Raw genomic sequence first — 473,327 nt, forward strand, 5'->3', positions numbered from 1 at the left:
TCACCACCACAAGAGGCCTTCCCTAACCACCCTGTTAAAATAAATCCACTCCTCTCCCCACTCCAGTTATTCTCTCAAGTTCCCTGTTCCTTTCCTTCTTACTACTTGTAACTTACGATGTTTTTGTGTGCTCTTTTTCAATCCTCTCTCTCCTCCACTAGACAGACTATGAGCTTGCCATGAACAGGAGTCATGTGGGTGAGTTCATCGTGGTCTATCCACGCTAAGCATAGTGTCTTGTATCCACTAGTTAGCCAAATCCTTTTGTTAGACAAATGCACAACTGTCTAATCTTTATAGCAGCTTTATGAGGGAGGTATTATTATCACACCTGTTTTGCAGAACAGAGTTAAAGAGACTAAGTTTATTATGACATTTTGCTCTGTTCCTTCCCCTTGAGGGGTCTGGAGAAGGAAAAAACCTGAGGGTCAGAAGGGAAAGCTGGGCCCAGCAAAATGGCTCACCAGTTCAGCCAGCACCCTGCGCTCAGCCTTGCCCAGCTGAGCTCTCCCAGCCTCATCACACCCCAGCAGTTCCAAGTCATTAATCCACAGCCACGGAGCTGGAGGCCAGTCCAAACTGGCCTGTTTATTTTCCAAGCCAAGTGAGACTCAGCCCTTCCCTGCCCACCCCAGAGCAATATACAGCTGAGAGTCCACGCCCTACCCCTCAAGCCTTAACACAGCAGATAAATTAATGATCTCTTTTTATAAAACATTGTACAGGGAAAATACATACATATAGAGAGAGCTAGTGCTGGGGCTGGGATGAAATTTGCTTCTTGAACACAGATAACCAGACCCTCCTCCATCAGGGTGGCTGGACTTGGTCATCTGGGCACCTGCCCACCCCTGCACTGTCTTCCCTATAGTGGCTCATCTGCTGTCTTGACAACGCAGTGCCTCTGCTGGACCACAAATAAGGGTCCAACATCTTCCCCCAAAGGGAGTTATTTTCTGGCTGGCTCCCACCAGCCTACTCCTCTGAAATGGGCCACTCTCCTGTCCTTTCTTTTTACTGAGGCAGCCTACCTTGTCCTGGTCCCAGGAATCTGGCCCACCAGGACCTGAAGATAGGGAAAAGACCAAGGAATATTGTTTCCTGATATGTTTGGTGATCATATATCATCCACACCGGGACTTTTTTGAAAAGTGGAAGGGGCCTAATTCACTGGAAATACAGGCATAAACCTGGGCTGCCCAGGCAAAGGACACATGATCACCCTACTGACAGGTCTCCCCTGCTCTTTTTTTTTTGAGACAGTCTTGCTCTGTTGCCAGGCTGGGGAGTGCAGTGGCGCGATCTCGGCTCACTGCAACCTCCACCTCCTGGGTTCAAGCAATTCTCCTGCCTCAGCCTCCCAAGTAGCTGGGACTACAGGTGCACACCACCACACCCAGCTAATTTTTGTATTTTTAGTAGAGACAGAGTTTCACCATGTTGGCCAGGATGGTCTCAATCTCTTGACCTTGTGATCCACCTGCCTCAGCCTCCCAAAGTGCTGGGATTACAAGCCTGAGCACTGCTCCCGGCCAGGTCTTCCCTGTTCTTAACTGGCCCAATCCTAGCACCCTTTTTTTCTTTTTTTGTATTTTTAGTAGAGATGGGGTTTCACCATTTAGCCAGGATGGTGTTGAACTCCTGACCTCAAGTGATCCACCAGCCTTGGCCTCCCAAAGTACTGGGATTACAGGTGTGAGCCACTGTGCCCAGCCAACCAATCCTACAATCTTGACTTTCCCAAACACATTCCCCATCAGCAACAAGCTTCTTAGGACCTTTGTTTCCATCTCTGCTGCCTCCACTCTCCAAGGCTTTCTAGCATCTTAAAGCATCAACAGTACTGGTGACTTGTAGTATCAGTGTTAGGAAAAATGCCCCCTCCAAATCCCATATGAGACCCAGCCATGTAAGGCCCCTAGAGTCAAGCCTAAGACTCGTGGCTCCTTGGGCCCAATCTCCAAAATCAGTCCTGCACAGGTCTGAATAGCAAAGCAAGGCTCAACCCTGTTTCCCATCCTAAACTTCCCAATCTCCTCTCTCTAGGCCTCCCTATAGCTAAGGGCCAGGGCCAAGGAGAAATGAATGATTCATCTCCCACCTCTGCCCTTGGCTGATGCAAAGGGCTTCCATTCCACATGTGGGAGCTTCTCTCCCCACCACACACACTGTACTTCTCCGCATGTTGTACATACACATTCCTGGGCCCATCTCAATGTGGCTGGGCACCCCAAGTGTCACCTGTTGCTTGGGATGGCAGGCTAAAGATCTCCCTGAGGTGCCCTCCATGCCCATTAGGACAGGGCTGGGTCTGACAGGCAATCTCAGCTATCTCCATGGTTCCAGTTCAGAGTCAGGGCCCCACCCCTTGTTTTCAGAACCTGCTCAGTAGACCGTGCTTGTACAACTTCTAAATAACTCTTGCTAAAGCAGATAGTACCAGAGGGCAGAAACTCAGCGCCTAGGTCCTGAACAGTTCCTGCTCTCTACCCTCCTTCCTCCCTTCCCCCATGTGTAACAGTCCACAGCTGTACCAGCACTTTGGGAAATGGAAGCCCACTCTTGATCCGCCTGGGCCACTTCTTCTTATCGTTGGTCTTTGGGGATCAACGACTCCTCTGTGTCTGAGTCAGGTCGCCTAACACCTGCTGTGTACCACCCACCCCCCCACCAAGAAACAAGTGCTCAGATCCTTAAAGACCCAGTTTGTTGGAGTAGAGCTGAGAGAACCCTGGCTCAGGAGGCGGCTTTCCGATGGGCCCCTGAGCAGGCATAGGAGATGGGATGGCGGGTCCCAGGCCTCACGGTGAACGTGTTGATGGGGCTCCCAAAGCGGGTGGTGGTGTGGGGAGACCTGGGGGAGAGCAAGAGATGTGAGGTTAATATCTGCAGCTGTTAGCCAACACACCTCCCATCTCCCCCAGGTACCGAGAGGAAAAGATGCCGCTTGTACTTCTCTATTTGCCCCCACAAGCCCTGGGCTTATCGACCCTGGGGAGGGACCGCAGACCATCACAAACAGGGCTCCCCTTCGGGTGTGGGTTCTGCTGGCGGAAGAACATGTCTAACATGCTTTCACTCAGAACTCTTTCACTCCTGGCCTGGTTCTGGATCTAACTCTGTGTTGGGAAATCCCTCCGCCCGAGGACCACTCAGGTCTCTCCTGGCCCCACACCTAGACTGACCGCTGGGATCTAGCAGGTGGGAAAGAGACGAGAGGAGCTGGTGGGGAAAGAGAACAAGGGTGGTCAGGGAGGCGCCAACAGCGCCCTCTCCCGGTAAGTAGGCCTCCCTCTCCCGTTCCACCTGCAAGGCCGAGGGGAGAAAAACAAATGTTTTCTCTTGACAGATGGCCGCGCTTTCAAGGCCCTCGCCTGGGTGCCTCCCCGCCTCTCGGCTCCCCACACCAGCCCGGCCCGCAGCTCACCTGCCAGCAGCTGGGGCGAAGCCGTAGTCGGCGCCACCCGGCGCTTTGTGCTTGGCCTCCGCGGCGCCCCGGGCGGCGCCCTCCAGGGACAGCCTCCGCGCGTGCAGGCCTCCGGGGGGCGCGCGGCCCGCCGAGTTCACGCGCCGCATCTCTGGGCCCCCGGGCGGTGGCCCGAAGCAGTTGGGGGAGCTCAGGCTGCGGGCGGTGCCGCCGCGGGACAGCCCTGTGTCGCGATGCGGCTCCCCGACGTACAGGCGCTTCTTGATGAGCGAGCGGCCGGCTCCGGAGAAGCGGTCCAGGCCGCCCGCCCCGGTGTAGCGCGCGCCCGCGGGAAAGCGCGAGAAGCCACGAGCCGGGGGCACAGCGGGGCCGCCGTCCGGGGGCTGCCCCAGATCTGAGTAGTTGTTCCGAGGAGGGCAGCCCCGGCGGCTCAGATACTGGAGGGCCGGCGCCGGGGACTCAGCGTCATTGCTGAACTCTGGCGGCGGTGGGATGACCTCGAAGCTGAACTCTTTCTCCTCCTCCTCTTCCTCCTCCCTCTTGTACGATGGAGAAGGTGGGGAGGAGAAGGACTTGGGCAGCGGGCGGCCCTGGGGGTGGTTGGAGGGAGCTGCTTTTTCCCAGGCCACAGGGGCCTGGAGCTCTGTCTTTGTCCAGTTGTGTCTGCTGCTTGGCTGTGTGCCCTCTGTGTCTCTTCCCGGCTGTGGCCCCCACATATTGGGTATTTCAGTCGTCAGCGGGGAGCCCTTCGCAGCCTCCTTGGGTAACTTGGGTACTACAGTGAAGGAGTTGGGCCTGCCCTGGTTGTGGAAGATGCTATCAGAGCCGGCCTCTGCTTGGTGGCTGTGGTCACGGACACTCCCTGGCAAAGAGGACCGGCCCAGGGCAACTCCTCCAGGCCTCCCCCTCTGCGCCCTCTGCCTGGCTGCCAGGAGCAGGGCCATCGGTGAGCCCCGCTCCACTACCTCCCCAGTCACCGGGTGCCTGAGGAGTTCATCAGTGGGCTGGGCTGGGGCAGGGGGCTTGGCTGGCAGTCCCAGGGGCTCCTTCACCTCGGGCTCCCCTGGCCCTGCAGCCTCTCCTTTGGCCAGGGTGGGCATCACCACACCAACCTCAGGACTGGGGCTGCTCTGGCGGCAGTGGGGCTTGTAGAGACATGGCACCTCTCCTCTACCAGGACATGCCTTTGGTGGGAGGGCTGGAGATGAGCGGGCTCCCTGTGTGGGCAGCCTGGTGGCCTCTGAGGAGGACCCCTCTGCCCTTGGCTGGGAGGGAATGGAAACTTCTTGAGATGCTAGTTTTTCTGGCTTCCCAGCTGGGCCTGCAGCCTTCTCTGCCATCAGTTGGGATGTGGTGGTTGGCAGAGTTGTGGCTGTAGATGGTATGGCAGGGCCAGATGTGGCCTTGGGTGGTGTGACTGGCCCAGGTATGGGCTTGGGCGCTGTGGCTGCTGGACTAGGTGTGGCTTTGGGTGCTGTGGCTGGCCCAGGTGTGGTCTTGGATGGTATGGCTGGTCCCAATGTGGCCTTGGGCTGGAGTGATGTGGTTGGCAGCAGGGTGGTAGATTGAGGTGGTAGATTCTTGGCCGCAGGCTTGGAGATTTTGTCATTATCAGCCCCATTTTCAAAGATTCTTCCCACTTCTAGCCGAGGCTTAGGGGGCAGAGACCCTATGCTGGGCTTAGTCTCCTTCTCTGCTGATGAAGAGAGCCGGGCCTCCAGCTCATTCCGGATCTGCCGCACACTGGGAGTGGGAGAGTCTTGGGGAATGTAGTCCACAGGGGGCAGGGGCAGGCCGGAGGGAGCCTCTGGCTCAGTTAGGCTGCTGTCACCCAGACTCTTTTCAGGAATACTTGGAGGAGTGTCCTTCGCTGGCAGGCTCAGGCTCTTCTTGCCCTCCTTGCTCTGAGAGGCCACTGTTGGGCTTGGCCTGTTACTGAGGAATCGATCTTCTCTCCTGGAGCCGCAGAGATAGGCCGCCAGCTCGCTCCGCAGCTTTTCCATCTGGCTGGGGTCCCTCCAGTCCACAGGTGCTGAAGACGCTGTGTCCTCTGGGCTGGGGGGCGTGGGTTTGGGTTTGAGAGCAGGAGAGCTAGATTTGGGGGTTTTTGTAAACCCAGCAGGTGGAGGAGCTGCCTTCTCAGCAGAGGGCAAAGGAGGTGCAGCTGGGGGAAGTGGGGGTGCTGGGGGAGGGAAAGGAGGTGCAGGAGGTGGCAGGGGAGGGGCTGGAGGCGGAGTCCTAGCTCGTTCATCTGCCTGGTACTGGGACTGGCCAAGCCTTGGGCTGGCTGGTGCTGTGGACCCGAGCTCCCCAGGGCAGTCTGGCTCCAGGGCCCTGTCTGGGTAGACCTGTGAAGCGGGGCGGATATGGAAGCTGGGAGGCAGTGAGAGTCGGCTGGGAGCCTTCTTGGTGGCCCCCTCTTCCTTTTGGGGAGCCTCTTGTGCTTCCTGAACTGGGATGGATGAAGTCCTGACTGGGGTTGGGGGAGGCACTTTGAAAGAACGGGGGAAGGTGAGGTGGGGCTCTGGGGTGGGTCCCAGGGCGCTTCCCTTTGGCTCAGCGGGGCTTCTCGGGGGGCTAGCTCTGGTGGCCTCTGCCTGCCTGCCATTTAGTGCTACATCTGATTTCCACTTGGTGACACCCACAGGGGGAAACAGCCGAGTCCCCACTGTGTGAGGAGATGCTGGAACGGGGAGTACTGGGGCTGGCAGAGGAGGTGGTGGAGGGGCGAGAAAGGCTAAGGGTGGGGCAGGGGGAATGAAGTCAGGAGGGGTGGGTGTGGGTGGGGAGGAGAGAGTGTGTGGTGGGGATAGGGCCTTCAATACTGGGGGTGGAGGTGGGGCCATGCTAGGTGGGGGTGGGGGTTCCAGCAGCAGAGGAGGCGGTGGGGGTGCTGTGGAAGGTGGAGGTGGCAGTGGTGGCTCCCCTGGAGGTTGTGAAATGTCCTGAGGAGGGCCCGGGGCTGGGCCTGGGGGAGGTGGGGGAATGAGCAGATCCTGGCCATACTGCCCAGGCCTCAGGTCACCCACAGAGCTGTACAGTCGGAGGTTGCCATTGACCAGTGAGCTGGTACCTGAAAGGAGGAGAGGCAAAGATGGGGGAGGGAACAAGGCACACCAGCCCTGCCAATCTCTGTTTACCCAGGGCAGGGGCAGGGGTGGGCACCCAAGAGAATGACTGGCCCATTTTCTCCTGAACACCAAGAGAGGGAGCAGCCTTGTGTCCAGTCTCCTGAGCTGTCCTGGCAGTGTCCCCCTTCTTTTTAGGGAGGGTGCTCCGCCTGTGCCACGGCCTTTGAAGCCTGTATGGAATGACCTCCATTTGCCTCCCCAGAGTCTACCCTGCACCTGGGCACTGATTCCTCTGACTACCTCCTGGATGTGTCACAGGTTGGCAGCAGCTGCCTTTCCTGCCCCACAGACACAGGTCCTGTTGAGTGCTCCCTCCCATTATGTTTAGTCCCTGGGTGTCACTGACCCCAGGAGACAAGAGTCACCTAACCAAGCTCACACTCTGGTCAATTGTCTCTTTACTCAACTCTCTTCGGTTATCCCCTTTGAGTGTGCTACCTATTTCTTGCTGGGACCTTGACCTTGGCAAAGCCAGAAAGTCCAGGGTTCAAATCCCAGCTTTACCACTTACTAGATGAGTAACCTTGGACACACTAATTAACCTTGCTAAGCCTCAGGTTCATCATCTACCAAAGGAGCATGGTGTCAATGCTCACTTCTTATAGCTGTTGTGAGGATTAAATGAGAGAATTTATGCTAACACACAGAACGGGCTTATCATGGTGCCAGGCCTCTAGTAGCCCGTTAATAAATGGGAACCACTTTGACTCCTACCATGTGTGCTTAACTTTTCAGACTGTGAAAGACGGGGAAAGTGGGAGAGAGATAGGAAGGCATGGGGCAGGGGCCAGAGACCCCCTCAGAGAGGAAAGCTGGGTGAGAGACCTGCAGGAAGGAGCAATTTGCACAAACAACTGCTTTTTTTTTTTTTTGAGATGGAGTCTCACTCTGTGGCCCAGGCTGGAGTGCAGTGGCGCGTTCTTAGTTCACTCCATCCTCCACCTCTTGGGGTCAAGTGATTATCCTCTCCTGCCTCAGTTTCCTGAGTAGCTGGGACTACAGGCGTGTGCCACCATGCCCAGATAATTTTTGTATTTTTAGTAGAAACGAGGTTTCACCATGTTGGTCAGGCTGGTCTTGAACTCCTGACCTCGTGATCTGCCTGCCTCAGCCTCCCAAAGCTCTAGGATTACAGGCGTTAGACACTGTACCTGGCATCCTGCTTTCTAAAGACTTTGAAGCTACAAAGAACCCAGCTGTTCATCTCATAAGTAACGTAGGCAGATTCTGGACTGCAGGATAGAATAGGGGTGTGCAGAAGGAAGGTGGCCTGGACAATCTGGGTGCTAAAGAGATGCTGAGAGCCTCTGGCCCCAGCAGCTCACATCCCTCTGCTGTCCTTGGACCCAGTCCCCAGCCCCTCTCCCAGAGTTTACCTCCTTCTTAGGGATACCCATCCTTTGCTCCTCTCCTCTCAGTCCCTAACAGTGTGGCAAACCTGGGGAGTGTGAAGCTCTGAAGGGCTCCTCCCAGCTGCCTGACTTCAAAATGAAGAAACCAAGAGCAGGTAAGGGGAAATCAAACATTCACTGAGCACCCAACTGTCAGGCAGGAGTTAGGAGCTGGGGTACAGCAGCAAAAAAACCCAACAAAACAAAAAGCAATCAAACACCAGTCCTCTTAGGGAGCTTACGCTTGAATGGGACAATGAACATAATGTGTGAGTACATTATTACCACATTAGGGGATGAGTTGCGATGGGAAAAAAATGCCAGCAGGGGAGGGGTGGAGCAGGTGCAATTTAAATAGGGCAGTCCGAGAAACCCTCGCAGAGAAGGTGACATTTGAGCAAAGAAGGAAGGGCCGGGTGCGTTGTCTCGTGCTTGTAATCCCAGCACTGTGGGAGGCCAAGGCAAGTGGATCATGAAGTCAGGAGTTCAAGACCAGCCTGGCCAAAATGGTGAAACCCCATCTCTACTAAAAATACAAAAAAATTGGCTGGGCGTGGTGGCGGGTGCCTGTAATTCCAGCTACTCTGGAAGCTGAGGCAAACAATTGCCTGAACCTGGGAGGTGGAAGCTGCAGTGAGCCAAGGTGGCGCCACTGAACTCCAGCCTGGATGACAGAGTGAGACTCCGTCAAAGAAAAAAAGAAGGAAGGAGGGAGATGCCACACAGATGCCTCGCAGAAGAGCATGTAAACTAAGAGGTCTGCAGCGCAAAGACCCCAAGGCAGAAATATGCCTAGGGTGCTTCAGGAGCAACAGGAGATGCTTTATCGGGGGCAGTGTGGGAGGGGAAAGAAAGCAGGCAAAGTGACCAGACTGCATCTGCCTCCAGCAGTCCTTGTAAGAACCTTTTCTCTGAGTGATGTGGGAAGTCATTGGCAAGTTTTGAGCACCTCTGAGACGTACGACAGACATGACTTATATCCCATCCACCCCTTCATTTACTCCTCCAAACGGAACTGTTGTTATTGTTCGTTGGAAGATACAGAGGTAGGAGGGGTGAAGCGTCTTGCCCAAGGGAGCAAAGCGAATATGTGGGGAGCTGGGATTCAAAGCCAGGCCTTTCTCCCACTTGATACTGCAGTTGTTCCTACTCTGGCCTTGTCCCCTTGCCACCCTTTCCCCACCAGAAGGGGGCCTTTGCTGACTGCCCCTGGCTGTCCTCAACTCCCAGCCCCACTGCAGCCAGTAATTAAGAGGCCTGAGGATGGCGAGAGTGGCTGTGCCTGGGGGACTCTAGCTTTGTCACCAGCTGTGAAGAGGGCAGATGCTTGGCTTTTGAACTCAGGGCCCTAGGAGGAAAGAAAGATGGACAAGCCCCTAGCCCAGGATTCACTTACCTGTCACTTCTTTGTCTGCAAAGTCTTCTGGAACTGAGGGGGTGGGCACAGCCAGCCCATGGTTTTCCTGGGCATTCTGAAAGAGACCAGAAAGAAATCAGGGACAGAGAAAGACAACTAATTCTCAAACTGATGCTCTGTGAGGCCATTTTACTGCTTGAAAATCTGCAGTGACGGTCATGGTTGCACAACTTTGTGCATATACCAAAATATAAAAGGGTGATTTTAAAAAGTGAATCTTGTGGTCAGTCAGTCCTCATTATTTGTCATAGTTATGTTCCATAAAGTTGCAATGAACATGGTATTAATAAATACTGACCCATTGCTCCTAGGAGAAATACAGGGTTAGGTGCTTATGAGCCCCTGGTCACAAGATTTTTGTCAACTGATCAATACATAACCATAATCTTGTTTTAGTTGTGTTTCTGCTTAAAGACACTTTGATACATTTTGGTGGTTGGTTAACGTTGAACTCATGGCCGATAGCACTATAACACATGACACTAAAGAAAAAGACACTTATTTATGTATGATAGCTAAAACAAGAAGGCAAAGGATCCTCTTGTCCAGCTGGGAATGTGTGCACTGAGCAACTCAAAATGTTCACTGCTCTGTGCATGTCAGCAAATGACCACAAAAGCGACACAAACATTGATTCTGGGGTTACAAATAAATCTTAGCTACTAAGCAAATTTGCAGATACAGAATCCACAAATAGGGAGGATTGACTCTATATGAATTCCATCTCAATGAGAACGACAAAGCAAAACAAATAGAATCTGCAGTGAATCCCCATGGAGGTCCACAGGTGAAAAGCCAAACTCCTCAGCCTGGCCTCCTGGGTATTCTTAGTTTTCATTAGGTGTTTATAGAAAAATAAAAAGTGATGAACTTGAATTTTTTTTTTTTTTTTTTTTTTTGAGACAAGGTTTTACTCTGTTGCCCAAGCTGGAGAGCAGTGGTGCAATTATGGCTCACTGCAGCCTCGATCTTCCTGGCTCAAGAAAATGGCTAATTTTTTGTATATGTTTTCGAGAATGGTTTCGCCACATCTCCCAGGCTGGTCTTGAACTCCCGGGCTCAAGTGATCCGCCCACTTCGGCTTCCCAAAGTGCAGGGATTACAGGTATGAGCCACTGTGCCCAGCCTCAACTGGAATATTTATAGCTCTGCAGACGCCCTTCTGACCGCTAAGCTTTAACAGACTGTGATATGTTTACACAGCTGTCAGTTTGTACATACTATTCTGCATTCTATTTTTTTTTCCCAAACACACATTTCCATAGGTCAACAAAGTCCACACATCTGCTGTTTTGAAGAGCTGTAGAGCATTTTAGGGTAGTTTTCAAGGTCCTCAATGACCTGGCCTCATGCTTTGCAGCCAACTGTTATTTCCCACTCACCTATTACACCCATCCCACATTGTAGCTCCACCAGCTCCCTCCCTGCCACCTTTTCAACCACCACGTATAGTCCGTGTTCATCTGTGATGCTGGGCGTTGGTCAGCTGTACCTGTCTTTCCCACTCTCCATTTATAGCAATCATCATCATCATCATCATACTCCTTGCACTGTTCTCTAAACACATTACCTCAGTCACACCACTCTGTATAGCAAAGGATATCATCATTTACCAGATGAGGAAACTGCAGCTCAGAGACCTTTGGTAAGTTGTCTAAAGTCACACAGCCAGTACTACCAAACCCAGATCTGTGGAGCTCCCACTGCTTAGTATTTTGCCTCCCTAAAATCCCTCATCCTTTGAGGATTAGCTGAGCCCCTCTACATTGACGGAACAGGGGTAGGGGCTAAGAGCATTGGCTCTGGCTTTCCAGCCTGCCTGATTTGAATCTCAGCTCTGGTACCTGTTAGGTGTATGACTGTGCAAGTTACCTAATCTCCCTTTGTCTTAGTTTCCCCATCTGTGAAATGGTGATAAAAATAGAATTACCCAGCCTGGGCGCGGTGGCTCACGCCTATAATCCCAGCACTTTGGGAGGCCAAGGCGGGTGGATCACGAGGTCAAGAGATCGAGACTATCCCCGTCTCTACTAAACATACAAAAAAAATTAGCTGGGCACAGTGGCACACGCCTGAAGTCCCAGCTACTCGGGAGGCTGAGGCAGGAGAATTGCTTGAACCCAGGAGGCGGAGGTTGCGGTGAGCCGAGAGTGCGCCGTTGCACTCCAGCCTGGGTAACAAGAGCAAAACTCTGTCTCAAAAAAAAAAAAAAAAAAAAAAATAGAATTACCCATTGTAGGGGTAATTGTGAGGACTAAATGATGCAATGCATGAAGAGCACTTGGGAGCCATCCCCTGTCTGCACCAGCTCACACTGACCCACTGCTACCCAGAGCAACCCACAGCCAAGCTCCCAAAAGAGGGGGGACTCTTGTTTGCCCCCTAGATTACCCTGTAGTTCCTACAGTGAGAACTGGGAGCTCCTTGGAGCCCAGGGACCATGTCTTATGGTATCCCCCCAAAGCTGGGTGCATAGTAAGCCCAGTTGTTACTCAGTGATGGACTGATGGTACTAATCCTCTGAACTTAATATACAAAAAGGGCACTCAAGTCGATGTTACAGAAATATCTATGAGACTCTGGGTTACTAAGTGCCATCCCAGAATTACTCTGGTCACTTGGGATCAGCAAACCACTCATCTTGTTCTTGAAGAATTCTGAAGCTGGAATGGCCTTGAGTCATCAACTCGTCTCTTTTTTCCTGCCTTTACTTGATTTGCAGGGCCAACAACATACGTGTTCTCTAACATTTCTCAAAGCCAGTGATTGGGAACTAGGGGCGGGTACAGGGACCCAGCCCATCAGAGGGGTGTCTCCTACGACTTCCTGAGATGTGTCACACACACATGAAACCACTGATGGTCTCATAACCTCCATGAAGTATGCACACTCTGATTTTGATGAGATGGAGGCCAAGCCTTCAAAAGCCAGCTGATTAATTTCAACGTAATGGAAAAGTTGAAAGCCTACGGATTTAGCATCAAAAGTCTTGGCATGCACCCTCGGGCTTGCCAGCGGTATGGCCCTGCATGAGCAGTGGAGATACGTGATGAGGACAGTGATGTTGAGCCATTGTCCATGCTCCTCCTGTGTGACAGCCCTATACTAAGAGTGTGACCAGTGTCACCTCAAATACCTTCACAGAGCCAGGGTGCGAACCTAGGCTTTCCACCTTACCTTTTCTACAGATCACTGAGATCCATCTTCTTCATTTAGAAAACTTAGGCAGCCAGGCATGGTGGCTCATGGCTGTAATCCCAACACTTTGGGAGACCAAGGCGGGCGGATCACCTGAGGTCAGGAGTTCAAGACCAGCCTGGCCAACAGGACGAAATCCCGGCTCCACTAAAAATACAAAAATCAGCCAGGTGTGGTGGCAGACGCCTATAATCCCAGCTACTCGGGAGGCCGAGGCAGGGAGAATTGCTTGAACCGGGGAGGCAGAGGTTGCAGTGAGCTGAGATCACGCCACTGTACTCCAGCCTGGGCGATAAAGCAAGACTCTGTCTCAAGAAAAAAAAAAGGAAATTGAGCCAATAGTTCCTACTTTGCAGAGCTATTATGAGGATCAGATGAGATAATATCCATAACCCAGGAAACTAATGCTAGTTGGATTATATCTCATAATCCTCTCTTATGGAAAAGTGAAAAAATTGTGAACGATCAAGGCTAAGTTCCCTGGAAGTCTAGTAGCACCTTCTGGGTTACCCTGAGTGCTTAATGGTGTGTGTGGGAGGAAGATGGATGGACTTGACGGGCCTAAGGTAATATTACTCACTATGCCCTTTGATCTATTTTTTTTTTTTTTTTTTTTCCAGAGACAGAGTCTTGCTCTGTTACCCAGGCTAGAGTACAGTGGTGCAATCTCAGCTCACCGCAACCTCCACCTCCTGAGTTCTAGCAATTCTCTTGCCTCAGCCGCCTGAGTAGCTGGGACTACAGGCGCATGCCACCACGCCTGGCTAATTTTTTTGTATTTTTGTAGAGACAGGGCTTCACCGTGTTGCCCAGGCTGGTGTCAAACTCCTGAGCTCAGGCAACCCACCTGCCTTGGCCTCCCAAAATGCTATGATTACAGGCCTGAGCCACCACGCCCGGCCTGCCCTTTAACCTTAAAGCACTTTGGAAAACGTATTAACTCCCAAAACCAAAGGGCGAAAGTCCATCTCTAGAGCAGCTTGTAACAACAGCTCAGTCCAAGCCCTGGCTTCTTAGGTCCCTCTCCTGACACAAGGGGGTCCCACAACACCCCCACCACCTTACAGTTCTTGCAGTGCTGTGACTCACCATGGTCTGACCCTGGGAGCAAGTCCCAAAGGCCAGCCGCATCCTTCCAGAAGCTTCCAGTATTGAACTGAACATATTCTCTCTGGATCTCCAGAGGGCCCCTGTCTGGCCCTTTTCTTTCCCACTTGGGCCCTGTGGATTACTTAGTTGTCCCTTGCACTGATGTTTATTCAGGGAAGGCAAATGCAAATACATTTTAATCTCAGTCCTAGAAAAACAGGCAGCTGGCATCAAGTACACTGGTGTGGATGGTGACATATTTCAGTGTGCAAATGCACAGCTGTGGACAGCGTTCATCTCCATGGGTGCTGAATTTCCTCACCTGCCTCTGTTCACCTCTGAGAACAGAGGAAAAGCTTCCTTAAGAAGGGGGCTTGAGGTCAGGCACAGTGGCTCACGCCTATAATCCCAGCACTTTGGGAGGCCAAGGCAGGTGGATCACGAGGTTAAGAGATCGAGACCATCCTGGTCAACAAGGTGAAACCCCGTCTCTACTAAAAATACAAAAATTAGCTGGGCATGATGGTGCGTGACTGTAGAGCTGGGCATGATGGTGCGTGACTCGGGAGGCTGAGGCAGGAGAATTGCTTGAACCTAGGAGGCGGAGGTTGTGGTGAGCCGAGATGGTGTCATTGCACTCCAGTCTGGGTAACAAGAGCAAAACTCCATCTCAAAAAAAAAGAAGGGGGCTTGAGGCAGGGCGTGGTGGCTCACACTTGTATTCCCAGCACTTTGGGAGGCCGAGATAGGCAGATCACTTGTTTTTGCTCTTACTCTGCCTAGGATTCTCTTCTTTTCCTGGTAAACTCCTAGGTATCCTTTAAGCCCCAGATTAAATGCCCTTACTCTGTGAAGTCGTTCTTGGCAACTCCAGCCAGAGTCAATTCTCTTCCCCGTGTGATCCTCAGGCCCTATGTGCATTATTATTACAGCTGACATTTATTAGGCACCTACTAGGTGCAAGGCACTGTTCTGAGTACTTCACATATAACATCCCAGTCTTACTGTTAGTCTTCACAGTAGCCCTAAGAGACAAGTTACTGTTTTTATTTTATAGATGAGAAAACTGAAGCACAGAGAGGCTAAGCACATTGCCCAAGGTCACACAGCTAGTAAGTGCCAGGGCCAATATTGGGACCTGACAGCCTGCCTCCTTTGCCAGTACAATGTTTGCTCTCATCCTTTCCCTCCAGCACAATTCTGCATCTATTGCTGATGACTGTAGCCTCTGCTCCCCAGCCCAGCCTACTTGAGGGCCCAGTGATGACTGATTCTTTTTATGTGTCTGACACCAACTGGGCAGTTCAACAAATGTTTGTTGAATGAATTAATTCCTGGGTGAGTGAATGAGTGGCAGAAAGAATATGGGACAAGGGCTGGGCATGGTGGCTGACGCCTGTAATCCCAGCACTTTGGGAGGCTGAGGCGGGCAGATCAACTGAGACCAGCTGATCTCAGCTGAGATCAGGCAGCTGAGCAGCGGGCAGATCAACTGAGACCAGCTGATCTCAGCTGAGATCAGGCAGCTGAGCAGCGGGCAGATCAACTGAGACCAGCTGATCTCAGCTGAGATCAGGCAGCTGAGCAGCGGGCAGATCAACTGAGACCAGCTGATCTCAGCTGAGATCAGGCAGCTGAGCAGCGGGCAGATCAACTGAGACCAGCTGATCTCAGCTGAGATCAGGCAGCTGAGCAGCGGGCAGATCAACTGGAGTTCGAGACCAGCCTGGCCAACATGGTGAAACCCTCTCTCTACTAAAAATACAAAAAATTAGCTGAATGTGGTGGCGGGCACCTCTAATCCCAGCTACTCGGGGTCTGAAACAGGAGAATCGCTTGAACCCAAGAGGCAGAGGTTGCAATGAGCTGAGATCATACCACTGTACTCCAGCATGGGTGACAAGAGTAAAACAACATCTCAAAAAAAAAAAAGAATATGGGACAGAGTGGCATAAAACCTGTGTTCTGGCTCCAGCTCCGCTATCAATTTGGAGAAAAGTAACTTCTCACTCTGGTCTCAGTTTTTCTGCCCCTTCTGTAAATACTCTCCAAGGATCACTTCGACCACGGTGTTCTGTGAGTCCAGGCCCATAAAGTGTCCCTTCTGAGTCAGCTCACCTACATCATGTGGGCAGTGACCTGGACACTCAGGGTCACCCCTCAATGACAGGGTGTTGGGACAGACCTCCAGGTGGTCCTCTGACTCCAGAGACACCAAAGGGGCAGCAGGATAGAGACGGGGGAGCTGGGAGGGAAAGTTCTTAAAGTTCTTTTCCAGGAGCCCCAGACCAGGCAGCCGGGGCTGTGATGGAGGTCACTGCTGGCCTCACACATGGAGCTCTGACTGCTGCAGTCAGCGGGGTGCCTGCTATCTCACAACTTGACACTGCTCCACCCTTGGCACTGGGAAAATGAGAGACCCAGGAGCCCAGGGTGCTGCTGGCAGGTGTTGCCATGTGCCTCAAACATACTCAGGGGTGTGGAGTGCGGGTCCCTCTGAGTGTGGCAGCCCACATTGAGGGGGCGGAGCAACCTGTGTGCAGTGAAGCAAAGAACATGCAAATGAACAACTGAGTGTGCGCCTGGTAGGCCGGCCTGTGGCACCTCCCTCTTGGGGGCAGCCTGGGCAGCTGGCCATGGCCACTCCCTGCACTGTGGCTGCCTGGGGCAGAGTCCAGCCCTGGCTCTGCCAGCGTGGTAACTCCACGAAACTGGGCCTCAGCACTTCCTGGTCCTCACACCCAGACAACACCCAGAAACTAAGACCATTGGTCACCTCACTCACTTCACAGAGGTGTACAAGCCAGCAACTCAGTTCAGTTGAAGCAGCTCTTTAATTTTTCTTTTTTGAGATAGGGTCTCACTGTTGCCCAAGCTGGAATGCAGTGGCACAATCATAGCTCACCACAGCCTCAAGTTCCTGAGCTCCTGTAATCCCAACAGTTTTGGAAGCCAAGGCAGGTGGATCACCTTAGGTCAGGAGTTTGAGATCAGCCTGGCCAACATGGTGAGACCCCATCTCTCTCAAATTAGCCAGGCGTAGTGGCACACCTATTCTCCCAGCTACACAGGAGGCTGAGGCAGGAGAATCACTTGAACCCAGCAGGCAGAGCTTTCAGTGAGCCAAGATCACACCACTGCATTCCAGCCTGAGTGACAGAGCAAGACCCTGTCTCAAAAAAAAAAAAATTCCTGGATTCAAGAGAATTCCTAGCCGGCTGCAGTGGCTCACTCCTGTAATCCCAGCACTTTGGGAAGCTGTGGCGGGTGGATCACCTGAGGTCAGGAGTTGGAGACCAGCCTGGCCAACACGGCAAAACCCGGTCTCTACTGAAAATACAAAAACTAGCCAGGCATTGTGGCAGGCACCTGTAATCCCAGCAACTCGGGAGGCTGAAGCAGGAGAATTGCTTGAACCCGGGGGACAGAGCCTGCAGTGAGCCGAGATCATGCCACTTCACTTCAGCCCGGGCAAAAGAGTGAGACTCTGTCTCAAAAAAAAAAAAAACTCCTGGCCTCTGACATGCTGGGACTATAGGTGCAAGCCACCATGCCCTGCTTTCCTTCCTTCCACCATGCCCTCCCTCTCTCCTTCCTTCCTTCTTCCCTCCCTCCCTCTCTCCCTCCCTCCCTTCCCTTCCTTCCCTTTCTTCCCTTTCTTTCTTTTTGATTTTTTGATAGTCTCACTCTGTTGCCAAGGCTGGAGTGCGGTGGTGCAATTTCAGCTCACTGCAAACTCTGCCTCCCAGGTTCATCTGATTTTTCTGCCTCAGCCTCCCAAGTAGCTGGGACCACAGGTGTGCACCACCACACCTGGCTAATTTTTTTGTATTTTTAATACCGATGGTGTTTTGCTATGTTGGTCAGGCTGGTCTTGAACTCCCGGCCTCCAGTGACCCACCCATCTTGGCCTCCCAAGTGCTGAGATTACAGGTATGAGCCACTGTGCTCAACCTGCCCAGCTTGTTTTTATAATTTTTGTAGGGACATGGTCTCACTATGTTGGCCAGGCTGGTCTCAAACTGCAAGGCTCAAGTAATCCTCCTCACCCTCCCAAAGTACTGAGATTATAGATGTGTGTGAACCACCTCACCCAGCCAAAGCAGCCTTTTAAAACCATCACAAGGTGGGGCATGGTGGCTCACGCCTGTAATCCCAGCACTTTAGGAGGTGGAGGTAGGTGGATCACAGGGTCAGGAGTTTGAGACCAGCCTGGCCAATATGGTGAAACCCATTTCTACTAAAAATACAAAAATTGGCCTGGCGGGGTGGTACACACCTGTAGTCCCAGCTACTCGGAAGGCTGAGGCAGAAGAATCACTTAAACCTGGGAGGCGGAGGTTGAAGTGAGCTCAGATCGCACCACTACACTCCAGCCTGGGCAACAGAGTGAGACTCAATCTCAAAAAAAAAAAAAAAAGATCCTGGTAGCCAGGTAGAGTGGCTCATGCCTGTAATGCCAGCAGTTTGAGAGGCTGAGGCGGGTCGATCACCTGAGGTGGGGAGTTCAAGACCAGACTGACCAGCATGGAGAAACCCCATCTGTACTAAAACTACAAAATTAGCTGGGCGTGGTGATGCATGCCTGTAATCCCAGCCACTTGGGAGGCTGAGGCAGGAGGACTCCTTGAACCCGGGAAGCTGAGGTTGCGGTGGGCTGAGATTGCATCATTGCACTCGAGCCTAGGTAACAAGAGTGAAACTCCGTCTCAAATAAAAAACCATCACAGCCTAGTTTATTGGAAAGTTCCCAGCAAAGATTAGTTGGGAGGAAGCATGGGTGGAGGGAAGTACCATTCCAAGAATATTAATATTTATTTCCTTCCTTATACTTGTCCATATTGCGTGGTTCTTAACAATGAACTTTTGTTTCCTTTACAAGTAAAAAAAGTACCCAATACAATAATAGGGTTTTTAAAAAAAATTATTGTGATTGAGTGGAAAAAACATCAGCTTGGGAGTCAGGCAGATCAGATTTGCAATCTTAACTGACTTGTCTAAAAGCATCCAGAGATAGTATCTGACATACAGATGGTGCTCAAGAACCATGTCCCTTTCTTGCCTTCGGAGGTTCAGTTTTCTCATCTGTAAAATGGGAATAATCCTACCTCCCTTAGGTTTGCTGTGATAGCAGAGGCCACTGCACACCTAAAAAGGTCCTGCAGAGTAGTGCTCAAGAAAGGTTCTTTCCCCTGGGTGCTAATCAAGGACGTGGGCCACTGCTCTGGGCACAGCCCCCAGGCTGTGGGTGCTTCCCCACGGTCAGAGACAGGTCACCAGGAATCCCCCACTGCCCTCTTGACTGCTAACATTTCAGTGTTGAGAAGAAGGAAGAAAGGGAGGGAAGAAAAGACTATTCAAGGATGAAGCCAGTTTCCCTTTGAAGTTTTTGAGTGGCTAGAGCCCACTGCTCACCTGTTGCACTCCTGAGAGTTCAGGAGGGCAAGGCTCACCCACTGTTGGCCCCAGTCCACCCCACTGGCCTCCTCATGCCTGGAACACACACATCCTCATGTCTGGGATTCCTCAGAGCTCAGCCAAGTCTCAAGGGTGGGTCACCAGGGGCTGGGCCAGTGGGCAATGCATGGTTGACCTTGGGTGGTGGCCAGCTCAGAGTCTTAGCTACACACTGTGGAATGCAAACTTCCTCACCAGACTCATCCTGGAGCCTGGCCTGTGGCACCGGCCCTGTGGGATGGGGTGTGGAATTGCAGAGGGTAAGGGAAATGAACCTGAGCCCGAGTTAGAGGCAGGCATGGTTGGGGCACCTCTGCAGGCTGGGGGGGAAAAGGAAGCTGGGTCCCCTGCCCCAGAGCGAGAGCCACACGGAAACCCTTCCAGGCAATCAACCTACCCAACTAGATGAAGCCAGCCAGTTGTTTTCCTGGCTTAGGGGTATAGTGTTGGGGTGCTGGCTAGGTGGTAGTGGTGGAGGATCAAGCATTGAGAAGGGCCGTGTATATCCCCCAGAGCAGCTGTGAAGTTGGAAGCCAATGAGCAATTTATAAAGATGGACTGTTTCCTCAACACAGCGCCACACTCTGCCACAGCTCAGGCCCCTCTTAAGGGCCAGAAAAGAGTGTCCACCCATGAGCCATCTTCCTCTGGACCTTTCCACCATCTGAGAACCACCCTTAGACCCAGGCTACTGTGGCTTCTGCGCTTGACCAGGTACTACGGAGGACCCTGGTCTGCCCTCTCTCTGGGGCAATAAATCAGTAGGGTCAAGGGGACATGCGCTCAGAGGGCACACCCCCTCCGTCTAATCCCTGCCTCAGTGGCCGTGGGCCCACTTCAAGGACTTCTTCCCTGGCCCGTCCTGCTGAGGGGGCACACACACTTCCATGAGTCGATGGGGACAAAGGGGCTGCTGTTTATGGGGCAGAACGAAGGTGTGGATGGAGCTCTGGAGGTTCAGGCTGAGGTCCTTACTGAGAGGGAAGGAGCCAGGTGGGTAGAAAAGAGGGTGCAGGCCAGGCTCGGTGACTAAATCTGTAATCCCAGCCTGAACCTGGGATTCAGGCCTAGGCAAGTGGATCACAAGGTCAAGAGTTCGAGACCAGCCTGACCAACACGGTGAAACCCCGTCTTTATAAAAATAAAAAAAGAAAAGAGGGTACGAAGCTCCATTTGTAGTCTCATGGCAGGCCTGACACCCCACAACCCTTCAGCCTAACACCACCCACACAAACGAGCCAAAAGCCAGCCATGTCTGCCTTGCCTGGTTCACCCTACAGAGCTCAGATTCCAGCCCCCAAAGGTGCCTGGGTCTTGAGTTTAGAGAAAAGCCACCGCAGGGGGTTGGGTAGAAAGGAGAGATGGAGCTGACTCCAGCTGCCTCTCCAGCAGCAAGGACTAAGGGAGGGGTGCCGGGCGGGCAAGGCCTCCTGCCTGAGCCTGGGATGCCTCCTCTGGCAGAGACAGGCCTGTCTGACTCAAAGGGTGGGGTAACCCAGGCAGCTCTCACCGCCCAGGGCACCCTTGGGGACCTGTTTGGCCAGTTTTCCAGTATTTGCCACATTGGCATTTAATTTTTAATTCCTCATATGCATTACCCTGGAGATGGTTTGATCCAGACTGGGGAGGACGAGAGAGAGCCCCAGGAAATACAACCTGGCTTCCAGCCACTGCTCCATGGACCCAGCTCTCAGACACTGAGGGACAGGCCAGGTGCAGTGGCTTACGCCTGTAACCCCAACACAAGCTTATGCTTGTGACCTTGGGCAGATCCCAAGGTCAGGAGATCGAGACCATCCTGGCTAACACGGTGAAACCTATCTCTACTAAAAATACAAAAAATTAGCCAGGCTTGGTGGCACATGCATGTAATCCCAGCTACTCAGGAGGCTGAGGCAGGAGAATCGCTTGAACCTGGGAGGTAGAGGTTGCAGTGAGCCGAAATCACACCACTGGGTGACAGAGCGAGACTCCAACTCCAAATAGAAAAAAAGAAGCAGCAACAGAGGGACAGGCTCTGGCTTGCTCTGTGGGCCTAGTCTCCCCTGAGAAGGAGGGAGAAAGGATCATCCCTCACTCAGCCAGGCCTTGGGTGGTGTGCACAGGGCCAGCCTGGGGAGAAGGCCCGGCTCCTGTTGCTGCTTCCATCGAGGCCCTCCCCTCCCCAAGCCTCAGTGTTCTCATCTTGACAACAGCTATAGTCCTCCCTGCTCTGAAGTTTGGTGGTGCAAATCCAACTCCTCAGGGCTTCCCAAGCAGGAAGGTGGGGTTGCCCCGGTAGCTGGAAAAACTCCCTTTCCAGAGCCGGAAGCAGAGCTCAAGGAGGGGTCCATGTGTCATCAGGGCCTGGCTTCTCTGGGGGCCTCCAGGGAGCTGACCACACTGTCTGCCTTCCCATTAGGAAGTCATTTTAACACAGAAAGTCACAGCTGGGGAGACCCTTGAGGACTGTGCAGTGTGACCCCCACTGTCAGGTGAGGAGCCAGAGGCCCAGGGAGAGGAAGGGGCTGGCCTGCAGCCACCCTGCATACCAGCCGCAGAGCTGGGACTGGGGCCAGATGCTGGAGGATCAGCCCCTGGTCCTATCCCAGCCACTGAGGGATCCCGAGGTCATTTTCCAAGCTGGCCTTTGGCTGACGGATGCCTGAGAAACACTTCGTAATCCCCAGCAACCTCAGCACAGAGCAAGGGAACTCTGGGGGAGGGGGCAGAATCGCCTGTCCCCTCCTCTCTAACCCTGCCCCGGGCAGACTCCTGTAGGGCACTGACAGGGAGGGTATGTTCAGAGGTTGGCCCAGGCCTGAAGAGAGCTCAAAGGACCCAGGGGCTAGTCACCTGACTTCTCGGGCACTGCTACCTTGCACCTCCCCTACCCACTGGGCAGCCTGGCCTGGGAGGTGCCTCTGAATGTGGGAAGGGAGGACAGGGAGGGGTAGAGGTCCAGCCGGCTAGGAGAGTGTCAGGCAGGGCTAGGCACCAGCCCAGCTTCCCAGCCACCCTGAGTTGGCTGGGCTGGGGGAGGGGTGTGTGCATGTGCATGTGTGAGCCCACACCCACACACACAGCTGGCCCTCCCTCTTCTCCCCATCCTCCTGGCCTCCTGTCCCTGCTGAAAGAAAGCAAAGGACCTATCCAGGGCCTAAGGGAGAGGAGTCAGGAGGTCAGACTGGAGAGAATTGAGCTGCCGGCTGGATTCCCCTCCACCCAGGATCAGGTGACAAACTGGAAGCTGCCCTCTCATGTGTCCTGATGAGGAACACAGAACAGTCCCTGTGAGGCAAGCCACTGGGCCAAGGGTTCCTAATCTAAAGGGATATCAAGGGTGGGCTTCAATCCCTTGTTGAAATTATAAGCAAAACTAGATGCATGTGGCTCACAGCCCAGCCTCATCTTGGAGTCAAAAGCATCTATGAATGCTGGGTGCAGTGGCTCACGCCTGTAATCCCAGCACTTTGGGAGGCCAAGGTGGGTGGATCACGAGGTCAGGAGATGGAGACCATCCTGGTAACATGGTGAAAACCCGTCTCTACTAAAAATACAAAACATTGGCTGGGCGTGGTGGCACGTGCCTGTAGTCCCAGCTACTAGGGAGGCTGAGGCAGGAGAATCATTTGAACCTGGGAACCGGAGGCTGCCGTGAGCTGAGATGGCGCCACTGCACTCCAGCCTGGGTGACAGAGTAAGACTCCATCTCAAAAAACAAAAAAGCATGTATGAGCCTAAAGAGGCAAGAGGCCTGGTTCCCGGCAGGCCCTGGCTGCTGGACAGGGATTCAGAGAGCCAGGCAAGGGAGGTGGAAGTGGTGTTGCTGCCTGGTCCTGGAAGGAGAAGAAAAAAGCTTCTATGTAGAGGGTAGGGGGAGAGTATAACAGCCTGAATAGACCTTGGACCCTGGAGCCTGGCTGCGGGGATTCCAGTCAAAACTCTGCCACTCAGTTGCATGACCTTAAGCAAGTTACTCTCCCTCTGTGCCTCAGTTTCTCTGCCTGTAACATGGGGATTTTTTTTTTTTTTAGACAGAATTTTGCTCTTGTTGCCCAGGCTGGAGTGCAATGGTGCAATCACGGCTCACTGCAACCTCCACCTCTCAGGTTCAAGTGATTCTCCTGCCTCAGCCTCCCAAGTAGGTGGGATTACAGGTATGCACCACCAAACCCGGCTAATTTTGTATTTAAGTAGAGATGGGGTTTCTCTCTGTTGGTCAGGCTGGTCCTGAACTCCCGACCTCAGGTGATCCACCCCCCTTGGCCTTCCAAAGTGCTGGGATTACAGGCGTGAGCCACGGTGCCCGGCCAACATGGGATTAATGATAGCACTTTGCTCAGAGGGTGGCCCTGTTAACAGGTATGGTCCACGAAGAATGATGCCTGGCACACAGTGAGTGCTCAGCACATGCCAGCCACCATCACAGGCTGCGCCACTGGATGGGGTTGGCAAGTTGCTCCGCCTGCCTTTCCCCCATAAGCCAGCACCAAGGGAACCAGCGAACTTCCCCTTTCTGATTCAGTTCCTGCCTCTGTAAAAAGAGGCCCCTTTCAGTCATTGGTTCACCATCTGTCCATTCTCTCATCCTCGCCACTGAGGGGGCATGAGTTTTTAGGGAGAAGCCCCCATTTCCTGGGACTGGTTTTGAGGCTTGCCCAAAAGAACTGCTCCCAGGAAGGATTTCCCCAGGAAAGCCTGGAACTCAGTCCTGGCCAGCCAGCTCAGACCAAAGCCTTTGGCCAGGCCTGCCTGGGGTCTGTATAGCCCCTCAGTTATGTTCTGCCACGCCAGATCCAAACCAGAGCCAGCGAGGACTGGCAGGTGAGGACCTTGCACTGGTCTTTGAGGGGCCCAGCGAGGATACAGTGGGGCATGGGGGATAGATAAGGATGCCCACCAATCAGAATGAACTCAGCTGGGCCCACATTAACTCTTTAGTTGCTGCTTTTGGGGGCGGTCCAGATCTAGGGGAGGGGCAGGACAGCAGGAGGCACTTCAGAGGCAACAGCTATTTCTATTCTGTAGGGAAGTATTTCAGGTTTTTTGTTTGTTGGTTTGGTTGTTTTTTTTTTTTTTTTTTTGAGACAGAATCTTGCTCTGTTGCCCAGGCTGCAGTGCAGTGGCTCAATCTCAGCTCACTGCAACCTCCGCCTCCTGAGTTCTAGCCATTCTCCTGCCTCAGCCTCCTGAGTAGTTAGGATTATAGGCATGCACCACCACACCCAGCTAATTTTTGTATTTTTAGTGGAGAAGAGGTTTCATCATGTTGGCCAAGCTGGTCTCAAACCCTTGACCTTGTGATCCGCCCACCTAGACCTCCCAAAGTGCTGGGATTATAGGTATGAGCCACCACACCCAGCTGTATCTCAGTATTTTATTTGTTATTATTTTTTTATTCTCATTTTACAGATCAATGTTTTAGTATTTTACCGACTGCTAGTGGTGTGTCAACTCTGGGCCCACACTGCTGTGAATCTGGGTATGTGTGTTGTGGGTAAGTGACAGGAGGGAATCTAATTAACTTCCAAAAATAGAATATTTCAAACTGATTTCACCGGCATTTATGGGTGCAATCACTTCTATCCGAGTTTTATGCATTCTCTGGAAACAAAGTTAGGGGCTGACTCATTTGTTTTTTTCTTTGTTTTTAAGACAGGGTCTCTGTCACCCAGGTTGAAGTGCAGTAGTGCAATCATAGCTCACTGCAGCCTCAGCCTCCTGAGCTCAAACAATCCTCCTGTCTCAGCCACCCGAGTAGCAGGGACTACAGTCACGCACCACCACACCTGACTAATTTTTAATTTTTTGTAGAGATGGGCTTGCACTATATTGCCCAGGCTAGTCTTGAACTCTTGACCTCAAGTGATCCTCCTGCCTCGGCCTCCCAAAGTGCTAGGATTCAAAGCTGACTTACTTGATTTATACCTCGTTGGTGGTGGTGCTGCCCTTTCTGTATTTATCTGTAATGTTTATGAATTGCTTTTATAAGCAGAAAATAGATTATTTAAAGTTGTATTCCCAGAGATCTGTGTGCTCAGCCCTCCACAGAGAGGCCTTAGAGATGCAGCTAGGAGAATGTAAGACTGCCTCTGTCCCATCCAGAATCTTGAGGTCCGGGCCAGGTGCGGTGGCTCACACCTGTAATCCCAGCACTTTGGGAGGCTGAGGCAGGAGGATCACTTGAGGTCAAGCAGGCGGATCACAAGGTCAGGAGTTTAAGACCAGCCTGGCCAATATGAAACCTGTCTATACTAAAAATATGAAAATTAGCCAGGTGTGGTCGTGGGCACCTGTAGTCCCAGCTACTTGGGAGGCTGAAGTAGGAGAATTGCTTGAACCCAGGAGGCAGAGGTCTCAGTGAGACAAGATCATGCCACTGCACTCCAGCCTTGGCAACAGAGCAGAACTCTGTCTCAAAAAAAAAAAAAAAAGAATCTTGAGGTCCAATTGTTGAGATTGGACATAGCAGAAAGAAAAAAAATGGTGACGGAGAGAGTAAGGTAGTTGTGCCAGGCAGTGCTAGACAGGAGGTATAGGGACCCAGGACCAATGTGTGGGGTGCCATGAAGTCTAACAGGGCCACAAGAGCTCAGACAGGCAAGAGGATTTTCAGTCCAGGCAGTACAAACCGTGATGGAGGCAAGAGGATGCCGTGACCCCAGTGACAGCATTATGCCACCCATGACCCAGGTCTGACAGATAGGAGCAAGCCTCAGAGCTAGGAGCCTGGTGGTTTAGACCATAGACCTGGGCTGTCTTGTACAGTAGCCACTGGCCGCAAACAGCCATTCGGCACTTAAAAGTGTCTCAGTCAGAAACGGGATGTGCTATATGGGTAGTACACCAGATTTTTAAGACTTAAAATAAAAAAGAATGTTAGCTGGATGCAGTGGCTCACACCTGTAATCCCAGCACTGTGGGAAGCTGAGGCAGGGAGATCACCTGAGGTCAGGAGTTCAAGACCAGCCTGACCAACATGGAGAATCCTCATCTCTACTAAAAATACAAAAATTAGCCAGGTGTGGTGGCGGCACATGCTAGTAAATCCCAGTTACTCCGAAGGCTGAGGCAGGAGAATTGCTTGAACCTGGGAGGCGGAGGTTGTGGTGAGCTAAGATTGTGCCACCGGACTCCAGCCTGGGCAACAAGAGCAAAATTCCATCTCAAAAAATGAAAAGAAAAGAAAAGAATGTAAAATAGCCTATTAGTATTTTGTATATTGATTAAATGTTGCAATGATGCTCTTTTGAATATACTGGGTTAAGCAAAATACATTTGTCTCCTGCAGTGGACAGGGAGCTCCTTGAGAACAGCAATGCTGGCCCAGTCATCTCTGTATCCCGCACCTAATGCAGGGCCTGGCAGGAAGCAGAACGTCATCAGTGACTGTGGAAAATGAACCCTGCTTAGCTTGGGGCACCCACTGCTGTATCACCCCTGCACACAAGTTCTCCCTTACTTCTTGGGCTTGGCTCCGAAAGACCTGACATCCCTAATCCCAGACTCCCTGCTGTGAGCCTTGGCCTCGCCTCCTTCCAGTAGTGCCCCACCCCTGGCCCCCGGGTCAACATCAGGAAGGGGAGACGGAGGGTGTAGCTGATGTCCACTTGGGCTGGGGCAGGCCTGTGTCCCTGCCCACAGCAGACCCTCCAACCTCAGAGCAGAACCTTACTCACCAGCGGAAGGAAGGTCAGCAGGGGCCGGACTCTTGGCCGAGCTTTCAGCGTGGCTGTTCCTGACTCACTCACTGTGTTAAACCGATTGTCTCCATAATAGATGCCATCTAGGGAACACAAGTGAGGGGACACCATAAGCTGGAGATCCAAGGCATCCAGCCACCCGAGTTTAATCTGCTCTTCAGCTCCCAGTGAGGAAAGCCAGGGCCTGCACGTCCCCCAGTGTTGGACTCAGCTAAGTGCCTCTAACTTCTCTAACAATCAGATCTGACAGATGAGATGTTTGCAAATAGGGCCAACTGAGATGGCACCGGGGGAGGGGCATGGTGTTCCTGGGCCCCCAGCAGCCATCTTTCTCCCAATCCACAACCACCACCCTTCACTGGTCCTGAGCCTTCTCCCCCCACAGCAGTGGTCCTAGGGAAGGACCAGGGAGTCCAGCCAAGGGTCCAGCCAAAGCTTGTCTCTGAGAGAGGGAGGAAAGCAAGCAAGCCAGTTTTCCCCTCAAGTGTTTGAATTTCTAATCTGAAACAAACAGAGCAGATGAGGCCCTGCTGCCCCCAGCGGCCGATACCCCATCATCTGGACTCCTTAACTCAAGACTTCCCTGACCACCAAACCACAGATGGTTGTGTGCATGGCTTTCTTTAATGTGCCCTTGAGGGCAGAACAGAAAAAACCAGACAGTAGGGTCAGTGTGACCTGCTCTGCCACTGGCTGCCCAAGTGGCTTTACCTCTCTGGGCCTCAGTTTTTCCTTCTGTACAGCAGCAGTGATGATAGCGCCGCCGTATAGCACTGTTGGGAGGAGTGAGTGTGGCCAGGGCATAGTAAGTGCTCAGCAAACATGGTTGCGTCCTCTATAGGAGGATGATATGAAGGACCTTCCTCTTCCTCCAGTTACTGGGCCTGTGCTCTGTGCTGCTCTCTGGCAGTGGGAGGGCTAGAGGGGCCACTCACATCATATCACATCCTTTTCTCAACTCCCTCATGAGCCTTGATACACATTGACAAGAAATTCACATTCTCTTGGTAGGGATCGCCGTGGACCATCTGCTATGTGGTCCATGAGCAGGGAGAGCTTTTCTCTATATAACAGGGTGTGGAGGACTTTACTTGATAGCCAGGGAGGAGAGAAGAAAAGTCAGAATCCCAGTTAGCCAGAAGTCTACTAACTGGGACATTGAGCTAATCATGATTACTTTTCTCCTTGTACATGACTTCCAGAGAAAATTGCAAGAAAGCCAAATGATTTATCCAAAAGAGACTGGGCTTGTCAGGAAGATCCTGGGATCAGACTACATCCATCGCAAATTCCTACACTGATAGCCACAGTGCCCCATGTGAGCATCTGGGCTTTAGATGTGACAGGGAGGCTCTTGGGAGTGCCCCAGCAGCTGAAGGTGGTGTCCTTGGTGTGCTGCCCTCCCAAGGCAGGAAGCTGGCTGGGACACTCAAGCTTCTCCATCTCTCAAGAGGGGCCCAAACATCGGTTCTCTGTGTGCTCCGCACGTCCCTGGGAACTTCAGTTCCCAGCACTGCCCTGCCCCGTGCACTCCGGGCAAACATGATTTCCCAGTCTCCGTTGCCAGGCTCCATGCCTGAGGCTGCAGACCAAGATCTGACGGGGAATAGGGGAGGGGAGCTGTAAGCTATGGCGCAATGGGAAACAACAAAAGTGGCTCACACTCAACAGCCGCCGCTAAAGCCCCTGATCCCCTCACTACCAAGAGTCTGTGTGTGGACGCCAGGATCTCCTGGGACATTCTCTACAGAGTGCTGTGTGGATGCCAAGGCCCCAGACTTGACGTGATGTGGCTGCCTGGGCCCTTAACAGGACTGGACGTGGGGTGGGGATTGCACAGGGGCTGTATGAGAGCCATGAGCCTAGACGGGCTCTAATCATTTCATCTCTGCACTGACGTTCGGATCTAGGGAGCCTCCTTCCTACAGTTGAGTTACTGTCATATTAATGGCTACTCTTATTGGATGTCCAGGAGCTTTAGAAGTGCTATATCAGAGCATCCTGGCAAGGATGATAACTGGAATAGTAATAATAGTAAAAGGTAGAACTTAGTGAGCACCTTTTTTTTTGAGGCAGGGTTTCACCATGTTGGCCAGGTTGGTCTCGAACTGCTGACCTCAAGTGATCCGCCCACCTCGGCCTCCCAAAGTGCTGGTGGGATTACAAGTGTGAGCCACCACGCTCGGCCTTACCTTTTTTTTTTAATCTTTTTTTTTTTTTGAGATGGAGTCTTGCTTTATCACTTAGGCTGGAGTTGCAGTGGCGTAATCTCGGCTCACTGCAACCTCCACCTCCCGGGTTCAAGTGATTCTCCTGCCTCAGTCTCCCAGGTAGCTGAGATTACACGGCTGGCTAATGTTTGTATTTTTAGTAGAGATGGGGTTTCATCATGTTGGCCAGGATGGTCTTGAACTCCTGATCTCGGGTGATCCGCCTGCCTTGGCCTCTCAGAGTGCTGGGATTACAGGCATGAGCTGCCATGCCCCACGCAAATTGGTACAGTCATTAGCCCTGTTTTACATTTGAGGAAACTGAGGCACAAGGTCAGTGCCTCAAAAACTTGCCCAAAGCCTCACAGTAAGTGTTGAAGCCAGAGTCTCCTTAAACCACCTCACAGATCCCATGACTCAGCCCCAAGTCTGAGGCACTGTTGTTTTGGTTGCTTTATGGTTGTTTTAAGCAGACAAACCCTTTCTAAGAATATAATTGTCCTCTGTAAAACATATAGAAGGAGGCCAGGCACAGTGGGTAACGCCTGTAATCCCAGCACTTTGGGAGGCTGAGGCAGGTGGATCACCTAAGGTCAGGAGTTCGAGACCAGCATGACCAACATGGAGAAACCCTGTCTCTACTAAAAATACAAAATTAGCAGGGCATGGCGGCACATGCCTGTAATCCCAGCTACTCGGGAGGCTGAGGCAGGAGAAGTGCTTGAACCAGGGAGGCAGAGGTTGTGGTGAGCCGAGATCATGCCGCTGCACTCCAGCCTGGGCAACAAGAGCTAAGCTCCGTCTTAAAAAAACAAAACAAACAAACGAAAACAAAAAAAACACATCAAAGGGTAGTAGCTGTGGTTGAGACTGGGTTGGAAGGCCTGGGTGGCTCTTCTCCCCCCTGGGGCACCTCTGGAAAACCTGATTTGACTTCCCAGTCCTAAGAGGTTTGGCTAGGAGTCACAGAGGGAAAGGCGATACAGAGGCAGAGGCGGAGAGATGCGCTGTGAGAGGGGCTTTGAAGGTAGAAGGAGGCTGCTGGCCGAGGACTGTGGGCTGCCTCTAGCAGGCGGAACAGGCAAGTAAACCGACTCCCCTGGAGCCTCCAGAGAGGAACAAAGTCTTGCCAACACGTTGATTGAGCCCACAGAGACCTGTGTCAGAGTTCTGACCTACAGAATTGAGAGACGGTAAATTCGTTATGAAAATAAGAAAAGGTGGTGCGGCTGGAACCAGGCCAACTCTCGGGGCCCCTCAGACCTGGCCCAGCTCCTGCTGGCTGGAGACACAGCATGAGGTGAGGCCTTGTGTCCATTTCCATCAACTAGACCCTCAAAGTATTCAAGGTCAGGGCTGGGACCTTCCCAGCCTCAAGGACAAGGCCGAAAACTAAAACAGAAAGACAACAGCGCTCAACCTCGGGGAGTTTCCTATGGAAGTGCTGAACTTTGCTCAGATCGCAGGTCAGGGTTGCTGGGGCGTTCCTGAGAAGCAGCTCCCTCCTCAGTTGAGGAGGTAAAGGAGGGCTAGGGACATCCTGGTGTCCCTTGAGGAAGGAGGGGTGAGGAGGAGGTGAAGGGGGTGCTTGGAGAGGAGGCTGGATGATTTGCTCTCGGAACAAGACTGTAATGAGAAAGGGGCCTGGCCCCGAGTCTCATCCACTCTGAAACTTGCAAACTCCCTCGATGTCTGCCTTTTTTCTGGAAAGTTCCCTAGGGATCTCAGAGGTTTTATGCTTGCCACATGCACGGACCAGACAGGCAGCACTGGAATATCCAGGTGGGATTCAGAAAGCTGGAAAAGGAATGGAGATACCCCGGACCCAGAAGCTTCCACAGAAAGAGAGCACTTCAGGAGAGCCCCAGGGCAATTCCAGCAGCCAGGAAGCCTTGTGAGACCCCAGCAGCAGGGCCTGAGCCCCAGATGGACCACAGTCCTGTCAAGATACAAACTGGGCTGGGCTCGGTGGCTGACACCTGTAATCCCAGTACTTTGGGAGGCTGAGGCGGGCAGATCATGAGGATCAAGATCATCCTGGCCAACATGGTGAAATCCTGTCTCTACTAAAAAAAAAAAAAAAAAAATTAACTGGGCGTGGTGGTGCACGCCTATAATCCCAGCTACTTGGGAGGCTGAGGCAAAAGAATCACTTGAACCCGGGAGGTGGAGTTGCAATGAGCTAAGATCGCACCACTGCACTCCAGCCCGGTGACAGAGCGAGACTTCGTCTCAAAAAAAAAAAAAAAGATACTGAAGTTCTGACAAACTCACATGCAAATAATGCAGTGATAAAACAGGGGTAAATCCAAGTCTGCCTCCACTGACCCAAACCTATCTTTAAAACGATCCCAATTTCTCTCCAAATGGAATCCTATTTATGACAAGATTATGCATAGGATTCCTTTAGATTTTTCTCCCTAACAATTTCTCCCTCATAGGAGGATGGGAAATGAATGTAGGGATTTGCTTTCATTTATACTCCCTGAGGGATTTGAGTTGACATAAATATTAATACCATCTAACATCCAAAAACCTGTTCCAAAAACAATTCCTGTTTTTGGGAGACTTCACCCCAGGTTTCAACCTCGGTACAGGTGGCTCCCCTCCTGCCCCTTCTCCCTCAGGAGAACCTGGCTCTGCCATGGGCCTGAGGGCAGCAGAGTTGTGGCTGAGGCTGCCTGGGCTGTGAGGAGAACATGGCTGAGGTTCTGCCCTGGCCAGAAACACCCAGCAGTCGGATGGGAGAGGCAGCAGAACCTTGTGCGGTCAAGGCTATGGATTTAGAGCCCGGCTGAACTTGGGTTCCAGTTCTGGCTCTATCGCTTAACTGTGGGATCCTGGGAGTCTTACTAGGTCTCTCTGAGGCTGTCTCTTTATCTTTGTAAACGTGAACAATGGTTCCTGCTGGGCAGGCTGATGTGAAGCTGAATGCGAAAGTGCAAAAGTCATCAGCACAGTGCCTAGCAGATATTCATGCTCAATAAATGGGAGGGTTGGCTGGGCGCTGTGGCTGACTGCTGTAATCCCAGCACTCAGGGAAGCTGAGGTGGCCAGATCACCTGAGATCAGGAGTTCAGGATGAGCCTGGCCAACATGATGAAACTCTCTGTACTAAAAATACAAAAATTAGGCTGGGAGTGGTGGCTCATGCCTGTAATCCAAGCACTTTGGAGGCCAAGTCTGGTGGATCACCTGAGGTTGGGAGTTCAAGACCAGCCTGACCAACATGATGAAACCCCGTCTTATAAAAAAAAAATACAAAAATTAGTAACTTAAACATATCCTAAGAGTGACAGTAAAAAAAAAAAAAAAAAGAAAAGAAAAGAGGCTGGACGTGGTGGCTGGACGTGGTAATCCCAGCACTTTGGGAGGCCGAGGTGGACGAATCATGAGGTCAAGAGGTTGAGACCATTCTGGCCAACATGGTGAAACCCCGTCTCTACTAAAAAATAGAAAAATTAGCTGGGTGTGGTGGCGTGTGCCTGTAGTCCCAGCTACTCAGGAGGCAGGAGAATTGCTTGAACCTAGGAGGCGGAGATTGCAGTGAGCTGAGATTGCGCCACTGCACTCCAGCCTGGCGCCTAGCAACAGAGCAAGACTCTGTCTCAAATAAAAAAAGAAAAAAAGGAAAAAAGAAGATAAAAAAATACAAAAATGAGCTGGGCGTGGTGGCAGACACCTATAACCCCCTCTACTTGGGAGGTTGAGGCATGAGAATTGCTTGAACCCAGGAGGCAGAGGTTGTAGTGAACCGAGATCACGCCATTGCACTCCAGCCTGGGTGTCAAGAGCGAAACTCCATCTCAAAAAAAAAAAAAAAAGAAAATAAAAGAAAAAAAGACCAGCCTGGGCAACATGGTGAAACCCCATTTCTATTAAAGATACAAAAATTAGCTGGACATGGTGGCGGAAACCTGTAATCCCAGCTACTCAGGATACTCATGAGGCTGAGGTAGGAGAATCGCTTGAACCTGGGAGGCAGAGGTTGCAGTGAGCTGAATCACGCCACTGCACTCCAGCCTGGGCAACAGAGCGAGACTCCATCTCAAAATAAATAATAATAAGTGGGAGGGCTGGTTATTATTGTCGTCATCATCATCATTCTCTTTCTGCCCCACCTTATTTCCCTCCACCAAGAGTTTGGGCTGTGAGCTTGAGCTGGGCTGTGCCACTTGCAAATCATGGTGACACCTGTCCCCGTGGGGGAGAGCCACCAGGAGGGAGGCAGGCAGCCCTTTGCTTTCTTATCAGGGTTCATTCATTCTGAGTCCTGATGCCTGGGGCTATTCCCAACAGCCCTCTTTGCAGCAGCCCAGAGTGGGAGGGGCTGGACCAAGGTCGACAAGCAGAAGTCAAACAGGGCCCCTGACTTTCCAGTGCCTTACACATGGCAGGCGGCTCCCTGCCTGTCCCCAAAAGGCAAACCTGGCTCTCTCAGCCTGGGCTGGGGTATGTGTTAAATGTGGTGGGTGGGCCAGCTCTGGGCAAGCTGAGAGCTAGGTACACATTGCCGTAGGACGAGCAGCCCTTCTTTTCTTCCTGCTCCCGCAGGGGAGGAGTCTTACTGAGTCTTCTGCATTTATTTGCTCACAAAGTTCAGGGTTGGAAGAAATGTTCTTCCTCCCACTGCCTGGAAGCCACTCATGGATCTCCATGAAGGCTAAGATCAGAAAGATTCTCGGACAGTTATTTAGCGCTTTCCCCAAATTCTAGCTAGGTCCAAACTAGAGGGAAAATTAATTTGATTAATTAAATACTGAAATGTCTAACATCTATTAAGCCTGTGTTATGAGCGAGGCACTATTCTAAGTCCTCACCACCCCATGGGGGAAGTACCCTTATTATTCCCAATTTGCAGGTGAGGAAACGGAGGCTGAGAGGTTATGTCCCTTGCCCAAGGTCCCATTGCTGGTGAGTCAAAGGGGCCAGGATTCCAGCCCAGGCAGCCTGACTGTAGAATCTGATTCCCTCGGGTCAGGGAAGCCAGCACAGCAGGGAAGGAATGTACGGATCCAGCGTCTCTCCCCTCCATCTCTGGTTTTTCCTGAATGAGACTAGAAAGTTGGTAAGGTATGGAGGAGAGGAAATAGACCTAGGAGTCATATCTGGATTCACATCCATGTAATGCCTGAAGACATTGAGCACTTTGTCAGGCTCAGTTTCCCCATAAAATGAGGATGATCCTTTTCAGGAAGTCTCACAAAATCAGGAGAGGGAAGGAAGCTACCTGAAGTGGGAGGAGGGTTGTGGACAGGAGCCAGCCCCTAAATGACATCAGGAGCACTGGCTACAGGTTTAATTGGATTCCTGGGGCTTAGGAGTGAGGCCTTACTTGGGGAGTTTTTGCCTTGACTGAGAGTAACCCAGAACCCCAAAACTGACCTCTTCCTACTTCTACATCACTGGGGACATAGAATGGGGGTTCTGTACAGTGAGGTATGAAGTGCAGCGTCCAATCATCGGCCACTAGGGGAGCCCCTGCCTTTCAGGGAAGCAGTGGGGGCAGCCCCATGTGAATGTAACTCACAAATGGCATTAACAAGGCCTTTCCTTGCTAATTAGCATGTCCACATGACAGGAGCCTAAAAAGGCCAGTCTGTCCCAACAAGTCCCAGCTGGCCTGTCCTGAGGACCAGAGAGAGGCCTTTGTCCAAGGGCAGAGGGGAAGCTGAAGGTTGGGCTGGGGTGGAGGGGAGGAGGGACAGGCAGCTACAGAGTAGAGAAGAAGTAGAAAAGGAGGAATCTTGGGTACTGTCCCCCACAGCCCCACAAGTGAGGACTAAGGGGAAGGAGCACAGGGAACAGGGCCCTCTGCTTCCTAGCCAGGACTCGCCGCTCAGTGTGCAGACCCCAGAACTTGTGAGACATGCTGACTCTCCCTCCATTGACTGAAACAAATCTAATCTTCACAAGATTCCAGATGACTGGAGCGCTTTGATGTTTGAGCTACCCTGGATGGGAAAAACTGAGTCATTTCACCGATCTGAGCCTTCCTTCTGAGTCTGTTTTCTCAGTTGAGAAGACATACACAGCTTTTAGTCCAGAGCCTGGTGATAATGATTATATTACTGTCATTACTCTATTGGCTAGGAGAGAAGGGGCACCGTGTAGCTGGTCTGTAGGGGTCAAGGCTTTCTGGAGTTGAACTAGAGTGACAGGAGAAGCTTATATAATGGGGCAGCAGTGGGTGTATATGTGTGCACTGGACTGACAGCAAACCTCAGCACACCTCCAGGGGACAGGAGTAAATAAAGGTTGGTAGGCTGGTGCCAGCCTGGCCCTGGGCGGAAATATGTGCTCAGCTCCTGGTTCCCAGGGTAGGAGGTGGGAGTTTCCCACCCGTTAGCTGGGCCTGAAGCACAGGGTCAGAAGTCCCAGGGAACAGGAATACCAGAACCTGCAGCCACACCAGGCAGCACTAGGGTCCTCCCGATAAGGAACTGGCCACATTCTTTCCATGTTTATGTAGAACCTACCATGTGCCCTGCAGGGAGTCTTAAAGGGAAAGAGAATAGCCTTGCTTCATGTGGGAAAGGAAACACCAGGATTCTCATATCTTCCTGCACAAAACAATTCCCCTGGGGCTAGTTAAAAACCCAGAGCCCAAAGGCCGGCCGTGATGGCTCACGCCTGTAATCCCAGCACTTTGGGAAGAGGTGGGCGAATCACGAGGTCAAGAGATAGAGACCATCCTAGCCAACATGGTGAAACCCTGTCTTTACTAAAAATACAAAAGTTGGCCAGGTGCAGTGGCTCATGCCTGTAAACCCAGCACTTTGGGAGGCTGAGGCAGGCAGATCACGAGGTCAAGAGATCGAGACCATCCTGGCCAACATGGTGAAACCCCGTCTCTACAAAAAAATACAAAAATTAGCTGGGCGTGGTGGCATGCTCCTGTAGTCCCAGCTACTAGGGAGGCTGAGGCAGAAGAATTGCTTGAACCCAGGAGGCGGAGATTGCGGTGAGCTGAGATTGCACCACTGTACTCCAGCCTGGTGCCTGGCGACAGAGCAAGACTCTGTCTCAAAACAACAACAACAACAACAACAAAAGTTAGCTGGGTCTGGTGTGTGCCTGTAGTCCCAGCTACTTGAGAGGCTGAGGCAGGAGAATCACTTGAACCCAAGAGGTAGAGGTTGCAGTGAGTTGAGATTGTGCCACTGCACTCTAGCCTGGCAACGGAGCAAGATTTCATCTCAAAAACAACCCAGAGCCCCAAACCCTAGACTAGAGATTCTGACCTCCTGTGCTTGAGGTGGGACTCTAGTTATTTAATTAATCAATTTAATTAATTAATTTTTTTGATGGGGGACAGGATCTTGCTCTGGAGTGTAGTGGCACTATCATAGCTCACTACAGCCTCTATCTCCCACGCTCAATCCTCCTGCCTTGGCCTCCCAAAGTGCTAGGGGTTGTTTTGGTTTTTGGTTTTTGTTTTGAAACAGGGTCTCGCTCTGCCACCAAGGCTGGAATGCAGTAGCACAATCTCGGTCTACTGCAGCCTCTGTCTCCTGAACTCGAGCAATCCTCCCGACTCAGCCTCCTGAGTAGCTGGAGCTCAGGCGCATGCCACCAAGCCTGGCTAATTTTTGTATTTTTAGTAGAAATGACGGGGTCTCGCCATGTTGCCCAGGCTGGTCTGGAACTCCTGAACTCATATGATCCACCTGCCTCAGCCTTCCAAAGTGCTGGGATTACAGGTGTAAGCCACTGTGCCTGGCCCAGAATATGCATTTCAGATAAATGTCTGAGAGCTGTGAGCTGTCCCATTTAGAGGAATAGTGCAGGAAAGAGTCCTCAAGAAAACAAGGGTGTCTCATTGCTGGTGGCGGGTGCAGCAGTGATAAAGAATCTTGGCTCAGTTAATCTAAGACGCAAGGGAGGAGTCCTGAGTGACTGGCAGCTTTGTCTCCAGTAGCAGCCCAATCCCTTATCTTGGGATCCACATCTCTGCTTTCTCATGCATTAAAAAAAAACACACACACACACATACACACAATCGAGTAGCCTTGCTTGGTCTGGGAGCAGGCAGAAGACCTTGTTAGGATTGCAAATGTATTCAGTGAAGCCCTCCTAATTACTGAATACATGTTAGAGAAATTCTGTAAAGAAAAATTTGCTCGTCACCACCCTCACATGACTGTTAGCATGTTACCCGCTGTACCCAGCCTACTCTTGTGCAAACAGATTTTTACATGGCTGCAACCAGAGAGCAAACGGTTGATTACTCCTTCATTCCCTTATACATCCCTACACTGAGTTCCTCCTTTCCATTCTACCACCTGTTCTCCAAGGGCTGGATATCACAAGCATCTCGCCCCAGGCTCGAGGAGAATGTCACAGACTCAGGGGCCCTATGGAACTCTAATCCCACTCTCTGAGACTTTAAAATAGCCTTTTCATGGCTCGGTTTCCTCTCGTCTACAGCAGTGTTAGGAAGAGGCGCTGAAGCAGGCAGGGGCAGGAAGTGCTCCATGCTGGGAATGATTTCACAATAATAAATCATGCCTTAGAGCAGGGGGCAGTAAACTTTCTCTGTACAGGGCCAAAGAGTCAATATTTTAGCCTTTGCAGGCCATAAGGTCTCTTTTGTAACTACTCAACTCTAGCCATAGACCATATGTAAATGAGGGGCATAGTTGGCTATGTTCTAATAAAACTTTATTCTCGGCCGGGCGCGGTGGCTCACGCCTGTAATCCTGGCACTTTGGGAGGCCGAGGTGGGTGGATCATGAGGTCAAAAGACCAAGACCATCCTGGCCAACATGGTGAAACCCCATCTCTACTAAAAACACAAAAATAGCTGGACTTGGTGGTGCGTGCCTGTAGTCCCAGCTACTCGGGAGGCTGAGGCAGGAGAATCACTTGAACCCAGGAGGCAGAGGTTGCACTGCGCCGAGATTTCACCACTGCAATCCAGCCTGGTGAGAAAGCGAGACTCCATCTCAAAAAAACCAAGAAAACAAAAACTTTATTCCCCAAAGCAGGCCATGGGCCGAAATGGAGCCAGGACTGTAGTTTGCCAATCCTTGCTTTAGAGCAAGCTTGTCCAACCCACAGCCCAACACAAATTTGTGAACTTTCTTAAAATATTATGAGGGTTTTTTTTGCGTTGTTTTGTTTTGTTTTTTAGCTCATCGGCTATCATAAGTGTCAGTGTATTTTATGTGAGGCCCAAGACAATTCCAGTGTGACCCAGGGAAGCCAAAAGATTGAACACCCTGATTTAGAGCTTTTCGTTTTAATGCTCTTCAAAGCACTGCCAAAAATACCGCTTCAGGCACTTACCCTGCAGGCAGCCTGGACACTATCCCCTTTAATAAAAGAAAAAATGGAGGCCCAGAGAGTGCTTAGCCCCACGAGTTGACAGAGACAGGATGCCAAGATAGGGCTGCATCTGCATCCCATTGCAGAATCCCCAACCTTCGTCCCTCCTCTTCCTAACTCCACGAAGAGCAGGAAGGAGGACCTCTGCCACGCCCAGTGACACCCCAGGGAACACCCCGGAAACACTGGGGTGCCATTCTGCTGGATGCATGATGTTTTCCACCCCTCTGTGTGCAGGCAAGATCAGGCTGAGTCAGCTGGAGGCCCTGCCCTGCCTTGAGGAATGGGAGGAGCTGTCCTTTGCATTAAAAAAAAAAATCAGCTCTGCCCAGGCTGATGAGGGCAACAGTTGGCTGGAGGCGACAGGGCACCAGGCTCTCTTCTCTCACCAGAGGTGCTGATGCCAACTAGCAGCCTGCTCAGCCCAGGCAAAATGCAGAAGTGGCTGAGAGGCATGGCTGAGGTCTCCCCTTGGGGGAAGAAGGGTGTGGCGGGGGGGCCTGAGGGGATGTTGTATGTGTGTGTATGAGGTATTTTCTAGGCAGATGCCCCTCAAGTAAAATTCACCCTTGAATTGCCATCATCTGCAGAGTTAATTTAGCACATCCACTGAGAGTGTGATCTCTGGCCAGGGATGGTGGCTCATCCCTGTAATCCCAGCACTTTGGGAGTCCAAGGTGGGCAGATCACAAGGTCAGGAGACCATCCTGGCCCAACATGGTGAAACCCTGTCTCTACTAAAAATATAATAATTAGCCAGATGTGGTGGCACATGCCTGTAATCCCAGCTACTTGGGAGGCTGAGGCAGGAGAATTGCTTGGACCTGGGAGGCGGAGAATGCAGTGAGCTGAGCTCCAGACTGGTGACAGAACCAGACTCTGGGAAAAAAAAAAAAACAGAGTGTGATTGCTGGAGCCTGACTGCCTGGGTTCAAATGTTGGTTTTGCCTCACAAGGGAGATTTTGGAGGTCCTGGAAATGTTCTAAAACCAGATAGTGTTGATAGTTGCACAACTCTGTAAACAGTCTACTAAAAATCATTAAATTGTGGACTTTGAAAAATCTCGCCTCCAGCATTGAAAGCTGTGTGATCTTGGGCATATTACTTAACCTCCCCGCACCTCAGTCTCCACATCTGTCAAACAGGAATGATAATCATGGCACCTGACTCCAGATGAGATTTCAACGAATCAGCAACATGAAGATTTTAGAATGTCACCTTGCACCTAAGAAGGGATAGATAAATGCTCGTTCCATGGTGTTTCCGTTGCGACGGAAAGAAGTGTTCGGGCTCTCAGGCACTTGCCCACACGCCTGTGTCTGGGAGTGCCTACACCCGTGCCTCTGCTCACCGTCTCCCCCTCGTCTTTGCCTCTACTGTTTGTTTTGCCAGGAATGCCCTTTCCTCTCAGCTCGTATGCTGGTTCCACTCAGAGATTGTTTCTCTTCTCTGCTTTTATGCAGTGATTTAATAATGTTTTATAGCAAAGGCTCAGAAAGGGCTAAATGGCATATGGTTAGTTCTGTTCACCCTGTGATCTGAGATCCGTGTGCCAGGAAGAGGTGACACCTTGTCTATCCCACTCCTATCCGTGGTGCCTTGTATCCTAGCTGTGGCAACCTGAGTCCAACAGCAGGCGCCAAGGCTGTGACATCCACTGTGGGTCCCAGCACAGTGGCTAGAAAGATCAGTGAAGATAATGTGGTGGCAGTGAATGCAGGCAAGCTAAAGCAGTGATGGGTGACGTTCCTTGGGCCCAGAAGCCACTCACACACCCAGGAGTTCCAGAGCCACATGTCACACACAAGAAATGGCTTTCTGTCTCCAGCTGCTGGCTTCCCCCAGTTATAGAGAATGCAAATTGCAAAACGATGCAATGATAAGGTGACCCACAGCCAGAGCCTGGGGATGGGCCACGGTGGTGCTTTTAAGCCTGCAGAAACACACAAGTCTGATTCTGGGGTAGGCAGCTGGCAGTCAGGGAGAGGGTTCCTTGGCCTCCACTGTCCCATTTCTGGCTCCTGGGTCTCAGCCCATAGACAGCCCAGGCCCCAGGTTGACTGGCAGGAGCCTGTGGCCCCAATAAGTGACTTGGTGTCACAAACAGGCTGGTAACCTGGTAGCAGCTGCGCCTGTTGGTTTTGTCTGGGCCTCACATAGCCAGAGCCAAGTGGAGCACCCAGATAGCAGCCCCCTCCCTGCCACGTGGGCTGGGGAAACAGAGTGTGTGCAAGGGGTGAGGGAGGAGACCGTCCCTTAGCCCCAAGTTCTCCAGGAACACTTCTGCTTCGGCCAGAAAGGGAGTGTAGGGGTGGGGTGGGGGGCAGATACCGCAAACTTCCCGAAGACTTCCCGCTAACAGTAACACAAGCACAGGATCCACCAAGCGGGAGAAATGAACACCTCCGAAGAGAGCCTGGGGTCAGAGGTGCGGGCGGCAAAGTTCTCTTACCTCCCGGTGGAGACAGAATGCCCCTCTTTCCCCCACCTCTCTCACCGCACGGCCCTTCCCAGACACCCTGGTCCGGCGCCTCCTCCCCGGCCCAGCGGCTGCTCTCCGCCAGTCCGCAGGTTCCAACGTGTCCCTCCCCTCCGCGCCTCCAGGAGACGGCGCCGCCCGCCCTGCCCCAGCGCCCGCGTCTCCCGCGCACTCACCGAAGCCCCTGGACCCCTCCTCCGGGGCCTCTTGGGTGAAGATCCAGGGCGGGTTGGTGGCGTAGAGGGAGGTGCTGGGGCTGGTGGCGTGCTTCTTCCCGAAGAGTTTGCTGAAGGTGCCCTGCACCGTCTGGTTCTTTTTCATGCTGCCGCAGCCCGCGCGGGCGCCGGGGAAGGACCTTGCCTCCGTCGCCCTGCCCGGCCCGGGACTGAACGCCGCGCGGTCTCTCCAGGGGACTCTACCAGGCCATGTACCCCGTCGTCCTCCCCGCCCGCGCACGGGGCGACAGGTGCTGCGGGCGCCGCCGCTCGCCGGGAAATGCGAGCTACCTGGCCAGGTAAGACGCAGCCTCCCGGCCCGGCCCCGCCCCGCCGCCGCCCAACTCCCCAGGCCGCATTCCTTCTTGCCTCCTTCTACAGCAGGCCATTGTTGGCACGGCCCGGTGGGCTGGGGACCTCGCCCGGCCCACGCCCAGCCTGGGAGACGGGCCACCCCCTCCCCCAGGTTCCCTCCCGGCCCGCCTCCTCCACCCCACTTCTCCCTGGGCCCGGGAAGGAGGCGGATGAGTTCCCTGCCTCTCAAGGCGGTTCGGTTCGTGAGCAGGTCGGTGTGCGCACTTCGGTGACAGCTCTAGTGTCCATCACGAGGGACATGGATGGCCAAAGCGAGCACGCCACGGCATCCTATAGGCCCTCAAAAATGTGGGGCCTGAGGCTTTGGGGGGCATCAGAAAGTGCCCTCATGAGAAAAGTAAGCTGGGAAAAGCAAGGAAATGACAAACTAGTATACCAATCTAATGACGACGGTGGAAACATCCTCACTGACAGGGCTCCCAAGAGAATGTGAGATGACGAAATCTTGGCATTCTTTGTACATCACATTCTTCTTCTTTTTTTTTTCTAAGACAGAGTCTCACTCTTTCGCCCCGGCTGGAGTGCAGTGGTGTGATCTCGGCTCACTGCAACCTCCGCCTCCTGGGTTCAAGCGATTCTCCTGCCTAGGCCTTCCGAGTAACTGGGACTACAGGCTTGCGCCACCATGTCCAGCTAATTTTTGTATTTTTAGTAGAGACAGGATTTCACCATGTTGGTCAGGCTGGTCTCGAACTCCTGACGTCGTGATCCGCCGGCCTCAGCCTCCCAAAGTGCTGGGAGTACAGACATGAGCCACCGCACCTGGTCCACATTCTTTTTTTTTTTTTTCTGTGAAGTTAAGAGAATATAATGTTTAAAAACCTAACGTGGGGCTGGGCGTGGTGGCTCACGCCAGTAATCCCAGCACCTTGAGAGGCCGAGGCAGGCACTCACCTGAGTCCGGGAGTTCGAGACCAGCCTGGCCAACATGGTGAAACCCCGTCTCTACTAAAGATACAAAAATTAGCCAGGTGTGGTGGTGGCACACCTATAATCCCAGCTACTCAGGAGGCTGAGGCTGGAGAATCGCTTGAACCCAGGAGGTGAAAGTTTTGATGAGCCAAGATGGTGCCATTGCACTCCAGCCTGGGCAACTCTACCTCAAAAAAAAAAGGTAAAGTGGGTGGAGCCCACTTAGGGTTCAGTTCACTCTCCAGGAAGACAAGCAGTGGTCCTTTAAGAACTTTTCTGCACTCCAGCCTGGGCAAGAGAGTGACATTCTGACTTAAAAAAAAAGAAAAAGGAAATCTAACACTGATACACTATTATCATCTTACACACACTCTATATTCTCATGCCTCAGGAGTTCTCAGGAGTTCTCAACCAGCCTGACTAACATGGTGAAATCCAGTCTCTACTAAATATAAAAAAATTAGCCGGGCATGGTGGTGCAAGCCTGTAATCTGAGCAACTTGGGGGCTGAGACAGGAAAATCACTTTTACCTAGGAGGCAGAGGTTGCAGTGAGCCATTGCCCTCCAGCCTGGGCAACAGGAGTGAAATTCCATCTCAAAAAAAAAAAAAAGAAGAATTTCCCAGTTATCCCCTCAAATGTCATTTTAGTTTTTTTGTTTCTTTTTTCTTTTTTTTGAGACAAAGTCTGACTCTGTTGCCAGGCTGGAGTGCAGGGGCGGGATCTTGGCTTACTGCAATCTCAACCTCCCAGGTTCAAGCTATTCTCCCGCCTCAGCCTCCTGAGTAGCTGGGACTACAGGCACCCACCACCATGCCCAGCTAATTTTTGTATTTTTGGTAGAGACAGAGTTTCACCATGTTGGCCAGGTTGATCTCAAACTCCTGACCTCAAGTGATCCCCTCCCAAAGTGCTGTGCCCAGCCTGCTTCTTTTTTCTTTTCTTTTCTTTTTTTTTTTTTTGAGATGGAGTCTCCCTCTGTTACCAGGCTGGCATGCAGTGGCACAATCTCGGCTCACTACAACCTTGGCCTCCCGGGTTCAATTGATTCTCCTGCCTCAGCCTCCTGAGTAGCTGGTACTACAGGCATGAGCCAACACGTCCGGCCAATTTTTATATTTTTAGCAGAGATGAGGTTTCCGCCATGTTGGCCAGGATAGTCTTCATCTCTTGACCTTGTGATCTGCCCACCTCGGCCTCCCAAAGTGCTGGGATTACAGGCGTGAGCCACTATGCCCAGCCCTTTTTTATTTTCTTTTTTTTTTTAAAACAGGGTTTCACCGTATTCATCAGGCTGGTCTCGAACTCCTGACCTCAGGTGATCCACCCGCCTCAGCCTCCCAAAGTGTTGGGATTACAGGCGTGAGCCACCACGCCCGGACTTTTTTCTTTTCTTTTTTTGACAGAGTCTCGCTCTGTCACCAGGCTGGAGTACAGTGGGGCAATCTAGGCTTACTGCAACCTCCAACTCCCTGGTTCAGGGGATTCTCCTGCCTCAGCCTCCTGAGCAGCTGGGATTACAGGCATGTGCCACCATATCCAGCTGATTTTTGTATTTTTTGTAGAGACATGTTGGCCAGGATGATCTCGATATCTTGATCTAGTGATCTGCCCGCCTTGGGTCCCAAAATGCTGGGATTACAGGCATGAGCCACCGAGCCCGGCCCTGTTTGTTTTTTCAATCCACAGTCCAACTGAGATTCACACCTTACCTTTGCTTGTCATGTCACCTTAATTTCTTAGTTTAACAGTCCCCTGTTTTTTCTTTAAAAGAAGGGGGTCTGATTATGCTGCCCAGGCTGGACTTGAACTCCTGTGCTCAAGCAACCCTCTGGTGTCAGCTTCCCCAGTAGCTGGAACTGCAGGCCTACCACCATACCCAGCTTAACAGTCCCTGCTTTCATTCGTTTGTTTTTCATGACATTGACATTTCTGAAAAGTCCCCTGACTTGCTTTGGCTTCAATGGACAAGGTAAGGCAGGCCTTCAGGGCTTGTGGCTGTGAGGTCACTGTTTTCCAGGTACTAGATGAAGAAGACTGAAGAACAGATGTGGTGGTGGGGAGGGGAGAGGTGGAGACGGGGGACAGTGCCTTTTTTTTTTTTTTTTAAGATGGGGTTTCATCATAATGGCCAGGCTGGTTTTGAACTCCTGACCTCAGGTAATCCACCCATCTCGGCCTCCCAAAGTGCTAGGATTACAGGTGTGAGCCACTGCGCCTGGCCCTGAACAGTGCCATTTTTAAAAACACCTGTTTCCCAGGTGTTTTGGTTAGAGACACACCTGCGATCAACTCTGTCCCACCCCATCCACTACCGTGGCACTCCTGGAACCAATTCCTGTGCATTCAAGGAGGATTTCTGGAGGACCTCCTAGTGGTCCAGTACTGTGCTAGGGGTTGGAGGACATGTGAGTATAAGAAAATTATGAGTCTTGGCTGGGTGCAGTTGCTCAGGCCTATAATCCCAGCACTTTGGGAGGCCGAGGTGGGCAGATCACAAGGTCAGGAGAGCGAGAACATCCTGGCCAACATGGTGAAACCCCGTCTTCACTAAAAATACAAAATTAGCTGGGTGTGGTGGCACATGCCTGTAATCCCAGCTACTCGGGGAGCTGAGGCAGGAGAATCACTTGAACCCGGGAGATGGAGGTTGCAATAAGCCGAGAATGCACCACCGCACTCCAACCCGGGCAACAAGAGTGAAACTCTGTCTCAAAAAAAAAAAAAAATTGGCCAGGTGCGGTAGCTCACACCTGTTATTCCAGCACTTTAGGAGGCCAAGGTGGGTGGATCACCTGAAGTCAGGAGTTCAAGACCAGCCTGGCCAACATAGTGAAAACCCATCTTTACTTAAAATACAAAAAAAAGTAGCCAGGCATGGTGGCATATATTTGCAGTCTCAGCTACTAGGGAGACTGAGGCAGGAGAATTGCTTGAACCTGGGAGGCAGAGATTGGAGTGAGCCAAGATGGAACTACTGCAGCCTGGCTGTCAGAGCAAGACTCCATCTCAAAAAAAAAATGTATGAGTCTTATTTCTACCACAGAAGATCAGGGGTCTCATCAGGAAGACAAGGCTTATATGATTGGAGGTGGCAGGCCCTGGGTAGCTAACTTCAGAACAGTGACTACTGTCACTAGAACACACAGGAAGAATTCAGAGGAAGGGTGGTCAGCACCCGCTGGAGTAGTCCAGGAAGGCTGCTTAGAAGAACTGAGGCTTGAACTGGTCCATGAAAGATGACAAGGATGTCAAAAGAGAAGAGCCTATTGCAGGGCATGCATATATGCCAATGCCACCCGTCCCTGCACCCTCCTGTCTCCACATCATGTTTCCTCCCACCACCCACACCAAAAGGGCACAAGGTGTGGCCTCTTATACCCTGGACCTTATCACAACCCACTCGAGTGCTCCAAACACTTGGGCACAAGACAGGGGCTTCTTTCTTGGAGAACTTTGAGGCATGAGATCCCTGCCACCCTGGGTAACTCCTGGGCTCTTATACCCAGAACCAGCCTCAGTGTGGAGTCACCAAAAAGCATCTCCATTTGTTTGCTTGTTTGTTGTTTTGAGATGGAGTCATGCTCTGTTGCCCTGGCTGGAGTGCAGTGGTGCGATCTCAGCTCACTGCAACGTCCGCCTCCCAGGCTCAAGTGATTCTCCTGCCTCAATCTCTCAAATAGCTGGAACTATAGGCGCACACCACCACGCCCGGCTAATTTACGTATTTTTAGTAGACATGGGGTTTCGTTGGCCGGGCTGGTTTCGAGCTCCTGACCTCAAGTGATCCACCCACTTCGGCCTCCCAAAGTGCTGGGATTGCAGCTGTGAGCCACCTTGACAGCCAAGTGGCTTCGTTTATTTGCAACTTGAACTGTATAACTAATATTCTTTTTATTAATTTTTTATTTTTTTTTTAGAGGGAAAAAGAGAAAAAGAAGGGGAAAAAAAGAAAAAGAGGGAAAAAGGAATATTACTTCATTCCTAAAATGGGTTTCAATAATGGCCGATCAATATTTTGAGTGTTTAAAGTGGTTAATGCATATTTTATGTGTTTAAAATGGAGACCTCTATTGTGTTTATTTGTTCTGGCTCTGAGTTCAAGTCCTGGATATCGTTATCAATTTGTTGTCTGGTTGAATCTAAATCTCATTATGGGTCTTATGTATCTGGGTGTTAAGATCTCTTATTGTTACATTAATCCTTTTACCCTTGCATCCTTGTAGCTTTGAAATCTATTTTATTAAGTGTGAGAATTGCAACTCCTGCTTTTTATTTATTTATTTTTGCTCTCCATTTGGTTGGTGAGTTTTTTTCCATCCCCTTGTTTTGAGTCTTTGTATATCTTTAGATATATCGTTAGATTTTGTGGATAATGTATATTTTGTTTGTTTAAAATGGAGAGCTCTATTGAGTTTATTTGTTCTGGATCTTAGTTCCAGTCCCGGATATCGTTATCAATTTTCTGTCTCGTTGAATCTAAATCTCATTAGGGGTCTTATGTATCTGGGTGTTAAGATCTCTTATTATTACATTAATCCTTTTACCCTTGTATCCTTGTAGCTTTGAAATCTATTTTGTCAAATGTGAAAATTGCAACTCCTGTTTCTTATTTATTTATTTTTGCTCTCCATTTGGTTGGTACGTTTTTGTTTTTTTTTTTTTTCAACCCTTTATTTTGAGTGTATGTATATCTTTGGATATACCGTTAGATTTTGTCTGTATCTTTTGATTGGGAGATTTGGTCGATTTAAATTTAGGGTTGCTGCCATTTGTTATTAACTGGCTATTTTGTCCTTTCGTTGATAAAAATTCTTCTTTATGTTAATGCTCTTTACTTTTTGGTGTATTTTTAGAAAGGGTCATACTGGTTGTTCCTTTCTGTGTGTAATGCTTCTTTTAGAAGTTCTTGTAAAGCAGGCCTGGTGGTAATAAAATCTCTGAGTACTTGCTTGTTCCTAAAAGATTTTATTTGTCCTTCAAATGTAAAGCTTAAATTGGCAGGATATGAAATTCTGGGCTGAAAGTTCTGTTGATTAAGTATATTGAATATTGGCCCCCACTCTCTTCTAGCTTGTAGGGTTTCCGTTGAGAGATCTGCTGTAAGCCTAATAGGCTTACCTTTATGGGTGACTTGATCTTTCTCTCTGGCTGCCCTTAATATTTTCTCCTTCGTTTTGATCTTGGTGAATCTAATGATTATGTGCCTTGGGGTTGGTCTTCTTGAGGAATATCTTTGTGGTGTTCTCTGTATTGCCTGGGGTTGAATAGTGTCCTGCTTTGCTAAATGAGGAAAATTTTCCTGGATAATGTCCTGGAGAGTATTTTCCAGCTTGACTTCATTCTCTCCGTCACATTCAGGTACACCAATCAAGCGTATATTAGGTCTTTTCACATAGTCCCATATTGCTTGGAGACTTTGCTCATTCCTTTTTATCCTTTTTTCTCTATTCTTGTCTTGTCGTTTTGTTTCATTAAGTTGGTCTTCGACCTCTGATACCCTTTCTTCTGCTTGATCCATTCGTCTGTTTAAGCTTGTACATATTTCACTAAGTTCTCGTGTTGTATTTTTCAACTCCATAAGTTCATTTGTATTCCTCTCTATATTGTCTATTCTTTTCAACATTTCATCTAACCTTTTTTCCAAGTTCTTAGTTTCTTTACATTGGGTTAGAACAAGTTCCTTTAACTCCCAGAAGTTTCTTATCATCCACCTTTTAAAGCCAACTTCAGATAATGGAACACAGTCCTTTTCCATCAGGGCTTGTTCCCTTACTGATGAGTCCTCTTCCATCAGGGCTTGTTCGGTTGCTGATGAGTCCTTTTCCATCAGGGCTTGTTCCGTTGCTGATGGGTTCTGATTTTGTATACTCGGCCTTCTTAGGCTGTTTTTTTCCCTTCATTGTAGATGAACCGCCTTTCTAATTAGGTTTCTGAGTCGACGTCAGACTTATTGATTCCCAGTGCTGGGATCCGAGCAACCCACTGTGGCAGCCTAAATAGCAGCGATAAGACTGATGGTGCTCTTCTGCCCGGGAATCTCTGGTCTGGCTTCCCTCTTGAGTCCGCAAAAAGCGGCTCTGACTTCCCAGAGCTCCAAACTCCGGTCAGTAGGGGAAGCAGTCCCGTTGGCTCTGCATGAAGAGCTGCTGCGCTGAGACGCCGGCAAAACCGCTGCGGCGGCCACAAGAGTCGCGCTGGCGACCCATGGGGCTCCTCCACTGGGAATCGGCTGATCAGTGAGTGACGAAAATTCGTCTAATGATGTGGTGTCGTCTGGTTCTCTGAGCTTTCACTGGGAGCTACAATCCTGAGCTATTAGTGGTCGGCCATCTTGGATCGATCTCTATAACTAATATTCTTTTTTGAGAGGCTCGGCCTCTGAAAGTGCTGGAATTATAGGTATGAGCCACTGCGTCTGGCCTATAACTAATATTCTTTTGAGATGGAGTTTCGCTCTTGTTACCCAGGTAATGGCGTGATCTCGGCTCACCGCAACCTCTGCCTCCCGGGTTCAAGCAATTCTCCTGCCTCAGCCTCCTGAGTAGCTGGGACTACAGGCACGCGCCACCATGCCCAGCTAATTTTTGTATTTTTAGTAGAGATGGGGTTTCACCTTGTTGACCAGGATGGTCTCGATCTCTTGACCTCGTGATCCATCCACCTCGGCCTCCCAAAGTGCGGGGATTATAGGCGTGAGTCACCGCGCCCGGCCTAATATTCTTGAGAGCCACTCTGTGCCCCACATTGGGCTGTGAAAGAGCCAGAAAAATTAAAGACCTTCTTGAGTCCAGGTTGCTGTAGTCGGTTTGTGGAGACTGACGGTGTGACCTGTAGAGAGCTGGGCAGTGGGAAGGTAAAAGAGGAGGAAGGAAATGAGGGTGGGGGAGGCACAGAGCATTGGGGGTCTGCAGGATCTAGGGAGGGAAGGCAGGAGGCCTCTGCAGGGGCTGAAGAGCGGGGAACTGGGAATTACCCCGTGGGAGGAAGATCATGGCAAGTTTGGCCAAGGTGTGGAAGGCTTAAAGAGGCCAGCTGGAAAAATGGGGAACAATCAAATGTCCACCAAGAGGTGAATGGTTAAATAAACTATAGCTGGCTGGGCACCGTAGCTCATCCCAGCATTTTGGGAGGCCGAGGTGGGCCAATGACTTGAGGCCAGAAGTTTGAGACCAGCGTGGCCAACATGGCAAAAACCCATCTCTACCAAAAATACAAAAAAATTAGCCGGGTGTGGTAGTGCATGCCTGTGGTCCCAGCTACTTGGGAGATTAAGGTGGGAGAATCGTTTGAGCCCAGGAGGCAGAGGTTGCAGTGAGCCTAGATCACGCCACTGGCCTTCAGCCTGGGTGAGAATGAGACCCCGCCTCTCAAAAATAAATAAATAAATAAACAAACAGACCAGGCATAGTGGCTCATGCCTGTAATCCAAGCACTTTGGAGGCCAAGGCGGGCAGATCACCTAAGGTCGGGAGTTCAAGACCAGCCTGACCAACATGATGAAACCCTGTCTTTAAAAAAAATAAAAATAAGTAAACGAACCATGGCACATCCTATCCACACACTGGAATAATAATGCAACCCTAAATATAAGTGAGTCAGCTAGCTGCTGGCTGTGTCCAGTTATCTCTAAGATGAACTGATTAACAGTGTGTGTGGTATGCCACCATTTGTCAAGGGCAGGAGGTAGGCAGCGTATGTATGATGTTATTTGTTTCTTTTGGCACAGAGAAACCTCAGAAAGTTACATTAAAAAAAGTAATAAAAATGGTTACTCTGGGTGGAAGTCGGGGGAACTGAGCAAATCGGGTGGATAGGGTTGGGAGGGCGTTCCACTGAATGCCTTTAAAATGTTTCACACCATATAAATGTATTTCCTATTTAAAAATTAAAGGAAAAGGCCGGGCGCGGGGCCTCATGCCTGTAATCCCAGCACTTTGCGAGGCCAAAGCAGGCGGATCACAAGATCAAGAGATCGAGACCATCCTCCCCAACATGGTGAAACTCCAACCCTACTTGCGCTTGTAGCCCCAGCTACTTGGGAGGCTGAGGCAGGAGAATTGCTTGAACCTGGGAGGTGGAGGTTGCAGTGAGCAGAGATGGTGCCACTGCACTCCAGCCTGGCGACAGAGCAAGACTCCGTCTCAAAAAAACAAAAAAGGAAAATTAACTAGGCAGGAGAGTTTGGTTTGAGCCTAGCTACTCAACGTGGTCCATGAACCAATGACGTCTGTATCACCTAGGATCGTGCAGAATGCTGGCCATGGGGCTGTGGCTCATGACTATAATCCTGGCACTTTGGGAGGCCAAGGTGGGTGGATCATTTGAGGTCAGGAGTTTGAGACTAGCCTGGCCAACATGGTGAAATCCCATCTCTACTGAAAATACAAAAATGAGCCAGGCATGATGGTGGGCACCTGTAATCCCAGCTACTTGGGAGGCTGAGGCAGGAAAATCGCTTGAGCCAGGGAGGCAGAGGTTGCAGTGAGCAGAGATTGCACCACTGCACTCCAGCCTCTGTGACAGAGTGAGACTCCGTTTCAAAAACAAACAAAACAAAATGCAGAATCTAGTGCCCTATCCCAGACCTTAGGCAACCTCTCTGAGCCTCAGCTTGTTCATCTGTAAAATGGGCTATTGAGGTCGTTTTGAGATTCAGTGAGCCTATAAACTACCCAGCAGAAAATCTGTGTTTTAACAAGGTCCCCAGAGGACTCAGGTGCATGGTAACCTTGGAGAAGCTCTTTCCTAAAGTCAGTGGCTACCACAATGCTCTATGGATTCTGAGCAAGCAAGGGTGAGCAGTAACAGCTGTGTTTTAAGGATGTTCATCTAACAGCTGGATGGATGATGGATAGAAAGGAGAGCATGTAGGCTGAGGGGCTAATTGATGAGTTAATTGATTAGCCAATTGATTAATTGATATAAGCAGGAGGGGCCAGGGGCCAGGACCTGTGTGCTGGTGGTGAAAACAGAGCAGAGTTGTTAGTTTGTGGGACATTTCCTAGGAAGAAAGGAATGGTGGTGGGGCACAGTGGCTCACACCTGTAATCCCAGGACTTTTTGAGAGGCTGAGGCAGGTAGATTAACTGAGGTCAGGAGTTCAAGACCAGCCTGGCCAACATGGTGAAACCCCATCTCTAGGAAAAATAAAAAAATTAGCCAGGTGTGGTGGCATGCACCTCTAATCCCAACTACTCAGGAAGCTGAGGTAGGAGATTTGCTTGAACCTGGGAGGGGGAATTTGCAGCGAGCCGTGATTGCACATTGCACTCTAGCCCAGGTGACAGAGTAAGACTCCATCTCAAAAAAAAAAAAAAAAAAAAAAAAAAAGGAAAAGAAAAGGAGGAAAGGGCTTGGTACATAGGGGGAAATCTTCTGAGTCAGTTTCTTTGTCTAGCATGAGAGCAGTAACATTGTCCCCTCCTGGGCTTGTGCACAGGGGCAGGAGGAGGAGTCTCTAGAAGCTCTAGGCTCTGCAGTGAGCAGTCCCCACAAATTCATCAGTTTCATCCCATTAGCCTGGCAGCTTTTGAGGCTGAGCTCCCTGGGGCAGGGGCAGGGCCTCATCCTCTGTCCAGCTCAGCACTCTGTACTGTTGATGCTCAGCCTCCACTTTGTCATCTAATAACCACACCTCACACCTGTCTCCCAGGAACAGAAGCAGCCAAATAATAGGCTCCCCTTGAAACAGACAAAAGCCCCATCCTATCATTATATTTCTGCTCAGCAATTACTCAGTAACCTCCTAAGAGCTGACTTGACTGCACAGCTCTGGAATGTGAGGTGGGATTGGGGACTAGTAAGTAGTTGCAGTCTCCCCAGAGACCCAATCAGGTTTTTTGTCGAGCCTGTAGTCTTTCCTCCCAAAATACCAAGGGCTCCAGACTTGGAGAGTGGACTCTTTTTTTTTTTTTTTGAGATGGAGTCTCGATCTGTTGCCCAGGCTGGAGTTCAGTGGCACGATCTCAGCTCACTGCACCCTATACCCCCTGGGTTCAAGCAGTTTTCTGCCTTAGCCTCTCAAGTAGCTGGGATTACAAGTACCCACCACCACGCCCGGCTAAGTTTCGTATTTTTAGTAGAGACAGGGTTTCACTATCTTGCCTAAGCTGGTCTTGAACTTCTGACCCCATGATCCACCCACCTCGGCCTCCCAAAGTGCTGGGATTACAGGCATGAGCCACCGCACCCAGCAGAGTGGACTTGAGTAGGGGAAGGGGAGGCCGAAACCTCCCGAGAGTTGCCTTTGTCCCCACCCTGGGTCTCTGCTGCCAGCTCTTCAGAGGCTGAATCAGAATTCCTCTCAAATCCCAGAGGATGAGGGGATGTGGATCATTCTGTTGGGCCTTTTGTTTCTGATCAGGAGACAACTTATCCCACATCAGCTCCTGAGGCTGTTCCTTTAGGCCTTCAGCAGAGGGTGGGCTTCAATCCCAGCTACCTCTGCTTTCCTCTGGGCTGGCTGGATTCAAGGAGAGGGTGTCAGGCTGAGGGACTCTGGATGGCTAGAATTTTACCCATCCTGTGAGGGGGCTTGGAGATTCTCGTGTAGCTGGCACCTGAGGGTGTAGGGATCTGAGGTCGGCCCTGGTTGTTCCAGGGGTGCTGGGAAGAGACTCATTTTCCTTTTCATCCATGGGCTCTTTGATGGGATTGTGATACTGCGGGGAAGATCCTTGGCTGCAGACTAGGGCTGAAGCTGGCTCTGCTACTTCTCAAGGGTGTGAACTTGCAGAGTTATCACTTCTCTGAGTCTCAGTTGGTTCATCGTAAAACACACGGTTGTTACAAGATTCAATGAGAGAGTCGGTTAAAGCGCTTGGCAGAGGGTCCGGCTCATCATAGGTACTCAGTTCCTGTGTGCTCCCTCCCACGTCCCTATCCTGCTTTGGACCTGGACATGCTAAACAGAGAACAGCAAAAACATGACAGAGACCATGAGAGGCTGCAGGAGAGCAGTGTCAATTCAACAAAGAACCCCAAGGAGGAAAATTCCACTGAGACCTGGGAGACAGGGTGGGGGAGGTGTCTACAGGGTCACCTTGCAGGCCAGATAAAAACATCCCGTGATAAGCTGGGGGCGTGGTGGCTCGTGCCTGTAATCCCAGCACTTTGGGAGGCTGAGGGGGGCAGATCATGAGATCAAGAGATTGAGACCATGCAGGCCGGGCACGGTGGCTCACGCCTATAATCCCAGCACTTTGGGAGGCTGAGGCGGGTGGATCACGAGGTCAAGAGATCGAGACCATCCTGGTCAACAAGGTGAAACCCTGTCTCTACTAAAAATACAAAAATTAGCTGGACATGTGGTGCGCGCCTGTAGTCCCAGCTACTCAGGAGGCTGAGGCAGGAGAATTGCTTGTACCCGGGAGGCGGAGGTTGCGGTGAGCCGAGATCGTGCCATTGCACTCCAGTCGGTGAAACTCTGTCTCAAAAAAAAAAAAAGAGATCAAGACCATCCTGGACAACATGGTGAAACCCCGTCTCTACTAAAAAACAAAATCGGCCGGGCGCGATGGCTCCCGCCTGTAATCCTAGCACTTTGGGAGGCCTAGGTGGGTGAATCACCTGAGGTCAGGAGTTTAAGACAAGGCTGGCCATCATGGAGAAACCCCATCTTTAAAAACAAAAATACAAAATTAGCTGGGCCTGGTGCATGCCTGTAATCCAGCTACTCTGGAGGCTGAGGCACCAGAATCACTTGAACCCAGGAGTCGGAGGTCGCCATGAGCTGAGATCTCACCATTGCACGCCAGCCTGGGCAACAAGAGCAAAACAGTGCCTCAAAAAAAAAAAAAAAAAAAAATCCCAAGATAAAACACATCCCAAAATCTGAAACAACGTGTGTGTGCACAAGTGCACGTGTCTACATGTTTCAAAATGGATTAAGTGCAAAAAGCAAAAATGAAACAAAATTAAACTTCTTTGTAGATTATGACCATAAATGTCTATTTGTGAATGATCAGGGATTGGAAGGGAACAGAACTATGAAGATGGTCCAGCTAGAATGTCAGAATTACATACGGATTTTTTTTTTTTTTTAGATGGAGTCTTGCTCTGTCACCCAGGCTGGAGTGCAGTGGCAGGATCTCGACTCACTGCAACCTCTGCCTCCTGGGTTCAAGCAATTCTCCTGCCTCAGCCTCCCGAGTAGCTGAGACTACAGGTGTGTGCCACCACACTCAGTTAATTTTTCTATTTTTTAGCAGAGATGGGGTTTTGCCATGTTGGCCAAGCTGGTCTTGAACTCCTGGCCTCAAGGGAACCTCCCACCTTGGTCTCCCAAAATGCTGGGAGTATAGGCGTGAGCCACTGCGCCTGGCCCCATATGTTCATTTTATGGATGGAGAAAAGAAAACTTCAAATGATGCTTATTCAGACTCCATGAACAATCAGTTCTACTCTGAGGAATATGCCTCAAAGAATCTTTCACCCAGGTCCAGAAGGGGACATGGATGTGACGTCATTGAAATGTTGTTTGTGTGGATGGGGAACTGGAGGCAGCTGGGGGTTCGTATCCAGGGGCATAGAGAGATAAAAGGGGGTGGGTGCGCTCCATGGAGGACAACATAGCAGCTGGAAGCAAGGAAGGAGGTGCTCATTGGCAGCACAAAGGGTATCACCAACAGCAGGGAGTCCCAGGGGTAAACGAAAGAATGAGACCCAAAACACAATACCACTCAGGCAAATGAAAACTACCTGCATTTAAAACAATATATATTTTGCAATATCACATATTAACAAGAAGATACTCATTAAGCGCATTCAGTTGGTTGCCTTTGGCTGGGGTGCGTGGGAAGTGTGGTTGGAGAATGGAGATAAGGGGAAAAATTAACACAGAAAGAGAGGCGGACCAGTGATGATAATGCATTGCTAAGCAAGGAGTATGAATAACTCAGCCCTGTGTACTTGAGGTCCAACAAAGGAAAAACAAGTAAAGATCAGAGAGGTTAAGTAATTTGTCCAAATCACACAGCAGGTAAGGAGGAGTGGAGAGAATGTCTAGATAACCAGGCCTCCTTAAAGCAAGGCAGTAGCAGAACACTTAAAACCATTAACCTGCACTTCAAGAGCAGAGAAGGCAGGAGAACAGGAAGCTGTGTATGCAAGGTGTGAGGGTGGTTAGAAGATCCTTCTGTGCTCCAAGTTAGCCCTGAGTCTCCATGACTCTCCTCTTTCTTCCCAAACACCCACTCAGCACCTTGGGTATGGGCCATAGCCCTTACCTTCCAGGGACTTTGATGATGCATAAAATGAGGTCATCCCTGTAGCTGGCAGGAAAGTCAGAGAAGGAGGTGCTCCAGGAGGCAGGATTGAATCGGAAGTTATCAGGGTTTAGAAATTATAACATAAATCACAGCATCTACCAGGTAGTAGGCACTGCTGTAAGCTCACAAAGTCCTTATAAGGCTTCAAGGTAAATTCTATTATCATCCCCATTTTGCAGATTAGGAATTGAGGCACAGAGAGGTTAAGTAATTTGTGCAAGTCACACAGCTGAGAAGTGGCAGAGCTGGGATTTGAAACCCAGGCAGAGTGGGTCTGGAGGTCATGATCTTAAGCATTATGCAATTTACAAATGGAATAAGGCCAGGATCAGTGGCTCATGCCTGTAATCCCAGCACTTTGGGAGGCCAAGGCGGGTGGATCACCTGAGGTCAGGAGTTGGAGACCAGCCTGGCCAACATGGTGAAACCCTGTGTCTACTAAAAATATAAAAATTAGCTGAGCGTGGTGGGCGACACCTGTAATCCCAACTACTTGGGAGGCTGAGGCAGGAGAATAGCTAGAACCCAGGAGGTGGAGGTTGTAGTGAGCCGAGATCGCGCCATTGCACTTCAGCCTGGGCAACAGAGCAAGACTCTGTCTCAAAACAATAACAAAACAACAAAAAACAAACGAAATAAGGCAGATGTGGCTCATCTGGCCAGGACTTCCTAAAGGCAATCTTTCCAGCCACTGCCTCCTCGTGCGGTCCCCACAGTGAGGGCGACAAGGCCTGGGCTGGGCACATTGCTGGCAGGGGCCTACCATCAAATGTCAATGCCTCCTGCCCCCACAAGTTCTCCCCACCTTGGACATCAAGTATCCAAGGTGGAGGGACCCAGTGTCCTCATGATGCACATAAGACCCAGCATCACGTCTGTGAGAGGGAACAGGACTTGTCTCAGGTCACTCAGTTCTCCTGATTATCCGCCCAGCGCCTCGCCTGGCTTTGGCTGAGACAAAGTTTAGTGTGTGCTAAGCCTTGGCTCCCTCCTCCCCCAAACCCACACCCAGCCCCCTGGGCTCCCTCCCAATAGCTCCTTCAGGCCATTTTCCCCCAGATCCAGAGATGCTGGCCACTCTGCCCAGAAGGCCACGTCCCCAGTTTCCCTTCCAAACAAGATCCCACCCTCCCCAGAGCTCCTGGAGATTGCCGGTCAGAGGCTCTGGCAGGGGAAGCCCTGATTGCTGCTGCTCCTCTCTTGGTCCCTCCCAGCCTCCTTAGAAATTAGGGGGTCATTACCATCAGGGTGTGAGATCTAGGCACAGCCCACCAGTCATCGACACCCCAATTTCCAGTCTGCCTTCGGCCTCAAAGTCCATCTTGTCGGGGTCAAATCAAAGCCAGGAAGAAAACAAATAATTCTGGGCCCAGCCCAAGCTGGTGTGGCAGGAAGGCACCCAGTCTACCTCTCTCCCTCACCCCAGGGAGAAACCCGTGCCAATCCTACATGTGGGATTTCTGACACTACTCCTGGGAGCTGCCTGCCAAGTGTGGTGTTGGGGAGAGAGGATGTGAGGAGGTGGGGAAGCTGATTTTTTTGTGTTTTTGAGACAGAGTTTTGCTCTTGTTGCCCAGGCTGGAGTGCAGTGGTGCGATCTTGGCTCACCACAACCTCCACCTCCCAGGTTCAAGTGACTCTCCTGCTTCAGCCTCCCAAGTAGCTGGGATGACAGGCATGCACCACCACGCCCGACTAGTTTTGTATTTTTAGTAGAGATGGGGTTTCTCCATGTTGGCCAGGCTGGTCTCAAACTCCCGACCTCAGGTGATCCACCCTCCTCGGCCTCCCAAAGTGCTGGGATTACAGGCGTGAGCCACTGTGCCCGGCTGATTTTTTTTTTGTATTTTTTGAGATAATCTCACTCTGTTGCCCAGGCTGGAGTGCAGTGATGTGATCTCGGCTCACTGCAACCTCTGCCTCCCAGGTTCAAGCAATTCTCTGCTTCAGGTTCCCGAGTAGTTGGGATTACAGACACCTGCGACCATGCCCAGCTAATTTTTTGTATTTTTAGTAGAGACAGAGTTTCACCATGTTGGCCAAGCTGGTCTTGAACTCCTGACCTCATGATCCACCCACCTTGGCCTCCCAAAGTGCTGGGATTACAGGCCTGAGCCACCACGCCTGGCCAGGGGAGCTGATTTTTGAAGATGGGGACAGGACAGCCCATTCAGCCACCCACCCATCAATCCAATTACCCACCCACACATAATCATAGCTGATGTTTACTCAGTGCTGACTCTGTGCCAGGCACTGTCCTAAGTTCTTTGCCCAACTCTATTAGCTAAGGACTTTACCCATTTTACAGATGAGAAAACAGAAGCAGAGAGAGGTCGATTAATTTGCCCAAAGTTACACACTAGTAAAATGGTAGAGCCAGGATTCAAGCTCAGGCAGTCTAACTCCCGGGCCTGCAATCCTCTATACCACAACCATCACTTTCTGTCCATTTACTGACCATCCATCCACTCACCCATGGTCACTCCCATTCAGCCATCTGTCTATCCACCTGTTCATGCATCCTTCATCTCCTAACCCCCTGTTCAAAGCAGTCCATGAGAAGGAATGGCATATGCAAAGGCTCAGCAGTGAGAGAGTGGGGCACATCTAAGAAACTAGCTACTGCATAGAGAGTGAGGGAAAGATAGCAAGAGATGAGGTGCCAGGGGCGGTGGTGCATGCCTGTAGTCCAGCTACTTGGGAGGCTGAGGTGGGAGGATCGCTTGAGCCCAGGAGTTCTGGATTGTAGTGTGCTGTGCTGATCAGGTGTCCTCACTAAGTTCAGCATCAATATGGTGACCTCCCGGGAGCGGGGGACCACCAGGTTGCCTAAGGAGGGGTGAACCGTCCCAGGTGGGAAACGGAGCAGGTCAAAACTCCCTTGCTGATCAGTAGTGGGATTGCGCCTGTGAATAGCCACTGCACTCCAGCCAGGGCAACATAGCAAGACCGCATCTCCTAAAAAGAAAAGGGGGATGAGGCTAGGGAGATAAGCAGGGCTCAAATCACAAGGGTTGGCCCATCTGCCATCTATCTGCCAACCCAGTCCATCCACTTGTCTATCCACCCTCCCACTCCTCTGTCTACCCAACAATTCATTCATCCACTCATCTCTGTAGTTTGGAAGGCAGGTAGATGTTAGATGATTGATAGATAGATGATAGATAGATAGATAGATAGATAGATAGATAGATAGATAGATAGATAGAATGAGGAGCTGCCAGGGTACTTTGCCTTCCTGACAGTGATGTTGGGGCATGGAGGGATATTACGTCTTCTGGAGGTATCTGGATAATTAGGATGATCTCTCTCCATTCACGCCCTGCCCATAGTTTTAGGGTTCTATGGGTTTGTGGGAAGAGAGAATAGCATAGTGGTTCAGTGTCAAGGTTAAAAGACACTTCCAAGGCCAGGAGTGGTGGCTCACGCCTGTAATTCAAGCACTTTGGAGGCCAAGGCGGGTGGATCACCTGAGGTCGGGAGTTCAAGACCAGCCTGACCAACATGGTGAAACCCCATCTTAAAAAAAAAAAAAGACACTTCCAGGTCCTGAAATGTCATTCTCCAGCCATGGTCTCATGCCTCCTTAGGAAGACAGAAGGAATTGTGTTATAAAGAAGTGTCACAATGCTCCCTGCCCCATACACATTCTCCCCACCTTGGCCCTCTCAATATCCTGCCAAAAGTCCCCCTTGACCACCAGAAGTTCCATCTGACCATCAAGAAAGGCCCTGATCCAGGATGTGCAAGGTGGGATGATATCACAGGGCTGGAGAAGGGCAGCTGGGGTCACAGAAGCCTGACTGGCAGGAAGGAGCATGAAGGCCCCAGCCAGCCTCACCTGCGTGGCTGGGAGCTGGATTCTCTTACAAAAGGCTTCGTTGGGTGCTGGTGCTGCTGCCTGCCTTGTACTCACCAGCTGTGGGACCTCTGCTGTCTCCCTGGGGAGGTGGAGAGAGGGAACAGGACACCATCCATCTTGCTTCCTCTGCCCCTTCACTGCTGCAGAATGTGTCCTGGACTGTTTGGTTTGTGTTACCCCATCTCAAAGGCAAACTTGAGATAAGTAATCATCATAGCTAAACTTGGAGTGTTTAAGAGGTCTAGGCACTTTTCATGGAGTAGCTCATTAAGTCCTCATTAACCCTATGAGGTACAGCTCTTGTTATTATACTTGGGAAAATTGAAGTACAGAGATTATAATTTGCCTAAGGATCAGGCAACTAGTGAGTCAGGGGGCTGGAATTTTTTTTTTTTTTTTTTTTTTTTGAGACTGAGGCTTGCTTTGTTGCCTAGGCTGGAATGCAGTGGCACAGTTTCAGCTCACTGCAATCTCTGCCTCCCGTGTTCAAACAATTCTCCCACCTCAGCCTCCCAACCTCCCAAGTAGCTGGGATTACAGGTACATGCCACCATGCCTGGCTAATTTTTTCATATTTTTAGTAGAGCCAGGGTTTCACCATGTTGCCCAGGCTGGCCTCAAACTCCTGACCTGAAGTGATCCTCCTGCCTCAGCCTCCCAAAGTGCTGAGATTACAGGTGTGAGCCACCATGCTCGGTTATTTTATTTATTTATTTTTTTACTTTATTATAAAATAGAGATAAGGTCTCTCCATGTTGCCCAGGCTGGTCTCCAACTCATGAGCTCAAGCAATCCTTCCACCTCAGCCTCCCAATAAGATTACAGGTGTGAGCCACTGGGCCCTGCAGGGAGCTGGAATTTGAACTGGGCTAGGTGGCTTCAGGCCCCCATGCCACCCAGCCACACAAGGAAGCTGAGGCCTACCCCTAGCCTCCCTAACCACTCCTTTCAAAGCCTCTGTGCTCCCCATCAGGAAAACGTGCTCTCCTGTAGATTCAGACAAGTGTGTAAAACATCAGTGTAACTGCCCGAGAGGTTGATCATAATGACTGTTTGCACTTTGCCTTTACGGTCCCCAGCACTCATGGCACCCCACAACAAGCTGGTGAAGTAGATAGCCTTATTATCCCCATTGTTTTGATAAGGCCACCAAAGCTCAAAGAGGCTCAGCAACTTGCCCAAGTTCGCCTGACCTGTAAGGGCAGGGTCAGGCCTGGAGCTCAGACCTTCAAACACCAAAGCCAAGCCACGTTCCACAGCACCAGGTGCCCCTGGGGACCTTCACTAGCCACCACGCCCAAGTGCTATTTGCATTTCAATAAGGCACAAGTCCGTCCCCTAGAGTGAGGAGGCTGCTGATGGAATTTCTTACCAGGCAAGGCCCTGTGCCTGTGGCCCTGGAGGATTTGAGAGGATGGGGTGCCTTCCTAGAAAACCTGTAGTAATATCGCAGATGTGATCTTCTTGCCCTACTCAGAAAGCCCCACTCTTGATTCATGCACTTCCCCACTCTAAACCCTGGCATAATGGACAAACTCATATTAGTATATGTGTACATATTAATATATGTGTACTGTATATCTAAATGTCCTTTGTGGGGTCTGCCTGTGGGGATGGGGGTCATAAAGGGATAGTTCTCATTTTTTGAGACAAGGTCTCACTCTGTCACCCAGGCTGGAATGCAGTAGCATGATCTCAACTCACTGCAACCTCTTCCTCCCAAGTTCAAGAGATTCTTCTGCCTCAGTCTCGCAAATAGCTGGGATTACAGGCACGTGCAACCACACTCAGCTAATTTTTGTATTTGAAGTAGAGACGGGGTTTTGCTATGTTGCCAAGGCTGGTCTCAAACTCCTGGGCTCAAGTGATCTGCCCACCTCAGCCAATGTTCTGGGATTACAGGTGTGAGGCACAGTACTGGCTGTTTTTTTTAAAAAAAAAAAATAGAGATGGAGTCTCACGATGTTGGCCAGGTTGGTCTTAAACTCTTGGCCTCAAGCAGTCCTCCCGCCTCAGCCTCCTAAAGTGCTAGGATTATAGGCATGAGCCGCCATGCTGGCCCATGGAGGGATAATTCTATCCAAATTCCTTCTTTTGGCTCTAGCTTAGAGCCCAAATGAAAATAGGATCATAGGATTCCAAAGGGAGGGGAGGGGCTGGAGAGACCCTCTCCTTGCCCTGTAACTTCATCACCCCTGTGGAATGCAAGTGACAGAAGCAGATAGGGGAGGTGGGGCTTCTTCCTGAAACCTCTAAACCAGGGTTTCTCAACCTTGGTGCTTTTGACATTGGGCACTGATGATTCTTTGTTTTGGGGGCTGTGCATTGTAGGATACATAGCAGCCTCCCTGGCTCCTACCCGCTGGATGTCACTGGCACCCACCCCACAGTGTGACAACCCAGAATGTCTTTAAACATGCCAAATGTCCTCTGAGGGAAGAATCACCCCTGGCTGAGAACCAGTGATCTTGTCACATATACAGTGTGTGCACACCCAGCACACTTGACAAGGAGCACGTGAGCAAAGAGCAGCCAGTTAAAAGAAACCTGATGTTAACCTGGAAAGTTATGCAGTCAGGCCTCACCTGCCACCAGGCCCCGGGGAGGTAATGGGGTGTCTCAGCCCTCTGAGGTAAGTCACTTGGAGGCTGGCTTGGCCCCTAGAAAGGGCGGGGCAAGGCTAGTGCTGCCTAGCTTACCTCTTCCTCCTCCTCCTCCTCCTCCTCCTCCACCTCCTCCCTCCTCTCCTACTCTTCCATCTCTGCCCCTGGACTGTCTCTGCCCCAGCTTTTGTGAGGCCTTCATCCCTGGATGTTCCGGGATCCTGGCTGTCCCCTACCCCTGCTGCCACCAGAGTCCTGCATATTGCCGCAGCAGCAGCACCCCAAACACAGCTGCGGTGGACCCAGGGCAGGTGTGCCCAAGCCATGGCCTGGGCTGGGGAAGAGAGGGAGGAGAGAGTTTGAATCCTGGTTCCCATGCTCACCAGTCATGGGACTTCTGCAAGGTACTTACATGCTACCCAACAAACTGTGTGAACTTAGACAAATGCTATGCCTCTTAGCCTCAGTCTCCTTATCTGAAAAATGGTAACATCTCAAATGGCTCTTTGGAGCTTTTGCAGAGCTGAGTGGCTAATGCATGACATTTGGCAGTTCCTCAATCCTGTGGGTAAAGAGTGCCACCCTTCCATCTGTGGGCTCTCTTAGTTCCCCAGCCATTCTGAAAGTGCCTGCCTCTGTCACCCCTGGCCCCAGCCCCATGAGCCCAAGATGGCCAGGAGGCTGATGCAGCCCTGAGGCTTAAGAGTTAGTGCAGAGCAGGGACAGGGTTGGGGTCTCTGCAGCTCCCTCATCTTCATGACCCTTCTGTGGTGTCAGGAGGACAAAACCCACATGCTCAGATTCTTTTTTTTTTTTTTTTTTTAGATGGAGTCTTGCTCTGTAGCCCAGGCTGGAGATCATGCAGTGGCACGATCTTGGCTCACTGCAACCTCCACCTCCCGGGTTCAAGCAATTTTCCTGCCTCAGCCTCCTGAATAGCTGGGACTATAGGCATGTGCCACCATGCCCAAAAAATTTTTGTATTTTTATGAAATAATTTTTATAAATTATCATGGGGTTTTACCATATTTGGCAAACTTGTCTTGAACTCCTGACCTTGTGATCCGCCCGCCTTGGCCTTCCAAAGTACTGGGATTATAGGTGCACACCACCTCATCCAGCTAATTTTTGTATTTTTAGTAAAGATGGGTTTTCACCATGTTGATCAGGCTGGTCTCGAACTCCCAACCTTGTGATCTGCCCACCTCGGCCTCCCAAAGTGCTGGGATTACAGGTGTCAGCCACCGTGCTCAGCCTCACTGGAGACATTTTTGATGTCACAACTGTGAGGTGGTGCTACTAGCATCTGGTGATTAGAGCTGTAATTCTGCAAGCCACAGGACAACCCCCCCAACAAAGATACTGCAGTCCGAAGAGTCCAGAGTACTGAAGCTGAGCCACCATACTCGTCCACGGGACCCTCTTGGGCTCATGTGTGGCGTCTTTGTCACCTTCACACCAAGAGCCTGGCATCCAAGAGGTGCTCAGGAATGGCTGCGAATGAATGAATGAAGCAACTCATGTCCTATCCTCAGCTCTGCTAAGAGATGGTGATTTATGGGGTAGACCTCACACTTCCCTGTGTGTTGTTCTGTCCATGCAGGGTCCAGGAACCCAGAATCCGAATCCAGCAGTCAAAACGCCACCATGTTCTTGTCAGACTGGGAAATCTGGCTGCCCTGCCCTCCAGTGAGCTGGGAGCTGGGCCCAGCAGCCTTGGTTAATCACCTGCTGCCCAGCATGCCTGGCAGGAGCTCAGTGGGTTGACGGAATGAGGGCAGAAAGAAATTGAAGATGCAACTGGGCGCATCTTCATTGTAGGTGGCTCACACCTATAATCCCAGCACTTTGGGAAGCTGAGGCAGGCAGATTATCTGAGGTCAGGAGTTTGAGACCAGTCTGGCCAACATGGGGAAACGCTATCTGTAGTAAAAATACAAAAATTAGCTGGGCATGGTGGCAGGTGCCTGTAATCCCAACTACTCAGGAGGCTGAAGCAGAAGAATCACTTGAATCTGGGAGGCAGAGGTTGCAGTGAGCAAAGATTGCACCACTGTGCTCCAGCCTGGGCAGCAGAGCAAGACTGTCTCAAAAAAAAAAAGTGGGAGGGCTGGGCATGGTGACTCACACCTGTAATCCAAGCACTTTGGGTTTGGTGTGGTGCTCAGAAACTGAAGTGGAAAACACTCTTTTGGGTTTTGTTTGTTTTTGAGACAGAGTCTCCCTCTGTTGCCAGGCTGGAATGCAGTGGCACCATCTCGGCTCACTACAACCTCCACCTCCTGGGTTCAAGCAATTCTCCTGCCTCAGCCTCCTGAGTAGCTGGGACTATAGGCATGTGCCACCACATCCAGCTAATTTTTGTATTTTTAGTGGAGAAGGGGTTTCACCATGTTAGCCAGGATGGTCTTGATCTTTTGACTTCGTGATCCACCCGCCTTGGCCTCCCAAAGTGCTGGGATCACAGGCATGAGACACTGCTCACTGCTCCCAGCCAATCTTTTGGTTTTTTTTGAGACGGGTTCACACTCTGTCACCCAGGCTGTACTCCAGTGTATGATCACGGCTCACTGCAGCCTCAACCTCCTAGGTTCAAGCCATCCTCCTGCCTCAGCCTCCCGAGTGGCTAGGACCATAGGTGCATGCCACCATGCCTGGCTAATTTTTAATTAATTAATTATTTTTTGAGGTGGAGTTTCACTCATTGCCCAGGCTGGAGTGCAGTGGCACAATCTCAGCTCACTGAAACTTCCACCTCAGCTCACTGAACTTCCAGTTCAAACGATTCTCTTGCCTCAGCCTCCTGAGTAGCTGGGATTACAGGCGCCCACCCCCATGCCCAGCTAATGTTTGTATTTTTAGTAGAGACAGGGTTTCCCTAAGGTGGCCAGGCTGGTCTCAAACTTCTCAGGTGATCTGCCTGCCTTGGCCTCCCAAAGTAATAGGCGTGAGCCACCTGTAATAGACGTGAGCCACTACGCCCAGCCAATTTTAAATATTTTAATAGAGACAAGGTCTCCCTATGTTGCCCAGGCTGGTCTTGAACTCCGGGCCTCAAATAATTCTCACACATCAGCCTCTCAAAGTATTGGGATGACAGGTGTGATGCACTGCATCTGGCTGGAAAACAATCTTTGATGACCACTACAGTTCATTACCAGTGCTCGCCCCTCTGCCTATAAGCCCCTGTTCCCCGGGGCTGAGCCTGGAAGAGCCTGGGAAGGCGTTAGGACACTTGCTCCGTTCTCGTGGCTGTGCACCAGCACTGGGGCAGACTCTAGGGACAAAGAGATGCATAGGATGCAGTCCTGACTGCTGGGAGCCTTTACAGCCTGTTGGGACTTTAGCAAAGGACTACGTAAGGACTAAGATGAGACAAGACTGCAGAAAGCGGTCCAAGTGCACCTGTAGGACTCCAAATAATGACTTCAAAATGAGTATGCCTGACTCACCCAGGTCCCTCCAGCAAAGGAGCACACCCTGAGAGGGCTCCAGAAGGCGCAGAAGAGGACGAGATCAGGCAGGGGCTGCAGGAGGCTTCAGGGGTTCCTGGAGAAGGTTTTAAGTCTGCTGCTGAACTTGGAAGAATCGGAAGAATTTTGAAAACTGCAAATTTGCAAAATTGAGGGCACATATATACCTGGGTAGGAACCAATAGGAACAAAGCCTGCTTTGGAGGAAAGCCCTGGACAAGTTTGGGCTGGGCAGATAGTTTGTAAATTATATGCAAAGGAACTCATCATGCCAGGTGTGGTGGCTCATGCCTGTAATATCAGCATTTTGGGAGGCCGAGGTGGGTGGATCACCTGAGGTAGGGAGTTTGAGACCAGCCTGACCAACATGGAGAAACGCCATCTCTACTAAAAATACAAAAAATTCGCTGGGCATGGTGGCGTGTGCCTATAATCCCAGCTACTCAGGAGGCTGAGGCAGGAGAATTGCATGAACCCGGGAGGCGGAGGTTGCAGTGAGCCGAGATCACACCATTGCACTCCAGCCTGGATAACAAGAGCGAAACTCTGTCTCAAAAAACAAAAAAATTAGTTGGGTGTGGTGGCGCATGCCTGTAATCTCAGCTACTCGGGAGGCTGAGGCAGGAGAATCGCTTGAACCCAGGAGGCAGAGGTTGCAGTGAGCTGAGATTGGGCCACTGGACTCCAGTTTGGGCAACAAGGGTGAGACTCTATCTCAAAAAAAAAGGAACTACATAATAACTTGAGCACAGGAGTTCTTTTCTAAGAGGGGCCGGGTGGCTCTTACCTGTAATCCGAACACTTTTTGGGTGGCCGAGGGGTGGGTGGATCACCTGAGTTCAGGAGTTCGAGACCAGCTTGGGCAATATGGTGAAACCCCATCTCTACTAAAAATATAAAATTAGCTGGTGTGGTGGCACATACTTTGTAGTCCCTGCTACTTGGGAGGCTGAGGCATGAGAATTGCTTGAGCCCAGGAGGTGGAGGTTGCAGTGAGCCAAGATCATGCCATTGCACTCTAGCCTGGGCAACAAAGTGAGACTTAGTCTCAAAAAAAAAATAGGGCTGGGGCTTAGCTTCCACTAACCCTATAGCTAGGGGTGCTCTCCATGCCTGGAGGCTGGAGGGCTATGAGGCTGGGGGAGAGGAAATGGGTTTCCCTGACAGCTGAAGACTGGTGGACTAGAACAGAGCCAGCTGACGCACATGCAGGATGGATGGTCCCATCCATCCTTTGGTGGTACTATCAACTCGAGGACAGTCCCTAGTAAAATGCACAGCTGGAACCTGGAACATGGTGTGGGGATTTGAAGGTGTGCAGGATAGCTTGGTCATAGGAAGGGTAGTGAGTGACCCTTCAAGAAGCGTAGTGACAGGAATAAATCAATGTCAGTGTGATGTGCTGAACGTGGTAATGGGGACCTCCTAGAGAGTGGTAGACCCCAATAGGTAATCAACCAAGAGTGGTGGTTAGGATGAGGTAGGTGTGGGTGAGTAGGAGACGCATTTGGTAACAATGAGATGCGTTCTAAAATAGAATGGGCTGGCTGGCTGGAAGGTGAGCTACCCCTTACTAGAATTCAGTTCCCCGAACCAACATTTATTGAACTTTCTCTAAATGCATTCGTCTAGAGTAAAAGAGGAAATAGGATTTTGCAGGCTGTTATGTCAAGGGTAAGGGTATGAGACCGTTGTCCTTAAGGAGCTGAAGCTCTAATGGGAAAGACAGAATGTCCCTAGGGAGGGCATGCAGGGCTGGGAAACACCTGAGCAGAGGGACAGGCTCTGGAAGTGCCGGATGTGAGCAGGGAATGAGAGGTAGACTGTGTGGCTGGAATGCAGGGTGGGTGGAGGGATGGAGGCACTGGAGAGTGGAAGCCATGTTCTTTTTGTTGTTGTTGTTTTTAAGATGGAGTCTCACTCTGTCACCCAGGCTGGAGTGCAATGGTGTGATCTCAGCTCACTGCAACCTCTGCCTCTGCTGGGTTCAAGCAATTCTCTGCCTCAGCCTCCTGAGTAGCAGGAATTACAGGCATCCGACACCAAGCCTAGCTAATTTTTGTATTTTTAGTAGAAACAGGGTTTCACCATCTTGGCCAGGCTGGTCTTGAACGCCATGATCCATCCACCTCGGCCTCCCAAAGTGCTGAGATTACAGGTGTGATCCACTGTGTCTGGTCTTTTCTTTTCTTTTTCTATTATCCAGCCCAAAATGTCACCTTTTTTTTTTTTCGATGGAGTTTTGCTCTTGTTGCCCAGGCTGGAGTGCAATGACACCATCTTGGCTCACCACAACCTCTGCCTCCAAGGTTCAGCAATTCTCCTGCTTTAGCCTCCCCAGTAGCTGGGATTACAGGCACCCACCACAACGCCCAGCTAATTTTTGTATTTTTAGTAGAGATGGAGTTTCACCATGTTGGCCAGGCTGGTCTTGAACTCCTGAACTTAGGTGATCCGCCAGCCTTGGCCTCCCAAAGTGCTGGGATTACAGGCATGAACCATCGCACCCTGCTTAGGGGCCACATTCTTAAAGGTCTTGCATTCCAGGCTCAGGGCTTTTAGGCTTTATATTTCTTTCTTTCCTTTTTCTTTTTTTTTTTTTTTGAGACAGGATCTTGCTCTGTCACCCAGGCTGGGGTGCAGTAGAGCATTCTTGGCTCACTGCAACCTCTGTCTCCCAGGTTCAAGCAACTCTACTGACTCAGCCTCCCAAGTAGCTGGGACTATAGGCATATGCCACCATGCTTGCTTAATTTTTGTTTTTTGTTTTTTGTTTTTTTTTTGAGATGAAGTCTCGCTCTGTCACCAGGCTGGAGTGCAGTGGTGCAATCTCGGCTTACTGCAACCTCTGCCTCCTGGGTTCAAGTGATTCTCCTGCCTCAGCCTCCCAAGTAACTGGGATTACAGGCATGCACCACCATGCCCAGCTAATTTTTGTATTTTTTAGTAGAGACAGGGTTTCACCATGTTGGCCAGGATGGTCTTAATCTCTTGACCTTGTAATCTGCCCATCTCGGCCTCCCAAAGTGCCTGGATTACAGGCATTAGCCACCGCACCCAGCCAATTTTTGTATTTTTAGTAGAGACAGGGTTTCACCATGTTGACCAGGCTGGTCTCAAACTTCTGACCTTACGTGATCCACTCGCCTTGGCCTCTCAAAGTGCTGGGATTACAGGCATGAGCCACTGCTCCCGGCCTAGGCTTATTTTCTAGGCAGTGGAGCGCAAAAGATGCCTTGAGGAGGAGAGCCAAGTGATCTGGCCGCAAATACAGTAAGGCTTATTCTGGTGTGAGTGTGAAGCACAGCGTGACTAAGGAGGAGAGTGGGAGACAGGAAACCCTGGTGGAGGGAAAGCTGCAAGGGCCCCCACAGGAGAGAGAGGGTGAAGGCCTGAAGGAGCTGTGGCAGAGAAGAGGGAGAGGAGGGCCACACGGAAGCCATGGAAGGACAAGGACAGAAGGACTGGATGCAGAAGAAGAGGGTAGGAGGGACTGAAGCCAATCCCCAGGTTCCTAGTCTCTGGGAGCTGACAGTTGCCTCTGGTAGGTAGGCAGAGTTCTGCAGCAGCAGGGGCCAGGTCAGGGGACCTTGATGGCTCTCCCCTGCTCTGGAGGTCCCTGGCTCCACAGCCAGCACAGCAGTGCTACAGAGTAGCTCTGGGGGCTTTTGAGTTGTGGCTCCTTCTCCTCCCTCCTGCCCTGGCAGAGCAGTTGAAGTCCCAGTGTCCAATGCCTCAGCTCTCCCCTTCTTTCCCCACTCCCAGGACTCACAGCAACCCTCTGTACCCAGACATGGGCCGAAGACACTGTCATGCAAAAGGGTGAAGGCTCCACACCCGCCCCTGTCCCGGGCATGGACACAGGACCGCGAGCAGTCTCTGGCAGCAGCCTATGTGCCGGTGGTGGTGGACTCTCAGGGGCAGAGCCCAGACAAGCTCAGGTTCAATTTCTACACCTCCCAGTACTCCAACTCCCTGAACCCCTTCTACACCTTGCAGAAGCCGACCTGTGGCTACCTGTACCGCCGGGACACTGACCACAGCCGCAAGCGCTTTGATGTGCCTCCTGCCAATTTGGTCTTGTGGCGCTCCTAGGCCTGAGCCAACCAGAAGCCCCCCACCTGCACCCTCACCCCTGTGACCTCAGGTCCCCGAGGGGAAGGGTTGCTCACTGCAGGAGGAGCAATTTGTATTCGGGCTACGGCAGCTGTGCTCTGCCCACCTATCAACAATGATAAAGGGAGGTCTGTCTTCTCAGCAGAAGTTAAAGTTTGTCCTTTCTTTCCCTGGATCTGAATGGGTGGCTGTGGGTTGGTAAATTGAGGCCATGGGGATGTTGTAGAGTAAGGTTATGTTCAGAGTCTCTAAAGACTTGGAAGGACTTGATTCTCAGCTCCCTAACCCCAAAAGTAAACTCAGCCCTGCTCCAGTGCTTGAGTCCCAAGCAAAGCCAATCCTGGCTCCAGCCTCCCCATGGGCCAAGCTTGGACCCCGCCAAAAATAAAGAGGAGAGGCTGGGCGTGGTGGCTCATGCCTGTACTTTGGGAGGCCGAGGTGGGCGGATCACCTGAGGTCAGGAGTTCAAGACCAGCCTGGCCAACATGGTGAAACCCTGTCTCTATAAAAATACAAAAATTATCTGGGCACGATGGTGGGTGCCTGTAATCCCAGCTACTTGTGAGGCTGAGGAATGAGAATCGCTTGAAACCAGGAGGTGGAGGTTGCAGTAAACCAAGATGATGCCATTGCACTCCAGCCTGGGTGACAGAGTGAGACTCCGTCAAAAAAAGAAAAGAAAAGAATAAAAGGAAGTGATTCATCGACTGTCCATGACTCCTGCTTTATTTTTATTTTTATTATTATTATTTTTTGAGATGGACTTTTGCTCTGTCAGCCAGGCTGGAGGGCAATGGTACGATCTTGGCTCACTGCAACCTCCTTCTCCTGGGTTCAGGTGATTCTCCTGCCTCAGCCTCCCAAGTAGCTGGGATTATAGGCACCCGCCACCACACCTGGCTAATTTTTGTATATTTAGTAGAGACAAAGTTTCACCATGTTGATCAAGCTGGTCTTGAACTCCTGACCTCAGGTGATCCACCCGCTTCGGCCTCCCAAAGTGCAGGGATTACAGGCATGAGCCACTGTGCCCAGTGGATTCCTGCTTTCTTACAAGATCATTTTACCCCAGTTGGAGGAGCAGAATGAGGAAGAATTCGGGGAATGAACATAGTCTCTAAGGAGTCCCCTTCCAGCCCCAGTTTTACATAAAGCTGCTGCTTCTGACTTGTAGTTTGTTGGTGGGGGATGCATTTCCCATCCTTGCTGTCTCCTCTGGTCCAGAAGAGCTGACTCTGAAGCTAGTTGGGCTCATGGGGCATGGGGCATGGAAGAGGGGGATGGAGGCAGAGGGCACTGGATTCATAGCAGTGGCTTGAGTGAGTCCCTAGTCACTGCCATTCAGAAGGCACCCCAGTGGTGTGCTGGAGCCAGCACATACTGGCCTGTAAGAGCTGGTTGGGCCCAGGTCTTCCCCACTCCACAATCAGTGACTTCCTGTCAGCAGTTTGAAATCAGCTGTGGTGGGAGCATTTACACCACGGAAGTGAGCAAATGCCTACAAATTGGGGTTTCTTTTTTCCAGAGAGCTCATCATTAAACATTTACCAGCACACTACAGGGTGAATTCAGCTGGGTTCATTCCTAAGAGTCTCTTCCTCCTGTAGGTATGGTGGTATAATCCACGGGGCATACTTCTGTGCAGAGAGATGGGGCTGGTGTGGGAAGGAAAGACAGTGTCCAGAGACCCGGACAAGCAGCCCACGACACAGGCCAGGCTGTCCTGTTTGGCTTTCTTTGAGAAGATGGTAAGCTGAGTGGAGGGAGGTGGGGAGCCTTCAAGGCGCCCTAGCAACGTAGAATCCATGTGTTCCTCCTGGCTTGCTGTAGGCTCTCTTTTGAGTTAGAGGTTTTCCTCAAATGCCTGGTGAGCCTTGGCTGGCCCCAGACCATCTGGCATCTGTACCAGGTCTCTCCTTGATCATCAGTGTTTAAGGAGCCAGGCATGGGAAGGAGCTGGGGTGGGGGCTGGGGTGAGGGAAGGTATGTGGTGGTTTTCTCTTTTCTCATTCTTCATATATAGACCTTTTTCTCTTTTGTGAGACAGAGTCTTGTTCTGTCACTAGGCTGGAGTGCAGTGGCATGATCTCAGCTCACTGCAACCCTGGCTTATTGGGTTCAAGTGATTCTCCTGCCTCAGCCTCCCAAGTAGCTGGGACTATAGGCACATGCCACCACACCTGGCTAATTTTTGTATTTTTAGCAGAGAGGGGACTTCACCATGTTGGTCAGGCTGGTCTTGATTTCTTGACCTCGTGATCCACCTGCCTCAGCCTCCCAAAGTGCTGGGATTACAGGCATAAGCCATTGCGACTGGCCAGCCTCCTCCTCATTGAAAGCATTTAGGTTTCAACTTTCTCTGCTCTCATAAGAAAGTTACCACTTGTCCATCTGCCTTGTTTTCCAAAATTTTATTAGAACCCCCTTATCTGCTGTCTTTTTTGTCTTTAAAACATGCATTTGTTAGCATATTAGTAGGATTTTGAAAAGAAGCAGAGATAAGGGCAAGTTTTCAGTCAATGTATAACTAGAAGTCTTATTCATTTGGTCAGTCACCCAACAGACCCTGTGGGCTGTGGGCTGGATCCTTAAGATGCAAAGATACGAAAGGAACCGTCCCTGCCTTCCAGATCCTATAACCTGTGCAGGGTGAGGCGCAGGATCCCCATCAGGCGTCTTCGCTCCCCTAGCAGGCGCCTCCTCCCTGCCCTGGAGAATGGGCTCCCTCTTGAGGTTCACCTTGGTAGTGCAGCCTCCACAGAAGCCCTTAGAAACCCTTTAAAGAAGCTGGTCAAGTTCTCACCTTGATTTGAGTGAGATAAACCCAGGAAGCCTTCTGTGCTTCTGTAGAGTGGAGGGGCAGGCAGGCAATCTTGGAAGGGGATTAGCCTGGCCTGGGATTGCTGCCCCTCCTGTCTCTTCCTGACTTGGCTTTCCACCTCTCTGCACCCACCCCATCCGCTCTCTCCCCTTGGCCCCATTCTGCCAGGTGGAGCCTCTCCCTCTGATCTGGCATCTGTCCCAGGAGATTCCTGCAGACAGAGCAGTCGGGGAATTCAGGAACCTCTCCCATTGTGTATGCGGCGTGACCTGTGCTCCGGCCTCACACATGCCTTGTGCATACTGCTTCCTTAGGGCCTTGGTGTTGATCTCAGGCTTCCCTGCCTTGGCATCCCTGTCTCGTGGGATTCCATTCCCACCCTGGAGACAAGGGGTGGGGGCCCTCCTCCCACAAAGGGAGCAAGCTCTCTGTCAATGGAAGTGTTGGGCAGAGGGCTACAAGGGGAAGGCTGAGGGAGATGGTGCTGGAGTGAGGGGTTGGTCGGGTCCTTCTGGTTCTATCCAGCCCTTCTGCAGAGGTGTGAAGGCTTAGGAGAGAAGCATGATGATGAGGTGGGAAAACTTTGGTACCACCACTAAAAGGCTCGTGAACCTGAGCAGGTGATTGAAATTTTCTGCCACAAACTCCTGTTGTCTCACATGGCAATAATAATACTCCCCCTCACCCACAGGACTCATGCACCTATTCAACATGTTTAGCATCGTGCCTTGAACATAGTAGATATTGAAGCATAGTTTCATCCAATTTTAGCTTTTTAAGAATTCTTTTCTTAATTTTCTTTTTTTTGATTTGGAGTTTCGCTCTTGTCACCCAGGCTGGAGTGCAATGGTGCGATCATGGCTCACTGCAACCTCTGCCAGTTTCAAGCAATTCTCCTGCCTTAGCCTCCAGAGTAGCTGGGACTAAAGGCACATGCCACCACACCTGGGTAATTTTTGTATTTTTAGTAGAAACAGGGTTTCATCATGTTGGCCAGGCTAGTCTCAAACTCCTGACCTCAAGTGATCCCCCAGCTCTGCCTCCAAAAGCCCTGGGATTACAGGTGTGAGCCACCGTGCCTGGCCTAAGAATATTTCTTTAATCATCTGTGCGTGGGTGCACTCAATAATATTTTACTGGGCTCAAGTTACCGTCAGTCAAATGTCACTCTCAAAAAGGTAATTGAGGAGGGTTGATGTCGGGACTACTAACAGAGAGGTGGGCATAGTTAAGGGAATGGTGATGTAACCAGAGAGTAGTGAGAGGGAAGCCCTTATCATGCCTGGAGGGGCAAGGGAGGGAGCCATGATTACAGGAGCCCAGAGAGCTATGGCAGGCAGCTGAAGCTGGAGGAAAATACCACTGCCCCAACTGTGAGCTCTTCCTCCAGCTTCTCAGTGGGTGAACCCAGCTGGAAGCCAGAGGGCAACAGAGTCGGGGTGATGCAGTTTGTGGTGTCAGTCTCCTGGGTCTCAGAGCTGGAGGAAGGTGGAGAATGAGGTTGTGGGCAGTGGCTCACATCTGTAATCCCAGCAGTTTGGGAGGCCAAGGCAGGCAGATCACAAGGTCAGGAGTTCAAGATCAGCCTGGCCAATATAGTGAAACCCCGTCTCTACTAAGAATACAAAAATTAGCTGGGCATGGTAGCAGGTACCTGCAGTCCCAGCTGCTCAGGAGGATGGGGCAGGAAAATCACTTGAACCCAGGAGGCAGAGGTTGCAGTGAGCTGAGATCGTGCTACTGCACTTCAGCCTGGGTAATAGAGCGAGACTTTGTCTCAAAAAAAAAAAAAAAAAAGAAAAAGAAAAAAAGAAAAGAAAGACGGAGAATGAGTGGGGGCAGGGCAAACAGAACAAGCAGCACACAACTGACCATGTGGAATGTGTGTGCCTGGGGCTGGGAGCAGGTGAGACATGAATAACATAATGGGCTCCACTGTGAGCTTGTTGGGTTCCTGAGAGCAGGCTGGCAACAAAGAGTTGCCTATATAATACTTCCAGAAATAAATGAATCTCATATCCATGTTATTGTAGAAGAGTGAATGTCACAATAGACTCTAAGGTGACCCCAGTGATTTCTACCTCCTGTTGTTCCTGCCTTTCTACAATCCTCTCCTTTTGAGCGTGGGTGAATATGGCAAAGGTGATAGGCCAGCACTCTGTGGATTGTTAGGTTATACAGACTTTTTAAAATTTATTTTTATATTTTATTTTATTATGATTATTTTTTAAAGATGGGGTTTCACCATATTGGTCAGGCTGGTCTTGAACTCCTGACCTCAGGTGATCTGCCTGCCTTGGCCTCCAAAGTGCTTGGATTACAGGCGTGAGCTACTACGCCCGGCCAGGTTATATAGACTTTAGCAGATTGCAGAGAGACCCTCCTCCCTGACTTGATGAAATAAGTAGCTGTGGTGAGGAAGTTGGTGTAACAAGGAACGGAGGGCAGCCTCTAGGATCTGAGTGTGGCCTCCAGGAAAGGTTGAGTGAAAGCCCAGCTTCCTTGTCACATAGCCACAACAAAATTAATTCTGCCAACAACTTGAATATGTTGGAAGTGGATTCTTCCCCAGTTGAGCCTCCAGATGAAAACACAGCCCAGGTGACACCCTGATAGCAGCCTTGTGAGACCCTTGGCAGAGGACCAGCTAAGCTGTGTCTGGACTCCTGGCCCACAGAAACTGTGAGATAATAAATGTGTGTAGTTTTAAAACTGCTGACTTTGTGGTTATTTGTTATGTAACATAGAAAACTAACATAACACACACATTAGCCAGAGTTCTTCAGAGAAACAGAGCCAATAGGATATAGACAGAGAGAGGTACAAGAAAGATGTATTAGGGGGATTGGCTTACATGTTTATGGAGACTGAGAAGTCCCATAATATGCCATCTGCAAGACGGAGAACCAGGGAAGCCAGTGGCATGGCTCAGTTCGAACCCAAAGCATTCAGAACTAAGGAAACCGAAGGTGTAACTCTCAGTCTGGAGCTGCAGGACTGAAAACGTGGGAGCAGGGAGGGGTTGCTGCTGGTGCAAGCTCTGGAGTCCAAGGGCAAGAAAAGAAGGGTGTCCCAGCTCCAGGAGAGAGAGAGAGAGAGAGAGAGAGAGTTAGTTCACCTTTCCCCTGCCTTTTTCTTCTCTCCAGGCCTAAGCCAATTAGATGGTGCCTGCCCACACAGGGTGAGGGCAGATTCTCCTTACTTAGTCTATGAATTCAAATGCCAGTCTCTTTGGCAAGCACCCTCACGGAGACACCCAGAAATAAAGATTTACAAGCTCTCTGGGTATCCCTTCATCCAGTCCAAAAATTAACTGCCACAACACATAAGCAAAAATGTCAGTATGCTGAGGGAGGAAGATATTTGGGAGAGATCTGGGAAGGCTTCACAGAGGAGGTGGCATTTGTACTCACACATGAAGAGTGAGAGGGATTTAAACAGGTAGAGGTGGAAAGATGATGTCCCCAGCCTCTTCATTTCCCAATCTTGGGCCTGAGAGGCCTCTGCAGGAACACATTTTCCAGCTGGGCCCAAGCAAGTTCACAGAAGGAGTCCTTCCCTCCCTGTGCCCCAGCTTGCTGTGAATAACCTGACCGAAGCAGGGAGATCCCGGCTCCCCACCCCAGTGTACCCTGTGTCAATCACTTCAGGTGGGGTAGTAGTACAACAGCCACAGTTGGTCTCTTTTTCTTTTCTTTCTTTTTTTTTTTTTGAGATGGAGTTTCTCTCTTGTTGCTCAGGCTGGAGTGCAATGGCATGATCTCAGTTCACCCCAACCTCCGCCTCCTAGGTTCAAGCAATTCTCCTGCTTCAGCCTCCTGGATAACTGGGATTACAGGCATGCACCACCATGCCTGACTAATGTTGTACTTTTACTAGAGATGGGGTTTCTCCATGTTGGTCAGGATGGTCTCAAACTCCCGACCTCAGGTGATCAGCCCGCCACAGTCTCCTAAAGTGCTGGGATTACAGGCATGAGCCACTGCACCCAGCAGTCTCTTTTTTAAAAATAACTATCCTCTTTGATTTTGTGAGCAACATATAGTCATTTTGAACAATTTTTAAAAATACAGGTAATGGAATGGGTGCAGTGGCTCACGCCTGTAATTCCAGCTCCGGGATTACAGAAAGTGCTGGGATTACAGGTGTGAGACACTGTGCCTAGCCAGTTTTCTTGCTTTTCCAGCCTCTTTTGTAGAAGCAGGCAAGAGGACAGGAAGTTGAGAATGGAATTGGGTCCGATAATGATTTTTTTTTTTTTTTAGATGGAGTCTGGCTCTGTCGCCCAGGCTGGAGTACAGTGGTGCAATCTTGGGTCACTGCAGCCTCTGCCTTCTGGGTTCAAGGGATTTTCCTGCCTCAGCCTCCCAAGTAGCCAAAATCAGTGTGTGCCACCATGCCCTGCTAGTTTTTGTATTTTTAGTAGAGACGGGGCTTCACCATATTGGCCAGGGTAGTCTTGAACTCCCGACCTCAAATGATCCACCAACCCTAGCGTCCCAAAGTGCTGGGATTATAGGTGTGAGGCACCAAGGCTAGCCTTTTTTTTTTTGCTTTTCTAGCCTCTTTAGTAGAAGCAGGCAAGGGGGCAGGATCTAGGAATGGAATTGGATCTGATAAGGATTTTTTTTTTTTTTTTTTTTTTTTTTTTTTTTTTTTTGAGACAGAGTCTCACTCTATCACCCAGGCTGGAATGCAATGGTGCGGTCTTAGCTCACTGCAACCTCTGCCTCCCAGGTTCAAGCGATTCTCCTGCCTCAGCCTCCTAAGTAGCTGGGATTCCAGGCGTCCACCACTATGCCCAGCTAATTTTTGTAATTTTAGTAGAGATGGGGTTTCATCATGTTGGCCAGGCTGGTATCAAACTCCTGACCTCAGATGATCCACCCACCATGGCCTCCCAAAGTGCTGAGATAACAGATGTGAGCTACCACCCCTGACCTGGATCTGATAAGGTTTTAACAGGCATGCAGACCATCACTCCTGTCTAATTTATGTATTTTTAGTAGAGACAGGGTTTCACCATGTTGGCCAGGCTAGTCTTGAACTCCTGGCCTCAATTGATCCACGTGCCTCAGCTTCCCAAAATGCTGGGGCTACAGGCATGAGCCCCTGTATCCAGCTCCACTTACTCCCCTTAACAGCTCTATCAGATGGGCACCATTATTCCTATTTTAAGAATGAGGAAACTAAGCTGGGTGCGGTGGCTCACGCCTGTAATCCCAGCACTTTGGGAGGCTGAGGTGGGCGGATCACCTGAGGTCAGGAGTTCGAGACCAGTCTGACCAATATGGTGAAACCCCATCTTTAAAAAAAAAAAAAAAGAATGAGGCTTAGAGATGTTAAGTTACTTGCTCAAGGTCACCCAGCCAGTAATGTAAGCAAGAAATAAGCTGGTGCTGTTTTCAGCCACTGAGATTTTAGAGTGGTTTGTTATTGTAGCATAACCTAGCTCATTCTGAGATACATATGTACATATATTTGATGTATGTTATATATCCTATAGATTGTATATATATATACATCTATTTATATGTAAATATATATTATTTATATAGATTATACAATTTGTATAAATTGTCTATCAGTGCACAACTTGAGCAAGTGTCCAAGGCCCTGCTGGGGAAAGCAGAAATATGGGCAGTGGTTCCCTCTAGATGAGTTAGAGGACCTGAGTATAGCCCATATGCAAAGGAAGAAGGCAAACAAGGGAAAAAGACAGGGTGGGGCAAGTGCTGACTTTAAGCTTTCCTGGGAGCATCCAGCTTAAGTGCACTTGCACCCAAATGCTGGTTCCATAAATGAGCCAGCTTTTAAGTGTGGCCACATCCCACCAGGCATCAGAAAAAGCTGTTGCTCTATAGTCAGGCCCCCAGGCTTGGCCTGGGAGCTTTCCAGGACCAGCAGGTTGCAGCTCACCCATTGTGCCTGCACTCTCACACTCACATACCCCAGGGCACCAGGCACACATTCCATGCCCCCAACCCCGTGCCCCTAGAAGGTGATGGTGATGGCGTGAGACTCAGAATCAGACAGAAGGTTGAATTCAGGGCTCTCAAGATAGGAAAGATGCAACCTTCAGGAACATGAGAGTGTGGCCATAACAGGAACAGGTGTATGAGTCTGTGATGTGTGTGCATGTCTCCGTGTACTGGTGCAGGTTAATGTAGGAGGGGGTTCCCTCCAGCTGTTGAAGGCTTATCTTGGAAGCCCACAAACTCTGCATCCACCCAGATGCTTTCATATGTTAGCACATCCATGGTATGACTGGACCCCCTCAGCTGTGTTGGCCAAGTGCAGTGCATGGCCTGGATAGCTGTACATAGCAGCCCTGTCAAGGGCCCATAGTTGGCCAGCTCTGGACAAGAAGCCAGCCCTATCTCCCATATACCTCAATTCCACAATTGAGGGCAGAATCCAAAACCATTGTGGATCCACTCAAATCAGGAGAAGAAGGTCGATCAGAGCAGCTGCTGGCTGGCACTCACTCCGTGGTGTTAAGAAGGGATTAGGAGATTGCAAACTGTGTTAAAAAATCCTCTCACCTACAGCTCAAGGCTATAATCCTAAGGACTCTGCTTCTCTAAGCCTTGTTCTATTTTCAGCTCTCTTCTCCAGGGTACACAGTCTTCACTGGGGCTGCAAGGATTTAGTGGAGACTCTTATCACCAGTTCTCTGGCATCTGTGAGTTTGAGTGTGGGCCATCATCTTCCCCTTCTGCTCTCTTCCTCTCCACACTTCTGGGTACCATCTGATCCATCAGGGCCTTCTTTGCTCAGGCCTGGAGGACTCAGGCCTGTGAGACAGGACGGCCCCATTGTCAGCCAAGACACCTTTGGGCAAGGAGCAGCAAACAGGACCTGTCCATCTCAGGCATCAGCCCCCTGAAGGTCTGAGCAATGGGGAACGTGATGGAAGGGAAGTCGGTGGAAGAGCTGAGCAGCACCGAGTGCCACCAGTGGTACAAGAAGTTCATGACCGAGTGCCCCTCTGGCCAACTCACCCTCTATGAGTTCCGCCAGTTCTTCGGCCTCAAGAACCTGAGCCCATCAGCCAGCCAGTACGTGGAGCAGATGTTTGAGACATTTGACTTCAACAAGGTGAGCAGGGACCCAGTGGCAGGGAGGGGAAGTGTTTGGGGGACCCCCTCTGGAAGCCTGACCAGCTGGGGTGAGGAAGAGCAGAGAGGAGCATAGAAAGTGTTGGCTGGGGAGCAGCTTCATTTATACAGTCATTTGTTTATTTAAGACACTAGTGGGTTTTTGACACTAGGGCCTCAACTGATCTAATGTTTGTGCTTTAATGAGCACCAACTATGAATCAGGCACTAGGAGGTTAGAAATGAATCAGATGCTGTCCTTGCCCTCACCTTCTTTTTCTTTTTCTTTTTTTTTGAGACAGAGTTTTGCTTTTGTTGCCCAGGCTGCAGCGCAATGGCACAATCTCAGTTTACTGCGACCTCTGCCTCCCGGGCTTAAGTGATTCTTGTGCTTCATCCTCCCTTCATGCCTCAGCCTCCCATGCCTGGCAAATTTTGTTTGTATTTTTAGCAGAGACGGGGTTTCACCATGTTGGCCAGGCTGGTCTCAAACTCCTGAGCTCGGGTGATCCACCTGCCTCACCCTCCCAAAGTGCTGGGATTACAGGTGTGAGCCACGACACCTGGCCTCTTGCCTTCACTTTCTAGGGCAAGACAGAGAGGCCCACAAATTAGTGTAATTGAGGGTGAATCCAATGGCTTCCCTGCCTCTGCCACAGGCATATCTTGGTTTACTCCAGAACAAGTGTGAACACTTCCAAGATGGTCACTGAGCACCTGCGATGCACTGGTCCTATAGGTGGTGCTTTTGCAAAGACCCTTTGAAGCTCCCAAGGGTGTGGGTGGAGGGGTAGAGAGCAGGGAGCAAGATGCCGATTCTCCAGCCTTGCTGTCTGGCATGGGCAGGCCACACATAACATTCTGTGGATGTGAGGGCAGGGTGGCCTGGTGCTGGAGAATCCGGAATACTCCCAGCTTCAAAACACCCAGTGTCCTCGCATCGCCTTTTCTCAAGTGAGCCTGAAGGTTCACACAGTGGTCAAATTTCGTGTCTTCCCAGTAGCCACCTGGATGCATTGGATAAGGACTTTCTGATTGATAAGCTAAAGGGGTCACTGGAAGGCGAGTTTGGGACCATGGACTTGGGTCCCTAGCTTTCATCAGCTGGGTGACCTTGAGCTCGTCATCTCCCCTCTCAGTCTGGGGATATTCATGATGCTGTGGATGTCGGGAGCATTAGTTGTTTGTTGGTTTTCATAGTAAATCTTCCATTCATGACCGGGCACAGTGGCTCACGTCTGTAATCTCAGCACTGTGGGAGGCCGAGGTGGGTGGCCCACCTGAGGTCAACAGTTTGACACCAGCCCGGCCAACATGGTGAAACCCCATCTCTACTAAAACACAAAAATTAGCTGGGTGTGACTGCGGGTGCCTGTAATCCCAACTACTTGGGAGGCTGAGGCAGGAGAATCGCTTGAACCCAGGAAGCAGAGGTTGCAGTGAGCCAAGATCGCGCCACTGCACTCCAGCTGGGTGACAAGAGCAAAACTTAGTCTTAAAAAAAAAAAAACCTCTCATTCCTTTGGAACAATTTAGTCAAGATGAAATGGTAGAAGTACCCAAATCTGCAAACGTGGCTCCCCGCCCTATAACCCCTCACTTGAAAGGTGAGGATGCAATGAGGTGCTGCTGTGTGTCCTCTGCAGACCCAGGAGAGGCTCCTCCCCTCGCTACCTAGAAGGTCCAGAAACCATCACGGGTGAGCTGGGGCTCAGTGGCTATTTAAAACTCACTAATATTTGAGGATAAGGGACCAAAGTAGATTATAGGCTTTGAGTCCCAACCTCAAGTGTGATATGAGAGAGCCCGAGGGCTTTCCCAAAGTGGGAGCAGATGAGCAGAGTCCAGAGTCTGTGGTAGGGAGACTGGGAGGGACAGGGTCATCAAGCTTGACACCCAAAATGCTCCTGAAGAAGGAATAACTCCTTAGCAGGAGGGAAAGGACAAATGGATGGCTGAGCCACACCTTACTCCCTAACACCGACATAGCTCATCTTCTCGCCTGCTATGAACACCCTTTGGGTAAAGACATGCCTGCAGAAGCACCCCGAGAATCACACATATGATGTCAGCGGTGGCGGGGGTGGGGGAGCCCTGTGGCACATGGACCCTGTATCTGCTTAACCGTGTCTTTTTTTGTTGTTTTTTTGAAACACAGTCTTGCTCTGTCACCTAGGCTAGAGTGCGGTGGCGTGATCTTGGCAATCTCGGCTCATTGCAACCTCCGCCTCCTGGGTTCAAAGCGATTTTCCTGCTTCACTCAGCCTCCCTAGTGGCTGGGATGACAGGCCCCCACCACCATGCCTGGCTAATTTTTGTATTTTTAGTAGAGTCAGGGTTTCACCATGTTGGCCAGGCTGGTCTCAAACTCCTGACCTCAGGTGATCCGCCCACCTAGGCCTCCCAAAGTACTAGGATTACTGGCGTGAGCCACCTTGCCTGGCCAACCATGTCTTAATGTGTGTCACATGCTAGCACCACCTGTTCTGTCCCAAACCTGAGCCTTCTCTTTCCACTGAAAGTAAATCAACCCCTTGTTTCCAGGCAGTCTGGCCTTCTCCCTTATGCCACACACACCCTACCTTAGGGCTTTTGTGCTGCCTGGGACCCTCTGCTCCCAGAATTCTGCTCGGCTCACACCTTCCTCTGCTGCAAGTCTCTGCTCAGAAGTCTCATTCTCACTATCCCCTGCCCTGATCTGGTTTAAACTCTGTTTAAAACCAGGACTGCATTTCCTAGCCCTACCTTTCCCCCCTAGCACCTGGCATCTTCCAGTACCAGATTTAATTAACATATCGTCACTACATTTATTGCCTGTCTCCTCCTGCGAGCTCCATGTAGGCAGGGGCTTTTGTCTCATTCACTGTGGAATTCCTAGTTCCTAGGACAGTGCCTGGGTTGTGGCAGGTGGTTAATAATATTGATTGTACGAGCGAATGAATATATGAGAAATCAGGAGTTTAATGGCTAGTTATTTTATAATACACATTAATTTAACTCTGCAAATATTAAAATGAAGAGTGACTTTGTAACACCCAACCTGCCTCATCTGCAGCCGTGGTACACACTTTGCACAACACTGTCTTGATCCATTGTCACCAGCATGGAGTAGTTTAGCAGATTAGCTAGGAGATGGAACACAGGACTGGGAAGTTCTGATACAGAAAATAGTTAAATAAAACAGGGATAAGCAAACCACAGCACACAGGCCTTTTTTTTTTTTTTTTTTTGAGATGGAGTCTTGCTCTGTTGCCCAGGCTGGAGTGCAATGGAGCGTTCTTGGCTCATGCAACCTCTGCCTCCTGGGTTCAAGCAATTCTCCTGCCTCAGCCTCCTGAGTAGTTGGGACTACAGGTGCATGCCACCACACTGGCTAATTTTTTTTCTCCCCCCCTCTCACCTGTTCCCCACACCCAGCTAATTTTTGTATTTTTTTTTGTTGAAACAGGGATTTCACTGTGTTACCCAGGATGGTCTCAATCTCCTGACCTTGTGATCTGCCTCTTTGGCCTCCCAAAGTGCTGGGATTACAGGCGAGAGCCACCATGCCCAGCCACACAGGCCTATTTTTGTAAATGAAGTTTTATTAGAACTCACCACATCTATTTATTTACACAGACAATTGTCTGTGGCTGCTTTCACGTAAAATGAAAGGCTGTCTGGCTGTGAAGCTGAATATTGACTTTCTGGCTCTTTACAGAAAAAGTTTGCCGGCCTCTGAGCTAAAAAGTGGTTGTATCCACAGGTATTGCACCGGATGTGCAGGGCTGGGAGTACATAGGGTGAGTGGGGAGTGAGGCCGGGGGACAGGCATTTGCTTTGCTTACTTCACATGTTTGTCTGGGCTTGGGTTTGTCTGACAATCAATCACACAGGTGCACACAAATCAATGTAAATCTTCATCCACATTTGAGTACTGGTATAGGATGATTTAGGAGACCCAGTTTTGTAGGTGAGGCTTTGTCGTTCACTAACTGTGTGGCCCAATCTCTTTCAACTTCAGCTTTCTCATTCAAACTAGAGACAAAAATGTTCATCCCCTGGGGTTGGCTGTGAGATTAAATGAGTAAAGCGAATAAAACACTCAGCCCAGGAAGTCCATGGAGAGCACTAAAACACGTGAACATTGCTGTATATTTTCCTTGAATCAAATGCACACCACAATCTTGAAAAGTGCACATGTCATTCCATCTTATTGCTGGGGAAACGGAGACTCAAGGTCATCTGACTTATCCAAGGTGATTTAGGTCTTTTTGGCACAAAAATCCATACCTTTTCCATTGCCCCTTTTTAAACTTTTTATTTTTTTTTTTCCAACTGCAAAAGCAATCTAGTTCATTGTAGAAATTTCCAGCATTGGCCGGGCGCGGTGGCTCAAGCCTGTAATCCCAGCACTTTGGGAGGCCGAGGTGGGTGGATCACGAGGTCAAGAGATCGAGACCATCCTGGTCAACATGGTGAAACCCCGTCTCTACTAAAGATACAAAAAATTAGCTGGGCATGGTGGTGTGTGCCTGTAATCCCAGCTACTCAAGAGGCTGAGGCAGGAGAATTGCCTGAACCCAGGAGGCTGAGGTTGCGGTGAGCCGAGATCGCGCCATTGCACTCCAGCCTGGGTAACAAGAGCGAAACTCTGTCTCAAAAAAAAAAAAAAGAAAGAAATTTCCAGCATTGCAGGCCGGGCCTGGTAGTTCACGCTTGTAATCTAAGCGCTTTGGAGGCCAAGGCGGGCGGATCACCTGAGGTCGGAAGTTCAAGACCAGCCTGACCAACATGGTGAAACTCCATCTAAAAGAAAGAAAGAAAGAAAAATATAGAAATTTCCAGTATTACAGAAAGAAAAGCTGAAGAGCTAAAGTATCCTCACCCGGCGTCCCCTCCCCCAGAGGAAAGAAACCTCTTCAACAGTTTTCTTGCCTATTCAAGCAGTGCTGTGTGAGGCCTCGCGGCGCTCCTTTCTGATGACAGTCCCCGGGAAGTGGGCTGGGACTGAATGAGCCCACTGTGGGACTCAGAATGGTTAAGGCCTTCCAGGGCCCTAAGCCCCTCAGGCGGCAGGGTGAGAAATCCCCAAAAGCTCACCTAAACCACGCTCCTATGCCTGGGGGTGCAGTTCTTCCTCCTCCCACCTGAGCACAGGTCTCCCATTCACCCTAACCGGAAAGGCTCATGCTTGACAATCGCAGGGAAGCAGGCAGCGCCCACTAAAACCCAGATGCCTCTGAATAGACAGGGCCAGCCATTCACACCCCAGTGGTGGCTGGCTTTTGGGTTTGATTGGCAACCTCTGGGGTAGGCAGGGTGGGCTATACAGGGCGTCTAGAAAGACAGATAGGTCACGGCGGAGACACGGCTGGCTTCCCTGGCCGCATCCCCGGGGGGTCCGGGTCTTAGCTCAGCACCTCTTCGGACTTGCGGAGACGAGCGGAGCCTTGGGTTGTAATGGGCGGGGCCTGAGGCTGGAGTGGGCGGGGCCTTGGTGGGCTCACAGCGGCCGCGCCCCTCGCCCAGGACGGCTACATTGATTTCATGGAGTACGTGGCGGCGCTCAGCCTGGTCCTCAAGGGGAAGGTAGAACAGAAGCTCCGCTGGTACTTCAAGCTCTACGACGTAGACGGCAACGGCTGCATTGACCGCGACGAGCTGCTCACCATCATCCAGGTGCAGAGGGGCCCGGCCAGGGCTGGGGGAAGCGGCCTGGGGTGGGAGCAGGAGTTGAGAGCCCAGGGTTGGAACTGCCATCCCAGGATTGAGACAGGATGTGGCAGTGAGGATCCCAGCCGCAGCTGTGGCCCTCACCAGCTGTGTGACCTAGGCCACCTTCCTTCGCTTCCTGGGCCTCAGTTTCCTCATCAATACCAAAAGACAATAGAGGTTTGAGTCTTGAGTCCCAGCTCTGCCTAGGCCCACGGGTACCCTACACTCTAGTCCCCACTGCTGTTGGGAGCCAGACAAGCTCTGACCGTCCCCACTCCCACCCTGAGATAGGATTATGATGGCCCCTCTCACTTCTGCCCCTTCTTCCCAGGCCATTCGCGCCATTAACCCCTGCAGCGATACCACCATGACTGCAGAGGAGTTCACCGATACAGTGTTCTCCAAGATTGACGTCAACGGGGATGGTGAGGGGGCCGAGGAGGGGCTCCCCAGGGCGGGGGTCACCATGGATGTGGGATCACCAGGGGTGGGAGGTCACTAGGGGAGAGGGGAAGGAAGGGAGGAGGAGGCCCAAAGTCCCGGTCCTGGTCACCTCCTCCACATGCCTCTGCCCCAGCTACAGAGTTGGCTTTTAGGGGCCCCTGGACCAGATTCTGGGCTCTGGGTCCCTCTGCCTGCTGCACCCACAGGTCACTTCTCCCCGAGTGGGCTCTGTCCCTGCCCCTGGCAAGAACTCAGTTCTGTGCTCTCGACTGCAGACATGAACACCTTCCTCCCCGATTCCCTTTCTCTGTACCCCAGGGGAACTCTCCCTGGAAGAGTTCATAGAGGGCGTCCAGAAGGACCAGATGCTCCTGGACACACTGACGCGAAGCCTGGACCTTACCCGCATCGTGCGCAGGCTCCAGAATGGCGAGCAAGACGAGGAAGGGGCTGACAACGAGGCTGCTAAGGCAGCCGGCTGAGCCCACTGCCCAGCTGCTTCTGCATTAGCGGGCGGGGTGGTATGGTGGTGCCTGGTGGTGTTGTTCTTGTCTTAACCCTAGATAGAGTCTACTGAACTCAGAGGTTTAGCTCGCCTCTTTGGGGTCCGTGGTGGCAGCAGAGGGGCAGGAGTGGGAGTCCAGAGCCAGGAACAGTGAAGAATGGTTCCTGGCCCCTCTGAGTGACAGCTGGCTGTGGCATTCCCTGCTGGGGGGCAGTGTTCAGCATCCCTCTGCTGTCGGGTGACCCCCTAGCCCTTCCGGCTCCTCTTCCAGCTTTTCCCAGATTTCCCCACTGAGTTTCTCCAGTCCATGCTCTCCTGGACGTGAACTCTGAGCCAGAGCTGAGCTTTCCCAGGCCTCTTATGGAATCCTGCAGATCCAGTGGCTGCAGCCTCAATCCTGGTGCTGCAGTCACACATCCATTCTGCCCTGGGGAAGCCTGGAGCCTACTTGGGTGTTTTGCATCTCATTGATTCATGCCTCTCTTCAACAAGTATTTACTGAGCACCTACTATGTACTAATGTTAGATATTAGACATACAAAGAAGACAGTTCTCATCCTATGGAATTCATAGGCTAATGGTGAGACACAGATAAGCATCATTATAATAAAATATGCTAAGAGACGTTATGAACAGATTTCTGTAGGAGACACCTATAGGCATCTGACTCAGAGACAGATTATCTGTACAGTATCACAGAGGTGACCTTTGACTTTGAACATGAAAGAGTGCTCGTGAGCTGAATGTGGAGAAGAAGGTATGTGTGTGGGGTGGCTGGAGGTGCATTCTCTGTGATGTATGTGTCACATGTCGGGGCTGTGTGATGTGGACAGGAGCATTCTTAGGTACAAATTTGGGGTATCCCTTGGGATTTAGATTTTACCAAATTTAAAACAGTAAGAGTCACCATAACTGTTTTTAGGGAGTACCTCCTAGGGCCCCAGTAAGGGAGAACAAACACAACTCCTTTAAGAGATTTATAATCCTACCAACAAGATAAGGATGGGATGTTTTGTCAGGTGTGGTGGCAAATGCCTATAATTCCCAATGCTCCGGTGGCTGAACTGGGAAGATCGCATGAGCCCAGGAGTTCAAGACAAGCCAAGGTAACATAGCAAGACCCCTCTTCATAAAGAAAAAAGGGGGCTGTGCTTGGTGGCTCACGCCTGTAATCCCAACACTTTGGGAGGCCAAGGTGGGCAGATCACCTGAGGTAAGGAGTTCTAGACCAACCTGGCCAACATGGTGAAACCTGGTCTCTACTAAAAATACAAAAATTAGCTGGGCATGGTGGCTCACACCTGTAATCCTAGTGCTTTGGGAGGCCGAGGCAGGTGGATTGCCTGAGATAAGGAGTTCCAGACCAACCTGGGCAACACAGTAAAACCCCATCCCTACTAAAATACAAAAATTAGTTGGGTATGGCTGTGTGGCCTGTAATCCCAGCTACTCAGGAGGCTGAGGCAAGAGAATCACTTGAACCAGGGAGGCAGAGGTTTCAGTGAGCTGAGATCAGGCCATTGCACTCCACCCTGGGCGACAGAGTGAGACTCTGTATCAAAAAATAAATAAATATAAAGAAAAGAGCGTGGACTATTTAGATGACAGTGTAGGTCTGAATCTGAATGACTGTGTATGTGCATGCATTCGCTCTGGCAAGGTTTGGTGTTGGCCAAAAAGTGAAAGAGGGTTGGTGGTCCTGAAGAAAATACTTATTTCTCCAGAAGAAATCCATGATGGTTTCAGAAGCACCTGCTGCACAAGTCGCTCATACTTCCCCTCCTTGGTGACATGTGGCGTTACATGGTTCCCCACAGATGGGCGACTTATAGCTCGTCGCACATAATCCACCCCTGGTCTAACCTAAATCCTTCTTGCTGCAGTGACACCTGATACCAGTTGGGAAGTGGGGCAGTCTGTTTCAGACAGGCCCCATCGCAACTTTGCACATCTCAACTTTAAGAACACTCAACTCAGAGTCTACCTGTCCATGGCAGGTTTTCTCGGCTGTGTCCCTGAATTGCAGCTACTGATTGCTACAGGAACCTGGGGAGACACACAGGCTGGAGCATTTGTGACCATTTTCTCAGATGCTCTTTCTTCTGGGTATTGAGTCTTCACTTCAGCTGGGTGTTGGGGAGGTGTGGGGAGAAAATGAAAATTCAGGAATGGAAACTAGGAGTGGAGGCTCAGGCCTATAATCCCAGCACTTTGGGATGGATCCTGAGGCTGGCCGATCACTTGAGCTCAGAAATTCGTGACCAGCCTGGCCAATATGGTGACACGCTGTCTCTACAAAAAATAGAAAAATTAGCCAGGCATGGCAGAGTGCACTTGTGGTCCCAGCTACTCAGGAGGCTGAGGTGGGAGGATGGCTTGAGCCTGGGAGGCAGAGGTTGCAGTGAGCTGAGATTGCGTCACTGCACTCCAGCCTGGGTGACAGAGCCAGATCTTGTCTCCAAAAAATAAATAAGTAAATACATTCAGGAATGAAAGAGAGAAAATGAGGGGAAAAAGAAGTAAAACGCCAAGTCAGAGAGTGCCCCACTGAGGGGATGAGAAAATGCATTTTGCTCATATCCTGTCCATCAATTTGACCTCCCCAGACAGGGAAGTCAGCCAGGGGACTGAACAACAGACATGGAGGGAAGGTAGAGGTTGGCGCAGCCAGGAAGAAAAAGGGAGTTGACATTTCTGCTCCTTTGGCTGGCCTGTTGTGAAATCCTGAAGGTCACAGTTGGGAAGGTGTGAACATGTAATTAGAACATCCCTCAATGTCATTCACATACCTCCTTCATGATTTGGGGCATATCTGTCTCCCACCTGGGTTATATATATATATATATTTTTTTAATTTTATTTATTTATTTTTTTTGAGATAGAGTTTCACTCTTGTTGCCCAGGCTGGAGTGCAGCGGTGCGATCTCAGTTCACTGCAAACTCTGGCTCCCAGGTTCAAGCGATTCTCCTGCCTCAGCCTCCTGAGTAGCTGGGATTACAGGTGCCCATCACCACACCCGGCTAATTTTTTTTTTTTTTTGGTATATTTAGTGGAGACTGGGTTTCACCATGTTGGTCAGGCTAGTCCGAATTCCTGACCTCAGATGATCCACCTGCCTCAGTCTCCCAAAGTGCTGGGATTACAGGCATGAGCCGCCACATCTGGACCATATTTTTCTAATCAATTATTTTTTACTTAACATTGATGTCTAAAGGAAATTTTATATGAATATCATATGAAATAGCACACCTATAAAGTCGCAGGTTCAGTAGGTTTTATTTTTTATACATCAACATAGAAACCTATCTATTCAAGGTAAAGCAAATGTTTTTTCCAGGTCCCATTTTAAACTGTCTTATAGGAGTGACAGTGACCCAGGGGACTGGTTTTCAGTTTGCTTTTTTCAGAGGTGCCTCCAGTTCCAGAGGCTACTCAGCCCCGCTTTCAGCCAGAGAGACTTCCTTTTAATCTAGTTTCTATACTGGGTTACACGTAAAAGTTTGTATAACAAAAAACAATTCCACATCTAAAAACATAATAATCCAAAAACTGCTCGCCTAGTCCGACCTGCTCACTGTGCAGCTGAGATATAACCAGGGTCAGGGAGGAGAAGTGGCTGTCTTGGATCACACAGCAGTTAGAAGCAAAGCCCAGCCTAGGACTCCAGTCAGCAGCCCCCCAGTTCTTGCCAGAGACAGAGAGTTTTCTCCATCTTTTAAAGAGAAACATTCAGCTTATGGCTGGGAATTGTGGAAGGTCCATCCTGGGGGATGTGGATGGAGAGGGAGGATTGCTGGGGGAACGGTGGGTTGGCAGCAGGGGGTCCCAGAGCAACACCCAGACAGAGCTGAAACAGCCCCTTTAAGCACAGCCAACTCTTCCAAAAGCAGGAAGACCACAGCCTGCAGCATGTTTGCTACCATTTTTCCTGCTGACACCAATGGTGAGGCTGCCTTGGGGAGGAGGAGGCTAGGGTCCTCCCCGCGAACGCTCCTCAGCTTCCTGGGGGTTATAGAATTATTGCCGCCCCCTGATCCCCAACTCTCCTACCTTTTCTTCAGTCTCAACACCTTCCCAGCCCTGCCTCCTACCGGTCTTTGTGTTCTCATTGCTGATTTGGTCTGTGGGACCCTCATCTCTTGGTTGGCTCCTGCTTCCATCTGAGAATATCTGGAGACTGTGGGAGCCCCACAGCCACCCAGCCAAGGCATAGTCCTCCCGGGAGCAGCTGAAGGGGAAAAGTAACTGGCTTTCCTTCACCATCCCAGGAATCTTCCAGAATGGACTACGCCCTGTTGTCACTTCAGACCCAGCAGCCCTTTTCCAATCCCACTCAGCCCTGAACAGGGGGATGCCAGGAAGTCTACATCAGGGGAAGAGTGGGTATGAGCAGGCTGAGCCAGGGACCCTCCCACAACCTGGGAAACCAGGGTGAGCCTGGAGTCATGGAGGGGCCCCAGATCCCTCAGAACATGGCACTTTTCCGTCTCTGCTGAGCGAGCCAGCTGCTGGGATTCATGTCCATCTGCAGCATCTTCATCACCCACTTGTCCCGACGGGCACCTTCAACAAACTCGTTCAGAGACAGCTGGCCTGAGCAAGGGGGAAGAGAGGCGGTCATGTGGAAGAAGGGGAGACCTGGTTCTGGGGGTAGGAGGAGAGAAGTCGCTCCTGGGAGTGCCTACACCTCGTATGCTAACTATCCTGCAGTCTCAGGCCCCAAGCTTTCGGCTCGTCAGGTGCCTGAATCTCCAGGAGTCTCCTGCCACCTTTAAGGGGCGTTCTTTGCAGATGAATTGAAGTTTTACTTTTACCCACAGTACCTCGGAAATGCTGGGTGGAGCTGAGCTATGTGGAGGGCTCATGTGTGTATTCCAAGCCAGCTCTCCCCGACACAGCCTTGTGGCTCGACACTGGGTCACAGGGAGGAGAGCCCAAGCAACCTGAATGGCAGCCTACACGGTACCTGCTCTTAAACACATTATCCCATTCATTCCTCTCAACCGCTGTTATTAACCCCATTTTGCAGATGAGGAAATTGAGACCAGGGTGAGAAGCTCAATGTATCGCTCTCTGCCTGACTCCAAAGTTCCTCTTCTTTATAATCTGCGTGCCTGGCCTGCACCAGCAACTCCTATAGGACTTTTAGTCGTTCCTACAAACATGTGTTCATGTTATCTTCTCCACAGCCTTCTCACAGATGAGGACCCCAGGGTTGGGAGGTGGAGGGCCTTGCCCAAGGACGTGTGGCCAGAAAGTGGTGGTGACACAGAGTGGGCAGCCCTCCCCCCGCCATCTCTGCCCCTCTTACCATCTCCATTCTCATCCACCAGGAGGAAGATCCTGTCCACGACCTCCTCAGGCGTGAGCAGCTGGCCTTGCTCAGTTTGTAGCTCTCGCCGGCAGGCTTTCTTCAGCTGGTAAATTCCCTGCCAAAGAAAACCCAGCTGTATCGATGGGAGACCCTGCAGGCTCCACCCTTACCCCAGTGATCCACATGCCTCAGCACCACCTCCCCAGTGCTGGCCTCCCAGGCTGTGCGTTTTAGGATCACATAATCCAGATCCAGATCAAAACTGACCTGTCCTAAGACTGTGCTCTCAGAATCCCACTGGCCTAATTCCAGCTGAGTTCCTGGCCTCACATCCCACCTGACCCCAATACCATTTGCATTTCCACAGTGAGCCGCAAAGCCCAAATCCAAAACCTCTAATGAGGGAGGTTTAGGTCACCATGACAGTCTAAATCACATTCTACACAGGAAGAAATAGAGATGCAGAGAAGAAAATTCAGTTTATCTATATATGTGTGTGTCTGTATATGTGTAAAGCAGAATGATGGGGATACACATGTTCCCTTCCCATGGACCGGAGGGAAAAATCCAGGTTTCTCCTTTGCCTTGTTTCCTCTCCCGGTGACAATATGTTTGTGATAGCACCATGTAGACTGTGGCTCACGCCTGTAATCCCAGCACTTTGGGAGCCTGAGGAGGGCAGATTATTTGAGATCAGGAGTTCAAGACCAGCTTGGCCAACATGGTGAAACCCTGTCTCTACTAAAAATACAAAAATTAGCCAGGAGCAGTGGTGGGCACCTGTCGTCCCAGCTACTCGGGAGGCTGAGGCAGGAGAATCGCTTGAACCAGGAGGGAGAGGTTGCAGTGAGCTGACATTGAGCCACTGCACTCCAGCCTGAGCGACAGAGGGAGACTCTGTCTCAAAATAAATAAATAAATAAATAATTTTTAAAAAGCACCATGTAAATGCAGAAGAGATGGACACATATGATGGTTCTCCTTAGCTCCCAGGCTGGCACTCCCTGAGGACAGAGGCTGTGTCTTTTTTTTTTTAAAAGAAGAAACGTGCCTGTAATCCCAGCACTTTGGGAGGCCGAGGCGGGTGGATCACGAGGTCAAGAGATCGAGACTATCCTGGCCAACATGGTGAAACCCTGTCTCTACTAAAAATACTAAAAAAATTAGCTGGGCGTGGTGGCACGTGCCTGTAGTCCCAGCTTCCCGGGAGGCTGAGGCAGGAGAATTGCTTGAAACTGGGAGGCAGAGGTTGCAGTGAGCTGAGATCACCACTGTACTCCAGCCTGGTGCCTGGTGACAGAGCGAGACTCTGTCTCAAAAAAAAAAGAAGAAACGTGCTGACCATACAAGTAGACTCCAGCTACCAGGTTTATTTTCATGCTGTAAAGAAAGTTCCTTATTGTTCCCATTTTCTGTTACACATGAGATACAGAGAACCAGAAATTTGCCTGGTGAATAATCAACTGTTTTGCATACCTAAATATCAATGAGATCATAAGCCAGACTTGTAAAACACTGAAACCAGGGCTAACAGCAACACAATCCACTATCAAAGGATTTCAATGCCAGAACTCTGAAATATTCTCTGTTGGTGCTGCGACAGTCTGGCTGACAATGTCCACTGTAGCACCGAGGGCTGGATGAGGGCTGATTTCTGTTTGCCTTCCCTGGCATGGAGCCCAGATCTGTTTCATTAGCAGAGTAACTACCAAGGAGGTTTCTCTGCTGGAAAGTTGGTTTTAAGTCAGAAATCTGGAGAGACGTCCTGACAGGCAGCAGCCACCATAAGCATAGGCCTTTGTAGGGCAAAGTGTCACTGCCTGGTGTGCCAGTGCCCCTGCTGCATTGAGTGGGCTTGGCTGCCGTGGTCGGCTTGTCCTTTAGTGGTTTGCAGACTGTGTGCAGGTATCACCAGGAATTTGTTGCTGGGAGTGTATGGGAAAGGGGAGGAAAAAAGGGCATCACATTTGTCCAATCACTGGAGGATGAAGTGGGTAACTCAGAGTGAATGATGGTTGGGACTAGAGTTGCCTGTCTTCAGTCAGTGCCTGTCCCACATGTGGGCTGGACTTTGACAGCCTGGCAGCGAGGGTGTTTATAAAATGCTTGGCCTGCACAGGGCCAGGGAGAAGATGACACCAAGGAGGCTACGGCGTCGTAGGAGATGGCCAGCGTCTGCCACTAAGAAGAGTTGCAAGGGCTGTGCCTACTTCTGCCCAGACACCAAGACCGCCAGCTCCTGGGTGGACGTATCCTTGTCGACATAACGGTCTAACTGAGCAGGGGTCAGCCTGCCGCTCTGCAGGGCCTCTTTGACGGAGAACTTCTCGCCAGACTACCTGCCGTGTATCAGGGAGGACTCCTCGTTGAGACCCTTCACTGAGATCTCCCAGTCACACTCCAGGCTTGAGTTTCACAAGCATGTTTCAGGGGATGAGCCCGGCGCGGTGGGCGTCCTCCGGGGACAGCTCGCGGCCCGTGTCGCGGTGGATGACCACGATGGCACCGCAGGTGGTTCTCCCGCTGCTCCCGCTTGACGGCCACGGAGGCGAGGCGCTTCTGCAGCTGGTCGATCTCGAGGTCTTTGTCCTTGGAGAGCCTCTTGAAGTTGTCCAGTTCCCTCTCCAGGGACCGCAGTCTGGAGTCGTGATTGGTGCCAGAGTCCGCCTCGTTCATGTTCCGCGGGTCTCGTGTTTCCGCCGCTGAGATCGGAATTTCCGTTTCCGATTGCAAGCCTTCTGGTCTCCAGCTGCAGGTTTTGCCGCTCCAGCTGTAATTTGTGGTTCTCTTCGTTTAGAAAGTCTAGTTCCTGGGACGACTTGGAGTTACGGAATTCCAGCTCCGAAAGCTGGGCTTCCAGCCGGCTCACATCGGCATCCGGCTTGCGCTTGCTGCGGCTCTCCCCAACCAGGCTGCTCTTGAGCCTCTGGATCTCTTGCTCAGTGTCACCCCTCTCCACCTCGATGCTCTCGAAAACCACCACCTTCTCCTTGACCTCCGCCTTCTCCAGGGCGGCCGACTTCCTCTGCAGGGTCTCGAGCTCACCCTCCAGGAGCTGCCGCCGGAGTTATTCTTCCTCCAGCTGGAGTCGGAGCAGGGCATGCTCGCAGGCCTGCTGCGGGGCCTGCTGCAGCACCGCCTTCTGCTCGCGGGTCTCCTTCTCACAGGCCTCAGCTTCTTCCTGCTCCAGCACTGCCAGCCGCTGCTGCAGCCGCTGCACCTCGCGCTCGGCCTCCCTGCGGACCTACAGCTCGAGCTCTGTGCGCCGGCTCTGCAGCCGTAGCAGCTCCGCACGCAGCTTGTCATCTGCCGCAGCTCCACGCGAAGGAGCTCGCCTCTGCCCTCAGGCCAGGCTCCTCCTGGTACCTACTTCCTGCTGCACCACTCTTTCCTTCATCCGCGAGAGCTCCTTGGGATGCCCTCTCTCTCTCCAGGTCCACTTACCTCTTCTCCTCTGAGACCTTTGCCCTCAGAGACTCCAACTCCTCCTTGGTTTGAGGGTCATCCAGGAATTGGAGGATCTCCTGGACCACCTCTTTGGTCTGGACCAGGGGTTTGATGTCTTTCAGAGCCTGGATTTCCTGCTTCAGCTGGTTGATCTCTAAATCACACCTTTGCATCAGTCTGGTCTTGACTACAATCTCCTCCCCAAGCCGCTGAAGCTCCTTCTCCATCTCGGGGTCAGTCTTGTACTTAATGACTTCCTTAGTCACCTCTAGGGCCTCACTGCCCAGCCCCCTGCCCAGCACAAAGTAAGCCTCGTCGATGTGTCTGGGGAGACTGAGGGGTTAAATCCAGCCCCAGCACTTCCTAGGTAGACTAAGTTGGCCGACTACAGAATCTCTATGAAGCAACTTCTTGCTCTGTGAAAGGGCTAGCAATGCTTGCCTCATAGTGTAGGTCTGGCTAACACAGGAAACACGCCGGAGTCTGGAATGTACTAGGCACTTCTTTTCTTTCTTGATCATTCTTGCTAATAGTGATTGTTAGTCTTTTAAAATAAATAACTGCTGATCTTCTTGACTTTTTCTCTCAGGCAATTGTCTTCTATTTTATTGATTTCTGCTGTTTATTGTCTTTCTTCTACTATCTTTGGGTTTACTTTAATTTTTTTTTTTTTTTTTTTTTTTTTGAGATGGAGTTTTGCTCTGTCATCCAGGCTGGAGTGACCTCTGTCTCCAGCTCACTGCAACCTCTGTCTCCCGGGTTCAAGTGATTCTTCTGCCTTAGCCTTCAGAGTAGATGGGATTACAGGCACAAACCACCACGCCTGGCTAATTTTTGTGCTTTCAGTAGAGAAGGGGTTTCACCATGTTGGCCAGGCTGATCTCGAACTCCTGACCTGAGGTGATCTACCTGCCTTGGCCTCCCTAAGTGCTAGGATTACAGGCATGAGCCACCACGCCCAGCTTTTTTTCTTTTCTTTTCTTTTTTTTAGACAAGGTTTCACTCCGTTGCCCAGGCTGGAGTGCAGTGGCACAATCACAGCTCACTGCAGCCTCACCCTCCCAGGCTCAGGCAATCCTCCCACCTCAGCCTTTGGAGTAGCTAGGACCACAGGTACGTACCACCATGCCCAGCTAATTTTTTGTATTTTTTGTAGAGATGGGGTCTCACTATGTTGCCCAGACTGGTTTTGAACTCCTGGGCTCAAGTGATCCACTTACCTCAGCCTCCCAAAGCGCTGGGATTATGGGCATGAGTCACTGTGTCTGGCCTTAATTTACTCTTCCTTTTATCTAATTTCTTGAGATGGCTTCTTAGATCATTGATTTTCTAATATATAAAGTCTTACTTTCTAATACAATATGCATTTTCTAATTACCTCCTAATATATATATATTTTCTATTCTTTCTTTTTTGAGACAGGGTCTGACTTTGTTATCCCAGCTGGAACATAGTGGCATGACCATAGCTTACTGAAGCCTCCAATTCCCGGCTCAAGCAATCCTCCCACCTCAGCCTCCCAAGAAGCTAGGACTACAGGCATGTGCCTCCAAGCCTGGCTAATTTTTCTTTTTTTTTTTTTAAGAGATGGAGTCTTGCGGCAGGGTGCGGTGGCTCACGCCTGTAATCCCAGCACTTTGGGAGGCTGAGGCGGGAGTTCAAGACCAGCCTGGCCAACATGGTGAAACCCCATCTCTACTAGAAGTACAAAAATTAGCCAGGCATGGCGGCACACACCTGTAGTCCCAGCTACTTGGGCGACTAAGGCAGAAGAATCACTGGAACCCAGGAGGCGGAGGTTGCAGTGAGCTGAGATTGTGCCACTGCACTCCAGCTGGGTGACAGAGTGAGATTCCACTTCAAAAAAAAAAAAATTACCCAGGTGTGGTGGCAGGCGCCTGTAATTCCAGCTACTCCAGAGGCTGAGGCAGGAGAATTGCTTGAACCCGGGAGGCAGAGGCTGCAGTGAGCTGAGATGGAGCCATTGCCCTCCAGTCTGGACAACAAGAGCCAAACTCTGTCTCAAAAAAAAAAGGGGGGGGGTCTCGCTTTGTTTTCCAGGTTGGTCTTGAACTCCTGGGCTCAAGCAATCCTCCCACTTCAGCCTCCCAAAGTGCTGGGATTACAGGAGTAAGCCACTGCACCCAGCCTCTATTTCCTAATATATGCATTTTAAGTCTTATTTTCTAATATGTACATTTTAAATCTATAAATTCCTCTGTAGGTCCAGCTTTAGCTGCATTTCACAAGTCATGGTATCTCTCTCTCTCTCTCTCTCTCTCTATATATATATATATATATGTATATATATATATATATATATATATATATATTTTTTTTTTTTTTTTTTTTTTTGAGATGGAGTTTCGCTCTTGTTACCCAGGCTGGAGTACAATGGCGTGATCTCGGCTCACCACAACCTCCACCTCCTGGGTTTAAGCGATTCTTCTGCCTCAGCCTCCCGAGTAGCTGGGACTACAGGTGCGAGCCACCGTGCCCAGCTAATTTTTGTATTTTTAGTAGAGACAGGGTTTCACCTTGTTGATCAGAATGGTCTCGATCTCTTGACCTCGTGATCCACCGCCTCGGCCTCCCAAAGTGCTGGGATTATAGGCGTGAGCCACCGTGCCTGGCCTTAAGTCGTGGTATATCATGCCTGCATTATTTTTTCAATTTATGATACGTGTGTGTGTGTGTGTGTGAGAGAGAGAGAGAGAGAGGAAGGAGAGAATTTCTTTGATCCATGGAGTATTTGGAAGTATACGCTCTAATTTCCAAACAGATGGGGATTTTCTAATAATTTTTTTGTGATTGATTTCTAGTTTAATTCCACTAGAAATTACACACTCCAAATGAAAACACAGGAAACACACTCAGAATGATTTCAGGCCACTTTTTCAGTCCCCGCTGGCCACTTGTGGCCAAGCCTCAGAGCCCAGCAGTGCTCAAGTGCCCATGGGCAGAGACACTAACCTCCACAATGTTGAGTAGCTCCATGCGGTCGATACAGCCATTGCCGTCCTTATCATAGATCTTGAAGGTCCACTTCAGCTTGTGCTCCAAGGTGCCCCTCAGCACAAGATTCAGGGCTGCCACATACTCCAGGAAGTCGATGGTGTTGTCCTGCATTAGATGTGGATGCTGCTGAGGCCAAAGGCCACCTCCCCAGAGGACAGGTGTGAGCCCTATTTAAGGTCGCTCATCCTTGTAAACACAGGACTTCTCCTCCTTGCAATCCATGTGGCCTCTGCATTTGCTCAAGCCTTTTCCCACCCTTGGGGTAGAGAACATTCTCTCCTCTCTCTCTCTCTCTCTCTCTCTCTCTCTCTCTCTCTCTCTCTCTCTCTCCCCCCCCCTTCTTATCTATCATCTGTCTATTTATTTATTTATTTTTTAAGATGTAGTTTCACTCTTGTGGCCCAGGCTGGAGTGCAATGGCATGATCTCAGCTCACCACAACCTCCACCTCCCAGGTTCAAGTTATTCTCTTGCCTTAGCCTCCTGAGTAGCTGGGATTACAGGTATGCGCCACCATGCCTGGCTAATTTTTCATTTTTAGTAGAGATGGGGTTTCTCCATGTTGGCCAGGGTGGTCTTGAACTCCTGACCTCAGGTGATCTGCCCACCTTAGCCTCCCAAAGTGCTGGGATTACAGGTGCAAGCCACTGCACCCAGCTATCTATTTATTTTTAGAAACAGGGTCTCACGGCCAGGTGCAGTGGCTCAGACCTGTAATCCCAGTGCTTTGGGAGGCCGAGGCACGTGGATTAAGAGGTCAGGAGTTCAAGACCAGCCTAGCCAAGATGCTGAAACCCATCTCTACTAAAAATACAAAAATTAGCCGGGTAATTCTAGCAACTCGGGAGGCAGGAGTATCACTTGAACCTAGTGGCAGAGGCTGCAGTGAGTCGAGATCGAGCCACTGCACTCCAGTCTGGGTGACAGAGCAAGACTCCATCTCAAAAAAAAAAAAAAAAAAAAAAGAAGCAAGGTCTCACTATGTTACCCAGGCTGGTCTCATACTTTTGGGCTCAAGTGATCCTCCTGTCTTGGCCTCCCAAAGTCTTTGGATTCCAGGCATGAGCCACAACACCCAGCATAGAGAACATTCTCTCTTCTCATTTTCTGTGATCACCGAAGCCTACCCATCCTTCAAGGCTGAGCTCAAGGGTCCCCTCCTCCAGGAAGCCTTCATTCTCTGACCTCTTCAGCCATAGTTCTCTCTCCTTCCCCATTCTAATATCCATGCCTCTACTGTCTATTCTACACAGCTTGGGACTTTCTCTGGCAGTGTCCCATAACTGTTTCCTAAATACGTCTCGCTCTCTCACCACGTTATATGCTCCTGGGGAAAAGAGAGAGGTTGACATTGCTTGGGTTTCTCCTCCGTGCCTAGCACAGTGCCACTTACTGCCAGAGTTGGGGACCAATAGATATTAATGAATCAGTGAGTCAGTGATGGGCTTGATCTGAATTTGAACTAAGACAGTTTTAAAGGAGGTTAGAAAGCAGAGCCTGTGTTGAAATTTTCCTCTGCATTCTCATTCACCCCAAGTCAGACAGAGGTGGACAGGCAGTGGCTCCAGTCCTACCCACTTCTAGGTACCGGTGGATATCACACTAAGCAACAGACCTGTGCCTCCAGCCCATCCAGGAAGGGTGGGGGAGCACAGAGCTCAGGTGCTAACTGGGCAGCGGAAGGGGGAGAGGCACAGTGTACTTCTAAGGACTTCACCAGGAAACAACAGAACCTTCTTGTATCAGAAATACGACAGGAATAATGATTTCCAAAGCAGTAAACAAGAAGGAGGATATATTTTTGCTTTCCTCTCCAATGTGTTTGGGATGAGAGGCTGCTGCCACCGCTGCTGTAGCTGACTGCAGGGGGTTAGCTGTGCCAATGTCTCACTCACAACTGCTCACTTGTTCCAGGGTCGGGACCTCCACTCTCTAAATAAAAAATCTGAGCCATCAGATACCCCAGGATTGTCTGTCATTCACATGACTTTGTAATCAGAAATGACACTGATGGCCTAGAGCAGAGCACTTCTGTCCCACTAGGTTAGGCCACTCAGGAGCCCCAGCCCTGGGTGAGCCAGGTTTGAGCCACAGGAGAAAATGGCAGAAAACAAGGGAAACGGCAAGAAGCCTAAGGGAAAACTAAAAAGAAAACAAAAGGAGCTTACTAGTACCTCAAGCGTTCTACGCACATCTTTTATATAATTCCTATAAATATAGGTCTCCGTATTCCCTGTCATACTTAGATTTTATTTATTTATTTGTTTGTTTGAGATGGAGTCTCCCAGTGTCCCCCAGGCTGGAGTGTAGTGGTGATTCTCCTGCTTCAACCTCCCGAGTAGTTGGGATTACAAGCACCTGCCACCATGCCCAGCTAATTTTTTGTATTTCAGTAGAGATGGGGTTTCATTATGTTGGCCAGGCTGGTCTTGAACGCCTGACCACCTGCTTGGCCTCCCAAAATGCTGGGATTACAGGCATGAGCCACCGTGCCCAGCCAGATTATATGTATAATTTTGTTTCATTTTCTTTTTTCTTTTTTGTTGAGACAGAGTCTTACTGTTGCCCAGACTGGAGTGCAGTGGCACCATCTCAGCTCACTGCAACCTCTGACCCTTGGGCTCGAGCAATTCTCCTGCCTCAGCCTCCCAAGGAGCTAGGATTACAGGCAGCTAATTTTTGTATTTTTAGTGGAGATGGGGTTTCACCATGTTGGCTAGGCTGGTCTTGAACTTCTGACCTCGTGATCCACCTGCTTCAACCTGTCAAAGTGCTGGGATTACAAATGTTAGCCACCAGGCCTGGCCTGTTTCCTTCATTTTCATGTAACATATTCTCGTGTCTATAAAAATTATTTAAAATTTAAACTTCTGTTTTTTGTTTTGGTGGGGAGGGGGACTGAGCATTCTCTTTCGTTGAACATATTTCTAACATTTTCCATTATACAATGAACATTTTTTTTGCATGTAGATACTTAGTGGTTGTCAGTTCTTTAAAAGGCTATTTTCTTGAGTAGTTGTTACTTATTCAGCTTACCACAAATCAATCTTGTGTTTCTCATTTAATGAGAATGAATTATTATCTCCATTTTATGGATGAGGAACATGAGACGTAGAGGTGCCCAGGTCACCCAGCCAGCAAGTGGCAGAGCTTTTGCAGGTGTGTATCTCCTCCCATTCATTAAGTCGGAAACACTTCCAGTCTCCAATTAAGATCTATTTCTGTCTAGCAAATGACCCTAGTGCTTGGGGGTGCTAAGAGGAGAAAAACAAACAAACAAAAATCCTAAAACCGCTCACAAATCCCCACTCTTCTGATGTCCAGAGTCTCCCTCATTCTTTGTCTGGAATCCTCTTCTCCTACAACATCCTCTCTCAATATGATCCAGTTTCCATGACCCCTTGCCTTATGAGACATATTCCAGCGTGATCTCTAGACAAGTCATCTCATCTGAGCGGTTACTGGAAACCCCAGGACCATTTCTGGGAAACTTCCAGCTGAGACTAATCTCATCTGCTGTGCATGGGTCATTGTCAGCTCCAATTACCCACAAAAGCCTGAGAGTGATGGAAATGCCTGTCTACTCAGGAATAGGATGGGCGTGTTACCGGCTCTCTGGGATTAGCTGCCCCGATTCTCCCTGAATTGGCTACATTTGTGCACCAGCCCTGACCTCAGTGCGTGTTACATAAGAATCCCAAATGGCATTTGATCTTCACCCTCCCCTTTCTTCCACTCCAGGAGATCATAGGGCAACACCTGAGTTGCAAAGGAGAGTGGCAGAAACGAGGTGTCCTATGTTCCTACCCCTTCGTCTCCACCAAACCAGTTTCCATCACCTCAGATTTTCACATGTGAACTAGATCTATAAACTCTTCTGGTTTGATTTGCTTTAGAAATCTCAGACTGGTTGTTTAGAAATGAAATTCCTTCATATAAAGGTGGGAATGGAGTCAGGTGTAGGTTTGGAAACAAAGACTAAGTGGGAATGAAGGCTCTGTCCCTGAGAGAGGAACTTAAAAACATTTCCTAGGGAGGCTCTTCCTTACAGTGGAATGCCAACTAATAAACAGAGGAGGGGTGGTGGGGTCAGAGAATTATCAACAGATGCCAAAGCCAGTAGAAAATTTGACTGAACAATAGGACATTTGCTTAGTCTCAAGGTATATCCCTACAAGATGCTTTTTAACTACAAAGAAAAAAATAGTAACTTTACAATGTTGAAACATGGCAGATACCACCTTAACTAAGTGATCAAAGTTAACTACACCAGCAATGGGACAAACTGATATCTTGTAGCCGATGATATGATGCACCAAGGATACAACGTCGCATATGATATGAGGCACCAAGGACACAACGTCGCATCATCAGTGGGAATTCTGCCAATTTAGACAAACACCAACGGTGGGGTGTCCTACAACATAATTGAGCTGCAGTCTTTAAAAATGTCACAGTCAAATAAAAAAGAAAAGCTGAGATTAATGGTTCCAAGTTAAAGAAGACTAAGGAGATACTAGTAAAAAAAAAAAAAAAAGGAAGGCTGGACACAGTGGCTCAGGCCTATAATCCCAGCACTTTGGGAGGCCGAGGCGGGCAGATCACAAGGTCAAGAGATCAAGACCAGCCTGGTCAATATGGTAAAATCCCGTCTCTACTAAAAATACAAAAATTAGCTGGGTGTGGTGGCACGCACCTGTGGTCCCAGCTACTTGGGAGGCTGAGGCAGGAGAATTGCTTGAACTTGGGAGGCAAAGGTTGCAGTGAGCTGAGATCACGCCACTACACTCCAGCCTGGGGACAGAGTGAGACCCCATCTCCAAAAAAAGAGAGAAAGAAAGAAAACTGATCAAATGTGGTGGCAAATGTCTATAATCCCAGCACTCTAGGAGGCCCAGGTAGGTGGATCACTTCAGGTCAGCAGTCTGATACCAGGCTGGTCAAAATGGTGAAACCCCATCTCTACTAAAAATACAAAAATTAGCCAGTTATGGGGGTATACACCTGTAATCCTAGCTACTTGGGAGGCTGAGGCACGAGAATTGCTTGAACCTGGGAGGCAGAGATTGCAGCGAGCTGAGATTGTGCCTCTGCACTCCAGCCTGGGCAACATGGCAAGATTCCATCTCTACCAAAATAAAAAAATTTAAAAAAAGGCAAAGAAAAAAAAATAGTAGGCCTGATGGTGTGCACCTATAATCCCAGCTACTTGAGAGGCTGAGGTGAGAGGATCCCCTGAGCCTGGGAAATTGAGGCTGCAAAGAACTGAGATCATGCCACTGTACTACAGCCTGGATGACAGAGTGAATCCCTGTCTCAAAAACAAAAAAGAAAAAGAAAATACACACAGAAAGACTTAGGAGTAAAAGGGCATGATATCTATAGCTTTCTTTAAAAAAAAAAAAGTGAATATATTCATTATGTATATGTATAAATTATGTATCACATATGTATATGTACTTATATGATATATTATATATGTATACAGAGAGAATGATAAGTAAATGAGATAAAATGTAAATAAGGGGGAATTTGGATAAATTGCATATGGGAGTTACTTGTATCATTCTTGTAAGTTTTCTGTAAATTTAGAATCATAGCAAAATTAAAAAGTTACTCAAAAAGGAAAAAAACATTGATGAACACGATATGCTGATTTCTAAGAGAGAAGGTATAAGCAGTACAACTATATGCCTAGGGGCTTAATCAGCCCCTTTGGATCTTGAATCCTGACTGTATTGATTTTTAGATGAATATGGGGAAGACTAGTAGACTTAACTGAGTCTTCCTGTTTATGAACTGATATATTTGTTTACTTTTCTTATGACATTAAAAAAAATCATCAATTATTTTTAAAAATCATCTCTCTTTAAAAAACCTGCCTTCTAGGCAGGAGCACTTTAAGACCTTGGGCAAATCCATTCATTTCCATTTGTCCAGCTTTCTCATCATTTAATTTAGAGTAACAAAAGTCTACCTCTCCCACCCAGGGTGGCTGCTGACTCAGAGACTGAGGAGAGGGGAGCTCTGAGAAGTTGGAGAAACTGGCTCTATGCCCTGTGGGGTGGTTGAGGAGGTTCTGTTGAAGTGAAGATGCTGACCTCATCCTCCTGTCCTGGGACAGGCACTGACTGGTGCCAGCGACAGGGTCAGACCTGAGGTGGCATTCCCAATAATTCCGCTTAGAAAGTTAAGTTCTCCACACACTGAGAAGCAGAGTACTGATGCTTTCTCCAGATTAAATAGGTATTTGAGGCAAATCCAGTGGTTTAAAGGATTGCCAGGTCACTGAACTGGATAACCTTAAATAATCAAGGAGTTTTTAACTGAATTGAAATTTAAAATGCAATCCCCAGGTGCATTTACAAGATGAGTTATCTTCTTAGTTGCTAGTGACATTGGGGGCTTAGAGAAACTCTGGTTTGAATGATTTCATGAAACCTTTCAGGACTTGAAGAGCTGAAAGGGGTGATGCAGTCATTCATTCAGCCTCCCAATCAGTGCAGGAGCCTCCTCCGGCATTCCCGTCATGGAGGATCAGACTACTCTCGGTTCAAAGGACCTCAACAAGAGGGAGCTCAGGGCCCATGCTAAGATACCTTGTCCCATTTGGGACATCTCTTTTGCTCCTAGAGTTTAGAGTGACAGGGGCTCTGGCAGATGTGAAAACTCAGTCCTTGGGCTGCAGAGCCTTGGCCAAAAATACACAAAGAGAGGACCTGGACTGTCTGCCAGTCTACCTTCAGCTTTGAAGAAGAGGACACGGGGGGCATCGGCCTACGGCTGAGAGACAGAGGGAGGGAAGGAGAGACAGAGAAGATGGAAAGGGACAAAACGAAGAGAGGAGACAGGAGAGTTTAGGGAGTTAGAGAGAACAGGTAAAGAGAGATGGAGAGAAAAGATGAGCAGAGGAAGAGCGGAGGAGTGGGGAACTGAGAGCTCTCCCTAAGGACACTTGTGGAGGAAGGCACCAGGTGGACTGGCCACTGGTCCTTCCCTTCAGGGTGCCTTACCCCATTTTTGTCGAAGGCTCGGAACATGCCCTCTACATACTGGGAGGCCTCCTCATCTTCCGTGACTTTGAAGAAGCGCTTAAACTCATGCATAAAGAGTGTGCCGCTGGGGCACTCCATCACGAACTTCTTGTACCACTCCTGGAGCTCCGCCACATCTATCTCACCAGCTGACTCTGCCTCCTCCCAGCTAAACTCCTGACCCATGTTGGCCCTGAGGAGTGTCAGGGAGCAAGGGTCTGTGTCTCCTCCCTGGCCTCTGCTGATGAATCTCTCCAGCTAGGGCCCTCTTCCTCCCTTTCCAGGAGGCCTGACCAGCCTCTCCATCATCTCCTGGGTGACTGAACATGACCGTCGGTGTAGGAGGCAGGTGGCAAGGGAGGTGGGCCCAAGCCAGCTAAGCCGCTCTAAGACTATTAGAAGATTCCCAGGAAAGACTGGGCATGGTGGCTCACGCCAGTAATCCCAGCACTTTGGGAGGCCGAGGCAGGTAAATCCCGAGGTCAGGAGTTTGAGACCAGCCTGGCCAACGTGGTGAAACCCCGTCTTTACTAAAAATACGAAAAATGAGCTAGGCATGGTGGCGGGTGCCTGTAATCCCAGCTACTCAGGAGGCTGAGGCAGGAGAATCACTTGAACCCAGGAGGTGGAAGTTGCAGTGAGTTGAGATCACGCCACTGCATTCCAGCCCGGGCAACAGTGCGAGACTCTGTCTCAAAAAAAAAAAAAAAAAAAAGATTCCCCAGGAAGTTCTGACCTCTAGCCTCATCCCTCCCCTTAGCCTTGTCAACAAAGCAACCAAGCTGTCCCTGGCAGACTCTGAAGAGGTAGAAGGGGAAGAAACTGAGGTAAGGAGAGGGGCGTGGAGTGAAGAAAGAGTTGGGGTGCCAGGCTGGGATCCCCCCATCTCACTCACTCCCTGTCTCTTTACGTGGGCCCCACGTTGCTCCAGGGAGGCCCATCTTGGAGACAGGAGACTCAAGTCCAGAGAGGAAGTGAGATCAAGTCCTAGGACATAAAACAGAATTCGCTGGTGACGTGCGACTTGCCTCTCCAACTGTCTAGTGAGAAGAGGCAGAATCTATAATGGAAAGGACTGTAGGTAAGCAACTCTGTTCCCAGGCTAACTCAGTCCCTGACACAAGATCTGAAGCTCCTTTTCAGATCATACCTTTGATCTTGGGAGCTTTTCACTTTCTGATTTAAAATACAAATGCCTCCCTCCAACCCTTCACCCAAGACCTAGGGGTAGTGCTTTTTTCACATTTCCTCCAAAATACTAACATGTGAGAAGGATCTGGGAGCATGGCCTAAAATACCTTTGAAGGCTCTTACTTTTACATTAAAGGTCATGGAAATTTGCCTTTGAACTATTACATATTCATGCTTATTTTAATATAACATAAAAATGACACCTCCAAGAAATCAAAAGACCTGGCACACACATTTTTCTTTTTCTTTGCTTTTTTTTTTTTTTTGAGACAGGGTCTCACTTTGTCGCCCAGTCTGGAGTGCAGTGGTGTGATCTCGGCTCACTGCAAGTTCTGCCTCCTGGGTTCAATCTATTCTCATGCCTCAGCCTTCTGAGCAGCTGAGATTACAGGTGCCCATTATGACACCTGGCTAATTTTTGTATTTTTAGTAGAGACGGGGTTTCACCATGTTGGCCAGGCTGGTCTTGAACTCCTGACCTCAAGTGATCCACCCACCTCAGCCTCCCAAAGTACTGGGATTACAGGCATGAGCAACTGTACCTGGCCTGGTCCTTGGTCTCTTTAGTACCAAAGAGCTTTTCTTCCACCTTACCTAGAACTTCCATTCACTTGTGGTCCCTGAGTCACAAATGCAGCAACTGGGAGCTTGTCTGAAATGCAAAGTCTCGGGCCCCACCTCAGACCTACTGAATCAGGAACTGTGGGCGGGGCCAGGAGTCTGTGTATTAACAAGCCCTCCAGTTGCTTCCAATGCATGATGAAGTTTGAGGATCACCACCATAGGCCTGGCTGTCACCAATCTCTACTACCTCTGAAACATTCTAACGTTGCCTTCTCTTATTAGCACTCCACCTCTTCCATCTGTTACTCTAATACCTTCGCTCCAATAATTCACTAATCTCCTTGCGACTTCCAACATGCTGATCTGTTTTTAACATCTGTCATCTCTCTCATCTCCTCACTCTCCTCCTTATCCTCATTCCTTGGCCCAGCATTCTTTCCATTTCGACTTTTGTGCCCCTCTCTCCCTAACAGCTCACTTGGCCTGGCCTGGTTAAGGCTGTCTGCTAACTATGCACTGACACCTCACCTACACTGGAGGACATTATAAATCATGCTGGCTGCACACCACTTCAGATCATGCCAGACAGACAATCATACTACGTACTCTTCCTGCTGAATTCCCTCTCCCTGTCTCTGAGGACTATTCGACAGCACTTCCTACCCTCAAACCTTCCACTCACTCCCACACTGTTGCACACTTCAGAGACAGATGAGGCAGTGACTCATCTTCCCACCAGTGTTTACCACCTTCTCTGGATCTGTGCCCATGTCCCCTGCCCCCTTCTGGTCTCAGTGGAAGCAGCGTGCCCTTCCCCTGGTCCCTGTCAGCACTGCCACTTGTTTCCTAGATCACATCTCTCTTTACCCACTCTAAAGCTTCATTCCCGCACTTACTCCCTTTGCCTTCTACAGCCTGCACTCATCCCTCTCTAATGGATCATTGCCATCAGCATTCAGACATGCTATAATACTGCCTTGATTAAAACAAGACAAAATTCCTTCCTTGACTCCACATTCAGGGCTACTTTATGACGTTCATGGGCCCCACACGTTTTTGCCTTCATGGGACACATAATATAAATATTGAAAAATATTAAATAAGTAAATATTAATAATTATCACGGGTATAAAAAGGAACATAATCTAGACTGGATGTTTTCTATTCTGATTTTAATTATTATTATTTTGAGACCGAGTCTCGCTCTGTCACCCAGGCTGGGGTGCAGTGGCATGATCTCTGCTCACTGCAACCTCCACCTCCTGGGTTCAAGTGATTCTTTTGCCTCAGCCTCCTAAAGTAGCTGGGATTACGGAATGTGCCACCATGCTCAGCTAATTTTCTATTTTTAGTAGAGACAGCCATTGTTGAGGCTGATCTCGAACTCCTGACCTCAAGTGATCCACCCACCTTGGCCTCCCAAAGTGCTGGGATTACAGGTGTGAGTGAGTCACTGCTCCCGGCTCTGATTTTATTTAAATTAACTAATTTATTTATCTTGAGACAGGGTCTTATCCTGGCCGGCGTGAACTGGTGCTATCAGGGCTCGCTATAGTCTCGACCTCCTAAGCTCAAGCATTCCTCCTGCCTCAGCTTCCCAAGTATCCAGAACTACAGTTGTGCACCACTATGCTTGGTTAATTTTTTTATATTTAGTATAGACAAGGTCTCACTATGTTTCCTAGTCTTGAACTCCTGGGTTCAAGTGATCCTCTTGCCTTGGCCTCCTAAGTGCTGAGATTATAGGCATGAGCCACCACGCTTGGCTTTTATTTTGTTTTTTAAAAAAATTAGGCACTGTGCCTACTGGGTAAGCTGGTCTGCCTACATTCCCCACAGCTACTGTCCTAAATTTCGCTCCCCTTACAACAAAACCCCTTGTGGCAGATGTATTTTCAGAAATTGAAAGGACAATAGTCTGGCTTCATTCATTCCTCCCATTAAAGGGAGGAGTCTATCTTTTTCTTTGAGACTGAGTTTCACTCTTGTTGCCCAGGCTGGAGTGCAATGGTGCAATCTTGGCTCACCACAACCTCTGCCGCCTGGGTTCAAGCAATTCTCCTGTCTCAGACTCCTGAGCAGCTAGGATTACAGGCATGCACCACTGCACCATGGCTAATTTTTGTATTTTTAGTAGAGACACGGTTCTTCCATGTTGGTCAGGCTGGTCTCAAACTCCCAACCTCAGGTGATCTGCCTGTCTCAGCCTCCCAAAGTGCTGGGATTACAGATGTGAGCCACTGTGCTCGGCCTGGGAGGAGTCTATTTATCTTTCTCTTCAACCTGGAGGAAACTTTCTGGCTGCCTTGTTGAAGATAATTGCAGAAATGACACAATGTGACTTCCAGGCCTAGGTCATCAAAAGTGATAGGCTTCCACCAGGCTTTCTCAGAACTTGCCCTTGAAACCCAGCCACCATGTTGTGAGGAAGTCCAGAACACATGTAGGGGTTCTGGTTGAAAGCCAGTCTCAACCACCAGACATGGGTGAGTGAGCCTTCAAATGACTCCAACCCCAGCTTCTGAGCTACCCCAGCTGATATCACATGGAGCCAACACTATCCCTGCAGAGTCACTGTTTTAAGCAACTAAATGTTAAGTGTTTTTTGAGGTAGCAATCGAGAACTGGAACATTCTCAAACCTATTTTCATCCTCTTCTTAGCATCTCTTATTCTCTCCTCAACTTCCTCCAACTGGATGTTTATCCCCATCATTCCACAGAAAAGGCTTTTATTGTGGTCACCAATGATCTACTTTTTTAACTTAACCTGTCACAGATTCATCACAGTTCACCAAACTGAATCCTTTCTGCAAACACTCGAGGTTTCAGGGATCCAGACTCTGATTTCACTCTAATCTCACTGATTACTCATTTTCTTTGCTAGCATCTCTTGCTTTTAACCAAATCTCTAAGAGCTGGGGTCTTTCCAGGCTTGTCTTCAGTACTCTTCCCTTGTTTACCTACACTCTCTCCCTAGATAATCCATTCATTCCCATGCCATTACATACCATTTATAGGCTGGCAGCTTCCAGACTTCTATCTTCAGCCTGGACCTCTCCCAGGAACTCCAGATGCATGTATTCAACTGCCTACTGGACAGCTATACTCCGATTGCAAATTTAGCAAGGCCAAAACCAAATTGCTGATTTCCCAAGTCCCATCTTAACTCTTTTCCGCCTCAGTAATGGTAGTGGAATTATCCTTGAATCCGCTTTCCTTTAGATTTCTCTTCAATCTAATAGCAGGTCATTTAATCAGCTCTTCCTACAAATTATATTCTAAATCCAGCCACTTCTCATCACCTCCATTCCTGACACTCTCACCGAGACCGGCATCATCTCACTTGCTCAACTGCAGCAGATTCCTAACTAGTCTCCCTGCCCTCTCTTGTCATTCCTCTTTCACCCAGCAGCCACAGTAGCATACAACGGATCCTGCCACTCCCCTGCTCAAAACCTCTTTTAGCTTTCCATTTCTGAGAATAAAACCCACAATCCTCCCCATGCCTATGAAGTATGACACCATCTAGCCCCTGCCTACTTCTGTCTCCATGGCCTTCTACGTTATAAACACACCAAACTCCTAGAATCAGTGTGTCTTCGCATGTATTGTTCCTCCTACTTGGAATGCTCTTCTTCCAGATTTTTTTTTTTTTTTTTGAGATGAAGTTTCGCTCTTGTTGCCCAGGCTGGAATGCAGTGGTGCGATCTCAGCTCACCGCAACCTCTGCCTCCCAGGTTCAAGTAATTTTTCTGCCTCATCCTCCCAAATAGTTGGGATTACAGGCATGTATCACCATGCCCGGCTAATTTTTTGTATTTTTAGTAGAGACGGGGTTTCTCTATGTTGGTCAGGCTGGTCTCAAACTCCTGACCTTGTGATCTGCCTGCCTTGGCCTCCCAAAGTACTGGGATTACAGGCATGAGCCACCGCACCTGGCCTCTTCTTCCAGATCTTAATACCACTGTCTCCTTCTCCGTGTTCTCCCCTCCTCAGAGAGACCTTTCCCAACTACCCCTTAGGTAGCCACTCAAGTAATCTCTGATATTGCCCTATTTTATTTTCTTCACAGTAGTTAACTGCATCTAAAACTATCTTATTTTTTTCTCTACTTCTCTCTCTCACTAGAGTTTACGATCTTTGAGGAGAGGGACTTCACCATATACACTTCAGAATTCCCAGCGTTGAGAACAGTGCTTGGCACATACCGGAAACTCAAATACTTCTTGAGTAACTGAGCAAGGTTCTTGGCACATGGTCAACGCTGAATTAATCTGAGCTATTACGCCTTCATTTTACAAGACAATTCCTCTTTGACTCTGTTTAGTGTCTAGCAGGTATTTGTTCAGATAAAAATGATAATGGGATTTTAGACCTGGAAGAGGCCTTGAAGATTATCTAGTCCATTAATTTCCAATTACCATCTCAATACACCTTAAGAATAACACATGCCTATCAGCAGCCGTGGCTCTGTAACAGCAGCATCTCAACTGGCTTGGTTTAAAGATGGTACTATTCCCATCCATCTCTTTTTTAGACAGGGAGATAGGGTCTCACTCTGTTGCCCAGGCTGAAGTGCAGTGGCACACTCTCGGCTCACTGCAACCTCCATCACCTAGGTTCAAGCGATTCTTGTGCCTCAGACTCCTGAGCAGCTGGACCTATAAGCATGCACCACCACGCCTGGCTAATTTTTGTATTTTCAGTGGAGATGGGGTTTTGCCATGTTGGCCAAGCTCCATCCATGTCCTAACATTTATTACTTAAGCAACATTGAGGATTGACTAAATGACACTATCTCTGCTCAAGTTAAGAAATTTTATGTGTGGACTATAACTTGATTTAGCTTCTGGCTGAGTCTAAAATTCAATTGGCTTTTCATGTGGGTCAGTTGCCCATGACCTGCCCTATAAATAAATGTCGCTGAGCTACTGAGTTATAAATATATCATTTTAAAGAGGATTAGGAATCCAGCCGGGCTCAGTGGCTCACGCTTGTAATCTCAGCGCTTTGGGAGGCCAAGGTGGCCGGATCACTTGAGGTCAGGAGTTTGAGACCAGCTTGGCCAACATGGTAAAACCCCATCTCTACTAAAAATATAAAAATTAGCTGGGCGTGGTGGTGGGCCCCTGTAATCCCAGCTACTTGGGAGGGTAAGGCACAAAAAAAAATCACCTGAACCTGGGAGGTGAAGGTTGCAGTGAGCCAAGACTGTGCCACTGCACTCCAGTCTAGGGTACAGAGTGAGACCCTGTCTCATAAATAAATAAACAAAATAAAGAGGATTAAGAATCCAGAGAGAGAAATGATAGCTTGAAGTGAGTAACAACAGAAAGGATTTAAGGAGGGCAGGTTAGGAATTGAGCAGGGGATTTGGAGAGAGAGCCCTGGGGATTGCAGGCAGTCAGCCATAAGCCTGGCTCCAGGGGCAAAGAAATGCTTAAAAGTGACAAACCAATGTCTTTTGAGTCCTAATCAGACCTGAAGCCCCACTGTGAATCATCTCCATCCATGTGTTCTTGTGACCCAGTAGGACTCCTCTTGCTGGTGCTTAAACTCTTGTGTTGCCCATTCCCTCAGGACCAGTCTCAGCAGTGGGACCACCTAAATTGTACCGTGTATCTTTCTTCTTGCCTTTATTCATTAATTTTTCCCGCTAGTCAATCACTTTACTTCTAAGCTTTAGAGCAAGCTTGTCCAATCGGAGGCCTGCGGGCTGTATGTAGCCCTAGAGGGCTTTGAATGTAGCCCAACACAATTTCTTTTTCTTTTCTTTTTTTTTTAAAGACGAGGTTTCACCATGTTGGTCAGGCTGGTCTTGAACTCCCGACCTCAGGTGATCCACCCGCCTTGGCCTCCAAAGTGCTTGGATTACAGGCATGAGCTACCATGCCCAGCTCACCAAACACAATTTCATAAACTTTCTGAAAACATTATGATTTTCTTGCACGAATTTTTTTTTTTTTTTTTTAGTTTATTAGCTATCGTTAGTATATTTTATATGTGGCCCAAGACAAATCTTTCAATGTGGCTCAGGAAAGACAAAATATTAGACACCACTGCCTTGGAGGAAATGAGTACATTTTAGTAACATGAGAGGTGAACAAACCTGGAAATTAGCTTTGAATATTCTGCATTTAACATGTGGACATTTGAGGACCTCATAGCCAGCTTACAAATTAGGTTCTAGGGCTGTCCCTGTCACTAACAGCTTCATCTGTAAGCTGAAAGGGTGACTGAGTGGGCAAATGACAACTCTCTCAGCCTTGGTTTTCTGTCCTGTAAAATGGGGACAATGGTAAGTACTTTAGTGTGTTAATAAAAATCAAAGGATTTTTGGTTTGTGGCTGGGTGCTGTGGCTCATGCCTATAATCCCAACATTTTAGGAGGCTGAGGCTGGCAGACTGCTTTGAGACCAGCCTGGGCAACATGGAAAACCCTGTCTCTACAAACAAACAAACAAAAAACAAAAATTACCTGAGTGTGGTGGTGTGAGGCTGAGGCAGGAGGATTGCTTGAGCCCAGGAGGCAGAAGTTGCAGTGAGCCAAGATTGTGTCACTGCACTCCAGCCTAGGTGATAGAGCCAGACTGTATCAAAAACAACTCTAAGGTAAATGTTATCTCTACCCTGGAGGTAACCTGAGGTCTTTTCCAGCTGGTTCTTGAACAGTATAGCACACAAGCATCTGAAGTAGCATCGGACTGGTACTGCCATTTACTGAATGTCTGTTACCTGCCCAACACTGTGCAAGGCGCTTTATCAGTTCTTCAATACTCCAACCCTGTTAGGCTGGAGTATTAAATATATGTCAAATATAAGTATGCATTATTTCCTACATACTTATTGCTAATACCTTTTACTAATGAGTAAACTGAGGCCCTGCCGGGGTTAAATCTCTTGCCCAAGTTTACGGCAGTCAGTGGGTTTGAACTCTTATCTGACTCATGTCTGTCTGACTCCAAAGTCCATGTTTGCTCTACTCTGTTATTCATTAATGTTGTAATAAAACTAACTAATAATGTAATGCAGGAAAGGGATGCCTGCAGACAACTAGAAATGTTAAGAAACTACATTAATAATTTAAAATGGTTGCTTTATGTATTCAGTGTGGCATGTTTAAATGGTCATATGGCCAGAAAAATACATCATTCTCTTAAAGCACTGGAACTTGGCACTAAACTAGTTTAGTCTGTCTTACCAAAGATGGACAGTTATACTAAGAATCTTAGATCAGAACATGATTTTATTTAATATGAAGAAAATATAGGCTGGGTATGATGGCTCATGCCTGTAATCTCAGTATTTTGGGAGGCCAAGGCTGAAGAATCACTTGAGATCAGGAATTCGAGACCAGCCTTGGCAACAAAGTGAGATCCCCATCTCCACAAAAAGATTAAAAAATTAGCCATGTATGGTAGTGCGTGCCTGTGGTTCCAACTATCTGGGAGGCTAAGGCAGGAGGATCACTTGAGCTCAGGAGGTCAAGGCTGCGGTAAGCTGTGTTCATGCCACTGCGCTCTAGCCTAGGGGACAGAGCAGGACCCTGGCTCCCAAAAATAAAAACATTAGCTGAGTGTGGTGGTGTATACGTTTAGTCCCAGTTACTTGGGAGGCTGCAGTGGGAAGATCCCTTGAGCCCTAAGTTTGAGGTGTAGTGAGCTTTGATTATACCACTGCACTCAAGCCTGGGCAACAGAACAAGACTCTGTCTCTACCAAATAAATAAATAAATAAATATTTCCACTTCCTACCTGCCTTCTGGTTCATTCTATTTTTTGCCATTAAAAGTAATGGCAAAACCCACAATTACTTTTGCACCAACATATACCATCAAATCCACTCTTCTCTCACCATCTCCCATACCCACTGCGGACAGAAAGTGAGAACTGGGCACTAGTTCTAATTTTCTAGATATGCATTTTACTCAGAGGCCTAATTTAAAACCAACAAAAGAAAACCAAAAACCTTCTTAGCCCATCAGGATAGCCATATCCTGATAGGCTAAGAAACTAGTTTGTTTATATCATTTTTTTCAGTACTGTACTTCATGCCACACTTGTTTATATCAAGAAGTAGGTTTCAAATATGCCAAATACTTTTTATCAAAGAAACACTGCTAGTTTTTCTTGCATGCACATGTAGTTCATTTGCTTCTTTACCTGAAGCTAAGATTTTAATATATAATTGGAAGTCCTAAGCTAAGCACTTTGGTTTATAGTTAATTTGCTCTGAAATAGCTGGAAGTAGATGCACACAGATTTGAAGGAGCTCATACAGAAGTCATTGAAGGTGAGCACACGTACATCATCCTATTATAAGAGATTTACGGTACCTGTAAAAGAGCCCCAGAAATTTTCAGTGTGGGTCTATATTTATTTTTTTTGAGACAGTCTTTCTCTGTCACCCAGGCTGGAGTACAGTGGTGTGATCTTAGCTCACTGCAACATCCACGATGTGGGTTCAAGCGATTCTCCTGCCTTAGCCTCCCAAGTAGCTAGGATTACAGGCGCCCACCACCTTGCCCACATAATTTTTGTTTTTTTTTTTGAGACGGAGTTTCACTCCTTACCCAGGCTGGAGTGCAATGGCGCAATCTCAGCTCACCGCAACCTCTGCCTCCCGAGTTCAGGCAATTCTCCTGCCTCAGCCTCCTGAGTAGCTGGGATTACAGGCTTGAGCCACCGTGCCCGGCCCTCAATTTTTGTATTTTTAGTAGAGAAGGGGTTTCACCATGTTGGCAAGGCTGGTCTCGAACTCCTGACCTCAGGTATTCCACCCACCTCAGCCTCTCAAAGTGCTGGGATTACAGGTTTGAGCCTCCACGCCCAGCTGGGTCTTTATTTATTTACTGAGATGGAGTTTCCCTCCTGTTGCCCAGGCTGGAGTGTAATGGCATGATCTTGGCTCACTGCAGCCTCTGCCTCCTAGGTTCAAGAGATTCTCCTGCCAAGTCTCTTCAGCCTCCTGAGAAGCTGGGATTACAGGCATGTGCCACCATACCCAGCTAATTTTGTATTTTTTTTTTTTTTTTAGTAGAAATGGGGTTTCTCCATGTTGGGCAGGCTGGTCTTGAACTCCCAACTTCAGGTGATCCACCTGCCTTGGCCTCCCAAACTGCTGGGATTACAGGTGTGAGCCACCGCACCAGGCTATATTTATTTTTAAAGCAAGAATTACTTCAGTTGAAAATGTGCCTTAAATTGCTGCTTTGCTACACATAGTTACCATTATGTTGCTCTTGTTTTATTGACTAGTTCTTAATCTTGAGGCTTATACCTGCTTTAGGCATTCATGAGTGACAGTCAACAACTGAGCTGAAGGTCATGGGGCACAAAGCTGTAATTCTTTTTATGGTAATGACAGTAACGTAAGTCTGATACACAAGCAGTATGTATTCAACACACTGACACTTGATAGCCTGTCAGGAAAAGAGAACAGGAAATGAATGCGGTTTAAGGAGGGGAAAACTGAGAAGTCATAACTCCTCTAAAGATGTGGAGGGATTCACAAAAGACAGGGACCTGCTCCTGCTATAAAAGGAAAATGAAGCATTTCCCCAGGGTTGCTATGCCAACGTTTCGGCGCACTGAAGACTTGCCTCTTTCAGGGCTTTAACCGCTATTTCATTCCATGGAAAAGCAGAAAAAGTGACATTTACCGAAAGAAAGAGGCCTTAACAGTGAGAAGCTTAAGAAAGAAAAATATTTATCCATGCTTTGCACAATTTTTTTTTTTTTTTTTGAAACAGAGTCTCATTCTGTCACCCAGGCTGTACTGCAGTGGCATGATATTGGCTCACTGCAACCTCCACCTCCTGGGTTTAAGCAATTCTCCTGCCTCAGCCTCCTGAGCAGCTGGGACTACAGGTGCCCACCACCACGGTTAATTTTTCTATTTTTAGTAGAGACAGGGTTTCACCATATTGGTCAGGCTGGACTCAAACTCCTGACCTTGTGATCCACCTGCCTCAGCCTCCCAAAGTGCTGGGATTACAGGCATGAGCCACTGCACCCTGCCCGCTTTGTACAATTTTCAAACGCCACTATTTCTATTCAATTTTGGGGGCTTATTACAGTGCTGGGTGCAAAGTTTATGTGATAAAAGCTTACTGAATGAATGAATCACAGGATAAATGATACAACTGGTAATTTCTTGAGATTATAAATTCCATTACAGTGACCCTGATAGGCAATTCTAGAAAGTTTTGGGCTACAAGAAGTCAGTGCATGTCATAAATGTGTTTGATCTGCTGTAAAGTATATTCACACTCTCCAAAATGTAATGATTAAATGAGATAAAATTGGTTGGTTACCACCCCCAAATTAGCATATGCCAGCCTGCACAAAGGTAAATATCAAAAACTTTAACTGCTCAATTTGAATTAATCAAAGATTCCTTCTAGGAATCTTAAAAAAAGGTGTGAAGAACATTTCAAGCACTTATTTTCAGATGAATCAACTAATATAAGTTAAAAATGGAACAAACTAATAATTGAACACCAGCAGCATAACAAAACAGAATTTTCACTCTTTCTACTTTGAATCAAAGTGGTTTGCTCATATTTGTTGAAATCAGAACTGAAACAATGACATGTATAAAAAGAATAGATAAAAGTGGTTCTTCCGCTAGGGTCCAGTCTGTCATTAAAGTTCCATTCCCTGCTCTCAGCTGATCCGGGCACGAAAACCCAATGGAGCAGTTAGGCAGACTCAAATCAACTCGGCGGGAAGCACTCTCCATACTCATCTGGCCCACCCTCATTTCAAATTCAGGCAAAAATGGCCTCCCTGAGGCTTTAGGACTTGTTTTCTTCTTTTTCTTCTGATACTGTTTCCCAGATTGGCTCCTTGATGTGTTCTGGTAACTGTACTATTTGTGTCTAAAAAAAGAAATAAACAAAACTATAATATAATGTGGATTTAAAAGAACTCTTTGGCTACAAATTGGATTTATTAATTTGTCAAATCCTCTTAACTACCTTTTCTTTTATCCCCCTAGTCTTTCTGCAGGGTTTTGAAATGGAAAGAAGGAAACTTGACGGTAAAAACACTCTCACATATGTAATCTATTTGATCCTCAGTGATCTCCAAGGATTGTCACTTAATTGGATCCCCAAGTCTAGAGAACTATTACTGAGAAGGGAGAACTTTGGAGGTGGTCCATAGAGGACTTGGGCTGAAATGGCAGGATTCTGTTGAAAGGGGTGGGAGCCGCCAACCACTGTGGCAACTCTGTCTCCTACTTTGCCACAGGTTAGGCCAAACTCTACTCAGTGGGCCAGGACCAGGCTGCATGTATCAAAACAACAATACAGATACCATTTCTCTCCTTCCCCCCAAAAGAGGTAGAAATTCAAGCCATACCTTTGTTACTTCCATGGCAACTCCTTCAGGTAAGTTTCGCTGAATATATTCTAAGTAGACATCTGCTGTGCTTCCAGTTAGATGTTCTAACTATCAAACAGGAAAATGGTTCAGGATATGTTGTTTGTTAAAACATACTTTTTTTTTTTAAGACAGTCTCTCTCTGTCCCCTAGGCTGGAGTGCAGCGGCTCAATCGCAGCTCACTGCAACCTCCGCCTCCTGGGTTCAAGAGATTCTCCTGTCTCAGCCTCCTGAGTATCTGAGACTACAGGCGCCTACCACCACACTTAACTAATTTTTGTATTTTTAGTAGAGACAGGGTTTCACAGTGTTGACCAGGATGATCCTGAACTCCCAACCTCGTGATCCACCCACCTCGACCTCCCCAAGTGTTGGGATTACAGGCGTTAAGCCACCACACCTGGCCCTTTCTTTTTTCTTTTTTTTTGAGATGGAGTCTCACTTTGTCACCCAGGCTGGAGTATGCATGATCTCAGCTCACTGCAACCTCTGCCTTCCAGGTTCTAGCCATTCTCCTACCTCGGTCTCCCAAGTAGCTGGGGCTGCAGGCATGCGCCACCACATCCAGATAATTTTTTTGTATTTTTAGTAGAGATGGGGTTTCACCATGTTGGCCAGGCTGGCCTTGAACTTCTGACCTCAAGTGATCTGCCTGCCTTGGCCTCCCAAAGTGCTGGGATTACAGGCATGAGCCACTGCGCCTGGATCTCCTAAAGAATCTTATAAAATCCCAATTAAAAAAAAAGTATGGATCCTTTGGTTGACCGCATGGAGGGGAAGATGGGCCAGAAACCCTCTTCCTCCAAAATGCAGCTGCCTTAAAACTAGGGCTCCATGGAACACAGTTGGCAAGCATAGTATGAAAGCGGTATACTTAAAAAAGGCTCACAAAAAAACTGAAGACAAAAGGACTAGAATATAAGATACAGTTAGTATAAGATTTTCTGTGTGTACCATGATGAGACATGTTTCCGTCAGACATAGGTAGATAAAATATTGAGTTTTTCTTTTTAAGAGTAGGGATTGGCCAGGCCTGGTGGCTCATACTTATAATCCCAGCACTTTGGGAGGCCAAGGTGGGTGGATCATGAGGTCAGAAGTTTAAGACCAGCCTGGCCAAGATGGTGAGGCTACTAAAAATACAAAAATTAACTGGGAGTGGTGGCGGGCGCCCGTAGTCCCAGCTACTTGGGAGGCTTAAGCAGAGAAATGCTTGAACCCAGGGAGCGGAGGTTGCAGTGAGCCGAGATCGTGCCACTGCACTCTAGCCTGGGTGACAAGGGAGACTCCATCTCAAAAAAAGAAAAAGATGCAGAAGTGCTTGTTTTAATAATATTTACCCATTACTTACTATGTGATGAAAAGTATTCTGACTGCTTACATAAATTTTCCATTCTAATCCTCACACTAACCTTATGAGACGGGTACCATTATTATTCTCATTTTATAGACGAAGAAATTGAGGGACATGTCACACAGCCAGTAAGTGCCAGAAATTGGATTCCAGCATTGGCAGTCTGACTCCAGAACCCATGCTCTCCTTAAGCATAAGGCTGTTCTGCCACTAATGGAAGCACAAATGACTAACAGATGAATGAAAAACCTAATGCTGTGCATCACTGACATGGAAAATCCAGCTAGTATGTGAAAGGAGTTATTAAAACTGTGTAAAAACTTAACTAGGATTTTTGAAATATAAGGAAAATTATTCCAATGCTATCTTTGCATAATCTGCATTCCTGAGTTAAGGTATGCACTACCCTACAGGATGGCTTTATTTGAACTTACTTTTCCTACCATGACACTTCCATAAACACTAAAAGATATTTACCTTCTGTATAGCCAACAGACATGGGAAAAAGCAGTCAAATCTAGTCAATGTTAAAGCAAAGTTATATGCCAGTGTGAATTTTTGGTATTTCAAAAATGCCAGAATTTCTTTTTTTTTTTTGAGACGGAGTTTCGCTGTTGTTACCCAGACTGGAGTGCAATGGCAGGATCTCGGCTCACCGCAACTTCTGCCTCCTGGGTTCAAGCAATCCTCCTGCCTCAGTCTCCTGAGTAGCTGGGATTACAGGCACGTGCCACCATGCCCAGCTAATTTTTGTATTTTTAGTAGAGACGGGGTTTCACCTTGTTGACCAGGATGGTCTCGATCTCTTGACGTCCTGATCCACCCACCTCAGCCTCCCAAAGTGCTGGGATTATAGGCGTGAACCACTTGCACCCGGCCCAGAATTTCTTAAAGAAACTCACCTCTAAACATCTGTAAAGTGTTCTCATTTCATACTGAACTCTGTGCTTCTTGTAAATATGCACCGATTTGAGAAGAGTAAATCGCTCTATTTTCCTTGGAGGCTCGTGTCTGAAATTAATGGACAAAACAAAACCTGAGTCACTATGATAACAAAGCATGATTCCATAATTTTGTAGGTCAGACTCACACTCAATTATAGGCATTAACTACCATTTACAGACTTCCATTTGTCAAAACTGTCATCTGGAACAACAACTGCTACCATAAAACTCAGGCCTAAATAAACACTGCATACAGCAACAGAAACCTTTTCCCACAGGCTCAAAACTGAGCCCTGGCATGTCAAGGGTGCATGCATACACACAAACCTGCTGCTTTTGCACCTTTTGGTCTTTTACTGATCAAGTACATGAATTGTGAAGAGTAGCACCGGTGTGGTGGACATAGTTGTAACACCTGCTATATGTCTGTTGTTTTAGGAAAATCTACAGATACATCGAAATCACAAAACTCTAGTCTGTTTTGGGAAACTGTGGGCTTCTGTTTTTGTTAGAAGGCCAGACTGCCAAGGCCCCAGATGGGCCTTGTTTGACAGCAGAAGGAGCAGATGACAAGACAAAGGAAATAGTTCTGCTTGACCCTGCAGTGACTCCAAGGCTATATGAAACTTACCTTGTTCATACAAGAAATTACTGGGTGAATGGTGTTTCTTAGGGAAGATTTGAAACAACGGATATATTAGCCAAAAATTATCACATCCAAAGGGTCTAAAATGATGGTTCATTCACCTACTCTATCTCCCTGCTCCATGGAGATCCCAGAAACATGGCCTTCTTGAGTCTCTTTACGTCAATGCAATTTCCAGAAAAAGGATTTCTTTCATTGTCCTTGTTTACTTATTCTAGTATTTAAAAACTCCAGTGGGGGGCTGGGCACGGTGGCTCACGCCTGTAATCCCAGCACTTTGGGTGGCCGAGGTGGGCAGATCACAAGGTCAAGAGATCAAGATCATCCTTGCCAACATAGTGAAACTCCATCTCTACTAAAATACAAAAGTTAGTATGTGCCTGTAGTCCCAGCTACTCAGGAGGCTGAGGCAGGAGAACTGCTTGAACCCAGGAGTTGGAGGTTGCAGTGAGCCAAGATCACACCACTGCACTCCAGCCTAGCGCCTGGCAACAGAGCAAGATTCTGTCTCAAAAAAAAAAAAAAAAAAAAAAAACCTCCAGTGGGCAGGAAGACATGATTCTGATTAGGATAACATATGACACACTTAACTCAACCCACCATGAGTTTCTATCCCACTTTAAGAGTTCAGACTGGGCCGGGCACAGTGGCTCATGCCGATAACCCCAGCACTTTGGGAGGCCAAGGCAGGCGGATTGCCTGAGCTTAGGAGTTTGAGACCAGCCTGGGCAATACAGTAAAACCCCGTCTCTACTAAAATACAAAAAAAAAAATTAGCTGGGTGTGGCAGTGTGCACCTGTAGTCCCAGCTACTCGGGAGGCTGAGGCAGGAGAACTGCTTGAACCCAGGAGGCAGAGGTTGCGGTGAGCTGAGATCACACCACTGCACTCCAGCCTGGGCAATAGAGCGAGACTCTGTCTAAAAAAAAAAAAAAAAAAAAAAAAAAAAAAAAAAAAAATTCAGAGATCTCTGGTGAAAAGACCAAAAAAAAAAAGTTCTGACCTTCCTGGGATGAGCACTATTTTCTTGGCTGAGCATATTACAGCAGCTAACAGGTGAGATCAGGAAAGGCCATACTCACACTTTAATAGAGATACCAAGTTCTTTAGCAGCAAGCACAGCAAAATATTCATAGCTGTCCAATACAGCCTTATCATGTCCTTTCACTAAAACCGACAGGCGCTTATATAATGTGTCTGGTTCATCAGAGATCGTTATCTAAAATCCAAAAGAAAAGTTTCAGTTTTAGTTCCTCTTATATAACTAGCAAATTTAACACATTACCCTCAATTGAACAACTTCAGAGTTTACCAATAAATGAGGAGAAAAACACTGAGTGACATTTCAGCACTGTTAGCTTAAGTGTCTAGATACTTTCATGTTCAGATCTGGACAATGGGTCTCAAAATATGTTAAAATACCATGTGAATCAAAAGAGTTTTCAAGGCAACCTATAAAATTATGAAAGGAACTTTCCAACTTAATAATTATTTAGCCTCAAATTCACCATGAGAAAGGACTTCAGGATCTGCTAACAAAAAGAGCCTGGTCAGAAGACTTGGACTGAGAACTAAACTCTGCTAATGAGAGCTGAAGGACAATGGGCAACTCATGTCATCTCACTGCACTTTAGTTTCCTGACATGTGAAAGAAGGTAAACCTATGCTATAGCTCACAGTATCTCTCTAAGAAAAAAATAAGAAAACACAGATTAAAGTGCTTATTAATGATAAAACCTTAGTATACAAAGGCAAGCTAGTTCTATTCATACTATTTTTTTAGTAGGTTTAATTCATGTGTGTTTTGCCTGCCCTAATAAACAAATTACTCATTTCTAATTAAAATGATAAGACACTGACTGTACCTGTAACTTCTACCTCTTCCACCCTAATACCTAAAGACCTTAGAAATAATGGGTTTGACATTTCTGACTTTCTTCCAAGAGGTGAATTACCTTCATTTCATTCATCCATTAAACCAGTAAATTATACTACTCATCTAGTGATTCAGAGTTAAATTACTTCACTCCTGAAAGGAGATTTACTTACTAGCCAGAAAGCTAGATATCTACCCTCAATTACTCCAAACAGGTTTGTTCGAAGAAAAGAATATACTCATAGCCTGTGTCATAAGTTGACAGATAAGAAGGGGGAATTTAGCTCGAAGATGTGTTCTGACTGCTCACTACAGGCTGTTAAAAGATACTCCGAATTTGTTAGGAATATTAAAAATCAGGAGATTTCACAAAATCTGGATTTCAGTTTAGCTTGGAAAATTTAGACAAGCTGGCATCACTAGGTCGGATTTCCCACAGGGCAATAAGTGGCTAAATAAGTAGCTGCCGTCTTGCTTATAAAGACAGTGGCACACCATGCCAATTCTGCCACCTTTTCTTTTTTTCCCTTTTTCTGCCACCTTTTCTTATAGGCCTGGTTCCTGCAGGCATCTGAGTTGGAGACTGAAGCTTAAATGTGCTGTCATAGAAACCTATCCAGTACTGGCCAGGAGTGGTAGCTCATGCCTATAATCCCAGCACTTTGGGAGGTTGAGGCAGGCAGATCACTTGAGGCTGGGAGTTTGAGACCAGCCTGGCCAATATGGCAAAACCCCATTTTTACTTAAAAAAACAAAAATCAGCCAGGCATGGTGGCATCTGCCTGTAATCCCTGCTAGTTGAGAGGCTGAGGCATTAAGAACTGCTTAAACCCAGGAGGTAGAGGTTGCAGTGAGCCAAGATCATGCCACCGCACTCCAGTCTGGGTGACAGAGCAAGACTCAGTCATACACACACACACACACACAAAATCTGTATCTCTATCTATATCTCCAGTATCTATTAAGAGAAAAGACAGAAAAGAAAGAGCAGTAAACCAGACATGTGCACAAAGTGAGTACCTACAGACAAATGCCTAGAACTGTAATCCCAAACTGTTAAAGGGGGTTATTTTTGAGGGGTAGAAATGGAAAGATTTAAAAAAATTACGAGTAACACAAAAAACCGGATTGATGGAATCATCACTTCTACAAGGTTACCAAGCTGCTTCTAGACGTTTACTATTTGTGCTAATGCGTTTTCTCCCTGTGAACAACAAAGCACTATCTAGGCCCAGGCTCAATATACAAAATAAAAACAAAGACTTGAAGGCCACAAGAAAAATATTTTTCCGTAACATAACATCAAGTATTCTACATCACAAATTCTGACAACTCTTTAATTATACCAAGCTAAAAGCAACAGACTGCTAATTAGCACAGTTATTTGGGGTAATTCATTCCTTTAGAATTTACTTTGATACCCTGAAGATAATATGGTCCAGGGAGTTAGAGAATATATGCATTACGCATTTGCCAGCATTCTAGGACAAAATCCTTTTATTCATAGAGTGTCTGGGGAAAAAAAAACCCAGTGAAATAAGGAAAACCTATTGCTAATGTAGCTCCTTGTACCAAGAAATAGGGAGTACGTACCACAGGTTTGGTCAAACCCTTTGGAACATCAACATGTAGATTTGAAAACGGTACCCACTTCATACTGGTACTGCTATGTGTGGGAAAACAAAAAAGAGAAACCTAAGTAAAATAGCACAAGAACCTATTTTGTTCAACTGAGCACATCCAATTGTATACTTACAGAAGCAAGCCACCATTTTTGGCTATACTGCCCTTAGAACTGTTTACAGAAAAATTCCCCAATCCCTAAAGAAAAAAAAAGTAGGACATGTGTCAGAATTAAAGTCGACTACCAAACCATTCATAGCTTCCATTAAAAACTAAAGGTTGCCTCATTATTTCAGATGAAGATACTAGGGTAACTAAAATGGCCAAATTAGATTTCATTTAAAAAAAAAAGGGAGGACAATGGTAGAGTTGACGGTAAAAAAGCGGTCTCAAAATACTAGAGAATCTCTATCTTTTAAAGCTTAGGAATAAAACCCTTTTCAAAAAAAAACAATTCTCACATTTTAAAAAAGCTATAAGTTATGTGGACATCAAGAAAAAAATGTGACTTTATTTTCCCATTTTTTTTTACAAATTAATTGTACTTCACTGAAAATTTTTAAGCAATACAATCTATTAAGTGTCTTTATAATTTAATTTGTTGAGTTGGAATAAAAATTCTAAAGTACCCGTCTTTTGATGCTTTCATACATCTTTTAAAACATGCATTTTGCAGCTCGGTGGGGACAACTAGCTTATAAATAAATTGAAATATGTGCTGCAACTTATGCCCATCATTAACTACTGTGCCACATGCTACAACAAACCGGCATTTCCAAATCCTTTACATTAGCTCCCCCTGGTGGAACAAGACTTTCCAGTTTTAGGAAACTTAAATTGTACTACTACATCTAACAGCTAACTGTTTTTTCCTTTAAACTTTTCTGAGATTTTACAGTGCAACTTGAGAAAGTGGAAACACAATAGGATCCTTAAAAACACAATGAAGATGAAAATAAGGCCAGGCACAGCGGCTCACACCTGTAATCACAGCACTTTGAAAAGCCAAGGAGGGTGGATCACTTGAGGTCAGGAGTTCCAGAGCAGCCTGGCTAACATGATGAAACCCTGTCTCTACTAAAAATACAAAAATTAGCCGGGCGTGGTGGCAGCACGCCTGTAATCCTAGCTACTTGGGAGGCCAAGGCAGGAGAATTGCCTGAACCTGGGAGGTGGAGGCTGCAGTGAGCCGAGATCACGCCACTGCACTCCAGTCTAGCGGCAGAGCGAGACTCCATCTCAAAAAAAGAGAAAATGAAAATAGGTTTAGCATAAGTGAAGTTTCATGAAAACAAGTGATGGTCACCTAAGTATGTTTTTGTTTGTTTTTTGGATTTTTCTTGAGACAGGGTCTCACTCCGTTATCCAGGCTGGAGTGCAGTTGTATGATCATGGCTCGGACCTCCCAGGCTCAGGTGATCCTCCCAACTCAGTCTCCCAGGTAGCTGGGACTACAGACACGGGCCACTAGGCCCAGCTAATTTTTTGTACTTTTGTAGAGATGCAGTTTCGCCACATTTCCTAGGAATATGGTTTCACCATATTCCCAGGAAGGACCACTCAAGCCTATTCTTAGCTTATTGTCCTTCCTCTTTTTACTCAAGATAGAGACAAATCATAACTCTATAATCTTTCTTGCACCGAAGGGGAAAAGAAAAGGAAAAAGGAAATCAGGTACAAATACAAGGTGGTAAGAGGTATGTGCCATTCTTCAGACATAATCCCATAGAAAATTCCCTCCCAACAATTATGCCAGTGACCCCACAATCTAGTTGTACAAGAGGAGCAAGAATATTACAAACCTCTGCTTTTTTTTTTTTTTTTTTGAGACGGAGTCTTCCTCTGTTGCCCAGGCTGGAGTGCAGTGGCTGAATTTTCGGCTCACTGCAACCTCTGCCTCCTGGGTTCAAGTGATTCTCCTGCTTTAGCCTCTTGAGTAGCTGGGATGACAGGAACCTGCCACCACACTCAGCTAATTTTTGTATTTTTAGTAGAAACAGGGTTTCACCATGTTGGCCAGGCTGTTCTGGAACTCCTGACCTCAAGTGATACGCCTGCCTCAGCCTCCCAAAATGCTGGGATTATAGGCATAAGCCACCACGCCCAGCCTTAAAGACCTCTGCTTTTAAAAGCTGGAGTTTAAAGTGCTATTACATCCACGAATCAACCTTAAGAAGTTTTAAAATTGCATTTTTCTTTGTATTTCTTGAGAGTTTGTGTGTGTGGGAGGGGGGCGGTGGTTTGGAAGGGAGGGCTGTCTGGGTAAATGTCTTAATGAAACAGTTCAGAAATTTCAACCTCTAACACCATCTGATTTTTAAGAACAGTGGTTCTCAGGTGGGGCATGGTGGCTCATGCCTGTAATCCCAGCACTTTGGGAGGCTGAGGCAGGCAGATCACTTGAGGTCAAGAGTTCAAGATCGGACTGACCAACATGGTGAAACCCTGTCTCTACTAAAAATACAAAAATTAGCTGAGCGTGGTGGCACATGCCTGTAATCTCAGCTACTCAGGAGGCTGAGGCAGGAGAATCGCTTGAACCCTGGAGGTGGAGGTTGCAGTGAGCCAAGATCGTGCCATTGCACTCCAGCCTGGGCAACAAGAACAAAATTGTCTCAAAAAAAATAATAATAATAATAATAAAGGCGAGGTTAAGCTCCTAGAATTTTGAGTTAAGATTACAAAAAGGACCATAGCTTAATATTCTGAATGAAAATTTAGTAGCAGCTGCAAGAAGAGGCCATGTGGATCAGGTTATTAAAAAAACATCCTGAAAGTAGGCAAGCCTCCTATACCCTTGGTTTAGTTGAAAGGACCTTGCCTCGCTGGAGAGCAAGCAACTGCTTGCTATCCTGCTGTCACTGTCTTCAGCCCAAAGGGAACCATGTCACACCACGTTACACACATGATGGAATAAAAGGTCAAGGTTTGTTCATGGCTAATGATGGCTAAATGACACCTCCATTTCTAGCATTTGTATAAACTGTTAGCACAATCCCGTAATAGTGAACAAAAGGAAAAAACAGTGGTTCTCAAAAATGTGGTCTGAGGACGTCTGTGGGGTCTCTGAGACACTTGCGGAGGATCCAGGAAATCAAAACTATTTTCATAATACTAAGACTTTATTTAAACTTTCCCACTCATTCGCTTACCAGTGTACAGTGAGGTTTTCCCGTAACAGCCTGAGGTGTGATATATCAAAATATTAAATGCAGAAGCAGATTTGAATCTAGCTGTCTTTTATTAAGCCGGAAATTAGAGAGCTTCAAAAATGTAAAACATTGCTGCTCCGCACTCAGTTTGTTCAGAAAGTTATTTTTCATAAAGTGTTAGTTATAACACGTAATGAGTTATTGTTACTTTTAAATCAACACATATTCTTAAGTTTTATTTTCTAAAAAGCTAAATACAGATAGCTAAAACCCACAAAAGCAAAAAAGCTCTTTGGATTCCTCAACTCCGAAAGTGTGATCTCAAGACCAAAAAGCATGAGAACCGCTGCTGAAAAGTTTTTGCTTCTCCTCCAAATAACTGCGCAGAGGATATCTAACCCACTCTTCTGGCTCGAGACCTTCCTCTAAATCTGGGTGCCAGGAATGCATCTCAATTTAGTTCCATGGAGTCTGAGATCTTGCACCAGCTAATTTTCGCGAGGCAAATGTCTTGTCTTCTCTGAGCCTCAGCTTATTTTGCAAACGTGAAAGGAGGGGTTTTGGAACATAGGAAGTACAACATCTTTTCCAGCTCTGACATTCTACGATTATCCTGGTGCCTATCTTTACCCGAATTCGTTAATTTATGTTTAATTCCATGAGAGAATTCTGATTAAACCAGCCCCTTTCTCGTCACTTTCCTGTAAACGGCGCGAGGTGACGGATAAATATCAGGAAAAATCCTGATGGGCAGAGCGGCTGGTGGCAGGGAAACTATCGCGGTCAGCCTTCCTAGTCTCCCTAACCCACCCGGTACCTGCCAGAAGCGCTGGCACACGACCCCGAACGCGGTTCGCGCCGCCATCTTGCCGCTCCCGACCTCTCAGGATTCCTTCCGGGGTTACAGTGGCGTTCTCGGACCATAGAGTTCCGCAAAAGGAGAGAACGTACATCCTCATGTTCCGACGCTGGAGCAACCATAGAGACACGATCCCGTGCCTTTCGGGGCTGGAATGTTGGCTGGCCGAGGCCGGTGTTGATAGAATTGATTCGGCCGGTGACTGTATAGTTACCAAGCCCCATTTAATATTCTTTAAATTGTCTGTGTGTGCTTGCACACACACACATATATCTATTTATTTATTTACTTATTTTTTTTTCCTTTTAGGAAAAACAACCTCAGACTCCTGGCTCAAGTGATCCTCCCAACACAGCCTCCTGAATAGCTGGACTACAAGCGCGTGCCACCACAGCTAATTTTTTTTTTTTTTTCTTGTAGAGACGGGGTCTCGTTGTATTGCCCTCGTTATTTTGTGGGCTGGTCTCGAACTCCTGTCTTCAAGTGATCCTCAAGCCTTGGCTTCCCAAGGGATTGAGATTACAGGCGTGAGCCACCAAGCCCAGCCCGAAACTAATATATTGACACCATTTACTTAAGTAGTGGAATAATGGGTAATTTATTTTCCTATTTCTGCATTTTTCAAAATTTTAACAAAATCTATATTTAATAAGAGAAAGAAAAGTCAGCCACTATTACTGGGTGTAGTTGCCACTCAGTTAGTTACCTTATTGCAATGATTTTCTAATTATGGTTCTTAATCCTGCCTTCCCCACACCAGTTTGAATTCTTGTGCTCCATCCATTTTGTATACCACTATCCTACTAATCTTTCTAAATTATTCATTTCCCTATGTTACTCTAGTATGTAGGAATTTGCAATGGCTAGCTTCATCTACAACAAGCCAAAAGTGTTTTGACTAGTTATTAATGTCCACCATAATTTTTTTTCCAAATAAAAAGATTTATAACTGGGATTTGCTGTAATAAAAACTTCTTCAGGCCAGACACAGTGGTTTACACTTGTAATCCCAGCACTGTCGTAGGCCGAGGTGGGCAGATCACCGGAGGTCAGGAGTTCGAGACCAGCCTGGTCAACATGGTGAAACTCCATGTCTACAAAAAATACAAAAAATTAGTAGGATGTCATCGTCGTGTGCCTACGGTCCCAGCTACTCGGGAAGCTGAGGCATGAGAATCACTTGAACCTGGGAGGTGAGGTTGCAGTGAGCCAAGATAGTGTCACTGCACTCCAGCTTGGGAGACACAGTGAGACTCTAAAAAAAGAGAAAAGGCCAGGTGCAGTGGTTCACACCTGTAATTTCAGCACTCAGCACTTTGGGAGGCTGAGACAGGAGGATCACCTGATGTCAGGATTTTGAGACCAGCCTGGCCAACATGGTGAAACCCCCTCTCTACTAAAAATACAAGTATTAGCATGGGGATGTGCACCTGTAATCCAAGCTATTTGGGAGGCTGAGGCAGGAGAATTGTTTGAATCCAGGAGGCAGAGGTTGCAGTAAACTGAGATTGAGATTGAGCCACTGCACTCTAGCTTGGGGGACAGACCGAGATTCTGACTCAAAAACAAAAACAAAGCAAAAAACCAACCAAACAAAAAACTTCCATCTGTGCAAATTTTTAAACATTTATTTTTATTATTTTATTTTATTTTCTTCTCATCTTAAGGTCTGCTTCTATAGTACTTTTTTTTGAGACAGTATTTCCCTCTGTTGCTCAGGCTGGAGAGCACTGGCTTGATTATATTTCACTGCAGCCTCAAACTCCTGTGCTTAAGTGATCCTCACACCACAGCCTCTGGAGTATCTAGAACTACAGGTTTTTGCCATCATTTTAAATTTTATTTTTGTTTTGTAGAGACAGAGACTTGCTATATTGCCCAGGCTGGTCTTGAACTCCTGACTTCCAGCAATCCTCTCACCTTGGCCTCCCAAAGTGCTGGTTTTACAGGTATTAGCCACTGCACCTGGCCCATTTGTGCACATTTCTAAGCTTTATTTTCCCAAAGTGCTTTCATGTATGCATTTTAGCCTAAAGAAAAACTCTAGCCTTATACTCAAATCTGGTTTCTATTCCCAGGTTTACCACTTAGTTGAGTGACTTTGAGCAAGTTACTTCCCTGCCCTGAGCCTCAGTTTTCTCATATGTCCAAAAAAAGATAACAGTAGTTGCTACTTCCGGTAGTTGCTGTGGGAATTCAATGCAATACCAATGTCTGGTGTTTAGTACAATGCCTGCCATGTAATGATACGCTATAGATGTTAGCCACTATTTCTGCCATGAAGTTTCTACCTCACCTGCCTCACAAGGCTGTTGAGAAGATTAAAAATAAAAGGATCAAGTTTATGAGAATATTTTGTTGCGGGCGGATCACGATTTCAAGAGATCAAGACCATCCTGGCCAACATGGTGAAATCCCGTCTCTACTAAAAATACAAAAATTAGCTTGGTGTGGTGGTGTGTGCCTGTAGTCCCAGCTACCTGGGAGGTGGAAGCAGGAGAATCGCTTGAACCCTGAAGGTAGAGGTTGCAGTGAACCAAGATCATGCCACTGCACTCCAGCCTGGCGACAAAGCAAGACTCCATTAAAAAAAAAAAAAAAAGAATTATACAAATATAAAGCTGTTTTTTTCTTCCCACAAAATTATTATTACCCTATTTTGCAGGCAAGAGAACCAAAGAAGAGGCAGAATAGTTTGTCCAACAGCACACCTATCTAGGAGATAGAAAAGGTCTAGGAGCAGAAACCACTTTTCCTGCCCCTCAGGCTGGCTTCTGTTTATTAGAGTTCAGTCCGTTTTGAGGTGTAGCAGAGAGTCTAGAGCGGCCTTGCACCACAGTATGAAAACAGCACACTTAGCCTGTGTGCGCTTCTGCCGGACTCAGCGATGCTTCACGTTGGCAGGCTGCCCAGTGCCCTTCTTCGAATCAGGTTCTCTCTGTGAATTGGATTTCCCTTAGCCAATGGGGTTTTCCAACAGCCTCTCCACCCCCAGTTCCGTTGCTGCTTCCAAAGTTTGCGTCAGTCTGTCCAGACAGCACTTCTGTGAGGGCTCCTCGGCCTGCCTCTGTCCCCTTTGAGTAGCCTCAGTTGGATAAATGTTCTGCAACCATAATGCTTGCAAACGACTTTCACCTAAGTTACCTACTCTGATCCTCACCAGAAGACATGGATTTTGTCCTAATTTTATAAATGAGGAAACCAACGTGAAATGACTCACTCAAGGTCATGCAGTAAGTTAGTTACAGCTAAACCAATAACCATCTTAAAAGTGGTGTCTGGTCGGGCGTGGCGGCTCACACCTGTAATCCCAGCACTTTGGGAGGCTGAGGCAGGCGGATCATGAAGTAAAGAGATCGAGACCATCCTGGCCAACATGGCAAAACCCCGTCTCTCTTAAAAATACAAAAATTAGCCAGGTGTGGTGGTGGATGCCTGTAGTCCCAGCCACCTGGGAGGCTGAGGCAGGACAATCACTTGATCCCAGGAGGCAGAGGTTTCAGTGAGCCAAGATCGCACCACTGCACTCCAGCCTGGGCGACAGAGCAAGACTCTGTATTAACAAAACAAAACAACCAGTGCCTTTTCTACCTCTGCAGCGGACTGGGGCTGATTCTATGATGCAGTTCAGTTCAATTTAAATCTCTTGGATAATAAAACCAGAAATACCCACCCACCACCCTAGCACCATTCCAGAAGAAATAGAGGTTTATTTTTAAAGACTTGTGTGGTCTGGACAGCTCCTGCAACTGGAAAGGTATGCTCAAAACAGTCTTAGGGACTAGATACCCTCTTCACTCCTGAGGCCAAATGCGGTTTTTTTAATGATGGGCTTTCACTGTTTACCTTAATAAGTTGCTGCTCTCTCGGGACTCTGCGTGGCCACTGCCCGCTGCTTTTGGCTCGCCACGTTTCTCCATTCATATTCTCAAATGTGGGTATTTGATTTGGTCCTCTCATCTTCCTGGGCTGAGCCAAATGTGTCACCAAACAGCATATGGGCCTCATGGTTTGGGGTCAAGTGCCAACTTCCTAGGGCCTAGACAGCAGTCACTGTAAGGGGCAACATCAGGTTTTACTAAGCGTAGGGCTGTGAGCCATACTCTTTGGCATAAGGTGTGGGCATGGACAGCGTCTGAAGCTTGGCCTATCCATTAAGGGTCTCTTTCCTGCAGCCTAAACTTCCAGACATCTGAACTCATGGCAGGAGTCCAGTGATTCTCAGTAGCTGACGCAAGGAAACCTTGCTTTATGTCCAGAAAAAGTAAATATAGATACATCAGATATTTTACAGTTAATCATAATTTGATTGTGCCAGCTGTTCTGTTTTTAAAGACAGCCCTTTCCAAAAGATTCTTTCTTACATAAAGGAAGCAATCAGCCCTTTGGCTCCTTTACACAAGGATATCTGCAATTCAGAGATCACTTATGGTTCTCTTAGGAATATATTATTCAATTTCTTAAAATGTCTTCCTAATTATACTTTGCTATGTCAACATGAACACTCATCCGAATTCCTAGAGCACATCTCAGCTCGCTGGTGCTGGCTGAGCATAGTAGATGGGGAGTAAATGGAATTCAGGATTGGCCTTAAGTAAACCTCAAAGAGGTTTTATTTACACACACATTCTCTCTCTGCTGAACACACACGGGGATGAGCATACCTGGAGGACTGGAGAGGTAACTCATTGAACAAATAGTTGCTGAGCACCTGCTATAAATTGCTGTGTAAATGTGGGTGGCAGTGAAAGGATTCTGAATATTGATAGGGCTCTTCTCAATGCTGGAATTGGATATGTTCCAAGGCCCCCATATGTCTTTCTAGGTATTAAATTCCTTGGCAGGAAGGAATCATGTACAGCCATCTTTATACACTCTCCTCCCCAATGTGTAATACAGTGTGGAATAATGCTTGGTACTTGGTGGCTCATGGGGACTGACTGAATAAATGTAACAGTAGAAGAACATCTTCCAATTAGGTCTCCAGAAGTAGACTTTAAATGTACAACACTGGCTGAGTCACACAGTTTCTAGAGGAATAGCTATTTTATTTGATATAGGTTGTCTAAAGTAAATAGCTAAAATTAAAGTTAAAAAAAAAAAAAGAGGTCAGGCACAGTGGCTCACACCTGCAATCCTAGCACTTCAGGAGGCCAAGACAGGATTATTGCTTGAAGCCAGGAGATCAACATCAACCTGGCCAGTATAGTGAGACCATGTCTCTATTCATTTAAAAACAACAACCTCCCACCCACCCAAAGAATCTAGATACAGGTGTTGAATAGGCATTCCCCACTTAAAGCAAATTTTGTATAAAATACAGAATTTCAAGGCTGGGCACAGTGGCTCACGCCTATAATGCCAGCACTTTGGGAGGCTGAGGCGGGCAGATCATAAGGTCAAGAGATCAAGACCATCCTGGCCAACATGGTGAAACCCCGTCTCTACTAAAAATACAAAAATTAGCTAAGCGTGGTGGCATGCACCTGAAGTCCGAGCTACTTGGGAGGCTGAGGCAGGAGAATGGCTTGAACCTGGGAGGCGGAGGTTGCAGTGAGCCAAGATTGCGCCACTGCACTCCAGCCTAGTGCCTGGTGACAGAGCAAGACTGTCTCAGAAAAAATAAAAAATGAACAAAATAAAATACAGAATTTCAAAGTTCTATAGTTTTCTGTTGACCATGAAAAAGCAAACATACAGCCAGGTGTGGTGACTCACACCTGTAATCCCAGCACTTTGGGCAAATTGCTTGAGGCCAGGAATTCAAGACCAGCCTGGCCAACATGGTAAAATCCCACCTCTACTAAAAATACAGAAATTAGCCAGGTGTGGTGGTCCGTGACCTGTATAATCCCCACTACTTGGGAGGCTGACGCATGAGAATTGCTTCAACCCAGGAGTGGAGGCTTCAGTGAGCCAAGATTGTGCCACTGCACTCCAGCCTGTGGAACAAAGCAAGACGCTGTCTCAAAAAAAAAAAAAAAAAAAAAGTAAACATACTTACTCGAATTTGGAAATGCAGATTTAAAATACAAATAAATCAGGGTGGACTTAGATGTTGTGGAGGATTTAGTGTAAGACACCTGTGTGTCACGGTGTGCTCCTTTGAATCACAATTTGAGTCATAAGGTTTAGAGACCACCAAGTCCCCAAGTGTTTCATCTGCTGCTAGTGTCTGGAGTTGGGGGACACTTTAATAATGAGCATTAAATTTTCTGATCAGCAGACTTAAACTTGTTGCCTACAGAAACCAATTAACAGGGAAACTAGCATTTACCCAGCACTGAGAAGTCATAGCAGTGGCTAGAAAGAAGAAATATTTAAGGCAAACGAAACGCAAAAAGATAGTATTTTATTTTCAGAGCAGCTGATGCAAGATTGAATCAGGTTTTCACAAATAAATATGACAGTGTTTATTTGGTTACATCTCCATTTGATGAATGTCCATCTATAGGAACTGTAATAACTTTCTGAGAAGGCTAATGATTAGAATGTGTTAAATAAAATTTCCCTGGGTCTCTTTCTGAAGAAGCATTGTGATAATTAAAAAAAAAATGCCTATCACTCAGATGGGAAACAATCTAGAATGCCCCAGTTTCTGTCTTTCTTTCCTTTCCTTTTTTTTTTTTTTTTTAAGGAATGCACCTTTTTAGGACAAGTCTATAAAACATCTTTATTTATTTGTTACATATGATGTTTAAATATAACTTTGCTTTCAAGCTTCAAACTTTTTTTAAACCCCTGGTAAAATAAGACTTTTGGTTCACCTTAACAAAAACTGACCTAGGAAGAAACATTTTTAGCAAAACGTTATTATAAAATTCACTAGAAAATACTGTCCTCTTTTTGCCAAAATGTTACATAAAATCCTTATTAAAAATACACACATTACAAAAAAATTATGAATATGCTATACATAGTGCTTTAATGTGGACCAAAGGACTTGCATTCCAGGAAAATACAGTTAAGCACACTGGATACTATGACGTCAACTTATAATAGTGCAAACCTGAATAAATTACATCCTGATATGGAAGGCATGCAATTCATCTGCTGAGAATAGAACATAACAAAGCCAGAACAGGAAGCAATCACAACTACTATTTAAAAATGTTTTCCTTTTTATTACATTAGTTTTTTTCAAAAATACTTTTCTTTACAATAGAACTCCTAGAAAATATTTACAACCTTCCTCTAATAAAATATAACAGCAGTTAAATATATTTGAAAATAAGATGGGTTTTTCCATAAAATATATCTGTTAACTTTTTATATACAAGCTTTCTCAAAGAGGTCTAAATTCACTAATGAAAAACCATCTGATAGTAAACAGTAACCGAGTTGAAGACATTAACCATTAGGAAGAAAAGTTCTTTGGGGGTGGGGTCAGGGGAGAAGCTAAAACACAACACATACATGCAGGCAGAATCATTTCAGAAAAGAAAAAAATAAGTGCAACGTTGTACTAGGAAGTCCATTCTTGAAGTTGATAGTCAAGAAATACTAATTCAGGAATTCGAACTGTCTCGTTAAGGAGGAGTTCTTTGGTTGTTTCAAGTAAAAAATCCTTATGCTATACTGCATGGAAAATTAAAAGTAAGTTGTGCATTCTATTTTTGCCATGGCAACTAAGTTTATTTTTTAATGTTATAACTGGAACCGCTGGGCAAATCCCCAAACAGAGGCAATACATTTGCTTTATGAACACTTTTCTGCATGTTTGCTCCTTTGATAGATAAGCTTCTATAGCGCCCTTCTAGCTCACTCTCAGACGCCTGCTAAGTGGAGGGCAGTGGTCCCCGGGAGAGACGATCAGCCAAGGGTTTGAGAGCTGGAGTGGTTTGGCTACAAAGTTGGTGCACACTGCCCAGGCAGCTCTTGACTCACAACTACTTGGATTAAACAGGATAGCAAACCTTTCTGAAATGGCAGCAAATGAAACTTGTTTTCCCCCTAAACAAAAGATGTAAGAAAATGCCAAGACCTCTTCTTTGAAAACAGAATGATGGAAAAGAGTTTTATTTTTTCTTCTGTCCACGGCTTTCCTGAAGCCTGTGTGGGGCTGCTGTGGGTCACAGCTGGTCCCTCTCATGTGTGCTAAAAGCTTTTGCAGAGTCAAAGACAGCAGGTCCTACTCTCATGCTTCTGCTGATACTCTCTCTCATGTCAAGCTATGAATGTGCCAGCAAAGTGGCCCAGTGTGATAGGCACACTTACATGGAGCTGAGAACCAGCATCCTGGGGTGGGCAAGTCCTGAAAACACCCGCCCAGGAAATCACGCAGCATTAACTCTGAAAGGGGAGTTGCGTGAAGCAGGATCTGCTCTGTACTGGGGCTCTGTCCCAGCCTGAGTTTTGCCCTAACGGTGGGATAGGTCAGTCTGACTCAGCTCAAAAGCCTGGGGCTAAATGGCATTTTTGAAGGATTACAGGTTTATTACCTTCAAGTACAAACAGCAACCCTGCTGACAGGGACAGGAGGAAGCCGAGCAAAGTCATGGAGGTTAGAGAAGTCTAAAAGTGCTTTGGTAAGTGATTTGTAATGAATACAGTCATTGTTTGAATGCAGACATTATAGCTAAAAGTGTGTCTGAAGCCACACTTTTTGTTGGCCTTCAATGCTATTTGTCTTGTATTTGCTATCATATGTGTTAGAAAACTGTGTCTTACAGCTACCATCAAGGTAAACTTCAGTCCAGCGGATGTGAATTACAGCAAAATCCCAGTGAATGAGGTCTCACAGTACTTCTAAGTGGCACAAGTAATTTCAGAACTCCACTAATCATTAACAGTGTTGCTTTTCTGATTTGTTTTTTTGGGCAAAAGAACACTTTCTGGCATTCTAGGTACTTCAATGTGTGCCCTTCAATCACCCTAAATTGAAAGCAGTCCTGGCAACTTAAAACATGCCTGCAGATGGGTCTCTAGTCAGTTCATGCTGAACACAGCTCTGCCACCCACAACTTGGAGCTGACCAGACCCCAGGGAACATGGAAGAGGACAGGACGCACCTGCTCTAGAAAACCAGGTCCTCAGTAAACACTGCTTGGAGTGAAAGCCTAAAATTATACAGTACTCCATTCCTGCAAACAGGCCAAAGGATGAGAGGCAACTAGGGAAACCTATTTTCACATTTGGTCATCTCCTCACACGTTGTGTATGCTGGAGGAGAGCTGCGTAACACCAGGTCTTGCTTTGCCCCTGGAAAGCTGCCCCTAGCATAGAATCTCCAGGCAAAGATGCCATGCTCACTGCAAACTACGGAATGAGGTCAGAACAGAATCAAAATAACGCTTTGTGGGAAAAGATGGCCCCAAGGCCCCAGCACTAAGAGGGTCGTCTGCCTCACACCACACACACACACACACACACACACACACACACACACACACACTCTCACACACATTCACAGCAAGCTTTGGGATAAAAGGCAACCGGAATGGTTGACATCTGAACGCAATGGAACATGAAGGACAGCTTCATTCCCTGCTGGGAATGATTTCATGAGAAGGTAGCCCGGATGAAACACCTCTTAAAGATAGTTGTGCCAATTATTTATTCCCCCAACCCCCCACAAAAACAAATTTTTTTTTTAAATAAAAGGAAAAGAAATGGGATTTTTTTTTCTAAACCTGAATAAAATGACCACTTTTAAAACAGGTAGTTTAAAAGGGTTACAAAACAAGCAGGCAGTCCAGGTTTCCTGATTAATGAAGACGGAGGCCGTGGGTTTTCACTGTCTCTAAGTGCCACACAGGGCTTTATAGTTCTGCATCACCCTGAAGCAAGACCGAATCTTGATCATTCAAGAGAAGATCGGTGTCCACGACTTCTGCCTCTTCCATGACACCTCCCAACTGTTGGACGACATCATCATCGAGGATGTCCACGTCCTTGATGGGTTTGATCAGACTCAGCTGGTCCAGGGGCAGCAGCCCTGGCGCCCCCACGGGCCCCGTAGTCCTCTCAATCGTGGCTGCCATCTCAGCTGCAAAAGCCGCCTTCTGAGCCTTTTGCCGCTGCTGTTCCTCCTGCTGCCTGTGAGTTTTCATGTGCGCATTTCGGCTTTTGATCTTGAAGAAGACTCTAAAAATAAAGAGAGGTGTGTAGAATTTAGAAGGATATCAGAGTTCTTGGAAATCCACGTGTCCTATGGGGAATGGGGGTGGGTGGTCTGACAGAGTCCCTGGCTGCTCAGCTTCTAGGACCTCCTTCCCCTATGACCTGTCACCTCTCTTCCTTCCTCTCCAAGCATTACAAGGAAAGGGATGGGGACAGAACACGCTGACTATGCCTCAGTCTTCCTTCCTGTGACAATGGAGGAGGAATTCACAAAGGCGTCCTGTCCACCTGGAGTCTGGAGCCCAGACCCTTTCTCCTTCAGCCTCCTCCTCCTCATTATTGACCATGCTTTCTCCACTGGAGAATCTCCCAAATCATGCTAACGAGCCCTGATAGTCCCCATCATGAAACAACCCACTTCTGTCCCCGTTCCTCAACAGTGTGTCTCTCTTGCCTAGGCTAGAGTGCAGTGGTGTGATCATAGCTCACCATAACCTTGAACTCCTGGGCTCAAGTGATCTTCCCAACCTCAGCCTCTCGATTAGCTAGGACTACAGGCACACACCACCATGCCTAGCTAATTTTTAAATATTTTGCATAGATGGAGTCTTGCTATGTTGCCCATGCAGGCCTCTGACTCCTGGCCTCAATTGAGCCTCCCTCCTTGGCCTCCCAAAGTGTTGTGATTATAGGTGTGAGCTACTGCACCCAGTCCACGGTCAAAATTCTTGAAGGATCTGCCCACATGCACTTGGTGGGAGAGAAAGATCTCTTTTTTTCTCTCTTCCTTCCTCTCCATGTAGACTGTTGGCCCCTGCTAGTCTCAAGGTCACCAGTAACTCTGTGTGGTCAAATCCAGTGGCCCCTGTCATTATTGTACTTGACATGTGAGCTACATCTACTCCCTTTCACTTAAGGACCCTTTTGGTGGCCATGATATTATCAGAGTGGCGACACATCCTACAACACAGAGAACACTCCCTCTTCCCCAAGCAAGGAATTAGCAGACTGGAAATGCCAATAGTGCTGAGGTCGAGAAACCCTGGATATATTGCTGGGGTTAATTCTTACAATGAGAGGTCTGCAAATTATGGTCAGTGGGACAAATCCCAACTGCTTTTGTGAATAAAGTTTTATTGGCACACAGCCATGTCTGTTTATGTAATGTTGATGGCTGTTTCTATGCTGCAGTGGCAAAGCTGAGCAGTTACCATAAAGAGAGTACAGCCCACAAAGTCTCAAATATTAACTATCTGGACCTTTTTTCAGAGAAGTGTGCCCAGGTGTGAGACTGTTTATAAGGAAAAAACCAAAAAACAAAAATAACAGCTGGTTCCTAAGGCCCGAGTGACATAGGGCTAATAAACCACAATTCTACTTGGACACATTGAAAACGGTTAAATGTAACAAACATAATTTCAGCAGCTGTAAGACTTATTTTGTGAATATTTGCCTAATGTTATTCCGAGTTAGGAAAAACCACAGAAACCATCTGTATTGTCCATGAAATCGTAACTGGATTTCTGGTAGAAAAAGTTACCAAGCAACATAAGAACAAGATCCCAAAAAACCATTTAATAGATGCCACAGAGACATGGCTGAGAAACATGAAATACTGATTTTTGTTTGTTAAATGGTCCTCTGTCTCCACCTGGTGGAATGTAGAGTTTTAGCCTGTTTGAGCCTAATGAGTGGGAGGTGCTGGCTCCTCTCAGGGGAAACTGGCAAGACCCCGATACCCTGACACTGCCACTCCAGGACAAACAGGTGGATCACTGAGAGTAGCTGAGGGTGGCTCTGTCATCATTTCAATTGAATAAGCCTTAAGATCAATCCAGGGGCCTATTTCTTCCATGGGGCACCAATGTGTGGTGGGTGGTGATGTGAAAACGACAGCATGGCCAGCTTGGAAGGACAGCCGAGTGTGGAGGAGACCAACACCGAATTCCACCTCTCCCATCCCTGCACTTCACGGGGGGAAGTGATCTGCTAGTTCCAGTTCACTCTGGTGGCTGCCACTAAGCTGGGTTTAGTCAGAGGCAGCATGGCATAGAGCCAGGAGCACAAGGCCAGGCCAGCTTGCATGGTTTGAATTCCCACTAGGTCACTTGCTACGAACTGCAACAGAGGCTTCACCTTTCTGTACCTCAGTTTCTGCCTCTAGAGCAGCTCCTGAAAGTACCTGCCTCACGGAGCTACTTTAAAGCTTTATCGGTACATGTGCTGTGGGCTGCATGTGTCCCCCAAACAGCACATGTTGAAAATGGAATCCTTAATGCAGCTGTGTTGGGAGGTGGGGCCTAATGGGTGGTGTTTCAGTGATGTGGGCCTCACCTTCATAAATGGATTTGTGTCAATTATAATAGGGTATGAGGCTGCAAGTTCAATCTCTTGCTCTCTCTCGCCTCTCTTTGCCTTTCTGCAATGGGATGACTCAGCAAGAAGTCATCCCAAATGCAGGTCCTTGCCAGATGCAGGTCCCTCGACCTTGAACTTCCCAGTCTCCAGAATTATGAGATAAATTTATTTTCTTTATAAATTATCCAGTCAGTGACATTCTGTTGTAGCAACATAAAACAGACTAAAACATGTAAAAAATCCTTTAAAACAGTGCCAGGCACACACTGAGTGTACCTGTTAAACAGCAGTTACTATTAAGTTGCCTGCTCTATCTGTGAGGATGTACAAGGAGAGGTCCCACCTGGCCTTCCTTATGCAACTAGATATGTTTTCCTGGTAAAGTTTCAGAAGCCACATGGGCAGCATCTCTTCCAAGTAATACTCCTTTTCATGCTTGAGGCACTAGGAATTATGGGAAGAGGAACTCAGCACGGCTCCTAAAGGAGGTAATTCGTGACAATGTAGTACCCTTCCAGTCAGGTGGACTCATTGAGAAGTACACTGGAATTCTCTACAGGAGGCTGTGGGAGGGAATCACCCATCTTACCATCAATGACATTTTCTACCTAAAGCAAATAAACCAAAAGGACAGAGCAGTGGTCAGGAGCCCAGGTCTGCATTTGAATGAAACTGGGCTCAAATCTCAGTTCTTCCCTTTACTGGTAGTGTGACTTAGGGCAAGTCATTTTACCTAATTTTTAAACCCTTATTTGTAAAACAAGGATAAAAAACAGTATCTGTATCACATGGAGTTTCTATGTAAAGATTAAATGAGTTCATACAAATAAAGCATGTAATAAAATAAGTGCTCAGTAAATGTTAGCTATTACAATTACTATCACATGTCACTTTTCCTTTTTAGTTGTTTTAAATTATACCTAAAACGGCAGGATAACAAATAGGTTTTATTTCATGTATCAACTCGGATCAATTGATTGTGCAACTTGAAGCATGACAATGAAAAGTATTTGAGGCTCTGTCTTAACGTGATAGCAGACTGTGGTGATTGATTAGTGATGTCTGTCCTGGGCATGGAAGTAAGTGATAGTGGTAGGAGTATCATGTATGAGCCATCTGTGTTATGGAGAGTTCCTGATTAAGTGTTCTGGAGCTGTTCTGAAATCATTCAGCAGGGATGCAACAAGAATAATGTTAGTGAATATAGCTTGGGTGTGAAGGGAAGGAGTGGGAACCAGAGTCCCACCTGCCATTTCTGGGAAAAAGAGTACAGTTTTGTAACTAGAGGTTCACTCTCTGAAGGGATCCATCCTTACAAGGTTCTAAAATAACAGAATGGCCATATTCTGAATCTGCAACGAAGCCTACATATCCATCCCAAAGATGGTATGAAGAAGAGTTTTGAGGTCTACGTTCTTTTTCTGACTGAAGAAACCTCAGGCCATCCTGGCCCAGCCCCCATAGAGCAATTATCCATCATGAACTCAGGTTCAGTCCCTGGTCCCCTGCACCTACTTGCCACACTCCTTGCAGGGGAAGATGGTGGTGGGGTCTGTCTCGCCGCTGGTGGTGCTGTGAGAGGGTGAGCTCTTCACCGAACAGTACCCACTCTGGGCACCTCCAGGCTTCTGTTTCCCAGAAGGGACGGCACCTCGGGCCTTGGTCACCTGGTTGGTGCCCCCGTGGATGCGGGCATGGCCATTCAGTGCCTGTCGGGAGCTGAACACCTGGGGAAGAAATGGAGTGACATGACATCTACAGTCCTGAAAAGGAAATTAGGGTTATTAGTTACTCAGTGGTAAACATGGGATACTTGAAACTGTCTAATGACAGGGCACAAGGGTTTATATAAGCAAACTTTGGGCATATGCTACAAAAGGTAAAGATCAAATACTACAACCACAAATGCTGTGCCAATCAGACCTCATCACTGCTATAACCAGAAGAGAAGAGGCAATGTGGCACAGGATAAGGGACAAAGCTATTGTCTAGAAGTCAAGACATCAGGGGTTTAGCTCTACTATAACTAAAGCTGTTGGGCCATTTCCCTTCTGTATGTTTTTTTCCCATCTGAAAAATGCAGGGGCTGGACCAGCTTTCAAACTTTTAAAAAAGCTGATAACTACCTCCTTCCCTCCCTCCCATTTTTCTTCCTTCCTTCCTCTTTCTTTTTTAAACAAATCAGGTCTTACTCAAAAAACACAGGCTCAAGTTAAAAGCAGAGGTGCACTGGCTAGAATGGAGACAGTGCTGCAGAACTGGGCCTGTTTTCTCAGCTCTATGTACCCACTGGAAGCCCTAGCTCTTTAAGAAACCCAGTTTGAAAGACGATTCGATTTTCTAACATATTCTATGTTATATATTGCCTTAATCAGTAGCCCGTTGTTGAAGCAATGTTTAAGACCCCCAAATTTTAATACAGAATGATAAAAAGAGAAAGGATCTGGGCAGTATTTTAAAAGCCTGCCATAAAGCTGGGTTTCTTAACCTCAGCACTACTGTCATTCTGGGCTGATAATTCTTTGTTGTGATGGGTTGGGGGCTCTGCTGCATAGGATGTTTAGCAGCATCTCTGGCGTTTGCCTACCAGATGCCAGTACACCTCCCCATTTATGACAAAAATATCTCTAGACATTGCCAAATGTTCTTGGGGAACAAATCATCTCCAGTTCAGAACCAATGCTATAAAGGGATGTAAATCCGTGTCCCTGAATCCCAAGGGCCCTGACTCCCAGCTTGTTAAACTCATCAGCTAAGGGGAGTACCTACTGGGCTGTCTAGCTGTAGTAGTCGCTGTGTTAGGTTTATGAGCTCTGTTTAGGTTTAAACCTATCACTGACTTAGCAACCAAAGCCTCCATTGTCAGGCAAGGAATAAAATAAAAATCAGCATGTTTTTTCCACTGTGATTTTAAAAAGTCATTTTAAAATATTTTTTTCTTTTGGTTGGAAACAGTGGCTCAAGCCTGTAATCCCAGCATTTTGGGAAGCTGAGGTGGGTAGATCACCTGAGGTCAGGAGTTCAAGCCCAGCCTGGCCAATATGGTGAAACCCTGTCTCTACTAAAAATACAAAAAACAGCTGGGAGTGGTGGCGGCACCTGTAATCCCAGCTACTCTGGAGGCTGGGACAGGAGAATCACATGAACCCAGGAGGTGGAGGTTGCGGTGAGCCGAGATCATGCCATTCATTGCACTCCAGCCTAGGCCATAAGAGCAAAACTCCATCTCAGAAAAAAAAAATCATTTTTTCTTTTTTTATGTACAGAAAAATTGGAACAGGAAAATATCTACCTTGCTGAGCATTTGATTGGGAAAAGTAAAAAATAACTTCCCATTTGCTAAACAATTTACTGTACATATAGAACCATGATTTGAGGAGGCATCCAATTTCTGAACAAATTCACCAAGAAATACTATCACTTAAAATCATTATCGTAATCATGCCTGCACTGAACACTCTGTACAAAATGGCCAGGTCATTAAACATCAAAGATGGAAAATAAGCCAGCAATGTCTTCTGTTCTCTCCAGAGTGAACAGTGAATGGAAAATGTATATATCTTTTTTTTTAAAAAAAAAAAACCAGCTTTTCACTTTTCCTTAAATGCAAATCAAATGAATTTCTGGTTTAGGATGTAAATATTTTAAAAACTGTTGCCTTCTCCATCTGAGTGACAGACTTAATAAGCAGCATTCAATAGACTCTGGAGAACAGCACTGCCCTACATCAAATACGAGCAAAGACAAGCACGCTGACTTGAGGAAAATGGGCTTCCTGTGGAAGGGGCAACATTATTTTGAGGGGTAATCCCTTTAGAACTTGCCTATAAAGGTGTGCCTGGCTTTAAGAAACCTGATTTGGAGAAAGCTCACTAACTCAGACTAGTGGGGGACCGGTGGGAGACTGAGAAATAACCTTTAAAAATATCCTTTAAAATATACATGGAGCCTTAGACAAGGCCGGCACAGATACTATAAGGCCTTTCTTTAGTGCTAAGAATGACCAAATGGTGAACTTGTTTTATTTTAGCTAAATTATGCTTCTAAAATTCTTGAAAAGTACTAGGCTCAGTATTGACACATAGTCCCTTTCAGCCTGTTTACATGATGAATTTACTTTTAGTAAATCGTTTTTTTCTCTGCCATAGAGTACAAAGATAAACTTTAGTTACATCTTTGTAACAATGCTCTCAAATTTTAAATTAGTGACATTTCAATTAGTCACAGTTTATAAAATGTGAAATGCAAAACCTTCTAATAGGTAAAAATGCAGGAGCTGGGACAAGTAATTATGTCATAAAAGGATGATCTTTGTCAGCAGGCTCTCTTAGGACATTTAAATGCATGTTGACAGGACACAAGCTTGTGAGACACACAGCCCGGGGGAGTGCGGAAGCTCCAGGAAATGTGGAATGTATGTTCTGGAGGCCAACGCTGGCTGCAGAGCTTGGAATCACACACCTGCTAGGCACACGGCCTTCTTTGTGTTCTCCAACATGCAGCACTGTGCTTGACACAGAACACTCTGGAAATACCTGCTGGCCAATGAAGAAGAAAACTATGGCAACACGGAGCACCCTCTGCCAAACTCTGATTGTTGGAAGAGCACTCTTGAAAACACATCATCTCTTAAAGCCAGGCACAGCTACATGGCCCTCCCTTGTCCCAGATCCCCGGATGACACAGACACACTTACAGCCCCACAGTTGGGCATTTCACAGATGAAGGAGCCTGAGGGCTGGCCCAGGGCCTGCAGGGGCGGCCCCTCCGTGGGAGCCAGGACTGGGACAGGTGGCGGCTCCGGGGACTTCGGCACCTCACTCTCTTCTTCTTTTGTGGATTTCCTATCTTCTTCCGGGTCCTCCTCCTCCTCCTCTAACTCTTCGTCTTCTTCACTTGTCTAGTGTTAAGGTAATAAAAGCAAGAGGGGAAAATCCTCAAATGGCATTCTTAGTGATGAACAGAGCTCACAGACCAACAGAGGAGAGTAGGGCCAGATGCTGGGACTGTGTTCCTTTCCTTCTGCATGAGGAACAGTGGACAGAGCCTGCTAGGCATGAACCCAAAAAGGTTGGTCTCCAGATGCTTAGGACTTTGAAGTGAAGGAAGTATGTCCCCTGCCCCACTTTGGGACCCCTCATCACTTACATAAAGACATGGTGAGGCAGAGAGGAGCAATTTCTATATGCAAGGATTCCCCACCTTGTTCAAGACCATCAGATTTTAAAATGACTAAAACTCAGGCAGCCTGCCCGTGAGTAGCTCTATCTCCTCACAGTGGTGAAGAGGGTTTCCAGCAGTGACAATACTGTGGAATCCCCCTTGGAGAGAGACTAAAGAAGGACCTATGCTGATTTGTTTTAGAGGCTTTATAACACACCACCACGCAAGATGCCGGATTTGACTTGCGGTGTGCAGAAAGCATGTGACACAAGGGGCGCTCCACTCTGGTCTTGTCAGAAAATCGAATGAAAGGAGAGAAAATGGAAGGGGAGATCCCCTTTTATTTATCCTTTTCCTTTTGTCTCTGACCATGGGCTCAGAAAAAGCAGTGTATTCAATGTTTCTATTTATTCACTTTCTCCTACCAGAGGCATTTAATGAACAAGAATGAGAAAACATTTTCTGTGAATAATGATCTCTGCTTCTACGGCCCCTCTCCCCACTTCAAAACAGCAGCCACGTGGAGAATTAAGCAGAAGGTCCCTGCCTTCCTCAAGGTTAACAGAACAGTAAGTTACTGGAATAGCTTGAAGTGGGTGCCCTGGGTGTGCCGGGATGGAAGGACAGGAATCCAGGAGGCTCTCATTCTCCCCTTGCTTAACTAACTACTTTATTCTGCTCTCTCAATTCTTCCTAAGGTAGGGGTGAGGGTTGCTGGCTTCTGCAGGCCCCAAAAGGGCTTAGGACCAATCAGTCTCATTTCAGCTTTTATTGAACAGTTTACTAAGTGCTTTCACACTTACTATGCCACTGAATAGGCTGTAAACAGTCCTCCCATTTTATAAACAGGGAAGGAAAAGGCATGTCCAGCTGTCCCTGACCTGACAGTCATTTGTCTCTGCCAGGCTCTCTGCATAACTCATCACTTAACGCACGTGGGCTCCAGTCTACTTTATCCTTGACAGTGGTGGAACTGGGGAGCCCATGATTCTTTTTTTTTTCCTACCACCTGAGGGCAGAGCATAGGGTTGCAGAGCCCATGGTTCTTAAAGCTCAGAAGCAAGACTTTCCAAGAAGGATAAAGATTTCTGAAAGTAGTGATACCCTAGGACCCAGAAATCACAAGCTTCCTCTCTGCAGTTTGGCTTTGGGGTGCATGTGTGTGTGTGTGTATGTGTGAGAGAGAGAGAGAGAATGCCAGTATGTATGTGGCATTTAGTAGCCCCTCACTCTTTCAGTATTGTCCTTATATAACATGCTTACTTGCGATGTGGTATAAACACAGTGTATTTAAGAAACGGCACCAGTTTCCACTGGGTAAACAGGATTAATTAGTAATGATCACATTTGTTAGAAGACCTCAGTGAACACTGATGTAGACCTAGTGCATTCGACAAAGTGACTTATGATATAAGCAGCTGGCCTCTTACTAGTTTAAAACACATACAGGTTGATCTCACTTAGGTGGTCTTATTCCTTCTGTACCATCTTTCCATCCCAAAGAGTTTCAGGCAAAAACCATGTTATGTCAAACTGGGACTGTGCGGTCTCAAACATTAAGTAGCTCATGGTCTACAGTTTGGCATTTAAAAATAACTGTACGCACCCAATGACAATGGCATTTGTTTCATGGTATTTGTTATAACGACAATTTTTTCACAATGGCATTGTTTGGCTTAAAAATTTTCATAAGACATGTTCCATATAGCCACAAAATGATAGATTAAATCACACTGTACCATGATTATTGTCTCAAGGATTTAGATAGGTTTTATTTCAACTGGCAATCTATAAATCGCAATATGATTTATCATCAAGCCATATGGCTCACCAAAGTGACTAAGAGGTACAAAGATAGAACAACAGAAATCTTAACATGTAGAACTTTGTATCAACAAGTTGGTCTTTTTTTTTGAGACAGTCTTGCTCTGCCACCCAGGCTGGAGTGCAGTGGCGCAATCTCAGCTCATTGCAACCTCTGCCTCCTGGGTTCAAGTTATTCTCCTGCCACCACGCCACCACGCCCAGCTGATTTTTCTATTTTTAGTAGAGATGGGGTTTCACCATATTGGCCAGGCTGGTCTTGAACTCCTGACCTCGTGATCCAGCCTCCTAAACTGCCGGCATTACAGGCGTGAGCCACTGTGCCTGGCCAGGTTGGTCATTTTATGATATATTGTGAAACAAAACATTTAGTATATTCCAAAATTAGAAGACAAGCAAATATGGGGTGGGTAGGAGGCTACACATTTAACATGGTGTTCAGAACCTTGAGTGTCCACAATAAGAGTTTCTTGAGGAGGATATTTTTGCTTCTCAGGCATGCAAATGGAATTCATATGATGAGAAATTGGTAACTTAGAATACAAATGCTCAACAACCCAAGTCTGCTCAAAGACACAAATTTGAGTGTTATGGTCACTAATAATAAAGATGATGATGACAATATTGACTGCCTGCTAAGAATCATGCATCACACACACACACACACACACACACACACACATGTTCTCAGAACACTGTAAAAATTTTTTCTCAAGGTCATACAGCTGGTAAAAAAGCTGAACTGAGATTCAAAACTGGGTCTATCTTATTCCAAAACCTCAACCTTCTTCACTCCTTGGACTTGCTGCAAATGTCCACAGGTGCACATTTGTCCATCTCTAAACAGCTTAAAGATCCTAAACCTCTCAATATCACAGGAACCAGCTGCTTTAAAATGTCAAAGGGAAGGAGGATGTTTCCCAAGGCCCTCATCAATGCACCGTGCTGTGGGCAACTGTGCTGACACCACGGTGAGTTCTACCTTTGCCCTTGGATCCCTGATTGCTGTTTTCCACAGTCAGTTAACTGTCTCAGTTGGTTTCTTGAACTGTGTTGAAATGAGGTCACAGCCAGCCCCATCTATTTGTCCTGAGTCGGGGAGCATGAGCACAGACAGGGGACAGGAAAGTGTAGCTAGCACCTTCTCCTCTCACCTCATTAACAGAACCCATCTTGGCTCCCTTCTTCTGTTTCCAGCTACACTGCCCCTGCTGAGGGAGCAACTGTGCTCTGTTGACCTCCGGCTACTTAGCTAAAGGGCAATCATTCCTTTCAAACCTCCTTCTTTTCCTCTCTCTCAAGTCCTCAATAATTCCTGAGCTACCTGAGCATGTTCCTTCATGTTCCACCTGGAGGGAAATGGTCACCCGCCCTTTCGCAAAACACTGAAGATACATGATCAGGAGAGCTGTCCCAGGTGTCCCAGGCAGGCCCCGAGGACAAAGAGTAGGACCACATCCTAGGACTGTGCCTTGTGCACCCTCCCCAGGCGCACCCTCCCCAGCATCCCAATTTTTCATGTCCACTTGGGAAACTATCCTCAGAAGGCTGGCTGTGCACACGGTGCCCACAAAGGAGGTGTGAGCTGCCATATTGGCCTTTAATCAAGATTTTCTTGTTTTTGCGGGCCTGAGTCATCTCTGCACATAAGCCTTTTGCTCTCCCTAAAGCTCACAAGTAATGAGGGTGTGGATACTCCTGGCCCAGCCTAATACTGGCTCTTGGTGAATAAATCCAAGAAGGTGTGGCTCCTCGGGCGCCCTCTTACCCTCTTCTTAAACTGAGGCTTCATGCTGGCCTGGGCCTTCCTACCCACCTTCAAAGCCCAGGCAGTCCAAAATGGTGCCTCTGCCTTGTGTGGAAACATCTCTGTTAGCGTCACTCCTGTGCTCAGCATCCCCTGTTCATTCCATCTCCCTCCAGTGAATTCACAGAAGGAATGTTGTTATGAACCAGAGTGACTCCTATCTTGGAAAAATATTCACTCATTAATTTACTGAGTGACTGTATTATGCCAGGCACTGTCCTAGGCCTTTAACACTGAAGCCTAAGATCCACCAATTTACCTTAGAAGACCATATCCTCTGATTTTGCCCCTCTTCCCAAACACGGCACTGACAGACCCCAGGACATTCCAGAATTGGAACAGACTTTCTAAATCATTTAAATCATCTGGCCATTTTACAGGCCAGCAAGCCTAGGAGCAAGACCTAGGTCTTCGAGGCTAGGAATCTTTGTGCTTCCTTGTTTACTCTCTCTTCTACTCATTTGGAAAGCAATGCTCTGTGTAACCTTGGGCAAGCCCCTTTCCCTCTCTGGGTCTCAACTTTCTGCCTGTAAAATGGTGAAATTGGATGAAAGAGTCCTTAAGGCTGTATCTAAGATTTTCCAGTTCTCATTGCAAACTGTGTTTTGTTTTTTTTTTTTTGAGACAGAGTCTTACTCTGTTGCCCAGGCTAGAGTATAGTGGCACGATCTTGGCTCACTGCAAACTTTGCCTCCTGGGTACAAGCGATTCTCCTGCCTTAGCCTCCCAAGTAGCTGGGACTTCAGGTGTGTGCCACCACACCTGGTTAATTTTGTATTTTTAGCAGAGATGAGGTTTCACCATATTGGCCAGGCTAGTCTCAAACTCCTGATATCAGGTGATCCACCCACCTCGGCTTCCCAAAGTGCTGTGATTACAGACATAAGCCACCATGCCCAGATGCAAACTGTTTTTAAACACTCTTGGCATTCGTGGTATATTTCCACTTACATATGTTACATCTTCCCAACAAAGACATATGCTCTGTGTGGTTCGGGGAGAGGAGGGAGGCACCATTTAACATCCTCGGGTTACCCGCAGTGCTACATACACATTGCTGTTTACATTGTGGGAATTCAACTGCTTTTAGGTGACTGAACTGGTGGAGATCATACTGTTTTTTCTAAACATTAGGCCACAGACAAGCGAAAGACTATTCTGATATAATACATCACTACTTAAATGAGTCAAACAAAAACCCTGGTCACAAGAAACCCCGCATATAGAATACTGCCACCTCTGATTGAAAAAAATGGCAATACTATTCTACAGATTTCCATTTTCTCTGATATTTGGACTCAAACATTAAAGTATATATGTATGTATATTTCATAGCTAGAATCAATTCTTAGTTTAAAAGCATAGGCTTTGAAGCATTAATGAGTCCAAATTTTTTACACTTCTTTAAGAAAATGTGTGGCCAAGTTCAGTAGACTGAGATTATAGGGGTGAGCCTGTAATCCCAGCACTTTGGGAAGCCAAGGCAGGAGGACTGCTTAAGTTTAGGAATCCGAGACCAACCTGGGCAACACAGTGAGATGTTGTCTCTACAAAAACCTAAAAAACGGGAAGGGTGTGGTGCTGTGTGGCTGTAGTCCCAGCTACTCAGGTGGCTGAGGTGGGAGGATTGCTTGAGCCCAGGAAGTTAAGGCTGTAGTGAGCTATGATTGTGCCACTGCACTCTAGCCTGGGTGACGAAGTGAGACCCTATCTCAAACAAACAAAAGAAAAGTTGCATCTGCTCTTAACTACACAAAGGAGTTAGGCTCAACAATACACTCAGCAGCTGTGTGACTATGGCCAATTTACTTAGGCTCTGTGCCTCGGTTTCCTACCACAAAGAATTGGTATTAAATGAATTACATTAAATTAAATGAGCCAATATTTATAAAGTCCCTAACACAATGTCTGGCACATGAAAACTGCTATTTCACTGTCTGTTAAAGAAAATAACACACACATGCTAACCCTTACAACTGGGGCACAATTGGGAATGAAAATATAATTTCAAATATTTACATAAGTCATGAATTCCCAATAATTCCACTGATGGTGACAGAGCTAGAGTTTAGTAATGTTGTAAGACACAATTTTTTTTTTTGAGACAGAGTCTCACTCTGTTGTCAGGCTGGAGTGCAATAGCGTGATCTTGGCTCACTGCAACCTCTGCCTCCTGGGTTCAAGTGATTCTCCTGCCTCAGCCTCCCGAGTAGCTGGGACTACAGGAATCTGCCCCTCCCCCGCTTCAGCATGCCCAGCTAATTTTTTGTATTTTTAGTAGAAATGGGGTTTCACCACGTTGGCCAGGATGGTTTCAATCTCTTGACCCTGTGATCCCCCCATCTTGGCCTCCCAGGCGTAAGCCATTGTGCCCGGCCAAGACATAACTTTTATATACACATACGTGGTAGGTGGTAATGTTTTCCACAGAGTGTAAAAAGGAGATTTCCCGTGGCTATAGATGCAGGGTGGAAAGTTAATTACAAGAATCACAGCCGGGCGCGGTGGCTCACGCCTGTAATCCCAGCACTTTGGGAGGCCGAGGCGGGTGGATCATGAGCTCAAGACATGGAGACCATCCTGGTCAACACAGTGAAACCCCGTCTCTACTGAAAATACAAAAAATTAGCTGGGCACGGTGGTGCGTGCCTGTAATCCCAGCTACTCAGGAGGCTGAGGCAGGAGAACTGCCTGAACCCAGGAGGTGGAGGTTTCGATGAGCCGAGATCGCGCCATTGCACTCCAGCCTGGGTAACAAGAGTGAAACCCCGTCTCAAAGAAAAAAAAAAGAATCACAAGTGACAGTAATCATCAAAGCCACACATACAGGGTTCAGAGACTAGTTAGGTCTTGTTGGGTCATTGGTACATACTTAACGTGCAGTTGACTGTGGAAATCAATCCCAGGGATAAATGGTGATGTAAGGATTAGTATCATCTACATGCAGTGAATTAGCTCCTCAGTGATGGAGGGTTCCTGGCACTATCTACAGGTCAAAGCTCCTCTTGCTCTTGCTTTACAGACTGTGGCAAAATCCTAGGGCCCCTTTCTGAGGCACATTACGGTCTCAGGTCAGTAGCATCTATGACATGGAAAGATCAGAAAAGAATATTCCAGGGGGTCAGGACACCCAATCATAAACCAACAAAGCCAAGGCTGGGACCATCCTTGGTTTAACTCTTCTGACTCCTAGCTGCCTTGACTGAGCTACAGGACAAACCTATGGACACCTTTCCTCTACCTACTCAGGACAGGTCCTGAATCCTGCAGGGGAGCTGGGCTGTTGTCACTTCCTTACACCGGCTATCTTGGCAGCAAAGCCAAACCAAATACTAGCCACTTACTAACCTGGGCCTGGGGTGGGAGCTGCACCAGCACAAGCAATCACTTAGCAGCTCTACTCACCACGCAGTCGTCGATGATTTCTGCCAGGCGTGTCCGGTGTTTCCGCCCCAGCCGCATGATCTTTTTCCATGTGTAGTAGTACTCCACACACTGAGCCACCGTCTTGGACTTCACCTGCCGGGAAGAAGAGCTCAAGGTTAGCTCTAGCGGTGGGCAGAGAGCAAAGGCAGCAGGATTTTTTGAGTATTTAATTTTGTAATAGGTTATAAACAAGTTTATACAGTTCAAGAGAAAAATGTATGCAGTGAAAGGCCTCCTTCCCATGCCTGTCCTCACCCTTCACCATGCAACCAGGTAGCCCCTTGCATTAATTTCTTATCATTCCAGAATTTTTTTTTTTTTTTAAGATGGAGTCTCACTCTGTCACCCAGGCTGGAGTGCAGTGGCGTGAACTTGGCTCACTGTAATCTCCATCTCCAGGATTCAAGCGATTCTCCTGCCTTAGCTTCCCAAGTAGCTGGGATTACAGGCGCCCACCACCACACCCAGCTCATTTTTTTGTATTTTTAGTAGAGATGGGGTTTCACCATGTTGACCAGGCTGGTCTCAAACTCCTGACCTCAAGTGATCCTTGGCCTCCCAAAGTGCTGGCACTACAGGCATGAGCCAACACACTCAGCCTCATTCCAGAATTTTTTAAGGCATGTACCAACCAACACACATACAAATATATTCCTCCCCGCCACCATCCTTCCTCACAAAACACTATAAATACTGCTTTGCAACTTGATTTTTTTCGTAATATAGCTTGGAGATTTTTTCAGATCAGTCCTTACAGACTTACTCATTTTTTTTTAACCCATAAAGCAGCTGCTTTTTCATTTAATATACTTGAATGGCTCTAAGTTGACCTTGAAAATCTGCTTATGAGAAATGTTCTCTAGTAACAGAATAGGAACATAAGGCAAAAGTTATGATGACAGAGATTAGGTTTTGCAGGAAATGGGCCTTGCCCTGTTCAACCTCAAAGAGGCAAAGGTCTATGCATCTTAAGGCAAAAACATTCCTTTGTTTAGTTTATATGCTCTATGATCAGGTGAGGTGTAATAATGTGGGTTTGCTGGATTCAGATTAAAGGCTGGCCTTACCCTTGAGGGTGGAAACAAGGCCACCTACACGGTGAGATGAGAGGGGCATCAAGTCCTGTTTCCTCAAAGTTGTCCCCTTCTCATCCCCAACACCTGGAATTTCTACACTAGAATCATCCAAGGGAGAGAGGATAGTGTCCATCCCAGAGGGCCCTGGGTTAAAACCCACGTTGCCGGGTAAGCTCAATACACGAATCCATCATCAGATGATAGTGTGGGGCCTTCAAGGATTGAGGTCTATGCCAGGCCAGTCCTGGGGGGAGGGCGACTGAAGAAAGATGGAGCATGAGAGCTGCTGGGCACCCAGGGCAGTAAAGGCATGGTGGCTGCGAAGGGCAAGGAGCAAATGCAGACACAGAGGCGGAAGAAAATCAGAGACAAAGTCCTGCTTCTCATGTTTGTCCAGCAAGGCCCTAGACTGACGACAGGAGACATGCCACCCTAGACACCTCCGAGGACCGTCTGTGCCAGCCAGGAGCCAGTGGGCACGGTCACCCATGGCCCTTGTTCTCCGTGTACTAAAACAGCTTTAACTGTCTTTAACCCAATATGGCTCCATCATTCCTCAATTTGTTGAAACATTCTTTGAATGGTTTTAAATTTTTATGCTAAACCACCTCTTAGCCAATAAAGTCAATAAGTTTATCTGTTGCATAAAGTGCTATTTCATCTATGTGCGAGTTTTATTTTTCTTTAAAATGCTGTATATGCAAGGTATTTTTATTATTACTGTCATTATCATTGGGAGTTCGACACCAGAAACTCTGCTACTTGGTAGAGGGAGGCCACATGTTCTCCTCTCCCCAGTTTCCCAGAAAAAAAATTCTGTCAGAAATGTAATAGGTTTGTCAAATATACATAAAATAAATTATGTATGGCCAGGTATGGTGGCTCACACCTGTAATCCTAGCATTTTGGGAGGCTGAAGGAGGTAGATCACTTGAGGTCAGGAGTTCAAGACCAGCCTAGCCAACATGATGAAACCCTCCCTCTACTAAAAATACAAAACTTAGCCAGGTGTGGTGGTGCGTGCCTGTAGTCCCAGCTACTCTAGAGGCTAAGGCAGGAGAATTGCTTGAACTCAGGAGGTGGAGGCTGCAGTGAGCCAAGATCACGCCACTGAACTCCAGCCAGGGTGACAGAGTGAAACTCTGTCTCAAAAAAAATAAGTAAATAAAATAAATTATGTAAATTGTGAACCAGGAGCCCGAGTTCTAGTTATTCTAATAGAATTATGAATTACACATTTTTATTAAGATAGAAAATAACCCCACACCACTGCAGTGTCCGGATAATCTATGCCTTCTTTTCCCGGTCCTCTCCCTGCCACACTCCTAACACTGGGGCCACACCACCCCTATATCCCCTACCATCCTCACCAGCGAGTGTGGAAGACGTCCTCTTTGTACTTATCTTAAACCAGTACCCAATTATTTCTAAATATTTTTGTGTACAATTTCCCAAATTTAATTTCAAGGGGGCAGTAGGAAAAATCATGCTTACCATCTTCTGTACAAAAATAAAATCTTTGCTGTAAGTGGCTAGTGCTTTGTTAAACAGTTTTCTTTCTAAGGAGGTCCACTTGTCCGAACCTACAACGAAACAAAAACCTCGTAAGAACAGCTCATAGTTCCCCCTGTTTTTAGTTGCTGGTTTATTTGGCTAAGTTACAAAATACAACTATGATATAATACATACCAAACTCCCATTTGAACAAAAAGATAGTGTGATATAACAGTTAGGAGCTCTGACACCTGGGTTCAAATCCCAGCTATGGCCTTGATCTTGGCAAGTTACTTATCCTAAGCCTTTTTGGTTACCTACAAGTGGGAATAATTATAATTGCCTCTACTGATTAGGATTTTTGTGAACGTTAAAGAAGATAATGCAAAAAAATTCCCAGCATAATCATGGGGGAACAGTGAGCATTCAACAAATTTTAGGTACAGTTTTAATGCAATTATTATATTCACAAGTGCAAACATTCATGTAGCAAGTACCCTTCAGGGTATGGATGGATTCACCCTCCACCCTCAAGATGCCCACAGTCTACTGGGGAGACAAACCAGGAGGCCATGACGTTCAAGGTGGTAACTATAATTATTCAGGTAAAGGTGAGATGCCAGTGGGGCACAAAGGGGAAACACCACACTTAGGTTACGACCAGAGCAGCCAGGAAGGATTCCAGGTAAAGAAAATATCTGAGTTGAGTTTTAAAGGTTATATAGTAGCAAGTCAGACAAAAAGGAGATGGAAGAGTACTCTGGGGAGAGGAAGCAGGATGTGCAAAGTCAGAGGCAAGAGGGAAGTCATGCACTTCAGTCAGTCATTCAACAGATATTTATTAGGTGCATATCACAGCAAGATGCTGTGCTAGGAAAAAATAGCATTAACATTTCTATTTTTGTTTTTTTCTTTTTGAGATGGAGTTTCGCTCTTGTTGCCCAGGCTGGAGTGCAATGGCACGATTTTGGCTCACCGCAACCTCCATCTCCTGGATTCAAGTGATTCTCCTGCCTGAGCCTCCTGAATAGCTTGGATTACAGACATGTGCCATCATGCCCAGCTAATTTTGTGTTTTAGTAGAGACAGGGTTTCTCCATGTTGGTCAGGCTGGTCTTGAACTCCCAACCTCAGGTGATCTGCCCACCTTGGCCTCCCAAAGTGCTTGTATTACAGGCATAAGCCACCAAGCCCGGCCAGCATTAACATTTCTAAGTGCTTACTCTACGCCAGGTTCTAAGTACTTTAGTTATTCATTATTAGGTTCTACTAACAATCCTGTAAGATTATGATGATGATGAGCCCATTTGACAGATAAGGAAATGGAGGTTTTTAAAGAACAACTAGTAATCTAATCTGGTTCAAGTATAAGGTTCCAGTAGTAGCAGATGAGGCTGGAGAGGTGAGTGGAGCCAGTTCTTGACAGATTTGCCGACTGAAGAGGGAGAGGCTTCACTGTTGGGCTGCTGCATCTGCCTTACTGGCTAAACCTGATAGTTATGTCTTTTTCCTCCCAGAAAGAAAGCAGGATATGCAGATAATAATATAAAATGGTACTGGCTTGTTTAGGGCAAGAAATGAGGCTTACTTCTAAGGGGACTCCTTTCTGGGGGCTCTAGGGAAGGTTCTACCACTGAGGCTGGTTCAGGAAAACTCAGTCTTGTTCTTCCGGCCTGCTGAATTTTCACAGCTCTTATTCTTTGGATGGTATTAGGCCAAGGCTTTGACCTCACTACACTTCTCAGAGCTCTGGTACCCCAAACCATAATATCATTCCTCGCATTCCAGGCAAGCCCAGGTTTCCATCTTGCTATAGTCAACTGGTGGGGCTGTAGTACAGGAAACTCTAATTGCCTCTTCCCTTGTAGTATTTGGCCAAAATACGTGAATCAGGCGAAACTGCTCTGGGCGGGCAGGGACCTCCTTAGACCACAGGTGGGAAGCCTAGGGTCCTTAGGAGACTATGTAGCTCAGTGATGTAAACTCACATTTCTGAAATAAACAACTTCCTTGTACAACTCCTTGATGGGTCCTCAAGCCAGGAGCTTTGGTTCCAGACTCAGAATATAGAGCAGACTCAGAATATAGAGCCCACAGCTGGGCTGGGTCAGACTTCTACAAAAGCAGGGCCACCACCCAATGCATTTGGTTTGCAAACATACATATATATACATATATATATATATATATATATATATATATATATATATATATACACATATATATATATATATATATTTTTTTTTTTTTTGGTGGGGAGATGGAGTCTTGCTCTGTTGCCCAGCTGGAGTGCAGTGGTGAGATCTTGGCTCACTGCAACCTCCGCCTCCTCGGTTCAAGTGATTCTCTTGCCTCAGCGTCTTGAGTAGCTGAGATTATAGGTGCGTGCTGCCATGCCCAGCTAATTTTTGTATTTTTAGTAGAGACAGGGTATTATCAAGTTGGCCAGGCTGGTCTTGAACACCAAACCTCAAGTGATCTGCCTGCCTCAGCCTCCCAAAGTGCTAGGATTACAGGTGTGAGCCACTGTGCTCAGCTGCAAACTTATCTTTTTACTTCTAGGAGGAAAGTAGCTTTCCCATGAATCCTCAGCAGAAGGGAATCATCTTCCATGGGTTTCAGAGGACTGGATAGCTCTGGCTGTGCAGACCACAGCAACAGGGGAGCTTCAGGGGGCCTGGGGGCTTGGAGAATCCTTGCTGGAGTGCATGTGAGCACAGGGGGTTCGTGGGATTTAAGGCTCTATACCACTTCCATCACCATTCTTCAAATTCTGTCCAACTTTCAAAGCCTTGGGGTCTCCTTACCCAGGAACAGAGGCAGAAAGAGGGACACAAAAAGGAATAACCAACAATTCAGCTGAACAACCAAACAGTTTTGGTTCCTTTTAGGTATCCACTAAAAGAGCAAACAGGTAAGAGAGGTCAGAAAGATAACGATGGAAGGAGGACTACGATGGCAGTCTGTCATACCAGCTGACTCACGCAAGCTTACACAGAGGCTGCTCTTCTGACCTCCTGCAGGTCCAGAGTCTACATGGCCCTTGGCTGCATCTCCAACAGGAAATCATGGGACATTTTGCTGATGAAACCCTCAACTAGATCAATGATAATTCTTTCCAACATCAGCCAGACCACCAGTTTCCTATGTTATAGTGCAGCTCTGAGACACGATAAGACACTAACAGGGCCACCCAGCCTTCTCAGCCTGTCTGCAGTGGATATACTTCTTTCTGCCTGCCAGGCTCACTACCAGATTTCTGGCCCCAAAAGCAGTGTTCAGTTCCCAGGCCTATTGATTTCTGAGAAGCATGTCCCTTTGTGTTTCCAAATTGCTTTTGTGTCAGATGCAACTCCACAGGTGAAGTAACTTCCTGGCCCATCTGTTAGGAGAGATCCCCAAACCTCATGGGGAAAGGAGACCTTCTCCGGGCTGACTGACTCCTGGTGGTTTAAGACTGCTGCTCTGTCACAGGATTCAATGCCTTCCTGATTCCAGAGTGTGCACTCTGTACAACTCATCCTGAGCTGGAGTGGGCTGCATGTTCTCCCTGTCCCTCTATATCACTCTCCATTCCAAGGGATGCAGGGCTGTGTCGGGGAGCATGGTCTTAGAGAGTAAGAGGTGGCTCTTCAGTATAGTGCTAGGGTCTGTGCTTTGGTGCAAATGACAACCCTCTGTGTGTGCATGTGTATTAGTGTCTGTCCAACAGGGTGTCCACAAAGCAAGGGACAGAAGCTTGTCCAGGCAACAAAACCATTCTCACACTGGAGCTGGCTTCCTAATCACAGGATTTCCCTCTGAGACTGACAGTCCATCCCTGGGCTCTTGGACTGAATTCCCAGGCTAAAGCTGGGGACAGATAAACAACATGAATGTGTTTCCCCCAAATAGTATCACTGAACTGTGATAAAAAGAGTGAATTTAGTCACCTTAGGTTGTGAACCTGGTTCTGCCACTTAACCTCTCTGACGCTCAGTTTCCCCACATGACATGGGGATGGTGGCTGACGGGTTTGGTCAGCCTGTGACTGACAGCTTTGGTCCTAAGTATTCAATACATGTTTTGAACCTTCACTGGCCGCTTGGAGAGCAGATTCCAAATCAGCCCACGGCTATGAGACACATGCTGCCCCTGCTGATATGTGGACAGTGGCATTCAAGACCACCTGCTCCTTGTTCTGTGGATTTCTTATCCCACAGTCTCACTCCCGGCTGCTTATAATATCCATAGTCTTCTCCTTCCTGCCTCCAAAATCTCTCTGTAATCTGAAGTTAAGGACAGGCTCAGATGTCTCTCTTCCCTAGAGTCTGTCTGACAGGGACATGTTCCTCACTCTTAGACAAGATTCTAAGCCAGCCTTTCTTCGGTCCTCCATCTTGGACAAAGTCCAGGATAAAATACAAAGCCGAAGCAGGGGGTTGCCTCCAATCCTCCCCTTTCCTTCAACTGCCCCCCCGCCCCCACCCTCCCTTCTCTCTAGGATCCCTGCTGCCCATTCAGCATGCACATAGAGTTCCTGGGTTGACAGTCCCCCAGCACTCATTTGTTCTACCTGGGGATTCCTGGCTATTGGGCTATTACCAGCAGGGGCCCCTAACAAGACGATTAAGGCTAATTACAAAGAACCTAATTAACTGGATGAAACCAGTGCTGGAACAGTATCCAGAGGAAAACTATTCTGACCTTCGGTTGCTGGGAAACAGGCTCTGGACTGTGGCTAATTTGGGGGCAATCTACAGTGAAACCAGGCAATTAAAAAGAGACATGGAGGGGTGAGAGAAAGTTTGGACACAGTATCTTTTAGAGGGCCTTTCTGTCTTTCTTAAAACTTCCATTGATAATTTTTTTTTTTTTTTTTTTTTTTTTTTTTTGAGACAGCATCTCACTCTGTGGCCCAGGCTGGAGTGCAGTGGTGTGATCTCAGCTCACTGCAGCCTGCACCTCTCGGATTCAGGCAACTCTCCTGCCTCATCCACCCAAGCACCTGGGATTACAGGGATGCACCACCATGCCCAGCTAATTTTTGTACTTTTAGTAGAGATAGGGTTTCACCATGTTGGCCAGACTGGTCTTGAACTCCTGAACTCAAGCGATCTGCCCACCTTGGCCTCCCAAAGTTCTGGGATTACAGGCATAAGCCACTGTGCCTGGTCTCTTGGATAATGTTCTGTAGTTACACAAGACAGACACGTTCACTGCAGAAAAAGGACTGTTTTTATAAGAGATTTTCATTTCCACACAGGGTTTTCAGTAGTGGGTGAAGGTTGAGTAATTTTTTTTCAGGGTACAAGGTGAAGCAGGTTGCTACCAAAGTTTTCTCAGTGGGCAAAAAGGGGGAAGCCTCAATCTGAATCCAGAATTGGAGTTTGTCCACTAAGAAATTAAAAAAAATTTAAATCCGTGTTGTGTCAGGCAAGGTAAAAGAGTTTTAACTCAGTCCTATGCTTGAGAGAACCACTGTCTAGATAGAGACACAGGCTAAGGATGCCTGGAAAATGAAATCACAGCTGTACTCTTGCAAATTATTCTCTTGAGTATATAATTCTGTCTCCTCATCTAACTGGGGCAGCTTCCAAGGCACAGACCAGCCCTCTCCAACGGAATGAGTATTTCCTCTAGGTCTCCTCCAGCTCCACACCTCACGTCAGGGTTTTCAGGACTCAATAGGTGTTTGGGCTGTGCTCAGGACTGATAGCAGCCTCTGATGAATGTTTGCCAAGAAGCCAGGGTCAGTTCTAACACCCCCTCCACTCTTCAGCCATCTGCAGGAATGACCAGTTGTCTGAAAAAAATCAAGCATGTTGCAATCCCTCTAATCGCAACCAGGCTTCTTCTCCACCCTGACTCCCCCATGCTCGGTCCTTCCCAACCCAAGGGCTAACTAGGAACTGTTGTACACAACCGCTCACCACACATGCGTGGGAGGGTGCTGAGAGCTACAGAGGGCTGGACTGTGCATCCTGGTATGGGTTGAGCGCCAGGAGCCACTACAACAGTACCTTCCTCTGAGGATCCCATACAGGGTTCATGTGGCCTTGGCAAGCAGCCCTTAGATCTGGATGAGATGCCCACCACACTGGTCCTTCCCCCACAGCACATCTCTCCTTGGTCCCAGCACTGGTCACGTTTTCCTTTTCTTAAAGGCTTGCCAAGGATGGGAAAGGGAAGATAATGAGTAAAGTGAGGAAGTAATTTTCATAGGCCTGTATCTTTGTCTTTCTCCCCAAGCTTACAGTCTCCCTCCCTGACATGGATAGGCTCAGGCAGGCTTGGGAGAGCTGAACTCCCTCTCTAGATAACTAGGAGTCTGGAGAGCAAATTCAGGGCTGGGACTCAGGGTGGGTGACACTGGCCACAGCCACAGAGTCAGGAGTCAAAGGAGATCCAGAAGATAGGGTCCCAGCAAGGTGGCAATTAAGCCAACAGGAATTCAGTGCTGGAGAGCAACCCAACATGGCTCAGCACAAAGGCCAAGGCAGAATAAGGCCATGCAGGTGGGATTCACTGACACCCAGGAAGCAGATGGTGGGGGGCTCAGCAGTCGGGGAGGGAGGTGGTGGCTGGGGCATGTGATGGGAAAGACTCTGCTGCTCCCTGCGGCTTAGAAGGAAACTGTTAAGGAGATGGTTTTGGGTCACACTTTAGAGACTAGTGCCTCTGCCCTTTTTGCTTATACTTCTAAAAGATTTTTTGGTCCCAGTCTATGATCGCTTCCTGGAGAAGGCAAGTGACTGGCAGATATGGGTGAGTACCCTTCTCTTGGAGATGTCAACCCTTCACAGCTTAACTCTACCTCTTTTGCTTCCAAGGATTGAAGTGATTCCAGAAAACAGCAGAGTCCTTCCTGGTCTGCCTGCTGGGGAAGGTGGCAGGGAATAGGCAAGGGATTAGCTAGAAACCCCTAACTTCAAGAGATCAAGTAATTGTAGCAGAATTTAGGGTCCTCTTCTTTCATAGTTTTTGGTTAAGACTTTAGTGTTTTTGTTTTGATTGGGGGTGGTGTGGCTTCTAGTACATAGCTTTCTGACCTTTTTAATGTCATGATACACATCCAATGATATTTGTTTGGGACACTTGGAAGAAGCAGAGGAGAGCTGTGTCCCAGATGAAGTTGCTCACAGCTAGAGCTGACCGGCCCAGAGGCTCCGGTGACCCCAGCCACTCTGAGGACTGAGGGCAGCAGCATCTCACAGCACTTGGTTGGGAAGCTCCTTTTAGCCAACCCACCATTCCACCCATCATGAAAAGAAGCTTGAGACAGGCTCTAGCTGGCTGGACAGCCTATCAGCGTTCAATGGGCAGCAGATGATGCTGGAAATTATTAAGAGAGAGGACTCAACAGTTTCCATGGCAGATTAGGGAGAACTCCTGCATCTTTCTACCCACATTTGGGACAGACACCAAGCAGGAAATGATGGAGACCATATTAAGAAGCTGGCTCCTTTAGGCCACCAGAGAAGTGATGAATTTCTTATCCCATGTGTCCACTCTGTACTGGCCTAGTTCCAGGAGGGACCTACAGGCAGACATCTTGGGCTTACTGTGCCTAGATGAGGGGCTTTGAGGTCTACCTTATGATGACAGGCAGGAAGACTTGTTCATGAAACAGGAGGAGCACAGTAGATGAGGCAAACAGTGGTAGAGAAAGAAAGCCAGTATTTGTAAAGACGTTCTCACCTGGCTGCCGAGACCAAAGATTGGAAAAGGTATAGCTAGGTCCCCAAGCCCACATATTTACAATCTGCCTAGGCAGGGTCTGCCCAGAGCACCAAAGAAACCCTCAAGTGATTAAAAATCAAGAGGTACTGAAAATTCAGCCCCCTCTGAACTATCCTCAGAAGGAACAGTTCTACCAGAGTGCATGGAAATGAAAATGTTGACCTCAGTGTCACCAGTCACCTCTTAGGCTCCCCAACCCATTTCCTTTGCACTTCATGATTCTCACTACATTTAAATCTCAAAGGAGTCTTCTACTTCGCTCTTACTGTGGTACCGGCATTAACCCAAATCCACAACCCTGTGTGGATGAAGTCTTTCCCCGTCATTAGTGTCAGCCATGATATAATATCTGCCTCCTCCTCAGACTCCGAGCTGCATGAGGCAGGACTCTGTCCATGTCTATTGTAGTCACTGATGCATCTCAGTGTTTACCAAGTCCCTTGAACACAGTAAGTGTTCAAAAAATAATTGTTGGATAAATGAATAATAAGTACCACTAGGATGTGCCAGGCATTGGGCTACATATACCGTCTCTCATCCCACAAAACCACTACAAGGGATGGAATACAGCAAGTCTTATTTTACAAGGGAGAAAACCAAGGCTGCAAAAGGCCACAGGACTAGGCCAAGGGGTGCAGCAGGATCTGAACCCACGGCTGGATCTGAATCCAAAGCCAGGGGGCTGCTGTTGCCAGTGCGGTGCTGTACCTTCTATGGCTCTCTCTGGTCTCATGCACCAACCAGTCTCCCTGTCACACGTGCAGGTACTGTCCACTATCACCCAGGCCTTGGCATACCCACAGGGGCAGGAGCCTACACAGACATGCCAACAGTGCCAAAGCAACAGACATAGCTCTGCCCTTGAAGACCTCGAGATCACAAGTGGTGATTAGGACAGAACTGGTGTTATCCATTACTAGAAAGTGACACAACCAAACATGCAGGCAGCTCGCTGTCAGGAGGCAACAGGGCACAGGGCTCCTGGCAACCTACCGGCATAGTGGTAATTTGCTAAAGGATGACATTTTAACCTGACCGGCTTCCGCAGCAGCAGCATTTCCAGAGCAACCTGTAGACCCAGGGGAGAGAAAAGGCCAGTCAGTTAACAGGTCTGTGTGTCCTAGGGAGACCATGTACCCAAAGGGGAAAAAGGGTTAGCACTGCAGAGGCCAGGGTGGGGGCACTGGAAGGAAACCCAGGGGGAGACTTACCATAACTAGGGTTTCATGTCTGTTCAGCACCCAGTAAGACTCTCATTCTAACACCCTCCCACTCCAGGCCTGAAGCCAGTTATTCATGTCACAGGAAAACAGAAAGACCTGACTCTTCCTTGGTAAAATCCCACCGGTACCAGAGATGAGTGGGGCCTCCTCTGACTAGAGGCTGAGTCTCTGGGCAGGGCTTCCGAGGAAATGAGTGGGTGATCTGTAACTGTTTTACAGAAAACTTGTGTTTCATTACAACTGAACATCAACAGCTGTATCAGTAATAACTTACTGCATACATACCATCCTTCCAGAGAGCCTGGCTAAATAAACTGCTTCAGATCAGCCTCAGGAGCTTTTTTTTTTGAAACCGAATCTCTCTTTCTATTGCCAGGCCAGGCTGGAGTGCAGTGGTGTGATCCTGGCTCACTGCAACTTCCCTTTTCTGGTTTCAAGCAATTCTCCTGCTTCAGCCTCCTGAGTAGCTGGGATTACATGCACCACCATGCCCAGCTAATTTTTTGTATTTTTAGTAGAGATGGGGTTTCACCATGTTGGTCAGGATAGTCTTGATCTCCTGACCTCGTGATCTGCCTGTCTTGGCCTCCCAAAGTGCTGGGATTACAGATGTGAGTCACCACGCCTGGCCCTCGGTAGCTTTTTAAAAGATGCTGCAGGCAGAGTTGAACAGCAGATAGTTTCCAGGCAGAGCAAGGCCTAGAATCTTGCTACTCCAAGTGTGGTACATAGAACAGGAGTACCTGCCTCACCTGGGAGCTGGTCAGAAAGGCAGAACCTGGGCCCTCCTCCCAACCCTCTGAATCAGAATCTGCATTTAAAAAAAGATTCCCCAGATGATGTGTGTGCACATTAAAAGTTTGAGAAGTGCTACTCTGCCACACTGATCTCAAAGGGTTAAGGACAGTTCTCCAGCATTCTAGGAAACACTTGAAGGGTATCATAGTATTGGGACATTTATTTTCGTATTTTTACCAAATCAAAATGCAGGAAGTTAGATCTACTACCATGTATTTATACAAAGGGGAAACAGAGGTTAGTGATTGAGTGATCTGGCCAGAAGTCCAGGTTGAGGCCAGGTGCGGCGGACCATGCCTGTAATCCTAGAACTTTGGGAGGCCGAGGTGGGAGGATCACCTGAGGTCAGGAGTTCGACACTGGCCTGGCCAACATGGTGAAACCTAGTCCCTACTGAAAATATAAAAACTAGCCAGGTGTGGTGGCGCATGCCTGTAATCCCAGCTACTAGGGAGGCTGAGGCAGGAGAATCACTTGAATCCGGGAGGCAGTGGTTGTAGTGAGCTGAGACTGTGCCACTGCACTCCAGCCTGGGTGACAGAGGGAGACTCCATTTTTCTTTTTTTTTTTTAAAGGGAAGTTCAGATTGAGCAAGTCAACTGTTAGCTGAGATTCTGGGAAGACAGCACCAAGGTATGGGTTTGGGAACATCTGCAGAACTGTGTTCAAAGTGGGAAAATGGAACCAGTTGGTGAACAGTAAACATTTTATTTTGGTTAGAGGAGAAAAGAGTGCCATAGACATCAAACTCTGGATGATTTCCATAGTAGGGAAAAAGAATCAGCAGAATATGATAGGCTATTTTAGACCAACTTGTGTTTCAGTAAATTCTTCTCCCTCCATCACTAGAGACTTGGTTTTCTGAAGTGAAATGCAAGATGAGGAAAAGAAATTCTAATTTCCTAGTACAGATACACCCACAGTTCTAACTTTAGGAATAGATGTGGAAACTGAAGTCCAACTGGAAATTTTTTTCTATAGGCTTTAACATCCTGACCTACTCCCTGAGAGAAGGAATAGGGAGGCATGCTGATTGGTCATTATGAATTGGTTGCATGGTACACTAGACAATATTGAAACTTGGAAAAATACTCTTCAGGAATTTGTAAAGCCTCTTTTTTCATGGTTCCTTACCATCACATCACCTTTGGCCTCAAACAGAGAGTGCAAAGCAAATTCAGAATTGGTCCCTCCACCTGGCAATGCACTTGAACAGCACAAATTCAGAAGATTCTCCACTGTTTGGGAATAAGGAGAAACCAGTGGATCAGAGAGCTCAGTGTAATGGAAAACACACCAATCCCAGAGCCAGTGATCCCAGTGAGAGAATCAAACCTTTCCCACCCAGCTCTTCCCATGTGCCAATACCTCTTTGCTGGAGGTCATGGTTTTCTAGCTCTGGCCAGGGCTTCCATACCAGTGTGGCCTTGTGTGTGTCCTGGGCCAGGGCAGAGATATCTTGGAGGTCGGGGATTTCTGCTTGGAATCTCAAGCCAATGTTGATGCGTCTTTAAATGACAAGAACAAGAGTGTGGTCTTTAATTTGATGGCCCAGGCCAAGGGCAACTATCAGGAACTTGAAAAAGAAGGAAACTAGTTCTTTCTTCAAGAACGCAGGGGCATTTCCTCACAGTGTGACCCTAAGATTCCAGGCATGGCTTTTTCACTGGGATAAGGAACAGCTTTAAGATTGGGGAGAAATGTTTTAGGAGCAAGGGAGCAGCCGGCCTGGGGCTTCTACAGCTTCCTGTAAATGGGAAAGGGAGGGTGATCAATTCCAAGAGAACAGTTTCCCAGAGCATGGCTAATGGTGCCATTTAACCACAAGAACGGGGAAAACACAAAGCATTCATTTCATTTTTTTTTTAATCTCTTTCAGATCACTTTCACAGACATTATCCCATCCGAACCTCACAGAGATCTGTGATGTAAGCAAGGCTGTAATAATTATGCCCATTTGATGAGTCAACTAAAGCTTAGAAACATTAACTCAATCCAGATAAAATTACAAAATGGTGTTGGAACTCAGGTTTTCTGATTCCTGACTCAATCTACTCACCACTCTACCACCTGGCCTCTTTTCTGTGTCTATCCATGAAGATAAATCACCTTTCCCTTTCCTAACACCACCCACTGCCCAAGCAAAATTAAAGTACTTAACAAGCCCATTTGGAGGACTGGCCGAGAGTCAGGGAGGAGAGGGGGGACATGAGAACATTCAGAAGGTGCCTTTTAAAGAATGAGCCACCCCGAGGGAGATGCTTCAGTGTCACTGGGGATAAGAAAACACATGGCTACAACCATGCTGTCTGTGGAGCCAGACAGAGGGACGCTAGGTTCTCTGAATACAGGGCTTCATGCTTTGACCATGCTTTTAGTCTTTGGCAAAGGCCTTGGAATACTGGCAACTATTGTGTAGCGAAACAACAGTACTCAAGAAATAACCACAATCCTACAAATTCTACAACTGCTTTCTCAATGTAATCCTCTGACTACAAAAGTATTAACTACACTTCTCAAGAAGTGAAGCCTTCTGTTCTAAAGAGTAATTGACTTTTCCTTACGGTTCAACATCCACAGTCTGCTCTCCAGGCCCTGGGGTGACCGTCACATTGCTGCCATCAATGCTGTCTAAAACACAAAAATCAGAGGTCACTAGTCAACAGGGAAGGAATGTTGAAAAAGACTAAAGCAAATGAGCAGTTACCTAACCAGCCGTAACAGGGCTCCTCTCCTACCCAATTCCTGCCAGAGTTACCCGACAGTTTCCAGGGAGCTAGGTGGAGTATAGAGCTAAATGACTTAGGGTTACCCATTTCTCATAAAGGGTGAGAAGAAGCCAGTTGTCCCACAATGGTCAGCTAAGTGGTATGATTTCTATGCAATTTTTCTTGCTCCAGAAAGAGATCCTAGCCTCTCTGCTTGACTTTTATAAAGCACGCTAAAATGTCAAGGTTTGATCTTAAATGTAAGGCCTAATCTTATTTGTACATCTACTGAGTACATTTTCTTTTCGAGATGGAGTGTCGCTGCTCTTTTGCTTAGGCGGGAGTGCAGTGGCTCTGTTTCAGCTCACTGCAGCCTCTGCCTCCGGGTTCAAGCGATTCTCCTGACTCATCCTGCCAAGTAGCTGGGACTACAGGCGCCTGCCACCACGTCCCGCTATTTTTTTTTTTTTTTGGAGAGGGAGTCTCCCTCCGTCTCCCAGGCCGGAAGTGGAGTGGTGCGATTTCGGCTCACTGCAACCTCCGCCTCCCGGGTTCAAGTGATTCTCCTGTCTCAGCTTCCTGAGTAGCTGGGATTACAGACACGCGACACCACGCCAGGCTAATTTTGGTATCTTTAGTAGCCATGGGGTGTCACCATGTTGGCCAGGCTGGTCTCCAACTCCTGGCCTCAAGTGATCCACCTGCCTTGGCCTCCGAAAGCGCTAGGATTACATATGTGAGCCACCACGCCTGGCCTCATTTTTTTTCTCTCCTGCACGATCATCAGGGGCTGTCTTAGAAACTGGGTGAACATTTCAACTGTTTCCTTATCCCAGAGACTGTAATGATCACTTTACACATTTGTCTCCCAATTAGACTGTGATTCCCTTAAGAATAAGGGCTATGCATTCCAAGTCTTTACTAGCACCCAGCAGTGTGTGCTACATACAGCCAATACTCCGCCAAAGTCTGTGGGATAGATGAGAAAGCTAAAGAAAACGGGGCCTCCCGGGACTCTACCCAGCACCCAGAGCCCAGGAGGAGGCTAAAGGGTGACTCACTGGAGCGACACAGCAGCACCCGCGGTGTGGGGGTCAGGGGCGTCAGGGGCAGCTGTGGGTGGGCGCCAGGGCCGTGGCCGGAGATGAGCACATTGCTGAAGAGTCCCGAGCCCTGGCGCACCGGGCTCAGCATGGGTGGGGGCGTGTAAGGGGGCAGCTCGTGGGTGGGGTCCAGGAGCAGGTGGTCTCCGAGGACACGTGGGGAGCGCAGCTGGCTCTGGTACAGGGTGGCGCCCAAGTAGGAGGCGGTGGGGTTCGGGTTGTAGGAGGGCGGCGGCGGGATGAAGAGTGGTTCCGGCCGGTGCCGGAACTTTTTCTTCTCCTGCACGGTCTTGAGGGGCTCCTCGGCTTTGGGCAGGCTGGGCTGCTGCTTCTTGGGGATTTCCTAAAAGCAGAACAACAAAATGATTAGAATACTTCAGCTTCCCCTGCAGGCCAATTCCACAGGTTCAGGGAAGGGGGCCTTCTACTGTCTGAGCAGACAGACCTTCTGCTTGACCGCCTCCCACCCCACCCCGCGCCACCACATCCATTTCAGGCAAAGCGAGTTCTGGCTGCTAGACTAGGAAGAAAACTAAAGTTTTGGAAGAAATCCCTAATTTCTGAAAGAGCTGGGGGCGATAGGAATAGTGGGTGGTCAAGAAGTAATAAATTCAATGTCTTCATTGCTTATCACTACATTCCCATCTGTTTGAGTGGAATCCAGCTGAGTGGGCTCTTTGATTCCCCCTCTGCTCCCCAGAGACGGACATCAGGAACAGATACCACATGTTCTGAGAAGGGGACAGAACAATCTCTTCAGGGAAGCTGGCACCGAGACCTGTGGGGCAGGAAGAGGGGGTTCAAGCCTAGCCAAGGCTCCTACGGCCAGCGACCCACACCGGGCTCTCCTGGGTCACTTTCAGCACCGGGGAGAGCCCGCGATGACCTCTAAGGCCCTTTCAGTGTGCTCACCTAAGCACGGGTCTGGTTGACCTCCCCCCTCACCACCCCTCACTATTGCTTCCAGAACTTGTAGCTTATTTGTAGCAAACTCTTCTCTGAGGTTGGCTTCCTGTCAGGAGAGTTAGTTTATTTTAATGGCAGCGGAACCAAGCATAGTCTGGAAGGAGGATCTGCCACATGGATACATATATACTAATAAGTAAACATATGCACGTCAACAGATGAGCAGGGCATGCCAAAGCCAAACCGGAAACAGACTCGGGTTGTGTGGTAGCATCAGCCCAGAAAAGTTGAGAGCTGCGTGTGGCTGCACAGGCGGTGTGGTTGGAAGGGGCCACGGGGATACCTGAGGGAAGAAGGTTCTAGACAGTCTGGTGTGCCCTCTCAGGCCCTGCAGGCCAGGGGCCAGTCAAAGCTGCAGGTCCTGGAGAGTCCTGAGCCCAGGGTGGCGCCTGGGTAGGAAGCAGCAGGGGGTGATGGGAAGGGCTGGCCACGGTCATGTGACCAGCTGCCTCCAGGCCATGTGACCTGCCCCATGGGCTCCTCTGCTCTGGTCTCCTCTCCCTCCAGAGCATCAAAGCTCTGGTCTCTGCTCTGGTCTCCTCTCCCTCCAGAGCGCCAAGGTTTTGGCGCCTTCTGTTTCTCCCTCAGCTTCCTTGCCTTCCATGGTGCCATCCTGGTCTCTAGGAGGGGGAGTCTAGGGAGGCAGAGGGTTCTAGGCTCCCAGCTCCAGAGTGAGGTTTCTAACCCCCTACCTCACCCCCAGGGGGCACTCCTTAGGCTAGCGCGCTCAACTGCCTCCTCTCTCCACCAGAGGGCTCCTCAGCGCCTGAGGTTGAGGCGGGAGAGGGGCTGAGAATGGGGGAAGGAGGCTGTTGCCCGGATAAGGAAAGCAGCCCTGAAGTTACAGCCTACCCTGTTTCTGGGTAACAGATGAGGTCATCTAAGAACATGTAGACCTCAAGCTATCTTAACGCAGCACTGCAATCCAGACCTCTGATTACAGGGCCAGAGGTCCCTTTGGGGCTCCCACTCCTCCAGCTTCTTGTCCTGTTACTGCAGCTCTAACCCTGGAATTTTTTTTGAGATGGAGTCTCTGTTGCCCAGCCTGGAGTGCAGTGGTGTGGTGTGATCTCACCTCACTGAAACCTCCGCCTCCCGGGTTCAAGCATTCTCTGCCTCAGCCTCCAGAGTAGCTGGGATTACAGGCGCCCACCACCATGCCCAGCTAATTTTTGTATTTTTAGTAGAGATGGGGCTTCACCATCTTGGCCAGTCTGGTCTTGAACTCCTGACCTGGTGATTCACCCGCCTCAGCCTCCCAAAGTGCTGGGATTACAGGTGTGAGTCACCACGCCTGGCCTAAACCTGGATTTTCTGATCCTCCAGGTAAAGGCTCTGAGCCACTGGGCCACAGAAGCCACCTAGAATGTCATGCCTGGTTGCCACTTGAGAGGAAGCATAGTGTTCCACCCCACCAAACTATCTGGACACTTTGAGGGTGAGACCAAGCACTGAAATCTTTAAAAAGCTGTCCACAGAGAAGGATGAGAACCACTGAGGAGCTGGCTAGAAGCCAAGCTGGGATGGGCACTCAGGGCTCTGTCCTGGATGTTTTAATTTCTTTACACCAAGTGCCAGGACCTTGTTCACAAGTATTCAGTCCCACCTACACGTATCCAATTCACAATCCCCCCAACCGACAGGTCTCTCTCACCCGTCCATTAAGTCAAGATCATCCTTTCCTTCCAAATCCTGCTCAGAACCCTAATGATGATCTCCTGAGCAAACTCCCTTGCCCCTCCTCGGTCCATAATGACTTTCGCCACCCAAGTATATTCCCATCCAGTCACACCTGCTGCATCCGTTTCTTGTCTGCCCCTGTCTTTTTCTCACCATCTTGAATGGGTGATGGTGGCAGGGGGTGTGCCTGGGACTCTGACCCCCATGTGATTATGAACCCTTAACTGAGAGTTCCCCAAGGAGGGAAATAGTGTTTCTCCCACCAAATCACGAACTCCCCTGGGCAAAGAGGGAGCTTGGATGTGTCATTTCATCTCTCTGCCTGTGGCTGGCCCCCCAAGTCCTGACAGCTTATGAGAATCTCCCCCCCCCCCCCAGTTCTCCATCAGTTTCTCTTCTTTTGAGGACTTGATATTAACACAGAGAATCATAAAGGTTTTTTTCTGGACTGTTCTAGTTCTATTAATTATCCTCTCTCCCTGTATCCTGGCCCAGCCTCACCCTATGCCCCCTGGACTCTCAGCAGCTGCCTATTCCTAAGGACAAATATGACCCCAACACACCACTCTGTGGGGAGATAGGTTTGATATTGTCAACCACACAGATCATAAATTCCCTAGGGTCCAAGAGACAGACAGACAGAGAGAGAGAGAGAGACAGACCACAGACAAAGAAACCCTTCCCAGAGCCAAGTTAAGCTCTTTGAGTGAAGCACTTAGGATTGGAGAAAGGAGAACAGTGAGTGAGAAAAACAAATCTCTTTGCTTTCCTGAGACTAGGGGTGGGTGGCTCTTAGTGGAACTACTTTGGGAACTTTAACAAATTAGGCTCTCCAGGGGATTTAAGCAGACAAAATAATAAGCATCTGGTAAGGCTGATTGTCAGAATGGATGCCAGGGCCATTGCGCGGAAGCCTGCCGCGCCAGTGTTTACCTCTTTGGTAGTGGATATGGGAGGTCTGGAGATCCTGGGGAAGGGGCCAAGGCCTGGGCAAGCTGCTTATTTTTTGGTATACGGTACTTCCGTATTTCAATAACGGCGATGATTGTCCCAGTGAGTCCCAGCTGAATGATCATCTCTGGTGATCTGGGAACACTTTAGGGTCTCTCAGAACCTAACCCAGGCCATTAGTCTGGCATCAAGGATGGGGTTCCCACCATGGCCACAGGGGTTCGGCCCTGAGAGGCCAAGCCATGTTGAGCTCAGGTCAGTGACTCTGGAAGGGCTGCCCCATCTCTAAGAAAGCAAAGGGATGTCCCCACCCAGGCAGGTGGGGCAGAGCAGCAACTCACAGCAGGCGTGCGGGGGGCAGCCCCTTGGGGTGAGTGTGGGGGAGAGAGGGTCATCCTCACGAGCACAGGCATCTCGTCGTCCGACATCGAGCTGGCTGGCTTGTCTCTGACGGAGGGGGCGGCAACGGTGCTGTTGGTGAACCCCTGAGAGCTGGGCTTGGGCGGGAGAAGCTTGACAGGGACAGACACAGGCATGACCATAGGCGTGAGGCTTTCTGCCTCGGGAGGGAGCTGTGGCGGCGGCGGAGGCGGAGGCGGAGGCGGCAGTGGCGGCTGGGGCTGAGGCGGCAGGACCTTCTCTCCTTCCTCCTACACAGACAATAAAGGCTTTGATCCTGGGCTGAGAGAAGCTCTCACAAAGGGGATGCACTTTGCTTTTCCTGAAGGATTCCAGGACATCAGGTATGGGTGATAACCACTGCAGGGCGATTTCCTTCCTGCAATCCTGAGTCCCTTGGATGGAGTGATGCCAGCTGATGGTAGAGGAGGCCGTGGCCTCCATTTTCTACAGCTAAAAAATCTTGACCATTTTATTACTTGTGTATTAGGCAATTTTTAAAAATTATGTGGTTGTCATTGCTTTTAAAGGAAAGGACACGAACTTGTCATCAGTCCAAAAAAGGTAGGATCTTGTGCAGTTTTTAATTCTGTGGGCCTTAGTTTATTCATTTGTCAAATGGAAGTAGGCATTCCATCCTAAATTTTATTCAGGTCAGGAAACCACACTGGAGATACAAAATATGTATTTTTTTGTTTTTTCGAGATGGAGTTTCACTCTCGTTGCCCAGGCTGGAGTGCAATGGCACAATCTTGGCTCATCGCAACCTCCACCTCCTGAGTTCAAGGGATTCTCTCACATCAGCCTTCTGAGTAGCTGGGATTACACGCATGCACCACCACGCCTGGCAATTTTTTTGTATTTTTAGTAGAGATGGGGTTTCTCCACGTTGGTCAGGCTGCTCTTGAACTCCCAACCTCGGGTGATCCACCTGCCTCAGCCTCCCAAAGTGCTGGGATTACAGGTGTGAGCCACCATGCCCGACCCAAAACATGTACTTTTAATAAGTAAAAACAAAAGCTTTTTTAAAAAACATAATCTGGCATGGCCAGGAGATGGAGTGATCTGGGTAATCAAAAATTCTGGTCAACAGAGATTTAATCCCATAGATTTAAATTAAAAGTAACAATATTCAAAGAATTCTGAGAATTTTTTTTTTTAATTTTACTCTAACTCTAAAACTTGTGGATAGTTTACTATCTGGGTACCCTACCTTGGATAATCTGGAGGGTATTTAAGGATCTTTGGATGTTGAGCCAAACACCACTGCATCAGTAAACAGAAAATTCTGGCAGAGAGCCTGCTGGTTGTATTAGCTCTCTCTGGCCGTTGACCACTAATCTGCAAGGCCCCAGTGGCCCCAGTCTTGGGTGTGTCAAGCAGCAGAAGTTTAAAAACAATATTGCATTTACATGTTTTCCTTTGCTGTCTTCTCTAGGAGGCAGAGAGAGAGGCTGGGATGCCCTAAAAGGCTTTCTAGCGCCTATTTTTGACCTTGCTCACTGTAACACTGGGGAAGTGGGGCTCTTTGACCTGGCTGGCTTCCAGCCTCAGAGCCTAAGCATTCCTGTCAAGGGAGGACGGTGTGTCGCCATGTCCCGCGTGGGGCTCACATCACTCTCTGACAGCAGCAAAGCAAAGCAAGCAGCACATGGCCTAGAAAGGACCAGGGATTGGCTCCTGCTAACCTGTTTGAGGTTGGGGGAGGCCCTCATTCCCCCATGGGACCGCATGTGGCCGTTCAGGGCAGGCAGGTTCTTGAACTCCTTCAGGCAGATGGAGCACGTCAGCTTGTTCTTGGCATCAAACTGCTCCCCAAACACTCCTTTGGGTTGGCCACTGCTCAAGGGTAGAGCCAAATGGAGAGGACACATATGACGAGGAACGGAAGAGAAACAGTGACTTGCCACAGGACCTCATACCCACCACAGACCCATTTCATTCATCCAGTGATCCCATTGTCCACGGCACCATTTGCATCCCCCCCATGCCCTTTAGAGAACTAAGCCCAATTTACAGATGAAAAACTGAGGCTCAGCATGGGAAAAGACCTTCTCAAAGTCATGCAAGAACTGAACAAAATGTCCTTCTTCATGCCAGGCCTTTAGGCAATGGATTTTGACTTGGGAACTATAGCTCATTACCCTTCCAGGGTCAGCCTGAGCCCAGCTCCTCCAAAAGCCTCCCTGCTGGAGACACTGGTGCAAGTTCCCAAGGCAGCCTCTGCATTGCACACTTCAGCAGTTTATCAGGTTTGGCTAAATCTTCAGTTACCATGCCCATGAGATGAGGAAGCAAGTCTGTACTATTCACTGCTGCATTCTCAAAGCCTAGCTCTATGCTTGGCACACAGTAGGCACTTAATAAATACTGAATGAATGCAGAGTGGACAGAACATGGTCTTTGCAGTCAATCCCAGCATTGTTACTTGATGTTTAACCTTAAGCTCTCTGAGCCTCAGTTTTCTCATTTGTAAAGTAACAATAATAATAGCTAAGAATTATTGAGTGCTTACTGAGTATAGGCACATCATAATTATACCCACCCTCTTAGGTTACTCTACTACACAGAATGCATAGGGCTTAGCACATAGCATGCACTCAAACACAACAGCTGTTGTGTATTATTTCTACACAATTTTTTGAGGATTTAACTTTGAATTTAGAAATGAATCATGAGAGACACCCCAGAAAATCCTCCCAGTCTCCCAAAATACCAACAAAGCTCCACTCAACCTACCTTGACTCAGGGGAAACTGGCTGGGCTCTCCCATCAGGTAGGTGCATCTAGTTTTGAGCCAAACAGGAAACCGAAAAAAAGAAGAGAGAGAGAGAAAAAAAACGTGTTCTGAAGGGAGGAGTCCTGGAGTAGTGGGAACACCAGGTACCCTTCCAGGACTCTTTCTGCCCGCTGCCTCGTGCTGTCCCTGTGCATATCCACTCACACCCTCACTCTTCTGCATCTGACTTCTGTCCCTGAATTGCTCTTTGATTTGGGACCACCACCCCACTCCTGGAGCTGCTGCCAGCCACAGCAAGCCCACCAGGATGCAGCCCCCCACCGTGTTATTTCCTGTTCTCTCAGGGTACACACTCCCTGCACAGACAGGCTCCATTCCCATAAGGGGCACAGAAGAAAGCTGGAAAACACAGCATCATACCAGGAGACCTCCTGATGGCATTCCTTTTATTTTTTGGAGTCAGGGTCTTGCTCTGTGACCCAGACTGCAATGCAGTAGCATGATCGTGGCTCACTGCAGCCTCTACTACCTGGGCTCAAGCAATCCTCCTGCCTTAGCCTCCAAAGTAGCTGGAACTACAGGTATGTGCTACTACACCCAGCTAAATTATTTATTTTTTTGTGGAGGCTAAATTCTTTATTTATTTATTTATTTTTTATAGCTATGTTGCTTAGGCTGGTCTCCAACTCCTGAGCTCAAGCCATCCTCCCACCTTGGCCTTCCAAAGTGCTGGGATTACAAGTGTAAGCCACCATACACGGCCCTAGAATTCTTCTTAAAAAGACTTAGCCAAATCATCTCATTCTTATAGCTACAAAGGCTCTCAGTTACTACTGGGTCTGAGCCCCAGACAAAACAAGGTCAAGGGGAAGTTCATCTCTGGCCTTCAGTCTCCATCAGAACCTTTTCTCCCCCCAACCAGTTCCCATTTGGGGTCGCCTCCTCCTCAGACACTGCTGACATGTGACTGTAGCACTTGGAATAAGCCAAGGCATGAAAAGTGCCCAGCACGTAGTAGGCTGTTTCTGATCAAATACTTTTAGGAACAAATCAAGGTTAATCATGGTACACAGGCTGAATCAGCCTGAATTCATGTTTTGTTTGCCTAGAGTGTTTTAAAAACTTCTTAGAATGCTATGGGATTGGGCATCTGCTTCTAGTCCACAGCCACCACCACTCCCTAATGCCTCATATCAGACTGGTTTTGCTTTCACAGTCTAGACCATGTGGGAAGCTAAGATTTTTCATCTCTGCAGTCACACATGGTATCCCCTTTGGGAGACTCACAATGCATACTACCATATTAGAGTCCACAAAAAGTCCTGCAGTACAGCAACCTGTTTCACTTTTGGGAGGCTGAAGTGGGAGGATCGCTTGAGGCCAGGAGTTCAAGAGCAGCCTGGGAAACGTAGGAAGACCTGTCTCTACAAAACAACACTAAACTAAAGGAAGTATCCAGGCTGGTGGCATAGATCAGTAGTCCCAGTTACATGGGAAGGTGAAGCAGGAAGATCGTTTGAACCCAGGAGTTCAGGGCTGCAGTGAGCTACGATTGCATCACTGCACTCCAGCCTGGGTGACAGAGCAAGACCCTATCTCTAAAAAAAGAAAAAAGAACCCCTAATTTATTTATCCAGAGAACCCACTGTTTCCCCAGAAATATCCATTAAACACTGTGGAACGGCTGTTCTGAGCAACATACTTTGAGTAATATGGTCTCCCTCCCAAAGGGGGACCAATGTCACAGAACATATCCTGAGCACACAGATCCAAGGGAAGTGAGACACCACCACTGTGTGGTCCCCTGGCACCCAACTCAAGGTCTTAACCATTACATGAATCATTTAGGGCATGATATGGTACTCTGGCCATCTGCTTAGTAGATTATAAGCTCCGTGGCCAAAGGACTTAATAAAAATTGATTTTTTATTCCAAGTGCCTGGCACAGACAGTGCTTGACACATGTAGGTTAATGTTTGTATAATGAATAAAGAACAAAAGGGTTGACAGGGCTTGAAGACAGGATTGGGCACTGCAGACTCGGCCCTGGCTGACCCTGTAGCACACTGGGTATTGGGAGAAACTTCCACTGAGAGAATACCTGGGGCCACATGGCACTGGGAGACAGCTGCTGATGCTGAGGCCCCATGTTGTTGAGGTGGATCCCACTGGGGGACAGGAGGGGCCGATGCGGGAGGGTGCTGCTGACCCGGGTGAGATCTGAGCTTGCTGGGTCTCCCATTCCTGCGTCAGGAGGCCCCAGGTCCCCGTGGGAGCTCAGCATGGCCTGGGCCTGTCTGTCGCTAGAGTAGGTCTTCAGTTGACTGTCCTCACGCTGCTGGTGCTGGGGCAGGTGGCTCTGCTGGTAGAGGGGGTGGCTGTAGGGCTGCTGGGGCTCCTGGTAGTAGTACTGGGACATGGAGCCCAGAGGAATCAGCTGGACAGTGTGTGCCTGCTCTGGGGTATACTGGTGAGGGTCCCTGTGATAAGAAGGGGGCTGCAGGTGCATCTGTTGCTGCTGCTGCTCTTGCAAGTGCTGCATCATGGGTTGGGGCTGATAATACTGAGGTATCTGCATCGAACCCTGCCGCTGTGGCAGCTGTAGCTGCTGCTGCTGCGGCTGCGGCTGAGACTGTGATGGGCGAATCTGTTGCTGCTGTGTCTGTATTTCTTGCAAGGAGATACGCTGTTGCCCAGCTTGCTGCTGTTGCTGCGGTGGGTAATACTGGTGCTGCTGCATCTGCTGCATGTGCTGTGACAGCATCTGTGGGGCCTGCAGCGGCTGTCCTCCCTGCACTGGCACCTGAGCCAGTGGCTGCTGGTAGTCATAATACAGGTGCCCTTGGGTAGGGTGCTGCCCGACCTGAAGAGCTGGTTTGGACAGCCCACCAGTGAAACCAGGGTGAGGCTGCTGGGGCACCTGCTGGTAGCGGGAAGGGATAGCCGGTGCTGGGGGCTCCATGGGCTTCTGAGACAGCAGCTGGCGGAGGGCACTGTCAGGGGTTCCATCCATCACTGCTGACTGGGTGTGCAGCACCTGGGCCATATTGTTGACCTGAATTCGCAGGTTTTGATTGGCAAACACCTGGGTGAAAGAGTCCAGCTTGTGCAAGACACCGCTGGTAAGCTTCTGGGTCCGGATCTCGCTGGCCTGGGAGTAGGTGTATTGGTAGCCATCAGTGGGCTCAGCCTGGGCTGGTGCCCCCCACATCATATTTGAGTTGGCCAGGTTTCCACGTAGCTGGACATGGTTTCCAGGCCCTGCATGACTCCCCCACCCTCCCTGCCTCGAGGTATCCATTTGGCCAAGGTTTTTGGAGCCAACAGGCAAGCCCAGACCATCCCGCGTATCTTGAGGGAAATGGGGGGAGATGGGCGAGGCCTGAGGGGCATCCATCCCGCCCCCTGTTACTGCATTCCCATAGTTGTGGTTCAGCCCGCTGTGGACACCAAGTGGTGGCTGTTGGTAGAAAAGGTTCTCACTACCGTGCGCCACGTGGTTGGTCTTGTACAGTTGCTGATCACCCATGCTGTCTGCCTTGGTTGTGAACGTCCAGCCACAAAACCATAAAAAAGGTAAATAAAACAAACCCAAAAGGACTTAAACCCTGAGAAGCTGAGAGAAAGTGTCGGCACTACTCCACGGCTGACATGTCTGTGAATGTGGCTGGAGCCAGGTGTTCCTGTTGGCCTGTACCACTCATGTGCAGGGCAGGGGGTTTTACATCCTCCCCCTGGCTGAGGTACGGACCACACAGCACTGTGGTGAGGAGACGTCGCTCACACCTGCAAGGCAAGATGCAAAAGACAGGAAAGGATTTATTTGGATGTTTTGTGATGAGCAATTGATATCTACCATGACCAGTGATAAAAATAAATATATAATCCCAGCTACTTGGGAGGCTGAGACAGATTTGTTGAGGCCAGGAATTTGAGACCAACCTGGGCAACATAGGGAGATCCTGTCTCTATAAAAATGTTTTTTAAATTAGCTGGGTGTGGTGGCATGTACTTGTAGCCCCAGCTACTCAGGAGGCTGAGAAAGGAGGATCACCTGGGACCAGGAGTTTAAGGTTGCACTGAGCTATAATTGCACCACTGCACTGTAGCCTAGGGGACAGAGTGAAACTCCATCTCTAAAAAAATATACATGAGAGACAGGGCTATTTCGATTAGAAATAGCCAGGGTCATGCACTCCACACCCTTTACACTGAGTCCGCGGACCTTAACTCTCACATGAGATGCAAACTCTCTTACTTTCAAGCCATTGTTCAATGGCTCAGTAGTTCATTGATTTGTTAATTCATTGTTTTGTTCATTGATTAATTCATCCATTCTTCTGGGACCCTGCTATTGAAAGCCCAACACTATTCTAGGACCTGTGGGAAATACAAATAAGTTTAAGATATGCATTAATTTATCTGTTCAACACATATTTATTAGACACCTACTAACTGTAAGGCACAATGCTGAGAAATGTCTAAGACACAGGCCTGCTCTCAAGCATGTAGTTAGAAGAGGTGATGAGTCACATGTGTAATTACAAAGGAGAAAAAGATACATGTAATCAAAAGGTAAAACTAAGAGAAGCAGGGTGTGATGGCACACACCTGTACACCCACCTATCAGGAGACTGAGGTGAGGATTGCTTGAGCTAAGGAGTTCAAGACTAGCCTGGCCAACATAGCGAGACCTTATCTCTTAAAACAACAACAACAACAAAACGAGCAAGAGAGATGGGAATTCAGAGACTGGAAAGCTTAATTGCAGCAGAAGAACAGAGTTGGAGAAGGTTTCCAGGAAGAGTACTGTACATGTGAGTTTGCCTTTCAGGTCAACATAGTCACCTGTCTCCTTGTGGTCCTGATCAGATAAACATCTGTGTATACGGGTAACCTCCTGGCCAGAAGCTTTCGAGATGATCTGGCGCAAAAAAGTAGGCTGGGCTGATAAGATGCTCACTTGTAGAAACACTAACTAGGACATTTGCAGAGACTGGTCTGGGTCCCTGTGAGTCCATTCAGGTTCTTCGGTGAACTTCAAACTGTATGAACTCCATGGAACACACGAGGACTTTGCAAGCATGCATATGCATCTAAAGTTTTAAGAAGTTCAATTCTTGGCTAGGCATGGTGGTTCATGCCTGTAATCCCAGCACTTTGGGAAGCTGAGGCGGGTGGATCACCTGAGGTCAGGAGTTCAAGACCAGCCTGGCCAACATGGTGAAAGCCAGTCTCTACCCAAAATACAAAAATTAGCTGGGCGTGGTGGTAGGTGCCTGTAATCCCAGCTACTCAGGAGGCCGAGGCAGGAGAATCACTTGAACCCGGGAGGTGGAGCTTGCAGTGAGCCAAGATTGTGCCACTGCACTCTGACCTGGGTGACAAGCGCGAGACTCTGTCTCAAAAAAAAGATATTCAATTCCTAAATCTCAACTTCTATAGAAATTCTTTCTAGAACTCATGAGTGACAGAGGTGCAAGCTGTCCTTTTAGGCCTTCTCTTTCCTAATCACCCTCCTTTACTTTTGTAAAGTAAAAAAGAAGAGCAAACTTTTCACGTACTGCCCCAGGGAGAACAAAAAATGGAAACACTATAAATGCTGATCCTTGTCTCATGCTAGCACTACATAATATTCATCTATGGATACAGAAATTGAAAATAGAGCTCAGCACCAGCAATATTTTATTTCTGGACGTGGGTGGTAACTGCATGCTGATTCTCACTCTGCTGTAATTCAAGCTAATTAACATGCAACATATACACCTGTATGACTATGACTATGACCTGGTCATATACATACAGGTGTATATGTTGTATGTTAATTTTTAAAAGTTTATTTTAAAAAGTCACCCCCCCAAAAAAAGTCACCAGTACCAACACTTCATTTAGAGATGCATTTTCAATATAATTATCTATTTATGTTTACTATTCATCCAAATTAGTAATACATTTATGTTGTTTTGATCAATTGTGTACTATTAGTAATTGTGGTAACTCAAACCAGAAGAACATTTTAATACTTAGATCTTTCATTTTAGAAATTAAAAAAATTAAAACAGTTTCAACTTAATGTAAAATTGTTGCAGAGAAATATGGTAGGGAAACAAGTGAAAAAGTTCCAAGCATAAAAATATATTACATACATCACATTAGGATAAAATTCCATAGGGCAAGTAAAATGAAAATAAAATTTCCAGAAGAAAAAGGAACACAGACTATTAAAGAGGTGGTTCATGCATTTTTAAAGTAGATGACGGGAGGTATTAAATTGCTATGGTGTTTAGATTCTACTGGATACATTTAAAACAGTGATGTAATAGTTTTGCTTAAAAATACCAATGTTTACAATATACTGGAAATTGTATCTTCAGCAAATGTATGATAAAGAAATGTAGATGTAAACTTAAAACTGTATGAAGGGGCAAAGAGTTTTAAAAGATTCTTTTAGGGAGAGGATTTTAAACAGAAAAGTCTGAAGACCACTGCAGTTGCCCCACTCTATCTGAGAGTGAGCAGAGCTGGCCTCTGTCCCTTACAGAACTACAAGAGAAATAGATGGAAAACTTCAGATGAGGTGTTACATTTGGTGAAGGGAAGAGTGGAGGAAGGCGAGCTGTGGGAGGAAGGGGAGGCTGGCCAAAGATGGCTGCAGCAGTAAGAGGATGCTGGGCGTCAGGAGCGCTGAGCTTCAGAAGCAAGGTGACTAATGACCCTTGCTGCTCAAAGGGTGGTCCAGGTCACCTGAGAGCTGGTTAGAAAAGCAGAATCTCAGCCTCCAGCTCCAGCTATTGAATCAGAATCTGTATTTTATTGAGATGATCCCCACTCTGAAGTGAGTTATATGCACATTAAAATTTGAGAAGCACTGAATTAGCAGACTCTTGCTGCATCCAGCTGAGACACAATTAAGACCAGAACTCAGATGACAGTGAGCAGGGAGAGAGGAAGAAATAAGAGAAACATCCCGTCTTGCCAGGGGGAAGCAAGTCTCCTTCCTTGAAATGCTCTGGCCTTCTGGGGCTTATGACCTAGTCTCAGACATCTACTCCTTTCCTCACACATATTCTCTCCTTCGACAGCCTCATCCACCACCCATCCCTTCTGACCCCCAGACTGCCCCCAGCTCAGATGGTCTGAGATCCTGATCAGCTGCCTACTCTACATCATCATGTCCATGTTCAAAGGCAACTCAACATCATCTCTCCCAAACTGGATGCTGTTTTCAAAGAGCTCTTTCCTTGAACCTGCCATGCTCCCTTCCACTTCCAAGGCTTTTGTACATGATGCCCCTCACTATTTGGAGAGTTCTTCCCCTCCTCACCCTCACTGGGTATCCTTCATATCTCAGCTCAAAGTGTACATTCTCAGAAAGGTCACCCTGACCCCAATCCCCAGGTCTACATCAGATTCCTTTCTTATATGTTCTCATGAAACCGTATTCCTTCCCTTTAGACTACTCTCCTCCGCTTGTAATTGTACTTCCACCAGTGCAATTATTTGATTAATGGATCTTTCTCTATTAGAGCAGGAACCACGTCTGTTTTTTGTTTTCGAGACAGAGTCTTGCTTTGTCACCAGGCGCCAGGCTGGAGTGCAGTGGTGCCATCTCAGCTCATTGCAACCTTCGCCCCCCGGGTTCAAGCAATTCTCTTGCCTCAGCCTCCCGAGTAGCTGGGACTACAGGTCTGCGCCACCATGCCCAGCTAATTTTCATTTATATATTTTTTTAAGTAGAGGCAGGGTTTCACCATGTTGGCCAGGATGGTCTCAATCTCTTCAAATCGTGATCCGCCTGCCTCGGCCTCCCAAAGTGCTGTGATTACAGGCGTGAGCCACCGCGCCTGGACACCAGGTCTGATTTTAGCTATGACTCTTTTCCTCACACCTACCATAATGCCCAGCACATTGTAAGACTCCAATTAGGATTTAGTTGAAGGAAGAGTGGTATTTATTGAATGAATAAATCAACAAATGAGAAACAATTAGAAAACAATGATCAAGTATCACAGTAAATTGAGACAGATAGAAAAAGATACTCAGTATAGGTCAATTTCTTAAGTTCTCATGAAGAACAGTCAGATTTCACCTTGGTCCTGATAGACAAATCGGACTTACAGAGATGGAGAGGACCAGGAAGGCTATTCTGGACAGGGAACAGCATGAACAAAGGCATGAAGTCAGGTGTAGGAGTTCATGCTGGGACATCACGTCCTTGTCCAGAACTCACCAATGATCAGACTAAATTTGTAAGAAAGGGATAAACTGTAATGAGCCTTAAAATGACAGCCAACTGTATTATCCTTTGGGCATCAGGCCTGGCCATTTTTGGGATGCTCTACCAGGCTTAAACCATCTCCACTTAACCGTCCTTAAAATTAAGCCTTACACTCCTCCCAGGAAGAATTACTTGTTGAAACTCACCCGACTTTGAGCACTATTGATTTCATGTCCCATGAAATCACGGCCCTGTCCCATGGCCCTGTGGGTAGAATGGAAGCTAGATAATTGAACTTCTGTTTACATGTCTGCTTTGTTATGTCTTCCCAACCTGCTAGGGAAAGTGACTACTTTGCATTCTGAGCTGCAGGAATCTGTTCTTTACTTCTTGACATTTCCAAAACTGGAATGTAGTTTATTTACAAGCACAGAACCCTAAATGGAACCCTAGGTGGGTTCCAAAAGTGTAATTCTTGAGCTAGCAGCTCCAGCATCACCTGGGAGCTAATGAACACTAATTCTTTGGCCTCATCCAGACCCACTGAATCAGAAACTCAGGCTGGGGCTCAGCAGTCTGCGTTTTAATGAGCCCTCCTGATGAGTCCAATGCACATTCAAGTTGAAGACCACACTGCTCCAGAGATAATCCAGTCTCTCCATATTATAGGTGAAGAAACAGAGGCCCAGAGATGTAATTTCTGGTCCTAGAGCAGCGCCTCACTGAAAGTAGGCAATCAAGCCTCATTTGTTCAATGAAAGACAAGGAAAATGGCCAGGTGTGGTGGCTCAAGCCTATAATCCCAGCACTTTGGGAGGCTGTGGCGGGCAGTTCACTTGAGGCCAGGAGTTCGAGACCAGCCTGGCCAACATGACAAAACCCTGTCTCTACCTAAAAAATACAAAAATTAGCAGTGCATGGTGGTGCACGTCCATAGTCTCAGGTACTCAGGAGGCAAAGGCACAAGAATTGCTTGAACCCGGGAGGTGAAGGTTGCAGTGAGCCGAGATCAAGCCACTGCACTCCAGCCTGGGCAACAGAGTGAGACCCTATCTCAAAAAAGAAAAAATAAAAAAGAGAGAGAGAGAATATGATTTTTTCCTGAAACACCGTAGGGAGACGATGGCAAAACCATGTGCTATTTATTTTACATTAAATGTATATGTTTTTTTGAATACGTACTATACTCACATGGTTCAAAATTCAAAATGTTCAAAAGGATATGCAAAACAGCAAAAATTATTCCAAATAAATGCTTGTAAATAAAATGAAAATTATGCAAATTATAAAAATAAGGGCATATGTGAAAAGTCTCCCTCCACCCTCCACCCCCATCCCCAACCACCCAGCACCCACACCCCTTCTGGGACAGTCAATCAAGTTCTTATATATCCTCCTAGAGACAGTTTATGCTCATATAAAAACACTGGTACACAGCCCCTCTTATACAGATGGTAGCATGCTAGGCCATCGTTTAGCATCTTGCCAAAAGGCTATTTTAAACATATCATTTAAAACCTGGAAACTGTTCTTCTTGGTGGATTAGTCAGTCTCACAGAATTCTTATAATATCAACTCAGGATTCAAGTCTTTATTATTTTTCTAACAAGGTAACTGTTTTGTTCATTATGTGTAAATTTCTACTGGGTAATTTGTACCAGGAGCTTTTTCATTCATGAACTAATTAACAGAACTGCTACTTTCCCATTTCTTTGGTCAATTTCTTCCTTAGAGCGGGACTTCAGGATTCCCCGGTAGGCTCAACAAATAAATGCCCACTCAGAACCTAAGGTGCCCCTCCACGCTCCCCCAGAGCCTATGACCGCCTTTCCTCCGCACTGACCATGTCACAGTCAGGCGACCCATTTCTGTGCCCGTCTCCACACTGGCTGCCCAGTCACTGTGATGTAGGGACAGCAGCCTGCCCATGTGGCATCCTCAGAGACTGGGACACAGCAGATGCTCAACAAATGCTCGCTGAACTGCAACACTGCACCCTGCAAAGGAGACCTAGAGTGGTTTGCTCCCCTCTGCAGGTCCGATGCTTCTGACATGGACTGAGGGATAGAATTTACTATTTTCTGTTGAAGGCATAGTGTCCTAAAGCACCACATTGACGGAGTGCTGTAGATAATAACGAGTCTCTACAGAGACCTCCTGGCACACTTTTTCTATACAGGGCTAGCTAGTAAATATTTTCAGCTTTGGGGCCAGTACATATGGTTTCTGTCACAACTCTGCCACGGTAGCGTGAAAGCGGCCATAGACCATAAATGAATGGGCGTGGCTGTGTTCCAATACAACTTTATTTATGGACACTGAAACTTGAATTTGATATAATTTTCACATGCCAAACACTATTCTTCTTTTGATTTTCCTTCAACCAATTAAAAATGTAAAAATCCTTCTTCACTCACAGGCGGTACAAGAATAGGTGTGGGGACTGGATCTGGCCTGAGCCATGGTTTGCTTGACCCCTGTTCTTGAGCATCAAAGTCTCTCCACATACCCACCGCCTGGCCGGGGGCACCAGGAGACAGGGCCAGAGTCTGCAAGGAGGATATCTGTCCTAAGGGCCTTTGAACCAGAGAGAGGGACAGAGAGATACATCGGGAGAGGAAGTTGACTTTGGCCGAGGTCTCCGCAGGACTTGTTTGCTTACAATTCAGAAGGGGTAACACCCTGCTCCAGCCAGACCACCATTGCTTGTTTGAGGAAGAAAAACCAAAAAGATTTTCCTTTTTCCGACCCTGGGCCGTCAGTTGGAGACTGTATACACAATTCTCCAAATGCCTTGGCTTGTGTTTCAGTCCAGCCTTCCTCTCGGCTCTGTCAAGGAAGCTTCACTCAACTCCCCTGGGGCTCCTCTTACTCCAGCTAGCTCCCGGCTCCCCCAAGCAGGCAGGAGCCAAGGGCGGCTCTCCAGGATATGGGCCGCAATTCGCGGTCTTCTTTTTTAGCACTGTTGTTGTTCTAAGTGCTTTCTGATTAGTCTTCTAAATAAATCCAATGGGTATTTTATAATCCAGTAACCCGATTATCGTGGGCATGTGCTGCCAATGACAGCAGTTAGCGCCTAAATCTTCCTCTCCGCAGCGAGTGGTTTGCTCTTACTCCTTCACAGCCCTGGCTTTCCTGCTGACTCTGGGCGGTGGGAGGATTTTCAAGGTTCCCTTTGGGCAGCAAGAAACATTCATTTGTCCATCCTCTGGTCTCACCCTGTGGCATCAATTGCTCCCTCCAAGCCCTAGGGATCAGTAAGAAGCCTGTCGGATAGTCCAGGAACCTGTAGAATGGAGGGTTTGGATTTTGCTTCCTGCAGGTGGCTCCTCATTAGGAAACAGAAATTGGAGTGATTTCACTTCACTTTTTTTTTTTTTTTTTTTTTTTGAGACAGAGTCTTGCTCTGTCACCAGGCTGGAATGCAGTGGTGCAATCTCGGCTCACTGCAACCTCCACCTCCGGGGTTCAAGTGATTCTTCTGCCTCAGCCTCCTGAAGAGCGGGGATTACAGGCATCCACCACCACACCCAGCTAATTTTTGCATCTTTAATAGAGATGGGGTTTCACCACGCTGGCCAGGATGGTCTCAATTTCCTGACTTTGTGATCTGACCACCTTGGCTTCCCAAAGTGCTGGGATTACAAGCATGAGCCTGCCCGCACTCTTCCTTTTTTTTTTTTTTTGAGATGAAGTCTTGCTCTGTTGCCCAGGCTGGAGTGCAGTGGCACAATCTCAGCTCACTGCAGCCTCCACCTCCCGGGTTCAAGCAATTCTCCTGCCTCAGCCTCCTGAATAACTGGGACTACAGACACGCGCCACCATGCCCTGCTAATTTTTTTTATTTTTAGTAGAGACGGGGTTTCACCATGTTGACCAGGATGGTCTCGATCTCTTTACCTGGTGATCCACCCACCTTGGCCTCCCAAAGTGCTGGGATTACAGGCTTGAGCCACCGCGCCCGGCCAGCTATAGTTCTTTACCAGGGACTTTAACATCATCTCCCCACTGTAACTACCATATGTCACTTCTCTCTCTCCCTAGCTGCCATGGAGTGGTATGGAAACTAAGGACATGCGGAGAGAATTGGGAGCGGCAGAAGTCTAGGGTAACTTCCTGGAGGAGGCAGCCATGGTCTGAGTGGGCCTTGTTGATAGATTCCTGGGCACATTTGTTTCATACTACCTCCCCTAAGTATCCAACAGCAGGTTTCTGCCTGATACACCTCCGGGGCCCTGGATGGGATGGCCTTACCCTCCTGTGTGGCTTGAGTCCCATATTGTGGCTCCCACCCTGTGAGGTCTGGGGTTGCCAGCTGCCCTTTCTGCCTGCTTCTTGTAACATGCTTTGGGGTCTTTTTCGAAGCGTCATACTTCCTCAGATTGTGAGCTTAATGATAAAGGTTTGTCCCGCAGCAGTCCTGACATGATTAGGATTGCAGGAAGATTAGGAACATGGACATTCGCTCTGTGGATATGGTGTAGTTAGAAGAGCACTGGAAAAAGCTAGGAGTGGTGGTGGCTCATGCCTGTAATCCCAGCACTTTGGGAGGTTGAGGCCCACAGGTCACTTGAGCCTAGGAATTCAAGATAAGCCTGGGCAACATAGGTGAGACCCCATTTCTACAAACAATTAGCCAGGTCTGTAGTGGGGTGCACCTGTTGTTCCTGCTACTTGTGAGGCTGAGGTGGAAGAATTACCTGAGCCTGGGAAGTTGAGGCTGCAGTGAGTGGTGAGTGGTGATTGTACCACTGCACACCAGCCCTACCAAAAAAAAAAGGAAGAAGAACAAGAAAGAAGAAAAGAAAAGGAAGAAGAACATTGGAATAGAAGACAGGAGCCAGGCCTTTGGTTCTACTGACTCCATGTGACCCTGGGCAAGTCATTTGCCCTCTCTGGACCTCAGCCATGGCTTTCTCTATATCCACATAATTGAACCAAAGTTTTTCTAGAGAGAGAGCCTGAATAACATCCATACAATCTTTGCTTCATCTTATACTGACTTGTAGAGACTGAGATTCAGGATTCTGGATCCAGTTGGTATTCACTGCATAGATCTGATGGCTGTTTAGGGGTCAAATGCATGCAGTGTAGAGACCAATGTGGTCTCCACTGCTCCTCTTATGACACACAGAAGCTAGGGAGGGGAGGAGATGTGAGATTGATGTAACTGATATGGCTGAGCAGTTCCTGTATGACAAACTGCTCTGGGAGACTAGAATGAAACAAGCTTCAACACAGTTACCTGGGAATAACGACTCCCACATCAGTACCGATAAAGTCAGCTATGGCCTCTGGTTCCAAGGAGAAAGTGGCAGATGCAAATGCAGAGATCCCGTAGCAAACTTAACCCATACGTATTGCACCTTTCAGCCTAAAGGGAGAGGTGCAATAGGCTCTGAAGGGGGCATGCCAGGGATGAGGACCACTCCAGCCTGCTTGGCTCCCCAGGAAGCCTCCTCCCAACCCACAGCTGACACCATAGCCCATCATCTGGTGGCAGAGAGGTTGATAGATGACCCAGCTGAAAGGTCTGCAGAAAGAAGGCAGGACAAGGGAGCGCCGAAACAATCCATCTGTGATTCCCCGAGTGACCCAAATGCTGGTTACTTCATAATCACATATGTCTCCTAAGGAGGAGTTGCTTAGAGAATTTCGGAATCAATCATCAACCAGATTGAAGACCTGCTTTGTGCCAGGAGAGATGAGAGGTCAGGACTGCCCCTGGCCTCATAAGGTTTACAGTCACGTGAACTGAGGACCTCACAGCTCAGACCAGCATCTGTGCCCTGCCATCCTTTACAGCCTTTTACATCAACTCACATGAGGACCTTCTATGCCAGGGCTGCTATGGGACAAACCTGCCTTTAAGATTACAATCTGGGGAGGAGGAGGTTTCCAAAGGACCCCAAGGAATGCCACAAGGGGAAGGCAGAGAAGAACAACTGGTGACCCCAGGCTTCACAGGGCGGGAGCCACAATACGAGGCTTGGGCCTCACAGAAGGATGAGGTCACTCCAGCCAGGCCCAGGAGGTGCAGTGGGCAGACCGTTGCTGTTGGGGACTCCGGGAAGGTCTCTGCAGGGCACTTGACTGGACGGGTCTAGGCCCAGGGCCCACAGGAAGGATCCTGCACTCCTGCCCCAGGACTTGGGGCGTGGGGCCTCCTGAATCAGCACCTGGGACTTCAGCCAAACAAAGGATCCTTGTCCCTGCAGCAGTCCTGGGCAGGGCAGGGCAGGGCAGGGCAGGGCAGGGTAGGGTAGGGCAGGGCAGGGAGAATAGGAGGAGATTTCCCTCCGGCTGCTCTGATGAAGCCCCAGCAAGAGTAGGGATAAAGATAGAGGGGAAGTGGTGCTGGCAGGGAGATCTAACCCCCTTGGCCCCACCCACAGCCTCAGAGTGAATTATTAATAGAAGAAAACACAGACAAGTCAAGCACCTGCAGGCTCTGCTGCTATCACTGAAGCTCCACACCTAGCGTCATGGAGCCGAAGGGCCAGAACAGCCTCCGGCAGGCGGGCAGGACAGAGCAGCTTCCTCTGCAAGGGACAATGGGGAGGGGGGTGGCTGGCATTGTCACCACATCCTGGCCAAGCGCATTGAGATGACAGCAGACCCACAGACTCTCCGGGCCCTGCGTGAGTGGGAGCTATACTCCCGAGCTGATCAGCTGGCATGGCTTTGGTGTGTGGCCTTCCAAGACATCAGGCTGTATAAAAAACCAAAGGGTCACCCAGAGAAGGGGCGATCATCTTGGGTGACAACCACTGCCCTTCTTTCTGGAAGAGAGCTCACAGCTCACATGGTAACAGAGTCACTGATGTACAAAGTCAGTCTGTAAAATAACTGTGCAATAGTGTTCTTGTGTTTGGGTCATCGTGGGTCCCCTCTGGGTCTCCTGCCTGCTTTCAGACAGAAAGCCCTCATGGAAGCCCAGGGTATCCCAGGTTATGACGTCGGTGCCACGCAGGAGCATTCTGTAAACACCGGCAGGGACACAGAGCCACATTCTGGGCAGTGCTGCAGCCCCAGACTTTTCACTTTTAAGATAAGGGGGCTCGGACAAGCAATCTCCACAGTCCCTTTGGCTCAGAGTTCTGAGGTCTTTGGGGAATTCTGGGAGTCAACAAACAAACCCAAGGGGACCTCTGGCGACTGGGGCTGGAGGCCTTCCAGTGGGACTTCCTGAATTGCTCCGTCCTCCAGGCCTCGGAGGATCCGGATCTGGTTCTGGCCTCCTCATAGAAGCCCTGGGGGAGGGTGAATCTCGCTCAGGCACCCACCTCCCAGCAGGGGCAAATGCTCAGCTCTGAGGGAGGGCAGGGGGACCCCCCGGCTTGCTCATCTCTGGGGATCAGCCCGTGCCTCCCTTGACAGTGTGAGTGAGTGCTCAGCAGGCATTGACCCAGGGCAGCCAGGAAGAAGCCTCCAAGTCCATGTCCCACAGCCCCAGGTCAGCTTAGCCTCTTGGCTGTACCTCTCCCCTGTTCTTCACAGGAGGCGGGCCTTCCTAGGCAGATGAACGAGACTCCTCATAAGAGGGTCCAGGGGAAGCCTCACCCTCATGGCACTGTATGTAGGCCCTCGGGGCCCTTGGGAGGCTGCTGAGGGAGGGGAAAGGAAGGAGGGAGGGAGGAGGCCAGGAAGCCAACAGGAAAGATATCCTTGAGAGGCAAGGGCGCGGGAGCTGCAGGCAAAGTCTGTCAGGAGGATCTGGTTCCCAACTGGTTCCAAATCACAGCATGCCACCATCAAGAAAAACGGTATGTTTTAATTCACAAATGCTTCTAAGAATTCAGTGTTATGGAATAAAGGTGGAAGTGAAATTCTCCCTCACCTAAGATTCCCACTGTTGGGAGCTTGGTATGTGGACGGTGGTGGGGATGATGAAGGTTGGCTTCTGGCTACCAAGAGGCCTCTGTGGATAAAGACCGGTCCTGCCCTTTCTGGGTTTGCTCCTCCTCTGGCAATCTTCACACTCCCGCGGGAAGCCCCTAGACCTGTCTGGACTTGCTTAAGGCAGATATCCTGTTGGTCACTGGCCCCCATTATCTCACAGTCCCAGTGACTGCCAAACAACTTCCCTTTGCTGCTGGGGGATTCCTTGGCTGAACCAAGAAGACAGAAATGTGCCCCAGAGCATGGGCCGCAGGGAGAGTGTGAGGACCAAGTCCTTGCTAAGGTTTTACAGGCCCAGACACGCATCCTTCTATTTGTTGGAAACATTACCCCACCAAGCTCAGTCACCTCAGATATTTTATTTTTCAAACACTACTAGATTTCCAGGTCCGTAGAAACAGAATTGTGTTTAATAGTTATGTTTTTTAAAACCTCTCCCTCTTTCTCCACTGTGCCACAAGCAGTCTTTGGCCAAAGCAGATTCACTCAATGTTTATGGAATACAGAAAACAAGTCTGTCAAACATCAACCCTGTATGCATCGTAAATGATTAGGAAGTGAAGGAGCCAATCCCCTTCTCCGGATCAGCTGAGGTGGTCCAGAGTTACATCTAGGATGCCTGCTTAAGAGTGCCTGGACTCTGCCAGCATCCTTCAGCCCTGTGTGGAGGCAGGTCACAGAGGGGCGGCTGCAGGCGGGACACTGTGGCGCCAATGAGCTGGACTAAGATACTGCTACGCAAACAGGAAGGAAGAACAGCAATGATGGCTAATGTGCACTGGGTGCTAACCCCGGGCCAGGCACAGTGCCAAGTCCCTAAGAAACCCCTCCCAATAACTCCACAAGGTGGTAAGTGCACCCATCACCTTTAACTACCTTACCAACCTCCCAATGACATCTTGCAATGAACATTCTCAGATGCATCCCCTTAGGAACATCTGTGAGAATTTATTTAGGATACCTACCCAGGAGTAGAGGAAGGTGTGATGCTTTTTATATGTCAGTTTGGCCAGACTGAACTACTGCCCTCAGAATTCCCTTTCTAGGGAGTTGGATAAAGCAGAGACTCGTAGAAAATGACATGTAGACAAGTGTGTACACTGCAGTATTGTTAGAAAAGCCAAAGACTGAAAACAATTCAAATACCCAACCATAAGGGAATGATGGAAGGAAATAGTGGAATAACCACAGGATGGGATACTATGCTGTTGTTAAAAATAACAAGGAGGCTGGGTGTGGTGGCTCATGCCTGTAATCCCAGTACTTTGGAAGGATGAGGCAGAGGGATTGTTTCAGTGCAGGATTTAGTGACCAGCCAGGGCAACATGGTGAATCCCTGTCTACAAAAAATATAAAAATCAGCCAGGTGTGGTGGTGCATGCTTGTAACTCCAACTACTTGAGAAGCTGAGGTGGGAGGATCAATTGAGCCCAGAAGGTCAGGGCTGCAGTGAGCCATGATGGCACCATTGCATTCCAGCCTGGGTGACAGGGTGAGACCCTGTCCCAAACAAACAAACACAAAACCTAAAAAGAACAAGGAAACTCTCTATGAAATAATATGGAAAGATGTCTAAGGTTAAGTGAAAAAGAAATGCAGGACAGTATGGTCAATATGCTATCTTTTGTGTAAAAAATGGTTAAAATAGGCTGGATGTGGTGGCTCATGCCTGTGAACCCAGCACTTTGGGAGGCCAAGGCAGGTGGATCACCTGAAGTTGGGAGTTTGAGAGCAGCCTGAGCAACATGGAGAAACCCTGTCTCTATTAAAAATACAAAATTAGCCAGGAGTGGTGGTGCATGCCTGTAATCCCAGCTAATCGGGAGGCTGAGGGAGGAGAATTGCTTAAACCCGGGAGGCAGAGGTTGCAGTGAGTCAAGATCGCACATGGCACTCCAGCCTGGGCCACAAGAGCAAAACTCTGTCTCAAAAAAAAGAAAGGTTAAAATAGAATATATATGTATATAGATAGCTGATTCTTGTTAGTTGTGGTAGTTACATCCTATAGAGTCTCTGTGATTACTGAATTAGTCAATACTGAGTCACTGCTCCCAAGAGAAATATAGGGTTAGGTTCCTGCAAGCCCCTGGTTGCAACATTGTCATCAACTGATCAGTATATAACTTTGTTTTATATGTGTCTACTTAAAGGATATCTTATTTAACATCTATTTTTTCATTCATTAACATTGACCTCACAGCCAACAGTATTATGCCTGAAAGGAGCTTATGTAATTCACCCATTTTCTCTGTAGGGCATATCCCAGCCTTCTTGTGCTGAGAACAGTAGGCAACACTTCAGCATATTACACTTGGGGGCCATTTTAAATAGTAAAATCAACAACATGAAAAATGCCACATTAAATACAACACAAAAAGGACCCTTGTGTCCAGCAGGAGAGCTGAAATAAGACGGCGGAGTTGCCTCATTCAATCTCAGCTTGGGAACGTGCATCACGCGACTCACAACTTTCACTGCTCTGTGCATGTCCTCCAATGACCAAGAAAGCACCAAGCATTGGTTCTGTGGTTACATATTGAAATTTGCAAGTATGGAATCTGTGAATAATAAGGATCAACTATGTATTTATAATTGATGTATATACATAAAGAAAATCTGGAAGGATCCAGGAACTAATAATAGTTGTCTGTGGGGAGGTGGTGGAAACTGGGCTACCTGGGGAAAAGAGCAGGAGGGAGATTTTCATTTTATAACTTTTTGTATTTTTCTATATTTTTGAACCATATGAATATAATGCTAAAAAAACAGATATAATAAAACACACACACACAAATTTTTTTTTTTTTTGAGATGGAGTTTTGCTCTTGTGGCCCAGGCTGGATTGCAGTGGCGTGATCTTGGCTCACCACAACCTCCACTTCCCAGTTCAAGCAATTCTCCTGCCTCAGCCTCCTGAGTAGCTGGGATTACAGGCATGTGCCACCACACCTGGCTAATTTTGTGTTTTTAGTAGAGATGAGGTTTATCCATGTTGGTCAGGCTGGTCTTAAACTCCTGACCTCAGGTGATCCACCTGCCTCGGCCTCCCAAAATGCTGGGATTACAGGCATGAGCCACCATGCCTGAACGAAAAAACCTTATGTGCACTTAATTGTAGTACATTAATATCTTATGAATTTATTTGAACTTAAAACACAATTATCTTACTGGTCTTTTCGGGCAGGGTCCAGGACTTTCCTTTGTTCATAGATCTGTGGAATAGAGCTCTGTATTTATCTTTTATGCATAAACCACTGATGATTTATAATCTATAATTTTTCAGTTTGGTTTCTTGAAAAAGGAGTCAGAAGTAGAGAATCCTGGTAAAGGAATTGTACAGTAGCATCCTCTGACATGCTTTTATTTTCCTCTGCCTCTAGTGCCAATCTTTATAATTTTTATTTTATTTAATTTATTTTTTGTAGAGACAGGGTGTCGGTGTTTCCTAGGTTGGTCTTGAACTTCTGGCCTCAAGCAATCCTCATGCCTTGGCCTCCCAAAGTGTTGGGATCACAGGTGTGAGCCACTGCACGGTAGTGCCAGTCTTTAATAGTTGTCTTGCTCATATCTATTTGGCAGCAATTCTCTTTTGGCAGCTTGCTTTTATCACTTCTTTCCAAAGCATTCAACAGTGAAAAATGTGTTGCCCGTCACACATTCTCAGCTGAGGTAGAACAAGGTGACTCTTACTTTTCATTGAAATAGCACTTCTCTTTCTTTTTTGCATTTATAGTTTATCAGCTTATATCACATTTAACTAATTTACATAATTACAATAACAAGGACAACTGGCATAAGCAGGTTTGGGGACCAACACAGCCCCCGACTACATTTGTGGGCCTGGGTGCTCTGCTTGGGGGAGTGCTAGCAAGCTGTGGAGAAGGGAAGCTGCCACTCAGTTTTGAATAGGCAGGTTAATGACAGTTCCACCTGCATGTGAGTGTGACTTGCTAACTTTAACATGTTAGGAACATGCTAGATGCCTCTGAACCATGCCTTCTGGCATTGTGATTCATGCATTCAAATGTTGGGTAAGTGTGTACAGGTCAGGCACATGCTCCTCGGGCAGAGAGCTGGGGTCCTGCCTGAGCCGGGGTGCTCAAAGCAGACATTTTTTTTTCCCCCAAAGGTCTTCAAGGTAAGATTTGACAATACTGACATTCACACTTCATGGTTTAGAAAAGGGATAAGGAAGGGCAGGTCTGTAAGATCTCCTAAAGTGTCTGGGATTAAATCCCCAGTGGGTCCCCAGTGCTCCAGGATGAGGAGCTCAGCTTTTAGGGACCATGTGGAACCCTCTGCTTGCAAAGGGGGAAGAGCCCAAGTCCATGACCTGAAGCCAAAAGGCCTCTGTCTCAGCAGATGATCTTGACCCCTGCTTCACAGAGAATGGGGGCTGCTGGCCTTTGCCCTCTCCATCTCCTCCCGTCAAACGAACTTTCACACCTCCTGCTGCCCTAACTCCTTCCTCTTCACTTATCCCTAACGACTGGAGACCCTTTACCAAGGATCCTGAATCAGAAACTGGGACCCCAAGAGCCCAGCACCTCTCCATTCCCACTCATTTCCAAGAGATGATCAATTCCTGCCCACCTCTCCTGCACAGCTTTTCCCTGGCCATCTTCTCTCATTCCATAATACATGCTCCTCTGGTTGGGTCTCACCCCCTCCAGCCCTGCCACATCGCCCCTCTCCTTAAAACCTCCAATGCTCCCTCTGCCAACTGGTAAGTGTCCAAACAGCTCAGCTGGGCACAGAAGGCCCTCATGATCTGGCCTCACTCAACTTTCCAGTGATTTCCATCCACCCAGATACACTCTGAGCACCTGTCCTATGGAGTCAGAAGGTTTCCAGAATGCTGGTCCTTCTGCCTGAAAGCTCTTTCTCCCATTCTCCACCTTCTCAGCCTATAAGTTCCTGTTCAAACGTAATATCTTTCATGAAGTCTTCCTTGATCCTCAGCCACTCATCATAACAAAACATTTATTGCATGCTCACTATATACCAAGTATAGTGGATGTAATGGAGGTGGGAATAGAGATGGTGTCTGTTTTATGGGGCTTGCAGTCTGGGGGTGTGCATGTTAGCCAGAGACAAATGCAATTTTACACCTGTCATGAGGAGCTATAAGACAGGGCCAAGGGCCAGTTGTGGTGGCTCACTCCTGTAATCCGAGCACTTTGGGAGGACAAGGTGGGCAGGTCACCTGAAGTCAGGAGTTTGAAACCAGTTTGGCCAATATGGTGAAATCCCACCTCTATTAGAAATACAAAATTAGCCAGATGTGGTGGCACTCGCCTGTAATCTCAGTTACTCAGGAAGCTGGGGGAGGACAATTGCTTGAATCCAGAAGGCAGAAGTTGCAGTGAGCCAAGATCATGCCATTGCACTCCAGCATGGGAGACAAGAGCAAAACTCCATCTCAAAACCAACCAACCAAACAAACAAAACAGGGCTGTGATGTTGGTAGAAAAGTCAGGGAAGGATCCTCTGAGAAAGTCAAGGTGACACTGTGGTCTAAAGATGAAAAGGACATAGGGAAGGGAAATTGGGTGTGCAAAGCTGTATTCCAGATAGCACCAAGGACAGTATGGGCAAGGGCCCTGTGGCAGGTGGGAACAAGGTGGATGTAAAGAACTAAAAGAAGGCCAGCATGGCTGAAATGGAGGAAAAAGGAACACAGTGATGAAATTGGACAGGGGGCAGGAGCAAGACCATCCAATGCTCTTAAGGCTAAGGATCCTCATCTTAATGGTTCCCCTGAAGAGCTTGGGGAAACATTAAAGCATCTTGAACTAAATGTCTCTCTCTCTCTGTCTCTTTCCTCTTTGTGTGTGTGTGTGTGTGTGTGTGTGTGTGTGTGTGTGTGTATGAACAAGCACATGTAACTGATCATATTTCTATTTTGAAACCCTTGCTCTGGGCTGGGCATGGTAGCTCATGCCTGGAATCCCAGCACGTTGGGAGGCCGAGACAGGTGGATCATTTGCAGTCAGGAGTTTAAGACCAGTCTGGCCAATATGGTGAAACTCTGTCTATACTAAAAATACAAAAAACTGAGCTGAGCATGGTGGTGCATGCCTGTAATCCCAGCTACTCGGGAGGCTGAGGCATGAGAATTACTTGAATCCAGGAGGTGGAGGTTGTAGTGAGCTGACATCACGCCACTGCACTCCAGCCTGGGTGACAGAGTGAGACCCATCTCAAAAAAAAAAAAAAAAAGGCTTGCTCTGGCCATGGTGTAGACCAAGTGTCAGCTAAGTTTTTCTGTTCAAGGTCAGATGATATACATTCTCAGCCAAGAGGTAAATACAGGCCATTATGTAGTACTTAAATAATAAGAAAGAAAATTCTACCCATTTTTGAGAACACTAAAAATATAATGATAATTGAATGGAATTTTTTTTTTTTTTGAAACAGAGTCTCACTCTGTTGCCAGGCTGGAGTGCAGCAGTGCAATCTCGGCTCACTGTAACCTCCACCTCCCAGTTCATGGGATTCCCCTGCCTTAGCCTCCCAAATAGCTGGGACTACAGGCGCACGCCACCACGCCCAGCTAGCTTTTAAATTTTTAGTAGAGATAGGGTTTCACTCTGTTGGCTAGGATGGTCTTGATCTCTTGACCTCGTGATCTGCCCTCCTCAGCCTCCCAAAGTGCTGGGATTACAGATGTGAGCCACCACACCCAGTCAATTAAGTATAATTTCTTCTAATACCATCCTCTAATGAGAAGAATAGGTTTGTTTTTTGGAAGGATAACGTTTCCCCTTCAAAGGAAAGGAAAGTCAGTGTTCCCATATCATCAAATACTCATCTGTAAAACAGCTCACGGACTATATGAAATCAACCAGGTGGTGGCTGGATCTGGCCCCTGGACTGTTGGTCCCCAGTGCAGACAATGGACTGGAGGAAGGTGAGTGAGGACATGGGGTGACTTAGGTTAGCCATGGTCCAGGCCCGATAGCTCGGATGACGGTGACGATGGAGGGGTGTTTTGGGGTGAACCTGACAGAATTAGTGATGGAAGGGACCTATGGGGTACAGGAGGGGGAGTCAGATGGGACCTATATATCAGTTTCACATCTAAGAAGTTTGGAGCACTTGGAGAGCTCAGTTTCACATGCAGACATCAACAGGAGCTGTCACTGAGGCAGCTGGACCAAGGTTGCCAGGCTCACAGAGGTTTGTGAGGCCCCTGAGAACAGGCAGTCACTGAAGGCAGGAGCCTGAGAAGGGCAGCCAGTGTGCGGGTGAGCATGGACCAGGGCTCCGGGGGCACACCTTCCTTACACCACTCAGCACACTGCTTCAAACTGTTTCTTCTGTCTCCTCCATCAAACTGGGACTGCTTCTAAGGAGTGCCTCATGGTCAGCAGAATACCTGGCACCCAATGGGTGCTAGGGACATGACAGAGGAAGGCAGGGAGGGAGGGAGGAAGTGGCGACTTCTGCTTCCACAGCAAACTCAGAGCCAATCACCTCAATTCACAACAGAAGCCGATTTCCTCCTCTTGCCCTGGTCAGCTGTGCCACCCCCCCGGCCTGTGGCCAGCCCTCCCCAGCAACTGCTTTTGAGAAGGATCACTGGACCCTTCCCCAATCACTCTAAATCATCCAAGTATGTGAGCACACACATGGATTTGCACACAAATCTCCTGATCAACGCTGGGAAGATGATTTGTGGTGATGGCGTATTGACAACACATGCATCAACTGTCAGCTCAACATGTCTAAATATTATGTCCCATCACCCAGAACATCATTTTTTTTTAATTAAAAAAAAAAGTTAAGTGGCAATCCCACTTACAGCAAGGAGAGAGGAAGGAAGAAAAAGCCATAGGTTAAAGAAAATTAATTTATCCATTTTTCCATTTCTTTCCTTTTTTTTTTTTGAATAGAAGAATAAAAGCTTATAACTGCATCTCTTTAACAGCCCTGGGATTGGGAGGTCAGTGCTGGGATGTGGGGTGGTCTGCTCCAGTGACCACCGGATGTGTTCACTTGACATCAGTGGAGCTCACAGCTTGGAGTCCAGTCTCCCTGGGCCACATTCATGAATCCTTTGGCCCGGTATAAAGTCTTTGAGGACATCGAACAATTCGTGAAAGGATGTGCACATACTCATGGCCAACAATAACATTCTAAAAAATACTGCAAAAAGAATGGATATATACTATTTTGTTCTGTGAGGTCACAGTCAACCTGTGAGGTCAGAATTGTCTTCTCTGTTTGAAAGAGGAGGAAATTAACATGCAAGGGACTAGCTTCCCAAGGTTGTGCTATTGGTGATGAAGGGCTAAGCCCCCAACCCTCTGCTGCCAATAGACGAGGCTTCCTCTGATATTCTGCAGTGCCTCTTGTCCTTCCATTACAGATCTGATTGGCATGAGGCTACTTCCTCCTTGCTGGATCCTTCCAGCTTTTATCATTGGTTTCTGAAGGGCCAAGGAGAGCAAGTTTATGCCATAGTACAGGCATGTCCCATGAATCTGGCCATCAGCTCCTAGCAACCTTCAATGCTCTAGTGTTTAGCCATGAACTTGAAAGTATGAAAAAGAAGCTGATGCACTTTACACCAAAGGGAAAAACACGGTTCTAGGTTTAAAAGCTCCAGTTATCTGGACAATTTTTTTTACTCAGCAGGAATATCTCATTGGAGAGAAACAAACGGATTATGTGACAAGTATTTTCCACACTGAAGCGCCAAGAACACTGCTTCTGGAGTCAAAGATTGGGGTTCAAATCTCAACGTTTCACTTCAAAGGGAGTCCCTCCAGCAGGCCTATTCACCTTGCTTTTGAGCCTCAATTTTGACATCTGTAAAATAGTACTAATAATACTCACTGTTCTGGGTTTCTGAGAAGATTCAACAAGGGAAGACATGGGACACACGCTCCCAAGGAGGACTGGAGCGGTCTCAGTGCCTGGGGGTGCGGTTTCTGTTGTTTTGTTTTGATGTGGTACAGTTTAGATCAGGCTCAATGACTCAGTCATGATTGATTTGGTTTGGTTATTTGTTTCCTGGGCAACCTTCAGCCCTCCCTTTGTTTCAATGAGCAGAATGGTGCTCAGGGACAGAAACTGCCAGGAGTGGATGCAGGAGGGAAGAGAGAAGGGTAGCCTGGGCCCTTTGGGGTAGGGACCAATGACCTCACTTACTCGAATATCCCCTGAAAGCACCTGTGTCCAGGGCACATTCATTTTATCCAGAATGATGATCCAGATATATCAAGGAAAGGCCAAATTTCATTCAACCGAATTGTTCACTGAGAGCAGGAAACAGAATGTAAATGTGCACATGACTGGCACATCCTTGTAGGAAGCCTGAGAGAGAGAGGCCTATGAGTCTACACTGGTCAGTGCAATTCAAGGGGTGCAAAAGAGGGAATGGGTGTGGCCACAGGTCAGGATGAGTTCTCCAACTAGCGAAGGTGGTGTCCTACCTTCTGGGATATGGCTCTCAAGCAGTTCAAGACTCCAGAAGAGGAAATGAGATGTAATTATTTAATGGCAATCTAAAGCTTAATTGTACCCAGTAGAATATCACTTTATCTGTTATCGCTGTTTTAAAGTTAGAAGGGGTAGCCCCTGTTAGCTGGAGTCATTTCAGTTCCTCTAGGATACCAGATAAAGTGATATTCTACTTATTTTTCTGCTTCAAGAGGGTATCCAGCTCTCCAATTCTAGAAAACTGGCAGTCACTCTGTCCATATTTATCACTTCCTTACTTTTAGCTACAGCCTTTCCTGCTTAAATGGCACCCCCTTTAAGGAACTGGGGACACACTGCCCTTTAGGGCAGTCCCAGGAAATCAGGGCTGGAGTGGCCTCTGTGGCCATATGTGCCACCTGATCTGATGGGCACATGGGCCTTCCCTGGTGGAAGCTCCTGACTCCCTCAGAGCTCATGGCAGCTTCATAGACATGTAAAAAGAAAAAAAACGAGGCCAGTCTATTGCTGACAGTTTGCAGGAACACTCTCACACCCATTATTTCTGTGTGAGGCAGACTCAGCAGGTGGTTTTATTTCCATCTTGAGATAAGCTATGGAGGAAAAGAAAGACATTTCCAAAGGATCACACATCCTGGTAGAAGCCAACTGAAGGGAGATGAGAGCCAAAGGCATCCAGTCCCAGGCCAAAGAGCCTCCAAAGACCACAAACCACTGCTACTAGAACAAAGCCAGAGCCTCCACATGGCTTGAGTGTTGTCCAAAAATACATACAAGAAGGCACCACTGAAGTGAAAAGAAACAAAACTTCTATTTGTTTCTATTTCATCCATAAAAATGTCACAGCTTTCTCTGAATAGCTCTCATGTTGTCCTCCTTTTTCTCTCCACTCTTGGCCTCCTGGACCTGAACCAAGTCTCTTCCTCTCCTCTTAGTTCCGTGAACAGAGATTATCTCCCTCTTCATGGGACAGTCACAGGAAATCTAAACATTTTCAGCTGGGGTTCTTTTAAGCCCACTTCCCCTGCCCTCCACCCACCCCCTACGCTGTTGCTGTGTATTCAGGAAATGCAAACCCAATGTAAAGATAACCCGGACCAAACAGAAAAAGAGATGTGCCCTGTGACCTTGTTGGGCAAATAACTTCCCCTCCCTGCATCTCAGACTCAGCTTCTGCAGAATAAAGTTGGACCCGAGGAGCTCCAAGCTCCTGAGACCCTGCCAGGCCTGTCCCAGGACACTGAACAATCTTGGGCCAGGATATTGAGCCAGTAGGATTTCCCGCCAATGGCACCTGATCCCTAAGGATCTGAGTCCCTGGGGCAAATAGTGCTGGAAGTCAGGATGCCTGGATTTCACTCTCAGTTCTGCCATCTTTTGGAAAAGGAAAGAGAGTGAAGCGCCTAGACTGTGATCTAAAACTTTAGTTATAATGTAAATTTGAAAAATAGAATAGTGGATATGGCTGGTATAACAAATATTGAAATATTTTTTGAAGAGGACCACGCAACAGTGAGAAGGAGCCGATGGCCAATATCCAGGGCAGCATGTGAAGACTTGATGTACAGCACATTTCCACTGGCTTTTTATGTGGAAGCACGGGAACTCTTGGCCTGGAGCACCTCCTGTCTCTCTTTTTTTTGAGATGGAGTCTCACTCTGTTGCCCAGGCTGGAGTGCACTGGCATGATCTCCATTCACTGCAACCTCCGCCTTCCAGGCTCAAGCAGTTCTTCTGCCTCAGCCTCCCGAGTAGCTGGGACTACAGGCGTGAACTACCATGCCTGGTTAATTTTTGTATTTTTAGTAGCGACAGGGTTTTACCACATTGGCCAGGCTCATCTTGAACTTCTGACTTCAGGTGATCCACCTGCCTTGGCCTCCCAAAGTGCTGGGATTACAGGCATGAGCCACCACGCCCAGCCATACCTCCTGTCTCTATACCAGCAATAATCCTGTCACTCCAAACTCCTCAGATAATGTGTCCCCTGACTTCCTGGTCCTGAAAATGGTTTCCATCTGCATCCAGGACAATCCCTTGTTTGCACTGTACAATGCCAGCCGACAAAAAAGCTCAACCTGAGGCATCATCTGATGAAGAATATTTAATCGGCCGGGTGTGGTGGCTCATGCCTGTAATCCTAGCACTTTGGGAGGCCGAAGTGGGCAGATCACGAGGTCAAGAGATCGAGACCATCCTGGCCAACATGATGAAACTCTGTCTCTAGTAAAATACAAAAATTACCTGGGCATAGTGGCGCACGCCTGTAGTCCCAGCTACTTGGGAGGCTAAGGCAGGAGAATTGCTTGAACCCAGGAGGCAGAGGTTGCAGTAAGCCAAGATCACGCCACTGCACTCCAGCCTGGCACCTGGCAACAGAGCGAGACTCTGTCTCAAAAAAAAAAAAGAAGAAGAAGGAGAAGAAGAAAAGAAGAAGAAGAAGAAGAAGAAGAAGAAGAAGAAGAAGAAGAAGAAGAAGAAGAAGAAGAAGAAGAAGAAGGAGAAGGAGAAGGAGAAGGAGAAGGAGAAGGAGAAAGAAGGAGAAGGAGAAGGAAGAAGAAGAAGAAGAAGAAGAAGAAGAAGAAGAAGAAGAGGAGGAGGAGAAGAAGAAGAAGAAGAAGAAGAAGAAGAGGAAGAAGAAGAAGAAGAAGAAGAAGAAGAAGAAGAAGAAGAAGAAGAAGAAGAAGAAGAAGAAGAAGAAGAAGAAGAAGAAGAAGAAGAAGAAGAAAGAGAAGAAGAAGAAGAGGAAGAAGATTTGAGCTATCAGGTAAGCTCTCCATGGGCAGGGCCAGTTGGATGGCATTAGTAATCACCCTTGGCTCACAGCTCTGAGTAACCCGAATGCAGAAGGGGCAGGAAGGATGAATCATGATCAGGACAGAGGCTGTTAATAGACTTTGAGGTTTGCTGGTAAGAACGAGGGGTAGGGTGGGGCTGGGCATTTAACTTCAGGCAAACAGGCTTGGCCACTCGGCTGGGTTAGAAACGTCCAGGACATCATGTCGGGAGACTGGGAGAACAAAGAAGCCCCCCCCTAACTCTGACAATGCCTCTGCTTAGTCCCCGTAGAAACCTTCACCCTTCTTTTTTGTTTGTTTGTTTTTTGTTTTTATTGCATTTTAGGTTTTGGGGTACATGTGAAGGATATGCAAGATTGTTGCATAGGTACACACGTGGTAGTGTGATTTGCTGCCTTCCTCCCCATCACCTGGCATTTCCCCCATGCTATCTCTCTCCAACTCCCCACCCTCTGCTGTCCCTCCCCTATTTCCCCCTACAGACCCCAGTGTGTGATGCTCCCCTCTCTGTGTTCATGTGTTCTCATTGTTCAACACCTACCTATAAGTGAGAACATGCAGTGTTTGATTTTCTGTTCTTGTGTCAGTTTGCTGAGAATTACGGTTTCCAGGTTGATCCATGTCCCTACAAAGGACACGAGCTCATCATTTTTGATGGCTGCATAATATTCCATGGTGTATATGTGCCACATTTTCCCTGTCCAGTCTATCATCAATGGGCATTTGGCTTGGTTCCAGTTCTTTGCTATTGTAAACAGTGCTGCAATGAACATTTGTGTGCATGTGTCCTTATAGTAGAACGATTTATAATCCTTTGGATATATATCCAGTAATGGGATTGCTGGGTCAAATGGAATTTCTATTTCTAGGTCCTTGAGGAATCACCACACTGTCTTCCACAATGGTTGAACTAATTTACACTCCCACCAACAGTGTAAAAGTGTTCCTATTTCTCCACATCCTCTCCAGCATCTGTTGACTCCAGATTTTTTAATGATCACCATTCTAACTGGCGTGAGTTTGGATAATTTTCTGGTGCTCCCAAGAGGCTGAACTTTTAAAGTTGCCAATCCCTGTTTTATAAAGTGAGTTGGTGGCCCAGATGAACTGAAGCATTAGTCAGAGAGACAGAAGCCATGTGGAAACTCATTCAAGACCTCCAAGTTCATCAATGAGTGGTCAAACACACTTTGGAAACCTGGTGTCAGATGTTAGCTGCAGGACATCTGAGGGCTTTTGATAATAGGAGAGGGCGCTCTAAAAGGGACCACAAATGCCGTCTGTGGGGCTCTGTAAACCCCGGTTCCTACCACTTTTACACCCAGGATGCATGAGGCTCCTGGCTCCTCCTCCAGCAGCCTCACCTTGGCTGCCCCATAAAACCAGCTCAAATCCTCATCCAGCCTCATCTGGGAAGCCCTCCCTGACCATTCAAGGGCACTGTGCTTCTCCCTCTTGGATATCCACTCTGAGTACCTGACAGTCTTATGAAGATGTTTTATCCTTTATGCATTTTTTGGTTATAAAGTCTTCTTGTGATTAATAGACTTTAATTTTAGAGTAGTTTTAGGTTTGCACAAATTTATGCATTCTTTTCTACTACTTACCCACTATACAAAGCCCAGAGTCACTGTGAATAGCAGGCATTGAAAAAAGAAAATATCAGGCATTGTTGCCTGATAGATATCAAATCAGGAAATTACACATATCCAGGTAATATAAAGCCATTTATTAGAAGAGGGTGTGAAAAGTAAAAAGTCTCATGCCAGCTATAAGAATAGAGCTAAAGGACATTGAAGACCCTCCTCCCCCAGTCCCATCATTGCTGAAAGCTCGTCCTCAGAGCAGTAATGCCATCCTTTGATCTGGGGGGTCCTGCAAGGGAAACCTCTACACCACAGAGTCCATGGAGCTCCAGCCCAACCATGGCACCAGGACACAGGGCACAGCTCAGCAGGAGACCCAAGATCTGGAGTGTGGCGGTCTAGGCTCCATTTTCAGAATCCCTGGTTTACATCCTCCACAAACACTGGCCAGACCAGTGTGTTCTATATTCCCTTGGATGATGATGATGATGATGATGATGATTGTTATTATTATTATTTGAGGTGGAGTCTTGCTCTGTCACCCAGGCTAGAGTGTAGTGGTGCAATCTTGGCTCACTGCAACCTCTGCCTCCTGGATTCAAGTGATTCTCCTGCCTCAGCCTCCTGAGTAGCTGGGATTACAGTCATATGCCACCATGCCTGGTTAATTGTTTTTTTTTTTTTTAGTAGAGACGGGGTTTCATCATATTGGCCTGGCTGGTCTCGGACTCCTGACCTTGTGATCTACCCGCCTCGACTTCCCAAAGTGCTGGGATTATAGGTGTGAGCCACCGTGCCTGGCCCCCCTCAGATTTTAAAAACCACCCCAGTTCAAAGAACATCATAGCAAAGCTGGGATTCTCACATCTACATTAGATTTCTGCCTCTATTTTCATCCCATTTTATAAATCAACTTTGTCAATTTAAAAGCTTTACCAGCTGAAGCATCACTGGCTGGGCGTGGTGGCTCATGCCTGTAATCCCAACACCTTGGGAGGCCAAGGTAGGCAGATCACTAGGTCAGGAGATCGAGACCATCCTGCCATCCTGGCTAACATGGTGAATCTCCATCTCTACTAAAAATATAAACAATTAGCTGGGTGTGGTGGTGCACTCCTGTGGGCCCAGCTACTCAGGAGGCTGAGGCAGGAGAATCGCTTGAACCAGGAGGTGGAGGTTGCAGTGAGTCAAGATTGTGCCACTGCACTCCAGCCTGGGCTACAGAGTGAGACTCTGTCTCAAAAAAAAGCATCACCAACAATAACACTGGCCTTGAAGTAGTCTGTTCCCAATCATAGTTACAGGAACCACCACCGACCAAGTGCTAATGATGTCCAAACTCTGTGTTACAAGCTCTACAGGCATTATTTCATTAAGTCCCTGAACAGCTCTATCCATGGTCCCCACGTGACCAATGAAGAAATGGAAGCCCAGAGAGATTCAGCTAGTTGGCAGAGCTAGGTTCAAACTCAGCTCTTTCTCCCTGCCCCTCAAAGCCCAAAAGCCAAACCACTGTGCTCTGTAGACTTCCCTCCAACCAAAGGTACACCACCGTGAAAAAGAAAAACCAGTCGCAGGAAGGATAGGGAGAGGGGGAAAAGGAAGAAGGGGCAGAGGGAAGGGAAGAAGGTGAGAAGAAGGAGAGAGTTGCATAAGGAGGAAAGGAAGCCAGGGTCTGGACAAGAAGCACGTGGGATCTGCCTTCAGGTTCAGGAGCCCTTTTCCAGAATGGGGATGAAGCAGGAGAGCTGCTGGTGACTGCCAGACAAACAAGCCACAAAAGAATCAGAAGTCATTTCCTCCCTCAAGGAAGATAAACAATAGATTCTTAAATAAATTGTACAAAGCTGTTCCGCTATTTAAAGCCTTTTGGTAGCAACTCATATTCTTTGTGAGAATAAAATTTGTCCCCACCAATGGTCAAGAGTTATCGTGGGGAGAGGGATGATGGGGAGAGATGTGAGAAGGACATATTCTCTCCTAGTCTTTCACCTGTGAGGCCTATGGCTGTAGCCAGTATGTTCCCACTGTGAGCTTCAGGTCACTCTTCCGTGAAGAAGAAATGCAAATTCCTGCCCAAAAAGACTGATGTGGAGAAGAAAAATACATTCTGGCGATATGGCAGACCAGATACCCTACTTGACTCTCCTAACTCAGAGAGCTAATATGCTGGGTACAGTTTTAGATACAAATACGGAATACACATTGCTGAGACAGTACAAATAAAAAGGCCGAAACAAACCCAAAGCAGGAACCTTGGGAGTGGGAGGCAAACTGGCGTCAAAGCGGCTTTTGCTCTGAGGGTTTCTGCTGAAAGCTGGAGATTCTGTTTCCCAACGACAGCAGCACCAGATTAAAAGCCTAGAGAGACCCCTCCATAAAGCTGGGACTCCACACCACAGAATTCATGCCACTTGGTGAATGAGAAATAAACACACAACACAGAAAGAGACTGAAGGGAAACTTGACCTTGGGCTGAGCAAAATGGGGCTAAAAACTCTCTCCTGGAAATTTGTAACCATAGCTAGACTTCACACAGGTTTGCAGCCTGAATGATATCACTTGGGTAGCCAGAAAAGCCTTCATTAGAAAATTAATTTAAAGTGACTTTTGGTTGGTAGTACCCACCAGACAACTAGTAGAAGTGAATTCAAGTCCTCTCTGGAAAAACCAACTTCAACCCACACCTCAGATAATTCCCAAAGATAAAACTCCAAGAAAAAAATGAGCAATTCACAGGAAACGAGGCATTATGAATACTAGCTAGCAGAAACAAGTGGCAGAATCAGACCTGCAAAGACTTCAGATTTAGGAATTACCAGACACAAAATTGTAAAATTTCTAAGTAGCAAATTCAATATTTTAAAGAAATAAACATTTTCAAATAAGAGCAAGAAACGAAAGACCAGAAAAATCACCAAGCAGAACTTCTAGAAATGACAAAGCAAAAAGAAAAAACTCAATGATGGGTTAAACAGCATTTAAGACACAGAATAAATTAGTTAAATAGAAGATAGTTTTGTTTGTTTGTTTGTTTGTTTTTTGAGACAAAGTCTGGCTTTGTTGCCCATGCGGGAGCACAGTGCCGCAATCTTGGCTCACTGCAACCTCTGCCTTCCGGGTTCAAGTGATTCTCTTGTCTCTGCCTCCAGAGTAGCTGAGATTACAGGCGTGCACCATCACGCCCGGCTAATTTTTGTATTTTTAGTAAAGACAAGGTTTCACCATGTTGGCCAGGTTGGTCTCGAACTTCTGACCCCGGGTGATCTGCCAGACTTGGCCTCCCAAAGTGCTGGGATTACAGGCATGAGCCACTTCCCTGGCCAGAAGATAGATTTGAATAAATTATTCAGAGTTCAGCACAGAGAGACAAAGAAACGAAAAATATAAAATAGACTGAGCGCAGTGGCCCACGCCTATAATGCCAGCACTTTCGGAGGCAGAGACAGGTGGATTAATTGAGGTTAGGAGCTTGAGACCAGCTTGGCAAACATGGTGAAACCCCATCTCTACTAAAAACACAAAAATTAGCTGTGCATGGTGGTGGGCACTTGTAGTCCCCGCTACTCAGGAGGCTGAGGCAGGAGAATTGCTTGAGCCCAGGAGATGCAGGTGTAGTGAGCAGATATTGTACCACTGTACTTCAGACTGGGAGATAGAGCAAGATTCTGTCTCAAAAAAAAAAGGAAAGAAAAAAAGCTAAGGTAGCTACTTGGGAGGCTGAGGTGACAGTATCACTTGGTTTGAAGCTAGCCTGGGCAACACAGCAAGACCCTGTCTCTAAAAATATCTATCTATCTATCTATCTATCTATCTATCTATCTATCTATCTATCTATCTATCATCTATCTATCTATCATCAATCATCTATCAGCTAGCGAGCTGGGTAACCCCAGAAATAATAAACATAGGCTGTGTAAATTCCAAATAAGACGATGGAAAACAGAATGAGGGGGGAAATGCCTCAACCTAAAAGAAAGGGTGAAAAAAAATTAAACGCATATAAAGATGGCAGAAATAAATCCCAATTCATCAATAAAATACACCTACGAACCAAATAGCATTACCTCAAATAAAATACACCTTCCAATTCTAAACACCTACGAACCAAATAGCATTACCTCAAATAAATATAAAGCAAAAATGTCAGCATTGCAAGGAGCAACTTACAAATCCAGTGGGAGACTTTAACACAACTCTCTCAATAATTGGTAATCAGACAAAATCAGAAAAGGGTATATTATAGATGAATTGAGCTGCACAATAAGCTAACTGATTTTTCAATGATGGCATATAGGAAACTATATCCAATATTTAAATTTTTTTCAAGCACTTATGGGACATTCAAGAAAGAAGTTTCAGAGATAAAAACGTAAAAAAGGAGCACATGGAAGTAGTTCAATGCATATTTCAAACTCTCTCTAAGGACCCAAACCTATTTTGTCTTAAAAGACAGAGACCCTGTCTTTCTTGTTCATTGATTTAACTCCAGAGTCTAGCACAGTGCCTGTCACAAAGGAGGCTGTGAATAGCCACTGAAGAATGAGTGGTGAATGAATGATTCTCTACTGAAGATGGTGCAAGTTGCATGAGCAACCAGCAAGGCAGATGCTGGAGGTCACTAAAGCCCATTCCAACATGGAGGGGACGAGAGGACAAGGTGACTGGCACCAGTCTCTAGGGAGAATTTATAGCCGAAAGAGAAAGACGGAGTCATGACAGCCAAATCTTCCAATCTTCAAACCCAATGAGAGAGGCATGTGGAAGAGTCTTTGAAAGCCAAGTCTTTGTGGTTCCAATGGCAGAGCAGAGACCAGCAGACAGAACTTTCTAACAACTAACTGTCCAATCCTGGCTGGAAACTGGCCTGGCTGATTGTCTAAGGCCCCTTATGACTCTGTGTGAGACAGAAGACTGTCTGGCAGGTACTGGGAGTCTCAGATCACGGACTGAGTCGTCTTTCCGATTCTATCCTGTCTCAGAGATTTTTTCATTCAAAATTCCCGGGATACCCCATCCTAAAAGATCTGTCTAAGATCCCAGATTCAGGTGGTGGTGGAAGAATAATAGGAGTTCCATTCTGGACACTCACCTCAGTCCTTTCTGCTCCATATCGGCCTCTCCTTCAACCAGAGTGAGTACGCTTTAACCTGTAAGGCTGACAGGCACTTTCTAAGTCTACCCTCATCCCAGGAAACCTCCTTCTTCCAGCGCATAGAGAGGGATTACAAATGCATACAGAATGTGTAAAATGAAAATTCTTCAGCCTTCCAGAAGAAGGAAAGCAAGCTCACCTTGACCTCCGCAGCAGATGGCTGAGTTGGGGGCCTGGTTCTGGGGGCTTCTCCTGCGGTCGGCCAGTCATGCTGCTTTCATGCTGCTGGACAGGTGGGAAGAGGAGACCTGGTCCTGTGGGGAAAAGAAGAAGGAAAGGTCATTTCCTCATCATTTGCTCCTAGTTCTCCATCACCTCCTGCAGGAGACACTACTAGCAATCCCAGGGAAATTCCCGAAGCTGTCCTCACCCACTCTTAGGTAACAAGGAAGCAGACAGGCAGGCATTCAACAAACGTTTCCAAAGGCCTGCAATGTGCCAGACAGGGCACTGAGGAATGAGGTCACAGAGACGAATTGCATGCAGTCCCTGCACGTGGGAAACAGTCAGAGAGACAGGGAGAGACCTGAGTTTCATTATAATATAATTTGCTAAGTGCTGTGATTCCCCACATTCGTTCACAGCTGACTTTCCTTCCAGGGGAGCTACAGCAGCTTACAGGTGCCTTAGCATAGAGCTTCTCAACTTACTTGTCAGGAAGGATCTGTTTTTTAAAAAAATTTCCAAACCATTACAGATGAACACTTTTATTTATTTATTGAGATGGAGTCTTGCTCTGTCGCCCAGGCTGAAATGCAGTGGCGCGATCTTGGCTCACTGCAACCTCTGCCTCCCAGGTTTAACCAATTCTCCTGCCTCAGCCTCCCAAGTAGTTGGGACTACAGGCATGCTCCACCACGCTCAGCTATTTTTTTTGTATTTTTAGTAGAGACGGGGTTTCACTGTGTTAGCTAGGATGGTCTCAATCTCCTGACCTCATGATCCACCTGCCTCGGCTCCCCAAAGTGCTGGGAACCACCAGGCCCAGCCACTTTCATAAAATATAGTAAAAATGAACTGATAAAAAAATGAAATGAAAAGATACTGATACAAAGTGCAAGCTCACTTTTTAAAAATTTTTATTTTTTATTCTACTTTAGGTTCTGGGGTATATGTGCAGATCATGCAGGATTGTTGCATAGGTACACACATGGCAATGTGGTTTGCTGCCTCCATCTCCCTATCACCTACGTCTGGCATTTCTCCCCATGTTATCCCTCCCCAACCTCCCCATTGCCCCGCTGTCCCTTTGGCTCCCCACAACAGACCCCAATGTATGATGCTCCCCTCCCTGTGTCCATGTGTTCTCATTGTTCAACACCCGCCTGTGAGTGAAAACATGCGGTGTTTGATTTTCTGTTCTTGTGTCAGTTTGCTGAGAATTACAGTTTTCAGATTCATCCATGTCCCTACAAAGGACACAAACTCATCATTTTTTATGGCTGCATAGTATTCCATGGTATATATGTACCACATTTTCCTTGTCCCTTCTATCGTTGATAGGCATTTGGGTTGGTTCCAGGTCTTTGCTATTGTAAACAGTGCCACTATGAACATACTTGTGCATGTGTCTTTATAGTAGAATGATTTATAATCCTTCGGGTATATACCAAGTAATGGGATTGCTGGGTCAAATGGAATTTCTATTTCTAGGTCCTTAAGGAAGTGTCACACTGTCTTCCACAACGGTTGAACTGGTTTACACTTCCACCAACAGTGTAAAAGTGTTCCTATTTCTCCACATCCTCTCCAGCATCTGTTGTCTCCAGATTTTTTAATGATTGCCATTCTAACTGGCGTGAGATGGTATCTCAATGTGGTTTTGATTTGCATTTCTCTAATAATCAGTGATGATGAGCATTTTTTCATATGTTTGTTGGCCTCATATATGTCTTCTTTTGAAAAGTGTCTGTTTATATTCTTAGCCCACTTTTGGATGGGTTTTTTTTTCCTTGTAGATCTGCTTTAGTTCTTTGAAGATTCTGGATATCAGCCCTTTGTCAGATGGATAGATTGCAAAATCTTTTTCCCATTCTGTTGATTGCCAATTCACTCTAATGACTGTTTCTTTTGATGTACAGAAGCTCTGGAGTTTAATTAGGTCTCATTTGTCTATTTTGGCTTTTGTTGCCAATGCCTTTGGTGTTTTAGTCATAAAGTCCGTGCCTATGCCTATGTCCTGAATGGTTTTGCCTACATTTTCTTCTAGGGTTTTTATGGTGTTAGGTCTTATGTTTAAGTCTTTAATGCATCTGGAGTTAATTTTAGTGTAAGGTGTCAGGAAGGGGTCCAGTTTCTGCTTTCTGCACATGGCTAGCCAGTTTTCCCAGCACCATTTATTAAACAGGGAATCCTTTCCCCATTGCCTGTTTTTGTCAGGTTTGTCAAAGATCACATGGTTGTGGATGTGTGGCATTGCCTCCAGGGCCTCTGTTCTGTTTCATTGGTCTATATCTCTGTTTTGGTACCATGCTGTTTTGATTACTGTAGCCTTGTAGTATAGTTTGAAATTAGGTAGCATGATGCTTCCAGCTTTGTTCTTTTTGCTTAGGATTGTCTTGGCTATGTGGGCTCTCTTTTGGTTCCATATGAAGTTTAAGATGGTTTTTTTCCAGTTCTGTGAAGAAGGTCATTGGTAGCTTGATGGAGATAGCATTGAATCTATAAATTACTTTGGGCAGTATGGCCATTTTCACAATATTGATTCTTCCTAACCATGAGCATGGAATGTTTCTTCATCTGTTTGTATCTTCTCTTATTTCCTTGAGCAGTGGTTTGCAGTTCTCCTTGAAGAGGTCCTTTACATCCTTTGTTAGTTGTATTCCTAGGTATTTTATTCTGTTTGTAGCAATTGTGAATGGGAGTTTGCTCATGATTTGGCTTTCTGTTAGTCTGTTATTGGTGTATAGAAATGCTTGTGATTTCTGCACATTGATTTTGTATCCTGAGGCTTTGCTGAAGTTGCTTATCAGCTTAAGGAGATTTTGGGCTGAGAGGATAGCATCTTCTAAATATACAATCATGTCATCTGCAAATAGAGACAATTTGACTTCCTCTTTTCCTAATTGAATACCCACCTTTTTTTTTCTTGCCTGATTGCTCTGGCTAGAATTTCCAATACTATATAGAATAGGAGTGGTGAGAGAGGGCATCCTTGTCTAGTGCCAGATTTCAAAGGGAATACTTCCAGTTTTTGACCATTCAGTATGATATTGGCTGTAGGTTTGTCGTAAACAGTTTTTATTATTTTGAAATATGTTCCTTCGATACCTAGTTTATTGAGAGTTTTTAGCATAAAGGGCTGTTGAATTTTGTCGAAGGCCTTCTCTGCATCAATTGAGATAATCATGTGGTTTTTGTCTTTGGTTCTGTTTATGTGGTGGATTATGTTCATAGACTTGCGTATGTTGTACCAGCCTTGCATCCCTGGAATTAAGCCCACTCGATCGTGATGGATAAGCTTTTTGATATGCTGTTGCAATCGGTTTGCCAGTGTTTTATTGAAGATTTTTGCATCTATGCTCCTCATGGATATTGGCCTGAAGTTTTCTTTTTTGTTGTTGTTGTTGAATCTCTGCTGGGTTTTGGTATCAGGATGATGTTGGTCTCATAAAATTATTTGGGAAGGATTCCCTCTTTTTGTATTGTTTGGAATAGTTTCAGAAGGAGGGTACCAGCTCCTCTTTGTACGTCTGGTAGAATTCAGCTGTGAACCTGTCTGGACCTGGGCTTTTTTTGGTTGGTAGGCTATTAATTGCTGCCTCAACTTCAGCCCTTGATGTTGGTCTATTCAAGATTTCAGCTTCTTCCTGGTTTAGGCTTGGGAGGGTGCAAGTGCCCAGGAATTCATCCATTTCTTCCAGGTTTACTGGTTTATGTGCATAGAGTTGTTTGTAGTAATCTCTGATGGTGGTTTGTATTTCTGTGAAATCTGTGGTGATAACCCCTTGAGCGTTTTTTATTGTGTCTATTTGGTTCTTCTCTCTTTTCTTTTTTATTAATCTGGCTAGCAGTCTGTCTATTTTGTTAATCTGTTCAAAAAACCAGCTCCTGGATTTATTGATTTTTTGAAGGGTTTTTTGTGTCTCTATCTCCTTCAGTTCTGCTCTGATCTTAGTTATTTCTTCTCTTCTGCTAGCTTTTGAGTCTTTTTGATCTTGCTCCACTAGCTCTTTCAACTTTGATGACAGGGTGTCAATTTTAGATTTTTCCTCGCTTCTTATATGGGCACTTATTGCTATAAATTTCCCTCTAGACACTGCTTTAAATGTGTCCCAGAGATTCTGGTACATTGTGTCTTCATTCTCGTTGGTTTCAAAGAACATCTTTATTTCTGCCTTCATTTCATTGTTTATCCAGTCAACATTCAGGAGCCAGTTGTTCGGATTCCATGAAGCTGTGCGGTTCTGAGTTAGTTTCTTAATCCTGAGTTCTAATTTGATTGCACTATGGTCTGAGAGACTGTTTGCTATGATTTCCGTTCTTTTGCATTTGCTGAGGAGTGATTTACTTCCAATTATGTGGTCAATTTCAAAGTAGGTGCAATGTGGTGCTGAGAAGAAGGTATATTCTGTGGATTTGGGGTGGAGAGTTCTGTAGATGTCTATTAGGTCTGCTTGGTCCAGATCTGAGTCCAAGTCCTGGATATCCTTGTTAATTTTCTGTCTCGTTAATCTAATATTGACAGTGCAGTGTTAAAGTCTCCCACTATTATTGTGTGGGAGTCTAAGTCTCTCTGTAGGTGATTAAGAACTTGCTTTATGTACATGGGTGTGCCTGTATTGGGTGCGTATATGTTTAGGATCCTTAGTTCTTCTTGATGCACTGATCCTTTTACCATTATGTAATGCCCTTCTTTGTCTCTTTTGATCCAAGCTCACTTTTAAGTTACTCGATCCAACAGATTATTCTGTCAAATTGGCCTGAAAGTTACTAAGCACGGACTCTCAATTTCTGAACTGATCTCATGGACCGCTAAAGAGCTTGCAGAGAGCACCACTCCTGAGCCACAGCTGAGGAGTGGCATTGCTGTAGTTAAGACTTCCATGTTGCAACCTTTCCTAAGATGTCTAATTGATATCTTGGTTCACAGACAGAGGCTAAGAAGAAAAATGATTTTAAATTCATTCTCTGGATTATAAAAAGTTAGTTCAGACAATCTCTCTTTGGAAAGGAGAACCACAGCAGGAGCTTTGGGAAAGTGCGGTTCCATGTTGTCTGGAGACAGGTGGTGGCAGCCCCTATGTGTTAAGATAACAAAGTGTGAGGCTCACAGAAAGCTATTCCTGGAGCTCTCTCCTCCACCCTGAACTTCCCAACCCGAACTATGGCAACCTCGGCTGAAGCTTCCTCCCTGAATGAGAAGAACAAAGAGTCATCTATTAAAATGAACTGGGACATTTCGGAAAATAAATCATTTTCAAAATGTCAAGGAGGCTGCTGGTATGCATTCCTACTATTTAATGCTATAAAATGATTTTTTAAATGAGAAATCCTTTGTCTGTGACAGCCAGCTCAAAAAAAAAAAAAAAAAGACAACCTTTAACTGCCTATTTCCTTAATAGTTGAGGGAAGCATTACAAGTCATTTTCACCCATTTGAATGTTTAAGAGAAAGTGCTCATTCTTCTGAATTCACTGCTTTTAAGTAGTTCTTATTTTAAGCTTTAGAAGATAACTCTGCAGAAGAAAACTTCCTTTTTCAAAGCCTTGTTTGTTTTTTTTAAAATGCAAACACACATACACTCTCAGTCCCTGCTTCAAATGTTAAATCATCTGCAATTTTGGAGTTTGTTGCTCGTGAAATTCTAGCGATAAGCACATCACAAACATTCCTATAGCAACAGAGTGTTTTTGAAGCAACATCTGTAATGTTACAAAGATTGTATATCATTATCTCTGAATGTCGGCGAAGGGAAGGTTATGGGGAATAACTGTTTATGTACAAATAAGTCAATACAGTAACTGGCAACCTGAATAGCAGACCTTACGGAGGAGCTAAGCATGGCATGGGTGGGAAGCAGGAATGCACTTCATTCTATTTCTATGAATAAATTCACCAACCTTACCTTCTATGTGTGAAAATAACTCTCTAGGGTCCTCTCATGAGTCTTTGGAACTGATTATCTTATGGGCAAGAGTTTGCCTTAAATAACCATATGGTCAACTTTATTAACCATCTACTATATGTCGGGCATGGGGCTAGACTCTGGACTTCTAAAGATAGGTTTTCCTTGAAAGAGGCTCAAGAGTGACTTATAAACAGATTATTACAATTCCCTAAGAAGAGATTATTGGCTTGAGCTAAGGGAAAGGCAATGAAATTAACTAGCTCAACCCATTCATCTAGTGGAATTCATCCAATCACCCATTCAATGTTGGCTGGTGCCTAGTATGTACTAGGCAAATGCAACGTACTCGGCATACAACATCTGAGCAAGACCAATGTGTCCTCTACCTTCATGGAGCTTACAATCAAGTGGGAGAAGGAAACCAATATTAACAAATTAGAAATAACTGTAATGGTGCCTTAAAGAAACATAGCTAATGCATAATGGCATATGCCAGAAGGTAGACTAACATGGACATGGGTCAGCAGTGCTTTCCTAAGGAATTAGTCTTTAATATGAGCTCTAAGAATAAATTATTGAAGTAAAGTAGGGAGGGCAGCAGGGGAAGGATAGAGAGCAAGGGTGGGGCTGGTACACCGAGTAGCCTGTGCAAAGGTCCTGGGACAGGATGGAGCATGGCATACTCTAACTATGAGAGAAGGCTCTTAATAAGGATTGCACTGTTTCTTAACCTCATACTGTGCTCCAATCACAATTCAAGACAGGCATTAAAGATGTACAAGTCTAGCTGGGCACAGTGGGTCACACCTGTAATCCCAGCATTTTGGGAGGCTGAGGCGGGTGGATCGCTTGAGCCCAGGAGTTCAAGACAAACTTGGGAACATTGTGAAACCCAATCTCTACAGAAAAATACAAAAGTTAGCCAAATGTGGTGGCTTGTGTTTATAGTTCCAGCTACTTGGGAGGCTGAGGTGGGAGGATCACTTGAACCTGGGAGGTGGAGGCTGCAGTGAACAGAGATCACATCACTGCACTGCAGCTTGGGTGACAGAGCAAGACACTGTTTCATTTAAAAAAAATGTACAGGTTTTTCCCCAAAGCAGCCAAGAAGTTAACTAGGGCAAATCAGGAACATATTGTGCCTAACTGCCAAATTCTACCCCTTCCCAAACTGTCATGAGACATCCAAAACAGGAGCACCCTTGCCCTCCCTCCCAACGTATGATCAGTTCTAAGATGCGTATCTACTTTAGTTTCTGCAACAGTGGTTTTCTTCGTTAAATTCAGTTTTGCTGGTGCAAAATTAGGTGAGCAATGCTGACACAGGGGTGTGGATAAGCATTCTATTAAAATTATTGCTGGAGAAGCCCCATGGGGGTGTTATTTTATAAGGAAGGTCATATAATTTCATGCATAGCATGTGAGCTTTGGAGTTAAGGAGACCTGGGCTCAAATCTGCCCCTGCCCCTCATTGGCCATATGTCCTTGTTCCACTTCTGTGAAATGAGGTTAGCAGTGTCTTCCTTGCTGATCAGGGAGATCAGTGAGAGCATGGGTCTCTCACTGAGCACACTGCCCCTGCTCCCAACTGGCCCTGGATAAGTGGCCTGTTGCTAGCACTATACCCAGTGAGAGGGAATAGTCATGCCCTCCCTTTATGTGAAATCCACAGGAATCCACAAGGATTTCCCAGCCAGTGCTGAGACTATGCAGGGCAACTTTGCAAGGGCTCCGGGTCAGCAGTCACTGACCAAGGGTCCTGATGACTTGCTGTTTCTTGGTCTGTGCCTTCAAGGGTCCCCAGTCACTGTGCTGAGAGATCCCAGAACAATCCAGATACCTGGCCCCTACCCCTTAGAAGTCAGTAGAACTCCCCAAGCTAAGACAATGAAGAAAATCTCCAGACATTGCCAAGTGTCTCTTGCAGAATCACTCCCAGTTGAGAACCACTACTCTACCATGTACAGAAAGGACTATCCACAGCAAGAAGTATCCAGCTCACAAAACCAGGGTGCTTACAGATAGCTCCTCCCAGGAGCTCAGGGCCTGAAGTCAGCAGACCTGGGTTCTAGTTCTAATTCCAGCTCCACTCTAATGACTGGGGTCCTCTTGGACAAACAGCCTAATCCCAGATGGCAGGAGAGGTGTAACAGCTACCATATCCCAAAGGTCTAATTCAGACCAGGCATGTTGCTGGGACTTCCCAGACAGTGCCTCTAGTATTTATAACAATCCTGCTGAGGTGCTGCAGGGATCACCATTCTACAGCTGAGGAAGCCAAGGTCTGATGCCTTGCCCAAGGCCACAGAACTGAGTGGAGGAGCAAATCCTACCCTCTTTACCCCATCACCCTACCTCCTTACAGGGGGGTAGAAATCTTATCTCCTTCCCATACGACAAGTAAAGAGGCAGTCCTGGAGGGTTGTTTGACTTTCCAAGAGCCTGTCACATCCATCATGCCATCAACCAAGGCTAGAATCTTCCCAAACCCCACACTGCTGTCAGAATCTCAGTTTCCCTTCTTTACAATGGGGGTAACAAATGCTGCCTCACCTGCCACACTGCTATCGGAGTTAAGGGAGAGTGAAGATTAGGAGTTTTAGGGAAGGAAGAAATGAATACACAGAAACAAGCACTTTAAATGAATATCTAAAAGCCCAAATCAAAGACGGGTTCTCTGCAGCCACAAGGCCATTGAAAAGAGAACAGCTCACATCTACCAGACAAGGAACGGGGGGGTTCAGCCAGGGGAAGGGAGGGACACAGGATATAAACTATGAATCAGGACCAAATGAAGTGTGAAGAATTCCCTCCATGCCACCCACAATTCATTAGAAATTGGCATAGATTTTTAAAAGAAGAAAAAGGAGCAGGGGGAGGGGGATGGAAGAAAATGGGGAGGAGGAAGAGGAATTAAATGTGAGACAGGCTCTACAGAGCATCTGAGAAACAGTGCAGAGAGAAATCGCTGCAATGATCCCAGGCTCCAGTCACCTAGGGACCCGCCATTCTGTCAAATGAGTTCTATGTGGAGATGACATAAGGAGATGTAATTTTCGAGTGAGGCCCAAAAGCTTTTCAGATGTGAGGAAAACTCCCATTCTCTCTCCAAACATCTCTCTCTCTCTCTCTCTCTCTCTCTCTCCCTCTCTCCCCCCCCCCCCCGCTTTTTTTTTTTTGAGATGGAGTCTCACTCTGTTGCCCAGGCTGGAGTGCACTGGCGTGATCTTGGCTCACTGCAACCTCTGTCTCCCAGGTTCAAGCAATTCTCCTGCCTCAGCCTCCCAAGTAGCTAGGATTACAGGCATGCACCACCATGCCCAGCGAATTTTTGTATTTTTAGTAGAGACAGGGTTTCGAGGCCAGGATGGTCTCGAACTCCTGACCTCAAATGAGCCACCTGCCTCAGCCTCCCAAAGTGCTGGGATTACAGCCACTGCACCTGGCCAATCTCTCCTTTCTTTTGATGCCCTTCTTCTCTCTCCATGGAGGCTGAGGAAAGAAGAATTTTAATGCACTGGAGGAAGGGGATCCTGCCCAAACCATGATGGGATAGAGGCAGATCACTTAATCAGGCCCTCTTGTATCAGCTCCTTCCAGAGTACAGAAGCTTGGGTCTTTCACACCAATATCAGACCAGCTCAAACGCTGAGAGCATGTCAGGTGGACTCACCACAGGCCAACATGGGTGACAGGCCACCATTTGCTCCCCAACCTCAGGCTGCCCACCCCCACTTGCTCACAGCTCCAACCAGCATGTCTTTCAAGTCCTCAGACACTCCAGGCTCTTTTCTACCCCAGGGCCTTTGCACATGCCAGTCCCTTTGCCTGGGATGCCCTTTTCCCAGCTCTCCCCTCATTAGTGTCTACTCAGCTGTCAGGCTATAGCTTTGGGAAGATGTCTCTAACTCTCTGAAATGTAACTGGGCAGCAGCATTTATCATAGTTGTAATTAATTAATTCCGTGATTAACGAGTTGGTCTCCCCAGTCAGACTGTAAGGTCAATCAGGGCATGGCTATGTCTGTTTTTTTTCACCACTGTGTCTAATGGCCTGGCACAGCAGTCAATCCTGATTGCACATCAGAATCACCTGGAGCTTTAGAAACCAGGGATGCCTGGGTTCCACCTGGGTTCTTGAACACCCTGTTAAATAAGCGTGTAAGGCTCGCCAGGTGGTTGTGATACGTGTCCAAGGTTGAGACCACCGACTTGAAGAAGAGGCCCTCGGCTTATGTCCTAGAACAATCTTGAAGCAGTGCAGGGAGTTATATTAACAGTAGGACCTTGCTCCCTTTGCTGGCGTATACAATGTATCACTGAAATGTTGTGTTCTACTCTAGAGATAAGAAGAAAATAAAACCCTCATTGTTAAAGAGGAAGACTATTTCTTTCATGAAGTACTCCCCACACGGCCTCCTCCCTGACAGTCCTCTATCCCCTTTCTCAGGTTTATCACCTTCATTCTCAGGGCCACAGGATCAACTCGATGTGTTTCTGAAATACATTAACTATTTAGAGTAAAATCCTTTAGTTTTTAGTTAAAACAGGCCCAGCTATATTACACAGTAGGATACAAAATTCCACATTAAATTTTATTGAAACGGGAGAGTTCAAGGCCAGTTCATGTTGGAAGCACCTCTACCTGTCCACCCTCCAGGCTAGCCTCAGGTGGACAGGTAAAGGTGCTTTGCAGAAACTCACCCAGGGGAAACCAGGGGTGGGACATTTGTGCTGATCTGGCTTTCCCAGGACAAGTCAATACAAACTGTTCCTTTCTACTCGGTTGTGCTTACTAAAGCGGAGACGGTAAGATGTATGAAAAAAAAAAAAATGCAACCACGATCACAATAGCACACCAAGTAATAATTCCAATTCCCTGATGGGCTTCCCCAGCCCAACAAAGGAACTGCTGCAGGGAGTCCCAGGACCAGAGAGCAGTTGACTCTGACCGAACTCACTGAAGAGGAGCTCTCATCAAAGCAGTGGTTCTCCAATTTTTCGGGTCCACAGGAACGATCCTGGGAACTTGTGAAGAATGAAGCTTCCCTTCACACCCACCGGGTTGGCCATAACCAAAAAAACAAAATCACAAGTGGAAGTGGGGATGCTGGCACCCTATGCATTGCCAGTAGGGATGGAAAATGGTGTGGCCACGGTGGAGGGCAGAACGGGCAGTTTCTCAACACATTTAAACATGGAATTACCATGTGACCCAGGAATTCTGCTACTAGGTATATACCCCACATCACTGAAAACAGGTACTCCAATGGAAACTTTCCCACAAATGTTCCCAGAAACATTATTCACGATAGCCAAAAAGGTGGAAAGAACTCAGATGTCCATCAACTGATGAGTGGATAAACAGATCTGTTATATTCATACAATGGAATATTATTCACCAACAAAAAAGAATTCAGCACCGATATAAGCAACAATATGGATGAACCTTGAGAACGGGATGTTTGGTGAAAGAAGTCAAACACAAAAGGTCACACAGTGTATGGTTCCTTTTATCTGAAACATCCAGAATAGGCCAATGCATGGAAACAGACAGCAGGTAAGTGTTGTAAGGGGCTGGGGAGAGGAGAATGGTAAGTGGGTGCAGGGTTTCCTTCTGGGATGACAAAAATGCCTTGGAAGTAGACCGAGGGAGGTTGCACAGCATTGTGAATGCACGAAACGCCAGTGATTTGTATACTTTAAAGTGACCACGCAGCCATAAAGAACGAGATCATGTCTTTTGCAGGAACATGGGTAGAGCTGGAGGCCATTGTCTTCAGCAAACTAACACAGGAACAGAAAACCAAATGCCCCATGTTCTTAGTGGGAGCTAAATGATGAGAACTTATGAACACAAAGAAGGAAACAACAGACACTGGAGTCTACTTGAAGGAAGATGGTGGGAGGAGGGAGAGGAGCAGGAAAAATTACGATTCGGTACTGGGCTTAATTCCTGGGTGATGAAATTATCTGTAGAACAAACCCCCATGACGCAAATTTACCTCTGTAACAAACCTTCACATGTATCTCCGAAGCTAAAATAAAAGTTAAAAAATTTTTACATGAAAAAAAAAATGACCAATGGTCAATTTTACATCATGTGAATTTTACCTCATTTAAAAAAATCTTTTTTAAAAAGAAGCTTCCTGGGCCCTACCATTAGAGACTTTAACTTATTAGGTCTGGGATGGGCCAAGGGACCTGTTTTTTGTTTGCTTGTTTTTTGTTTTATACTTTAAGTTCTGGGGATACATGTACAGAACATGCAGGTTTGCTACATAGATATACATGTGCCATGGTAGTTGGCTGCATCCATCCCCCCATCATCTACATTAGGTATTTCTCCTAATGCTATCCCTCCCCTAGCCCTCCGACCTCCAACAGGCCCCAGTGTGTGACGTTCCCCTCCCTGTGTCCATGTATTCTCATTGTTCAACTCCCACTTATAAGCTTATCATCACTAGTCATTAGAGAAATGCAAATCAAAACTGCAATGAGATACCATCTCAAGCTAGTTAGAATGGTGATCATTAAAAAGTCAGGAAACAACAGATGCTGGAGAGGATATGGAGAAATAGGAATGCTTTTACCCTGTTGGTGGGAGTGTAAATTAGTTCAATCATGGTGGAAGACAGTGTGGCGATTCCTCAAGGATCTAGAACCAGAAATACCATTTGACCCAGCAATCCCATTACTGGCTATATACCTAAAGGGACCTATTTTTTAAAAGAACATCCTGGGTGATTCTGAGATAGGTGATCCCTAGAAACACAGCCTAAATAAAGGCAGGGGCGATGAGTGTAAAGAATGCCTTTACTTTGGATAAATCGGTAATGACTGATACTATTTACCTACTGGGTGCCAAGTATCTGTCAGGCACTGGGTTCAGTGCTTTTAAACACACTATCTCAGAATCACATTACAAGGTAGAAATGAGCTCTTTTATTTTATAGATGAGGAAACAGAGGCTCAGAGAGGCTAAGTAAAGTGCCCAGGGCACAGAGCGGACTAACAATGGATTCCAATCAGTACCTGTCTGACTCCACAGATCGTATTTTTTCTCTCTCCCTACTCCATGCTGCTGTTCTTCAACAAGCTCTTTCAGGCAACAGGAATATCATCTCTGTGTTACATGTGCAAAATGTTTTTTACGTCCCAGACTTAGATCATCTTACTCCAAGGTGTGGTCTTTAGACCTGAAGCTTTAGCCTCCCTGGGAATTTACAGACTCTCAGTCCTCACCTCAAGTTTGCTGCATCGGACTTTGCTATCCTCAGATAATTCACATGCACATTGAAGTGTGAGCAGCCCCGGCCTTTCTAGAGCTGTGCTGTTCAATATGGCAGTTACTAGCTGTAAATGGATACTTAAATGATGATGAATTAAAATTAAATAAACTTAAAAATTATTTTATTTTATTTTATTTATTGAGACAGGATCTAACTCTGTCACCCAGGCTGGAGTGCAGTGGCATGACCAGGGCTCACTGCAGCCTCAACCTCCTGGGCTCAAGTGATACTCCTGCCTCAGCCTCCCAAGCAGCTGGGCCTACAAGCAGGTGCCACCACACCTCTCCTTGAGCAGAAACAGGGTTTTGCCGTGTTGCCCAGGCTAGTCTCCACCTCCTGGGCTTAAGCAGTCTGCCTGCTTTGCCTCCCAAAGTGCTGAGATGACAAGCATAAACCACTGCACCCAGCCTAAAATTAAACTTAACTCAGCTTTTCAGTTGCGCTACTTTTTCTTTTTCTTTTTTAAGAAACAGGCCCTCGCTCTGTCAACCAGGCTGGAGTGCAGTGGCTTGCTGATAGCTCCCTGCAGCCTCTAACTCCTGGGCTCAGGTGATCTCCTGCCTTGGCCTCCCAAAGTGCTAAGAGTATAGGCATGAGCCACCACAACTCGGCCCAGACTTTTTCTTTTTGAGAAGGAGTCTCTGTCTGTTGCCGGGCTGGAGTGCAGTGGCGTGATCTCTGCTCACGGCAACCCTAGCCTCCTGGGTTCAAGCAGTTCTCCAGCCTCAGCCTCTGAGTAGCTGGGATTACAGGCACATGCCACCATGCCCAGCTAATTTTTGTATTTTTAGTAGAGGCAGGGTTTCACCATGTTGGTCAGGCTAGTCTCGGACACCTGACCTCATGATCCGCCCGCCTCAGCCTCCCAAAGTGCTGGGATTACAGGCATGAGCCACCGCATCCGGCCCTCAAATTTTAAGATCCTCAATAGCCACATGTGGCCAGTGGCTACCATATTAGACAGCACCAAATAGAACATTTCCCTCAATGCAGAGAGTCCTACTGGACAGAGCTCTCAGAGCAGCGTAGCTCAGCCTTGGGATTTGTGACACTGTGGGCTGGATAATTTTGTTGTGGCTAGGGCTTTCTGTACGTAGTAGAGCAGTAGTTCTCAACAGGGAGTGATTTTACTCCTCAAGGGACACTTGGCAATCTCCACAGACACTTTTGGTTGTCACAGCTGGGGAGTTCTACTAATATCTAATGGGTAGAGGCCAGGGATGCTGCCAGTATCCTGGAAGGCAGGGGACAGCCCCCAACAAAGAGCGCTCTGCTCTAAAACGTCAGTAGGAGAAACCCTGCTCTGGAGCAACCAAGAGAATGCTGCGGGTCTCAGCAGAACTGACAGCAAGGGCTAAGGAGACCAAAGCACCCCCATCCCCAACCGTTTGTCAAACCCCAAGAAGCCTTCAGAACTCTGAGAAGCTACTCTCTGAGTCAGCAGGTGTTGATTTTTGCCAAAGATGCAGAATAAGAAGGTCTGGTTTCCAGAATAATCTATAAACTCATTACTAAAATGAAGTCCTGGCCAGGCGCAGTGGTTCACACTTGTAATCCCAGCACTTTGGGAAGCTGAGGTGGGTGGATCACCTAAGGTCAGGAGTTTGAGACTAGCCTAGTCAACATGGTGAAACCATGTCTCTACACTAAAAATACAAAAATTAGACAGACATGGAGGCGGGTGCCTGTAATCCCAACTACTCGGGAGGCTGAGGCATGAGAATCACTTGAACCCTGGAGGCAGAGGTTGCAGCAAGCCGAGATCGGGCCACTGTACTCCAGCCTGGGCGACAGAGCAAGACTCCATCTCAAAAAAAAAAAAAAATCCAATCCCAAGGGCTAGAAAAGGAAGAAATTCCTTTTTGGCATTGATGTTTGGAATGTGTGTTAAATTCTGCATGGAAACCACAATCTGCTGTTGGTTAGGTAGAGATACATCACTCATTCAATTGTCCATTCATCTATTTGTTTATAAATACTTATTGAGCACCTACTATGTGTTGGGCACTCTTCTAGTGTTGGAAATACAGCAGGAAACAAAAGGTCCCTGCCCTTGTGGAGCTGCTATTCTAGTGATTCCTTGTCTATTTACAATATACAAGTACACAGGCATGTATGCAATGGCATGGCAGGTGTGATGAGTGTCATGAAGGGAATAAAGCAGGGCAAGGGTCAGAGGAGTGATGAGCGTGGGTGGGGCCTATCCATGTCACCAGAAGGGGTGACATCTGGGCATAGGCCTGAATGAACTGACTGAACCAGGTGACTCCGGGAAGAAAAAGAGTCCCAGGCAGAGGACATAGCAGCTGTGTCCTTCTACTCTTTGGTGGAATGAGCTTGGTGGAGGGAGCTAAATAGGTGCGGTCAGTGAGGCAGGAGGCCAGGCCATAGGCAAAAGAGATCATGGAGGGCTGTGAGCAGAGGCGAGATGGGGTCTGATTCGCTTTTCATGTGGAGAGCAAACTACAGGAGGCCAAGAGTGGAGAGAGCTGTTGTAGTCTTCCAAGTAAGAGAGGGTGCTGGCTTATTATTAATTAAGTAAATGATCACTAGTAATACAAATCCTCTACTGTGCCAGCGCTACTACTCTTCTATTTCAGATGTGTCATGGGGAGACCAAGCATTGCATTCCAGCTACCTCTACAGGAAAATGCATTCTGAGTTCCATGATCAACTTGAAATCTTTCCCATCTACGTTGGTTTTAAGCTGGGGACTGTGTGGTCAGATAGAAGACAGCAGGAAAGGGAGTCAGGGATGAGAGCAGATTAACAGGAGGAAAAAGGGCATCTCTCCTCATCATGCCCTTTTCCCCAGTCACCAGAGAAGAGCAGTGTGGATGGGAACCTTACTATCACACTCCTTCCAAGGCTTGCTGGGCAGCAGAGAGATGGGCCCCAGCTGTTCAGCTCCAGGCTAGCTCTCCCAGATGGATGGCACTGCAGCTGTGTCCCAAAGAGAGCTACGGAGTATTTCTCAGAAGTGGGGAGCCCCTACTTTAGAGTTTCTGAGGATTCAAGACAGCACTGGATCATGGAGTCAGCAGATGTGGGGCAGAAGAATCCCCCCTGTGCTGTTTACAAAATGCACAATCCCGGGCCTGTCACCCAATCTCTCTGATCCTCGGCATTCTCCTCTGTAAAATGGAAACCTCTCCGGCCTCTCAGAGTGATTTTAATCAGTCACAGCAGACAATGCTGGCGCTGGGTATGCCCAAGTTTGGGCATCTGTACCTTTGGGAGCAGATACAGATGCTCCATCCTCCACAGGCACGTGTGTTTGTGTTGTACTCACATCCAGGTAATTTGGCTTTACCCAGGGAAAGGGGCTTCCCTTGCATTAACTCATTGACTCCACACACATGCACTGGGTCTTAGTGCTGGGCTAAGTCATGTTGGGAAGAACAGAGGCAGCCCCCACTCTCCAGGAACACATGGGCAGTGTGGGAGACAGAGACGAAATCGGTTCTACTAATCTTCCTTCTTCTTCAGTGTCTGGTTGCCCGAATAGTTTTCTTGTCTTCAGACTAGAGCCACCAGCCTTTTGGGGCCTACAGATTCCCCTCATCTACCCATAGCTTACAGCCTCGACCCTAGGGCAGTGCCCTCTGCTCATTTCCAGACGGGCAAGCAGGCCTGATTGTTTCTGCTGAAGAAAGAAAAGATGGTGAGAGCAAGGCAGGGCCAGCTGGGCAGAGAGGGCAATCAGTGGAAGGTTTGCCCTCAATAAGGCTTTCCTTCCAGTCCCCACTTCCTGGACACTCACTTGTGACCCTGAGATCACCTGGGGGTCGGCATCTCTCTGGTGCTTCCCAAGGAACGTCTTCAAGAGAAGGCTCCAGCTCTGAGTCATCTGAAGCAGAGAGGAGACCTTGTAAAAATAACTCTTAAGTATGAGGCTCCTGTATTCATATTATTCACGATACAAAGAACAAAAAAGCAGGGCAGGAAGCAGAGGAGGAAAGTGTCGTTCACATCAGTTTTCTTCATATGACAAGCAGCCAGGAACTCACTTGCTAAGCCCCATCTCTGTCTCTCTGTTTCTCCCTCTTTCCTTGGAGTGATTACATAAGCTGGAAAGGGGGTCCTCTCTGCACCATCCTAACTCTGCCACCAGCCCCTCTCCATCTGCCACCTGTAAATCTGAGCCTTCCCAGTAACCCTTACCAGGATGCAAATGTGCTCAAGTTGTGCCCTCTCCAGGGATGTGGGCCCCAGAACAGGGAACTCCTGTGAAGACCCAGGGGCCTTTGCTGAGCCCCAGGTGTGGGATTTCTGGCACTGCGACCATGTGAGAGAGAACCTATGGGGGAGGCTGGCAAGGCTGGCAAGGTCCCTGAAGGCACATGTGGTGTGGCTTCCTTGAAAGACCTTGGATTTCAGCATGTTAGGATATGTGGGCTCTCCTGGTCATATTCAGGACTTCCTGGGCTCCAAGTGGAGAGGTGCTGCAGATTCACTTCTACACTACTTTTTGGGAGCCATGGTCTATTACAGATCATGGAGGTAAGGACAGGGATTGCAAGACAAGGAAGAGCGCCTAGTAGGAGGAAAAGCAAAGGACTTAGACCAGGAGCCGGGAGAGATGAGAAATAAACTAGATCCTGGGGGACAGGGAACAGCCGGAGATTCGGTCCTAAAGGGTGTGTTTGCGCTTATCAGACATGGCTCTTTCTGGAGAGGTGCCATTGTGATGATCCTGACCGCTTGTGGCTCCTAATTAAAGACAAAACTAAATACTTTTAGACAAATGCACGTACATATTAGGAAACAGAAACTTCCACCATGGCATGGTAAGTATAAGCTTCGGCTAAAGTCAGAACTCTAGCTGATGCCAGTAAAAAGAACTATTAGCAAATTCACTGCTTCGTGCTTTATAAACATCTCTATTCACAAGAAAACATGCTTTAGCATATGAGTCTACCCTGATCAAATTCTTCATCAACATAAATCCCTGGTTTTACAACAAGAAACCGAGCTCACCCGTTGCTTTCAAACGTGCACAGTTAAACTAGGGCAGAGGTCCCAGCAAGCCTTGCAAAATTAAGCTCATGCATCTAAAAAAAATACTGCTTGAGTGCCTCAATGCTAGGCACTGTTCTCCGTGATTGGCATACAACAGTGAACAAAGATGACAAAATTCCCTGCCTTCATGGAGATTTCATTTTTAATAGGGAGAAAGAGAAAATAAAAATCATCATAATTAAAGTGTATAGTGTATTAGATGGCTGTAGACGCTATGGGAAAAAATGAAATAGAAAATAGGGAAGCCGGCCGGGCGCAGTGGCTCATGCCTGTAGTCCCAGCACTTTGGGAGGCCGAGGCAGGTGGATCACGAAGTCAAGAGATTGAGACCATCCTGGTCAACATGGTGAAACCCCGTCTCTACCAAGAATACAAAAAATTTGCTGGGCATGGTGGCGGGTGCCTGTAATCCCAGCTACTCAGGAGGCTGAGGCAGGAGAATTGCCTGAACCCAGGAGGTGGAGGTTGCGGTGAGCCGAGATCGCGCCATTGCACTCCAGCCAGGGTAACAAGAGCGAAACTCCATCTCAAAAAAAAAAGAAAATAGGGAAGACTTCTCTGAGCAAAGAACTGAAGGAATAAGAACAATGAGATTTGGGGAAAGAGCATTCTAGGAGGAGGAACAGCAAGGGCTCTTGCCGTGGGTATACGCCGTATGTCACTCAGAAATTAGAAAGGTATGGCTGGAACCATGAAAACCAGAGGAAAGTGGTAGGAACAAGGTCGGAGATTCTAAAAATGACTTTAAAACAAAATGGAAGTATAAACATGTTGGAGCAAACGGGCTGGAAGCAAACGGTGCTTAGGAAAGGCCAAGGTAAGGAGGTGTCATTTGAGCTGAGACCTCAAGAGCAGAGCATGAAGATGTGAGGAGAGAACCTTCACAGTAGTGGGGACAGTGAGTTCAGTGGCCCTGGGAGGGATGAGCATACAGTGGCAAGTGTGCAGTGGGTGTGAGGCGGCAGCATAGTAGGAGGGGGTCTCCATCATGTAGGGTAGTGTTCTCCACCTGGAGTGACTTCGCCTTCCAGAGAACATTTGGCAGTGTCTAGAAACATTTCTGTGTCACAACTAGGGAAGTGCCATTGGAACCTGGGGGGCAGAGATGCTGCTAAGTATTTTACCATGTGCAGGACTGTCCCTTTCAAGACAGAATTCTCTAGCTCCAAATGTCCGTAGCACCAAGGTTGACAAACCCTGGTTCAGGGCCTCGTAAGTCACAGTAAGAAGTCTGGGTGCTCACAGAAGCACACGCCAAGGACTTTCTAATGCCTCGTGCCTGCTGGAGTGCCATCCTTACACGTGGTGCATCCAGGTCTAGAGTATGCACATTGGGATGAAAGAGAAGGGCACTAAGATTGGCTCTCAGAGTACAGAAGGAGGGGTAGAGGCAAAGAAGCTGTGGTGAGGTCACCCCAGCCTAACTTGGAATCAAGAGGAAGCCCCTGCAGTAGAGACAAAGGAAGTCAAATGAAGGGGGACCATGAGGCTGTCTTCCAGCAGCTGATGTCCTTTAAGGGACCAGGTGGGGTCCTGGGTCAGGACTGGGTAGAGGAGCCCCTCCCTACCCCCATCCTAGCAAAGTGGCTGAGGGCTAGAAAAGGCTGCAGGTCTCAGCAATGTGGAAGGCACAGGTTGGGACCAGTGCGCAGACAGCTCAAGGCTCAAGAAGGACATCGTCAGCAGAAACACAGGCAGAGCCTGAAGAGAAGGACTTGGGTGGGGGTGCTCTCCCCTGGTACCTGGAAGATGCACATGAGGAACCAAGGGAGGCCTAGAAAATAAGAGGCTGTTTTGAGATGATCTAAGATTTGGTTCCTCCTGCAAAATGAGTTGTTCTCTTCTCCACTAGGGGTGGGGGGACCTGGATGTTAGGCTACCTGGCTAATAGGTCTACACAAATGGCATTTCAAGTCACAAGTTATTTCATTTCTCCCCCAAAGTCAAGAAAGTCCATGGGTCTGGGGAAGTGGCTGTGATGACCAATGACTCCGGCATGCAGTTAACCCTAAGCATGCCCCACCTGCTCTCCACATTGCTCATTGCGAGGATTCATCCAGAGAGGCCAGTCCGACTCAGTGGAAAGAAAATCTAGGTGAGGGTCTCATTACTTAGAAATGGGAAAAATGCCTCGGTGTTGAAGCAAGCCAGAACCCTTCCTGGTCACTATCTAAAGAAGCTTTTCTAGCTTGGGGAGTCATGGTGACTTTGTTCTAACAAAATTTTGGATGGCATTTTCAGGTGCATGTTTATGTGTGCGCAAGCAGGCAGACACCTTCATTAACACTCTTGAAACCAGCTTTGCAAAGATCATGACAGTGAGAGGAGTCTAGCATGGCTGACTCCATCTCGCCTCTAGCCTCCAAAGTCAGCTGCCCTCCTTCATTCTTGGGTGTAGACTAAGCTAACCATGGGAGGAACTTAGTTTATTGTTTAACTTTGAAGCAAGATGATAACTGTTCCTTCCTGAAATGAACCCCCTCCTTGCTCAGGGACTAAAATCACCTTTGTAAAATTAATGAAGCGCCACAATATTAGGATTCTGGGAGGGGCGTGGATTCTGCTAACATGTAGGTGTAGCTGAATGATAACCAGCCATTGCCCCGCAGCTTGCCTTTTTATAATCCCTTGCTACTCAGGAGTCATGTGGCCAGAGGTCACAAGATTTGTGACTTCCCCAATTGCTCCTATAGATAACATCACGACTGTAGAACCTAAGATTGGTCTTTTGAGATGCTTTTCAGACTTTTGCATTCTGCAACCAACTGACTCTATGTGGACCCAGGACTCATGACAACCTGTCCTGTGACTTCCTAACATAGAGGCTGACTCAGCCTACAAGGACCATTTTCCACACTCCTATGATTTCAACCCTTACCAATCAGTAGCACCCATTCCCCGTCCACAAAACTATCCATAGAACACCCTAGCCTCTGAGTTCTCTGGGAGATCGATTTGAGTAATAACACTAGTCCTTCTGCTTGGCTGGCTCTGCCTTAGTTCAGCTCTTTGTCTGCTACAACACTGTGGCCTCAGTGAATTGGTTTTGTCTGTGCAGAAGGCAGGAGGAACCTGTTGGGTAATTACATCCTCACTCAGCACTAATGTCCTCCTCAATAGTTTTTGTTTGTTTGTTTTGAGACAGAGTCTTGCTCTGTCGCCCAGGCTCATGATCATGGCTTGCTGCAGCCTCAATCTCCCAGGCTCAAGGAATCCTCCCACCTCAACCTCCCAAGAAGCTGGGACTACAGGTGTGCACTATCATGCTCGGCTAATTAAAAAAATTTTTTTTTCGTTTTGGTAGAGACAGGGCCTCACTTTCTTGCCTGGGCTGCTCTTAAACTCCTGGGCTCAAGCAATCCTCCCGCCTTGGTCTGCTAAAGTGCTGGGGTTACAAGCATGAGCCCCCAGGCCTCAATAATTTTTAAAATAACATTCTTCTCCATATATAAAATATGTTCACTATAAAAATTTTAGAAAACAGATACAAAATAAAAAAAAGAAAAATTCTATCATTTGTTGAGAATTTTTTTTTTTTTGCTAAACTTTTTAAGATACTACAGTTGAGATCATATTGTATACATAATTTTGAATGCTGCTTATAAAATAAGCATTTTGTCATGTTATTAAAAGTTCTAGGCTAGGCACGGTGGGTCACGCCTGTAATCCCAGTACTTTGGGAGGCCAAGGCAGGCAGATCACCTGAGGTCAGGAGTTTGAGACCAGCCTGGCGAACATGATGAAACCTCCGTCTCTACTAAAAATATATAAATTAGCCAGGCCTGTGCCTATAATCCCAGCTACTCAGGCAGGAGAATTGCTTGAACCTGGGTGATGGAGGTTGCGGTGCACGGAGATCACGCCACTATACTCCAGCCTGAATGACAGAGTGAGACTGTCTTAAAAAAAAAAAAAAGGTTATTTGTAAATATTAGTTTTAACCATTGCATAATAATTAACTCGAATGCTACTAACTAGAATGCTACTAGAAGCAGAGGCCCATATTCTTCAAGGTCTTATTTTGCTGAATACAGGTAATTTTAAGCCAACCCCCAACACTGGATACAGAAAATTGCTGAGCACTTTCTACTGTGTACCAGGCACTCTACCCCTACAATGCTGGGTGGCTGTCGGGAGGGCTAACGCTGGACGAACATAGGCAAAATTTATTTCTTTTCAATAGTCTTGGAATCTCTATACTTGGTGGAGGGTCATATTCCACTGTTCTCAGTGAAACAGCCAAGACAAACCCTTCACTCAGTTGAGAGGAAGCTCCAGGCTCTAGTTAGGGACTGGAAATAAGGGAAATGTGGGTCAGGTTCCAAGAAGCCGAGGTAATATGGACAACTGAGGCTCCAGAGTGGATTCTCAGGGGCTGGACAACTACAGCCTGCAGGCCAATCAGCTGCCTGTTTATGTAAATAAAGCTTTATTAGAACATAGCCACGCCCATTCATTTCAGTATTGTCTATGGCTGCTTTCAGATGCAAGGAGCAGAGTTCAGTAGTTGCAATAGAGACCACATGGCTACAAGCCCAAAATATGTAGTACCTGCTCCTTTAAGACAACATTGGCTGATTCCTGTATTAGAAGGCCAACCACCCTCCAAAACTGATGCTCTCCCTTTTTTAGCTGAGAGTCCTCACTTAGAGATACTATGAGGTGTGGCCAGCCAGAGACTGCATTTCCCAGCTCCTCCTGCAGCAAGGTGGAACTCCCTGACTAGCTCTCTCCAGTGAAATGTGGGCCAAGTAACTTGTGTCGCTTTTGGTTAAGAAGGGGGTGAGCCTTCTCCATCTTCTGTTTCCCTTCCACCTTAATGAAGAGTGCTCACAGGCCTGTGGCAGTGATTCTCAACCTTTTCTTCATTGTTGCCCTACTAAGGAGCCCTTTTAGACATTTCTTTCCCTGATCACTTTCCTTCATGACATTTTCACACCACAGATATACTCTCTGTCTGTTTATGTACCATGCAGATGCCTGTGATTCATGCACCAAAATGCAAGATTTTCAGCCTCCAAGATCTTTGCCCCCTTGGGGGTGATACTGTCCCCATTGAAGATACATGCTCCAGAGTATAGCAGACTGACAGATGCAAGGTACCTAGATCCTTAAATTACCTTGTAGAGGAAAGCCAGTTATAACCAGAAACACTTCCATTGACTGTTACAAGAGCAAGAAATAAACTTCTTTCATATGAAACTCCTGAAACGTGGGAGATGATTACAACAGCTAATGTTGCCCTAACCAACACAAGCTCTTAATTTAATTGTTTTAAAAAAAAGTATGAGCTGGGCACAATGGCTCATGCCTGTGATCCCAGCATTTTCGGAGGCTGAGGTAGGAAGATTACTTGAGCCCAGGAGTTTGAAATGAGCCTGGGCAATGTAGGGAAATCCTATGTCTACAAAAAAAATTAAAAATTATCTGGGAGTGACGGTGTGTCTGCAGTCCCAGCTACTTGGGAGGCTGAGGTGGAAGGACTGCTTGAGGGCAATTGCTGGGAGGTCAAGGCTGTGATCATGCCACTACACTCCAGACTCGTTGACAGAGTGAGACTATACCTCAATAAAAAGACCACAAGTTGGATTCAACAGACATATAATAATAGACTATATATATTATATTAAATACATTATATTATATATATTTTTTGTTTTTGTTTTGAGATGGAGATTCACTCTGTCACCCAGACTGGAGTGCAGCGGTGAGACCTCAGCTCAGTGCAGCCTCGACCTCCTGGGTTCAAGCAATTCTGCTTCAGCCTCCCTAGTAGCTGGAAGTACAGACACCTGCCACCATGCCCAGCTACTTTTTGTATTTTAGTAGAGACAGGGTTTCACCATGTTGGCCAGGCTGGTCTTGAACTCCTGACCTTAAATGATCCACCCGCCTCAGCCTCCCAAAGTACTGGGATTACAGGCATGAACCACCATTCCTGGCCATAAATAAATTATATCATATTATTATATGTCTATTCAATCCAACTTTTAACGCTAAATTTACCCCTTTAGGATTTAGGAAACCTGTCCTTAGGTGGTGTTTAGCTTACTGGCTCTTAAATTGAGATAGGCCAAAAATTTAAACAGATTAAAGAAGAGTTGAGATGAATTCTGAGCACAACCTAGTAAAGATGAATACATTAACTGCATTCATTTATGGCCTCTCCATTTGGACACATCACCAACAAAAAAAAAAAAGTGAAGGAATTTAGTTGTTGTTGTTAAGACAGAGTCTTGCTCTTGTCGCCCAGGCTGGAGTGCAGTGGCGCAATCCTGGCTGACTGCAACCTCTGCCTCCTGGGTTCAAGCAATTCTCCCTGCCTCAGCCTCCTGAGTAGCTGGGATTACAGGTGCCTGCCACAACACCTGGCTAATTTTTGTATTTTTTTAGTACAGACAGGGTTTTGCCATGTTGGCCAGGCTGGTCTTGAACTCCTGACCTCAGGTGATTCCCCCCTCTCGGTCTCCCAAAGTTTTGGGATTACAGGTGTGAGCCACTGTGCCCGGCCTAAGAATTTTCTTTTAAGGCATAATTTCAACAATAAAGAGAACAGGTGAGGGCTACCCAGGACAGACATTGGGACAACTTTCTGGAAAACAGACAGAATATGGAAGATTAGAAACTGATGCTGCAGGAAGCCTGAGCTCCAGTGCTCAAATATTATGAGATTCCATTAGCCTGGCAGAATGGCCAGTCTCATGACTCAGAAATGCCAGAACAGTGGAGGGCAGGAATCAGATATGATGTTGAAAAGAGAGAAATTTTATAAAATCTGGTCAGAAGAGTTGCACCCTCCATAGGTAGCTCATGAGGCAGCCAGGTATCTATTCCAAGCAAAAAAAAAAAAAAAGGTATTTCCCTCTCTGGAGAAACTTAATTGACCATCCCCAACCCTGAGACACCCCCACCCCATGCCCCGACAAAAATTTGAGATCCAGGAAGCAGTAGAACTAATCTAGTAAAGTAGATCTAAATCTCAGGTAACAGTTCAGTAGCAAGCCAGAATGCAACAAAATTTGAGAAGAATAGAGGACCCTGGGAGAAAGGGGAATATATAAAATACCCAACTGGCTAGAGAGTTTGAGAGAAAAAAATGAGGATATAATAACAGCAAACAGTTTTTAAAAAAAGGCAATGAGAAACTCTTGGAAAAATTAAAGCTGTAAAAGAAAGTATTCATAGTATATTACTTGGTTCCAAAGAGAATAAAACATCAAGCATCAGAGTCACACACTTAAATGCCTTCAGGGTCAGGCAAGTAAGTAAATAAATGAGCAAGTCTGGCACTGGAACACTTGCATATACTGTGAGTTCTAGGCACTGTGATAAACTAGAGCAGGAATGCCTATTCTACAGGGGACAGGCTCTAGCAGAGTGTTACTATATGTGGGAAGTCAGACCATATGTGCCAGAACTTTCAATTTTTGAAACAAAACCCCAAACTCTAAATCCTTTATTAAAAACTCTACCAATTTTTAAATGTTGTCTGTAAGCCTAAAAAAAATCACTAGGCAAATCAAACAAGTATGTCCAATGGTGAATTGTCAGTGTGCAACTTGGCATTTGTGCAATCACAATAACATAGGCCCTATCTGCTAGTTTTATAGCCCTTGAGATCAACCTGTAGATAAAGCAAAACAGACTGAATGGCAGTTACAACATACAAATGTAAATGTTATCGATCTCAACCATGTAAAAGTAAAAGCAGAGATGACAGAAGGTGGAAAGTAGAAGGCAAATCAGGTAAGAACGCAAATACTGCCCCCTTACTGCATAGAGACTCAGAAAGTACTGTTGTTAGGACACAAGAAATATGATAGGAAGGATCTTACTTATAAAGGTAACCAGGCGGAGGAACTATAAATAATAATATAATTTTGTTGCAAGGATGTGGGGAGGAGAGGTAGAGGGATGGTATAAGGAAGTTAAATTGTTATCTATCACAACAGAAAATCACCAGGTAATTTCAAAAATAGGAGTAAAATTAAAGCACATTATTTAAAATATGGAGGTAAATGCCAAAGGAAAGAAAAATTGAGTTAAAAGTGCCTCCAAGGAGTGGGTCTGCGTTAGGAAAGGAAGGGGGCAGGAGACTTATTTTTATTATAAATTCTTCCGAATGCAAACCCCCTTCCCCAAATAAAGCAAAATGCCCTTTTCAAGAAAATAACACAGATCAATTTGTGGGGTTCCCTAGTGGGACAGATAACTAAGCCCGTAAGTTTGACTCTCAGTAAGATAGTATAGATAACGATCCAAAGAGTTTAAGTAAAAATTAATAAATGAAAAAGTTACAGAGGTGTGAGGAAGATTGAGGCCACCAGCAATATTTGGTGCAGCACCCAGAGACTAACATCAGAGGAACTTGTTATCACCCTTAAGTATGAAGGGCAAGAAGGTAGAAGAGTGTTACTATAGCCGATGCTTCTGGAGGACTGGGAGGGGGCTGTAGCTGTAAGACAGCCATTGACAGAAAACTGATGAGGCAGAGAGGAAGTAGGGGGATTAATGCTCCCTGCTTTCCTCCTGTTCTTGGATCTCCTGCTGGTGTCTCCCACTGGCCAGACCCAGCAAAACCTGGAAGGTAAAGTAAAGGAGCCTACTTGACACAATCCACTGGGGTTGGCCTCCCCGGCCACAGCAGGGCAGAGAATGGCACTGGGAGGACAGAGGCAAGCAGAGGATAACTAGCACCTATTCTCACATTCCCCATACCCTGCCCTCTCCATTGCCTACCTGAATGGAAACAACGGATTCGACAAAACACGTATTTGTCTAAGAGCGGTAAATTCTAACCTTCTAGTTCAGCAGCAGAACTAAGGGACTGTCAGGAGGTGCAACTTCTCCTCAGTTGTTTCTTATTTTTTAATTTTGAAATGAAGTCTCGCTCTGTTGCCCGGGCTGGAATGCAATGGTGCGATCTCAGCTCACTGCAACCTCTACCTCTCGGTTCAGGCAATTCTTCTGCCTCAGCCTTCAGAGTAGCTTGGATTACAGGCACGTGCCACCACACCCTTCTAATATTTGTATTTTTAGTAGAGATGGGGTTTTACCATATTGACCAGACTGGTCTCGAACTCCTAACCTCATGATCTGCCCGCCTCAGCCTCCCAAAGTGCTGGGATTACAGGCATGAGCCACCACGCCCGGCCTCCCCCAGTTTTCATTAGGGATATTGATGGATAACTTCCATAGATCAGTTATTGGAGAGAGGAAAGATATCTGTGAAGCAAGAAGCCCAGCAACTTGACAATAGGGAAGGTGAGGCAACCATGGAGAAAGGCCAGGATATAAGGTAGCATGATGAGCATCCAATGAAAAGTGCAATGATAGGTGCCTCCAAGCCCCAAACCAGGAGATGACATGTCTTGCTAGGTTTTCATAAGCAAGCGAGCCTTGGTTGCCCCCAAAGTTTGAGTGGAATTAGACAGGAGAAGGCAGCCAGTGAGACATGTTTAGGGACAGCGAGCAGGTCTATCTGGTCACAGGAGAAGGAGGAGTGAGAGATGGGCTGTTTGCCAGGCCAGGGAAGTGCAGTGGGGAGATCTACATGCCAGGCTCAGGAGTAGGAACTTTATTTCAGAACAGATTGTTGCCAAAGTTTTCTGATCAAGTTACATGTCTGAGGCAGCAGGGACATTACATGGATGGGATGCACTTAGCATTTGTTGAACCAACATTAAAGAGAAGGTGGAGATGTAAAGTGGGAGACTTGCTAATCTTGGTATTCCCATGTCCTAACACAGGGTTTGGTCCATAATTAGTGCTCTGAAAGAGCCAAGTCAAGAATGCAATCCCATTTACAAGAGCCCACCTGCCCAAATACCCAGAAATACATCTAATGAAAGAGGCGAAATATCTCTACAAGAACTACAAAACACTGCTGAATGAAATTACAGATGACACAAAAAATGAAAAAACATTCCATGCTCTTGGATTAGAAGAATCAGTATCATTAAAATGTTCACACTGCCTAAAGCAATCTAGACTCAGTGCTATTCTTATCAAATGGCCAACACCATTTTCACTGAATTTGAAAAAACTATTCTAAAATTCATATGGAACCAAAATGAGCCCAAATAGCCAAAGCAATCCTAAGCAAAAAGAACAAAGCTGGAGGCATCACATTAGCTTACATCAAACTATACTACAAGGTTATAGTAACCAAAACAACATGGTTTTGGTACAAAAACAGATACATAGATCAATGGAAGAGAAGAGAAAACCCAGAAATAAAGCCACACACCTACAACCAACTGATCTTCAACAAAGTCAACAAAAACAACAATGGGGAAAGAACTCCCTTCGATAAATAGCGCTGGGAAAACTAGCTAACCGTATGCAGAAGAGTAAAACTGGACTCCTATTTATCACTATATACAAAAATTAACTCAAGGTGGATTAAAAACTCAAAGGTAAGACTTCAAACTATAAAAATCATAGAAGAAAACCTAGGAAATCGTCATCTGGACATAAGCCTTGGAAAAGAATTTATGACTAAGTCCTCAAGAGCAACTGCAACAAAAATGAAAATTGACAAGTGGGATTTAATTAAACTAAAGAGCTTCTGCACAACAAAAGAAACTATCAACAGAGTGAACAGACAACCCACAGAATGGGAAAAAATGTTTGCAATCTATGCACCTGACAAAAGTCTAATATCCAGAATATATAAGGAACTTAAATATATCAACAAGAATAAAAACAACCCCATTAAAAAGTGGGCAAAGAACATGAACAGACACTTCTCAAAAGAAGATATACATGTGGCCAAAAAGCATAAAATGCTGAACATCACTAATCATCAGAGAAATGTAAATCAAAGCTATAATGAGATGCCATCCCACACCAGTCCAAATGGCTATTACTAAAAAGTCAAAAAATAACAGATGTTGGTGAGGCTGTGGGGAAAAGAGAATGCTTATATACTGTTGGTGAGAGTGTAAATTAGTCCAGCTACCATGTAAAGCAATTTGGAGATTTCTCAAAGAACTAAAGATATAACTGCCATTCAACTCAGCAATCCTGTTACTGGATAGCTACCCAAAAGAAAATGAATCATTCCACCAAAATACACATGCACTCATATGTTCACTGCAGCACTATTCACAATAGCAAAACATGGAATCAACCTAGAAGCCCATCAATAGTGGATTGGATAAAGAAAATGTGACCCATATATGCCATGGAATGCTATGCAGCCATAAAAAAAGAATGAAATTGGCTGGGTGTGGTGGCTCATGCCTGTAATCCCAGCATTTGGGAGGCCAAGGTGGGAGGATTATTTGAGCCCAGGAATTCAAGACCAGTTTAGGCAACATATTGAGACCCCGTTTCTATGAATAATTAAAAAAAAAAAATAAGCTGGGTATGGTGGCTCACACCTGCAATCCCAGCACTTTGGGATGCTGAGGCAGGAAGATCGTTTGAATCCAGGATCTCGAGAGTAGGCTGGAGAACATGGTGAGATCCTGTCTCTATTTTTAAAAAATGCAGGCCAGGTGTGGTAGCTCATGCCTATAATCCCAGCACTTTGGGAGGTCAAGAAATCAAGACCATCCTGGTCAACAAGGTGAAACCCCGTCTCTACTAAAAATACAAAAAAATTGGGTGGGCATGATGGTGCGCGCCTGTAGTCCCAGCTACTCAGGAGGCTGAGGCAGGAGAATTGCTTGAACCCAGAAGGCGAAGGTTGCGGCGAGCCGAGATCATGCCATTGCACTCCAGTCTGGGTAACAATAGCGAAACTCGGTCTCAAAAAAAAAACAAAAAACAAAAAATTACCTGGGTGTGGTGGTGCGCACCTATAGTCCCGCTACTCAGGAGGCTGAGGTGGGAGGATGATGGATTGAGTCTAGGAGTTCAAGGCTGCCATGAGCCATGATTACACCACTACACTCCAGCCTGGGGCCACAGAGCAATGAAACCACATCCTTCAGAGCAACATGGATGCAGCTGGAGACCATTATCTTAAGTGAATGAATACAGAAGTAGAAAACCAAATACCAGATGTTCTCACTTAAAAGTGGGAGCTAAACACAGGGGTACACACGGATGAGAACAGACACAGAGGACTCCAAAATGGGGGAGGGTAGCAATGGTTGAAAAATTTCCTATTGGATACTATGTTCACTCCCTGGGTGATGAGTTCACTTGAAGCCCAAACCTCAGCATCACACAATATATACCCTTCTAACAAACCTGCACATGTACCCTCAAATCTAGAGGAAAAATTGAAATTAAAAAAAATTCAGTGTAACACTGGCCAGGCGACTGGCTTGCCAGTTGGCTGGTTGGATGGAAGGGGTGACAGGGGCCCGTATGAGGGTGGTAGCAATGCAAATCAATCAAATGAAATCAATAGGATCTGAAGCCTGGATGAGTCTCAGACTGTGCAGGTCTGACACCCGTCTCTCTTGGAAAGTGGGAGATTATAATACAATTGCTTTATCACTCTGAAAATATTTCTCAACTTGTGAGGGCATGTTTGGTTATTAACAGATCACGCAACAAATTAGACACAGGAAACAAACCATGAATGACAGAAAAGTGGGTGGGTCCCAAGGCAAAGCCTCCCCTCACATACAATCCAGGAGAATGGGACCAGACACCCTGGCTTGCTTTGCTCTAGGGTTTGATTATTGCATTCTTTATAAGCCCATCTCAGAAGGGTGACACGGAGTGAGACTCCCTTTCACGGGGCTGTTTCTCCATCATGTACCAATGTATCATCTATCACCACAAGCTTGTTTTTAACTAATGGTCTTGGCAAAAATGATAGAAAGCAAAACAATGCTCTTGCATTATGTTTCGGAATAACAACAGCTGTTGGAATTAAACAGCCAGCCTGGTAGCCTAATAATGCATCAGAACAGTTTCCTCAAAAGGTGCCATCAATAGGCAAGGGACTTTTGGGTGCTCACCTCTTCCAAGCAATATAAGCAACCACTTTCAATTTTATGGGACTGCTGCCTCAAATGCCATCATGCTTCTGGCCAGGTACAGAAGCACAGCATCTCTTCTAGCAGCGAGCCAAAAAATGATTTTGAGATCCTAGCCAGAATCCTTGAGACATTTAGGATTCCTCTGATGCTGGGCTGGGTGTGGTGGCTCAACCCTGTAATCCCAGCACTTTGGGAGGCTGAGGTGGGCAGATCACGAGGTCTGGCCAACATGGCAAAACCCCGTCTCTCCTAAAGATATAAAAAATTAGCCAGGCGTGGTGGTGGGTGCCTGTAATACCAGCTACTTAGGAGGCTGAGGCAGGAGAATCGCTTGAACCTGGGAGGTGGAGGTTGCAGTGAGCTGAGATTGTGCCATTGCATTCCAGCCTGGGTGACAGGGCGGGACTCTGTCTCAAAAAAAAAAAAAAAATCCTCTGATATTATACAATGTCTGTGAGTGAGGGTGGGAGGTGGGAGGAATCTGATAAATGTAGTACCACCAATAGAGAGAGAAACAGTGGCAGATTCTCCACCATTTGTTCATCCAGGCAGGAGGAGGGCATATGCTTGTTATTTCCTGGTCCTAGAATAAGTATACCCAGTGACATCCTGCATCTGTGCCCCACTGTGCATGTCCCAAAGTGGTTTCACCCATATATCTAGCTCACAAAAACCAACCCAGAGGAGGATCTGGGGATGGTCCCTTTAATTCCCTTTTACAGATGGGAAAAATAAAGCACAGGTATCTGTAGTATCTGTGTAGGCAGCTTGCCCAGGGTCTCAGAGAGGAGTCATTGACCAAACCTGGTCTTGGAACGTTGGTTTGCTGATGACTAGAATGCAAACGTGATGACTTTTGTATCCCTAGATCCTAGCACAGAGCCCAGTCCATAATGAGGGCTCAATAAATGTTTACTGAATAGATAACTCCCAGTGCCCAACTATCCCATTAGGACTTGATTTCTTTTTCTGCAGAGTAACAGCCTTCTTTTAGAAGGTTAACTTGAGGATCAAATGCATTCACACACAAAAAGCTTTAACAACACTCTCTGGAAGATAGTTGGTACTATTATTGCTGAGGTTGTAACTGCTAAGAAAACAGAGTAAGATAAGAGGAGAGGGAATGGTTGTTCTGAAAGACTCTTCTGAGGACGCACCATTGGAGCAAGACGTAAGCGAAGAAAAGGAGTCAGTCCTCCTGGAACTGGGGAAGGACAGGGCAGGCAGAAGGCATGGCAGGGGTGAGGGCTTGGAGATGGATAGGTGTGAACTGAGGTGTGTGAGGGCAGAGGAAGTGGTAGTTTTATAATTATCACAATCCACCTTATTACGGTTTTCATGCCCCAATTACTATCCCTAATTTTTTTCTTTTTTTTTTTTTTTTTTTGAGACAGGGTCTCACTCTGTCATTCAGGCTGGAGGGCAGTGGCATGATTTCGGCTCACTACAACCTCTGCCTCCCGGGTTCAAGCGATTCTCATGTGCCTCAGCCTTCCAAGTAGCTGGGACTATACGTGCGGGCTATCATGCCCTGCTAATTTTTGTATTTTTTTGGTAAAAATTGGGTTTCACTGTGTTGGCCAGGCTGCTCTTGAACTCCTGGCCTCAAGTGATCCATCCACCTCAGTGTCACAAAGTGCTAAGATTACAGGCATGAGCCTAGCCAACTATCCCTAATTTTAAAAAAAGCAAATAAACAAAGAAAAAAACTTGTATTTTAGGTTCAGGGTACCTCTGCAGCTTTGTTATATGGGTAAACTGGTGTCATGGGGGTTTGTTGTGCAGATTATTTCATCACCCAGGCACTAAGCCTAGGACCCAATAGTTATTTTTTCTGTTCCTCTCCCTCCTCCCGCCTCCACCCTCAAGCAGGCCCCAGTGTCTGCTGTTCCCCTCTTTGTGTCCATGAGTTCTCAGCACTTAGATGTGAGAACATGCGGTATTTGGTTCCTATCCCTAATTTTTGGGAGGAAATGTGGCGTTGTCTCTCTGAACAGCAACGCCATGCTAGGCAGAGTCTTAAGGGCCAATCTGAAGGTTTGTTCAGAGCATCTTAAATAGGGCTGAAGAATCTGCTCTGCTGAAAGTTAAAAAAATCCCTCCAGCACTGTTCACACATTTCTAAAACTGAGTTTACTTTCTAGGTCATGGGCAGCCAGCTGGGGAAAATGAGGCTCCAATCCACCCTGATCCTGGAAGGCCCCCAGCTCACACTCAGCAACAGCAGCTGAAAGAAATGTACCAGAATCCACCCCAGTCAGCCTCCTCCATGACCAGCTCTCCGGGAAGTCACTAGGATAAGTGGGGAGGAAAGAGGCGACTCTATGCAGCAAACACTGGGAGAAACACACTTTGACAGGTAAGGCCCTGCCTTGAAACAACACTGTCCTGTGTCATTTGAGGCTGTTCCGTGCTGTTATCACAGGAGGAGGAGACGAGTTGGACCACCTGACTTGATTCAAGGCTGGTTTGAATAAAGCATTTAATCAAGTCAGGTGGTCCAACTTCTCTCGTCCTCACTCCCACTTATGCTCAATCGGTTAGAACAGGTGTGGTCAGGAATGGCCCGTCCTCTCAATACCAACTTGGTTGGCCCTAGTGGTCAACAGTGCCCCCTGAGGCCAGATGTCAGTGGCCAGGGTGGGGTGGGGGGCTTTCTGAGATGACAGCCATGCTCAACCCCATCATGCCCCTTCTGACATTCACTGTCTGCCTCTGAATCACTCCATGCAAGGTGGGTCTTGGACTGCTCCAGCCAGCAGCTTCCAGGTCAATAATGTGAAGGCTCAGGTGGGGATTGCCTCTTCCCCAGGACCAACTTCCCACACTCTAGCTGCCACCATGCCTAAGCAGCCCCCAGAAGAACTGTCCACTGTCTTCTGAAGGAACTGAGGACCACAACCTGGAACTCAGTCACAGATGCATTTGTGGCCAGCCCATCCCTCAGGCCCAGTGAAGGAAGACATAAAGGAAGTTCAGGAGCCCAAGGTTCAGGTAATTCTGGAGGCACACTACACAGGAAAAAGACCGAGACATTTTACCATTTAAAATGTATTGATTCGGCCAGGCACAGTGGCTCACGCCTGTAATTCCAACACTTTGGGAGGCTGAGCAGGCAGATCATGAGGTCAGGAGTTCAAGACCAGCCTGGCCAACATGGTAAAACCCCCATCTCTACTAAAAATACAAAAAATTAGGCGCAGTAGCAGGTGCCTGTAGTCCCAGCTACTCCGGAGGCTGGGACAGGAGAATTGCTTGAACCCAGGAGGCAGAGGTTGCAGTGAGCCAAGATTGCACCACTGTACTCCAGCCTGGGTGACAGAGTGAGATGCCACCTCGGAAAAATAAAGAGTATTGATTCTATATATGAACAAACAAAAGAGGAGTAAATAAATTAAATGTCAACAAAATGAAAAAAATAAATATTCCTCTGCATATTAATATCCTTAATATATAAAGACAGCTTTAAAATCAATAAGAAAACAATAACCACATGAGGAAAAAAATGGGTTATAGGCAACCCACAAAAGAAGAAACACAAATGGCATGAACACACAAGAAATAGTCAACCTCAGGAGACATCAACAAATGCAGGTGAAAGTAGCCTATCAAATTGGAAAAGAATTTAAAATCACACTGCAGTGTTGGCAAGAACGTGGAGGAAACAGGTATGCTAATATACTGACGGGAGGTGGGGGAAGCTGGTAAATTCACCAGTATCTATCAAAACTTCAACATGATGCCCTCTGACCTGAGTCAAGTCTGCAGAATGTTCACGTTATATATACAAAAAGATATGTTCAAAGCCACCCAGTACTGACAAAGGTGTAAAGAAGTGGGCACAGTCATTGCTAATGGGAATGCAACTTAGTATCATATTTCTAAAGAGAATTTTAGCAATGTGCACCAGCAGCATCTTAAAGTTTTGCATCTCCTTTGACCCAGAAATTCTTACAGAAATTCACACATAGGAATATGCCTAATGATTTAGCTGTAAGGATACTCATGCAAACGTTGTTTGATTTTTTATTTTTTTGAGACAGAGTCTCATTCTGTCGCCCCGGCTGGAGTGCAGCAGCATAATCTTGGCTCATTGCAGCCTCAACCTGCTTGGCTCAAGTGATCCTCCCACCTCAGCCTCCTAAGTAGCTGGGACTACAGGTGCATGCCACAGTGCCCAGCTAATTTTTGTTGTTCTTGTTGTATTTTTAGGAGAGATGGGGTTTCACCATGCTGGCCAGGCTGATCTCTAGCTCCTGAGCTCAAGAGATCCACCCGTCTTGGCATCCTGAAGTGCTGGGATTACAGGTGTGAGCCACTGCACCCTACCAAATGTTTTGTTTGTTTGTTTGTTTGTTTGTTTGTTTGTTTGTTTGTTTGTTTTTTGAGACAGAGTTTCGCTCTTGTTACCCAGGCTGGAGTGCAATGGTGCGATCTCGGCTCACCGCAACCTCCGCCTCCTGGGTTCAGGCAATTCTCCTGCCTCAGCCTCCTGAGTAGCTGGGACTACAGGCACGCGCCACTATGCCCAGCTAATTTTTTGTATTTTTAGTAGAGACGGGTTTCACCATGTTGACTAGGATGGTCTCGATCTCTTGACCTCGTGATCCACCCGCCTCAGCCTCCCAAAGTGCTGGGATTACAGGTGTGAGCCACCACACCCGGCCGACCAAATGTTTTTTAACGAGGAAGCTGTAGGAAGAAATAATCTAAGTGTGCAAAATACAAGAGTGGGTAAATAGAAGGCACAGACATGGAATGGAATATGAAAAAGCTCCTCTGAAGTATGCTGCAGGACTTCTGATTCAAAGATGGTAGATTGGAAACATGTCTTTATCTCCTTACCCTTTTCAGATTCCACTAAAATGGTGGTTTACAGGAAAGGGGCAATTAGCAACAAATTATAGGGAGACCACAAATGAACAGGAGTGGTAACTGAGGCAGCAGGACAGGACACTCACAGAGAAGGATGTGCATGAGAACATGATCTGCTCTGTGAAGTCCAGACAGTGAGGGAAGCAGCAAGGAAGCCAGGGGAGGGGAGGGTGGGGCTGAGAGGAGGCTAGAGATGGGGATTAACTGAAAGTCAGAAGGCAGGAGACTGAGACCTAAAGAGACCCTCCCTCCCTCCACCTGTGTGCACTTTGCAGATGTGCTAGTGGAGGTTGCTTCTCGGGATTAACTGACTGGCAACTAGGTCACCCCAAGTATCAGCCTGTTTCCTGTGGATCACCCAGCTGATAACCACTAAGTCAGAGGGGTCAGGGGTACAGATCCCACAGAATGAAGATCCCTAAGCAGGGGGGGAGGCTGGAATTCCGCAGCTGGGGCAGAATCAGACATTAGCCAGGGGAGGGCACCCTGTGAACCACAGGGCTGGGTGCCAGGTGCCGTTCCTTCTAGCTCTGACATTCTGGGCCACTGAGTTCCAGGTGAAATTGGCCTAGCAGCGCTGCCAGGGGCCATGCACCCCAGGCCCACATGGGCCACGAAGCTGGCCCCTCCACCCCCAGCCTCCCTTTCCCTTGAGCTCTGCCCCAAAGAATTAGGAATGAAGAGTTTGTAAAATATGTGTCTTACAAACACATAATGGCCTCACTGGCCATTCTTTCCCTGAAAAAATCTGGAAACATGCTTTTTTTTTTTTTTTTGAGATGGAGTCTCACTCTTGTTGCCCAGGCTGGAGTGCAGCAGCACGATCTCGGCTCACTGCAACCTCTGCCTCCTGGGTTCAAGTGATTCTCTTGCCTCAGCCTCCTGAGTAGCTGAGATGACAGGTATGTGCCATCACCCCTGGCTAATTTTTGTATTTTTAGTAGAGATGGGGTTTCGCCATGTTGGCCAGGCTGGTCTTGAACTCCTGACTTCAGGTGATCTGCCTGCCTTGGCCTCCCGAAGTGCTGCGATTACAGGCCTGAGCTATCGCGCCTGGCGGCAAAACATTCTAAACCAGCTGTGACAGCCTTGCAAACAAGAGGCCCTGAGAGAGATGAGGTGAGGTGTAGCACGCAGGGCCAACCCTGAGGATGCAGTGCCTACTCCAACATTTCCCTAGATCCCCACAGATAGAAAACAGGCTAGCCATTACAAGGGTCTCTTGGACAGTCAAGGCTCTCTCAGAGATGAAGCTGTGGGCAAAGCCAACTCACCTCACTGGTCTGCAAGCAACACTGCGACAGCAGCAGCCTCCCATGACTGGGGCTGGGGAAGGAGCAGCTTCCTTGGGCAGCAGTCTCTTGTCCCTGATGGAAGGGATAGTCCCCTCTAAAGGAAGGAGATACCTTTTGCTCCTTTTCTATAACAGGACCTCTCTTTTCATCACGGTAACCCTCACCTCTATACATCTGCCCAAAGGGCCCTCACAGTTACTTAGGGCCTGTTTAAAGAAGACTTCTTCCACTGGTTTCTTTGGGACAGTCAGTATTTTTCTGTCATGGTGTTTACTTTTTCTTTACTTTTTTTTTTTTTTTTGAGATGGAGTCTCGCCCCATCACTAGGCTGGAGTGTAGTGGCACAATCTCTGCTCACTGCAACCTCTGCCTCCCAGGTTCAAGTGATTCTCCTGACTCAGCATCCTGAGTAGCTGGGACTACAGGTGTGTGCCACCACGCCCAGTTAATTTCTGTATTTTTAATGGAGATGCGGTTTCACATGTTGGCCAGGATGGTCTCGATCTCTTGATCTCAGGGATTACAGGCATGAGCCACCACTCCTGGACGGTGTTTACTTTTTCTAAGAATTCCAGCAGGCTGCATTCCGGCCATTATGATTGAGGTGAAGAAGGGCCAATGTTTCCTGCTGAGTATGAAGAGGTCTTCTATGGAGGAGGGTCTTCTACAGAGCAGAAATGCCATGCCCTTCTGAGCTGAGAGGAAACTGGCCTACTTTTATGGGTCATTTTCCCAACAAATATATAGGGAGCACCCATGCTCTTCCAAGGACTGTTGGAAGGTAAAACAACCAATCTTTGCCCATAAGAAGAGCCTACTAGGTGATGGGTTGGAGATTACTACGGAAGTGGAGAGTGTGAGTCAGCAGAATGAGCCAGCATTCAATAGTTCAGGGCAGGAGCACACGCTCATCAGTCAAGGTCTTGTTCTTAATAGAGATGAATTGTTTGCTGGTTGCTGTTAACTGAGATGGTTCCTGATTAAAATCACCAATAAATGAAAATGCATCTCAGTTTTCAGAAGCTCATTTCATATGTCTCACTTTTACTTTTCTGGTATTTCAAATAAATTGGAGAGGTTGGGTCAAGGGATGTTTTAGGGCACCCACAACTGTTCTCAATGCTGAAGAGCTTACTTGAAAGAGTAAGTTACAAGCCTCTTCCTGAGATGCAAGTCAGATGTCCCAGGGGACGTTTCCCTGTGTTTTCCACAGGACCTGGAATGTTGTCCTATCAGGCACCTGACTCACTGGACCTCTTCCCTGTGGCTGCTCACTTCGCCTGACACAAAACTGCAGTGGCCACATCAGTCAGCAACTGCCCTGTACCCTGTGCAGCTGGAGAAAGGCTTCTGCTTGGCCTGAGAACTGACCTCTGGTCTCTGAACAAAGATGCAGGCTTCCCACCACTGGTAGGTAAAGGGACTCCCCCCATTCCAACGGGCACAGGGGTGGAAAATAACCGCAAGATCCAAAAGGGGCCCCATGACTAACTTCAGCCTCCATGGGAGGAAAATACAGGAGCCTCCAAGGGCCACGTGGGCCCCTCGAGTGCTTACTTAACTTGAAGAGGAAATTGCCCCATAGACTCCACCAACGGATGCAAAGACACTGAGGCCCAGGGCAGTGACAAATCCCAACGGCCACATCCGACCAACTCCTGGTCATCAAGAAATGGAAAACTTCAAGGATGCAGCAAAGATATTTTTCCTCTTAGACTGGAAGTCCTAGGTGAGCTTTCAGCTGGGGCCACTAGGAAATAAAAGACCACACACATACACTGTATATATATATATATATATATATATATATATATATATATATATATACATACATACATACATACATATATATGTACATGTGTGTACACACATGTATGTCTATATGCATATACACATGAATATATATATGTGTGTATCTTATACATAAGCCACACTGGTGAGATAAATATGGAAATCTAAAAATAAAACAAAGACAACTTTGGGAAGGCAAGTGGAACCTGGCACCCAGTGATCTGAAGGTTAGCTGAGTTGTGTCAGGATTATGGAAAGGAAAGCTTAAGACAGGAACCCCAGGAGATCTGCCTGTAGAAGCCACTGAGACACTCCTCCTTCCAAAACAGCTGCCATCTCAGGCTCTGCGGCAACTTCCATCATTACTACCCTGTTCCAAAGTTGTAAAGCAACTGAAGTCCCAACTCCAGTAGTCTCAACAATTATATTATCCGACAGTATGATACAGGCCAATCTCATTGATCAAATCTCATTACAAGAAAGAATTGCTTGTATGAGCCAAGTCGTGGTGATATTTTGATTTGGTTAGCAAAAAATAGTGTCTCTGGGACTAATCCTACACAGCAAAGCCTCTATCTATGCCTGCCCCTCAGAGTGGTTACTCTGTGATGAAAATAGCTGGTTCTAAGCAGAGAACGGGGCGGCCCTGTGAGAGGGGCTGTGTGGAACAGCATGGCTCTGCTTATGGCCCCAGTTCCCTCATGGGAAAGAGAATTAAACTCCAAGGGCGCACCTGGACAAGAGAGGTCACAGCCACAGGCCCAGGAGCTACAACAGTGAAACAGGGAAGGGAGGATGTCCCCTCTGATGTTTCAAAGCTCTGAGTGAGCAGCAGAGCACCAGGGAGCCCCATGTGTGCTGGAGTGAGGCACCAGGGGGACAGAAATTGGCACTGGGGTTCCAGCCTCATGGGTCCTCCTAGCTCACTCAGGTTCATCTTTGGTGAGGTGATGGGGGTTGGCCCAGATGGTCCCTTCCATCTCTGGAGTCCTAACATCCATAAAAACACGAATCGGACATATCAGCTCTAGAAATGACCTTGCTGGATCGTTATCAGGCTACGTGGCACACAGACCACAGAAGTGACTCCAAGCGTTGTGCCTCCTGCCTTGTCAGCAAACTAAGTATGTATTGGATCAGCTATGGAGAGTAAAGCAGAGAAAAAGGAATTGGGCAGAGTGGGAAGTGGATATCAGTGAGCCAGAACTCTTGGCTCACCTGGCAATGACAGCCAAGAGCCCGAAAGCCTTGCGTCCAGATGCTGAGGGCTAGCTATTCCTTAATTCTACCAATAGCTTGAGGTAGGCAACCCCTCTGCTGACAAGGCAGGGGCACAGCAACAGTAACGGCAGCAGCCAAGCACCCTTGCTAGTGCTCACAACATGCCACGCACTCCCAGGTGCCTTACATATATCAACTCATTTACTAGCTCTACAAGACAACTCTACCATGGACACATTTCGATGCCCATTTTACAGATGAGGGAACTGAGGCACTAAAGGTTTAAGGAGCTGGTTTTGAATCCAGGCCATCTGGATCTAGAGTCTGTGCTCAGCAGGGTTAGCCAGGGCCTATGCTTCCACATGGTTCTGGATTAGTCAACATGAGTGTGGATGGGGCATGCCATTTATTGAATGCCACTGATGCACCAAGTTCAGGCACTTATTCATGTCCATTAACTCTGGGATCCTCTCTCTTCTACCCTCCTCCTCAACTGTCCTGCCAAGCTGGTCAGCGCCTGGTCCAACTCCAGCTCAACCATCCCTTCCTCAGGGGCACCTTCTCTGACTCCCCAAAACGAGGTCTAATTTCCATTACGTGCTGACATAACTTCCTCTACTCCATCTTCCTGCTGCTTCCCATGGCTTGATATTATTTGCTTGCCTGTTTATGTAATAAATGCTTCTCTCCCTGGTGAGACTCTAAGCCAGTGCTGACCAGCAGAACTTCCCACAACAATGGGGATAGTTTACATTTGCGCTGTTCAACATGGTAGCCACTAGCCACTTGTTGCTGTTGAGCACTTGCAGTCTGGCTGGTGTGACTGAGAAACTGAACTTCAAGTTGTATTTCATATTAGTGAATTTAAATAGCCACTGTGGCTACCACACAGGATTCCACAGGCCTAATCTCCATGAGGGCCTGTTTTGTGCTGCAGTATTCCCAGGGACTAGAATGCAATTCTAGGGTCAGAATGCAATAAACATTTATGAAATGAATGAATGCAGAATAAACGGACGAATGAATGAAAGACTACATCAGAGGGAAGCTTGTGATGAAGAAAGAACCAGGATCCAGAGCACACGTTCTTCTTTCCTGCCACTAACCTGCCATGTGCCACCATCCCTGACCATCATGCCTCATCCCCTGGGTCTTGAGAGGTTCCCTTGAGGAGCTCCCTGCTGCTCCACCTTCACAGCCTCTGAGGTCATCATAGAGTCAGGAGCCATAAATGCCCATTTCTAGCTCCCCACCTTGGCCAGGAGGTATGTCTTCTGCAGACTGCCTTTTTCACCTATTGAAGATACACTGGGGTAAACAAGCTATCATCCCCTGCTTAAATAATCTTAAGAGATTATTTGTCCCAAGAGAGGGATCATCCCTCTTTCCTCACTCTAAGCTCTGCATAGAACTTAGTCAGCAAATGTAGATTTGTCCTATCAGACTTCTCACCTCCCAACTTGGCAGATGAGCATGAACTAAGGAAACGGTGGCTCAAGGAAAACTCACAGTACCCTGGACTGGGGAATCAGCAGCCTTGGGTCAAATTCTAGTTCTGCCACCAAGACATCAGGGAGTTTGGTGAAGTCTCACACGCCTGTCTCATGGCTGCTGTCACTGTTCATTCAGCTCATATTTATTAAGCTCCTGCCGTGTCTAGGCTGTGTGTAGGGCACTGGAGCTGCAGTGGAGGATGGGGTGGTTGTGGTTCCGGTTCAATGGAGCCTTGGCTCTAGCAAGTGCCAGAGAGAACAGCTCATGATGGGAGCTGTGGGGGTGGTGAGGGGGTGCATGCAGGAGAGTGGACATTTGGAATGGGGTAGAAAGCAAAGGAGGCAGGAGGATGCAGAGAGACTCTGGACACTGAGGCACGCCTGCGGGTACCCTGAGCTGCTTAACAGCAGTGGGAGCACAAAGGAGCTGGACACACCCCGGACACTGGCCAAGACCCAGCAGGGAGGCAGCTGGTCAGGGAAGGGCAATGGGCAAGGCCTAGAAGACCCCTCTCAGAGTGGGGCTGGACTAGCAGTGTGTGGCCCGAGGGCCAGGGAGCAGAAACAATAACACCTCCATCTTCTCCAACAGCTCAAGCATCTCTTTCCACTTCGCCTTTTACTCTTGGAAAAGCCAGGTTCAGGTTCTAATTCTGTTCCTGATCCTCAAGGAGATTCGGGAGAAATTAGCTAGAGCAGGTCTGAGGCCCCTGCAGTTTGTCTCTGGGCTCAGGAACAATCTGCTCTGCTCCTGTTTATTGAGCCCCCACCTGCAGATGAGCAGGCGTGATCCCCATCCTCAAGGCCCACCAAGTGTACTGGAAGAGGCAGCCATGCTCAAACCACTATCTGGAGGCAAAATGCATCACAGACAGGCACGTGTGATGTGAGAGCTCAGTGGAGGGGGAGTGATATCAACAGTGGGGTATCAAGATGGCTTCAAGGGGACATGGTCTCTCAGCAGAGCCTTGAAGGACACACAGTCTTCTAATGAGGAAGCAGGGAGGGGCTTAAGCAGGAGGGATGGCATACACAACGGCATGGAGGTGGGAAAGCTGCAGACCAATGGTTCTCAACCTTGGGATATGAAAATCACCTGAGGAGCTTTTACAGGCTGATGCCCAGACCCCATCAACCAGAGGTCCTGAGGCAACTGATCTGGGGTAAGGTCCAAACACTGATATTTATTTGAAGTTCCCCAGGGTTGAGGGCTGGGACCCTGGTTACCTGGACCACTGGCAGCAGCACCACCACCTAGGTGCTTGTCAGGGATGCAGCATCTCAGGCCCTACCCCAGACTTCCTGAAACAGAGTCTGCATTTTAATAAGATCCCGCAGGTGATTGTGGGCACGTGGAGGTCTAGGAAGTACTGCTCCAGAGGAGTTACATTTAAATCAGCGGGCTTACATTTTTCTGATCAAAGGCATCTGGTTCACTGCTGTGAGGAAGTGGCAGGACCCAAAACAATATCAAACGACCAAAAGCAGTACTAGCCACGTTTAGGAGCTGGCCTCTGCTGGGCACTGTGGGGAAAGGAGGGTCGCCATATGGCTCAGGCACAGGAGAGAGGGAAGGAAGAAACTTGGGGGATAGGGAAACGGGCAGCCGGTGTTCTGAACAAGACTGGGATTCTGAGGCAGAGAGAAGAAAAGGAGACCTGGGTCACGGGATGTGGGTAGGGGATGCACGCCCGCACAAACACACATACGCAGAGGTATGAAATGCAAAATGGTGCTGAAGTGTCAGACACTAAGAGCTACTACCAGAAGGTGAGTGTACTCAATTAAATGCATATGCTCATTAAAATGGAATTTTTAAAGAAATTAACAAGCACTCTCCTGTTCACCTCTGGAAAGCAGCAGTTTTACTTCTGAGAATTATGAGCTGGAAACCAGATCAAAGGTAGACCCACGTGGTGCTCCTCTGCCACCTCCCTTCCTCACACACCGTTCCTAAGAGTCCTTTGGGATTTATGACGGCTCTCCCTGCACTCAGCCTGCCATCTCGAACCCAGACCTTGGTAGTAATCAACCACGTGGCTATAATGGGACCTGCCAGAGGCCCTTCTGCACTGTAACATCAGGGTTCCCACATGGGACTCTCTGCACAGCCCACAGTCAGGAACTTCCCAGGAGCGTGAGCTTTTTGTGATGGCAATTCAATGTATATTTGTTTGTCTCTATATTTTTTCACAACTGTGCCAGAGAGTTGGCTGACTAACCCACCAGTAATCCCTAACCTCTCCTGCCCACCTTCACTACAGAGGCTGGAAAAGCTAAATCATCTTTTTCCCAGCCTTTCTTGCAACTAGGAGTGAATACAAGCTACTGCCAGGACTGACAGAGGAAGCAGCACTTGGCCAAAAAGCCAAAATACGAAGGGCAAAGCAGGAGACTGAAAACTCTTATCTATCCTTGAGGTCACTGCTCAGCTGCAGGTCAATACCAGATAACCATTGCCTCTATCCAAACTGCTGGTTTATGAGAAAATGTGTTTCTCATGTCACCATTCCTTTGTTTTTCTGCTACCTTCAGCCAAAAGCATGTCTATGGTCTTTCCTTCCAGCTGCTTCACTTCCTTGCCCATTTACTGTTTCTATCAGTTTTTGTACCACCCTCTGCTCCTTTTCTCCTTCATCTCTTCCTGTTCATCTCCTCCATCCCCAACTCACAATATAATAGCAGGGTCGGAAAACCAACCCACTTTTGAAACATCAAGTCTTAACGTTCAATCAGTCCTCAGGCAGCAACCTCTTCTGAGCCCAGGAAATGGGATAGCTACGAATTTTACCCAAAGCTGCAAAAAGCAATAAGCAAATTCTATTATGTTGTTTCTTTACTTCTTGGATTACTTTCACGAGCAAATAAAAGCACATAAGGATATTTCACAAGTGTGTTTACGTTTTATATTGAACAAACCTTGAATTTCATAGCAAGTATCAAGACTCAGCCAAAGCCCTGCATTCTGACAGATCAACAAAGACCAAAGGCCCCAAACAAGTAGCTACTCCTGAGAACAGATGTGTAAACAGAAACACAGTGTGTGAATTAGCCCAGTGTTCTCCCGCAGGTAGACTGAGAGAATCTGGACACCACCCGTGGCTGGGCCCCAGAGCCGCCAGAATTTAGCCAGATACGTGATTAAGAAAAATCTATTTTAATGCTTAATAAGTTTAAGATTTCTATCTTTTGGTTTACTGCTTAATATATGTTCAAACCAACATGTTTTCTGCAACCATCAACATGTCTTGACCTCTTTTAGGGTGTGTGAAGCGCTCAAAGGCAAGAACTGAGTCCAAATGGCACCGTGTCCTTCCACCCTGCACCCACCCCCAGGCCAAGTCTGGCCCTATCCTCTAAACAACAGCAATCAAGTCAAAATCAGAAATTGCGTAGCAGTTGCCAGTCACAACCAAACAGCCATTTCTTACCTGTACATGCTACAGACATTACTCATCTTTTCAGGGCTCTTTCATTTCAAGAATGATTCGCATTTTTTTTGTGACTCAGACACACCGCCCCATTCCTGCTCTAGCTCATAAGGAGTGTGGAGTGACAGCTTTAAGGGATGCATAAGTACCCCCATGACTACCATGGAGGGAGGGCAGGGCAGGCCAGAGAGGGACGAGGGTTCACCAGGCCCATCCACAGAAGGCTGAGGGTTCTTCCTGGTGGCAATGTGCAATCTGTCAAGACATGAATACTGCTGCCATGTTCAACATCTACTTATCAGCCCATAGATTCATCTATTTATTCTTTTACAAGTAGTGTCGTCCCCCCTGCATTAGCTTTGTTTCTTCTTCACACACTACATAAGAAGCTTCAGAAAGGTCATTTTTCCCCAGTGATAAATATGGGCAACAAGGAAAACTCTTCATTTTAATTAATTAATTTATTTTGAGAAAAAGTCTTGCTCTGTCACCCAGGCTGGAGTGCAGTGGTGCAATCTGGCTCACTGCAGCCTTGAACTCCTAGGCTCAAGCGATCCTCCCACCTCATCCTCCTGAGTAGCTGGGACTACAGTCATGTGCCACCACACCCAGCAGTGAAAAAGAAAACTCTTCTCAGATAGCAGTAAATTAACATTCTCAGAGAATTCTTCTGAAATGATCAATTTCTCTCTAGAACTTTCTCTGACCGGTATCTCCCTCCTCCTCCTCCTCCTCCTCCTCCTCCTCCTCCTCCTCCTCCTCCTCCTCCTCCTCCTCCTTCTCCTCCTCCTCCTCCTCCTTCTCCTCCTCCTCCTCCTCCTCCTCTTCCTCCTCCTCCTCCTTCACCTCCTCCTTCCCCTCCTCCTCCTTCTTCTCCTCCTCCTCCTCCTCCTCCTTCTCCTCCTCCTTCTCCTTCTCCTCCTCCTTCTCATTCTCCTCCTCCTTCTCCTTCTCCTCCTCCTTCTCCTCCTCCTTCTCCTTCTCCTCCTCCTTCTCCTTCTCCTCCTCCTTCTCCTCCTCCTCCTCCTTCTCCTTCTCCTCCTTCTCCTCCTCCTCCTCCTTCTCCTCCTCTTCCTTCTCCTCCTCCTCCTCCTCTTCCTTCTCCTCCTCCTCCTTCTCCTCCTCCTTCTCCTCCTTCTCCTTCTTCTCCTCCTCCTTCTCCTCCTCCTCCTCCTCCTCCTCCTCCATAGCACCCCTACTGACTGGATTTTAAGGGGTAATCTTCATGCCTATGGGTGCTGGGAAACTGTTTAGAACTAGTTACTCACTCCAAGGGCCCATCAGTTCTGCCTGGGTTCCAAACAGTCCCCCGTGTACAGTGGAGAACACAGCCTGGGTTCCCCTCATGTCCTTCCAGATTTGGGTGCAGGATTTTCATGACCTCAGATCATTTACCAGCAGAGCAAGGAGTGGAAGAAACAAGAGGACTCACAGACAGAAAGCTCTAGGTTTGAACCCCGCTCTGTGTGATGTTAAGCATATTACTTAAATCCTCCAAGCCTTGGTTATCTCATCTGTAGATTAATACCTGCCCTGCAGTGGTGTTTCAAAGATTACGAATAACCATAGAAAGTTTCCAGTCCAATCAAGATGTTCAATACTGGCTAATTATCAATAACCATCATTCTTAATCACCATAGTGAAAACACTCAAAAATCACATTCAACTCTGTAACAGCTGAGTCACACCTAAGTACAGGCGCTGCGTGGTCTCTGTGTGTGTCTGTTCAGGATTTTCATTCTGCTGTGGGTCTGTCCATGGGTCTGTCAACGGCCTTAGAGCCTAAGGCCCTGGAGAAAGGAGTGGGTAGGTATAGAGCAAAGTCTTGGACAGTGCAACCCAGGAAGGTATGTTTCCCTCAGAGATGGGGCACTTGTTCTTTTGCTGGGAGACTGGGCTTACTATCACAATTCAGTGGGTTAGCAAACATCTCAATGATGCCAAGGCCCCAGGTCTACCCCTAGCATGGCTCCCTCTTCCAAAGCCATGGAGCCCAGATTCTTTACTGGCTAGTTGTTTCATGAAAAAAAAAATCACCAGTCACAAAGGGCAAGTTACCATAATCCACTGGCTCTACTATAAGGACACTAAACATTTCTTCATCAGTTCATGTTGGATACGATGGGGTAGGAGTTTCAACTTTCTTTGTAAGAAGGATGGCATAATGAACGTTCAATATCAAGTCATACACAGACATTCCCCTCCCGCAATCCCAGGCTTTGGTAATTATTAGTAGAGCCATCTGCTCAGCTTAATGAAAGTGCAATCTCCTGTACATATAATTAGTGAAATCATTTTAATTAATTAAACAAATTAATTAATTGCAAGGATACTGCAACCATTTCCCAGGAACTGCATCCAACTCATTTATTCTGCATGTGTCTACTGGGCTCCCACTGAGGGCAGAGACCCATGCCAGTGCTCTGAGGAGGTAAAGGGGCTCATAGTCATGAGCAGAAATGGAAGGCCAACATGCACAGTTGCTGATGACTGTTCCTTCCTCTTAGGGCAATCAGTTTATCCTAGTTTTCAGGATTGTCTTGGTTTTAAAGTTGAAAGGCCATGTCCCATGAACTCCCTCAGCCCCAGGCAAACTAGGGTGGCTGGTCACCCTACTTTGGCTTGACCTGGGTCAAAGGTCATCACTGGACAATCTCCACTGTAAAGGAGATGCAGGATACCCAAATACTGGTTATCCTGCAACTCCAGCTCCTACTCATGGCAGACATTGCTAGTGGATCCAACAGTTCCACATCAGTCTCACCTCTGTTCCAGGCAGCCATTATTAATCACCCTGAATAGGAGGCCTGGGAAATTAAATCTGTTTTCTATATATGCCTGAGAATCACGGAAGCTCTAGGCTAGAAAAGATTGTCAAAGTCTAGTCTAATCATCCATCCAGTTCTTAAATCCCTCCTATAGTGTCCTCCACAAGTGGCTAGCCAGCTCTCCTTGCATATCGCTAATGATGGGGAACTCACTATCTCATAAAGTAGTTCTTCCTGTCTTCAACAGTGTTGGCTATAAAACCCTTCCTTGAAATTACTAACAGTCTCTCTTGTCAATCTATTTTTTCTGAAACCACATGGTGGTCCCTAGAGTGATGAAGCACAGTTACTAAACTGCTCCCAAGCCTTCTCTTTTCTAGGCCCAGTTTCTCCAACTGTTACTCACATGACTTGGTTTAAAGTTGGCGTGCCAGCCCAATATAATGACCCATCCAAGTCCTCTCTGGGGCCTGGTACTCAGACATGGCTCCCACACCTATCACCTCCTGGTGAAATCCACAAGATGGTAAAAAATCCACAAGAGGGTAAGAGAAACCCACAAGATGTAAGAAAACATAATATAAATTACAGACTGCCAATTTCCCAGTTACAAACAACTCACTCTAAAGGTTTGCTTAAAAGTAATTTCTTTAAAATGCTGACAGCATGTAGCCACAAGAAACCATATTTAAAATGATGGTTAGACTCTCAGGTCAGCCCACAAAAGCCTTCTGAACTGATAATGTACCTGCCATGTAAAACTAACAGTGCTGTTTTAACTCTATGTAGCCACCATTTATAAGATGGTTTCCACGGTGATATGCATTCTGCGATCCATTTCAGAGAACTACACAAAAGGTATACCGGGTGTTGCATGGCTCTATGAGGTTGTAGGAGGTGCCTGCTGACCTTGGAGGAGAACTGACTCCAGACCCTGGTCCTCTCAACCCCCTTCAGGCCTACAGGTCCTTTGAAGTGTGTTATCCTAAGGACAGAGCCTATGTGCACAAGCCTGAGTGAGCTGTGAGGCTGCAGCCAGGAGAACTTCTGGAAGGAGGCAAGCGATAAGGGCGATGGGGTTTTGTTGTGTGTGTTTGTGGTGGTGCTGTTTTTCAATAATCTACTACAGACATGAGGATAGGGGTTTTTCTCAAAGTCAGAAATGTGAACTAGAAAAGTAATGAATTGTCTTGTTCTTCTCTGAGCTCTTAAGCAGGATCTTTATAAGCTGGTACCTACAGTGCTAAGAGAGTAGGGGGAGGAAGACGGACTGACACATGCATAACTGACCGCATGGGGATGCCAGCAGAGCTGCTGAGCCTCAGTTCTTCCCTGTGGAAGCTCTATCCATATCCTTCCTTATTCTTGCCCCAACTGTCCTGTGGCCCCAGGCCGACAGAGCAGGCAGGAAGGCACTGAATGAAATTTGAGGTCAAGTCTTCCTGGGCATCCCATCTGAAGCAGGAGGAGCTGTGTTCACCTGGAGAAAGGCAGGTGCTCCCAAGGACTGAGCTGCCTGGAGTCTCAAGGCCCAACTGGAGACCCTGCTCCATCCCCCACTACTGTTCTGAACTTGTTAACTAGTGCTGTTAAACTCCCCAAGCCTCAGCTTCCTCATCTCTAAAGTGAGCAGAATGTCCTCTTCGCAGGTCAGGTGCCAGAATAACTGAAAGGCAGTCATAGTAACAGCTGAACTTTCTGAGTGCTGCCCAGCACTGCTCTCTGCATATCGCTCCCATTAACTCATTTCAGCCGTACAAAAATCCCAGTATTTTGTAAATGAGAAAATTGAGGCCCAGAGAAGATGAGTTATTTACCCAAAACTGTGCAGTTAGTAAGCAATAGGGCCAGGAGGACAGGTATATAATTATGGTATATAAATGGTGGTCACTGTTATTGTTAATGACTAATATATGAAAATGCTGGAGTGCTCCAGCCTGGGCCATCTTTTCTACCACAAGGCATCTGGGCGGTTCCTGCCCAGTGCTACTAAGGCTTTGATGGGATGTCTCCTCCAGCCCCAGCTGCAGATCAACCCAGGCAGACACCTTGACAGGACATGCTGCTTGCTAGATGTCACAGCCCCCCACCAGATGCTTGTTCAAAGGCTGCCACTTCACCTGACAACCTTGATGAAAACTGCAAAGTGCCCCCCACCCACCTTCTTTGTCTCATTTTTTCCCACAGCACTTACCACCTTCTAACGTTCTACATATCGCATTTATTTGTGACCACGTGTCTAGCCCAACTAGATTATAGGTTCCATGAGGGCAGGGAATCTTCTCTGTTTTGTTCAGTGCTATATCTTCAGCACCCAGGACAGTGCTGGACACATGGTAGGCAGTCCGTAGAATGAATGAGCAAGTGAACCTATATTGTCATGGAGAAAATGTCCATAATATATTGTTAGGCAAAAGAAGGCAGGCCTGTCTCTAAATTCCATATATCATTATCTCATCTATGTAAATGCATTACTGTGTGTCTGAGCATGTGTGAGTGGACAGAAAAGAAAAGTCTAGAAGGCTACACCTGAAAATGTTCCTTGTGGTTCTTTCTCAAAGGCAGGAGCAAAGACAATTTTAACTTCTTTCTGAATGTTTTACAAAGACCATGTATTATTTCTGTAAGTTTGTAAAGCGATTACATTTGAAAGCAAACACATTTGTGCATGTACACACACACACACACACACACACGAAGCATACGTTGGTTACAGACGACCCAAGCAGGAGGTGAGGCCCAGTGACAGCTTACCCGCCTTCCCGACAGCGGGCTGGTGCAGTTTCTTCACTCACAGACCGGCAATGCTGAGAGAAATAACAGAACGAGGTTTACAGGGAACTAGGACTCAGCAGCACCTCCTTCAGAACTCCTCCAAAAAAAAGGAAAACTCTAAAACTCAAAAGCTATTTCACTGCCTCTCCAGAGCAGTCTCAGAATTATTTAATCCTTTGTAATTGTTTTTAAATTATATTAGAATGTTCCAGAAAACATAAAGCTAAACTAATCCATAAACTGCAGTCTTTTGCAACTGAAAATCCATTTTGCATAAAAAGCCTCATTCTCCCTGCCAGTATTAAACAGGGAGTCAGGATAACCGAATTTCACCCAAGATCCTGGGCCTGGCTTGGGGCACTGTCTTGATTCCCACCCTCCTCCTCCATGCCGACAGCATATTCTGTATACAGGTGCCCATAGGAAACCAGCCCAGTGACTTACATGTCCCGTCACCCATAAATCACCAAGGTGCCATTAATCAACAATATGCATCCAGTGAGGGCCAACTCTGGGCCCAACATGGCCAAATGCTATGAGGTGGAAGAAAAGCAAACATAAGATAAAGTCAGCCTTCGAAGAAGGACTAACACTCAAGAAATGAGGAAGAAAACAATTGCACTCCCTTAACGGCACAGCACTTACTACATGTGTAATGAGAGTTCTAAGAAAAATGAGGTTTAAGTGTGGGCAAGAAGGCTGCAAGGAAGAGGGCGGGCTCATGCGCTGGCTGAGCCAGCAGCAGGCCAAGGTGCTGGGGTTGGGGGTGGACCTCAGTGCCCGTCACCTCAGGTCTGTGGGCAGAGCCACCCCTGCCACTGCCGATTCCACTGCTCCTGCCTTCCAGGCAGGGGGTGCTGCTTTGCCCAATTAGTCGGTTGCCCACTTACTGAGCACCACGTGTGTACAAACAGTCTCCTGCACAGAGGGCCGACTCTGCCTGAAGGCAGATGAATTCTAACTCTCTGTGACAGAAGCTTTCACATCTCAGCTGATGTCAGGAGCCAACCACAGTCAGGGGGGAAGAGAAGCACGTGCATCTGTGTCCAATTCCAAGAACTCTGGTCAATCCACAGCGATTGAGAGCACTGGATGAAGCAAGGCTCAGACAGAAGCAGTGGAGAGGGCAGAAAGAGGAGGAAAGAGGCCAAGTCAAGGACATGGTCAAGGGAAAAGGAATTTCAAAAGATGGCTTTGCAGCGGGGAGGGAAGAGAGCAAGTGGCATCTAAAGACACCAACCATCCTAGAACTCAGGACTTCCAGTACTTAAACCAGGACGAGTTTGTCAGCCAAGCTATACCATCTTCAGGGATGCCAAGAAGTTGCCTGATAACTGGGTGCTCTTTCTCCCCTCCTTTGTGGAATTGTCGCTGCTCATTAGCACCCCTGGGGACAATGGAAAGGAAGAAGCGGTCAACCCAGGGAGGTGACTACTGTGTCCTTCCTTCTGTACTCCTGGCTTGTATCCTCTCATCTCAACCATGCAGGTTTCCAAAGGGGCTCAGGTAGAATAATATTCTTTATTGTTGTTCTTAAAATAAAACCTAGAATCACAGCCACTATCCTTTATTCCACTGTTTCACAGACATGAGCTTATCAGCTGCCCAGTTGGGAGAGGACCCCCTGTGTCCCTCTTGGAGAAAGAAGCACCTTATCTATAACAAATGTGGAAATCAGAAGCTGGAAGGGTTGGCACACTCAGCTCTTGAGCCCATCCCCATTCATTCTCCATCTCTTCCCTCTGAGAGTTTCAGTTTCCACCCACCTCTCCCAAAGGCAGGTTCTAAGAGACTACTCCACCCACATAATCTGTTCTTTCAACAAAGATTTACTGAGCATTTACTATATGGCAGACGAAGTTTGTTAGGCAAGATTCAGAACACAAAGAACAGTAAGATACAGTCTATGCCTTCAAAGACTTTATGGTTCTGTTGATGGGGAGAGGGAGTGGAGGTGCGGGCAGGGATGGTGCAGAGAAGGTGAGAATCATTCAATTATTCAACACATATTTGCTTTTCCCTTAATATGTGCCGAGACCCGTACTGCGAGAATGTGGGTAAGTAATGAAACAACTGCAAAGGCATGTGTGAATGCTGGTCACGTGGGAGACCTCAGGACCCACCCAGCCACCAAGCCAAATACCAACTGATCACTTCTCCTTGGCATGGCAGTATGTGCTGTTGAGGACTAAAAACAAAAGAAAAGTGGTAAGACCAAGCCCTGACCCCAAAGAGTTAACCAAATGATCAAAGAAATAAAACCCTCACAAACGAACCAATTCGTGGACCACCAGGTATGGTGAAGAGCTAACTGCGGGACACAGAACTTCAGCGTAAGGAGCAACAGAGCTGGACAAAATCCGCAGAGCTTCCCAGAGGGAGCAGAGGTAAAACCTGAGAAGTAAGACTGAACGGGGAGCATTTTCCAGGCAGGAAGAACATCACAGGTATCTGTGATTTTTCTCAAAAATGAAAGGTGAATGTATAGTTATTGCTGAAAGTATTTCTAAATGGCACACCCATCCACACATCTTCGGCTTGAGTAAATAGGAACCTTGCCAGTGGTGACCTTCACAAATGTGAGTTACAGTAGACTAGAATCATGGGCAGAAAAGCTCACTTCAGCTGTCTACACTATAAAGGTGAGGCATTGAAACATGCTTAACTCTGTAATGCAAGTCAATGCACATGTCTGTATAAACACACACACGTGCAGGCTCATGCACACACATACACTTCCTTGGCTCCTCTTTACATGTCTACCCTCAAGCTAAACAAATTTCTTCCTTCCGCTAGAAGAACACTCCATAACTCAGAGAAAGAGAAACTGAATTACCAGGAACAATCCACAGATTAATAACTGGGAATCGACCACATTGGTTTTTGCTATAACGATATTCAGTAAGTATGAGCAGAAAGGCCACCTTTGGTCTAATGGTACACTGGTCACTCAATAACAAGTGAACAACCATTGACTGACTGTCTGTTTAATGAAGAACACGGCGATAGTGTTAAAGTAATGGAAGGGAGGGGGCAGTGGGAAAGATTAATTAGAAGGCAGGCAGGATACAATGAAAAGAAATGGAAGACTCGCAAGATAATGAGTCTGATCCCAGCTCCACCACGGCAAGGTCCCGGGTAAGTCGATCCCGCCTTGACTTCCTCATCCATGAACTATGTCCCACCTATCTCTCAGGATCATTTATAGTTCACATGAGACAGTGTAACTCTAAGCGCTTGGAAAAGCGGAAGGTTCTGTATCACGCACCGTGAGGGTGTGGAGGTACTACTTCCTTCCCCAGCTTCACAAACTGCCCTCTTTCCCGGAGTCTTCTGGATCTCTCAATTTGTCCCATCCCCTCAGACAGTAACTAGCCCAGGGGAGAACAGGAGCCAAGGGAACCCAGTCAGGGGCAACCAGACTCAATTCCAGACCTTTGGTTGGCCCATCAAGGAAGTTGTCTTCTGTTTTTCCACTGGAAAAACTGGGGTTGGGGCATCTCAGCTGAGCCCTGGGTAAAGCCTCACCTGCTGCCACAATCTACCCCTAGATTGCTCAACCGCATAGGCCAATACATTTTCTTCTTTTGCTAAAACCAGTTTGGGTTGGTTGTCAGGTAATCCACTAACTAATAGGGAATGAATGAAAATATGGTTAAAGTCATGCTATAAACCGTTCCAACTCCTCACTAAACCTGTGGCTCCGTAAGCTACCCAATGAACCATTTCCCACCTGGTGTCCTGAAGCAGGTGAAGATGTTAAAAAGATGACTCAAGGAGTGAAAAGAAGAGAGACAATCATAAGCAATAAAACCAAGTGATTACTGGGTCTGCCTTTATTTGCTTCCTGTCTTCTAAGACTAGGGAGGGTTATAGGGATGGAAGCGGGTAAAACCCTTCAATGATAAGCCAAAGAATTAGAGTGTCTATCTCAACTCTACTTCTGCCTGTTCTCTCCAGATGTTTACCTATTCCTTTTCACGGTAACCACTGAAGAGCCCAGAGGAACAATACTAATATCCCACTGATTTATTTTATATCTTAAAAAATTACTCAGGGCCTGCAGTACTGAGCTCATGTTCAAATTAAGTTTGCTGAAAATCTAATTTGGGATGAGTAATTCAATTTGGCTACTACAATTAAAAGTGGTGCAGTATTTGTGTTTTAGAGGAAAATCATATTAGATTCATCTAATCTTATTAGTGGACTATCATATTTAGATCACATTCTATCTGGAACAGATACTAGATTGATTTCTTTCATAAATCACTTGGGAGACCAAAGGGACTAGACTTCTCCCTGGTCTTTGCCCACCCACCCGACACAGGTCAGTGCAGGCAGTGAATGCAAAAGAGGCCTCACTGAGAAGCCCACTGCACAGCTCTGGAATTCACCCTCCCAGCACATGCACCTAGCACAAGCCCTCACGTTTTGCAGGTGAGTAAACGGGGCCCAGAGTGGACAAGTGACTTGCTCCAGGTCATGTGGTCACTTCGTGACAGAGCTAAAACTACACTTAACTTCCCCTGCACCACAGTTTGTGTCCCTGATGCTCCAACACGTGTTCTCTATAAGATCTAACACGAAAAATGGCAAGAGGGCCCCTGAGCCCCCGCTGTTACTCACTTGATTAAAGCATAGAGTCATCCAATACTACCTCTCAGCCTGACTCTCTGCCTCTCTGAAGTTCCCAGGGAAGAGAAGGAGCATGGAGAAGTTGATCTCACTATCTCCATGGATAACTTAGACCAGTGCCCCAAATCCTTCTTGTCAAGTCCATTTTCTTGATGACGAGTTTAAACACCCTCACTCCCAGACAACAAAAATTCACATTAAGAACATTCAAACCATATGACAGGTCAGAAAACAGAGTCTGCTTTGCTTTTTAAAATGTTCTTAATCTCAGGAGTACTGCTAACTGGGTAGACTTAGTGGGTATAATACCACACATCGGGGTTCCAACTGCAGAGTTTAACCTAAGAAAATGAGGTTACAAACAAAAACATGAAAATAAGAAGCTAGATAAGAACACTTGCAACATGACAAGTGAATACACACAATGCATACAAATCCCTTGTAAATGATTTTTTAAAAGATAGAATACAGCAAAATAAAAATGAGAAAGGATCCAAAGAGGCAATTATCTCTCTCTCTCTCTCTCTATTTCTCTCATACACACACACACACACACACACACAGAGAGAGAGAGAGAGAGAGAGAGAGAGAGAGATTACTGATGGCCTCATGAAAAATGTTCAAAGCCATTAGTAAGCAAAGCTTGCAAACTGAAACAACGCGATACTATTTTCAACTATCAAATTGGCAAAAACTGAAACAACTCTAATGCTCACGACAGTAAAGGATGCTGTGAAATCGAAACCCTCAGATGCTCCTGATGACTGTAAATTAGTCCACATTTCTGAAGGGCCATCTGGTGATATGGATCACTAGCTTTAATACTGAGTTCACTCCCAAGAATTTTCCCTGATGAAATAATCAGAGGAATACTCCAAGATTTATGTGCAGAGACATTTATAGCAGCAATATTCATACTAATAAAAATCTAGAAAAATCCAATGGTACCGTAATAGAAAAATAGTTAAATAGATGATGCATCAATACAAGGAATAATATGTAGGCTTTAAATCTCATGTTTTTGAAAAAGATTTAAAGACACAGGAAAATGCTCACAAAATTATGCTAAAACTCAAAGCTATTAATAGGATAGCTCTCTTTTGTGAAGAGAAAATTTATAGCATATGCATTATATATATCATGTGCATTACAAATACAGAATCTGGTGGCAGATTCATCTAAATGTACAACAAATATTTATGCTTCTCTTTCCAGAGTGTGGGATTTTTGGCGAGAAGCGGCTGCTCAGCCAGGGGCTACATGCCCCAGCACCCCTTGTATCTAGGTGGTACCAAATAACTCCTCCCACCAATGGAATGGAAAGTGATTTGAGCACTTCCAGGCTGCGGGAGGTGGAAAGTTCCCTGGGAAGGGAAGGAGCATGGAGAAGCTGACCTCACTATCTCCATGGATGACTTAGACCTGTGCCCCAAATCCTCCTTGTCAAGTCCATTTTCTTGATCACACACACACACACACACACACACTACTACTACTACTACTGATGGCCTCATGAACAATGTTCAAACCCATTAGTAAGCAAAGTTTGCAAACAGAAATAACGTGATACCATTTTCATGCTCTCTTCCTCCATCTGCCAAACAGATACAGGGGACTTCAGGACCCTAGGAAATGTAAGAGCAACCAATGAAAGGAGCCTGGATCACTGAATCACTCAGGGGAGGGCTCCACTGGTGGAGTGACCACCAATCCTAAACTCCTATGTTGACTCAGTGAGAAATAAACTCTATTGTGTTAAGCCATAATTTGGTGTGGGTTTGTTGTTGTTTTTGAGATGGAGTCTCACTCTGTTGCCCAGGCTGGAGTGCAGTGGCACAATCTTGGCTCACTGCAACCTCTGCCTCCGAGGTTAAAGCAATTCTCTTGCCTCAGCCTCCCAAGTAGCTGGGACTATAGGTGCATGCCACCATGCCTGGCTAAATTTTGTATTTTTTTAGTAGAGACAGGGTTTCACTGTGTTGCCCAGGCTAATCGTGATCTCCTGAGCTCAGGCAATCCACCCGCCTCAGTCTCCCAAAGTGCTGGGACTACAGGTGTGAGCCATTGTGCCTGGCCTGTTGTTTTTGAGACAGGGTCCCAACTCAGCACCCAGGCTGGAGTGCAGTGGCATGATCACAGCTCCCTGCAGCCTCAACCTCCCAGGCTCAAGTAATCCTCCCACCTTAGCCTCCTGGGTAGCTGGGACCATAGGCACACACCCATGCCTGGCTAATTTTTTATGGAGATGGGGTTTTGCCCAGGCTGGTCTCAAACTCTTGGGCTCAAGCTATCCTCTAGCCTCGACCTCCCAAAGTGCTCGAATTGCAGGCGTGAGCCACTGCATCCAGTCTCATAATTTGGTATTTTAATGATTTCTTCAGCTACTGTTATCTTAACATGCACACATAGAAAAACTACTGAAAGGAAAACTACCAAATTTTATCTGATGCACTGTATGTTAGTCAAATTATAGGCAAATTTAGAAAACATATTTGATTCTACCATAAACATGTCTTATTTGATAAGCAAAAAGTTACTGAAATAAAAAAGCAGACTTTAGGTAGCAGTGTTATATAGTGAAATCTTAAAATATCGAATATGGTTGCAAACATTAAAATGTAGAAAATTATCAAGGGCTCAAAGGGAAAAATCTAAATGTGCAACCTTTAGCAAGATATACTTAAACAATTCTGGACAAATGATTGTCCAAAAATGAACCAAGATTAGAATCATTTAATATGTAAAGAAAGAGCCCTTGTGAGTCAATTAAATGAGAGAGAAATATAATAATTGGGGAAAAGACATAACCACTTAGTCACAAAATATGAAATGTGAATGACATAGACATATAAAAAGATTTTCAAACTCAGTAATAATCAAATGAATGCAAATGAAAATAAGATGGCCTTTATCTCCTTATCAGATTTATGCATTTAAAATATTGTGAACATAGGATCCAACGTTGCTAAGATTATGACAAAATGCATAATCATATACACTGAAAAAAGGAGTTTAAAATTGTATCATAATTCCAATGAGTAATTTGCCATGAAAATAGGAAAGAAAAAAATGCATTAGCTTTCCCAGGCTGGGTGCAGTAACTCACACCTACCTGCAAACTCATCACTTTGTAGTCCTAGCTACTCGGGAGGCTGGGCTTGAGTTTGAGGCTGCAGTGAGCTGTGATCACATCATTACACCTCAGCCTGGGCAACAGAGCAAGACTCCATCTCAACAAACACAAACAAAAAACAACCAAAAGCCGGGCACGGTGGCTCATGCCTGTAATCTCAGCACTTTGGGAGGCTGAGGTGGGTGGATCACCTGAGGTCAAGAGTTCAAGACCAGCCTGGCCAACATGGTGAAACCCCCATCTCTATTAAAAAAAAAAAAAAAAAACCCTTTGACTTTCTAGATATTTGTTGACAGAAATAATTAAACAAATATGCAAAGTATGCACCAGAGTTGTTTGAATAGGAAGATTTAAACAAACAACTCAGGACCGGGCATGATGGCTCATGCCTGTAATCCCAGCACTTTGAGAAGTCGAGGTGGGTGGATCACCTGAAGTCAGGAGTTTGAGATCACCCTAGCCAACATGGTGAAACCACGTCAGGCAGGCGCCTGTAATCCCAGCTACTCAGGAGGTTGAGGCAGGAGAATCGTTTGAACCTGGGAGGTGGAGGTTGCAGTGAGCAGAGATCACGCCACTGCACTCCAGCCTGGGCAACAAGAGTGAAACTGCATCTCAAAAACAAACAAACAAACAAACAAAAACCAACTCAGATATCTATCTGTAAGGAGCTGGTTAAAGACATTACGGTATATGTGTGTATGTGTATTCATGTATTGAAACAATATTCAGCCATTAAAGTTATGCTGAAGATCTAAATGAACAAAGCATAAAAATGCTCGTAAGTTAAAAGAGCAAGACATAAAGCAATTCAAGTAGTATAATTTCTTTATTGTTTAAAAAAAGTGTGTGTGTGTATGTGTGTGTATGAACATACGTTACAAATGCATAAGGAAAGATTATGAGAGGATTTTAATCAAAATGGTGATGGTAGTTGTGGAATTATATATTTGCTACATTTTATAAGTTTTCAACAATGGACATGTATTACTTTAATTTTATTTTTTATGTTTTATTGTGAAAAATTTCAAACATATACAATAGTAGCTAGAATATATGTACTCATCACCAGCTGGATGAAGATTTTCCGGGGTTTCGGTGTAAGAGCTGGCATGTGGGCATAGGCCCTTTGTGAGACATGGGTGGGATCGGGGTTTGGATCCAGCTGCCTTGGAGGGTGTTTGTGTCAGTGCTAGGGAGGAAAGGTCCAAATGAAGCCTGCAGAGCCACGAGAGGGCATATTTCTTACTACTGAATTTGTACATTTTCTGTGTATTTGTTTAGTGTTGTATTTAGTTATCTGTTCACGTGTTCTAAGAAGGTTTAGTACTTTTCTTTGTGGTTTGAGCACTTTGAAGTATAAAGATTTATTCTGTCATATTACTGTCAGTCTTTCCCAGGCTGTTGTTTCCCGGTTTATTTATTTATTTTACATGAAGGAACGTTTCACTTTCCTGTAGTTTGATTGACTATTCTTTTCCTTTTTGAATGCTTTTCTTTTGTTTCTAAGCAATATTCAATTCTATAGATTTCCTATGCCTCTACATTTTGCACTTTAATTGTTTAGTCCATCTGTAATTCATTTTGGTGAAGCCAAAACGATTTTTCTCAAATTGCTAACAAGGCATCAGAATTATTTATTGAATAATCTTCCCTTCCCCACTGACTTGCGATGACTACTTTATGATTTATTAAATTATTTATGCAAGGGTCTATTTCTGAACTATCCTAGTTCACTAATCCACTTCCTCCTTTATGACAGCACGGCAGTGTTTTAATTACAAAGGCTTTATACTGCATTGTAATATCTGGTGTGGCTATATATTTTAATATCCAATAGATCTAACTCCCTTCCCCCAAAACCACTTCCAGAATTCCCCCTGATGTTCTCATCTATTTATTTTTCCAATCAAACTTAGCAGCATCTTTTGAAATTTAAAACATCCCGATGGGACTTTCAGAGGAATGGCATTAGACTCATGAACTAATTTCAGAAGAATCCACATCCTTAATTTCAATCTCATCATCTAGAAAGAGGGTTTTTAGTTAAACCCTTTAAGTCTTCTTCATCTACAACTGAGCAATCTGTAGTTAATAATAACTTTATGACTTTTCTTTATAACATGTATTCTCCAAGTTACTATTTTGTGACTCCCTACATTGACTAAAACTTGAAGAGGTAACCAGTGATGCCCTTAGTGTTTCCCCAGTAAGTATAAGGGCAGTGGGCTGCATAAACTTGACCTTCCTTATAATATTAACGATTGCTCACTTTACATATTCCTTTTAAAGTGGTTAAAAACCTAAAAACTGGCTGGATACACTTTGGGAATTAATGAGGTTATTACAACTTTTTACTTAAACAACTTATGTGAGCCATAGGAAAATATATGTATCTGAAGCCATTCCTGCATGCCAGGAATATAATATTTGGTTATAGTAGAATATTCGCATGCTCTATTGTTGAAATCTACTTGCTAGAATTTTATCTAAAACTTTTGCATTCCTAAGTGAGACTGGTATAGATCCTCCCTTTGGGGACTTGCCCGTTTTGAAGTCAGGGTCACGCTTGCTTGAAAGAAGGATCTGGAAGTTTTCCATCTTTTTTCTCAATCTGGGAAAAGTTTATGTAACACATGAATTATCTGTTCGTTGAGAGTTTAAAAGGATTTTCAAAGGCCTTTTTATATCTTAAAATATTCCACCTGGCACAGGGGTGTATGAGTGTGTGTGTGTCCATGTGGACATTTCCATGTTAGTATACATTTAGAATGACATGTAAGATATGGATCTCAAATAGAACAGCTCTATTATAATTTGTAGCCCTTCTTTCCCCCATGAAAAGGTAGTAAATGCCCAAGATGATAAAGTGTTAAGAAAATACACATTTTCCCAGGCTTTGGTTCCAAGAGCCTCCTTTTAAGAGGCACATGAAGGTTGTAGGAGGTGGTCATGGAATAGCGGATGTGTTGAACCATCCGAATTTCATTGAGCCTGACCAAGTTTGGCAACCACAACTTTACCACTGACATTTGGAACTAGCAAACCTAAGACCTGGAGAGACAAGGAGATCCTCTGTCTAGCCCCAGGTCCCTCCAACTCTATGGTAAAGTTCTTCCAACTTCCCATTCTATTGTGCCATCTCCAGCATAGGATGCTTCACCTCTTCCACAGCAATGAACACTTGTCACTCCAAGGTTTTCCGTACTGAAGGGCCATGGACCAGTGACCTTACAGGCACTTCACAGGCACCACAAATAAAGACTCAGAGTTGTTCTGGACTGAATGTTTGCCTTCTCCCAAATTTCCTATGTTGAAGCCCTAAACCCCAAAGGGATGCCATTAGGAGATGAGGTCTTTGAGAGAGAATTAGTTTAGGTAAGGTGATGAGAATGAAGCTCCCATGATGGGATGAGTGACCTTATAAGAAGAGGAAGAGGAATCTGAGACTCCTGTCTCTGAGTGCACAAGGAAGAGATCAAGTAAGAACACAGCAAGATGGCTCTCACCCACAAACCAAGAGAAGAGGCCTCAGAATAAAACTTACCTTGCTGGACACCTCGATCTTGGACTTCCCAGCCTCAAGAGCTGTGAAAAATAAATTTCTATTGTTTAAGCCACCCACTTTATGGTATTTTACTATGGCAGCCTGAGCTGACGCAGACAAGAATGTTGTGGTCATGTCTGTCAAAAAGGACAATATCTGCTGTGGAGTAAGATATGCCTTGAGAGAAACTAGTGGCTAGGGGTCTGAACAAATTAAGATCCAGTGTCGGCCGAGCATGGTGGCTCACGCCTGTAATCCCAGCACTTTGGGAGGCCAAGGCAAGTGGATCACGAGGTCAGGAGTTCGAGACTAGCCTGACCAACATGGTAAGACCCTGTCTTTACTAAAAATACAAAAATTAGCCAGGCATGGTGTCTTGCATCTATAATCCTAGCTACCCAAAAGGCTGAGGCAGGAGAATCGCTTGAACCCAGAAGGCAGAGATTGCAGTGAGCTGAGATTGTGCCACTGCACTCCAGCCTGGGCGACAGAACGAGACCCTATCTCAAAAAAAAAAAAAAAAAAAGATTCAGCGTCTGCTAGAACGTGCAAGAACTGTGCCCTATGAGCACAGATGCGGATACTAGCAGGATTCAAACGGTGACACTTTGCCCAAGAACGTGGTTAACAGGCAGTAATGGTGGTTAACAGGTGTGAGTGTGCCACAGAATGGTCTTCTTTTTATTGAGAAAGCCACATGTGAGATCCCATGCTTGTTCACAGGAGACCCATGAAATGTTAGGATTAGGACACCTTTGGCCAGTCAAGGTGCTGAGCGTTAGGAGGTAGTCCTGCAGGAAGGCAAGAACCTTGAAACTTTCTTTGGCTCCAGGATTCCATGATTCCATTCACAATCTCACATGGGTGAGCAAGCAGTCTTTTCGTCCCGGTCAACAAGGACAGAGGATTTGCTTTCACACCAGTCATGGCCTAACACAGAAGCTTAATCCTGGCTGGAAGGCAATGTGTGTTTGTGGCAAAGCCAGGCAGACGTGTAATGAAAGCAGAATGAGTAATGTTTAGTTAAGCTTCTGGATGGCAGGGGTGGTTGGGTGTATGTTTGGGGATTTTTAATGATTCCAAAAGACATCTTAAAAAGTCACACTATTTTGGCAGTTCTAAGATGCAACTTTTGCTACAAGTACTAACACTAGCAACTAGCTGCTGCAAGTATTAATACCAGCAACATTGCTCACAAGCACCCCATTCCTTTCTGGGGCTCCTGAGATCAAACCAAGTTTTCTGCATATGCGTGGGGGTGGGGGGCGCACACACCCTTTCCCACCCACAGAGGCGTACTATACAACTGAAAGCCAGATCAAATTGAAGACATTGATCATTTTTAGGGTTAAATGGTGGAAAAGAGAAAACTGTCAACACACTTTTTAATTCGAACTATTTAGGTATTGCAAGATTTTCTTCCTGCTGGTGGAAAATTAAACTAACAATTCTAAGTTAATGACTGGAGGGTAAACAGTTCCTTCTTTATAAACTCAATTGGATTTATCAAAACTTGTATTAAAATGGATTTTCCCCCAACTTTAACTTATAAATCCAACCAAGACATGACTCTAGAGAACTCTTAGGCTCCAAGTGAGGCTTCAAAAAGTAGGGTGTATTTCCCTACAGTTGCACATCCAGAAACTAACTCCACATCACCACGTGAGCTCCCGACACCTGGAGGGCAAATGCAGGCCAGTGCCCACCCTCCCTTGGTGTAGTTTTCACTGGTGATGTTAGAAAAATGAGAACAATGTAGTAAATGATTCCTAAAGCTGAGGGTTTTCAATTTAAAGATTTTTGTTGTTGTTCTTAGATGATCTTTTCCTAATATTTTGGCATTAAGATGGTTTCTTTTCATAAAAGCTTGGTGATGGGTGTTAGAGTTTTTTTTAAATGTCCTAACTTGGCAAGATAAAAAAGACTGGGAGCCCTAGGCCAATGCCTTAAAGCTTTTTTTTTTCTCTCTCTCTCTTAGTGCTTTCTTGGTCCAGGCAATCTTCATTTGAGAACCACTAGTTTACACACCCTCTGAGCCAAGGAATTTGGAGTCAATCAGTGCTCATCTGGGTATCAAAATGGTGGCAAGCCCCAGGTGCAACTAATCACCTATAGAAAACAAAAGTCTAACTTCAGTCAACACTCGGGAGTGGGGATGAAGAATGTCGTCTTCAAAGCTCCTGGTCACTCTGGATACTGTTCTCCTGCGGCACCCTATAGCCTCCTCCTCCTCCTGGTTGTGAAACAGGTGGTAAAGCTTTTGGAGGCCCTGTGCCAACCTGTGCTCTCCCCCATCATTAACCTGGGAACCCCAAATCAAGACGCTTGACCCTCCTGGGGTTCTGAGAGGTCAGCCCTATGGCACCAGAGGCTTTAGGGAGTGATTCACCATATTGTCAGCTGAAATGCTACTGAAGTGAAGGTCCAAGACGAGCTTCTCAGTATTGCTGCATCTCACTCAATCCAAGCGACCCTAAAACCATCCACCCACCCAGGATGGTCTCACTGTGCAGTTGGTTCAGAAAACCAAAGGCAAGGAGGGTCATTCATTCCTCCAGAACCTCAAACTGAAAATAAGGTAAAAAATAGCCAGGTGCAGTGGCTCACACCTGTAATCCCAGCACTTTGGGAAGCCAAGGCAGGCAGATCGCAAGGTCAAGAGATCGAGACCATCCTGGCCAACATGGTGAAACCCCATCTCTACTAAAAATACAAAAGTTAGCTGGGCATGGTGGTGCACACCTGTAGTCCCAGCTACTCGGGAGGCTGAGGCAGGAGAATTGCTTGAATCTGGAGGCGGAGGTTGCAGTGAGCTGAGATCGTACCACTGCACTCCAGCCTGGGTGACAGAGCGAGACTCCATCTCAAAAAACAAAAAAAAAAAACAGCTGGGATAGGTCATAACAGGCCATCAATTTTTCAACTAAGAATATGAGAATGTATTACCATAAAATTTTAAACTTTCTATTTTCCAGGTTATATCTATTTTTAATTTAAATAAACTTTTCTCTATTTAGACTTTCTTCAAAATGAATTATAAAACACACAAAAAAACCACTTCAGTAAAAAAAGAATCCATAAACACTAAATATTTTAATACGTTTATTTACCTCCTCTCTAACTAAACTAATCAGCACAGATAATATATTTGTTGCGAAGAGAGTTAATTTCCTAGATTAAACATGCACATAAAAGCATAAAGGTGACAACATTTGGAGACGTATGACACTAATAAAGGTAACATTTATGGGGCCAGCCACTGGGCTAAGCACTCAGCTTGGATCACCTCAGTTAATCCTTACAGCAAAACTATAAAGTAGGTGCTATTCTTATTTCCATTTTATAGATGAGGTTATAAATGAGGAACCTCATTACTGTAATTTAATCTTCACCAACCCAGAACTTGAGTTCAGTGTTTACTCTGGCTATTAAAAGGTTGAATAAGCAAATTAGAAATTAAATGGGATTTCAGAAGGTATATTTAACCTACTAGAAGGTCCTACATTTTAAGACATACTAAAAAACAGATGCTAACTGCTTCCAACAGGATATGTTTGGGAAGATTCTGCCTGATACCACACCACACTAAAACACTTTAAGATTCAAACTTTTACATGTTAAGATTGAGTTTCCTCTCACTATTACCCCCAATGACTGGTCCAAATTAAAAAGGTATCATTCTACCTCTATGGGTGGTACATTATGGTGGATGTCAGCTGGGGCTCCCAAGGTGTATGTCTCTCCTCCCCTGATACTGTCCAAAACTCTACACACCCCCAGCCTCCCCACAGCCCGGTGCAGAAGCCAGTCTGGTGCAGAAGCCAGCCTGAGGATGAACTGACCCACGGAGGAGTAAGTGGAGAGATATTTTTTAAAAACACAAAATCAACTGGATGGTTGAGCTGCTGGTTCACACCCATCCTGCAGTCCACCCTATCCCTGCACACTGCAGGTACATGAGCTGATTAATCAATTCCTTGTGCCATGGGAGCCCTGAGTTCGGTTTTCTATAATTCGGATTTAGGATTTTTGGTAGTCAGTCTGAAAGAATCCAAACTAATAAATGGGAAACAAGAGCTTCTATGGCCTGAATGTTTGTGTCCCTCCCAAATTCATGTGTTGGAATCCGAATCCCCATAGTGATAGCATTAGGGATGGAACCTTTGGGAGGTGATCAGTTCTTGAGGATCAAGTCCTCATGAACAGGATTAGGTCCTTATTCAGCAGGCCTGAGAGAGACTCTCGTCCCTTCCACGACGTAAGGACACAAAAAGTTGTTAGTCTGCAACATGAAAGAGGCCCTCACCAGAACCTGACCATGCTGGCAGCCTCATCTCAGACTTCCAGCATCCAGAACTGTGAGAAATACATGGTGGTGGTGGTGGTTATAAGCCTTCCCATCTATGGCATTCTGTTATAACAGCCCAAACAGACTACGATGTGTGTGAATCCATAGCCTCTTCCTGGCACTTGCTCAGATTTTGCCTTGCTGTCTTTTTTTTCTTTTTTTTTTTACTGTTTCAAAGGTTTTGTGTTGTTTTTCCCAAGAAATTGTACAGCCTTTCAAGAAACACTTTCATGAATTAATGAGTGGCCTTGGGCAAGTCCCTTGACTTCCCTGGGTCTTTTCAAGTCTGAAAAGAACTGGGATCTCTGCTGCCCCTACCATCCCTCACAGCCAGCACATCTACGTAGCTGACCTCACAATGCAAAGTTTCACTTAAACATACACAAAAGCCTCTTTTGGTCTAAAGTAGAAACATCCTTATAATCCTTCAGCCCTTGACTCTGTGAGATCACTCCCATTCGCTCCACAGATCCACCCTCCATCCTCCACGCAGCTCCACTCTCTGTGGACAGCATCCACCCAGCTCCCTTGCCTCTGGCTCTGACTGAGGTTGCATAATGGGAGGCACCAGCATCAGGAGATGGGAGATCTGAGGGGTTCAACGAGGATTATTTATTCACTTGGCTCTTTCCTGGCCCAGCTGCTGTAGGTTCATTGCATTACTCTACCAGAGACACCTCTCCAGCTTCTGTTTCCCATCCTGACAGCCAAGTCCCTCTGTCCTCCTTCTGGGCCTAGCCACAGTAACAGCTCCGTGACACTGCTGGCCCTGGGCGCTTCAGCATCCCTTGTTGGTTTCTCTGAACTCTGCCTGCATCCTGATGAGTAGTCCCTTCAGTAGAGGCCCTTCAATTACCCCCTTTGCACGAGCCACGTGTTTCCGCCTGGAACCCCGAGAGATGATGGCTTTAAAATTAAATCAGAATCAGGCACAATAAAAAAGAAACCGAAGCAATCAATTCTAAGCCTCACATAAGAGGAATGGAAAGTGTGGCACATGCCAAGAAAACAAAACCACATACACCGAAACAATCAAATCAGATACCACCACCCGCCTTCCCCACCGTCGCCGAGAATGTGTGGAGGACGGAGCCATCTCCTGCTGGATCGGGGTTTACACTTGAAATAAAAGCTTAAAATTCTATCGTTGCACAAACTATTGACCCTTGAAACAGCTTGTGGGGGGCCCAGCAGAGGAATCATAGCTGTGTGCCCATTTTATGGAGGGACAAACTGAGAATGGAAGGGATCATGAGGTCAGAGCTGATATAAACATGAGGAATGCCCCAGGGCCAGCTAAGACTCCTGAGCCCAGGAACCCGCCTCTGGCAGGTTCTGCAGAGCTTCCCACAGCGGCCTTCTACACCACAACTCTCCAGAGATGCATCCCAGACATTTTTAATTCCTTCGAAACACTTCTAGAACTACCATTCATGGACATCCATTGGATCCTCAACTATTTACAACTCTGTGAAATCAAGAGAGACAAGACACCCTCTCCCCCATTCCAGAAGCTACCAAAAACCAATATGAATCCACAATCCCTGACCACTTCCCAGAGAAAATTTTCTAGAAATCTATGGATCTCCAGGACCAGAGCAGCCCTTCTCTGCTTCTTGGGGCATTCTCCACACCACATGGGTCCAAAAATGGTCTTATGATTGCTTTGTGTAAAATGTTTCAACATCAAGCATTCCCGAGAAGCTACCTGTGTGAGGATGAAGAGGTTCAATCTTTCAGGGTTGTCCTGCTTCTGCGTCTTCTTCCTTCAGCATCCTCCACAGCCAGGGCCTGCAGGGGTGACCCAAAGAGCACAGTCAGGATATCTGGCTTCAGCATGGGGGACAGTGAGTATTGATCAGGGAGAGACCAGAGAAGTGACCCAGGATGGAGTCCTGAAGATCCCAGTGGCTGATGGGCCCACCCAGGAGAAGGACCCAGCAAAGGCTGCTGATTAAAGTAAAAGCCAAAATCCTTGAAATGGCGATGGTTGGCCGGGCGTGGTGGCTCACATCTGTAATCCCAGCACTGTGGGAGGCCGAGGTGGGTGGATCTCAAGCCAGGCCAACATAGTGAAACCCTGTCTCTACTAAAAATACAAAAAATTAGCTGGGCATGGTGGTGGGCACCTGTAATCCCAGCTACTTGGGAGGCTGAGGCAGGAGAATCTCTTGAACCCGGGAGGTGGAGGTTGCAGTGAGAGGAGATGGCACCACTGCACTCCAGCCTAAAACTCCATCTCAAAAAAAAAACAAAGAAATGGCCACAGTCCATACAACTTGGCTGGGCCTCTTCCCTGACAGACTGAGGCACCTGACCTCTTCTCCTCCTACTCTACCCTTCCTCAATTTCCTCCAGCTACAATGGCTTCTTCAAACATCCAAGCAGGCTCCTGCCTCAGCCCTCCACACTTGCTCTTCCCCATCCCTGGAGCACTCTTCCCTCAGGCATCTGGCACTTCCTACAGCTTTCTGCTCTCATGTCCTCTGTAGTGAGACCCACCTCCAACCCCGGCCCCCTTCCTAGCTTCCTTCCCTGTTGTGTATTTCTCTTTACAACCCTTATCACCACCTGATATTTATATTTTTTTCATCCCTTTCTCCCCACTTCCCTTAGACTGTAAACTCCCTGAGAGCAGGAACATAGTATTATGGTATGCCCAGAGCCTGGCACATAGTAGGTGCTCAGAAAATAGCTATTGAAAGACTTCGTATGATGGAATCAAACAAGCCAAGAGAAAAGAGAGTTGCAAGAAGGAGGAAGCTGCTCACAGTGTCAACAGCAGCAAAAAGCCCAGACAGATAACAACTGAAGTGTCCGTTGCATGTGGCAACATGGTGGCTGCAGGTGACCTTAGAGAGGGCAGCCCCTGCAGAAGGCGGGAGTCCTCTGCAGCAACCTCACCAGTCCCTGCCCTGGACCAGGCACATGCCCCCGCAGGTGGAGGCCAGAATGCGTGGGCTGTGTCAGAAAGGGCAGATTACATCCATACATCCATCTGCGAGGGGAGGAGGAGAGAGAAGGTGAGGCTGAGGGGGGTGAAAGCCTGAGAAAATTGTTCCTGCAGGACTGAGGGGTGAGGTCCCAGGGGCTACAGGAGGCAGGGGGACCCCTGTAAAGGGAGAGGGTTCTCTCTGGCCAGGAGGAAGGATGTCTCTTTCTCTGAATACAAGGAAACCAGGTGGGAATGAGCCCAATGCAGGTCAGCACACAGGAGGGAACCTAAGTGGGCTCGCCACAGAGTGACACTATCTGTGAACAGAGAAGCCAGGTTGTCTCCTGAGTGGAGAAGGGCAGATACGAGAGGAGGCTGGGGTGCGTGTCCCACTGCGGGTATCAAATGCGGCGTGGCCCTGAAGCCCATCACCTAGGTGCCCTAGGTGGCTCAGTCTCACCCTAGTCCCTACCCTGACTGGCAGCCACCTGCTGGCCAGCATCCCAGAGGGCCCCACTCCAGCCAGGGGCTGTGGTTTCGTAGAGGTGCAATCTACATGGATGTGGGGTTTTCTGTGACAGCTCTCAGTAGCCAGGGTCTAAGAGGAGAAGTTCTTAAAGCTGAATTCAAACACCCCAAGCAGTTCCATCCCTTTCCGTGAAGGCTTCGTCATTCTCCCCGGCTCCAAGATTCAGAACCTCATTCTCCACTCCCCTAATACCTCCCGGTCACAAAACGATGCCTCTCACTGCATGAGAAGATTCATTATTCCTTGAGCACCTACAAAGTGCTGGGTGTGCTACAAGTTAACAAGAGTCCTGTGAAGCATTTTTAGCCTCTATCTATAGATGACAAAACAGGTTGAAAGAGATGAAGTAATGTGCTCAAGGTCACAGAGGTGGCAAGTGGCAGAGCTGAGATTTGAAACCTTCCACTTCTGTCTCGTCTTTTCTACATACACTACCACCACCCTAGTCCAAGTCCTCAACATTTCATTCCTAACCCCCGACATGATAAATGTCTCCTAACTTACCAGCACTGCCCATTCACAGTTCATAAATCCAGAGGGACCTTCTTACAGCATTGCATTTACCAATCCTGGCCCCAAACTTTGGCTTCAGAGATTCCTCAATACAGGAACCTTCCAAACTCCACAGCCATCCCTTGGGATCCTTCCTAAACGGAGCACACGTCCTTCTTCAATCCTGTTTCCCATGCGGACCTTGGCTCACCCCATCTGTAATCCCCTGCCCAGTCCATGCACCTCACCCAGCACATTCCTCCCCTGCAGCTCTGCCCTCTGATCACCCAGCTCCAGCCCTCTGGATCCGCTGGGTTCTGGGTGCTGGGTCTCTGGGTCTGCAGTCTGCTGGCTGGCACCAGCCCAGCTCGCTGAGCTCTCCTGGCTCTTCTGAGCTCACTGCATTTAGCTTCTCTGGGCAAGAGTTCCCTGTGCCCAAGTGGAATGCAAGCCTCTTGAGGGCAATGAATAGAGTTGAAAGTGCTTCCAGTTGCCCACTGCTCAACACAGTGTCTCAGTTATTTGATCCTCAGAACAATCCTGATGCTCAGGTGATAAGATTCCAGAGTTTTTTCAGAAAATACAGGAGAACCAAGATGGGCAAGTGAAGGGACACGAGGCCTTCTTGAAGTTGGGAGGCATACCTGTTCTTCCTATACAGGAGGCACCAGAGTCCGGCACCTTCTAACAGCTACTTTAACAGGGAGGAGGGCGGCTGGATTTGGCTCCTCCCTCCTCTTCCTGCACCTGCATATTCAAGGTCTTGGTGTCCTTCCTTTGCCACCCTTTCACATGCTTTTGCAGACATAGATACACTCTCTTCTTCCTTCTTCAAGGGAGAGCTTGAAATGTAAGGAATCCAGCTGTGTGGAGAAGCCGCTGGTGACTAGCAAAGCAGTCGGGGCTCAGCGCCCAGAAGCAGGAAAAAGAATATTCTATTTCTGAGAAATGAGGAGCTGGACCGATCCACTTTGATCACCAGCTACAGACCGCCATCTCACAATTCTGGGATTCCCAGAGCCACAAGAGGATGGGAAAGGTGAAAATCAGCAAAGCACTCAAGGGCCATCCAGTTACCCCAGGCAGACAGACAGGCAGAACTGGGTAACGGGGCTGAGAGAAAACCATGGGTTTCAAGAGAATTCTGTCACCAAGATGCCCCAAAAGGATCTACCCAAACCAGGGGCAACCAAAGGGGAAGCATGCTCCTCAGGACTTAGCTGAAGTCACAGGAGCACTGGAGTCAGGCCTGGGATCAAATCCTGACCTCGTCAGCCAGGTCAGCCTTCACCTCTTGGGAGTTCTGGCTCTGCATGAGTGAGCGTGAGGCCTAAATAAAACAAGGGTATAGAAGCATCATATGTAGCACAGTGTCTGGCCTTACATAAGGTGCCCACTCAGTGTTGCTCCCCTCCCCCTTTCCAGCCTTCAGACCTCACAGCTCTTTCTACCCTCACTAACAGAAACAAGCACAGGGCTACAGAGCATTTCCCAGCAAGAAGGTTTGCAAAGAAGGACGGCAGAAGTCTGCAAAGGAACAAACAGGCCACCCCACTGCTGGTAAGAAAGAAGCGCCGGACCTCGGTGAATGTCCAGGTTTCAAAACACACAGAGCTCCGAGCCTCTGATCGTACCTAAACAGGAAGTTTGTGACAAGCTTAGAAAACATGCATGCACAGTGGCAGAAGGCCACACACCACTGAGAAAAGATGAAATCCGGCCCTGCAGGGGGGCTCTATGTGGAGGAGAAGGAGCCTGCCCAGCTCAAGCTCCCAAAGCACCAAGATCTTCCCGGCTGTCGGGAGGCACCCTTACCCCAAGCTTCTCCTCACCCAAAGCACGGGAGGGATTTGGGCCAAACCATGTGGAGCTGCTCTGGTTTCCAAAGCCAGCCTCTGCTCACCCTGTCCTGCTCTCTCTCCCGCCCCTACCCACTCAGGCATCTAGGACATCAAGCACTCCCAACAGCTAGCAGGGGCCTGGTGACTGAGGTGTGTGTGTGGTAGGGGAACCATTTTTCAGCTGGGAGATCTTAGCACAGAAAGGGGAAGTGACATGCAGCGGTCCCGCAGAGCTCCCGTCCTCCATCTGATCTCCCTCCCACTGCCCAGCCAGCGTCTGTGTCATCAGGGCCACCTTCAGCATTCCACAGTGGGGTCCTCAGCGGCCACCTCCTGCCCCTTTGACATCTTGCCTGGCCCTAACATTTTGACTTGTTCACATCAGCATGGGGCTTGGTAACGTCAGTTCATTTATCTGAAAGTGCAGGCAACTGTGGACACAATCTGTGTCATCTCAAGCAGAGGACAAACTAGGAAGCTCCTTCCCCTCTGTCCACAATCTCCCAAGTGTCCACAATCCACTTCTGCCCGTGGACTGTGCCCTGCGTCCAGGTAGTATGTTTGGTTGTGGAGCTCCAGTAAATACTCAGTGGCTTCATAAACAACATCAATACCTTCCTATTGCACCTCCCCAACCAGGCTATGTCCTACTTGTCTCTGATTCACCCTCAGCAAGGACGGGTCCCTTCCATCCTTCCTGAGTGGAGGGCCCAGCTGTAAACTCGGTCTCCCGATAGTTGGCTCCTCAGCGCCCCCACGCTCAGCACCTCCCTCAGTGGTTTCCTCGCCACCCCCCAAGTTAGGTTCCTTTTTAAAAAAATGACTCATTTAGGAAGAGACAAAACCAAGAACTTCAATGGTAAAGATAAAACGGCAGGCACCAAGACTCTAAACACCTCCCACTCCATGTAGAATTTAGATCAGATAAAGCTTCCCCAAACTGGACCTCCTAATTTGGAACTTACGGTATACACAATTCTTCTAGCAAAGACACTGCCAGTAATGTCTGAATGTTTCAGTGTCTTCTTTACAAATAGAGAATGCCCCAGGACTCCAGGCAGTAGTTTTTTCAAAATGAGAGAATGAGAAATTAAAGATTAAAGTCCATGCTTTTGACTTCTGGGTCAAACAAGTAATTATTTGATGTTTTACCACATTTATGATTCTAATTTATTGATTGCGGGACACAGGCATTATATCATGGGCCTAATGAGAATTATGGGGAGTTTTTCATTAAAAAATGACTTCTTGGTATGTAAAAAGTTTATGACATTTGTGCAAAGTATCTGAAAGGAATGAAATTATATGATACAATTCAGAGAATCATAACACTTTAGGGCTAAAATGAGCAATTAAGATGACCCAAATCCAAGGGTTCCCAATGTTAGCTGCATTTCTGAAAAAATTCTCAGGCTCCCCAAGATTCTGACACCTTCGGCCTGGAGTGGAGTCCTGGCATCAACTGGGTTCTTTTATAAGTTTCCTAGTGATTTTAAGGTGCCTACAGGGTTGAGACCCACTTATCTGCTAATAAAAAGGCTGGCATCTAAAAGAAATCTAGCTGGGCGCAGTGGCTCACACCTGTAATGCCTGCACTTTGGGAGGCCAAGGTGGACGAATCACAAGGTCAGGAGATCGAGACCATCCTGGCCAACATGATGAAACCCTGTCTCTATTTAAAATACAAAAATTAGCTGGGCATGGTAGTGCACGTCTGTAGTCCCAGCTACTTGGGAGGCTGAGGCAAGAAAATTGCTTGAACCCGGGAGGCAGAGGTTGCAGTGAGCCGAGATCGTGCCACTGCACTCCAGCCTGGCGACAGAGCAAGACTCCGTCTCAAAAACAACAACAACAAATCTGAGGAGGCTGGGCGCAGTGGCTCACGCCTGTAATTCCAGCACTTTGGGAGGCCAAGGCAGGTGGATCACTTGAGATCAAGAGTTCCAGACCAGCCTGGGCAACATGGTGAAACCCTGTCTCTACTAAAAATACAAAAGTTAGCGGGCACAGTGGCAGGTGCCACCCAGCTACTTGGGAGGCTGAGGCAGAGAATTGCTTGAACCTGCAAGGCAGAGGTTATAGTGAGCCGAGATCAAGCCACTGCACTCCAGCCTGGGCAACAGAGCAAGACTCCAACTCAAAAAAATCTAAACAAACAAACAAACTGAGGAGCAGTTCAAAACTGCAGAGTCAGTCAGGGCCAAAACCAGAACTGAATCTAAAATCTACATCCCCCCACTCCAGTCCGGTTCTACAGTTTTGCTCAGGGTTTTGGTATTCACAGATTTGCTAAAACTTTTTTTTTATAAACAAACAAAAAAGGGGACTAAGTAGGACCGCCAACTTTTGCTTTGTCATCAAAGGTGTTTTACAAATATCTACCAGTTATTATACTATTGCCACTTCCTGAGGTGTTTCTTGTCCATTTGCATACCTGCTGCCCCCTCTGGCCCAATCTCCACCCAGGAGGTAAAATTTCACAGTATCTGGCCCCTGCTCACTGTTGCGTTCACCCTCACTCACTCTGCTCCTTATGACAAATCCAATCAAAACCAAGGCCTAAAAAATTCTCCATCTCCTCCTTCTCTAACTCCAGTTTCTGAAAGTCTCTTCTCTAACCACAAATTACTTCCCAGTCCCTCTAAACCTACTCTTCACCTTCCTCCTGACCTCCACATGACGACATCTGTACAAGCCGTACTAACACTTTTGCTGTTCCACACATATTATCCCTTCTAAATGTCTCCCTAATCAATGATATACCAGCAACTATTAAAAGAGGCTGCCTCTGAGGAGCAGACTTAGGGGGTAAATAATGGAGACAGGGGAAGGGGGGAGTCTCTTTATACTCCATTCGAATTTGTAGCATGCATGTATTCTTTTCAACGGACACATACACACAGCAGGTAACAAAATGCATCTTTGATTTGCTTCTGTATTTATAAAAACACAGAAAATTGTCTGGGAAGTATATGCCCAGGTTCTAAATGTAAATGATATCTGAGTGGTGGGATTATGGGTGATATTACTTTCACTTTCCTTTCCTCTTTGTTATCTTTATTATGTTTTATTTACATAATCAAAAAATAATAATACTTCAAAACCTGAACCAGAGCTGGACGTGGTGGCACACCGCTATAGTCCCAGCTACTTGCGAGGCTGAGGCAAGAGAATCACTTGACTTCGAGTCCAGCCTGGGCAACATAGCAAGATCCCATCTCTTAAAACAAGACAAAAACTATGAACAAAGGCATGATCTGATGTCTGAAACCTACATAGTATTGAAAAGCAAAGGCACCAGAGCAGGTCACAGACTGGCATAGAGAATTCTCTCTTTTCTGTCAAATGAAGGGTCTTCCCCAGCCAGATCCTCCTAGCTGCCCGGCCTGGGCCCTGAGTCTACCACTGCCATTGACCTCAGGCCACCCTGTGGCCCTGCTGGCCCCCAAAAAAGATGCAGAAGAGATGTCCTTGCATAGGCATAAAGCCCCTTCCAGAGCCTCTCTGGCCTCAGGTTACCCCCTACTACCCCTCCCTGCTCCCTGAGGAGGGCCGATTATCCTCTCCTGAGTGTCTCCTCTGAGCTCCGGTTTTCTCTGTTTTCCTCTGTGTTTTTCCCAGGCTATGCTCCCCAAGCCTTTTTGAGTCTCTGCAAAGGGGAGCCACATATGATCCAAGTAACCCTCAAGTTCACAATCTGTACATCAGGAGCCCAGAACCTCTTTAGATGGAATGTAAACCACAGGATTCTGCACAGTTCCCATGGCTCCCTAATGTTTTACAAGGCAGAGAAGAAGGGTGGCAGAGTGCTCTAGGCACCGAGAACAGAAACGAGAGTTCAAAGGCCTGCAGGTCAGAGGGTATATGGTGTGCTCAGGCAAGAAAAAGGCATTCAGGATAACTGGAGTGTCTCTGAGCATGCCCAAGGTCTAGCAGAGAGAAAACTCCACGGAAACTTACCAAAATTCACAAGGGCCAGCAAAGAAGGGCCCAAGTGAAGAGCTCTCAACCTTTCATCCGCTGTGCCTCCTTCCAAATGCTTCCTCACTTGATCTACTCTTCCAGTGACTAGGAGGATCTAGGCCAACAGGAGTGGGTGGCAAAATAGGAATAGAGAAAAAAGAAATGAGATTAAGCAAGCCCACACAGGAGGCAGGCTAGGGTCCTCCCAGTGCAGTGGTTCCTGAGGTGGGGAGACCTGACGTTCAACCCCCTCCTTGATATCAGCTCCAAAGGCAAAGGACATTTGCAATGTATCCAAACTTCTGGAGCTCTCAAGGTAGCTTTTCAAAGAACTTTGAGACTTCAAGAGTGCCAAAATGCAGGTTGGCCGTGCTCAATTAGATGCATCTGTAACCTGTGTAAGGCCTTTTGGGGAGCCCTAGGAGCTGGACTAGTATTCAGCCCCTGTCCTCCAAGAAGGAAGCTGTTGGAAATTCTGTTTTCTTAAATGTCCCCCTCCATTGTGCAAGCTCATCTGTTTAGGGGAAAATCCTGCCCTGTAGAGAGTGCTGTTCTGTTTAAGTAGGGGGTATGTGCCTGTCTTTCCCCCTCCCCTCAAAACCTCAACTAAGGCCAGGCACGGTGGCTCACACCTGTAATCCCAGCACTTTGGGAAGCTGAGGCAGGCCAATCACTTGAGGTCAGGAGTTTGAGACCAGCTTGGCCAACACGGTGAAACCCCATCTCTACTAAAAATACAAAAATCAGCTGGGCATGGTGGCAGGTGCCTAATCTCAGCTACTCAGGAGGCTGAGGCAGGAGAATCGCTTGTACCCAGCAATCAGAGGTTGCAGTGAACTGAGATCGCACCTCTGCACTACAGCCTGGGTGACACAGCAAGATTCAGTCTCAAAAAAACCCCTCAACTAGACTGTAAGCTTCTACCAGAGTCAGCTCTAGCTTCTGCAACTTCACTTTCCTTTAAGAAAGTCCTCCCTGTTGGCTTTCATTGAGTTCTTACTAACCAAGTAGAAAGCCAGTTTTCAAATCCATTGGCTCCTACATGACACTTCTGTCCAGCAGCTATGGCCCTCACTGGGCTGCGGTGACAGTTCTGTGATGGAGTTCCTTCAGGCCTCAGAGTGGCAGTGACTTCCCCCCATAGGGTCATCCCCCTGTTACCATCTAGAGTACAGTCCCTGGGTGCTGTATCCTCCCAGTCAGTTCCCTTCCCCCTGACTAATTTACTTTATTAAAGTCTCTTTGGCTGTGTGCGGTGGCTCACACCTGTAATCCCAGCACTTTCGGAGGCTGAGGTGGGTGGATCACCTGAGGTCGGGATCAGCCTGACCAACATGGTGAAACCCTGTCTCTACTAAAAAATACAAAATTAACTAAGCATGGTGGCACACACCTGTAATCCCAGCTACTCAAGAGGCTGAGGCAGGAGATCTGCTTGAACACAGGAGGTGGAGGTTGTGGTGAGCCAAGATTGTGCCACTGAACTCCAGCCTGGGCAACAAGAGCAAAACTCAGTCTCACAAAAGAAAAAAAAAGTCTCTTCAACTAAACCTTTTGAGTGAACAGTTAGAAGAAAACTCAGGACCTAGGATTTTCACTTAAGAAAGCTGGATTCTCGTTGGAGACTTTGGAGATGTGCACGCTCAAAACAGCTGGATGACATCCCAAGGGATGGCAGAGAGTCGCCTGCCACTGATGCCTAAGAGAGATAGAGTGGACTGAGAAGGTCTCGTGGAGGAAGTGAGATTCTCAGTTGGGTCTCAAAAAATGGGTTCAATTGGTCTCCTGCTGGAGAGGAAGTAGGAAGACCATGCCAAGCAGTGGGCCAGCACACACGTGGCACTGACCACAAGGTGGGTGGGGCCCCATGACGGAGGAATGAGACCCTGAGGTAGTAGGCAGAGGGTAAAAGTGTGTGTCCCGGAATCAGATGGAATTGGTTTGAGCTCAACTCTGCCTCTAGCTAGCTGAGCGACCGGGCAGCTTGCTAACCTCTCTCAGCCCAGCATTCTTCCTCAGTAACAGGATGAAGACAAAAATAATCAGGGTACCTATGCTAAGGTTGTGGTAAAGATTTAATGAGAGGATGCACATAAAATGCCATCAATAAACATTATTTGTTGTTCTTGCAACATTCAAAATACCAGTGGCCATCCTGGGGCAGTTTCTTCTTTCTGACAGCCACAGTGCTGTGAAGAAGAGAGTGCTGGCAGACTGGGCACATCTTGAATCACCTAAGAAGGGAAAGAGGCCAGGCATGGTGGCTCACGCCTGTCCCAGCATTTTGGGAGGTCAAGGTAGGTGGATCACCTGAAGTTGGGAGTTCAAGACCAGCTTCCCAGCTACTTGGGAGACTGAGGCAGGAGAATTGCTTGAACCCAGGAGGTGGAGGTTGTAGTGGGCTGAGGTCGTGCCATTGCACTCCAGCCTGGGCAACAAGAATGAAAATCCATCTCAGAAAAAGAGAGAGAGAGAGAGAGAGAGAGAGAGAGAGAGAGAGAGAGAGAGAGAGAAGGGGAAGAGCCTGCTAAGCCTTAGAATGCCCAGGCAGCCAGGGGCGGGTGTGCCCAGCTTGCCCCTATGCTCTGTTCTCTGCCCTTCCTGGACTGCTGGCTACATCAGCTGGGCTCCTTTGGCTTCCAGCTGGATTTAGTTACAGTGAGAACATTCATTCTCCCTTCCTCCTCCTCACCACAGTTAGGCAGTGGTTGTGTCTCTTCATTATCACAGATGTTGTCGAGGGCCCTTCTCCCTATCCCTGGGGCGCCTCCCTTCTGGCCTAGGGGAGGTAAGAGCTTCCCACTGTTACTAGTTCCAGGGAGCCTCACCAGCCTGGGATGGTTTCCCTCACTGTGCCCACACATCTGTAAATAGTCCTCTCCAGTTAAACCCTCTGTGTGTCCCAGTCATTTCCTGCCAGGGCTCTGACTAACCGAGCAAAATCTACATCCACCTACCAGATAGATGGGGCCGAGAGGACAGCCCTGTCCTCCCCTCACCCCCTGCAACTCCTCAGAGGCAGAATGTGAAGGCAGTGTTGAAGCCAGGTATGTGGCTCACACCTGTAATCCAAGCACTTTGGGAGGCTGAGATGCCTGACTTAAGGAGTTCAAGACCACTCTGGGCAACATGGTGAAACACTGTCTCTGTTAAAAAACACACAAAAAATTAGCCAGCTGTGGTGACACACACTTGTGGTCCCAGCTATTCAGGAGGCTGAAGCATGAGAATTACTTGAACTTGGGAGTTGGAGGTTGCAGGGAGCCAAGATTGCACCACTCTAGCCTGGTTCTATAGTGATTCTGTCTCAAAAAAAAAAAAAAAAAAAAAAAAGACATAAGCACCAATGTGTTTTGCCCAAAAGCAATCATATGGGAACTTAACACCCCTGGGAAGCTGGAAGAAACCCAGGAAGCTCAGGGAAAGCGGCCATGCAGCCCAGGCAGGGCCTTCTGTGCTTCTCCAAGACCATGACACATGGGGCGCCGACAAAGTCACAGGATTTAGATGGGTGCCTGGCACAAAGTAGGCACTTCATAAACACCTGTTCATGAAGGTGTCTTCTGGCTGAAGATGCAAGCTCAAAACCCAAAAGGATCCTGCAGAACAGGATACTCCATGAAAGCCATCACTCCATGGGGCAGCTCAGGAGCTGCCCTTGGCTCATCATCCCACGCACAGGAAGCTTGAGGAGCCTCTTCTTTGTCCACGCAAATGCTATTTCCTCCTCTCTTAGCAAGAAGTGCCTGAGGCCGACAGCTGCCTTGCTACCTCTCTTGGTGATTCTGCTGCTCCCCACGCCCTCGTGGGGCCAAACACAGCCCTGGTTTTCTGCAGTCCAAAAGCATTTATTAAGTGCCTACTGTATGCAAGTACCACGCCAGGCACTGAAGTTCCAAAGGTGATGAAGACAAAAGTCTCAGGGTCCAGGGACCATGAAGAACATGAAGGAGAAAGGCTGCACGCTGACGAAAGGGGATTCTCAAAATGGGTGGAGAAGCCTGAGCTAAACTGAAGACTGGGGCTGTGATCATGGGGAAGGAGGGGGAAGGCACGGGAGGTGTAAAGAGGGAGGTGGGAGGCTGGCGTACCCCTGGGCCAGGAGGAGTAGAAGTGAACTTTGCAGGGTCCAGAGCAGACAGGAACCAGGCAAGGGGCTTGTGATTTAAGAAGCAAGCACATTGAACAGAGAAGAAATGAAACCTTATTAGAAGCTGTCTCCTCTTGGCAGCCTCAAAAGTCAAAATGTCCCCCTGCTTTGGGAAATGTGAAGGCAGTGTGGCTGGGTCTGGGGAAAATTTTCTCCGCCTGCCATTCACCACCAGGGTCCTATAGTCCTGGGGTCGGCCCGATCAGTGTGGAAAGGGGTCCTGGCCACCCCCACTTCCAAGGCACTGAGCACTCCAACCCCAAACAAAATTAAGACCTTTCACACATGCTTGCTCTTACTTGGAATTCTAAAATTAAACGTTCATTCCTCTCACCTAAAAGGTTTCTCCTTTTATAAGCTAGTATGCAAATACCTTGGGAGAGGCTAAGTCTTAGCAGTCACATATCCGCTGAGCATGAATGCTTCCACAGGATCTTTCCTGGAAAACAGGCTTTGCTGGAGGGATGTCTAAGGGATGATCTGTGGCTGCGGTTCGGGAGAGACATGAGTAAGAGGGAGATACGCATGGAAGGCAGAAGGCCGCTCCTGTGCTGAATTAGCACCCAGAGGGCAGAGGGGAGACAGTTAAAGATTGAGCCTTCAAGACTTTTCATCTAGCTAATTATTATTATTATTTTTTTGAAATGGAGTCTCGCTCTGTCATCTAGGCTGGAGTGCAGTGGTGCGATCTCAGCTCACCGCAACCTCCACCTTCCGGGCTCAAGCGATTCTCCAGCCTCAGCCTCGAGAGTAGCTGGGACTACAGGTGTGCGCCATGACGCCCAGCTAATTTTTGTATTTTTAGTAGAGACAGGGTTTCACCATGTTGGCCAGGATGGTCTCGATCTCTTGGCCTCGTGATCCACCCGCCTTGGCCTCCCAAAGTGCTGGGATTGTATGCGTGAGCCACTGCGAAGCCTGGCTTCGTCTAGCTAATTTTTAAAAAATAAAAATGGCCAGGTGCAGTGGCTCATGCCTGTAATCCCAGCACTTTTGGAGGCCGAGGGGGGTGGATCATCTGAGGTTGGAAGTTCAAGACCAGCCTGACCAACATGAAGAAACACCACCTCTACTAAAAATACAAAATTAGCTGGGTGTGGTAGCACGCACCTGTAGTCCCAGCTACTCGGGAGGCTGAGGTGGGAGAATTGCTTGAACCCAGGAGATGGAGGTTATAGTGAGCTGAGATCATGCCAGTGTACTCCAGCCAGGGCAACAAAAGCAAAACTCCGTCTCAATAAATAAATAAATACATACATACAATTTTTTTTTTTGAGTTGGAGTTTCACTCTTGTCGCCCAGGCTGGAGTATAGTGGTGCGATCTGTGCTCATTGCAACCTCTGCCTCCTGGGTTCAAGTGATTCTCCTGCCTCAGCCTCCCGAGTATCTGGGATTACAGGCATGAGCCACCAATGCCTGGCTGATTTTTCATATTAGTAGAGATGGGGTTTCACCATGTTGGTCAGGCTGGTCTTGCACTCCCAACCTCAGGTGATCCGCCCACCTTGGCCTCCCAAAGTGCTGGCATTACAGGCATGAGCCACTGTTCCCAGCCTAAAAAAATCAAAATTTAATTAGCATACCGTAAAATTCACTCTTTTTTAACGTGCACAATTCACTGATTTTTAGCACAGTCACAAGGTGGTACAACTATCACTATGACTACTTACTTTCAGGACATTTTCATCATCCCAAAGAAACACCATACTCGTTCACAGTCACTCTCTTTTCCTCTCTTCTCCTGACAACCGCTTTCTATCTCTATGGATTTGCCCATTCTGGACATTTCATGTAAATGGAATCATATAATAGGTGGTCTTTTGTGCTTGGCTTCTTTCACTCAGCATGTCTTCAAGGTTTATCCGTGTTGTTGCATGTATCAGTTCTCCAACCTTTTTAGTGGATGAGTAATATTCCATTGTATGGATATACCACTTGTTATTTATCCATGAGAATACTTTTTAAAGGACAGAACAAGTGATTCTCTCAGCATCCCTGGGGCTGCCTGGGCAGTATGAAAATTTATAAATCATCCTTCTCTGTCCCTTCTACCAGTACTCATGGGCACTGTCCAAAACCTCCCTACCTAGTTGTATAGATTTTCCACACAGAGGCTCAGGACAGCAGCCCTGAATCACACAGGCCATGACAGAACTAACTCAAACTCCTTCTGAGGGAATGTTCAGTGCCTCTCAAACTGTGTTACATACATCTCCATGGTTGGTCCTGGTAACCTAAGATGGAAGTGGGAAGGGTGGCACTGGCTTTAGGGACACGCAACCTGTGCAGAGTCATGGGACCCCACACTTGCCTAACGTGCTGCTGTCACCACCTAGGAAGTCTTAATGATTTGTAAACCAGAGGCCTCACATTTTCATTTGCACTGGGCCCAGTAAATTATGTAACTAGTTCTGGGTAAGAGGTGAGGGTTTGTGAAGGAGGCAGAATTTGATGATCTTCCCAAAGCTAGTGGGACCATTACTGCTGTGTTATAACAGCTCATTGGCCAGGTAGAGGGGCAGGCAAGGGGTTGAGGGAAGGTGGAGTTAAGTGGGTGAGGGGTACCAGCTTCCAAAGAAAGCCCAAGACATCTTCCTACCCTGAGGGCTGAGCACTTGGCTGATTAGGCCTCCCTGAAACAGCTAGACTAGCTGAAAGCAAACTAAGTCAAGGCGATACAGGCTAAAGCAGAGGGAACTCAAACTGAAACTTGTTTGATCTTGTGATCACTTACAAGTGAAGACCAAAAAGAAAAAAGAAAAAAAAAACACCCCACATTTAGTAAAGTAACTGGCACTGAGAAAAGTTTTTAAACATTTACTTTTTTTAACTGTCACCTTTATTTTCAGCTTATCAAGGAAGTCATGGTTTCATCAAAAACCTCATATTCAATCCAAAGAGAGCAGAGTTTAAAACGCAGAGGTCTACACAGATGTCAGTACTAAAAGGGACCTTGGGAACAACCTAGATCACTGGCCCTTGTCTGTCTGCGGCAAGGACCCCCCAAAGCCCATCTGCACAAATCCCTAGGAGAGTTGATGCCCAGGCCTAGTCCAATTCTCATTTTATACATGAGGAAGCTGAGGCTGAGAGAGGAAGTAACTGTCCAAGGCTAACCCACAAAAAAGGGGCAGGACCTAAACCTGGGAGCGTTCAGCTTCCCCTCCCAACCTCCCCATTTTATGAACGTAATTATATATTATAGGCTGGGCCAGTAGCTCATACATCGAATCCCAGCACTTTGGGAGGCCAAAGCAGACGGTGTGCTTGAGTCCAGGAGTTCGAGACTAGCCTGGACAACAAAGTGAAACACCATCTCCACTAAAAATTAAAAAAAAATTAGGCAGGCATGGTGGCATACAACTGTAGTCCCAGCTACTTGGGAGGCTGAGGTGGGAGGATCAGTTGAGCCCAGCACGTAGAATCTGTGGCAAGCCGTGATGGCACTACTGCACTGCAGCCTGGGTGACAGAGTGAGGGCCTGTCTCAAAAAAAAGGTGTTTTTTTTTAATATATTGCGTGTGTACCCCCCTCTCCCAGTCTTTCCCTGGATCCTCAGCTCATCTTCTAATACATGCCTTTTCCCTGCCAGAAAAGGGAGTCCAGGCACGGAAGGTACAAGGACTGTGCAGGATGAATAGAGCGCGGGGTTGACAGAAAATGCTACCGGCCCACCATGCCCAAGAGATGGATCCAGATGGCCACCGGAGAGCAACGGAGTTTCCACCACCCCAGGCCATTGTGTCCTTTTCCTATAGGGGAGATGAACCAACTCAAACCATCCTTAACACCAAGGAGATTAACCAAATCAAACCATCCTTAACATCAAGTGCCTGGAGGCCTTTCATTTCCATTTGCGTTTATCTTCCCTCCCTCCCTCCCTCCCACTTTTGCTCCCTTCCTTCTTTTAACAGATAGACACTAGGCATTTACTATGTGTCAGGCATGTTTTATTTATTTGTTTGACAGGGTTTTACTCTGTCACTCAGTCTGGAGTGCAGTGGTACAATCACAACTCACTGCAGCCTTGACCTCCTAGGCATCAGCAATCTTCCCACCTCAGCCTCCCAAGGAGCTGGGACCACAGGCGTGCACCACCACACCTGGATAATTTTCTGTATTTTTGGTATAGACAGTTTCCCCATGCTGCCCAGGCTGGTCTCAGAATCCTGAGCCCAAGCAATACCCCTGCCTTGGCCTCCCAAAGTGCTGAGATGACATGGAATTACAGGTGTAAGCCACCACGCCCAGTCTCTGCCAGCCATGTTCTAGGTGCTGGGGACAGAGTAGTCAACAAAACAGAACAAGTTTTGGTGTTTACATTCCACAGAGAGGAAACAAAGAAAGGGTTAAATTAATATCTATATGCCATGCCAGACAGTGATAAAGGCTCTAGAGAAGAGGAATGCAGGATGAGAGGGAGAGAGAATAGTGAGGAAGGAAGTCATTTTATCTAGAACGGTCAGGGTAGGGATCTCGAGGAAGAGCGGGATTCAGCTATGCAGATACCTGGGGAAGGCAAAGGATCAGCAAGTGCAAAGGCCCTGAGGTGGGAATCTCAGGAACAACCAAGAGTTCGGTGTGGTATGAGTAAGGAGGGGGCAGGTTAGCAATGTGCGGGGTGGGCAGGGGTGGTGAGAGCCAGGGCAGGCCAGCCCTGAGGCCACAGAGAGGCTCTTGGCCTTTTCTCTGGGGGAGATGGAGCACACAGGGCTCTGAGCAGGGGAATAACTGACCTGACCAAGCCTTAACAGGATTTCCCCAACCACTACTATTACCAAGAAGCCAGTTTTGGGCACGCCAATGAGAGGACTAGACTTGGGAGCCAGGCTGAAGCCCACACAGCCTCTCAGCAGTGTGTGTTGCTAACGAAAACCCTTCCCTTTTCTGGGCCCCCGCATTCTCCTCTGTGACATGGCAAGATCAGGGCAGATGATACTTTATGTCTTCTCTCTGACCCTAAAAAGTCTTATTTTCTGACCCTAAGACTGAGTGCCCAGAGTCTAAAAGTCTCACCCTCTGACTTGGGAGAAAGTAGGAAACGGCAGCCCCCAACAATTCCCCACTGTCTGCCCCACCTTATACCAATTCTCACTCCCCAAAGGGCATGGCTCTCTAGGGAAAAAGGTCCAACCCAGGAAACAGCCACGTCAGCAATGTCCTATAAAGATTATGAAGGGCAACCACTAAAGATAGCACACCCTCTGTACGGGCTCCAGGGTGGGGCTGGGCCCAGAGAGGGCCACAGCAGCAGGCACCACTAAATCCCTTCTGCCCAGGCTGCCCACTCTCTCCTGCCTCCTCCACTGCTGTCCTGGGAGAAAGCAAGTTAGGGGTTTAAGAATGGAAACATCAATTTCCTTGAGGACTCTCTTTGTATCACACATCATCAAACTGAGTCAGAAAGCAAGACTCAAGTCTCTTTCATCAGGCTGGAGGAGCAGGGTTTGTCTCTCCCCAGTCAGCCAGGGAGCTCCTGGACAACATGAATTGTTTCACCATTAGACTGAATTCATCCTGCACCTTCTCCTATGCCTTCCCCTCAGACTGGGGCTCCCTGAGGACAGAGGCTGTGTCTCCCTAACAGATTGGGAGTCCCTGACGGCAGGGGCTATGCTGCCCTGGTTGGACTAGAAGCTCTCTGGAGAGAGGGTTTATCTGCCTCTTTCCCCCATCACCTCACTGCATCCCATAAGGTGTCTCTGTATTTAGTGGTTTCTTAAAACAAGGCTCTGGTTGAACCACAGGGAGGAAACAAAGAAAGAGTTAAATAAACATCTATACGCCACACCAGACGGTGATAAAGGCTCTAGAGAAGCAGGTTGAACCAGCGCCTTGTTTTAAGAAACCGCTAAATACAGGGGTTGGACCACCTGCCCAGGCATAAGACCCTGTGATTCCTAGCCATTAACCTATTTGAATATGAAGCTCCATGCTGAATGAAAAGAAATTAAAAGTCAGCTTCACCTAACGACTTCCTAGTAAGACTGTTTATAGGGTCCGACCAAAGGCTGTCCTCGTTTTATAAATAGCCCTTTCTGGTGACTGTGGTGAGGCTGAGCTGAAATGCACCTTGGGGACCGAGAGCAGGGAGCCCACCAGCCCAACCCCGATTGCAGCTGGGTTCTATGCAGGAGGGCAGCCCATGGCATGGACACGACCATCCTCTCAGCTTCTGGGATAAGAAGCCCATCTCAGAGAGGTAGAGCCACTCCTCCCTCAACGGAGGAGGTAAGGGTGGAGGAGCAGGGAGGGGAACAGGCCCAGTACAAGCTTCAGCAACTCCTGGGAGAAGCAGAGCCCACCCCGGACTTGGGGAGAAGCATTTGAGCACAGCAGAGCAAGGGGTGCCATCGGAGGCTCCCCTGGAATCTTGTGTGCTGGCCGATCTTGGCAAAGGGTTTCCACAGGACTGAAGAAGAAGGGCAAGAAGGCTGGAACTGCCAATGGCTGAAACCAATAATAATCATAATCACAATTATAATAGCTAACACTTACTGGCACCATTCTAAGTACTTTCCATTTTCAGTGGATCCTCATGACAATGCTGATACTGTCCCCACTGCATAGACAAAGCAACTGAAGCCTGCCCAAAATCATTAACAGGTGAGGAGTGAAGATTTCAACCCTGCAGTGTGGCTCCTGAGTGTTCTCCTTTAGCCACCCCGCTCTCTGAAAATCCTTGGGTATTTCTACGGTTCCCCTGGGTCTCCAGGGTTGAACATGGAAGGCCACCCAGAGACGGGCATCCTGAGGACGCAGGAGACTCAGCACAGCAGGGTCCCCCCATGTGGGGAGCATGGGCACACTGAAAAGGCCACCTGATGCATCAATTGCCCTTTCAGCTGCAGGTTAAAAAATCCTATCTCCCATGTCTAGAGTATCCTGAAGAGAAAGAGTAATCCTCTTAGCAAAATCCTTCTCAAACACATGATTACAAAAAAAAAAGGCTGCAGAAGGCAGTGGGGTGGAGCCAGTGGTCACTGACAGGTCCTGGCTCTCCTAGTCCAAAAAGTCACAGGGTAGTGATTTATTTTTAAACAGTAGGCTGGTTGCACTTTCAACTACAATTCTCCATGTTTTTCTTATGCCTCCACACCTTTTCAGCTGAAATTTTTCTGAATGTAAATCAGTGAGTCCCACTGTGCCATAAAAGTGTCCAAAATTCTGAAAATGGAAGGAAACAGTGGATTCAGGACACTTTTCTTTTCATATTAACAACTGGATCCCATGTGCTTTACACCAGGGTCTTGAACGTGGGATCTGGGGCTAAAACAGGGAGCTGTTCCCTGCATTGCAGGACGTTTAGTAGCATCCCTGGCCTCCACCCATGAGATGCCAGTAGCATTCTCTTCCCTCTCCATCTCTCCCAAGACACAACAAGGAAATCTGAAGTGTCTCCAGACATTTCCACATGCCTCTTGGGGTGGGGGGCGGGGGGAGGTGGCAAAATCACTCCTACTTGAGAACCACTGTTTTGTGTTTAGATAAACATCTGAAAAGGTGTGTGGAGGTTGGGGGAAAAAACATATTGATAGCGAGACCCTGGCTCGACAAAAAATAAAAAATTAGCTGAGTGTGATGAGGGTGCACACTTGCAGTCCCTGCTACTAGGGAGGCTGAGTCAGGGGTATAGCTTCAGCTCAGGAGGTCAAGGCTACGGTGAGCTGAGATTCTGCCACTGCACTCCAGCCTAGGTGACAGAATGAGACCTTGTCTTGAAAAAAAAAATTTTGAGCATAATTTTGAAGATGTAACTGACATATTGTTTAAATCAAATGCATCCTATTTCTCTTGACTTCGTGGACACTGTGTATTTGAAAATCTTCAGTGTCACTATCATGCCTCTTTCCTATGAATCTGCCTAAATGCAAATACTCTGTGCTCTGGATCCCCATGCCCCTTCCTCCTCCCAGCCTGGCTTTCCTAGTCTCGTTTCTGTCCATCTCCCCACCAACCCTTCCTCACGTGTTCAACCCACCATGAAGCACTTGCTCTCTAAGTGTGTCAGACTGCTCCCTGCTCTGATGAGCATTGAAGGGGTAAGGGCCAGAAGCCACCAAGCTTGGGGATCCCAGCAGCCTCCAATGCTGCAATGGCCACACCCAAGAAAATGGACTCATTTTCATCACCAGAGAGTTGATCCATCGCACTCAATAAAACCTCATTTGAATGCACAGGCTGCCTCCGTCCCCAGAGTGGGCTACACCAAATACAGAAATGGGTCAAAGACACCAAATCTAAAAGACCGGGAAAGACCAACAACACAACAGAAACATGGGAAGACTACAAATCAAAAGAAAATACAAATGGATCTTAAATTTGTGAAAAGTTGTTCAACCACACTCACAAAAGAAATACAAATTAAAGCTGAGATACCAATTTTCACCCATCTGACTGGCAAAGATCCAAAAGTCTGATCACTTACTGATAACTCATCAATGAATGAGACATCCTTACCACTGGGTTGGTGAGGATGTCTCATTCATTGATGGTGTCAGTGTAAATTGCTACAACTGCCTTGAAAGGATACTTAGTATGTCTACCGATATCACAAATGTAGTGATGCTTTTGCCAGCAATTCCACTTCTAGGAATTTATCCTACAGACATACTCCTATATATGCAAAATAATACATATACAAGGATACTCACTGTACTATGATGTATAATGACAAAAGATTGCAAATAACTACAATATCCACCATTTGGAGGGCTGCTTTAATAAATTATGATTCTTTTGTAAAATGGAATGTTATGTAGCTATAAAAAAAGAATGAGAGGAAAACCTTTTTAAAGAATGAGGGCATTCTCTATGTCATAATGTGGAATAGTTTTCAATGTATATTGCTAGATAGACAAGCAAACCACAGAATAACATGAACAGTACACCGACAGTTGTTGAAAAACAGTACATATTCATAAACGCAATTATACTCATAGAATACCTTTGAAAAGATACCCAAAAAACTAGTAACAGTGGTTACCTATAGAAAGGAGAAATGGGTAGCCGGGAGCAGAAAGAATTATTTAGCCCACTTTAGACTCCTGTAACTTGCAAATTTTATATCATGTACACACCACAACTATTAAATCAATCAATAAGAAGCAAGCCAAAAGAAAACATTTCTAAGTAACTGATCCAATTCTACCATCACCACGCGTACATGCAGGTAACACACATTATGGTCAGCTGCAATTTTAAATCCTCTATTCCTGTAAGTATCCACACTTGTCAGTTCAAATGTCTCAGGGTTTTTTTTTTTTTATTTGTTCCTTTTGTCTTTTGGGTTTGGGGGTTTTTTTGTTTGTTTCTTTTTTGTCTCGCTCTGTCACCCAGGCTGGAGTGCAGTGGCATGATCTCAGTTCACTGCAGCCTCCACCTCTGGGGTTCAAGCAATTCTCCCACTTCGGCCTCTGGAGTAGCTGGGACTACAGGCATTTGGCACTATGCTCAGCTAGTTTTTTCTATTTTTGGTAAAGAGGGTTTCACCATGTCCATCTTGCCCAGGCTGGAGTGCAGTGGTGCGATCTCGGCTCACTGCAACCTCTGCCTCCCAGGTTCAAGCGATTCTTCTGCCTCAGCCACCTGAGTAGCTGGGATTACAGGGTTTGCCACCATGCCCAGCTAATTTTTGTATTTTTAGTAGAGATGGGGTTTCACCATCTTGGCCAGTCCGGTCTCAAACTCCTGACCTCAGGTGATTCACCCACCTCAGCCTCCTGAAGTGCTGAGATTACAGGTGTGAGCCACTGCACCAGCTGGTCTGGTTTTCTGATTCAAAAGTAGGATGATCAACACAACCAGAACACACAAGGAACTCACCAGCTTCTCAACAGGGCTTTGAAAACGTTCTCCCTCAAATTACCTTTCCATCACCTGGAAAATGTAGAGTCACTGACACTGGGGTCACCACCACCCTGAAGTTACATGGACAAGCAAGCAGAATCCTTTAGAAGGTGTACTGTAATACCAACTGCCAGGGACCCAGGGGCACTCACACTTTCAATAATGCCTCCAAGTCTATCAACTGAGACTGTGCATAACACAGTGACCTGGACCCCGAAACCTATCAGGAGTGTCAGGCACCCCCAGAAGCCACCTGAGAATCTTCCCTGAAGCTCTGCCTGTGGCAATGTTTTAATGGCATATTACTCAAAGGCACCACTGACATCACTTTTAAACCTACCCCACCACCACTGCCACTCCATCATAAAATAACCCTTATATTTTAAGCTGTAAATCAGCATTTGTCAGGTTCTAAATTGGGCTACAGCAATATTTATTCATCAAAGGATAAATCTTCCCTGCACAGTCATAAAATTGCCTAATAATTCAATCTGCTACATTCTCACCTGAAACTTGTCAAAAAGTGGCCTGAAAGAGGCATGTGTTTTAGTTGACTGGCGGTAAGCCTATAGTTTATTAAATAGTTCACAGGTTTAATTCTCCATATGGGGGGAAATGGCACACAGAACATATCCTATGCAGAATAACAATTCAAAGATTCATTAATCTCTGTTTTGGGATAGAAAAATGCAGATTCCGACCAGGTGCAGTAGCTCATGCCTGTAATCCCAGCACTTTGGGAGGCCAAGGTGGGCAGATCACCTGAGTTGGGAGTTTGAGGCCAACATAGTGAAACCCTGTCTCCACTAAAAATACAAAAAATTAGCAGGGTGTGGTGGCAGGTGCCTATAGTCCCAGATACTTGGGGACTGAGGCAGGAGAATCGCTTGAACCCAGGAGGTGGAGGTTGCAGTGAGCTGAGATTGTGCGACTGCACGCCAGCCTGGGCATCAGAGTGAGAACCTGTTAAAAAAAAAAAAAAAAGGCTGGGTGTGGTGGCCCATACCTGTAATCCCAGCACCCTGGGAAGCAAGGCAGGCAGATCAGGAGGTCAGGAGATGGAGACTAGGCTGGCTAACATTATGGTGAAAGTCCATCTCTACTAAAAATACAAAAGATTAGCCAGGTGCAGTGGCATCCGCCTGTAGTCCCAGCTACTTGGGAGGCTGTGGCAGGAGAATTGCTTTAACCCAGGAGGCGGAGGTTGCAGTGAGCTGAGATGGTGCCACTGCACTCCAGCCTGGGTGACAGAGCGAGATGCTGTTTCAAAAAAAGAAAAGAAGGAAAGAAGGGAGGAAGGGAGGGAAGGAGGGAGGAAGGGAAGGAAGGAAGGAAGGAGGCAGAGAGGGAGGGAAGGCAGGCAGGCAGGCAGGAAGGAAGGAAGGAAAAGAAAGAAAGAAGCAGATTCCCTAAAGAGGACCAAAGACTCCTCCAACGGGTAGAATAGACAGAAAAGCAAGAAAAACCCAAATTGTAGCACTTGGTGTGGAGCATGGACAAAAGGCACTGGATTAGAGAATTAATGTTAGGGGACAGGTCTGTATAGCAACAAGACATGATGGAGAAATGTTAGAAGGAAAAGGTAGAAACACCTCCAAGCTGCAAAATTATCACACCTGTATAAGAAGCCAACTCCTGGGACCCTTCCAGATCTTTGGAGCTGGAAGCTCTCCAGGCCTGGGAGTTGCATTCCAGCAGAAGGATGATCTTCTCACAGCCCAGTCCTGAGACACTGCTCTCTCTGAGGATGAGATGCGCAGCCACTGAGCTCCTAGGTCAAGATTTCACAGCTATTGACACTTCACACTGACCATTCCTTGTTGGGGAGAGGCTCCTGTACATGTAGGATGTTTACTGACCTCTACCTATCACTTGCCAGCACCCCCTACCATCATCACCACCATCACCAATTATGACACCCAAAAATGTCTCCAGATATTGCCAAATGTCCCCTGAAAGCAAAACCACCCCGACTTGAGAACTGCTGTCCTAGATGAACGGAATCTAATTTTTATTTCTTTCAGAGGATTTTAAAAACATTTTTTGTTGTTGTTTTAGACACAGGATCCAAGAATTAAGTCTAATTTAACAAAGGTGGGCCACTGGGGGTAAACCCACTTTGCTTCAACAAACATAGTCTGTTTCCTTTTCGCTGCCTTTTCTCAGAAGTTTCAAAATACAAATCTAAGGAAATGCAAAAACTAGAACATCAGTATTTAGCTCACACACTGCAAACCTCTCACTGGCAAAGTCCAAGCCTGCCTAAGGGCCGAGAAGGTCCGGCCAGTCTTTGCTTTCCTTTATTCCGCAGCCCCTTCAACATACCCCCTCCCTACCAGCCTTCACCTTTTACTACTAAGTTACCCCCCATTTCCTTTACGTTTTTCCACAACCCTGTGGTTTACTCTGGCACAAGAACATCTTTCAGGCTGGCATGCACCGGTGGTTAATGACAAGGTGGTTTTCTAAGCCACAAACTCTATTAATTTGATGTTCAAATGCACTCACTCTGTTCATGGGTGAGTGTGGGAGGCAACGCCTCCCCAGTGCCGAACACTGAATTCATTATAGTACTTCAATAATCAAACAAAGATAGTGAATCACTTTTTAACTGGGAGCGGGGGGAAAGCCAATTTCATATGTTCACATTCGGGGCCACATTTTCCACAAGAATTTTTTTTTTTTTTTTTTTTTGAGATGGGGTCTGGCTCTGTTGTACAGGCGAGAGTACAGTGGTACAATCTCAGCTCACCGCAATTTCTGCCTCCCAGCCTCAAGCCATCCTCCCATCTCAGCCTCCTGAGTCGCTGGGACCACAGGCACATGCCACCCTCCTTGGCTAATTTTTACATTTTTAGTAGAGACAGGGTCTCACTTTGTGGCCCAGGCTGGTCTCAAACTTCTAAGCAATGTTCCGGTCTCTGCCTCTCAAAGTGCATAAGCCACTGCACCCATCCTAAAACGCTACATTTAACATGAAAGATTCTAGCGAGGGAGCTGCCTGGCTATCAGGGCATCAAAACCAATTGGGAGATCAGAGAACCTAGGCTGAACTCAAATAAATGTTGTTAAAAGATGCAGTTTTGATTTCATTGTGGGGTTTTTTTTTTTAAGGCAACTTATATTAGGCAGTACTGGAACAGGATGGGAAATACTAAAGTGAAGCTGGGTTTGAATTATTGTTCCTTTTTTAATCATCCATCACGCAGGTAGATGATGCCCAAAGTTCAAAACCAGAAGAGCAGGGAAATGTGAACTCAGTGCACCTGCACAGTCTCAACTCAGCTCTGGCTGGCCTGGCATCAAGTCCTCACAGTGTCCACCAACCACAGTCAAGTTGGTACAGTTTCCATAAAAAGCGGAAAATCAAACTGCCACAGGGTCTGCCTTAAAGCTGCCTGTACATTCCCCCAAGTTTCATCCACTTGAAAAATACCAGTTACCACCACCTAGCATACCTTTAAACAGCTTGGTGGCACTGCCAGAGGCAGCCTGTCGCTGTCTGGATGCACTGCGTGTCTAGAGGGTCTTGCAGGTGGAAACAGCTCTGTCATTGAATCCTTCCACCAAGACTGGAACCTAGACGCTCTGAGCAGGCCTTAAACACAATCTGAGAATGACATAGCCAAAATACCATGGATGTAAGATAGAACTGGGGAGAGGGGAGTACTTAAAAAAGAAAAATCAAGGCAAACCATTAGCTTTTCTTTAAAATAGCCCACTCCCTGGTGCATTTCCAGTCAAATATAGCTGATACTGAAATCTGCAAGGCTGTATGTGGCACAGGCGGGAGGCAAGGCGCACCTCTGTGTGTCAGTGGCCAGTCTGCCTATCCATCAGCAAAGCTGGAGGATTCCAGGTCAGGATGTACCCTGGACAAGGGAAAACTACCCCTAGGGAGACATTCTATTGCCAGGCTACAGACCATACCCCAAGCCCAGCCATCTCAGAAACTGATGCCATTGAAGGCAACATGGGAGACACAGGCTGAGACAAGAGTGACCTAAGGGGCAGGACACTGCTCCATCACTTCAGGTCACTGCTCGAGGTCTCCATTCCCCATCTCTCCATTCCATCCCTTGGCGTTAAGTAAGACTGGACCAGTGACCTAGCACAGGGCCCTTGAACCCTAAAGAATGTGCCCAGCAAGCATGGGCTCACCATTCCTGTTTGCATTCTTTTATTATTAACATTATCCAGCCATCATTGATTAAACACCTATAATGCCTTCCCTCCCAACTCGATAGGAAGGTAAAATGAAGCAATTCAGGTGAAGCCCACACAAACACATAGCTCCTATCATTAGCACAGTTATTATTGTGAGCTCAAACCCATTCAAAGCCCCTACAGAACTAACTCAACCTGAGCTAAGTGAGCTAAAATATCCCAAGAGGGAGTGCCTATGGGGAGCTTCATTTCTCAGGACCACGTTGCTCTTCAAGTGAAAAGCTAGTTGTCTAAAGGAGCAATCTCTCTCTCTCTCTCTCTCTCTCTCTCTCCATCTGGCCAGCCAGTGACTTGTCCCTTGTATGTGTGAAATGTGCCTTCCTTGACAGAAGTTGACAGAAGGCATCTTAAGCTCGACAGGGTTTTGTTGAAGTTAATATACTTCACAATCCTGGCCCTTCACAATCCTGGAAACTAATTATTGAATCACCTCTCTCTTTTTTCAAGTCATCTGTAGGAAATGAAAAACTGAGGCAGAGGCAGAGAAAGAAAAAGTACAGGGGAAGAATTCCACTTTCCCCTGTCTTCAAGTCCAAGAGCAATCTAGTCCTACAAAGGAAGGTATACAAGAGGCACGATTTAAATAACTTTCCCAGCCTTCAGTCAAGCAAAGTAGAGTGAAAGGATCAAGAGCCTGTGACTGACACGAATTTGCACCCCTTTTGCCAAGTTCTGTGAGTGTGGAGGGGGAGACACGTCTTCCCTACACGTTCCCGCCTGCTGCTCACTCTCTCCACAGGCCTCATAAGAGGCACAACCACTTAAAACAAACAAGAGCTTCCACCCCAACCATTTGAGGTATGTGATTTTATTTATTTTTTTAATTACTATTTTTTTGAACAGGGAGAATTATTTATCCAGATTTAAATTATGCTACATTCACAAAGAAGCCAAAGAAATCCAGGTATGCATATTTATTTTTTAAATTTTACAGAATAGATTGAGGTATAAGGCAAGAATTAAGTTTCTTTTAATTTCTTTATCTCACATATTTTACTGTGAACTCAATCACATTTTTAAGATTTACTCTAATTCACAAAATAGAATGGATTTCCCATTCTGAATAAAAAACAAGACTCTTACTCCTAAACTACATAAATAGCAATACACTCGACTACTATTCATAAACTTGGATGCTGAAGTTCATTCAACTATCCGTTAAAAGGAACATTTGAACAATTCTAAAAGGAAACAGAGCTAAATCTCCAAGTCACCCAATAAATCAGAAACCCACTACTAAGAACACCGACTACTCTATTCAAACAGAGTGAATAATAGGCCTCATGTCATGGGAGGAAGGGGAAGCTGCTGCACGGGGCCCTGGAAGATACACTGGCCCAGCCCCCTTCCCCCAGCCCTGGCTGCAACTCATGCTCAGACTCCCTCTTCCTCCTTGAGAGAGCTATGTGATTTTAAAAAGAAAAAAAAAAGGTCAACAGCATTCTGAGTACATATCGCAAGCTTTGTTCTACTCGCTTCCCCACTTCCTGTTGCTTCCTCACCTCATAACTTTTTATTTTTGAAGCCTATGTGTTCGCACTGGTATCACTGTAAGGTTTCAGTGGGAGGCCGTCGGAGGGACCAGGATGAGGAGACTCTGTACTGTTCTGAGACACACAGGACTGTACAAAAGACAGAAATCACAACCGCCCAGCCCTCAGGAAAGTACACCCAAAATTTCACCGCTCCTGTCAACAGTGGGGGTGCTAGGAAAACAGTTGTGGGCGAGCTTTACTTTGTGGGGAGCGCACTGTGTGGGCAATGGTCACTTAACCACGAGTGAGTACCAGGTGGCTTACAGCTGGGAGCCAGGGGAAAAACAGTCGGCACCCACAGAACAAGAAATGCCCTGGAGGAGACACGAGCTGGCTCTGCAGGTTACTCAGGCCCCTCCAAACACCTGCCCAAGCCCTGCACTCCACGGAGGGATCACCACTAGGAAAAGGAGCTGAAAGACTGAAATGCTTTGTGAGTGGGACCCTGTCTAATCTCCAGCTTAGAACAGAGGTCAGAACAAAAGGGGGACATTGACACAATTTGGCCAGCCCCTTCCTGTTACAGAGGACACCAGGACCAAGAGCTGTTACCACAAAGCTAATTTACTCACAGGAGAGCAAGTACTGGATCTCACCTCTCCCATCTCCCAGGACAGGGCTTTTCAAAATCTTCTCAAATAAACATGAAGCAGGTGCTCCATAAAGGACAGTTCGGCTACACTGAACTGCAACGCATGGGGGGCTGAGGGGACAATCCTAAAATGCCTTTTGCCTGTTTGACACCAGGAGGTCCCATCTTCTAGATGTTTTGGGGGTTAGAGTAGCCTGTCCTCTAAATCAACTCTGGCTCTTAAATGCCTAGGCTTAAGGACTGCCCTTCAATAAGATCCTAAGCTAGATTGCTGCACCCACCTGCCATTATTTCCCAGCCCAGGGGAAAAATTCTGGGAGATAGGATAATGTTGCACAAGGCACAGGGGAGGGAACGAAATGCTGGGCTCCAGCCTCTGGTGAACACGGATTCAGCAGATGGCCTCGGGGAGTCGTCCTGCCCTCACCCCCATGCCTTCCTGTATCTGTGGGTCTCAGATCCTCAGAGCCTACACTCTCCCAGCTGCTGGCCACCACAGAGCTCATTCTTCTGCCCCTACCTTCGTCCTCAGCCTTCCTGACTACTCTACCTGCCTAGAACATTTGTGAGCCTTCAGAACAAGGAGCAGTGGGCTGGAGGGTTCTTTTCACATTTGTACCTAATTTGAGTGTACCATGAGCTCTCGATGTGTCTTCTGGAATCCTCCCCAAAGAGTATAGCTTTGCTCCCAAAATAAAATGAAATTTAAAATGTGATGAAGGCCTGCTATGTGCAAGGCCAGGGTCAGGCTGGGCTGTATCTCACGGGCTGGGAGAAAGACAACCAGGGTCAGGCTGGGCTGTATCTCACGGGCTGGGAGAAAGACAACCAGGGTCAGGCTGGGCTGTATCTCACGGGCTGGGAGAAAGACAACCAGAGTTGGAATCCAAACAGCCAAAGCCCAGCCTCACCCTATCAGCCTTTATCTCCTTCCCAAGACCGATTTTCCTTCTGTGACCTCATTGACACCTGACAGTGTAGTAGATGTTTACACGTTTACTTATTACATGTCGTGCTCATTGGAAGGAATGCTCCATGAGGACAGGGGCTGGCTTTGTCTGTCCTGGCAGCCAGGGCTGCACCCAGCACATGGCAGGGGTGTGATGCCTGCTAAATGAACAAAGAAATGAATGAGTGAATGAATGAGCAGTCGATCCTGGATGTGCCTTAATCATGACTAAGTTACTTAACATCTTAAGCTTCCTCATTTGTAAAACAAGGATAATAATAATGTATTCTTTATGCGACTGGAGTGAGCATTCAACAAGAAAATGATCGTAAAATCATTGAGGACGTACCTGGCACACAGCAAACCATCGATAAATGTTAGCTATTACTTGTTAGCCATGATTGCTATAGTCACTCATGGAAACATAGAGAAATAAAGCCTCTTTATGATACCCTGGGCAGTTTTTAAGCTAACTAACTGAAATTCTGTGTGTGTAAGACCTATCTAGAAAGGATCGTTAAGAGAGGCCTAAGCCATGGGTCTTTATAGATACTGTGTGTCCCTGAAAGTGGTAAGTGCCTTTGTGCAAAGGCAGCTTTATGGGTCTCTGATAGCCATCATCCCAGCAATTAAAGTCTTCAGATACCTAATTCCTGCCCTCAAGAGCTTACAGTCCAGCTGGGGGACATGAGACATTAACATATGAAAGGAGACCAATAAATTCAAACTCAAGACAACATATGTCAAATGAGTGCATTGGAGACAAAATCCTGAGAAATGCTGGTAAGGCAAATGTTTAACAAGCAGCACACACACACACACACACACACACACACACACACACAGCAGTTGTCAATTTCCAAGGTATAAATACTCCCACTATGGCGTTTCAGGCTGCTGATGTGTAGGCCACTGGACATGGAATTGGGAAGAAACATGCACAATCAACTCCCATGAGCTGGTGCAGCCCAGCTCCCACACATACCACCTGTCTAGGCACTATTGTCAATCATCTCTCAAAGAGCTCAAGGGCTGTGCGCCAAGTGGTCAGTGCTGACAACCAACATCCTTGTGATACTTCAGGTTACTAAGCACACCAGAGGCCATTACTATATTTCATACTTACGACCTGGCCAGAAAGGTATTACTGCCCTCATTTTGCAGAAAAAGAAACTGGTGTCAGAAATGTACCACACATTTTTCACTGTCATTCTGCAAGTGAGTGACATCGTCAGGGCTTCAACCTACATCTTCTGGAGCAGCTGAGACCTCTCAAAATCCCCTCTGCCTCTGAGAAGGAGGGCTTCTTAGAGAAGTGGTTGAAGGACAATGAGAAGTAAGTAAAGGGCAGGACGGAGATTCAGGAGACTTACAATACTCCCAGATGGTGAACTCACTGCAGTGTGCCAAGGTCATGGGAGGGTGCAAGGCCTGGCAAAACCTGAAACCAATGCAACCATTTAGTTCAGCATGCTTCACTAGAGAATTTCTTTCCTAAAACAGTGACCTAGCTATTAAAATCTGCATTCCCAAATCCACTGCAGCATTAGGTGAATGAGCAAAAGAAATGGAAAGCAATTTAGATGACTAAATATAGAGGAGGGGCTGGTTAAAAAAGTTATGGAATGTCCGCATAATAGAATGCTGCACCATCACAGAAAGTCAGGTTTTAAAAGAGCAGTGTACAACTAGGAAATCCTCACAACAGAGTTTTAAAAGCACATTACATAACAATATGTGCAGTATGATTCCAGTTCTACAAAAAATGAACAAGCAGACAAACTCTCCAAAGTATATATGCAGAGAAAAAAAGACTGGGATGTAAACTTCCAAATCCTCACACTGGTTTCTTCCAGAAGGATGGCTGTTTTTATTGTCTTCTCTATGATTTTCTATATGTTCCAACTTTTCTATAACAATTTGCTTTTATGACCATAAAATAGTAAACAGACCAGATTTTTAAGTCTGGATTTTCAAAGGCTGAGAAGACTAACTACAAAGAATCAGTGAGATGACCCCCGGGAAGACACCCCTCTAGGGCAAAGGTCCAGGTGCTCAGGCCTCTGATACTTTCCCCATATACTCCAAAGAGATAAGCCAGGTCACCCCCAAACTCCAAGTGTCTCCGACAACACACAACAGTACCTCCCTCCATACAATCTCCGTGCCCACTCCGTCAGCAGGCTATCCTGTCTATACCCTCCCCTGATCAATGCCCACCCTGGTGGGGTGCAAGGCTGGAAAGCACAGCAGAGAAGGCGGGCACAGCCAGCAATTCATGAGTACCCTCCGCGTGCTGTGCAGGCCACCTGGCTTCACACACGGGACCGCAGATGTACACATTCATTCTAATACCCAGACATTGCTTCCAACACTTTCCAGAGAGGAGACGGAAGTTCAGAAACAATATCCAGGCTCACTCAGCCAGTGAGTGCCCAGGATTAGGAATAAAAACCAAGTCTAACCAGAATTCACCTATAGATGCTTAAGAGGCTTGCCTAAAAAACTGCGCTTGACCATTAGGAAATGCAAAATAATAAGGATATGACAATACTCATGCAAAAGATATTTCAATTCAACTTTTAATATATACTCAGGCTGAAATTGAAATGCACCACCAGTCCTGATTTCAGCATATAAAAATACAGATATTTAATAGTTTTAAAAGGAAAGGAGGGGGAACCTCAGCTCTGTGCTCAACCCTCATTCAGTGAAGTAAAAATAAAAACCGAACCTCCCCCCAACACATTGTGCTTTAATGAAAGCACCAAGCCAATCTTCTTCACTACCGCCCACCACAGCCTACTTCGTTTAAATTTAGGCACCCACCAGGCAAACTGTACCCAACCGCATTCTCTGAAATGAAGTCATAAAGTTCTCAACTGCAACACCAGCATTTGTTCCCGGGAAAGCGGGACAGGTTGGGTAGACAGGGCTGGCATCCTTCTGGGGAGTCTGGGCTGTGCCTCAGAAGAGCCTTTTGCAAAAACTTGGTTCCGTGACCAGGCTCAGCCCACACAGGGCTGTGTGACCTTGTGACAGCCAACTTCCCCTCTACAAAGTCAGGGTGGACTGACTAAAAGAAGCACTAAGGCCCATCTAAGGCTCAGCTCTAAGGCTGAAGCCCAGATACCCCACCCACCCTCCAACACCTAAGAATGAACAGCAACTCAAGGTGTGGGTAGAGCAGGACTAAATTAGTTGGTGTGACCTGGGGCTGCTGTCATTCTTAAGCTCTGGCTCTGCAGCATTCAGTTCTCAGGAAATGTTTGGCAACAGGAGGGGGACAGAGGATTGAGCCTGCAGGAAGGCTTCAGCAAGGAAGGCTCTGTGGCTCCCCTTTGGTCTCATTCAAGCAAGATCGGAGAGATTTTGCCCACTGGGATTCAACAAACTCTGAGTCCCTGATGCCACACTTGGCTTTGTAACTGTGATCAGGTCAGAGAAGAGACCAAAGGGAGAAGCTACTAGCTAATAAAAACTCTCCCCAGTTTTCTAGATGAAACTGATGGTTGAGGGGCCCACAAGCTAGCTGGATTTTTCTTCCAACAATCTAGTTCATGGATTTTTTTTTCCCCTAGGTTCCCTTCCAGTGCTTCATGAGCATATCTAAGCCCTTACAGTAGGTCCATAATCACTCCTCAAGCAGAGGAATGAGACACCCTGGAAAAGGGGAATACAATTACCATCCATAACTCAAGGAGAAGCAGGGCCTTAACAAATGCATAACTTACAGCTCCATACAGACACCATCGAACTACCTCATGCTCACTAAGACCTGGGAATTGACCACACTATTCAACCAATCTGTGATTCCAATTCCTGCAATCAGTGGATAAGCAACAGCTATCTGGTCAATGGTCATGCACACATGCATATGTGCACACACACACAATTCTAGGCTTCCCCAGACCCTGTTCCCCTTCACACCTGGAACTTTCCAAGCAGATCTGTTCTGAGTTCCTCATCTTCTGAGCCACCCTCTAAGGACTCCATCAGAATCCAGCAGAAAATCAGAGTCAGAAAAAGGAGATACAGGAGAAAGTAGAGGGAAACTGATGGCCTCTGCTCTCTGAAGCTCTCAGATGTGTGACTTCACTATCCAGCTTCAGGAGCTGAGAGATAAACCTCCCAGATCTCTCCCCTTGCTCTGACCGACTGAAACAAGAACCCTGAATCTGGGCCCCCACCCTTCCTCCCACCATGGCCAACTTGAAGTCCAGAATGCCCAACTCTCCAAAGGTAGTACTTTGAAGGCAAATAAAAGTGAGATATGCATATTACACTAATTTACACAGTGCTAAATTTACCCAGCCCACCTTCCCAAGAGGGAGACATGATAGAGAACAATAAATATTTTTTAGTGTAAAAGTAAATACAGTAAAAATACTTTTACTGTAAAAGTATGGCTGATGCAGATAGTAGTGAAGATTGTGAACTCCGGAGTCAGGATCTGGGATTCAAATACAGACCTTTTCACTTAGTAGCTGTGTGACCTCAGGCAAGTTACTCAACCTCTCTGAGATGTCTTATCTGCACAGGGTGTATTATAAGAGAGATATATAAGAGAGTATATATATAACTTGGGATTTATTCATTAATTCCCACAATGAAACCCAAAAACTGTTTTCCTCAGCAGCCTGGGAGTACCCCAAGAACTAGAAGGACCCAGACTTCAGAAGCAGAGTAAGAACAACAGGACAGGGACAGGTACATCAGTCCCCTACACTATCTAGGCCCCTGTACACACCCATACACATGCCCTGCAGCAGGCGCTGCAGCCCTCACCCACAAACCCCCTTGGGCCACCCTTGCAGACAAGGAACACTGCAGAAATGATCTAGGCATCTGGTTTTCAAACTTTTTTTAGCAGCAGAATCACAGACCCCAATATAGAGAACAGAGATAAAAGGCAAGATGCTCTCAGAGCAGTGGATTCTAAGATTAACTGATCTGCAGCCCTGGAAGAAACTTACAAACTAAAATTACACTGAACAGAGAAGGGCGAGAAAGAAAGGAGAGGAAGGAGACAGAGGGCATCGTCGGAGTATGGAGACAAGAAATTAGACGTGTAACTGGGTTGGGACCTCGAGAGGACCCCATCTCATTTGTGAGACAAAACCAATAGCCTCAGGCAATTTCCCCAGAAAGTATTCTCTATACACACCCGTGGTTAGAGGGGTCAAACGACAGGACACTGGCACTGTTGGGATGTAGTCTAGAATGACAATATTACATCATTACTACCAATTATTAATTAAGATTCAAACACTCACCCTACTCCCTGAATGGCTTTCACCTGCCTGACAAAATCCCTTATGGCTCAAGAAATCTTTTGAGAAAATAGATCCAAAATGCCCAATGCCTTTGCCCCAGGAAATGCCACCTCCTATTCAGCCACCACTCCTCACCTCACTCATTCTCATTGTTTCTTTCAGGCTTCATGGACAGCATTCGTTTGTCCAATAAAAACCCCACTCCATTAAACAGAAGGACACCCAGCCAATTGTGCCAGCTCAGAAGCTGGTCTCCATCAGAAATGCACACCCACTGAAGCAAAGTGTGTGACTTGCTAGTTTGGGCAGGTCATAGGTCAGAAGATACCTGCTCTCAGAGAAATAACATATACAGCAAGCATCTGATAAGCCAGCCAAAGACCACCATTACTGAGGAGTGGCACTGTGGAGGGTTCTCCAGAAAGCATGGGCAAAACAGAATATACCTTCCACTCATTGCAGAAAGTCTGAGTGATGTGAGTTAAGATAGCAAAATATTTTCACAAGCATTCCCACCAGTCAGAGCCCAACTCCACTTTGCAATCTGAATCCTATATTATTATTCAGGAATGACTGTTTAGCATCAGTAATTCACAAGAAGAAGGTGATAGATAAGGCAGTAGGATGGGAAGGGCAGGGACCCTGAAGTCAGAGTCCTGAGTTCAAATCCCAGCTCCAGCACTTGCTAGCTGTGTGCCCTTGATGAGATGATGCATGTGGACTGGATAAATGTACACAAAATATTCAATAAATACCAGCCCTCTCCTAATGCCTTCCTTCTATCTCCAACCCAACCCCCAAAGTGAAGCAGGTCTGAGCATTTTGCAAAACCATTATAGGGCAGGTACCATTTAAACCCAGGACAGAATCACCTCTGTGTTTATGCAGTATGATAATAAGGAATCCAGACTGTGGCCATCACATGCCCTTGGTCCTTATTTTCCTAAGCACCTCTCCATAATTTGGCCAATGCCAAAATACTATTCATCCCTCAAAACTCAGATCCAATACCATTTTTGCATCTCTCAACAAAAATTAACACCCCACTTCCACAACTCCATTTGCTTGTGTGCTCATATAGTGCTGACTTTTTTCTCCTTGGTATTACAGTTATGCTTCTGCCCCTCCAACTCTAAAGAAAAGACTCTTCACAAGTGGGATCTTGTCTCTCTCATCCCCCAAACCTTCTGGGCCTGGCACATTGCCTTGTGCATGGCAGATCAAGAAAGATTTTGGATGAATGGACGAATAAATGGATAGATGGATGGATGGGTGGATGGATGGATGAATGCATGGGAAAGGAATCCATTCAAGATTGTCCTGACACCATATAAAATGCATGCTCAAAGCAATTAATTCTGTAGTGAGAGCTCATCTTAAGTAAGCCAAGGAAACTACAAGGAGGAGGTAATGCACTGCTAGAGAGACTATCCCACATGCAACACCAATGCCCTGGGGAGCAGCAGAAATACTGGCCTGGAACCTACACGGTGCAGGCCTGATTCAAGCCCTCAGCCAGGGTGTACTACAATCAATTCACATTCCCTCTCTAGGCGTCAGTTTCTCCATCTCACCTCCTGTCACCTGGAAGACTCACAGAGAGACTTCACCAGATGCAAGGAAGGCAGGCAGCATGGAGAGAAAATGCTACATAGTCCCCAGGGTCCAGGCTTATTTTCTAAATGGTTTTATTGTTTGATGACTTTTAGAAAGAAAACTCCAGAGGGAGAGAAATGAAACAGAATGTACAGAATTTTTTAAAAAATAAAACAAAAATCAGGAGGAAGTATGTCCCTCTCAAAGGTTTCTCATTAAACCAATACTATAGTCAAATTTTAGCAATCAGCCAAAGTTATCATTCCCTTTACAGACAAAAACTTACTAAACCTAAAATAAAGAGAAAGTACAGGCCCTACCACACTAAATTCCACCCCAGAGCTCCCCTGACAGTGAAGTCTAATCTTTCCCCACTACCAAGCAAGGGACCTGGGTTTCTTCAGGTATCTTCTTGCATGAAAGAAAGAGGCACTCCTGAATGGAATCCAGTACCAAATGCCAGCACACTCCCGGGAAAGAACCCAGACCTTGGAGTGGCTGCAGTGCTGAGGTCCTGGGCCAATGCAATCCTGGTGTAGCTTTGTATCTAAAACACTAGGGCAAACAAGTTTTTCCAGTTTTAAGGCTTCGGAAAAGTAACATGCATTGCTACAGTCTGTTCCAGGCCTAATGCTGATTTGAAGTAACCAGAACTTGACCATGGGGACAGAGGGGGAATAGGGAGCAGAGAAGAACTCCAGTGGGTCATTGAGACTAGAACTGTGGCGTTCTAAACATGTCCGGGAGTAACTGGGTGCTCTGGGGACAGAGGCCAGCTTCTCTGCCCTAGTTTCTGATTCCCGTCCATCCCCCATGGTCAGATCCTCTACAGTCTGGTAGTGAATGGAGAACATCACTTTTGGTGCCCACCATTGATCCACACTCTTTCTGTTCTCCAAGAGGGTCCCACAGGACTTCAAGTAGATGGAATTCTAGTATTAGAGCATTGTGGTATTCCAAGAGTCAGTGAGAGGCTATGGAAAGAACATAAATCTTTGGAATCAGGATTGTGTTAGAATCCTGCTTGTCACTCAATGGAATGTACCCGGAAGGAAAGCCTGCTTTCGCTGGATCCAATTATCCTTAAACAGGAGTCACAGGACCTGCATCTTTTGTGTGGAGAAAAATACTCCTGGTTCTGGTCAGAGACCATAACCCTAACCTCAGCCAGCTATACCCTAAATGCAGCACCACTACTACACGAGGGAGAACCAAGCACAGGGGGCTCGTATGGCTCCATGTGATACAATCCAACTGAGAGGTGCGCAGCCCAACACGCAAACACATACCAAGAAGGAGGAGTAAGGCAGCTAGAGAATATCAGATACAACTACCCTGTTCCTGCAGGAGGGGTAGGGGTCACAGTTTCACCCTGTCTCATTGTGAGGGGCTTTCCTTTGGCACTTCATTCATTCACGCTTGCTTGACATTGGCTTGCTTACTGGGGGGATCCCTGGGGACGCAGCTGTAAATAAAACACACACACCCCCACCCACCACCACCAGGGCCCGTGCCCTTAGAAGGGCGGTAAACACTGGCTGAAGGAACAGCAGCATCCTTGTGAGACTGTGGGTTCCGGAAGCAAGGGGGCTCTACTTTAGGAAAGTCACCTCCACCCCACAAAACTAAGGATGGGAGAATATGAGGACTCATGGAGAAGACCTCAGCCATAAAGAATGAGGCAGACATAAAGGGTGTCCAGCCACGGCAACCATCATCCTGAATGTCCCCAAATTCCTAATGTCAAATAGTCCATCACCACCACCCCCATAAACACTGGCTGTGTCCCAGACAGCACCACATTACAGAATCTCAAATAGATGTTCTTGACATCTTGCTCCCAGGGAAGACACAAAATTGTCCAGGAGACCCAAGTCCCAACTAGGGCCTTGGAAAGGACAGAATTCACCACCTCCTCTGCTTCACTGGCCAGAGAAAGGTGGATGGGTGTGAACTGAACTGCAGGGGCCATCCTCACAATGCACCAGAAAAGCACAGTCCTGCCAAAGCAGCTGGGACCAGTCATTCAAGAAGCCCAAGAGGAGGGCACAGGCCACAGAGGGTGGGAAGGGCACATATTCTATGGGGGCCAGCAGCAAATGCCTCCGTGGAGAGGCAGCAACCAGCCAAATGAGTACAGAGGCCAATCTGAGACACTGAGTTAATCACCATAAAAAAAAAACAGGTTGTCAACTACCTGTTACCCAGAAGGAATATCTCAACATCCTTCTTTTCACCAAAGGCCCATTCCACCATCCATGCCCTCAAAAGATTCACAACACTTCTCATCATTACAACTACCACCTTCTCAGCTCTACGATGCTGTAGGCCTATACTAGGTACTTTAAATATCTCATTCAATCCTTAAAACCACCCAATTGAGGAAAATTATCATTATTCCCATTTTACAGATGAGGTAACTGAGGCCAAAAGGCTACATAACTTACCCAGAGCTCCAAAGCACAGACAAGCATACAGATGTACACAAAAAGATTTTACCAGCATTAAAGAAAGAGGCAGACCTCCACCAGATTTGAAACTCCGTGAGACCCCCCCGGCCCTGCCACAGAGCCTGCTTGCAGAGAACCTAGCTCCCAGCTTGGTGCCTGGTGTGTACAGGGCACTCCGTGGGTGCCTCTCCAGCCACTCACTGCTCTCCACACCCTGCCTGACCCTGCCCCACCTGTAAGAGGGAACATGCTGTGCCTGGAAGTCTTGTCTTTTCAGTTCTTCACAACTGAGTTCATCCCCAAAGACTGAAATGCCCCAAGCCCTGTCTACCACTGGAGACAAAATGGAATCTCACAGGTTCACTTCTTGAAAGGAAATGAAAACCATCACCTGCAGGCAGAGAGGAGCCAACTACATTTCTACTTAAGAAAAAAGGTCTCAGGCTTTGAAGCATTGCTCTCAGCAGCCAAAAACGAAGAAATAAGAGTAGGCCCTTTTATTAAAAATTAATATTTTGGGTTGGGCACAGTGGCTCACACCTGTAATCCCAGCACTTTGGGAGGCCAAGGCAGGCAGATCATGAGGTCAGGAGTTCGACACCATCCTGGCTAACATGATGAAACCCAGTCTCTATTAAAAATACAAAAAATTAGCTGGGTGTGGTGGCAGGCGCCTGTAGTCCCAGCTACTCAGGAGGCTGAGGCAGGAGAATTGCTTGAACCTGGGAGGCAGAGGTTGCAGTGAGATTAGATCGTGCCACTGCACTCCAGCCTGGGTGACAAAGCGAGACTCCATCTATTAAAAATGAATATTTTACATTAAAAAAAACAGAAAAACATAAACCTCTAGTCCAGAAGCACGTAAACACCAATTTGCACAGATTTGTTTAGTTGGCTCCAAAGTGTGCCTTCCACTGTTTGGAGACCTAAACTAACTTCCAGTAGTAAACTTAGGAATGAAGAAGTTAAGAGGGCTTTGGACCCTACCCAAGACCTAGGCACTACTTGGAACCACAAAAAGGATTTTATATGTCTTTTTAGACACCTGAGGCTGGGTTGCCTGTATTGCAGAGGGCCCTGTCAGTCGCAACTGGCATGTGTCTGCCGGGCATCCGAAAGCTTTACTGTAAATGGTGACTCATCTATTGCAGCCACCATAGGTACCGCTAATGTAATAAGCCGAAGTTTGTTCCATCCACATGAAAGAGAAATGCTGGGTGCAGGGCTGTGAGTCTGACTCAAACTGAGACCCCTGCTCACCGCCACTCATCAGCATCTAGCTGCAACTCAAACTGCAATTACCCAGCTCTTGGGGACCAAAGGCAGGGAGAAGGGGGGTTTCTAAGGAAGGGTCACATCCATAAACACAGAACTCACTTCTTATAAGTCATTTCTTTTGTTATTGTTGTTTATTTTGTTAGTACCAGATGTCTACCCTTCTGAATTCTCATAAAGTCATTTCTTATCAAGCTCAGTCTCCCTATGTGGTCACTTATTCAACAAATATTTATGGAGCACCTATTACATCAGATACTATGCTGAGTGACAGACACCCAAAGGTGAGCAAAACAAGCATGAATGCTGCCCTCATAGAGATTCTAAGTCCAGACTACCTGCTTTACATATCTTTTCTCATTTAATAGATCCATCTTACAGATGGGAAAACTGAGGCTAGGAGAGGTCAGCGAAGTCACCCAGGGTCACACATGAGTTAAGTGGGAAGCCTGGACTCACACCTGCTTCTGTAGCACCCTGAAGCTGAGGCTCTCAGCCACCAAGTTACTGACAAAGAGAGTGGAGCAAGGTCCAGTCCCTGTTCTGAGGAAGCTCGAGCCTAGTTAAGTCAGGGACAATGAAGAAAGTATTGGGGTGAAAAAAGAAAGTATTGGGGTGCTCTCAGAAAGGGAGAGGCTCATGAGATAGAGACAGCAAACCTCGGCTGGGGTAGATCCTGGACATCTTCCCAAAAAGAAAGGCCATGAAAGTGGGAGGGAAATAAGGCCCAAAAAAGCAGGTAAAAACGAGGCTGGAGCTAGGTTCCCTCCCAAAAATTCATGACCACCTGGAACCTTAGAATGTGATTTTATTTGGCAATAGGGTCTTTGCAGATATAATTAGTTAAGATGAGGTTATACCTAATCCAATGACTGGTGACCTTATTCATAAAAAGAGAAAACAGTGATGCACACCTGCATATGCACACACACTCACGGAGAATGCCACGTGACAACAAAGATAGGGACTGCAGTGATGTTGCCACAGGCCGAGAAACACCCAGGATCGCCAGCAGCCACCAGGAGCCAGGAGAGGGGCATGGAGCAGTTTCTCCCTCTGAGCCCCTGGACAGTACCAACCTTGTCAACACCTTGCTTTGAAACTTCCAGAACTGCGAGAGCAGACATTTCTGTTGCTTTGGGTCATCCGGTCTGCAGTACTTTGTTTCAGCAGCCCTAGAAAGCTAAGACAAGGCATGCTCCAGGCAAGCCGTGCACACTGTGTTAAGGAGTTTGCACTCCACCCTGCAGGTGTGGGGCAGATTGTAAGCAGCAGAATGGGATACATTCCAGGGTGCATTTTGTAACTGGAGCTTATATCCTTCAAATCTACGGCCTCCAGTCCTAGAACTGTTCACGTCCTCCAGGGCTTCATTGTCCACTGTCCATACTTTCCCTGCCCACTTTCTTCTTGCTGGGCTCATCTGCAGTGACAGATTTGAAATTCCATGAGACCCCACCCCCACCCCCAGGCCCTGCCACAGAGCCTGCTTGCAGAGAACCTAGCTCCCAACTTGGTGCCAGGCATGTAGGGGGCACTCCATGGGTGCCTCCCCAGCCACTCACCACTCTGCCCAACCCCACCCCACCTATAAGAGGGAACATGCTGTGCCTGAGAGTCTTGAGTACCAGACTCAAGTACTGGAATCTGTTTGCAGATGGTGCCGGACTCCAGCCAGGACATTCGTCTGAGCAGATGCCTCTACCTGTAGTTCTCATGGGTTTCTCAAGCTCAGTATGTCGAAAGGTAATCTCAGCTCAACATCTTTCACCTTACTTTTGTTGGGCCCCTCCTCATCTTTGCCAGTGGTGCCACCAGGCATCCAGTCCCATGCTAAAAGCTGGGGGTTACTGTAGACTCCCCTCCAAATCCAGGGAACTACAAAATTACCTCTCCATTCTAGTCCCACTGTTTTTTCCTCTCTGGATTTCTGCTGTGGCCACATCATGCATTCCAATCCTCTAAGACTCCTCCTTTTCCCCCCTACCCCCACCCCAATCCAGCCATCTTGAATGCAAAGCCAATGCTGTCTCCAACAAGCACGGCTTTCAGAAAAGCTACCTCCAGCTGTCCCCACTGCACCCAGCCTGCAGGCCTCTGGTGATTCACAGGCCTTAGCCCCGACAGGAGCCCCACCCAACCTCATTTCCTTAACCTCTCACCCCGGCAGGATACTCTCCTCCTGCCTCTGGATCCTACCCTCTAACTGCTCTCTGCACCGATTCCTGCTTCCTATCAGAGCTAAGCAATTGCAGAATCCAAGGCCCTAAGAAGCTAATACCTTAGGGCTGCTGCTTTCTCTTATAGGAAACTCTCACATTGGGTTTTCTTTGTATTCATCAAAAGTAGAGAACGTTTCTCATTTGCAAGACTAAGAGAGTTCCTCTTGCCTAAGGGTGGGACAGGGAGATTGGAGGGTCACTAAAGGTTTTACATATTTAGTCAAAGCTAATATACGCTCCCCCTGGCCCCGCCCCCCCTCACCCCCCACCCCCGCCGTGACAGTCAGCAGATGGGTCAGTTTCCCCAGGGCTGGATAGAGCCCAGAGTTGAAGAGGAGTGTAACAGCAACCACCACTTACAGCTATGCTCCAAAACTTTGGCTATCTTATTTCATCTTCACCATAATCCTACTAAACTGGTTGCTGTTATCACTGCCACTTTATAGACAGAGAAAGTGAGGCATTAACGGGTTAAGTACTCTGACTCAAAGTCTTACAATTGGGAAGGGAAAAGGCAGCAATTAAGGACCATCCCAGCTGTGTTCCAGTGAGGTCACTTACAAGGAAGGGAGGGAATTTGGTTCACACAGCCTAAGATGCGAGGCCCCAGCACACAGGGCTATACTGATGTGTGTGCTCAGGGATGGAGACAGAATTTGAATCTCCTCCTGTGGGATTCTCTAGGCCTCCATTTCCTTATCTGAAAAACAAGAATGATTAGCCCCACCCAGAAGAGTTACTGGGAGGATTTAAATGAGATGAATGTATATTAAATTATAGAGCAAAATGCCTGGCACACAGAAGGTGCTTAATAAAGGTAAGCTGCTTATGCAATTAAAAAAAAGAAAGAAAGAAAGAAAGGTAAGCTGCTTCCAGTTGAAAACAAAAAGGTCCGGTGCGGTGGCTCACACCTGTAATCCCAGCACTTTGGGAGGCCGAGGTGGGCCGATCACCTGAGGTCAGGAGTTCAGGACCGACCTGGGCAACATGGTGAAACCCTGTCTCTACAAAAAGTACAAAAAGTATCCAGGCATGGTGGTGCACATGTGTAGTCCCAGCTACTTGGGAGGCTGAGGTGTGAGGACTGCTTGAGCCTGGGAGGCGGAGGTTGCAGTGAGCTGAGGTCCCACCATTGCACTCCAGCCTGGATGACAGAGCCAGATCTTGTCTCAAAAAAAAAAAAAAAAAAAGGAGGGGACAGAAGAAGATTGAGACAGAGAGAAGCAGGCATAAAGGGAAGCAACTACCTACCCCTGTGGAGTACAGGGAAAGTGTTAGTGACCCACCATGCAACAGAGCCCGTGACACAGAAGCACCATCGTTTCCAAGGGGCATGAGTCTTTTGTGATCACGAAAACAGCAAGAGCAGCAGCTAGTGTGTACAGAAGACTTGGAAAGTTCCAAGCACATTCCAGATACAACTCAGTTCATCCTCCCCATATCCTTAAGAGGTAAGTTAGTCATCCCCATTTTATAGAGGGAAAAACTGAGGCTCAGGAAAGTTGGCTGGCTTGGACATAGTTACGGAGGCTGGAAGCTGTAAAGCTGGGACCTGGCACCCAGGTGACTAACTCCAAGTCCCACATCCTAGCAACTGCTTCCCAAAAATCAGTCAGACCCCCTTCCTGGTTCCTGACCTTCATCTACCCTCTTCATCTCAGAATCTTCTTGCTCTTCACCCTCTTCTCTTCTGCCCCTCTCCTCACTCCGAGGAAGAAGATGAACTCTGGCTGGTGCTCATGACTCTTCTTGTTCAAAGGGCATTGATATGGAGGAAGGACCACAGTGAGAGCATGCAGAGGCCTCTGTCCTGGACCCAAGTTAGCCCAGAAAGAAGCTCACCCCAGTCCCTGAACACCCCAGTTCCCTCAGCTCACACGTTGCTATCAAGCTCCAACGAGGTAACAGGCCTGGGTATGTTCAGTATATCCTAGATGACTGCTCAAATCTACCTAATGTCTTCTGGACTTTTCCCCAACAAATGCCGCCTCTCTCAGACATCCCCCATACTGCATCTTGCCCAGTTATAGACCCTTGCCCTGAGTGGCCCCAGTGCCCCTCTTCTTAAAAACAGCATCCCTAGCCTTGCTGTCTTCTCATGACACTTCTCCTCCTCCCTGACCCCCAGCTCTTGCAGGGATTTGTGTAACCACTCCCTCTGGATGTACAAGCTCCCCAAAGGCAGAGACAATCATCCACATTCCCCATGCAATCCTGCATTGTGTCGTTTTCGGCATGCATCCAGGGGAAACCTTGACAAACAGTAACCGAAAAGCACAAAGATCATTTAAGCATGACATCTTAGGTCATTCTCACAACAAACCAGAGAGACACAGAGGTTATTCCCATTTCACCATGAGGAAACTAGGGCTTACGCTAAGAAGCTCAAGGTCATCTGGCTCCCAAGGAGAGGGGCTCCACACTAGAATTCATTAGATATGCACCAAAGTGTCCTAAACATACCAGATAAGTGGCTGGCCTCCTTTCCTTCCTGCCTTTTCCACAAACCAGTCTTATAAAAAGGTTCAGCTGCATGGTGCATCTAAGTCTGCTCAACAAAATGCTCTCTTTAAGTCTCTATCTTCTCTTAGGCCACACCTCCAGATCTGAAATGGAACGGGAATACATTTCTTTGCTGGAGGCTACAGTTTCTTTTCACCGTTATTCACAGTAGGTCTGCTGGCTGCCCTGGCTGGGTCTGTGTTTGTCTGCCTGCCCATCTCTGTTGTCACGCTAGTCCTGGATCTGCCCCCAAACTACAGACATTCTGCAGAGATGGGACAAAATGAGGGAGTGCCGGCAAGGGCCTTCAGGACTCCATAAAACTGGCTTGACAAAGAGAATGCTTGTTCAGAAGCCAAGAACTCCTGTGATCTAATTTGTGGGTGTCACCATTACCTCCTCTCAGGGTGGAGACCGGGAGCTTAAGAAGAGAGATGTGATATGTCCAAAACCACATTGTGACGTAGTGACTCAAATCCAGCTCCGTGTGGATGGCTTCCTGGGACCATCTCTCCACTGCAACGCGCTTCCTCTTTTTACTACCAGAATTTCCCCCATCCTGTCTTCTTTTAAAAACCTACATTCCATGACATACTAACAATTTTACAGAGAAAAAAAAAACAAATCAAAAGTACATTAAATAAGCCCCATATCTGTCCGGATTCTAATGGACATGTATGCACAGATATGTACCGACTCATCATCAGCACAGGTAAGCGATTCCACATTCTTGTCCCGCGTAACTTTGCTCCATCTGTCTTGTATCAAGTGTTTAAGTTTTCCACTGTATTGGTTTCATAGCATTTACCTAACTATTCTCTAATTATCTGCATTTGGATTATTTCCAGTTTCTTCCCATCTTTTGATAAGTGGCTTTCCTTCCTCTTGGGATTATTTTCTGTGAGACTTACTCCTAAAGTAAAGCACTGGTCAAAAGGTAGGAATAAGGGCACGGCTCCTGTGGCCCATTTATCCAGCACCACGGTGCTCTCCAGAAAACCAGCTCCATGTGCAGCAATGTTGGTGGGTACTATGTTTTCCTATCCACAGGCCTCAACAGTGGATTTTATAAATTTAATCTATTTCTGGCTAAGATGACAAGCCAGCTAGTACTACCTCAGAGCTGGCTTCACTTACATTTCTTTTGTGTTTAGATGGCTAAACATTTTGGCTGGTTGCAGTGCCTCATGCCTATAATTCTAGCACTTTTGGAGGCTGAGGCAGGAGGATCGCTTGTGTCCAGGAGTTCAAGACCAGCCTGGGCAATAGAGCAAGACCCGTCTCTACAAAAAATCAAAAATTATCCAGGCACCATGGTAAGTCCCAACTCCTTGGGAGGCTGAAGCCAAAGGATTGCTTGAGTCCAGAAGGTCGAGGCTGTAATGAGCCATGATTGCACCACTGCACTCTGGCCTGGGTGACAGAGCAAGACCCTGTCACAAAAAAAAAAAAAGGAAAGAAAGTGAAACACCTTTGCATCTCTCTGTTTATGATCCAGGCTTCATACAAAATGATGTGTTCCTCTGCCTGGGTTATTTCACCAACAGTGTCTTAGTATTTGCCTTAAAGAGCATCATCAGTTCTGTGCTTAATTTTGATAACATGTCTTATCCATTGGTTTATTACAACTGTTTCCCTTTTCCATTAACTTCTCATTTTAACTTTTTTTTTCTTTTTCTTTTTCTTTTTTTTTTTGAGACAGAGTCTCACCCTGTTGCCCAAGCTGGAGTGCAATGGCATGATCTCGGCTCACTGCAACCTCTGCCTCCCAGGTCCAAGCAATTCTCCTGTCTCAGCCTCTCAAGTAGCTGGGATTACAGACACATGCCACCACCCCTGGCTAATTTTGTTATTTTTAGTAGAGATGGGGTTTTTCGCCATGTTGGCCAGGCTGGTCTCCAACTTCTGACTTCAGGCCCACCACCTCGGCCTCCCAAAGTGCTGGGATTACAGACATGAGCCACTGCGCCCGGCCATCCTTTAATATGATTTCATAATTTTTACCTTATAGATTTTATTCCTTTGTAGTTAAACACATCTCATTCCATTAATGATCATTTTTATAGAATTTTCAAACACATTTGCTCTCAAGGACAAAAATACCATCTGCTTCCTCTGTGTTTTAAGAGTTTGTAAAACTTTTTAATGCATCTAAAACTTATAACATATGATGTGAGATATAAATCTGAGTTCATTTTCTCCACATTGTTATCTAGTTTGTCCCAAGAGCCATTTGCTGTAAAATTATTTCTTTCACTATTGCCTCTCCAAATTTGTCATATATAAATGTCTTCCAGGCCAGGCACAATGGCTCATGCCTGTAATCCCAACACTTTGGGAAGCTGAAGGGGGTGGATCACTTGAGCCCAAGAATTCAAGACCAGCCCAGGCAACATGGCAAAACCTCGTCTCCACAAAAAGTTAGCTGGGCATGGTGGTGTACACCTGTAGTCCTAGTTCCTCAAGAGGCTGAGGTGGGAAGACTGCCTGAGCCCAGGAAGTTGAGGTGATCACATCACTGCACTCCAACCTGGGTGGAGTGAGACCCGTCTCAAAATGAATACATAAATGTCTTCCATTCATTTAGATCTTCCATTTTCCTTATTTATCCTACTATGGCACAATTTTATAACTACCACTTGCCTGCCTTGTTTACTTAGAGAAGTCCTGCTACTAAACGATTGTCAAAACATCCTTCGATATGCATGTCCACCAATTTTTCCTGATTATTATTATAATTATCATGTTCATCCATTATGAAGTATTTCATTGGAATTTTAACTTTGAAAAGGGCATGAAATCTAGACATAAACTTTGGAATGCTGACCCTTTAATGGTTTAACTTTTGATCAGAAGCAGCCATGTAGGATTTTGTAATTTTCTTTGAATAGAAATTGTGTCATTTGCAAACAGTGATATTTTTATCTCTTCCTTCCCTATACCAATCCCTCTAGTTTCTCTTTGTTCCTATATTGTTATGACAAGCATCTGTTAAACTATGTTAAATAAGAGTAGAGATAATGGACATTTTGGTTTAGTTCCTGTTTTTCAGGGCACACTTCTAGTATTTCCCCACTCTGTATCTGCAGCCCCTGTCTAAGGCTTGCTACATGGTTATACACAAGCAGGCTCTTTATCCTACATAGATAAATCCCCCAACACACCTATTTTTAGTCTTCTGATGCTTTATAATGCATATGTAATTTTTTCCAGTATTTGTCTACATCCACTGAGACCAAACTCATTCATCCTTCAAATATTTGTTGACTGATTATATTTTAGGCACTGTGCTAAGTAATATGTATTCTGATTTTTATGGTTTCTTTCTATTAATATTGGTCTCTCTGTGTTGAATTAGACTTACATTCCTGAGATGAGCCTCACTTGGTAATTTTTCAAGACTTTTTTTGGGACAGGGTCTCACTTTGTCACCCAAGCTGGAGTACTGTGGCATGATCAGGGCTCACAGAATCTCAGCCTCCAGGGCTCAAGTAATCCTCCCACCACGTGATCCCTCCAGAGCAGCTGGGATCACAGGTATGCACCAATATGCCCGGCTAATTTTTTTTTTTTTTTTAACTTTCTGTAGAGATGGGGTCTGACTATGTTGCCTGGTCTAGCCTAGAACTCCTGGGCTCAAACAAGCCTCCCTGTCAGGCTCCCAAAGTGCTGGCATAATAGATGTGAGCCACTGCTCCCGACCTCAAGACTCATTTTTAGAGAGCCCATTCAATGACCATAAAATTCACCTGAAAAATCAATGAAGAATGCTGAGATATCAGCCTCCAAAATCCAAATCAAACATCACCTCCTCCGTAAAGCCTTCCCAAACCTCACCTTTATTTTTTATTTTTGTATCCTCACCTTTCTGAAGTACAGTTTGAGGCTCCACAGCCCCCCACCTCCATTACCATGCTGCTTGATCACAGGTTCTGTAATACCACGTGTCAATCAGTCAATGGCCATGTGTCTGATTCCCTTCAGGACTCAGTGCCCTGAAGACAGAGACATGGGTATATCACCAGGGCTAACTACTATGGTTAGTGGATGGTAGATGCCCAATAAATATTTCCTAATGAGGTCATTCACCTATTTTTTTTTTTGAGATGGAGTCTTGCTCTGTAGCCCAGGCTGGAGTGCAGTGGTGTGATCTCGGCTCACTGTAACCTCCACCTCCCGGGTCCCAGTTCAAGCAATTCTCCTACCTCAGCCTCTCAAGTAGCTGGGATTACAGGCACAAGCCACCATGCCCAGCTAATTTTTGTATTTTTTTAGTAGAGACAGGGGTTTCACCATGTTGGCCAGTCTGTTCTTGAACTCCTGACCTCGTGATCCACCGCAGGTGGATCCCTGTAAATCCCACCAAAGTGCTGGGATTACAGGCATGAGCTACCGTGCCCAGCCCATCTATTTATTTATTCCACTGATGACTTCTGCAGCTGCGTGTTTACATGAAATTGATCTATAATTTCCTTCTTGGGATGAGCCAGACATGGACAAGCCTACCCAGTTCCAAGCACACACAGAGGAGCTGTGGGTCCAGTGGGCAGGTCTCCTGTCTGGAGTGATGCTGCCAATCTCCAGCTGGCTGGGCTCACAGAGACTGTGAGGAAGGGGAAAGCCTAGGACAAAATTATGAATAGTCTCACAAGTGGGCAAAGCTCCATGATGGGGGAAGTCAGGATGGACAACCCTCCGCAACTCAGGCATCAGGACATCTACTGAAGGTTACTAAGGCTCCATCCATCTAGCTGGACTGGGCGACTCCAACCCCTGCGAATAGGACCAGTGATGCTGACTACTTGTTATTAACACACACTGTGCACCAGTTGTATGTTTCCAACAACCCTTTCAGGTATATTCTATTGCTCCTGTCTCATACATAAAGAAACTAAGGCCCGGGAAGGTTAAGTAAGTTATCCAGAGTTACACAGCCAGTAAGTAGAAGAGCTGGAATTCAAACTGATGTCTCCCCGCCACACCTGGTTATCATGAACAAAGGGACAGGGCAGGGTCTCAGTCCCAATTCAGGATCTGGATATCAGGCATGTTAGCAGAATAGGAACCAACACAGAAGCCTCTTAGAAGAACAGAGACTCAGAGAAGGAAATGGGCCAAACGAACAAGGCAGGAGGCCCCGTCATATCAAAGCCAGAACAAGGTCTGAGCCCAGAATCCTGCCAGAAGGGATCTGGGTCTCCATTTCCTCAGACCAGACATGACCATAAGAGCTGAGGGCAGGGCTCGGCTGAAGGAAATAACCCATGGAGCTGCCCTGACCGGAGACAAGGCAGGCAGGGTCTGGATGGGTGTGAACCACTCAGCCCAACAGACCCCAGAGAGAACCAACGTGTAGTCACACAGGCTTTCCCCTACCATGGGCAACACCAGCTGCACTCAGAATAGGAGGATTCTTTGCCTTAGCAACACCATCTATTTGAATTTTTTTTTAATCTTATTATTATTATTTTTTTTTTTTTTGAGGTCGAGTTTCCCTCTTGTTGCCCAGGCTGGAATGCAATGGCATGATGTCAGCTCACTGCAACCTCCACCTCCCGGTTTCAAGCAATTCTCCTGCGTCAGCCTCCCGAGTAGCTGAGCTTACAGGTATGCGCCATCACACCCTGCTCATTTTGAATTTTATTAGAAATGGGGTTTCTCCATGTTGGTCAGGCTGGTCTTGAACTCCTGATCTCAGGTGATCCACCCAACTCAGCCTCCCAAAGTGCTGGGGTTACAGGTGTGAGCCTAAAAAAACTTTTAAAATATTTTCTGGTGCTCTCCATGTTCAGAGAAATTTCTCTAGTAACAAACTATAGAAATGATTCCTGAAAGTACAGCCTGAAATGTTTAAACGCAACATTTAAATCAGGGGTCCTCTGTGTGGTCATAGCAAGTGAGGCTTTAGGAGGCCTGCAGCTCACACAGGCAAAGTAAAATCTAGGAGTTTCAATGTGCATGAATATAGAAGTGGGGCATGTTTCTGGAGAGAAAGTCCATAGCCTCCATCATATCCCCAAAGAAGTCTGTTGGCCACCAACAACGTTAAGAACAACTAACTGATCCAAATGGACCTACGAAGTCAACTCAATGGTGGGGCATGGAGGCTCAGACCTGTAATCCCAGCACTTTGGGAAACTCAGGAAAGAGGATCATTTGAGGCCAGGAGTTCAAGATCAGCCTGGGAAACATGGTGAGATGCCTGTCTCTACCAAAAAAAAAAAACTGTTTTACTTAAAAAAAAAAATTAGCTGGACATGGTGGCCATGTGTCTGTCATCTCAGCTACTAGAGAGGCTGAGGTGGAAGGATCACTTGAACCCAGGAGTTTGAGGCTGTGTGGAGTCTGAAGCAGTGAACTATGGCTGTGCCACTGTACTGCAATCTGGGAGGCAGGGCAAGGCCCTGTGTAAAAATAAATAAAAATTTTAAAAAACGCAGTTAAATAAGTGGAGGCTAGGACAGCAATGCTTAGCCAAAACAGTCAGCTCAGTCCGGGCGCAGTGGCTCACGCCTGTAATCCCAACACTTTGGGAGGCCGAGGCAGGTGGATCATGAGGTCAAGAGATCAAGACCATCCTGGCCAACATGGCGAGACCCCGTCTCTACTAAAAATACAAAACTTAGCCAGGCGTGGTGACATACAACTGTGGTCCCAGCTACTCGGGAGGCTGAGGCAGAAGAATTGCTTGAACCCAGGAGGCAGAGGTTGCAGTGAGCTGAGATTGCGCCACTGCACTCCAGCCTGGCGACAGAGCAAGACTCCATCTCAAAAAAAAAAACAACAACCAAACAAACAAACAGTCAGCTCAACCCACCAAATGTGCCCAAAGAAATTTTGTAGCCACAAACCCTCTTCTACTCTCTCGGACCATTTAGAAAGAATATGGCCACTACTGAAGCCAAAAAAGTGATTGAGTAGGTCAAGGCGTCTCATCTTCACTACTTCAATAGAAGACAGGATGAATTTCATTGCAATAGTTAGAAGTATCATCTTTATAACAGTTGATGGATTCTTGGCTAATATCAGCGGAAGGGCAGGTATCATTTCCTCCACTATCTTGCTCCCCAAAGGTAGGCCCCACCTGGAGCTGGTCAGAAATGCATCTGGGGGGCTGGGTACAGTCGCCTGTAATCCCAACACTTTGGGAGGCTGAGGGGGGCAGATCATGAGGTCAGAGGTTTGAGACCAGTCTGGCCAACATAAAAGAAACCCCGCCTCTACTAAAAATACAAAAAATTAGCCAGGTGTGGTGGTGTGCACCTGAGTCCCAGCTACTCGGGAGGCTGAAGCAGGAGAATCACGTGAACCCAGGAGGCGGAAGTTATAGTGAGCCAAGATTGCGCCATTGCACTCCAGCCCGGTTGACAGTGCAAGACTTTGTCTCAAAAAAAAAAAAAAAAAGGAAAGGAAAAGAAAGAGATGCATATGGGGCCTCACCTGCACTTGCTGGATCAGAATCTACATTTTAACAAGAGCAAAAGAAACTCAAAGACTCAAAGAGATTCATGTGCATCTTGAAGTTTGAGAAGCACTGCTGTGCTTGCATTGGCCAAAATTTATGCAAGAAAAAAATGAAAGATAAGAGAAAAATTAAAAGTGAAAATACAATTAACAAATAAGAATATGAGCAAATGTTGGGCAAGAGAAGGAAAGCCAGATTGGGTGTGGCAGCTCATGCCTGTAATCACAGCACTTCAGGAGGCCAAGGTGGGTTGATCACCTGAGGTCAAGAGTTCGAGACCAGCCTGACCAAGATGGAGAAACCCCGTCTCTACTAAAAATATAAAATTAGCAGGGCATGGTGGTGCGCGCCTGTAATCCCAGCTACTCAGGAGCCTGAGGCAGGAAAATTGCTTGAACCCGGGAGGTAGAGGTTGCAGTGAGCCAAGATCGAGCCACTGCACTCCAGCGTGGGCAACAAGAAAGAAATTTTGTCTCAAAAACAACAACAACAACAACAACAAAGAATGAGAGAGAGAGAAGGAAAGCCAAAAGTGGACCCTTTGGGGGGAAAAATCTCATGAAATTAATAAACCACAGGCCCAATTAATTTCAAAGGAATAAAATGGAAAAGTTAGAAAAGACCCAATAAAAGAGCCATGATGCAAGGAATTTATTTTATGTGCAATCTTCAGATAATAATTTTGAAAGATAAAATCACCAGCATGTTACTTACAAATTTACGAGACACCCAACTGAATGCAAAAGGAGAGACACGAACCGAGTGGCCACAGAAGACAAATCAGAATCAGCGAAAAACAACCAAGGGGAAAGCACCTGGATTTAAAGCATCCTTGGAGAGTCTTTCGATAATGTGTAAAACATCTTTTAGCCACTTAAATATATAGGCAAAACATTCATACTTTTTTTTTAATGCGCCATAAAGCACAGGCCTCCCTCAACATCACTCTGTTCCCAGAGGGCACCTCTGTTACCAGCCTGGTTCACATCTTTCAGGTCTCTTTTGCACAAATAAGTGATTCCAACAAAAATATGATACTACCAAAAATATGACACCATTTTGTATGTTTTCTTTGTCAACCTTAGTGTCATCCTCTACCTGTCACTCTGCAACTTGCTTTTTTCACCCAAAATTACACTTCTGAGATCTAGTCTTATGACTAGTTACTAACTTACTATATTCCTTTTAACCACTCTTGCAGCATTTTCCCAACTTTTTTGACTGAATCACACAGTAAGAACCATGTACGTTTTACATTGTAATCCAGTTCACATTTGTGAATACACAAAACGGAAACAAAAGCTCACCCAATATTCAGCCACATGATGTGCAATGCACTCCATTATCTTCTTTTGTTTCACACAGTGTCAAAACCCACTAAGGTATTTTATTGACCCACTGAAGGTCTGAACAGCCCAGGTTTTATTTAGCCCATCTCCCACTGAGGGATATTTACATTGTTGTCTTCAATTTTCCACAATTACAATAATGTCCAATGAACATTGTACATGTGAGTGTTTCTCTAGGACTGATACCTACTAGTGGAACTGCTGGGTCCTAGGAGATGGGCATTTATAATTTAGATAAATATTGCAAATTGCCTTCCAAAGCTGTATCCATTTATTCTTACCAGCAATGTATAGAAGTAATTTTTCTTTACACTCTCACCAAATCAGTGTATTATTAAATATTTTGATCTCTTCCAATCTGATAGGTTACAAATGCTTTCTTATTGCAGCTGATTTATATTTTTTATGAGGCTTGTGTATCTTTTCATATATTTAAGAGCCACTTATATTTCTTTTCTGTGAATTTCTATCCATGTCCTTTTGCTCATTTTTCAATTAATAACCCTTTTTATTTATTTTTAAAAGCTCTTTGTATATTAAGAAAATTAACTCCTTTTATCATATTTTTCCAAATTATTTTTCTCAGATTATCAAGTATCTTTTAACTTTGTTTATGGTGTTATTCTCATGAAGTGGTTCTCATTTTTTATATTGTCAAATGTATCAGTCTTTATGTTACAGCATCTGGGATTTGTGTCAAACTTCAAAAGATCTCTCTACACCAAGATAATAGAAAAATTCTTCTATGGCTTTTATACTTTCATTCTTTATTTAACTATTTGACCTATATTTGTTAGGCTTATTCTGGTTTAAAGCACAAATTAGGGATCCTGCTCTTTCTTATCTCCCAGATAGCTATCTGGTTGTGAAAATCCATATTTCTCCATACATCTGAAATACTGCCTTTACCACAAAATACACACACATATACACACACCCTTATTTATTTCAGGCTCTCTTTTCTGTCTTATCACTTGTTCAGCCAATTAGTACCGGTTACCTCAGTTATTGTAGTTTTCTAAAATGCTTACTATCTATCAGAGCTAGACCTTTCTTTTTCTTTTTTATGCATGCTAATTTTTCCACATGAACTTAGAACCAGCTTTTCTATGCCAAAAATAATCCTAGTGGTAATTTTATTGTGATCACACTGTACATGTATAGGAAAAGTGACTTTTTTTTTTTTTTTTGAGACAGAGTTTCACTCTTGTTACCCAGGCTGAAGTGCAGTGGCACAATCTCAGCTCACCACAACCTCCGCCTCCTGGATTCAAGCAATTCTCCTGCCTTAGCCTCCCAAATAGCTTGGACTACAGGCTCACGTCGCCATGCCCAGCTAACTTTTGTATTTTTAGTAGAGACGGGGTTTCACCATGTTGACCAGGATGGTCTCAATCTCTTGACCTAGTGATCCATCCACCTCGGCCTCCCAAAGTGCTGGGATTACAGGCATGAGCCACCGAGCCGGCCTGGAAAAGTGACATTTATATAACACTGACTCTTTCTAGCCAAGATTATCTTTCTCTTTAAGTCTTTTATGCCCCTAGGTAGCACTGAAGTTATATATTAATATAATTTTATTAAGCTTATAACTAGATATTTTATCTCTTTTGTTGCTTACACAAGTGGGATTTTTTTTCTTCCATCATATTTTCTAGCTGAATATTTATGGGGGATAACTACTGATTTTTGTGCATTAATTATGCATCGAACTACCTTACTGAATTCTCTTATCTTTTAGTTTTGCCTTTTCCTTCTCAGTTTTATACCTCTTATCTAATTATACCAGCTTATCCCCCCCCAGAATAAGGTTATATAATTATGATTCTTAATCGGGATTTTAATGGGATTGCATCTAGCATTCACCATTTTAATACTAAGCAAAATTTTGTCCACTTGCTTGACAAAAATGTATTTTCCCACGTTGAGGAGATATCCAATTGTTCTTATAGAAGTTTTTATTAGAAACAGATGTCTAATTTTTTATAAACCTTTTCAGCATCTTATTTTCTCCTTAGAGCCTTTAGTACGATGAATTTTTATTAACAGAAATCCTAAAGTTACTTCCTGTTCTGGAGCTCCCGCGACCATGGCGTACTTTCAAAGGGCTACTGGGTTCTAACTATGTTATTAGAATGTCGCATCTTCAGTATTCAAAACAGACCACTTTGTGGCTCTGTGTACACACTTGTTCTTTTGTCACATTTTGGTACACTAGCTTCATAAAAAAAATTTAAGTGTTCTTTCTCTGCTCTAGGACAATGTAAATAGCATTAGAATCACCTGTACCTTCAATATTTGAAAACATTTACCTGTGAAACCATCTGGTCCTGGGACTATTTTAAGGACTAGCTCTTTGATAACTTTCTCCATTTCTTCTATGGTAATTGGTCTGTTTAAATTTTATTCTATTCTGGTGTCTGGGTTTTTTGTTGTTTTTTTTTAAGAACACATACTTTCATGTTATATAAACTATTTCTAAACATAGAAAAAGATCCTACCAGCATCACTATAAGAAGTAAATATAGCCTCCACCCCAAACCTCACCAGGACAACGCCCAGCCAGCCTGGTTCCTAGCTTCTGCACCCCTCCTCCCCGCCCTTTTTAAGGCCTCATCTTTTCTCACCAACAGATTCACAAAAAAAAAGAGAGGACAGACAGGTTTGCAACAAACCAGAAACACACTCCAAAGAGATACGGGGGCTGCCCCCTCCACCCCACTCCAGCACCATCAGGAAACTCACCGTACTTTCTCTTATGTAGCCAAATGGCCCATTCCCTTCTCAGTGGAGGCCCTTCCAATTTCGTCTGGGCTTCTTTTTCTGAGACTTCACCAGCCCCTACCCCATGGCTGAAGCCAGCAGCCCACCCCAGTCTACTCACTCCAAATCCTCTGGCTCCTTTGCACAGTATGAAGGGATCCATGTGTATTCATTCACCAGGAACCCGCCAGAGGCTGGGGTACCTGTTATACAAGGGTCCTGCTCTCTAAACCTGAGTGAAGGGTCAGGACCTGTCCACAATTAACAATAAACCCCCTAGGAAATAGCCCAGAATGACCAGGCAGTAAATAGTGCAGCAGAGAGTGATCCAGGGATGTGGAGAGGAGGAACAACTGGCTGGCCAGGAAAGCCACATCCAGCAACAGACTGAGGGCAAGGGCAAAGGCCAGCATCTGCCCGGGCAGAACAGGAGCCGGATAGCCTGAAACACATGGGCCCCGGAGCCCCAGCAAGAGGTTTGGACATGACACAGCAGACAACCAGAGCCCCTGTGGGCTCCAGGGAGTAACAGGAAGAAAGTGGTGTTTTGGTCACACCCCCCAACAGTCTCTCATGCCAGACTTGCATTCAGAGAAATGGCTAGCTGTGCCAAGAACTCGGTGAGCTGCGGGGGTGTGAATGAACCACAACCCTACGCTGATGCCACAAGTGACAATGAACACACACACACAATTCTAGGCTCTAATGACAGAAAGCAGACTGGAATCATACCACAGCACTAGTGTTTAAATCGTTTATTGCACTACACAATAAAAACCACATTGCCACAAATCTCTAACCTCAGGGGGCATCTGTGCTAGCCCAGCACTTCTCAAATTTAACGTGCACCCAACCACCTGAAGGTCTTGTTAAAACTGCTGATTCTGATATCCCCAACTGTGGATGTGGATGGGACCTAAGGTTCTGCATACTTCTTTCTTTCCTTCTTTTTTTTTTTTTCTACAGTGTTTTACTCTTGTATCCCAGGCTGGAGTGCAATGACACGATCTTGGTTCACTGCCACCTCCGCCTCCCGGGTTCAAGCGATTCCCCTGCCCAGCCTCCCAAGTAGCTGGAATTACAGACATGCGCCACCACGCCCAGCTAATTTTTTGTATTTTCAGTAGAGATGGGGTTTCACCATGTTGGCCAGGCTAGTCTCAAACTCCTGACCTCAGGTGATCCACCCCTCTCAGCCTCCCAAAGTGCTAGGATTACAGGTGTGAGCCACCACACCTGGCCCTGAGTTTATTTCTAAGCGTCTCCCAGGTGATGCTGCTGGTGCAGGGACCACGCTGTAAGTAGCAAGGGACTAGATTATACTGAGGCTCTCGTGGGCTCCCAGGCAGCTGATTAAGGGCATTAACCACAGGCAGAGAGAGAACTGGGGGCTGCCTGTGGCCTGTGGCAGAGCACCCAAACTAATCAACTCATTTTCTATTCAAAAGATTCATGGTGAGGGTTCAGTAACAGGCAGGGCTGCCTTAAAGCCATTAGTAAATGGAAACCACCCCCTGCATTTCACAACTACTGTCTAATTACCTTCATGTAATCTCTGGCAGCACCCTAAGCCAGCTCTTTCAAGTGCTGATGCCACTAATCAAGTCATAAAGCCTTAAAGCATCATATTATTAGCCTTGATAACAGAGTGTAAAACAAACCTGAACAACAGTGCATTTGCTTCTCCTCCCAGCTGAGGCCATCAGTCAAGCTAACGTTTGTTACAACCCGGGTCAAGGGAAAATGCACTTAACCAGTGAGAATCCCATATTCAGGATAGGCCATGCCAGAGAAAAGTATTAGCTTTTTAAATGAACTATTTGAGAAGATTCTGGAAACTGATATGACCAGCCGCAATTTCAGAGACTTCTTTCCTGTCTCCATCTCCTTAATTTGAAAACTGGTAGAAGCTTCTACTTGTCCCCACAGCTTCTGCTGAGTGCTTCCCGCCCCCCGCCCGCCTCACTCAGGTCACCTGCTTAGGCACAGAGTGGCCAGTTCAGGTTAACCCCCTCACAAACCACAGTGCTCCCCATCATGGCTCAGTTCTAAAATCAGGCAGCCTGTGTTCCAAGTGCATGCCTATGGCCCGCACGTCCGAAGGCAGACCCAGACCCTACCTCATGTGGCCCAAAAAATTAACCCCTCCACTGCTCCCCCAACACATGCCAACAAATCCGGGTTCTAAAGCTCACAGAACCTCAGCACCCTACTATATACTGGGGGGATTCACAAGGACACAATCCCTGAACTTGAGAGGCTGCGACAGGAGGAGATACAGCACCCCAAGTTCATGCAGCAACCAGACCTCAAGGTCCCCAGTGGCCGGCGTCCACCAATTTGGAGAACATCCTGTACTTGGGCCCACAGTTCTGCAGCACACAACTAATGGCAACTTCACGGTGGGGATTAGGTCATTGGCTCTGGAAGGAAACAAGGCTAAGGATGTGCCCTGCTTGGGGTAAGCACTCCTGCCATGGTGTTGACTGGGCAGAATGTGAGGAACAATAATTAACCTGTAATTATTAAAAAAATTAAAAAAATTTCAACAAAAATTACCCACCTCCTATGGCCATGATTGGGTAAGTCACCTGAGATTACACGTGGGTGTTAATGCTGGGACCACAGCTCGGGTCCTCCAACTGCCAAGTAGAGGTTCTTTCCACTAAATCACACTCCCCTCACCTCCATTTTGGAATTCCACAATGAAATTAGCATTAGAAGGTTTGTCCCTTATTTGCTCTTTATTCTCCCCACAATCTCAACCAATCTCTAGCACCCTCTTTCTCTTGGGGAAGCAATGTGATTTAACCCACCTAGGAGCTGCTCCTGTTCTGCTATCCATGAAGCAGGAGGACGACAAAGCAAAGTCACCTCCCTTCTCAGGAATTAGTTTCCTCTTCCCTAAATGATGGGGTGAGTGGAGATGCTTTCTCAGATCCTTTCCAGCTTTAATTAGAATCAATGGGGCCGGGTGCAGTGGCTCACACCTGTAATCCCAGCACTTTGGGAGGCCAAGGTGGGCGGATCACGAGGCCAAGAAATTGAGACCATCCTGGCCAACATGGTGAAACCCCATCTCTACTAAAACTACAAAAATTAGCTGGGCATGGTGGCACACGCCTGTAGCTACTTGGGAGGCTAAGGCAGGAGAATTGCTTGAACCCAGGAGGTGGAGGTTGCAGTGAGCCAAGATTGCACCATTGCACTCCAGCCTGGGCGACAGAACGAGACTCTGTATATAAAAAGAAAAGAAAAAAACTTGCCAGGAAGAATTCTTAGAGTTTTTTGTTGCATTGAGGTATTTTATTTTTAATGACTCTTTTAAATTATAGAAATTATAAAGTTAATTCATGCTCATCAGAGAGAATCAGAAAACATTTTCTTTTTAATAACTTTCAAAATCATAAATGTACTTTTGATACAGAAAAATCAGGAAACTTATTAAAAGAAAATAACACCTATAAACAAATCTAAATATGTTTAATTAAATCATATTTCAATCAAGAATCAAAGAAACCCAGGAGTTGAGATTGACTTTAGAGTGACCATACAGGATGAGTCTTGGACTTTGTCACGTACATCATGGGGAGATTACTATGATCCAACCCAATCTCCCACTGAAGCAGAAGAAGGTGGGCAAGAATTCTGCCTCCACCGTCCCTGACAGGGGGCCACCCAGCCTCTGCCTGAACACTTCCTGCTTTTCCAGCCCCTTTCCAGACAACACAGGCCATTTTGGAGGACAGTTCCATCCACGCTTCTTCCTACAGCAGAGGGTAGTGACTATGCGCAGTCTTTTGAGAAAGCTGGGCTTGGGTTCAATTCCAGGCTCAGCCTCTTACATGCTCCATGACCCTGGGAAAGTCATTCAGTCTCTGAACTTGAATTTCTTCATCTCCGAAATGGGAACAATAATCCCTGCCTCATTGGGTCGTTGTGAGATTTTAATGAGAAAATGTATAGAGCACATTGGCAAGGTGCCTTCCACAGTAGTGTAAGGGATCAATAAACAGCAGGTATTATTATTAAATCGTAGCTTGGAACAACAGCTTTCAAACTTTTCCCATTCTTACTCTCACTAATTAATTATACTTTGTATCATGACCCAGAACATAAAATATCCCTATATACATATAAATATACAAAACTAGACAAATATTTTCAAGAAACAAATGCTGACCCATGTTCACCTGGTCCACTTCGACTTTTTTTTTCCCCCTACTTTCCTCTTTCTTTCCTATTCATTTCCTTTTTAAAAACTGCCGGTCTTGGCTTGGCAGAGTGGCTCATGAGTGTAATCCTCATACTTTGGGAGGCCAGGGCAAGTGGATTGCCTGAACTCAGGAGTTCAAGACCAGCCTGGGCAAAATGGCAAGACCCCATCTCTACTAAAATACAAAAAGTTAGCTGGGTACAATGGCATACACCTGTACTCCCAGCTACTGGGGAAGCTGAGGCAGGAGAATCACTTGGACCCTGGAGGCAGAGATTGCAGTGAACTGAGATGGCGCAATTACACTCCAGTCTGGGCAAAGGAGCAATCCTGTCTCTAAATAAATAAATAAAATAAAATTGCTGGTCTTGAGATCACTAACTTGATTGCACAACCGACAAATACATTGCAAATTGCAGTTTGAAAAACACTGGCCGGACACAGTGGCTCACGCCTGTAATCCCAGCACTTTGGGAGGCCAAGGCAGGTGGATCACTTGAGGTCAGGAGTTTGAGACCAGCCTGGCCAACATGGTGAAACCCTGTCTCTACTAAAAATACAAAAAAAAAAAAAAAAAAAATAGCCCAGCATGGTGGCTCCCTACTCAGGAGGCTGAGGCAGGAGAATCACTTGAACCTGGGAGGCTGCAGTGAGCCAAGATTTTGCCACTGCACTTCAACCTGGGCAACAGAGTGGGACTCTGTCTCAAAAAAAAAAAGAAAGAAAGAAAAGGAAGGGAAGGAGGGAGGGAGGGAGGGAGGGAGGGAGGGAGGGAGGGAGGGAGGGAGGGAGGGAGGGAGGGAGGGAGGGAGGGAGGGAGGGAGGGTAAAAAGAAAAGAAAAACAGTGACTTATACTAAGACCAAATATCTCTTCCTGGCTGGGCACAGTGGCTCACGCCTGTAATCCCAGTACTTTGGGAGGCCAAGGCGGGCAGATTGCTTGAGCTCAGGAGTTCAAGACCAGCCTGGCCAACATGACAAAACCCTGTCACTACAAAAAATACAAAAATTAGCCAGGTATGGTGGCGTATGCCTGTAGTTCCAGCTATTCAGAAGGCTGAGGTGGGAAGATCCCTTGTGCCCAGAGGCGAAGGTTTCAGTGAGCCGAGATGGTGCCTGGGCAACAGAGCCAGACCCTGTTTTAAAAAAAAGAAAGGAATCTCCTCCTGTACCTTCTACTTTTCACTTCTAGCTTTACGTTCTGGAACCACACAGATCTACTCTGCTCCATCGTCCACATTAGACTTTTGCATCTGAAGCATTCTTCATTCTCTCAAGCAGTCATTTCATGAGATGGGGCTGCCCAATCCCCCTTGCTCCACCCCACTCTCCCCAGTTCCTTCCGTTCACTCTGTGCCCCTTCCATCGCTGCCGCCCAGGATGACCGTGATCATCTAGCAGCTGCACTGCTCCTCCCCTGGCCTCTCCTCAGCCTCAGCTCAAGCACCCATGGATGAGCATCTTTTTGAACCTTCATGCAGGATGCTCTATCCATCCCCAGAGGAACCCATCTTGGTTTCTTCCAGCCCATCCCTAACTCTACTTGGAAAGCTGGTTCTCTCATACAAACATGTTCCTTGTTTGTCCTTCCACAAGTTAGGATGCCTCCGGGCTCATCAAATAAGAGCGAAAGTGAGGAAGGTTTCAGTATGCATATTTGAGCCAAAACCTACAACCAGAAAGTGCCTCCTTCTTACTCATTTCTAAACTAGCTCTGCCTGCTAACCCTGGAACCAAATGGAGAAGGCCCCATCACCCAGCCACATCTATGTCCCCTTACAGTGAAAGCAGCCCCAAGACAAGGAATTGTGCACCTGGCTGCAAACGCAGCCCTTCAGAGCTGAGAACTCCCAGCACCACCTTGCATGAGCAGGAAACCATAGATTTCAGATACAGACACAGTTTCTCATGTCCTATCTGCATTTGTGTGATCAAAAAATACATTCATGGTAATGAGAAAAAATAAAATAAAATGCACACATATGTACCCAATATCATTACTCCAACTGCTAACATTTTGTAATTTGGTTTTTTTTTTTTAAGTTTCCAAAGTAAAGACAAAAATGTCTACTCTGCCTTCAAAACCCAAGCTGACTCCTCCTTGATCCCATCTATATCACTGTACTTGGGGAGCTTGTCACAAACACATGTAAAGGAGTGGTTCTCACAAGAGAAACCCTCGAAAACCTGCCCCCCCCAACATTTATGGCTTTATTATATAATCTTCGTCCCTAAATAATGTAAAGTTTTTATTGACCTTAAAATGTGATAAAATGATATGCCGTATGAAATATTCAAGGTCTTGTTTTTCTAAATTCAAAATTACATTACTGAAATTCACTCAAACTATTACATGTAGATGTTGCTCATTTATTTTGCTGTTGGATTACCATCTATCACATGACAGCAATGTATTTACCCATTCCCTAGCTGATGGGAATTTGGGTTTCCAGTGTTTTGACATTATGATCAGTGCCACTGGGAATATTCTTAGTATATGTTATGTATACACACTGCCCATGTGAGCAAGTTTCTCATGATGATTATATGCCTCGGAGAGGAAATCCCAGGACATGCTATATGTGAATGTACAACTTTACAAGATGCAGGTTGAGCATCCCTAATCTGAAAACCTCAAAACTTGAAATGTTCCAAAATTCTAAACTTCTTCAATGCCAACACGACACCACAAGTGGAAAATTCCAAACTTGACCTCAATCACATGACATGTTGCATAAAAATTCGGTCAAAGCTTTGTTTCATGCATAAAATCACTTAAAACACTGTACAAAATTACCTTCAGGGTGTATGTAGAAGGCATCTATTAAATACAAGTAACTTTCACATTTAGACTTAGCTCTCATCATATTATCTCAAAAATTCCAAAATCCAAAAAAATCCAAAATTTGAAATCCTTTGGTCCCAAGAATTTTGGATAAGGGACCCTCAACCTGTAACATCAAACTGTTTTCCAAAGCAGCTGCATCAGTTTCCACTCCTACCTGCAGCTCCTAAGTGACCATAATGACACCTCTCCTCTTCAGTGCTTGCTACTGTCCAGCTTCTTCATGCTTGCCCATTGAACAGGGATGAAAGGGAAACTCACTGTGATTTGTATTCCCTGATTACTAATGAAATTGTCGCAAAATAAAAAGAGATCCTCTCCCAACCTAACTCCCTATATTTTTCTTTCATAGCTCATATCGTCATCCATAGTTAAACATTTGTGGGATTATTTCATGAAAGCCCAACACTATTTTCTTCACCACTGCATATTGCACAAGTGACACAAAGCAGAGCCTCTGTGTATCTGCTGAATTAATGAATGCATGAGTAACTGAGTACACGAGACTATTCAGCTAGTCTTCAGGCTCTGCCCTGATTTTATTAAAACCTGGGCTCAGCTGGGCACGGTGGCTCATGCCGGTAATCCCAGCACTTTGGGAGGCTGAGGTGGGTGGATCACGAGGCCAAGAGATTGAGACCATCCTGGCCAACATAGTGAAACCCCATCTCTACTAAAAATACAGAAATTAGCTGGGCATGGTGGTGCACATCTGTAGTCCCAGCTATTCAGGAAGCTGAGGCAGAAGAATCGCTTGAACCTGGGAGGTGGAGGTTGCAGTGAGCACCATTGCACTTCAGTCTGGTGATAGAGAGAGACTCTGAGATCATGCCATTGCACTCCAGCCTGGGAGACAGGGTGATACTCCATCTCAAACAAAAAAAACAAAAAAAACCCAGGCTCATGACTCAGGGTCTGACCTCCCCAGCTGAGTCATCATGGGGGTAGAAGTGACGAGGTACCACCTAACCTGGACTGAAGAGAGGGATGGGCTCAAGGATAGAGGCAAAGTCCACTCTCGAACTGGGGCTATTAGCCACGCCTCCTCAAAAATAATAATAGTAAAATAACAACTGCTCTTGTGCATTGCAAGCTGAGCATGGGACATATACTCCACACTGACTAATAAGAGCTACCATTTACACAGTGTGCTGTCACTTACTGATCCTCACAACTTCTCTATGGAATGACTATGACATTCCCATTTTAAAGCAAAGAAAACTGAAGCTCAAAGAGGCTAAGAAAGTGCCCAGTCACTGAGCACATCAAGGACAAACCCAGAGTCAGAGTCAAATCAAGACTAGTCTAGCCCCAGAACCCACACCCTTTTCACACACCTAAACTGGCTTGGCCCCATGGCCTTTTTATCTTCTCTGCACAGGGCTGCTTTTCCTCCCCACCTGCCCCTACAAACCTCCCCAGGCTCCAAGTTTTGCTCCACATCCCATAAAGACTTTCCCTGCACATGAGGAGCAGTGCTCTGGAGAACAAGGTTAGCCTGCAATCTATCCCTTACATTTGCACTGACATACTTACCTGGCAGTTCTCCGGTCACAAGATGCTAGGTGTCACCCAGCAAGGTGGCAAGGGGACATCATCCAGGCCCATCTCTCCTAGGGTTCTCCCAAGGCAACAGTTTCCCCTTCGGTTCTGCAGAAACGAACCCCTTTCCAACTTTGAAAGGGTTTTAGCGCAAAGTGGAAGCAAACATCTAACAAATGCTACTACACACTGGACACATGACATGTCTTACCTCAGCAAGAAATACTATGTAGCCACTAAAATTATATAATCCAGACCAATCCACGTAAACATACATGAAATTCTGTGAAGTGAAAAGAAAGCAACTCAAAAATAGTACCTACATGCCAAATGTAAGTAAACACAATATTCCCACCCAGACACCAGTGGATACTATAAATAGAAAAGGGGGTTCACTACAACCTTTCTTCAGTAAAGCTACTTAGATTTCCAATGTCCCCCAGGAGGTACTTGTCAACTATTTATAACAGGTGCGATTTCAAAACAACACTACAAAGAATTACTCCCAAGAAGAATGAAAATTCCATGTGGGTCATGATCACATTATTTTGTTCTTCATGGCTATGTCTCTAATGAGGAGGTTAAAGGGATCAGACCAGGGATCAGCAACCGGCCTGCTGCTAAACCTGGCCAAACACCTAGTTTTGTGAATAAAGTGTGACTGGAACACAGATACGCTCATTCATTTATGAGTGAGCTATGGCTGCTTTTGTCCTACAACAGAAAAACGGAGTCATTAGGACAGAGATATGGCCCACAAAGTAAAAATATCAGCTCTCTGCAACCTCCACCTCCTGGGTTCAAGCAATTCTCTGGTTCTCCTGCCTCAGCCTCCCATGGAGCTGAGAATACAGGTGCCCACCACCACACCCAGCTAATTTTTTATTTTTAGTAGAGACGGGGTTTCACCCATATTGGCCAGACTGGTCTCGAACTTCCAGCTTTGTGATCTGCCCACCTCGCCTCTGAAAGTGTTGGGATTACAGACATGAGCCACCATGCCTGGCAAAATATCTACTCTCTAGCCCTTTATAGAAAGTTTGCCAATCTTTGATCTAATGCTTAGACTGGAATTCTGCATATAGTGAATAATACTTATTGAATTAATAAATTCACTTATGAATGTATCATATAAATTTAAAACCTTATATTAAATTATAATTAGGTTTATTTACTTCAATTAACCTAAACTAAGGTAATATATAAGAAATAAGGGCCGGGCACAATGACTCATGTCTGTAATCCTGGCACTTTAGGAGTCTGAGATGGGAGAATCACTTGAGACCAGGAGTTCAAGACCAGCCTGGTCCACCTAGCAAGAACCCAACTCTATTAAAAGTAAATAATTAAAAAAAAAAAACAAACACTAAGGTCTATTCATCTAGGGCACATAATAGCAAATACCTAGCAAATGAGAAATACACTCTTTTATTTATTGTTTGCTAAATTTTGATAGAGACAGGTCTCACTCTGTCACCCAACTGAAATGCAGTAGTGCAATCATAGCTCACTGCAGCCTCAAATACCTGGGCTCAACAGATTCTCCCACTTCAGCCTCACAAGTAGCTGTGACTACAGGTGTTAACTACCATGCCCAGCTAGCATTTTAATTGTTTTTGTAGAGGCAGGGTCTCACTATGTTGCCCAGGTTAGTCTTGCACTCCTGGGCTCAAGGGATCCTCCTGCCTCCATCTTCCAAAGCACTGGGATTACAGGTGTGAGCCACCTTGCCCTGCCTTACTTTTTTTTTTTTTCTTTTTTTTGAGAAAGAGTTTCACTCTGTGTCACCCATGCTGGAGTGTGGTGGTACCATCAAGGCTCAAGCAATCCTCCCATCTCAGCCTCTGGAGTAGCTGGGACTACGGGCATGTGCCACCACACCCAGGTGATCTTCGTATTTTTTGTAGAAACAAGGTCTCCCTATGTTGCACAGGCTGGTCTTGAACTCCTGGGCTCAAATGATCCTCTCACCTCGGCCTCCCAAAATGTTGGAATTACAGGCATGAGCCACCACACCCAGCACATTCTTTCTGATATTAAAAAAAAAAATCAGACTCTTGATACCATCATTAGGAGCTATCTTCCACGGTAAACTTCCACCATCAGTTTCTTTCATGGTGAAGATGGACTACACCAAGTCATGTATGGCCTAGAGCTATGGTAAGCATCGTGCAGCCACTGCTTGCAGTGGAAAACAGCTGCTGTGAGCTTGGCATGCCATCGAGGGCCAGAAATAAGAGTCAAGTGTGGGTAACCAGTCAAGATGCTGTAATAATCCCCAAACGTGGCTCCAAGTAGGATTTTGGCCTCCTGAGCCTTATATTCTGTATTTTTCTTTTCTAGGCAGAGTTTAGCTATTGTTGCCCAGGCCAGAGTGCAATGGCACAATCTCGGTTCACTGCAATCTCCACCTCCCAAGTTCAAGCGATTCTCCTGCCTCAGCCTCCTGAGCAGCTGAGATTACAGGCATGCACCACCATGCCCAGCTAATTTTTTGTATTTTTAGTAGGGACAGGGTTTCTCCATGTTGGTCAGGCTGGTCTCGAACTCCAGACTTCAGGTGATCCACCCGCCTTGGCCTCCCCAAGTGCTGGGATTAAGGGCGTGAGCCACCGCACCCGCGACCTCCTGAGCCTTATATTCTAAGCCACTAAGCTACAGGCCCAGACTGACTAAGGTGAAATCATTTCATTTATTTTCTATGTAACTTCTGGTAGGGACAATGCATCAGAAAACAATTGTAGGCTCAATTATTTTCCCCTTAATTTATCAGTACCATCTGCATTATAATGTAACCGAATATTTTTAGTTCTGCAGACTTGATTATTCAGAGGCTGATCATTCAGCTGGTGGCTTTTTGAAGCTCATTATGGCCCTAGTACCAGAAGACAGGAGAGAGGAAATGAAAGGAGGTGAAACTCAAATCAGTGGGCGTTGCTTCTTTATTAGCAGATGAGACACCAAGATTGGGGTGAAGGGGGTGCGAGAGGGTGAAACCCCAGGTCTCCAGAGCTGAGGCTTTCTTCAGGCAGCTTTTATCAGACTCACACATCTTATACATCACAGCACACTGACAGTCTGTCAATAATTCTGTGATACTGACCTATCCCTATAGTGATCCAAGAATATCACTAAGCTCCCTTCCTTTGTTCGTATGGAAAACCAAAACTCCAAAAGAGATTAACAGTTGAAGCCTGGAAGCCCAGAACCAACCCTTGGCCTGCTGAAGTCAAAGGACAGGTGGGCCCTGACTCTGAAAAGCCGGAGGATGGATTCATTTAGGGAAATGTTTAGAAAAGAATGCTGGGAGGAGTGTAAGCCACTTCCTCATGGAGCCCTGCCTCCCTCTCCCTCCCTTCTACACATTAATTATTCCCAGCAGGCCTTCCCACTTCCCAGGAACCCACAGACAGAGAAGTCCAATACACTGGCTCTGAGCCCTGGGTCACACCCAAGGCCCCCTGGCACTGTCCCTCCTGCAGGAGGCTGAGCTGTGGTTGGAGACTTGACTCCAGTCCCAGGCCCACAGGCCCTTGAACCCCAGGCCCACAGCCTTCTGTGCCCAATAGGTGCTGGGCAAACGTTATTGAACAAATGAATGAAAGCCACTCATTATTTTAAGTGAAAACTAAGTCACATCCAAGGAGGACCACACTCTTAATTTCTCTAGTGACATTATTCCTCCAGCTGAGCCATGCAAACGCACCTCCCTTCTCTCTTCTCTCCTCTCCAGCCTGCTTCCTTTTTCCTTCCATCCTGAGCACTGGTGACTGGAGAAACCCTCCACCCAGGAAGGTAGCATTCTCTTCTCTGGCTGACAACACACTCTCCCGTGGATGGACCCTGCAAGGTCTGGGAAGCCCTACTCACCTCAACCCAGTAGGCTCCAGGCTGTCCTAAGTGAACCAACCACAGGAGAAAACCAAGGAGGTGGGGAGGAATGGGAGGAAGCACCCCCTGCTACCGCCTCCTCTTACTTTCCCCAGGGCCTTAGCTCTGTCAGATTTCGAAGCATAATGAGTTTTGTTTCATAACAGTCTTAAATGAACTGGAAGGGGGAAGGGGATAACAATGATAAAAAATCTTAATTAAAAAAAATTCCTACAGGCAGAGAGATTTTCCAGATCCTGAGATGTGATAAAAGTCTGCTGAGCTGGGGACCCTCCCGAGCCCCCAAGGACACAGCATTGAACATACGTTTACAGAGCACCTACTGCGTGCCAGGCACTCTTCTGAGGGATGCGGCAGTGAACAAACCCACTCTTGGAGAGGGAGGACAGGCAACAAATATCACAAACAAGCAAACTACAGCGGACGAGAATGGGCGAATGGGCAGGCGGAAGTGTTTTGGGAAAAGAGAACAGAGCAGGTAAAGGGGATGGGGCATTTGGGCAAAGGCACCTCGTGGTGCTAACTGGAGAGGTGAGGAAAGCCCTGTTGAGAAAGAGACAGACTTCTGAGCAAAGACTTGAAAGAGGCCAGGAAGGGAGCAATGCAGATGCCTATCTAGGTTCTGGAAGAGCAACCCCAGCAGAGAGGGCAGCGGTGCAAAGGCCCTGAGGCAAGCGCATACCAGGTGTGGGGCTGAAGAGGAGGAGTGAGGAAGAGAGTGCAGAAGACAGGGCCTGGGGGGGAGGGGCTCCAGAACACTGTATGGACTCTGGCTTGTATTGCCCGAAGGGAGCCACTGAAAGGCTGTAAGTAGGAGAGACAGGTTTCCCTGTCATTCTCTGCCACCCCATCCCGACATTCTTCCTTGATAATCTCCCTTGATATCATTTAATAAATAGGACTCAAACCCTCTCTGACCTCTTGTGACGAGTTATAAACTCAAACAACCTTAGGAAAACCAGCAAGTCCCACACCTACTGCTCCCCCAAATCAATATTAGACCATCTTCCCTCATTCCAAAAAGCAAGGAGTTGAATCTTTTTTCTATTAAGAGCTGCTGACCCAGAGAAGAAATAGAAAATGTTAATTAATAAGCCAGGTACGGTCAGGCACGGTGGCTCACGCCTGTAATCCCAGCACTTTGGGAGGCTGAGGCGGGTGGATCATCTGAGGTCAGGAGTTTGAGAGCAGCCTGGCCAACCTGGTGAAAGCCTGTCTCTACTAAAAACACAAAAATTAGCTGGACATGGTGGCAGGCACCTGTAATCCCAGTTACTCCGGGGCAGGAGAATTGCTTGAACTTGGGAGACGGAGGTTGCAGTAAGCTGAGATCCCACCACTGCATTCCAGCCTGGGCAACAGAGCAAGACTCTGTCTCAAAAAACAATAGCTGAATAAATAAATAAGCCGGGCATGATGTCTCACGCCTGTAATCCCAGGACTTTGGGAGGCCGAGATGGGCAGATCACATGAGGTCAGGAGTTTGAAACCAGACTGGCCAACATAGTGAAACCCCATCTCTACTAAAAATACATAAATTAGCCAGGCACTGTGGCAAGTCCCTGAATCCCAGCTATTCAGGAGGCTGAGGCAGGAGAATGGCTTGAACCCGGGAGGCGGAGGTTGCAGTGAGCTGAGATTGCACCACTGTACTCCAGTGTGGGCAGCAGAGTGAGACCTCATCTCCAAAAAAAAAAAAAAAAAAAGAAGAAGAAGAAAAAGGAAAGAAAATGTTAAATAATTAAAGACGAGGGAAGAGCAATTTCATTCAGCAAATTTTTCTTGAGAGGGCAAAAGCTAAAAAGCTTGTTTTTAGACTAAAAATGGAAAAAATACATTCCATTTTAGACTAAAAATGGAAAAAATAAGTAGAAACGTATTTTAAAATACAGGCTACTTAACATCAATATAACTAGCAATTAATAGAAAGGAGGAAAGAGAGAGATGGGGGGGAAAAAGGGAAGGTGGGTAGGTAGCAAGATGAGAATGGAAAATAGAGTGACAAACACGGAGAGGAACACGGAGAGGTATGTGGAAAAGTACAGAAGGCTCCAAACAGAGAGGCAGAAAGAAAAAGGAGCCGAAGTTCCACAGGGTCTGAGGTTTCTTACTCTTCATTCACTCCCTGCAGTTTATTAGGTCCAAAGCACCAGCGCTTAATCTTTTCATTCCCTACTGCCCTGTGGCTGCCCTGATACTCCAATTAGTGGGCCCTCTATTTACACCTCTTTATCCTTACGCTAAGCAGAATTGGAGGAAGGGAGGGAAGAGACCGATTAAATTACTCTTCCTCTCTAAACTGCAAAGGCAGTGGCTCAGCCAACACTAGCTGGTCAAGCCAGAGCAGAAATTCCCTTGTCACTAAATACACACCAGGGACCCCCCCCCCACACACACACACACACAACAGATACAATATAAGCCACTGGGCAATCTTACCTGCTCAAGCTATAAAGTGAGCCGCCATGTCTGAGACCAGGTCCCAAATGCACCTTCTGTCAATGGAATCTTCTGTCCCAAATTGTCCCCACCTTCATGTCTATCCCTCCCACCCAATGAGAGAGAAAAAAAGGCCCAACTAAGAGAAGATGGAGGAAGCCCTAAAATAAGCTGAAATGCTTAGAAAGAAAGTAATAATACATTAGAACAATTAGCTCATGGTAGTATAGCATAGCAGTTAACAGCACAGGCTCTAGGGACAGAATGCCTGGCTCAGCTCTGCCACTGACAACCATACTATGGCCAAGTGACCTATTCCCTCATGCCTCAGATTCCTCTTCTTTAGAAAGAGGACCAGTAATAATACCTGTGTCCTAGGGCTCTTGGGAGAATTAAAGTCAGTATTATACAGTATGTAAAAGAATGTCTGGCACGTGGGAAGCATTATATGCTTAAGAAATAAAAACACCTTTTAAAACAGAAAGCTTTTTTCTGAACCATACAAGAGAGAAAAGGTCTATGGTTTTATTTTTGTACATGCTATATGCACAAAAACAATCACTACTGATTAGTATTTTCAACTCTGATCATTTCTACTCCACACTTTTAAAATATGAATAAAATTGCTTTGGTAAAAATATACAGAGACATTTGTTGCAGTGTTATTCAAAAAAGCAAATTGTGGGAAATGACCTAAGTATCTGACAATCAAAGAATGTGTGAGTAGATCATAAAAGCCGTAACAGGGAATCACGTGCAAATAGTAAAAATCACGTAATCAGCTGGGTGCGGTGGCTCACGCCTGTAATCCCAGCACCTTGGGAGGCCAAGGCAGGCAGATAACTTGAAGTCAGGAGTCTGAGATCAGCCTGGCCAACATGGTGAAACCCCGTCCCTCCTAAAAATACAAAAATTAGCCAGGCATGGTGGCAGGCACCTGTAGTCCCAGCTACTCAGGAGGCTGAGGCAGGAGAATCACTTGAACCTGGGAGGTGGAGGTTGAAGTGAGCAGAGGTCGTGCCAGTTCACTCCAGCCTGGAAGACAGAGCTAGACTCTGTCTCAAAAAAAAATCACCTAAAGAAGAATTTTTAAAGACATGGAAAATACTTCTAATGTTAAATAATAAAGGATACAAAATTAGACTTCACTTTCAGGTAGTACAGGCAGGAATATTAAACTAATCCTCTTGTACAAAACAACTACATAAGATAGATAAAATACAAAATCATTATAATAATAACGTTTTGAAGGTGTGGGAATACAACAAGGCAGTTAGGACTTGAGGGACCAAGCTCCTAAAGGAAAGAGAAGTGCAGTGAGCCAAGCCATGCATTAGATATATTAGTAGCTACTGTTTTCCCTCAGGACATTTGCTAATTTGGTACAGGGAACAGAGAGGTAAAACAGAAAGCAGCAAATGAAAGCTTTCTGCAGCTTTCTCCCTGGGCTGAAAAGACAAAAACTGGAGTTCAGGGCTATGAAAATATCCAAGATTGAAGAGACCAAGATCCCAGAAAAAAAGTGAACCCCAAAGAAATGAGTCCAGTGTTCTGTAAGCGATTTCTCTTCAAGGCACTGACAAACACCGAAGTCTTCTGTGTACAGAGCTAAAACCCAGGAATACAAACAGAAAAAAAAAAAAAGCTACTAAAACACTAAAGCATTAAGTAGAGATTTGGGTAGTTTTGCAGTGGCAAGCAGATAAAACTCTGAAATGAGGGCCTACCAAGACCTCCTTGTACCGTACTACAAGGGCAAATAACAAATACCGCACCAGCCTTAACTGCGCCTCTGCATTTTCCATGGTAAAATGCCCAGCACTCAAACAACAATCACCAAGCATGTCAGGAAAGAGGACCAAATCAAGAAAAATATACAATCAATAAAATCAAACCTCAGAAAGTATGCAAATATTGAAGTTGTCAGCCAGAACTTTAAAATTACAAGGGCCAGGCATGGTGGCTTACATTTATAATCCCAGCACTTTAGGAGGCCAAAGCAGGAGGATCACTTGAAGTCAGAAGTTCAAGACAAGCCTAGGTAACAGAGCAAGACCCCATCTCTACAAATATATATATATATATTTTTTTTAATTAGCCAAGTGTGATGGAGCATCCCTATAGTCCCAGCTGTGGGAGGCTGAGACAGGAGGATCACTTGGGCCTATGAGTTTGAGACTGCAGTGAGCCAAGGTTGTGTCACTGTACTCCAACTTAGGCAACAGAGTGAGAGAGACCCTGTCTCTGTTTCTTAAAAAAGTGAGAACTGAATAGATGGGCTTGACAACAAAAAGGAATAGTAGAAGAAATGACTGGTGTCATGGATGATGGATCAGTAGAAAAAAATATATTTGGTACAGAAAACACAGAAATGAGTTCCAGAGACATGTGGGATACCATGAAAGGGTCTAACATACATGTAGGAGTCTGAGAAGGGGAGGAGAGGATGAAAGAGCAAAAGCAATATTAGAAGAGAATGCTCCAAGAATTTTCTAAAACTGACCAAAAACATCAAGCCATGATATAGAGAAGCACTCCGAACTCCACAGGGAACACATACAAAGAGAACCACGCCTATGCACATCATAGTAAAATTGCTAAAAAAACAAAGCCAAAGAAGGAAAAAAAGATATGTTACTTGCAGAAGAACCACAATAAAATTGACAGATGACTTTTTAACAGAAATGAAGGAAGCCAGAAAACGATGGAATGCCATTTCTAAAGGACTGAAAGAAAATAAAACAAGCCCAAAGTCTATACCCAGGGGGAAAAAAATCTCCCAAATATGAAGGTGAATAAAAGGCATTTTCAGGCTGGGCGTGGTGGCTCACGCCTATAATCCCAGCACTTTTGGAGGCCGAGGCAGGTGGATCATGAGGTCAAGAGATCAAGACCATCCTGGTCAACAAGGTGAAAACCCGTCTCTACTAAAAATACAAAAATTAGCTGGCTATGGTGGTGTGCGCCTGTAGTCCCAGCTACTCGGGAGGCTGAGGCAGGAGAATTGCTTGAACCCAGGAGGTAGAGGTTGCAGTGAGCCGAGATCGTGCCATTGCATTCAAGTCTGGGTAACAACAGTGAAACTCCATCTCGAGAAAAAAAAGGCATTTTCAGACAAACTACAACTGAGAGAACTGGAACACTAGCAGGCACCCTGCACCACACACACACACACACACACACACACCCCTAATAGGAGTTCTTTTTCAGGCAGAAGGAAATTAAGCTGAGAGAGAAGCATGGTTATATGGAAAGAAATGAAGAACACCAGAAAGAGTAAGTATGTGGGTCCATCTAAATTAGTATTATTTAAAACAACGTCTTCTGGGGTTTGATAGAGAGAGAATTAAAATACACAAGACTTGAAAAGGCATAAGGGAGGCAAAAAGAGCCTAAGTGTTGTAAGTGGCCTGACTTGTCCAGAAAGTGGTTAAGATATTAATTAAGGATAAACTGTTTAAAATTTTTTTGTATTTTTTGAGGAGACATGCCTGGCATGTATACAGAGTCGGGTATGTCTCCTCAAAAAATACAAAAACTGTGCCAGGTGTGGTGGTACACTCCTGTCGTGCCAGCTACTCAGGAGGCTGAGGCGAGAGGATTGCTTGAGCCAGGGAGGTCAAGGCTATAGTGAGCTGTGATCACACCACTGCACTCCAGCCTGGGTAGCAGAGTAATACTCCTTTCTAGGAATTTACCCCTAAAAAGAATCTAAGATGTACTCAAAGATTTATGTACAAGGATATTTATCAAAGCATTATTTATGATAGTTAAAAAAAATGATAAAGAAGGTAAATTCCTAATAGGGACTAGTTAAATAAATTATGGGACCCAGTGTCCCGTACACAGTAGGTGCTCCATAAATATCTGTCGAACATAGAATCCATATGAAAGAATAATAAGCAACTATTTTTTTAAGTTTCCAAAAAATATTTAATGAGTAAGGTAGTAAATCACATTCAAAAGAACCCTAATGTGATTTTTAAAATATAACATCATAGCTAATATTTATTAAGAACTAATATTTATTAAGAACTAGCTATAATTTCATAGCTAATATTTATCAAGAACTCTGCTAGGCACAGCCTCAAATGTTTTACACGTATTGTCTCATTTTATTTCACTCAGGCCTATTGTTATTTAAAGTGAATGAAGGATCCTGATTCAAACCCAGGTAGTCTGACTGCAGTGCTTAAATTCTTAATCATTAGACTTTACTGCCTAGAAAAAATACTGAAAGGAAATACATTAAAATGTCAACAGGGAGGAATTAAAGCCCATTTTTATTTTCTTCCTTATACATGTCAGTATTTTCCAAATTCCCTATAATCACTATGAATTATTTGCAATCTCCCTCTACAAAAAAAAAAAAAAAATTATGAACTACTTTCACATACCATTTATACAATTTCAGTGAAAAAGTTTTACTGCTAACAAAGCTTTACATTATGTCTGCTCCAGGCCTTAGAAGCAGGAGACTGCTGTGTAAATGTGACCAGGGAAGCCTGATGAGCCCGATGCAGACTTCAGAGCCCACGACTTCCATTCCACAAATATGTCACGACCATCTTGCTTAGCAAGTGTGGATTTTTACACACATTGTGCTAGATAATCTTCCCAATAACCAAGCAGATGTGACCACCTCAGGAAACAGAGGTTCAGGAAGGTGAAGAGACCCTCGTAAGGACATACCGGGCCCTCTGGCTCTGGTTGGAGGTCCCCCAACTTGTGGCCCAGCCACAAATCCCGTGGAACAATTTGGGGCAGACCTGAGAGCACATTCAGCCCCAAACATTTCTGGAAGCTAACGACGTGTGGGAACCACACACCCATTGTGCCCAAAGCCCAGGGATGGCACTGAGATCCCACCCTCACAGAGTTGCATCCCCTCAGAAAAGGATTATGCAGAAGAGTGAAGAATATGGCTTCACAGTTCTCAAAGCACTTTTGCATTTTTTTAAATCTCATTTTACTCTCAAAATAAATCTTTTCAGTCAGTAAAACAAAGGTACTGAGAGGACAAGGAAAATGAGGCTCCAAGAGTTAGACTGCGGTCCACGAATAGCCCCGGAGGGTTGGCGTGGTGCTCCTTCCACCATATTATAATAGTCATATTTTTGAAGGAAACTCAGGCCATGTTGTCTGGTAAGGCGAAATGGGAGGCAGGATAAGCAAGTGGGAAAAGAACCGGCTTTTACAGTCACCCAGGTCTGAGTTCCTGAGTCTCAATCCCTGCCCTGCCATTTACCAGCCATATGACCTTGAATGACCTTCTGCATCTCTTTGTGCCCCCATTTCCCCATCTATACAATAAGGATAAGAATGCCTTCCTCATTCAGTTGCTCTGAGAGTTAAACGGGGTAACAGACCTAAAATGATGGTGTGCAGCTACACTTAGTAGGCAGCTGTTACTTTCTTTCTTTTTTTTTTTTTTGATACAGAGTCTCACTCTGTCGCCCAGGCTGGAGTGCAATAGCGTGATCTCAACTCACCACAACCTCGGATTCCCAGGTTCAAGTGATTCTCCTGCCTCAGCCTCCCGAGCAGCTGGAATTACAGGTGCCTGCCACCATACCTGGCTACTTTTTTTTTTTTTTTTTGAGACAGAGTCTCGCTCTGTTGCCCAGGCTGGAGTGCAGTGGCACAATCTCGGCTCACCACAGCCTCTGACTCCCAGGTTCAAGCAATTCTCCTGCTTCAGCCTCCAAAGTAGCTAAGACTACAGGTGTGTGCCACTATGCCCAACTAATTTTTGTATTTTTAGTAGAGACAGGGTTTTGCTATGTTGGCCAGGCTGGTCTCAAACTCATCACCTCAGTGATCCACCCACTTCGGCCTCCCAAAGTGCTGGGATTATAGGCACGAGCCACCACACGCAGCTGCAGCTATTATTTTTTTAAATGCATCCTGTCCCCCAACATATACAAGGTGAGGTTGCCATAGCCAGAGCACAATGCCTCACCTTCCTAAAGAAAACAATCCAGACTACAGAGCCCATGTAATCTGGGAGGCCGGGGTGGGCGGATCACCTGAGGTCAGGAGTTCCAGACCGGCCTGGGCAACATAGCAAAACCCTGTCTCTACTAAAAATACAAAAATTAGCCAGGCATGGTGGCACACATCTGTAGTCTCAGCTACTTGGGAGGCTGAGGCAGGAGAATTGCTTGAATCTGGGAGGCAGAGGCTGCAGTGAGCCAAGATCGTGCCACTGCACTCCAGCCTGGGTGACAGGGAGACTTAGTCTCAAAACAAGAAAAAGAAAGAAAGAAAATAACCTGTTTATGCTGCTCCAAATTCTGCCATTTTGTTTCCTCTTAACTATTTCAAAAAGACTAGATTCATCTCAGCTACTTGCCTTTTAAAAACGCTTTCCAAGCTTTTAAATTTAAGCCCCTAAAAGCTCCTTCCTCACAGAAGGAGCAGGTACGGGTTGAAGAAGACAGAACCCCCAGGCTCTGTGTTACTCACCTCTGTGCAGATTAGATCAGAAGGGTTTAGATACGGGAGGATATGGCGTACGGCGTGCCCTGAAGGGAATCACACAGGTGACCAGAGGAGGGGAGAGGAGGGGAAGAAGGATAGGCCGCCAACAGAGTGGAGAGTGGAAAGGGAGTGTCATGGAGTACGTGGCCAGGGGCCTCAAGGAAAAAAAGGACATGGACACAGAACTGAAAGTGCCTCTTAGAAACTGAAAAAGAGCAGGAGAGATGGAGAGAGAAATGGCAGGAAGCTGTGCGGTAGAAAGACGGCAAAGCTTCTCCTTCAAAATCACTGTCACTTGCCATGTTTCCAACACTTTCCTAAGTGGTCTCCTGGCCTGCAGACTCAAGCCTTCAAGACTGGACCCCACTCCCTGACACATACTTCCTAACTCCAAACCTTCAGTGACTCCCCTGCAGCCTACAACGTCAGGACCACACTCCATAACATGACACTGGGTTCTCCCTGCCCATTGCTGCTCACCTGAACAGCCTCATCACTTGGCAACTATCACTGAGACAGCATGTGCCAGGCCCCAGGATGGGTACTGAGGACACGATAAACAAGACATGGTATGCTCTTAAGAAGCTGGAAGTCAGCCGGGTGTGGTGGCTCATGCCTGTAACCCCAGCACTTTGGGAGGCTGAGATGGAAGGATCACGAGGTCAAGAGATTGAGACCATCCTGGCCAACATGGTGAAACCCCGTCTCTCCTGAAAATACAAAACAGCCAGGAATGGTGGTGCGCACTTGTAACCCCAGCTACTCAGGAGGGTGAGGCAAGAGACTCACTTGAACCAGGCAGAGGTTGCAGTGGGCCGAGATTGCACCACTGTACTCCAGCCTGGGTGACAGAGCAAGATTCCACCTCAAAAATTAAAAGATAAATAAATAAACAAAAGACACTCCAAAACAAACAAGCAAAACCCCAAAACAAACAAATAAAGAGACTCTGGAAGGTGCTCTTGTTCATCCTGCCATGTGAGGACCCAGTGAGAAGGTGACCATCTAAGATCAAACCTGACCCTACCTTGTTCTTGGACCGCCTGGCCTCTGAACTGTGAGAAATAAAAGTTTGTTGTTTGAGCCACTCAGTCTACAATATTTTTGTTATAGTAGGCCAAACAAAGACAGAGGGATAAGCCTAGCTGCTCCAGGTAGTATGTCCTGTGAACTTCTTCAGAAGTGCTGCCTTTTTCTGGCAGGCATCACACTGTGTGTCATATTTCCATGTTCACATGATGGTCCTCCACTAGACTCTGAGTTCTTCTTATTTGTCCTGGCATTTCCAGCCACTGGGACAATCCTGGTATACAGCAGGCACTCAATAAATGCTTATGAACAAGTTGTCAGCAAAACCACCTACCGTGGCCTGGCAGGGATGGGGGCAGGGCACTCATCTCTTTTAACAAGGATATGAGACCCTTGACCTTTCTTAGAATAACAGCTCACTCCAGGCATTCAGGAAAACTCTCTTCAACATCCTGAGCACTCTACCCATAGCTGTCAACTGCAGGCCTCATTGGCAGCTCTAGATATTTTGCTGAGGTTCTTGGAATCTAGAGGTCTGTACATAGCAAGCATACAGTGACTAGGCAATTTCTAAAGGCAGCACAGTCTAAGGATCAGGAGTCAGTCTTTGGGGTGGGTCCTGAGTTTGAATACCAGCTCCACCACTCAGCACCCATCCTTAAACAAGTTGCTAAAATCCCCCGAGCCTCAGTTTCCTCAAGTGGAAAGTGGGCATCACGCCTGCTTCTTACAATTTTAAGAGGATGAAATGACTAAAATACCCGCACAAGGCCAGGCACATGATAAGCCTTCTATAAACAGCAGTTACTACAACTAAAGCGACCTGGAGCCCTAATTCTGATACCCCCACGGCATATGCAAATTTCCGAGCCCCTAAATAGGCTCTTCTTGGTGCGCTCTGGGAGGCAAAAGATACCCAATCTCTGACTCACAATGGGTTGCCAAAATTCTCCTCGAATTCCCAAGAGAAAATTTACTTCAATTCCCCCTAATTTTAAAAATTAATCAGTCCTTACAGCATTTTGGGGTGGCAGGGGTGAGTGAGGAAGGAGACCGCAAAATCCAACAAGCAGCTTTTAAAAGGTTACAAACCAATCGGAGAAAGAAAGGAGAAGGCAGCTGGAGGGGGCGAGAAGGGGGGATGGAGACAACCCCCCAAGTTTGTGCTATTATTGAATACCCCAACTCTCAAAGTAGCCCGCTGCCCCCTCCTCCTCCACGTGGGCTAAGCTCTGTTAATGAGAAAGCCGAGCTCTGCCTACATTACCACAATAATGATTTCCCGGTTGCATTTTTACATGCCTGCCACTTTATCATAGCAGAAGTAGACATATATTTTCAATAAATCCCTTCTCTCCTTTCCCCTCCCCAGCTCGAGCTCTCCCAGTAAATGCTGTACCCTCTGTACCCTCCCCCAACGCAATCCCAACCCTGGAGCACAATGAGTTCCACTAATCAAAACAGAAAGAAAAAGAAAAATGGAAAAATCACAGCTGCTGAAAAACAGCATTTGCTACAAGTCAAAGCCCTCTACATTTTTTCTGCACGCAGCATTTACTTCTTCAAGGACACATCACCCCTCCTCTATCAGAAATCTTACGTAGAGTTGCTCAAAGGGGAAGGAGGAGGGGGTGGGTGAAGAAATCTAATATTCAGTCTCTTTCCTATTTTGACTAAGCCAGCACAGACAGAAATATAGATAAGGCCTTGAATAACTGATTTAACAAAATGTCACTTATTAAAAGGGCTGGGGGATGGGACAGCATTTGCATTCGGGAGCTCAGTTAAACCACCCCAGCTAAAGGCTGCAAGGCCACCGCAAGGCAAGGGGGAAGAAAATATTTCTCAGGTCTGGTCTTCTTCAGTGGCTGCCCTGGGCCTGGTAGCAGAGAAGCCTGGATTTCTCCTTCCATCAAGAACCAACGAGGAGAAAACCAGAGGTTTAAAAAAAAAAAAAAAAAAAAAAAAAAAAAACTTAAAAAAAACCCCAGCTAATTCTTAAGTAAGCATTTTTACAGCACTAACTAGTATCAGGCTCTTTGCTAGATGCTGGGGGGTACTGAAATGAGTGATGACCCAGTTCTGCCTTCCCCAAGCTCCCAGTCCAGAGGGGTGAAAGACACACCCCACCGTAAGTATGACAGCAGCAGCCTTATAAGCCAAGGGCGGCAGGAGCCCAGGAACAGCCCCCTCCAGCCCACCCACTGCCCTGGCCAGGCCCAAGTATACAGAGCCATCAAGAAAGACTTAAGGAATGAGTGTCTGCGAGGTTTGAATTCCAAACTGGCTTCTAAAGAAGCTCATACTCTTCAAAAGGAAAGAGGCCCCTAAATGTCCTTACCTACTGTGGCTCCCCTGAAAACCGCTCGGCTCGCCTGTATTCACCCAATTAACAAAGAAAAGCGAACTCAAGCCCCAATACTTCAGAATCAGCCTCATTACTGGTGTCCTTCAGTTGAATTTAAGGGAGCTTGGTATCTCCTATTGTAATGACAACAGAGAGAACTCAAACGACACTCCTATTAAAAATCCTTACTCCATCTTTTTTTCTTTTCCTTTAAAAAAAAAACTTTCTAAGGAGTTAGACTAGGAGCAGTTTCTCAAAGACCAAGAGAGGCCCTAGGAGCAGACTCTATAATGACAAAGACCCCTAGGGGCCCTCAGGAAGGATTCTTTCAGAGGGAGCAAGCTCTCCAGGGCCATGTTATCTCCAAAGTCAGAGCCCAGGGGCTAGAGGCCACACCATCTAGAAACGACCACTGGACCACCCAGGTACCTCTGCTGAGGGACCCCACAGAAGGGACAGAGCTGACAGTAAGAGACTGACGGTAAATAGCTGCCCAGTATATTAAAATCAAGTCTCAGCCTTCATTATAAGGCAGCCTTAAAAGCCTTGTGCTCCAGAATAATGAAGTCAGACAATTTAAGTTTTGAAAAAAAATGTAATGCCCAAAACATGCTTAAATCATCTGAGTATTTCAAACTAAGGTCATTGGAGTTATAAGCCCAAAACACTCAGATGATCTTCCTGGTTTCCACGATCTTTTAGATATGTTCTGTACCACATTCTTTTATTTAATGCTGTATATAGCCTTATCTATTTCAGAGTGCACAACATTTGAAGACCATTCCAATTCTGGCATTAAATCAGGGCTCTGGATGCCGGCTGGACTTGTGACTCTGGCTTGATCATTTGTTTTTATTTTTCAGTTTTATTTCTCTAGCCTCAGTTTCCTCAGCTATAAAATGAGAGTATCTACCTTCTCTGGTTGTTGCAGGACACAAATTAGACACGTCAAAGAGGCTTTGGAACTATAATATAAAACGTGAGTTATTTTAGTGACGGCCTTCACTTCCTCTGATCTTTCGTCCATTTCTTCCTTCTCTCTGTGAAACCCAATTGATATCAGTTCCACTGTTTTTTAAAATCAACAACATGTATTTATTACACAAATACAGGAAGAAGCCCCATCATCCATGGGTGTGGCAAATCTTACTAACTGCTAAATCTAGGTGATGAGTACAAAGGAGTTGATTACACTAGTCTCTCTGCTTTTGTGTATGTTTAAAGTTTTTTTCATAATAAAGATAATTTTAAAATAAATAAATAAAGTTTCACCTTCTTAGGCAGAGGCCAGGGGCCTGATTAGTGAAAAGCACTGGATATCTTTTTCAAATGAGAATTGACTTTCTAGCATATATATTAAGACTAAGGGCATTTAGGTAGATTCAACTTTATAGCACAATCCTTATTTGCAAAACAAACACTGAATGAAAATGAAGATAGCTAAGGCCATAGAACCTCGGTCAGGTTTCTTGAGGTAGGTTCAAGGTTTCCCTGCATCCAGTTCACAGGGTTCTTTGGGGAGCAAACCAACTTTATGTGGCCCTGTGGGTGGGCAGGTCCCAGATTCTGAATATGGAATCAGAATTTGAACCTGTATTGACTGGCACTGACTGCACGGCCAGCATTTCTGAGGCCAGCAAGAAGAGCAGTTTCGCACAGGGATCACAGAGAACTTGAAAACCCCAAGTAGAAGGCAGCTACACGTCGGGAACAACAGTGGGAGTGGACAAGGGAAATGTTTCACTGGCTGTCAGATTTTATATCTGAAAAGGAGACCTGGCTGAAGATCAAATTGCCTCGCAGCTGCCTGTGCTGTATACCTCTGAAAGTTGACATAGCACTTCCCACACATGATCCGAATCCCCCTCACACCCTGAAAGGAGAGGTGAAGATGGTACCAGCCCTCTTTTACAGATGCAGAGACAGGCTCAGAGGCCGACTAGTCCAGAGCCTTGGTGTAGAGCTGGACCTCCATCCAGATCCGACTCTCTCCTCCTCCACCCACCTCCCATGCAGAACCCATGGCTGGGAGCCACCGAGGCTGGCAGTCCACGGGATATTTTCTGTGAAAGACAGCCTAAACAAGGGGCAGCCCTTTGCCTTTGTTTTTCGTTGGTTTTGTTTTCTTTTATTTTGAGCTTCTTGCTCAGTACCCACCAACTCTGAACAGGGCTGAAAAATCGCAGAAGTCTTTTTCCAATCATAGTTTTCAAATAAATTTAATGTGAGGCCCAAATTACTTTAACTGAAGACTCTTTTCTCCAAGCTAAAGAATTCACTCTTTCCTCTGTGCCGCTCAGTAACGCAGTCAAATGTTCAGAAAAATGCAGTACCATTTCTGATGCAGTCTTAACCCTTGAGTCTCTGGCTCGTGTCAAGTCCTAAGCCCAAACTCCTTCCCAGGGACAGGGCAGCCTCAGCCTGGGGAGGCAGAGCATCTGGGCCTCCACAGAGTCCCCTGTCTGCCCACTCCTTAGCCTCGACCTTGGGGGGCAGAGCATCTGGGCCCTCCACAGAGTCTGCCGCCTGCCCACTCCTTAGCACCTGCCCCCTTATCAGTTTTTCTCCCCTGTCATGATGGAGCAAGTCCCCGAAGTATCCCCCACCCCCTTGCAAAGGCCAGATCTTCCCCTCAGACCTCACCAGCTTTTTGCTCAACTGACCCAACTCGTTTCTCTTGATCAATCACTCCTTCTCCACTGATCTTTCCCATCAGCACACAAATTACCACCCCTCCAAAATACATCTTTCCCTTGTGCACATCCTTCCAGCTCCTACTCCATTTCTCTGCTCCTCGCCTTTCATTGCCAAATTTTGCCAAAGAGATGAATGCACACGTCGTCCACAGCTCCTCACTCACAATGCCCTCCCAACCTTCTCCTATCATGGTCCCATCTCATCCTTCATTCCACTGAAACTGTTCTTCACAAGTCACAGATAGATTCCATTTTGCCAAATCCAGGGCCTGGTGTAGTGGCTCACGCCTGTAATCCAGCACTTTGGGAGGCCAAGGTGGGTGGTTCACTTGAGGTCAGGAGTTTGAGACCAGCCTGGCCAACATGGTGAAACCCTGTCTCTACTAAAAATATAGAAACTAGCCAGGCGTGGTGACACATGCCTGTAGTCCCAGCTACTTGGGAGGCTGAGGCAAGAGAATTGCTTGAACTCAGGAGGCTGCAGTAAGCCAAGATCATACCAGTGCACTCCAGCCTGGACAACAGAGCGAGACTCCATCTCAAAAATAAACAAACAAATGGAACAAATTCAATGGTGATTTTTCTGGCCTTATCAGTCTCATGAAACACTACACACACACACACACAGAGCACAGATCCCCTTCACAATGCCCGTCCTTCTCTCTCTACAGGCTCCTTAGGGCATTCTGTCCACTCTCCTGCATTTAAATGCTCCCTGGATGCTGATGGGTCCCGCATGTTTATCTCATGCTAGATGGTAGGCCAGATTACCCTACTTGACATCTTTACTTTGAGTCTAACAGGCACCTCAAACTTAGTGGTGCCCCAACTAAAATATCTTGATTCTGCCCACCTCCCTCTCCCAATCTTTTTCCATCTCAGCAAACAACCATCTACTCAAGTGCACAAGCCAAAAACCTCGGAGTTGTAGGTCCTCCTCCCTGCTGCACCACAGCCCTGACCATTTTACTCCTAATGAGCATCTCACGCCCACCCACTCCTCTCCACACACCTCCTTCGCCTCCTCCAACTGCCCCAACTGCCTCTTTACTGTGCTCTCCAATTCCAAACCTGCCTGTCTCTGCTCTCTTCTCCACCAGTGCAATCCCCTTAGACATGAGTTAGGGGCTGTCACTTCCCACTCCAAACTCTCTTCTTTGTTCGTTTTTTGCTTTTATTTTTGAGACAAAGTCTCACTCTGTCACCCAGCCTGGAGTGCAGTGGCACCATCTCCACTCACTGCAACCTCCACCTCCCGGGCTCAAGTGATTCTCCTGCCTCAGCCTCCTGAGTAGCTGGAATTACATGTGCCTGCCACTACGCAGGCTAATTTTTGTATTTTTAGTAGAGACAGGGTTTCGCCATGTTGGCCAGGCTAGTCTTGAACTCTGGACCTCAGGAGATCCGCCCACCTCGGCCTCCCAAAGTGCTGGGATTACAGGTGTGAGCCACCATGCTTGGCCCCACACCAAACTTTCTATGGCTTCCCACTATACTCCAAACAAAATGCAAACCTTTTCAAAGCCCAGAGGGTCCCACACAACCATCTCATGCTGCCCTCTCTCCTTCATCTTGAACACCTGTGCCTCTTTGAGTTCTCCCCAAAACCAAAGTTCTTCTGTACAGGCTCTGCTCTGCTTCAATGTGCTGTCTCCCCCGACCCCCAAACCTCAGAGAGGCCTTTCCAGGCTACTCTAATGAAATCCATCCAAGTCACTGAGTACTGATCACAATCGGCAAGTTATATTTCTTTACATGTCTGCCTGCAAAAAGTGCAGTGATAAGGGTAGGGGTATGGGTAGAGGGAGATGATTATTTCTCTTTTAATTACCAATGTATTTCTGGAGCTTTAACACAGCGCCTGACATGTAGTAAGTGCTCAATAAGAAGCTGCCGCATGTATGAAAGAAACCAGGGCTGCTTACAGCATTAAAAAACCCTTGTTCTACGGCCAGGTGCTGTGGCTCATGCCTGTAATCCCAGCACTTTGGGAGGCCATGGCAGGTGGATCACTTGAGGCTAGGAGTTCAAGACCAGCCTGGTCAAAATGATGAAACCCTGTCTCTACCAAAATAAAATTTTTTAAAAAACAAAAGCAAAGCAAAAAAATAAATAGCTGGGCATGGTGGTGCATGCCTGTAATCCCAGCTAATTGGGAGGCTGTAGCGGGGAGATCACATGAACCTGGGAGGCAGAGGCTGCAGTGAGCTGAGATCCAGCCACTGCACTCCAGCCTGGGTGACAGAGTGAGACTCTGACTCAAAAAAAAACAAAAAAAAAAACCCTCGTTCTTTGAGCCCAGAGTTATCACTGTTATTTAAGCACATGGGTTCTTTGTCCCCTTCCTGCTCTACCAAACATTAAAAAGAAATGTTTATGTTGCTAAACCAACACCCCAACAGCTCAGCATATGCCACCCCATGCCAGTTCATTGTCTTCCGTGAGGAAAAACCAAGAATCATCTGTTTCTTCAGTAAACCCAAATTACTACAAGCAGCGTATCTGATCACTTAAAATTCTTAGAAAATATCACAGAGGCTTTTTGCTGTGTTATCTTTAGCGCAGAAGAAAAGATTTACTAAGAGAGCCCCGGGGTCAAACTCATGTTACTGAGACTATACTATTCCTTAAAAATGCCCACAGCATCCTTGTGGCAATGCATGCCAGAAACTGGAATCCAGCTGTTCTTGTCCTCCTCTCTCCACAAAAGGAATCATCTATATATTAGTTCTCCTATTTTATTGGTTTCCCTCCAACATGCAAATTCCCCAGATGATTCTAGTCCTCCCTCCTCCCTCAACCACACGGAGAGGTGAGAAATAAAATGAGCTGAATTCCAACTGCCTTTAGAGAAGGACCATGAACACCCACTTACACTGTCTGGGGTATGAACCACTTGCCTAGATCCTTACTTTTCTTTTTTTGTTACTGTTTTTGTTTTTGTATTTTTGAGACAGAGACTCGCTGTGTCGCCCAGGCTGGAGTGCAATGGCGTGATCTCGGCTCACTGTAACCTCTGCCTCCTGTGTTCAAGCAATTCTCATGCCTCAGCCTGCCAAGTAGCTGGGATTACAGGCACCCACCAGCATGCCTGGTTATTTTTTATATTTTTGTAGAGATGGGGTTTCACCATGTTGGCTAGGCTGGTCTTGAACTCCTGACCTCAGGCGATCCACCTGCCTTGGCCTCCCAAAGTGCTGGGATTACAGATATGAGCCACCGCCTGGCCCTAGATCCTTACTTTTCATGTCAATGTCCAAAGTCAATAAAAACATCAAGAGCTTCTCCCAAAAATGCCCACAGTGAAATACAGAGAATCCTGGTGGTGATAAAAATGACACAATATCATTATCATGAAGCTTATCACAAATATTCAGCCAAATCCCAATTACCCACAGAAAGTAGACAAAGCCACACTGGGCTTTCCCACTTCTCCCCAAAACTACCTCCTCCTGCTGCATGGGAATAAAAGCTCAATTAACCTTAGACTTGACCAAGCACTAAACAAGTTAACCAGCTGGCTGGAGAAGAAACTTCTAAGATGAACAAAAATTATTTTTGGTGCCTAGGATATGTACATGCTCTACTCTCTATTAGCGCATAGAATTGGGAATTTTTTTGTCCAAGACACTGGAAGACTTTTATTCATAAGTATTTCCTTGTGTTTGATGGTCAAGATCACCAGGCCACTCAAGAATCCTTTCTGGAATACCAAGGATCAAATCCACTTTCTCCATGAGAAGACAAAAACAGAAGTTCATCAGCTCACCCAAGTCCGTGAAGCAACTGGCTGTTGGCTCAGGAAGAGAGTGTCAAGACTTCTGGAGACCTCACTTACAAGACATAGAATTTCAGAGCTGGAAGGGAACTCATGGATCAAACCACGCACTTTCAAGATTAAAAAAATCCAAAGCCCAGAAGTGGCTAGGAATTGGTACCTTCCCCACCTTTCTTTCCAGTGATGTTTTCCCCAGCCTTGAGCATCAAACCAGCTTTAAGTTCTTTGTCACTTTACAAATACTGTAAACTTAAGCCAACTATTGAACACAAGGCAATTTTAACACTTCCTGGCTAATCAACTTCATGGAGAATCTAACATGATTGGTTATTATGACCAACCCACCCATTAAAGAAGGAGAAAAAGAAAATTAAAAAGGTTTGTTTTTTGTGACCACACGTTTTATTCTATAAGCAGTAAAGAACACTACAGTCTGCCTCCTCTTTTACGCTTTAAGTTCCTAACTCAACAAAAACCACAGACCCAAGCTAGTTAAAGGAGGCAAAACTGAGTACTTTCCACCCAGTTCATAGAACAACTGTTTCACAGCAAGCTCACATAAATGCTGTGTGATAAAAACACATGCCTGCTATGTGGAAGCCTGCTTACCAAGCTGTGAAAAGACCCATGTTTACTATGGAACCTGCAAAATTAATCTTCTCATACAGCAGAAGGGAAATGCTCTTTTTGGGATGTCAAGCTGGTTTCTAAACAATCCTTTGACGAAAATGGACATGCCTAAAAGGGCGGAGCCCAAAGAGGTGTGTCACTCTGGGTATCAATTCCTATAAATCAGATCCTGACAATCACCACAATATTTTTAAAAGAATGAATTATGATTCATGGGCCTTCAAATCTTTATTACTACAAGAACATTCTCGGTAGAAGAGAAAAAAAACCCTACCCTGACTTGATTAATGGCCAAAGCAAGACAATAAAATAAATCTCATAAACATAAGGAAAAAAACCTGAATGACTGCTCTTGGCTCTGAGGCTAGGCATGTAAATAATTCCACCCTGGAATGAACATACATAAAGATTTTGTTTACCCTCCCAGCAAATACAACAAGCAGACTCAGATTTTCGTAGGGTAAAAATAATAGCTAATTTGTTTAACTAATGCCTTGTTAGGAACATTTGATAAGCAGCAATAACATTTAATTCTCAACTAACTCAACTCTCAAATATCAACCCTCAATCTGGAAATCTGACGACAGTTAGGGAGAAAAAAAAGCATTCTCCAAGAGCAATGTGCAGAGAATTTTTTAAAACCCATTTTTCTCCCCTGCTAGAGCAGAGCCTGTCTACAAAATTGCAGAAGGCTTAACCAACCTTAGTTAACCCCACTGCCTAGTCGCTACTCCCTAACCCTACTAAACGTCTCTGGGTTGCACCTGAGATGCTAAAATTATCCTAGCAAAGTTAAAGCTCAAGGTAGCTGACAGCCAAGACCTACAACTCTTCTGCAGAAATCAGTAGGCTGAGGACCAAGAAAACTGAGGCAAGGAGAGAGAGGCAAAGGCTGCTGGTTAACTAGTTAAGCGCTGAGGACTCCTGCTGTTATCCACTCCAGTCAGTGGGCATCAACACACTTCCTATCACCAAACTCCTTTCTTAAAAGGTCAATGATGCACAAGGTGGGAGCTAACTGGGACAGCTTAAAACTCCCCGTCTTAAAGCTCTCCACGACCTGCTGAAAAGTGCACCTGGACGGTTTTCAGGAGACATTTTTTAATGAACTCTTTAGCCACTCCCAGGGCGGTCATTCCTAAGCACGACTTCCATGCACTTCACAAGACAGCCCAGGCCACGCTGACTTGAAGCCACCCGCTTCAGCACGGACACTTGCCAAAGCTGCGTCTAGTCTGGGGAAGAGTTTCCACAAAACTGCTCTAACAGGCCGGGGAAAGGCACACGGAGAAACCAGAAAGCGTTTTCTTGTAACCTAAGGATGGCAGGCGCACATGCTCCAGTCCAGTGCTGGCCAGAGGCTGCCTGCCAGGTGCTCTCGGCCTCCGCCAGCGAATGGGTGGTTTGGTTTGGTTTTTAATGTTTCTTCATACCACCGGCAGTAACTTCCCAGTCTCCCAAACTGAAGTTGGGGAGTGAAGGAACAGGTTTACCCCCTTACACGTTTCTCCCATCTGGGTGGTCACACTAACTTCTGGGGAATACCCAGCCCCCACAGAGCCCGCTAGCGCGTATACACACACATATGCATCATGTCAAAAAACCCAAAAGGCAGAGTCCTGCGGTTTCTTAGCTGGAGAATGAAGCCTTTATAACATCACAGCCTCAAATGAAAGCCCACCATGACTACCCCTTAAGCCAGGGTTGCCAATTATAGCGCCCACCTCACCCCTCCCCCTTTGCTGGGATGCTGTGCAGCCCAGAGAGGGGAGAGGGAAGAAGGGAAGCAGGGAGAAGGCCTGCCTGCATAGTGAAAGTAAAGGGGGGGGAGACTTCTCCTTCTCTGTCCCCCGCCCCGCTCTTCCCTCCCCACTCCGCCCCACCCCCGTCTTCTCCAGGAGCATCCCCAAACTAATTTTTTTTTTAAATGAAACTTAATGAGCTTCTTGCCTACCTTGGCTGTTTCTGCAACAAGTGCATGGACAATCCGACGAAAAGACCAGTCTCCGCTTGGGGGTTGGGATGGGGGGCGAGCAGAGCTGATGGAGCAATTTCAATATTAATTTATGTCAGCCGCCTTCTCGCAGCGCTACTCACTTACAGTACTGCCCTCAGCCTGTAAACAAATATCGCTCCGCCAGGAAACATACTCCCCAGATGCAAGCCCCTCTCCCCAGCAGGGAACCTGGCCCCTGCCCACCCCCACCCCCCCAATAACAGTGTGCTCCCCAGCCCGGGCTAGGAAGCTTTGGGTTTCCAAAGCACCAACCCACCACCTCCTCCACCACCCCAGCAAGAAACTTACTCCGTCCGTCTACGCCTCCACCCTCCCGTCAGGAAATCTACTCTCCATATGCATTCAGCCTCCCCGCAGGAAATCTGCTCCCCCCTCCCCCCTTCTATATACATGCACCCCTCCCTCTCCTCCTCCCCTTGCGCCCTCCCCGGCCAGAAACTTACTAGTGAGCAAGCGTGCAGGCTCTCCCGATGCTGGAAACTTACTCCCAGATATAGCGCCCGCCAGCCCCCTTTCCCAGCCCTGCTCCCCTTCCTGCCCTCCGCCGCAAGCAACTCCAAACTCTCCGCATCCAGCCGCTCTCCCTCCCCGGTGGAAATTTGCAGCGCCGGGCTGCGCGCGTGCATCCACCCTCCCCTTCAGGAAACTTACTCCCCATCTGCATGCACCGCCTCTCAGCCATCGCTTAGAGGGAAGGGGGTGTGCTGGGGAGACAGAAATACATATGTATCTCTCGCCCCTCCCCCGGCCGCAGCCCACTCGGGGCCGAGCCGCGGCAACCTGGCCTTACCTTTTGCATTGCTCCCCATCCTCGCCCCCTCCCTTAACCCTCCTTATCCGCTGCTCGGTACCCCCCTTTTTTCACCCATTACCCACCCCTAGCAACCGTTCCCAAGCTCCTCTCGGCCTTTTTTTTTTTTAAATCCAGGATGCAAATTCCTCCCCTGTCAGCAAATCGACTGTCAAATTATTTTCTTGCAAAAGGAGAAAGGCGGGGTGGGGTGGGGGGTAGCAGGAGCAAAAAGGGGGGAGGGAGGGGGAAGGGAGGGAGAGGGACCGAGGAGGGGAGAGATATCCCTCCGCAGAGCTGGGTCTGGCCGCGGGCGGGGAAGCAGGAAGTAAGGTGTCCAGCGCCGCGGCCGGCTGGTCCTCCGCCGCGGCCCCCGCCCGCGTCCCCTGTCCCCCGGGGCGCAGCGCTCCGGCGGGCTCCGGCCGCCCGGCGCATTGTTCGCAGCCTTCGCGGCGGTGCGCTGCCGACTTTATTTGTGGGCTTTGCGTGTGCGTGAGGTTGCACCTTTTGTAAGCTGGCGGGTCTCCAGACCAGCATGGGACAGGGGACACGGGCCCAGTTGCGGCCCTGCGCCAGCAGGACCTGTCAGCCCCGAGGTGCAGTGGACTCTCCGGCGTGGCTGGAAAATCGAGGCCGGGGAGAAGGCAGCGTGGCCGGGAAGCTGCCGCCTTAAACCCGGACCAGTGCAGGATTGCTTCCTGCACAGCCGTCCCGGTTATTGTAACGCGCTTTGCGGGCTAACCACTGGGGTTTGAGAGGGGGTTTGTTTATTTTTCTAAGGGTCTACAAAGATGCCGAGGTAGAGGCCGGCTGCGAGGAGACGGTCCGCGCCTACCCCCGCCGCACCCTGGACTCAGTAGGGCTGGGAGAGGGCTGGGGCTCCAGGGAAGGGGCTGGAGTTCGCGAAGCGCGCGGCTCCATCCCTCCGCCCCGATGGGGGCGGGGAGGGGGTGCAGTAGACCGCGCTGGAAGGGCAGCTCTCTGGGGAGGGGTCTCCATCGCCGCGGCGGGCGCTGCACGCCGGGGAGGGAGGTTGCCTAGGAGAGGGGCCGGGCGGCGGAGGGGAGGGGAGGAGAGAGGGCGCGGGTGCTGCCGCGGCGCGCGCTCGCCCCTCCTGGCGCGCCCGCCCCTTCTCGCGCGCCATGACTGTGGAACGTGGTGCCGGGGAGGAGGGACGGCCGCCGGGGGCCGCCCGGGGCTGCTCAGCATTGGTGCGGAAACCCGAGCCCAGAGTCGCTCCCTAGCGCTGTCTCCTCCTCCTCCTCTGCGGGGGAAACCGCTGCACCCAAACCGAGAGCAGCTGCGAGCAGGGGGCAGGGCGCGGGCTGAAAGGAGAGCCAAAGGTTCAAACCTCGGCGGCGCGGGCGCGGGCGGGGACGGGAGGCGACAACAGGACGGCCCCCGGGTCCCGCGAAGGTGTGGCAGTGGTCGGTCCAGGTGCCAGGGAACCTGGCTTCAGACCCCTGCATTTCCAAGCTGCTTTCCTGGTCCGAGGAAACGTGAACCAAAGGTAGTTCAGCTAAACAGATCACCTCGAGCCGGGTTCGAGGCATCTGTCTCGTGGAGGCCAAGACTATTTTTTGCACGACAGAAAGTTACACCATCCATTTTTTTCCGTGGGGAAAATCGTTGCGCCTCTTCCCCTAAAATCTCTCTCAGGAATAATGACGTCCCCGCTACCCGGACCTTCGCCAGTGTCCCCCACTCCACCCCCACTCGGGCGCTGGGTGTGGACTGGGCGGAGGGAGGCTATATGGGAGCTTAAAGCATGAGGTCATGGGCGGAGGAGGCTGCTGCCAAAAGCACCCGAGGTTTTTGTGTTTTCTGAGGGGTAACGGTTCTCCATGTACAGCCCTGGGAAGTTCTCCCGCCTACCCTACCAATTCTGGGGCACGTGGACCAGAGAGTCCCTGAAAGAGGAGGGGACCTGGGCTATTTCGCTTAATGAGCGTTTGGCGTGTGCCCAGCCCTTTATGGAGCCCTTCCACATAAGCAAAGAAAGCCGAGGGACAGCGCACAGTGTTGCGGCGACTGGGAGAGGCTTCAGATGCTCGGTGTCCTCCGCCCTCTTTCCTCAGTCCACGGTCATCTTCCAAGTGGGCTGCTTTTTGCGATAGCTTCCCGTCCCCCTCCGACCCATTCCTCCCAAGCGCCTAGAGTGGAGTCTTCCTAAAACTCCTAATGACATTCTTTTAAAGCCTTCAAAACCCTCCTTCATTGCTCTTAGAATAAAGCCAAGTTCTGATTTCGCCTCTACAGACCTCCACCCGCCCAGCCCTTTCTCGGAGATTGTAAGCCCCGTCGAGCTCTCTTTGTTCAAGGGGTGGGGGAGGGGGTGCCTAACCTTTCCCCTTCTACCTCTTCTTACTAACTCCTGGACCTTCAAAGTTTGCCTCAACCGTCACTTCAAGATGCCTTCCTGAGGGTACACCCTGATCTCTAACTACCTCAGGGGAAAAGACCCACCCGAGGTCCCCTGGCAGCAGCACTGTGGCCAGAGTTGGCCCCAGTGGCGGCGTTTTTCCAAGCGGAGGAGGAACAGCCAAGCTAAGTTTGACCACGATCACCGCCCAGGGACCTGAGCGGGAGCTGACCGGGACAAAGCCTCAAAACACCCTTGAGAGACCTAGGATAACTGCGCACCGCTCAGAAAACTCAGCCCCTCCACCTCCCACCCAGCACACACACACCCTTTTAATCTAAAACTCCTCCCCGGGACAGATAAGGAACCTAATCGGAGAGTAAGTTAATTGCCCCAGGTCAATGTGGAAATTCACAGCCTGTGTAACCAGAAGCTGCAGAGAAGAAAGGATTTCAGAGTTGGGATTTGCTGCTACACAGCCAAGGACGCTTTTGTCATCTCCAAAGGACCCCCTACACCCTACACGCTTCTTCCACTCTGTTCATTGCCAACAGAGAGATGGTAATGCCGGATGGTTAGCTGTGCAGGCTCTGACCTTGGGCAAGTTACTCCACTACTTGGTTAAGTTTCTTTGCTTGTAAAATGGGAACAATAGCATTAATACCTACAGTACAGTGTTATTGTGAGGTTTAAATCAGTTAATTTTTGTGAGGCCTTAGAACAGAGTCCAATCAAGTTATTAATTATTTGTGAAGAGGGTTGTGTACCTTCCCTCCACCTTCACAAGGGCTCTCAAAAATCAGATCCCCCAGAGCCTTAGCTGATTGAAGTATCAAAAAATATCTATGGTGACACACCTGTAATCTCACTTTGGGAGGATGAGACAGGCGGATTGCTTGAGCTCAGGAGTTTGAGACCACCCTGAGCAATGTGGAGAGATCCTGTCTCTACAAAAAATAAAAAATTAGCCAGGCATGGTGGTGCATGCCTGTAGTCCCAGCTACTGGGGAGGCTAAGCGCAGGAGGACGGCTTGAGCCCAGTAGGTTGAGGCTGCAGTGAGCAAAGATCACACCACTGCACTCCAGCCTGGGTGACAGAGCAAGACTCTGCCTCCAAAATAGATAGATAGATAGCCTAAAGGACTGGGAAAGCACTGGCAAATGCACAGACAATACATCCCTGATTTTACCAATAGACTTGACTCCCAACAATGCATACTCTTGAAGGCAATCCACAGGATGAATAAACCAAACCCATGAGCACTAGTTCCGGACTCTTAGAATCAGGGTCAGGAGGAGGATGACTGAAATTAAAATATTAACTTGGATCTTTGAAGTCAGAGTCAGGCTGAAAAAGTTCCAATCTTAGTTCAAAACCTGTCCTCCTAAGGCTACACAAAATATAATGGAATTATTAATATTACTATCATTAGACCCTAGTCTTACCATTCTCAGCACTTACCCCCATAGCAAAAGACCATTTTTTAATGTAATTTATTTTTTTGGAATAGGTTGAATACATTCACATGGTTCCAAATTCAAATAAACAGCAAGAAGTCTCCCTCCCACCCTGTCTGCCACCCACTTGGTTTTCCTTCTATGGAGGCAACCTGGGTTAGACAAGTTTAACTGTTTTCCAGCTGAGGCCTTGTGAGAACTCCTCTGACACCAGTTAAAATCTTTATGTCCAGAACTCCTTTCTCCAATCCAGGTAAAGCCACTCCCCTATCCTGTCCCCACTCCCACCCTTCCCCACTTCAGTCTCAATCCTGAGCAGGCTTTATTAACAATGATGAGCCACCACTTCTTTGAGCTACTAACAAAAGCAAATGATTAAACACTGTGGTTCTTTCTCCTCCTCTACATTAATCGCTAACATTTATCGAGTGCTTTCCATGTGCTACGAACTGTGCTAAATACCAGACATGCATATTCTTATCATAATCTTCATCATTTTTACAGATGCAGACAGAAATGAAAGTTCAGAGAGATAATGTAATTTGTACCAATTTGCATCTAGGCCAACCTAAACCCAAATCCTATCTCTTTTTTTTTTCTTTTTCTTTCTTTCTTTTTGTTTTTTAAACAGGGTCTCACTCTTATAACCCAGGATGGTGTGCAGTGGCACAATCTATGGGGACAACCAGGGTTAGCCGTCAGCTCACTGCAGCCTCGACCTCCCAGGTTCAAGTGATCATCCCACCTCAGCCTCCCCAGTAGCTGGAACTACAGGTGTGCGCCACTACGTCCGGCTAATTTTTGTATTTTTTTTGGTAGAGACGGAGTTCCACCATGTTACCCAGACTGATTTCACACTCCTGGACTCAAGTGATCTGCCTGCCTCAGCCTCGAAAAGTGCTGGGATTACAGAGATGAGCCACCATGCCCGGACCCTCTCTCTTAAATAGTGGCCCTTTTGCCTCTCTGTAACAAGAAAAATGCTGGTAGCCTGCATCAGAAGGAGTGGCATGGAAGCTTTGGAGTTAAGCAGATTTAACTCAAATTCTGTGTCCGGCGCCTGCCAGCAAAGAGACCTTAGTAAGGATTCTTAACCTCTCTGAGCTGGGACCATACCTTCTGCACTGGTTTAATATGAAGGTTAAATACACGTAAATAAATGACTTCCAAAATGCCTAGTAACAACTAAATATAGTATTTAGATCTTGTGTGGATTTGATTTGAATAAACAAATTAAATATTTTTTAAAAGACATTTTGAGACAAAGCAAATGTGGACTTACTATCAGATATTAAGAAATTAATCATTTTGTCAGACATGATAATGGCATTGCAGTTATTTTTTTAAATTTCTTATTTATTACAGATAAATCATGAGGCATTTTTAGTGAAAATATATCTTAAGAGTCGCTTTCCAATACTCCAGCCCTGTCCCCTCAAAAAACACTAAATAAATAAAACAAGATTAGTGAAATATGGAAAACTGTTGAAGTTATTCATTATTCCATTTCCCACATGGAACTTTCCATGTGAGTCTCCTTACTGCTGTGGAATGTTTGACATGTTTCAAATACATTTGAAATAAATTTATTTTCTGAGATGATGTTGAAAAATGAAATAAATTTAAAAGTAAAATAAATATAATCCTTTTTAAGCATCAAAATTAAAAATTATTAGGCTTGTTGAATTATTGTTATAAATAATTACATACATATATTTTTGAGACAGTCTTGCTGTATCACCCAGGCTGCAGTGCGGTGGCACAATCACAGCTCACTGCAGCCTTGACCTCCCAGGCTCAGGTGATCTTTGCACCTCTGCCTCCCAAGTAGCTGGGACTACAGGTGTGCACCACCATGCCTGGCTAAATTTTGTTGTTGTTGTTGTTAGAAACGGGTTTTGTGATTTTGCCCACACTGGTCTTGAAGTCCTGGGCTCAAGTGATCCTCCCACCTTGGCCTCTCAAAGTGCTGGGATTATAGGCATGACCCACTGCACCCAGCCTAAAATTTTTTAAATTATCAAAACACAGTGCTAGTACATACCAGGCATGTAAAAATGGCATTTTTGTCACCATGAGCCATTCGCAGTGGCATATAAATAAGACCTGAGTCCTGAAGAGAGCAAGGTAGACAGGTTAATTGTTAAGGACTCGTTTAATCCCACAGCGGACAGCATACAGGAAAATGAATGGCAGAAGGACTGGGTGAAAGAGGAACAGGCAAATTAAAGTTAGGATTTCCCTGAAAATGTGCATCACTGCAAAGACACCTCAAGAAGCCTGGATGTGGTGGAATTCTCAGCTCTGCTTACAGTTCTGCCACGCAATCCAGAACAGTGACTGACTTCCCTAGTTTGCAGTTTAGAGGCTAGACCTCTCTGGCTCCTTCCAGTTGCCTAGACTGTCCACAATGCCACTGGCTTTCCCAAGAGAAGGATCATTTCTGAGACTACACCGGTTATTTGCCTATCTCAGGAACAAATCAGAGCCGAATGGAAATGGAAATGTATCCAGTTCATAATCAAATGAAACGTTTTAGGCCCAGTGAGCCTTCGTGTATTGTTCTTGGAGTAATTTTTCCATGCTCTGGGTTTAAACAGCTGGAATTATTTTTACATATGACCCCGTTTTGAAATGAAAGTTTGTCCTCTTTAAGAGAAAGTGTGCATTTTCCGGAAAAGATAAGTCAATATATTTGGTAAGTCTTCAAAGAAATGAACCCTTCTATAGAATACTTCTCTTTATAGGCCGGGCGTGGTGGTCACGCCTGTAATCCAAGCACTTTGGAGGCCAAGGTGGGCGGATCACCTGAGGTCGGGAGTTCAAGACCAGCCTGACCAACATGGTGAAACCCCATCTTAAAAAAGAAAACTACTTCTCTTTATAGTAAAGGTGGAGCTTTGGAAGAGCTTAAAAACTGGACAAACTGCAGGCATGGAAAAATAAAGAAGAGCATGGAGGTGGGGGGAATACCACCTCTGCTTCCTTTCTACCCACTGCTGTTGCATAATGAAGGCTCCGAGAGGCAACAGGACCAAATCAAGGGGATAGCACAAATCCAGTATGTGTTTTAGGAGTGAGTGATGGATACAATTAATGCAGTTGTTGAAGCAGGCCCAGTGATCAAGAGGCAAGTGAGTCCCTCACTTTCAGTGGCAAGGGTTGTAGGGTGTTTCTCAAACCCTTGTTTCTTTGCCATCCTTGAATCTGTAACAGCCAAAGCAATGAAAACAAAAATAAAAAATCGAGGTGCAGAGGGTTTATGAAACTCCCGTTTGAAACCAACAAGGCGGCATCATTTATCGTAGTTACTTCAATCCACAATTCTGTTAAGGATGGTATTTAGAGAGCTGGCCTTACTCAAGAGGCCTAACTGGTATTTGTTTAGTAATACTAAGAGATTGCTATCTAGGCTAAGTTTCTAGCCAGACAGAAAAATATGCTCCAGGATATGAGAAGATTCTCAGTTTAAGTCATATTAAAAAAAAAAAAAAGTAGGCTATTTAGTAGATTCTGTATCCAATACAAAAAACTGAAAGTGATTAACTGGTTTGAATAACTCCTAAAACTTCCTGCACCTGCCCAGGAGGTGTGCTTGGGAGTCACACATTTCAACTGTGGTAATAGTAGGTGGCATGCAAGGGCTATGGTGGCCCACAATAGTTCCCAGCTTCAAGTTAGTCCCCAATGAGTGGCTTTGTTAGCTGTGAGGGTGAGAAAAAGAGAGAATTAGTTAATTCCCTATTGCAGATGCAAATCTACTAAAGTTTTAAATTGCACAGTGAGTATAGATTACAGCCAGTTTTCCAGAGTCCCTAATGGAGCCACAATTCTTTGTAAGTGGGAGAGAGAACACATGAGACCTTGTATCGAAAGAATTCTGGCAGGAAACAGGTGGTATTCTCAATAGATAACTGCGGATCATTTAAGGTAAGTAGTATTTACAATACAGTGCAGGCAGGGCCAAGCTCCATGAGTGTGCAACCTGCGCATCTGGACCCCAGACTTAGAGGGGTCACACACTAGTTTAATGCTTTGCAATCCCCATCTTGAAATCCTTTGGATTTTTTTAAAATGTATATAGAAATGGAAGAGTCTGGCTATGTTGCCCTGGCTCATCTTGAACTCCTGGCCTCAAGCAATCCTCCTGCCTCAGCCTCCTGAAGTGCTAGGATTACAGGCATGAGCCACTCCACTCGACCTTTGTAATTTTTGAACAAAGGACCCTGCATTGCACTGGCCCCACAAATTACATGTGTGCAGAATTAAGGGAAATCAGCAAGAGGTGGTATAGCAAGCACCAAAGGACCAAAACCAGCATGGAGCCTTTACCACTCCTAGTTCAGAAACAGCAAGAAAAAAGCATGTGCAGTGGAGTGAGAGCAATTGCTGCATTGTGGCGACAGCTGCAGCTATAAGAGAGGGCCACCTAAAAGGAGCTGTGGCCTTCAGTAGAAGAACACAACCACAGCCAATTCATAGCCTGCAGAGTGGGAGGTGGGTAAATACATATCCCAAATTATTTCTCTTCCTGCCCTCTGATCTCCTGTTTGTGCCTCCCAGGGCTGAACCTAACAGGAAGCCAGAGGGTATGAGAGCCCATTGATACAATTGATGAAGGTCGGCTTCCAGGGCATAGGGTACAGTAAAGAAAGGTAGCAGGTAGGTCTGGAAAGGGCAGTCAGAGAAGATCCAGCTCAGAACTTGTACCTAAAAATTTCAGGATCATGGTTAAGAGTAAATAAAATATAAATATCACAAACAAATTTCAGTAAGGAACTTTATATTATAATGATTTTTTCTTTTCTTTTTTTTTTTTTTTTTGAGACAGAGTCTCGCTCTGTCACCAGGCTGGAGTGCAGTGGCATGATCTTGGCTCACTACAGCCTTTGCCTCCCAGGTTCAAGTGATTCTCCTGCCTCAGCCTCCCAAGTAGCTGGGACTACAGACACGCACCACCACACCCAACTAATTTTTGTATTTTTAGTAGAGACAGGGTTTCACCATGTTGGCAAAGATGATTTCCATCTCTTGACCTCATGATCTGCCCACCTCGGCCTCCCAAAGTTCTGAGACTGCTCCTGGCCCATTGTAATGATTTTTAAAGGACAGTCATTTGATATGTATCATACACAGGATTTTACACATTTGTGAAAGAAAGACAAAATTTTCTAAGAATTTTCAAGAAAAGAGCTTGAGTGTTTGAAAGAACCATCCCTAATGAAGAGAGAAGGCTGGGATTTCAAAATTTTTATAAACATTTCAGGCCCCAAAGCCACACTTTGCAAACACCTCACTCCCCTTTATCCTCACTTCTCTCACTCTGAGATCACCATCACAACAAAAAAACTTTCACAGCCAGGCACAGTGGCTCATGCCTGTAATCCCAGCATTTTGTGAGGTCGAAGCAGGTGGATCACAAAGTCAAGAGTTTGAGACCAGCCTGGCCAATATGGTGAAACCCTGTTTCTACTAAAAATACAAAAATTAGCTAGGTGTGGTGGCTCACACCTGTAGTCCCAGCTACTCAGGAGGCTGAGGCAGGAGAATCTCTTAAATCAGGAGGCAGAGGCTGCAGTAAGCCAATATAGCACCACTGCACTCCAGCCTGGGAGACAGAGCAACACTCCATCTCAAAACAAAACAAAACAAAACAAAACCAGCATAGCACTGAATCATTTGGATTCCACACATAGTTCGTAGCTCAGAAATGGGCAGAGCTAGATTTACTCTTTATGATATCCCTGAAAAATAAAGATTTTTCTACAAACGTAAATAAGATTGCAAAGACACAATCTTTTTTTTCAAATTGAGGTAAAATATACAGAACACAGACTTAGCCATTTTAAAGTGTATGAGCAAGTGGCATTTTGTACATTCACAGTCTTGTGTAGCCATTACCTCTATCTAGTTCCAAAATGTTTGTATCCCCTAAAGGGAAATCTTTACACATAAAGCAGTTAATCCTCATTTCTTCTCCTCAGCCCCTGGCAACCACTAATCTGCCTCTGTCTCTGGATTTACCTGTTCAGGATGTTGTCGTTTTGCTGCTGTCACCCAGGCTGGAGAGCAATGGCACGATCTCGGCTCACTGTGATCTCCGCCTCCCGCGTTCAAGCGATTCTCCTGCCTCAGCCTCCCAAGTAGCTGGGATTACAGGCACCCACCACCACCATGCCCAGCTGATTTTTGTATTTTTAGTAGAGACAGGGTTATACCATGTTGGCCAGGCTGGCCTCGAACTCTGGACCAAGTGATCTGCCTGCCTCATCCTCCCAAAAGTGCTGGGATTACAGGCATGAGCCACCACACACAGCCAGAATGATGCATATAATTGGAATCATACAATATGTGATATGTGGCGTTTTATGTCTGGTTTCTTTAAAAAAAAAAAAAAACTTTTACTAGTGTCAGCATTCAAATGTCTGGCATCTTTCATGTAACATAATGTTTACAAGGTTCAACTATGTTACAGCATGTATCGGTACCACTCCTTTTGATGGATGAATAGTATTTCATTGTGTGGATATATGACATTTATTAGTTGATATGCATGACATTCATCATTCAACAGACATTTGGGTTGTTGACAACTTGACAATTGTGAATATGGCTGCTTCGAACATTCACATACAAGTTTTTGTTCAAATATTTGTGTTCACTTCTTTTGGGTATGTAGCCAGGAGTGGAACTGCTGAGTCATATGGTAATTCTGTGTTTAACTTTTGGAGAAACTGCCAAACTCTTTACATGTAATCTTTTTAAGGGAATTCACTGTTTGAAACTTTTTTAGAAGCACTCATTTGCAATCAATTGATATCTTACCTAGAGTAACTAAAAGCATTATTATCTATGAAAGAGGCCAACAAAATTTCTATATAAAAGGTAGTCTAGTTAGCAATTGACTTAAATTATTAAAATTTATTTAACTTATTAATTAATAAAATTAATGCATGCTCATTATAGAAAAGTTTTTAAACACTAAGATGCAAAAAGAAGAAAATACAGATCACTTGTAACCCACTATAACCCTAACACACATTTTTTTTCTTATTTATTTATTTATTTTGAGATGGAGTTTCACTTTTGTCACCCAGGCTGGAGTGTGAAGGCACAGTCCAGGCTTACTGCAACCTCCCCCTCCCTAGTTCAAGTGATTCTCCTGCCTCAGCCTCCTGAGTAGCTGTAATTACAGGCTCTCACCACCACACCAAGCTAGTTTTTGTATTTTTAGTAGAGACGGGGTTTCACCATGTTGACCAGGATGGTCTCGATCTCTTGACCTCATGATCCGCCCACCTCAGACTCCCAAGATTTGCTTTTTCTTGCTGTTACTTATTTATTTGACAAATAATATTTGTTTTCTCCTTTGAAATTGAGCAGAGAACATAACATTTTGGCAAATTTTATTTTTCAGATGGATTCAGGGCCCTTGTCTAGGTATAGGCTTTTATGGTTTTGGTTTTGGTTTTGTTTTGTTTTGTGAGATAGGATCTCACACTGTTGCCCAGGCTGCAGTGCAGTGGCTCGATCTCAGCTCACTGCAACCTCTGCTTCCTAGGTTCAAGTGATCCTCCTACCTCAACCTCCTAAGTGGCTGGGGCTACAGGCATGCACCACCTTGCCCGGCTAATTTTGGCATTTTTTCATACAGATGGGAGTTTCACTGTGTTAGCTGGGCTGCTCTTGAATTCTTGGTCTGAAGTGATCTGCCCACCTCGGTCTCCCAAAGTGCTGGGATTACAGGTATGTGGCCTGGCTTTCTTATTTTAACTTAACACACAATAAAACTGACTTTTGTACGTGTGGGTGTGTGTACAGCTTTATGTGTAAACATCAGCACAATCAGGATACAGACAATCCCATCACCGGACCCCAAATCCCTTGTGCTCTCTAGATTCTTTAGAATCTCACCCTACTCCCATCCTGAACCCCTCACAACCCTTGAGCTGTTCTCCACTGGTCTCACTTTTTCCCTGAATGTCATGTAAATAGAATCATACAGCATGTTACCTTTTGAGACTGGCCTCTTTAACTCCACCTGATGCCTTTGAGACCGGTTCATGTTACTGCATATATTAATAATAGTTTGTTTCTTTTTATTGCTAAATAGTATTTCTAGGAATGTACACGGTCTGTCCACTCACCCATTGAAAGACATGTAGATTGTTTCCAGCATTTGCCAATGATTATATACAATAAACATTTGCACACAAGTTTCGGAGTAAACATTCATCTCTCTTAGGCGGATACTTAGGTGTGGAATTGCTGGGTCATATGGTAAGTATATGTTCAACTTTTTAAGAAATTGCCAAACTGTTTTCCTGAGTGGCTGTGGCCTTTTATATCCCCACTAGCCATGAAAGAGAGCACCAGTTGCTCTACAAATTTGTTCAGCATTGGTAGGTACTGTCAGGATTGGTTATTATTGTTTTTTTCCATTCTAATAGTCGTGTGGTGGTATGTCACATGGTTTTAATTTGCATTTTCCTAATGGCTGAAGTTGTGGAGCATCTTTTCATGTGCTTATTTTCTATCTATAAATCCTCTCTGGTGAAGTCCCCAAGTCCCCTGCCCCTTTTTTTTTGTCATCGAATCAATTACATATTTAACTTTCATTTTTCTTATTGTCTGTCTTCCTCTATTAAAATATAAGTTCCACAAGGGCAGGAATTTTGGTCTGTGTTGTTCATTGCTCTTTTAAAAGCTATAACCTGGCCAGGTGTGGTGGTTCAGGCCTGTAATCCCAGGACTTTGGGAAGCCCAGGCAGGCGGATTGCCTGAGCTCCGGAATTCGAGACCAGACTGGGCAACCTGGTGAAACCCTGTCTCTACGAAAAGACAAAAAATTAGCCTGGCATGCGCCTGTAGTCCCAGCTACTCCGGAGACTGAGGCAGAATTGAAAGAACCCGGAAGGCGAAGTTTGCAGTGAGCGGAGATCGTGCCACCGCACTCCTGCCTGGGCAACAGAGAGAGACTCCATCTCAAAAAAAAAAAAAAGCTATAACCTGAAATACGTGTAACCTACAACGTCCTATCACCTATAACAGTGTTTCACACATAGTAGATATCAAACTATATTTGTTGAATGAGTGAACCAACATTTATTGAGTGCTTGCTATGTGCCAGACACCATTCTAAAAGCACGAAAATATTACCATGTTTATTTTCTCAATAATTTTTACTTATTCTTTACAGGACTTTAATTGTTTAGTAAACACATTGGGTAGCTATGTGTTGGTTACCATGCTAGGGTTTAGGAGTAAAGCGAAAGCTACCTTTCAGAACAGGATAGGTTAATACAGTGACATCGGGAAGGTGCTGTGATACAGATATCCCCAGGAACCTAGCAAAGCACAGCCGAGGAACACTGAAATGAGACTTAAAGGTCATGGTAAACTTTCTGGAAGAGCTAATCATTTGCATTAAACTGAAGTGAATAAAATACCTAGCTTATAAGTTTTCCATAGTATTAAGCGGAAGTAAAATTAAAAATCTCAATTACTCGTATACCCAGTGTATACAGACATAAATTATCTATAAAGTACTATTTTATAAAGGCACAGAAAACAAAGCCTGTTTTTATTTTTTATTATTTATTTATTTTTTGAGACAGAGTTTCGCTCTTATTGCCCAGACTGGAGTGCAGTGGTGCAGTCTCCGCTCACCGCAACCTCCGCCTCCTGGGTTCAAGCGATTCTTCTGCATGGTGAAACCCCATTTCTACTTAACAACAAAAAAAGCCAAGCATGGTAATGGACACCTGTAATCCCAGCTACTTTGGAGGTTGAGGCAGGAGAATCACTTGAACCTGTGAGGCAGAGGTTGCAGTGAGCCGAGATCAAGCCACTACACTCCAGCCTGGGTGACAGGGCAAGACTCTGTCTCGAAAAAAAGAAGAAGAAGAAAAAAGGAAAGAATTAAACAAAATGTTTTCCTGATTTTTAATTTGGTTGTTTTCCTGCCATTGAGTTTTTTAGATACAGCTCCTTTGCACATGCAATTTGCAAATGTTTTCCCTTAGTCTACAGTTTCATTCTCTTAATTGTTCACAAAACCAAAGTTTTTGGTTTTAATAAAATCCAGTTTATTGCGTTCCACTTTTATGGGTTGTACTTTTGATGTTAGGTCGTCTAAGAACACTTTCCCTAATCCCGTATCATGCACATTTCTATTATGTTTTCTTCTAAGAGTTTTATAGTTTTGCATTTTATTTTAAATTCATGATGCATTTTTTAGCTAATTTTTAGATAAGGTAGGAGATTGAGATGAAACTTTTTTGCTTTTAATGTTGTTGTTGTTTGTTCGTTTGTTTTTGAGACAGGGTCGTACTCTGCCACCCAGGCTGGAATGCACTGACACAATCTCGGCTCACTGTAGTCTTGACCTCCAGTGATCCTCCCACCTCAGTTGCCCAAGTAGGTGGGACTACAGGCATGCACTACCACACCTGGCCAATTTTTAAAAATTTTTTTGTAGAGATGAGGTCTCTCTATGTTGCCCAGGCTGGTCTCGAACTCATGGCTCAAGCAATCCTCCCACCTCAGCCTCCCTAAGTGCTGGGATTAAGAGTGCAAGTCACTGTTCCTGGCCTGTTTTCAATTTTTTGTGGAATATTTTTGCATACAGATGTTCAGTTGTTCCAACACCATATGTTAAAAAGACTATCACTTTTCCATTTAATTGCCGTCATACCTTTTTCAGCAATCCACATTTGTGACTCCATTTCTGGACATTTTATCCCTATTAATTGGCCTGTGCCAATGGCACACTATCCAGATTACTATTGTTTAATAGTAACTCTTAAATCAGGTAGACCGATTCCTCCTGCTTTATTCTTCTTTTTAAAAATTCTTTTGGCTCTTCTGATCCCTTTGCCTTTACAAATAAATTTTAGAATCAGTTTGTGTATACCTACAAAAATCCTATTGGAATTTTTATTGGAATTGCATTAAATCTCTAGACTAATGTGAGAAGAATTTAACATTTTAACTAAATTAAATTTTCCAACCCACAGTATGTCTCTCCATTTATTATGTCTTCTTTGGTTTCTTTAATCAGTGTTCAGCATACAGATATCCTGCACAAGTTTTGTTAGATTCATATCTAAGTATTTCTCATGTTAAAATTTTAATTAGTATTTTTACAAATATTGGTTTCCAAATTTTTAAAAAGTATATAGATGTATGATACATTTTTTTTTAGTTGACTTTATATACTGGGACTGCAATAAACTCATTAATTATCGTAGGAGTTTCTTTGGATATTCCTCGGGTTTATCTACATAGAAAATGATATCACTTGCAAATAGAAACAGTAGTTTTTCTTTCTAATCTGTATGCCTTTTACTTCCTTTCGCTGCCTTACTGTACTGGCTAGGACTTCCAGTACCATGTTGAATAGGAGAGGTGAAAGTGGACAGACATCTTGGCCCGATGTGGTGGCTCACTCCTATAATCCCAGTACTTTGGGAGGCCAAGGTGGGCAGATCACCTGAGGTCAGGAGTTCGAGACCAGCCAGACCAATATGGAGAACTCCCATCTCTACTAAAAAATAAAAAATTAGCCAGGTGTGGTGGTGCATGCCTGTAATTCCAGCTACTTGGGAGGCTGAAAGAGGAGAATTGCTTGAACCCAGGAGGCAGAGGTTGCAGTGAGCTGAGATTTTGCCATTGCACTCCAGCCTGGGCAACAAGAGAGAAACTCCCTCTCAAAAAAAAGAAAGAAGAACGAATGAACTAAAGAAAGAAAGAAGAAGGAAGGAAGGAAAGAGAGAGAGAGAAAGAAGGAGAGAAAGAAAGTGGACGTCCCTGCTTTGTTTTCTATTGTAGGGGAAAGTATTCAGTCTTTTACCATTAAGTATTATGTTCACTTTGGTATTTTGTAAATTATCAAATAAAGAAAATTCTCTCTTATTTCTAGATTGCTGAGGCTTTTTGCAATGCCTTCTTTCTGCAATACTTTCTTTCTGCATTGTTTGACATAGTCTTATCATTTTTACTCTCTAGTTTTTTAATGTGGTAAATTATAATAATTGATTTTTGAATATGGAACAGACTTGCATTCCTAGGATAAACCCCATGTGGTCATGAAATGTTATTCTTCTTATATATTGCTGGATCCAATTTCCTAATATTTTCATGAGAATTTTTGTGTTTCATGAGGTATATTGGTCTATAGTTTTCCTGTACTGTCTTTGTCTAGCCTTATCATATGAACTGAGAAGTGTTCCTTCCTCTTCTATTTTCTGAAAAAGATTGTGTAGAATTGGTGCTATTTGTTCTTTAAAAGTGTAACAGAAATTCCCTAGCGAACCTATCTGAGCTTGGAGATCTTTTTATTTTATTGATATTCTCTATTGTTTTCTGTGATCAATGTTATTGATTTCTGCTCTTTATTATTTCCTTCCTTCTGTTTGCATTGAGTTTTACTTTGCTTTTCTTTTTTTCAGTTTTTTAAGGTAGAAGGCTAATTTGTTGATTTGAGACCTTCCTTTTTAAAAAAATTTTTTTTTTTTTTTGAGACAGAGTTTCACTCTGTTGCCCAGGCTGGAATGCAGTGGCACAATCTCGGCTCCCTGCAAACTCACCCTCCTGGGTTCCAGTGATTCTCTCACCTCAGCCTCCCAAGTAGCTAGAATTACAGATGTGAGCCACCACACCCTTCTGATTTTTGTGTTTTTAGCAGACACGGGGTTTCAGCATGTTGGCAGGCTGGTCTTGAACTCCTGACCCCAAGCGATCCACCCACCTCAACCTCCTAAAGTACTGGGATTGCAAGCGTGCGTGAGCCACCACGCCCAGCCTAGACCTTTCTTTTTTCTTAATGTAAGCATTTTAATGACATAAACATTGCTTTAAGTATTTGCCTTAGTCTGTTCCTGCTGCTATAACATGATACCCTGAGGAACAAGATAGCTAGCTTGAGCCACAGCTGAGGTGACTAAAGAGCACTGCATTGGAATGCTTGGTGCAGAAATGTAAAGTGGTCCTGGGCAGCAAGCCTAAGTTCCTGAGGGTGCCCTGATCCCCTCCTTTGAAGCCATTCTGCTTTCCACAACCTGGCACTCTGGGCCTGTGATGGGAGCAACAGCCCTGATAGACTCCAAAATGCCTTCAGAGTCCTTCCATTATCATTTTTTGGTTTGTTGTTGTTGTTGTTGTTGTTGTTGTTGTTGTTGTTGTTGTTTGAGACAGGGTCTTGCTCTGTCACTCAGGCTGGAGTGCAGTGGCACAATCATGGCTGACTGTAGACTCAACCTTCTGAGTTCAAGCCTCCTCCCATCTCAGCCTCCTGAGTGGCTGAAACTACAGGTGCACACCACTACCACACCTGGCTAATTTTTTGTAGAGATGAGGTTTTATTGTAGAGGTGAGGTTTTACCATGTTGTCCAGGTTGGTCTTGAACTCCTGAGCTAAAGCGATCTGCTTGCCTAGTCCTCCCAAAGTGCTGGGATTATAGGCATGAGTCACCATACCTGGCCCATTCTTGCATTATCTTGAGAATAGCATCTGGCTTCCTTCTACCCATACTAATCCCCTTATCAAAGGTCATCTGGCCACACTCTTGATGTCCTCTCTGGAGCACGCTTTCTTATTCTTTAGCTGGCCAGGCTGAGAATTTTCCAATTCTTTAAGTTCTGCTCTCTTTTAATTATAACTTTTATCTTTAATTTGTTCCTCTCTTCTCACATTTTACTAGAAACAGCCAAAGAACTCATGCCACCCCTTCTACACTGCTTAGGGATTTCTTCTGCCAGATATCCTAGGTCATCACTTAAAAGTTCTGTCTTCCACAAAGCACTAAGACATGGACACAATTCAGTCAAGTTATTTGCCATTTCGTATCAAGGATGGCCTTTCCTCCAGTTCTCAATAACTTTTTCCTCATTTCTGAGACCTCAGTGGAATTGCCTTTGCCATTCATATTTCTACCACTATTCTGTTTACAACTACTTAGATAATCTCCAAGATTTAGGTTCTCCCTACAGGTCTCTTCTGCACCCTCACCTAGATTGCTCCGTTCATGGCAATCTAGGCTTTTCCTAGAACTCCACACTCTTTCAGCCTCTACCCACTACCCAGTCCTAAAGCCACTCCAATTCCACATTTTCAGGTAATTATGGTAGCACCCCATTCTCTGTACCAGTTCCTTAGTCCATTCCTGCTGCTATAATAAAATACCTCAGACTAGATAATATATATAGATATGTATTCTCACAGTTCTAGAAGCTGGGAAGTCCAAGATCAGGGCAACAGCACTTTGGTAGAAAGTGAAAAGGGGATGAACTCACTTCTTCAACCTCTTTTATAAGGACACTGGTCCCATCCTCTTGGCCTAATCACCTCCCAAAGGCCCCACCACCTTGGGGTTTAAGCTCCAACATATGAATTTTGGAGAGACATTCAAACCAAGCAGCACTGCTTTAATTAACCTCACCCCCCAAATTTCTATGTGAGTGTTTTCACTTTTGCTCCGTCAAAAATATTATCTAATATCCCTTGGGACTTTTTCTTTGACCCATAGATTATTGAGATATATGTTGTTTGATTTCCAAGGGTGTAGTGATCTACCAGTTATCTTTCTGTTATTGATTTCTACTTCAACTCCATTACGACTGGAGAACATACTTTATATAATTTCAATCATTTTAAATTTTGTTCTATGGCCCAGGATATAGTCTGTCTCGGTGGAGGTTCTATATGTATTCAGGATACACATAGGAGTGTATTTTGTGGAGTATTTTACAAATGTTCATTAGATTCAGTTGTTCAGTGGTGGTGTTCATCTTTTCTATATTCTTGCTGATTATTTGTCTAGTTCCATTTATTAATGAGAAAAGAGTATTGAAATCTCCAACTAATAATTGTGGATTTGCCTCTCAGTTTTTGCTTCATGTATCTTAAAGCTCAGTGGTTTGGTGTATATTAATTTAGGATTATTATGTCTTCTTGAGAAATTGACCTATTTTCTGTTATGTGTGTCCATTTGTACTTCAAGTGTGGTTATAAGAGCTGTTGAAAAGTCTGTCTCATAATTATAACATTTGTATTTTTTTTCAGGTTGGTTCTTTGAATGCTAAGTAATTGAGGGTTGTATTCTGGACATTTCCAAGGGAAAAAGAATAGGAGGCCTCAAAAATTAGGATTTGTTCTACATCAATATTTTAATTCTGGACACATATTGGAACCAACTAGTGACTCATATCAGCTTGGTGCCAACAATTGCCCCATTCATGGAAAGCCTTCTTATTTAGTTTATTTGGGATAATTTTGCTTATTTTGCTTCATTGTTGTGGAATATATTGGCATTTTTACTCTTTGTGTAGGAATGCCAGGTAAGCTCACTGACTGTATTCTTAAACTGAACACTTATTAACCTTCCAGATGCCACTTTTGTCAGAACTCAAGAGTCATGAAGGGCCCTCACCATATCAATGTTTTCTGACTGAGCTCCTCTCTATCCCAACTACAAGAAGTTACAGGAGATGGATATTTGTCCTTCTACAACTCTTAGGATTAAGCGCTCCCTTGTAAAAGGGAGGGGGGAAATGTCACAGGCATTTAAGCCAGAGACACCATCTTGTATAGAGGCGGGGTAAAATGGGGCTGCATTCCCAGGAGGTTAGGCAGTCTAAGTCACAGGATGAGATACGGGTCATAAAGACCTTGCTAATAAAACAGTTTGCAGTAAAGCAGCCAAAACCCACCAAGACCAAGACGGCCACGGAAGTGACCTCTGGTCATCCTCACTGCTCATTATGCACAAATTATAATACATTAGCATGCTAAGAGACACTCCTACCAGCACCATGACAGTTTACAAATGCCGGGGTAACATCAGGAAGTTACCCTATATGGTCTAAAAAGGGGAGGAACTGTCAGTTCTGGGAAGTGCCCATCCCCTTCCTGGAAAACTCATGAATAATTCACTTCTTGTTTAGCATATAATCAAGAAATAACTCTAAGTATCCTTAGTCTGGCATCCCAAGCTGCTGCTCATCCTATGGAGGAGCCATTCTTTATTCCTCTACTTTCTCAATACACTTGTCTTTACTTTAAAAAAAATTAGGATTTGTTAGTAGGTTTTTCAGGTTTAATATCATTACAAACCAGTGGAAGATAAAAGAAATTGTTGACAGTTGGATATACTTTTTGAAAAAGTATGCCCTACGTATGCATACTTTGGAAAGCGTGTGCACTGCATATATAAGTAAAGGTTGATATTGAATTCTACTGCTTTTTAGCAAGTAAAAGAGTATTATTTTTCACTTTTCCTAAGCAATACTATAATATAGTGGTATGCAAGTTAGAGCCATATCACTTACTCAGTTATTAAAATATTTTTTGATAGCTGTGGCTCTAGCCCCTTGGGTCTCTCTCCAGTAGGCCCCCACTATCTCAGCTTTTTCTTCAGAGAATCCCAAACTTTCCTCAACCCAGGAACTAAAGAGTTAATGCCTGGTTGGGCAGGGAGCCTACTAGACCCTGCAACAGTGTTGTGGTTGAAGACTATTTGGATTGGTCAAGGCCAGTGTCTCCTGGTCATTAAATATTAGAAATGTCACCTCTGCCAGTATTTTACAGCCTTTTATAGTTTACAAAAGATGTTTACCTATTTTGTCATATTTAAGCTTCACATTAACTCTGTGAAATCAGTCGGGATTATTACTGCCATGGGAAAGCACTTTATAAAATTAACACATGATCAGTGAGGAAAATGAATTAGTGTTGGCGAACTCTAGGCTCAGAAAGGTTGTCACTTACCCAAGGTCACATGCTTATAGGCATTAGAGTCTAAACTGATAGCTTCAAGAATGGTGCACAACTTACATGCTCTGAGTCTGGGGGAGGAAAATTCTTACCCTGTGCTGGGTAGATCTGAGAAGGCAACTGAGGTGCTGGTGGGATCTGAGTAGGCAGAGAGGAAGAACAAGGATACATTCTGCAAGAATAATGGTATCTTACTGAGAAACAGTATGAAGTGTGGCCCAAATGTAAAAACAAATCCCACTTCCATGACCTTTCCAATGCCCCTTCTCTGAAGATGTTGGAACTGAAATCCCACAAGGCTTGGCCACAGAGAGCACCTAAGGCATATCTCCTTCACTAGGTGGCCTGCTCAGTTCTGCATTGCTGTTGAAGGAATGAACATTCATGAGTAACGGGAACAATTTGCTCACAAAATACTTCTTTAGCTCACTTCACACAAGGATTGGATCCAGATTTTGTGGAGCTTGAATCTTACACAATTTCAGGCTTCTCACAAAGAAACAAAAACAAAAAGGAAACATAACTAGAAATAAAATAATTAGGCACAGGACTTTGGAAAGAACTCTGCGAGGGTCCAGAGCTTAAGTTTCATTAGTGTTATAGAATATCTACTTGTGCTTAACAGTATTAACATATCGGCTACAAGGAGGGGAAATTATCCCATTAAATAGCACAGGAAGATTTTCCACTGTATATTCACCTTTGCTTAACAGTGATTTTTTTTTTTTTTTTTTTTTTTTTTTTTTTTTTTTTTTTTTTGAGACGGAGTTTCGCTGTTGTTACCCAGACTGGAGTGCAGTGGCACGATCGCGGCTCACCGCAACCTCCACCTCAGCAATTCTCCACCGCAAGCAATTCTCCTGCCTCAGCCTTCCGAGTAGCTGGGACTACAGGAGCGCACCACCATGCCCAGCTAATTTTTGTATTTTTAGTAGAGACGGGGTTTCACCTTTTTGACCAGGATGGTCTCAATCTCTCGACCTCGTGATCCACCCGCCTCGGCCTCCCAAAGTGCTGGGATTATAGGCGTGAGCCACCGCGCCCGGCCAACAGTGATTTAAAAAATCTGTTAAAAGAGAAAAAAAAATATTCAATGAATAACATGAGAATTTTTTGTAATGGTATCTGTGCTATTAGCTTCTAAGCTATTATTATTTCCCTCTAGTACTTTTTAAATAGTTTTATCGAGGTATAATAAACTGCTCATATTGGAAATGCACAACCTGATAAGTTTTGAAATCGTATATAAGTGCAAAAGTACCACCACCAAGATAATATATCCAGCCGGGCGCGGTGGCTCACACCTGTAATCCCAGCACTTTGGGAAGCCGAGGCGGGTGGATCACGAGGTCAAGAGATCGAGGCCATCCTGGTCAACATGATGAAATCCCGTCTCTACTAAAACTACAAAAAAAATTATCTGGGCATGGTGGCGTGTGCCTGTAATCCCAGCTACTCAGGAGGCTGAGGCAGGAGAATTGCCTGAACCCAGGAGGTGGAGGTTGCGGTGAGCTGAGATCGTGCCATTGTACTCCAGCCTGGGTAAGAAGAGCAAAACTCTGTCTCAATTAAAAAAAAAAAAAGATAATATATCCATCGTCCCCAAAAGTTTCCTCCAACACCTCAAAAGTTTCCTCATGCCCCTCTGTAATTCCTCCATCCAGCCCCCTCTGTACCTCCCTCCCACCTCTGCCCCTATTTTTTCATGTTTTTATCTATTTTGTTAGCATTTTAAGGCAGAAGTGTAAATCCAGTTGCTATTATTCCATCTTATCCAGAAGTAGAAGTATCTGAGCTTTTTTTTTTTTAACACAGAAAAATATTAACCACCTAAACATAAAAGAAAGGAAGAGTTACTCCTTTAGGGTAAGTATGGTTTTGAACAGAGAAACTGGAAAACCAATAACCCACACATAACTTTCCCATCTTAAGGGCAGAAGTGAAGACCACGGCTAAAGGTGTGTCCAGTTCTAAGGGGTCTTTCTTTGCAAACTCATAGATACACTTTTGGGATGTCATCATCACAAATCACATAAAAGGAGAAGATTACAGACTTTCTTTCCATACTTGACAGGTCATAAATGCACAATGGAATTAATTTTTGTTTCTATTTTTGTAGTTTTTGGCCACAGTCTAAGAGGGGCATGAGCCACTATTATGCTAAGTGTGTACTTGTGCCCAAGTAAAGTTTCTATCTGAATACAATAATTGTTCAGTTCTTCACTTTGCTCGGTCAACAGCGTTCTCTCAACACCTGCTGTGTGTAGTGGAGGCACTGTGGGAATTTATAGAGGCCCTGGCATCCTCCCTCACCCTCTGCCAAGGCTCTAGAAGATGCCAAGCTGGTTTGTCATCTAAGGCTAGATCCACATGCCCCTTTTAGAGCCACTCAGCCGAGTCATTTTTTCCTTTGAAAGTACCTGCCAACCATGCATTTCAATGAATACTATTTCCAGAATGAATACCTTGTCTGATTTTGTCACTAAATACTTTTTTTCTTTCTTCTTCTTCTTTTTTACTTTTTTTTTTTTTGAGATGGAGTTTCACTCTTGTTACCCAGGCTGGAGTGCAATGGTGCGATCTCGGCTCACCACAACCTCCGCCTCCTGGGTTCAGGCAATTCTCCTGCCTCAGCCTCCTGAGTAGCTGGGACTACAGGCACGCGCCACCATGCCCAGCTAATTTTTTGTATTTTTAGTAGAGACGGGGTTTCACCATGTTGACCAGGCTGGTCTTGAACTTCTGACCTCAGGTGATCCACCCACCTCGGCCTCCCAAAGTGCTAGGATTACAGGCAGGAGCCACCGCGCCTGGCCTATTTTTTTTTTTTCTTTTGAGATGGAATTTTGCTCTGTTGCCCAGGCTGGAGTGCAGTGTCACGGTCTCAGCTCACTGCAGCCTCCTCCTCTCAGGTTCAAGCAATTTTCTGCCTCAGCCTCTTGAATAGCTGGCATTACAGGTGTGTGCTACCACACCTGGCTACTTTTTGTATTTTTAGTTGAGATAAGGTTTTGTCATGTTGGCCAGGCTGGTCTCAAACTCCTGGCCTCAACTGGTCTGCTTGCTTCAGCTTCCCAAAGTGGTGGGATTACAGGCATGAGCCACCACACCCAGCCTAACTACTTTTCAAATGCATGCTCTATCTTCTGAATCAGATCAGAAACTTTCTAAAGGCAAGAACGAACTTACATTAGTATTCTACTCTTTAGCATCTCCTCATTACAGAGCCTAGCACATCTTGATATATATGTATTTTACTTTCAAGAATAATTTGTCCTTATATAATTAACATTTGTTCTGTTACAGAACTGTTAGATAATACAGACAAGCATAAATTTTATATATATATATATATATATATACATATTTTGTTGTTGTTGTTTTAAGGCAGGGTCTCGCTCTGTCACCCAGGCTGGAGTGCAGTGGTGTGATCACGGTTCATGGAGGCCTCGACCTCCCAGGCTCAAGTGATCCTCCTGCCTCAGCCTTCTGAGTAGCTAGAACTAGAGGTACATGTCTCTACATCTGGCTAATTTTTTTTTTTTTGTAGAAACAGGGTTTCGCTATGTTGCCCAGCTGGTCTTGAACTACTGAGCTAAAGCAATTCAACTACCTCAGCCTCCCAGAATGCTGGGATTACAGATCTGAGCCACATGCCTAGCCTAGAAAAAGTTTTGATTATCCATAATTCCATCATCCAAGAATAACTACTCTTAACATTTTATATACAATATACACCAATCAGTAAGTATATTTGCCCCAAGAGAGCTAAGGTGTAATAGCATGAATTGAAATATACACAACCACAGAAAGAAAAACAAGAGATTAGAGTTACACTTCTTCATGTCTCTTTTGGCCTAGGGTAGGTGACATAATAAGTGTGCCTTTAGAGACCAGGTCAAGAATGCTGGTCAGAAAATACTTCTCATCAGTTTTTGGGAGAAAAACTTACAGCATGAATGAAATCTGTCCTTCCACAGGAGTGTCAATTCACTGAAAAAGTGTGGTTCCATGGGCTGGATGTGGTGGCTCATGCCTGCAATCCCAGCACTTTGGGAGGCTGAGGTGGGAGGTTTACCTGAGGTCAGGAGTTGAAGATCAGCCTGGCCAACATGGTGAAACCCTGTCTCTACTAAAAATACAAACTAGCTGGGCGTGGTGGTGTGCACCTATAATCCAAGCTACTTGGAGGGCTGAGGCAGGAGAATTGCTTGAACCTGGGAGGTGGAGGTTGCAGTGAGCCGAGATTGTGCCATTGCCCTACAGCCTGGGCGATAGAGCGAGACTCTGTCTCAAAAAAAAAAAAAAAAAAAAAAAGTGTGGTTCCCCCAAGCAGCAACAGCATCAGCATCACCTGGGAACTTGTTCGAAATGCAAATTCTCAAGCCCCATCCTGGACCTACTGAATCAGAAACTCTGGGAGTGGGCCCAGCATTCTGTGTTTTAACAAGCCTTCAAGCGACACTAACCACAGTAAAGTTTGGGAAGCACCGTCTGAAGTCTGGGTTTGTGTCCTGCTCTGTGTTGAACTTTCTGTCTCAGCATCTGGTGCCCAGAAGGTCAAAAAGAATCTGTTAAATAAAGAATTAAAAAGGCCAGGCACAGTGGCTCACACCTATAATCCCAGCAACTAGAGGCCGAGGCGGGCAGATCACAAGGTCGGGAGTTCAAGACCAGCCTGGCCAAACATAGTGAAACCCCATCTCTACTAAAAATACCAAAAATTAGCCAGGTGTGGTGGTGGGCACCTATAGTTCCAGCTACTGAGGAGGCTGAGGTAAGAGAATCATTAAACTCAGGAGGCAGAGGTTGCAGTGAGCCTAGATCGCACCATTGCACTCCAGCCCAGGCGACAATGCAAGACTCCATCTCAAAAATCAATCAATCAATCAATCAATCAAAGCACCCCTTAGCGGTCAGTTTTTAAAATTATTTTATTATGGAATATTTCTCATAGAAATATGTAAAATATATCATGAATACCTAGTATAGCCAACACTATCTGTATCAGATTAAATCTTGACATTTTGTCACATTTCTTCCAGAATTTTTTAAGAGAATAAAAACATTGGAGATACAACTGAGGGCTTTCTGTGTATCCTCTTCCCAGCCTCATTATTCTTATTCTCTGGAGATAACCCAGTGGTATTAATTATTCTTATACTTGCTTTATGCTTTCTTTCATGTATCTATAAACAATATATAGTATTATTTTATAGGATTTTAAACTATTTAAATGATATCATGCTCTACATCCCCTGCAATTAGCTTTTCTGTTTTGTTTTTAAGATTTGTGCAGACACAAAGCTGGGATTCATCATTATAACTGCTATATAATATTCCTATGTATGAATACACAATGGTATGTGAATCTGTTCTTCTATTAGTGACATTTAAATGTTTCCAATTGAGTTTTTCCACTTTTAAAAGCAGTGATGCCACAAACACATAAATCTTCTGATGCAACTAAATAGTGTTTCTCTAAGGTATATACCTAGGAGTAGATTTCCAGGGTTCTGGGATATGAGCATTGCTAATCTTTTTTTTTTTTTTTTTTTTGAGACGGAGTTTTGCTCTTGTTACCCAGGCTGGAGTGCAATGGTGCAATCTCAGCTCACCGCAACCTCCGCCTCCTGGGTTCAGGCAATTCTCCTGCCTCAGCCTCCTGAGTAGCTGGGATTACAGGCACGCGCCACCTCACCCAGCTAATTTTTTGTATTTTTATTAGAGATGGGGTTTCACTATGTTGACCAGGATGGTCTCGATCTCTTGACCTCGTGATCCACCTGCCTCGGCCTCCCAAAGTGCCGGGATTATAGGCATGAGCCATCGCTCCCGGCCCTGAGCATTGCTAATCTTAATAGATAAAATCAAATTGCTCCCCAAAGTGATTGCGCCAATATTTCCACCTTTTCCTAAGATTTGGTATTTGGTTAGATTTAAAAAAAATTTTTGCCAGTTTGGTATGAAATATTATCATTGTTATACATTTTTCATTACCTTAATTTCTGGTGATGTTTTGCATCTTTTTACATTCTCATTGGCCACTTGGCTTTTTGAGACATAAAATTACATATATTTGCACCAAGACATAAATCCCTGTATCATCTCCACTTCTGAAAAAGAATTGGATAGGGAGAAAGCCTGTGAGAAAGGAGACATTGGAAATAGCCCTGCAAAGGGAGCAGATGGAGTGAGGGGAAGACAGGTACTATTTGCCTTCCCCGCGATTCTTTCCAGCGCCAGCTGTGACCAATTGTCTCATCAGCCCTGTTTCCTTCCCACATAACTGGAGTCTCAAGACTTGGAGAGGCTGTAGTAAAATGGAGCCTGCAGTAAAACCCTGACTGAGGAAGGCTTTTTCTGGTACTGGGTTTTTGGGCTTTTTTGATTCAAGACTAGTTAACCCAGTGGTTATTAACAAGAAACATACATTCCTACTTGGGTGTGGATAGGACATTTTGGGTGAGTTTTTGATGATCACAGTGATTGGCATTACTGGCATGAGTGGGCTGGGAACAGGGTGCTATACCTCCTTCAATGTATGGGACAGTCCTACCCAACAAAGAATTTCTCTTGTCCACTGCATGCAGCTTTCAAAAGTCCTGCTGGATATTTACATGAGTGAAAAGCCTATTTATAATAATTAAACCTAAAATCTAACTGTTTTCTATATAATCACAAAGTGTTTTGTCATTGATTTTTTTCCAGGAATGTAAACTTATTTAAATAGAGGGACATATCTAACCATGGTTTTTGTTGTTGTTGTTTTTGAGAGCTTTACCAAGAGTGATTAACTCTCTGACAGATTTAAAAAACAAAAAATCTGCCACCTAACAATACTGATCATGGTATTTAAATCATCAATACAAGTCACACACTGGTACCAATCTACCGTTGAATTATCACCTTCACAGTAATTCTACATATAGGGGCAAGCATCTGACAATTGCATTATGATTTCTATTATAATGAAGACTGAACATTTTAATGATAAACTGTTCTCCTGTAATTTCTTTTTTTATATTTGTTTATTTTGTATATTTGTTTCTTGTTTTATATTTAGTATACTATACTTTCTTTTTAAATTTTATGTGTAGAATGATTGCCCATGAATTTCATTTTGGCATAGTATAACATATTTATTGAGGCTAGGCGCGGTGGCTTACACTTGTAATCCCAGCACTTTGGGAGGCCGAGGCAGGTGGATCACCTGAGGTCAGGAGTTCGAGACCAGCCTGATCAACATGGAGAAAACACATCTCTACTAAAAATACAAAATTAACCAGGCCTGGTGGCACATGCCTGGCATTACGGAATCCCAGCTAGTAGGGAGGCTGAGACAGGAGAATCAGTTGAACCTGGGAGGCAGAGGTTGTGGTCAGCCGAGATTGTGCCATTGCACTACAGCCTGGGCAACAAGAGCAAAACTCCATCTCAAAAAAAAAAAAAAAAAATTATTGAGAGCCAGTGACCTTGATAAAGAAATTTAGGCCAAAATAATTTTTTTTAAAAAATATTGTTTTCTCAAAATCACGCAGTTGGCAATTGAGAGAGGAAAGATTTGCACCCATTGTTGATTGACACTAAATCTAGACTCTTTCCATTACGTCACCCTACTTTCCAAAGCAATGGCCTCCATCTAAATAACAAAAACAATAGGTCACATGTACCTGATACTTGATATGTGCCAGGCACTGTTTGCTGTGATTTGAATGTGTCCCCTCCAAAGCGTAGAGGTTGCCAATGTAATAATACTGAGAGGTGGGACATTTAAGAGGTAATTAGGCCATGAGGGCTCCTTGTGAATGAGATTAAGGCCTTTTAAAAAGAGGCTTCACTCATGCTCAACCCTCTTCCCTTCTACCTTTGTCCATGTGAGGACAGAGCATTCCTCCCCGCTGCAGGGTGCAGCATTCAAGGCAATATCTTGGAAGCAGAGACTAGACTCCCACCAGACCATGAATCTGCAGGTGCCTTAATCTTTGATGTTTCAGCTTCCAGAATTGTCTGAAAATAAATTTCGGGTGTTTGTAAATTACCCAGTCTCAGATATTTTGCTATAGCAGCACCAAATAGACTAAGACAGTCACGTATTTTACATTTACTAACACTTTGACCCTCATAACATGGTAAGGACTGTTGCTATCTTCATTGTACAGATGAGGAAACCAACACACCAAGGCGCTGAGAGACTTATCCAAAGGCAAGCAGCTAATGTGTAGCACAGCTGGGATGATCGATATCTAACTGTCTGACTCTTCATCAGTTCATAGTATCATGTCAAAGACAGAATCAGGATGCCAGGCAAACCCAGCTGAGGCATTTGGGCTATAGAAATGAAGAGAAATGGACACACCCAGTGAAGAAAAATGGACACACCAAACCATTGTTTGAGTGTCGGAATATCTCAGAGGAGCTTCTGGGGTTAAGTGGATCCCTGACACTAGGCAAATCGTGTGTGTGTGTGTGTGTGCACATGATTCTAGGGAGCAAATCCATGGTTCTCATTGGATTCTCAAAGGGGTTGGATTCCCAACCACAGAAAAGTTAGAACCACTGGTACAAAGGCATATCAGCAGGACCTGGTGACCAAGAAGATCTAGGCCCAGAACTTCCCAACCCAACGCAGGAGTATGGGAACTGGCTGAGTGCTGGGATAGAAATTCCCTTGGTTCTCAAGATTGCCGGAGCCTCTTTATTCTTACTGGAGTCTCCATCTAGGAGCAGCATCTTCATATTGGTTTGCCTGAAAGCAAACCCTGAGAACATCAATATGCTGTGCAAATGGGATCCTTTTCTGTGTGTTCAATTATATGTGAAAGAGTAGAAGCCACTGACGTAGGAAATGTGGAGAAAGAACCATATCCTAAGAGCATGAGTGAGGCCTGAAGGGCCACTCAGCACACAAACAGCTCTCAATCTTTTTCTGCTCCAACACATCTAGGGAGGTAAAAGGGCCAGAAATCACCAAGAGCCACAATAGGATCTGACATGCAGGCAGTGACTTGGGAGGGAGCCATTGTCAATGTGCCATCCATAGCCTCTCAGGCCACCTGGGAAACCACCAGCTTTGGTGGAAGTTCTTGTGCACACCAATGGTTTCATATCCCAAGTACCTGCTTCTTCTGCCACTGAGTCTTCTCTGTCTCAATGCTATGTCAATCTATACTCCCAGGAGCAACAATCAATCAACAAGGGTGGGAGTTGGGGAATAAATACCCCTTCCTTGTCCTGGCTGGACAATTCTTTGTAGCCCAGGCTGGAGTGCAGTGGAGCGATCTCAGCACTCACTGCAACCTCCGCCTCCTGGATTCAAGCAATTCTCCTGCCTCAGCCTCCAGAGTAGCTGGGACTAAAAGCGCATGCCACCATGCCCAACTAATTTTCATAATTTTTGGCAGAGACCAGATTATACCATGTTGGCCAGGTTGGCCTCGAACTCCTGACCTCAAGTGATCTGCCTGCCCTGGCCTCCCAAAGTGGGATGAGCCATCATGCACAGCCCTGCCTGGACAATTCTGAACTGTTTTGCACTGTCTTTCAGAGGGTCCCCAGTGGGATTGGGCCTCAGTTGCCCACAGCGGTAGCCTGCTTATTGACTCACCCTTTATCAACATTTCCTATTTTCTGGTCTCAATTTCTCAAACCCTCACTGTGCTTCCTGGGACCACCTCTGAAATAAACTACTTATATCAAAACCCTTTTCTTTAGGTCTGCTTTTAAAGGAACCCAAACTGAGACAGCCTCTTTGGAGATCACGCTTCAGTTGAGAATTCTGACCCTATAGACAAGGCCTGTGGCGGACTTTGTACAATATCTTTCTAGATGGACCATAACTGTGCATAGCTGGGTAGGTGGGCAGGGGTGGAGAGTTCTAACTCTTACAGGATGAATGTAATGTACTTCAAAAACCAGGGGCGAAGAGCATTAGTCCAAATCTTGAAACGGAAAACTTTATCTATCATTTAAAAGGCTGCATACAGTGAGGCCTATACCATAATGGCTCAAGAAACAAATTTCAGAAAGCCAATTTATAAACAGCCCTTAAAAGGACAATCGTGTGCAACCAAGGCCTCTGCAAAGGCTGTTCAGTTTACGCCCTGACTGAAGGGACAAGTGGGATTGATTCCAGCCTGCCCTCTTCTAACCAAGCTACGAACCCACGTGAAGGATCTACTTCTTTTTTGTTTCCTTAAGACGGGGTCTCACTGTGTCACGCAGGCTGAAATACAGTGGCACCATCACAACTCACTGCAGCCTTGACCTCCTGGGGGCTCAAGCAATCCTCCCACCTCAGCCTCCCAAAATGCTAAGATTACAGGCATGAGTCACTGAATCCCGCTGGGTCTACATTTAAAAAATTTGCATAAAGGGGGTTATTCGCATAGAGCCCTTTGTGCAACTACCCCATCTCTGTTGGTTCACCCTAAAAAAAATCAGCTAAGTTTCATCTTCAGATCCAAAATGTCATTGCTAGCAATATGGTCTTTATAACAATATTCCACTGATCTTGAACAAAAGCAATTTGAAAGCCCCGGGCTGTTTGTTTTAATGGAATTTTCCTCATGTGAAAAAGTAAGCACTGCTGTTGTATTATTAATGGAGTTTTATCCTTTTTTCCACCAAGTTGACAGTTTTAGTATCATGTTGGTACAATTTATTCTACTAAATGATTAGAATACTTCTGTGTCATATTTCTATCTTCCTTTTCTAAATTGGAAATGTTTGTATTCTTGCTGCATTTGTCCACCATTTAATGAGATTTGAACTTGTTTGCTTTGTATGGAATGAGATTAGCCTCCCGCCAGTGTCCACCCTCAAGTCTTTGTGTTGGGAAGGCCCCAGTTATTTGGGCAAATGGATGGTTATTCTCAGCAATAAAAATGAGCAAATAATGTGAAAGCACCCATACCTCAAAAAGCAGAAGGGTGACCTCTGTTTGACCTTGAGATCTGCACACTAAAGAGAAAAGTTTCCTAACAGACAAAACAAGCTGCGAGCCAGAGAGAAAGAGAAGATTGCTTACTTTCTGATTACTTTGTTTAAACCGAGCTCCTCTCTGGTTTATAATCCTTTATGGGAGCATATTAAAAAGGGGCAGCTTAAGGTCTGTTTAGATTGGAAACGAATCATGAAATAAACAATTAATATTTAGGAAAAGGACCCAGAATGCTTTATTTGTAGACTTTTTCTCCTCCCATTCAATGAATAATAGCCTTGGACTGTGGTCTTGGGCTTCTCATGCATTTATTTTTATTACTGTTGTCCTATATTCACTGGTTACACTCTTTGTACTATTTTGGACAATCAAAATTAGGGGAATTCGTTGGAGTAAATATTTCGATCATTTCTGCTGGTGTGAGTTGGATAGAGAATACAAGAGCATCAATTCCAGGAACAGGGAAACAAACTTGGTGCCCCCATTTTATCCTAGAAAAGAGGCCTTGATACTTTTGCTTTGGGTGATTTTAAAAAATCAGTCAATATTCCTTCCCATCTAACCTAAGACTCCATTATGTCCCAGCCCAATGTCTGGTCCAAATGGTCCCTGATGATCCTGCCCAGAGCAGATCTGCACTGCCCAGCCTCTGGGCTTCTGCTAAGGTCAGCTCCTCCTGCTGAGATGCCCTTCCAGTTGTTTGTACCTATGAATCCTACACATCCTCAAAGGGGAGGTCAAATCCTGGTTCTCCTAAGAAGCTTTCCTGAGAGGCCTGGATACCTTCTCTCCCTCTACCACACTTCTCTGCCATTCACTTCCTGGCCCTTTTGAATATATTATTAATTGTCTTTTGAAGCCTACAGATAGTTCTTATTTCCTCAGGTAGATTCTAACTTCCTTAGGCATAAATTATAAGTTGCCATCCAAAAATCCATTCTTCCCTGCTTTTTAGTAACAGAATCTCAATTATTCAGGGTGGCAAACAACCACATAAATATTGCATTTTCTAGCCTCCCTTGCCAAGTACAGTAACGTCACTAAATTCTGATCAATAAGATATAAGTTCTTGGCAGGAACCAGTGGCTCACGCCTGTAATTCCAGCACTTTGGGAGGCTGACGTGGGCGGATCACTTGAGGTCAGGAGTTCAAGATCAGCGTGTCCAACATGGTGAAATCCTGTCTCTACTAAAAATACAAAAATCAGCCAGGTGTGGTGGTACCTACTTGCATTCCCAAATACTTGGTAGGCTGAGGCAGGAGAATCGCTGGAACCCGGGAGGAAGAGGATGCAGTGAGCCAAAATGGTGCCACTGCTCTCTAGCCCGGGCAACAGAGCAAGACTCTCTCAAGAAAAGAAAAGATATAAGTACTAAAAACATTAGAACTTACAGGAAGATTGCTTAAGGGTAGCAGATTCTGCAGGAAGGCCGGACCTTTTGTTGTCTCCTGCTTTTACACTCCTGCTGCCTGAGGAGAAAAGGGATGGCTAGAGCTGACAAAACTGTCTTGGACCATCGGGTGAACTTCAGGATGGAAGCCACTAAGGACAATGGAGAGGAAAGACGGAAGGAGCCCAGTGTCCAATGGCTTTGGAGAGCCACTCTTATGTTCCTAGACTATCTCCTCTAAACTTCTTCTCTGTAAATGAATAAGCCTTGTATGTTTAAGCTATTGTTGTTTCATGTAGTCAAATCCACTTCTCTGGTCCATCTTCTTAAGGATAGATTCGCTTGTTAAATTATGGTGTCTCCAGCAGTGTCAGATATAGTACATGACAAATTCTAAACAGCTATTTGTTAAAGCTTGAAAATGTTTTCCTTCTGACCTAAAACAGTTCTCATCCTGATTAATAACAGAATTGCCCTCTTTAAAATGATGTCCATCCATCTGATGTTCCAATTTTAAAAGTTCACGTTTTTCAACTTTTGGAAGTCTAGAAAAAGTGCCAGGAGTGCTCTCGTAACCATGCTGTGGTTGAGTTCAAAGAATTTAGAAGTTTCTACTGTCACCTAGATAAGGAGGTGAAGGGAATCACCACTGATTCCTGCAACACCCACGGGGTAATTTTCAGAGGCTGCTGCTGAATGTCCTGTCTGCCGAATGCTACATACCTGCTCCTCACAGCTGGAGGAAAAGTGATGGTTTCTGATGCCCCTCTGCCTTCCAGATCTTCTGTAAATATCTCTCATTGGCAGAATCTTTCCTGAGATCTACTGGTAATGGATTTGGAGAAATGTCATTCCTAAGGTTCTAGCTAACGTACCAGTTCAGATGCCTTTTTTCCCCAATAAAAATAACTCTAACTCAATTTAGTTTAAGTTATAAACTCTCATCACTGAAATTCCAGAGATAGGCAAGTTTCAGACTGATCCAGTATCTCTAGCTCTGTTTCCCTACACTCCAGTTGGCCTGAATGTATTTGTATACTGTCTTCATCCTCAGGTTGGTGTTAAGATGGCTAGCATTCTAGGTCTTCCCACATTTAAACCCCTGGAAAAGCTGAAGTTCGGTACCCAGAATGGTTGCTAACAGACCATCCAGCCCATCTGTTTCTTCCACTATCCCTTATCAAGTACCAAATTCTATTACATGTCCACAATCATTCATCCACAAGTCCAGAAATCCAGAACACTCTAAAAACCAAAAGATCTTTTTCTTAAGTTTGGTACAAACACAATTGGCAGCACAAACTGACCAGATATAAGATATAAGAATATTCTGTTCAGTTCAGGTATTTATTCCACTTAGCATGAATATCTATGTTTTCTTTACAGAATAATCAAGTTGTATTACAAGGTATTGCCCACACCTCAAAGAGGATATTGAATAATACATGGTAAAATTACAATATTATTTCTCTAATATCCAAGCTGCGTGTGTGTGTGTGTGCGTGCGTGTGTGTGTGTGTGTGTGTGTGTGAGAGAGAGTGAGAGAGAGAGACAGGGTCTCACTCTGTCGCTGAGGCTGGAGTCCAGTGACACAATCATGGCTCACTGAAGCCTCAACCTCCTGGGGTCAGGCTATCCTCCTCCCACCTAGCCTTTTGAGTAGCTGGGACTAGAGTCGTGTGCCACCATGCCAGGCTAATTGTTTTTCTGTAAAGACAGGGGTCTTGCTATGATGCCAGGACTGGTCTCTGATTCCTAGGCTTATGCAATCCTCCCATCTAGGCCTCCCACACTGTTAAGATTACAGGCATGAGCCACCACTCAAGACCCCAAAATTCTGAGTTTCAAAACCCACCAGGTCCTAAAAGTTTCAGTTAAGAGATTACAGATTTTTAGAACAATTCATTCCTTATGTTCCCTATGGCACACTGACAAAATGGAATCTTTAGACATTTATTTTAAATAATATTTATGAAATAATTTTTTTTGAGATGGAGTTTTTCTCTTGTTGCCCAGACTGCAGTGCAATGGTGCAAGGTTTGCTAACTGAAACCTCTTCTTTCCTGGGTTCAAGCAATTCTTCTGCTTCAGCCTCCCAAGTAGCTGGGATTACAGGGGCCCACCACCATGCCCAGCTAATTTTTTGTATTTTTAGTAGAGACGGGATTTCACCATGTTGGCCAGGCTGGTCTCAAACTCCTTACCTCAGGTGATCCACTGTCTCGGCCTCCCAAAGAGCTGGGATTACAGGAGTGAGCCACTGCGCCTGGCTAAAAGAGTATTAATATAGCAAAATAGTTATGTTATAACATTATCTGGAAAAAAATATGATACAAACCTACATAATATTCTTATTTTATTATTTGCTTAGTATAAAATATTCTATTCAGTACAATATTTTTGTTTTAAAATATATGTATTTATTTTAATGTGCATGTTATGTATATCAAAATGTATACTAAGAGTCTAAAAGCAAATACAGCATAATTTTTCTCCCAGCTTTATTAAGGTATAACTGACAAATAAAAATCATATATATTTACAGTATGCACAGTGATATTTTCATGTGTGTACATTTTGAAATTATTAAAGCCAGCTAATTAGCATATCTCTCACCTCACCTACTTTTTTGTGGTGAGAACGTTTAAAATCTACTCTTTTAGCAATTTTTAAGGATACATCTGTTATTACTAACTATAGTTACCATGAAATTGCTTTTATCAGTAGTTCTTAACTTTAGCTCTTTGGCCACAGATCCCTTTGAGAAGCCAATGAGAACACTTGAAGTGACTTTTGCTTTTTTCTTTCCTTTTGGTTGTCTAGCATCCAGCCACTCTTCCTATTTTAGGGGAACCCTTCACTAGGTGAATCTTGGTGGGAGCTGCGTCCTGCCTTCTATAGCAAAGGAGGTGAGGAATCCTATGTCCACCTCTCCAACTTCAAACAGCTAGGAGCAGTCCTAGACCAATGCCCAGCCAGTCAGATCCCCCTGCTCGGGGATCTGAATCCTCAGTAAAGGACAATTAGAGATTGTCTGTGGTGGCAGTGTCAGGTTAAGTTCACTGGTGGCAGCACTAAGGGTCTTGTGATGGCAGGGGTGTCCTCCCCACTAGACTCTCCCTGGGACTGCTGGTCTGCCAATCATCTGCTGCTTTTTCTAACCTGGTTTTCCAGCCTTCCTGCTACTTCTGATGGTTTTTCAAAAGACTTTTTTTTTTACTAAGTTAACCAGCACTGGTCTATGTGTTTTACAACCAAGAACCTTAATTGGTACAGCTATAGAGTCTTTCCTTAGAAAAATGCATATATCTACACAGATTTGCACCAATTTTCAGGACTTCATGGACCTCTTGATCATCATGAAACCATGGACCCCAAATTAAGAACCCCTGTATTGATAAAAATTTTTTTTTTTTGAGATGGAATCTCACTCTGTTGCCCAGGCAAGAGTGCAGTGGCGAAATCTCAGCTCACTGTAGCTCCGCCTCACAGGTTCAAGTGGTTCTCCTGACTCAGCCTCCCAAGTAGCTAGGATTACAGGCACGTGCCTGGTTAATTTTTGCATTTTTAGTAGAGATGGGGTTTCATCATGTTGGCCAGGCTGGTCTCGAACTCCTGACCTCAAGTGATCTGCCCACCTTGGCCTCCCAAAGTGCTGGGATTACACGTGTGAGCCACTGCAACCAGCCTCGATACTGTTTTTTGAAAGTGTGGAGTTATAGTGACTTTTTCCCACCTTCTATTGTTTCATGATTTCCAGATTTTCCACAGTGGATATGTACTACTTTCATAATCTGAGAAAGTAAAATATATTTTAAAGAAAAAGCTTATTCCAGAGACTTAAGACATTGTTCCTGTGCGCTTTAAAAAGAAACACATTAAACCATTGTTGGTGATTAACATATTATATAAGAGTATTGAGAAAGAAAATGTTCCTGAGCCTGTTTCTGTTTCCAGGGATCTGTAATTGACCTTTGGCAAATCACTGAACTTCGCGCAGCAGCCCTTTAACTGTAACACTGTCACACATGTGTGCTGTTTCTCCCACGCAAATGTGGCGGGGATTGATGAGGTCACCATTTGTACATGTTCTTCAAGGTCCGCCCATGGAAAAGCACTTTGCAGACAGAATAAATGACTATTGCCCTATTATTATTTCCTAGAACATTGATGGCTGCCAGTCTGAATAAAACCTTATTTTAAAGAGCATATTATTTCCTTTGCCTTTCTCCTGAATATAACAATTTTGTAAGAATAAATGGAGGAACAATTCTGTTCGAAAGCTGTGTAGAATGTGCAGCAAACCATAAACTTTGTCATTTTAAGGAAAAACAAGTTTAAATTTAAGTTAATTTTTGCTCTCCATTTATCATCTCCAGTCTCTGTTTCACATACTTATTGTGCCCGTTTTAAGCTACCCTGGGAAGCTTAAAATGTACCTGTGCTCTTAAATTTTAAGAGTTCAGGTGGGGTGCGGTGGCTTGCTCCCTTAATCCCAGCACTTTGGGAGGCCGAGGTGGGCAGATCACCTGAGGCCAGGAGTTGGAGACCAGCCTAGCCAACGTGGCGAAACCCCACCTCTACTAAAAATACAAAAAAACAGCCAGACATGGTGGCAGGTGCCTGTAATTCCAGCAACTCAGGAGGCTGAGGCAGGAGAATCACTTTGAACCCAAGAGGTGGAGGTTGCAGTGAGCCAACCGCCACTGCACTCCAGCCTGGGTGACAAGAGCAAAACTCCATCTCAAAAATAATAAAATAAAATAAAAATGCAATAACTCAGAACTAGAAAAGGACCTTGAAAGGGTACCTGACTGTGCACTCTTTTTTTTTTTTCAGGTAGACGAACAGCCAAACTAAACAAGTATCAGTCCACTCCACTCATAAAGGTTTCTAGGAATCGGGAAATGCATTGCTTTCCCAGATAATCTTGTCCAACATTTTAAAGTCCTCTTACATATTTAGTCGAAATATCCCCATCTCTAGCCCCACAACTGCCCTATTATCATAGCTCCCCAACTGGGCGCGATGGCTCCGCCTGTAATCCCTGGACTTTGGGAGGCCGAGGCGGGTGGATCACTTGATGTCAGGAATTTGCGACCAGCCTGGCCAACTTGGTGAAGCTCCATCTCTACTAAAAATACAAAAAATTAGCTGGGTTTCATGACAGGTGCCTGTAATCTCAGCTATACTCGGGAGGCTGGCGCAGGAGAATCACTTGAACCCAAGAGGCGGAGGTTGCAGTGAGCCAAGATCACGCCATTGACCTCCAGCCTGGGCAACAAGAGTGAGACTCTATCTCAAACAAACAAACAAAGAAACAAAAAGATTGTTCTCTTAGAAGGGCATCACCAACACACAGCATCATTTATTGACAGTATGGTGGTGGAATCATAGCTCACGGTAGCCTTGATCTTCCTGGCTCAAGTAATCCTCCCACCTCAGCTCCCCCATACCCCCACCAGTAGCTGGGACTATAGGCATGCCACCAGGCCCAACTAGTTTTTGTATTTTATGTAGAGACAAGGTCTCGCCATCTTGCTCAGGCTGGTCTTTAACTTCTGGACTCAAAGGATTGACCCCCCTTGGCCTCCCAAAATGCTAGGATTTTAGGCTTGAACCACTGCACCCGGCCTTGACGTGCTATAATTTTTTATGGAACATAAATAGGCCCACCAACATACAGTACATCAAACCAGACGCTTTTAAAAAATCAGATCAATGCTAAGTGAACAAGAAGGTGTGTGTGTCTTAGACAGGAACCCTTCTCCTCTCATCAGGTCATGGATTCTCTCCTGGAAACTCATACAGAGAGAAGTGACTTTTTTGCTTAATAAAGGAACATATTTCTCAGGAAAGTATTTCCAAAAGGAGCAAATGATTGATGAGATACTGGGTTGAGATCCAATCTATATGAAACCGATATGTAACATTAGGTCATTCTTCCTTTTTATATCCAAATAATTACACCCAAATAATTACGACTCAAGCCCCTAGCACACTACTTACTATAAATGACCATATATTGCTCTGCTCCACCTTCAGGCAAAGTGTTTGAGAAACTCCTCATTGCTCATCATTCTCCTAGACATAACTCTTTGCTGCTGATGGCTATTGTTTACCACCTCTACTCAGGTTTAAGACCCTTTTCCTTCTAACTCTTTGCCCCATGCCTAGGCCCCCAGTTCTTTCCTGTTTTCCCCCAGCAGCATTGAAACTGAGCTGTAACTTTAAAATAACAATAACACCTACTGGAGGTTGGGAGCAATGGGCAGGGTGGACCACTCCCAGAGGAACTTACAGCTACTTCCTAAGCCCATTGTGATGGTCCACATAAAAGTGGCCCAGGTCTTTCCTTTCTATGAAGAATAGATGTTCCCACCACCAATGATCCTGAGAATTGGTTAGTTTTCAGTCAGGATATAAAAATATAAGAAGGCTCTTAAGTGGAAGAGGGAAAGAGGAAATTTTATTTTCCTTCTGGACTGGAAATCAGTTTTTTCAGGATTTGGAAATATAGAAAAACCTAGAATTTAAGCCATCTTGATGTCAACCTGAGAATGAAGCCAACCCATAAATAAATTCAGGGCCAAGAGTTTAGTGAAACAGAGCTGAAGACACTGGATTGGACTGATCTTAAGCCTGCCCTACCTCTGGAAATTTAGTGATAAGAGCCGGTACATTTCCTTATAATTTTAGACATTATCTATTTAATCTGTCCTATGATAGATGTTTTCAGCTCATTTTTCAATACTTCCTCTACTGCCCCTTTTAACTTCTGTGTTGGTTGCCTTTAATAACATCCTAAAACCTTTAATTTTTTTTGTTTCATCAACTATCTTTTCATGCTTTTTAAAAATGAAAACGATAACTCCCCAACCAGTCCACTCAGCAACAGTGCACCTCAGTTTGCACCTTTTGTCTTTTGCATTATCAAGGTTGACAATTTTTATAATGTAACTACATTTTCTAAGCTTTGTCTATAGGTTGGTTATAAATAACTAAAAATTAGTGTACAGAGATTATTGTGACTATATGTCTTGGTCAACTCAGGCTTCTATAACAAAATACTATAGATGAGTTGGCTTAAACAACAGGAATTTAAGAAGTCCAAGATTGAGGTACCAGCCAATTTGGTTCTCACTGAGAGTCATCTTTCTGGCTTACAGATGGCTGTCTTCTTGCTGTATCCTCACATGGCAGAGAAAGAAAGCTCTGGTGTCTCTTTCTCTTCTTATATGGGCACTAATCCCATCATGGGTGCTCCATTCTCATGACCTCATCCAAACCTAATTACCTCCCAAAGACTCCACCTCCTAATACCATTATACCATTACATTGAGGGTTGGTAGGGGGTCGGGGTAGACACATTCAGTTCATAACACTATGTAAATACTATTTATTGCAGAAGCAATGATCATAAGGGTTACATTTCATGTATTACTTCTTTTTGTTCTGCTGGAATGTCTATCTGTCTTTATTTTTATTCCATACTATTTATAAGTGCTTATAAATAATGTAAGAAATTTTTCTCTATAATATCTGTTACATCATTATCTTTTCTAAAACTTTTTCTATGCATTTGGTTGTATGCCTGTGTGTAAATACATAGTTTTATTTTGTTACCACAAAATAATGTGGTACACATAATTGTTCCACATGGTACATATGGTTCTTTGACTTGCTTTTTCACTTAACAATGTGTCTTAGAGTTCTTTCCCTATCTTTTAGCTCTTTCCTAAGCTCTCGATATGTTTACATCACAGTTTTGTCCATCTGTTTTTGTTTTTCTAGTTGTGTTAGACCTCAGTTGTACAAACGGACTGATATAATTTAATTATTCATACTCCTCAGTTATAGCCAGTTTGGGTTTTTGTTCCATTACCCCCCTCTTCTCCCATATATTTAATTTGTATCTTTTTAACCCACCTGCCACATTTTTCTTACATAACATAGAGCATTATTTTGTGAGCTTGAAATTTTTACACAAATGGTGTCATACCACATGTATCCACACCTTGATTTTATCATGAAAATTATGTTTGAGATTCATCTATGTTGATAATTACGCCTAGTTTATTCCTTTTAATCTCTGTGTAGTTGTCAATCAAATGACTAGATCACATGTTATCTATTCATTCTTCCATGATGGTCATTTAAGTTGCCTTTTACTATTTGTCATTACAAACAGTGATGCAAGGACTAGTATTGTACGTGTCTTTTTGTGTACATGTACAACCCACAGATAATTTAGCCATTTCACCATTGATGGACAGTTTGTTCTTAATTTTTACTATTACAGATCTCTATCATATGAGCATATACATTATTCTGAGATATATTGTGCAAGTAGTATTGCTACATAAAATATATGCATTTTTTAAAATTTTGATATCACTAAATTATCTTTTTAAAAGATTATGTCAATTTAAATTTCCAACAGTTAAACAGGGTATATCAACTTTCTACACAGTTGCCTGCATTTGGTATAATTAATATAAAATTCTTGTCTACATTACAGTTAAGAAATCATATATATCATTGTTGTTAAGAGGTGAGTATCATTTAATACCTTTATTGGTTTTTTGTTTTGCCTCTGTAGAGCCTCTGAAATTTTTGATATGGAACTTTTTTCTCATTGACTGTCTTATATATTTGTGAAGTTAATGTTTTGTTGATACATATATGATGCAAATCTTTTATTTGAGCCTCTTGCTTTTTCTTTCATTTTAATTTTGTGTGTTTTACCAGAATAAGGTTTTAAGTGATCAGATGTATCTTTCTCATAAAGCTTTTTGTATGTTGAGTGTGTGTCTTTAGAGAATCTTTTCTACCTTAAGGGTTGTAAGTATATGCTTAAATTTTCCTAAAGGAGTGTGTGTGTGTGTGTGTGTGTGTGTGTGTGTGTATGCATGCGCACACTTGCTTTAGCGGCTCCTGCCTTCTCAGTGGTTATAAATATTTTGTCTGTATTTTCATTGAATGATTTTACAGCTCTGGTTTTTTTTTTTAGTTTATCCCTTTAATCCACCTGGAATTTAATTTTGAGGATGATATATGGTAAAGATGTAGCTTTGTTTTGCCTAATGGTATAGTATTTGTTAATAAATTTATAATACTGTTTAATTAATAATAACTATATTTACTAGTAAATAGTAATTCTTCCAACACTATTGAATTTGAGTGATTACACTAGTACTGTATGCTAACATTATAATACTAGTTCTCATATATAGACAGATCTGTTTCTATAGTCTCCACTCCAGCCCATTAAACTATGCCAAAACCACAGTTTTAATTGTTTTAGCATTATAAAATATTTTTTCTTTTTTAAATATTTTTTCCTTTTTTCACAGACAAGAAGCATTATAAAATATTTTTATATTTGATATGACGTCTTGATACTTGTTCCTAGAAGTATAGTAGACCACTTACCCTGTACAGCCTTCTTATTCAAAATAAGTAAAAACACTAGACAAAATAGATTTGTTTTCAATTTTAAAATGATGATTTTTAAGCAAATTGGCAAGAAAGTTACAAAAAGTTACAGAAAGCAAATGAGTGAAAGAAGAAAGCCAATTGGAATACAGGTGCTTCTATAATCATATTTTATGATCTTAAATTTCCTTTTTTTTGAGACAGATAATTAGTGATGTTGAACATTTTTTTCATGTTTGCTGATCATTTGTATATATTCTTTGGGGAATTGTCTATTCACATCTTTTGCCCACTTTTTGATAAGATTATTTGTTTTTTCTTGCTGATTTGTTTGAGGTCCTTGTAGATTCCGGATATAAGTCCTTTGTTGGATGAATCATTTGCAAATATTTTCTCCCATTCTATGGGTTCTCTGTTTTACTCTGCTGATTATTTCTTTTGCTGTGCAGAAACTTTTCAGTTTAATTAGGCCCATCTATTTGTCTTTCTTTTTGTTGCATTTGTTTTGGGTTCTTGGTCATGAACTCTTTGCCTAAGCCAATGTCTAGAAGAATTTTTCTATCAGTCATCCCAAAAACTTACCAAAAGGTAAAGAGTATGTCCACAATGAAGAATCTGTATCAACTAATGGGCAAAATAGTCAGCTAGCATTAAACAGCAATATTAAACTCACAAATATCAATATTAATCCTAAATTTAAATGGAGTAAATGCCCCAATCAAAGACACAGACACGCAAACTGAATAAAAAGTCAAAGCACATCGGCACTCTGTATCCAGATCCATCTCATAAGCAAGGACACACACAGACTCAAAACAAAAGGTTGGAGGAAGACTTACCAATCAAATGGAGAGGAAAAAAAAAAACAGGAGTTGTAACTTTCGTCTCTGACAAAATAGACTTTAATAGTAACAGAGACTAAAGGAAACAAAGAAGGACATTACATGATGATAAATGGATCAACGCAACAACAGGAGTCAATGATCATAAACATATATGCACCCAATATAGGAGCACCCAGATACATAAGACAGGTTTCCAATGACTTATAAAGAGACTTGGACTCCCGCACAATAATAGCAGGAGACTTTGACACCACATTGTTAATATTCGACGGCTCAATGAGATAGAAAATTAACAGGGACATCTATGATTAGAACTCAGACCTGGAACAAATAAACTCAGTGAACATTTATAGAATTCTTCACCCCAGGTCCACAGAACATACACTTTTCTCAGTATCACATTACCCCTATTTTGAAAGTGACCACATAAGTGGAAGCAAATCACTCTTGAGCATTTGCGTAGCATTTCACAGACTTAAATGAAATATTGGTTGGCTGTTTGTTTGTTATTTTCTTTCCTTATTCCTTCCTGTCTCTACTGTTAACCACAATTATCGGCAAAAAAGAGGTTTTTAATACCTACTTTTAGATTGCTTTCCAGCCTGGGCAATAGACCAAGACTCCTGTTCTCCCTCTCCCTTTTCTCTTTCTCTTAAAAAAGAGAGAGAGAGAGAGAGAGAGAGAGAGAGAGAATTTTTCTGATATCTTCTAGAATTTTTATGGTTTTAGGTCTTAGATTTAAGTCTTTTATCCATCTTAAGTTGATTTTTGTATGACTCAAGAGATGAGGATCTAACTTCATTCTTCTACATGTGGCTAGCCAATTATCCCAGCACCGTTGTTGAATAAGGTGTCTTCTTCCCACTTTATGTTTTTGTTCGCTTTGTCAAAGATAAGTTGGCTGTAAGATTTGGCTTTATTTCTGGGTTCTCTATTCTGTTCCATTGGTCTATGTGCCTATTTTCATATCAGTACCATGCTATTTTGGTGACTATAGCCTTGTAGTGTAGTTTGAAGTCTGGTAATGTGATGCCTCCAGATTTGTTCTTTTTGCTTAGTCTTACTTTGGCTATGAGGGCTCTTTTTTGTTCCATATAAATTTTAGGATTGTTTTTCTAGTTCTGTGAAGAAGGTTGATGGTATTTTGATAGAAATTGCATTGAATCTGTATATTGCTTTTGGCAACATAGTCATTTTCACAATATTGATCCTACCCATCCATGAGCATGGGAGGTGTATTTCGTTTGTGTCATCTATGATTTCTTTCAGCAGTGTTTTGTAGCTTTCCTGGTAGAAATCTTTCACCTCCTTGGTTAGGCATATTGCTAAGTATTTTGTTTTATTTTGCAATTATTGTAAAAGGGATTGAGTTTTTGATTTGATTCTCAGCTTGGTCATTGTTGGTATATAGCAGTGCTACTGATTTGTGTACATTTATTTTGTATCCTAAAATTTTACTGAATTCATTTATCAGATCTAGGAGCTTTTGGATGAATCTTTAGGGGTTTTCTAGGTATACAATCATATTATCCGCAAACAGCGATAGTGTGACTTCCCCTTTACTGATTTGAATGCCCTTTATTTCTTTCTCTTGTCTGATTGCTAGAACTCCTAGTACTATGGTGAATAGTACTTCTTGTTCCAGTTCTCAGGCGGAAAATATCATTTATAGGTTTCTTATTTTTTTTTGTTTGATTGCATTGACTGGATCACCCAGTTTAGTGTTGTATAGCAGCATGAAAGCAAGCATCCTTGTCTCATTCCTGATATAATAGGAATACCTCTAAATTAACCACAAAGTATGGAGATAGCCACAGGTTTTCGGTAGATCCCTTAATTAAGATAGGAAATGTTCCTTCTATAGCAATCTACTTCTAGTCTTTTAAAAATCTTAACAGGCGTTAAATTTTGTCAGACGTTTTTAGCTTTTACTGATAAAATCAGATGCTTTAATTTGTGCATGTAGTAAATTATATCAACTTTATTTTTGTTTATTATTATTTATTTTCTTAGAGACAAGTTTTCAGTATTTTGTCCAGACTAGTCTTGAACTTCCGGGTTCAAGTGATCCTCAGCCTCCCAAAGTATTGGGATTACAGGCATGAGCCACCTTGAGGGCCCACTGTATTTATTTATATCAGCATTCAGTTTCCTGAGCCAATAGCACTCCCACAAACATTATGAACATTCCTAAAACCCAGTGGACTTTCTGTAAGAAGTGTGGCAAGCACCAACCCCACAAAGTGACACAGTACAAAAAGGGGAAGGATTTTCTATATGCCAAGGATTCTCTTTGCACCCTTATGATGGGAAGCATAGTGGCTATGACGGGCAGACTAAGCAGATTTTCCAGAAAAAAAGCTAAAACTACAAAGAAGATTGTGCTAAGTCTTGAGTGTATTGAACCCAACTGCAGATCTAAGAGAATGCTAGCTATTAAGAGATGCAAGCATTTTGAACTGGGAGGAGATAAGAAGAGAAAGGAGACCAAGTGATCTAGTTCTGAGTGTCATCTTTTGTTTCATTGTGAAGACAATAAAATCTTGAGTTTAGTTAAGATTCATACAAGCAATTGAGTGATTTTTTTTTTTTTTTTTGAGACGGAGTTTCGCTGTTGTTACCCAGACTGGAGTGCAATGGCATGATCTCGGCTCACCGCAATCTCCACTTCCTGGGTTCAAGCAGTTCTCCTGCCGCAGCCTCCCGAGTAGCTGGGACTACAGGCACACACCACCATGCCCAGCTAATTTTTGTATTTTTAGTAGAGACGGGGTTTCACCTTGTTGACCAGGATGGTCGCCAGCTCTTGACCTCGTGATCCACCCTCCTCGGCCTCCCAAAGTGCTGGGATTATAGGCGTGAGCCACCGCGCCCAGCCTGAGTGATGTTTTTTAGGTAACTCTTTATCTGTAATTCCCCCCAACCACACACACAAATACACACACACACCTTTCTTTTTTGCTTGGAATTTATTTTTTGGATCATTTGTTCTGTAGAATTTCCTGCAGTCTGGATTTTGCTGATTATCTTTCTGTGATAGTGTTTAACATGTTTTGCTGTTCCCTGTTTTTTTAATAGAAAGTGGCCAATAAGCATATTTTAAAAATTATTTTATTTCCATATTCATAAGCTTAAATATATTTGAAGTGTCTTAATCATTGCAATTATTTTTATTGATGCATGATTGTTGCAACTTCAGCCAGTAGGAGCCTCTTCAAGTTGGTTCCTAAGTAGTTTTGACATCCTCTCTCTAGTCTTCAGCTTTCTTGCCTCAGATATGACATGTTGGTCCAGGCTCACCTTGTATATTTCTTGTTCCAGACCTGGAATCAGCCTTTTTTCAAGTGAACACTAATTTTGTGTGTATGTATGAAATGATGTTTAGAAACCACTATCTAGTTACCAGGGGTGCTGATTACTACTGGGTAGATCCACTTTCTAAGCCTTCCTTGAATTCTGCTTTATCTTATTTAAATATAATTACACAGTTTCTTTTTTATTCTTTTTTTTTTATTGGGATATCTTTTTCCATCACTTTATTTTCAAACTTCTCAGATGATTTTGTTTTAGATGTGTTTCTTATACTGGTTAGGTTTTCAAACATCCACTCTAAAATTCTCTTTTTATCCATGGGCTTAACCCAAGTGTATTTAGTGTGATATTGAGACATCTGAACTATTCCTCTCATTTTATTTTGTTTTTCTACTTCTCCTAGATTTTTTTGTTTTCTTTTGTCCTGTTTTGTCCTTCTCAAAATTTAAAACTTGTACCTGTTACTTCTTCTAGTGGTTATCCTAACTTATATGAGTTTTACAATAAATTTTACCAATTTCTTCAATAAGTTACAGCTTTGTGTATTTCTCTTTCTTTTTTTTTTTTGGTTTTCTGGTTAAGTTCATTCTCTCTTAATTCATTGTAGATGGTAAATTTTCCAGATCCTTGAATATTTATATATTATTTTGCATTTAACACTTAAATAATAGTTTAGCTGGGTATAGAATTCTAGGTTTGTAACCATCTTCTCTCAAAATGTTGAAGAAGTATTTATATTGCCTTCTTCTATGCAATGTATTTTTATTGAGAATTCTGATTTTAGTCTTTGCAGAAAAAATTTTAAAACTCTTAGAATGCTTTTATAATTTCTCCTTACATTTGTTCTAAAATTTCACCATGTGTATCAAAGTGTAGTCATTTCTATTCATCCTACTCAGTTTACAACCTGAGGATTTGTGCTTTTATTCAACTCTGAAAATTTTTCTTTTAATATATTTTTAATTTTTCCTCTCTCTCTCATATTTTCTGCTTTTTATTTCCTTCTGGAATGTGAATTGATATATTTGGGAACTTCTGGTTCTACCCTCCATGTTTCTAAACATTTCTTTCATAATTTTTCTCTGTCCTTCTATACTACATTCTGAGAAATTCCCTCAGCTATTGTTTCCAGCTCAATAAACAGCTCTTCATCTATATTCATTCTACCATTTTCATCTCTTCTGAATGCTTTTCACTTCCAAGATCTCTATTTGATTATTTTTCATAATTTCTTTTTTTCTTCTGGATTCAATTGTCTTTTATCCATGTGATGAAAGGTTCATTATACTTTCCTTAAAATCACCTTCTGTGAGTTCTATTACCTGTTTCTCAGATACTAGTCGTTTGTTTCACTTTGTGCTTCTCTTTTATGATGTGTTAGTAATTCTCAGCTCTGTGCACATCTTTTCCTTTGAGGTTCCCTGTTGCCCAACTATGGGAGCTATTTATTGCAACCTGCTTCCAGCAACTGTGGAGGAAGATGATGAGATGGGCCTCTATATAGCCTTCTAAATCTGAGGAGGCTCTCTGTTTCTCCTGGGTGTCAGCAGCCTGATAAGACCGCCAAGGGACATAAGGATTTCCCCTCATTTCTGAGAGCAGATACTTCTGCTAAACTCTGCATGCACAAAGCAGAAAGTGAGAAGGGGTAGAAGTGTCAGGCTTCACTTAGCCAAATGTACAATACTGAGTTAGTGACCCCACACAATTAATATTCACCAGAGTCTTATTTGGAAATAGTGTCTTTACCCAGAGACTTGGTGTCTGTGTTCAAATCACTATCTCTGTCTTCCAAGTAGGGAGAAGACCATGTAAAGACAGAGATTAGAGTGATGCATGTACAAGCCAAGCCATGCCAAAGACTGATAGCAGCCACCCTCTAGAGCCTTCACAGAGAGTAGGTGCCTGCTGACACCTTGATTTTGGACTTTCAGCCTTCAGAACTAAAAGAATAAATGTCTATTGTTTAAGCCACTCATTGTGGTATTTTATGATAAGTTCCCTAGGAAACTAATATACCAAGTAATCCTACCAATCACTCTTACCCCACTTTCCACCCCATTTTTCATCTTTCCAATTTTTAACTATAAGATTCTCAAGTTGATGATAATGTAAAAGCCTTTTCCATCTCTCTTGTAGGTGACAATGACAAATTGACCTTCCGTATCACTCCCCACCTTTAGCCAAGAGAAATAAATTTACCACAAGACAAGCTTGCCTACTTAGTGTATCTGCAGTTAAAACTCAGTGTTCCTTCCTAGATATCAGGTCATTGTGATTCAACTGTTCCAGTCTCAGTTGATACATCTAGAAAATAGGAATGATAATACCACCTCCTACCCAACAGAGTTATCGTGAAGATCCATAAAGATAAGTGTCTTAGTCCATTTTCTATTACCTTTTTCTTTTTGAGACAGTCTCGCTCTCGCACTGTCACCCAGGCTAGAGGGGCTAGTTCATTTTCTATTGCCTTTTTTATTTTTTTTTTTTGAGACAGGGTCTCACTCCATCACCATCTCAGCTCACTGCAACTTCCTCCTTCCAGGTTCTAGTTATTCTCATGGCTCAGCCACCTGAGTAGCTGGGATTACAGGCATGTACCACCATGCCCAGCTAATTTTTGTATTTTTAGTAGGGAGGTTGTTTTGCCAAGCTGGTCTCAAGCTCCTGGACACAAGTGATCCACCCACCTTAGCTGGGATTATAGGCATGAGCCACCACTCTTACAGTTATGGAGGCTGAGAAGTCCAAGGTCAAGGGGCCACATCTGGTGAAGGCCTTCTTGCTGGTGGGAACTCTGCAGAGCCCCAAGGTGGCACAGGGCATCACATGACAAGGGGGCAGAGCATGCTAGCTCAGGTCTCTCTTCCTCTTCTAAGCCATCAGCCCTACTCCCATGATAGCTCATTAATCCATTAACCCATGAATTAACTAATCCCTTCATGAGAGAAGAGACCTCATAACCCAGTCACCTCTTAAGGAGCCCCTCCTCAATATTGCCATGTTGGGGATTAAATTCCAACGTAAGTTTTTGAGGAAACAAATATTCCAACCATAGCAATAAGTTTGGTAAAGCCTCTTGCAACAGAGCCTGACTCAGAGTTGGGGCATTATATTTTCCTTATGCTAAGTGCCACTAAGATAATATTAGCCACTATGACAAATATCGAAAGTAATACATGTCATCACAACTTTTGCACCAGTTACCCTATTCTGTGAAGATACCTCACGAAAATAACATAAAGTACTGAAACGTCTTAATGCCTGAAAAATGTTCATCATAGTAATCCTTTAAAAAACAAGACATTGGCAGTAACTTGAACAGCCAACAATGGGGAATGATTACATAAATCTGTATTTTCCAACGTGTGTGTATATATATATATTTACTATGCAAATGTCCTTTATCAATTCATATATATACCTATATACTTACGAAACTTGTAGTATTTTAAAATATTCTGTAATTTTATTTTCTTTTTATTTAACAAACACATATAATACTTAATGATGGCCGGGTGCGGTGGTTCACGCCTGTAATCCCAGCACTTTGGGAGGCCAAGGCAGGTGGATCACGAGATCAACAGATCAAGACCATCCTGGTCAACATGGTGAAACCCAGTCTCTACTAAAAATACAAAAACTTAGCTGGGCACGGTGGCGCGTGCCTGTAATCCCAGCTACTCAGGAGGCTGAGGCAGGAGAATTGCCTGATCCCAGGAGGCGGAGGTTGTGGTGAGCTGAGATCGCGCCATTGCACTCCAGCCTGGGTAACAAGAGCGAAACTCTGTCTCAAAAAAAAAAAAAACTTATTATGTGCCAGGCATTGCTCAAGACAGTGTTACAGGCACTTCAAAACTATTTAGAATATTACACTTATAAATATTTGCTCATTGATACGTTTGACAATTTTTTGTAAAATATTTTATGTGTAAAAATAGTATTAAAATTCTACAAAAAGGTTAATTTTCAATGATATTATGTTATTAAAACAAAATTTAACTTTCTATTTAACATGTGACGTATATGTTAAATCAATTATGTAACATGAAATATAATTTGTGATTTATGTTTTTAAATTGAATTGTTTATTATGGTTGGTTTAGGGACCAAACCTATATTCAGTATAGATTAATAGTAACTATAAGCAGCCAGGTGCAGTGGCTCACGCTTGTAATTCCAGCACTTTGGGAAGCCAAGGCAGGTGGATCACCTGAGGTCAGGAGTTCAAGGCCAACCTGGCTAACATGATGAAACCTTGTCTCTACTAAAAATACAAAAATTAGCTGGATGTGGTGGCACATGCCTGTAATCCCAGCTTCTTGGGAGGCTGAGGCATAAGAATCACTTGAACCCAGGAGGCAGAGGTTGTAGTGAGCCAATGTCAAACCACTGCACTCCAGCCTGGGCTACCAAGTGAGAATCTGTCTCAAAAATAAAATAAAAGTAACTACATGCTATGGCAGTAAAAAAGACAGATGCTATTGTGATTGCCTAATATTTAGAATTTTTGTATTTTAGCTTAAAATATCAACCTTTTTAAATAAAAAAATTTTTTCACATCAGTTGAGTAATGTGCTTATGTCATAACAAGGAAGTTTGAAGGAGTCACATCTCACACATTAGTATAAAAACCCAAGCATAACACTTATGGATCACAAACAGATCTCAACTGTTTTATTTTTGGACATTTTATATTTTGTTTCAAAACAAAGAGATGAGAGTATTTCAGGCTGTCATCAGCAAACAATTTTCTACAAGTACATTTGGAAATGGAATTTGGGACATTTGGAAATGGAATTTGGGTATGGATAATCATTATTCCTAGTAAATGAATTGTTTCTTGCTATAGTTTCAATGTGTCCCCTAAATTTCTTTTTTTTCCTTTTTTTTTTTTTTTTTTTTTTTTTGAGACAGTCTCACTCTGTCACCCAGGCTAAAGTGCAGTGGTGCAATCTCAGCTCACTGCAACCTCCCGAGTTCAAGCAATTCTCCTGCCTCAGCCTCCCAAGTAGCTGGGATTATAGGCATCCACTACTATGCCCAGCTTACTTTTGTATTTTCAGTAGAAACAGAGTTTTACCATGTTGGCCAGGCTGGTCTCAAACTCCTGACCTCGAGTAATCCACCTGTCTCAGTCTCCCAAAGTGCTGGGATTACAGATGTGAACCATCATGCCCAGCTGTCCCCTAAATTTCATTTGCTGAAAATTTGATCTCCAATTTATATGTTCATGGCATTTGGAGGTAGGGCCTTCAGGAGGTAATTCAGATTAGGTAAGGTAATCAGGGTGGGATCCCATGGTGGGATTAGTAGATTTATAAGAAGAAGGAGAGAGACCTGACCTAGCAACTTGCTCTTTCTTGGCATGAGATTCCTTCCACCATTCACCAGGAACACCCTCATCTGATGCTGGTACCATGCCTCCATAACCATGAGCTAAATAAACTTCCATTTTTAATAAATTACCCAGTCTATGGTATTTGGTTATAGCAACAGAAAATAAACTAAGATACTCCTCCCCACTCGTAAAACTAGTTTTAGAGTATCAGACATGTTTTGATGTTTGCTACTAGAATTACAAAATAAATGCAACTTACATATCTGGTAAGGACTATCTCAAGGAAAATTTTTAGAATTATAATTTTTTACTGTGGTACACATGTCATGAAATTTACCATCATTGATATTTAGTACATTCACAATGTTTTACAACCATCACCAGTATCTAGTTGTAGAACATTTTCATCACCCCAAAGGAAACCCCTGTAGCTATTAAGCAGTCCATTCCCCATTTTCCTTTCCCTCGGCCCCTAGCATCCATTAATCTGCTTTCTAGCTCTACAGATTTCCTTATTCTGGGCATTTCACATAAAAGGAATCGTACAATATATGGCCTTCTATGTCTGACTTATCTCACTTAGCAATGTTTTTATTTTTGCTTTGTTTTTGTTTTTGTTTTGAGACAGAGTTTTACACTTGTCACCCAGGCTGGAATGCAGTGGTGTGATCTCGGCTCACTGCAACCTCTGCCTCCCAGGTTCAAGGAATTCTTCTGCTTCAGTCTCCTGAGTAGCAGGATTACAGGTGCCTGCCACTATGCCCAGCTAATTTTTGTATTTTTGGAAGAGATGGGTTTCACCATTTTAGCCAGGCTGCTCTCAAATTCCTGACCTCAGGTGATCCTCTCACCTCAGCCTCTCAAAGTGCTGAGATTACAGGCGTGAGCCACCACACCACACCAGGCCACCATAATGTTTTTAAGGTTCATCCATGTTATAGCATGCATCCATGTAGAATTATGATTTTAATGTTTCTCAATAACTTGTTATACTTTAATAACAACATTCCTTATTCTTTCTGTTTTTAACCTGTAATTCATTATGAGTATGGACCAAATAATGCAATAATGACTAAAGACAATTTATAACTGTCCAACAGACTTCTTAGGTGTTAGTGCTCAGTGTGTTGTGCTGAGTGGGGTATGAACTGAGGGACTTGTTTAACATCTCCACTAATCCTGTGTGTATCCATGTGACACACACCCAGCAGCTGCTCAGCTTTAAAGGGGCAATGCTTTAAATAAAAAATTAAGGCGGGGTGCGGTGGCTCAAGCCTGTAATCCCAGCACTTTGGGAGGCCGAGGCAGGTGGATCACGAGGTCAAGAGATCGAGACCATCCTGGTCAACATGGTGAAACCCCGTCTCTACTAAAAATACAAAAAATTAGCTGGGCATGGTGGTGCGTGCCTGTAATCCCAGCTACTTGGGAGGCTGAAGCAGGAGAATTGCCTGAACCCAGGAGGCGGAGGTTGCAGTGAGCCAAGATCGCGCCATTGCACTCCAGCCTGGATAACGAGCGAAACTCCGTCTCAAAAAAAATAACAATTAAGCTACATTTTACTTTTTTAAATTAAAACAAATGTCATTGATACCTTTGACAGTATGACCCCCTGGAATGATGTTCATGGATCCTCCAGAGGATCATGAGCACCTTATGAGACCCCCATGAGGTGGACCTTTTTGCAGCCATTAGATGTGATGCTCATGAAGACAAAGTTTTACGAGAAAAATGTGTATTAGCTAATGTCACAGGGGAAAGTGTAATGCGAGGTCATAGTATGCTATGAAAATTAGAGGAAGACCATAAACTATGTAAAGACACTTCTGATAAAAAGACAGGAAATGTGTAAAATAATAACAATAACATGCTTGATGGTAGAACCATGGGTACATTTTTTTTTCCTTTTTTTTTTTGAAATGGAGTCTTGCTCTGTCGCCCAGGCTTGAGTACAATGGCACAATCTTGGCTCACTGCAACCTCTGCCCCCTGGGTTCAAGCGATTCTCCTGCCTCAGCCTCCCTAGCAACTGGGACTACAGGCACTTGCCACCATGCCTGGCTAATTTTTGTATTTTTGGTTTTTTTAGTAGAGATCGGGTTTCACCGTGTTAAGCCAGGATGCTCTCAAACTCCTGACTCTGTGATCTGCCCGTCTCGGCCTCCCAAAGTGCTGGGATTACAGACGTGAGCCACCATGCCCAGCTGCTTATGTTACTTTCATAGTTTAAACAATGATCACTAGCCTTGAGCAGCTTTTTGCTCAAGTCAACCTTGATTCAGGCCATCACAAAAGCACGTGCAGACCCTCATGTACTCTATAGACAGGAATCTTTGGGTTGAATGACTGGAAAATGACACAGGAACTACTTTCTAATGTCCTCTTTGGAAAGGTAACTGCCATTGACTTGCCTTTTAGAGGACAGCTTCTCTTAATGACGCCCTTTTTGTACTTTATTAATCCGCCTTCAGTGGCCTTTAATTAGACCAAATTCTGCTTCCTACACACTTCTTTAAACAAAAGAACAGAACATTCATGTAATGTACCAGGCCACCTATTTTAATGTGTTGAGAAGGCCATCAGCTTGGTTGCTCAGGGGGTCTGAAGTCTAACCTTAACTGTGTGGACACTGGCAAGTGAAACTCTTCTGAACTTTTCTCTTTCTCATCTGTCCCATGTGAATAGGAGTCCTGACTTCTATGGAGCTCTAAGTGAGATGGAAATTCTCAATTTCTTAAATGATCTCTGTATTTCTTATAAGCAGAGATACTCAGAAAGGCATCTGACTCCTACTAAAGCAGAAAAGGCCAGAAAGCAGGAAAGGGAAGTGTGATCAAAAAGGGCACACATGAAAATAAGTAAGGCAGGAGAGAAAGCACATGAGGGTAAATCTCAGGAGACACGAATTCTACTCCCAGCTGTGCCAGTGGTCACTGGTGATCCTGAGTTAGTCATTTCCCTTCTCTAGGGCTCAGTTTCTTCTGTGAACTGAGGTGACAGGTCCAAGGCCCCTTCCCACCACAAATTCTATTAATATGTGATTCTATATCATAGGACAGGGATTGCCTATTTAGCCTCACTTGGTTCTCACAGGACTTCTTTGTTATTCAAAGGACTCAGCAAAATGTTGACTTTTTAATCTTTTAATTCATCCTCCCATCATCTGTGAAGTAAATCAGAAGAGACAATCCAGATCAACATTCCCATTTAAGCCAGTTTCTTGAGGCTGATACTTAACAAACAATAAACTGATGAATCATGAGATGCCTTGGAAAATATTAGACACTTAAATCTTCTCGACATTTTTCAGGAAACAGGCTGTAAATGGGGGAAGAAAAAAATGAAAATGTATTCAAGATGGGGAATTGTCTTAAACAAAAATAACTACATTTTATTTTTAAATTAAAAGAAACTTCCCCTGCAAGAACACTTAGGATGAGAACAAACATACTATTAGGGGTTTTTTTTTTTCTTTAGAACTCCAAGCAAACTCTTGCAAAACAGCATTTTGGAAAATTTGCATTATGGCTGCAGATTCAGGCAAGAAGGATGGTTGGGATGGGTGACTTTTCCAGCCACTCACTTACTTGGTTTCCCTAATGGTGACGTTCTGCTCTAAAACCAAACGCCATCACCATCAGGGGAAATGTGGGGTAAAAGTGTGGAGGTGGCAACATTTACCTTCTGGCTCAGCATCTGTTTCTCTCCCACAGTGGCAACTCCTCTAAAAAGGTGCCCACTACACCCATAGTCCTTTTTGTTTCTTTCTTTTTTTCCACACAGTCAAAACTTTTTACCAGGACAAAACTTCTACATGTATTATTCTGATCTATAAGTGGTCAAGAATATCCCACACTGGGTTATACGTTCCCAATGTTGATAAGCTTCTATGAGGTTCAAAGGAAGGAACAAGTGGAGTAAATTTTCCAGCTAGAGTTAGAGTCACCAGCCTTGGTTGAGACAGCCTGGGGGTGTTGAGAGGAAGGGGTGTTTCTAGGATCTTTCCATCAGGGTTCAGTTGCAGAAACCATTAGGGCTAATTTAAACAAATGATCCCTTGACAAGAAAATTAAATCCTTAAAAAATTGTTTGAGGGACTGTAGGAAGAACTGTAGGGTAACCTTCCAAGAATGACTCCCCAGAACAAGATGGCAGGAGTGGCCCATGAGGGAGCTGCTTCTTCTGTCACTACAGTAAGTTGGGAAATAAGGAAGTACTAGAATCACATCATTCCTGACACCCACAAAGCTAAGAACCAGACACTGGGACTCTTCCCACTTCTGTCCCAGAACTCAATTTATCTCCATATGCCTGCATGCTGGAAGAATGCCAGAGAGTAGCAGAATTATGGCCCCCATCTTATTCCTGCCTTTCGAACCCCTAAGTGAGTTTCCCTGATGAACTCAGAACTCAAGCTCTAAAGGAGTCTAGAAAATTAATAGCCTTTCTCCTTTTATCTGAAGCATTTAGCAAGCCATATTAGCTGGAAAAATTACCCCACTTGTTTCTGCCTTGGAATCCCATAAAAGTTTATCAACTTTGGGAACATATAACCCATTGTAGGATATTCTCAACTACTTATAGCTCAGAACAACACAGAAGTTTTGCTGAGCATTGGAATGGAGCTGAGTGGGCCTATCTGTAATATTTGACATGGAGAGGGGAACAACACAATTCCCCCCAGGTCCCCTCGAGGTTCACGCTATGGGTGATACACCAAAGCCAGCCATGAGCATCAGCATGTGTATAAGAAGAATCTATGCCAAGTGTAAAACCTTCTGGTGGGGGAGGACTCAGAGTACAGAACATAAATCACTCTTGGTTTCCCAAAGTTTATGCTGACTCTGAGAAACAGAAACAGTGACTGGCAGGTCAACATTTGCATATACACACATGTAATATACATATATACACATACATATATACATAAAACCTTTGAAGACAAATGCACTAGGGAATTATGATTTGTATATTCTAAAAATCTACCTTAGATAGCATCAATAGGTAAAGGGTAGGGACATCTTCAATTCCAACATTTTCTTTTTTGAGATGCAGTCTTGCTCTGCCGCCAGGCTGGAGTGCAGTGGCACAATCTCAGCTCACTGCAACCTCCGCCTCCCGGGTTCAAGCAATTCTCCTGCCTCAGCCTCCTGAATAGCTGGAACGACAGGTTCATGCACCACACCCAGCTAATTTTTGTATTTTTAGTAGAGACAGGGTTTCACCTTGTTGGCCAAGATAATCTCAATCTCTTGACTTTGTGATCTGCCCACCATGGCCTCCCAAAGTTCTGGGATTACAGGTGCGAGCCACTGCACCCAGTCCCTGTTCCAACATTTATTGAGAGCTGACTGAGTACCAAATGAGGGTTAGATACATCCATGCATGCTTTACCATTTAATCTTCTATGTGTGAATTTAGAATCCAGATGCATGAGATAGCTAGACACATAGATAGATATCCTTAGACTATTAGCCTTCCCTGTCAGGGAAATTTAGGGATAGAAACTGAGTATGTGTGCAAGTGTCGCATTTATCTTTATTGAGAAAGTCAGAGTTGAGGGGAAGATGTACTTATTTAGAGAAGACATTGGATTTCCAAAATCAGACACATGTGAGGAATAATTACGTCTAGCTCACATGGCATTGCACTCCTGATGATCATCTAAACTATAATTTAATGGCGTTATGAATGAAGTGTTGTGACTTCGGTGTACTGCCTGGTTGGTGTGTGCCTGTGTATGCACACTTGTGTGTGTTGGGAAGGGGGAAGTTCTATTTCAGAAGTCATTAAAGAGAAAGTTATTCTACTTAAGAGGAAGCAGAAAAACACTAACCCACTGACACAACACATCATGAAACACAGAACACAGAAGTAGCTGGTCAGAACTCTCATATTCAAAGGCAGCTCTTCCATTTCCATCAGCCAAATACTTAAGCCATGTTCCGGGTGAAGTAACTTGAGGAAGGCATTTTTCAGAACGTTCCTGAGGAAATCAGAGGATTTTAGGGGTCAATTGAATGGGTGTGGATTCTGTATTTATAGGTGGACTGTGGCTTACCTCCCAAATCAGGAGGTAAATCTTGCCACCAGGTGGCACGCACCATTTTCTTTCCTGTTGTTTTTTATTTTTTATTTCTTCAATTTTCTATATTGATAGTAATAGTAATAACGGTATCTACTGAGTTTTGTTTTTGTTTTTGTTTGAGACAGAGTCTTGCTCTGTTGCCCAGGCTGGAGTGCAGTGGAGTGATCTGAGCTCACTGCAACCTCTGCCTCCTGAGTTTAAACAATTCTCCTGCCTCAGCCTCCTGGGTAGCTAGGATTACAGAGATGTGCCACCCCGCCCAGCTAATTTTTGTGTTTTTAGTACAGACATAATTTTGCCATGTTGACTAGGGTGGTCTTGAACTGCTGACTTCAGGTGATCCACATGCCTCGGCCTCCCAAAGTGCTGGGATTACAGGTGTGAGCTACCGTGCCTGGCTATTGAGTTCTTATATATGTGTTTTTTGGGGTTTTTTTCTTTACTTGGAATTTATATATATACACGTGTGTGTGTGTGTGTATTTACTACCTCATTTAATAGAATCTCCTGCCTATAAAATGAGAACAATGTCATTTCAATTGTCAATGTCATTGTTCTCATTTTATAGACAGGAGAAGGACACCTAAAGAGTTTACCAAGGTCATAGAAAAAATAACCATGGACTCCAGGATTTAAACCCAGGTCTGTCCCCAGAGACTGGGCTTTTAATCACCATTGAGATTCTAGCATCAGAATTGAGTCAACCAAACTACTGTGGAGGCGGGCCCACTTCTAGAACAAATACAAAGATGCGTAATAAAATACAATCCAAATAAATCTCCAAATGCTAGGAATGAAGAGAGACATCAAAAGCAGAACAGACAGCTGAGCTGATGTCGTAGTAGCCCAGGAGAATATGGTTCTGGAGTTAGGGCCCGGGGCAAATATCCTTGAGAGGACAGGAGGAAGGTAGTGAACTCTGCATAAAATTGAAGCCCTTGAGCTACCATGGTGGTGCATGCCTGTAGTCCCAGCCACTTGGGAGGCTGAAGCAGGAGGACTGCTTAAGCCCAGGAGTTTGAGGCCAGCCTGGGCAACATAGTGAAGCTCCATATATTTACCAATAATAATAATAATAATAATAATAATAATAAGTCCTGTAGTACTCTTTCTCCTTAAATGGGGATAGAAAAATTGAACATGGGCCTTGGGAATCAGCCAGGAACATTATCGCTTGTTTAACGTCTGAACATGAGGGGGAAAACATCATGCAGAGAAATCTAAACCCCCCGTCTGTGCCGTGTGCATGGGAGTGAGGGTCATTGAGATACTCAGCACTCTGGCAGAAATAAATGTGTGAATCATTTCCACGGAGAAAATGCTGCTACTCAAGAGTTTCAAGGGCTGCCGTAGGAAGAAACGATCTGCCAAAGACAAGTTCACCATAAAAATTTACAAATATCCTACTATACTGGTGAGAGTCAAATCCTGTTTAAGATTTAAAGAGTGAAACTTAGGTTGAATTGGACGAAGAAAGCAAAGAAAAAGCAACTGTGTCAATTCAGACCAGACGTCAATAAAGCCAGCTGCAAAGTTCACAGGAACATTGCTTCGCCCCAAATCAGTCTGCAGCTGTAAAATGCTGTAAAGACCCCCTCTCTGAGTGACGACTGCCTTCCTACCAAACTCCCAGACAGCTTTGCCATACCCGTCTATTGCTGGGGACACAATTGCTGAGTTTCTGTTACCTCACGGCAGCACCCAATACCTGGTTAATTCCCCACTTTTCTTAACCGACCCCTCCCCAACCAGAGTAGCAGCAACCAATCCAGAATTGATGCCTACTTCCCTTAGAATCTTCAGAATTCGGGCTGGGTGCAGTGGCTCACACCTGTAATCTTAGCACTTTGGGAGGCCAAGGAGGGTGGATCATGAAGTCAGGAGTTCGAGACCGGCCTGGCCAACAGGGTGAAACCCCATCTCTACTAAAAACATAACAATTAGCCAGGTGTGGTGGTGGTGCATGCCTGTAATCCCAGCTACTCAAGAGGTTGAAGCAGGAGAGTTGCTGGAACCTGGCAGGCGGAGGTTGCAGTGAGCCGAGATTGCGCCATTGCACTCCAGCCTGGGCAAGCTAGAACAAGACTTCGTCTCAAAAAAAAAAAGAAAGAAAGAAAGAAAAGAAAAGAATCTTCAGAATTCTTCATCAGCTTCCTGTCTTCCTTTTTGGAGCGGCATTCCACAGTTCCCCTGGAGTGGCCTCCCTTGCTGGACTGAGTTAATAACTAATTTGGTCAGACTGCAGACTGGCTCCTGATGCTCCGTGGTGATTAGAGTTTGTCAGTAGAGAGTTAGCATAAGAAAGAAACAGAAAAATTGGCACTTATCCAAAGTCAAGATAATAGAAAATCTAGAGGATGCTATAAATAATAAGTTGATTTTAAAGATTAAAAAAATGATGCTGATGATAATAATGATAGCAAACATGTAATACTGTTCTAAAGGCTTCGCAAATGTTAACTCATTCAAGCTTCACAAAGCCCCTGTGAAGTAGGTACTATTGCTCGCTCTCTTTTGCAGATGAGACATTAGGAAATTTCCCCATGGTTACACAAGCTATTAGAGCAGCAGAGCTGGGATTTGAACCCACTTAGTTTAGTTCCAGAGTACATGCTACTAATCTTTATAAACTAAAAAGCAACAGGACACTTTAAAATAAGAGTAGGCCGATTTGAAGAAAGAACCAAATCAAACTTCCAGAAATGAAAAATAGAGTAACTCATTTATTCATTCGTCAAATATTTCTTGAGCTCATACAATGTGCCAGACACACAGAGGCTCTGGGGATATTGCAGTGAACAAACTAGACAAAAATCCTTGTCCTAGTAGAGTTTACGTTTTAATGAAGAAGACAGTTAATAAATATCACGTGTAGCGTGTTAGGTAGAGATAAGTGCTATACAGAAAAAATAAAGTAGGGAAGGGGTTATGAAATATCAAAAAGGGGGTTAAGGCCATGCATGTGTGCTGATGTGCATCTGTAGTCTCAGCTGCTGGGGAGGCCGAGGCGGGAGGATCACTTGAGCCTGAAAGGTTGAGGCCACAGTGAGCCATGATGATGTCACTGCACTCCAGCCTGGGTGACAGAATGAGATCTTGTCTCAAAAAAAAAAAGAAAGAAAGAAAAGAAAGGGGAGTGGGGTGGTTGAAATTTTAAATAGGATGTCTAAGAAAAGCCTCACTGAGAAAGTGATTTTTATTTCACTCCTGAAAAAGTGAGAAAGCAAGCCAAATTGTATCAGGAAGAACTTTTCAGGCAGAGGAAACAGGCAGAACAAAGCCCTGAGTGGGGAACATGCCTGGTGTTTTAGCCTTGCTTGCTGTGTGGATAGAAGCAGGGTGGTGTGTGTGTGTGTGTGTGTGTGTGTGTGTCTGTGTGTGTGTGTGTCTGTGTGTGTGTGTGTCTGTGTGTGTGTGTCTGTGTCTGTGTGTGTCTGTGTGCGTGTGTGTGTGTGTCTGTGTGTGTGTCTGTGTGTGTGTGTCTGTGTGTGTGTGTGTGTGTGTGTGTGTGTCTGTGAGAGAGAGAGAGAGAGAGAAAGTAGGGGGAGAAGATTTCATGATATAACAGAGGGCCAAATCATGCAGTCTTGCAGACCATAGTGAAGACTTTGGTTTTACTCCAGTGACAAGGGAGCCACTGGAGGGTTCTGAGCAGAGAGACGTAAAGATCTAACTAACTTTCACAGCATCACTCTGGGAGCCATACTGAGAACAAACTGCAGGTAGACCAGTGAGGAGACTATTGCAATAATCCAGGCAAGAAATGATGGTAACTTGGACCAGATCTATTTTTAGGTAAAACTTATAAGATTTGCAGTATTTTCAGGGTGAGACAAAGAAGAGTTAAAGGTTTTCAAACTGAACATCTGTATTACCTGAATACCTCCTATAATCTCATTAAATGAGATAGGAAAAATGGCAGGGCTTGGGAATGAAGATCAGGAACTTTATTTTTAAACTTCCAAGTGGAGCTATCTTATAACTAGCTAGGTATAGGGGTCTGGAATTTAGGGGAGGGGTCTGAGCTAAGGATATAAATTTGAAAATTATCCACATATCTATTGTATTTGAAGTCATAAGACCCATGACTTCATCTGGAAAGTGGTTTAGATTGTAAAAAAGAGAAGAGGTCCAAGGATTGAGTCCTGGGGACTTTATCATTGAGAAGTAGGGAAGAAGAAGAGGAACCAGCAAATGAGACTGAAACAGAGCAACCAGAAATACAGGAAGAAAACCACCTGACTATGGTGTCTTCAAAGCCAAATAAAGGAAGTTATTAAGGTGTAAAAGTCAGTAGATGAGTTAAACAGATAAAGAAAATTAGATCCAGATAAAGACAAAATTAGTAAATTCAAAGTTAGAAGAAACACAGAAAATTTAAAAAGATAATTAAGAGAAATGGAGGAAAAAGAAATTCAACATGGATTTAGTGAGCATTCCTGCAGAAAAGGAGAGGGAATATGACAAAAACAATCTTTAAAGAGGAAAATATCTGAAAATTTTCTATAATAAAATTTTAATAAAACATGAGTGCTATGGGTCGGTTTCCCTGGGAGGTAGACTGGGACAGAGATTAGTACGCAGGAGGCTTATCACAGAGTGCCCCTGGGATCAGGAGGGGATGGAAGCAGGACTGGGCAGAGGGAGAAGGTATTATGATGGAGTCTCAACTGAGACTTCAGCCACCTCATGAAAAGAATTACCAATTGTCCTGTTTGCCCAGGACCTGAAAGTTTCCCAGGATGTGGAAATTTCAATGCTAAAGCCAGGATAGTCTCTGGCAAACTAGGATGAGTTGATTATCCTACCATGGGGAACTCTGAGACTAAGACATAACTTTAGAATTGTCCACCATGGGAGTGAGAAGACTGGTTCTTTGTAGTCCTGCATCACCCAATCATTGGATGCAGGCTGTCCTCACGAAGTAGTGCAACCTTGTGAGTAAAGCAGCTCTATTCAGCTGAGGGCAATTCCTGGAGAGGACTGACATTTTTGACGTTTGAGCGTTGTCTCCTAGAAGTAGTCCCAGCTCCCAGCACTCAGCACCTGGAGGATTAGATCCTTTAGTCTGGAAGAGAAAGTTGGGTAGTTCAGGATTGCATCTACCATGAGTCTTTCTATTGATAGTTCTCAAGAGAAGATATACAAATGGCCAACAAACATGAAAAAATGCTCATCACTAATTATCAGGGAAATGCAAATCAAAACCACAATGAGATACTACTTTACCCCTGCAAGGATAGCTATAACTTAAAAAATTAAAAAATAATTGACATTGGCATGGACGCGGTGAAAAGGGAACACCCTTACATTGCTGGTGGGAAAATAAACTAGTACAACCACTATGGAAAACAGTATGAAGATTCCTTAGGGAACTAAAAGTAGATCTACCTTTTGATCCAGAAATTCCACTACTGGGTATCTACCCAGAGGAAAATAAGTCATTATATGAAAAAGACACTTGCACATACATGTTTATAGCAGCTCAATTTGCAATTGCAAAAATATGGAACAAGCCCAAATGCCCATTTATCCACAAGTAGATAAATAAAATGTGGTATATATATATATATATATATACACATACATATACACCATGGAATACTACTCAGCCATAAAAAGGAACAAAATAATGGCCTTTGCAGCAAACTGGATGGAGTTGTAGACCATTATACTAAGTGAAGTAACTCAGGAATGGAAATCATATGTTCTCATTTATAAGTGGCAGCTAAGCTATGAGGATGCAAAGGCATAAGAACAATACAATGGACTTAGGGGACAGGGGAAGGGAGGAAAGAGGTGAAGGATAAAAGACTACATATTGGGTACAGTATACACTGCTCAGGTGATGGGTGCACCAAAATCTCAGAAATCATCACTAAAGAACTTATGTCACCAAGCATCACTTGTTCCCCAAAAACCTACTGAAATTAAAAAAGAAGAAGAAGACTTGAAAGGATCCAATTGTTTTAGAATAATTTAACTCTGTCCCAGAACAAAGGTTGAGACATTTATAAGAATATAAAAACATCCAGCAACTAACAAGGTTGGATTGGATGTCTGACATCCAATCAAAACTTACTAGGTATGCAAAGAAGTAGGAAATTCCGATCCAACAACAATGGGAAAAATCAATTAATAAAACCATATTGAGAAAGAGCACAGACAATAGAATTGGTAAATAAGAACATTAAAAGTTATTGTAAGTATATTTCACATGATAGAGAAGGTAGATGAAAGATTGAGCATGTTAAATAGAGACATGGAAGATGTTAAAAAAGCCCAAATTGAACCTCTAGAGATGAAAACCATAATATTTGAGATAAAACGTCACTGCAGGGCTTGAATAGCAGATTAGACACTACAGGAGTTAACAGAACTCATCAGGAAGTTATAACAATAGAACCACTGTGTACCTGACAATAAAGCCTCAAAGTGTAGAAATTAACAGATCCAAAGGAGAACTTGATAATTTCACAACCACAGTGTACCTACAACTATACAATCTTTGATAAACCTGACAAAAACAAGCAAGGGGGAAAGGATTCCCTGTTTAACAAATGGTGTTAGGAAAACTGGCTAGCCATGTGCAGAAAGCAGACACAGTGGAAAATTTTAACATTGCTTTATCAATATTCAATAGGTAAAAAAGTGAGATTTTTAAATAAAATATATACTTTTAAACATTTAAAATAAAAATTCAAAGTCAGTACAAATCGGCATGGAAGGTCTATAACCTCATGTATTGAGACATTTGTCATCTACCTTTAGCTAGTTTAGGGCAGGTACTGTGTCTTGTTTAGGACCAAATCCCTAAGGCCCAGCATGGGGCCCAACACTTTTTAGATTATCAAGTAAATAGTTGTATATTCTAAATAAAAAGTGAATTCTACATAAGTAGCTAAAGCATTACTAAGCCTATGGAAGAATTAAACAGTCAGTTAAATAGTTTGAATTAATGGATATGCATACAACTGTACCCAATAGCAAATAGGGCATACATATTTATTTCAAAAACATGAGAACAACTATAAAAGTCAACCATACAGTAACCATTAGATAATGAAAATTTTGCTATTATGCAGTTGCAGGCAACTTTAATTGATGTTTTCTTGCTATATAAGCAGTGAATTCAGATACTTTTAATGGTTCTTTCAAGTATAGGTATTTTATTTTCTGGGAAGTTGAGGAGGAGGCAACACTTCCCTCCTTCCATTCATCATGCTGACAAGCTAATATCACTTCATAATCAGACAATAAAAATAAAAGTCTTGTTACAAGGACCTGACAAAACAGAAAGAAACAATGTTGAACTCAACACAGCATGTCCAAGAAGTGACTTAACAAAACCTCATAATCAGAGACTATCAGAATTCAGGCCAAATTTCTGTATTGATCATCGCCTTATTCAGAAGATGAGATATCAACTGTAAAATTATGCTATACTAATTGTATAATAAATGGACATTCAGTTCTCAGGTCATATGTTGTTTCTGTAAACTCCCCTGTCAAAAATCCCATTCAAGTACATACTGGTATAGTTAGATATCTGGGTTGATTGAGCCTTATCTGATGATACGTAGGAATCTCATACCCAAGGTGGTGAAACAAAAGAGACATCGTCCTTATGGAAAATTTCTTCTTTTCTGTAACAGCTTTATTGAGATGTAATTCATATGCCATACAAGTCAACCATTTAAAATGTACAATTTGATATTTTTACTATATTCACAGAGATTTAAATCATCAAGCAATCAATTTTAGAATATTTTAATTACCCCTGGAAGAAATTTTGTACCCATTAGACACGTTAGCCATCATTTTTCATTGCCCCAACCACTAATCTACTTTGTGTCTCTATAGAATTGCCTATTCTGTGTATTTTGTATCAATGGAATAAAACATGTGGTCTTTGTGATTGTCTTCTTTCACTGAACATTTTCAAGGTTCATCCATGTTGCTGCAGGTATCGGTACTCCATTAATTTTTATTGCCAAATAGAAGCCCACATGTTATTTATCCATTCATCAATTGATAGATATTTGAGTTGTTCCTACTTTTCATCTATTTTGAATAGTGTTGCTATGAGGAATTCCTGTATAAGTTCTTGTGGAGACAGGTTTTCATTTCTTTGCGTTATATAGCTAGTAGTGAAATTGCTGGGTCATATGATAAATCTATGTTTGACACTTTGAGGAAATGCCAGATTGTTTTCCAAAGCAGCTACACCATTTAACATTCTCAGCAGTGAAGAGTTTTAATTTCCCCCACATTCTTGTCAACATTTGTTATTATTCATTTTTAAATTATAGCTCTCCTAGTGAGTATAAAGTACTATCTCATTGTGGTCTACATATTGTTTATTTGGGCTTATTTTTTTCTTTCTTTTTCTTTTTCTTTCTTTTTTTTTTTTTTGAGACAGGGTTTTACTCTGTTGCCCAGGCTAGAATACAGTGGTGTAATCACAGCTCACTGCAGCCTCAACCTCCAGGGCTCAAGCAATCTTCCCACCTCAGCCTCCCAAGTAGCTGGGACTGCAGGCATACACCACCCACCACATCTGGATAATTTTTAAATTTTTTGTAGATACTGGGTCTTGTTATATTGCCTAGACTAGTCTTAAACTCTTAGGCTCAAGCAATCCTCCTGTCTCAAGCCTCCCAAAGTGCTGGAATTAGAAGCATAAGCCACTACCACTATGCCAAACCAATGAGGCTTCTTTCTGATTGAGCGTTCTGCAAAATAAGTGAATGTTTTTAATTTCCTTGCCATAATATGTACTTCATTAACTTTGTTTACTCACAAAAATAATCAGATTTGTTATTTTTTAAAAAGTGTTTGGTTTTCTACTACTGTGTAACAAACCATCCCATAATTTAGGGGTTTAAAACAACAACCATTTTATGCTCTTGCTATTCTGCAGGTTGACTGGGCTCTGCTGGGTGATTCTTCTGCTCTTTGTGATGTTGGCTGGGGCTGCAGTGACCTGGGAGTATACTGTACAGAAAAATCCAAGATAGCTCACTTACATGTCCGGTACCTTGGCAATGATGGCTGGAAGGCTGGACTCAGATGGGATAGTTGAGCAGATAGGATTCTTTCTATTTCTACATAGTATCAAGGCCTCTATCTTTTCACATGGCCTCCCCAGCAGAGTAGTTGGACTTCATGGCAGCACAGAGCTCCCAAAAGTGAAAAAAGGGAGACTTTGAGACTTTTCTAAGGCTTTGGCCTGGAACTTGTCTAAGCATGACTTCTACCATGTTTTATTGGTTAAAGAGAATCTGGGCCAGTCTAGATCCCATGTGAGAGGGGACTATAGAAGGGCAGGAGTCATAGGAGGCATGGATGGGAGCCACCTTTGGAGACTAGCTACCACACACCCAAAAAAATCTTACTAAGGCAATAATAATAAATTTTCTAATTTACTAACATTATGAAAATGCTTTCAGTTGTTAAGGTGTTAACACGTAAGGCTTCTATTATAAGGGACCTTTTGAGAAGCAAGAAGTAACTTGAGCTTACCAAAAAAAAACCATCAATACTCTAAAAAAAAATTCCCCCCTACCTACCAGATTTCTTGTTCTCTAAACTATGAAGGAGATACAGAAAAGGTCATTCTTACTAAAGAGGCTAAAGAAAAAAAACCCAATGTTGTTTAATAAAGATGCTGCTATATATGAAAATAATCAAGTCATTCACATAGTCAAAGCACATCTTCTGATAATTTTGGAAAATTATCTCATTCATCATTCCATATATTACATTATTTCTTGATATGCATGCTGGTATTTTCTAAAACAGGCCAGTTTCCCCCATGTGCACCCAAAAATGAGGATATTTGAAGAGGGAGAGAAGTAAAGGTCTCCACGCTGCAGAATCTCAGACTCCACTCCTGGTCAGCTCACCTGAAGACATTCTGCATTTTATGACATCTGAAAGTACCTTTCCAGTATCCAATCCTAAGGTGAATTGGGCCTCAACATTTAAAAAGCATTCATTAGTCTCACAACAGAGTCAACCCTTAGTAAAAGCGGAAGCCCCCATGCTCAGAAGGGTTCAAACAGAGCTGGGTTACCTGTCAGGGATGCTGCAGTTAGCATTTCGGAAAGTTGGAAAAGCCCTAACAAATTCCAGACCTTATTATTTTTAAAGTGTTCAATACAGATAAAGCATTACCCACAAATCAGATGCTCAGGTTCTCAAGTCAGACAGATCTGGGTTTGTAAACCTGGCTTCACCATTCAGTTATGAACTCAGTGTTTATGTTCCCCAAAATTTTATATGTTGCTATCTTAACCCCAATGTGATGGTATTAGAGGTTGAGGTGGGGAGTCATGAGGGTGGAGCCTTCATGAGTAGGATTAGTGCCCTTATAAAAGAGACCTCAGAGAGCTCTCTAGCCTTCCTTCTGCTATGGAAGAATACAAGGAGAAGATGGCAGTCTGGAACCTGGAAGAGGCCCTCACCAGCATCCAACCATCCTAGCCCTCTGATCTCAGACTTCCAGCTTCCAGAACTGTGAGAAATAAATTTCTGTTGTTGAAGCATCCAGTCTATGGTAATTTGTTACAGCAGTCCAAACTGACTAGGACAACCACTTATCAGCTGTATGACCATGGGCAAGTTACTTAAACTCTCTCAGCCAGTTGTAATAATATTACCTATATTTAAGGTGTGTGTTCTGCAGCTAAACTCAGAGGGCAAACACTTCAGCCACAGAACCAAGTGTTACAGGATCTTTGGGGTGTTTATTTTCTGGCCAGAAACCTCTGTGGCTGCAGCACCTTTGCCTGAGTTCTTGTCCTGTGTCCAGGAAGAATGAGGTACACAGATAAGTGAATGTGAACAAGACGAAGATGAGCTTTATTGAATGTTACAATAGCTCAGAGGAGACCACAATGGGTAGCACCTCTCTGTAGGCAGGTCATCCATCAAGTGTTCAGTTCTCAGCAGAGAGGAGGCCCTGGAGAGTATAGCTCCTCTCTGCCAGCAGGTCGATTCTGTAGCTCTCCGCAGAGAGGGTAGCTCCTCCCTGCAACTGGTTGTTCCGTCATCTCCAGCTATCAGCAGAAAGGATAGCTCCTCTTCACAACTGGTTATCCCATTGTCTCCAGCTAGTAGCAGAGAGGATACTCCTCTCTGCAGCTGGTCATCCTGTGGTCTCTCTGCCCTCTTCCTCTGGTCATCCTCTGCCCTGCTCTGGCTGAGCCCAGGACTTTTATGGACCTCAGAGAAGCGGAAGTGTTAGCTGATTGGTCCATGGGTAGGCCTAGAAGAGGCAGCACTAGTCCCCACTCCTATCAGTGGGACTGGCAGCCCACCCCCAGCCTTCAGGCCCTCCCTGGCCTGAAGTGTGCCTTACTAGGGACCTGCCCCCTTCTACCCAGTCCTCATGCTGCCATTCATGGCCCCTGGACTTGGCCGCCACCTTGCTCCAAGATCGGAGCAGGTGCAGGGAGAGGAAAGGGGCCAGGCAGTGGAAGCAGACATCCCTGACCCTGCAGGCAGGCGGATGGGGGGGCCTTCCGGCCCCTGAGTGTGCAGGCTACAGAGACGCCGGGGTCCTTCCTGCACCTGGGAGGGTGGCTGCAGCTGCAACCGGGAGCTCCAGCCCCACCAACTCAGATGGGGCAGGACTTCTGCTAGTCCCCAGCTCCTGCCTGCTCTGTGGAGTGGGAGGCCCAGGTCTTGCAGCTGCAGCTGCACCCAGGAAGGCATATCCTGTCTATTTCCTGGCCATTCCTAAGAGCACAGGTAGGCTCTGATCCACAGCTGCAGTTTGGGTGACTGTATTCCCACCCAGGAGGGTGGGGCTCCTGCCTGCTCCATAGAGCAGGAGGCCTGAGTCTTCAGCTGATGTTTGGGCAAGTACAATGGCATCCAGGGAGTTTTCACCCCAACTCAGAAGGGGCCAGACACCCCCAGCTCCATGGAGTGTGCAGCCCCAGCTGCACCTCCTGGCTACAGCTGGCACGATGATAGCAGCCACTGCCATCACAAGGGTCTTTATTTTTGGAATCATGGATTCCAAATAATCTAATGAGAGCTTTGGATCTTGCACACTCCCCCAACCCATGTACATATTATGGAAATTTGCTACAAGTTCATGCTGTTTGCAAACTCTCCAGTTGCCCAACCATGGTCCTTCTAAGGGAGGACCCCAGCTCTAGACCAAACACCATAATAGGAAACCCACACACACAAAAAGGCAATCCTCCTCCTCATGACAATCATCACAGTGCTGAAAGCAAATACGCTCTTTGTATTTCGAGTCTCCGCCCATCTCTGAAGCCTGGATGTGTAATCTTCTGAGACTTAGCTGACTTCACAGAAACCTTCCTTGTCTTGTGGTTTGAGAAAACATCTTGGGAGCAACAAAACTGAACAGGCAACCTTATCTTAGACATTTTACTCATCTTTCTATAATCGAAACGTTTTCAGTTTTTGAAAAGTTCTCTGAGGAAAACTAATTTTTTTCCCCAGAACTTTCCCTGGATCTTCACTAATTGTTCTCCTACATAAAGACTGGAAGGCATGAATAGATTGAGAAGCTGACCCTGGAGGCCAAGTTTGTCATTAAAAAGGCAGATGGGAATTTTGTTTCTAAATTTTGGTACCTCACTTAAGCCTGGGGACTTACAAACCCTGTAATCATTTGTGTAGTAGTTAGAAACTGTCACCACTGAGTAAGAAGATCTGGTCCTATGGCAGATGAGGAGAAATACCAAGTTAACCTATCCCAGGACTAGAGTAACTCTTCTAAGTCTATGCCCTTCCACTGGTGATTCAGTAAAGTCTCTTTGTGGATTTAAAAAAAAAAATTAGAAACAGGACATGGTGACTCACGCCTGTAATCTCAACACTTTGGGAGGCCAAGGTGTGAGGATCCCTTGAGCCCAGGAGTTCAAGATGGTGAAACCCTATCTCTACCAGAAACAACAATATCAACAACAACGAAAGAAAAGGAAAAAATTAGCTGGGCATGCTGGCTTGTGCCTGTAGTCCCAGATACTCAGGAGGCTGAGGTGGGAGGATCGCTTGAGCCTGGAAGATCGAGGCTGCAGTGAGCCATGATCGTGCCACCGCACTCCAGCCTATGTGACAGCAAGACACTGTCTCAAAAAAAGAAAAATTAAAGATAACTTTTGAGTACATTATTGGTATTAGTTATTGATTTTACCAAGAAACTAGTGGAAACCATCTATTGTGCCTCGGTAAGGAGTTTTGTGTCTCTTGGAATGCTGAAGACTGTTGTACACATCTCCTCTTAGCTTCTTTTAACCCAGAGCTTAATTTTTAATAATTCAGTGATGAAGCTTGTTTAATCTCTTAAACCTCTTACCTAATTCTCTTTTACATTACGGGATTAAACACACTAAAGAGAAGATATATCCAAACAATGACTCACTCTTCTTTCAACCAGATCCCCAAAGGGAGCTAGACTAGAAGAAATGTTGCAGAAGTGAATGAAATACACAAGTCTAAACTCAGATATAAATCACTGGAGGCTCAGTCTGTTGATTCCAACTTCCCCTTTCTTTCATGGCACAAAAATTAGTCTTAAAGGTTTGCAAATACTGTTCACTGCTGTACTTGCCACAAAACATTCCATAATGAGGCTGACATTACTAACTTACCGTCACAAACTATTTGCTTTGAGCTGTTTCTCTACTAGTGGGAAGGAGTCACAGTGAGTCATCCACACTCTCTCTCAGTCTCCTGAGAGCCCTCAGGAGATTCATTTGCTTGATGGCTGGGCAGGATTAGCAATGTAGGGATGGTGGCTGTAGAGTGGGACATTGGGCAGGTGGACCGTGTGCTCTGTAGGCCCAGGGCTCTATGAGGCTGAGGAGGCTGACAGAAGAGGCTGAAGTCTCAGACTGGTTGAATGGAAACCAATCAGGTCAATTTACTTTACAGAACCCAGAGGTGGTGCCCTGATGATACTGACAGAGCTCTGTGTTCTCACTCACTCACTTCCTGATTCTGCCTGGGCTGGTGAGGTGCACCGTGGGGCTGGAGGTGTCCCTGCCCTGGGGCCACCTGTGTTTTTCTTCTTCTGAATAAGATCTGGAAAGTTCCCCCACTTTTCCACTATGTTTCTTCCAATAACCAGCCTTGTGGGGAGGGTTGGGGGAATAAAATAGGAGGATCCTTTATGCCATGATCAAGGGGTGCTAAATAAAGCCACCTCTCTGAAAAAAACCTGCCATATAGATCAAGATACCTCCAGGACAACCTCCTTTGAGGCAAGTCATTGAAAGCAGGTGCTTAAAAGCAAATGAAGCCAGGTGCAATGGTGCATGTCTGTAGTCCCAGCTACTCAGGAGGTTGAGGTGGGAGGATCACTTGAGTCCAGGAGTTCAAAGCTATAGTGCTCTATGATTGCATCTGTGAATAGCCACTACTCTCTAGCCTAGGCAACAGAGTGAGCCCCCAGCTCTACAAAAGAAAAAAAAAAGAAAGAAAAGAAAAGTAAATGAGGTTTGTTTGATCTTACATATACACCTATTCTCTACCATTAACACTTTATCAATTTAGTTTATCAGACTTGGCCCAGTGAAACATCTGAACTCTGAAAATAGCACTCTAGACTGGCCCCTTTTACTGTAACCTGAGGCCCCAAACTTCATCCTCGAGAATTCTGCATATTTCTGCCATGATAATTTCAACTGTTGTATTGGAACTTTGTGTACAAAGTATCAAAATGAAACAGTCCCTGTTTTGTAGCCCACATTCATCAACTAGTTCAAAAGCTGCATTCTTTTTACTGTAAGAAAGAAAAAGCCAAATCAAAATTGCAGGCCAGTCGGGGGGCATAGTTTAGAACTGTGACCTCTCAATGATCTAAACCAGGAGAGAAAAGTGAGAAGGATCATAAAGACTTCAGGGTAGGCCAGGTGCAGTGGCTCACACCTGTAATACCTGCACTTTGGGAGGCCAAGGTGGGCAGATAACTTGAGCTCAGGAGCTCAAGACCAGCCTGGGCAACATGGTGGAATCCCATCTTTACCAAAAATACAAAAATATATATATATAGCTGAATGTGGTGGTGCACACCTATAGTTCCAGCTTCTCGGAAGGCTAAGGTCAGAGGATCACTTGAGCCTGGGAGGCAGAGGTTGAAGTGAGTCAAGATTGTGCCACTTCATTCCAGCCTGGGTGACAAAGTGAGACCCCATCTCAAAAACAAAACAAAAAGCAGATTACATGGTGTAGAAGTTGATGTCTTTGTACATGTGCCCACATCCCGGTTCCTACTCCCCCTTCCTTTCCACCTCGCATCCCCCAACCCCTGTGTCCCAGACAGGACTGACTTTCTGAATTCACTTTCACTCCATCCAGCCATTGCAATTGGCAGCCTGATCTTCGGAGTACAGGTTCATCCTTATCTGATCCCCAGCCATGTGTTAAGCCAAGCAGGATAGGCTCTCTTCCAGCAGGGTGGAAGATGGCATTTTGGAAGGTAAGCTCAAAACTGAAGAGTAATGGCAAGCCCACTTGACAACCATACCACATACCTTAGTCTAGCTTTATAATGAAGCCAATATTTTAGTCTCCAAAAATGTAAAAATATAAAATAAAAATAATTTCTTTTTTTATTTTTTGAGTCAGAGTCTCACTCTGTTGTCAGGCTGGAATGCAGTGGTGAGATCTTGGCTCACTGCAACCTCCACCTCCCAGGTTCAAGTGATTCTCCTGCCTCAGCCTCCCAAGTAGCTGGGATTACAGGCTCACGCCACCAGGCCCGGCTAATTTTTGTATTTTTAGTAGAGACAGGGTGTCACCATATTGCCGAGGCTGGTCTTGAACTCCTGACCTCATGATCCACTCACCTCGGCCTCCCAAAGTGCTGGGATTACAGACGTGAGCCACCACACCTGGCCAATAAAAATAATTTCTAAAAAGAATCCTGGCTGGGCGCGGTGGCTCACGCCTGTAATCCCAGCACTTTGGGAGGCCAAGGCAGGTGGATCACGAGGTCAAGAGATTAAGACCATCCTGGTTAACAAGGTGAAACCCCGTCTCTACTAAAAATACAAAAATTAGCTGGGCAAGGTGGTGTGCGCCTGTAGTACCAGCTACTCGGGAGGCTGAGGCAGAAGAATTGCTTGAAATCAGAAGGCAGAGGTTGCAGTGAGCCGAGATCGTGCCATTGCACTCCAGTCTGGGTAACAACAGCGAAACTCCATCTCAAAAAAAAAAAGAATCCTAAGAATCCAAATGGAGGAAGAGATATACTCCTCCATACTGCCCCACCCTGCATCTAGAGTCACTTTTGGTTCCATCTACCAGTTTTCTGGAGCGTCCTGCCAGAGCCTCCGGGTTTGTGAGGAGAACTCCCTAGGGTATTCTTTTTCCTTTTTCTTTTTTTAAAGAGATGGGATCTCACTATGGTCTCAAACTCCTGGACTCAAGGAATCATCCCGCCTCAGCCTGCTGAGTAGCTGGGACTAGAGGCACGCACCACCACGCCAGGCTTCCTGGGTGTTTCTGGCTCAGCCTTTACAGACAGCTTCGCCCAGGGTGTGGAACTACTCATTTGTGCATGCACATGGGCTTCTCCCCACTTCTCTACACTCTCAAGAAAGAGCACCCTCCATATCTCCCACAACAGTGAATATATAAATTCTTGACATCAATTGAACAAGTATTTCCATGTCAGATACCAAGAAGGGTACTGAGGTTACAGAAATAAAAGATAATCTGTGAATGTTTTGGATGATCTTACAAACAAGTCATGTAAATGACTATTACGGTATGTGTTAGTCCATTCTCACACTGCTATAAAGATACTACCCAAGACTGAGTCATTCAAAAGGAAAAAGGTTTAATTGACTCACAGTTCTGCATGACTGGAGAGGCCTCAGGAAACTTGCAATCATGGTGGAAGGGGAAGCAAAGCACCTTCTTCACAAGGCGGCAGGAGAGAAAGCAAGAGCAGGAAAAACTTCCTTATAAAACCATCGGATCTCATGAGCACTCACTCACTATCACAAGAGCATCATGGGGGAATCTGCCCCCATGATCCAATCACCTTCCTCCCTCAACAGGTGAGGGTTACAATTCTAGATGTGATCTGGTTGGGGAACACAGAGCCAAACCACATCACACTAAATGCTGAATTCTAGAATAGAGGTGCAATGGGTTGTGAGCACATAGAAGAGGAAGTGTTTGACTCTATCTAGGGAATGGAGGGCTTCAAGGCTTCCTATATAATGCTTTGGCTGCAATGAACAGAGTGCCAGATTACAGTGGCCTAAGCAGTAACAATATTTATTATCTTATATATAAGAAGTATAGAGGCAAGAAGTCCAGGGTTGGTCTAGAATGCCATTAAGAACCAGGCTTCTTTTGTCCTGTGCATGAGGGGAGAATCATTTTATTTTAAATCTCTTTATTTAAATCATTTTAAATCTTCTTCATTGTGAATTTAATATCAGCATTTCATTCTTATATTCATCATTTCTGATTCAGCAGTTCTGAATCGTTTCAGTAGATAAAATAAATTTCAGGGTTTTAAAAAATGTGAATAACTTGCTCAGGCCAAATATGTTTTCTTTACTTATCCTACACACATGAAGCAACACCTTTCAGTTCTGCAGTCATGACTACACTCCTTGATTGTCCCAAGAGTTGGTGAGCTTACCTTTATAACAATCATTTTAGAGTCCAGAGGTAATTTTCTCCAGCTCTAATAAAAGTCAAAAACTAGGTCAACTTCATTTGTCTTTGAATCATGTTAGGAAGAAAAGGCAAGGTTGCAATTTTTTAAAACTGTATTTATCTGTTTGATTCCACGAGATTAATACATGTGTATTCTAGAAGGTGTGGGCAATAAAGGACGTTATGCAAGTTGGAAGTATGAAGAAGAACAAAGGGGTCCTCCAGGAGTTGTGCAGTGCACAACCTATGAGGCCGTATGTGGCAACCTTATTCTGAACACAGCACAGAAATAAAAATTCTCCATGACTCTACTCTCAACAACCATATTAACATTTTGCTAAATCCAGTCCTTTTTCTAGGTATGTAGTATGTTTAAATGATAGTATAATGTGTACCTGTTTATAACCTCTTTTACTTACAATTCATTATAAATATTTTAAATACTTAACTATTCTTAAAAATGTCATTCTCAATGGCACCATGTTTTATTGTTTTGTTTTGAGACAGAGTCTCACTTTGTTACCCAGGCTGCAGTGCAGTGGCGTCATCTCAGCTCACTGCAACCTCTGCCTCCCTGGTTCAAGTGATTCTCATCCCTCAGCCTCCTGAGTAGTTGGGACTACAGGTGTGTGCCACGATGCCTGGCTAGGTTTTGCATTTATTTGTAGAGACAGAGTTTTTCTCTGTTGGCCAGGCTAGTCTCAAATTCCTGGCCTCAAATGATCCACCCACCTTGGCCTCCCAACATGCTGGGATTAGAGGCATAAGCCACTGCTCCTAGCCTATTGTTTCATCTAACAAACACTTATATGGTATTTTTACGTGAGCCACTATTTTAAGCTTATTAAAAATATTAACTCAGCCAGGCACAGGGTCTTACCCCTATAATCCCAGCACTTTGGGAGGCCGAGGTGAATGGATTGCTTGAGCCCAGGAGTTTGAGACCAGCCTGGGCAGCATAATGAAACCCATCTCTACAAAAAATACCAACATTGGCCAGGCATGGTGGCCCAACTACTTGAGAGGTTGAGGTGGGAGGGTTGTTTGAGCCCAGGAAACTGAGGCTGCAGTGAGCCATGCTCATGCCACTGCACTCCAGCCTGGGTTACAGAGTGAGATCTCATCTCTAAAACAATAATAATAATTAACTCACGTAATCTGCAGAGATATCTTTGTTTGCCCCTCCAGATGCCTCTATCCCCTCCCACCTGCTCTGTGCCCTGGGAGGCTGATCTGAATAGACTATATCAACAGGCCCTGTGACCTCTCTCTTCCTCCAGTTTAGCCAGTGAAAGCTGTGGTAGGTTGGATTATCATTCCCAACTCTGCTCTCCTCTCCCTGTGTTAGGATTTTCCATGTAAGTATATGGAATATAAATGCTTATTCCATATATTTTCATCTCAGTCACATGATATGCTTCGGCCAATGGGATGTTTGTAGACAGCTGAGCAGAGGACTGAAGTGAAGTTTCCTTAGGTTGGCTTCTTGGCCACTCTGTCCAAAATGAGGGGCCCATGAAGCAGACCTGAATCTGACCCAAAGTCTGAAGCAGAGCAGGCCCAATCAACCCAGAAGTAAGAAAAACAAATGTTTGTAGTTTGTAGTTACTGAGATTCGTGGCAATAATGTTGTTTGCACATAACATTATTGCAGCCAGGGAGTGTAGTTACAGGTATCTCAGGAGACTAAATGGTAAGGTCAAGGTATTTATGACCTTACCTTACTAAACGGTAAGGTCAAGGTCAAGCAGTCACAGGACTGCTCCTTTCATCAAAACCACAGCTTCTCTTCTCCACATCTCTCTCTCTCCAGGTTCCAATAACTACTCAACTGCTCCCTACGACACCCTGCTGTCACCTCAGCAGAATTTCTTTATTAGATTCTCCTCAAATTACCCAGTTTGATTGTGTCTTCTGTTTCTTGCCTAAACTCTGAATGATTAAAAAAAAATCCTCATAATCATCTTATTACATAGGTACTATTATCCCATTTTACTACAAGGAAATTGAAAATCAGAGAGGTTAAGTAACTTGTACAAGGTTACACAGTTAGTAAGTGGCAGAACTGAGATTTGAACCCAGGCAGGCTGGAATCATGCTCACTTCACTATGACACTGTGGATCCATCTAATTGTCCTGTTATAATTCCCTTTTCCAGCTCTCTATGGCTAGACATTTCGATGGTATTTAAAAGCTTGTTATCACAAACATTGTTTTGTTTGCTTGTTTTTTTATTATAAATGCTTCTGTGGTGAGAAATCTCTGTATAAATATTTGCTCATACTCAGGGTTAGGAAATTTTCTAAAAATGAAATAGTTGGATTAAAGATTATGAATTTCTCTGTTCCTTAATTCATTTTTTCTTTCTTTTAAAAATTGTTTCCCTTCGACTATAAAATTGATCAAGTACAATAAAAAAATTCAAGCATTACAAAAGTAAATATCATAGGACACAAACATCCCTGTAATTCTGTAGCCTCAAAAAATCATTGACCAAGATCTGGAAAGTTGTCCTTAATAGCAATTAATAGTAATTGTTATTTCTTTTTGTTCATTTTGAGACAAGATCTCACTCCATCACCCAGGCGGGAAGGCAGTGATGCAGTTGTGCTCACTGCAGCTTCTACCTCTGGGCTCAAGCGATCCTCCCACCTCGGCTTCCTGAGTAGCTGGGACCACAGGCCCCTGCCACCATGCCCTGCTAATTTTTGTATCTGTTGTAGAGACAGGGTTTTGTCATGTTGTCCAGACTAGAGTAATTGTTAATTTCTATTATTAGAAAATCAATAAATGTGTACTGTAGAAATGCATAAGTAATAAAGAAAAAGATCATTTGTAATGCACAATTCATGCTGTGTGTGTGTGTGTGTGTGTGTAAACAACACAGGATCATAGTATGAATACTGCTTAGTAATATGCTTTTTAACTTACCAATATACATTGTCTGAAATAGTTTTCATGTTGTTAAATATTATTCTACAACATCGACTGCTTAGTATTCTTCTATAACTGCCTCCTGTTCTATAGAAGCAATATACGGTCACGTGTCACTTCGTGTCCTGCCATCTTGCCGGGACTAAGAGGCTTTTCTGGATGTGGAACCTTTAGTATTAAAACTGGGAAAGTTCAGGGCAAACCAGGATGCATTGATCACCCTAGCTGTCAGGTCTCCCTTTCAAACTCTAAAATGCTGATTCTAGGGTTCTATACATAGGAGAGAGCAGGTTTGCATTCATGAGGTGTTTCCAGTCTAATAGTAGAAACACTGCTTATGAAATGAGAGAATGTGTTCATACTGAATTGTTCTGTGAGGACACGTGTTGCAATAGGCTCACCAAAGGGGAAGGTTGGTTTGAACTGATGACTTTAGCAGAGGTGCCTGAACTAGACTTAAGCAACAGAAAGATTTGTGTGGGATGGGATTCAAGATGGAGGATGAGCAGGAGGTAGGAATCAGAGCGCTGTTGCAAGGAAGAGATGGTTTAGTGCTGAGCCCCCGACCTGGCACTCTCTCCAGTGTTAAACATAGGTACAATCAAGTGAAATGCACTTGGTAACATAGAATTGGGACATATGTGGGACATCTGTCTAGGGCCCCACACTCTGAAATTCACAAGAGTGAACAATTAGAAATGAGGAAAACCACCTAAGAGGCCCTTTCCTAAAACACTACATAAAATTTTATGAAAATTGTGCAACCAATATGTTTATCTTTTTCCTTTGGTTGGCAGAGCTTTAGAGCTAAATTTAGTGCCCAGGACAATCTCAAGAACCAGTTCCCATTTACTCCTTCCACTTCCTTTAATCAAGCATTGTTCTTTCATATCCTGAAATATCTTAGTTTGCATTGCTTTTAAAAAAATCACTGCCCAAAAGATACATTATGGAAAAATTAGCATATAAAGAAAAATTTAAAGATGAAAGTTAAAATTTCTGAGATTCCACTTAAATATAGCCACTGTTAATATTTTAGTGTTCCTTTCCACCTACACGTATCTGCCAACTCTTGAGTTCTAGATATCATGCTGAATATGTTTTCTAACTTGTTTTTTTTAACTTAATACTTCTTGAAGATTTTTCCATTTAAATAAAAAGCTTCTATATCAGCACTCTTAGCTGTTGCCTATTATTTCATTTTACGGCTGCATAATAATTTATTTGACTAGTATCCTACAAGCACAGGGGTTTTTCTAGGTCCAGTTTTGTTCTGAGTTATGCAGTTGTCTGATCATTTCCTTGAGTAAAGTCCAAGAACTATAAGCCTTGGGTCAAAGTCTAAGCCTGTTTACAGGGTAAGAGAGAGGTTCTAGGGGTCAGACTGCCAGGGTTCAAATGCTTCATTATACAGCTCTGTAGCCATGGGTATCTTGTATCCTTCCAGCCCTTGTTTGGTTTTGTTGCTATTGTTTTTGTTTGTTTTGTTTTGTTTGAGACAGGGTCTCCATCTATCATCCAGGCTGGAGTGCAGTGGCACGATCACGGCTCACTACAGCCTTGACCTCCTGGGCTCAAGCAATCCTCTTACCTCAACCTCCCAAGTAGCTGGGACTACAGGCATGCACCACCACACCAGCTAAATTTTTGTATTTTTTGTAGAAGGGAGGGTCTCTCTTTGTTGGCCAGGCTGGTCTCGAACTCCTGGCCTCAAGCAATCCTCTCACCTTGGCCTCCCAAAATGCTGGGATTATAGTCATAAACTACTGTGCCAGGCTGCTGCCCTTGTTTTTCATCTGAAAAGACAGATAATTGTACCAGCTGCATAGGATTTTTGTAAGGAATTAAATAAGATAATGTGCATGAAGCATTTAGCACAATGTCCAACCTGGAATAAGCGCTTAATAAATATTTTCTATAATTACATTGCTTTCTCCAGAGGGATTACATTAATTTTCATTCCTAGGGGGCAAAGTCAGGTCCTTTGGGGGAGCTTATAGGATTTAACTCATATAAAAGTTAAAAAGTAGCAATACGTGCTGGTCTTTTGCATACTAAGATGACAGTGCCAGCTTACCTCCACTGGAGGCAATTTCTCTGGGGACACAGGCCTGTCCTTCCACAAGTGTTTTATCCCGTCCCCCTAGTGGCCAAGAGGATGAATTTACAAGATTAGGTCTCTAACCCGGTTAGAGAACTAACCTTGTTCTTTCAGGGTTAATTCGCAAAAGGGAAATAAAGTATCAATTGTTTTTGAAGAAACACTTAAAATGACCCAAGTAATATCCTTCAAAATCTTCACAGGCTGTTGCTTTCTAAAGGCTGCTAACTTACTTTTTCAGATACCTACAGTTTGTTCCCAGGGAAGGATTACAAATCTGGCTAAAGCGGTGGTTCTCAATCTTGCCTGAGCCGCAGTATTCTGAAAAACAGATTCTCCAGAGATTCTGATTTAACTGGACAAGTAGTGTCCCTGAGCATCAGATTTTTAAAAGCTCCCCAGGAGATGCAAATGGTCAGCTGAGGCTGAGAACCACCAGGCTAAAGAAAATGGTCATCAGCTGGGCTCAGTGGCTCACGCTTGTAATCCCAACACTGTCACTTGCGGTTAGGAGTTTGAGACCAGCCTGGGCAACATGGTGAATGGCAAAACCCCATCTCTACAAAAAAAATAAAAATTAGGCAGTCTCATTACCTGGTCTCAAAAAAAAAGTTTAAAAAGTAAAACAAAATTTAAAGAAAAGAAAATGAGCAGGGATGTCCTCAAATGCATTTTAACCTGTTTTCTATCCAATCCTCAATCAGACAGCCTTGGGATAAGTTAATTCCTCTCTCACCTCTTTCTCTGCTCTTAGGAGGGATCCAAAAAGAATGAACAACCAACCTGAGTAATCCCCATGGGTCTACTATTCTAGTTCCACCGACCATCTAGAAATAAAGTATGAACCACAAATGTGAGCTACAGATGTAATTTTAAATTTTCTAGGAGTCTAATTAAAAAAGATAACGAGATGGGTGGAATAAAGTTTAACAATATATTTAATTTAACCCAAATATATCCAGAACAATGCCTTTCAATGTGAATTCAATATGAAACATCATGAGCTATTTTGTAGTAAGTCTTTTTGATATTTGGTGTGTATTTTACACTCAGAGTTCATATGGATTCATGAAACACCTATTACAGGCTGGGTGTGGTGGCTCATGCTGTAATCCCAGCACTTTGAAAGGCCAAGGCGGGCGGATCACTTGAGGTCAGGAATTCGAGACCAGCCTGGCCAACATGATGAAACCCCATCTCTACTAAAAATACAAAATTTAGCCAGGCATGGTGGTGGGCACCTGTAGTCTCAGCTACTCAGGAGACTGAGGCAAGAGAATTGCTTGAACCCAGGAGGCGGAGGTTGCAATGAGCTGAGATTGAGCCACTACACTCCAGCCTGGGTGACAAGACTATGTCTCAAAAGAGAAAAAAAAAGGAAGAAAAGAAACACCTATTACAATGCTGGGTAATTAGTACGCTCTAGCAATGTTTAGTTCCTTCTGTCTTAAGGCGAAGAGATGTACCAGGTCAGGTGTTAGGTGGAGTGAAGAGCGACTCCTAATTTCAACCTTTTTAGCCCGTGTTGCCTCCCCCTCCCACTCTTTTTTTTTTTTTTTTTTCTGAGACAGGGTCTGGCTCTGTTGCCCAAGCTAGAGTCCAGTGGCGCGATCTCAACTCCCTGCAGCCTCCGCCTCCCAGGCTCAAGTGATCCTCCCACCTCTGCCCCATGAGTAGCTGGGACTACAGGCATGTGCTACCACACCCGGCTAATTTTTGTAGAGAGGAGGTTTTGCCATGTTGCCCAGGCTGGCCTCAGACTCCTGGCCTCAAGAAATCAGCCCACCTTGGCCTCCCAAAGTGCTGAGACTACAGGTGTGAGCCACCATGTCCGACCTCCCTTTCTTTCTGTTGTGAATCTTCTTCTAAAACATATTCCTCATTTCAAGACTTCTGCCTAAGCCTTAGATGAGCCTTGCATTGATTTAGGGTTTTTAAGTTAAAACTTATTTCTGGCCAGGTGTGGTGGCTCGTGCCTGTAATCCCAGCACTTTGGGAGGCTGAGGTGGGTGGATACAAGGTCAGGAGATCCAGACCATCCTGGCCAACCTGGTGAATCCCCATCTCTACTAAAATACAAAAAAATTGGCCAAGCATGGTGGTGCGCGCCTGTAGTCCCAGCTGCTCAGGAAGCTGAGGCAGGGGAATTACTTGAACCCAGGAGGCAGAGATTGCAGTGAGCCAAGATTGTGCCACTGCACTCCAGCCTGGCGACAGAGCAAGACTCTGTCTCAAAAAAAAAAAAATTATTTCTTTATCATTACAAAATCTGTATGTGCTTCTTAGACAAAAATCAGGAAATATAGAAAAGCAGAAAGAAGAACCACCAGATTCTCACCATCTGCTGGACAATCAGTCTAACACCTGGGATATATCCTCACAGCAGCTGTTTTCATCCTGGCGGCTCATCAAGATCATCTGGGAGTTTAAAGCTATATGACGCCAGGCTCTCCCCACAGACTAGGATTTAATTGGTCTGGATACCACCTGGGCATGGGGTTTTTTTTTCCATGCTCCCCAGGTGAATTCTAATGATCACCCAAGACAAGAACCAGTGTTCTAGAGCAGTGAGCCTCACACTTGAATGTCCACACCCATCACGTGGAGATGTTGTCAAAATGCAGATTCTTAGTCAGTGGTCTGGAGTGGGGATCCAGATTCTACATTTCTGTTGAGCTCCCTGGTGATGCTGGGTTAGCAAGTAAAAGCATGGTAGCAAGCCAACCATGCTTTTACTATTCCAGGCCCTTAGCTATGCATAGATGTACGTACCTTTTTCTCCCTAAAAATTAGATCTAATCATAGTACTGTTCTACAACCTGCTTTTTTAATTCAATGATCCATCATGACCTTCTTTGCATGTTAAACAAAATGGACTTCAGCAAAATTAATTTGATGGCTACATGAGATTCTATTTTAAAGACACACTGTAAGTTACTTAGTGCAGTGATGTAGAGATCACTGTAGGGTTTGCAGCTGACATAGAGTCTGAGCAGTTTAGCACCCCCTCCATTCTGGTTGCAGAGGTCAAGTATATGGCACTCCCTGGGTAATTCTGATGCACTGTCCCTCTCTCCTCTTCACAGACCCTGAGAACCACTGAACTATTAAGTTCCCATTTGGGGGAACTTATATTTCCAAACATTTGTCACTACACACATAGCACAAAAAATTTTGGGGAGGGGGAAGAGAAAGAAATCAACCATGCCACTCCTGTAAGGTAGGTTTATCACTGTCATCATTTTATAGATAAGTGGCTTCCAGAAATCTGTATTTTAAACAATTTACCCATGAGGTTCTGCCAATTATCTAGCTTAGGAATCATTGAAACTCTTTGTAGAAAGATCATGGTGTTTCTTGGATAAAGTCAAGCTCAGAGTGCTGGACATACCAACAGTCCCTGTGCTGAGAAGCAAGTCCAGAGCCACCTGCCTTTTTTTTTTTTTTTTTTTTTGAGACAGAGTTTCACTCTTGTCACCCAGGTTGGAATGCAGTGGCGCAATCTCAGCTCACCTGCAACCTCCACCTCCCAGTTCATGCGATTCTTCTGCCTCAGCCTCCCGAGTAGCTGGGACTACAGGCACAGGTCACCACACCTGGCTAATTTTTTGTATTTTTAGTAGAGACTGGGTTTTACCATGTTGGCCAGGCTGATCTTGAACTCCTGGCTTCAGGTGATCCACCCACCTTGTCCTCCCAAAGTGCTGGGATTACAGGTGTGAGCCACCACACCTAGCCCAGAGCCATGTGTCTTCTGCATCCACTGGTGAATGGATCAGGAGTGGAAAACCAATACAGGGTCAGCAATGAGTGGCCCAGCCAGCAGCCCGTGAGGGGTTCCACTGTAAAGAAGAGGCAGTGCCATGAGGTAATAGAAGCCACTGAGAACCAGAACTTTTGATAAGTAGAAGCTTGGAGGAAACAGAAGCCATGGGGCAGAGAAAAGAAGAGTTACAGGTGAACTGGTAGTGACAAAAGTGTGAGAAGCAGAGGCAGAAGGAGGCTGTGTCACGGTCATGCCAAAAAGTAGACAATCTCCTGCTGAGAGAGGGACAAGTTACTGTCTCCAGAGCTCTGCATCCTGGGCCACACTTCTGGTTCCCCAGCCATGCTGTAGCTGCAAGAGGCCCAGCTGGGCAGCCACTCTGGGTGCTGACAGTGCCCTGATTCCCAAAGTTACCATGTGGGTTCTTCACAATAATTATGCAACCCACCTTCCCACTGGGGGAAGAGAATTATTTGAGATAAACCAAAGAAAGCCATTTATTACAAGCAAAAGAGCTCAACACATGCTGTAAGTAATTTGATTCATTTATTAAATTTTATAAATAAAGGATTTAAATTTTGATTGCAATGGGAAGAAGCATGGAAAAGGATGGGAAAACACAGGGTAACTGAAGAAAGTGGAGACTGGGGGAGTCCCTGGGGTAGGAAAAGTGATGAAAGATATTGCAAAGAGGACAAAATGAGGAAGAATAAGAGGGCAAACTTTTTTATCCACAGCCAGTCCAGGCTATTCCAGTCACAGAGAGAACCCAGCTGGAGGCTAGCATCAGAGGGCAGAGCAGCTGAGCAACACAGCAGTGTCCAAGAGAAGATACTGAGAGGTGGCGTGATGCCCAGGGCAGGTTTGATGCTTCAGGGAGCCAGTGAGTCCCCAAGGGGGACCAATCAGAATTAACAACAGGATTTGCTGACTTGGAGTTCACTTTCCATTTGCAACCAGAACAAAGACCCTGGTCTATTTCCAGAGATCAGAACTTGCGCATCCAAGAAGTTCCTACCACTTCCCCTAGAACAGAAGATGTGGAAGCAAGAACAGGCGATTCAGGGATCAGCATCTTCCTGCTGACCGCAGGGTGAATTGGTTTAGTCAACTCCGTAGCTGCTATCGAACTCCCAGATAGGCCTGACCCTTACTCTCTCTCTCTCTCTTTCTCTCTCTCTCTCTCTCTGTCAGCAGGAGCTTTATTCATTTATTTAGTGGCAGAAGTATCAGTCTCAGAAGGCATATAGAATAAGAATAAGAATAACAATAACAATCGCTCATATGTCCTTACTTATGGGCCTGACGTTCTGTCAGGAGGTTTTTAGCCACTATCTCGCTTTGCCTTCACATCGGCCTTCTGAAGTAAGTTTGATGACTGTCCTCATTTTCCAGATAAGCTGAGGCTTGGGGAGGTTCATTAATTTGACCAACTGATGGAGCTAATTGGAGCAGAAATGGGATCCACACTAGATCTGTCTAATTCAGAGTCTATGCTCTTGGTCACTTGATCTATACTGATCTTCTCATCAATTCTGACAGTTAAAAGGGAGTGGGGAGGTGGCCTAAGCTCCAAGCCCATCTAAAATATGAAGGTATCTCCAAACTCTCCCCATTTCACTATACACTTGGAGAACTGTAAGAGTTGTCCCATTTGGCCACTGACTGATAGTGAAACCAAGTCTTGGGAAGCAGCAACTTCCATTTGCAGACATAATCAGAAGTCTCTCATTTATAATATAATGAACTTTTTCTAGACTCTTCCATCTCAGTGTTTCCCCAGGCAGTAGATAAACTGTGAAAAGCCAGGTCTTGAATTAGAATTAGCCATATCAAGCTGATGCAATGAATCAAACACCTTCATCAAAGAAAGGAGATCAGCAAATCACTAAACCAACACAGCACTTTGCATTCGTCAGCAAGCAGCAAGCTCAGACCTTGTTTCAGTGGCCCAGAGAGGGCCTCACATATTTCCTCCTGGAAAGCTTCTACAGGGCTCCTGGGGAGACTACAGAACTGTGAGGCCAAGTCTCAGAGCTTGGGAGAAAGGGGTAGCAAAAATTCCTTTTACTTTGTCCTATTTTATCAGGCCTGTCTTGTGATTGGACGTAGAAAAACATAGACTGTTGAACTAAATTCTTGTCCAAACAACACAGTTAACTTCCTCCTCCTCCTTTTCCTTCTCCTCCTTTTCCGGTTCCCTGGAGCTCCTAGAAAGTAAATTTTGCGTCTTTCATTTAATATTATCTTTGTAGTTGCTGAGACCACAGCTTGGGGAACTGACTTACAAGTAGGCGTCACCCTATAAACTATGATTTGATTTGAAGGAGGGTAGAGGGGCAATCTGTTCAGGTACTGGACACTATAATTTTTTAAATTACTCACCAGATAGTTCCAATGCTGTTAAACTGTTCAAAAGTATAAGAGAGAAAGCAAGATTTTAGTTTTTTTTTTTAAAGCAATATTACACTGATACTAAAACCTAAAAAATACAGCATTGAATAGAAAACTACAGGCAAATTTCACTCATGAATATGGATTTTAAAAATCTGTAGGGTGGCCAGGCATAGTGGCTCACGCCTGTAATCCAAGCACTTTGGAGACCAAGGTGGGCGGATCACCTGAGATTGGGAGTTCAAGACCAGCCTGACCAACATGGTGAAACCCTGTCTTTAAAAAAAAATTTTTTTTTAATTAAAAAAAAAATCTGCAGGGAACCAAAAGGTATTTAGAAAAATTCAACATTCATTTCTGACACAAACCTTTTAACGAAAAAGAAGGATATTTCCTTAACACGATAAATGTATGCAATCAGATCCAAACCAGCAGCATGCTTAATGGTGAAATACTAAAAGAATCCCAGTAAATCCAGGGAAAAGATAAGGATGGCCATGTCAATACTATTTCACGTTGTACTGATGGTATGAGCCAATACAAATTGAGAAGGAAAAATAAATATTAAGGTGTAGAAGTTAGTAGGGGAAGGAAAATTTTCATTATTTGCAGATATTATGGTATTGTGTACTTCGAAAACTTGAGAGTAAGCAAATGCACTTCAGTATTAATTGCAAAATAAATATACAAATGGATAGCTGTGCTATGAGTAAATGACTCAGACCTAAGAAAACAGAATCCTAAGGTGGCAGTGGGGAAAGATAGAAATCAAGCCAATTTACATTACAGAATCTTCCAAAAGGCACAGGAATGGATGAAACCACTTCTCTTTGGAAATGAAAGAGAAATCAAAGAGAACTGATTGAAATACCATTTAAGAAGCAATTAGAGGTCTGGCACAGTGGCTCACACCCGTAATCTCAGCACCCTGGGAGGCAGAGGTGGAAGGATCACTTGAGGCTAGTAATTCAAAACGAGCCTGGACAACATAGCAAGACCTCATCTCTAAAAAAAAAAAAAAAAAAAAAAAAAAAACAACAAAAAAACCCGCACACCTGTAGTCCTAGCTACTTGGGAGGCAAATTGGGAGGCAGAAGTGAAAGGATTGCTTGAGCCCAGGAGTTCAAGGTTATAGTGAGTTATGATTGTGACACTGCATTCCAGCCTGGGTGATAGAGCAAGACTCTGTCATTAATTGATTAATTAATTAATTAATTAATAGAAGGAGTTAGAGCCCTAGCTACCCACCCAACTCCCTGTCTCCCCACAGCAAAAAATTGGTGGTTTATTCTAGAAAAAGAGTAAACTAGGGATGAGGGTGAGGGAGATGTCTGATCTGGAGGATACTAGGCACTCTCGAGGGCAGGGACACGACATAGAAAACAGGATTAGTTGCAGCCACTAGAGGCAGAAAGCTCTTGCCTTCTTCCACCTCTGCTCCTAGAACATTGGCAGCCTGGCTTGCACCCTTCCAGACAGAGATGGGAAAGGACACATCTGGGGAATCTGATCAGTTGACAAGTTAAAAACAGAAAGGTATAGACCTCCAATGTGTTCCTCCAATGAAACCGTCCAACCAGAATACACTATAAATCCTTCCCTGCACTGTCAAAGCTTCCAGTCAGCTTAAATAGGAGCAAACTACCAAGAATCACCTGAAGCATCTGGGGAAAACTTCTAACATGAATCACTAGAAACTAAACGTGCAAATAGAAAAAAAAACTTGGAGAAAATGAATTATGCAATTACACAAGGAGAAGAAAACTAAAACAAGCAAAACAAATCTTAATATGAATATTAGGATTCTCCAGAGAAATGAACAATAAGGTAGATGGATGGATGGATAGATAGATAGATAGATAGATAGATAGATAGATATTTACCTGGTTGATCCTGCTAATAGCAACAAATAAAAATAAATCAATAAATGTAGATACATAAAGGGGAGATTATTATAAGGAAATGGCTCACATAATTATGGAGGTCGAGAATTCCCCAGATCTGCAGTCTAAAAGCCTGAGAACCAATAGAGCTGATTATGTAAGTTCCAGTCCATGTCCAAAGACAGAAGCCCAATGTCCCAGTTTAAAGACCATCAGGTAGAAAAAGCAGATTCTCTCTTGCTCAGGCTTTTTGTTCTATTCAAATTGAATACCACAGATTGAATCAGGCTTGCTCACATTGGTGAAGGCAATTTGTTTTACTCAGTCTACTGATTCAATGTTAATCTCATCCAGAAACATCCCTGCTGATAACCCAGAATAATGTTTAACCAAATATCTGGGTACCCTATGGCCAAGTCAAGTTGACACATCTAATTAACTATCACAATATCCTTAGAAAAATTAAAAGCAATTGCAATATTAAGTATATCCATAAATTAAGTGTAGAATGCTACAAAGAAAAAAATATTCACAGAGAAAATAATGAGAGAGGGCCCTTGAAAATTAATGAAGTGATAGTAGAGATTATTTTTAATATATAGAAAATTTGGAAGATGATGGTGAGGAAATCTCTAAGTATGTAGAGTTCAAATACAAAGAAGTGGAAAATAGAAACGAAAAGATGAGAAACTTGGTAGTCTCATTCCGGAGGAACAAGACCCAAACAGCAGGAGTCCCAGAAAGAATAAACAGTGAACGTGAGAGGAAGGAAACCGTTAAAGAAACAATTCAAGAAAATTGCTCAGAAATGTAAAGTATGAGTTTCCAAATTAAAAGGGTCATCATTTAGATTTCACAATGTGGATGAAGAAAAAAATCTTCCACATTTCTAGAGAGGAAGCCAAAGGACCCATATAAAAGATCAGGGACAAAAAATGGCTTCTGACTTCTTAACAGGAAGCTGGAAAGCAAAACAGCAATGCCTTCAAAATCCTAGAGTAAAATGATTTTCAATCTGGAGAAACCACGTCCAGTCATTTTTCAAATATGCGAGCAAAATAAAGACATTTTTAGATGTGAAAAAATTTACCTCCCATGCACCCTTCCTTATGAAACAACTAAAGGGCGTGCTTTACCCAAACATGATAATAAACAAAAGGAAGATAGAATGTTCAGGAAACTGGAGTTCTATCACAGGAGACAGGCTAAGGGAATCCCAGGACACCAGGACAGAAGACAAAGGGATACAAAATGTGTACCCGTTATGGAGAATGGCAAGCCTAGATTTTATTCAGGGAGATAAAATTGAGAAAATAATCAATCTTGCAAGGAGATTTGTAAGCTAACAAAGAGTTTGAGGTTGAATTAATGATAATGACATCAAGAAAAACAACTGAGAAAATGAAGGGAAAAAGTGACAGTTATGAACTCTGGGGAAAACAAATACCAAATATTAAAATGCATTAAAAATGCATTTTAACAATTTGTAACAATTTAGTGCTTGTTCAGAAATGTGGACAATTGTAACAGATTAAAGAATTCAGGAAAAGTCCCATATACAAATGAGGATTTAAAGTGTGGTATGAGTGGCACCTCAAATCAGTGGACAAAAAGCAGAGGTTTTCGGCCGGGCACGGTGGTTGATGCCTGTAATTCCAGCACTTTGGGAGGCTGAGTCGGTGGACCACCTGAGATCAGGAGTTCAAGATCAGCCTGGCCAATGTGGTGAAACCCCATCTCTACTAAAAATGCAAAACTAGCCGGGCGTGGTGGCACACACCTGTAATCCCAGCTACTCGGGAAGCTGAGGCACGAGAATCACTTGACCCCAGGAGGCGGAGGTTGCAGTGAGCTGGGATCACACCATTGCAGTCCAGCCAGGGTGACAAGAATGAAACTCTGTCTCAAAAACAAATGAACAAACAAAACAAAACCAGAGATACTCAATAAATCATGTTGGCTGGTCATTTCAGGGGAAAAAAAGTCTTTCTTACTCTCTATTCACACATACAAAAAAAAAAAATCCCAGATGAATTTAAATAGAGGAAATAAATCCATGAAGGTACTAGAAGGCAAAGAGCATATAAACTTGTTGTAAGAAAGATCTTTCTATATAAAATATAACATTTAGTATCATAAAGGAAAATATTAGTAACTTTGACAATGTAAGAATGTAAAGAATTTCTTCAGGAAAAAAATCATTTAAAAGTCAAAAGATAAATCAGGGATAATATCTGCAACATATATAGTAGCCTGAGAGTTATTAAGAAAATAACTTATCTGAAGAGCATTAGCAAATCGGTAAGAAAAAGACCAACAGTTGACCTGAGAAATGAGACTAAAGAAGTCACTCATAGAAGAGCATACTGTTTATTGCTTTATAAATACATAGGAAGATAAAAGTTGCTTAACCTTGCTCATAATTAAGAAATAATAATTAAAAATGAAATACTATTTCATCTGTAAGATGAGCAAGGATTAAAAAGTGCTACAATTTTCAATATTGTCAAGAATATGGAGAAACATACTCGCATACTTTCAGTGGGAGTGTAAATGGATATATTATCTTAGGAGAGGAAATTGGCTATATTTATCCAAACTTGTAATGCACATATCATTTATGCCAGGAATTTCACTTCTTGAAATTTATACTGCAGATATATATTTGTATGTTCAAGAAAGCATATAGATAAGATTTGTCATGTTAGAGAGACCCCTTCAGGATTGACTCCCAGGAATAAATTCCCGAACCCTGTTACATACGTGGTGTGGATTGAAGAATAGATTTTAATGGAGGAAGATCAGGGTCAACAGGAGATGGCCCATTAACCACTGGACAGGAATGCTGAAATCCAGTCATTTACTGTAAATGCAATATGGGGCTTTTACAGTAATGGGAAGAACCCCATTCTTTGAAGGGCTCCCTTTTTTCAAGGCAAGCACAAGAACCACTTTCCTTTCTTCTTTCCTTCCTTCCTTCTTTCCTTCCTTCCTTCCTTCCTATTTTTTAATTTACTTTTGAGACAGAGTCTCCCTCTGTGGCCCAGGCTGGAGTGCAGTGGCATGATGTCAGCTCACTGCAACCTCCACTTCCTGGGCTCAAGCGATTCTCATGCCTCAGCCTCCTGAGTAGCTGGGATTACAGGTGTGCGCCACCACAAAGGGCTAATTTTTGTATTTTTAGTATGATGGAGTTTCATCGTGTTGGCCAGGCTGGTCTCGATCTCCTGGCCTCAGGCAATTCACCCGCCTCATCCTCCCAAAGTGCTGGGATTACAGGCATGAGCCATTGCGCCCCACTAGGACCACTTTTTCAATGATGCTCAAACTTGGACCTTGTGCCTGCCATCCAGATATGGTGCCACCCAGAGCCTGGACTTATAAAGAGGCAAATGGGGCACTTGCCCCTGGTTCAAAATGTAAGGTGACACCAAAAACTCAGTAATCAAGATGTTATATTTCAATGAAATGGGATTTGGGGGTTTTTTTGTTTGTTTTTGAGACAGGGTCTTGCTTTGTCACCCAGGTTGGAATGCAGTGGCACAATCAGCTCACTGTAACCTCAAACTCCTGGACTCAAGGGATCCTCCTGCCTTAGCCTCTCAAGTAGCTGAGGCTACAGGTGCATGCCATTACGCCTGGCTAATTTTTAATTTTTTTGTAAAAACTGTCTTGCCTTGTTGCCCAGGCTTGTCTCAAACTCCTGGCCTCAAGTGATCCTCCCACCTCAGCCTCCCAAAGTGCTGGGATTACAAATGTAAACCACCATGCCCGGCTCAATGCAAAACCCAGTATGACCCTGTATAGCACTGTTGTTAATCCTGCCTTTATGTAAAAGCTTGCCATTTGCTCATCATTAATTTTGTATTAACATCAATTTTTTAATAGTGCATCAAAATATTACTTATCTTTATTACTGAGATTTTGGTGCCCTCCAAAATTTTGCATCTGAGCATCCTAGTCTCAGCACTTTGCCATTGTTTGCCTTGTTGTCTGGGGATGCCAGCTGCCAGCACCTGGGTGAAGGAGGCGCTGGCTCTGCTGACAGTGATAAACTGCAGCCCTCCATGCTGGAAAAAGTGAGGGAGGAGAAGCTCTGAATCCTGCCTGGCTCATTGTCCAGACTACACAGAAGAAGCACTTTTATACAATCATTTCACCACAAGCATGTTCACTGCAAAAATATTCAGATAGAAAAGTGTTGAAAATCAGAGCTCCAGTGGTGCAACAGTTAGTGCATGCACTATACAGCAGTACATGCCAAAGTGTGGGAAATAACCTAAATGATTATAATAGCAGCTTAATTTTTAAAAAGTAATTATATGTATCTGTGAAAAAGAATAAATAAAAGTTAAAAAAAGCAAGGTATAGAGCAATTCAGAGTATGTATCCATTTTCAAATTTTTAAGACATGATATATATTAGTGATATTATTTGTGTGTGTGTGTGTGTGTGTGTGTGTGTGTGTAGTTTGTTGTTGTTGAGTTGTTATTTTGAAGCAGAGTCTCACTCTGTTACCCAGGCAGGAGTGCAGTGGTGCAATCTTGGCTCACTGCAACCTCCATTTCCCGGGTTCAAGCAAGTCTCATGCCTCAGCTTCCCCAGTAGCTGGGATTACAGGCCTGTGCCACCACACCTGGCTAGATTTTGTGTTTTTAGTAGAGACATGGTTTCACCTTGTTGGCCAGGCTAGTCTTGAACTCCTGACTTCAAGTGATCTGTCCACCTTGGTCTTCTAAAGTGCTGGGATCACAGGCTTGAGACACCGAGTTCAGCCTAGTTATCATTATTGATAGTAATTATTGATAACAGACAATCATTCGGTGCCTTCTCAACGCCAGAATCATTTAATCCCCATTAACACTCTTTGAGATAGATACTATTATTATCCCGATTTTACAGATAAAGAAACTAAGATCCAGAGAGGTTAGATAACTCTTCCAAGGTCACCCAGTTAGTGATTGGAGGAACCAGGATTTGAACATACATAAATATATTTGTGTATATTCATGAATAGTTCATAGAAAGACATATCCAAGCTGGGTGCGGTGGCTCATGTCTGTAATCCCAGCACTTTGGGAGGCTGAGGGGGGTGGATCACCTGAGATCAGGAGTTTGAGACCAGCTTGGCCAACAAAGTGAAACCCCACCTCTACTAAAAATACAAAATTAGCTGGGCATGGTGGCTCATGCCTGTAATCCCAGCTACTCGGGAGGCTGAGGCAAGAAAATCGCTTGAATACAGGAGGCAGAGGTTGCAGTGAGCACTATTGCACTCCAGCCTGGGCAACAAGGCAAAATTCCATCTCAAAAACAAACAAACAAAAAAAACAACAAAAAAGGGAAAGACATACCCAAAACTCTTAATGGTGATTATCTCTGTACAATGGTACCGAAGGTCTAAGGTCTTTTAAATTGTTTGAATTCTCTTTTTACAATTAGGGTTGCCAGATAAAATACAGAATGCCCACATAAATTTGAATTTCAGGAAAAGAACAAATTGATTTTTAGTGTAAGTACCTCCCATGAAATATTTGGGACGTACTTATAGTAAAAAGTTATTTGTTATGTCTCTTAAATCCAAATTCCACTGGGCACCCTGTATTTGTATTTTCTAAATCTGACAACCCTACTTTTAGCTAGCCTTCATTTGGCGAGAGACCAGCAATTCCCTTCACAGTGAAATATCCACTCTCCAGCAATGTGCCATAATCCGATAAAGCAGAATTTTAATGGGTGGCCTAATTCAGACACTGAAGTTACTCTATACAATGATGACAAATTAATTAGCGTAATTCAGAAAAAAACGGTGCTTGAATCTCTATCTTCCCTCGATTTTTTTTGACTGAAAGGGATCTGCCATAATCACGAGAAAATTAAGGCACCCTCCAAGATTCAGTTTGGCTCTGTCTCTGCCCGCTGGAGGAATTCACCCTGGACCAGAGAGAGACTTTTGTTCTTCAAGCCCCCTACCACTAAAACGCAGGCATAGATATTAATGGGCATCTTGGGTCCACATCTGGGTATTGGATTATTAGAAGGGCATCACAATTTGCATGCGGTCCGAGCCACTCACTGCCTCTGAAGCCTTGCAGACCACAGTGTCCGCCGCCCTTCCTCTGGGTCCATACCACCAATCAGAATATGAAATATGTCTCCTTAACTGATGGTGACTGGAGCCTTTTGGGAATTCCCGAGGGAGGGGAAGGACTTGGCCTGTGGCTTCTAGTCCTGAGGATGCTCCCTTTGTCAGTTACCAGCTGCTTATGGAAACTAAGATAACAAAGGACATCAAATACTTCGGGGTCCCAAGCTGTACAAGGGAATCGGTCACGTTCAAACAAAAGCTAGCTCCACCGCTGAAGAGATCCGAAAGCTCAGCCCCACAGAGGCTGGTCCCGCCTTCGCGTTGCGGAGGTCAGCCTGGGCAAGGGCGCCCCCTGCAGACCCTCGGCATTCTTGCCGGAGAAGCACGGTGGACTCCGAGCTGCCCTCGGAGCAGGTTTGGGGGTGGCTTTGCCTCCTTCATTGCTAAAATCGCCTGAGGTTGCGGTCCCCTTAGACCCTGCCTGGGGTGGGGGGATACTTGGAGAGGAGAATGAGGGGCTTCTTCCCAGTGGGCAGGACGAAAGACAGTACCGATGACTTTAACCTAGGCTCTAGAGCAAACAAGACTTTCCCGTATTCCAATTCCCAGGCAGTGGTTTATGTTTAGGTTTAGGCCACTGGCTTGGCTGCCGGCTGTAGACTCCAGTGACTAGCTACAAAATTAAGCTCCTTGTTCCTCACGTGGATGCCATCAGATCCCTGGTGAAGAATCCCGTGGAACAAAGCTGTAGGTGTGTTCTGATGAGAGAGGCAGACAAGTGGTCACATGAACAGAAAGACTGTGGAGGAATGGATGCTGCCTTGGCCTGGGGGAGGGCCCACGGTATTTAGCAGTCCACGCACGTGCTATTTCAGCAGCCCTGTGAACTTGGCCTTTCCCTACCCTCTGCTGGGCCTGGAGGCACGGCCCAGAGGTAGATTATATTTCACTGCTGCCCAGCTCATCAGGGCCAAAAGTATATTGTCACAACCTAATGCTGAATTGGTAAAAGCAACCATTAAGGAGCTGTACGAAAAAACAGCATTTCTGATTTCTTAGCATCTAATTTGTCAAGAATGGGTTTATAATTTGAATATAAAATGACCCTTCCAACTTGCCCATCACCTAAGTAGCGAGTGAAGGAGGATGGAGGCACTGACTCCTCACGTTGTAGCTGAGGATTTTCACTACCTCAGGAACATGCATGAGGAAGCCTACAGTTCTATCACAAGCCGTTTACTCTCATGATAATTGATTCCAACATATAACTCCATGATGACTGACTGAAGAGTAACAATAACGCGACAGGTAAGAGTCCCATCAACAAATTGCCAAACCTCCAAGTATATCTGGTGATGCTACCTATGAAGAGACCAGATAAATAAGGAATTTTGAACTTTGCTTCGATATATACAAGTGAAGGTTTGGGACAAAGAGTGGGAAAAGAAGTATGATTTGGGGACACTAACAAGTAAACATACAAGTCTAAAATGAAATTTCCCTCTACCTTTTAGGGTTCTACATGATGATGGTGACCAATCTGATGAAAATTCACTAAGCAAACTGGGACAGGAACTTATGATTTCACAATTCACCAGAAAGATGAAAGTAAAAATGAAAACTCTTTTTTACTAAATAAATGGTAGATATATGATGAACAAACTATCCGGGAACCAAATCATAAAGGGGCAAAGGAGGGAGGCCCAGGAAGTACTGAGTCTGACCATAACACAAGTTCATCACCATCAATTAAGAGAACTTTGATTGAATTTATTTTTTCCAAATCAGAGTTGCCTTTTTCTTTTCTTTTCTTTTTTTTGAGACGGAGTCTTGCTCTGTCACCCAGTCTGCAGTGCAGTGGTGTGATCTAGACTCACTGCAATCTCCACCTCCTGGGTTCAAGCTATTCTCCTGCCTCAGCCTCCCGAGTAGCTGGGATTACAGGCATGTACTGCCCCACACAGCTTGTGTGTGTGTGTGTGTGTGTGTGTGTGTGTGCGCGCGTGCGCGCGCGCGTGCAGATTTTGAGTAGAGACGGAGTTTCACCATGTTGGCCAGGCTGGTCTTGAACTTCTGACCTCAAGTGATACTCCCATTTCCGCCTCCCAAAGTGCTGGGATTACAGGCATGAGCCATCATGCCCAGCCTGATCCTGTTTCTTTTTGTAATGGTTCCTTCTAGTCAAAGACCCACCCTCAACAAGCATGGGGTTATTCCCTCCAATGGGGAGTAACACAAGCTACAGCTCCAGGAGACCCTTCATGCAGCACTTATGGACAGACTGAACCCGAAAGGAGCAGACTGGAATGTGTATAGAGAATGGGCACACTCGATCAATTCTAATTAACTCTCAATTATATACTATTTGCAGACCATATAGATGTAAATTCAACTATGGAAGAGTTTATCTATTAACCATTGGCAAAAGCAATTGATGGAAACAAATGCCAATATGAATTGGTTTGTAAAAATCCTAAATGACTGTTATCAATTTTATCAATTACTGACCTTTTAGTAGTTAAAAAAAAAATGAACACATTCACCACTTATAGTCTACAGTAAGTTTATTTAACTGACTCAACTTGGGAGCCTGGGAATTCTGTTCCTGCAGATTCTGACAGTGGGTGCCATATTGGATTACTTTTCTAACAGTGGGAAAAGATACAATTTTACTATAAAGGCAAAAGACTAAGTATCTCCTCTGAGAAATCTGACTAGGCCAAGAGAAAAGACCAAAAGATGGTGGCACTATAGATTTCCTAATGAAACGTTCCAGACAGATTATCCCATAGGACATTTCATAATTGATAAGCTCTACCTATGATTTCAAAGCATTTCATCAGGTTGTTAGTTTCTCATTCTTAAAAATGAACCAACAACAGATTGCAGTCTCTGATGTGAAAGAGGCCAAAACTAACAAAAACAAAAGAAACCTGAATAAAACAGACACTTTACAGGAGAGAAAACTTCAACAACAGAACACCACCACCACCACACAAAAAAATCTTCACACCTATATTTGAAATATCCAGAGTTAAGATATTGAAACTTTAAAATAAGAAAAATATATTGTTTCAGAAAATAGTCAATGAAAAAAACTGAGTTCTTAGAGACTAAGAATGTAAAGAAAAAGTGAAAAACTCATTTAAAGGATTGATTAGATAGAGTCCAGGATATATCCCAGAAAAAGAGACCAAGAGGTGGAAATAGAAGAGAAAAGAAAAATAGAAGACTAGCCTGGGAGTTCGAGGAAGACAGAAAAGAGAAAAACAGAGAACATTGGTTTTAAAATTAATTCTTTAAAATTTCTGTAACCTTAAAAACATAGGTTTTCAGATTGAAAGGGCCCACTTAGTACCCAAAACTAATAGATGGCAATTAACTCACATCAAGTCACATTATCATGAAATTTCAGAACTCTAGGGATAAAAAGATCTTTATGTTTCTAGAGATTAAAAAAACAGATCACGAATAAAAGATCAGAAATCAGAATGTCTTTAGATTTCTCAATAGTAATACTGGAAGCCAGAAAACAATTGGGAAATGCCTTCAAAATTCTGGAGGAAAATTATTTTCAACCTAGAATTCTATACTCAGGCAAACAATCAAGCGGGAGAACAGAATAAAAATCATTGCATGATTGCAAGATATTCAAAAACAAATTTCTTATGTAACCTTTCTTGGGAAGCTATTGGAATATATGACCTACCAAAAGGAGGATGAATTCAAGAATGAAGAAGCCAAGGGGACATAGGATCCTGTAAACTAAAGCTTCAACACAGGAGGGATGAAGGGAATCTTAAGGATATGGAGACGGGAAATTCCAAAGTGAAAGGGAAAAGAGCTTTGAGAATGTCAGCTATGCATCAGGCAGGAATGGATCCAGGTCTTGTGGGGCCTGAAGCTTATACAGTTTGAGGGTCCTCTTTTTAAAAGTAAAATAGAAAATTGCAAATATGAAATTAAGTATGAAAATGAATATTTACTTACAATGAGAAAAGAAATCACAACAAATTACAAATTTTTAAAAGCTAACAAAAATATCATAGACATCACAAAATCTAGAAAGATAGATTTTATTTATTTATTTATTTTTGAGATGGAGTTTTGTTCTTGTTGCCCAGGCTGGAGTACAATGGTGCAATCTTGGCTCACTGAAACCTCCGCCTCCTGGGTTCAAGCAATTCTCCTACCTTGGCCTCCCAAGTAGCTGGGATTACAGGCATGTGCCACCACACCTGGCTAATTTTTATATTTTTCGTAGAGACAGGGTTTCACCATGTTGGACAGCCTGGTCTCCAACTCCTGACCTCAGGCTATCTGCCTGCCTCAGCCTCCCAAAGTGCTGGGATTGCAGGCATGAGCCACGGTGCCTGGCCAATGATTCATTTTTTTTTTTTTTTTTTGAGACGGAGTTTCGCTCTTGTTACCCAGGCTGGAGTGCAATGGGGCGATCTTGGCTCACTGCAACCTCCGCCTCCTGGGTTCAGGCAATTCTCCTGCCTCAGCCTCCCGAGTAGCCGGATTACAGGCACGTGCCACCATGCCCAGCTAATTTTTTGTATCTTTAGTAGAGACGGGGTTTCACCATGTTGACCAGGATGGTCTCGATCTCATGACCTCGTGATCCACCCGCCTCGGCTTCCCAAAGTGCTGGGATTACAGGCTTGAGCCACCGCGCCCGGCCTGATTCATTATTTTTTAATGGCTGCATAGTATTCCATTATATGAATGCATTATAATGTATTTAACCTTATTAATGAATTCAGTGACTCTTTCCAATGTTTCAGGTGATTTAAATAATACTGAATGCTGGCCGAGCACTGTGGCTCACACCTGTATTCCCAGAACTTTGGGAGGCCAATGCAGGCAGATCACTTGAGGTCAGGAGCTCCAGACCAGCCTGGCCAACATAGTGAAGCCCTGTCTATGTTTAAAAAAAAGAAAAATAGTTGGATGTGGTGGCAGGTGCCTGTAATCCCAGCTACTCAGGAGGCTGAGACAGGAGAATCACTTGAACCTGGGAAGTGGAGAATCACTTGAACCTGGGAAGGGAAGTGGAGCAAAACATTTTCTCAAAAAAAAAAAAAAAAAGCTTTTTTTCCCTAGCCTCCTCTACTTCTTTCTTGGATATAAAATCCTTGCTTCTCTCCTCCAATAATTTCATTAACATTTGCAAAAGTTCTTTCCAACTTTCTGACTCGTGTCTGTTTCTTCCTTGGCCATTTTTGTTTTAGTCTCTCTTTCATAGGCTTTGCTCAAATATCTGTACACAACTGCCTGTCTATTCATATGTAAAAATGGCTTACTAAAAATATGATTAGAAGTTTTATGCATGGGTGGAGTAAACCAACTATACCATTTTGTTGGGGTCTTACCCTCCACAGATTTTTTTTGGGGGGCGGGGATAGTCTACCTCTCTGGAAAAGACCCTCCCAAACTCTTGCCTGGGAGGTATAAGCCTGGCCACTAAGGTTCTCAGAGCCAAATGGGGAAACAGGCGAGGTTATCCCTGTTCAGTATGTAGACTTTGATTCACCTCTCTTGAATGCAGTGCGGTATCCCTGTCCTCAGCTGTGTCTGATGTCTCCCAATCAAAAGGCCTTCAAGTGTAGCCAGTCTAGAGGGTAAAGCTCCAGTCTTCTTCCAGAGAAGGAAATAAAAAGATCTAACTTCTTGCTCTACAAACTTTCTAACAATAAGCTTGCTTTTAGCATTATCTTTACCCACTTTCAGAGTTACATGGTTCCTCAAGTGTTTAAGTCTTTCAGGGTTCTGCATATTAATTAGCTTGACTCAGTGCCTCTACTGCTAGCCTAGGTGTCAGCATTCTATTAGTTACTTCTCAAGAACTTGCTTTCCACCAGATTTTGGTGCTGTCATCCTCTCTTGTTCTTTTTTTCTCCCTTTGCTGTCATGAGGTATTCAATCTTCCACATTTAACTGGAAGTTGGGGCTTAGTTTTTAATGCCCCCATGGGAACAGGAAACAAGACCCTGAGTCAAAGAAACATTAGAATTGAAATTAAGATCCCCTACATAAAGCCAGGGCTTTCAGAGGAAGGTAGTATCAGTGAAAGGGTAGACTAGGAAAAAAACCCACCAACTGGCACAGAAAAATGACAAAGAAACTTTGTACCTTGACTCTGAGTAGGAAAAAGAATTCCCTTTAAAAATTTATAGACAAGCCAGTGCGGTGGCTTACACCTGTAATTCCAGCACTTTGGGAGGCTGAGACAGGTGAATCACCTGATGACAGGAGTTCAAGACCAGCCTGACCAACATCGTAAAACCCTATCTCTACTAAAAATACAAAAATTAGCCAGGTGTGATGGCACATGTCTGTAATCCCAGCTACTTGAAAGGTAGCTATGCTCACCACTATACCACCAACGCATCTAATCCCTGCTACTTGGGAAGCTGAAGGGCAGGAGAATCGCTTGAACCCAGGAGGCAGAGGTTTCGGTGAGCCAAGATCACACCAATGCACTCCAACCAAGGCAACAAAGTGAGACTCCATCTCAAAACAAACAAACAAACAAAAATTATAGACAGAGAAATGGCACACAACTGAGTAAATACTATTAGGGAATCCTCGAGCCTAGAAACTAACTTACAATTGGTCCTCGATATAGGATACTCCTAGAGTGTCTGGTCCTGAGTATGTTTTCTAGAATGTCTGGCCTTGCAGAAAAAATACTTTGAAAGTATTTATACATGGAGATTCCCACTGCTAATGGTAAGTGAAGATGATCTCCAAATTCATAATTATGACTCACAAAGGAAATAATCCTTTTTTGTTTTTTTAGATTCAAGTTCTCATTCTGTCACCCAGGCTAGAGTGCAGTGATACAATCATAGCTCACTCCAGCCTGCAGCCTGGAACTCCTAGGCTTAAGTGATCCTTCTTCCCTCAGCCTCCCAAAGTAGCTAGGACTACAGGCACGGGCACCATGCTTGGCTAATTTTTAAACTATTTTGAAGAGATAGGGTCTTGCTATGTTGCCCAGGCTGTTCTCAAACTCCTGGCTCAAGTTTTCCTCCCAAATTGGCCTCCCAAAGTTTTGGGATTACAGGTATGAGCCACCATGCTCGGCATGAAACAAATAATGTTAGGAAGCAAATCATGCTAAGAACAGAAATTGCATATACAGTCTATATTAATGACTTAAATTCTATGTTAGGACCCCTCAAGAGATGTTTTTGCTTCCAGACTGGGACAATCCCAGGTTTTCTCCAGGTTGACTCTGTCCTGAGTGGATCAGTGCAAGGAATTTGGATGAAAAGAAAAAAATACATAGAATAATATTTCAAGTTATCTCATTATAGATATCTGTGTAGATATGTGCATACATTTTTCTGAACAGAATCATGAGAACGTGTTAAAAATTATTTTCTTTGGGGAGAGGAACTTGGGGTAAAAGGAATAAGAAGTTTTCAATTTTCCTTTTTTGAAACATTCTTTTTGAGTTTGAATTTCTGATGTTACACACATATTACCTTTATTTAAAAAAGGTATAATAAGGCATAACTGGATTGTGAAGTTACAGAAATACAGATAATGTCTTATTTTCTTTTTTAAAAACTGGTTAATATCATAGTATTGATTTTTTTTAAATCCCAAAACAACATAAACATGTCCTAAACCTAGTCTGGCTTTGAACTTTTCCCTACTACATGTAATTTACAATCTACTTGACAAAAGGTGTAAGCCATTTTCTGACAAACTCTAATGAGGTAGAAGACTTGTTCTAAGAAGCCCAGTCACCCACTGTCAGTCAAGAGTCTAATTACCTTTACCTAAACATAGTTTTCTTTGATAGTCTAACAATGTTTACCTATTTCCTTTTTTTTTTTTTTTTTTCCTTTTTTGATACAGGGTCTCACCTGTGTCACCCAGGCTGGAGTGCAGTGACCCGATCACAGCTCACTATGGCCTCAACTGCCTGGGCTCAAGCAATCCTCCCATCTTAGCTTCCCGAGGAGCTGGGACTACAGGCACA

General features: G+C 45.6%; 6 protein-coding genes, 1 non-coding gene and 1 pseudogene across 64 annotated transcripts; 2 read left to right on the plus strand and 6 right to left on the minus strand.

Annotated features, from left to right (window-relative positions):
* Nucleotides 1-559: 559 nt before the first annotated feature.
* C4H6orf132 (chromosome 4 C6orf132 homolog) lies at nt 560-41,314 on the minus strand. The gene is made up of 5 exons (XM_035295633.3): nt 40,992-41,314; nt 26,772-26,878; nt 9,346-9,421; nt 3,428-6,500; nt 560-2,854 (listed from the first exon to the last, which is right to left on the minus strand). Exons 1-5 carry the CDS (start codon nt 41,134-41,136, stop codon nt 2,737-2,739), a joined length of 3,519 nt encoding a protein of 1,172 aa, XP_035151524.3. The 5' UTR covers nt 41,137-41,314; the 3' UTR covers nt 560-2,736.
* CIMIP3 (ciliary microtubule inner protein 3) lies at nt 40,939-70,346 on the plus strand. Of its 3 annotated transcripts, none has more exons than XM_008994429.5 (2): nt 40,939-41,329; nt 69,292-70,346. In XM_008994429.5, exons 1-2 carry the CDS (start codon nt 41,135-41,137, stop codon nt 69,619-69,621), a joined length of 525 nt encoding a protein of 174 aa, XP_008992677.4. In that variant the 5' UTR covers nt 40,939-41,134; the 3' UTR covers nt 69,622-70,346. The 3 variants fall into 3 exon arrangements, with proteins under 3 accessions (XP_008992677.4, XP_035151525.2, XP_035151526.2); XM_035295634.3 differs by lacking the exon at nt 40,939-41,329 and adding an exon at nt 58,373-59,338; XM_035295635.3 differs by lacking the exon at nt 40,939-41,329 and adding an exon at nt 67,062-67,200.
* An 8,768-nt stretch (nt 70,347-79,114) lies between these two features.
* On the plus strand, nt 79,115-86,833 carry GUCA1A (guanylate cyclase activator 1A). Its single transcript, XM_017971089.4, has 4 exons — nt 79,115-79,564; nt 85,075-85,224; nt 85,592-85,685; nt 86,023-86,833. The coding sequence occupies exons 1-4, from the start codon at nt 79,364-79,366 to the stop codon at nt 86,184-86,186; spliced, it is 609 nt and encodes a 202-aa protein (XP_017826578.1). The 5' UTR covers nt 79,115-79,363; the 3' UTR covers nt 86,187-86,833.
* A 2,629-nt stretch (nt 86,834-89,462) lies between these two features.
* Nucleotides 89,463-105,345, minus strand: GUCA1B (guanylate cyclase activator 1B). Its single transcript, XM_003732667.5, has 4 exons — nt 105,003-105,345; nt 97,945-98,094; nt 91,522-91,639; nt 89,463-90,803 (listed from the first exon to the last, which is right to left on the minus strand). The coding sequence occupies exons 1-4, from the start codon at nt 105,207-105,209 to the stop codon at nt 90,676-90,678; spliced, it is 603 nt and encodes a 200-aa protein (XP_003732715.1). The 5' UTR covers nt 105,210-105,345; the 3' UTR covers nt 89,463-90,675.
* An 11,125-nt stretch (nt 105,346-116,470) lies between these two features.
* MRPS10 (mitochondrial ribosomal protein S10) lies at nt 116,471-128,736 on the minus strand. Of its 7 annotated transcripts, XM_078369155.1 has the most exons (8): nt 128,580-128,639; nt 126,413-126,582; nt 124,744-124,808; nt 124,581-124,653; nt 122,194-122,330; nt 120,424-120,532; nt 118,146-118,235; nt 116,471-117,661 (listed from the first exon to the last, which is right to left on the minus strand). In XM_078369155.1, the coding sequence occupies exons 4-8, from the start codon at nt 124,641-124,643 to the stop codon at nt 117,578-117,580; spliced, it is 483 nt and encodes a 160-aa protein (XP_078225281.1). In that variant the 5' UTR covers nt 124,644-124,653; nt 124,744-124,808; nt 126,413-126,582; nt 128,580-128,639; the 3' UTR covers nt 116,471-117,577. The 7 variants fall into 7 exon arrangements, with proteins under 7 accessions (XP_078225281.1, XP_035151527.2, XP_008992681.3 ...); XM_035295636.3 differs by lacking the exon at nt 126,413-126,582 and having other exon boundaries at nt 124,581-124,650; nt 128,584-128,736; XM_008994433.5 differs by lacking the exon at nt 126,413-126,582 and having other exon boundaries at nt 128,584-128,736.
* Nucleotides 128,737-135,523: 6,787 nt separating this feature from the next.
* TRERF1 (transcriptional regulating factor 1) lies at nt 135,524-370,726 on the minus strand. Of its 50 annotated transcripts, none has more exons than XM_054253995.2 (20): nt 370,191-370,407; nt 369,685-369,769; nt 287,630-287,747; nt 279,581-279,663; nt 262,189-262,241; nt 211,370-211,484; nt 178,223-179,907; nt 176,121-176,167; nt 175,070-175,220; nt 173,324-173,632; nt 169,344-169,728; nt 168,139-168,205; nt 166,943-167,082; nt 166,709-166,812; nt 164,547-164,622; nt 155,832-155,920; nt 153,241-153,354; nt 145,738-145,941; nt 142,557-142,804; nt 135,524-138,707 (listed from the first exon to the last, which is right to left on the minus strand). In XM_054253995.2, the coding sequence occupies exons 7-20, from the start codon at nt 179,648-179,650 to the stop codon at nt 138,383-138,385; spliced, it is 3,687 nt and encodes a 1,228-aa protein (XP_054109970.1). In that variant the 5' UTR covers nt 179,651-179,907; nt 211,370-211,484; nt 262,189-262,241; nt 279,581-279,663; nt 287,630-287,747; nt 369,685-369,769; nt 370,191-370,407; the 3' UTR covers nt 135,524-138,382. The 50 variants fall into 50 exon arrangements, with proteins under 50 accessions (XP_054109970.1, XP_054109971.1, XP_035151533.1 ...); XM_054253996.2 differs by lacking the exon at nt 287,630-287,747 and adding an exon at nt 310,309-310,376; XM_035295642.3 differs by lacking the exons at nt 262,189-262,241; nt 370,191-370,407 and adding an exon at nt 370,624-370,726.
* On the minus strand, nt 330,021-330,100 carry LOC118153184 (small nucleolar RNA U3; annotated as a pseudogene).
* Nucleotides 370,727-421,620: 50,894 nt separating the features above from the next.
* LOC118153395 (small nucleolar RNA U13) lies at nt 421,621-421,727 on the minus strand. Its single transcript, XR_004742633.1, has one exon. It is a non-coding gene; the product is annotated as a small nucleolar RNA U13 (small nucleolar RNA).
* Between the last annotated feature and the right edge of the window lie 51,600 nt (nt 421,728-473,327).

Source organism: Callithrix jacchus, chromosome 4 (assembly GCF_049354715.1).
Source record: "Callithrix jacchus isolate 240 chromosome 4, calJac240_pri, whole genome shotgun sequence".
Taxonomy (NCBI): Eukaryota; Metazoa; Chordata; class Mammalia; order Primates; family Cebidae; genus Callithrix; species Callithrix jacchus.

Coding starts and splice junctions, on each gene's coding strand:
- TRERF1 (XM_035295654.3), bottom strand. CDS start 179,650: ATGGGTGATCAGCAACTGTACAAGACCAACCACGTGGCGCACGGTAGT. Junction 176,168..178,222: donor CCAGTGCCATGTGGCCCCAG/GTATTCTCTCAG, acceptor GCTCAAAACTAG/ATGCACCTACCTGATGGGAG. Junction 169,729..173,323: donor CTGCCCCCCGCACGCCTGCT/GTGAGTTGCTGC, acceptor TTCTGCTTTTAG/GAAATCCCCAAGAAGCAGCA.
- MRPS10 (XM_008994433.5), bottom strand. CDS start 128,721: ATGAGGATGTACGTTCTCTCCTTTTGCGGAACTCTATGGTCCGAGAAC. Junction 118,236..120,423: donor CACTTTACAGATGTTTAGAG/GTGAGTTTCTTT, acceptor CCTGTTTGATAG/TTAGAACATCTAACTGGAAG. Junction 117,662..118,145: donor TTGCCATGGAAGTAACAAAG/GTATGGCTTGAA, acceptor TTCTTTTTTTAG/ACACAAATAGTACAGTTACC.
- CIMIP3 (XM_008994429.5), top strand. CDS start 41,135: ATGCTGCCGCAGCCCGCGCGGGCGCCGGGGAAGGACCTTGCCTCCGTC. Junction 41,330..69,291: donor AATGCGAGCTACCTGGCCAG/GTAAGACGCAGC, acceptor CCCCACTCCCAG/GACTCACAGCAACCCTCTGT.
- GUCA1B (XM_003732667.5), bottom strand. CDS start 105,209: ATGGGTCAGGAGTTTAGCTGGGAGGAGGCAGAGTCAGCTGGTGAGATA. Junction 91,640..97,944: donor AGCTACTCAACATTGTGGAG/GTTAGTGTCTCT, acceptor TTTCTTTGGCAG/GGAATTTACCAGCTGAAGAA. Junction 90,804..91,521: donor GGTGGATGAGAATGGAGATG/GTAAGAGGGGCA, acceptor CCCCTTGCTCAG/GCCAGCTGTCTCTGAACGAG.
- C4H6orf132 (XM_035295633.3), bottom strand. CDS start 41,136: ATGAAAAAGAACCAGACGGTGCAGGGCACCTTCAGCAAACTCTTCGGG. Junction 26,879..40,991: donor GGAGGGGTCCAGGGGCTTCG/GTGAGTGCGCGG, acceptor TGTGTTCCCTAG/ATGGCATCTATTATGGAGAC. Junction 6,501..9,345: donor TGCAGACAAAGAAGTGACAG/GTAAGTGAATCC, acceptor TCCTCCTTTCAG/GTACCAGCTCACTGGTCAAT.
- GUCA1A (XM_017971089.4), top strand. CDS start 79,364: ATGGGGAACGTGATGGAAGGGAAGTCGGTGGAAGAGCTGAGCAGCACC. Junction 85,225..85,591: donor AGCTGCTCACCATCATCCAG/GTGCAGAGGGGC, acceptor CCTTCTTCCCAG/GCCATTCGCGCCATTAACCC. Junction 85,686..86,022: donor GATTGACGTCAACGGGGATG/GTGAGGGGGCCG, acceptor TCTGTACCCCAG/GGGAACTCTCCCTGGAAGAG.